The sequence below is a fragment of the Phyllobates terribilis genome, unplaced genomic scaffold, assembly GCF_046119375.1.
Source record: "Phyllobates terribilis strain yellow unplaced genomic scaffold, ASM4611937v1 Scaffold_1__5_contigs__length_1240528914, whole genome shotgun sequence".
Lineage (NCBI taxonomy): Eukaryota > Metazoa > Chordata > Amphibia > Anura > Dendrobatidae > Phyllobates > Phyllobates terribilis.
The window spans coordinates 1,236,797,473-1,237,285,059 of record NW_027362761.1 but is presented as its reverse complement, the minus strand read 5'-3'; the positions used below and the strand labels follow the sequence as shown (position 1 = coordinate 1,237,285,059).

Sequence of the window (487,587 nt, the reverse complement as noted above, 5' to 3'; positions counted from 1 at the left end):
GTCTGATAGGAGCCTGGAGGAGAGACAGAGGAGTCTGGAGGAGAGACAGAGGAGTCTGGAGGAGAGACAGAGGAGTCTGGAGGAGGATAGAGGAGTCTGATAGGAGCCTGGAGGGAGACAGAGGAGTCTGGAGGAGAGACAGAGGAGTCTGATAGGAGTCTGGAGGAGAGACACAGAGGAGTCTGGAGGAGAGACACAGAGGAGTCTGGAGGAGAGACAGAGGAGTCTGGAGGGAGACAGAGGAGCCTGGAGGAGAGACAGAGGAGCCTGGAGGAGAGACAGAGGAGCCTGGAGGAGAGACAGAGGAGCCTGGAGGAGAGACAGAGGAGCCTGGAGGAGAGACAGAGGAGCCTGGAGGAGAGACAGAGGAGTCTGGAGGAGAGACAGAGGAGTCTGGAGGAGAGACAGAGGAGTCTGATAGGAGTCTGGAGGAGAGACAGAGGAGTCTGGAGGAGAGACAGAGGAGTCTGGAGGAGAGACAGAGGAGTCTGGAGGAGGATAGAGGAGTCTGATAGGAGCCTGGAGGAGAGACAGAGGAGTCTGGAGGAGAGACAGAGGAGTCTGGAGGAGGATAGAGGAGTCTGATAGGAGCCTGGAGGAGAGACAGAGGAGTCTGGAGGAGAGACAGAGGAGTCTGGAGGAGGATAGAGGAGTCTGATAGGAGCCTGGAGGAGAGACAGAGGAGTCTGATAGGAGCCTGGAGGAGAGACAGAGGAGCCTGGAGGAGAGACAGAGGAGTCTGGAGGAGAGACAGCGGAGTCTGATAGGAGTCTGGAGGAGAGACTGAGGAGTCTGATAGGAGTCTGGAGGAGAGACTGAGGAGTCTGATAGGAGCCTGGAGGAGAGACTGAGGAGTCTGATAGGAGCCTGGAGGAGAGACAGAGGAGCCTGGAGGAGAGACAGAGGAGTCTGGAGGAGAGACAGAGGAGTCTGATGGGAGCCTGGAGGAGAGACAGAGGAGTCTGGAGGAGAGACAGAGGAGTCTGATAGGAGCCTGGAGGAGAGACAGAGGAGTCTGGAGGAGAGACAGAGGAGTCTGGAGGAGAGACAGAGGAGTCTGATAGGAGCCTGGAGGAGAGACAGAGGAGTCTGGAGGAGAGACAGAGGAGTCTGGAGGAGAGACAGAGGAGTCTGATAGGAGCCTGGAGGAGAGACAGAGGAGCCTGGAGGAGAGACAGAGGAGCCTGGAGGAGAGACAGAGGAGTCTGGAGGAGAGACAGAGGAGTCTGATAGGAGCCTGGAGGAGAGACAGAGGAGTCTGGAGGAGAGACAGAGGAGTCTGATAGGAGCCTGGAGGAGAGACAGAGGAGCCTGGAGGAGAGACAGAGGAGTCTGGAGGGGGGAGGAGGAGTCTGATAGGAGCCTGGAGGAGAGACAGAGGAGTCTTGAGAATAATGAGTCTGGAGAGGTACAGAAGAGTCTGTAATGAGAAAGAGGAGTCTGGAAAAGTCCGTAGGATGAGGAAAGAGGACTCTGAAGATGACAGGATGGTCTGCAGAAGGAGAAAGGTCTATGTAGAAAGTCACCGGAGTCTAGATGATGAGGACAGGGAAGTCTGGAGAAGGACAGGGGAGTCTGGAGAAGGACAGGGGAGTCTGGAGAAGGACAGGGATGTCTAAAGGATAGGTTTCTGGAGGAGACAGGAGGTGACAGAGGTCAGGGGGAGACAGAGGGGTCAGGAATGGACAGAAGAGGTTTTAGGACTCGGCTAGTCTGATCTCACAGTACGGGATCTTGGGGTCTAGGTTAAGGTCCTAGAGATGGCTTCTCCTGGTGTCACCATATGTGACCTGAGGCCACGGCCCCACTATCAGTATCTGAAGAGTCGGGCGTCCGGCATCCGGGGGAAGATAAAAGCCGAATGTTTATTAGAGAAGCGTCCGTGACCCCGGAGCGTCAGACCTCGGACTGTGCGTCCTTATTCATTGTGATTATGACAGAATCTATCATTATGGTTGATGAAAAGTGTAATCATTTGCTCAGTGTTACACGTAGTTTCCAGCTGACTTCTTCTTCAATGTCTTCTACATGTTTTATACTTGTATGTTGTATTGGCTGAGACGGCCCATGTGACCTGACCCGAAAAGATATTAATGTCCCTGCCGGCATTACATAATCCGAATGAATAAGGACGCACAGTCCGAGGTCTGACGCTCCGGGGACACGGACGCTTCTCGCTTCTGGTTCTCGAATAAACCTTCTGCTTTTATCTTCTCCGGACGCCGGACTCTTTCTCTGAGTTTGCTGCAGCCTTTTCCGTGCAACAGATACGGTGGACGGGGCGAGCTGACGCTCATCTCTGGATTGTATTGTTTGCACACTATCAGTATTCGGTCAGTATTTTTTTCTCAGGAGCCAAAACCAGGTGAGGAACAATCAGAGAAAAGGTCTAATAGAAACAAGTCACCATTTCTGCATTTATCACCCACTCCTGAGAACAAATACTGACCGAATACTGACCAGATACTGATAGTGGGGCCACGGCCTTAGTGACCGACTCCGATGTCTCAGGACGGGATCCTATTACACATGACACCATTGTCTGCAGACCATTGGGATGGCTCCGCTACACCTGCTGCCGTCTGACAATCTGGCGCCTGTTGGGCTCGTACATGCAGCATTATTATGTGGATGAATGTAGATTTTGGCCCAGGCTCTTATGTGTATATATATATATGTCATACAATTTCTTATCAGCTTCTTATCTTGTTGTCTTTTTTATTAAACTTCAAACTGTATAAAAGTCTGATTGTTCCGGTCTGAGCAGCTGTTGGTCTTTCAGCGCATCCGCCATTCAGTGCTGAGTAATATAATGATGTAATTATAGGACCACAGCTCTGGATTTCTGACCTCCAGTCCTCACACGCAGCCATGGATCCTCCACTAGGGGGAGCGCACTACATGCTGAATGTTATCCCTAGATTAACCCTGTAGTGCGGTGACACTTTGCCTGAACAGAGACCCCCGGGGGCGCTGTGTGAAGGCGTGTGCCCCCACCCCGAGCACTGTGCGTAGTCATCCTTCCCCCAGGGGACTGTGCCATCCTCCCCCTGGAGCACTGTGTGAAGGTGCCCCCACCCCCCTGAGGACTGTGCATAGTCATCCCCCCCCCCCCCCTACCCCCGGGGCGCCGTGCACAGTCGCCCCTCTCCCGGGGCCCCGTGCGCAGTCGCCCCTCTCCCGGGGCCCCGTGCGCAGTCGCCCCTCTCCCGGGGCCCCGTGCGCAGTCGCCCCTCTCCCGGGGCCCCGTGCGCAGTCGCCCCTCTCCCGGGGCGCCGTGCGCAGTCGCCCCTCTCCCGGGGCCCCGTGCGCAGTCGCCCCTCTCCCGGGTCGCCGTGCGCAGTCGTCCCTCTCCCGGGTCGCCGTGCGCAGTCGCCCCTCTCCCGGGTCGCCGTGTGCAGTCGTCCCCCCGGGGCGCCGTGTGGAGTTTGGCATCCAGTCACAGACACAGATAGAAGCAGTAATGTTTATTATTGGCTCATACTGATATCACTTGACTAGCAAGTACGTAGATATATATCAATGCCAGCATCCATGTAATTCCTGTATTCCTTGTTCTGCGCAGGCCCAGCCTGTCCGCACCTCGCAGTCAGTGTATGCACGGCTTCCATGGCGCACACTAGATTAAAGCCGAGCTCCGCTGCTCATTTATTTATGGCGGTAATTTTAGGTCTAGTTGCCTTTCTTTCTTTTTTGGGACACGACCAGATCTGCTCATGTAGCTACAGATATAGAAAAGGTCATTGGACGTTCAGTCTGTTGTACAACAGGCTGCCACTCCAGACTGCACAGACTTGTGCGAGAAATCCTGGGGTCAGTGTAAACCCTAAGCAAGACAATGGGAAAGTAAAGATGCCACCTGGGTGCTGATCGTGACGATGGAGACATGGTGGAGCCAACGGAGATAGGTTTTTAAGGAAGTGTCTTCAAACGTTTTGGGTAGTTTACCCAGTGCGATAAGTGTCTCCTTTATGAAGACCACATGAAGTTAGCTAGGGCTAGCTTTTGGTAACAGAGAAAATGGACATGCCCTCGTAGCAATTCCACAGATTGGTCGATAGATGGAACCTGATCTTTGTATGTATTTACATTTCTTAAGATTAGATTCAAGCCATCATCTTCTACAGGACGTAGAGAATCCTTCGGGTCTACCATGTTGTCCTCCTCCTGAGGTCTCTACGAAGAAGTTCTTACTCATTATACCGGATTGGATTGGCTGCATGATGCTCGCCCAGAAAGGACAACCTGATACAGCCACTTCAGCCTTATCTTACAATATGACCCCCAGGACTCCATCTTACAATATGACCCCCAGGACTCCACCTTACAATATGACCCCCCAGGACTCCACCTTACCGACTTGCATTTAGCAGCTTCTCTACCATAAATGTCTGAAACGGTTTTCCAGATTTCCCAGTTCTACAGTGGGAAACAGAAGACCTAAAGATTATATTAGTCTGAGGGACTTGGATTTGTTGTGTGATCGGACTTGGCCCTTTTCTGGTGGTTTCTTTGCTCGATGGTTCTAACCATTCACTTGGGGCTCTTGGCTTTCAGCTTGCGGTTTCTCAGCTGACGGAGGCGCAATAGAAGCTCTTTGGGCAGTTTCTTTCCATTGGCCAGCAGCTCCTTCAGGCGTTGCTTTGGAGTCTTGGATATGTAGAAATCACAGATGGTTGGACGGTCTTCATAAGAGACACGGCAGGACTTAGTAGATGGGTGATATCCCTCTGCTTTCGCAGTGACCTCGTATTCTCCTGGGTTCAGAAGGCGCCAGTAATCTCCATCAACAGCTAGAACAGAACAAATAATATTATGTGCTAGAACATTTTTATGGAAAAAGAAAAAATAATAAACCACCATATTCCTCACCTCTCCGGCGAGAAGATAATCCATTTGTCCCTCGATGCGTCTAGCTCTGTTACATCTAAATGCCTTGCTGAAAGGTTGCATGATGAGACCATTCAGCCTGACATCCTGCAGAGACACTGAGCTGCACATGCTAGCGCAGCATCAGAGACTCACGGTGATGAGAATAAGGTGAGCGGAGTTCAGAACTGATGAACTCCGTTCACCTCACTGATGTCAGTACTATTGTGAGAAAGTTCTCACGGCTCTAGTGCTCTCAGTGAGGTGAATGGAGTTTATCGGCTATGAATGGATTATCTTCTCGTCGGACAGGTGAGGAATATGGTGGTTTATTATTTTTTTCTTTTTCCATAATGGGTAAAAGAGGGAGGTGTTTATTTCAAATAAAGGTGTCAGTGTATTTATTTTTATTAAAGGAATTTAATATTGCTGTGTATTATTTACAATTTGACTATGGGGTTAGTAATGGGGGCATCTTATAGACGCCTCTCCATTACTAACCCCTGGGCTTGATGTCAGCTGCCAATACAAAGCTGACATCAATCCCAACCCTGTTACCCCACTGTCCACTGCACCAGGTCAAGTGGGAAGAGCGGAGGCTAAGCACCAGAATTGGCACATCTTATGAAAGCGCCATTTACGGGGCAGCTGAGAGGTGATGTTTTTAGTCTGGGAGGGGGCCAGTATCTATGGCCCCTTCATAGCTTATTAATATCAGCCTGCAGCTGTCTGCCTAGCCTTTTCTGGTTATTTAAAGGGGTTGTCCAGTACTATTGACAGTGCCCCAATGTATTTTTATATTGAAAAGAAGTTTCTTTGTAAATACCCTTGCTCTGCTGTTACTGCCTGTGAGCGGTCACGTGATGCTTGTGAGCGGCCAGTGATAGCGCCACTCACAGGCAGTAACAGCAGCCAAGGTATTTACAAAGAAACTTCTTTTCAACATAAAAATACATTAGACAATTATCAATAGTACTGGACAACCCCTTTAATTACTGGTGGGACCCCACATTATTTTTTTCGGGGGGTCCTCCCATTTTAATAACCAGTAAAGGGTAAGTATACAGCTTGGGGCTGATATTAGTAGCCTTGGAAGCTTCATGGGTATTACGCCCTTCCCAGGCTATAAACATCAGCCCCCAGCTGTCTGCTTTCCCTCAGCTGGTTATTAAAATTTTGGGGGATCCCACGCCATTTTTTTTCTCATTTATTTATCGCTTAAATACATGTACATACATAAATACACTCATCCGACTTTTCAGGAACAACATCGGACCATTTTTCTTAACGCAGATGAGCGTGAGCCCCTAGATCACGGCCCCCCTGTCAGTATTCGGTCAGAACTGGACGTTCTGGGTTACATCTGGTTGACCATGGGGGTCATCACCCCTCGTCAGCACAGGGGCCGATCCTTTCTGTTCTTTTTTTCTTACGAACCATTATTTTTTATTTCTACATTTGATGGATTTTTGATGCTGATTATTGGTATTTCTTGGTTTTCCTATTCCATCTACACCTGGGACCTGCACCTTTTTCTCCGTTTCTGTTGGCCAATGTTTAGGAACTGAATTAGTCAAATGTTGTCTCATTTTCATGCTAGTTTTTTTTTCTTCTCTTAATCCAAGGGGGGAATAAGTTGATTTGCCCAAGAGAGGCTTATCTTGGACGATGTGTAGACTTTGACGCTGTTTTTGGTACACTTTTTACCTGTGCGGATATCATGGTTCATACCATCTACCATTATGACGGCCTCGGGGACTCCTTGGTTGGTATCTTTATCACGCACAACACCTTTAATCCCGCGATGCACCTGAAAAAAGGAGACACGCTGTGGTTTTCCACATCAGGTTTGATATGACATGTTCTCTAACAAGAATGATCCTGAGTAACAATCTGTATCGGGGGAGTCTTTTTGCAGAGTTTTCGGGGCAGAAACTGATCAGCACCTTCAAGTATTTATGGAAGATTTGAAGAGTTTCCACTCCGTGCTACAAAACCTCTTAAAAAAAAAAAACTACAGCATTTGTGCCATATCATTAAGCTCCAGAGCTGTATTCACACTGGAGACAGTCAGCAAGCTTGTGAAGCAGATAGGATATGTTTACATGGCGTTTTTTGGAAGTTTTTCCCAAGCAAGAATTGCTTCAGGACAAGACGGCCTTTTTGTGACGTGTGTAAACAGCGTCGTTTTCAGGCGTATATTTCACTTGGAAAAAGTGGCGCAAAAAAAATGAGCGTAGTTCACAGCAATGTCAAAACGTCATTGTTCTGCCTTACGTCACTTCGGCTTCACAGTTCGGGAAACCTTTTGAGCAGGTAAAAGAAGTGACATGTTCCTTTTTTCAGGCAGGTTTCTTTTGGAAGTCACCCGCTCTATATACTTCAAAGGAAAGATGTCAGAGTCTCCGCCAAAAAAAACGACGAGAAAACTGCGGCGAAGAAAGACGCTTTTTTTCTGAAGCGACATCGCCTTCGAAAAACTCGGGGTACTCATGGAAGCATCTGGAGAAATCTCCAGGAGAGTTTTGGAATAGCTTCTTATCTTAAACAAGCAAGGAAGATTTCAGCTGTGAAGCCTACAGATTTGTGAACGCAGCTTTTTTACTTGTAGCCTGGAGATAAGAGGTGGACAAGGCTTATCCTGTAGGCCCTTCAGTTTTCCCCCCCTTACTAATGAGTGACGCTCAGCAGATTAATGAGGGGTCCGTTACTGACCTGCTCGATGTACAGAAGAAGAGACTCCTTGTTGTTCTCCCACTCGGTCGGAAGTTCCACCTCGTGCGGGAATTTATCGCAGGAAAGTTCTATCGTTACCTCAAAGCAGTTGGTGTGAAGGTAGCTGAAGTCATTCATACCTGAGCGGGAGAGAAGACCTGGTTATTAAGAGACATAGGCTCGACAGCTGTGGCCGCTTCTCGGGAGGGGGGCATCCCACTCACTGCCAGCCACCGTGTGCCAGTTGGCTCCATTGATGATGTTTCCGACCCTAATGAAGTTATCGTAGTGGCAGATCCTGCGGTTGTCATCGGCCATGACGCGGTGACTGGAGGCATAGACCGTGGCTAACCATCGAAACATCGGGTCATCTGCTGTGGGGGTCAGCTCCTTGGCCATCCAGTAGGAACGAGCCATGTCAAAGGGATAGGACACAACGAGCTCTCCACCGTGCAAGTTGGCACTGAGGACAAATGGGATTTTCTGCATCCAGTCAATGATGGCGCGGGTCTCTGGAGCCACCTGAAACACAAATCAGGTAGTTTGTGAAATCCAGAGAACGCGGAAATAAGTGTTCACGGGCGTCAGATCGGGTCTCTGCAATCCATCTCTTGACGCTATTGTGTCCAGCTGAAGAAACTGACTCTACCAGAAAAAAAAGACCAAATCAAGTCCAAGGTTTGATTATTGGAGTCACTTTCTTCAAGGGCACGTCCGACTCACATTTTGTGGAAGCCTCTGACAAAGTCATGATCAGGCATGGTCTGAACTGGGCCTAAGGGAGCAGACGTCCTACATCTGTTAAACAAAGTTACAGGATGCCTATGGACTTTAGCGTCACGTCCGGCTCCTTCCTTATAGAGTTAGCTGACACCGCACAATTCTCCAGAGCTGCATTTATAATTCTGATCATTATTGGATACCATCAATAAGTTTATGGACGGACACGGCTTACTAGTGTACTTATGATCTTCCAAACCCTGAACAAGCAGGGAAAGCGGTGAGATTTCAGTAATTGAGGAATGGAGAACTGGGAGTTCAGCTTTGGAAGTCTAGACGCAATATCTGAACAGCATGACAGTTTATGTAACCCGTCTATACTCATCGATGTGCAAATCTGGCAAGTGCATGTGTTTGGGTGACCGGCATGTAATACTACATCATTGCCCTGTGACATGATGGCTGGAGGTGGCGTCCCTCCAGGTTTTTCTCAGCTGTATGTGGTGGGATTCTCTAGCCTCTGGTTACTCACCGTTGCGTTTTCATAGGTGTAGTACTCGGGGATCGGAATATAATGGTTGGGGAAGTGCTCGGGGACCTGCTCATTGTCTTCTGCGTCCCACAGAGGGGTGTTCAGGTCCGCAAAGTTGTGGTTTAGATCAAGTCCTTGGTAATTCCAGCGGCCTATGGCCCATCCAGACAGCTCGGAGCCCTAGGTGGAGGAGACCAGCTGTCAGTGCTCAGTGTCACGGGTCCGGCCAGGTAGGGTTGAGCAGTGGAGGTACTTACCAGTTTGTAGGCCATTTCATATCCATCCGGGTTCATGGAGGGCAGGAGATGTATACGGGTCTCAGTGATGAGTCTCAGGATTCTCGGGTTTTCCTTCTTGTATTCCTGACACAGATATTCCATGAGGTTCAGCATCAACTCTCGACCCAAGACCTCATTCCCGTGCATCCCGGCCACGTAGCGAAACTCCGGCTCCCCTGTAACATAAGACATCGTCACTCTTCTGAGTTACATCTCACTCCTAAAGCCACCAGCGAGCTCCAACCTGACCGGGAGATCTGCACCCATCATAGTGGATGGCGAGGAAGCATCAGGGCTCTGCCCATACCCTCTGGAAGGTCTATTACTGTACGGCAAAGTATAATAGTGATATTCACAGGACCCCGCGTCCGGCCCTACCGAGGCAGATCGGCAACGCGTGACCTGCGGAGGAGTGAAACGTGACCACCACAAGGAGCAATGTCATTGTATGGGGGCGCTGTGGCTGTCGCTGTTATTATGGGGGCACTGTGGATATCACTGTTATTATGGGGACACTGGATAACACTTATTAAGGGGGCACTGTGGATGTCGCTGTTATTATGGGGACACTGGATGTCGATGTTATGGGGGCACTGGATGTCGATGTTATGGGGGCACTGGATGTCGCTGTTGTTATGGGGGCACTGTGGATGTCGCTGTTATGGGGGCGCTGTGGATGTCGCTGATATGGGGGCGCTGTGGATGTCGCTGATATGGGGGCGCTGTGGATGTCGCTGATATGGGGGCGCTGTGGATGTCGCTGATATGGGGGCGCTGTGGATGTCGCTGATATGGGGGCGCTGTGGATGTCGCTGATATGGGGGTGCTGTGGATTTCGCTGATATGGGGGCGCTGTGGATGTCGCTGATATGGGGCACTGTGGATGTCGCTGATATGGGGGCACTGTGGATGTCGCTGATATGGGGGCGCTGTGGATTTCGCTGATATGGGGGCGCTGTGGATTTCGCTGATATGGGGGCGCTGTGGATTTCGCTGATATGGGGGCGCTGCGGATTTCGCTGATATGGGGGCGCTGCGGATGTCGCTGATATGGGGGCGCTGTGGATGTCGCTGATATGGGGGCGCTGTGGATGTCGCTGATATGGGGGCGCTGTGGATGTCGCTGATATGGGGCGCTGTGGATGTCGCTGATATGGGGGCGCTGTGGATGTCGCTGATATGGGGGCGCTGTGGATGTCGCTGATATGGGGGCGCTGTTGATTTCGCTGATATGGGGGCGCTGTGGATGTCGCTGATATGGGGCGCTGTGGATGTCGCTGATATGGGGGCGCTGTGGATGTCGCTGATATGGGAGCACTGTGGATGTCGCTGTTATTATGGGGGCGCTGTGGATGTGGCTCATATGGGGGCACTGTGGATGTGGCTCATATGGGGGCACTGTGAGTAGGCCCTGGTCACGGCCTGTGTGTCTCTCCCCCTTTGGGCAGACTTCGGCTCGCTCCCTGTGCTGTCGGTGAGCAGCCATGCTTCTTCATGTGCGTTGTCGCGTGGCCTCGTCCTCCTACCGAGCTCGTGCTCTCCTGGCTTGTCTGACATCTCCATCACGTACATCTTCAGCCCCAGGTAGCTCTTGCCGATGCTGTAGACTCGTGTGATATTGGGACAGTCCTCATTCACCTTCTTCATCAGCTGAAAAGACAGAGATTGTACATCAGACGTCGGGTACAGGCGGCCTCTGACGTCGGGTACAGGCGGCCTCTGACGTCGGGTACAGGCGGCCTCTGACGTCGGGTACAGGCGGCCTCTGACGTCGGGTACAGGCGGCCTCTGACGTCGGGTACAGGCGGCCTCAGACGTCGGGTACAGGCGGCCTCTGACGTCGGGTACAGGCGGCCTCTGACGTCGGGTACAGGCGGCCTCTGACGTCGGGTACAGGCGGCCTCTGACGTCGGGTACAGGCGGCCTCTGACGTCGGGTACAGGCGGCCTCAGACGTCGGGTACAGGCGGCCTCTGACGTCGGGTACAGGCGGCCTCTGACGTCGGGTACAGGCGGCCTCTGACGTCGGGTACAGGCGGCCTCTGACGTCGGGTACAGGCGGCCTCTGACGTCGGGTACAGGCGGCCTCTGACGTCGGGTACAGGCGGCCTCAGACGTCGGGTACAGGCGGCATCAGACGTCGGGTACAGGCGGCCTCAGACGTCGGGTACAGGCGGCATAGGACGCTTTGTGCTCGTGTCCTTCTCCGTGCGGCTTCTGGACAGATTTCTTTGGATTTCACTTGATATTAATCTGAAGTTTATGATAGGGTCGAACATTGGAGCTTTATCACCTCCGGTCGGGGTACCGCCATCAGTAGTATACAGCCAGCTGTAAGGGGGTTATATATGATCACACAACATCATGGCTGCTTTGTTTCAAGAACCATGCCACTGCTGCCCATGGTTTATGCAGATCAGATAGTGGTGGAGCCAAGTAAGAAACTCAATTTGCAGACACATGTTTCGGGGTTATTGCCCCTCATCAATGCAAAGTATGAGATCTGATTTGGCTGTATGAGAGGCCGGTGACTGGTGTGTAAGGGGTAACGTCCCTCCTTGTGGAGAGTGACATGCCTTTAAGGAGCCCATGTAATGTTTCTCTGATGTTGCGATGATGATATTCACCTTCCGCATCTCCTTGTAGTTGTGGTGTTTGAACTCCAGCTTGTCGGTCGGCTGTGGTTCTTGTTCCCACATGAAAACAGTGTTCGGATCTGTGTGAAAAAAAAAAAGCCACAATCTCACATTAACCCCTAGTCCTTTCCCCGCTCGCACCTCTTTTGTTAATGGCATACCAGGGCCATAGTCGTGTCCCTCGTGTCGAGAGAAATGTTATATTTTTCTGAAAGCTTTTAGTCCATATAAATGTCTGACCTTTTGCTCTGTAATTTTGGAAGAAAGTCATACATTTTGCTGATGCTTCTTACCCTATACAGTTATAATAAAGGCTATTTTATGGAAATTCTGGTGATGCCCACAGTCAGCATCCAAAGCCAGAAATCACCAGAGCCCAATGAATCCACTGGTGTCCAAAAAAAAAAACCACTGCTCAGCTCTTGTAAATGTAAATCTACTGACAGCCAATTGTTGGAGCCACGGAGAGGACTACCTCGGGGGCCCATGTAATGGTCACCTCACTGTAACCCTCTTGAAGGACCATGGAGTACACCAAAAGGTAGTTATGTCTTTCTCAGTAGATATCTCAGCAATTATCTGAGATATTACAAAAAAGGCAGTTCTTGAAGATGTTACGCTTGGATGATATGTGACATCTACAAGAACTGCCTTTTTCGTGATATCTCAGATAAAAAATAAGACCTTGACGATTACGTGAGAAATCACGTCAGATATCATCCAAGCGTAACGTGATTTCTCATGTAATCGTCAAGGTCTTATTTTTTATCTGAGATATTACGAAAAAGGCAGTTCTTGTAGATGTTACGCTTGGATGATACCTGACGTGATTTCTCATGTAATCGTCAAGGTCTTATTTTTTATCTGAGATATCACGAAAAAGGCAGTTCTTGTAGATGTTACGCTTGGATGATACCTGACGTGATTTCTCACCTGGAAGAGGGCAACCCAGAATCTCAGCTCTCAAGCAAATGGTACCATTCTCAAACCAAGTCTGAGGGTTGATCCTGATGTATCGTCCGACCATGGGAGTGGGAAGTTTGTTGAGAACTGGAGTTTCAGGGTCTTTATTGGCTTTAAAAATCTAAGACAATACCAAGGAGAGGAGACATTAACAGGAAACAGACATGACATTACCAAGAAGATGACAAGACATTACCAAGAAGAAGACCAGATCTTGCCAAGAAGAAGATGAGATGTTGACAAGAAAAAGGCAAAACATTACCAAGAAGAAGATGAGACATTGCCAAGAAGAAGATGAGATATTAAACAGACACTACCAACCAGAAGAGGATGAGATATTACCATGAAGAAGTCAAGATATTACCTAGAAGATGAGAGATCATCAAGACGAGAACAAGATATTACTATGAAGATGAGGCATTAATAATATGAGACCTTACTAAGAGGAATAGATATTACCAAGAAAAAGACGAGACATTACCAAGAAGTTACCAAGTAGAAAATGAGACATTAACAGGAAGACAAACATTACCAAGAAGATGAAATATTAATAAGAAGAAAAGGGTGAGCTATTATCAAGAGGAAGACAAGATATTACCAAGTAGATGAGATATTATCAAAAAGAGAACAAGATATTTCTAAGAAAAAGACAAGACTTTACCAAGAGAAAGACCAGACATTACCAAAAAGAAGAGACGAAACCAAGAAGAACACAAGACATTATCGAGAAGACTGAGAGAATACCAAGAAGACAATGAATTAACAAGAAGAACATGAGATATTAACAAAAAGAGGATGAGACGTTTCCACGAAGACAAAATATTAATGGGAGGAAGACGAGACATTGCCAATTGGTTCATTACAAGGTAATATAAATTTTGTGCTATGGTACAATGCGAAGTTGGCCATATGTTGGAAGGGTCTCTACATCAAGTTGATTTCAGAAAAAGGATGGTGCCGTGGTGACAAAGTTTTGTAGGACTTTTAGGGAATGTGCACACAATGCATTTTACAATGGGTACACCCCGAAACCTGCCTGAAAAATACAAGCAAAAAACGTTCCAAAGGATGAACATATGCATCTCTATATAAAGACGACTCACTGTTCATATATTCAGTCTTTTGAGAGTATTTTCACCAGGGGGCCATATGGCTGTAGTGCAGATAGAATGGTAGAGTTGGAGGGGACCTCCAGGGTCCTTGTGTCCAATCCCCGGCTCAATGCAGGATTCACTAAACCATCTCAGACAGATATCTGTCCAGCCTTTGAAGACTTCCATTGAAGGAGAACTCGCCACCTCTCGTGGCCGCCTGTTCCTCTCATTGATCTCCTCACTGCCAAAAAGTGTCTTCTAATATCTAATCTGTATCTTCTCCCTTTCAGTTTCATCCCATTGGTTCTAGTCTTTCTTTATTCAAATGAGAATAAAGATGATCCCTCTACAATGTGACAGCCCTTCAGATATCTGTAGACAGCTATTAAGTCTCCTCTTCGCCTTTTTTGAAAGCCAAACCTTCCCAGATCCTCTAACCGTTCCTCATATGACATTGTTTGCAGACCCCTCGACCATCCTGGTTGCTCTTCTCTGAACTGAATCTCAGAGGTTCAGCAAAAGATATAGGACTTTGCTGAATAAAGATGATTCAGGCTTACAATATACTGTGAAAATACTCCTCTCTGAGGCCCAACCCTGTGGTCAGTGCCGCGGCCGCCGACGACTATACACACCTCATCAACTTCACTTTCCAGATGACCATTATTCTCAGACAATCAAAAACAAAAATGTAACTAAAAACAAAAAAGATCTAAGTGAAGAAGAAAGATAAGGAGGCGGCTGTCCCCCCACACTATACGTCCACAATCTGAATGACCGTCAATGACCTCCAGTTCTGCCGGTCCCCACAGTGTCGGCCGGTTGTGTTCGCTTTTGGTTGCCAGTCTCTTTGAAGCTATTGCCCAACTTTCCTGGACGTCCTAATTACATCAAGTTACTGGATGTGCAGAGTATGGTTAAGGATGTTTTCCATGCAGGACCCTGGGAGCGATGGGTGACAGCTGATATTTTACTATAAAATCCAGGCAGGCAGGACGGCCAGGGGTTAATGGTTCTCAGCTCACTCCCGTCCAAAATCAGCACGAGACCAAATACTTTTTGGCCGCTACAGAATTTTCATTCCAGGAACGGGAAATATTCCAAAGACAGTACCACAGCGAGGAGCTGCCGAAACCAGAGCAAACATGGTGTGGAGAGGGATTAATAAGCAAGGACCTGAGCGGGGTCATCTGTGAGGGGCTCCGGACCACATAAACAGCCTTACTCCTCTCATCTGATGACTTAAAGAGACACAAACCCGTCTATAAACAGGAGTAGTCTTGTCTATGACGTATTGTCCAGTCCCTGCAGTGTAAAGAATGGAGGCTTTTAATTCAGAGTTTTATAGTGAAAGGTTTACAAGGAGACGTGGCATCACAAGATCCATCTCTCTAAATCTTCAGGTCTATAAATATTTTATTGTTTCTTGTAATGGGAGTCCTGGAAAGGACCTTGGACCGGTCATCAGGACCTGGAGTGGATCCAGCGGCTGACTCGCTGAGTGTTACATGCTGTGCCAAGGTCCTGGCATTATATTTACAGGGGTTTTCTACGTGTTACATATTATAGGCTCTGCTTTGTGTAATGGCAGTATGTGGGGCTATGGGGAAAGACACAACATGGACACAGGAGGCACGGACACAGCTGACTATCCGACCCTACATGATCTTACAAGACCAGGGCCTACAGGACATGGGGCAACATCATATTGGGGTCATACTGGAACCATCCTCTAACATAGGTTCATGGCCTCCCCCACTGTGTGGGCTGTGTGCTCCTCCGTAATCCACAGGGTCATCCATGAGGAATCATACAAGGGTGGAAGAGAAGATAAGTGACCTCCTTCATGGTGGATGATGGGCTGTGATGTATGAACCACAAATCTCAGCAGGAACTTGACTGTACCTCTTATGGGTCCATAGAGTGAGACGCAGGCAGATCCCGTAGGTGGCTGGAGGCTCCAGTGTGTATCAATGAATGGGACACTGCACAAAATCATTGCTACGGTCCCTTATTTCTCAGGATGTGTGGGGTCTCAGAGGTCGGACCACCACTGGTTATAAAGTGATGACATAATTGGGGCCCCCACCCTCTATAAAAGCAATGGCCCAGGACATCAATGGATATAGAGTTCATTTAGTGCAGGGAACTGATCACTGCCTACCAGGACCCCATAGATATCCGGTGATCACGGGACATCGCAGGACACCCACACTGGAGATATGGGGTCCTAATAGAATAACCTGTTGTGACGAAACAGCTTCTAATCTTAATCAGCCAGGCATCTAGATTTGTTAAGCCAAGAAAAATACACTATTGTGTTTGTGTTGACTTGTGAATGTACAGTTATATGAAAAAGTTTGGGCACCCCTATTAATCTTAAGCTTAATGTTTTCTTAAAATTGGTGTTTTTGCAACAGCTATTTCAGTTTGATATATGTAATAACTGTTGGACACAGTAATGTTTCTGCCTTCAAATGAGGTTTATTGTACTAACAGAAAATGTGCAATCTGCATTCAAACAAAATTTGACAGGTGCATAAGTATGGGCACCCTTATCATTTTCTTGTTTTAAATACTCCTACCTACTTTTTACTGACTTACTAAAGCACTTTTTTTGGTTTTGTAACCTCATTGAGCTTTGAACTTCATAGCCAGGTGTATGCAATCATGAGAAAAGCTACTTAAAGTGGCCACTTGCAAGTTGTTCTCCTGTTTGAATCTCCTCTGAAGAGTGGCATCATGGGCTCCTCAAAACAACTGTCAAATGATCTGAAAACAAAGATTATTCAACATAGTTGTTCAGGTGAAGGATACAAAAAGCTGTCTCAGAGATTTAACCTGTCAGTTTCCACTGTGAGGAACATAGTAAGGAAATGGAAGAACACAGGGACAGTTCTTGTTAAGGCCAGAAGTGGCAGGCCAAGAAAAACATCAGAAAGGTAGAGAATAAGAATGGTGAGATCAGTCAAGGACAATCCTCAGACCACCTCCTTGATGCAGATTGTGTCACTGTGCATCGGTCAACTATACAACGCACTTTGCACAAGGAGAAGCTGTATGGGAGAGTGATGCGAAAGAAGCCGTTTCTGCAAGCACGCCACAAACAGAGTCGGCTGAGGTATGCAAAAGCACATTTGGGGAAGCCAATTTCTTTTTGGAAGAAGGTCCTGTGGACTGATGAAACCAAGATTGAGTTGTTTGGTCATACAAAACGGCGTTATACATGGTGGCAAAAAAACACAGCATTCCAAGAAAAACACTTGCTATCCACAGTAAAATTTGGTGGAGGTTCCATTATGCTTTGGGGCTGTGTGGCCAATGCCGGCACCGGGAATCTTGTTAAAGTTGAGGGACGCATGGATTCCACTCAGTATCAGCAGATTCTTGACAATAATGTTCAAGAATCAGTGATAAAGTTGAAGTTACGCAGGGGATGGATCTTTCAGCAAGACAATGATCCAAAACACCGCTCCAAATCTACTCAGGCATTCATGCAGAGGAACAATTACAATGTTCTGGAATGGCCATCCCAGTCCCCAGACCTGAATATCATTGAACATCTGTGGGATCATTTGAAGAGGGCTGTCCATGCTCGGCGACCATCAAACTTAACTGAACTGGAATTGTTTTGTAAAGAGGAATGGTCAAAAATACCTTCATCCAGGATCCAGGAACTCATTAAAAGCTACAGGAAGCGACTAGAGGCTGTTATTTTTGCAAAAGGAGGATCTACTAAATATTAATGTCACTTTTCTGGTGAGGTGCCCATACTTATGCACCTGTCAAATTTTGTTTGAATGCAGATTGCACATTTTCTGTTAGTACAATAAACCTCATTTCAAGACAGAAACATTACTGTGTCCAACAGTTATTACATATATCAAACTGAAATAGCTGCTGCAAAAACACCAATTTTTATAAAACATTAAGCTTAAGATTAATAGGGGTGCCCAAACTTTTTCATATAACTGTATGTGTGTTTCTGTGGCTGGTCAAGAAGGACATACTATTATTTGTATAAACCTGACTGTTGTCTTCTATTGGTCTGTGAACAATGATGTTTGTTACTATGCTAATTGAATATTATACTAAAGCCAGTTAGATGTTGATTTAAAGAGCCCCCTGCTGTACCAACTATGTTAATTGATTAAATGCACAAACAATGAGACCTGAGCACGGTGGAATGGTGCCCTCCCTGGTCCTTGACCTGTGGATGTATACTTGAGGGAACGGCTGTGACTAATTGGGGGACGTATGCCTCTGTGTCAGGGAGAGAGTCTGAGATCAGACAGTCTCTTCAAGACATCAACTTGATAGCAAGGCTTTATCCAAAGAGACGCAGATTTGGATTCTACTTGATTCTAACCTAAGGGTACATGGCCCTGACTGGAAGGATATGGATCTGCGCCACTGACCATCAGAGAACCCATGGATACATATGGGGAGACCAGGTTGGGACGATGAAGTCACCTGGCCCCATGGATGTTGTTTGGGGTTGCCAGGAGGGACCCTCCCGTCGCCTGGAACCCATGAAGATATTCGGAGAAGCCAGATTGGGACCAGCCGGTCATCTGGCCCCATGGAAACTCTCGGAGAGGCCAGGGTGGGACCTTCGGGTCTCCTGGCCATGTACCTCAATGGACTGCTAGCTTCCTAAGCTTGCTGCTACCACCTCTCTGTGGGGGTCCGCCAGAAGCGGGGGGTCACTGGTTGAGGTAGTTGGCCCTGGAAGTCCCAAGTCTCAGCTGTTCTATCCCAGGCGGGTGGAGAAGGAAGGGTGAGACGGTGTAATGTTCCACCATCTTGGGGACCTGCTGGGACTGTTCTATGTGTTTATTGTCCGCTTTGTGGGTCAGTAGAGTATTGACACGCTGTTTTACCCTCACCCTGTGTTGTCTGAGTAGCGTTATGCCCACTGAAGACCCCGGGTCTTCACACTTACATTTATCAGTTGTGGGCTCCGTGATGGTCATCCTCTATGCTGGTGCCCATAGGCTTTCTGTACCATGGGAGGTGCCATGGCCCCTATTGGGAGGACAATGTGCACTGTATTCAGGGACTCCAGTCTCCTCCACACACAAGGAGGATTATGTAGGAGCCGCCCCGTGTCGTCCTATGTGCGGTCTATATCATAACCGCAGACATGATGTATACGGGGACGGGCATCCTGTGTATGTGTCTACATGTCACCACCGCCATGATCATCCCTGCTGTCTACATTACATTGACTTCATATTACGGAGCTTGCGGAGGACTGGCACTTATCCCAGAGAGAAGAAGGGATGGCAGCCGCAGGAGAAGAGCTGCCAATGAAAGCTGCTGCCCACGCCTCGGCCCAGAATAACCTCAGCACCAGCACTGAAAAGAGCCATTGACTCCTAAAGACAGGCGACCAGGGTATGTAACCCCCCGGGGTACAGCAGAGACAGCACCCCTAAATGAAAAGGGGCGCAGATATCATCACGCATGGCTCCCGGTCATCACTGTATATATATACAGAGCATTAGATATAGCCATGGTCTACTAACATCACACCTGCGACACTATCAGCACCATCATCCTCACTGCAAGGACTCCAGGAGGCAGAAGAAGACTCCTCACCTGCTAGCAAGTCATCATGCGGCTCTCAACAAATATGTCTAAATCATGTATATCAACTGATCAGTAACTCTGCCCAGTGACCCAACAGTGATCATCGGGTGATAACAGCCGCAACTGAGCGACTGCGGCCAGAGCCAGATGGTGAAGCCTAGACGACTAGGTCAGAGCCTCTACAAAACAGTCAGTCTTGTGGGGTGTTCCCGGTATACGGCGGGTCTTGTGGGGTGTCCCCGGTATACGGCGGGTCTTGTGGGGTGTTCCCAGTATACGGAGGGTCTTGTGGGGTGTTCCTGGTATACGGCAGGTCTTGTGGGGTGTTCCCGGTATACGGCTGGTCTTGTGCGGTGTTCTCTGTATACGGCAGGTCTTGTGGTGTGTTCTCTGTATACGGCAGGTCTTGTGGTGTGTTCTCTGTATACGGCAGGTCTTGTGGTGTGTTCTCGGTATACGGCGGGCCTTGTGGGGTGTTCTCGGTATACGGCGGGCCTTGTGGGGTGTTTCCGGTATACGGCGGGTCTTGTGGTGTGTTCTCGGTATACGGCGGGTCTGGTGTGGTGTTCCCTGTATACGGCGGGTCTTGTGGGGTGTTCCCGGTATACGGCGGGTCTTGTGGGGTGTTTCCGGTATACGGCGGGTCTTGTGGGGTGTTTCCGGTATACGGCGGGTCTTGTGGGGTGTTCTCTGTATACGGCGGGTCTTGTGGGGTGTTTCCGGTATACGGCGGGTCTTGTGGGGTGTTTCCGGTATACGGCGGGTCTTGTGGGGTGTTCTCTGTATACGGCGGGTCTTGTGGGATGTTCCCGGTATACGGCGGGTCTTGTGTGGTGTTCTCTGTATACGGCGGGTCTTGTGTGGTGTTCTCTGTATACGGCGGGTCTTGTGGGGTGTTCCCGGTATACGGCGGGTCTTGTGGGGTGTTCCCGGTATACGGCAGGTCTTGTGGGGTGTTCCCGGTATACGGCGGGTCTTGTGGGGTGTTCCCGGTATACGGCGGGTCTTGTGTGGTGTTCTCTGCATACGGCGGGTCTTGTGGGGTGTTCTCTGTATACGGCGGGTCTTGTGTGGTGTTCTCTGTATATGGCAGGTCTTGTGGGGTGTTTCCGGTATACGTCAGTGGGGCTTTTCCGACATGATCTAGTTACAGGCAGACTATAGGTGCTGGATATCGGCTTCCAGGCAGATCCTGATTGATGGCCGCCCATTCTTGTCCAGTTTTCCTGACCTCTCAGTCTTGAGTAGATCTCATGATGATGAACAGTGATAGTCAAGAAGTCGGAGTCCCAGGTCAGCGGCATCACAACATTGTCACAGTCCTGTATAGAAATATACAGTCAAGTGTTGTCCCCCTCAGGTTAATATTTGTTTGCGTCCTTTGTAATAAATAACTGCAATCAGTCGCTTCCTATAACCATCAGTTTGTTAGAACTCTCCTGTTAGTTTTTTTTTAGTTTGCTGGTCACATGACCATTTTTGCCTATTTAATCCGGCTCCGCCCTCCTGGTCTTGCTGGACTTCATTGTATTTACTACTCTTGAGCTAGCTTGGTGCTCTGTTGACGTTCTCTGTTAGTTTTGCTAGGTCTTCTGACCTCTATGCTTTTTGTTGTGTGCTTGTCTTTGACTGCTACTATTTCTGCTAGGAGGTGTCCAACTTATCCCAGTCCCTAGTTCTTGTAGGGATCCCTCCCTCACATCTATAGGTCTGAGTACAGACTAGCTGAGGACTTTAGCGGGTCTGATCGCAGGATCAGGTTCCCCGTTACATCGTAGGGATCTAGTTTAGTTCTATTGTAGGGACAGATCTCCTGTCTTTCCTTAGTCCCTGTAGCAGATCATAACACAGTTATTTCTGGGGGCTTTTTGAAGTATGTTTGGGGTCATTGTCCTGCTGGAAGACCTATGACCTAGCACGTACACCCAGCTTTCTGACACTGGGCTCTACATTGCCACCCAAAATCCTTTGGTAATCTTAAGGTTTCATGATTCTTTGCACACAGTCAAGGCCCCCAGTGCCAGAGGCAGCAAAACAAACCAAAACTTCTGTGACCCTCCATCATATTTTTCAGATCCTCCACCATATTTGACTGTAGGTACTGTGGTTTTTTCTTTGTTGGCCTCATTCCATTTACAGTGTGCTTTACCACAAAGCTCTATCTTGGTCTCATCGGCCAATAAGACGCTTTCCCAGAAGGATTTTGATTTACTCAGGTACATTTTGCCAAACTGCAGTCTTGCTTTTTTATGTCTCTGTGTCAGCAGTGGGGTCCTCTGGGGTCTCCTGCCAAAGCGTTTCATTTAATTCAAATGTGGACGGATAATTTGCGCTGACTCTGGTGCACCCTGAGCCTGCAGCACAGCTTGGATTTCTTTGGATTGGGGCTTCTTATCCACCATCCAGACTATCCTACGTTCAACCTTTCATCAATTTTTCTCTGCCGTCCGCATCCAGGGAGAGTATCTGTAGCGCCATGGGCTGTAAACTTCTTGATTATGCTGCGTAACGTGGACAAAGGAACATCAAGATCTCTGGAGATGGACTTGTAACCTTCAGATTGTGATATTTTGCAACATTTTTGGTTCTCATGTCCTCAGACAGTTCTCTTCTCCTCTTTATGTTCTCCATGCTTAGTGTGGCACACACAGACACACAATGCAAAGATTGAGGCAACTTCTCCCCTTTTTATCTTGTTTCTGGTGTGATTTTCATATTGTCCACACCTGTTACTTACCACAGGTGAGTGTGAACGAGCATCACATGCTGGAAACAAAGTTGTTAACCCTCAACAGGAGATCTTCTCTCCAGGACTAGTGAACCTGCTGCCATGTAGTCCTGCATATTCATGAGCACTAGGTAACCCTGCTCCCAATTTTCAGCGTTCTCCCTATGCACAGAAAGCTGCCAATCAATGGTGTGGGCAGGGTTATACAGAGAGGGTTGCCAATCACAGCTGTGGTTATAGAGAGAACTGGCAGATCTGCAGCAGAAATAACGGATTGCATCAAAACTGCAAGTGATACATGGCTGGAATTAGGGTCTCTGCCCCTACATCATGCCCCTCTCAGATGGGGTAGCAGAGCCTTAATGATAGGTTCCCTTTACGGGGACAATATGCAGACATTGTGTGGTGGCCTCATTTGCACCCTGGTAGCACTTTTATTGTGACTCTGAATGGCAGAATTAAGTGATTATTACACCGCAGGTTGTTTTTTTTTTTGTTAGCTGCCGTCTTCACCGAGCCGCGCACACTGAGCCGCGCACACTGAGCCGCGCACACTGAGCCGCGCACACTGAGCCGCGCACACCGAGCCGCGCACACCGAGCCGCGCACACCGAGCCGCGCACACCGAGCCGCGCACACCGAGCCGCGCACACCGAGCCGCGCACACCGAGCCGCGCACACCGAGCCGCGCACACCGAGCCGCGCACACCGAGCCGCGCACACCGAGCAGAGCACACCGAGCAGAGAACACCGAGCAGAGATCCAGCTTACCCCCTCTTCGGTGCCGTTCCTGCAGGTCTTCCATGTGTGGGTGTCGTTGCTGACCTGCACCTTGTAGGATGTCACCCAGTCATCCCTGCGGACATGACACATAATCTGAGGGGGGGGGGACGATAACAAGCAGCACATCGAAAATATCTGCCCCCCTGATCTGAGCCTCATTCACTCTCAGACGAAGAAAACATGCCGCTCACACAAGAGAGAAGTCCTATTCTTACCTGCACTGATACATTGTAACAAATCCCTCACCTGTGAGCTCCACATAAATACGCTGTACTCACGTCCATATGGAGTTCTTCCCCTGAGTGATGACTCCTGTAAAGCGAGTGAGGCGCCGAGCGTCCACCTCCAGCCACTGCTTCTTATTCTCCTCCCCAGCACACCAAGCGCCATCAAAAAAGTCATCATCATAGATCCCCGACTAGAGGAAGGGACAGAGGAGGAAGAAAGCTCAATACAACAGCAGAATAGTGAGTGCAGCTCTGGGGTATAACACAGGAGGTAACTCAGGATCAGTAATGTAATGTATGTACACAGTGACTGCACCAGCAGAATAGTGAGCGCAGCTCTGGAGTATAATACAGAATGTAACTCAGGATCAGTAATGTAATGTATGTACACAGTGACTGCACCAGCAGAATAGTGAGTGCAGCTCTGGAGTATAATACAGGATGTAACTCAGGATCAGTAATGTAATGTATGTACACAGTGACTGCACCAGCAGAATAGTGAATGCAGCTCTGGAGTATAATACAGGATGTAACTCAGGATCAGTAATGTAATGTATGTACACAGTGACTGCACCAGCAGAATAGTGAGTGCAGCTCTGGAGTATAATACAGGATGTAACTCAGGATCAGTAATGTAATATATGTACACAATGACTGCACCAGCAGAATAGTGAGTGCAGCTCTGGAGTATAATACAGGATGTAACTCAGGATCAGTAATGTAATGTATGTACACAATGACTGCACCAACAGAATAGTGAATGCAGCTCTGGAGTATAATACAGGATGTAACTCAGGATCAGTAATGTAATGTATGTACACAGTGACTGCACCAGCAGAATAGTGAATGCAGCTCTGGAGTATAATACAGGATGTAACTCAGGATCAGTCATGTAATGTATGTACACAATGACTGCACCAACAGAATAGTGAATGCAGCTCTGGAGTATAATACAGGATGTAACTCAGGATCAGTAATGTAATGTATGTACACAGTAACTGCACCAGCAGAATAGTGAATGCAGCTCTGGAGTATAATACAGGATGTAACTCAGGATCAGTCATGTAATGTATGTACACAGTGACTGCACCAGCAGAATAGTGAGTGCAGCTCTGGAGTATAATACAGGATGTAACTCAGGATCAGTAATGCAATGTATGTACACAGTGACTGCACCAGCAGAATAGTGAGTGCAGCTCTGGAGTATAATACAGGATGTAACTCAGGATCAGTAATGTAATGTATGTACACAGTGACTGCACCAGCAGAATAGTGAGTGCAGCTCTGGGGTATAATACAGGAGGTAACTCAAGATCAGTAATGTAATGTATGTACACAGTGACTGCACCAGCAGAATAGTGAGTGCAGCTCTGGAGTATAATACAGGATGTAACTCAGGATCAGTAATGTAATGTATGTACACAGTGACTGCACCAGCAGAATAGTGAGTGCAGCTCTGGAGTATAATACAGGATGTAACTCAGGATCAGTAATGTAATGTATGTACACAGTGACTGCACCAGCAGAATAGTGAGTGCAGCTCTGGAGTATAACACAGGAGGTAACTCAGGATCAGTAATGTAATGTATGTACACAGTGACTGCACCAGCAGAATAGTGAATGCAGCTCTGGAGTATAATACAGGATGTAACTCAGCATCAGTCATGTAATGTATGTACACAGTGACTGCACCAGCAGAATAGTGAGTGCAGCACTGGAGTATAATACAGGATGTAACTCAGGATCAGTAATGTAATGTATGTACACAGTGACTGCACCAGCAGAATAGTGAGTGCAGCTCTGGAGTATAACACAGGAGGTAACTCAGGATCAGTAATGTAATGTATGTACACAGTGACTGCACCAGCAGAATAGTGAGTGCAGCTCTGGAGTATAATACAGGATGTAACTCAGGATCAGTCATGTAATGTATGTACACAGTGACTCCACCAGCAGAATAGTGAGTGCAGCTCTGGAGTATAATACAGGATGTAACTCAGGATCAGTAATGTAATGTATGTACACAGTGACTGCACCAGCAGAATAGTGAGTGCAGCTCTGGAGTATAATACAGGATGTAACTCAGGATCAGTAATGTAATGTATGTACACAGTGACTGCACCAGCAGAATAGTGAGTGCAGCTCTGGAGTATAACACAGGAGGTAACTCAGGATCAGTAATGTAATGTATGTACACAGTGACTGCACCAGCAGAATAGTGAATGCAGCTCTGGAGTATAATACAGGATGTAACTCATGATCAGTCATGTAATGTATGTACACAGTGACTGCACCAGCAGAATAGTGAGTGCAGCACTGGAGTATAATACAGGATGTAACTCAGGATCAGTAATGTAATGTATGTACACAATGACTGCACCAACAGAATAGTGAATGCAGCTCTGGAGTATAATACAGGATGTAACTCAGGATCAGTAATGTAATGTATGTACACAGTGACTGCACCAGCAGAATAGTGAATGCAGCTCTGGAGTATAATACAGGATGTAACTCAGGATCAGTCATGTAATGTATGTACACAATGACTGCACCAACAGAATAGTGAATGCAGCTCTGGAGTATAATACAGGATGTAACTCAGGATCAGTAATGTAATGTATGTACACAGTAACTGCACCAGCAGAATAGTGAATGCAGCTCTGGAGTATAATACAGGATGTAACTCAGGATCAGTCATGTAATGTATGTACACAGTGACTGCACCAGCAGAATAGTGAGTGCAGCTCTGGAGTATAATACAGGATGTAACTCAGGATCAGTAATGCAATGTATGTACACAGTGACTGCACCAGCAGAATAGTGAGTGCAGCTCTGGAGTATAATACAGGATGTAACTCAGGATCAGTAATGTAATGTATGTACACAGTGACTGCACCAGCAGAATAGTGAGTGCAGCTCTGGGGTATAATACAGGAGGTAACTCAAGATCAGTAATGTAATGTATGTACACAGTGACTGCACCAGCAGAATAGTGAGTGCAGCTCTGGAGTATAATACAGGATGTAACTCAGGATCAGTAATGTAATGTATGTACACAGTGACTGCACCAGCAGAATAGTGAGTGCAGCTCTGGAGTATAATACAGGATGTAACTCAGGATCAGTAATGTAATGTATGTACACAGTGACTGCACCAGCAGAATAGTGAGTGCAGCTCTGGAGTATAACACAGGAGGTAACTCAGGATCAGTAATGTAATGTATGTACACAGTGACTGCACCAGCAGAATAGTGAATGCAGCTCTGGAGTATAATACAGGATGTAACTCATGATCAGTCATGTAATGTATGTACACAGTGACTGCACCAGCAGAATAGTGAGTGCAGCACTGGAGTATAATACAGGATGTAACTCAGGATCAGTAATGTAATGTATGTACACAGTGACTCCACCAGCAGAATAGTGAGTGCAGCTCTGGAGTATAACACAGGAGGTAACTCAGGATCAGTAATGTAATGTATGTACACAGTGACTGCACCAGCAGAATAGTGAATGCAGCTCTGGAGTATAATACAGGATGTAACTCAGGATCAGTCATGTAATGTATGTACACAGTGACTGCACCAGCAGAATAGTGAGTGCAGCACTGGAGTATAATACAGGAGGTAACTCAGGATCAGTAATGTAATGTATGTACACAGTGACTCCTCCAGCAGCATACTGGGTGCAGCTCTGATCAGCTGCTAGTCAGTGTGGTGATTGCGGGTGTGGTGGCTGCAGATCCTGCTGTGAGCTCCTGATCTCTGAGAAACCAACACCTCTCCACCTGGGGACCTGCTCTCTCTCTTTCCCAGGGAGGGAGCGGGTTTCTGGGATGAGTGATGGAGCCAAGTCCCAGGCTTCTGCTTCCCGAACCAGGCCGGCGGGGGGCAGAAGAAACCAGCAACCGGCCTGCACATCAGAGGACTCGGGGGTGAGATGCTGCACCAGGAGTCGCAGCAATGTGGCTCCTACTCCCCCCGGGATTGTGGAGACCCCCAGAAGCCGCAAGGCTTCCAGCATGGAGGAAAAGCCTGACAGCGGCGTGCAAGATGGCGCTCCTTCCGGAGGAAAGCTGAGTGCTCACGGAGGTGAGGCCGACCTCCCTGAGGGGGGTTGGGCGCTGCAGGGACCCCGGGAGTCTGTGTCCACCTATGCCTCCCAGGTCATGATCCGCCTCCGTGAGTATGAAGATGCCAGTAAGCTCATCAGGAGGCTCCGGAAGGAGCTGCGCTGCACAAGCGCCAAAGCTGCGGGGGCCTCCAAACCAAGGAAGGCCAAGCTCCAAGCCGAGGTAAAAAGACTGAGCAGTGAAATTCAACGCCTGGAACTTAGGAAAGCCACCATCAGAGAGCAGAGTGGTCCTTTCAAAGAAAAACTCATAAATGAAGACCGCTTTAGAGAAATGGCTGATACCAGAGAGCAAAGGCAGATGGGACTGCAGCCTGAGAGCCAGGTGGATGATGAGAGTGATGATGACCAGCAGCAAGCCCCACCTGGCAGCCTGCAAAGTCACCCGCAGGCCACGTGCAGCGAGCTCCCTGCAGGACAGGCGACAGTGACATCCGGTCGCAGTTCTGCTGGCTCTGGGGAGGACAGTGACAGCAGCGGCCAGGGAGGGGCGCTAATGGTGGAGATTAAGCTCCTGGAGTCCCCAGTGTGCCTCCAAAACTTCCATCTTGGTGACGATCTACCAGAAGAGGCACCTGGGGGCCACAAAAAGGCAAAGAAGACCAAGCCAAAGCTGCAGGAGGCGGTAAGATACGTATATGCCCCCCTCCCTGTACCCCCTGAGTCGGCGGCAGGCTCAGCTCGCTGTATAAGCCCCGTTGCCCAGCCCAGCCCGGGTTCTGCTGTGGATCCGGTGCAAAGGCGCGGGGAGATTACAGAGCGCGGTAGTGAGGCGCAGAGCTCCGTCTCTGCTTGTAGTAGCGGGGACGCAGCAGGAGGTGCATCAGCCGAGAGGCTGGACAGTGAGGGCGGCCCGGCGGCGGGCGTTCCATCAGGCCACGATGCTGTGGTGCGCTCCTCAGTGGGAGGGGGGAGCAGCCTGGTGTCGGGGGCAGCTCCGGTAGCCTCGGCGCCTCTGAATGCTGTTGCCGCTGATCACTTAGTTGAGAAGCGGCGGCAGTGTGAGGGGGCTGTCGGGGCTGAGCGTTCCGGTCCTCCCACCAAAGTGCTATTTTGTGTTGGCGTCGCTGGTCCGGAAGATCCTGATGCTAAAGATCAGCGGCGCCTAACTGCAGCTAGAGATCAGCGGCACATCATACCAAATGCCAAACAGCGGAAATTACCAACCAATGATGTGGAGGGCACACATAAGACCGGGGGTGAGGTCGCCTCCAGTTCTATGGAGGTGACTGAGCCCCTTGTGCCTGATGCGGAGGTCAAAAGGTCATCCACCATTGTTACTGGTCCAGCCGGAATGAATGTGGTGGTGGAGGTGAATGAGGATAATTCATTGTCTGGTGATGTGGTTGCTGGTTTGGTGGAGGGTGAGATGGAGGTGGGTAATGGTGATACTGTTGGGGCTGACGTGGTCACTGGTCCGGTTGCCCCCCCGGGGGTGGCAACACCTGTCCGGAGTTATGCCAGTGTCACCTCCGGGGCAAATAGGGCATCCTCCTCGTCTCCGGGCTTTGGGGACGGCATGTTGCAACGGCGCCTTCTGGAGGCTCTAAAGAAGGGGGAGAGATCACTAATGGTAGAGGGTCGAGAGGTTGATCTATCCTTCTGGATAGAGAGGCATGGCCTCGGGGCCTTCCGAGAGCAAAAAGGGGGGGATACAGTGTGGTCCCTCCCAACAGCCGGGCCAGGCAGTGTGCGTAGGAATGTGGTCCGTCTTCGGTGGAGGGGCAGTGATGCATGTCCTCCAAGGTCTAAAGTTGTGGAGCTCCTGCTGAGGATGGGCTTCAAGGCGATTGACATCTACGCCTTGATACATCCCTATTCCACGCCTGAGTTTGATGTCAGCTTTGTTCGGCCGGAGGGGCTTGAGCTCTTCTGGGCGAATTATGAGTTGGCAAAAAATGAGCCCGGCTGGCGAGACTTTGCCATTCAGGCAGTGTCTCGCCAAAACCAGATCAAGAAAGTGACCGTGATGACTCATAACGAGTCGCTTTCTTGCTATGACATCATGACGTGGCTTGGTCGGTATGGAGAGGTGGTGGAGATGCCAAAGAAAAACCGCGACGAGTTTGGTATCTGGTCAGGGGCCTGGACGTTTATGGTAAAACTTAAGCGTTCAGGTGGTACGGTTGCCCACATTCCATCGTCTGCCTTCCTGGGTAGGGATCGTATCCTGGTCTTCTACCAGGGGCAACCGAAGCTCTGTCACAGGTGCGGCGACCCCACACACTTCAGTGCAAACTGCACCGTGCAGAAATGCGCGTTGTGTGGGGGTGTCGGCCATCTTGCCGCCACTTGTGTGGAGATTAGGTGCCACCTGTGTGGTAAGTTAGGCCACCCATTCAGCCGTTGTCCTCGCTCCTTCGCTAATGCAGTCGAGACCCCGGTGGGAGTAAGCCGTGAGGCCGATTCTGCTGGGGAGGGGACTAGCAGGGGTGGGGGAGCTGAGGGGCCAGGGAAGAAAAGCAATAAAAAGACGCCTGCCCAGCTGAGGCATCTAGACAAGCGCAGACAGGAGAGGGAGCGGGGCGAGCCCCAGACTACCGGGGCAGCCCCTGTCCTGGATGCCAGTGTTGCTGCTGAGGCCCCGAGGGATGATGAGTTGGATGAGGAGGTCAGGAGGATCCACAGGGAGGAAACTGCCTCTGCCTCAGAATCCTCCCATTATGAAAGTATGGATGAGGATAATAAGCGGTGGCTAGAGAACAAGCGTAAGCTCGGCACCAAAAAGAAGAAAAAGAAGGGAGATAAAACATCTTCTCCCGCTCTGACCAAGGTACCTAAGGAAGGTAAAACCGACTCCCCTCTAGTTGGTATTTCTAACCGGTTCCAAGCCCTTGATAACATCTCTTCCTCTGAGGAGGAGGCTGAGGGTGAGGATCCGGCTTCAGCGGAGCTTACAGGGGGCGCCGAGTCTCCTTCTCCTGGGGATGCAGGGTCCTTGGGGGGAGGGACTGGCCCAGAGTCCGGAGACGAGGACGAAAAAAGAAGGAAAAATGTGGGAATGGACACCTCTGTGTCATTAAAGAGGGGGAAGGATTCCTCCTCTGAGGCAGAGGGTAAGGGGAGTGGGAAGAAGAAAGCCATCTAACTCAATCACCAATGATGGCGGTACCCACTCCGTTGACGCTGGCTTCCATTAATGTAGCCAGCATTAAGTCAAACATGGCTAGATTTGCGGCCTTTGATTTTCTCAGCCAGGTTGAAGCTGACATTTTCTTTTTGCAAGAGACCAGGCTGCCAAATATGGCAGAGGTGTTTATAGCTAAGAGGGAGTGGAGACTCGGGCCCTTCTATTGGTCTCTTGCGGCCGAGCCGTATAGCGGAGTGGCGGTCCTTTTTACCGCACCGGTAGAATGCCGACGGGTTATTGAGTTAGAAATGGGGAGGTGCCTGATATTAGATGTCCTCATGAAGGGACAAGAGCTTCGGCTCATTAACATCTATGGTCCCCAATCTAAGTGGGACCGGAAGTGTCTCTTTACGAGGATCAAGCCCTACCTTTTTACGAGTCGGCAGGTCGTCTTTGGAGGGGACTTCAACACTGTCACGAGGCCCCGGGATAGAGGAGGTTCCAGAGACAAGCTGACTTATGATAGCGTCGCCCTTAACAGTATAGCTAGTGAGGCTCGCCTGGTGGATGTCCACATCCGGCACACCGCAGGCCACGAGGGGTTCACCTATCATAGAGGTAACTGTAGGTCCAGGATAGACAGGTTTTATTTAAAGGAGGAAGCCGTCTCTTCAGCAGTATCTGTTGTTGAGGTGGAGTTCTCCGATCACTGTTTGATTTTGTTTTCCCTGAATGTTACAGAGACCCCCCGGATGGGAAGAGGCTTTTGGAGGCTCAATTCGTCTCTCTTGGAAGAAGCGGAGATAAGACAGTCCTTTGAGGATTTTCTTCAGAGCCAGGTACCCTTACTGGATCTTTGTAGTAGTAAGTCAGAGTGGTGGGAGATGTTCAAGAAAAGGGTGGCGAGATTCTTCCGCCAGCTCTCGAGCCTCAGGAGCCTGGACAGGTACCGCCTGTATCAGGAACTGAGGAGGAACCTCGAGCATCTTGTCTCAACTGGAGGTAGCCGCGAGGAGATCTCCAGAGTGAAATCTTTGCTAATGAGGTGTCAGTATGATAGACACGCATCTTTGGTTTTTGAGAGGGATTACGGGAAGTACCGCTCGCCCGACCCTTACAGAAACTGCAAGATGTCAGTGAATAGTAAAGTTGTTACAGGACTGGTTGACACTGCGGGGTCCCTGAAAAGATCCAGATCAGGGATCCTGGAGGTCGTCAGATCCTTCTACTCGCACCTCTTGGGGAAGAGGGATCTGGAATGGGATGAGATATCGGCTTTTCTGGCTGAAGCTGTCCCCGAACCAGGGGTAGACCCCTCTCTTGGCGTTTTGACAGAGATGATCAGGGAAGAGGAAGTTAAGTTGGCGATTGAAGGGCTTGCCCTGAAGAAATCTCCCGGTCCGGATGGCTTAACATCTGAATTCTATAAGACCTTTAAGGACGCCTTGGTTCCCCTCTTGACTGAGGTATTCAATGAGTGTCTTTCCTCGGGCACTCTGCCAAAGTCAATGAGGAGGTCTGCCCTGATCATCTTGTCAAAGGGTAAGGACCCATCTTGCATTGAGAATTGGCGTCCCATAGCGCTTCTCAATGCAGACAGGAAGGTTTTGGCAAAGGTGCTGTTTAATCGGCTGGTGAAATTTGCACCCCAGCTCCTTTCGGGGGCCCAGCATTGCTCTGTTCCGGGCCGCAGTACAATTAGTGCTGTACTCTGTGTCCGAGAGGCGGTGGAGCAGGGGAGGGCTGGCCACTGGAAGGGGTACATGCTGTCATTGGACCAGGCAAAAGCGTTTGATCGGGTTAATCATGAATACCTCTGGTCTGTCCTTCTGAGGTATGGCCTGCCGGGGGGGTTCGTTGATTGGCTTAAGACCTTGTACTCTGGGGCAGAGAGTTTCCCGCTTGTGAACGGTTGGATTGGCAGCTCTTTTGAGGTTGGGTGTGGTGTTCGCCAGGGTTGTCCCTTGAGCCCGCTACTGTACGTGTTTGCGATTGACCCACTTCTTAGGAGGGTGGAGCGTGGACCGTTGGCTGGGATCGGGATGGACCGGGCAGCACCGGAAGCCACTCTGAGAGTGGTGGCGTATGCCGATGACGTCACCGTTTTTGTTTCCTCTGATGGGGAGGCAGAATGGCTGATGTCAGAGGTAAATCGCTACTCAGAGGCATCCGGGTCTAAGATCAACCGGGATAAGTGTGAGAGTCTCTGGCTGGGAGGAGGAGATCCGGTTTTGATCTCGCGGACACCCTTCCAGAACCCAAAGTCTCTGCAAAAGTTCTTGGCATCGAATTTGGCCAGGGGGATTACCCCAAACAAAATTGGGACAGCAGGCTAGAGATCGCCACTCAGAAGGTGAACCAATGGAAGGGTTGGTCTTTGACCCTAAGGGAAAGGGTAAACCTGATCAAAACTTACCTGCTCCCTTTGCTGATCTATCTGGGCAGTGTGTGCATCTTGCCAGAGCCTCTCTGGACTCGGGTCTACAGTTTGTTCTTTCAACTGTTATGGGGGAATAGACTGAACCTGGTCAAGAGGGAGGTTACTTACCGTACAAGGAGACTAGGAGGGTTGGGTATGGTCAACCCTGTGGTATTCCTTGTGAATACCTTCATTAAGATCAATATTGCAAACCTCTGGAAAGAGAGGGCTCCTCCGTGGGTATTCTCCTGTAAGGGATGGTTTCAGCTTTTCTTCCAGGAATGGGAGACAGGAGGGCAAGTGAAGGATCTCCGCACACCGCATGGACATCTCCCGGCTTACGCTACCGTGGTTCTGAAGGTAATTCGCCGGTGGGGTCTGGGAATGTGGGAGGTCAGGACTCTGCCAAGGAAGCTCCTTGACAAAAGGGTTCTGTTGACCCATTTTCAGAGGCCTCTGGCGCTCAGGGATTGCCCAAGTCGGGATCTTGGGGTGGGTCTGCATCTTTTGAATTCTATCAGGATCCCCTCGAAGGTTTGGGACTTGGCTTGGCGCTGCTTCCATGGGAAACTGTGTGTGAGGGACAATCTGAAGTGTAGGAGCTCTGAGGACAGGAGCTGTCCTCGGGAGCATTGTGGTACCATGCTTGAAAGCATGGACCACTTCCTGCTTCGTTGTCCCTTTAACACAGAGGTGTACAACAGGGTGGGCGCCTCCATTGGCTGGCCCCGGCTGGCCGGTCTCTCTTATGCGGAATGGGCCTATGGAGCATTCGGGGACCTGGGTGGTCGGGACCGTTGCACCTTATTTCTAGTTAGCGCAGTGGTTAGGTATCACACGTGGAACGCACAGTGCTTAGTATCGACGCAGCGGAAAATCCTCCCAGTGGACGATGTGTTTAGGACCATACTCGGTGACCTGGTGAAGGTGCGTTCTCTGGAGTATGAGAGACTGGGTACACGGAGGGCCGCTCTCCTCTGGAGGGGCTTTTCTTTTAGTGTGCCCTAGTCTGGTCATCTCCTCTCCTGGTGGTGGGCTGCTGCTGACACCATAGATTTTTGTTTTATTGATCAGTAGACAGTGATGTAGGGCTGCAGGCGCCGAACTTGGGCTTTGTCAGTTGTGGTTATTGTATTGTGTGTTTCTGTATATATTGTATATATGGGTTTGGGTGAAGGTGTTAGGTTGGGTGGAGGGAAAAGGGGGGAGGTGGGTTCATCTTGTGGGACACTGGTTATTTGGGTGAATAACTGGCACTGCCTGATCTGTCCTATGGACGTTGGACTGAGGCATGAGACGCAGGACCAGCTCTCAGGTCAGTGCCGGGGAGGGACTGGGGGGCTCCAGTGTGGGGGGTTTTGTTTTGTCTTGTATATATTAGTTTGTATATAATTTGTCGGTTATTGTTTATTATATTGTTATTATTTGTTTGGTAACCGGACCAGATGTCACAGTGTAGATAGTTATTATTGTGTATATATGTATAATATGTGTGTGAGGGGAGAGGGAGCGGCTGGACCAGCAGAATAGTGAGTGCAGCTCTGGAGTATAATACAGGAGGTAACTCAGGATCAGTAATGTAATGTATGTACACAGTGACTGCACCAGCAGAATAGGGAGTGCAGCTCTGGAGTATAATACAGGATGTAACTCAGGATCAGTAATGTAATGTATGTACACAGTGACTGCACCAGCAGAATAGTGAGTGCAGCTCTGGAGTATAATACAGGATGTAACTCAGGATCAGTAATGTAATGTATGTACACAGTGACTGCACCAGCAGAATAGTGAGTGCAGCTCTGGAGTATAATACAGGATGTAACTCAGGATCAGTAATGTAATGTATGTACACAGTGACTGCACCAGCAGAATAGTGAGTGCAGCTCTGGGGTATAATACAGGATGTAACTCAGGATCTGTAATGTAATGTATGTACACAGTGACTGCACCAGCAGAATAGTGAGTGCAGCTCTGGAGTATAATACAGGATGTAACTCAGGATCAGTAATGTAATGTATGTACACAGTGACTGCACCAGCAGAATAGTGAGTGCAGCTCTGGGGTATAATACAGGAGGTAACTCAGGATCAGTAATGTAATGTATGTACACAGTGACTGCACCAGCAGAATAGTGAGTGCAGCTCTGGAGTATAATACAGGATGTAACTCAGGATCAGTAATGTAATGTATGTACACAGTGACTCCACCAGCAGAATAGTGAGTGCAGCTCTGGAGTATAATACAGGATGTAACTCAGGATCAGTAATGTAATGTATGTACACAGTGACTGCACCAGCAGAATAGTGAGTGCAGCTCTGGAGTATAATACAGGAGGTAACTCAGGATCAGTAATGTAATGTATGTACACAGTGACTGCACCAGCAGAATAGTGAGTGCAGCTCTGGAGTATAATACAGGAGGTAACTCAGGAATCAGTAATGTAATGTATGTACACAGTGACTGCACCAGCAGAATAGTGAGTGCAGCTCTGGAGTATAATACAGGATGTAACTCAGGATCAGTAATGTATGTACACAGTGACTGCACCAGCAGAATAGTGAGTGCAGCTCTGGAGTATAATACAGGATGTAACTCAGGATCAGTAATGTAATGTATGTACACAGTGACTGCACCAGCAGAATAGTGAGTGCAGCTCTGGAGTATAATACAGGATGTAACTCAGGATCAGTAATGTATGTACACAGTGACTGCACCAGCAGAATAGTGAGTGCAGCTCTGGAGTATAATACAGGAGGTGACTCAGGATCAGTAATGTAATGTATGTACAGAGTGACCGCACCAGCAGAATAGTGAGTGCAGCTCTGGAGTATAATACAGGAGGTAACTCAGGATCAGTAATGTAATGTATGTACACAGTGACTGCACCAGCAGAATAGTGAGCGCAGCTCTGGAGTATAATACAGGAGGTAACTCAGGATCAGTAATGTAATGTAATGTATGTGCACAGTGACTGCACCAGCAGAATAGTGAGTGCAGCTCTGGGGTATAATACAGGATGTAACTCAGGATCAGTAATGTAATGTATGTACACAGTGACTGCACCAGCAGAATAGTGAGTGCAGCTCTGGAGTATAATACAGGATGTAACTCAGGATCAGTAATGTAATGTATGTACACAGTGACTGCACCAGCAGAATAGTGAATGCAGCTCTGGAGTATAATACAGGATGTAACTCAGGATCAGTAATATAATGTATGTACACAGTGACTGCACCAGCAGAATAGTGAGTGCAGCTCTGGAGTATAATACAGGATGTAACTCAGGATCAGTAATGTAATGTATGTACACAGTGACTGGACCAGCAGAATAGAGAGTGCAGCTCTGGAGTATAATACAGGATGTAACTCAGGATCAGTAATGTAATGTATGTACACAGTGACTGCACCAGCAGAATAGTGAGTGCAGCTCTGGGGTATAATACAAGAGGTAACTCAGGATCAGTAATGTAATGTATGTACACAGTGACTCCACCAGCAGAATAGTGAGTGCAGCTCTGGAGTATAATACAGGATGTAACTCAGGATCAGTAATGTAATGTATGTACACAGTGACTGCACCAGCAGAATAGTGAGTGCAGCTCTGGGGTATAATACAGGAGGTAACTCAGGATCAGTAATGTAATGTATGTACACAGTGACTGCACCAGCAGAATAGTGAGTGCAGCTCTGGAGTATAATACAAGAGGTAACTCAGGATCAGTAATGTAATGTATGTACACAGTGACTCCACCAGCAGAATAGTGAGTGCAGCTCTGGAGTATAATACAGGATGTAACTCAGGATCAGTAATGTAATGTATGTACACAGTGACTGCACCAGCAGAATAGTGAGTGCAGCTCTGGGGTATAATACAGGAGGTAACTCAGGATCAGTAATGTAATGTATGTACACAGTGACTGCACCAGCAGAATAGTGAGTGCAGCTCTGAAGTATAATACAGGATGTAACTCAGGATCAGTAATGTAATGTATGTACAGAGTGACTGCACCAGCAGAATAGTGAGTGCAGCTCTGGAGTATAATACAGGAGGTAACTCAGGATCAGTAATGTAATGTATGTACACAGTGACTGCACCAGCAGAATAGTGAGCGCAGCTCTGGAGTATAATACAGGAGGTAACTCAGGATCAGTAATGTAATGTAATGTATGTGCACAGTGACTGCACCAGCAGAATAGTGAGTGCAGCTCTGGGGTATAATACAGGATGTAACTCAGGATCAGTAATGTAATGTATGTACACAGTGACTGCACCAGCAGAATAGTGAGTGCAGCTCTGGAGTATAATACAGGATGTAACTCAGGATCAGTAATGTAATGTATGTACACAGTGACTGCACCAGCAGAATAGTGAGTGCAGCTCTGGAGTATAATACAGGATGTAACTCAGGATCAGTAATGTAATGTATGTACACAGTGACTGCACCAGCAGAATAGTGAGTGCAGCTCTGGAGTATAATACAGGAGGTAACTCAGGATCAGTAATGTAATGTATGTACACAGTGACTGCACCAGCAGAATAGTGAGTGCAGCTCTGGAGTATAATACAGGATGTAACTCAGGATCAGTAATGCAATGTATGTACACAGTGACTGCACCAGCAGAATAGTGAGTGCAGCTCTGGAGTATAATACAGGAGGTAACTCAGGATCAGTAATGTAATGTATGTACACAGTGACTGCACCAGCAGAATAGTGAGTGCAGCTCTGGAGTATAATACAGGATGTAACTCAGGATCAGTAATGCAATATATGTACACAGTGACTGCACCAGGAGAATAGTGAGTGCAGCTCTGGAGTATAATACAGGATGTAACTCAGGATCAGTAATGTAATATATGTACACAGTGACTGCACCAGCAGAATAGTGAGTGCAGCTCTGGAGTATAATACAGGATGTAACTCAGAATCAGTAATGTAATATATGTACACAGTGACTGCACCAGCAGAATAGTGAGTGCAGCTCTGGAGTATAATACAGGAGGTAACTCAGGATCAGTAATGTAATGTATGTACACAGTGACTGCACCAGCAGAATAGTAAGTGCAGCTCTGGAGTATAATACAGGAGGTAACTCAGGATCAGTAATGTAATGTATGTACACAGTGACTGCACCAGCAGAACAGTGAGTGCAGCTCTGGAGTATATAATACAGGAGGTAACTCAGGATCAGTAATGTAATGTATGTACACAGTGACTGCACCTGCAGAATAGTGAGTGCAGCTCTGGAGTATAATACAGGATGTAACTCAGGATCAGTAATGTAATGTATGTACACAGTGACTGCACCAGCAGAATAATGAGTGCAGCTCTGGAGTATAATGCAGGATGTAACTCAGGATCAGTAATGTAATGTATGTACACAGTTACTGCACCAGCAGAATAGTGAGTGCAGCTCTGGGGTATAATACAGGATGTAACGCAGGATCAGTAATGTAATGTATGTACACAGTGACTGCACCAGCAGAATAGTGAGTGCAGCTCTGGAGTATAATACAGGATGTAACTCAGGATCAGTAATGTATGTACACAGTAACTGCACCAGCAGAATAGTGAGTGCAGCTCTGGGGTATAATACAGGATGTAACGCAGGATCAGTAATGTAATGTATGTACACAGTGACTGCACCAGCAGAATAGTGAGTGCTGCTCTGGAGTATAATACAGGATGTAACTCAGGATCAGTAATGTAATATATGTACACAGTGACTGCACCAGCAGAATAGTGAGTGCAGCTCTGGAGTATAATACAGGAGGTAACTCAGGATCAGTAATGTAATATATGTACACAGTGACTGCACCAGCAGAATAGTGAGTGCAGCTCTGGAGTATAATACAGGAGGTAACTCAGGATCAGTAATGTAATGTATGTACACAGTGACTCCACCAGCAGAATAGTGAGTGCAGCTCTGGAGTATAATACAGGAGGTAACTCAGGATCAGTAATGTAATGTATGTACACAGTGACTGCACCAGCAGAATAGTGAGTGCAGCTCTGGAGTATAATACAGGAGGTAACTCAGGATCAGTAATGTAATGTATGTACACAGTGACTGCACCAGCAGAATAGTGAGTGCCGCTCTGGGGTATAATACAGGATGTAACTCAGGATCAGTAATGTAATGTATGTACACAGTGACTGCACCAGCAGAATAGTGAGCGCAGCTCTGGAGTATAATACAGGAGGTAACTCAGGATCAGTAATGTATGTACACAGTGACTGCACCAGCAGAATAGTGAGCGCAGCTCTGGAGTATAATACAGAATGTAACTCAGGATCAGTAATGTAATGTATGTACACAGTGACTGCACCAGCAGAATAGTGAGTGCAGCTCTGGGGTATAATACAGGAGGTAACTCAGGATCAGTAAGGTAATGTATGTACACAGTGACTGCACCAGCAGAATAGTGAGTGCAGCTCTGGGGTATAATACAGGAGGTAACTCGGGATCAGTAATGTAATGTATGTACACAGTGACTGCACCAGCAGAATAGTGAGTGCAGCTCTGGGCTATAATACAGGAGGTAACTCAGGATCTGTAATGTAATGTATGTACACAGTGACTGCACCAGCAGAATAGTGAGTGCAGCTCTGGAGTATAATACAGGATGTAACTCAGGATCAGTAATGTAATGTATGTACACAGTGACTGCACCAGCAGAATAGTGAGTGCAGCTCTGGAGTATAATACAGGATGTAACTCAGGATCAGTAATGTAATGTATGTACACAGTGCCTGCACCAGCAGAATAGTGAGTGCAGCTCTGGAGTATAATACAGGATGTAACTCAGGATCAGTAATGTAATGTAATGTATGTACACAGTGACTCCACCAGCAGAATAGTGAGTGCAGCTCTGGAGTATAATACAGGAGGTAACTCAGGATCAGTAATGTAATGTATGTACACAGTGACTGCACCAGCAGAATAGTGAGTGCAGCTCTGGAGTATAATACAGGAGGTAACTCAGGATCAGTAATATAATGTATGTACACAGTGACTGCACCAGCAGAATAGTGAGTGCAGCTCTGGAGCATAATACAGGATGTAACTCAGGATCAGTACAGGAATGTAATGTACAGTGGCGGGTAAAAGTTTGAGCACCGCTGGTCAAAAGTAGAAAAGATAGGAAAGCGTTTTCAAGCTGCCCTTTCCTCAGTTCAAAATGTCATTAAGAAATTGCCATTACCAGGAACAGTGGAGGGCAAGATAAGGTCTGGAAGACCAAGCAAAATCTCAGTGAGAGCTGCTGGTAGGATTGCTTTAGATGCAAATCAGAACCCCCGCTTGACTGCGAAAGACCTTCAGAAAGATTCAGCAGACTCTGGAGTTGTGGTACACTGTTCAGAGACACCTGCACAAATATGGCCTTCATGAAAGAGTCATCAGAAGAAAATCTCTCCTGCGTCCTCACCATAAAATTCAGCATGAGAAGTGCAAAAGAACATCTGAACAAGCCTGATGCATTGTGGAAACAAGTCCTGTGCACCGATGAGGTAAAATAGAAGAAGTCTCTGGTCACAATGGTCAGATATGTGTGGAGAATAAAAGAGGAAAAGAACATCTCGCCAACCATTAAGCATGGTGGTGGGTCAATCATGCTTTGGGGTTGTGTTACAGCCAATGGCACGGGGAAAAATTCCACGGGTAGAATGGATTCAATGAAAATTCAGCAAATTCTTGATGCAAAGATAAAACCATCGGTAAAAAAGCTGAAGAGGATGGGTTCTACAAATGGATAATGATCCTAAACACACGTCACAATCCACAATCGACGACCTCTAAAGGCGCAAGCTGAAGGTTTTACCATGGCCCTCACAGTCCCCTCTTCTGAACATCATTGAAAATCTGTGGCCAGACCCCAATATAGTAGTGCATGCAAGATGACCCAGGAATCTCATAGAACTGGAAGAATCAATGAAAATCCCTCAAACAAGAAGTGAAAGACTCTCGTCTGGCTACAAAAAGCGTTTACAAGCTGTGATACTCTCAAAAGGGGGCGCTACTGGGTACTAACCATGCAGGGGGCACAAACTTTTGCATTGGCCCATTTTCCTTTTTTGTAATTTTGAAAATGTAAAAGATGAAAATATATACGTCTGTTTTTTGATCCTTCTATCTGATACTTTGCCTAGTGGTTACTAGTACATTCTGGGGGGGCTAGGGGTCTTTTAGCCCTGAGTGTTCTCTGTTAAGCCCCCGTCTCACATAGCGATATCGCTTCTGAGTCACGGTTTTGGTGACTCACCAGCGACCTCACCAGCAATGTCGCTATGTGTGACACTTTGCAACGATCAGGCCCCTGCTGTGAGGTCGCTGATCGCTGCAAAGTGTCCTGGACCATTTTTTGGTCGTTGGCCTCCCGCTGGTCAGCACACATCGCTGTGTGTGACCAGCGGGACCAACGATCTGGCTGGTAACTATGGTAAACATCGGGTTATTAGGGGCACACGCGCACTTAGTAACCCGATGTTTACCATAGTTACCAGCCTGCTCCTGCTTAAGCAGCAGGCTGGTAACGGGAGCAGAACATCGTGGAACGATCCTTTCCACGATATCGCTGCTCCCCTGATCGCTGGTGATCCTGCCTGTTTGACAGCTCACCAGCGATGTATTAGCGATGCAGCAACGATCCCTGACAGGTCGTATCGTTGTCGGGATCGCTGCTGCATCGCTTAGTGTGACGGGGCCCTTACTTTCTTACTATATCTGTAATATTGATTGGATAATGAATTGTTGTTCTTGTTACATTCTATCTACACTTTGTATCCCCACACTCTGCCACGTTCTTACCATCCTAGAGGATTAATATACGTTCTACGCCCCTGTATATACACGGAGACCCCACGCTTTGCCCGTGTCTCCGCCCAGAGGTGAGGACCCCGTCTCTGTCGCCGCTCAGAGATTCTCAGAAATGCTTCACTAAGAATAAACGCTCAATTTGGGATTATTTGGGCATAAAATCGTTAAGCCCTGCTCAGACTTTCCCTTTCTTCCGCTTGGATTCGTTTCCTTGGTACAAATATATTTCCAGCAAAAGAAAACACAAGAAATGGAAACAGCTTTCCGAGGAGTGAAACACTTAAAGGGGCCACGTCCTGTACCTGCCGTGTTATATAGTGGTGCTATATCCCGCCAGTGTCTGCGGATGGCGATGGCGCGCCGGTTGTCTGTCATGACCTGGTACAATACTTCGTCTATGGGACTAATGTATTTGGTGAGTGGTGATGGATGATGAGTATTATCACTAGGATCCCCATTGATACAGTGGGGAGATAATAGTTCTACAGGAGTTGTCCTCTCAGAATTTCTATGCAGACTATTAGGACAGGTCACATTGGAGCAGAGCTGCAGCAGTGAAGGTTCCTGAGGACCAGGCGCTGTCACACCGTCTCCCATTCACTTCAATTGTTGCTGTATTTTCCCACAAGAGCCAGCGTCTCCCCCTAGTGGTCAGAGTAGGTAATGTAAGTGTGTTACCCACCTGAATATTCAGACGTCCTCGGTGGGAGCCCAGCCCATAACGTTTTATACTGGAAGCTCTCAGCTGGTGGTCAGACACCCTCAGTGACTCCAGTCCCAGCGGGGGGCACTCTGGCGATAAAGAGAAGTGAAAAACATGAGCTGAGATCAGGGCCCAGAATATCACACCAATCATATGAAGAAAAATGCCTTAAGATGCCCTACGCACTAGATGTAAGCCAGGATCATCTATTGATGTGGTCCAACCAAGCATCTACAACCCCTGGCAAAAATTCTGGAATCACCGGGCTCGGAGGATGTTCATACAGTTGTTTAATGTTGTTGGAAAAAAAGCAGATCACAGACATGGCACAAAACTAAAGTCATTTCAAATGGCTACTTTATAGCTTTAAGAAACACTAAAAGAAATCAAGATTAAAAATGTGGTACTCCGTAAGGGTAATTTTTTTCAGACCAATCAGAGGGAAAACAATTATGGAATCACCCTGTAAATTTTCATTACCAAAACTAACACCTGCATCAAATTAGATCTGCTCGTTAGTCTGCATCTAAAAAGGAGTGATCACACCTTGGAGAGCTGTTGCACCAAGTGGACTGACATGAATCATGGCTCCAACACGAGAGATGTCAATTGAAACAAAGGAGAGGATTATCAAACTCTTAAAAGAAGGTAAATCATCACGCAATGTTGCAAAAGATGTTGGTTGTTCACAGTCAGCTGTGTCTAAAATCTGGACCAAATACAAACAACATGGGAAGGTTGTTAAAGGCAAACATACTGGTAGACCAAAGAAGACATCAAAGCGTCAAGACCGGAAACTTAAAGCAATATGTCTCCAAAACAGGAAATGCACAACAAAACAAATGAGGAACGAATGGGAGGAAACTGGAGTCAATGTCTGTGACCGAACTGTAAGAAACCGCCTAAAGGAAATGGGATTTACATACAGAAAAGCTAAACATAAGCCATTATTAACACCTAAACAGAGAAAAACAAGGTTACAATGGGCTAAGGAAAAGCAATCGTGGACTGTGGATGACTGGATGAAAGTCATATTCAGTGATGAATCGCGAATCTGCATTGGGCAAGGTGATGATGCTGGAACTTTTGTTTGGTGCCGTTCCAATGAGATTTATAAAGATGACTGCATGAAGAGAACATGGAAATTTCCACAGTCATTGATGATATGGGGCTGCATGTCAGGTAAAGGCACTGGAGAGATGGCTGTCATTACATCTTCAATAAATGCCCAAGTTTACATTGATATTTTGGACAGTTTTCTTATCCCATCAATTGAAAGGATGTTTGGGGATGATGACATCATTTTTCAAGATGATAATGCATCCTGCCATAGAGCAAAAACTGTGAAAACATTCCTTGAAAGAAGGCACATAAGGTCAAGGTCATGGGCTGCAAATAGTCCGGATCTCAATCCAATTGAAAATCTTTGGTGGAAGTTGAAGAAAATGGTCCATGACAAGGCTCCAACCTGCAAAGCTGATCTGGCAACAGCAATCAGAGAAAGTTGGAGGCAGATTGATGAAGAGTACTGTTTGTCACTCATTAAGTCCATGCCTCAGAGACTGCAAGCTGTTATTAAAGCCAGAGGTGGTGCAACAAAATACTAGTGATGTAGTGTTCTTTTGTGTCTTTGTTTTTCATGATTTCATAATTTTTTCCTCAGAATTTAGTGATTCCATAATTTTTTCCCTCTGCTTGGTCTGAAAAAAATTACTCTTACTGAGTACCACATTTTTAATCTTGATTTCTTTTAGTGTTTCTTAAAGCCATAAAGTTTCCATTTGAAATGACTTTAGTTTTGTGCCATGTCTGTGATCTGATTTTTTAAACAACATTAAACAACTGAATGAACATCCTCCGAGCCCGGTGATTCCAGAATTTTTGCCAGGGGTTGTAGAAGATCTGGAGGAGTTCCAGCTCTCCACGTGTTGGGGGAATAAGGATTAGGCATATTGGATGTCATCACGTCCAGTCCTCTGCTGGTAAATCACGGTCTACTTCTCTCTAATGACAACTCATGGTCACTCAGCCAAGCCTGTCGTGCGTTGGTAGAGGGAAGTCGTAAGGTATAGATGATGGTTGTATGAACATGTGGCATCAGCCATCTAGAGTTTGGCCCCTTCATTGATGCAATGGAGATATATCTGGTGGCTTTGACTGAAGATGACTTTCTTCTGCTGCTCATCACTGGTCATGTCTTGGGACAAACTCAAGCGGAATGTCCTCCCAGTGCTCATGTGGCATGGCCAGACTTAGATTACTTGGTTTCCTATGATATTGACCCTAATAGTTGTGGAGAAGAACTAGAAGATTCATCATTCCTGAAGTCATAAAACATCTTCATCTTGGCTCATCATCTTCTTCTTTGAGGTGCACATGGGTTTGGTGAACTCCAGAGACTCGCATGAGAAGTGTCCACGGTAAAATCCAACTCATCATCTAATCACATGAATATCAACCATAGAAGAATGCAACAATTGCTGAAAACGTAACCATGTGACTTGGCGGCACCTGGAGGAATCGTCATGCGAGACGTAATCTGACACAGCAAGTCACCAATCCATCTGTACCATTTATGATTTCACTTCCCGGTAAATGTTGCAGCTTCGTCTACATGTGGCCCTATTCTACATGTAGGGTCGTCTACATGTGGCCCTATTCTACATGTAGGGTCGTCTACATGTGGCCCTATTCTACACGTAGGGTCGTCTACATGTGGCCCTATTCTACACGTAGTGTCGTCTACATGTGGCCCTATTCTACACGTAGTGTCGTCTACATGTGGCCCTATTCTACACGTAGTGTCGTCTACATGTGGCCCTATTCTACACGTAGTGTCGTCTACATGTGGCCCTATTCTACACGTAGTGTCGTCTACATGTGGCCCTATTCTACACGTAGTGTCGTCTACATGTGGCCCTATTCTACACGTAGTGTCGTCTACATGTGGCCCTATTCTACACGTAGTGTCGTCTACATGTGGCCCTATTCTACACGTAGTGTCGTCTACATGTGGCCCTATTCTACCTGTAGTGTCGTCTACATGTGGCCCTATTCTACCTGTAGTGTCGTCTACATGTGGCCCTATTCTACCTGTAGTGTCGTCTACATGTGGCCCTATTCTACCTGTAGTGTCGTCTACATGTGGCCCTATTCTACCTGTAGTGTCGTCTACATGTGGCCCTATTCTACATGTAGTGTCGTCTACATGTGGCCCTATTCTACATGTAGGGTCGTCTACATGTGGCCCTATTCTACATGTAGGGTCGTCTACATGTGGCCCTATTCTACATGTAGGGTCGTCTACATGTGGCCCTATTCTACATGTAGGGTCGTCTACCTGTGGCCCTATTCTACATGTAGGGTCGTCTACATGTGGCCCTATTCTACATGTAGGGTCGTCTACATGTGGCCCTATTCTACATGTAGGGTCGTCTACATGTGGCCCTATTCTACATGTAGGGTCGTCTACATGTGGCCCTATTCTACATGTAGGGTCGTCTACATGTGGCCCTATTCTACATGTAGGGTCGTCTACATGTGGCCCTATTCTACATGTAGGGTCGTCTACATGTGGCCCTATTCTACATGTAGGGTCGTCTACATGTGGCCCTATTCTACATGTAGGGTCGTCTACATGTGGCCCTATTCTACATGTAGGGTCGTCTACATGTGGCCCTATTCTACATGTAGGGTCGTCTACATGTGGCCCTATTCTACATGTAGGGTCGTCTACATGTGGCCCTATTCTACATGTAGGGTCGTCTACATGTGGCCCTATTCTACCTGTAGGGTCGTCTACATGTGGCCCTATTCTACCTGTAGGGTCGTCTACATGTGGCCCTATTCTACCTGTAGGGTCGTCTACATGTGGCCCTATTCTACCTGTAGGGTCGTCTACATGTGGCCCTATTCTACCTGTAGGGTCGTCTACATGTGGCCCTATTCTACCTGTAGGGTCGTCTACATGTGGCCCTATTCTACCTGTAGGGTCGTCTACATGTGGCCCTATTCTACACGTAGTGTCGTCTACATGTGGCCCTATTCTACACGTAGTGTCGTCTACATGTGGCCCTATTCTACACGTAGTGTCGTCTACATGTGGCCCTATTCTACACGTAGTGTCGTCTACATGTGGCCCTATTCTACACGTAGTGTCGTCTACATGTGGCCCTATTCTACCTGTAGTGTCGTCTACATGTGGCCCTATTCTACCTGTAGTGTCGTCTACATGTGGCCCTATTCTACACGTAGGGTCGTCTACATGTGGCCCTATTCTACACGTAGGGTCGTCTACATGTGGCCCTATTCTACACGTAGTGTTGTCTACATGTGGCCCTATTCTACACGTAGTGTCGTCTACATGTGGCCCTATTCTACACGTAGTGTCGTCTACATGTGGCCCTATTCTACACGTAGGGTCGTCTACATGTGGCCCTATTCTACACGTAGGGTCGTCTACATGTGGCCCTATTCTACACGTAGTGTCGTCTACATGTGGCCCTATTCTACACGTAGTGTCGTCTACATGTGGCCCTATTCTACACGTAGTGTCGTCTACATGTGGCCCTATTCTACACGTAGTGTCGTCTACATGTGGCCCTATTCTACACGTAGGGTCGTCTACATGTGGCCCTATTCTACACGTAGGGTCGTCTACATGTGGCCCTATTCTACACGTAGGGTCGTCTACATGCGGCCCTATTCTACACGTAGTGTCGTCTACATGCGGCCCTATTCTACACGTAGTGTCGTCTACATGCGGCCCTATTCTACCTGTAGTGTCGTCTACATGCGGCCGTATTCTACCTGTAGGGTCGTCTACATGTGGCTGTATTCTACACGTAGGGTCGTCTACATGCGGCCCTATTCTACACGTAGGGTTGTCTACATGCGGCCCTATTCTACACGTAGGGTCGTCTACATGTGGGCTCCACATGTCGGGTGTAAAATGCGTCAGACTTCTGGCAGATGCCGGAGGTTGTGAGAACACACTATAATGGATGGCGATAAACACCGTATCGGAGGGATGGATGACTGATCAATGTTCCTCAAACCGGGAGCTTTTATCTTATAGTTCTTCAATCTGTTGTTGCATAATGTGGAGACCACCAGACTTTACTCATCGCACAAAAGTCAGCAACATCATGTCCCTGTATCTTGCGTCAGGTATCTAGGCAGAACATGGCACTTCTACAATTCGAGAGCGTAACTCTCAATTTACTGGCATGGACAAAGGGTACCCCTCCCATAGTCTGTGGTGGAGCTCCAAAATACTAGGACCCATCTAACCTAGGAATATGGGAACTGACCGAGGGACAAAAGTACAGAACCACTGAAGATCTAACCTCCTACAGACAGAGGAATTAAACAACTGGATTTAAGGGAGTGAAGAACTAAACCATAGGACACCAGGGACAGAGGAAAGAATCCACGAACACCAGGAACTAAACCATGGACGCCACGGACTGATGAGCTAAATTACTGAACACAGGGGCTGAGGAACTAAGAAATTGGATACAGGGACTGAGGAACCCAAGCAGCTGGACATAGAGACTGAGGAGCTAAACTGCTGGACACCAGGGACAGAGGAACTAAACTACTGGACACAGGGGAGAGAGGAACTAAACTACTGGACACATGGGAGAGAGGAACTAAACTACTGGACACATGGGAGAGAGGAACTAAACCATGGACACCAAGGACTGATGAGCTAAATTACAGGGACTGAGGAACCCAAGCAGCTGGACATAGAGACTGAGGAGCTAAACTGCTGGACACCAGGGACAGAGGAACTAAACTACTGGACACAGGGGAGAGAGGAACTAAACTACTGGACACCAGGGAGAGAGGAACTAAACTACTGGACACCAGGGAGAGAGGAACTAAACTACTGGACACCAGGGAGAGAGGAACTAAACTACTGGACACCAGGGAGAGAGGAACTAAACTACTGGACACCAGGGAGAGAGGAACTAAACTACTGGACACCAGGGAGAGAGGAACTAAACTACTGGACACCAGGGAGAGAGGAACTAAACTACTGGACACCAGGGAGAGAGGAACTAAACTACTGGACACCAGGGAGAGAGGAACTAAACTACTGGACATATGGGAGAGAGGAACTAAACTACTGGACACATGGGAGAGAGGAACTAAACTACTCGACACATGGGAGAGAGGAACTAAACCATGGACACCAAGGACTGATGAGCTAAATTACAGGGACTGAGGAACCCAAGCAGCTGGACATAGAGACTGAGGAGCTAAACTGCTGGACACCAGGGACAGAGGAACTAAACTACTGGACACAGGGGAGAGAGGAACTAAACTACTGGACACCAGGGAGAGAGGAACTAAACTACTGGACACCAGGGAGAGAGGAACTAAACTACTGGACACAGGGGAGAGAGGAACTAAACTACTGGACACCAGGGAGAGAGGAACTAAACTACTGGACACCAGGGAGAGAGGAACTAAACTACTGGACACCAGGGAGAGAGGAACTAAACTACTGGACACCAGGGAGAGAGGAACTAAACTACTGGACACCAGGGAGAGAGGAACTAAACTACTGGACACCAGGGAGAGAGGAACTAAACTACTGGACACCAGGGAGAGAGGAACTAAACTACTGGACACCAGGGAGAGAGGAACTAAACTACTGGACACCAGGGAGAGAGGAACTAAACTACTGGACACCAGGGAGAGAGGAACTAAACTACTGGACACCAGGGAGAGAGGAACTAAACTACTGGACACCAGGGAGAGAGGAACTAAACTACTGGACACCAGGGAGAGAGGAACTAAACTACTGGACACCAGGGAGAGAGGAACTAAACTACTGGACACATGGGAGAGAGGAACTAAACTACTGGACACATGGGAGAGAGGAACTAAACTACTGGACACATGGGAGAGAGGAACTAAACTACTGGACACCAAGGACTGATGAGCTAAATTACAGGGACTGAGGAACCCAAGCAGCTGGACATAGAGACTGAGGAGCTAAACTGCTGGACACCAGGGACAGAGGAACTAAACTACTGGACACATGGGAGAGAGGAACTAAACCATGGACACCAAGGACTGAGCTAAACTACTGAACACAGGGGCTGAGGAACTAAATAATTGGCCACATGGACTGAGGAACCAAAGTAACTAGACATGGGGACTAAAGTACTAAACACTAGGGACAGAGGAACTAAAACACTAGACATGAGAGATTAAGAAACCAAAACAACTGGACATCAGGACTGAGGATTGGTACTAAACAATTGGACACAGAGACTGAAGAACTAAACTAATAGACACCATGGACTAAGGAACTACATTTTACATGAGGGAATTAATACATAAACTATTGGACACCAGAGAATGGGAACCCAAGCTGCCGAAAATCAGAAACTGGAATTAGACACCAGTAGCCAGAACAGTAAATCACTGTAGAATGGGACCTAAGGACTGGGACTAGGGCAGTAAATGACCGTACAACAGGGACTTGGACACTGTTGCAATTGAAAAAGGGACCAGAAACCAAATACCAGAGACAGGACAACTTGAGTAATGGGTTGACTGGGTTTGTGGTTCTAGTCCCCATTGTGGTCATGTGTATGGACCTCTAGAAATATGTCAGTGTCCTCTAAATATTGGGGAATAATAGGAGGTACAATAATATATTACATATGAAATGCAGCTGAAGTGAGAAATCAAGCGCAGATTTCCCAGAATATTCGCTCTGCTCCCGGGGCTGTGAGTCATGATCCCACCATGATAATCTCATTATATCCGGCGTCTTCTTATCTAGTTATGGCCAAATCTGTGATAAGAAAACATCTGCTGATGATCTCCAGACGTCGGGGGTGGAAAGACTCCAGGAGCACAACTGCGCCAATGTCCACTGAAAGAAACTATCACTGGAAGCTGGACATCGCTAAATGCCCCACCGCACCCACCATGGCCTCCCGCAGACGTGTCTGAAGACCACCCCTTATATAGGGACTAGCTATTGAACCCGTTCTATGCCCGGGTGGCGAGCATTTTTATTGCTATATGGTCTCCAATGCTGGTATGTGCTGCCCCCCCCCCTGGTAATTGTACTGCCCCCATCCTGTCCCCACAATCCTATCCTGGTATGCATGGCACCCCTCACCCCCAATCCTGGTATGCATGGCACCCCTCACCCCCAATCCTGGTATGCATGGCACCCCTCATCCCCAATCCTGGTATGCGTGGCACCCCTCATCCCCAATCCTGGTAAGCATGGCACCCCTCATCCCCAATCCTGGTATGCGTGGCACCCCTCATCCCCAATCCTGGTAAGCGTGGCACCCCTCATCCCCAATCCTGTATGCGTGGCACCCCTCATCCCCAATCCTGTATGCGTGGCACCCCTCATCCCTATCCTGGTATGCATGGTGCCCCATCCCTCATCCCCATCCTGGTATGCATGGCAACCTTCATCCCCAATCCTGTATGCGGGGCACCCCTCATCCCCAATCCTGGTATGCATGGCACCCCTCATCCCTATCCTGGTATGCATGGTACCCCATCCCTCATCTCCATCCTGGTATGCGTGGCACCCCTCATCCCCAATCCTGGTATGCATGGCACCCCTCATCCCTATCCTGGTATGCATGGTACCCCATCCCTCATCCCTCATCCTGGTATGCATGGCCCCTCATCCGAATCCTGGTATGCATGGCACTCCTCATCCCTATCCTGGTATGCATGGCACCCCTCATCCCTATCCTGGTATGCATGGTACCCCATCCCTCATCCTGGTATGCATGGCCCCTCATCCAAATCCTGGTATGCATGGCACTCCTCATCCCTATCCTGGTATGCATGGCACCCCTCATCCCTATCCTGGTATGCATGGTACCCCATCCCTCATCCCTCATCCTGGTATGCCTGGCCCCTCATCCGAATCCTGGTATGTATGGCACCCCTCATCCCCAATCCCAGTATGCATGGCACCCCTCATCCCCAATCCCGGTATGCATGGCACCCCTCATCCCCAATCCTGGTATGTATGGCACCCCTCATCCCCAATCCTGGTATGCATGGTCCCCTCACCCCCCAAACCTGGTATGTGTGGTCCCCTCACCCCACAATCCTAGTATGTGTGGTACCCCTCACTCCCCAATCCTGGTATATGCATGGTCCTCTCACCCCACAATCCTGGTATATGCATGGCCCCCTCACCCCACAATTCTGGTATGCATGGCACCCCTCATCCCTATCCTGGTATGCATGGTACCCCATCCCTCATCTCCATCCTGGTATGCATGGCACCCCTCATCCCCAATCCTGTATGTGTGGCACCCCTCATCCCCAATCCTGGTATGCATGGCACCCCTCTTCCCTATCCTGGTATGCATGGTACCCCATCCCTCATCCCTCATCCTGGTATGCATGGCCCCTCATCCGAATCCTGGAATGCATGGCACTCCTCATCCCTATCCTGATATGCCTGGCCCCTCATCCGAATCCTGGTATGCATGGCACCCCTCATCCCCAATCCCGGTATGCATGGCACCCCTCACCCCCCAATCCTGGTATGCATGGCACCCCTCACCCCCCAATCCTGGTATGCATGGCACCCCTCACCCCCCAATCCTGGTATGCATGGTCCCCTCACTCCCAATCCTGGTATGTGTGGTCCCCTCACCCCACAATCCTAGTATGTGTGGTACCCCTCACTCCCCAATCCTGGTATATGCATGGTCCTCTCACCCCACAATCCTGGTATATGCATGGCCCCCTCACCCCACAATCCTGGTATGCATGGCACCCCTCATCCCTATCTGGTATGCATGGTACCCCATCCCTCATCTCCATCCTGGTATGCGTGGCACCCCTCATCCCCAATCCTGTATGTGTGGCACCCCTCATCCCCAATCCTGGTGTGCATGGCACTCCTCATCCCTATCCTGGTATGCATGGTACCCCATCCCTCATCCCTCATCCTGGTATGCATGGCCCCTCAACCGAATCCTGGTATGCATGGCACTCCTCATCCCTATTCTGATATGCCTGGCCCCTCATCCGAATCCTGGTATGCATGGCACCCCTCATCCCCAATCCCGGTATGCATGGCACCCCTCATCCCCAATCCCGGTATGCATGGCACCCCTCATCCCCAATCCCGGTATGCATGGCACCCCTCACCCCCCAATCCTGGTATGCATGGCACCCCTCATCACCTAATCCTGGTATGTGTGGTACCCCTCACCCCCCAATCCTGGTATGCATGGTCCCCTCACCCCCCAATCCTGGTGTGTGTGGTCCCCTCACCCCCCAATCCTGGTGTGTGTGGTCCCCTCACCCCACAATCCTGGTATGTGTGGTACCTCTCTTCCCCCCAATCCTGGTATGCATGGTCACCTCACCCCCCAAACCTGGTATGTGTGGTCCCCTCACCCCACAATCGTAGTATGTGTGATACCCCTCACTCCCCAATCCTGGTATATGCATGGTCCCCTCACCCCACAATCCTGGTATATGCATGGCCCCCTCACCCCACAATCCTGGTATATGCATGGCCCCCTCACCCCACAATCCTGGTATGTATGGCACCCCTCACCCCCTAATCCTGGTATGTATGGCACCCCTCATCCCTTTCACGCTGCACACATACAAAAAAAATAAACACTTATACTCACCTTTCTTCCCTGTGCTTCAGCGCTGCTGCGTCCTGTTCTGCAGAAGGCCGGGGGAGGAGTGTGGCGCCGGAGCACCGCGCTGTCCGGCGCCATTTTGCTGAAGACACACTGCAAATGTGTCTTCAGTAAAATGGGGCCGGATAGCGCTATGCGCATGCGCTGATCCGACGCCTCACTCCTGCCCCGGTCTCCGGCGAAGAGAGGTGCCGCAGCAACGCTCCTCCCGGTCAGGTAAGTATGTAAGTATGGTGCCGGAGATCGTGGTACGCGTTCAGTGTCTACATATACCACGATCTCTGGCGCCATACACTCCTCTTACCTGTAACGGCTGGATGCGTTCTTCTGTCTGGAGCCAGATTGCGCGTCACGCATGCGCAGTCTATAGAGGCTTCAGACAGAGGGACGCATCCCCCGTTATATTATAGATATTGTGCCTCTGTGTCTGTATACGTCAGTGTATACTCCTGTGTGTGGCCATATCTACCTCATCTTCCGCCATCTGTGGCAGATGATGAGGTTTGTGGAGCTGCAGGTTGTCTTACATAAGACCCTCTTTCCTGCCCAGGACTCATTGATAGTCAGACACACAGCGGTCTCTGGATGACACAGGATCTTCACATCTGCTCCTCATTCATCCATTTGCTGACTTATGAAAACAGTTTCCTAAGAATAGAGATCCCTCCTCATCCCCCCAGATGTGGTCGGCCGCGGCCTCATGCCAGCCTGCTCCAGAATCTGGGTCATCCATGCTGGGGGTCCTGTCACATTAGATTGGGGGGGGGACAACTGAAACCAACTAGTGGGCAGCGCTCCTCAGCCAGTCTCTCCAGGTCAGGCACCATAACTCCTGAGAAGACCTAAACTTTGCTTCTCACATTACATGGAAAGTTTGGAAAACTTTTTCTTAAGAAATCGCTCATAGTACAATTAATCCAGAGTAATGTGATGACCTGAAGGAGAACCTGTCATTAGACTCATTCAGCCCGAGCCTGGATCCGAGTCTGGGTGCACGATTGTAGCCGGTATGTTCTACTCGGAGATGCTGCCGTGCATTGAAGATCTATTTGGGGACTGCAGGAACAGACCTGACTAGTCCAACGCTGCACCTAGTCAGCTCCACCGTCACCCCCATATATCCATCCCCATATATCCATCATGGCCGGCTCTGTGCCGGTGACCTTGCTGAGACCCCCTGCCCTCCACAGACTCAGCTACGCCCTCGACCCTCAGCCCATGGACCTGTGCCGGTATTCAGACCCGCTGCTCTTCCTGGATACTCCCTGTTATCTGATTTCAAAAATTCAAACTTTTTTGGCACAAGCCATACTTGTGCCAAAAATTAGCAACTTTTTAAGATTTTCCTCTTGCCACTTGTTAAAAGTCGGCATTGTCAGATACGCCAACATTTTAGCCAGTTTTATCACAGATACGCCAACGTTTTAGCCAGTTTCATCAATCTTTTTTTTAAAAAAAGTTACATAATCCCTCCTGTAATGGGGGTGGAGTGAAAAGTTTCATTTCTAGACAGAAGTTTTATATGTAAAAATTCACCAAATATTGGGCGACACGTTGATAAATTTGGCAAAAGTAACAACAATGTGAACCTCTCCATAATCATCTCTGGCCTGAGCCATTCTGTAACCACGAACAGCGCCACATCTGTCTACTGGCCATGTGTAGTATTGCAGCTCGTTCCCTGACAACCTGACTCAGAACCATAGCCCAAACCAATAAACCAAAACCACGCATATCATATACAGATGTAGCCATTCTTAAAATGAAAAAAGGATATCTGTAGGCAGAAGAGAGGAGGTTTCCTCAAAAAAATTCTTTTTAGGGGGGCACATACTTTCTACAATCAGTAGCGTGAGTGTTTTCTAATATGGGATGACGAGAAACTATTAACTGGGACACATATGCAATAACGGGACATCTGGAAGGGGGCAGATACTTTTCATTGTACAGTGACGTTGGCGGAGTCTCCTATAACTCCTCTATGTGATAAGTTACTGTTACATTTAGTTATAAGTCCTGACCTCGATGATCTGCGGCCTCGTATTCCGGGAAGGTGATGATTCATGGTCACATTCTTGTGGTCGGACATGGTCTATACAAGTATTCAGACCCTTTGCTCAGTATTGAGGAGAAGCCCCCTTTTGAGCTAGTACAGCCATGAGTCTTCTTGGGAATGATGCAACAAGTTTTTCACACCTGGATTTGGGGATCCTCTGCCATTCTTCCTGGCAGATCCTCTCCAGTTCCGTCAGGTTGGATGGTGAACATTGGTGGACGGCCATTTTCAGGTCTCTCCAGAGATGCTCAATTGGGTTTAGGTCAGGGCTCTGGCTGGGCCAGTCAAGAATGGTCACATAGTTGTTCTGAAGCCACTCCTTTGTTATTTTAGCTGTGTGCTTAGGGTCATTGTCTTGTTGGAAGGTGAACCTTCGGCCAAGTCTGAGGTCCAGAGCACTCTGAAAGAGGTTTTCATCCAGGATATCTCTGTACTTGGCCGCATTCATGTTTCCTTCAATTGCAACCAGTCGTCCTATCCCTGCAGCTGAAAAACACCCCCATAGCATGATGCTGCCACCACCATGTTTCACTGTTGGGATTGTATTGGGCAGGTGATGAGCAGTGCCTGGTTTTCTCCACACATACCGCTTAGAATTATCACCAAAAAGTTCTATCTTAATCTCATCAGACCAGAGAATCTTATTTCTCATAGTCTGCGAGTCCTTCATGTGTTTTTGAGCAAACTCTATGCGGGCCTTCATATGTCTTGCACTGAGGAGAGGCTTCCGTCGGGTTACTCTGCCATAAAGGCCCGACTGGTGGAGGGCTGCAGTGATAATTGCCTTTGTGGAGCTTTCTCCCATCTCCCTACTGCATCTCTGGAGCTCAGCCACAGTGATCTTGGGGTTCTTCTTTACCTCTCTCACCAAGGTTCTTCTCCCACGATTGCTCAGTTTGGCTGGACGGCCAGGTCTAGGAAGCCTTCTCCTATCAGTTTAATTAAACACAGCTGGACTCCAATGAAGGAGTAGAACCATCTCAAGGAGGAACACAAGGAAATGGACAGCATGTGACTTAAATATGAGTGTCTGAGCAAAGGGTCTGAATACTTATGACCATGTGATATTTCAGTTTTTCTTTTTTAATAAATTTGCAAAAATTTCTACATTTCTGTTTTTTTTTCAGTCAAGACGGGGTGCAGAGTGGACTTTAATGAGAAAAAAATGAACTTTTTAGAATTTACCAAATGGCTGCAATGAAACAAAGAGTGAAAAATGTAAAGGGGTCTGAATACTTTCTGTACCCTCTGTCCCTTTCAGGCCCTCTGCCCCTCTGGAGTCAGCTTATCTCCTTTAGAAAATAGATCAGGCATGTTAAAAACAAACATGTCCAGTCCTTCTTTACTCCTAAATCTGTCATTGGGGCCACAGTCTTCCATGTGGACATCATCTTTGACTTCTGGAGAAACATCTCAGTGACTTTAGATGTTACTGGTCAGTAGATCTGCCGGATGTCCGCAGTCTCATCCAGACTTCAGTGAGCCACCCGGACATATGCAGCCAACGTGTCCCTCAACCTTTCATCCCAGTTATTTCATAATTCACCCATCCTCTTCCATAATCAGAGCAATGAAAGAATCTTGTATCTCATCTCCATATAAAAGCCAAGGAAACCCACGTTTCCCAATGACCGTGTCATTTTGTCCTTCAGATGTTTCAGATTAGAAGTTACTGTTACGGAGATGGACGATGCTAAAACCACAAGTAGAAATAAATCCACCACATGTGCTTCAACCTGGACTAGTAAATGTCGGTGTGACGGATCAACCCCGTACTCCAAGATTTTGCCACATGGGGGTTGTCGTAGCGCCTATGCAGCTAATGGGACATAATGTTATAAAGTCGGGTGAATATTGTGGATCGCATATTGTTGAACATGCTGTGATGTGACCGAAGCACTCCTGGCCCCCACCTTCCTGTGCTCACTTAGCAGTGGCAAACAGACAATGTGCTGATTAATGGGTTGTTGCATAACTGCTGTCTGGGAGCCTACTGGGGTTATTATCTGGTGAGAACAATGGGTGATAAAAAATAGCCTGTGTGATTCTCTATAAAACCTGCTTGTGAGAATAAAAGTTAAGTTCATCTTGGAGACACTGTGCGATAGTCATATTTTATATATCCCAGTGTAAGAAAAGCGTTTCCATGTCAGGGGCCTACAGAAGAAGATTGGACATCAGCGGATGGGGTAACTAGCTCCCGTCACAGTCGGACTATCAGAAAGTAAAAATGTTCTGACTCTGGAATCTGGAGGAAAACAGAAGAATTCTTAGAAAATATATAGTTACAGAACTTTCCACAAACCTGTGAGAATTACTATGGACTTATCGACTCCAATAACATTATGATCTTGTGTATATAGGAAGGAGGAGGGAAGCTGTACTGTATGGGGCGAGAAGGTCATGATCACCTCGAGGATGACTCCCACTGAGAGCTCAGTAATGACCTGGAGAGAACATAATGAGAAGGCAAATCTAATGGTGACGGAAAACACCTGCTGAGGAGAGGCCGGAAATTAACTCTACAGTGATGTCCACACTCATCAGACGGTTCTCCAAGAGAAAGAGTCAGTATAATCCATGTATATTAGACTACTACATGTTTTCTGGATAGTGGCTCACAACCCTGGGCAAGAAGAAGGGAGAAGGCAGCAAACCGGACTTATGTACAAAGTAGAAGGTAAGAGAGTTGTCCCTCAAAATAGGAAAAAGATCGTAATTGAGATATACACCAATAAAAAAAGAACAAAGGAATCGTGACCTCTAGGTATAGAAGGTATAGAGGAGTGACCATGATCTGCACCTCCACATACAGGGGAGTGATAGGACTGAGATCTGCACCTCTACATACAGGGGAGTGATAGGACTGAGATCTGCACCTCTACATACAGGGGCGTCATAGGACTGAGATCTGCACCTCTACATGCAGGGGAGTCACAGGACTGAGATCTACACCTCTACATACAGGGGAGTCATAGGACTGAGATCTACACCTCTACATACAGGAGAGTCATAGGACTGAGATCTACACCTCTACATACAGGGGAGTGATAGGACTGAGATCTGCACCTCTACATACAGGGGAGTCATAGGACTGAGATCTGCACCTCTACATACAGGAGAGTCATAGGACTGAGATCTACACCTCTACATACAGGGGAGTGATAGGACTGAGATCTACACCTCTACATACAGGGGAGTCATAGGACTGAGATCTACACCTCTACATACAGGGGAGTCACAGGACTGAGATCTACACCTCTACATACAGGGGAGTCATAGGACTGAGATCTGCACCTCTACATACAGGGGAGTCACAGGACTGAGATCTGCACCTCTACATACAGGGGAGTCACAGGACTGAGATCTACACCTCTACATACAGGGGAGTCACAGGACTGAGATCTACACCTCTACATACAGGGGAGTCACAGGACTGAGATCTCCACCTCTACATACAGGGGAGTCATAGGACTGAGATCTGCACCTCTACATACAGGGGAGTCATAGGACTGAGATCTACACCTCTACATAGAGGGGAGTCATAGGACTGAGATCTACACCTCTACATACAGGGGAGGCATAGGACTGAGATCTGCACCTCTACATACAGGGGAGTCATAGGACTGAGATCTACACCTCTACATACAGGGGAGTCACAGGACTGAGATCTACACCTCTACATACAGGGGAGTAATAAGACTGAGATCTACACCTCTACATACAGGGGAGTCATAGAACTGAGATCTACACCTCTACATAGAGGGGAGTCATAGAACTGAGATCTACACCTCTACATACAGGGGAGTCATTGGACTGAGACCTACACCTCTACATACAGGGGAGTCATAGGACTGAGATCTGCACCTCTACATACAGGGGCGTCATAGGACTGAGATCTGCACCTCTACATACAGGGGAGTCATAGGACTGAGATCTACACCTCTACATACAGGGGAGTGATAGGACTGAGATCTGCACCTCTACATACAGGGGAGTCACAGGACTGAGATCTACACCTCTACATACAGGGGAGTGATAAGACTGAGATCTGCACCTCTACATACAGGGGAGTCATAGGACTGAGATCTACACCTCTACATACAGGGGAGTCATAGGACTGAGATCTGCACCTCTACATACAGGGGAGTCATAGGACTGAGATCTGCACCTCTACATACAGGGGAGTCACAGGACTGAGATCTACACCTCTACATACAGGGCAGTGATAGGACTGAGATCTACACCTCTACATACAGGGGAGTCATAGGACTGAGATCTACACCTCTACATACAGGGGAGTGATAGGACTGAGATCTGCACCTCTACATACAGGGGAGTCATAGGACTGAGATCTACACCTCTACATACAGGGGAGTCATAGGACTGAGATCTGCACCTCTACATACAGGGGAGTCATAGGACTGAGATCTGCACCTCTACATACAGGGGAGTCACAGGACTGAGATCTACACCTCTACATACAGGGCAGTGATAGGACTGAGATCTACACCTCTACATACAGGGGAGTGATAGGACTGAGATCTACAACTTTACATAGAGGGGAGTCATAGGACTGAGATCTGCACCTCTACATACAGGGGAGTCATAGGACTGAGATCTACACCTCTACATACAGGGGAGTCATAGGACTGAGATCTGCACCTCTACATACAGGGGAGTCATAGGACCGAGATCTACACCTCTACATACAGGGGAGTCATAGGACTGAGATCTACACCTCTACATACAGGGGAGTCATAGGACTGAGATCTACACCTCTACATACAGGGGAAGTCATAGGACCGAGATCTGCACCTCTACATACAGGGGAGTCACAGGACCGAGATCTACACCTCTACATACAGGGGAGTCATAGGACTGAGATCTACACCTCTACATACAGGGGAGTGATAGGACTGAGATCTGCACCTCTACATACAGGGGAGTGATAGGACTGAGATCTGCACCTCTACATACAGGGGAGTCACAGGACTGAGATCTACACCTCTACATACAGGGGAGTCATAGGACTGAGATCTACACCTCTACATACAGGGGAGTCACAGGACTGAGATCTACACCTCTACATACAGGGGAGTGATAGGACTGAGATCTGCACCTCTACATACAGGGGAGTGATAGGACTGAGATCTGCACCTCTACATACAGGGGAGTCACAGGACTGAGATCTGCACCTCTACATACAGGGGAGTCATAGGACTGAGATCTACACCTCTACATACAGGGGAGTCATAGGACTGAGATCTACACCTCTACATACAGGGGAGTCATAGGACTGAGATCTGCACCTCTACATACAGGGGAGTCATAGGACCGAGATCTACACCTCTACATACAGGGGAGTCATAGGACCGAGATCTACACCTCTACATACAGGGGAGTCACAGGACTGAGATCTGCACCTCTACATACAGGGGAGTCACAGGACTGAGATCTACACCTCTACATACAGGGGAGTCACAGGACTGAGATCTACACCTCTACATACAGGGGAGTCACAGGACTGAGATCTGCACCTCTACATACAGGGGAGTCACAGGACTGAGATCTGCACCTCTACATACAGGGGAGTCACAGGACTGAGATCTACACCTCTACATACAGGGGAGTCACAGGACTGAGATCTACACCTATACATACAGGGGAGTCATAGGACTGAGATCTGCACCTCTACATACAGGGGAGTCATAGGACTGAGATCTGCACCTCTACATACAGGGGAGTCATAGGACTGAGATCTGCACCTCTACATACAGGGGAGTTACAGGACTGAGATCTACACCTCTACATACAGGGCAGTGATAGGACTGAGATCTACACCTCTACATACAGGGGAGTGATAGGACTGAGATCTACAACTTTACATAGAGGGGAGTCATAGGACTGAGATCTGCACCTCTACATACAGGGGAGTCATAGGACTGAGATCTACACCTCTACATACAGGGGAGTCATAGGACTGAGATCTGCACCTCTACATACAGGGGAGTCATAGGACCGAGATCTACACCTCTACATACAGGGGAGTCATAGGACTGAGATCTACACCTCTACATACAGGGGAGTCATAGGACTGAGATCTACACCTCTACATACAGGGGAAGTCATAGGACCGAGATCTGCACCTCTACATACAGGGGAGTCACAGGACCGAGATCTACACCTCTACATACAGGGGAGTCATAGGACTGAGATCTACACCTCTACATACAGGGGAGTGATAGGACTGAGATCTGCACCTCTACATACAGGGGAGTGATAGGACTGAGATCTGCACCTCTACATACAGGGGAGTCATAGGACTGAGATCTACACCTCTACATACAGGGGAGTCATAGGACTGAGATCTACACCTCTACATACAGGGGAGTCATAGGACTGAGATCTGCACCTCTACATACAGGGGAGTCATAGGACCGAGATCTACACCTCTACATACAGGGGAGTCATAGGACCGAGATCTACACCTCTACATACAGGGGAGTCACAGGACTGAGATCTGCACCTCTACATACAGGGGAGTCACAGGACTGAGATCTACACCTCTACATACAGGGGAGTCACAGGACTGAGATCTACACCTCTACATACAGGGGAGTCACAGGACTGAGATCTGCACCTCTACATACAGGGGAGTCACAGGACTGAGATCTCCACCTCTACATACAGGGGAGTGATAGGACTGAGATCTGCACCTCTACATACAGGGGAGTCACAGGACTGAGATCTACACCTCTACATACAGGGGAGTCATAGGACTGAGATCTACACCTCTACATACAGGGGAGTCATAGGACTGAGATCTACACCTCTACATACAGGGGAGTCATAGGACTGAGATCTACACCTCTACATACAGGGGAGTCACAGGACTGAGATCTGCACCTCTACATACAGGGGAGTCACAGGACTGAGATCTACACCTCTACATACAGGGGAGTCACAGGACTGAGATCTACACCTCTACATACAGGGGAGTCACAGGACTGAGATCTGCACCTCTACATACAGGGGAGTCACAGGACTGAGATCTACACCTCTACATACAGGGGAGTCACAGGACTGAGATCTACACCTCTACATACAGGGGAGTCACAGGACTGAGATCTGCACCTCTACATACAGGGGAGTCACAGGACTGAGATCTCCACCTCTACATACAGGGGAGTGATAGGACTGAGATCTGCACCTCTACATACAGGGGAGTCATAGGACTGAGATCTACACCTCTACATACAGGGGAGTCACGGGACTGAGATCTGCACCTCTACATACAGGGGAGTCATAGGACTGAGATCTACACCTCTACATACAGGGGAGTCATAGGACTGAGATCTGCACCTCTACATACAGGGGAGTCACAGGACTGAGATCTGCACCTCTACATACAGGGGAGTCACAGGACTGAGATCTACACCTCTACATACAGGGGAGTCATAGGACTGAGATCTACACCTCTACATACAGGGGAGTCACAGGACTGAGATCTACACCTCTACATACAGGGGAGTCACAGGACTGAGATCTGCACCTCTACATACAGGGGAGTCACAGGACTGAGATCTACAACTCTACATACAGGGGAGTCATAGGACTGAGATCTACACCTCTACATACAGGGGAGTCATAGGACTGAGATCTGCACCTCTACATACAGGGGAGTCATAGGACTGAGGTCTACACCTCTACATACAGGGGAGTCACAGGACTGAGATCTGCACCTCTACATACAGGGGATTCATAGGACTGAGATCTACACCTCTACATACAGGGGAGTCATAGGACTGAGATCTGCACCTCTACATACAGGGGATTCATAGGACTGAGATCTGCACCTCTACATACAGGGGAGTCATAGGACTGAGATCTACACCTCTACATACAGGGGAGTCACAGGACTGAGATTTGCACCTCTAAATACAGGGGATTCATAGGACTGAGATCTGCACCTCTACATACAGGGGATTCATAGGACTGAGATCTACACCTCTACATACAGGGGAGTCATAGGACTGAGATCTACACCTCTACATACAGGGGAGTCATAGGACTGAGATCTACACCTCTACATACAGGGGAGTGATAGGACTGAGATCTGCACCTCTACATACAGGGGAGTCATAGGACTGAGATCTACACCTCTACATACAGGGGAGTCACGGGACTGAGATCTGCACCTCTACATACAGGAGAGTCATGGGACTGAGATCTACACCTCTACATACAGGGTAGTGATAGGACTGAGATCTGCACCTCTACACACAGGGGAGTCATAGGACTGAGATCTGCACCTCTACATAGAGGGGAGTCATAGGACTGAGATCTACACCTCTACATACAGGGGAGTCATAGGACTGAGATCTACACCTCTACATACAGGGGAGTGATAGGACTGAGATCTACACCTCTACATACAGGGGAGTCATAGGACTGAGATCTACACCTCTACATACAGGGGAGTGATAGGACTGAGATCTACACCTCTACATACAGGGGAGTCACAGGACTGAGATCTACACCTCTACATACAGGGGAGTCACAGGACTGAGATCTGCACCTCTACATACAGGGGAGTCATAGGACTGAGATCTACACCTCTACATACAGGGGAGTGATAGGACTGAGATCTGCACTTTTACATACAGGGGAGTCATAGGACTGAGATCTGCACCTCTACATACAGGGGAGTCATAGGACTGAGATCTACACCTCTACATACAGGGGAGTCATAGGACTGAGATCTGCACCTCTACATACAGGGGAGTCACAGGACTGAGATCTGCACCTCTACATACAGGGGAGTCACAGGACTGAGATCTGCACCTCTACATACAGGGGAGTCATAGGACTGAGATCTACACCTCTACATACAGGGGAGTCACAGGACTGAGATCTACACCTCTACATACAGGGGAGTCATAGGACTGAGATCTACACCTCTACATACAGGGGAGTGATAGGACTGAGATCTACACCTCTACATACAGGGGAGTCACAGGACTGAGATCTACACCTCTACATACAGGGGAGTCACAGGACTGAGATCTGCACCTCTACATACAGGGGAGTCACAGGACTGAGATCTGCACCTCTACATACAGGGGAGTCACAGGACTGAGATCTGCACCTCTACATACAGGGGAGTCACAGGACTGAGATCTGCACCTCTACATACAGGGGAGTCATAGGACTGAGATCTACACCTCTACATACAGGGGAGTGATAGGACTGAGATCTACACCTCTACATACAGGGGAGTCACAGGACTGAGATCTACACCTCTACATACAGGGGAGTCATAGGACTGAGATCTGCACCTCTACATACAGGGGAGTCATAGGACTGAGATCTGCACCTCTACATACAGGGGAGTCATAGGACTGAGATCTGCACCTCTACATACAGGGGAGTCATAGGACTGAGATCTGCACCTCTACATACAGGGGAGTCACAGGACTGAGATCTACACCTCTACATACAGGGGATTCATAGGACTGAGATCTGCATTTCTACATACAGGGGATTCATAGGACTGAGATCTACACCTCTACATACAGGGGAGTCATAGGACTGAGATCTACACCTCTACATACAGGGGAGTCATAGGACTGAGATCTGCACCTCTACATACAGGGGATTCATAGGACTGAGATCTGCACTTCTACATACAGGGGATTCATAGGACTGAGATCTACACCTCTACATACAAGGGAGTCATAGGACTGAGATCTGCACCTCTACATACAGGGGAGTCATAGGACTGAGATCTACACCTCTACATACAGGGGAGTCACGGGACTGAGATCTGCACCTCTACATACAGGAGAGTCATGGGACTGAGATCTACACCTCTACATACAGGGTAGTGATAGGACTGAGATCTGCACCTCTACACACAGGGGAGTCATAGGACTGAGATCTGCACCTCTACATAGAGGGGAGTCATAGGACTGAGATCTACACCTCTACATACAGGGGAGTCATAGGACTGAGATCTACACCTCTACATACAGGGGAGTGATAGGACTGAGATCTACACCTCTACATACAGGGGAGTCATAGGACTGAGATCTACACCTCTACATACAGGGGAGTGATAGGACTGAGATCTACACCTCTACATACAGGGGAGTCACAGGACTGAGATCTACACCTCTACATACAGGGGAGTCACAGGACTGAGATCTGCACCTCTACATACAGGGGAGTCATAGGACTGAGATCTACACCTCTACATACAGGGGAGTGATAGGACTGAGATCTGCACTTTTACATACAGGGGAGTCATAGGACTGAGATCTGCACCTCTACATACAGGGGAGTCATAGGACTGAGATCTACACCTCTACATACAGGGGAGTCATAGGACTGAGATCTGCACCTCTACATACAGGGGAGTCACAGGACTGAGATCTGCACCTCTACATACAGGGGAGTCACAGGACTGAGATCTGCACCTCTACATACAGGGGAGTCATAGGACTGAGATCTACACCTCTACATACAGGGGAGTCACAGGACTGAGATCTACACCTCTACATACAGGGGAGTCATAGGACTGAGATCTACACCTCTACATACAGGGGAGTGATAGGACTGAGATCTACACCTCTACATACAGGGGAGTCACAGGACTGAGATCTACACCTCTACATACAGGGGAGTCACAGGACTGAGATCTGCACCTCTACATACAGGGGAGTCACAGGACTGAGATCTGCACCTCTACATACAGGGGAGTCACAGGACTGAGATCTGCACCTCTACATACAGGGGAGTCACAGGACTGAGATCTGCACCTCTACATACAGGGGAGTCATAGGACTGAGATCTACACCTCTACATACAGGGGAGTCACAGGACTGAGATCTACACCTCTACATACAGGGGAGTCACAGGACTGAGATCTACACCTCTACATACAGGGGAGTCATAGGACTGAGATCTGCACCTCTACATACAGGGGAGTCATAGGACTGAGATCTGCACCTCTACATACAGGGGAGTCATAGGACTGAGATCTGCACCTCTACATACAGGGGAGTCATAAGACTGAGATCTGCACCTCTACATACAGGGGAGTCACAGGACTGAGATCTACACCTCTACATACAGGGGATTCATAGGACTGAGATCTGCATTTCTACATACAGGGGATTCATAGGACTGAGATCTACACCTCTACATACAGGGGAGTCATAGGACTGAGATCTACACCTCTACATACAGGGGAGTCATAGGACTGAGATCTGCACCTCTACATACAGGGGATTCATAGGACTGAGATCTGCACTTCTACATACAGGGGATTCATAGGACTGAGATCTACACCTCTACATACAAGGGAGTCATAGGACTGAGATCTGCACCTCTACATACAGGGGAGTCATAGGACTGAGATCTACACCTCTACATACAGGGGAGTCACAGGACTGAGATCTACACCTCTACATACAGGGGAGTCACAGGAATGAGACCTACATCTCTACATACAGGGGAGTCACAGGACTGAGTTCTGCACCTCTACATACAGGGGAGTCATAGGACTGAGATCTACACCTCTACATACAGGGGTGTCATAGGACTGAGATCTACACCTCTACATACAGGGGAGTCATAGGACTGAGATCTGCACCTCTACATACAGGGGAGTCATAGGACTGAGATCTGCACCTCTACATACAGGGGAGTCATAGGACTGAGATCTGCACCTCTACATCCAGGGGAGTCATAGGACTGAGATCTGCACTTTTACATACAGGGGAGTCATAGGACTGAGATCTGCACCTCTACATACAGGGGAGTCATAGGACTGAGATCTGCACCTCTACATACAGGGGAGTGATAGGACTGAGATCTGCACTTTTACATACAGGGGAGTCATAGGACTGAGATCTGCACCTCTACATACAGGGGAGTCATAGGACTGAGATCTACACCTCTACATACAGGGGAGTCATAGGACTGAGATCTGCACCTCTACATACAGGGGAGTCACAGGACTGAGATCTGCACCTCTACATACAGGGGAGTCACAGGACTGAGATCTACACCTCTACATACAGGGGAGTCATAGGACTGAGATCTGCACCTCTACATACAGGGGAGTCATAGGACTGAGATCTGCACCTCTACATACAGGGGAGTCATAGGACTGAGATCTACACCTCTACATACAGGGGAGTCACAGGACTGAGATCTGCACCTCTACATACAGGGGAGTCATAGGACTGATATCTGCACCTCTACATACAGGGGAGTCATAGGACTGAGATCTACACCTCTACATACAGGGGAGTCATAGGACTGAGATCTGCACCTCTACATACAGGGGAGTCACAGGACTGAGATCTGCACCTCTACATACAGGGGAGTCATAGGACTGAGATCTACACCTCTACATACAGGGGAGTCATAGGACTGAGATCTGCACCTCTACATACAGGGGAGTCATAGGACTGAGATCTGCACCTCTACATACAGGGGAGTCATAGGACTGAGATCTGCACCTGTACATACAGGGGAGTCATAGGACTGAGATCTACACCTCTACATACAGGGGAGTCATAGGACTGAGATCTGCACCTCTACATACAGGGGAGTCACAGGACTGAGATCTACACCTCTACATACAGGGGAGTCATAGGACTGAGATCTACACCTCTACATACAGGGGAGTGATAGGACTGAGATCTACACCTCTACATACAGGGGAGTCATAGGACTGAGATCTGCACCTCTACATACAGGGGAGTGATAGGACTGAGATCTACACCTCTACATACAGGGGAGTGATAGGACTGAGATCTACACCTCTACATACAGGGGAGTGATAGGACTGAGATCTAAACCTCTACATACAGGGGAGTGATAGGACTGAGATCTGCACCTCTACATACAGGGGAGTGATAGGACTGAGATCTGCACTTCTACATACAGGGGAGTCATAGGACTGAGATCTGCACCTCTACATACAGGGGAGTCATAGGACTGAGATCTGCACCTCTACATACAGGGGTGTCATAGGACTGAGATCTACACCTCTACATACAGGGGAGTCACAGGACTGAGATCTACACCTCTACATACAGGGGAGTCATAGGACTGAGATCTACACCTCTACATACAGGGGAGTCATAGGACTTAGATCTACACCTCTACATACAGGGGAGTCACAGGACTGAGATCTACACCTCTACATACAGGGGAGTCATAGGACTGAGATCTACACCTCTACATACAGGGGAGTCACAGGACTGAGATCTGCACCTCTACATACAGGGGAGTCATAGGACTGAGATCTACACCTCTACATACAGGGGATTCATAGGACTGAGATCTGCACCTCTACATACAGGGGAGTGATAGGACTGAGATCTGCACTTCTACATACAGGGGAGTCACAGGACTGAGATCTACACCTCTACATACAGGGGTGTCATAGGACCGAGATCTACACCTCTACATACAGGGGAGTCATAGGACTGAGATCTGCACCTCTACATACAGGGGAGTCATAGGACTGAGATCTACACCTCTACATACAGGGGAGTAATAGGACTGAGATCTACACCTCTACATACAGGGGAGTCACAGGACTGAGATCTACACCTCTACATACAGGGGAGTCATAGGACTGAGATCTACACCTCTACATACAGGGGAGTGATAGGACTGAGATCTACACCTCTACATACAGGGGAGTCATAGGACTGAGATCTACACCTCTACATACAGGGGAGTCACAGGACTGAGATCTACACCTCTACATACAGGGGAGTCACAGGACTGAGATCTACACCTCTACATACAGGGGAGTCATAGGACTGAGATCTGCACCTCTACATACAGGGGATTCATAGGACTGAGATCTGCACTTCTACATACAGGGGATTCATAGGACTGAGATCTGCACCTCTACATACAGGGGATTCATAGGACTGAGATCTGCACTTCTACATACAGGGGAGTCATAGGACTGAGATCTGCACCTCTACATACAGGGGAGTCACAGGACTGAGATCTACACCTCTACATACAGGGGAGTCATAGGACTGAGATCTGCACCTCTACATACAGGGGATTCATAGGACTGAGATCTGCACTTCTACATACAGGGGATTCATAGGACTGAGATCTGCACATCTACATACAGGGGATTCATAGGACTGAGATCTGCACTTCTACATACAGGGGATTCATAGGACTGAGATCTGCACTTCTACATACAGGGGATTCATAGGACTGAGATCTGCACCTCTACATACAGGGGAGTCACAGGACTGAGATCTACACCTCTACATACAGGGGAGTCACAGGACTGAGATCTACACCTCTACATACAGGGGAGTCACAGGACTGAGATCTGCACCTCTACATACAGGGGAGTCATAGGACTGAGATCTACACCTCTACATACAGGGGTGTCATAGGACTGAGATCTACACCTCTACATACAGGGGAGTCATAGGACTGAGATCTGCACCTCTACATACAGGGGAGTCATAGGACTGAGATCTGCACCTCTACATACAGGGGAGTCATAGGACTGAGATCTGCACCTCTACATACAGGGGAGTCATAGGACTGAGATCTGCACCTCTACATACAGGGGAGTGATAGGACTGAGATCTACACCTCTACATACAGGGGAGTGATAGGACTGAGATCTACACCTCTACATACAGGGGAGTCATAGGACTGAGATCTACACCTCTACATACAGGGGAGTCATAGGACTGAGATCTACACCTCTACATACAGGGGAGTCATAGGACTGAGATCTGCACCTCTACATACAGGGGAGTCATAGGACTGAGATCTACACCTCTACATCCAGGGGAGTCATAGGACTGAGATCTGCACCTCTACATACAGGGGTGTCATAGGACTGAGATCTACACCTCTACATACAGGGGAGTCACAGGACTGAGATCTGCACCTCTACATACAGGGGAGTGATAGGACTGAGATCTACACTTCTACATACAGGGGAGTCACAGGACTGAGATCTACACCTCTATATACAGGGGAGTCACAGGACTGAGATCTACACCTCTACATACAGGGGAGTCATAGGACTGAGATCTGCACCTCTACATACAGGGGAGTGATAGGACTGAGATCTACACCTCTACATACAGGGGAGTCACAGGACTGAGATCTACACCTCTACATACAGGGGAGTGATAGGACTGAGATCTACACCTCTACATACAGGGGAGTGATAGGACTGAGATCTGCACCTCTACATACAGGGGAGTCATAGGACTGAGATCTACACTTCTACATACAGGGGAGTCACAGGACTGAGATCTACACCTCTACATACAGGGGAAGTCATAGGACTGAGATCTACACCTCTACATACAGGGGAGTCATTGGACTGAGATCTACACCTCTACATACAGGGGAGTCACAGGACTGAGATCTACACCTCTACATACAGGGGAGTGATAGGACTGAGATCTACACCTCTACATACAGGGGAGTGATAGGACTGAGATCTGCACCTCTACATACAGGGGAGTGATAGGACTGAGATCTACACTTCTACATACAGGGGAGTCACAGGACTGAGATCTACACCTCTACATACAGGGGAAGTCATAGGACTGAGATCTACACCTCTACATACAGGGGAGTCATAGGACTGAGATCTACACCTCTACATACAGCGGAGTCATAGGACTGAGATCTACACCTCTACATACAGGGGAGTCATAGGACTGAGATCTGCACCTCTACATACAGGGGAGTCATAGGACTGAGATCTGCACCTCTACATACAGGGGAGTGATAGGACTGAGATCTACACCTCTACATACAGGGGAGAGATAGGACTGAGATCTGCACCTCTACATACAGGGGAGAGATAGGACTGAGATCTGCACCTCTACATACAGGGGAGTGATAGGACTGAGATCTGCACCTCTACATACAGGGGAGAGATAGGACTGAGATCTGCACCTCTACATACAGGGGAGTCATAGGACTGAGATCTACACCTCTACATACAGGGGAGAGATAGGACTGAGATCTGCACCTCTACATACAGGGGTGTCATAGGACTGAGATCTGCACCTCTACATACAGGGGAGTCATAGGATTGAGATCTGCACCTCTACATACAGGGGAGTCATAGGATTGAGATCTACACCTCTACATACAGGGGAGTCATAGGACTGAGATCTACACCTCTACATACAGGGGAGTGACAGGACTGAGATCTACACCTCTACATACAGGGGAGTCATAGGACTGAGATCTGCACCTCTACATACAGGGGAGTCATAGGACTGAGATCTACACCTCTACATACAGGGGAGTCATAGGACTGAGATCTGCACCTCTACATACAGGGGAGAGATAGGACTGAGATCTACACCTCTACATACAGGGGAGTGATAGGACTGAGATCTGCACCTCTACATACAGGGGAGTCACAGGACTGAGATCTACATCTCTACATACAGGGGAGTCATAGGACTGAGATCTACACCTCTACATACAGGGGAGTCACAGGACTGAGATCTGCACCTCTACATACAGGGGAGTCATAGGACTGAGATCTACACCTCTACATACAGGGGAGTCATAGGACTGAGATCTGCACCTCTACATACAGGGGAGTCATAGGACTGAGATCTACACTTCTACATACAGGGGAGTCATAGGACTGAGATCTACACCTCTACATACAGGGGAGTGACAGGACTGAGATCTACACCTCTACATACAGGGGAGTCATAGGACTGAGATCTGCACCTCTACATACAGGGGAGTCATAGGACTGAGATCTACACCTCTACATACAGGGGAGTCATAGGACTGAGATCTGCACCTCTACATACAGGGGAGAGATAGGACTGAGATCTACACCTCTACATACAGGGGAGTGATAGGACTGAGATCTGCACCTCTACATACAGGGGAGTCACAGGACTGAGATCTACATCTCTACATACAGGGGAGTCATAGGACTGAGATCTACACCTCTACATACAGGGGAGTGACAGGACTGAGATCTACACCTCTACATACAGGGGAGTCATAGGACTGAGATCTACACCTCTACATACAGGGGAGTCACAGGACTGAGATCTGCACCTCTACATACAGGGGAGTCATAGGACTGAGATCTGCACCTCTACATACAGGGGAGTCATAGGACTGAGATCTGCACTTCTACATACAGGGGAGTCATAGGACTGAGATCTGCACCTCTACATACAGGGGAGTCACAGGACTGAGATCTGCACCTCTACATACAGGGGAGTCATAGGACTGAGATCTACACCTCTACATACAGGGGAGTGATAGGACTGAGATCTGCACCTCTACATACAGGGGAGTCACAGGACTGAGATCTGCACCTCTACATACAGGGGAGTCATAGGACTGAGATCTAAACCTCTACATACAGGGGAGTCATAGGACTGAGATCTACACCTCTACATACAGGGGAGTCATAGGACTGAGATCTGCACCTCTACATACAGGGGAGTCACAGGACTGAGATCTGCACCTCTACATACAGGGGAGTCATAGGACTGAGATCTACACCTCTACATACAGGGGAGTCATAGGACTGAGATCTAAACCTCTACATACAGGGGAGTCATAGGACTGAGATCTACACCTCTACATACAGGGGAGTGATAGGACTGAGATCTGCACCTCTACATCCAGGGGATTCATAGGACTGAGATCTGCACCTCTACATACAGGGGAGTCACAGGACTGAGAACTACACCTCTACATACAGGGGAGTTATAGGACTGAGATCTACACCTCTACATACAGGGGAGTGACAGGACTGAGATCTGCACCTCTACATACAGGGGAGTCATAGGACTGAGATCTACACCTCTACATACAGGGGAGTGATAGGACTGAGATCTGCACCTCTACATACAGGGGAGTGATAGGACTGAGATCTACACCTCTACATACAGGGGAGTGATAGGACTGAGATCTACACCTCTACATACAGGGGAGTCACAGGACTGAGATCTGCACCTCTACATACAGGGGAGTCATAGGACTGAGATCTGCACCTCTACATACAGGGGAGTCACAGGACTGAGATCTACACCTCTACATACAGGGGAGTGATAGGACTGAGATCTGCACCTCTACATACAGGGGAGTGATAGGACTGAGATCTACACCTCTACATACAGGGGAGTCATAGGACTGAGATCTACACCTCTACATACAGGGGTGTCATAGGACTGAGATCTACACCTCTACATACAGGGGAGTCACAGGACTGAGATCTGCACCTCTACATACAGGGGAGTCACAGGACTGAGATCTACACCTCTACATACAGGGGAGTCATAGGACTGAGATCTGCACCTCTACATACAGGGGAGTCACAGGACTGAGATCTACACCTCTACATACAGGGGAGTCAAAGGACTGAGATCTGCACCTCTACATACAGGGGAGTCATAGGACTGATATCTGCACCTCTACATACAGGGGAGTCATAGGACTGAGATCTGCACCTCTACATACAGGGGAGTCACAGGACTGAGATCTGCACCTCTACATACAGGGGAGTCACAGGACTGAGATCTACACCTCTACATACAGGGGAGTGATAGGACTGAGATCTACACCTCTACATACAGGGGAGTGATAGGACTGAGATCTGCACCTCTACATACAGGGGAGTCATAGGACTGAGATCTGCACCTCTACATACAGGGGAGTCATAGGACTGAGATCTGCACCTCTACATACAGGGGAGTGATAGGACTGAGATCTGCACCTCTACATACAGGGGAGTGATAGGACTGAGATCTACACCTCTACATACAGGGGAGTCATAGGACTGAGATCTGCACCTCTACATACAGGGGAGTCACAGGACTGAGATCTGCACCTCTACATACAGGGGAGTCATAGGACTGAGATCTGCACCTCTACATACAGGGGAGTCATAGGACTGAGATCTGCACCTCTACATACAGGGGAGTGATAGGACTGAGATCTGCACCTCTACATACAGGGGAGTCATAGGACTGAGATCTGCACCTCTACATACAGGGGAGTGATAGGACTGAGATCTGCACCTCTACATACAGGGGAGTGATAGGACTGAGATCTGCACCTCTACATACAGGGGAGTCACAGGACTGAGATCTGCACCTCTACATACAGGGGAGTCACAGGACTGAGATCTGCACCTCTACATACAGGGGAGTCACAGGACTGAGATCTGCACCTCTACATACAGGGGAGTCATAGGACTGAGATCTGCACCTCTACATACAGGGGAGTCACAGGACTGAGATCTGCACCTCTACATACAGGGGAGTCATAGGACTGAGATCTACACCTCTACATACAGGGGTGTCATAGGACTGAGATCTGCACCTCTACATACAGGGGAGTCATAGGACTGAGATCTGCACCTCTACATACAGGGGAGTCACAGGACTGAGATCTACACCTCTACATACAGGGGAGTGATAGGACTGAGATCTACACCTCTACATACAGGGGAGTCACAGGACTGAGGTCTACACCTCTACATAGAGGGGAGTGACAGGACTGAGATCTACACCTCTACATACAGGGGAGTCACAGGACTGAGATCTACACCTCTACATACAGGGGAGTGACAGGACTGAGATCTACACCTCTACATACAGGGGAGTGATAGGACTGAGATCTACACCTCTACATACAGGGGAGAGATAGGACTGAGATCTACACCTCTACATACAGGGGAGTCATAGGACTGAGATCTACACCTCTACATACAGGGGAGTGAAAGGACTGAGATCTGCACCTCTACATACAGGGGAGTCATAGGACTGAGATTTGCACCTCTACATACAGGGGAGTCACAGGACTTAGATCTGCACCTCTACATACAGGGGAGTGATAGGACTGAGATCTACACCTCTACATACAGGGGTGTCATAGGACTGAGATCTACACCTCTACATACAGGGGAGTCATAGGACTGAGATCTGCACCTCTACATACAGGGGAGTGATAGGACTGAGATCTGCACCTCTACATACAGGGGAGTCATAGGACTGAGATCTGCACCTCTACATCCAGGGGAGTCATAGGACTGAGATCTGCACCTCTACATACAGGGGAGTCACAGGACTGAGATCTACACCTCTACATACAGGGGAGTGATAGGACTGAGATCTGCACCTCTACATACAGGGGAGTCACAGGACTGAGATCTACACCTCTACATACAGGGGAGTGATAGGACTGAGATCTGCACCTCTACATACAGGGGAGTCACAGGACTGAGATCTGCACCTCTACATACAGGGGAGTCACAGGACTGAGATCTACACCTCTACATACAGGGGAGTGATAGGACTGAGATCTACATCTCTACATACAGGGGAGTCATAGGACTGAGATCTACACCTCTACATACAGGGGAGTGATAGGACTGAGATCTACACCTCTACATACAGGGGAGTGATAGGACTGAGATCTGCACCTCTACATACAGGGGAGTCATAGGACTGAGATCTGCACCTCTACATACAGGGGAGTCATAGGACTGAGATCTGCACCTCTACATACAGGGGAGTGATAGGACTGAGATCTGCACCTCTACATACAGGGGAGTGATAGGACTGAGATCTACACCTCTACATACAGGGGAGTCATAGGACTGAGATCTGCACCTCTACATACAGGGGAGTCACAGGACTGAGATCTGCACCTCTACATACAGGGGAGTCATAGGACTGAGATCTGCACCTCTACATACAGGGGAGTCATAGGACTGAGATCTGCACCTCTACATACAGGGGAGTGATAGGACTGAGATCTGCACCTCTACATACAGGGGAGTCATAGGACTGAGATCTGCACCTCTACATACAGGGGAGTGATAGGACTGAGATCTGCACCTCTACATACAGGGGAGTGATAGGACTGAGATCTGCACCTCTACATACAGGGGAGTCACAGGACTGAGATCTGCACCTCTACATACAGGGGAGTCACAGGACTGAGATCTGCACCTCTACATACAGGGGAGTCACAGGACTGAGATCTGCACCTCTACATACAGGGGAGTCACAGGACTGAGATCTGCACCTCTACATACAGGGGAGTCATAGGACTGAGATCTACACCTCTACATACAGGGGTGTCATAGGACTGAGATCTGCACCTCTACATACAGGGGAGTGATAGGACTGAGATCTGCACCTCTACATACAGGGGAGTAATAGGACTGAGATCTACACCTCTACATACAGGGGAGTCACAGGACTGAGATCTACACCTCTACATACAGGGGAGTGACAGGACTGAGATCTACACCTCTACATACAGGGGAGTCACAGGACTGAGATCTACACCTCTACATACAGGGGAGTGACAGGACTGAGATCTACACCTCTACATACAGGGGAGTGATAGGACTGAGATCTACACCTCTACATACAGGGGAGAGATAGGACTGAGATCTACACCTCTACATACAGGGGAGTCATAGGACTGAGATCTACACCTCTACATACAGGGGAGTCACAGGACTGAGATCTGCACCTCTACATACAGGGGAGTCATAGGACTGAGATCTACACCTCTACATACAGGGGAGTCATAGGACTGAGATCTACACCTCTACATACAGGGGAGTCATAGGACTGAGATCTGCACCTCTACATACAGGGGAGTGATAGGACTGAGATCTGCACCTCTACATACAGGGGAGTCATAGGACTGAGATCTACACCTCTACATACAGGGGAGTCATAGGACTGAGATCTGCACCTCTACATACAGGGGAGTGATAGGACTGAGATCTACACCTCTACATACAGGGGAGTCATAGGACTGAGATCTACACCTCTACATACAGGGGAGTCATAGGACTGAGATCTACAACTCTACATACAGGGGAGTCATAGGACTGAGATTTGCACCTCTACATACAGGGGAGTCACAGGACTTAGATCTGCACATCTACATACAGGGGAGTGATAGGACTGAGATCTACACCTCTACATACAGGGGAGTGATAGGACTGAGATCTGCACCTCTACATACAGGGGAGTCATAGGACTGAGATTTGCACCTCTACATACAGGGGAGTCACAGGACTTAGATCTGCACCTCTACATACAGGGGAGTGATAGGACTGAGATCTACACCTCTACATACAGGGGTGTCATAGGATTGAGATCTACACCTCTACATACAGGGGAGTCATAGGACTGAGATCTGCACCTCTACATACAGGGGAGTGATAGGACTGAGATCTGCACCTCTACATACAGGGGAGTCATAGGACTGAGATCTGCACCTCTACATCCAGGGGAGTCATAGGACTGAGATCTGCACCTCTACATACAGGGGAGTCACAGGACTGAGATCTACACCTCTACATACAGGGGAGTGATAGGACTGAGATCTGCACCTCTACATACAGGGGAGTCACAGGACTGAGATCTACACCTCTACATACAGGGGAGTGATAGGACTGAGATCTACACCTCTACATACAGGGGAGTCACAGGACTGAGATCTACACCTCTACATACAGGGGAGTGATAGGACTGAGATCTACACCTCTACATACAGGGGAGTCATAGGACTGAGATCTACACCTCTACATACAGGGGAGTGATAGGACTGAGATCTGCACCTCTACATACAGGGGAGTCATAGGACTGAGATCTACACCTCTACATACAGGGGAGTGATAGGACTGAGATCTGCACCTCTACATACAGGGGAGTGATAGGACTGAGATCTACACCTCTACATACAGGGGAGTGATAGGACTGAGATCTACACCTCTACATACAGGGGAGTGATAGGACTGAGATCTACACCTCTACATACAGGGGAGTCATAGGACTGAGATCTACACCTCTACATACAGGGGAGTCATAGGACTGAGATCTACACCTCTACATACAGGGGAGTCATAGGACTGAGATCTACACCTCTACATACAGGGGAGTGATAGGACTGAGATCTGCACCTCTACATACAGGGGAGTGATAGGACTGAGATCTACACCTCTACATACAGGGGAGTCATAGGACTGAGATCTACATCTCTACATACAGGGGTGTCATAGGACTGAGATCTACACCTCTACATACAGGGGAGTCACAGGACTGAGATCTGCACCTCTACATACAGGGGAGTCACAGGACTGAGATCTACACCTCTACATACAGGGGAGTCATAGGACTGAGATCTGCACCTCTACATACAGGGGAGTCACAGGACTGAGATCTACACCTCTACATACAGGGGAGTCATAGGACTGAGATCTGCACCTCTACATACAGGGGAGTCATAGGACTGAGATCTACACCTCTACATACAGGGGAGTCACAGGACTGAGATCTACACCTCTACATACAGGGGAGTGATAGGACTGAGATCTGCACCTCTACATACAGGGGAGTCATAGGACTGAGATCTACACCTCTACATACAGGGGAGTGATAGGACTGAGATCTGCACCTCTACATACAGGGGAGTCATAGGACTGAGATCTACACCTCTACATACAGGGGAGTCACAGGACTGAGATCTACACCTCTACATACAGGGGAGTGATAGGACTGAGATCTGCACCTCTACATACAGGGGAGTCACAGGACTGAGATCTACACCTCTACATACAGGGGAGTGATAGGACTGAGATCTACACCTCTACATACAGGGGAGTCATAGGACTGAGATCTACACCTCTACATACAGGGGAGTGATAGGACTGAGATCTACACCTCTACATACAGGGGAGTCACAGGACTGAGATCTGCACCTCTACATACAGGGGAGTCACAGGACTGAGATCTGCACCTCTACATACAGGGGAGTCATAGGACTGAGATCTGCACCTCTGCATACAGGGGAGTCACAGGACTGAGATCTGCACCTCTACATACAGGGGAGTCATAGGACTGAGATCTACACCTCTACATACAGGGGAGTGATAGGACTGAGATCTGCACCTCTACATACAGGGGAGTGATAGGACTGAGATCTACACCTCTACATACAGGGGAGTCATAGGACTGAGATCTGCACCTCTACATACAGGGGAGTGATAGGACTGAGATCTGCACCTCTACATACAGGGGAGTCATAGGACTGAGATCTGCACCTCTACATACAGGGGAGTGATAGGACTGAGATCTGCACCTCTACATACAGGGGAGTGATAGGACTGAGATCTACACCTCTACATACAGGGGAGTCATAGGACTGAGATCTGCACCTCTACATACAGGGGAGTCATAGGACTGAGATCTACACCTCTACATACAGGGGAGTGATAGGACTGAGATCTGCACCTCTACATACAGGGGAGTGATAGGACTGAGATCTGCACCTCTACATACAGGGGTGTCATAGGACTGAGATCTGCACCTCTACATACAGGGGAGTCATAGGACTGAGATCTGCACCTCTACATACAGGGGAGTGATAGGACTGAGATCTACACCTCTACATACAGGGGAGTGATAGGACTGAGATCTGCACCTCTACATACAGGGGAGTGATAGGACTGAGATCTGCACCTCTACATACAGGGGTGTCATAGGACTGAGATCTGCACCTCTACATACAGGGGAGTCATAGGACTGAGATCTACACCTCTACATACAGGGGAGTCACAGGACTGAGATCTACACCTCTACATACAGGGGAGTCACAGGACTGAGATCTACACCTCTACATACAGGGGAGTCATAGGACTGAGATCTACACCTCTACATACAGGGGAGTGATAGGACTGAGATCTGCACCTCTACATACAGGGGAGTGATAGGACTGAGATCTATACCTCTACATACAGGGGAGTCATAGGACTGAGATCTACACCTCTACATACAGGGGAGTGATAGGACTGAGATCTGCACCTCTACATACAGGGGAGTGATAGGACTGAGATCTGCACCTCTACATACAGGGGAGTGATAGGACTGAGATCTATACCTCTACATACAGGGGAGTCACAGGACTGAGATCAACACCTCTACATACAGGGGAGTGATAGGACTGAGATCTACACCTCTACATACAGGGGAGTCACAGGACTGAGATCTACACCTCTACATACAGGGGAGTGATAGGACTGAGATCTGCACCTCTACATACAGGGGAGTCATAGGACTGAGATCTACACCTCTACATACAGGGGAGTGATAGGATTGAGATCTACACCTCTACATACAGGGGAGAGATAGGACTGAGATCTGCACCTCTACATACAGGGGAGTCACAGGACTTAGATCTGCACCTCTACATACAGGGGAGTCATAGGACTGAGATCTACACCTCTACATACAGGGGAGTGATAGGACTGAGATCTGCACCTCTACATACAGGGGAGTGATAGGACTGAGATCTACACCTCTACATACAGGGGAGAGATAGGACTGAGATCTGCACCTCTACATACAGGGGAGTCACAGGACTTAGATCTGCACCTCTACATACAGGGGAGTGATAGGACTGAGATCTACTCCTCTACATACAGGGGAGTGATAGGACTGAGATCTGCACCTCTACATACAGGGGAGTCATAGGACTGAGATCTACACCTCTACATACAGGGGAGTCATAGGACTGAGATCTACACCTCTACATACAGGGGATTCATAGGACTGAGATCTGCACCTCTACATAGAGGGGAGTCATAGGACTGAGATCTACACCTCTACATACAGGGGAGTCATGGGACTGAGATCTGCACCTCTACATACAGGGGAGTCACAGGACTGAGATCTGCACCTCTACATACAGGGGAGTGATAGGACTGAGATCTACACCTCTACATACAGGGGATTCATAGGACTGAGATCTGCACCTCTACATACAGGGGAGTCACAGGACTGAGATCTGCACCTCTACATACAGGGGAGTCATAGGACTGAGATCTACACCTCTACATACAGGGGAGAGATAGGACTGAGATCTGCACCTCTACATACAGGGGAGTGATAGGACTGAGATCTGCACCTCTACATACAGGGGAGTCATAGGACTGAGATCTGCACCTCTACATACAGGGGAGTGATAGGACTGAGATCTACACCTCTACATACAGGGAGTCATAGGACTGAGATCTGCACCTCTACATACAGGGGAGTCATAGGACTGAGATCTGCACCTCTACATACAGGGGAGTGATAGGACTGAGATCTACACCTCTACATACAGGGGTGTCATAGGACTGAGATCTACACCTCTACATACAGGGGAGTCATAGGACTGAGATCTACACCTCTACATACAGGGGAGTGATAGGACTGAGATCTGCACCTCTACATACAGGGGAGTGATAGGACTGAGATCTACACCTCTACATACAGGGGAGTCACAGGACTGAGATCTATACCTCTACATACAGGGGAGTGATAGGACTGAGATCTACACCTCTACATACAGGGGAGTCATAGGACTGAGATCTACACCTCTACATACAGGGGAGTGATAGGACTGAGATCTGCACCTCTACATACAGGGGAGTGATAGGACTGAGATCTACACCTCTACATACAGGGGAGAGATAGGACTGAGATCTGCACCTCTACATACAGGGGAGTCACAGGACTGAGATCTACACCTCTACATACAAGGGAGTCACAGGACTGAGATCTACACCTCTACATACAGGGGAGTCACAGGACTGAGATCTGCACCTCTACATACAGGGGAGTGATAGGACTGAGATCTACACCTCTACATACAGGGGTGTCATAGGACTGAGATCTGCACCTCTACATACAGGGGAGTCATAGGACTGAGATCTACACCTCTACATACAGGGGAGTCATAGGACTGAGATCTACACCTCTACATACAGGGGTGTCATAGGACTGAGATCTACACCTCTACGTACAGGGGAGTCACAGGACTGAGATCTGCACCTCTACATACAGGGGAGTCATAGGACTGAGATCTACACCTCTACATACAGGGGAGTCATAGGACTGAGATCTACACCTCTACATACAGGGGAGTCATAGGACTGAGATCTACACCTCTACATACAGGGGTGTCATAGGACTGAGATCTACACCTCTACATACAGGGGAGTCATAGGACTGAGATCTGCACCTCTACATACAGGGGAGTGATAGGACTGAGATCTGCACCTCTACATACAGGGGAGTGATAGGACTGAGATCTACACCTCTACATACAGGGGAGTCACAGGACTGAGATCTACATCTCTACATACAGGGGAGTCATAGGACTGAGATCTGCACCTCTACATACAGGGGATGATAGGACTGAGATCTACACCTCTACATACAGGGGAGTCATAGGACTGAGATCTACACCTCTACATACAGGGGAGTCACAGGACTGAGATCTACACCTCTACATACAGGGGAGTCACAGGACTGAGATCTACATCTCTACATACAGGGGAGTCATAGGACTGAGATCTGCACCTCTACATACAGGGGAGTCATAGGACTGAGATCTACATCTCTACATACAGGGGAGTCACAGGACTGAGATCTACATCTCTACATACAGGGGAGTCAAAGGACTGAGATCTGCACCTCTACATACAGGGGATGATAGGACTGAGATCTACACCTCTACATACAGGGGAGTCATAGGACTGAGATCTGCACCTCTACATACAGGGGAGTCATAGGACTGAGATCTGCACCTCTACATACAGGGGAGTCATAGGACTGAGATCTGCACCTCTATATACAGGGGAGTCATAGGACTGAGATCTACACCACTACATACAGGGGAGTCACAGGACTGAGATCTGCACCTCTACATACTGGGGAGTCATAGGACTGAGATCTGAACCTCTACATACAGGGGAGTCACAGGACTGAGATCTGCACCTCTACATACAGGGGAGTCACAGGACTGAGATCTACACCTCTACATACAGGGGTGTCATAGGACTGAGATCTACACCTCTACATACAGGGGTGTCATAGGACTGAGATCTGCACCTCTACATACAGGGGAGTCATAGGACTGAGATCTACACCTCTACATACAGAGGAGTCATAGGACTGAGATCTACACCTCTACATACAGGGGAGTCATAGGACTGAGATCTACACCTCTACATACAGGGGAGTCATAGGACTGAGATCTGCACCTCTACATACAGGGGAGTCATAGGACTGAGATCTACACCTCTACATACAGGTGAGTGATAGGACTGAGATCTGCACCTCTACATACAGGGGAGTGATAGGACTGAGATCTACACCTCTACATACAGGGGAGTCATAGGACTGAGATCTACACCTCTACATACAGGTGAGTGATAGGACTGAGATCTGCACCTCTACATACAGGGGAGTCATAGGACTGAGATCTGCACCTCTACATACAGGGGAGTCATAGGACTGAGATCTACACCTCTACATACAGGGGAGTCATAGGACTGAGATCTACACCTCTACATACAGAGGAGTCATAGGACTGAGATCTACACCTCTACATACAGGGGAGTCATAGGACTGAGATCTACACCTCTACATACAGGGGAGTCATAGGACTGAGATCTGCACCTCTACATACAGGGGAGTCATAGGACTGAGATCTACACCTCTACATACAGGTGAGTGATAGGACTGAGATCTGCACCTCTACATACAGGGGAGTCATAGGACTGAGATCTACACCTCTACATACAGGTGAGTGATAGGACTGAGATCTGCACCTCTACATACAGGGGAGTCGTAGGACTGAGATCTACACCTCTACATACAGGGGTGTCATAGGACTGAGATCTACACCTCTACATACAGGGGTGTCATAGGACTGAGATCTACACCTCTACATACAGGGGTGTCATAGGACTGAGATCTACACCTCTACATACAGGGGAGTCACAGGACTGAGATCTGCACCTCTACATACAGGGGAGTCACAGGACTGAGATCTACACCTCTACATACAGGGGAGTCACAGGACTGAGATCTACATCTCTACATACAGGGGAGTCATAGGACTGAGATCTACACCTCTACATACAGGGGAGTCATAGGACTGAGATCTGCACCTCTACATACAGGGGAGTGATAGGACTGAGATCTACACCTCTACATACAGGGGAGTCACAGGACTGAGATCTACACCTCTACCTACAGGGGAGTCACAGGACTGAGATCTACACCTCTACCTACAGGGGAGTCATAGGACTGAGATCTACACCTCTACATACAGGGGAGTCATAGGACAGAGATCTGCACCTCTACATACAGGGGAGTCACAGGACTGAGATCTACACCTCTACATACAGGGGAGTCACAGGACTGAGATCTACACCTCTACATACAGCGGAGTCACAGGACTGAGATCTACACCTCTACATACAGGGGAGTCACAGGACTGAGATCTACACCTCTACCTACAGGGGAGTCATAGGACTGAGATCTACACCTCTACATACAGGGGAGTCATAGGACAGAGATCTGCACCTCTACATACAGGGGAGTCACAGGACTGAGATCTACACCTCTACATACAGGGGAGTCATAGGACTGAGATCTACACCTCTACATACAGGGGAGTCACAGGACTGAGATCTACACCTCTACATACAGGGGAGTCATAGGACTGAGATCTACACCTCTACATACAGGGGAGTCATAGGACTGAGATCTACACCTCTACATACAGGGGAGTCATAGGACTGAGATCTATACCTCTACCTACAGGGGAGTCATAGGACTGAGATCTGCACCTCTACATACAGGGGAGTCACAGGACTGAGATCTACACCTCTACATACAGGGGAGTCATAGGACTGAGATCTGCACCTCTACATACAGGGGAGTCACAGGACTGAGATCTACACCTCTACATACAGGGGAGTCATAGGACTGAGATCTACACCTCTACATACAGGGGAGTCATAGGACTGAGATCTATACCTCTACCTACAGGGGAGTCATAGGACTGAGATCTACACCTCTACATACAGGGGAGTCACAGGACTGAGATCTACACCTCTACATACAGGGGAGTGATAGGACTGAGATCTGCACCTCTACATACAGGGGAGTCATAGGACTGAGATCTACACCTCTACCTACAGGGGAGTCATAGGACTGAGATCTACACCTCTACATACAGGGGAGTCACAGGACTGAGATCTACACCTCTACATACAGGGGAGTCATAGGACTGAGATCTACACCTCTACATACAGGGGAGTCATAGGACTGAGATCTACACCTCTACCTACAGGGGAGTCATAGGACTGAGATCTACACCTCTACATACAGGGGAGTCATAGGACTGAGATCTACACCTCTACATACAGGGGAGTCACAGGACTGAGATCTACACCTCTACCTACAGGGGAGTCATAGGACTGAGATCTACACCTCTACATACAGGGGAGTCACAGGACTGAGATCTACACCTCTACATACAGGGGAGTCATAGGACTGAGATCTACACCTCTACATACAGGGGAGTCACAGGACTGAGATCTACACCTCTACATACAGGGGAGTCATAGGACTGAGATCTACACCTCTACCTACAGGGGAGTCATAGGACTGAGATCTACACCTCTACCTACAGGGGAGTCATAGGACTGAGATCTACACCTCTACATACAGGGGAGTCATAGGACTGAGATCTACACCTCTACCTACAGGGGAGTGATAGGACTGAGATCTGCACCTCTACATACAGGGGAGTGATAGGACTGAGATCTGCACCTCTACATACAGGGGAGTCATAGGACAGAGATCTACACCTCTACATACAGGGGAGTGATAGGACTGAGATCTGCACCTCTACATACAGGGGAGTCATAGGACTGAGATCTGCACCTCTACATACAGGGGAGTCATAGGACAGAGATCTGCACCTCTACATACAGGGGAGTCATAGGACTGAGATCTACACCTCTACATACAGGGGAGTCATAGGACTGAGATCTACACCTCTACATACAGGGGAGTGATAGGACTGAGATCTACACCTCTACATACAGGGGAGTGATAGGACTGAGATCTACCCCTCTACATACAGGGGAGTCATAGGACTGAGATCTGCACCTCTACATACAGGGGAGTCACAGGACTGAGATCTGCACCTCTACATACAGGGGAGTCATAGGACTGAGATCTATACCTCTACATACAGGGGAGTGATAGGACTGAGATCTGCACCTCTACATACAGGGGAATCATAAGACTGAGATCTACACCTCTACATACAGGGGAGTCATAGGACTGAGATCTACACCTCTACATACAGGGGAGTGATAGGACTGAGATCTACACCTGTACATACAGGGGAGTCACAGGACTGAGATCTGCACCTCTACATACAGGGGAGTCATAGGACTGAGATCTAAACCTCTACATACAGGGGAGTGATAGGACTGAGATCTACACCTCTACATACAGGGGAGTCACAGGACTGAGATCTGCACCTCTACATACAGGGGAGTGATAGGACTGAGATCTGCACCTCTACATACAGGGGAGTCATAGGACTGAGATCTGCACCTCTACATACAGGGGAGTCATAGGACTGAGATCTACACCTCTACATACAGGGGAGTGATAGGACTGAGATCTGCACCTCTACATACAGGGGAGTCACAGGACTGAGATCTGCACCTCTACATACAGGGGAGTCATAGGACTGAGATCTACACCTCTACATACAGGGGAGTGATAGGACTGAGATCTACACCTCTACATACAGGGGAGTCATAGGATTGAGATCTACACCTCTACATACAGGGGAGTCATAGGACTGAGATCTGCACCTCTACATACAGGGGAGTCATAGGACTGAGATCTGCACCTCTACATACAGGGGAGTCATAGGACTGAGATCTACACCTCTACATACAGGGGAGTCACAGGACTGAGATCTGCACCTCTACATACAGGGGAGTGATAGGACTGAGATCTACACCTCTACATACAGGGGAGTGATAGGACTGAGATCTGCACCTCTACATACAGGGGAGTGATAGGACTGAGATCTACACCTCTACATACAGGGGCGTCATAGGACTGAGATCTACACCTCTACATACAGGGGAGTGATAGGACTGAGATCTGCACCTCTACATACAGGGGAGTCACAGGACTGAGATCTGCACCTCTACATACAGGGGAGTGATAGGACTGAGATCTACACCTCTACATACAGGGGAGTCATAGGACTGAGATCTACACCTCTACATACAGGGGAGTCATAGGACTGAGATCTACACCTCTACATACAGGGGAGTCATAGGACTGAGATCCACACCTCTACATACAGGGGAGTGATAGGACTGAGATCTGCACCTCTACATACAGGGGAGTCATAGGACTGAGATCTACACCTCTACATACAGGGGAGTCATAGGACTGAGATCCACACCTCTACATACAGGGGAGTGATAGGACTGAGATCTGCACCTCTACATACAGGGGAGTCATAGGACTGAGATCTACACCTCTACATACAGGGGAGTCATAGGACTGAGATCTACACCTCTACATACAAGGGAGTCATAGGACTGAGATCTACACCTCTACATACAGGGGAGTGATAGGACGGAGATCTACACCTCTACATACAGGGGAGTCATAGGACTGAGATCTGCACCTCTACATACAGGGGAGTCACAGGACTGAGATCTACACCTCTACATACAGGGGAGTCATATGACTGAGATCTGCACCTCTACATACAGGGGCGTTATAGGACTGAGATCTACACCTCTACATACAGGGGAGTGATAGGACTGAGATCTACACCTCTACATACAGGGGAGTCATAGGACTGAGATCTGCACCTCTACATACAGGGGAGTCATAGGACTGAGATCTGCACCTCTACATACAGGGGAGTCATAGGACTGAGATCTGCACCTCTACATACAGGGGAGTCATAGGACTGAGATCTGCACCTCTACATACAGGGGAGTCATAGGACTGAGATCTACACCTCTACATACAGGGGAGTCACAGGACTGAGATCTGCACCTCTACATACAAGGGAGTGATAGGACTGAGATCTACACCTCTACATACAGGGGAGTGATAGGACTGAGATCTGCACCTCTACATACAGGGGAGTCATAGGACTGAGATCTACACCTCTACATACAGGGGCGTCATAGGACTGAGATCTACACCTCTACATACAGGGGAGTGATAGGACTGAGATCTACACCTCTACATACAGGGGAGTCATAGGACTGAGATCTACACCTCTACATACAGGGGAGTCATAGGACTGAGATCTACACCTCTACATACAGGGGAGTGATAGGACTGAGATCTGCACCTCTACATACAGGGGAGTCATAGGACTGAGATCTACACCTCTACATACAGGGGAGTCATAGGACTGAGATCTACACCTCTACATACAAGGGAGTCATAGGACTGAGATCTACACCTCTACATACAGGGGAGTGATAGGACGGAGATCTACACCTCTACATACAGGGGAGTCATAGGACTGAGATCTGCACCTCTACATACAGGGGAGTCACAGGACTGAGATCTACACCTCTACATACAGGGGAGTCATATGACTGAGATCTGCACCTTTACATACAGGGGCGTCATAGGACTGAGATCTACACCTCTACATACAGGGGAGTGATAGGACTGAGATCTACACCTCTACATACAGGGGAGTCATAGGACTGAGATCTGCACCTCTACATACAGGGGCGTCATAGGACTGAGATCTACACCTCTACATACAGGGGAGTGATAGGACTGAGATCTACACCTCTACATACAGGGGAGTCATAGGACTGAGATCTGCACCTCTACATACAGGGGCGTCATAGGACTGAGATCTACACCTCTACATACAGGGGAGTCATAGGACTGAGATCTGCACCTCTACATACAGGGGAGTCATAGGACTGAGATCTACACCTCTAGATATAGAATAGAGATAGGACTGAGATCTGCACCTCTACATACAGGGGAGTCATAGGACTGAGATCTACACCTCTACATACAGGGGAGTCATAGGACTGAGATCTACACCTCTACATACAGGGGAGTCATAGGACTGAGATCTGCACCTCTACATACAGGGGAGTCATAGGACTGAGATCTACACCTCTACATACAGGGGAGTGATAGGACTGAGATCTACACCTCTACATACAGGGGAGTGATAGGACTGAGATCTGCACCTCTACATACAGGGGAGTGATAGGACTGAGATCTACACCTCTACATACAGGGGAGTCACAGGACTGAGATCTACACCTCTACATACAGGGGAGTCATAGGACTGAGATCTACACCTCTACATACAGGGGAGTCATAGGACTGAGATCTACACCTCTACATACAGGGTAGTCATAGGACTGAGATCTACACCTCTACATACAGGGGAGTCATAGGACTGAGATCTACACCTCTACATACAGGGGAGTCATAGGACTGAGATCTACATCTCTACATACAGGGGAGTCATAGGACTGAGATCTGCACCTCTACATACAGGGGAGTCACAGGACTGAGATCTACACCTCTACATACAGGGCAGTGATAGGACTGAGATCTACACCTCTACATACAGGGGAGTCATAGGATTGAGATCTGCACCTCTACATACAGGGCAGTCATAGGACTGAGATCTACACCTCTACATACAGGGGAGTCATAGGACTGAGATCTACACCTCTACATACAGGGGAGTCATAGGACTGAGATCTGCACCTCTACATACAGGGGTGTCATAGGATTGAGATCTGCACCTCTACATACAGGTGACTGATAGGACTGAGATCTGCACCTCTACATACAGGGGAGTCATAGGACTGAGATCTACACCTCTACATACAGGGGAGTCACGGGACTGAGATCTACAACTCTACATACAGGGGAGTCATAGGACTGAGATCTGCACCTCTACATACAGGGGAGTGATAGGACTGAGATCTACACCTCTACATACAGGGGAGTGATAGGACTGAGATCTACACCTCTACATACAGGGGAGTCATAGGACTGAGATCTGCACCTCTACATACAGGGGAGTGATAGGACTGAGATCTACACCTCTACATACAGGGGAGTCACAGGACTGAGATCTGCACCTCTACATACAGGGGAGTGATAGGACTGAGATCTACACCTCTACATACAGGGGAGTGATAGGACTGAGATCTACACCTCTACATACAGGGGAGTCACAGGACTGAGATCTACACCTCTACATACAGGGGAGTCATAGGACTGAGATCTACACCTCTACATACAGGGGAGTGATAGGACTGAGATCTACACATCTACATACAGGGGAGTGATAGGACTGAGATCTACACCTCTACATACAGGGGAGTCATAGGACTGAGATCTACACCTCTACATACAGGGGAGTCATAGGACTGAGATCTGCACCTCTACATACAGGGGAGTCATAGGACTGAGATCTACACCTCTACATACAGGGGAGTCATAGGACTGAGATCTACACCTCTACATACAGGGGAGTCACAGGACTGAGATCTGCACCTCTACATACAGTGGAGTCATAGGACTGAGATCTACACCTCTACATACAGGGGAGTCATAGGACTGAGATCTGCACCTCTACATACAGGGGAGTGATAGGACTGAGATCTGCACCTCTACATACAGGGGAGTCATAGGACTGAGATCTGCACCTCTAAATACAGGGGAGTCATAGGACTGAGATCTACACCTCTACATACAGGGGAGTCATAGGACTGAGATCTGCACCTCTACATACAGGGGAGTCACAGGGCTGAGATCTACACCTCTACATACAGGGGAGTCATAGGACTGAGATCTGCACCTCTACATACAGGGGAGTGATAGGACTGAGATCTGCACCTCTACATACAGGGGAGTCATAGGACTGAGATCTGCACCTCTAAATACAGGGGAGTCATAGGACTGAGATCTACACCTCTACATACAGGGGAGTCATAGGACTGAGATCTGCACCTCTACATACAGGGGAGTCACAGGGCTGAGATCTACACCTCTACATACAGGGGAGTCATAGGACTGAGATCTGCACCTCTACATAGAGGGGAGTGATAGGACTCAGATCTACACCTCTACATACAGGGGAGTGATAGGACTGATATCTACACCTCTACATAGAGGGGAGTGATAGGACTGAGATCTACACCTCTACATACAGGGGACTGATAGGACTGAGATCTGCACCTCTACATACAGGGGAGTGATAGGACTGAGATCTGCACCTCTACATACAGGGGAGGGATAGGACTGAGATCTACACCTCTACATACTGGGGAGTGATAGGACTGAGATCTACACCTCTACATAGAGGGGAGTCATAGGACTGAGATCTGCACCTCTACATACAGGGGACTGATAGGACTGAGATCTGCACCTCTACATACAGGGGAGTCATAGAACTGAGATCTGCACCTCTACATACAGGGGAGTGATAGGACTGAGATCTGCACCTCTACATACAGGGGAGTGATAGGACTGAGATCTACACCTCTACATACAAGGGAGTCATAGGACTGAGATCTGCACCTCTACATACAGGGGAGTCATAGGACTGAGATCTACACCTCTACATACAGGGGAGTCATAGGACTGAGATCTGCACCTCTACATACAGGGGAGTGATAGGACTAAGATCTACACCTCTACATACAGGGGAGTGATAGGACTGAGATCTACACCTCTACATACAGGGGAGTCACAGGACTGAGATCTGCACCTCTACATACAGGGGACTGATAGGACTGAGATCTGCACCTCTACATACAGGGGAGTGATAGGACTGAGATCTGCACCTCTACATACAGGGGAGTCATAGGACTGAGATCTACACCTCTACATAGAGGGGAGTCATAGGACTGAGATCTGCACCTCTACATACAGGGGAGTCATAGGACTGAGATCTACACCTCTACATACAGGGGAGTCATAGGACTGAGATCTGCACCTCTACATACAGGGGAGTCACAGGACTGAGATCTGCACCTCTACATACAGGGGAGTCATAGGACTGAGATCTGCACCTCTACATACAGGGGAGTCATAGGACTGAGATCTGCACCTCTACATACAGGGGAGTCATAGGACTGAGATCTGCACCTCTACATACAGGGGAGTGATAGGACTGAGATCTACACCTCTACATACAAGGGAGTCATAGGACTGAGATCTGCACCTCTACATACAGGGGAGTCATAGGACTGAGATCTACACCTCTACATACAGGGGAGTCATAGGACTGAGATCTGCACCTCTACATACAGGGGAGTGATAGGACTAAGATCTACACCTCTACATACAGGGGAGTGATAGGACTGAGATCTACACCTCTACATACAGGGGCGTTATAGGACTGAGATCTACACCTCTACATACAGGGGAGTCACAGGACTGAGATCTGCACCTCTACATACAGGGGACTGATAGGACTGAGATCTGCACCTCTACATACAGGGGAGTGATAGGACTGAGATCTGCACCTCTACATACAGGGGAGTCATAGGACTGAGATCTACACCTCTACATAGAGGGGAGTCATAGGACTGAGATCTGCACCTCTACATACAGGGGAGTCATAGGACTGAGATCTACACCTCTACATACAGGGGAGTCATAGGACTGAGATCTGCACCTCTACATACAGGGGAGTCACAGGACTGAGATCTGCACCTCTACATACAGGGGAGTCATAGGACTGAGATCTGCACCTCTACATACAGGGGAGTCATAGGACTGAGATCTGCACCTCTACATACAGGGGAGTCATAGGACTGAGATCTGCACCTCTACATACAGGGGAGTCACAGGACTGAGATCTGCACCTCTACATACAGGGGAGTCATAGGACTGAGATCTACACCTCTACATACAGGGGAGTGATAGGACTGAGATCTGCACCTCTACATACAGGGGAGTCATAGGACTGAGATCTACACCTCTACATACAGGGGAGTCATAGGACTGAGATCTGCACCTCTACATACAGGGGAGTGATAGGACTGAGATCTACACCTCTACATACAGGGGAGTGACAGGACTGAGATCTACACCTCTACATACAGGGGAGTCATAGGACTGAGATCTGCACCTCTACATACAGGGGAGTCATAGGACTGAGATCTACACCTCTACATACAGGGGAGTCATAGGACTGAGATCTGCACCTCTACATACAGGGGAGAGATAGGACTGAGATCTACACCTCTACATACAGGGGAGTGATAGGACTGAGATCTGCACCTCTACATACAGGGGAGTCACAGGACTGAGATCTACATCTCTACATACAGGGGAGTCATAGGACTGAGATCTACACCTCTACATACAGGGGAGTCACAGGACTGAGATCTGCACCTCTACATACAGGGGAGTCATAGGACTGAGATCTACACCTCTACATACAGGGGAGTCATAGGACTGAGATCTACACCTCTACATACAGGGGAGTGACAGGACTGAGATCTACACCTCTACATACAGGGGAGTCATAGGACTGAGATCTACACCTCTACATACAGGGGAGTCACAGGACTGAGATCTGCACCTCTACATACAGGGGAGTCATAGGACTGAGATCTGCACCTCTACATACAGGGGAGTCATAGGACTGAGATCTGCACTTCTACATACAGGGGAGTCATAGGACTGAGATCTGCACCTCTACATACAGGGGAGTCACAGGACTGAGATCTGCACCTCTACATACAGGGGAGTCATAGGACTGAGATCTACACCTCTACATACAGGGGAGTGATAGGACTGAGATCTACACCTCTACATACAGGGGAGTCACAGGACTGAGATCTGCACCTCTACATACAGGGGAGTCATAGGACTGAGATCTACACCTCTACATACAGGGAAGTCATAGGACTGAGATCTGCACCTCTACATACAGGGGAGTCATAGGACTGAGATCTACACCTCTACATACAGAGGAGTCATAGGACTGAGATCTAAACCTCTACATACAGGGGAGTCATAGGACTGAGATCTACACCTCTACATACAGAGGAGTCATAGGACTGAGATCTAAACCTCTACATACAGGGGAGTCACAGGACTGAGATCTGCACCTCTACATACAGGGGAGTCATAGGACTGAGATCTAAACCTCTACATACAGGGGAGTCGTAGGACTGAGATCTACACCTCTACATACAGGGGAGTCACAGGACTGAGATCTGCACCTCTACATACAGGGGAGTCATAGGACTGAGATCTACACCTCTACATACAGGGGAGTCATAGGACTGAGATCTACACCTCTACATACAGGGGAGTGATAGGACTGAGATCTACACCTCTACATACAGGGGAGTCATAGGACTGAGATCTACACCTCTACATACAGGGGAGTCATAGGACTGAGATCTACACCTCTACATACAGGGGAGTGATAGGACTGAGATCTACACCTCTACATACAGGGGAGTCACAGGACTGAGATCTACACCTCTACATACAGGGGAGTGATAGGACTGAGATCTGCACCTCTACATACAGGGGAAGTCACAGGACTGAGATCTGCACCTCTACATACAGGGGAGTCATAGGACTGAGATCTACACCTCTACATACAGGGGAGTCACAGGACTGAGATCTGCACCTCTACATACAGGGGAGTCATAGGACTGAGATCTGCACCTCTACATACAGGGGAGTCATAGGACTGAGATCTGCACCTCTACATACAGGGGAGTCATAGGACTGAGATCTGCACCTCTACATACAGGGGAGTCACAGGACTGAGATCTGCACCTCTACATACAGGGGAGTCATAGGACTGAGATCTACACCTCTACATACAGGGGAGTGATAGGACTGAGATCTACACCTCTACATACAGGGGAGTCACAGGACTGAGATCTGCACCTCTACATACAGGGGAGTCATAGGACTGAGATCTACACCTCTACATACAGGGGAGTCATAGGACTGAGATCTGCACCTCTACATACAGGGGAGTCACAGGACTGAGATCTGCACCTCTACATACAGGGGAGTCATAGGACTGAGATCTAAACCTCTACATACAGGGGAGTCATAGGACTGAGATCTACACCTCTACATACAGGGGAGTGATAGGACTGAGATCTGCACCTCTACATCCAGGGGATTCATAGGACTGAGATCTGCACCTCTACATACAGGGGAGTCACAGGACTGAGAACTACACCTCTACATACAGGGGAGTTATAGGACTGAGATCTACACCTCTACATACAGGGGAGTGACAGGACTGAGATCTGCACCTCTACATACAGGGGAGTCATAGGACTGAGATCTACACCTCTACATACAGGGGAGTGATAGGACTGAGATCTGCACCTCTACATACAGGGGAGTGATAGGACTGAGATCTACACCTCTACATACAGGGGAGTGATAGGACTGAGATCTACACCTCTACATACAGGGGAGTCACAGGACTGAGATCTGCACCTCTACATACAGGGGAGTCATAGGACTGAGATCTGCACCTCTACATACAGGGGAGTCACAGGACTGAGATCTACACCTCTACATACAGGGGAGTGATAGGACTGAGATCTGCACCTCTACATACAGGGGAGTGATAGGACTGAGATCTACACCTCTACATACAGGGGAGTCATAGGACTGAGATCTACACCTCTACATACAGGGGTGTCATAGGACTGAGATCTACACCTCTACATACAGGGGAGTCACAGGACTGAGATCTGCACCTCTACATACAGGGGAGTCACAGGACTGAGATCTACACCTCTACATACAGGGGAGTCATAGGACTGAGATCTGCACCTCTACATACAGGGGAGTCACAGGACTGAGATCTACACCTCTACATACAGGGGAGTCAAAGGACTGAGATCTGCACCTCTACATACAGGGGAGTCATAGGACTGATATCTGCACCTCTACATACAGGGGAGTCATAGGACTGAGATCTGCACCTCTACATACAGGGGAGTCACAGGACTGAGATCTGCACCTCTACATACAGGGGAGTCACAGGACTGAGATCTACACCTCTACATACAGGGGAGTGATAGGACTGAGATCTACACCTCTACATACAGGGGAGTGATAGGACTGAGATCTGCACCTCTACATACAGGGGAGTCATAGGACTGAGATCTGCACCTCTACATACAGGGGAGTCATAGGACTGAGATCTGCACCTCTACATACAGGGGAGTGATAGGACTGAGATCTGCACCTCTACATACAGGGGAGTGATAGGACTGAGATCTACACCTCTACATACAGGGGAGTCATAGGACTGAGATCTGCACCTCTACATACAGGGGAGTCACAGGACTGAGATCTGCACCTCTACATACAGGGGAGTCATAGGACTGAGATCTGCACCTCTACATACAGGGGAGTCATAGGACTGAGATCTGCACCTCTACATACAGGGGAGTGATAGGACTGAGATCTGCACCTCTACATACAGGGGAGTCATAGGACTGAGATCTGCACCTCTACATACAGGGGAGTGATAGGACTGAGATCTGCACCTCTACATACAGGGGAGTGATAGGACTGAGATCTGCACCTCTACATACAGGGGAGTCACAGGACTGAGATCTGCACCTCTACATACAGGGGAGTCACAGGACTGAGATCTGCACCTCTACATACAGGGGAGTAACAGGACTGAGATCTGCACCTCTACATACAGGGGAGTCATAGGACTGAGATCTGCACCTCTACATACAGGGGAGTCACAGGACTGAGATCTGCACCTCTACATACAGGGGAGTCATAGGACTGAGATCTACACCTCTACATACAGGGGTGTCATAGGACTGAGATCTGCACCTCTACATACAGGGGAGTCATAGGACTGAGATCTGCACCTCTACATACAGGGGAGTCACAGGACTGAGATCTACACCTCTACATACAGGGGAGTGATAGGACTGAGATCTACACCTCTACATACAGGGGAGTCACAGGACTGAGGTCTACACCTCTACATAGAGGGGAGTGACAGGACTGAGATCTACACCTCTACATACAGGGGAGTCTCAGGACTGAGATCTACACCTCTACATACAGGGGAGTGACAGGACTGAGATCTACACCTCTACATACAGGGGAGTGATAGGACTGAGATCTACACCTCTACATACAGGGGAGAGATAGGACTGAGATCTACACCTCTACATACAGGGGAGTCATAGGACTGAGATCTACACCTCTACATACAGGGGAGTGAAAGGACTGAGATCTGCACCTCTACATACAGGGGAGTCATAGGACTGAGATTTGCACCTCTACATACAGGGGAGTCACAGGACTTAGATCTGCACCTCTACATACAGGGGAGTGATAGGACTGAGATCTACACCTCTACATACAGGGGTGTCATAGGACTGAGATCTACACCTCTACATACAGGGGAGTCATAGGACTGAGATCTGCACCTCTACATACAGGGGAGTGATAGGACTGAGATCTGCACCTCTACATACAGGGGAGTCATAGGACTGAGATCTGCACCTCTACATCCAGGGGAGTCATAGGACTGAGATCTGCACCTCTACATACAGGGGAGTCACAGGACTGAGATCTACACCTCTACATACAGGGGAGTGATAGGACTGAGATCTGCACCTCTACATACAGGGGAGTCACAGGACTGAGATCTACACCTCTACATACAGGGGAGTGATAGGACTGAGATCTGCACCTCTACATACAGGGGAGTCACAGGACTGAGATCTGCACCTCTACATACAGGGGAGTCACAGGACTGAGATCTACACCTCTACATACAGGGGAGTGATAGGACTGAGATCTACATCTCTACATACAGGGGAGTCATAGGACTGAGATCTACACCTCTACATACAGGGGAGTGATAGGACTGAGATCTACACCTCTACATACAGGGGAGTGATAGGACTGAGATCTGCACCTCTACATACAGGGGAGTCATAGGACTGAGATCTGCACCTCTACATACAGGGGAGTCATAGGACTGAGATCTGCACCTCTACATACAGGGGAGTGATAGGACTGAGATCTGCACCTCTACATACAGGGGAGTGATAGGACTGAGATCTACACCTCTACATACAGGGGAGTCATAGGACTGAGATCTGCACCTCTACATACAGGGGAGTCACAGGACTGAGATCTGCACCTCTACATACAGGGGAGTCATAGGACTGAGATCTGCACCTCTACATACAGGGGAGTCATAGGACTGAGATCTGCACCTCTACATACAGGGGAGTGATAGGACTGAGATCTGCACCTCTACATACAGGGGAGTCATAGGACTGAGATCTGCACCTCTACATACAGGGGAGTGATAGGACTGAGATCTGCACCTCTACATACAGGGGAGTGATAGGACTGAGATCTGCACCTCTACATACAGGGGAGTCACAGGACTGAGATCTGCACCTCTACATACAGGGGAGTCACAGGACTGAGATCTGCACCTCTACATACAGGGGAGTCACAGGACTGAGATCTGCACCTCTACATACAGGGGAGTCATAGGACTGAGATCTGCACCTCTACATACAGGGGAGTCACAGGACTGAGATCTGCACCTCTACATACAGGGGAGTCATAGGACTGAGATCTACACCTCTACATACAGGGGTGTCATAGGACTGAGATCTGCACCTCTACATACAGGGGAGTGATAGGACTGAGATCTGCACCTCTACATACAGGGGAGTAATAGGACTGAGATCTACACCTCTACATACAGGGGAGTCACAGGACTGAGATCTACACCTCTACATACAGGGGAGTGACAGGACTGAGATCTACACCTCTACATACAGGGGAGTCACAGGACTGAGATCTACACCTCTACATACAGGGGAGTGACAGGACTGAGATCTACACCTCTACATACAGGGGAGTGATAGGACTGAGATCTACACCTCTACATACAGGGGAGAGATAGGACTGAGATCTACACCTCTATATACAGGGGAGTCATAGGACTGAGATCTACACCTCTACATAAAGGGGAGTCACAGGACTGAGATCTGCACCTCTACATACAGGGGAGTCATAGGACTGAGATCTACACCTCTACATACAGGGGAGTCATAGGACTGAGATCTACACCTCTACATACAGGGGAGTCATAGGACTGAGATCTGCACCTCTACATACAGGGGAGTGATAGGACTGAGATCTGCACCTCTACATACAGGGGAGTCATAGGACTGAGATCTACACCTCTACATACAGGGGAGTCATAGGACTGAGATCTGCACCTCTACATACAGGGGAGTGATAGGACTGAGATCTACACCTCTACATACAGGGGAGTCATAGGACTGAGATCTACACCTCTACATACAGGGGAGTCATAGGACTGAGATCTACAACTCTACATACAGGGGAGTCATAGGACTGAGATTTGCACCTCTACATACAGGGGAGTCACAGGACTTAGATCTGCACATCTACATACAGGGGAGTGATAGGACTGAGATCTACACCTCTACATACAGGGGAGTGATAGGACTGAGATCTGCACCTCTACATACAGGGGAGTCATAGGACTGAGATTTGCACCTCTACATACAGGGGAGTCACAGGACTTAGATCTGCACCTCTACATACAGGGGAGTGATAGGACTGAGATCTACACCTCTACATACAGGGGTGTCATAGGATTGAGATCTACACCTCTACATACAGGGGAGTCATAGGACTGAGATCTGCACCTCTACATACAGGGGAGTGATAGGACTGAGATCTGCACCTCTACATACAGGGGAGTCATAGGACTGAGATCTGCACCTCTACATCCAGGGGAGTCATAGGACTGAGATCTGCACCTCTACATACAGGGGAGTCACAGGACTGAGATCTACACCTCTACATACAGGGGAGTGATAGGACTGAGATCTGCACCTCTACATACAGGGGAGTCACAGGACTGAGATCTACACCTCTACATACAGGGGAGTGATAGGACTGAGATCTACACCTCTACATACAGGGGAGTCACAGGACTGAGATCTACACCTCTACATACAGGGGAGTGATAGGACTGAGATCTACACCTCTACATACAGGGGAGTCATAGGACTGAGATCTACACCTCTACATACAGGGGAGTGATAGGACTGAGATCTGCACCTCTACATACAGGGGAGTCATAGGACTGAGATCTACACCTCTACATACAGGGGAGTGATAGGACTGAGATCTGCACCTCTACATACAGGGGAGTGATAGGACTGAGATCTACACCTCTACATACAGGGGAGTGATAGGACTGAGATCTACACCTCTACATACAGGGGAGTGATAGGACTGAGATCTACACCTCTACATACAGGGGAGTCATAGGACTGAGATCTACACCTCTACATACAGGGGAGTCATAGGACTGAGATCTACACCTCTACATACAGGGGAGTCATAGGACTGAGATCTACACCTCTACATACAGGGGAGTGATAGGACTGAGATCTGCACCTCTACATACAGGGGAGTGATAGGACTGAGATCTACACCTCTACATACAGGGGAGTCATAGGACTGAGATCTACACCTCTACATACAGGGGTGTCATAGGACTGAGATCTACACCTCTACATACAGGGGAGTCACAGGACTGAGATCTGCACCTCTACATACAGGGGAGTCACAGGACTGAGATCTACACCTCTACATACAGGGGAGTCATAGGACTGAGATCTGCACCTCTACATACAGGGGAGTCACAGGACTGAGATCTACACCTCTACATACAGGGGAGTCATAGGACTGAGATCTGCACCTCTACATACAGGGGAGTCATAGGACTGAGATCTACACCTCTACATACAGGGGAGTCACAGGACTGAGATCTACACCTCTACATACAGGGGAGTGATAGGACTGAGATCTGCACCTCTACATACAGGGGAGTCATAGGACTGAGATCTACACCTCTACATACAGGGGAGTGATAGGACTGAGATCTGCACCTCTACATACAGGGGAGTCATAGGACTGAGATCTACACCTCTACATACAGGGGAGTGATAGGACTGAGATCTGCACCTCTACATACAGGGGAGTCATAGGACTGAGATCTACACCTCTACATACAGGGGAGTCACAGGACTGAGATCTACACCTCTACATACAGGGGAGTGATAGGACTGAGATCTGCACCTCTACATACAGGGGAGTCACAGGACTGAGATCTACACCTCTACATACAGGGGAGTGATAGGACTGAGATCTACACCTCTACATACAGGGGAGTCATAGGACTGAGATCTACACCTCTACATACAGGGGAGTGATAGGACTGAGATCTACACCTCTACATACAGGGGAGTCACAGGACTGAGATCTGCACCTCTACATACAGGGGAGTCACAGGACTGAGATCTGCACCTCTACATACAGGGGAGTCATAGGACTGAGATCTGCACCTCTGCATACAGGGGAGTCACAGGACTGAGATCTGCACCTCTACATACAGGGGAGTCATAGGACTGAGATCTACACCTCTACATACAGGGGAGTGATAGGACTGAGATCTGCACCTCTACATACAGGGGAGTGATAGGACTGAGATCTACACCTCTACATACAGGGGAGTCATAGGACTGAGATCTGCACCTCTACATACAGGGGAGTGATAGGACTGAGATCTGCACCTCTACATACAGGGGAGTCATAGGACTGAGATCTGCACCTCTACATACAGGGGAGTGATAGGACTGAGATCTGCACCTCTACATACAGGGGAGTGATAGGACTGAGATCTACACCTCTACATACAGGGGAGTCATAGGACTGAGATCTGCACCTCTACATACAGGGGAGTCATAGGACTGAGATCTACACCTCTACATACAGGGGAGTGATAGGACTGAGATCTGCACCTCTACATACAGGGGAGTGATAGGACTGAGATCTGCACCTCTACATACAGGGGTGTCATAGGACTGAGATCTGCACCTCTACATACAGGGGAGTCATAGGACTGAGATCTGCACCTCTACATACAGGGGAGTGATAGGACTGAGATCTGCACCTCTACATACAGGGGAGTGATAGGACTGAGATCTGCACCTCTACATACAGGGGTGTCATAGGACTGAGATCTGCACCTCTACATACAGGGGAGTCATAGGACTGAGATCTACACCTCTACATACAGGGGAGTCACAGGACTGAGATCTACACCTCTACATACAGGGGAGTCACAGGACTGAGATCTACACCTCTACATACAGGGGAGTCATAGGACTGAGATCTACACCTCTACATACAGGGGAGTGATAGGACTGAGATCTGCACCTCTACATACAGGGGAGTGATAGGACTGAGATCTATACCTCTACATACAGGGGAGTCATAGGACTGAGATCTACACCTCTACATACAGGGGAGTGATAGGACTGAGATCTGCACCTCTACATACAGGGGAGTGATAGGACTGAGATCTGCACCTCTACATACAGGGGAGTGATAGGACTGAGATCTATACCTCTACATACAGGGGAGTCACAGGACTGAGATCAACACCTCTACATACAGGGGAGTGATAGGACTGAGATCTACACCTCTACATACAGGGGAGTCACAGGACTGAGATCTACACCTCTACATACAGGGGAGTGATAGGACTGAGATCTGCACCTCTACATACAGGGGAGTCATAGGACTGAGATCTACACCTCTACATACAGGGGAGTGATAGGATTGAGATCTACACCTCTACATACAGGGGAGAGATAGGACTGAGATCTGCACCTCTACATACAGGGGAGTCACAGGACTTAGATCTGCACCTCTACATACAGGGGAGTCATAGGACTGAGATCTACACCTCTACATACAGGGGAGTGATAGGACTGAGATCTGCACCTCTACATACAGGGGAGTGATAGGACTGAGATCTACACCTCTACATACAGGGGAGAGATAGGACTGAGATCTGCACCTCTACATACAGGGGAGTCACAGGACTTAGATCTGCACCTCTACATACAGGGGAGTGATAGGACTGAGATCTACTCCTCTACATACAGGGGAGTGATAGGACTGAGATCTGCACCTCTACATACAGGGGAGTCATAGGACTGAGATCTACACCTCTACATACAGGGGAGTCATAGGACTGAGATCTACACCTCTACATACAGGGGATTCATAGGACTGAGATCTGCACCTCTACATAGAGGGGAGTCATAGGACTGAGATCTACACCTCTACATACAGGGGAGTCATGGGACTGAGATCTGCACCTCTACATACAGGGGAGTCACAGGACTGAGATCTGCACCTCTACATACAGGGGAGTGATAGGACTGAGATCTACACCTCTACATACAGGGGATTCATAGGACTGAGATCTGCACCTCTACATACAGGGGAGTCACAGGACTGAGATCTGCACCTCTACATACAGGGGAGTCATAGGACTGAGATCTACACCTCTACATACAGGGGAGAGATAGGACTGAGATCTGCACCTCTACATACAGGGGAGTGATAGGACTGAGATCTGCACCTCTACATACAGGGGAGTCATAGGACTGAGATCTGCACCTCTACATACAGGGGAGTGATAGGACTGAGATCTACACCTCTACATACAGGGAGTCATAGGACTGAGATCTACACCTCTACATACAGGGGTGTCATAGGACTGAGATCTACACCTCTACATACAGGGGAGTCATAGGACTGAGATCTACACCTCTACATACAGGGGAGTCACAGGACTGAGATCTATACCTCTACATACAGGGGAGTGATAGGACTGAGATCTACACCTCTACATACAGGGGAGTCATAGGACTGAGATCTACACCTCTACATACAGGGGAGTGATAGGACTGAGATCTGCACCTCTACATACAGGGGAGTGATAGGACTGAGATCTACACCTCTACATACAGGGGAGAGATAGGACTGAGATCTGCACCTCTACATACAGGGGAGTCACAGGACTGAGATCTACACCTCTACATACAAGGGAGTCACAGGACTGAGATCTACACCTCTACATACAGGGGAGTCACAGGACTGAGATCTGCACCTCTACATACAGGGGAGTGATAGGACTGAGATCTACACCTCTACATACAGGGGTGTCATAGGACTGAGATCTGCACCTCTACATACAGGGGAGTCATAGGACTGAGATCTACACCTCTACATACAGGGGAGTCATAGGACTGAGATCTACACCTCTACATACAGGGGTGTCATAGGACTGAGATCTACACCTCTACGTACAGGGGAGTCACAGGACTGAGATCTGCACCTCTACATACAGGGGAGTCATAGGACTGAGATCTACACCTCTACATACAGGGGAGTCATAGGACTGAGATCTACACCTCTACATACAGGGGTGTCATAGGACTGAGATCTACACCTCTACATACAGGGGAGTCACAGGACTGAGATCTGCACCTCTACATACAGGGGAGTGATAGGACTGAGATCTGCACCTCTACATACAGGGGAGTGATAGGACTGAGATCTACACCTCTACATACAGGGGAGTCACAGGACTGAGATCTACATCTCTACATACAGGGGAGTCATAGGACTGAGATCTGCACCTCTACATACAGGGGATGATAGGACTGAGATCTACACCTCTACATACAGGGGAGTCATAGGACTGAGATCTACACCTCTACATACAGGGGAGTCACAGGACTGAGATCTACACCTCTACATACAGGGGAGTCACAGGACTGAGATCTACATCTCTACATACAGGGGAGTCATAGGACTGAGATCTGCACCTCTACATACAGGGGAGTCATAGGACTGAGATCTACATCTCTACATACAGGGGAGTCACAGGACTGAGATCTACATCTCTACATACAGGGGAGTCAAAGGACTGAGATCTGCACCTCTACATACAGGGGATGATAGGACTGAGATCTACACCTCTACATACAGGGGAGTCATAGGACTGAGATCTGCACCTCTACATACAGGGGAGTCATAGGACTGAGATCTGCACCTCTACATACAGGGGAGTCATAGGACTGAGATCTGCACCTCTATATACAGGGGAGTCATAGGACTGAGATCTACACCACTACATACAGGGGAGTCACAGGACTGAGATCTGCACCTCTACATACTGGGGAGTCATAGGACTGAGATCTGAACCTCTACATACAGGGGAGTCACAGGACTGAGATCTGCACCTCTACATACAGGGGAGTCACAGGACTGAGATCTACACCTCTACATACAGGGGTGTCATAGGACTGAGATCTACACCTCTACATACAGGGGTGTCATAGGACTGAGATCTGCACCTCTACATACAGGGGAGTCATAGGACTGAGATCTACACCTCTACATACAGAGGAGTCATAGGACTGAGATCTACACCTCTACATACAGGGGAGTCATAGGACTGAGATCTACACCTCTACATACAGGGGAGTCATAGGACTGAGATCTGCACCTCTACATACAGGGGAGTCATAGGACTGAGATCTACACCTCTACATACAGGTGAGTGATAGGACTGAGATCTGCACCTCTACATACAGGGGAGTGATAGGACTGAGATCTACACCTCTACATACAGGGGAGTCATAGGACTGAGATCTACACCTCTACATACAGGTGAGTGATAGGACTGAGATCTGCACCTCTACATACAGGGGAGTCATAGGACTGAGATCTGCGCCTCTACATACAGGGGAGTCATAGGACTGAGATCTACACCTCTACATACAGGGGAGTCATAGGACTGAGATCTACACCTCTACATACAGAGGAGTCATAGGACTGAGATCTACACCTCTACATACAGGGGAGTCATAGGACTGAGATCTACACCTCTACATACAGGGGAGTCATAGGACTGAGATCTGCACCTCTACATACAGGGGAGTCATAGGACTGAGATCTACACCTCTACATACAGGTGAGTGATAGGACTGAGATCTGCACCTCTACATACAGGGGAGTCATAGGACTGAGATCTACACCTCTACATACAGGTGAGTGATAGGACTGAGATCTGCACCTCTACATACAGGGGAGTCGTAGGACTGAGATCTACACCTCTACATACAGGGGTGTCATAGGACTGAGATCTACACCTCTACATACAGGGGTGTCATAGGACTGAGATCTACACCTCTACATACAGGGGTGTCATAGGACTGAGATCTACACCTCTACATACAGGGGAGTCACAGGACTGAGATCTGCACCTCTACATACAGGGGAGTCACAGGACTGAGATCTACACCTCTACATACAGGGGAGTCACAGGACTGAGATCTACATCTCTACATACAGGGGAGTCATAGGACTGAGATCTACACCTCTACATACAGGGGAGTCATAGGACTGAGATCTGCACCTCTACATACAGGGGAGTGATAGGACTGAGATCTACACCTCTACATACAGGGGAGTCACAGGACTGAGATCTACACCTCTACCTACAGGGGAGTCACAGGACTGAGATCTACACCTCTACCTACAGGGGAGTCATAGGACTGAGATCTACACCTCTACATACAGGGGAGTCATAGGACAGAGATCTGCACCTCTACATACAGGGGAGTCACAGGACTGAGATCTACACCTCTACATACAGGGGAGTCACAGGACTGAGATCTACACCTCTACATACAGCGGAGTCACAGGACTGAGATCTACACCTCTACATACAGGGGAGTCACAGGACTGAGATCTACACCTCTACCTACAGGGGAGTCATAGGACTGAGATCTACACCTCTACATACAGGGGAGTCATAGGACAGAGATCTGCACCTCTACATACAGGGGAGTCACAGGACTGAGATCTACACCTCTACATACAGGGGAGTCATAGGACTGAGATCTACACCTCTACATACAGGGGAGTCACAGGACTGAGATCTACACCTCTACATACAGGGGAGTCATAGGACTGAGATCTACACCTCTACATACAGGGGAGTCATAGGACTGAGATCTACACCTCTACATACAGGGGAGTCATAGGACTGAGATCTACAACTCTACATACAGGGGAGTCATAGGACTGAGATTTGCACCTCTACATACAGGGGAGTCACAGGACTTAGATCTGCACATCTACATACAGGGGAGTGATAGGACTGAGATCTACACCTCTACATACAGGGGAGTGATAGGACTGAGATCTGCACCTCTACATACAGGGGAGTCATAGGACTGAGATTTGCACCTCTACATACAGGGGAGTCACAGGACTTAGATCTGCACCTCTACATACAGGGGAGTGATAGGACTGAGATCTACACCTCTACATACAGGGGTGTCATAGGATTGAGATCTACACCTCTACATACAGGGGAGTCATAGGACTGAGATCTGCACCTCTACATACAGGGGAGTGATAGGACTGAGATCTGCACCTCTACATACAGGGGAGTCATAGGACTGAGATCTGCACCTCTACATCCAGGGGAGTCATAGGACTGAGATCTGCACCTCTACATACAGGGGAGTCACAGGACTGAGATCTACACCTCTACATACAGGGGAGTGATAGGACTGAGATCTGCACCTCTACATACAGGGGAGTCACAGGACTGAGATCTACACCTCTACATACAGGGGAGTGATAGGACTGAGATCTACACCTCTACATACAGGGGAGTCACAGGACTGAGATCTACACCTCTACATACAGGGGAGTGATAGGACTGAGATCTGCACCTCTACATACAGGGGAGTCATAGGACTGAGATCTACACCTCTACATACAGGGGAGTGATAGGACTGAGATCTGCACCTCTACATACAGGGGAGTGATAGGACTGAGATCTACACCTCTACATACAGGGGAGTGATAGGACTGAGATCTACACCTCTACATACAGGGGAGTGATAGGACTGAGATCTACACCTCTACATACAGGGGAGTCATAGGACTGAGATCTACACCTCTACATACAGGGGAGTCATAGGACTGAGATCTACACCTCTACATACAGGGGAGTCATAGGACTGAGATCTACACCTCTACATACAGGGGAGTGATAGGACTGAGATCTGCACCTCTACATACAGGGGAGTGATAGGACTGAGATCTACACCTCTACATACAGGGGAGTCATAGGACTGAGATCTACACCTCTACATACAGGGGTGTCATAGGACTGAGATCTACACCTCTACATACAGGGGAGTCACAGGACTGAGATCTGCACCTCTACATACAGGGGAGTCACAGGACTGAGATCTACACCTCTACATACAGGGGAGTCATAGGACTGAGATCTGCACCTCTACATACAGGGGAGTCACAGGACTGAGATCTACACCTCTACATACAGGGGAGTCATAGGACTGAGATCTGCACCTCTACATACAGGGGAGTCATAGGACTGAGATCTACACCTCTACATACAGGGGAGTCACAGGACTGAGATCTACACCTCTACATACAGGGGAGTGATAGGACTGAGATCTGCACCTCTACATACAGGGGAGTCATAGGACTGAGATCTACACCTCTACATACAGGGGAGTGATAGGACTGAGATCTGCACCTCTACATACAGGGGAGTCATAGGACTGAGATCTACACCTCTACATACAGGGGAGTGATAGGACTGAGATCTGCACCTCTACATACAGGGGAGTCATAGGACTGAGATCTACACCTCTACATACAGGGGAGTCACAGGACTGAGATCTACACCTCTACATACAGGGGAGTGATAGGACTGAGATCTGCACCTCTACATACAGGGGAGTCACAGGACTGAGATCTACACCTCTACATACAGGGGAGTGATAGGACTGAGATCTACACCTCTACATACAGGGGAGTCATAGGACTGAGATCTACACCTCTACATACAGGGGAGTGATAGGACTGAGATCTACACCTCTACATACAGGGGAGTCACAGGACTGAGATCTGCACCTCTACATACAGGGGAGTCACAGGACTGAGATCTGCACCTCTACATACAGGGGAGTCATAGGACTGAGATCTGCACCTCTGCATACAGGGGAGTCACAGGACTGAGATCTGCACCTCTACATACAGGGGAGTCATAGGACTGAGATCTACACCTCTACATACAGGGGAGTGATAGGACTGAGATCTGCACCTCTACATACAGGGGAGTGATAGGACTGAGATCTACACCTCTACATACAGGGGAGTCATAGGACTGAGATCTGCACCTCTACATACAGGGGAGTGATAGGACTGAGATCTGCACCTCTACATACAGGGGAGTCATAGGACTGAGATCTGCACCTCTACATACAGGGGAGTGATAGGACTGAGATCTGCACCTCTACATACAGGGGAGTGATAGGACTGAGATCTACACCTCTACATACAGGGGAGTCATAGGACTGAGATCTGCACCTCTACATACAGGGGAGTCATAGGACTGAGATCTACACCTCTACATACAGGGGAGTGATAGGACTGAGATCTGCACCTCTACATACAGGGGAGTGATAGGACTGAGATCTGCACCTCTACATACAGGGGTGTCATAGGACTGAGATCTGCACCTCTACATACAGGGGAGTCATAGGACTGAGATCTGCACCTCTACATACAGGGGAGTGATAGGACTGAGATCTACACCTCTACATACAGGGGAGTGATAGGACTGAGATCTGCACCTCTACATACAGGGGAGTGATAGGACTGAGATCTGCACCTCTACATACAGGGGTGTCATAGGACTGAGATCTGCACCTCTACATACAGGGGAGTCATAGGACTGAGATCTACACCTCTACATACAGGGGAGTCACAGGACTGAGATCTACACCTCTACATACAGGGGAGTCACAGGACTGAGATCTACACCTCTACATACAGGGGAGTCATAGGACTGAGATCTACACCTCTACATACAGGGGAGTGATAGGACTGAGATCTGCACCTCTACATACAGGGGAGTGATAGGACTGAGATCTATACCTCTACATACAGGGGAGTCATAGGACTGAGATCTACACCTCTACATACAGGGGAGTGATAGGACTGAGATCTGCACCTCTACATACAGGGGAGTGATAGGACTGAGATCTGCACCTCTACATACAGGGGAGTGATAGGACTGAGATCTATACCTCTACATACAGGGGAGTCACAGGACTGAGATCAACACCTCTACATACAGGGGAGTGATAGGACTGAGATCTACACCTCTACATACAGGGGAGTCACAGGACTGAGATCTACACCTCTACATACAGGGGAGTGATAGGACTGAGATCTGCACCTCTACATACAGGGGAGTCATAGGACTGAGATCTACACCTCTACATACAGGGGAGTGATAGGATTGAGATCTACACCTCTACATACAGGGGAGAGATAGGACTGAGATCTGCACCTCTACATACAGGGGAGTCACAGGACTTAGATCTGCACCTCTACATACAGGGGAGTCATAGGACTGAGATCTACACCTCTACATACAGGGGAGTGATAGGACTGAGATCTGCACCTCTACATACAGGGGAGTGATAGGACTGAGATCTACACCTCTACATACAGGGGAGAGATAGGACTGAGATCTGCACCTCTACATACAGGGGAGTCACAGGACTTAGATCTGCACCTCTACATACAGGGGAGTGATAGGACTGAGATCTACTCCTCTACATACAGGGGAGTGATAGGACTGAGATCTGCACCTCTACATACAGGGGAGTCATAGGACTGAGATCTACACCTCTACATACAGGGGAGTCATAGGACTGAGATCTACACCTCTACATACAGGGGATTCATAGGACTGAGATCTGCACCTCTACATAGAGGGGAGTCATAGGACTGAGATCTACACCTCTACATACAGGGGAGTCATGGGACTGAGATCTGCACCTCTACATACAGGGGAGTCACAGGACTGAGATCTGCACCTCTACATACAGGGGAGTGATAGGACTGAGATCTACACCTCTACATACAGGGGATTCATAGGACTGAGATCTGCACCTCTACATACAGGGGAGTCACAGGACTGAGATCTGCACCTCTACATACAGGGGAGTCATAGGACTGAGATCTACACCTCTACATACAGGGGAGAGATAGGACTGAGATCTGCACCTCTACATACAGGGGAGTGATAGGACTGAGATCTGCACCTCTACATACAGGGGAGTCATAGGACTGAGATCTGCACCTCTACATACAGGGGAGTGATAGGACTGAGATCTACACCTCTACATACAGGGAGTCATAGGACTGAGATCTACACCTCTACATACAGGGGTGTCATAGGACTGAGATCTACACCTCTACATACAGGGGAGTCATAGGACTGAGATCTACACCTCTACATACAGGGGAGTCACAGGACTGAGATCTATACCTCTACATACAGGGGAGTGATAGGACTGAGATCTACACCTCTACATACAGGGGAGTCATAGGACTGAGATCTACACCTCTACATACAGGGGAGTGATAGGACTGAGATCTGCACCTCTACATACAGGGGAGTGATAGGACTGAGATCTACACCTCTACATACAGGGGAGAGATAGGACTGAGATCTGCACCTCTACATACAGGGGAGTCACAGGACTGAGATCTACACCTCTACATACAAGGGAGTCACAGGACTGAGATCTACACCTCTACATACAGGGGAGTCACAGGACTGAGATCTGCACCTCTACATACAGGGGAGTGATAGGACTGAGATCTACACCTCTACATACAGGGGTGTCATAGGACTGAGATCTGCACCTCTACATACAGGGGAGTCATAGGACTGAGATCTACACCTCTACATACAGGGGAGTCATAGGACTGAGATCTACACCTCTACATACAGGGGTGTCATAGGACTGAGATCTACACCTCTACGTACAGGGGAGTCACAGGACTGAGATCTGCACCTCTACATACAGGGGAGTCATAGGACTGAGATCTACACCTCTACATACAGGGGAGTCATAGGACTGAGATCTACACCTCTACATACAGGGGAGTCATAGGACTGAGATCTACACCTCTACATACAGGGGTGTCATAGGACTGAGATCTACACCTCTACATACAGGGGAGTCACAGGACTGAGATCTGCACCTCTACATACAGGGGAGTGATAGGACTGAGATCTGCACCTCTACATACAGGGGAGTGATAGGACTGAGATCTACACCTCTACATACAGGGGAGTCACAGGACTGAGATCTACATCTCTACATACAGGGGAGTCATAGGACTGAGATCTGCACCTCTACATACAGGGGATGATAGGACTGAGATCTACACCTCTACATACAGGGGAGTCATAGGACTGAGATCTACACCTCTACATACAGGGGAGTCACAGGACTGAGATCTACACCTCTACATACAGGGGAGTCACAGGACTGAGATCTACATCTCTACATACAGGGGAGTCATAGGACTGAGATCTGCACCTCTACATACAGGGGAGTCATAGGACTGAGATCTACATCTCTACATACAGGGGAGTCACAGGACTGAGATCTACATCTCTACATACAGGGGAGTCAAAGGACTGAGATCTGCACCTCTACATACAGGGGATGATAGGACTGAGATCTACACCTCTACATACAGGGGAGTCATAGGACTGAGATCTGCACCTCTACATACAGGGGAGTCATAGGACTGAGATCTGCACCTCTACATACAGGGGAGTCATAGGACTGAGATCTGCACCTCTATATACAGGGGAGTCATAGGACTGAGATCTACACCACTACATACAGGGGAGTCACAGGACTGAGATCTGCACCTCTACATACTGGGGAGTCATAGGACTGAGATCTGAACCTCTACATACAGGGGAGTCACAGGACTGAGATCTGCACCTCTACATACAGGGGAGTCACAGGACTGAGATCTACACCTCTACATACAGGGGTGTCATAGGACTGAGATCTACACCTCTACATACAGGGGTGTCATAGGACTGAGATCTGCACCTCTACATACAGGGGAGTCATAGGACTGAGATCTACACCTCTACATACAGGGGAGTCATAGGACTGAGATCTACACCTCTACATACAGGGGAGTCATAGGACTGAGATCTGCACCTCTACATACAGGGGAGTCATAGGACTGAGATCTACACCTCTACATACAGGTGAGTGATAGGACTGAGATCTGCACCTCTACATACAGGGGAGTGATAGGACTGAGATCTACACCTCTACATACAGGGGAGTCATAGGACTGAGATCTACACCTCTACATACAGGTGAGTGATAGGACTGAGATCTGCACCTCTACATACAGGGGAGTCATAGGACTGAGATCTGCACCTCTACATACAGGGGAGTCATAGGACTGAGATCTACACCTCTACATACAGGGGAGTCATAGGACTGAGATCTACACCTCTACATACAGAGGAGTCATAGGACTGAGATCTACACCTCTACATACAGGGGAGTCATAGGACTGAGATCTACACCTCTACATACAGGGGAGTCATAGGACTGAGATCTGCACCTCTACATACAGGGGAGTCATAGGACTGAGATCTACACCTCTACATACAGGTGAGTGATAGGACTGAGATCTGCACCTCTACATACAGGGGAGTCATAGGACTGAGATCTACACCTCTACATACAGGTGAGTGATAGGACTGAGATCTGCACCTCTACATACAGGGGAGTCGTAGGACTGAGATCTACACCTCTACATACAGGGGTGTCATAGGACTGAGATCTACACCTCTACATACAGGGGTGTCATAGGACTGAGATCTACACCTCTACATACAGGGGTGTCATAGGACTGAGATCTACACCTCTACATACAGGGGAGTCACAGGACTGAGATCTGCACCTCTACATACAGGGGAGTCACAGGACTGAGATCTACACCTCTACATACAGGGGAGTCACAGGACTGAGATCTACATCTCTACATACAGGGGAGTCATAGGACTGAGATCTACACCTCTACATACAGGGGAGTCATAGGACTGAGATCTGCACCTCTACATACAGGGGAGTGATAGGACTGAGATCTACACCTCTACATACAGGGGAGTCACAGGACTGAGATCTACACCTCTACCTACAGGGGAGTCACAGGACTGAGATCTACACCTCTACTTACAGGGGAGTCATAGGACTGAGATCTACACCTCTACATACAGGGGAGTCATAGGACAGAGATCTGCACCTCTACATACAGGGGAGTCACAGGACTGAGATCTACACCTCTACATACAGGGGAGTCACAGGACTGAGATCTACACCTCTACATACAGCGGAGTCACAGGACTGAGATCTACACCTCTACATACAGGGGAGTCACAGGACTGAGATCTACACCTCTACCTACAGGGGAGTCATAGGACTGAGATCTACACCTCTACATACAGGGGAGTCATAGGACAGAGATCTGCACCTCTACATACAGGGGAGTCACAGGACTGAGATCTACACCTCTACATACAGGGGAGTCATAGGACTGAGATCTACACCTCTACATACAGGGGAGTCACAGGACTGAGATCTACACCTCTACATACAGGGGAGTCATAGGACTGAGATCTACACCTCTACATACAGGGGAGTCATAGGACTGAGATCTACACCTCTACATACAGGGGAGTCATAGGACTGAGATCTATACCTCTACCTACAGGGGAGTCATAGGACTGAGATCTGCACCTCTACATACAGGGGAGTCACAGGACTGAGATCTACACCTCTACATACAGGGGAGTCATAGGACTGAGATCTGCACCTCTACATACAGGGGAGTCACAGGACTGAGATCTACACCTCTACATACAGGGGAGTCATAGGACTGAGATCTACACCTCTACATACAGGGGAGTCATAGGACTGAGATCTATACCTCTACCTACAGGGGAGTCATAGGACTGAGATCTACACCTCTACATACAGGGGAGTCACAGGACTGAGATCTACACCTCTACATACAGGGGAGTGATAGGACTGAGATCTGCACCTCTACATACAGGGGAGTCATAGGACTGAGATCTACACCTCTACCTACAGGGGAGTCATAGGACTGAGATCTACACCTCTACATACAGGGGAGTCACAGGACTGAGATCTACACCTCTACATACAGGGGAGTCATAGGACTGAGATCTACACCTCTACATACAGGGGAGTCATAGGACTGAGATCTACACCTCTACCTACAGGGGAGTCATAGGACTGAGATCTACACCTCTACATACAGGGGAGTCATAGGACTGAGATCTACACCTCTACATACAGGGGAGTCACAGGACTGAGATCTACACCTCTACCTACAGGGGAGTCATAGGACTGAGATCTACACCTCTACATACAGGGGAGTCACAGGACTGAGATCTACACCTCTACATACAGGGGAGTCATAGGACTGAGATCTACACCTCTACATACAGGGGAGTCACAGGACTGAGATCTACACCTCTACATACAGGGGAGTCATAGGACTGAGATCTACACCTCTACATACAGGGGAGTCATAGGACTGAGATCTACACCTCTACCTACAGGGGAGTCATAGGACTGAGATCTACACCTCTACCTACAGGGGAGTCATAGGACTGAGATCTACACCTCTACATACAGGGGAGTCATAGGACTGAGATCTACACCTCTACCTACAGGGGAGTGATAGGACTGAGATCTGCACCTCTACATACAGGGGAGTGATAGGACTGAGATCTGCACCTCTACATACAGGGGAGTCATAGGACAGAGATCTACACCTCTACATACAGGGGAGTGATAGGACTGAGATCTGCACCTCTACATACAGGGGAGTCATAGGACTGAGATCTGCACCTCTACATACAGGGGAGTCATAGGACAGAGATCTGCACCTCTACATACAGGGGAGTCATAGGACTGAGATCTACACCTCTACATACAGGGGAGTCATAGGACTGAGATCTACACCTCTACATACAGGGGAGTGATAGGACTGAGATCTACACCTCTACATACAGGGGAGTGATAGGACTGAGATCTACCCCTCTACATACAGGGGAGTCATAGGACTGAGATCTGCACCTCTACATACAGGGGAGTCACAGGACTGAGATCTGCACCTCTACATACAGGGGAGTCATAGGACTGAGATCTATACCTCTACATACAGGGGAGTGATAGGACTGAGATCTGCACCTCTACATACAGGGGAATCATAAGACTGAGATCTACACCTCTACATACAGGGGAGTCATAGGACTGAGATCTACACCTCTACATACAGGGGAGTGATAGGACTGAGATCTACACCTGTACATACAGGGGAGTCACAGGACTGAGATCTGCACCTCTACATACAGGGGAGTCATAGGACTGAGATCTAAACCTCTACATACAGGGGAGTGATAGGACTGAGATCTACACCTCTACATACAGGGGAGTCACAGGACTGAGATCTGCACCTCTACATACAGGGGAGTGATAGGACTGAGATCTGCACCTCTACATACAGGGGAGTCATAGGACTGAGATCTGCACCTCTACATACAGGGGAGTCATAGGACTGAGATCTACACCTCTACATACAGGGGAGTGATAGGACTGAGATCTGCACCTCTACATACAGGGGAGTCACAGGACTGAGATCTGCACCTCTACATACAGGGGAGTCATAGGACTGAGATCTACACCTCTACATACAGGGGAGTGATAGGACTGAGATCTACACCTCTACATACAGGGGAGTCATAGGATTGAGATCTACACCTCTACATACAGGGGAGTCATAGGACTGAGATCTGCACCTCTACATACAGGGGAGTCATAGGACTGAGATCTGCACCTCTACATACAGGGGAGTCATAGGACTGAGATCTACACCTCTACATACAGGGGAGTCACAGGACTGAGATCTGCACCTCTACATACAGGGGAGTGATAGGACTGAGATCTACACCTCTACATACAGGGGAGTGATAGGACTGAGATCTGCACCTCTACATACAGGGGAGTGATAGGACTGAGATCTACACCTCTACATACAGGGGCGTCATAGGACTGAGATCTACACCTCTACATACAGGGGAGTGATAGGACTGAGATCTACACCTCTACATACAGGGGAGTCATAGGACTGAGATCTACACCTCTACATACAGGGGAGTCATAGGACTGAGATCCACACCTCTACATACAGGGGAGTGATAGGACTGAGATCTGCACCTCTACATACAGGGGAGTCATAGGACTGAGATCTACACCTCTACATACAGGGGAGTCATAGGACTGAGATCTACACCTCTACATACAAGGGAGTCATAGGACTGAGATCTACACCTCTACATACAGGGGAGTGATAGGACGGAGATCTACACCTCTACATACAGGGGAGTCATAGGACTGAGATCTGCACCTCTACATACAGGGGAGTCACAGGACTGAGATCTACACCTCTACATACAGGGGAGTCATATGACTGAGATCTGCACCTCTACATACAGGGGCGTTATAGGACTGAGATCTACACCTCTACATACAGGGGAGTGATAGGACTGAGATCTACACCTCTACATACAGGGGAGTCATAGGACTGAGATCTGCACCTCTACATACAGGGGAGTCATAGGACTGAGATCTGCACCTCTACATACAGGGGAGTCATAGGACTGAGATCTGCACCTCTACATACAGGGGAGTCATAGGACTGAGATCTGCACCTCTACATACAGGGGAGTCATAGGACTGAGATCTACACCTCTACATACAGGGGAGTCACAGGACTGAGATCTGCACCTCTACATACAAGGGAGTGATAGGACTGAGATCTACACCTCTACATACAGGGGAGTGATAGGACTGAGATCTGCACCTCTACATACAGGGGAGTCATAGGACTGAGATCTACACCTCTACATACAGGGGCGTCATAGGACTGAGATCTACACCTCTACATACAGGGGAGTGATAGGACTGAGATCTACACCTCTACATACAGGGGAGTCATAGGACTGAGATCTACACCTCTACATACAGGGGAGTCATAGGACTGAGATCTACACCTCTACATACAGGGGAGTGATAGGACTGAGATCTGCACCTCTACATACAGGGGAGTCATAGGACTGAGATCTACACCTCTACATACAGGGGAGTCATAGGACTGAGATCTACACCTCTACATACAAGGGAGTCATAGGACTGAGATCTACACCTCTACATACAGGGGAGTGATAGGACGGAGATCTACACCTCTACATACAGGGGAGTCATAGGACTGAGATCTGCACCTCTACATACAGGGGAGTCACAGGACTGAGATCTACACCTCTACATACAGGGGAGTCATATGACTGAGATCTGCACCTTTACATACAGGGGCGTCATAGGACTGAGATCTACACCTCTACATACAGGGGAGTGATAGGACTGAGATCTACACCTCTACATACAGGGGAGTGATAGGACTGAGATCTACACCTCTACATACAGGGGAGTGATAGGACTGAGATCTACACCTCTACATACAGGGGAGTGATAGGACGGAGATCTACACCTCTACATACAGGGGAGTCATAGGACTGAGATCTGCACCTCTACATACAGGGGCGTCATAGGACTGAGATCTACACCTCTACATACAGGGGAGTGATAGGACTGAGATCTACACCTCTACATACAGGGGAGTCATAGGACTGAGATCTGCACCTCTACATACAGGGGCGTCATAGGACTGAGATCTACACCTCTACATACAGGGGAGTCATAGGACTGAGATCTGCACCTCTACATACAGGGGAGTCATAGGACTGAGATCTACACCTCTAGATATAGAATAGAGATAGGACTGAGATCTGCACCTCTACATACAGGGGAGTCATAGGACTGAGATCTACACCTCTACATACAGGGGAGTCATAGGACTGAGATCTACACCTCTACATACAGGGGAGTCATAGGACTGAGATCTGCACCTCTACATACAGGGGAGTCATAGGACTGAGATCTACACCTCTACATACAGGGGAGTGATAGGACTGAGATCTACACCTCTACATACAGGGGAGTGATAGGACTGAGATCTGCACCTCTACATACAGGGGAGTGATAGGACTGAGATCTACACCTCTACATACAGGGGAGTCACAGGACTGAGATCTACACCTCTACATACAGGGGAGTCATAGGACTGAGATCTACACCTCTACATACAGGGGAGTCATAGGACTGAGATCTACACCTCTACATACAGGGTAGTCATAGGACTGAGATCTACACCTCTACATACAGGGGAGTCATAGGACTGAGATCTACACCTCTACATACAGGGGAGTCATAGGACTGAGATCTACATCTCTACATACAGGGGAGTCATAGGACTGAGATCTGCACCTCTACATACAGGGGAGTCACAGGACTGAGATCTACACCTCTACATACAGGGCAGTGATAGGACTGAGATCTACACCTCTACATACAGGGGAGTCATAGGATTGAGATCTGCACCTCTACATACAGGGCAGTCATAGGACTGAGATCTACACCTCTACATACAGGGGAGTCATAGGACTGAGATCTACACCTCTACATACAGGGGAGTCATAGGACTGAGATCTGCACCTCTACATACAGGGGTGTCATAGGATTGAGATCTGCACCTCTACATACAGGTGACTGATAGGACTGAGATCTGCACCTCTACATACAGGGGAGTCATAGGACTGAGATCTACACCTCTACATACAGGGGAGTCACGGGACTGAGATCTACAACTCTACATACAGGGGAGTCATAGGACTGAGATCTGCACCTCTACATACAGGGGAGTGATAGGACTGAGATCTACACCTCTACATACAGGGGAGTGATAGGACTGAGATCTACACCTCTACATACAGGGGAGTCATAGGACTGAGATCTGCACCTCTACATACAGGGGAGTGATAGGACTGAGATCTACACCTCTACATACAGGGGAGTCACAGGACTGAGATCTGCACCTCTACATACAGGGGAGTGATAGGACTGAGATCTACACCTCTACATACAGGGGAGTGATAGGACTGAGATCTACACCTCTACATACAGGGGAGTCACAGGACTGAGATCTACACCTCTACATACAGGGGAGTCATAGGACTGAGATCTACACCTCTACATACAGGGGAGTGATAGGACTGAGATCTACACATCTACATACAGGGGAGTGATAGGACTGAGATCTACACCTCTACATACAGGGGAGTCATAGGACTGAGATCTACACCTCTACATACAGGGGAGTCATAGGACTGAGATCTGCACCTCTACATACAGGGGAGTCATAGGACTGAGATCTACACCTCTACATACAGGGGAGTCATAGGACTGAGATCTACACCTCTACATACAGGGGAGTCACAGGACTGAGATCTGCACCTCTACATACAGTGGAGTCATAGGACTGAGATCTACACCTCTACATACAGGGGAGTCATAGGACTGAGATCTGCACCTCTACATACAGGGGAGTGATAGGACTGAGATCTGCACCTCTACATACAGGGGAGTCATAGGACTGAGATCTGCACCTCTAAATACAGGGGAGTCATAGGACTGAGATCTACACCTCTACATACAGGGGAGTCATAGGACTGAGATCTGCACCTCTACATACAGGGGAGTCACAGGGCTGAGATCTACACCTCTACATACAGGGGAGTCATAGGACTGAGATCTGCACCTCTACATACAGGGGAGTGATAGGACTGAGATCTGCACCTCTACATACAGGGGAGTCATAGGACTGAGATCTGCACCTCTAAATACAGGGGAGTCATAGGACTGAGATCTACACCTCTACATACAGGGGAGTCATAGGACTGAGATCTGCACCTCTACATACAGGGGAGTCACAGGGCTGAGATCTACACCTCTACATACAGGGGAGTCATAGGACTGAGATCTGCACCTCTACATAGAGGGGAGTGATAGGACTCAGATCTACACCTCTACATACAGGGGAGTGATAGGACTGATATCTACACCTCTACATAGAGGGGAGTGATAGGACTGAGATCTACACCTCTACATACAGGGGACTGATAGGACTGAGATCTGCACCTCTACATACAGGGGAGTGATAGGACTGAGATCTGCACCTCTACATACAGGGGAGGGATAGGACTGAGATCTACACCTCTACATACTGGGGAGTGATAGGACTGAGATCTACACCTCTACATAGAGGGGAGTCATAGGACTGAGATCTGCACCTCTACATACAGGGGACTGATAGGACTGAGATCTGCACCTCTACATACAGGGGAGTCATAGAACTGAGATCTGCACCTCTACATACAGGGGAGTGATAGGACTGAGATCTGCACCTCTACATACAGGGGAGTGATAGGACTGAGATCTACACCTCTACATACAAGGGAGTCATAGGACTGAGATCTGCACCTCTACATACAGGGGAGTCATAGGACTGAGATCTACACCTCTACATACAGGGGAGTCATAGGACTGAGATCTGCACCTCTACATACAGGGGAGTGATAGGACTGAGATCTGCACCTCTACATACAGGGGAGTGATAGGACTGAGATCTACACCTCTACATACAAGGGAGTCATAGGACTGAGATCTACACCTCTACATACAGGGGAGTCATAGGACTGAGATCTACACCTCTACATACAGGGGAGTCATAGGACTGAGATCTGCACCTCTACATACAGGGGAGTCATAGGACTGAGATCTGCACCTCTACATACAGGGGAGTCATAGGACTGAGATCTACACCTCTACATACAGGGGAGTCATAGGACTGAGATCTACACCTCTACATACAGGGGAGTCATAGGACTGAGATCTACACCTCTACATACAGGGGAGTGATAGGACTAAGATCTACACCTCTACATACAGGGGAGTGATAGGACTGAGATCTACACCTCTACATACAGGGGCGTTATAGGACTGAGATCTACACCTCTACATACAGGGGAGTCACAGGACTGAGATCTGCACCTCTACATACAGGGGACTGATAGGACTGAGATCTGCACCTCTACATACAGGGGAGTGATAGGACTGAGATCTGCACCTCTACATACAGGGGAGTCATAGGACTGAGATCTACACCTCTACATAGAGGGGAGTCATAGGACTGAGATCTGCACCTCTACATACAGGGGACTGATAGGACTGAGATCTGCACCTCTACATACAGGGGAGTCATAGAACTGAGATCTGCACCTCTACATACAGGGGAGTGATAGGACTGAGATCTGCACCTCTACATACAGGGGAGTCATAGGACTGAGATCTACACCTCTACATACAAGGGAGTCATAGGACTGAGATCTGCACCTCTACATACAGGGGAGTCATAGGACTGAGATCTACACCTCTACATACAGGGGAGTGATAGGACTGAGATCTGCACCTCTACATACAGGGGAGTCATAGGACTGAGATCTACACCTCTACATACAGGGGAGTCATAGGACTGAGATCTGCACCTCTACATACAGGGGAGTGATAGGACTGAGATCTACACCTCTACATAGAGGGGAGTGATAGGACTGAGATCTACACCTCTACATACAGGGGAGTGATAGGACTGAGATCTACACCTCTACATAGAGGGGAGTGATAGGACTGAGATCTACACCTCTACATACAGGGGAGTCACGGGACTGAGATCTACACCTCTACATACAGGGGACTGATAGGACTGAGATCTACACCTCTACATACAGGGGAGTCATAGGATTGAGATCTGCACCTCTACATACAGGGCAGTCATAGGACTGAGATCTGCACCTCTACATACAGGGGAGTGATAGGACTGAGATCTGCACCTCTACATACAGGGGAGTCACAGGACTGAGATCTACACCTCTACATACAGGGGAGTGATAGGACTGAGATCTACACCTCTACATACAGGGGAGTCATAGGATTGAGATCTGCACCTCTACATACAGGGCAGTCATAGGACTGAGATCTGCACCTCTACATACAGGGGAGTCATAGGACTGAGATCTGCACCTCTACATACAGGGGAGTCATAGGACTGAGATCTACACCTCTACATACAGGGGAGTCATAGGACTGAGATCTGCACCTCTACATACAGGGGAGTCACAGGACTGAGATCTACACCTCTACATACAGGGGAGTCATAGGACTGAGATCTGCACCTCTACATACAGGGGAGTGATAGGACTGAGATCTGCACCTCTACATACAGGGGAGTCATAGGACTGAGATCTATACCTCTACATACAGGGGAGTCATAGGACTGAGATCTACACCTCTACATACAGGGGAGTCATAGGACTGAGATCTACACCTCTACATACAGGGGAGTGATAGGACTGAGATCTGCACCTCTACATACAGGGGAGTCATAGGACTGAGATCTACACCTCTACATACAGGGGAGTCATAGGACTGAGATCTGCACCTCTACATACAGGGGAGTCATAGGACTGAGATCTACACCTCTACATACAGGGGAGTCATAGGACTGAGATCTGCACCTCTACATACAGGGGAGTCATAGGACTGAGATCTACACCTCTACATACAGGGGAGTCATAGGACTGAGATCTGCACCTCTACATACAGGGGAGTCATAGGACTGAGATCTACACCTCTACATACAGGGGAGTCATAGGACTGAGATCTACACCTCTACATACAGGGGAGTCATAGGACTGAGATCTACACCTCTACATACAGGGGAGTCATAGGACTGAGATCTACACCTCTACATACAGGGGAGTCATAGGACTGAGATCTGCACCTCTACATACAGGGGAGTCATAGGACTGAGATCTGCACCTCTACATACAGGGGAGTCATAGGACTGAGATCTACACCTCTACATACAGGGGAGTGATAGGACTGAGATCTACACCTCTACATACAGGGGAGTGATAGGACTGAGATCTACACCTCTACATACAGAGGAGTCATAGGACTGAGATCTGCACCTCTACATACAGGGGAGTCACAGGACTGAGATCTACACCTCTACATACAGGGGAGTCATAGGACTGAGATCTGCACCTCTACATACAGGGGAGTCATAGGACTGAGATCTACACCTCTACATACAGGGGAGTCATAGGACTGAGATCTACACCTCTACATACAGGGGAGTCATAGGACTGAGATCTACACCTCTACATACAGGGGAGTCATAGGACTGAGATCTGCACCTCTACATACAGGGGAGTCATAGGACTGAGATCTGCACCTCTACATACAGGGGAGTCATAGGACTGAGATCTACACCTCTACATACAGGGGAGTGATAGGACTGAGATCTACACCTCTACATACAGGGGAGTGATAGGACTGAGATCTACACCTCTACATACAGAGGAGTCATAGGACTGAGATCTGCACCTCTACATACAGGGGAGTCACAGGACTGAGATCTGCACCTCTACATACAGGGGAGTCACAGGACTGAGATCTGCACCTCTACATACAGGGGAGTGATAGGACTGAGATCTGCACCTCTACATACAGGGGAGTCATAGGACTGAGATCTGCACCTCTACATACAGGGGAGTCATAGGACTGAGATCTGCACCTCTACATACAGGGGAGTCATAGGACTGAGATCTACACCTCTACATACAGGGGAGTCATAGGACTGAGATCTGCACCTCTACATACAGGGGAGTCACAGGACTGAGATCTACACCTCTAAATACAGGGGAGTCACAGGACTGAGATCTACACCTCTACATACAGGGGAGTGATAGGACTGAGATCTACACCTCTACATACAGGGGAGTCATAGGACTGAGATCTACACCTCTACATACAGGGGAGTCACAGGACTGAGATCTACACCTCTACATACAGGGGAGTGATAGGACTGAGATCTCCACCTCTACATACAGGGGAGTCATAGGACTGAGATCTACACCTCTACATACAGGGGAGTCACAGGACTGAGATCTACACCTCTACATACAGGGGAAGTCATAGGACTGAGATCTACACTTCTACATACAGGGGAGTGATAGGACTGAGATCTACACCTCTACATACAGGGGAGTCACAGGACTGAGATCTGCACCTCTACATACAGGGGTGTCATAGGATTGAGATCTGCACCTCTACATACAGGGGAGTCACAGGACTGAGATCTACACCTCTACATACAGGGGAGTCATAGGACTGAGATCTACACCTCTACATACAGGGGAGTGATAGGACTGAGATCTACACCTCTACATACAGGGGAGTGATAGGACTGAGATCTACACCTCTACATACAGGGGCGTCATAGGATTGAGATCTGCACCTCTACATACAGGGGAGTGATAGGACTGAGATCTGCACCTCTACATACAGGGGAGTCATAGGACTGAGATCTACACCTCTACATACAGGGGAGTCACAGGACTGAGATCTACACCTCTACATACAGGGGAGTGATAGGACTGAGATCTACACCTCTACATACAGGGGAGTCATAGGATTGAGATCTGCACCTCTACATACAGGGGAATGATAGGACTGAGATCTGCACCTCTACATACAGGGGAGTGATAGGACTGAGATCTACACCTCTACTTACAGGGGAGTGATAGGACTGAGATCTACACCTCTACATACAGGGGAGTCATAGGATTGAGATCTGCACCTCTACATACAGGGGAGTGATAGGACTGAGATCTGCACCTCTACATACAGGGGAGTGATAGGACTGAGATCTACACCTCTACATACAGGGGAGTCATAGGACTGAGATCTACACCTCTACATACAGGGGAGTGATAGGACTGAGATCTGCACCTCTACATACAGGGGAGTGATAGGACTGAGATCTGCACCTCTACATACAGGGGAGTCACAGGACTGAGATCTGCACCTCTACATACAGGGGAGTCATAGGACTGAGATCTACACCTCTACATACAGGGGAGTCACAGGACTGAGATCTACACCTCTACATACAGGGGAGTGATAGGACTGAGATCTCCACCTCTACATACAGGGGAGTCATAGGACTGAGATCTACACCTCTACATACAGGGGAGTCATAGGACTGAGATCTGCACCTCTACATACAGGGGAGTCACAGGACTGAGATCTGCACCTCTACATACAGGGGAGTCATAGGACTGAGATCTGCACCTCTACATACAGGGGAGTCACAGGACTGAGATCTGCACCTCTACATACAGGGGAGTCATAGGACTGAGATCTCAACCTCTACATACAGGGGAGTCACAGGACTGAGATCTCCACCTCTACATACAGGGGAGTCACAGGACTGAGATCTACACCTCTACATACAGGGGAGTCATAGGACTGAGATCTCCACCTCTACATACAGGGGAGTCACAGGACTGAGATCTGCACCTCTACATACAGGGGAGTCATAGGACTGAGATCTCCACCTCTACATACAGGGGAGTCATAGGACTGAGATCTACACCTCTACATACAGGGGAGTCACAGGACTGAGATCTACACCTCTACATACAGGGGAGTCATAGGACTGAGATCTACACCTCTACATACAGGGGAGTCATAGGACTGAGATCTGCACATCTACATACAGGGGAGTGATAGGACTGAGATCTCCACCTCTACATACAGGGGAGTCACAGGACTGAGATCTACACCTCTACATACAGGGGAGTCATAGGACTGAGATCTACACCTCTACATACAGGGGAGTCACAGGACTGAGATCTACACCTCTACATACAGGGGAGTGATAGGACTGAGATCTGCACCTCTACATACAGGGGAGTCATAGGACTGAGATCTACACCTCTACATACAGGGGAGTCATAGGACTGAGATCTGCACCTCTACATACAGGGGAGTGATAGGACTGAGATCTCCATCTCTACATACAGGGGAGTCATAGGACTGAGATCTACACCTCTACATACAGGGGAGTCACAGGACTGAGATCTACACCTCTACATACAGGGGAGTGATAGGACTGAGATCTCCACCTCTACATAAAGGGGAGTCATAGGACTGAGATCTGCACCTCTACATACAGGGGTGTCATAGGACTGAGATCTACACCTCTACATACAGGGGAGTGATAGGACTGAGATCTGCACCTCTACATACAGGGGAGTCATAGGACTGAGATCTACACCTCTACATACAGGGGAGTCATAGGACTGAGATCTGCACCTCTACATACAGGGGAGTCACAGGACTGAGATCTACACCTCTACATACAGGGGAGTCACGGGACTGAGATCTACACCTCTACATACAGGGGACTGATAGGACTGAGATCTGCACCTCTACATACAGGGGAGTGATAGGACTGAGATCTGCACCTCTACATACAGGGGAGTCACAGGACTGAGATCTACACCTCTACATACAGGGGAGTGATAGGACTGAGATCTACACCTCTACATACAGGGGAGTCATAGGATTGAGATCTGCACCTCTACATACAGGGCAGTCATAGGACTGAGATCTGCACCTCTACATACAGGGGAGTCATAGGACTGAGATCTGCACCTCTACATACAGGGGAGTCATAGGACTGAGATCTACACCTCTACATACAGGGGAGTCATAGGACTGAGATCTGCACCTCTACATACAGGGGAGTCACAGGACTGAGATCTACACCTCTACATACAGGGGAGTCATAGGACTGAGATCTGCACCTCTACATACAGGGGAGTGATAGGACTGAGATCTGCACCTCTACATACAGGGGAGTCATAGGACTGAGATCTATACCTCTACATACAGGGGAGTCATAGGACTGAGATCTACACCTCTACATACAGGGGAGTCATAGGACTGAGATCTACACCTCTACATACAGGGGAGTGATAGGACTGAGATCTGCACCTCTACATACAGGGGAGTCATAGGACTGAGATCTACACCTCTACATACAGGGGAGTCATAGGACTGAGATCTGCACCTCTACATACAGGGGAGTCATAGGACTGAGATCTACACCTCTACATACAGGGGAGTCATAGGACTGAGATCTGCACCTCTACATACAGGGGAGTCATAGGACTGAGATCTACACCTCTACATACAGGGGAGTCATAGGACTGAGATCTGCACCTCTACATACAGGGGAGTCATAGGACTGAGATCTACACCTCTACATACAGGGGAGTCATAGGACTGAGATCTACACCTCTACATACAGGGGAGTCATAGGACTGAGATCTACACCTCTACATACAGGGGAGTCATAGGACTGAGATCTACACCTCTACATACAGGGGAGTCATAGGACTGAGATCTGCACCTCTACATACAGGGGAGTCATAGGACTGAGATCTGCACCTCTACATACAGGGGAGTCATAGGACTGAGATCTACACCTCTACATACAGGGGAGTGATAGGACTGAGATCTACACCTCTACATACAGGGGAGTCATAGGACTGAGATCTACACCTCTACATACAGGGGAGTCATAGGACTGAGATCTACACCTCTACATACAGGGGAGTCATAGGACTGAGATCTACACCTCTACATACAGGGGAGTCATAGGACTGAGATCTGCACCTCTACATACAGGGGAGTCATAGGACTGAGATCTGCACCTCTACATACAGGGGAGTCATAGGACTGAGATCTACACCTCTACATACAGGGGAGTGATAGGACTGAGATCTACACCTCTACATACAGGGGAGTGATAGGACTGAGATCTACACCTCTACATACAGAGGAGTCATAGGACTGAGATCTGCACCTCTACATACAGGGGAGTCACAGGACTGAGATCTGCACCTCTACATACAGGGGAGTCACAGGACTGAGATCTGCACCTCTACATACAGGGGAGTCATAGGACTGAGATCTGCACCTCTACATACAGGGGAGTCATAGGACTGAGATCTGCACCTCTACATACAGGGGAGTCATAGGACTGAGATCTACACCTCTACATACAGGGGAGTCATAGGACTGAGATCTGCACCTCTACATACAGGGGAGTCACAGGACTGAGATCTACACCTCTAAATACAGGGGAGTCACAGGACTGAGATCTACACCTCTACATACAGGGGAGTGATAGGACTGAGATCTACACCTCTACATACAGGGGAGTCATAGGACTGAGATCTACACCTCTACATACAGGGGAGTCACAGGACTGAGATCTACACCTCTACATACAGGGGAGTGATAGGACTGAGATCTCCACCTCTACATACAGGGGAGTCATAGGACTGAGATCTACACCTCTACATACAGGGGAGTCACAGGACTGAGATCTACACCTCTACATACAGGGGAAGTCATAGGACTGAGATCTACACTTCTACATACAGGGGAGTGATAGGACTGAGATCTACACCTCTACATACAGGGGAGTCACAGGACTGAGATCTGCACCTCTACATACAGGGGTGTCATAGGATTGAGATCTGCACCTCTACATACAGGGGAGTCACAGGACTGAGATCTACACCTCTACATACAGGGGAGTCATAGGACTGAGATCTACACCTCTACATACAGGGGAGTGATAGGACTGAGATCTACACCTCTACATACAGGGGAGTGATAGGACTGAGATCTACACCTCTACATACAGGGGCGTCATAGGATTGAGATCTGCACCTCTACATACAGGGGAGTGATAGGACTGAGATCTGCACCTCTACATACAGGGGAGTCATAGGACTGAGATCTACACCTCTACATACAGGGGAGTCACAGGACTGAGATCTACACCTCTACATACAGGGGAGTGATAGGACTGAGATCTACACCTCTACATACAGGGGAGTCATAGGATTGAGATCTGCACCTCTACATACAGGGGAATGATAGGACTGAGATCTGCACCTCTACATACAGGGGAGTGATAGGACTGAGATCTACACCTCTACTTACAGGGGAGTGATAGGACTGAGATCTACACCTCTACATACAGGGGAGTCATAGGATTGAGATCTGCACCTCTACATACAGGGGAGTGATAGGACTGAGATCTGCACCTCTACATACAGGGGAGTGATAGGACTGAGATCTACACCTCTACATACAGGGGAGTCATAGGACTGAGATCTACACCTCTACATACAGGGGAGTGATAGGACTGAGATCTGCACCTCTACATACAGGGGAGTGATAGGACTGAGATCTGCACCTCTACATACAGGGGAGTCACAGGACTGAGATCTGCACCTCTACATACAGGGGAGTCATAGGACTGAGATCTACACCTCTACATACAGGGGAGTCACAGGACTGAGATCTACACCTCTACATACAGGGGAGTGATAGGACTGAGATCTCCACCTCTACATACAGGGGAGTCATAGGACTGAGATCTACACCTCTACATACAGGGGAGTCATAGGACTGAGATCTGCACCTCTACATACAGGGGAGTCACAGGACTGAGATCTGCACCTCTACATACAGGGGAGTCATAGGACTGAGATCTGCACCTCTACATACAGGGGAGTCACAGGACTGAGATCTGCACCTCTACATACAGGGGAGTCATAGGACTGAGATCTCCACCTCTACATACAGGGGAGTCACAGGACTGAGATCTCCACCTCTACATACAGGGGAGTCACAGGACTGAGATCTACACCTCTACATACAGGGGAGTCATAGGACTGAGATCTCCACCTCTACATACAGGGGAGTCACAGGACTGAGATCTGCACCTCTACATACAGGGGAGTCATAGGACTGAGATCTCCACCTCTACATACAGGGGAGTCATAGGACTGAGATCTACACCTCTACATACAGGGGAGTCACAGGACTGAGATCTACACCTCTACATACAGGGGAGTCATAGGACTGAGATCTACACCTCTACATACAGGGGAGTCATAGGACTGAGATCTGCACATCTACATACAGGGGAGTGATAGGACTGAGATCTCCACCTCTACATACAGGGGAGTCACAGGACTGAGATCTACACCTCTACATACAGGGGAGTCATAGGACTGAGATCTACACCTCTACATACAGGGGAGTCACAGGACTGAGATCTACACCTCTACATACAGGGGAGTGATAGGACTGAGATCTGCACCTCTACATACAGGGGAGTCATAGGACTGAGATCTACACCTCTACATACAGGGGAGTCATAGGACTGAGATCTGCACCTCTACATACAGGGGAGTGATAGGACTGAGATCTCCATCTCTACATACAGGGGAGTCATAGGACTGAGATCTACACCTCTACATACAGGGGAGTCACAGGACTGAGATCTACACCTCTACATACAGGGGAGTGATAGGACTGAGATCTCCACCTCTACATAAAGGGGAGTCATAGGACTGAGATCTGCACCTCTACATACAGGGGTGTCATAGGACTGAGATCTACACCTCTACATACAGGGGAGTGATAGGACTGAGATCTGCACCTCTACATACAGGGGAGTCATAGGACTGAGATCTACACCTCTACATACAGGGGAGTCATAGGACTGAGATCTGCACCTCTACATACAGGGGAGTCACAGGACTGAGATCTGCACCTCTACATACAGGGGAGTCATAGGACTGAGATCTGCACCTCTACATACAGGGGAGTCATAGGACTGAGATCTACACCTCTACATACAGGGGAGTCACAGGACTGAGATCTGCACCTCTACATACAGGGGAGTCACAGGACTGAGATCTGCACCTCTACATACAGGGGAGTCACAGGACTGAGATCTGCACCTCTACATACAGGGGAGTCATAGGACTGAGATCTGCACCTCTACATACAGGGGAGTCATAGGACTGAGATCTGCACCTCTACATACAGGGGAGTCACAGGACTGAGATCTGCACCTCTACATACAGGGGAGTCATAGGACTGAGATCTGCACCTCTACATACAGGGGAGTCATAGGACTGAGATCTACACCTCTACATACAGGGGAGTCACAGGACTGAGATCTGCACCTCTACATACAGGGGAGTCATAGGACTGAGATCTGCACCTCTACATACAGGGGAGTCATAGGACTGAGATCTACACCTCTACATACAGGGGAGTCACAGGACTGAGATCTGCACCTCTACATACAGGGGAGTCACAGGACTGAGATCTGCACCTCTACATACAGGGGAGTCACAGGACTGAGATCTGCACCTCTACATACAGGGGAGTCACAGGACTGAGATCTGCACCTCTACATACAGGGGAGTCATAGGACTGAGATCTACACCTCTACATACAGGGGAGTCACAGGACTGAGATCTGCACCTCTACATACAGGGGAGTCACAGGACTGAGATCTGCACCTCTACATACAGGGGAGTCATAGGACTGAGATCTCCACCTCTACATACAGGGGAGTCACAGGACTGAGATCTCCACCTCTACATACAGGGGAGTCACAGGACTGAGATCTACACCTCTACATACAGGGGAGTCATAGGACTGAGATCTCCACCTCTACATACAGGGGAGTCATAGGACTGAGATCTGCACCTCTACATACAGGGGAGTCATAGGACTGAGATCTCCACCTCTACATACAGGGGAGTCATAGGACTGAGATCTACACCTCTACATACAGGGGAGTCACAGGACTGAGATCTACACCTCTACATACAGGGGAGTCATAGGACTGAGATCTACACCTCTACATACAGGGGAGTCATAGGACTGAGATCTGCACCTCTACATACAGGGGAGTGATAGGACTGAGATCTCCACCTCTACATACAGGGGAGTCACAGGACTGAGATCTACACCTCTACATACAGGGGAGTCATAGGACTGAGATCTACACCTCTACATACAGGGGAGTCACAGGACTGAGATCTACACCTCTACATACAGGGGAGTGATAGGACTGAGATCTGCACCTCTACATACAGGGGAGTCATAGGACTGAGATCTGCACCTCTACATACAGGGGAGTGATAGGACTGAGATCTCCATCTCTACATACAGGGGAGTCATAGGACTGAGATCTACACCTCTACATACAGGGGAGTCACAGGACTGAGATCTACACCTCTACATACAGGGGAGTGATAGGACTGAGATCTCCACCTCTACATAAAGGGGAGTCATAGGACTGAGATCTGCACCTCTACATACAGGGGTGTCATAGGACTGAGATCTACACCTCTACATACAGGGGAGTGATAGGACTGAGATCTGCACCTCTACATACAGGGGAGTCATAGGACTGAGATCTACACCTCTACATACAGGGGAGTCATAGGACTGAGATCTGCACCTCTACATACAGGGGAGTGATAGGACTGAGATCTCCATCTCTACATACAGGGGAGTCATAGGACTGAGATCTACACCTCTACATACAGGGGAGTCACAGGACTGAGATCTACACCTCTACATACAGGGGAGTGATAGGACTGAGATCTCCACCTCTACATACAGGGGAAGTCATAGGACTGAGATCTACACCTCTACATACAGGGGAGTGATAGGACTGAGATCTACACCTCTACATACAGGGGAGTCACAGGACTGAGATCTACACCTCTACATACAGGGGAGTCATAGGACTGAGATCTGCACCTCTACATACAGGGGAGTGATAGGACTGAGATCTACACCTCTACATACAGGGGAGTCATAGGACTGAGATCTACACCTCTACATACAGGGGAGTCATAGGACTGAGATCTGCACCTCTACATACAGGGGAGTGATAGGACTGAGATCTCCATCTCTACATACAGGGGAGTCATAGGACTGAGATCTACACCTCTACATACAGGGGAGTCATAGGACTGAGATCTGCACCTCTACATACAGGGGAGTGATAGGACTGAGATCTACACCTCTACATACAGGGGAGTCATAGGACTGAGATCTCCATCTCTACATACAGGGGAGTCATAGGACTGAGATCTACACCTCTACATACAGGGGAGTCATAGGACTGAGATCTACACCTCTACATACAGGGGAGTCATAGGACTGAGATCTGCACCTCTACATACAGGAGAGTCATAGGACTGAGATCTGCACCTCTACATACAGGGGAGTCATAGGACTGAGACCTGCACCTCTACATACAGGGGAGTCATAGGACTGAGATCTACACCTCTACATACAGGGGAGTCATAGGACTGAGATCTGCACCTCTACATACAGGAGAGTCATAGGACTGAGATCTGCACCTCTACATACAGGGGAGTCATAGGACTGAGACCTGCACCTCTACATACAGGGGAGTCATAGGACTGAGATCTGCACCTCTACATACAGGGGAGTGATAGGACTGAGATCTACACCTCTACATACAGGGGAGTAACAGGACTGAGATCTACACCTCTACATACAGGGGAGTCATAGGACTGAGATCTACACCTCTACATACAGGGGAGTCATAGGACTGAGATCTGCACCTCTACATACAGGGGAGTGATAGAACTGAGATCTGCACCTCTACATACAGGGGAGTCATAGGACTGAGATCTACACCTCTACATACAGGGGAGTCACAGGACTGAGATCTGCACCTCTACATACAGGGGAGTGATAGGACTGAGATCTGCACCTCTACATACAGGGGAGTCATAGGACTGAGATCTGCACCTCTACATACAGGGGAGTCATAGGACTGAGATCTACACCTCTACATACAGGGGAGTCACAGGACTGAGATCTGCACCTCTACATACAGGGGAGTGATAGGACTGAGATCTACACCTCTACATACAGGGGAGTCATAGGACTGAGATCTACACCTCTACATACAGGGGAGTCATAGGACTGAGATCTGCACCTCTACATACAGGGGAGTCATAGGACTGAGATCTACACCTCTACATACAGGGGAGTCATAGGACTGAGATCTGCACCTCTACATACAGGGGAGTCATAGGACTGAGATCTGCACCTCTACATACAGGGGAGTGATAGGACTGAGATCTACACCTCTACATACAGGGGAGTCATAGGATTGAGATCTGCACCTCTACATACAGGGGAGTGATAGGACTGAGATCTACACCTCTACATACAGGGGAGTCACACGACTGAGATCTGCACCTCTACATACAGGGGAGTCATAGGACTGAGATCTGCACCTCTACATACAGGTGAGTGATAGGACTGAGATCTGCACCTCTACATACAGGTGAGTGATAGGACTGAGATCTACACCTCTACATACAGGGGAGTCATAGGACTGAGATCTGCACCTCTACATACAGGGGAGTGATAGGACTGAGATCTACACCTCTACATACAGGGGAGTCATAGGACTGAGATCTGCACCTCTACATACAGGGGAGTCACAGGACTGAGATCTGCACCTCTACATACAGGGGAGTCATAGGATTGAGATCTGCACCTCTACATACAGGGGAGTCATAGGATTGAGATCTACACCTCTACATACAGGGGAGTCATAGGACTGAGATCTGCACCTCTACATACAGGGGAGTCATAGCACTGAGATCTGCACCACTACATACAGGGGAGTCATAGGACTGAGATCTGCACCTCTACATACAGGGGAGTCACAGGACTGAGATCTGCACCTCTACATACAGGGGAGTCATAGGACTGAGATCTACACCTCTACATACAGGGGAGTGACAGGACTGAGATCTACACCTCTACATACAGGGGAGTCATAGGACTGAGATCTACACCTCTACATACAGGGGAATCATAGGACTGAGATCTGCACCTCTACATACAGGGGAGTGATAGGACTGAGATCTACACCTCTACATACAGGGGAGTGATAGGACTGAGATCTACACCTCTACATACAGGGGAGTCATAGGACTGAGATCTACACCTCTACATACAGGGGAGTCAGAGGACTGAGATCTACACCTCTACATACAGGGGAGTCACAGGACTGAGATCTACACCTCTACATACAGGGGAGTGATAGGACTGAGATCTACACCTCTACATACAGGGGAGTCACAGGACTGAGATCTACACCTCTACATACAGGGGAGTCATAGGACTGAGATCTACACCTCTACATACAGGGGAGTCATAGGACTGAGATCTACACCTCTACATACAGGGGAGTCACAGGACTGAGATCTACACCTCTACATACAGGGGAGTCACAGGACTGAGATCTACACCTCTACATACAGGGGAGTCATAGGACTGAGATCTACACCTCTACATACAGGGGAGTCACAGGACTGAGATCTACACCTCTACATACAGGGGAGTCATAGGACTGAGATCTACACCTCTACATACAGGGGAGTGATAGGACTGAGATCTACACCTCTACATACAGGGGAGTCATAGGACTGAGATCTACACCTCTACATACAGGGGAGTCATAGGACTGAGATCTGCACCTCTACATACAGGGGAGTCATAGGACTGAGATCTACACCTCTACATACAGGGGAGTCATAGGACTGAGATCTGCACCTCTACATACAGGGGAGTCATAGGACTGAGATCTGCACCTCTACATACAGGGTAGTGATAGGACTGAGATCTGCACCTCTACATACAGGGGAGTCATAGGACTGAGATCTGCACCTCTACATACAGGGGAGTCATAGGACTGAGATCTGCACCTCTACATACAGGGGAGTGATAGGACTGAGATCTACACCTCTACATACAGGGGAGTCATAGGACTGAGATCTGCACCTCTACATACAGGGGAGTCATAGGACTGAGATCTGCACCTCTACATACAGGGGAGTCATAGCACTGAGATCTGCACCTCTACATACAGGGGAGTCATAGGACTGAGATCTGCACCTCTACATACAGGGGAGTGATAGGACTGAGATCTGCACCTCTACATACAGGGGAGTCACAGGACTGAGATCTGCACCTCTACATACAGGGGAGTCATAGGACTGAGATCTACACCTCTACATACAGGGGAGTCATAGGACTGAGATCTACACCTCTACATACAGGGGAGTCATAGGACTGAGATCTACACCTCCACATACAGGGGAGTCATAGGACTGAGATCTGCACCTCTACATACAGGGGAGTCATAGGACTGAGATCTGCACCTCTACATACAGGGGAGTGATAGGACTGAGATCTACACCTCTACATACAGGGGAGTCATAGGACTGAGATCTACACCTCTACATACAGGGGAGTCATAGGACTGAGATCTACACCTCTACATACAGGGGAGTCATAGCACTGAGATCTGCACCTCTACATACAGGGGAGTCATAGGACTGAGATCTGCACCTCTACATACAGGGGAGTGATAGGACTGAGATCTACACCTCTACATACAGGGGAGTCATAGAACTGAGATCTGCACCTCTACATACAGGGGAGTGATAGGACTGAGATCTACACCTCTACATACAGGGGAGTGATAGGACTGAGATCTGCACCTCTACATACAGGGGAGTGATAGGACTGAGATCTGCAACTCTACATACAGGGGAGTGATAGGACTGAGATCTGCACCTCTACATACAGGGGAGTGATAGGACTGAGATCTACACCTCTACATACAGGGGAGTCATAGGACTGAGATCTACACCTCTACATACAGGGGAGTGATAGGACTGAGATCTGCACCTCTACATACAGGGGAGTGATAGGACTGAGATCTACACCTCTACATACAGGGGAGTCATAGGACTGAGATCTGCACCTCTACATACAGGGGAGTCACAGGACTGAGATCTGCACCTCTACATACAGGGGAGTCACAGGACTGAGATCTACACCTCTACATACAGGGGAGTGATAGGACTGAGATCTACACCTCTACATACAGGGGAGTGATAGGACTGAGATCTACACCTCTACATACAGGGGAGTCATAGGACTGAGATCTGCACCTCTACATACAGGGGAGTCACAGGACTGAGATCTGCACCTCTACATACAGGGGAGTGATAGGACTGAGATCTACACCTCTACATACAGGGGAGTCATAGGACTGAGATCTACACCTCTACATACAGGGGAGTCATAGGACTGAGATCTACACCTCTACATACAGGGGAGTCATAGGACTGAGATCTACACCTCTACATACAGGGGAGTCACAGGACTGAGATCTGCACCTCTACATACAGGGGAGTCATAGGACTGAGATCTGCACCTCTACATACAGGGGAGTGATTGGACTGAGCTCTACACCTCTACATACAGGGGAGTCACAGGACTGAGATCTGCACCTCTACATACAGGGGAGTCATAGGACTGAGATCTGCACCTCTACATACAGGGGAGTCATAGGACTGGGCTCTACACCTCTACATACGGGAGTCACAGGACTGAGATCTACACCTCTACATACAGGGGAGTCATAGGACTGAGATCTGCACCTCTACATACAGGGGAGTCACAGGACTGAGATCTGCACCTCTACATACAGGGGAGTCATAGGACTGAGATCTGCACCTCTACATACAGGGGAGTGATAGGACTGAGCTCTACACCTCTACATACAGGGGAGTCACAGGACTGAGATCTACACCTCTACATACAGGGGAGTCATATTACTGAGATCTACACCTCTACATACAGGGCAGTCATAGGACTGAGATCTACACCTCTACATACAGGGGAGTCATAGGACTGAGAACTACACCTCTACATACAGGGGAGTCACAGGACTGAGATCTGCACCTGTACATACAGGGGAGTCATAGGACTGAGATCTGCACCTCTACATACAGGGGAGTCACAGGACTGAGATCTGCACCTCTACATACAGGGGAGTCATAGGACTGAGATCTGCACCTCTACATACAGGGCAGTCATAGGACTGAGATCTACACCTCTACATACAGGGGAGTCATAGGACTGAGATCTGCACCTCTACATACAGGGGAGTCATAGGACTGAGATCTGCACCTCTACATACAGGGGAGTCACAGGACTGAGATCTACACCTCTACATACAGGGGAGTGATAGGACTGAGATCTGCACCTCTACATACAGGGGAGTGATAGGACTGAGATCTGCACCTCTACATACAGGGGAGTCACAGGACTGAGATCTGCACCTCTACATACAGGGGAGTCATAGGACTGAGATCTGCACCTCTACATACAGGGGAGTGATAGGACTGAGATCTATACCTCTACATACAGGGGAGTCATAGGACTGAGATCTACACCTCTACATACAGGGGAGTCATAGGACTGAGATCTACACCTCTACATACAGGGGAGTCATAGGACTGAGATCTGCACCTCTACATACAGGGGAGTCATAGGACTGAGATCTACACCTCTACATACAGAGGAGTCATAGGACTGAGATCTACACCTCTACATACAGGGGAGTCATAGGACTGAGATCTACACCTCTACATACAGGGGAGTCATAGGACTGAGATCTACACCTCTACATACAGGGGACTCATAGGACTGAGATCTGCACCTCTACATACAGGGGAGTGATAGGACTGAGATCTACACCTCTACATACAGGGGAGTGATAGGACTGAGATCTACACCTCTACATACAGGGGAGTCATAGGACTGAGATCTACACCTCTACATACAGGGGAGTCATAGGACTGAGATCTGCACCTCTACATACAGGGGAGTCATAGGACTGAGATCTACAACTCTACATACAGGGGAGTGATAGGACTGAGATCTACACTTCTACATACAGGGGATTCATAGGACTGAGATCTGCACCTCTACATACAGGGGAGTGATAGGACTGAGATCTGCACCTCTACATACAGGGGAGTCATAGGACTGAGATCTGCACCTCTACATACAGGGGAGTGATAAGTCTGAGATCTGCACCTCTACATACAGGGGAGTCATAGGACTGAGATCTGCACCTCTACATACAGGGGAGTCATAGGACTGAGATCTACACCTCTACATACAGGGGAGTCACAGGACTGAGATCTACACCTCTACATACAGGGGAGTGATAGGACTGAGATCTACACCTCTACATACAGGGGAGTGACAGGACTGAGATCTGCACCTCTACATACAGGGGAGTCATAGGACTGAGATCTGCACTTCTACATACAGGGGCGTCATAGGACTGAGATCTGCACCTCTACATACAGGGGAGTGATAGGACTGAGATCTGCACCTCCACATACAGGGGAGTCATAGGACTGAGATCTGCACTTCTACATACAGGGGCGTCATAGGACTGAGATCTGCACCTCTACATACAGGGGAGTTATAGGACTGAGATCTGCACCTCTACATACAGGGGAGTCATAGGACTGAGATCTGCACCTCTACATACAGGGGAGTCACAGGACTGAGATCTGCACTTCTACATACAGGGGAGTCACAGGACTGAGATCTACACCTCTACATACAGGGGAGTCATAGGACTGAGATCTGCACCTCTACATACAGGGGAGTCATAGGACTGAGATCTGCACCTCTACATACAGGGGAGTCATAGGACTGAGATCTACACCTCTACATACAGGGGAGTCATAGGACTGAGATCTACACCTCTACATACAGGGGAGTCATAGGACTGAGATCTGCACCTCTACATACAGGGGAGTCATAGGACTGAGATCTACACCTCTACATACAGGGGAGTCACAGGACTGAGATCTGCACCTCTACATACAGGGGAGTGATAGGACTGAGATCTGCACCTCTACATACAGGGGAGTCACAGGACTGAGATCTACACCTCTACATACAGGGGAGTCAAAGGACTGAGATCTACACCTCTACATACAGGGGAGTCAAAGGACTGAGATCTACACCTCTACATACAGGGGTGTCATAGGACTGAGATCTACACCTCTACATACAGGGGAGTGATAGGACTGAGATCTACACCTCTACATACAGGGGAGTCATAGGACTGAGATCTACACCTCTACATACAGGGGAGTCATAGGACTGAGATCTACACCTCTACATACAAGGGAGTCACAGGACTGAGATCTACACCTCTACATACAGGGGAGTGATAGGACTGAGATCTACACCTCTACATACAGGGGAGTCATAGGACTGAGATCTACACCTCTACATACAGGGGAGTGATAGGACTGAGATCTACACCTCTACATACAGGGGAGTGATAGGACTGAGATCTACACCTCTACATACAAGGGAGTCACAGGACTGAGATCTACACCTCTACATACAAGGGAGTCACAGGACTGAGATCTACACCTCTACATACAGGGGAGTGATAGGACTGAGATCTACACCTCTACATACAGGGGAGTCATAGGACTGAGATCTACACCTCTACATACAGGGGAGTGATAGGACTGAGATCTACACCTCTACATACAGGGGAGTCATAGGACTGAGATCTACACCTCTACATACAGGGGAGTGATAGGACTGAGATCTACACCTCTACATACAGGGGAGTCATAGGACTGAGATCTGCACCTCTACATACAAGGGAGTCATAGGACTGAGATCTGCACCTCTACATACAGGGGAGTCACAGGACTGAGATCTACACCTCTACATACAGGGGAGTGATAGGACTGAGATCTGCACCTCTACATACAGGGGAGTCACAGGACTGAGATCTACACCTCTACATACAGGGGAGTGATAGGACTGAGATCTGCACCTCTACATACAGGGGAGTCATAGGACTGAGATCTAGACCTCTACATACAGGGGAGTCAAAGGACTGAGATCTACACCTCTACATACAGGGGTGTCATAGGACTGAGATCTACACCTCTACATACAGGGGAGTGATAGGACTGAGATCTACACCTCTACATACAAGGGAGTCATAGGACTGAGATCTGCACCTCTACATACAGGGGAGTCATAGGACTGAGATCTGCACCTCTACATACAGGGGAGTCATAGGACTGAGATCTACACCTCTACATACAAGGGAGTCATAGGACTGAGATCTACACCTCTACATACAGGGGAGTGATAGGACTGAGATCTGCACCTCTACATACAGGGGAGTCATAGGACTGAGATCTACACCTCTACATACAGGGGAGTCATAGGACTGAGATCTACACCTCTACATACAGGGGAGTCATAGGACTGAGATCTACACCTCTACATACAGGGGAGTCATAGGACCGAGATCTACACCTCTACATACAGGGGAGTCATAGGACTGAGATCTACACCTCTACATACAGGGGAGTCACAGGACTGAGATCTACACCTCTACATACAGGGGAGTGATAGGATTGAGATCTGCACCTCTACATACAGGGGAGTGATAGGACTGAGATCTGCACCTCTACATACAGGGGAGTGATAGGACTGAGATCTACACCTCTACATACAGGGGAGTCATAGGACTGAGATCTCCACCTCTACATACAGGGGAGTCATAGGACTGAGATCTACACCTCTACATACAGGGGAGTGATAGGATTGAGATCTGCACCTCTACATACAGGGGAGTGATAGGACTGAGATCTGCACCTCTACATACAGGGGAGTGATAGGACTGAGATCTACACCTCTACATACAGGGAAGTCATAGCACTGAGATCTACACCTCTACATACAGGGGAGTTATAGGACTGAGATCTGCACCTCTACATACAGGGGAGTCATAGGACTGAGATCTTCACCTCTACATACAGGGGAGTGATAGGACTGAGATCTACACCTCTACATACAGGGGAGTCATAGGACTGAGATCTACACCTCTACATACAGGGGAGTGATAGGACTGAGATCTACACCTCTACATACAGGGGAGTCATAGGACTGAGATCTACACCTCTACATACAGGGGAGTCATAGGACTGAGATCTACACCTCTACATACAGGGGAGTGATAGGACTGAGATCTGCACCTCTACATACAGGGGAGTGATAGGACTGAGATCTACACCTCTACATACAGGGGAGTCACAGGACTGAGATCTACACCTCTACATACAGGGGAGTGATAGGACTGAGATCTACACCTCCACATACAGGGGAGTCATAGGACTGAGATCTACACCTCTACATAGAGGGGAGTCATAGGACTGAGATCTACACCTCTACATACAGGGGCGTCATAGGACTGAGATCTGCACCTCTACATACAGGGGAGTCATAGGACTCAGATCTACACCTCTACATGCAGGGGAGTCACAGGACTGAGATCTACACCTCTACATACAGGGGAGTCATAGGACTGAGATCTGCACCTCTACATACATGGGAGTCATAGAACTGAGATCTACACCTCTACATACAGGGGAGTCACAGGACTGAGATCTACACCTCTACATACAAGGGAGTCATAGGACTGAGATCTACACCTCTACATACAGGGGAGTCATAGGACTGAGATCTACACCTCTACATACAGGGGAGTCATAGGACTGAGATCTACACCTCTACATACAGGGGAGTCATAGGACTGAGATCTACACCTCTACATACAGGGGTGTCACAGGACTGAGATCTGCACCTCTACATACAGGGGTGTCACAGGACTGAGATCTGCACCTCTACATACAGGGGAGTCACAGGACTGAGATATGCACCTCTACATACAGGGGAGTCACAGGACTGAGATCTGCACCTCTACATACAGGGGGGTGATAGGACTGAGATCTACACCTCTACATACAGGGGAGTCACAGGACTGAGATCTGCACCTCTACATACAGGGGAGTGATAGGACTGAGATCTGCACCTCTACATACAGGGGAGTCATAGGACTGAGATCTACACCTCTACATACAGGGGCGTCATAGGACTGAGATCTACACCTCTACATACAGGGGAGTCATAGGACTGAGATCTACACCTCTACATACAGGGGAGTCACAGGACTGAGATCTGCACCTCTACATACAGGGGAGTGATAGGACTGAGATCTGCACCTCTACATACAGGGGAGTCACAGGACTGAGATCTGCACCTCTACATACAGGGGAGTCATAGGACTGAGATCTGCACCTCTACATACAGGGGAGTGATAGGACTGAGATCTGCACCTCTACATACAGGGGAGTCACAGGACTGATATCTACACCTCTACATACAGGGGAGTCATAGGACTGAGATCTGCACCTCTACATACAGGGGGGTGATAGGACTGAGATCTACACCTCTACATACAGGGGAGTCATAGGACTGAGATCTACACCTCTACATACAGGGGAGTCACAGGACTGAGATCTGCACCTCTACATACAGGGGAGTCATAGGACTGAGATCTACACCTCTACATACAGGGGAGTCACAGGACTGAGATCTACACCTCTACATACAGGGGAGTCATAGGACTGAGATCTGCACCTCTACATACAGGGGAGTCATAGGACTGAGATCTGCACCTCTACATACAGGGAAGTGATAGGACTGAGATCTGCACCTCTACATACAGGGGAGTGATAGGACTGAGATCTACACCTCTACATACAGGGGGGTGATAGGACTGAGATCTACACCTCTACATACAGGGAAGTGATAGGACTGAGATCTGAACCTCTACATACAGGGGGGTGATAGGACTGAGATCTACACCTCTACATACAGGGGAGTCATAGGACTGAGATCTGCACCTCTACATACAGTGGAGTCATAGGACTGAGATCTGCACCTCTACATACAGGGGAGTCATAGGACTGAGATCTGCACCTCTACATACAGGGAAGTGATAGGACTGAGATCTGCACCTCTACATACAGGGGAGTGATAGGACTGAGATCTGCACCTCTACATACAGGGGAGTCATAGGACTGAGATCTGCACCTCTACATACAGGGGAGTGATAGGACTGAGATCTGCACCTCTACATACAGGGGTGTCACAGGACTGAGATCTGCACCTCTACATACAGGGGAGTCATAGGACTGAGATCTGCACCTCTACATACAGGGGAGTGATAGGACTGAGATCTGCACCTCTACATACATGGGAGTCATAGGACTGAGATCTACACCTCTACATACAGGGGAGTCATAGGACTGAGATCTGCACCTCTACATACAGGGGAGTGATAGGACTGAGATCTGCACCTCTACATACAGGGGAGTCATAGGACTGAGATCTACACCTCTACATACAGTGGAGTCATAGGACTGAGATCTACACCTCTACATACAGGGGAGTCATAGGACTGAGATCTGCACCTCTACATACAGGGGAGTCATAGGACTGAGATCTACACCTCTACATACAGGGGAGTCATAGGACTGAGATCTGCACCTCTAAATACAGGGGAGTCATAGGACTGAGATCTACACCTCTACATACAGGGGAGTCATAGGACTGAGATCTGCACCTCTACATACAGGGGAGTCATAGGACTGAGATCTGCACCTCTACATACAGGGAAGTGATAGGACTGAGATCTTCACCTCTACATACAGGGGAGTCATAGGACTGAGATCTACACCTCTACATACAGGGGAGTCATAGGACTGAGATCTGCACCTCTACATACAGGGGAGTCATAGGACTGAGATCTACACCTCTACATACAGGGGAGTCACAGGACTGAGATCTGCACCTCTACATACAGGGGAGTGATAGGACTGAGATCTGCACCTCTACATACAGGGGAGTCACAGGACTGAGATCTACACCTCTACATACAGGGGAGTCAAAGGACTGAGATCTACACCTCTACATACAGGGGAGTCATAGGACTGAGATCTACACCTCTACATACAAGGGAGTCACAGGACTGAGATCTACACCTCTACATACAGGGGAGTGATAGGACTGAGATCTACACCTCTACATACAGGGGAGTCATAGGACTGAGATCTACACCTCTACATACAGGGGAGTGATAGGACTGAGATCTGCACCTCTACATACAGGGGAGTCATAGGACTGAGATCTGCACCTCTACATACAGGGGAGTCACAGGACTGAGATCTACACCTCTACATACAGGGGAGTGATAGGACTGAGATCTGCACCTCTACATACAGGGGAGTCACAGGATTGAGATCTACACCTCTACATACAGGGGAGTGATAGGACTGAGATCTGCACCTCTACATACAGGGGAGTCACAGGACTGAGATCTACACCTCTACATACAGGGGAGTGATAGGACTGAGATCTGCACCTCTACATACAGGGGAGTCACAGGACTGAGATCTACACCTCTACATACAGGGGAGTCATAGGACTGAGATCTGCACCTCTACATACAGGGGAGTCATAGGACTGAGATCTGCACCTCTACATACAGGGGAGTCACAGGACTGAGATCTACACCTCTACATACAGGGGAGTGATAGGACTGAGATCTGCACCTCTACATACAGGGGAGTCACAGGACTGAGATCTACACCTCTACATACAGGGGAGTCATAGGACTGAGATCTGCACCTCTACATACAGGGGAGTCACAGGACTGAGATCTACACCTCTACATACAGGGGAGTCATAGGACTGAGATCTACACCTCTACATACAGGGGAGTCATAGGACTGAGATCTGCACCTCTACATACAGGGGAGTCACAGGACTGAGATCTACACCTCTACATACAGGGGAGTGATAGGACTGAGATCTGCACCTCTACATACAGGGGAGTCACAGGACTGAGATCTACACCTCTACATACAGGGGAGTGATAGGACTGAGATCTGCACCTCTACATACAGGGGAGTCATAGGACTGAGATCTAGACCTCTACATACAGGGGAGTCAAAGGACTGAGATCTACACCTCTACATACAGGGGTGTCATAGGACTGAGATCTACACCTCTACATACAGGGGAGTGATAGGACTGAGATCTACACCTCTACATACAAGGGAGTCATAGGACTGAGATCTGCACCTCTACATACAGGGGAGTCACAGGACTGAGATCTACACCTCTACATACAAGGGAGTCATAGGACTGAGATCTACACCTCTACATACAGGGGAGTGATAGGACTGAGATCTGCACCTCTACATACAGGGGAGTCATAGGACTGAGATCTACACCTCTACATACAAGGGAGTCATAGGACTGAGATCTACACCTCTACATACAGGGGAGTGATAGGACTGAGATCTGCACCTCTACATACAGGGGAGTCATAGGACTGAGATCTACACCTCTACATACAGGGGAGTCATAGGACTGAGATCTACACCTCTACATACAGGGGAGTCATAGGACCGATATCTACACCTCTACATACAGGGGAGTCATAGGACTGAGATCTACACCTCTACATACAGGGGAGTCACAGGACTGAGATCTACACCTCTACATACAGGGGAGTGATAGGATTGAGATCTGCACCTCTACATACAGGGGAGTGATAGGACTGAGATCTACACCTCTACATACAGGGGAGTCATAGGACTGAGATCTCCACCTCTACATACAGGGGAGTCATAGGACTGAGATCTGCACCTCTACATACAGGGGAGTGATAGGACTGAGATCTACACCTCTACATACAGGGAAGTCATAGCACTGAGATCTACACCTCTACATACAGGGGAGTTATAGGACTGAGATCTGCACCTCTACATACAGGGGAGTCATAGGACTGAGATCTTCACCTCTACATACAGGGGAGTGATAGGACTGAGATCTACACCTCTACATACAGGGGAGTCATAGGACTGAGATCTACACCTCTACATACAGGGGAGTGATAGGACTGAGATCTTCACCTCTACATACAGGGGAGTGATAGGACTGAGATCTACACCTCTACATACAGGGGAGTCATAGGACTGAGATCTACACCTCTACATACAGGGGAGTCATAGGACTGAGATCTACACCTCTACATACAGGGGAGTGATAGGACTGAGATCTGCACCTCTACATACAGGGGAGTGATAGGACTGAGATCTACACCTCTACATACAGGGGAGTCACAGGACTGAGATCTACACCTCTACATACAGGGGAGTGATAGGACTGAGATCTACACCTCTACATACAGGGGAGTCATAGGACTGAGATCTACACCTCTACATAGAGGGGAGTCATAGGACTGAGATCTACACCTCTACATACAGGGGCGTCATAGGACTGAGATCTGCACCTCTACATGCAGGGGAGTCACAGGACTGAGATCTACACCTCTACATACAGGGGAGTCATAGGACTGAGATCTGCACCTCTACATACATGGGAGTCATAGAACTGAGATCTACACCTCTACATACAGGGGAGTCACAGGACTGAGATCTACACCTCTACATACAAGGGAGTCATAGGACTGAGATCTACACCTCTACATACAGGGGAGTCATAGGACTGAGATCTACACCTCTACATACAGGGGAGTCATAGGACTGAGATCTACACCTCTACATACAGGGGAGTCATAGGACTGAGATCTACACCTCTACATACAGGGGTGTCACAGGACTGAGATCTGCACCTCTACATACAGGGGAGTCACAGGACTGAGATATGCACCTCTACATACAGGGGAGTCACAGGACTGAGATCTGCACCTCTACATACAGGGGTGTCACAGGACTGAGATCTGCACCTCTACATACAGGGGAGTCACAGGACTGAGATATGCACCTCTACATACAGGGGAGTCACAGGACTGAGATCTGCACCTCTACATACAGGGGAGTGATAGGACTGAGATCTACACCTCTACATACAGGGGAGTCACAGGACTGAGATCTGCACCTCTACATACAGGGGAGTGATAGGACTGAGATCTGCACCTCTACATACAGGGGAGTCATAGGACTGAGATCTACACCTCTACATACAGGGGCGTCATAGGACTGAGATCTACACCTCTACATACAGGGGAGTCATAGGACTGAGATCTGCACCTCTACATACAGGGGCGTCATAGGACTGAGATCTACACCTCTACATACAGGGGAGTGATAGGACTGAGATCTGCACCTCTACATACAGGGGAGTCACAGGACTGAGATCTGCACCTCTACATACAGGGGAGTCACAGGACTGAGATCTACACCTCTACATACAGGGGAGTCATAGAACTGAGATCTACACCTCTACATACAGGGGAGTCACAGGACTGAGATCTGCACCTCTACATACAGGGGAGTGATAGGACTGAGATCTGCACCTCTACATACAGGGGAGTCACAGGACTGAGATCTGCACCTCTACATACAGGGGAGTCATAGGACTGAGATCTGCACCTCTACATACAGGGGAGTCATAGGACTGAGATCTGCACCTCTACATACAGGGGAGTGATAGGACTGAGATCTGCACCTCTACATACAGGGGAGTCACAGGACTGAGATCTGCACCTCTACATACAGGGGAGTCATAGGACTGAGATCTGCACCTCTACATACAGGGGAGTGATAGGACTGAGATCTGCACCTCTACATACAGGGGAGTCACAGGACTGAGATCTACACCTCTACATACAGGGGAGTCACAGGACTGAGATCTACACCTCTACATACAGGGGAGTCATAGGACTGAGATCTGCACCTCTACATACAGGGGGGTGATAGGACTGAGATCTACACCTCTACATACAGGGGAGTCATAGGACTGAGATCTGAACCTCTACATACAGGGGGGTGATAGGACTGAGATCTACACCTCTACATACAGGGGAGTCATAGGACTGAGATCTACACCTCTACATACAGGGGAGTCACAGGACTGAGATCTGCACCTCTACATACAGGGGAGTCATAGGACTGAGATCTACACCTCTACATACAGGGGAGTCACAGGACTGAGATCTACACCTCTACATACAGGGGAGTCATAGGACTGAGATCTGCACCTCTACATACAGGGGAGTCATAGGACTGAGATCTGCACCTCTACATACAGGGAAGTGATAGGACTGAGATCTGCACCTCTACATACAGGGGAGTGATAGGACTGAGATCTACACCTCTACATACAGGGGGGTGATAGGACTGAGATCTACACCTCTACATACAGGGAAGTGATAGGACTGAGATCTGAACCTCTACATACAGGGGGGTGATAGGACTGAGATCTACACCTCTACATACAGGGGAGTCATAGGACTGAGATCTGCACCTCTACATACAGGGAAGTGATAGGACTGAGATCTGCACCTCTACATACAGGGGAGTGATAGGACTGAGATCTGCACCTCTACATACAGGGGGGTGATAGGACTGAGATCTACACCTCTACATACAGGGAAGTGATAGGACTGAGATCTGAACCTCTACATACAGGGGGGTGATAGGACTGAGATCTACACCTCTACATACAGGGGAGTCATAGGACTGAGATCTGCACCTCTACATACAGGGGAGTCATAGGACTGAGATCTGCACCTCTACATACAGGGGAGTCATAGGACTGAGATCTGCACCTCTACATACAGGGGAGTGATAGGACTGAGATCTGCACCTCTACATACAGGGGAGTCATAGGACTGAGATCTGCACCTCTACATACAGGGGAGTGATAGGACTGAGATCTGCACCTCTACATACATGGGAGTCATAGGACTGAGATCTACACCTCTACATACAGGGGAGTCATAGGACTGAGATCTGCACCTCTACATACAGGGGAGTGATAGGACTGAGATCTGCACCTCTACATACAGGGGAGTCATAGGACTGAGATCTGCACCTCTACATACAGTGGAGTCATAGGACTGAGATCTACACCTCTACATACAGGGGAGTCACAGGACTGAGATCTGCACCTCTACATACAGTGGAGTCATAGGACTGAGATCTGCACCTCTACATACAGGGGAGTGATAGGACTGAGATCTGCACCTCTACATACAGGGGAGTCATAGGACTGAGATCTGCACCTCTACATACAGGGGAGTCATAGGACTGAGATCTGCACCTCTAAATACAGGGGAGTCATAGGACTGAGATCTACACCTCTACATACAGGGGAGTCATAGGACTGAGATCTGCACCTCTACATACAGGGGAGTCATAGGACTGAGATCTGCACCTCTACATACAGGGAAGTGATAGGACTGAGATCTTCACCTCTACATACAGGGGAGTCATAGGACTGAGATCTACACCTCTACATACAGGGGAGTCATAGGACTGAGATCTACACCTCTACATACAGGGGAGTCATAGGACTGAGATCTACACCTCTACATACAGGGGAGTCATAGGACTGAGATCTGCACCTCTACATACAGGGGAGTCATAGGACTGAGATCTGCACCTCTACATACAGGGGAGTCATAGGACTGAGATCTACACCTCTACATACAGGGGAGTCATAGGACTGAGATCTGCACCTCTACATACAGGGGAGTGATAGGACTGAGATCTACACCTCTACATACAGGGGAGTCATAGGACTGAGATCTGCACCTCTACATACTGGGGAGTCATAGGACTGAGATCTGCGCCTCTACATACAGGGGAGTGATAGGACTGAGATCTGCACCTCTACATACAGGGGAGTGATAGGACTGAGATCTACACCTCTACATACAGGGGAGTCACAGGACTGAGATCTACACCTCTACATACAGGGGAGTCATAGGACTGAGATCTGCACCTCTACATACAGGGGAGTCATAGGACTGAGATCTACACCTCTACATACAGGGGCGTCATAGGACTGAGATCTGCACCTCTACATACAGGGGAGTGATAGGACTGAGATCTACACCTCTACATACAGGGGAGTGATAGGACTGAGATCTACACCTCTACATACAGGGGAGTCATAGGACTGAGATCTACACCTCTACATACAGGGGAGTGATAGGACTGAGATCTACACCTCTACATACAGGGGAGTCACAGGACTGAGATCTACACCTCTACATACAGGGGAGTGATAGGACTGAGATCTGCGCCTCTACATACAGGGGAGTGATAGGACTGAGATCTACACCTCTACATACAGGGGAGTCATAGGACTGAGATCTACACCTCTACATACAGGGGAGTGATAGGACTGAGATCTGCGCCTCTACATACAGGGGAGTCATAGGACTGAGATCTACACCTCTACATACAGGGGAGTCATAGGACTGAGATCTACACCTCTACATACAGGGGAATCATAGGACTGAGATCTGCGCCTCTACATACAGGGGAGTCATAGGACTGAGATCTGCACCTCTACATACAGGTGAGTCATAGGACTGAGATCTGCGCCTCTACATACAGGGGAGTCATAGGACTGAGATCTGCGCCTCTACATACAGGGGAATCATAGGACTGAGATCTGCACCTCTACATACAGGGGAGTCATAGGACTGAGATCTGCACCTCTACATACAGGTGAGTCATAGGACCGAGATCTGTGCCTCTACATACAGGGGATTGATAGGACTGAGATCTGCGCCTCTACATACAGGGGAGTGATAGGACTGAGATCTGCGCCTCTACATACAGGGGAGTGATAGGACTGAGATCTACACCTCTACATACAGGGGAGTCATAGGACTGAGATCTGCACCTCTACATACAGGGGAGTCATAGGACTGAGATCTGCACCTCTACATACAGGGGAGTCATAGGACTGAGATCTACACTTCTACATACAGGGGAGTCACAGGACTGAGATCTACACCTCTACATACAGGGGAGTCATAGGACTGAGATCTACACCTCTACATACAGGGGAGTCATAGGACTGAGATCTACACCTCTACATACAGGGGAGTCACAGGACTGAGATCTACACCTCTACATACAGGGGACTCATAGGACTGAGATCTGCACCTCTACATACAGGGGAGTCACAGGACTGAGATCTACACCTCTACATACAGGGGAGTGATAGGACTGAGATCTACACCTCTACATACAGGGGAGTCATAGGACTGAGATCTGCACCTCTACATACAGGTGAGTGATAGGACTGAGATCTGCACCTCTACATACAGGGGAGTCATAGGACTGAGATCTACACCTCTACATACAGGGGAGTCACAGGACTGAGATCTACACCTCTACATACAGGGGACTCATAGGACTGAGATCTGCACCTCTACATACAGGGGAGTCATAGGACTGAGATCTGCACCTCTACATACAGGGGAGTCACAGGACTGAGATCTGCACCTCTACATACAGGGGAGTCATAGGACTGAGATCTACACCTCTACATACAGGGGAGTCACAGGACTGAGATCTACACCTCTACATACAGGGGAGTGATAGGACTGAGATCTGCAACTCTACATACAGGGGAGTCACAGGACTGAGATCTACACCTCTACATACAGGGGAGTGATAGGACTGAGAACTACACCTCTACATACAGGGGAGTCATAGGACTGAGATCTACACCTCTACATACAGGGGAGTCATAGGACTGAGATCTGCACCTCTACATACAGGGGAGTCATAGGACTGAGATCTACACCTCTACATACAGGGGAGTCACAGGACTGAGATCTACACCTCTACATACAGGGGAGTCATAGGACTGAGAACTACACCTCTACATACAGGGGAGTCATAGGACTGAGAACTACACCTCTACATACAGGGGAGTCATAGGACTGAGATCTACACCTCTACATACAGGGGAGTCACAGGACTGAGATCTACACCTCTACATACAGGGGAGTCATAAGACTGAGATCTGCACCTCTACATACAGGGGAGTCATAGGACTGAGATCTGCACCTCTACATACAGGGGAGTCATAGGACTGAGATCTGCACCTCTACATACAGGGGAGTCATAGGACTGAGATCTACACCTCTACATACAGGGGAGTCACAGGACTGAGATCTACACCTCTACATACAGGGGAGTCACAGGACTGAGATCTGCACCTCTACATACAGGTGAGTGATAGGACTGAGATCTGCACCTCTACATACAGGGGAGTCATAGGACTGAGATCTACACCTCTACATACAGGGGACTCATAGGACTGAGATCTGCACCTCTACATACAGGGGAGTCATAGGACTGAGATTTGCACCTCTACATACAGGGGAGTCACAGGACTGAGATCTGCACCTCTACATACAGGGGAGTCATAGGACTGAGATCTACACCTCTACATACAGGGGACTCATAGGACTGAGATCTACACCTCTACATACAGGGGAGTGATAGGACTGAGATCTGCACCTCTACATACAGGGGAGTCATAGGACTGAGATCTGCACCTCTACATACAGGGGAGTCACAGGACTGAGATCTACACCTCTACATACAGGGGAGTCATAGGACTGAGATCTACACCTCTACATACAGGGGAGTCATAGGACTGAGATCTGCACCTCTACATACAGGGGAGTCACAGGACTGAGATCTGCACCTCTACATACAGGGGAGTCACAGGACTGAGATCTACACCTCTACATACAGGGGAGTCATAGGACTGAGATCTGCACCTCTACATACAGGGGAGTCATAGGACTGAGATCTGCACCTCTACATACAGGGGAGTCATAGGACTGAGATCTACACCTCTACATACAGGGGACTCATAGGACTGAGATCTGCACCTCTACATACAGGGGAGTCATAGGACTGAGATCTGCACCTCTACATACAGGGGAGTCACAGGACTGAGATCTGCACCTCTACATACAGGGGAGTCACAGGACTGAGATCTACACCTCTACATACAGGGGAGTCATAGGACTGAGATCTACACCTCTACATACAGGGGAGTCACAGGACTGAGATCTGCACCTCTACATACAGGGGAGTCACAGGACTGAGATCTGCACCTCTACATACAGGGGAGTCACAGGACTGAGATCTGCACCTCTACATACAGGGGAGTCACAGGACTGAGATCTGCAACTCTACATACAGGGGAGTGAGAGGACTGAGATCTGCACCTCTACATACAGGGGAGTCACAGGACTGAGATCTGCACCTCTACATACAGGGGAGTGATAGGACTGAGATCTCCACCTCTACATACAGGGGAGTCATAGGACTGAGATCTGCACCTCTACATACAGGGGAGTCATAGGACTGAGATCTGCACCTCTACATACAGGGGAGTGATAGGACTGAGATCTACACCTCTACATACAGGGGAGTCATAGGACTGAGATCTGCACCTCTACATACAGGGGAGTCACAGGACTGAGATCTGCACCTCTACATACAGGGGAGTCATAGGACTGAGATCTGCACCTCTACATACAGGGGAGTGATAGGACTGAGATCTGCACCTCTACATACAGGGGAGTGATAGGACTGAGATCTACACCTCTACATACAGGGGAGTCACAGGACTGAGATCTACACCTCTACATACAGGGGAGTCACAGGACTGAGATCTGCACCTCTACATACAGGGGAGTCATAGGACTGAGATCTACACCTCTACATACAGGGGAGTGATAGGACTGAGATCTGCACCTCTACATACAGGGGAGTGATAGGACTGAGATCTACACCTCTACATACAGGGGAGTCATAGGACTGAGATCTACACCTCTACATACAGGGGAGTGATAGGACTGAGATCTGCACCTCTACATACAGGGGAGTCACAGGACTGAGATCTACACCTCTACATACAGCGGAGTCATAGGACTGAGATCTACACCTCTACATACAGGGGAGTCATAGGACTGAGATCTACACCTTTACATACACGGGAGTGATAGGACTGAGATCTACACCTCTACATACAGGTGAGTGATAGGACTGAGATCTACACCTCTACATACAGGGGAGTCACAGGACTGAGATCTACACCTCTACATACAGGGTAGTGATAGGACTGAGATCTACACCTCTACATACAGGGGAGTGATAGGACTGAGATCTACACCTCAACATACAGGGGAGTCATAGGACTGAGATCTACACCTCTACATACAGGGGAGTCATAGGACTGAGATCTACACCTCTACATACAGGGGAGGGATAGGACTGAGATCTGCACCTCTACATACAGGGGAGTCATAGGACTGAGATCTACACCTCTACATACAGGGGAGTGATAGGACTGAGATCTACACCTCAATATACAGGGGAGTCATAGGACTGAGATCTGCACCTCTACATACAGGGGAGTCATAGGACTGAGATCTGCACCTCTACATACAGGTGAGTGATAGGACTGAGATCTACACCTCTACATACAGGGGAGTCATAGGACTGAGATCTACACCTCTACATACAGGGGAGTGATAGGACTGAGATCTACACCTCAACATACAGGGGAGTCATAGGACTGAGATTTGCACCTCTACATACAGGGGAGTCACAGGACTGAGATCTACACCTCTACATACAGGGGAGTCATAGGACTGAGATCTACACCTCTACATACAGGGGAGTCATAGGACTGAGATCTGCACCTCTACATACAGGGGAGTGATAGGACTGAGATCTACACCTCTACATACAGGGGAGTCATAGGACTGAGATCTACACCTCTACATACAGGGGAGTGATAGGACTGAGATCTACACCTCAACATACAGGGGAGTCATAGGACTGAGATCTGCACCTCTACATACAGGGGAGTGATAGGACTGAGATCTACACCTCAACATACAGAGGAGTCACAGGACTGAGATCTGCACCTCTACATACAGGTGAGTGATAGGACTGAGATCTACACCTCTACATACAGGGGAGTCATAGGACTGAGATCTACACCTCTACATACAGGGGAGTCATAGGACTGAGATCTGCACCTCTACATACAGGTGAGTGATAGGACTGAGATCTACACCTCTACATACAGGGTAGTGATAGGACTGAGATCTACACTTCTACATACAGGGGAGTGATAGGACTGAGATCTACACCTCTACATACAGGGGAGTCATAGGACTGAGATCTGCACCTCTACATACAGGGGAGTCACAGGACTGAGATCTACACCTCTACATAGAGGGGAGTCATAGGACTGAGATCTGCACCTCTACATACAGGGGAGTGATAGGACTGAGATCTGCACCTCTACATACAGGGGAGTGATAGGACTGAGATCTGCACCTCTACATACAGGGGAGTCATAGGACTGAGATCTGCACCTCTACATACAGGGGAGTCACAGGACTGAGATCTACACTTCTACATACAGGGGAGACACAGGACTGAGATCTACACCTCTACATACAGGGGAGTCATAGGACTGAGATCTACACCTCTACATACAGGGGAGTGATAGGACTGAGATCTGCACCTCTACATTCAGGGGAGTCATAGGACTGAGATCTGCACCTCTACATACAGGTGAGTGATAGGACTGAGATCTGCACCTCTACATACAGAGGAGTGATAGGACTGAGATCTGCACCTCTACATACAGGGGAGTGATAGGACTGAGATCTACACCTCTACATACAGGGGAGTCATAGGACTGAGATCTACACCTCTACATACAGGGGCGTCATAGGACTGAGATCTGCACCTCTACATACAGGGGAGTCATAGGACTGAGATCTATACCTCTACATACAGGGGAGTGATAGGACTGAGATCTGCACCTCTACATACAGAGGAGTCATAGGACTGAGATCTGCACCTCTACATACAGGGGAGTGATAGGACTGAGATCTGCACCTCTACATACAGGTGAGTGATAGGACTGAGATCTGCACCTCTACATACAGGGGAGTGATAGGACTGAGATCTACACCTCTACATACAGGGGTGTCATAGGACTGAGATCTGCACCTCTACATACAGGGGTGTCATAGGACTGAGATCTGCACCTCTACATACAGGGGAGTCATAGGACTGAGATCTGCACCTCTACATACAGGGGAGTGATAGGACTGAGATCTGCACCTCTACATACAGGGGAGTGATAGGACTGATATCTACACCTCTACATAGAGGGGAGTGATAGGACTGAGATCTACACCTCTACATACAGGGGACTGATAGGACTGAGATCTACACCTCTACATACAGGGGACTGATAGGACTGAGATCTGCACCTCTACATACAGGGGAGTCATAGGACTGAGATCTACACCTCTACATACAGGGGAGTGATAGGACTGAGATTGCACCTCTACATACAGGGGAGTGATAGGACTGAGATCTACACCTCTACATACAGGGGAGTCATAGGACTGAGATCTGCACCTCTGCATACAGGGGAGTCACAGGACTGAGATCTACACCTCTACATACAGGGGAGTAATAGGACTGAGATCTGCACCTCTACATACAGGGGAGTCACAGGACTGAGATCTACACCTCTACATACAGGGGAGTAATAGGACTGAGATCTGCACCTCTACATACAGGGGAGTCATAGGACTGAGATCTGCACCTCTACATACAGGGGAGTCATAGGACTGAGATCTGCACCTCTGCATACAGGGGAGTCACAGGACTGAGATCTACACCTCTACATACAGGGTAGTGATAGGACTGAGATCTACACCTCTACATACAGGGGAGTGATAGGACTGAGATCTACACCTCTACATACAGGGGAGTCATAGGACTGAGATCTACACCTCTACATACAGGGGAGTCACAGGACTGAGATCTACACCTCTACATACAGGGGAGTCATAGCACTGAGATCTGCACCTCTACATACAGGGGAGTCACAGGACTGAGATCTGCACCTCTACATACAGGGGAGTGATAGGACTGAGATCTACACCTCTACATACAGGGGAGTCATAGGACTGAGATCTACACCTCTACATACAGGGAAGTCATAGGACTGAGATCTACACCTCTACATACAGGTGAGTGATAGGACTGAGATCTACACCTCTGCATACAGGGGAGTCATAGGACTGAGATCTACACCTCTACATACAAGGGAGTCATAGGACTGAGATCTACACCTCTACATACAGGGGAGTCACAGGACTGAGATCTACACCTCTACATACAGGGGAGTAATAGGACTGAGATCTGCACCTCTACATACAGGGGAGTCATAGGACTGAGATCTGCACCTCTACATACAGGGGAGTCATAGGACTGAGATCTGCACCTCTGCATACAGGGGAGTCACAGGACTGAGATCTACACCTCTACATACAGGGTAGTGATAGGACTGAGATCTACACCTCTACATACAGGGGAGTGATAGGACTGAGATCTACACCTCTACATACAGGGGAGTCATAGGACTGAGATCTACACCTCTACATACAGGGGAGTCACAGGACTGAGATCTACACCTCTACATACAGGGGAGTCATAGGACTGAGATCTGCACCTCTACATACAGGGGAGTCACAGGACTGAGATCTGCATCTCTACATACAGGGGAGTGATAGGACTGAGATCTACACCTCTACATACAGGGGAGTCATAGGACTGAGATCTACACCTCTACATACAGGGAAGTCATAGGACTGAGATCTACACCTCTACATACAGGTGAGTGATAGGACTGAGATCTACACCTCTGCATACAGGGGAGTCATAGGACTGAGATCTACACCTCTACATACAAGGGAGTCATAGGACTGAGATCTACACCTCTACATACAGGGGAGTCACAGGACTGAGATCTACACCTCTACATACAGTGGAGTCACAGGACTGAGATCTACACCTCTACATACAGGGGAGTCATAGGATTGAGATCTACACCTCTACATACAGGGGAGTCACAGGACTGAGATCTGCACCTCTACATACAGGGGAGTGATAGGACTGAGATCTACACCTCTACATACAGGGGAGTCATAGGACTGAGATCTACACCTCTACATACAGGGGGGTCATAGGACTGAGATCTACACCTCTACATACAGGGGAGTCATAGGACTGAGATCTGCACCTCTACATACAGGGGAGTGATAGGACTGAGATCTACACCTCTACATACAGGGGAGTGATAGGACTGAGATCTACACCTCTACATACAGGGGAGTCGTAGGACTGAGATCTGCACCTCTACATACAGGGGAGTGATAGGACTGAGATCTACACCTCTACATACAGTAGAGTCGTAGGACTGAGATCTACACCTCTACATACAGGGGAGTCACAGGACTGAGATCTGCACCTCTACATACAGGGGAGTCACAGGACTGAGATCTGCACCTCTACATACAGGGGAGTCACAGGACTGAGATCTACACCTCTACATACAGGGGAGTCACAGGACTGAGATCTACACCTCTACATACAGGGGAGTCATAGGACTGAGATCTACACCTCTACATACAGGGGAGTCATAGGACTGAGATCTACACCTCTACATACAGGGGAGTCATAGGACTGAGATCTACACCTCTACATACAGGGGAGTCACAGGACTGAGATCTACACCTCTACATACAGGGGAGTCATAGGACTGAGATCTACACCTCTACATACAGGGGAGTCACAGGACTGAGATCTACACCTCTACATACAGGGGAGTCACAGGACTGAGATCTGCACTTCTACATACAGGGGAGTCACAGGACTGAGATCTACACCTCTACATACAGGGGAGTCGTAGGACTGAGATCTACACCTCTACATACAGGGGAGTCACAGGACTGAGATTTACACCTCTACAGACAGGGGAGTCATAGGACTGAGATCTGCACTTCTACATACAGGGGAGTCACAGGACTGAGATTTACACCTCTACATACAGGCGAGTCATAGGACTGAGATCTGCACCTCTACATACAGGGGAGTGATAGGACTGAGATCTGCACCTCTACATACAGGGGAGTCACAAGACTGAGATTTACACCTCTACATACAGGGGAGTCATAGGACTGAGATCTGCACTTCTACATACAGGGGAGTCACAGGACTGAGATTTACACCTCTACATACAGGGGAGTCATAGGACTGAGATCTGCACCTCTACATACAGGGGAGTCATAGGACTGAGATCTGCACCTCTACATACAGGGGAGTCACAGGACTGAGATCTACACCTCTACATACAGGGTAGTGATAGGACTGAGATCTACACCTCTACATACAGGGGTGTCATAGGACTGAGATCTGCACCTCTACATAAAGGGGAGTGATAGGACTGAGATCTACACCTCTACATACAGGGTAGTGATAGGACTGAGATCTACACCTCTACATACAGGGGAGTCATAGGACTGAGATCTACACCTCTACATACAGGGGAGTGATAGGACTGAGATCTGCACCTCTACATACAGGGGAGTCATAGGACTGAGATCTGCACCTCTACATACAGGGGAGTCATAGGACTGAGATCTACACCTCTACATACAGGGGAGTGATAGGACTGAGATCTACACCTCTACATACAGGGGTGTCATAGGACTGAGATCTACACCTCTACATACAGGGGAGTCATAGGACTGAGATCTGCACCTCTACATACAGGGGAGTCATAGGACTGAGATCTGCACCTCTACATACAGGGGAGTCACAGGACTGAGATCTGCACCTCTACATACAGGGGAGTCATAGGACTGAGATCTGCACCTCTACATACAGGGGAGTCACAGGACTGAGATCTGCACCTCTACATAGAGGGGAGTCATAGGACTGAGATCTGCACCTCTACATACAGGGGAGTCATAGGACTGAGATCTGCACCTCTACATACAGGGGAGTCACAGGACTGAGATCTGCACCTCTACATACAGGGGAGTCATAGGACTGAGATCTACACCTCTACATACAGGGGAGTGATAGGACTGAGATCTGCACCTCTACATACAGGGGAGTGATAGGACTGAGATCTGCACCTCTACATACAGGGGAGTGATAGGACTGAGATCTACACCTCTACATACAGGGGAGTGATAGGACTGAGATCTGCACCTCTACATACAGGGGAGTCATAGGACTGAGATCTGCACCTCTACATACAGGGGAGTCATAGGACTGAGATCTACACCTCTACATACAGGGGAGTGATAGGACTGAGATCTACACCTCTACATACAGGGGTGTCATAGGACTGAGATCTACACCTCTACATACAGGGGAGTCATAGGACTGAGATCTGCACCTCTACATACAGGGGAGTCATAGGACTGAGATCTGCACCTCTACATACAGGGGAGTCACAGGACTGAGATCTGCACCTCTACATACAGGGGAGTCATAGGACTGAGATCTGCACCTCTACATACAGGGGAGTCACAGGACTGAGATCTGCACCTCTACATAGAGGGGAGTCATAGGACTGAGATCTGCACCTCTACATACAGGGGAGTCATAGGACTGAGATCTGCACCTCTACATACAGGGGAGTCACAGGACTGAGATCTGCACCTCTACATACAGGGGAGTCATAGGACTGAGATCTACACCTCTACATACAGGGGAGTGATAGGACTGAGATCTGCACCTCTACATACAGGGGAGTGATAGGACTGAGATCTGCACCTCTACATACAGGGGAGTGATAGGACTGAGATCTACACCTCTACATACAGGGGAGTCATAGGACTGAGATCTGCACCTCTACATACAGGGGAGTCATAGGACTGAGATCTACACCTCTACATACAGGGGAGTCATAGGACTGAGATCTACACCTCTACATACAGGGGAGTCACAGGACTGAGATCTGCACCTCTACATACAGGGGAGTGATAGGACTGAGATCTACACCTCTACATACAGGGGAGTCATAGGACTGAGATCTACACCTCTACATACAGGGGAGTCATAGGACTGAGATCTACACCTCTACATACAGGGGAGTGATAGGACTGAGATCTACACCTCTACATACAGGGGAGTCATAGGACTGAGATCTACACCTCTACATACAGGGGAGTCATAGGACTGAGATCTGCACCTCTACATACAGGGGAGTCATAGGACTGAGATCTACACCTCTACATACAGGGGAGTCATAGGACTGAGATCTGCACCTCTACATACAGGGGAGTCATAGGACTGAGATCTACACCTCTACATACAGGGGAGTCATAGGACTGAGATCTGCACCTCTACATACAGGGGAGTCATAGGACTGAGATCTACACCTCTACATACAGGGGAGTCATAGGACTGAGATCTACACCTCTACATACAGGGGAGTCATAGGACTGAGATCTGCACCTCTACATACAGGGGAGTCATAGGACTGAGATCTACACCTCTACATACAGGGGAGTCATAGGACTGAGATCTGCACCTCTACATACAGGGGAGTCATAGGACTGAGATCTACACCTCTACATACAAGGGAGTCATAGGACTGAGATCTACACCTCTACATACAGGGGAGTCACAGGACTGAGATCTACACCTCTACATACAGTGGAGTCACAGGACTGAGATCTACACCTCTACATACAGGGGAGTCATAGGACTGAGATCTACACCTCTACATACAGGGGAGTCATAGGATTGAGATCTACACCTCTACATACAGGGGAGTCACAGGACTGAGATCTGCACCTCTACATACAGGGGAGTGATAGGACTGAGATCTACACCTCTACATACAGGGGAGTCATAGGACTGAGATCTACACCTCTACATACAGGGGGGTCATAGGACTGAGATCTACACCTCTACATACAGGGGAGTCATAGGACTGAGATCTGCACCTCTACATACAGGGGAGTGATAGGACTGAGATCTACACCTCTACATACAGGGGAGTGATAGGACTGAGATCTACACCTCTACATACAGGGGAGTCGTAGGACTGAGATCTGCACCTCTACATACAGGGGAGTGATAGGACTGAGATCTACACCTCTACATACAGTAGAGTCGTAGGACTGAGATCTACACCTCTACATACAGGGGAGTCACAGGACTGAGATCTGCACCTCTACATACAGGGGAGTCACAGGACTGAGATCTGCACCTCTACATACAGGGGAGTCACAGGACTGAGATCTACACCTCTACATACAGGGGAGTCACAGGACTGAGATCTACACCTCTACATACAGGGGAGTCATAGGACTGAGATCTACACCTCTACATACAGGGGAGTCATAGGACTGAGATCTACACCTCTACATACAGGGGAGTCATAGGACTGAGATCTACACCTCTACATACAGGGGAGTCACAGGACTGAGATCTACACCTCTACATACAGGGGAGTCATAGGACTGAGATCTACACCTCTACATACAGGGGAGTCACAGGACTGAGATCTACACCTCTACATACAGGGGAGTCACAGGACTGAGATCTGCACTTCTACATACAGGGGAGTCACAGGACTGAGATCTACACCTCTACATACAGGGGAGTCGTAGGACTGAGATCTACACCTCTACATACAGGGGAGTCACAGGACTGAGATTTACACCTCTACAGACAGGGGAGTCATAGGACTGAGATCTGCACTTCTACATACAGGGGAGTCACAGGACTGAGATTTACACCTCTACATACAGGCGAGTCATAGGACTGAGATCTGCACCTCTACATACAGGGGAGTGATAGGACTGAGATCTGCACCTCTACATACAGGGGAGTCACAAGACTGAGATTTACACCTCTACATACAGGGGAGTCATAGGACTGAGATCTGCACTTCTACATACAGGGGAGTCACAGGACTGAGATTTACACCTCTACATACAGGGGAGTCATAGGACTGAGATCTGCACCTCTACATACAGGGGAGTGATAGGACTGAGATCTGCACCTCTACATACAGGGGAGTCATAGGACTGAGATCTGCACCTCTACATACAGGGTAGTGATAGGACTGAGATCTACACCTCTACATACAGGGGTGTCATAGGACTGAGATCTGCACCTCTACATAAAGGGGAGTGATAGGACTGAGATCTACACCTCTACATACAGGGTAGTGATAGGACTGAGATCTACACCTCTACATACAGGGGAGTCATAGGACTGAGATCTACACCTCTACATACAGGGGAGTGATAGGACTGAGATCTGCACCTCTACATACAGGGGAGTCATAGGACTGAGATCTGCACCTCTACATACAGGGGAGTCATAGGACTGAGATCTACACCTCTACATACAGGGGAGTGATAGGACTGAGATCTACACCTCTACATACAGGGGTGTCATAGGACTGAGATCTACACCTCTACATACAGGGGAGTCATAGGACTGAGATCTGCACCTCTACATACAGGGGAGTCATAGGACTGAGATCTGCACCTCTACATACAGGGGAGTCACAGGACTGAGATCTGCACCTCTACATACAGGGGAGTCATAGGACTGAGATCTGCACCTCTACATACAGGGGAGTCACAGGACTGAGATCTGCACCTCTACATAGAGGGGAGTCATAGGACTGAGATCTGCACCTCTACATACAGGGGAGTCATAGGACTGAGATCTGCACCTCTACATACAGGGGAGTCACAGGACTGAGATCTGCACCTCTACATACAGGGGAGTCATAGGACTGAGATCTACACCTCTACATACAGGGGAGTGATAGGACTGAGATCTGCACCTCTACATACAGGGGAGTGATAGGACTGAGATCTGCACCTCTACATACAGGGGAGTGATAGGACTGAGATCTACACCTCTACATACAGGGGAGTGATAGGACTGAGATCTGCACCTCTACATACAGGGGAGTCATAGGACTGAGATCTGCACCTCTACATACAGGGGAGTCATAGGACTGAGATCTACACCTCTACATACAGGGGAGTGATAGGACTGAGATCTACACCTCTACATACAGGGGTGTCATAGGACTGAGATCTACACCTCTACATACAGGGGAGTCATAGGACTGAGATCTGCACCTCTACATACAGGGGAGTCATAGGACTGAGATCTGCACCTCTACATACAGGGGAGTCACAGGACTGAGATCTGCACCTCTACATACAGGGGAGTCATAGGACTGAGATCTGCACCTCTACATACAGGGGAGTCACAGGACTGAGATCTACACCTCTACATAGAGGGGAGTCATAGGACTGAGATCTGCACCTCTACATACAGGGGAGTCATAGGACTGAGATCTGCACCTCTACATACAGGGGAGTCACAGGACTGAGATCTGCACCTCTACATACAGGGGAGTCATAGGACTGAGATCTACACCTCTACATACAGGGGAGTGATAGGACTGAGATCTGCACCTCTACATACAGGGGAGTGATAGGACTGAGATCTGCACCTCTACATACAGGGGAGTGATAGGACTGAGATCTACACCTCTACATACAGGGGAGTCATAGGACTGAGATCTGCACCTCTACATACAGGGGAGTCATAGGACTGAGATCTACACCTCTACATACAGGGGAGTCATAGGACTGAGATCTACACCTCTACATACAGGGGAGTCACAGGACTGAGATCTGCACCTCTACATACAGGGGAGTCATAGGACTGAGATCTACACCTCTACATACAGGGGAGTCATAGGACTGAGATCTACACCTCTACATACAGGGGAGTCATAGGACTGAGATCTACACCTCTACATACAGGGGAGTGATAGGACTGAGATCTACACCTCTACATACAGGGGAGTCATAGGACTGAGATCTACACCTCTACATACAGGGGAGTCATAGGACTGAGATCTGCACCTCTACATACAGGGGAGTCATAGGACTGAGATCTACACCTCTACATACAGGGGAGTCATAGGACTGAGATCTGCACCTCTACATACAGGGGAGTCATAGGACTGAGATCTACACCTCTACATACAGGGGAGTCATAGGACTGAGATCTGCACCTCTACATACAGGGGAGTCATAGGACTGAGATCTACACCTCTACATACAGGGGAGTCATAGGACTGAGATCTACACCTCTACATACAGGGGAGTCATAGGACTGAGATCTGCACCTCTACATACAGGGGAGTCATAGGACTGAGATCTACACCTCTACATACAGGGGAGTCATAGGACTGAGATCTGCACCTCTACATACAGGGGAGTCATAGGACTGAGATCTGCACCTCTACATACAGGGGAGTCATAGGACTGAGATCTGCACTTCTACATACAGGGGAGTCATAGGACTGAGATCTGCACCTCTACATACAGGGGAGTGATAGGACTGAGATCTGCACCTCTACATACAGGGGAGTGATAGGACTGAGATCTGCACTTCTACATACAGGGGAGTCATAGGACTGAGATCTGCACCTCTACATACAGGGGAGTGATAGGACTGAGATCTGCACCTCTACATACAGGGGAGTGATAGGACTGAGATCTGCACCTCTACATACAGGGGAGTCATAGGACTGAGATCTGCACCTCTACATACAGGGGAGTGATAGGACTGAGATCTGCACCTCTACATACAGGGGAGTCATAGGACTGAGATCTGCACCTCTACATACAGGGGAGTCACAGGACTGAGATCTACATCTCTACATACAGGGGAGTCACAGGACTGAGATCTACATCTCTACATACAGGGGAGTGATAGGACTGAGATCTACACCTCTACATACAGGGGAGTCATAGGACTGAGATCTACACCTCTACATACAGGGGAGTCATAGGACTGAGATCTGCACCTCTACATACAGGGGAGTCATAGGACTGAGATCTGCACCTCTACATACAGGGGAGTCATAGGACTGAGATCTGCACCTCTACATACAGGGGAGTCATAGGACTGAGATCTACACCTCTACATACAGGGGAGTCATAGGACTGAGATCTGCACCTCTACATACAGGGGAGTCATAGGACTGAGATCTACACCTCTACATACAGGGGAGTCATAGGACTGAGATCTGCACCTCTACATACAGGGGAGTGATAGGACTGAGATCTACACCTCTACATACAGGGGAGTCATAGGACTGAGATCTGCACCTCTACATACAGGGGAGTCATAGGACTGAGATCTGCACCTCTACATACAGGGGAGTCACAGGACTGAGATCTACATCTCTACATACAGGGGAGTCACAGGACTGAGATCTACATCTCTACATACAGGGGAGTCATAGGACTGAGATCTACACCTCTACATACAGGGGAGTGATAGGACTGAGATCTGCACCTCTACATACAGGGGAGTGATAGGACTGAGATCTACACCTCTACATACAGGGGAGTCATAGGACTGAGATCTGCACCTCTACATACAGGGGAGTCACAGGACTGAGATCTGCACCTCTACATACAGGGGAGTCATAGGACTGAGATCTACACCTCTACATACAGGGGAGTCATAGGACTGAGATCTGCACCTCTACATACAGGGGAGTCACAGGACTGAGATCTCCACCTCTACATACAGGGGAGTCATAGGACTGAGATCTACACCTCTACATATAGGGGAGTCATAGGACTGAGATCTACACCTCTACATACAGGGGAGTCACAGGACTGAGATCTACACCTCTACATACAGGGGAGTCATAGGACTGAGATCTACACCTCTACATACAGGGGAGTCATAGGACTGAGATCTACACCTCTACATACAGGGGAGTCATAGGACTGAGATCTGCACCTCTACATACAGGGGGAGTGATAGGACTGAGATCTGCACCTCTACATACAGGGGAGTCATAGGACTGAGATCTACACCTCTACATACAGGGGAGTGATACGACTGAGATCTACACCTCTACATACAGGGGAGTGATAGGACTGAGATCTGCACCTCTACATACAGGGGAGTCACAGGACTGAGATCTACACCTCTACATACAGGGGAGTCACAGGACTGAGATCTACAGCTCTACATACAGGGGAGTGATAGGACGGAGATCTACACCTCTACATACAGGGGAGTGATAGGACTGAGATCTGCACCTCTACATACAGGGGAGTGATAGGGCTGAAATCTACACCTCTACATACAGGGGAGTCATAGGACTGAGATCTACACCTCTACATACAGGGGAGTCATAGGACTGAGATCTACACCTCTACATACAGGGGAGTCATAGGACTGAGATCTACACCTCTACATACAGGGGAGTCATAGGACTGAGATCTGCACCTCTACATACAGGGGAGTGATAGGACTGAGATCTGCACCTCTACATACAGGGGAGTCATAGGACTGAGATCTACACCTCTACATACAGGGGAGTGATAGGACTGAGATCTACACCTCTACATACAGGGGAGTGATAGGACTGAGATCTACACCTCTACATACAGGGGAGTCATAGGACTGAGATCTACACCTCTACATACAGGGGCGTCATAGGACTGAGACCTACACCTCTACATACAGGGGAGTCACAGGACTGAGATCTACACCTCTACATACAGGGGAGTCATAGGACTGAGATCTACACCTCTACATACAGGGGAGTGATAGGACTGAGATCTGCACCTCTACATACAGGGGAGTCATAGGACTGAGATCTACACCTCTACATACAGGGGAGTGATAGGACTGAGATCTGCATTTCTACATACAGGGGAGTGATAGGACTGAGATCTACACCTCTATATACAGGGGAGACATAGGACTGAGATCTAAACCTCTACATACAGGGGAGTCATAGGACTGAGATCTACACCTCTACATACAGGGGAGTGATAGGACTGAGATCTGCACCTCTACATACAGGTGAGTGATAGGACTGAGATCTGCACCTCTACATACAGGGGAGTCATAGGACTGAGATCTGCACCTCTACATACAGGGGAGTTATAGGACTGAGATCTACACCTCTACATACAGGGGAGTCATAGGACTGAGATCTGCACCTCTACATACAGGGGAGTCATAGGACTGAGATCTACACCTCTACATACAGGGGAGTGATAGGACTGAGATCTGCACCTCTACATACAGGGGAGTCACAGGACTGAGATCTACACCTCTACATACAGGGGAGTCATAGGACTGAGATCTACACCTCTACATACAGGGGAGTCATAGGACTGAGAACTACACCTCTACATACAGGGGAGTGATAGGACTGAGATCTACACCTCTACATACAGGGGAGTCATAGGACTGAGATCTGCACCTCTACATACAGGGGAGTCACAGGACTGAGATCTACACCTCTACATACAGGGGAGTCACAGGACTGAGATCTACACCTCTACATACAGGGGAGTCATAGGACTGAGATCTACACCTCTACATACAGGGGAGTCATAGGACTGAGAACTACACCTCTACATACAGGGGAGTGATAGGACTGAGATCTACACCTCTACATACAGGGGAGTCACAGGACTGAGATCTACACCTCTACATACAGGGGAGTCACAGGACTGAGATCTACACCTCTACATACAGGGGAGTCACAGGACTGAAATCTACACCTCTACATACAGGGGCGTCATAGGACTGAGACCTACACCTCTACATACAGGGGAGTCATAGGACTGAGATCTGCACCTCTACATACAGGGGAGTCATAGGACTGAGACCTACACCTCTACATACAGGGGAGTCACAGGACTGAGATCTACACCTCTACATACAGGGGAGTGATAGGACTGAGATCTGCACCTCTACATACAGGGGAGTCATAGGACTGAGATCTACACCTCTACATACAGGGGAGTGATAGGACTGAGATCTGCACTTCTACATACAGGGGAGTGATAGGACTGAGATCTACACCTCTATATACAGGGGAGACATAGGACTGAGATCTACACCTCTACATACAGGGGAGTCATAGGACTGAGATCTACACCTCTACATACAGGGGAGTGATAGGACTGAGATCTGCACCTCTACATACAGGTGAGTGATAGGACTGAGATCTGCACCTCTACATACAGGGGAGTCATAGGACTGAGATGTGCACCTCTACATACAGGGGAGTTATAGGACTGAGATCTACACCTCTACATACAGGGGAGTCATAGGACTGAGATCTGCACCTCTACATACAGGGGAGTGATAGGACTGAGATCTACACCTCTACATACAGGGGAGTCATAGGACTGAGATCTACACCTCTACATACAGGGGAGTGATAGGACTGAGATCTGCACCTCTACATACAGGGGAGTCACAGGACTGAGATCTACACCTCTACATACAGGGGAGTCATAGGACTGAGATCTACACCTCTACATACAGGGGAGTCATAGGACTGAGAACTACACCTCTACATACAGGGGAGTGATAGGACTGAGATCTACACCTCTACATACAGGGGAGTCACAGGACTGAGATCTACACCTCTACATACAGGGGAGTCACAGGACTGAGATCTACACCTCTACATACAGGGGAGTGATAGGACTGAGATCTGCACCTCTACATACAGGTGAGTGATAGGACTGAGATCTGCACCTCTACATACAGGGGAGTCATAGGACTGAGATCTGCACCTCTACATACAGGGGAGTTATAGGACTGAGATCTACACCTCTACATACAGGGGAGTCATAGGACTGAGATCTGCACCTCTACATACAGGGGAGTGATAGGACTGAGATCTACACCTCTACATACAGGGGAGTCATAGGACTGAGATCTACACCTCTACATACAGGGGAGTCACAGGACTGAGATCTACACCTCTACATACAGGGGCGTCATAGGACTGAGACCTACACCTCTACATACAGGGGAGTCATAGGACTGAGATCTGCACCTCTACATACAGGGGAGTCATAGGACTGAGATCTACACCTCTACATACAGGGGAGTCACAGGACTGAGATCTACACCTCTACATACAGGGGAGTCACAGGACTGAGATCTACACCTCTACATACAGGGGCGTCATAGGACTGAGATCTACACCTCTACATACAGGGGAGACATAGGACTGAGATCTGCACCTCTACATACAGGGGAGTCACAGGACTGAGATCTACACCTCTACATACAGGGGAGTGATAGGTCTGAGATCTGCACCTCTACATACAGGGGAGTCATAGGACTGAGATCTACACCTCTACATACAGGGGAGTGATAGGACTGAGATCTACACCTCTACATACAGGGGCATCATAGGACTGAGACCTACACCTCTACATACAGGGGAGTCATAGGACTGAGATCTGCACCTCTACATACAGGGGAGTGATAGGTCTGAGATCTGCACCTCTACATACAGGGGAGTCACAGGACTGAGATCTGCACCTCTACATACAGGTGAGTGATAGGACTGAGATCTACACCTTTACATACAGGGGAGTCATAGGACTGAGATCTGCACCTCTACATACAGGGGAGTCATAGGACTGAGATCTACACCTCTACATACAGGGGAGTGATAGGACTGAGATCTACACCTCTACATACAGGGGAGTCATAGGACTGAGATCTACACTTCTACATACAGGGGAGTCATAGGACTGAGATCTGCACCTCTACATACAGGGGAGTCACAGGACTGAGATCTACACCTCTACATACAGGGGAGTCATAGGACTGAGATCTACACCTCTACATACAGGGGAGTGATAGGACTGAGATCTACACCTCTACATACAGGGGAGTCATAGGACTGAGATCTGCACCTCTACATACAGGGGAGTGATAGGACTGAGATCTACACCTCTACATACAGGGGAGTGATAGGACTGAGATCTGCACCTCTACATACAGGGGAGTGATAGGACTGAGATCTGCACCTCTACATACAGGGGAGTCATAGGACTGAGATCTACACCTCTACATACAGGGGAGTCATAGGACTGAGATCTGCACCTCTACATACAGGGGAGTCATAGGACTGAGATCTACACCTCTACATACAGGGGAGTGATAGGACTGAGATCTACACCTCTACATACAGGGGAGTCATAGGACTGAGATCTACACCTCTACATACAGGGGAGTGATAGGACTGAGATCTACACCTCTACATACAGGGGAGTGATAGGACTGAGATCTGCACCTCTACTTACAGGGGAGTCACAGGACTGAGATCTACACCTCTACATACAGGGGAGTCATAGGACTGAGATCTACACCTCTACATACAGGGGAGTCATAGGACTGAGAACTACACCTCTACATACAGGGGAGTGATAGGACTGAGATCTACACCTCTACATACAGGGGAGTCACAGGACTGAGATCTACACCTCTACATACAGGGGAGTCACAGGACTGAGATCTACACCTCTACATACAGGGGAGTCACAGGACTGAGATCTACACCTCTACATACAGGGGCGTCATAGGACTGAGACCTACACCTCTACATACAGGGGAGTCATAGGACTGAGATCTGCACCTCTACATACAGGGGAGTCATAGGACTGAGATCTACACCTCTACATACAGGGGAGTCACAGGACTGAGATCTGCACCTCTACATACAGGGGAGTGATAGGACTGAGATCTACACCTCTACATACAGGGGCGTCATAGGACTGAGACCTACACCTCTACATACAGGGGAGTCATAGGACTGAGATCTGCACCTCTACATACAGGGGAGTCATAGGACTGAGATCTACACCTCTACATACAGGGGAGTCACAGGACTGAGATCTACACCTCTACGTACAGGGGAGTCACAGGACTGAGATCTACACCTCTACATACAGGGGCGTCATAGGACTGAGACCTACACCTCTACATACAGGGGAGTCATAGGACTGAGATCTACACCTCTACATACAGGGGAGTCATAGGACTGAGATCTACACCTCTACATACAGGGGAGTGATAGGACTGAGATCTACACCTCTACATACAGGGGCGTCATAGGACTGAGATCTGCACCTCTACATACAGGGGAGTCACAGGACTGAGATCTGCACCTCTACATACAGGGGAGTGATAGGTCTGAGATCTGCACCTCTACATACAGGGGAGTCACAGGACTGAGATCTACACCTCTACATACAGGGGAGTCATAGGACTGAGATCTACACCTCTACATACAGGGGAGTCATAGGACTGAGATCTGCACCTCTACATACAGGGGAGTGATAGGACTGAGATCTACACCTCTACATACAGGGGAGTGATAGGACTGAGATCTGCACCTCTACATACAGGGGAGTGATAGGACTGAGATCTGCACCTCTACATACAGGGGAGTCATAGGACTGAGATCTACACCTCTACATACAGGGGAGTCATAGGACTGAGATCTGCACCTCTACATACAGGGGAGTCATAGGACTGAGATCTACACCTCTACATACAGGGGAGTGATAGGACTGAGATCTGCACCTCTACATACAGGGGAGTGATAGGACTGAGATCTACACCTCTACATATAGGGGAGTGATAGGACTGAGATCTACACCTCTACATACAGGGGAGTCATAGGACTGAGATCTGCACCTCTACATACAGGGGAGTGATAGGACTGAGATCTACACCTCTACATACAGGGGAGTGATAGGACTGAGATCTGCACCTCTACATACAGGGGAGTCACAGGACTGAGATCTACACCTCTACATACAGGGGAGTCACAGGACTGAGATCTGCACCTCTACATACAGGGGAGTCATAGGACTGAGACCTGCACCTCTACATACAGGGGAGTCATAGGACTGAGATCTACACCTCTACATACAGGGGAGTCACAGGACTGAGATCTACACCTCTACATACAGGGGAGTAATAGGACTGAGATCTACACCTCTACATACAGGGGAGTCATAGGACTGAGATCTACACCTCTACATACAGGGGAGTCATAGGACTGAGATCTACACCTCTACATACAGGGGAGTGATAGGACTGAGATCTGCACCTCTACATACAGGGGAGTCATAGGACTGAGATCTACACCTCTACATACAGGGGAGTCATAGGACTGAGATCTACACCTCTACATACAGGGGAGTCATAGGACTGAGATCTACACCTCTACATACAGGGGAGTGATAGGACTGAGATCTGCACCTCTACATACAGGGGAGTCATAGGACTGAGATCTACACCTCTACATACAGGGGAGTCATAGGACTGAGATCTGCACCTCTACATACAGGGGAGTCATAGGACTGAGATCTACACCTCTACATACAGGGGAGTCACAGGACTGAGATCTATATCTCTACATACAGGGGAGTCACAGGACTGAGATCTACACCTCTACATACAGGGGAGTCATAGGACTGAGATCTACACCTCTACATACAGGGGAGTCATAGGACTGAGATCTACACCTCTACATACAGGGGAGTCATAGGACTGAGATCTACACCTCTACATACAGGGGAGTCACAGGACTGAGATCTACACCTCTACATACAGGGGATTCATAGGACTGAGATCTGCACCTCTACATACAGGGGAGTCACAGGACTGAGATCTACACCTCTACATACAGAGGAGTCATAGGACTGAGATCTACACCTCTACATACAGGGGAGTCATAGGACTGAGATCTGCACCTCTACATACAGGGGAGTGATAGGACTGAGATCTGCACCTCTACATACAGGGGAGTGATAGGACTGAGATCTACACCTCTATATACAGGGGAGTCATAGGACTGAGATCTACACCTCTACATACAGGGGAGTCATAGGACTGAGATCTACACCTCTACATACAGGGGAGTGATAGGACTGAGATCTGCACCTCTACATACAGGGGAGTGATAGGACTGAGATCTACACCTCTATATACAGGGGAGTCATAGGACTGAGATCTACACCTCTACATACAGGGGACTCACAGGACTGAGATCTGCACCTCTACATACAGGGGAGTCATAGGACTGAGATCTACACCTCTACATACAGGGGAGTCATAGGACTGAGATCTACACCTCTACATACAGGGGAGTCATAGGACTGAGATCTGCACCTCTACATACAGGGGAGTGATAGGACTGAGATCTGCACCTCTACATACAGGGGAGTCATAGGACTGAGATCTACACCTCTACATACAGGGGAGTCATAGGACTGAGATCTGCACCTCTACATACAGGGGAGTGATAGGACTGAGATCTACACCTCTACATACAGGGGAGTCATAGGACTGAGATCTACACCTCTACATACAGGGGAGTCATAGGACTGAGATCTACAACTCTACATACAGGGGAGTGATAGGACTGAGATCTACAACTCTACATACAGGGGAGTCATAGGACTGAGTTCTGCACCTCTACATACAGGGGAGTCTTAGGACTGAGATCTGCACCTCTACATACAGGGGAGTCATAGGACTGAGATCTGCACCTCTACATACAGGGGAGTCATAGGACTGAGATCTGCACCTCTACATACAGGGGAGTGATAGGACTGAGATCTGCACCTCTACATACAGGGGAGTCACAGGGCTGAGATCTATACCTCTACATACAGGGGAGTCACAGGACTGAGATCTACACCTCTACATACAGGGGAGTGATAGGACTGAGATCTGCACCTCTACATACAGGGGAGTCATAGGACTGAGATCTGCACCTCTACATACAGGGGAGTCAAAGGACTGAGATCTGCACCTCTACATACAGGGGAGTGATAGGACTGAGATCTGCACCTCTACATACAGGGGAGTCACAGGACTGAGATCTACACCTCTACATACAGGGGAGTCATAGGACTGAGATCTGCACCTCTACATACAGGGGAGTCATAGGACTGAGATCTGCACCTCTACATACAGGGGAGTCATAGGACTGAGATCTGCACCTCTACATACAGGGGAGTCATAGGACTGAGATCTGCACCTCTACATACAGGGGAGTCATAGGACTGAGATCTGCACCTCTACATACAGGGGAGTCATAGGACTGAGATCTGCACCTCTACATACAGGGGAGTCATAGGACTGAGATCTGCACCTCTACATACAGGGGAGTCATAGGACTGAGATCTGCACCTCTACATACAGGGGAGTCATAGGACTGAGATCTGCACCTCTACATACAGGGGAGTCATAGGACTGAGATCTGCACCTCTACATACAGGGGAGTCACAGGACTGAGATCTACACCTCTACATACAGGGGAGTGATAGGACTGAGATCTGCACCTCTACATACAGGGGAGTCATAGGACTGAGATCTACACCTCTACATACAGGGGAGTGATAGGACTGAGATCTGCACCTCTACATACAGGGGAGTCATAGGACTGAGATCTACACCTCTACATACAGGGGAGTCATAGGACTGAGATCTACACCTCTACATACAGGGGAGTCATAGGACTGAGATCTACACCTCTACATACAGGGGAGTGATAGGACTGAGATCTACACCTCTACATACAGGGGCGTCATAGGACTGAGATCTGCACCTCTACATACAGGGGAGTCACAGGACTGAGATCTGCACCTCTACATACAGGGGAGTGATAGGTCTGAGATCTGCACCTCTACATACAGGGGAGTCACAGGACTGAGATCTACACCTCTACATACAGGGGAGTCATAGGACTGAGATCTACACCTCTACATACAGGGGAGTCATAGGACTGAGATCTGCACCTCTACATACAGGGGAGTGATAGGACTGAGATCTACACCTCTACATACAGGGGAGTGATAGGACTGAGATCTGCACCTCTACATACAGGGGAGTGATAGGACTGAGATCTGCACCTCTACATACAGGGGAGTCATAGGACTGAGATCTACACCTCTACATACAGGGGAGTCATAGGACTGAGATCTGCACCTCTACATACAGGGGAGTCATAGGACTGAGATCTACACCTCTACATACAGGGGAGTGATAGGACTGAGATCTGCACCTCTACATACAGGGGAGTCATAGGACTGAGATCTACACCTCTACATACAGGGGAGTGATAGGACTGAGATCTACACCTCTACATACAGGGGAGTCATAGGACTGAGATCTGCACCTCTACATACAGGGGAGTGATAGGACTGAGATCTACACCTCTACATACAGGGGAGTGATAGGACTGAGATCTGCACCTCTACATACAGGGGAGTCACAGGACTGAGATCTACACCTCTACATACAGGGGAGTCACAGGACTGAGATCTACACCTCTACATACAGGGGTGTCATAGGACTGAGATCTGCACCTCTACATACAGGGGAGTCATAGGACTGAGATCTACACCTCTACATACAGGGGAGTCATAGGACTGAGATCTGCACCTCTACATACAGGGGAGTCATAGGACTGAGATCTACACCTCTACATACAGGGGAGTCACAGGACTGAGATCTACATCTCTACATACAGGGGAGTCACAGGACTGAGATCTACACCTCTACATACAGGGGAGTCATAGGACTGAGATCTACACCTCTACATACAGGGGAGTCATAGGACTGAGATCTACACCTCTACATACAGGGGAGTCATAGGACTGAGATCTACACCTCTACATACAGGGGATTCATAGGACTGAGATCTGCACCTCTACATACAGAGGAGTCATAGGACTGAGATCTACACCTCTACATACAGGGGAGTCATAGGACTGAGATCTGCACCTCTACATACAGGGGAGTGATAGGACTGAGATCTACACCTCTACATACAGGGGAGTCATAGGACTGAGATCTGCACCTCTACATACAGGGGAGTGATAGGACTGAGATCTGCACCTCTACATACAGGGGAGTGATAGGACTGAGATCTACACCTCTATATACAGGGGAGTCATAGGACTGAGATCTACACCTCTACATACAGGGGAGTCAAAGGACTGAGATCTACACCTCTACATACAGGGGAGTGATAGGACTGAGATCTGCACCTCTACATACAGGGGAGTGATAGGACTGAGATCTACACCTCTATATACAGGGGAGTCATAGGACTGAGATCTACACCTCTACATACAGGGGAGTCATAGGACTGAGATCTACACCTCTACATACAGGGGAGTCACAGGACTGAGATCTGCACCTCTACGTACAGGGGAGTCATAGGACTGAGATCTACACCTCTACATACAGGGGAGTCATAGGACTGAGATCTACACCTCTACATACAGGGGAGTCATAGGACTGAGATCTGCACCTCTACATACAGGGGAGTGATAGGACTGAGATCTGCACCTCTACATACAGGGGAGTCATAGGACTGAGATCTACACCTCTACATACAGGGGAGTCATAGGACTGAGATCTGCACCTCTACATACAGGGGAGTGATAGGACTGAGATCTACACCTCTACATACAGGGGAGTCATAGGACTGAGATCTACACCTCTACATACAGGGGAGTCATAGGACTGAGATCTACAACTCTACATACAGGGGAGTGATAGGACTGAGATCTACAACTCTACATACAGGGGAGTCATAGGACTGAGTTCTGCACCTCTACATACAGGGGAGTCTTAGGACTGAGATCTGCACCTCTACATACAGGGGAGTCATAGGACTGAGATCTGCACCTCTACATACAGGGGAGTGATAGGACTGAGATCTGCACCTCTACATACAGGGGAGTGATAGGACTGAGATCTGCACCTCTACATACAGGGGAGTCACAGGGCTGAGATCTATACCTCTACATACAGGGGAGTCACAGGACTGAGATCTACACCTCTACATACAGGGGAGTGATAGGACTGAGATCTGCACCTCTACATACAGGGGAGTCATAGGACTGAGATCTGCACCTCTACATACAGGGGAGTCAAAGGACTGAGATCTGCACCTCTACATACAGGGGAGTGATAGGACTGAGATCTGCACCTCTACATACAGGGGAGTCACAGGACTGAGATCTACACCTCTACATACAGGGGAGTCATAGGACTGAGATCTGCACCTCTACATACAGGGGAGTCATAGGACTGAGATCTGCACCTCTACATACAGGGGAGTCATAGGACTGAGATCTGCACCTCTACATACAGGGGAGTCATAGGACTGAGATCTGCACCTCTACATACAGGGGAGTCATAGGACTGAGATCTGCACCTCTACATACAGGGGAGTCATAGGACTGAGATCTGCACCTCTACATACAGGGGAGTCATAGGACTGAGATCTGCACCTCTACATACAGGGGAGTCATAGGACTGAGATCTGCACCTCTACATACAGGGGAGTCATAGGACTGAGATCTGCACCTCTACATACAGGGGAGTCATAGGACTGAGATCTGCACCTCTACATACAGGGGAGTCACAGGACTGAGATCTACACCTCTACATACAGGGGAGTGATAGGACTGAGATCTGCACCTCTACATACAGGGGAGTCATAGGACTGAGATCTGCACCTCTACATACAGGGGAGTCATAGGACTGAGATCTGCACCTCTACATACAGGGGAGTCATAGGACTGAGATCTACACCTCTACATACAGGGGAGTGATAGGACTGAGATCTGCACCTCTACATACAGGGGAGTCATAGGACTGAGATCTACACCTCTACATACAGGGGAGTCATAGGACTGAGATCTACACCTCTACATACAGGGGAGTCATAGGACTGAGATCTACACCTCTACATACAGGGGAGTCATAGGACTGAGATCTGCACCTCTACATACAGGGGAGTAATAGGACTGAGATCTGCACCTCTACATACAGGGGAGTCACAGGACTGAGATCTACACCTCTACATACAGGGGAGTGATAGGACTGAGATCTACACCTCTACATACAGGGGAGTCACAGGACTGAGATCTACACCTCTACATACAGGGGAGTCATAGGACTGAGATCTACACCTCTACATACAGGGGAGTCATAGGACTGAGATCTACACCTCTACATACAGGGGAGTCATAGGACTGAGATCTACACCTCTACATACAGGGGAGTCACAGGACTGAGATCTACACCTCTACATACAGGGGAGTGATAGGACTGAGATCTGCACCTCTACATACAGGGGAGTCATAGGACTTAGATCTACACCTCTACATACAGGGGAGTCATAGGACTGAGATCTACACCTCTACATACAGGGGAGTCATAGGACTGAGATCTACACCTCTACATACAGGGGAGTCATAGGACTGAGATCTACACCTCTACATACAGGGGAGTCATAGGACTGAGATCTGCACCTCTACATACAGGGGAGTCATAGGACTGAGATCTGCACCTCTACATACAGGGGAGTCATAGGACTGAGATCTACACCTCTACATACAGGGGAGTGATAGGACTGAGATCTGCACCTCTACATACAGGGGAGTCATAGGACTGAGATCTACACCTCTACATACATGGGAGTGATAGGACTGAGATCTGCACCTCTACATACAGGGGAGTCATAGGACTGAGATCTACACCTCTACATACAGGGGAGTGATAGGACTGAGATCTGCACCTCTACATACAGGGGAGTCATAGGACTGAGATCTGCACCTCTACATACAGGGGAGTCATAGAACTGAGATCTACACCTCTACATACAGGGGAGTCATAGGACTGAGATCTGCACCTCTACATACAGGGGAGTGATAGGACTGAGATCTGCACCTCTACATACAGGGGAGTCATAGGACTGAGATCTACACCTCTACATACAGGGGAGTGATAGGACTGAGATCTACACCTCTACATACAGGGGAGTGATAGGACTGAGATCTACACCTCTACATACAGGTGAGTGACAGGACTGAGATCTGCACCTCTACATACAGGGGAGTCATAGGACTGAGATCTGCACCTCTACATACAGGGGAGTCATAGGACTGAGATCTACACCTCTACATACAGGGGAGTGATAGGACTGAGATCTACACCTCTACATACAGGGGAGTGATAGGACTGAGATCTACACCTCTACATACAGGGGAGTGATAGGACTGAGATCTACACCTCTACATACAGGTGAGTGATAGGACTGAGATCTGCACCTCTACATACAGGGGAGTCATAGGACTGAGATCTGCACCTCTACATACAGGGGAGTGATAGGACTGAGATCTACACCTCTACATACAGGGGAGTTATAGGACTGAGATCTACACCTCTACATACAGGGGAGTCATAGGACTGAGATCTGCACCTCTACATACAGGGGAGTGAAAGGACTGAGATCTACACCTCTACATACAGGGGAGTCATAGGACTGAGATCTGCACCTCTACATACAGGGGAGTCATAGGACTGAGATCTACACCTCTACATACAGGGGAGTCATAGGACTGAGATCTACACCTCTACATACAGGGGAGTGATAGGACTGAGATCTGCACCTCTACATACAGGGGAGTCATAGGACTGAGATCTACACCTCTACATACAGGGGAGTCATAGGACTGAGATCTACACCTCTACATACAGGGGAGTCATAGGACTGAGATCTACACCTCTACATACAGGGGAGTCACAGGACTGAGATCTACACCTCTACATACAGGGGAGTCACAGGACTGAGATCTACACCTCTACATACAGGGGCGTCATAGTACTGAGACCTACACCTCTACATACAGGGGAGTCATAGGACTGAGATCTGCACCTCTACATACAGGGGAGTCATAGGACTGAGATCTACACCTCTACATACAGGGGAGTCACAGGACTGAGATCTGCACCTCTACATACAGGGGAGTCACAGGACTGAGATCTACACCTCTACATACAGGGGAGTGATAGGTCTGAGATCTACACCTCTACATACAGGGGAGTGATAGGTCTGAGATCTGCACCTCTACATACAGGGGAGTCATAGGACTGAGATCTACAACTCTACATACAGGGGAGTCGTAGGACTGAGATCTACACCTCTATATACAGGGGAGTCATAGGACTGAGATCTACACCTCTACATACAGGGGAGTGATAGGACTGAGATCTGCACCTCTACATACAGGGGAGTGATAGGACTGAGATCTACACCTCTATATACAGGGGAGTCATAGGACTGAGATCTACACCTCTACATACAGGGGAGTCATAGGACTGAGATCTACACCTCTACATACAGGGGAGTGATAGGACTGAGATCTGCACCTCTACATACAGGGGAGTCATAGGACTGAGATCTACACCTCTACATACAGGGGAGTCATAGGACTGAGATCTGCACCTCTACATACAGGGGAGTGATAGGACTGAGATCTACACCTCTACATACAGGGGAGTCATAGGACTGAGATCTACACCTCTACATACAGGGTAGTCATAGGACTGAGATCTGCACCTCTACATACAGGGGAGTGATAGGACTGAGATCTACAACTCTACATACAGGGGAGTCATAGGACTGAGTTCTGCACCTCTACATACAGGGGAGTCATAGGACTGAGATCTGCACCTCTACATACAGGGGAGTCATAGGACTGAGATCTGCACCTCTACATACAGGGGAGTCATAGGACTGAGATCTGCACCTCTACATACAGGGGAGTCATAGAACTGAGATCTGCACCTCTACATACAGGGGAGTGATAGGACTGAGATCTGCACCTCTACATACAGGGGAGTCACAGGGCTGAGATCTATACCTCTACATACAGGGGAGTCACAGGACTGAGATCTACACCTCTACATACAGGGGAGTGATAGGACTGAGATCTACACCTCTACATACAGGGGAGTGATAGGACTGAGATCTGCACCTCTACGTACAGGGGAGTCATAGGACTGAGATCTGCACCTCTACATACAGGGGAGTAAAAGGACTGAGATCTGCACCTCTACATACAGGGGAGTGATAGGACTGAGATCTGCACCTCTACATACAGGGGAGTGATAGGACTGAGATTTGCAACTCTACATACAGGGGAGTCACAGGACTGAGATCTACACCTCTACATACAGGGGAGTCACAGGACTGAGCTCTGCACCTCTACATACAGGGGAGTCATAGGACTGAGATCTGCACCTCTACATACAGGGGAGTCATAGGACTGAGATCTGCACCTCTACATACAGGGGAGTCATAGGACTGAGATCTGCACCTCTACATACAGGGGAGTCATAGGACTGAGATCTGCACCTCTACATACAGGGGAGTGATAGGACTGAGATCTGCACCTCTACATACAGGGGAGTCATAGGACTGAGATCTGCACCTCTACATACAGGGGAGTCATAGGACTGAGATCTGCACCTCTACATACAGGGGAGTCATAGGACTGAGATCTACACCTCTACATACAGGAGAGTCATAGGACTGAGATCTACACCTCTACATACAGGGGAGTCATAGGACTGAGAACTACACCTCTACATACAGGGGAGTGATAGGACTGAGATCTACACCTCTACATACAGGGGAGTCATAGGACTGAGATCTGCACCTCTACATACAGGGGAGTGATAGGACTGAGATCTACACCTCTACATACAGGGGAGTCATAGGACTGAGATCTACAACTCTACATACAGGGGAGTCGTAGGACTGAGATCTGCACCTCTACATACAGGGGAGTCATCGGACTGAGATCTGCACCTCTACATACAGGGGAGTCACAGGACTGAGATCTGCACCTCTACATACAGGGGAGTCACAGGACTGAGATCTACACCTCTACATACAGGGGAGTAACAGGACTGAGATCTACACCTCTACATACAGGGGAGTCATAGGACTGAGATCTGCACCTCTACATACAGGGGAGTGATAGGACTGAGATCTACACCACTACATACAGGGGAGTCATAGGACTGAGATCTACACCTCTACATACAGGGGAGTGATAGGACTGAGATCTACACCTCTACATACAGGGGAGTGATAGGACTGAGATCTACACCTCTACATACAGGGGAGTCATAGGACTGAGATCTACACCTCTACATACAGGGGAGTCATAGGACTGAGATCTACACCTCTACATACAGGGGAGTCATCGGACTGAGATCTGCACCTCTACATACAGGGGAGTCACAGGACTGAGATCTGCACCTCTACATACAGGGGAGTCATCGGACTGAGATCTACACCTCTACATACAGGGGAGTCATAGGACTGAGATCTGCACCTCTACATACAGGGGAGTCACAGGACTGAGATCTGCACCTCTACATACAGGGGAGTCATCGGACTGAGATCTGCACCTCTACATACAGGGGAGTCACAGGACTGAGATCTGCACCTCTACATACAGGGGAGTCATAGGACTGAGATCTACACCTCTACATACAGGGGAGTCATAGGACTGAGATCTACACCTCTACATACAGGGGAGTCATAGGACTGAGATGTGCACCTCTACATACAGGGGAGTCATAGGACTGAGATCTACACCTCTACATACAGGGGAGTCATAGGACTGAGATCTACACCTCTACATACAGGGGAGTCATCGGACTGAGATCTGCACCTCTACATACAGGGGAGTCACAGGACTGAGATCTGCACCTCTACATACAAGGGAGTCATCGGACTGAGATCTACACCTCTACATACAGGGGAGTCATAGAACTGAGATCTGCACCTCTACATACAGGGGAGTCTTAGGACTGAGATCTACACCTCTACATACAGGGGAGTCACAGGACTGAGATCTACACCTCTACATACAGGGGAGTCATAGGACTGAGATCTGCACCTCTACATACAGGGGAGTCATAGGACTGAGATCTGCACCTCTACATACAGGGGAGTCATAGGACTGAGATCTACACCTCTACATACAGGGGAGTCATAGGACTGAGATCTACACCTCTACATACAGGGGAGTCACAGGACTGAGATCTGCACCTCTACATACAGGGGAGTCACAGGACTGAGATCTACACCTCTACATACAGGGGAGTCATAGGACTGAGATCTGCACCTCTACATACAGGGGAGTCATAGGACTGAGATCTGCACCTCTACATACAGGGGAGTCATCGGACTGAGATCTACACCTCTACATACAGGGGAGTCATCGGACTGAGATCTACACCTCTACATACAGGGGAGTCATAGAACTGAGATCTGCACCTCTACATACAGGGGAGTCATAGGACTGAGATCTACACCTCTACATACAGGGGAGTCATAGGACTGAGATCTGCACCTCTACATACAGGGGAGTGATAGGACTGAGATCTGCACCTCTACATACAGGGGAGTGATAGGACTGAGATCTACACCTCTACATACAGGGGAGTCATAGGACTGAGATCTGCACCTCTACATACAGGGGAGTCATAGGACTGAGATCTGCAGCTCTACATACAGGGGAGTCATAGGACTGAGATCTACACCTCTACATACAGGGGAGTCATAGGACTGAGATCTACACCTCTACATACAGGGGAGTGATAGGACTGAGATCTGCACCTCTACATACAGGGGAGTCACAGGACTGAGATCTACACCTCTACATACAGGGGAGTCATAGGACTGAGAACTACACCTCTACATACAGGGGAGTGATAGGACTGAGATCTACACCTCTACATACAGGGAAGTCACAGGACTGAGATCTACACCTCTACATACAGGGGAGTCACAGGACTGAGATCTACACCTCTACATACAGGGGCGTCATAGGACTGAGATCTACACCTCTACATACAGGGGAGTCATAGGACTAAGAACTACACCTCTACATACAGGGGAGTGATAGGACTGAGATCTACACCTCTACATACAGGGGAGTCACAGGACTGAGATCTGCACCTCTACATACAGGGGAGTGATAGGACTGAGATCTACACCTCTACATACAGGGGAGTCATAGGACTGAGACCTACACCTCTACATACAGGGGAGTCATAGGACTGAGAACTACACCTCTACATACAGGGGAGTGATAGGACTGAGATCTACACCTCTACATACAGGGGAGTCACAGGACTGAGATCTACACCTCTACATACAGGGGAGTCACAGGACTGAGATCTACACCTCTACATACAGGGGCGTCATAGGACTGAGACCTACACCTCTACATACAGGGGAGTCATAGGACTGAGAACTACACCTCTACATACAGGGGAGTGATAGGACTGAGATCTACACCTCTACATACAGGGGAGTCATAGGACTGAGATCTGCACCTCTACATACAGGGGAGTCATAGGACTGAGATCTACACCTCTACATACAGGGGAGTGATAGGACTGAGATCTACACCTCTACATACAGGGGAGTGATAGGACTGAGATCTACACCTCTACATACAGGGGAGTGATAGGACTGAGATCTACACCTCTACATACAGGGGAGTGATAGGACTGAGATCTACACCTCTACATACAGGGGAGTGATAGGACTGAGATCTACACCTCTACATACAGGGGAGTGATAGGACTGAGATCTACACCTCTACATACAGGGTAGTGATAGGACTGAGATCTGCACCTCTACATACAGGGGAGTCGTAGGACTGAGATCTACACCTCTACATACAGGGGAGTCACAGGACTGAGATCTACACCTCTACATACAGGGGAGCCACAGGACTGAGATCTGCACCTCTACATACAGGGGAGTCATAGGACTGAGATCTGCACCTCTACATACAGGGGAGTCATAGGACTGAGATCTACACCTCTACATACAGGGGAGTCACAGGACTGAGATCTGCACCTCTACATACAGGGGAGTGATAGGACTGAGATCTACACCTCTACATACAGGGGAGTCATAGGACTGAGATCTGCACCTCTACATACAGGGGAGTGATAGGACTGAGATCTACACCTCTACATACAGGGGAGTCATAGGACTGAGATCTACAACTCTACATACAGGGGAGTCGTAGGACTGAGATCTGCACCTCTACATACAGGGGAGTCATAGGACTGAGATCTGCACCTCTACATACAGGGGAGTCATCGGACTGAGATCTGCACCTCTACATACAGGGGAGTCACAGGACTGAGATCTGCACCTCTACATACAGGGGAGTCACAGGACTGAGATCTACACCTCTACATACAGGGGAGTCACAGGACTGAGATCTACACCTCTACATACAGGGGAGTCATAGGACTGAGATCTGCACCTCTACATACAGGGGAGTGATAGGACTGAGATCTACACCACTACATACAGGGGAGTCATAGGACTGAGATCTACACCTCTACATACAGGGGAGTGATAGGACTGAGATCTACACCTCTACATACAGGGGAGTCATAGGACTGAGATCTACACCTCTACATACAGGGGAGTCATAGGACTGAGATCTACACCTCTACATACAGGGGAGTCATCGGACTGAGATCTGCACCTCTACATACAGGGGAGTCACAGGACTGAGATCTGCACCTCTACATACAGGGGAGTCATCGGACTGAGATCTACACCTCTACATACAGGGGAGTCATAGGACTGAGATCTGCACCTCTACATACAGGGGAGTCACAGGACTGAGATCTGCACCTCTACATACAGGGGAGTCATCGGACTGAGATCTGCACCTCTACATACAGGGGAGTCACAGGACTGAGATCTGTACCTCTACATACAGGGGAGTCATAGGACTGAGATCTACACCTCTACATACAGGGGAGTCATAGGACTGAGATCTACACCTCTACATACAGGGGAGTCATAGGACTGAGATCTGCACCTCTACATACAGGGGAGTCACAGGACTGAGATCTGCACCTCTACATACAGGGGAGTCATAGGACTGAGATCTACACCTCTACATACAGGGGAGTCATAGGACTGAGATCTACACCTCTACATACAGGGGAGTCATCGGACTGAGATCTGCACCTCTACATACAGGGGAGTCACAGGACTGAGATCTGCACCTCTACATACAAGGGAGTCATCGGACTGAGATCTACACCTCTACATACAGGGGAGTCATAGAACTGAGATCTGCACCTCTACATACAGGGGAGTCTTAGGACTGAGATCTACACCTCTACATACAGGGGAGTCACAGGACTGAGATCTACACCTCTACATACAGGGGAGTCATAGGACTGAGATCTGCACCTCTACATACAGGGGAGTCATAGGACTGAGATCTGCACCTCTACATACAGGGGAGTCATAGGACTGAGATCTACACCTCTACATACAGGGGAGTCATAGGACTGAGATCTACACCTCTACATACAGGGGAGTCACAGGACTGAGATCTGCACCTCTACATACAGGGGAGTCACAGGACTGCGATCTGCACCTCTACATACAGGGGAGTCATCGGACTGAGATCTACACCTCTACATACAGGGGAGTCATAGAACTGAGATCTGCACCTCTACATACAGGGGAGTCATAGGACTGAGATCTACACCTCTACATACAGGGGAGTCATAGGACTGAGATCTGCACCTCTACATACAGGGGAGTGATAGGACTGAGATCTGCACCTCTACATACAGGGGAGTGATAGGACTGAGATCTACACCTCTACATACAGGGGAGTCATAGGACTGAGATCTGCACCTCTACATACAGGGGAGTCATAGGACTGAGATCTGCAGCTCTACATACAGGGGAGTCATAGGACTGAGATCTACACCTCTACATACAGGGGAGTCATAGGACTGAGATCTACACCTCTACATACAGGGGAGTGATAGGACTGAGATCTGCACCTCTACATACAGGGGAGTCACAGGACTGAGATCTACACCTCTACATACAGGGGAGTCATAGGACTGAGAACTACACCTCTACATACAGGGGAGTGATAGGACTGAGATCTACACCTCTACATACAGGGGAGTCACAGGACTGAGATCTACACCTCTACATACAGGGGAGTCACAGGACTGAGATCTACACCTCTACATACAGAGGCGTCATAGGACTGAGACCTACACCTCTACATACAGGGGAGTCATAGGACTAAGAACTACACCTCTACATACAGGGGAGTGATAGGACTGAGATCTACACCTCTACATACAGGGGAGTCACAGGACTGAGATCTGCACCTCTACATACAGGGGAGTGATAGGACTGAGATCTACACCTCTACATACAGGGGAGTCATAGGACTGAGATCTACACCTCTACATACAGGGGAGTCATAGGACTGAGAACTACACCTCTACATACAGGGGAGTGATAGGACTGAGATCTACACCTCTACATACAGGGGAGTCACAGGACTGAGATCTACACCTCTACATACAGGGGAGTCACAGGACTGAGATCTACACCTCTACATACAGGGGCGTCATAGGACTGAGACCTACACCTCTACATACAGGGGAGTCATAGGACTGAGAACTACACCTCTACATACAGGGGAGTGATAGGACTGAGATCTACACCTCTACATACAGGGGAGTCATAGGACTGAGATCTGCACCTCTACATACAGGGGAGTCATAGGACTGAGATCTACACCTCTACATACAGGGGAGTGATAGGACTGAGATCTACACCTCTACATACAGGGGAGTGATAGGACTGAGATCTACACCTCTACATACAGGGGAGTGATAGGACTGAGATCTACACCTCTACATACAGGGGAGTGATAGGACTGAGATCTACACCTCTACATACAGGGGAGTGATAGGACTGAGATCTACACCTCTACATACAGGGTAGTGATAGGACTGAGATCTGCACCTCTACATACAGGGGAGTCGTAGGACTGAGATCTACACCTCTACATACAGGGGAGTCACAGGACTGAGATCTACACCTCTACATACAGGGGAGTCACAGGACTGAGATCTGCACCTCTACATACAGGGGAGTCATAGGACTGAGATCTGCACCTCTACATACAGGGGAGTCATAGGACTGAGATCTACACCTCTACATACAGGGGAGTCACAGGACTGAGATCTGCACCTCTACATACAGGGGAGTGATAGGACTGAGATCTGCACCTCTACATACAGGGGAGTCACAGGACTGAGATCTACACCTCTACATACAGGGGAGTCATAGGACAGAGATCTGCACCTCTACATACAGGGGAGTCATAGGACTGAGATCTACACCTCTACATACAGGGGAGTAATAGGACTGAGATCTACACCTCTACATACAGGGGAGTGATAGGACTGAGATCTACACCTCTACATACAGGGGAGTGATAGGACTGAGATCTACACCTCTACATACAGGGGAGTCACAGGACTGAGATCTACACCTCTACATACAGGGTACAGGGGAGTCACAGGACTGAGATCTGCACCTCTACATACAGGGGAGTGATAGGACTGAGATCTACACCTCTACATACAGGGGAGTGATAGGACTGAGATCTACACCTCTACATACAGGGGAGTCACAGGACTGAGATCTACACCTCTACATACAGGGGAGTCACAGGACTGAGATCTGCACCTCTACATACAGGGGAGTCATAGGACTGAGATCTACACCTCTACATACAGGGGAGTCATAGGACTGAGAACTACACCTCTACATACAGGGGAGTCATAGGACTGAGATCTGCACCTCTACATACAGGGGAGTCATAGGACTGAGATCTACACCTCTACATACAGGGGAGTGATAGGACTGAGATCTACACCTCTACATACAGGGGAGTGATAGGACTGAGATCTACACCTCTACATACAGGGGAGTGATAGGACTGAGATCTACACCTCTACATACAGGGGAGTGATAGGACTGAGATCTACACCTCTACATACAGGGGAGTGATAGGACTGAGATCTACACCTCTACATACAGGGGAGTGATAGGACTGAGATCTACACCTCTACATACAGGGGAGTCACAGGACTGAGATCTACACCTCTACATACAGGGGAGTCATAGGACTGAGATCTGCACCTCTACATACAGGGGAGTCATAGGACTGAGATCTACACCTCTACATACAGGGGAGTGATAGGACTGAGATCTACACCTCTACATATAGGGGAGTGATAGGACTGAGATCTACACCTCTACATACAGGGGAGTGATAGGACTGAGATCTACACCTCTACATACAGGGGAGTCACAGGACTGAGATCTACACCTCTACATACAGGGTACAGGGGAGTCACAGGACTGAGATCTGCACCTCTACATACAGGGGAGTGATAGGACTGAGATCTACACCTCTACATACAGGGGAGTGATAGGACTGAGATCTACACCTCTACATACAGGGGAGTGATAGGACTGAGATCTAAACCTCTACATACAGGGGAGTCACAGGACTGAGATCTGCACCTCTACATACAGGGGAGTCATAGGACTGAGAACTACACCTCTACATACAGGGGAGTGATAGGACTGAGATCTACACCTCTACATACAGGGGAGTCACAGGACTGAGATCTACACCTCTACATACAGGGGAGTCATAGGACTGAGATCTACACCTCTACATACAGGGGAGTCATAGGACTGAAAACTACACCTCTACATACAGGGGAGTGATAGGACTGAGATCTACACCGCTACATACAGGGGAGTCACAGGACTGAGATCTACACCTCTACATACAGGGGAGTCACAGGACTGAGATCTACACCTCTACATACAGGGGCGTCATAGGACTGAGACCTACACCTCTACATACAGGGGAGTCATAGGACTGAGAACTACACCTCTACATACAGGGGAGTGATAGGACTGAGATCTACACCTCTACATACAGGGGAGTCATAGGACTGAGATCTGCACCTCTACATACAGGGGAGTCATAGGACTGAGATCTACACCTCTACATACAGGGGAGTGATAGGACTGAGATCTACACCTCTACATACAGGGGAGTGATAGGACTGAGATCTACACCTCTACATACAGGGGAGTGATAGGACTGAGATCTACACCTCTACATACAGGGGAGTGATAGGACTGAGATCTACACCTCTACATACAGGGGAGTGATAGGACTGAGATCTACACCTCTACATACAGGGGAGTGATAGGACTGAGATCTACACCTCTACATACAGGGTAGTGATAGGACTGAGATCTGCACCTCTACATACAGGGGAGTCGTAGGACTGAGATCTACACCTCTACATACAGGGGAGTCACAGGACTGAGATCTACACCTCTACATACAGGGGAGTCACAGGACTGAGATCTGCACCTCTACATACAGGGGAGTGATAGGACTGAGATCTGCACCTCTACATACAGGGGAGTGATAGGACTGAGATCTGCACCTCTACATACAGGGGAGTCACAGGACTGAGATCTACACCTCTACATACAGGGGAGTGATAGGACTGAGATCTGCACCTCTACATACAGGGGAGTCACAGGACTGAGATCTACACCTCTACATACAGGGGAGTCATAGGACTGAGATCTGCACCTCTACATACAGGGGAGTCATAGGACTGAGATCTACACCTCTACATACAGGGGAGTAATAGGACTGAGATCTACACCTCTACATACAGGGGAGTGATAGGACTGAGATCTACACCTCTACATACAGGGGAGTGATAGGACTGAGATCTACACCTCTACATACAGGGGAGTCACAGGACTGAGATCTACACCTCTACATACAGGGTACAGGGGAGTCACAGGACTGAGATCTGCACCTCTACATACAGGGGAGTGATAGGACTGAGATCTACACCTCTACATACAGGGGAGTGATAGGACTGAGATCTACACCTCTACATACAGGGGAGTCACAGGACTGAGATCTACACCTCTACATACAGGGGAGTCACAGGACTGAGATCTGCACCTCTACATACAGGGGAGTCATAGGACTGAGATCTACACCTCTACATACAGGGGAGTCATAGGACTGAGAACTACACCTCTACATACAGGGGAGTCATAGGACTGAGATCTGCACCTCTACATACAGGGGAGTCATAGGACTGAGATCTACACCTCTACATACAGGGGAGTGAGAGGACTGAGATCTACACCTCTACATACAGGGGAGTGATAGGACTGAGATCTACACCTCTACATACAGGGGAGTGATAGGACTGAGATCTACACCTCTACATACAGGGGAGTGATAGGACTGAGATCTGCACCTCTACATACAGGGGAGTCACAGGACTGAGATCTACACCTCTACATACAGGGGAGTCACAGGACTGAGATCTGCACCTCTACATACAGGGGAGTCATCGGACTGAGATCTGCACCTCTACATACAGGGGAGTCACAGGACTGAGATCTACACCTCTACATACAGGGGAGTCATAGGACTGAGATCTACACCTCTACATACAGGGGAGTCACAGGACTGAGATCTGCACCTCTACATACAGGGGAGTCACAGGACTGAGATCTGCACCTCTACATACAGGGGAGTCATCGGACTGAGATCTGCACCTCTACATACAGGGAAGTCATAGGACTGAGATCTACACCTCTACATACAGGGGAGTCATAGGACTGAGATCTACACCTCTACATACAGGGGAGTCATAGGACTGAGATCTGCACCTCTACATACAGGGGTGTCACAGGACTGAGATCTACACCTCTACATACAGGGGAGTCACAGGACTGAGATCTACACCTCTACATACAGGGGAGTGATAGGACTGAGATCTACACCTCTACATACAGGGGAGTGATAGGACTGAGATCTACACCTCTACATACAGGGGAGTGATAGGACTGAGATCTACACCTCTACATACAGGGGAGTGATAGGACTGAGATCTGCACCTCTACATACAGGGGAGTCACAGGACTGAGATCTACACCTCTACATACAGGGGAGTCACAGGACTGAGATCTGCACCTCTACATACAGGGGAGTCATAGGACTGAGATCTACACCTCTACATACAGGGGAGTCATAGGACTGAGATCTACACCTCTACATACAGGGGAGTGATAGGACTGAGATCTACACCTCTACATACAGGGGAGTGATAGGACTGAGATCTACACCTCTACATACAGGGGAGTGATAGGACTGAGATCTACACCTCTACATACAGGGGAGTGATAGGACTGAGATCTACACCTCTACATACAGGGGAGTGATAGGACTGAGATCTACACCTCTACATACAGGGGAGTGATAGGACTGAGATCTACACCTCTACATACAGGGGAGTCACAGGACTGAGATCTACACCTCTACATACAGGGGAGTCATAGGACTGAGATCTACACCTCTACATACAGGGGAGTGATAGGACTGAGATCTACACCTCTACATACAGGGGAGTGATAGGACTGAGATCTACACCTCTACATACAGGGGAGTCATAGGACTGAGATCTACACCTCTACATACAGGGGAGTCACAGGACTGAGATCTACACCTCTACATACAGGGGCGTCATAGGACTGAGACCTACAACTCTACATACAGGGGAGTCATAGGACTGAGATCTGCACCTCTACATACAGGGGAGTCATAGGACTGAGATCTACACCTCTACATACAGGGGAGTCACAGGACTGAGATCTGCACCTCTACCTACAGGGGAGTGATAGGACTGAGATCTACACCTCTACATACAGGGCAGTCATAGGACTGAGATCTACACCTCTACATACAGGGGAGTCGTAGGACTGAGATCTACACCTCTACATACAGGGGAGTCACAGGACTGAGATCTACACCTCTACATACAGGGGAGTCATAGGACTGAGATCTACACCTCTACATACAGGGGAGTCACAGGACTGAGATCTACACCTCTACATACAGGGGAGTCATAGGACTGAGATCTGCACCTCTACATACAGGGGAGTCATAGGACTGAGATCTACACCTCTACATACAGGGGAGTCATAGGACTGAGATCTGCACCTCTACATACAGGGGAGTCACAGGACTGAGATCTACACCTCTACATACAGGGGAGTCATAGGACTGAGATCTACACCTCTACATACAGGGGAGTCACAGGACTGAGTTCTACACCTCTACATACAGGGGAGTCATAGGACTGAGATCTACACCTCTACATACAGGGGAGTCATAGGACTGAGATCTGCACCTCTACATACAGGGGAGTCATAGGACTGAGATCTACACCTCTACATACAGGGGAGTCATAGAACTGAGATCTGCACCTCTACATACAGGGGAGTCAAAGGACTGAGATCTGCACCTCTACATACAGGGGAGTCATCGGACTGAGATCTGCACCTCTACATACAGGGGAGTCACAGGACTGAGATCTACACCTCTACATACAGGGGAGTCATAGGACTGAGATCTACACCTCTACATACAGGGGAGTCACGGGACTGAGATCTGCACCTCTACATACAGGGGAGTCATAGGACTGAGATCTGCACCTATACATACAGGGAAGTCATAGGACTGAGATCTACACCTCTACATACAGGGGAGTCATAGGACTGAGATCTACACCTCTACATACAGGGGAGTCATAGGACTGAGATCTGCACCTCTACATACAGGGAAGTCATAGGACTGAGATCTACACCTCTACATACAGGGGAATCATAGGACTGAGATCTACACCTCTACATACAGGGGAGTCATAGGACTGAGATCTGCATCTCTACATACAGGGGAGTCATAGGACTGAGATCTGCACCTCTACATACAGGGAAGTCATAGGACTGAGATCTACACCTCTACATACAGGGAAGTCATAGGACTGAGATCTGCACCTCTACATACAGGGGAGTCATAGGACTGAGATCTGCACCTCTACATACAGGGGAGTCATAGAACTGAGATCTGCACCTCTACATACAGGGGAGTCATAGGACTGAGATCTGCACCTCTACATACAGGGGTGTCATAGGACTGAGATCTACACCTCTACATACAGGGGAGTCATAGGACTGAGATCTGCACCTCTACATACAGGGGAGTGATAGGACTGAGATCTGCACCTCTACATACAGGGGAGTGATAGGACTGAGATCTACACCTCTACATACAGGGGAGTCATAGGACTGAGATCTGCACCTCTACAAACAGAGGAGTCATAGGACTGAGATCTGCACCTCTACATACAGGGGAGTCACAGGACTGAGATCTACACCTCTACATACAGGGGAGTCATAGGACTGAGATCTATACCTCTACATACAGGGGAGTCATAGGACTGAGATCTGCACCTCTACATACAGGTGAGTGATAGGACTGAGATCTACACCTCTACATACAGGGGAGTCATAGGACTGAGATCTACACCTCTACATACAGGGGAGTCATAGGACTGAGATCTACACCTCTACATACAGGGGAATCATAGGACTGAGATCTATACCTCTACATACAGGGGAGTGATAGGACTGAGATCTGCACCTCTACATACAGGGGTGTCATAGGACTGAGATCTGCACCTCTACATACAGGGGAGTCATAGGACTGAGATCTGCACCTCTACATACAGGGGAGTCATAGGACTGAGATCTACACCTCTACATACAGGGGAGTCATAGGACTGAGATCTATACCTCTACATACAGGGGAGTCATAGGACTGAGATCTACACCTCTACATACAGGGGAGTCATAGGACTGAGATCTACACCTCTACATACAGGGGAGTCATAGGACTGAGATCTGCACCTCTACATACAGGGGAGTCATAGGATTGAGCTCTACACCTCTACATACAGGGGAGTCACAGGACTGAGATCTACACCTCTACATACAGGGGAGTGATAGGACTGAGATCTGCACCTCTACATACAGGGGAGTCATAGGACTGAGATCTGCACCTCTACATACAGGGGAGTCATAGGACTGAGATCTACACCTCTACATACAGGGAAGTGATAGGACTGAGATCTACACCTCTACATACAGGGGAGTCATAGGACTGAGATCTGCACCTCTACATACAGGGGAGTCATAGGACTGAGATCTGCACCTCTACATACAGGGGAGTCATAGGACTGAGATCTACACCTCTACATACAGGGGAGTCATAGGACTGAGATCTACACCTCTACATACAGGGGAGTCAGAGGACTGAGATCTACACCTCTACATACAGGGGAGTCACAGGACTGAGATCTGCACCTCTACATACAGGGGAGTGATAGGACTGAGATCTGCACCTCTACATACAGGGGAGTGATAGGACTGAGATCTGCACCTCTACATACAGGGGAGTCACAGGACTGAGATCTACACCTCTACATACAGGAGAGTCATAGGACTGAGATCTGCACCTCTACATACAGGGGAGTCATAGGACTGAGATCTGCACCTCTACATACAGGGGAGTCATAGGACTGAGATCTACACCTCTACATACAGGGGAGTCATAGGACTGAGATCTACACCTCTACATACAGGGGAGTGATAGGACTGAGATCTACACCTCTACATACAGGGGAGTCATAGGACTGAGATCTACACCTCTACATACAGCGGAGTCATAGGACTGAGATCTACACCTCTACATACAGGGGAGTCATAGGACTGAGATCTACACCTCTACATACAGGGGAGTGATAGGACTGAGATCTACACCTCTACATACAGGGGAGTCACAGGACTGAGATCTGCACCTCTACATACAGGGGAGTCATAGGACTGAGATCTACACCTCTACATACAGGGGAGTCATAGGACTGAGATCTGCACCTCTACATACAGGGGAGTCAGAGGACTGAGATCTACACCTCTACATACAGGGGAGTGATAGGACTGAGATCTACACCTCTACATCCAGGGGAGTCATAGGACTGAGATCTGCACCTCTACATACAGGGGTGTCATAGGACTGAGATCTGCACCTCTACATACAGGGGAGTCATAGGACTGAGATCTGCACCTCTACATACAGGGGAGTCATAGGACTGAGATCTACACCTCTACATACAGGGGAGTCACAGGACTGAGATCTACACCTCTACATACAGGGGAGTCATAGGACTGAGATCTGCACCTCTACATACAGGGGAGTGATAGGACTGAGATCTACACCTCTACATACAGGGGAGTCATAGGACTGAGATCTGCACCTCTACATACAGGGGAGTCATAGGACTGAGATCTGCACCTCTACATACAGGTGAGTGATATGACTGAGATCTGCACCTCTACATACAGGGGAGTGATAGGACTGAGATCTACACCTCTATATACAGGGGAGTCATAGGACTGAGATCTACACCTCTACATACAGGGGAGTCACAGGACTGAGATCTACAACTCTACATACAGGGGAGTGATAGGACTGAGATCTGCACCTCTACATACAGGGGAGTGATAGGACTGAGATCTACACCTCTACATACAGGGGAGTCATAGGACTGAGATCTACACCTCTACATACAGGGGAGTCATAGGACTGAGATCTATACCTCTACATACAGGGGAGTCATAGGACTGAGATCTGCACCTCTACATACAGGTGAGTGATAGGACTGAGATCTACACCTCTACATACAGAGGAGTCATAGGACTGAGATCTGCACCTCTACATACAGGGGAGTCATAGGACTGAGATCTATACCTCTACATACAGGGGAGTCATAGGACTGAGATCTGCACCTCTACATACAGGGGAGTCATAGGACTGAGATCTGCACCTCTACATACAGGTGAGTGATAGGACTGAGATCTACACCTCTACATACAGGGGAGTCATAGGACTGAGATCTGCACCTCTACATACAGGGGAGTCATAGGACTGAGATCTACACCTCTACATACAGGGGAGTCACAGGACTGAGATCTACACCTCTACATACAGGGGTGTCATAGGACTGAGATCTACACCTCTACATACAGGGGAATCATAGGACTGAGATCTATACCTCTACATACAGGGGAGTCATAGGACTGAGATCTACACCTCTACATACAGGGGAGTCATAGGACTGAGATCTACACCTCTACATACAGGGGAGTCATAGGACTGAGATCTGCACCTCTACATACAGGGGAGTGATAGGACTGAGATCTGCACCTCTACATACAGGGGAGTGATAGGACTGAGATCTGCACCTCTACATACAGGGGAGTCAGAGGACTGAGATCTACACCTCTACATACAGGGGAGTGATAGGACTGAGATCTGCACCTCTACATACAGGGGAGTCAGAGGACTGAGATCTACACCTCTACATACAGGGGAGTCATAGGACTGAGATCTACACCTCTACATACAGGGGAGTCATAGGACTGAGATCTATACCTCTACATACAGGGGAGTCATAGGACTGAGATCTACACCTCTACATACAGGGGAGTCATAGGACTGAGATCTACACCTCTACATACAGGGGAATCATAGGACTGAGATCTACACCTCTACATACAGGGGAGTCATAGGACTGAGATCTGCACCTCTACATACAGGGGAGTGATAGGACTGAGATCTACACCTCTACATACAGGGGAGTCAAAGGACTGAGATCTACACCTCTACATACAGGGGAGTCAAAGGACTGAGATCTACACCTCTACATACAGGGGAGTCATAGGACTGAGATCTACACCTCTACATACAGGGGAGTCAAAGGACTGAGATCTACACCTCTACATACAGGGGAGTCATAGGACTGAGATCTGCACCTCTACATACAGGGGAGTCAGAGGACTGAGATCTACACCTCTACATACAGGGGAGTGATAGGACTGAGATCTACACCTCTACATCCAGGGGAGTCATAGGACTGAGATCTGCACCTCTACATACAGGGGTGTCATAGGACTGAGATCTGCACCTCTACATACAGGGGAGTCATAGGACTGAGATCTGCACCTCTACATACAGGGGAGTCATAGGACTGAGATCTACACCTCTACATACAGGGGAGTCACAGGACTGAGATCTACACCTCTACATACAGGGGAGTCATAGGACTGAGATCTGCACCTCTACATACAGGGGAGTCATAGGACTGAGATCTGCACCTCTACATACAGGGGTGTCATAGGACTGAGATCTACACCTCTACATACAGGGGAGTCACAGGACTGAGATCTACAACTCTACATACAGGGGAGTGATAGGACTGAGATCTGCACCTCTACATACAGGTGAGTGATAGGACTGAGATCTGCACCTCTACATACAGGGGAGTGATAGGACTGAGATCTACACCTCTACATACAGGGGAGTCATAGGACTGAGATCTATACCTCTACATACAGGGGAGTCATAGGACTGAGATCTGCACCTCTACATACAGGTGAGTGATAGGACTGAGATCTACACCTCTACATACAGGGGTGTCATAGGACTGAGATCTATACCTCTACATACAGGGGAGTCATAGGACTGAGATCTATACCTCTACATACAGGGGAGTCATAGGACTGAGATCTATACCTCTACATACAGGGGAGTCATAGGACTGAGATCTGCACCTCTACATACAGGGGAGTCATAGGACTGAGATCTGCACCTCTACATACAGGTGAGTGATAGGACTGAGATCTACACCTCTACATACAGGGGAGTCATAGGACTGAGATCTACACCTCTACATACAGGGGAGTCACAGGACTGAGATCTACACCTCTACATACAGGGGTGTCATAGGACTGAGATCTACACCTCTACATACAGGGGAATCATAGGACTGAGATCTATACCTCTACATACAGGGGTGTCATAGGACTGAGATCTACACCTCTACATACAGGGGAGTCACAGGACTGAGATCTACACCTCTACATACAGGGGAGTCATAGGACTGAGATCTACACCTCTACATACAGGGGAGTCATAGGACTGAGATCTATACCTCTACATACAGGGGAGTCATAGGACTGAGATCTACACCTCTACATACAGGGGAGTCATAGGACTGAGATCTGCACCTCTACATACAGGGGAGTGATAGGACTGAGATCTGCACCTCTACATACAGGGGAGTCAGAGGACTGAGATCTACACCTCTACATCCAGGGGAGTCATAGGACTGAGATCTGCACCTCTACATACAGGGGTGTCATAGGACTGAGATCTGCACCTCTACATACAGGGGAGTGATAGGACTGAGATCTGCACCTCTACATACAGGGGAGTGATAGGACTGAGATCTACACCTCTACATCCAGGGGAGTCATAGGACTGAGATCTGCACCTCTACATACAGGGGTGTCATAGGACTGAGATCTGCACCTCTACATACAGGGGAGTCATAGGACTGAGATCTGCACCTCTACATACAGGGGAGTCATAGGACTGAGATCTACACCTCTACATACAGGGGAGTCACAGGACTGAGATCTACACCTCTACATACAGGGGAGTCATAGGACTGAGATCTGCACCTCTACATACAGGGGAGTCATAGGACTGAGATCTACACCTCTACATACAGGGGAGTCATAGGACTGAGATCTGCACCTCTACATACATTGGAGTCATAGGACTGAGATCTGCACCTCTACATACAGGGGAGTCATAGGACTGAGATCTGCACCTCTACATACAGGGGAGTCATAGGACTGAGATCTACACCTCTACATACAGGGGAGTCACAGGACTGAGATCTACACCTCTACATACAGGGGAGTCACAGGACTGAGATCTACACCTCTACATACAGGGGAGTCACAGGACTGAGATCTACACCTCTACATACAGGGGAGTCACAGGACTGAGATCTACACCTCTACATACAGGGGAGTCATAGGACTGAGATCTACACCTCTACATACAGGGGAGTCACAGGACTGAGATCTACACCTCTACATACAGGGGAGTCACAGGACTGAGATCTACACCTCTACATACAGGGGAGTCATAGGACTGAGATCTGCACCTCTACATACAGGGGAGTCATAGGACTGAGATCTACACCTCTACATACAGGGGAGTCACAGGACTGAGATCTACACCTCTACATACAGGGGAGTCATAGGACTGAGATCTGCACCTCTACATACAGGGGAGTCATAGGACTGAGATCTGCACCTCTACATACAGGGGAGTCATAGGACTGAGATCTGCACCTCTACATACAGGGGAGTCATAGGACTGAGATCTACACCTCTACATACAGGGGAGTCACAGGACTGAGATCTACACCTCTACATACAGGGGAGTCACAGGACTGAGATCTACACCTCTACATACAGGGGAGTCACAGGACTGAGATCTACACCTCTACATACAGGGGAGTCACAGGACTGAGATCTGCACCTCTACATACAGGGGAGTCATAGGACTGAGATCTACACCTCTACATACAGGGGAGTGATAGGCCTGAGATCTGCACCTCTACATACAGGGGAGTCATAGGACTGAGATCTGCTCCTCTACATACAGGGGAGTCATAGGACTGAGATCTACACCTCTACATACAGGGGAGTCATAGGACTGAGATCTACACCTCTACATACAGGGGAGTCACAGGACTGAGATCTACACCTCTACATACAGGGGAGTCACAGGACTGAGATCTACACCTCTACATACAGGGGAGTCATAGGACTGAGATCTACACCTCTAGATACAGGGGAGTCATAGGACTGAGATCTACACCTCTACATACAGGGGTGTCACAGGACTGAGATCTACACCTCTACATACAGGGGAGTCATAGGACTGAGATCTACACCTCTACATACAGGGGTGTCACAGGACTGAGATCTACACCTCTACATACAGGGGAGTCATAGGACTGAGATCTACACCTCTACATACAGGGGAGTCATAGGACTGAGATCTACACCTCTACATACAGGGGAGTCACAGGACTGAGATCTACACCTCTACATACAGGGGAGTCATAGGACTGAGATCTACACATCTACATACAGGGGAGTCATAGGACTGAGATCTACACCTCTACATACAGGGGTGTCATAGGACTGAGATCTGCACCTCTACATACAGGGGAGTCACAGGACTGAGATCTACACCTCTACATACAGGGGAGTCATAGGACTGAGATCTGCACCTCTACATACAGGGGAGTCATAGGACTGAGATCTACACCTCTACATACAGGGGAGTCATAGGACTGAGATCTACACCTCTACATACAGGGGAGTCATAGGACCGAGATCTACACCTCTACATACAGGGGAGTCATAGGACTGAGATCTGCACCTCTACATACAGGGGAGTCATAGGACCGAGATCTACACCTCTACATACAGGGGAGTCATAGGACTGAGATCTACACCTCTACATACAGGGGTTTCATAGGACTGAGATCTGCACCTCTACATACAGGGGAGTCACAGGACTGAGATCTACACCTCTACATACAGGGGAGTCATAGGACTGAGATCTGCACCTCTACATACAGGGGAGTCATAGGACCGAGATCTACACCTCTACATACAGGGGAGTCACAGGACTGAGATCTGCACCTCTACATACAGGGGAGTCACAGGACTGAGATCTACACCTCTACATACAGGGGAGTCATAGGACTGAGATCTGCACCTCTACATACAGGGGAGTCACAGGACTGAGATCTGCACCTCTACATACAGGGGAGTCACAGGACTGAGATCTGCACCTCTACATACAGGGGAGTGATAGGACTGAGATCTACAACTCTACATACATGGGAGTCATAGGACTGAGATCTACAACTCTACATACAGGGGAGTCATAGGACTGAGATCTGCACTTCTACATACAGGGGATCATAGGACTGAGATCTGCACCTCTACATACAGGGGAGTCACAGGACTGAGATCTGCACCTCTACATACAGGGGAGTCATAGGACTGAGATCTGCACCTCTACATACAGGGGAGTGATAGGACTGAGATCTGCACCTCTACATACAGGGGAGTCACAGGACTGAGATCTGCACCTCTACATACAGGGGAGTGATAGGACTGAGATCTGCACCTCTACATACAGGGGAGTCACAGGACTGAGATCTGCACCTCTACATACAGGGGAGTGATAGGACTGAGATCTACACCTCTACATACAGGGGAGTGATAGGACTGACATCTGCACCTCTACATACAGGGGAGTCATAGGACTGAGATCTGCACCTCTACATACAGGGGAGTGATAGGACTGAGATCTACACCTCTACATACAGGGGAGTGATAGGACTGAGATCTGCACCTCTACATACAGGGGAGTCACAGGACTGAGATCTACACCTCTACATACAGGGGAGTCATAGGACTGAGATCTACACCTCTACATACAGGGGAGTCATAGGACTGAGATCTGCACCTCTACATACAGGGGAGTCATAGGACTGAGATCTACACCTCTACATACAGGGGAGTCACAGGACTGAGATCTACACCTCTACATACAGGGGAGTCACAGGACTGAGATCTGCACCTCTACATACAGGGGAGTCATAGGACTGAGATCTACACCTCTACATACAGGGGTGTCATAGGACTGAGATCTGCACCTCTACATACAGGGGAGTGATAGGACTGAGATCTGCACCTCTACATACAGGGGAGTCACAGGACTGAGAGCTACACCTCTACATACAGGGGAGTCATAGGACTGAGATCTACACCTCTACATACAGGGGAGTCACAGGACTGAGATCTGCACCTCTACATACAGGGGAGTCATAGGACTGAGATCTACACCTCTACATACAGGGGAGTGATAGGACTGAGATCTACACCTCTACATACAGGGGAGTCATAGGACTGAGATCTACACCTCTACATACAGGGGAGTCATAGGACTGAGATCTACACCTCTACATACAGGGGAGTCACAGGACTGAGATCTGCACCTCTACATACAGGGGAGTGATAGGACTGAGATCTGCACCTCTACATACAGGGGAGTGATAGGACTGAGATCTGCACCTCTACATACAGGGGAGTCACAGGACTGAGATCTGCACCTCTACATACAGGGGAGTCACAGGACTGAGATCTGCACCTCTACATACAGGGGAGTCATAGGACTGAGATCTGCACCTCTACATACAGGGGAGTCACAGGACTGAGATCTGCACCTCTACATACAGGGGAGTCATAGGACTGAGATCTACACCTCTACATACAGGAGAGTCATAGGACTGAGATCTGCACCTCTACATACAGGGGAGTCATAGGACTGAGATCTGCACTTCTACATACAGGGGATCATAGGACTGAGATCTGCACCTCTACATACAGGGGAGTCATAGGACTGAGATCTGCACCTCTACATACAGGGGAGTGATAGGACTGAGATCTGCACCTCTACACACAGGGGAGTCACAGGACTGAGATCTGCACCTCTACATACAGGGGAGTCATAGGACTGAGATCTGCACCTCTACATACAGGGGTGTGATAGGACTGAGATCTGCACCTCTACATACAGGGGAGTCATAGGACTGAGATCTACACCTCTACATACAGTGGAGTCATAGGACTGAGATCTACACCTCTACATACAGTGGAGTCATAGGACTGAGATCTGCACCTCTACATACAGGGGAGTCATAGGACTGAGATCTACACCTCTACATACAGGGGAGTCATAGGACTGAGATCTACACCTCTACATACAGGGGAGTCACAGGACTGAGATCTACACCTCTACATACAGGGGAATCATAAGACTGAGATCTGCACCTCTACATACAGGGGAGTCATAGGACTGAGATCTACACCTCTACATACAGGGGAGTCATAGGACTGAGATCTGCACCTCTACATACAGGGGAGTCACAGGACTGAGATCTGCACCTCTACATACAGGGGAGTCATAGGACTGAGATCTACATCTCTACATACAGGGGAGTCATAGGACTGAGATCTGCACCTCTACATACAGTGGAGTCATAGGACTGAGATCTACACCTCTAGATACAGAAGAGAGATAGGACTGAGATCTACACCTATAGATATAGAAGAGTGACGGTGGGCCTCAGCGGTCCCTTTGCTCTGTAACGAGGTGGGATACGCATCTCACAGCCGCTTACAGGTGAGCCCCCCTGATGCTTTCTGTACTGATTGTCGTATCTCATCACACGAGACGCCGTCCTCTCTCTCGATATTGTTTTATTTTACATCCTTCTATTCCTGCTGATCATTCTTGATTTCAGGCTTTTGCTAATTTTGGCCAAGTTCTTTTCTCGTCGTGAGGTCCTCGTCTTAACATAAATGTAGTAGAATCATCTGTAAATTGTGAGTTTTTCATTTTCAAATGATACTTAGTGCTTATTTTTTCCCCCGCTTGATATGTTTTGTATCCAAGTCACCAACTGTATGGACCTGGCGAAAAGATCACAGGGGTCTGGAAGGGTCAGTCCCAGCTTCTGTGGACTGCACCGGCATTTTTAGTCGGGATCTGGTGCCAGTGGGAGCTGCCGGGTGAATACTTCTTCTGCACCCGACTCCTGCTTTCACTAGTCTGATGCCTAATTGTGGAACCGCTATGGGTACGTACACACCGGCTGCTTTTTAGATATAGCTCTGCTGTTGGATTTCACCCTGTGCTCTGCTCTGAGTGGGCAGCGGTGGCGTATTCATACAGGCTCCGCTAGCTGCTCCTTATATTACAGGTTACACAGTGGGTTGTGTCCTGTGACTTTGGCATGATTAGGCTGGGCTGTGGGTTATCGACTCCCTAGTTATTGGTAGATTTCTATTTGCAATGTACAGTATGATGACACCACCTCCCGTGCCATTCTCCTACACTCAGCAGGGTGGCGCTATTCGATACAAGGAGACCCCAGCTACTTGTGCTTATCAGGCACTATGGGTGCCCTCATGACCTCATACATGGATCTATCAGGCGCTCGGTACATACGTTCCTCCGGGGTTCCTCCTGCTCCAGGACTGGTCTTTTCCTCTTTCACCTTCTTCAGAACTTTTACCGTTTTCACAATTTTAACCTTTTTTTTCGCCACCTTCACTAGAAAATGCAAAACAGGAGATCGGGTGATTTATCTGGTGCCGTATAGATTACACACACTGCTCATATATCCATATACAAAATGTCCAACATCCTACTAACATCCCAGGCTACAAGCACCATTTCTAATGCCTCTCTGTCTTCATGCATCCCATCCAACCACATCTCATCCGTCATGCATCCCATCCACCGAGCATCTCATCCTTCATACGTCCCGTCCACTGTGCATCTCTTGCTTCATGTGTCTCATCCACCGAGCATCTCATCCTTCATACGTCCCGTCCACTGTGCATCTCTTGCTTCATGTGTCTCATCCACCGAGCATCTCATCCTTCATGCGTCCCATCCAACCACATCTCATCCGTCATGCATCCTGTCCACTGTGCATCTCATCCTTCATACGTCCCGTCCAAGGTGCATCTCTTGCTTCATTTGTCCCATCCACCGAGCATCTCATCCGTCATGCATCCCGTCCACTGTGGATCTCATCCTTCTTGTGTCCCATCCACTGAGCATCTCATCCTTCTTGTGTCCCATCCACTGAGCATCTCATCCTTCATACGTCCCGTCCAAGGTGCATCTCTTGCTTCATTTGTCCCATCCACCGAGTATCTCATCCGTCATGTGTGATGCCCAGCTGCGCTTGGTATCACAGATCCTAGAAGGGTGTATTGATGGATACCTCCACAAGAGGCCCCCATAACCATTCACACATCTCCACCTTCCACCTCAGACCACCAGAGGGAACCCGTTAGGGATAGATAAATAGGGAAGGTGGAGCCAGGCAGCAGTTAGTCTATTCGGGAGTTAGTCTAGACTGGAGACGACAGAGAGCAAACCTGTGGAGAGAGTTCCTGCAGAGTGAGACACAGAAAGAGGTCAGTCTGCAGTGGAGCACAGTCCAGACTCAGTTGTAGCTCAGAGTTGTGAGCTTTAGGTGTGCCGGCGCCATAAGATCGGTGAAGCGTGGCAAGCTGCCGTTAGTGTGAGTAGCCTAGTGAGGGCCCGAGTAGGCCGAAGGCGAAGTGAAGAGTTAGTACATAGGGGGCAGAGAAGCTTAACTGGCTCACCCCGAAGAAGTTACCGGACACCGGGTCCGAAGTTTACCGGGATCTCTATGACCTAGTAAGACATAACCGGAATCCCTGGGGAACTACAAGTCCCAGGATCGCTAAAGTGCTGATACGTAACAGAGCCAGGAGATACATAGGCCCCGTAAGCTGGGAGCGTGTACTCCAAAGAAAGGCCCTACCACAAGGTCAGCCAGCGCAGGACAGAGACAAAGTTAGGCCTAGCTCCAGGCAGGTCAGAAACTTACCACGCAGAGGCAAGTAACAGGAGGCCCTACACCCGCTCATTGGGGAGGATCCTGATATGCACCCTTCACCCTACAGTGCTCCGGGATGTGCCTGAATTTCCACCAGTAAAAGGTACTGAAGTGACTATCGTGTCTGTCCCTATTCTTGCTCTAACCCGGCTGAGTCTCGCCTGTCCTGCATTCCCCGTCATACACTACCCTGAGGCCTAGCTCCACCTGTGGGGAGCTATACCATCGAGCTGCCTTATCATCGGCCTCAGTGGACTGCGCAGCGCTGGTGATCCTCATCAGAAGCCACGGGTGGCGTCACGAACTCTTTAATAAAACAAACAACCATAAATGCTTTTAAGGAGCAACCCCAGGGTACGGGCCCGGGAGCCGACCACTGCGACATCCCTAAAGGCCAGGCTAAAGGCCTGGGTACCAAGTCATCCCCATTCCCCTTGGCGAGTCATCTCTTTTCTGGCGTCACGAACAGGATTACGTGCCCACTGCAACGCCGCAGTGTTATGCCCGTTGCCACCGGGTACTGTGCGCCTTTATTCTGAACTGTGTACGTAAAGTTGTGGTGAAGGTTGCCGCCATTGTTGGGCCGCTGGGCGAGAAGAAGGGCGTAACCGCGGGAAAATTGGGAGCGTACCTGCAAAAGAGCGCGAAGCCCCGGACACACCCCACTCCTCGACGTCAAATCGGGAAGCGCCAGGTCCTGTAAGGAACGTCGCTGGACGCGCTGATGTAGGACTCAAGCGACGCAAGGTCCTGACGACGACCGTCACCTGCGGAGCTGCGGCCTACCGGAAGAAAAGAAGGTAGGCCACGGTTAACTAGGGGGGCGCAGAGATGTCCGACGAACAGCAGAACGCCGGAGCGCAGGAGTCGGCCCCGATGTACAACCCGCGCCCAGCCGCCGAGCAGGCCGAGGCGGCCGCTCCACCAGCAGCGCCTGTAACTCCTGTCATCCCCATAACTCTTCCGTACATTCCTGGAGCAAAGTGGCTCCCCCAGTACAACGGCAAACCAGATACCCTGTCTGGATTCAAGCGGAAGATATGTGGTATCTTAGACATGTACTCTATGACCGGCAAACAAAGAGCTGCCGTTGTATTAGGACAACTGACCGGTGCTGCGGAACGGGAAGTGGAAACATGGTCGGCCGCAGACCAGGAGTCAGTGTCCGCAATATTCCAAAAATTACAGACTGTCTTTGAGGACCTTACTGAGGCAGACCTCCGGATGAGGTTCTACAGCTGCTCCCAACAACCAGAGGACAATGTTCGGGACTACCCCTGGCGTCTACAGGGGGCCCTGCGGGCTCTTAAACAGGTCAGTCCAACAAGCATTGAAAATGAACACAAAATGCTAAAGGACCAGTTTGTCCGGGGACTGAGGTCTCCAGAGGAGAGCAGGACTGTGCGTTGGTGGTCCCTGGATCATCCAGATGCCATCTTTGACAACCTTAAGGACATGGTTATAAAAGGACTGCAGCCCCTGGAAACAAATGCCATCCAATGTTACCAGGGTGGGGCTACCCCAGTACCTGCTACACCCACCTTTTCCCCAGTGGCTGCTGAAGCCAAGGTTCCAGCAACGTCCCCTAAAGAAATGGACAGTCTGCGCTCTGAGGTGCGTCAGTTGAGCAAAGCCCTGACCACTGTGCTGAGTGCTCAGCAGCTGCGGACGGAGCCCGAGCAAGGAGGGAAAATCCTGCTAGCCGACAGCCCTGAGGATGTCCCCTGGAGGAGGAGGAGGCCAACACCACCCTCGCCAAGGACCAGTGACCAGCGCCGCCCACCGAGGGAACCAACCTGATACCGATGCCGTAAGACCGGACACATCGCCCAGAATTGTCCTTTAAACGAGAAAACCCGAGGGCCGACACCCAGGAGTAGACTCACCAGGCCCATCAGACTGGTACAACAGGTTCGTCGGAGGAAGACCTTTCCTGTCCATTGTATTGGACGGGATCCCGACGGATGTCCTGCTGGACACAGGATCTCAGGTAACCATCATGCCTGACGTCCTCTACAAGAGGTTCTGGTCCATGGACGACCTACGTCCGCCAGCTCCAAATTTGACTGTATATGCCTCAAATGGGCTACCCCTTAACCTACTCGGGGTTAAGAATGTGACTGTAAAAGTGGGGAGAGTGGAGCTGAAGGACCAGGGGCTAATTGTAGTAGAGACTAATCCTGATGATACAGACTTGTATATGGTACTAGGCACTAATGTTGTTGGTAACTGTTTGGGAGAGGTTGTGTTCTTACTCCAACAGATCGCTGACACTGCCAGACCGAGACAAAGGAGGGCACTGCAGAGAGAGATCCACGTCCTGATGTATCAACAGCAAGTAAGGTTAACAGATGGTGAAATTGGTAATGTGCGGGTGACGGACCCCATACCCATTGTGATACCCCCAATGAGTGAAATGCTTATCTGGTGCAGAGCTGCCATAGGTCTTACCGAGGACAGAGCTACCAGGCGGTAGTAGAGCCCCTTTGCTCTGAGCACAGACCCACGCTCTTAACTGCCAGGGGAGTGGTAGATGTACGCAATGGGAGGGTGCCCGTCCGTCTTCTCAACTGTGGGGACGATGAGGTTAGATTACCACGTTATGCCACTGTTGCCAAATTACATGCTGTAAATAATAACTCCATTCACACGGCGGAGTCCTTAACCTCACCAGACGAAGTGGAGGATAATGACCCTGCAACCCAGGTGGAGGATTGGTGTCAACAGCTCCAGGTTAGGACAAACACCACTCCTACCCATCAAAAACAGGGTGTACACCGGGTGGTCCAAGAATACTCGCAGGTGTTCAGTAAACATCCACTAGATTTCGGGAGAATTAAGGGGGTTCAACATCATATCCCCACAGGTGACCATTCCCCAATCAAAGAACGTTATAGGCCTATACCACCAGCACACTACCAGAAGGCGAAGGAAATGCTGCATGACATGAGGAAGGCGGGAGTGATAACGGATAGTTGTAGTCCCTGGGCGGCTCCCCTAGTGCTGGTTAGGAAAAAGGACGGGAGCATGAGAATGTGTGTAGATTACAGACAAGTAAATCGCATAACACATAAAAATGCATACCCTTTACCACGCATAGAGGAGTCCCTGACTGCCTTGAAGTCTGCAAATTACTTTTCTACCCTGTACCTCACTAGTGGATACTGGCAAGTCGCTGTGGCTGAGGAGGATTGGGAGAAGACGGCCTTCACCACCCCGATGGGACTCTGCGAGTTCAATAGTATGCCGTTTGGACTCTGCAATGCCCCCGGAATGTTCCAGAGATTGATGGAGTGCTGCCTAGGACACCGCAACTTCAAGACTGTACTACTATACCTGGATGACGTGATAGTGTACTCCAGAACGTACGAGGACCACTTGAAACACCTGGCAGAGGTATTTGAGTCACTGTCCCGCTACGGGATGAAGTTGAAGCCCTCAAAGTGCCACCTGCTCAAGAGAAAGGTACAGTACCTGGGGCACATTGTCAGTCCGGAAGGGGTAGCATCAGACCCGGAGAAAGTCACTGCCATCCAGAAGTGGCCGGAGCCGAAGAACCTCAAGGAGGTGTGTCAGATCCTGGGACTAGTAGGATACTACCGGAGGTTTGTAAAAGACTACACTAAGAAAGCAGCTCCTCTGCAAGACCTCCTGGTAGGGCAGTCCCCCAAAGACAGAAATCCCCCATTCCACTGGGGTAAGGAGCAAGCCGAGTCATTTCAGGAGATGAAGGAGATCCTGACAGGCGATGAGATCCTAGCCTACCCTGACTGCAGCCAACCGTTCCTGCTGTATACTGATACCAGCAACGAAGGACTGGGCGCTGTCCTAAGTCAGAAGCAGAATGGGCAAGAGAAAGTGATTGCATACGCAAGCAGGAAGCTCCGCCCGACCGAGACGAACCCAGAGAACTATAGCAGCTTTAAGTTAGAGTTCCTGGCCTTGGTCTGGGCAATCACTGAAAGGTTCAAGCACTATCTAGCCTCCAGCAAGTTCACTGCCTATACTGATAACAACCCCTTGACCCATCTTGAAACAGCTAAGCTCGGGGCACTGGAACAACGGTGGATGGCTCGGCTGTCAAATTACCAATTTACAATTAAATATCGGGCGGGCCACAAGAACGCCAACGCCGATGCCTTGTCCAGGATGCCTCACCAGTCAGACACAGAAGAAGAAGTGGATGACCTGGAAGAGATAGAGCTACCTGCCTTTCACCGGAATGGGATGATCCACGAGCAGCGAGCCTCCTGGAGGCAGCGTGGAAAGACGTTAAACCCTTTGCCTCACCACAGCTGGAAAGAGACCCAGGACAGCGACCCGGTTGTCAGCCGCATCAAGATGCTGATAACCCAAGAAGGTGCCTCCCTGGAGAAAGAAGCGTCTCTCCAAGCAAAGCTGCTGTGGAACGAGAGAAGCCGGCTGTTTATCTACCGTGAGAAGCTGTGCCGGAGGTACGTTAATCCCAAAACCCATGAGATGGTATGGCAGATAGTGGTCCCGAAGACAGACATCCAGATGGTATTAGAAGCTTACCACGATCAGGCGGGGCACTTTGGCTGGAAAAAGCTAGAGACCCTGCTGAAGTGTCGATTCTACTGGGTGGGAATGCGCAGCTCCATTGAGAGGTGGTGCCGAGACTGTGGACCCTGTGGCCTTAGAAGAAAAGACTTCAGCAGCCAGAAGGCACCCCTGCAACCCATCAAGACGACTCTGCCCCTGGAGATCGTGGCCCTGGACCATGTCAAGCTGTCCCCTAGCAGGTCAGGGTACTCTTATGCACTGACCATGGTGGATCACTACTCACGTTTCCTGGTGGTCGCCCCCGTCAAAGACCTGATGGCAGAGACAGCAGCAAAGACCTTCCAAGCGTGTTTCTGCAGACCCCATGGATATCCTGAGCAGGTGCTGACGGACCAAGGCTCGGCCTTTGAGGCTGAATTGTTCAAGGAGTTTTGCCATCTCTACGGGTGTAAGAAAATAAGAACTACACCGTACCACCCACAAACCAATGGTCTCTGCGAAAAGATGAACAACATCATCATCGACCTGCTAAAGACCATACCACTTGAGGAGAGAAACCAGTGGCCATACCTACTACCAGACCTAGTGGATCTGTACAATCATATACCAGTCAGTTCCACCAACTGCACTCCGGCATATCTCATGCGGGCAAGGCCAGGAAAACTGCCCATGGATCTGGAGCTTGGTGTTGTTGAGCCTGAAGCTGATATGACCACTGAAGACTGGGACAAGACCAGACAAGAGCAGTACAGAAGGGTACAAGCTTATGTCGAGGACAGTCTTACTCGGGTGAGAGAAAAGCAAGAAGTGCACTACAACAAAAACGCACCCGCAGAACCCTTCACACCTGGTGAAACAGTACTGAAAAGGAAAAGACGTAACCACAAACTTGATGACCAGTGGGAAAAAGACCCCTACACTGTGTTACCATCAAGGTTTGATAACAAGAAGACATGCATAATCAGTCGAGATGGAGGAAGGACGACTGCAACTGTATCCAGGGACCACCTAAAGTTGTGTCCAGACTTACTGAAACCCCAAGAAGAAGTGCCTCTCACAATCCAGGAAGAACCTGAAGAAGCGGTGATACACACTGACCTAGGAGACTTCCCAGCAGATTGGCCTCAGATAGGAGGAGCAGTAATCATCCCAGTACTTCAATTCTATGAACAGCCAGAAAACCCTCCACAGCAAGTTGTACCTGTAAGTGCTGCAGAAGAGCCAGCTCGAGAAGTGTCCCCGGATGAAGGATCCCCGGCAGGAGCAGCGCAAGAGGGCCCAGCCAATGGTAGACTTGCCAGTCCAAGAGAGAGGTTAAGGCAGTTTTACAACATGGTCACACGTAGAACTGGTCGAGTAACTGAGAATACAGACACTGACACCCCACCAACCACCGCATTTCGCAGATCAACACGTAGCACGAGAGGTAAATGTAACGGGTCTGGGAGGCGGAACCTCTGAGCAACTTATACAAGGGGGCGGTCCTTGTAAGGAAGCGGGTGGCGACCAGGGAAGACAGGCAGGTAGTCACAGCAGGTGACCGGGACAGTCTCTGGGTAAACGGGCAGGAGGTCACGGCAAGTGACCGGGACAGTCTCTGGGTAAACGGGCAGGAGGTCACAGCAAGTGACCGGGGCAGTCTCTGGGTGAACGGGCAGGAGGTCACGGCAAGTGACCGGGACAGTCTCTGGGTAAACGGGCAGGAGGTCACGGCAAGTGACCGGGACAGTCTCTGGGTAAAGGGTAGGTACGACCTGTGACGGCTGAGCCTCCAGGTAGGCTAGCAGGCAGATGGCAGATGCGTGCTCCCAGGTCAGCAGGCGAGAGTCTCTGGATAAGCAGGTGGTCACAGCATGTGACGGCGGAGCCTCCAGGTAGGCTAACAGGCAGGTAGCAGATGAGCGCTCCCAGGTGAGCGGGCAAGAGTCTCTGGACTGGCAGGTGGTCACAGCACGTGACGGCGGAGCCTCCAGGTAGTCTAACAGGCAGGTAGCAGATGAGCGCTCCCAGGTGAGCGGGCAAGAGTCTCTGGACTGGCAGGTGGTCACAGCACGTGACGGCGGAGCCTCCAGGTAGGCTAGCAGACAGGTAGCAGATGAGCGCTCCCAGGTGAGCGGGCAAGAGTCTCTGGACTGGCAGGTGGTCACAGCACGTGACGGCGGAACCTCCAGGTAGGCTAGCAGACAGGTAGCAGGTGAGCGCTCCCAGGTGAGCGGGCAAGCTGGTCCATAGACAGACTGACAGGTGTCGGAAGGCAGAACGTCGGACCTCAGGCTAGCAAGCAGGTAAGCGGATAACAGGCAGGAATCAGACAGCAAACTGGCAGGAAACTGGCAGGTAACTGGCAGGTAACTGGAAACGGGACCTGAGGGCTGAAGCAGAGTAGTGAACAGTGCAACAACATTGCTCGGGCACCTCCATTTTGGAGGAGGTGCCTTATATATGGTGAAGTCCTCCGGCCATTGGCCGGGGACTCCTTAGGACGGCGCGCGCGGCCCCTTTAAGAGGGGGAGAGCGCGCGCGCGCGCCCTAAGCACCGTGGCCGGGAAGGAGCGCGTGCTGCCAGCAGAGCGGGAGGAAGACGCCGGGCTCGGAGCGGAGAGGTGAGGGGAACAGCGTCCCTGCCTAGCAAGAGGCAGGGACGCCGACGCTACAGTACCCCCCCCCTTTAGGCCACCCCTTTTTAGGCCAGACAGAAATTTAGCGAGTATGAGAGGGGCATGGATGTTCTCCCGGGGCTCCCATGTTCTCTCCTCAGGACCAAACCCCTTCCAATCTACTAGAAAAAAGGTCTTCCCTCTTACCCTTTTGGTGGCCAGAATGTTCTCTACCTCAAACTCGTTTTCAGCGGAAACCGGAGCAGGAGGCGAACCTGTAGACTTGGAAAAAGAATTAAGTACCACGGGTTTGAGGAGAGATACATGGAAGGAGTTAGGGATCCGCAAGTTGGCCGGGAGTTTCAATTTATAGGCCACCGGGTTGATTTGTTTGATAACTTCCAGAGGACCGATGAACCGAGGCCCTAACTTATAGGAAGGAATCTTGAGCCGGACATACTTGGACGAGAGCCAGACTTTATCCCCAGGACGGAATTGAGGAGGATCCAGACGTTTTTTGTCAGCGTGTCTTTTCATACGCTCGGATGACAGAAGGAGTGCGGATCGGGTACTCTCCCACATGGAGGAAAATTTGTTAACAAGAGATTCCGCAGCCGGATTATCCACCGAGGTGGAGACGGGAAATGGGATCCGAGGATGCTGACCGAAGACTACAAAAAACGGGGATTTGGAGGAAGATTCGCTCTCGTGATTGTTGTAAGAGAATTCGGCCCATGGCAGGAGATCCACCCAGTCAGAATGGTGGGCATTAACAAAGTGCCAGAGGTAACTGGTCAGGATCTGATTGATCCGCTCCACTTGACCATTAGACTGAGGGTGGTAAGCGGAGGAGAAGTCCAGGGTGACGTCTAGCAGTTTACAAGTAGCTCTCCAGAAGCGTGAGGTGAACTGTACCCCACGATCCGACACGATGTGGAGGGGCAGGCCATGAAGGCGGAAGATGTGGCGGATAAAGTCTTTAGCCAGCTCGGGTGCAGACGGGAGGCCTGGCAGGGGAACGAAATGAGCCATCTTGGAAAAGCGGTCAGCGACCACCCAAATGACCGTACAACCGGCAGAGACGGGGAGATCGGTTATGAAGTCCATAGCTATATGCTGCCAGGGGGCAGCAGGTACTGGCAGAGGAAGGAGGCGACCGGCTGGCAGGTGTCTCGGAACCTTGTTGCGGGCGCAGGACACACAGGCTGAAACAAAGTCTATTACGTCCCTGTGCAGGGTAGGCCACCAGTAGTGCCGGGTAATAAGCTGGAGGGTCTTTTTCTGACCGGCGTGGCCAGCTAGTTTAGACGAGTGACCCCAGTGTAGGATCTTCTCCCGATCAGGTACCGATACGAACGTCTTACCGGGAGGGAGACGATTTAGACTCACGGGAGCCACCTGCATTACTCTGGCGGGATCGATGATATGTTTAGGTTCTTCCTCGAGATCAGACACCAGAAAGGATCGGGACAAGGCGTTCGCTTTGATGTTTTTGTCAGCCGGGCGAAAATGAAGAACAAAATCAAAGCGAGCAAAAAACAAGGACCACCGGGCTTGGCGCGGGTTAAGTCTCTGGGCATGCTGGAGGTAAGCCAAGTTCTTGTGGTCAGTGTAAATTATTACCGGGTGAAGAGCCCCCTCGAGCAGGTAACGCCACTCCTCCAATGCCAGCTTGATGGCCAATAACTCTCGGTCTCCTATGGAATAGTTGCGCTCAGAAGAGGAGAAGAGTTTGGAGAAGAAGCCACAAGTTACCATTCTCCCGGAAGATGATTTTTGGGTAAGTACCGCTCCGGCTCCAGAGGAGGAGGCGTCAACTTCCAGGAAGAACTGCTTGTTGCCGTCCGGGCGATGCAGCACCGGGGCGGAAGAGAAGGCCTGTTTTAAGGAAAGAAAGGCCTCCTCTGCTTCGGGCGGCCACTCTCTGGGATTAGTGCCCTTACGGGTGAGCGCGGAAATTGGGGCAGTCCGGGAAGAGAAGTGCGGTATGAAGAGACGGTAGTAGTTGGCGAAGCCCAGGAACCGCTGAATAGCCTTCAACCCCTCCGGTCGAGGCCACTTCTCGATGGCAGACAGTTTCTCAGGATCCATTCGTAGGCCGGTCTGAGAGATTATGTAGCCCAAAAACGGAAGCGAGGTCTGCTCAAAGAGGCACTTCTCATATTTAGCGAAGAGGTGGTTCTGCCTGAGCCTGAGCAGGACCTGACGAACGTCTCTCCGGTGAGTCTGGAGATCCGGAGAGAAGACCAAGATGTCGTCCAGGTACACCACTACGCAGGAGTAGAGAAGGTCCCGGAAGATGTCATTGACCAACTCTTGAAAGACGGCGGGAGCGTTACAAAGACCAAAGGGCATTACCAGATATTCATAGTGGCCGTCCCGGGTGTTGAATGCAGTCTTCCATTCATCCCCCTGACGGATACGGACCAGGTTGTACGCCCCACAGAGGTCCAGTTTGGTGAAGATTCTAGCCCCCCTCAGACGATCAAATAATTCCGGAATGAGCGGAAGGGGGTACTTATTCTTCACCGTGATCTGGTTAAGGCCTCTATAGTCTATACAGGGACGGAGAGAGCCGTCCTTCTTTTTAACGAAAAAGAAGCCTGCTCCCGCCGGGGAGGTAGATTTCCGGATAAATCCCCGGGCCAGATTCTCCTCAATATATTCGGACATAGACCGGGTCTCAGCAGCGGACAACGGGTAAATACGCCCACGGGGAGGAGTAGTACCGGGTAACAGGTCGATAGGACAGTCGTATGGTCTATGAGGGGGTAATGTCTCTGCCTCCTTTTTATTAAAGACATAAGCATATGACCAATAAGGAATCGGAAGTCCAGGTAGATTAGTTGGGGTAGGAGAAGGACGGACGGGATGAACGGGAACCAAACAAGTCTTATGGCAGTCCTGTCCCCAGCGAAGGATCTCTTCGGTCTGCCAGTCAAGCACGGGTGCATGTTTCTGGAGCCAAGGTAGGCCTAGTAAGAGGGCGTGAGAGAGTCCAGGCAGAACATGAAAAGAGATGCTCTCAGAATGCAGCATTCCCACCTGCAGAGTAATGGATTCGGTGATGAGTTGGATGGGATGTGGTAAGAGACCCCCATCCACGGCAGCGACAGATAAGGGTACAGCCAGAGGTTTGGTGGGAATGCGGTATTTTTCTACCAGGGACAGTGAAATAAGATTCCCGGCTGCTCCAGAGTCAAGTTGGGCTAGTTCGAAATAACGGTTCTCCCCGCAGATGATTGAGACTGACAGCAGCAGAGATGGAGAGGGTTTATTCTTGTCTAGGACGACCTCTCTGAGCGATCCTAGACACAGGCGTTTCCCGACCTCTCCGGGCAGGTACGGATCCGGTGCTTCTTACTGCCACAGTAGAAGCAGCTCCCCTCGGCACGGCGTAAGTCTTGACGGGTTTTGACCATCTTGGTCTGGTCGACCTGCATAGGCTCAGGAGAGTGTGCCTGGGGAGTAACGGAGGGAGTGACGGGTCTCTGGAAGGTAGGAGCTAGACGTGGAAACCTCCTCTCACGGGTGACCTCTTTGGCGCGCTCCTGGAACCATAGGTCAATCCGGGTGGCAAGAGTTATTAAGTCGTCGAGAGTGGTAGGAACATCCCGACCGGCGAGTTCATCTTTAATACGGCCGGACAGACCTTCCCAAAAGACAGATACCAGAGCGTCGTTATCCCAGGCCAGCTCCGAGGCAAGGGTACGGAACCGTATGGCATACTGGCCCACGGTGAGACTTCCCTGACGGAGGCGTAGCAGAGACGAAGCGGATGAGGTCTTCCGTCCGGGTTCATCGAAGACTTTCCGGAAAGCCGTGAGAAAGGCTGACAAGTCGGCCACCAGGGGGTCTCCTCTCTCCCATAGAGGATTTAGCCAAGCCAGAGCCTCCCCCGTGAGGTGGGACATGATAAAGGCCACTTTGGACCGGTCGGAGATAAACTGGTGGGACAGGAGTTCAAAGTGCAGGGTGCACTGGTTTATGAAGCCCCGAGCTTGGGCGGAGTCACCTCCGAAGCGAGGAGGTGCGGAAAGCCGGAGTCCAGGACAGGATACCATGGTGTTGGTGGGCAGCGGCGCTGCCGGGTTGCGAGTCATGACACTAGCGGTGGTTGCTGGTGGAGCAGTCAGTGTGTCCAGACGGGAGTTGACATTCCGCAGGTGACTCAGGATGGACTCCTGTTGGGACCTCTGACGGGACAGTTCATGACATAGGTCCGAGAGCGAGGGAGCTTGGGTGCCACCGGGTTCCATGGCCCGAGCAAACTGTAACGGGTCTGGGAGGCGGAACCTCTGAGCAACTTATACAAGGGGGTGGTCCTTGTAAGGAAGCGGGTGGCGACCAGGGAAGACAGGCAGGTAGTCACAGCAGGTGACCGGGACAGTCTCTGGGTAAATGGGCAGGAGGTCACGGCAAGTGACCGGGACAGTCTCTGGGTAAACGGGCAGGAGGTCACAGCAAGTGACCGGGGCAGTCTCTGGGTGAACGGGCAGGAGGTCACGGCAAGTGACCGGGACAGTGTCTGGGTGAACGGGCAGGAGGTCACGGCAAGTGACCGGGACAGTCTCTGGGTAAAGGGTAGGTACGACCTGTGACGGCTGAGCCTCCAGGTAGGCTAGCAGGCAGATGGCAGATGCGTGCTCCCAGGTGAGCAGGCGAGAGTCTCTGGATAAGCAGGTGGTCACAGCACGTGACGGCGGAGCCTCCAGGTAGGCTAACAGGCAGGTAGCAGATGAGCGCTCCCAGGTGAGCGGGCAAGAGTCTCTGGACTGGCAGGTGGTCACAGCACGTGACGGCGGAGCCTCCAGGTAGGCTAGCAGACAGGTAGCAGATGAGCGCTCCCAGGTGAGCGGGCAAGAGTCTCTGGACTGGCAGGTGGTCACAGCACGTGACGGCGGAGCCTCCAGGTAGGCTAGCAGACAGGTAGCAGGTGAGCGCTCCCAGGTGAGCGGGCAAGCTGGTCCATAGACAGACTGACAGGTGTCGGAAGGCAGACCGTCGGACCTCAGGCTAGCAAGCAGGTAAGCGGATAACAGGCAGGAATCAGACAGCAAACTGGCAGGAAACTGGCAGGAAACTGGCAGGTAACTGGCAGGTAACTGGAAACGGGACCTGAGGGCTGAAGCAGAGTAGTGAACAGTTCAACAACATTGCTCGGGCACCTCCATTTTGGAGGAGGTGCCTTATATATGGTGAAGTCCTCCGGCCATTGGCCGGGGACTCCTTAGGACGGCGCGCGCGGCCCCTTTAAGAGGGGGGGAGCGCGCGCGCGCGCCCTAAGCACCGTGGCCGGGAAGGAGCGCGTGCTGCCAGCAGAGCGGGAGGAAGACGCCGGGCTCGGAGCGGAGAAGTGAGGGGAACAGCGTCCCTGCCTAGCAAGAGGCAGGGACGCCGACGCTACAGTAAACCCCCTGTGAGGTACACGCAGTAAGTAAAACCTACAAAAGACAAAAATATATCTCATACCCTACCATCATTATATATAAATGTAAAGCAAAGTTGCATAATAAATATAGGGTACTTAGTGAACTATTTTTGATCAAAAAAAGTATATGTGGCACCCCAGGGGTCTGGTTTCCACAGTAACGGCAATGTTATGTCTGAGAGCAGGTGGGAGGTCTCTTGGTCAGGAATCCTATGCATGCCACACCTCCTGCCCAGTCCTGGGAGGGGAAGAACTTCCCCTATATAAACCTAGGGCTGAGGCAGGGTTAGTGAGTAGAGAAGAAGTAGAGACAGAGAAGAGAAGCAGATATAGGAAAAGAACATCAGGAGCTCTGTGGGAGCAGTGCTATAAGGAGTCAGGGGCTGGCAGCTGCAGAGCTCGCCCTGACTGAGAAGCTATCACCGGACCCGGAGTCCGAGGCTGTGGGGACTAATCTTTACCCAGCAGCAGAAACCGCCCGGCAGGGGATTTCAGGTCCTCTGGCCAAGGAACCCGAAGGCACGGTCACACGCGTGGGACCAGCACCGCCGTCGTGGAGCGGAAGCTACTAGAAGGCCCCGAGTCACCGGCCATACGGGTGAGCACCACACGGTACACTCAGGGACGTGGGCTACTTATACCCGCCTCTAGCAAGGTAGCCAGAAGAGTACAGTTAGTTTGGGAGGCCTACAACTCCGCCTGGCCAGGGGAGATCCCATCTGCTCAAGGACTGACCAGGCCCCAATCGCTAGCCAGTACTCCGGGAGGGTCTATCTTTGTCACCAGTAAAGACCCTGAACTACACCGTACCGTCTCCGAGTGGTTCCTGCTACCCCCATCATCCACGTCGGCTGCCCTGAGGCCATACCCCTCCCGTTGGGGGTTATACTATCACGCTGCACAATCCTACCACCGGCCTCAGCGGTCTGCCCTGCAGCAGCAGCTCCTTAGCTGTACTCAACGGGTGGCGTAGTCGTCCAACATCTACCGCTGATACAGCGCCACTTAGTCTGACTCCCTGGGCACGGACCGGATCACCGCCACGAGACTACAACCCCCAAAAGATCCGCCTCCGGGTAAGCTCCCGCGTGCGCAACGCAGCGCGACACAGGCCCAGGGGCGCGTCAACGTTTGGCGTAGTCGGCAGGATCTCGTGCCCGCAACCACCGGGTACTGCGTGCCTGAAAAAGACTGTTCAAACTTACCAGTGGTGAAGATTCCCGCCATCCGGCGCCATCTTCAGCCTTCTTCCCGCCATCGGTGAAGATTCCCGCCATCCGGCGCCATTTTCAGCCTTCTTCCCGCCTTCCGTGGAGTTTTCCCGCCGTTGGACGCCATCTTGAAGACGCCGCGCGGGAAGAAGAGGGGCGTGGACTCCAAAAGCGCGCGAGAACTGAAGCCCCGCCTCACGTCCAGACGTCGCGTAAGGTCCTGGAAGGAGCCCAGCGGACGCTGACGTCACAGGAGCGCGACGGAAGGTCCTCAACCCTGACGATCCACTGCGGAGCCGCGGCCTACGGAAGAGGATCATCGCAAGTTAGGCCACGGTCCACTAGGGGGGAGAAGGATGTCGGATACGGAGGAGAGCTTCACCGCTTCAACCCCCGCCAGCGCCACCGCCGTTGCGGTCATGCCTTTCACCATGCCCTATATCCCGGGGGCAGCCTGGCTACCCCAGTACTCAGGGGAGTCACATACCCTGCATGACTTTAGAGAAAAGCTGGATAGCCTCTTCCAGGTGTATCCCCTCACAGAGGAGCAAAAAGTGAGCATCCTGGTGGCCCAATTAACCGGGGCAGCCCAAAGGGAGGTAAAGTCCTGGCCACCTGGGAGGAGGACTGTCGCAGAGATACTAACCCGGCTGAGGGACACCTTTGATACCCGCACCTCAGCCGAGATCAAGCTTGGATTCTACGGGTGCAAACAGCGGGCACATGAGAGTATAAGGGACTATGCCCTGAACCTACAAGAGGCCCTGAGAGCCATTAAGCAGACCGACCCTGACGGCGTGGGAGACGAGGACAGGCTGTTGACTGAACAATTTATAGAGGGTTTATATTGCAATGCCCACCGAACCCAGTTGCGGGCAATGGCCTTACAGGACCCTCATCTGGGATTTGCACAGTTCAAGGACAAAGCCATCCGGGTGCTCCGAGAACCGGCACCAGGTGGCGTTGTGACCCACAGACGCCCCACTACCACTTACCACGAGGAGGCGGCACCCTTGTCGGCAGGGCCTGTGGGAGCTGATGCGCAGGCTTTGAACAATGACCCGGCTCCAGACCTGCACCATCAGGTCCAAGAGCTAGCTAAAAGCGTTGCCGCGCTAACCCGAACTGTGCAGTCTTTACAGGTTTCCACTCCAGGGAAGATCCAGCTGGCATCCGGACCGGAGGACATCCCGTGGCGTCGACCAAGGAGGACCCCACCGGCCAGAGGAAGACCCAGCGACCGATACAACGAGGACGGACAACCCATCTGCCGCCGCTGCAATCAACCCGGACATATGGCAAGGTACTGTCCTTTAAACTGGCACAACCTGGGGTAGAGGGCCAAACCCCAGGAAAAAGATCATCAGGCCCATCGAACTGGCGCGACAGATATGTGGGAGGACGTCCAGTCTTGCCTGTGGTACTGGATGGCATCCCTATGAGTGCCCTATTGGACACCGGGTCACAGGTCACCACTATCCCGTACGTGCTCTTCAAGCAGTACTGGAATGACTCGGATATCACCCGCTACCCTGACGACGACTTGAGTATCATCGCCAGCAATGGTCAGCCCGTGCCACAGATTGGATTTAAAGAGGTGACCATTAAAATCGGTAGAGTCGAACTGGCAGCACAGGGACTGATCATTGTAGACATTGACAAACACGAGAGTCACCCAAAGATAACTCTAGGAACTAATGTAATTGAAAATTGTCTTGCAGAGGTGATTTTCCTTTTACAGCAGGTTGCCAAGAACGCCAGCTCCGGCGAGCAGCGAGTGCTCCAGAAAGAGATCCGGGCACTGATGCGACGGCAACAGATAGAACTCTCCGGCGGTGAGATTGGTAGCGTGCGAATGTGTGACCCTTTCCCTATTGCCATGCCCCCAAAAAGTGAAATGATGATTTGGTGCCGGGCAGCTATTGGTCTGAGAGGTAGAGATTACCAGGCAATGGTAGAACCAGTTTACTCAGACAGTAGGCCCACCATTTTGACAGCACGGGGGGTGGTCAATGTACGCCATGGGAGGGTGCCCGTTCGCATAATAAATATCGGGAAGAGGGAAGTGTACCTGCCCCGGTATGCCACGCTAGCCAAATTGTATACCATCAATCAAAATGCCATACAGTCCGTAGAACCCTTGCCTCCATCTTCCCCGGAGGAAGGTAACGGCTCTAAAGAAACAATGGAGGACTGGTGTCAGCAACTACATTTGGGTACTGACTCCACTCCCTCACACCAGAAACAGGGAGTCTATCGGGTGGTTCAAGAGTACGAGAGAGTGTTTAGTAAACACCCGTTAGACTTCGGGCGAGTCAAGGGGTAGAACACCACATCCCCACGGGAGACCATCTTCCCATAAAAGAGAGGTATCGACCCGTACCCCCTGCACACTACCAACACGCCAAGGGGATGCTTAGGGACATGAAGGAGGCTGGGGTGATCAGGGATAGCTGTAGCCCCTGGGCAGCTCCACTAGTCTTAGTCAAAAAGAAAGACAACACCATGAGGATGTGTGTAGATTACCGGAAAATTAACCATATCACACACAAGGATGCGTACCCCTTACCAAGGATAGAGGAGTCTTTGGCTGCTTTAAGATCTGCTAACTTCTTCTCTACCTTGGATCTCACTAGCGGGTACTGGCAGGTTCCTGTAGCAGAGGCGGACCGGGAGAAGACCGCATTCACCACCCCGATGGGACTTAGCAAGTTTACCTGTATGCCGTTCGGACTCTGCAACGCACCGGGAACCTTCCAACGATTAATGGAGTGCTGTCTGGGCCACAGAAACTTCGAGACGGTCCTGTTGTACCTGGACGATGTCATCGTATATTCCAAGACTTATGAGGACCACCTGAAACACCTGGCGGAAGTGTTCGAAGCTCTGGCAAGCTACGGCTTAAAGGTAAAACCCTCCAAGTGTCACCTCTTGAAACCAAAGGTGCAGTACCTGGGACACGTGGTGAGCGCTGACGGAGTGGCTCCCGACCCTGATAAGATCACCGCAATTAAGGAATGGCCAAGTCCCTCCAGTGTAAAGGAAGTGCGGCAGTTCCTCGGGTTGGTAGGCTATTATCGCAGATTCATCCCCGGTTTCACCAAAAAGGCAGCTCCTATGCAGGACCTCCTGATAGGCCAGTCCCGGAAGGCCAAGAACCAGAAGCCGCCCTTCAAATGGGAGAAGTTAGAAGAAGAGTCCTTCCGCCAGCTGAAGATGGCCCTCACGGGGGATGAAATCCTGGCGTACCCTGATTACAGCCAGCCCTTTATCCTCTACACCGACGCAAGTAACATCGGGCTAGGAGCCGTACTGTCCCAGATCCAGCAGGGGAAAGAACGAGTAATCGCTTACGCTAGCCGAAAACTGCGACCCACTGAAAGAAACCCTGAGAATTACAGCTCATTTAAGCTAGAGTTCCTGGCAGTGGTGTGGGCAGTCACCGAACGCTTTAAGCACTACCTCGCTTCTTCCCGGTTCACCGTGTACACGGATAACAACCCGTTGACACACCTGGACACGGCAAGACTCGGTGCCCTAGAGCAGAGATGGATGGCCCGTCTGTCCAACTACGAGTTCACAATCAAATACCGGGCAGGACGCTCCAATACCAACGCGGACGCCCTGTCCAGGATGCCAAACCTACCGGACGTAGGAGAAGATCCAGAGGGACTGGAAGAAGTCGAACTCCCCGCGTTCCACCGTCATGGGACTATCCAGTATTCCCATCGGGTAAGGAGTAAGCAAGCCGCTACGTTTAACCCCTTGCCTCACTACAACTGGGAGGAAACACAAGACAGTGATCCTGCCGTCCGGCTGGTGAAGGAGATGCTGACTCGGCCAGAGGCTCGCCTTGACCCAGACGCTCCGGAGAAAGCCAAGCAACTGTGGGCTGAGAAGAGTCGACTGTTCCTTTACAAGGGGAAGTTGTGCCGCAGAATGGTTAACTCCCGGACGCATGAACTAATCTGGCAAGTAGTGGTGCCACGGAGAGACGCAGCCATGGTGATGGAGGCATACCACGACGGGGCTGGACACTTCGGATGGAAGAAGCTGGAGTTCCTGCTGCGTGGGCGGTTCCACTGGGTAGGCATGAGGGGAACCATCGAGAGGTGGTGCAGAGACTGTGGCCCGTGCAACCTAAGAAGGAAGGACCGTGCCAGCCAGAAGACTCCCCTGCAGTCCATCGTCACCCGGCAGCCGTTGGAACTGGTAGCCTTGGATCATGTAAAACTGACCCCAAGCAGAAGTGGCTACGTCTACGCGTTAACCATTGTGGATCATTACTCCCGGTTCTTGGTTGTCGTCCCCGTTAAGGACTTAACGGCTCAAACAGCAGCTAGAGCCTTCCAGCAGCACTTCTGCCGTCCACACGGGTACCCGGACCAAGTGCTGACGGACCAGGGACCTGCCTTTGAAGCGGAGGTCTTCCAGGAATTCTGCAATCTGTATGGCTGCCGGAAGATAAGGACGACACCCTATCATCCGCAAACTAATGGACTTTGTGAGAAAATGAACCAGGTGGTAATGGATCTCCTGAAAACGTTGCCCCTGGAAGAACGCAGTCTGTGGCCTGAGAAGCTGCCCGATCTGGTGGACCTATACAACCACATCCCGGTAGGTTCCACCAACTGTATCCCGGCTTACCTAATGAGGGCGAGACCTGGTAAGTTACCTGTTGACCTGGAAATGGGAGTCCTGACACCCGAGGACACTTCACCAGAAGCAGACTGGGACACAGAGAGGCAGCAGCAGTACCGGAAAGTACAGGAGAGCGTGGAGCGAAGTCTCTGTCAGGCTAGGGAAAGACAAGAGAAAACTTACAACCAGTATGCTCCCGCTGTTCCCCTGGTACCCGGAGAGCAGGTCTTGAAGAGGAAAAGACGGCTCCACAAGTTGGACGACCAGTGGGAGAAGGACCCGTACACCGTACTGCCCTCAAGCCACGAGAACCCGAAAGTCTGTACCATCAGTAAAGACGGAGGGGAGACCATAGCCATTGTATCCCGGGATCACCTGAAGAAGTGTCCTGAACAGCTACGGAACCCTGAAGAGGAACAAGAAGATCATCGACCCGTAGAGGAAAGGGAGGATATGGTTAGTACTGTGCTCGGAGACTTCCCTCGGTCCTGGACTCAAGTCAATGGTGCAGTTGTGGTACCCGTCCTCACGTTCCTCCAACCAGCATCCCAAGTGCCTACGGAGCAACAGGTAGAGCTGGAAGAGCAGCCGGTCCAGGAGGCAGAAGACTCCACACAAGCAGAACAGGAGGATCAACCCTCTGCTTATAGTGAGCCTGCCGTACCCCTAGTGAGCCAAAGAGCCGGTAGACAGCTGCCCAGTTTACCCTTGACAGCTCCTACACCCTGTAGTTCAGGGCTAGACAGTCAGCTCCGAAGGTCCACTAGGGCCACTAGAGGCCAGTTACCCGCACGCTGGAGGATTTGAAGTGTATAAATTGTTTTATTTGTGGTTACCTGTTTTTCTTGTTGCTTGTGTATAATTATATGTTTCTAGTTATTTATAGGAGTCCTTGGTGGATTTACCGGGAATCCTTGTACATGGTTGGAGCGTAACCTAGGAATGGACTAAAGACTGTTAAGGACTCGGGGCAGGACAGACCCCTACCTGGTTACGTCTCCCTGTTTTGGTGAAATTGACACCTTGCTTTTCTTCAAAGACTGCACCCGGTTGCGGACACGCCGTAACCATCTTTATGTGTTTTTCTTATTGTATTATTATTGTTTATACCTTGTTATGTTTTTCTAAAAATATGTTTAGTCCCGGAGTACTAAATTTCACTAGGGGGGAATGTGGCACCCCAGGGGTCTGGTTTCCACAGTAACGGCAATGTTATGTCTGAGAGCAGGTGGGAGGTCTCTTGGTCAGGAATCCTGTGCATGCCACACCTCCTGCCCAGTCCTGGGAGGGGAAGAACTTCCCCTATATAAACCTAGGGCTGAGGCAGGGTTAGTGAGTAGAGAAGAAGTAGACAGAGAAGAGAAGCAGATATAGGAAAAGAACATCAGGAGTTCTGTGGGAGCAGTGCTATAAGGAGTCAGGGGCTGGCAGCTGCAGAGCTCGCCCTGACTGAGAAGCTATCACCGGACCCGGAGTCCGAGGCTGTGGGGACTAATCTTTACCCAGCAGCAGAAACCGCCCGGCAGGGGATTTCAGGTCCTCTGGCCAAGGAACCCGAAGGCACGGTCACACGCGTGGGACCAGCACCGCCGTCGTGGAGCGGAAGCTACTAGAAGGCCCCGAGTCACCGGCCATACGGGTGAGCACCACACGGTACACTCAGGGACGTGGGCTACTTATACCCGCCTCTAGCAAGGTAGCCAGAAGAGTACAGTTAGTTTGGGAGGCCTACAACTCCGCCTGGCCAGGGGAGATCCCATCTGCTCAAGGACTGACCAGGCCCCAATCGCTAGCCAGTACTCCGGGAGGGTCTATCTTTGTCACCAGTAAAGACCCTGAACTACACCGTACCGTCTCCGAGTGGTTCCTGCTACCCCCATCATCCACGTCGGCTGCCCTGAGGCCATACCCCTCCCGTTGGGGGTTATACTATCACGCTGCACAATCCTACCACCGGCCTCAGCGGTCTGCCCTGCAGCAGCAGCTCCTTAGCTGTACTCAACGGGTGGCGTAGTCGTCCAACATCTACCGCTGATACAGCGCCACTTAGTCTGACTCCCTGGGCACGGACCGGGTCACCGCCACGAGACTACAACCCTCAAAAGATCCGGCTCCGGGTAAGCTCCCGCGTGCGCAACGCAGCGCGACACAGGCCCAGGGGCGCGTCATATACAAGCCGGTGGTCTGGAGTTGGGACCCGGTCCTATTTGTCTACCCTTTTATATGCATTACTTCTACTTTGATATACAGTAAGGTTTTTAATATAGGCAGTATAGGTACCGTCCCAATTTAGGGTCACCTTGCCGCTGGTGGGACGGCTTGTATACTTTTTTTGATCAAAAATAGTTCACTAAGTACCCTATATTTATTATGCAACTTTGCTTTACATTTATATATAATGATGGTAGGGTATGAGATATATTTTTGTCTTTTGTAGGTTTTGCTTCTTTTTGCTAGTGTGAACATGCTCCTATTTCTTGCATGTCTACCATCTTAGACCTCAGTTCACATTGCTTGGTTTTTTGTCTTGTTTGCATTCTGTGCAATTTAAGAGTGTGGCATCCCCTTTGTTGAGCTGATTAGTATATATGTAGCTTACCACGGGCCTAGGTGGTCTGGAGTTGGGACCCGGTCCTATTTGTCTACCCTTTTATATGCATTACTTCTACTTTGATATACAGTAAGGTTTTTAATATAGGCAGTGTAGGTACCGTCCCAATTTAGGGTCACCTTGCCGCTGGTGGGACGGCTTATATACTTTTTTTGATCAAAAATAGTTCACTAAGTACCCTATATTTATTATGCAACTTTGCTTTACATTTATACATAATCAGGGCCGGCTCCAGGTTTTTCTGGGCCCCGGGCGAAAGAGTCTCAGTGGGCCCCTTTAACACATACCACGATTCATGATGCAGAGATACAGCGGAGAAATATATATATATAGTACAATGCAAAGATTTCACTTCTTACATTACATGAGTGATATCTATTGTAAATTCCGCAATAGCTCAGAAACCGGTGAATCGCTCCACACAGAATACTGGCCCCCATATAAGGCTCCATACGGAATACTGGCCCCCATATAAGGCCCCATACGGAATACTGGCCCCCATATAACGCTTCACACAGGATACTGGCCCCCATATAACGCTCCACACAGAATACTGGCCCCCATATAACGCTCCATACAGGATACTGGTCCCCTTATAAAGCTCCATACAGGATACTGGCCCCCATATAACGCTCCATACAGGATACTGGTCCCCTTATAAAACTCCATACAGGATACTGGCCCCCATATAACGCTCCACACAGAATACTGGCCCCCATATAACGCTCCATACAGGATACTGGTCCCCTTATAAAGCTCCATACAGGATACTGGCCCCCATATAACGCTCCATACAGGATACTGGTCCCCTTATAAAACTCCATACAGGATACTGGCCCCCATATAACGCTCCATACAGGATACCGGTCCCCTTATAACGCTCCATACAGGATACTGGTCCCCTTATAACTCTCCATACAGGATACTGGCCCCCATATAATGCTGCATGCAGGCTGTTACCCCCCACATAATGCCCCATACAGGCTGTCCCCCCCTTATAATGCTCCATGCAGGCTGTTACCCCCCACATAATGCCCCATACAGCCCCCCCCTTTTAATGCTCCATGCAGGCTGTTACCCCCCACATAATGCCCCATACAGGCCCCCCCCTTTTAATGCTCCATGCAGGCTGTTCCCCCCCACATAATGCACTATGCAGGCTGCCCCCCCTTTATAATGCCCCATGCAGGATGTCGTCCCCCCCTTTATAATGCCCCATGCAGGATGCCCCCCCCTTCTCTTTATAATGCCCCATGCAGGTTGTTCCCCCCCCCCCTCCTTTATATAATGCCCCATGCAGGATGTCGTCCCCCCCTTTATAATGCCCCATGCAGGATGCCCCCCCCTTCTCTTTATAATGCCCCATGCAGGTTGTTCCCCCCCCCTCCTTTATATAATGCCCCATGCAGGATGTCCCCCCCCCTTTATAATGCCCCATGCAGGATGCCCCCCCCTTCTCTTTATAATGGCCCATGCAGGCTGTCCCCCCCCCCTCTATATAATGCCCCATGCAGGATGTCCCCCCCCCTCTATATAATGCCCCATGCAGGCTGTCCCCCCCCCTCTATATAATGCCCCATGCAGGCTGCCCCCCCCTCTATATAATGCCCCATGCAGGATGTCCCCCCCCCCCTCTTTACTCACCTCCCTTCTCCTCACCCGCTGCCGCTGCCCGCTGCTCGCTGCTCAGCTCCGAACTCCAGCGTTGTCGGCGTCTTCCCGTTCAGCGCTCCCTGTGACGGCTCAGGGGAGGGCGCGGTGTAAAGACGTCACCGCGCCCTCTGACCTGAGACGTCACAGGGAGCGCAGAGCAGGAAGACAGCGGATCTGCGGAGGCACGGCGAGAGGTAAGTATCGGGCTGCCGGGGCCCTGAGCAAGCGGCGGAGAAGGGCGGGCGCTGACACCGCTCTCCTCCGCCCATAGCCCAGCGGGGTGCGCGACCGCCAGTGGGCCCCTCTGCCTGCTCAGGGCCCCGGCATTTGCCCGGGTGCGCCGGGTGCTGACGCCGGCCCTGTATATAATGATGGTAGGGTATGAGATATATTTTTGTCTTTTGTAGGTTTTGCTTCTTTTTGCTAGTGTGAACATGCTCCTATTTCTTGCATGTCTACCATCTTACACGCAGTAAGTAGTCAAACTGCTAAAAATGTAGATAGTTACCCCTGGGGTATTGCATATTAACTTGAAATGTATTGTATAATTGTGTGTTTTCAATGCATATGTCTGCCTTCATTAATTTGTGCTTTACCTCATTAATTACTTCCTTAATTACCTAAGAACTTCGTGGCTGAGGACTGTGTGCAGCCCAAAAACTGCTTCTGTATATAATTGCGCTCCCTGGAGTGCCCTTTTAGGTGACCTCAGAAGGAAAACCTGTCTGGAGTGGCTCTATTGGAGGTCCAACACGGGATCTTCATGCCCTGCAGCCACCCCAGGGCCTATGTAGAGGGTTTAGGACAGGTCCCTCAAAAACCACCAAGTACTCTACCTTGTGAGATGGACATCCAGGTTGGGAACCTCACCATAGGAGACTTGAATTCTGAGGACACTCTGCTTTGTTATTGTTATGCAACGTTTAAGATTCGTGCCTCCTATAAAGGGAAGATTGTTCTTATTGTTCTTGTATTGTTCATGTTTCCTATTGTTATTGTTTTATAAAAATGTACTTCAGCCCGGGAGTGCTGAGATTAACTAGGGGGGAATGTGACGCCCAGCTGCGCTTGGTATCACAGATCCTAGAAGGGTGTATTGATGGATTCCTCCACAAGAGGCCCCCATAACCATTCACACATCTCCACCTTCCACCTCAGACCACCAGAGGGAGCCCGTTAGGGATAGATAAATAGGGAAGGTGGAGCCAGGCAGCAGTTAGTCTATTCGGGAGTTAGTCTAGACTGGAGACGACAGAGAGCAAACCTGTGAAGAGAGTTCCTGCAGAGTGAGACACAGAAAGAGGTCAGTCTTCAGTGGAGCACAGTCTAGACTCAGTTGTAGCTCAGAGTAGTGAGCTTTAGGTGTGCCGGCACCATAAGATCGGTGAAGCGCGGCAAGCTGCCGTTAGTGTGAGTAGCCTAGTGAGGGCCCGAGTAGGCTGAAGGCGAAGTGGAGAGTTGGTACATAGGGGGCAGAGGAGCTTAACTGGCTCACCCCGAAGAAGTTACCGGACACCGGGTCCGAAGTTTACCGGGATCTCTATGACCTAGTAAGACATAACCGGAATCCCTGGGGAACTACAAGTCCCAGGATCGCTAAAGTGCTGATACGTAACAGAGCCAGGAGACACATAGGCCCCGTAAGCTGGGAGCGTGTACTCCAAAGAAAGGCCCTACCACAAGGTCAGCCAGCGCAGGACAGAGACAAAGTTAGGCCTAGTTCCAGGCAGGTCAGAAACTTACCACGCAGAGGCAAGTAACAGGAGGCCCTACACCCGCTCATTGGGGAGGATCTTGACATGCACCCTTCACCCTACAGTACTCTGGGATGTGCCTGAGTTTCCATCAGTAAAAGGTACTGAAGTGACTATCGTGTCTGCCCCTGTTCTTGCTATGACCCGGCTGAGTCTCGCCTGTCCTGCATTTCCCCTGCATACGCTGCCCTGAGGCCTAGCTCCACCTGTGGGGAGCTATACCATCGAGCTGCCTTATCATCAGCCTCAGTGGACTGCGCAGCGCTGGTGATCCTCACCAGAAGCCACGGGTGGCGTCACGAACTCTTTAATAAAACAAACAACCATAAACGCTTTTAAGGAGCAACCCCAGGGTATGGGCCCGGGAGCCGACCACCGCGACATCCCTAAAGGCCAGGCTAAAGGCCCGGGTACCGAGTCATCCCCATTCCCCTGGGCGAGTCACAAGCATCCCGTCCACTGTGCATCTCATCCTTCTTGTGTCCCGTCCACCGAGCATCTCATCCTTCATGCGTCCCATCCAACCACATCTCATCCGTCATGCATCCTGTCCACTGTGCATCTCATCCTTCATACATCCCGTCCAAGGTGCATCTCTTGCTTCATTTGTCCCATCCACCGAGCATCTCATCCGTCCTGCGTCCCGTCCACTGTGCATCTCGTCCTTCTTGTGTCCCATCCACTGAGCATCTCGCGCTTTCAGTGACCCATCCACTGTACATCTTTTTCTTCATGAGTCCCATCCAACCACATCTCATCCTGCATGTGACTCGTCCACCATGCATCTCATCCTTCATGCATCCCATCCACCGTCCATCTGATCCTTCAGGCAACCCATCTACCATACCTCTCATCCTTCATGCGACCTATCCACTGTGCATCTCTACCTTCATGCGACTTATCTACCAAGCACCTCATTCTGCGTGCAACCCATCTACCATGCATCTCATCCTACATGCGACTCCTTCACCATGCATCCCATCCTGCATGTGACCCATCCACCATCCATCTCATCCTTAATGCATCTCTTCCACCATGCATCTGATCCTTCATGCGACCCATCCACCATACCTCTCATCCTTCATGCGACCCATCCACTGTGCATCTCTACCTTCATGAGACTTGTCGACCATGCACCTCATTCTTTGTTCGACTCATCCACCATACCTCTGATCCTTCATCATCCTTTATGTGACCCATCCACCATACCTCTGATTCTTTAGGCGACCCATCCACCATACCTCTTATCCTTCATGTGACCCATACACTGTGCATCTCTTCCTTTCTGCAACCTGTCGACCGTACACCTCATCCTTTGTGGGACCGGTCCACCACGCATCTCATCCTACATACTGTCGTCTGCACATACTAAGTTAACTCTATGTGCGTCATCTACCAAACTAATTAGCTTACATATAGCATATAATCATGATAAACCTTTTTTGTAGCCTCTGAGATCTTAAAAGTTGTGAAGGATTGCCACAAAAGTCTCAGTAAGAACTTTCCCTTGAAGAAGGCGTCCTACTATAGCTCTGTCCCTGCACCTGGGCTCTAGTCCTCTTTGCCGGGGATGTTTAGGCCAGTGCGGGGTCTGTATAAACAGTGAATGTACTGAGAGGGTCCTGTGTATATGATCCTCACGCCGTCTGTTCTGCGGGACGCACCGACCCTCTTATGTCTCCTCTGCAGTCAGTAATGTGGGGCCATCACTGGCTCCCTGTGGGAATGACGCCATAGTTATTATCGAAGCCTCCTGTAGGGTTATATCACATCAATGTGTCACAACGCTAATGCAAAATCAGTAACAACCCCGGCCGCACCATGCGCCATTGATACTGGGCGCCAATGTGTGACTGCCATATATGCACCCGCTACAGCCACCCCCGAGTCACACAGCAGATAGGTGGACAAAGGCGACTGATGGAGAATAACCCACATGTGCCCATACACACTCACATAGACCTAATATATGGTCACATACATGCACCCATACACAGACCCGGTATATAGCCACATACATACGCCTATGGTATATTACCGCATACATGTACAATCACAGACTGCATGCATCTCGTGCAAGGCACCAGGTGAAATGACCCATGCACTGGCGGCAGGTGAAGGCAGTACCAGCTGGTCTGAGTAGAGCTTGATGATCGGGTTTCATGCAAACTCCAAGCTTGGCCCCCAGTGCACATGAGATGTTTGGTGAGATGGGTAGTCCGCGCGTCTGCAGGACAGGGATCTCTGCACAACATCGTGGAGATTATAGATGAACCAGTGAGCAAAAATGCAACAAAAGCAAGAAGGTGACATCATCAGTCGCAGAGACGTGCAGCCAGCAGCATGCCATTGTGACGTCCATCTGTGAGCGTGAAGCATCTGTGCAGTGCGAGGCTGGAGGCCATTGTGGAGCTCATGTATGCCATTGTGACGTCCATCTGTGAGCGTGAAGCATCTGTGCAGTGCGAGGCTGGAGGCCATTGTGGAGCTCATGTATGCCATAGTAACGTCCATCTGTGAGCGTGAAGCATCTGTGCAGTGCGAGGCTGGAGGCCATTGTGGAGCTCATGTATGCCATAGTGACGTCCGTCTGTGAGCGTGAAGCATCTGTGCAGTGCGAGGCTGGAGGCCATTGTGGAGCTCATGTATGCCATAGTGACGTCCATCTGTGAGCGTGAAGCATCTGTGCAGTGCGAGGCTGGAGGCCATTGTGGAGCTCATGTATGCCATAGTGACGTCCGTCTGTGAGCGTGAAGAATCTGTGCAGTGCGAGGCTGGAGGCCATTGTGGAGCTCATGTATGTCATAGTGACGTCCATCTGTGAGCGTGAAGCATCTGTGCAGTGCGAGGCTGGAGGCCATTGTGGAGCTCATGTATGCCATAGTGACGTCCGTCAGTGAGCGTGAAGCATCTGTGCAGTGCGAGGCTGGAGGCCATTGTGGAGCTCATGTATGCCATAGTGACGTCCGTCTGTGAGCGTGAAGAATCTGTGCAGTGCGAGGCTGGAGGCCATTGTGGAGCTCATGTATGTCATAGTGACGTCCATCTGTGAGCGTGAAGCATCTGTGCAGTGCGAGGCTGGAGGCCATTTTGGAGCTCATGTATGCGATAATGACGTCCGTCTGTGAGCGTGAAGCATCTGTGCAGTGCGAGGCTGGAGGCCATTGTGGAGCTCATGTATGCCATAGTGAGGTCCGTCTGTGAGCGTGAAGCATCTGTGCAGTGCGAGGCTGGAGGCCATTGTGGAGCTCATGTATGCCATAGTGACGTCCGTCTGTGAGCGTGAAGCATCTGTGCAGTGCGAGGCTGGAGGCCATTGTGGAGCTCATGTATGCCATAGTGACGTCCATCTGTGAGCGTGAAGCATCTGTGCAGTGCGAGGCTGGAGGCCATTGTGGAGCTCATGTATGCCATAGTGACGTCCGTCTGTGAGCGTGAAGCATCTGTGCAGTGCGAGGCTGGAGGCCATTGTGGAGCTCATGTATGCCATAGTGACGTCCGTCTGTGAGCGTGAAGCATCTGTGCAGTGCGAGGCTGGAGGCCATTGTGGAGCTTATGTATGCCATAGTGAGGTCCGTCTGTGAGCGTGAAGCATCTGTGCAGTGCGAGGCTGGAGGCCATTGTGGAGCTCATGTATGCCATAGTGACGTCCATCTGTGAGCGTGAAGCATCTGTGCAGTGCGAGGCTGGAGGCCATTGTGGAGCTCATGTATGCCATAGTGACGTCCGTCTGTGAGCGTGAAGCATGTGTGCAGTGCGAGGCTGGAGGCCATTGTGGAGCTCATGTATGCCATAGTGAGGTCCGTCTGTGAGCGTGAAGCATCTGTGCAGTGCGAGGCTGGAGGCCATTGTGGAGCTCATGTATGCCATAGTGACGTCCATCTGTGAGCGTGAAGCATCTGTGCAGTGCGAGGCTGGAGGCCATTGTGGAGCTCATGTATGCCATAGTGACGTCCGTCTGTGAGCATGAAGCATCTGTGCAGTGCGAGGCTGGAGGCCATTGTGGAGCTCATGTATGCCATAGTGACGTCCATCTGTGAGCATAAAGCATCTGTGCAGTGCGAGGCTGGAGGCCATTGTGGAGCTCATGTATGCCATAGTGACGTCCGTCAGTGAGCGTGAAGCATCTGTGCAGTGCGAGGCTGGAGGCCATTGTGGAGCTCATGTATGCCATAGTGACGTCCGTCAGTGAGCGTGAAGCATCTGTGCAGTGCGAGGCTGGAGGCCATTGTGGAGCTCATGTATGCCATAGTGACGTCCGTCTGTGAGCGTGAAGCATCTGTGCAGTGCGAGGCTGGAGGCCATTGTGGAGCTCATGTATGCCATAGTGACGTCCATCTGTGAGCGTGAAGCATCTGTGCAGTGCGAGGCTGGAGGCCATTGTGGAGCTCATGTATGCCATAGTGACGTCCATCTGTGAGCGTGAAGCATCTATGCAGTGCGAGGCTGGAGGCCATTGTGGAGCTCATGTATGCCGTAGTGACGTCCGTCTGTGAGCGTGAAGAATCTGTGCAGTGCGAGGCTGGAGGCCATTGTGGAGCTCATGTATGCCATAGTGACGTCCATCTGTGAGCGTGAAGCATCTGTGCAGTGCGAGGCTGGAGGCCATTGTGGAGCTTATGTATGCCATAGTGACGTCCGTCTGTGAGCGTGAAGCATCTGTGCAGTGCGAGGCTGGAGGCCATTGTGGAGCTTATGTATGCCATAGTGACGTCCGTCTGTGAGTGTGAAGCATCTGTGCAGTGCGAGGCTGGAGGCCATTGTGGAGCTTATGTATGCCATAGTGACGTCCGTCTGTGAGCGTGAAGCATCTGTGCAGTGCGAGGCTGGAGGCCATTGTGGAGCTTATGTATGCCATAGTGACGTCCGTCTGTGAGCGTGAAGCATCTGTGCAGTGCGAGGCTGGAGGCCATTGTGGAGCTCATGTATGCCATAGTGACGTCCGTCTGTGAGCGTGAAGCATCTGTGCAGTGCGAGGCTGGAGGCCATTGTGGAGCTTATGTCCCACCCCAGAGCCAGACGGACGCTCTTTATCATGGCTGGAGATGGACTAAGGGAGGAAGGTCGCAGTCTCCATTACTATAGACACTTATGTGCGATCACTCCTGAAGGCTGAGGGCCTGTCATGGACCACAGCTACAGATACCTGGGTACCACCATGGTGGCCGGTGCCACGATTAATGCCACGGCTCCGTGTAAAGTCATCTCAGATCTGGTCAGACTCCGCTCGCTACCAGACTGCCGCATCATGGCTCCCTGTGTTCCCCTGTGTTCCCCTGCGGGGCGGTCGCTCTCAATTATCTCTTGTTTATTTTACAATAATAAATCTAAAGCATCTAAAACACTTAAAGGGAATCTGTCAGCAGGTGTTTGCTCTGTAATCTGAGAGCAGCACCATGTACGGGCCGACACCTTCCCTTCATGTGTCTCTTGCTGTTTCACTACAATCAGTGTTTAATCAGCAGGAGATTATCACTACAGGACTATGTGTCTCGTGACTCTTGGTCCAACCCTGCACCCAGCACTGATCTGTCACCATACAATGCACACAGAGAGCTGCCAATCACTGGTGTGGGCGGGGTTATACACAGAGCTGCCAATCACTTGTGTGGGTGGGGTTATACACAGAGAGCATCCAATCATTGGTGTGGGTGGGGTTATACACAGAGAGCATCCAATCACTGGTGTGGGTGGGGTTATACACAGAGAGCAGCCAATCACTGGTGTGGGCGGGGTTACACACAGAGAGCATCCAATCACTGGTGTGGGTGGGGTTATACACACAGCTGCCAATCACTGGTGTGGGTGGGGTCATACACAGAGAGCAGCCAATCACTGGTGTGGGTGGGGTCATACACAGAGAGCAGCCAATCACTGGTGTGGGTGGGGTTATACACAGAGAGCAGCCAATCACTGGTGTGGGTGGGGTTATACACAGAGAGCAGCCAATCACTGGTGTGGGTGGGGTTACTCACAGAGAGCTGCCAATCACAGGTATAGGCGGGGTTATACACAGAGAGCTGCCAATCACAGGTATAGGCGGGGTTATACACAGAGAGCTGCCAATCACAGGTATAGGCGGGGTTAAACACAGAGAGCTGCCAATCACAGGTATAGGCGGGGTTATACACAGAGAGCTGCCAATCACAGGTATAGGCAGGGTTATACACAGAGAGCTGCCAATCACTGGTATAGGCAGGGTTATATACAGAGAGCTGCCAATCACAGGTATAGGCGGGGTTATACACAGAGAGCTGCCAATCACAGGTATAGGCGGGGTTATACACAGAGAGCTGCCAATCACAGGTATAGGCGGGGTTATATACAGAGAGCTGCCAATCACAGGTATAGGCGGGGTTATACACAGAGAGCTGCCAATCACTGGTATAGGCGGGGTTATATACAGAGAGCTGCCAATCACAGGTATAGGCGGGGTTATACACAGAGAGCTGCCAATCACAGGTATAGGCGGGGTTATACACAGAGAGCTGCCAATCACAGGTATAGGCGGGGTTATACACAGAGAGCAGCCAATCACTGGTGTGGGTGGGGTTACTCACAGAGAGCGGCCAATCACAGGTATAGGCGGGGTTATACACAGAGAGCAGCCAATCACTGGTGTGGGTGGGGTTACTCACAGAGAGCTGCCAATCACAGGTATAGGCGGGGTTATACACAGAGAGCAGCCAATCACTGGTATAGGCGGGGTTATACACAGAGAGCAGCCAATCACAGGTATAGGCGGGGTTATACACAGAGAGCAGCCAATCACTGGTGTGGGTGGGGTTACTCACAGAGAGCGGCCAATCACAGGTATAGGCGGGGTTATACACAGAGAGCAGCCAATCACAGGTATAGGCGGGGTTATACACAGAGAGCAGCCAATCACTGGTGTGGGTGGGGTTACTCACAGAGAGCTGCCAATCACAGGTATAGGCGGGGTTATACACAGAGAGCAGCCAATCACAGGTATAGGCGGGGTTATACACAGAGAGCAGCCAATCACTGGTGTGGGTGGGGTTACTCACAGAGAGCGGCCAATCACAGGTATAGGCGGGGTTATACACAGAGAGCAGCCAATCACTGGTGTGGGTGGGGTTACTCACAGAGAGCTGCCAATCACAGGTATAGGCGGGGTTATACACAGAGAGCTGCCAATCACAGGTATAGGCGGGGTTATACACAGAGAGCTGCCAATCACAGGTATAGGCGGGGTTATACACAGAGAGCTGCCAATCACAGGTATAGGCGGGGTTATACACAGAGAGCTGCCAATCACTGGTGTGGGTGGGGTTACTCACAGAGAGCAGCCAATCACAGGTATAGGCGGGGTTATACACAGAGAGCAGCCAATCACTGGTGTGGGTGGGGTTACTCACAGAGAGCTGCCAATCACAGGTATAGGCGGGGTTATACACAGAGAGCTGCCAATCACACGTATAGGCGGGGTTATACACAGAGAGCTGCCAATCACAGGTATAGGCGGGGTTATACACAGAGAGCTGCCAATCACAGGTATAGGCGGGGTTATACACAGAGAGCAGCCTATCACTGGTGTGGCTGCGGTTATACACAGAGAGCAGCCAATCACTGGTGTGGGTGGGGTTATACACAGAGCAGCCAATCACTGGTGTGGGTGGGGTCATACACAGAGAGCAGCCAATCACTGGTGTGGGTGGGGTCATACACAGAGAGCAGATAATCACTGGTGTGGGTGGGGTTATACACAGAGAGCTGCCAATCACAGGTATAGGCGGGGTTATACATAGAGAGCTGCCAATCACAGGTATAGGCAGGGTTATACACAGAGAGCTGCCAATCACTGGTATAGGCGGGGTTATATACAGAGAGCTGCCAATCACAGGTATAGGCGGGGTTATACACAGAGAGCTGCCAATCACAGGTATAGGCGGGGTTATACACAGAGAGCTGACAATCACAGGAATAGGCGGGGTTATAAACAGAGAGCTGCCAATCACAGGTATAGGCGGGGTTATACACAGAGAGCAGCCAATCACTGGTGTGGCTGCGGTTATACACAGAGAGCAGCCAATCACTGGTGTGGGTGGGGTTATACACAGAAAAGCCAATCACTGGTGTGGGTGGGGTCATACACAGAGAGCAGCCAATCACTGGTGTGGGTGGGGTTATACACAGAGAGCAGCCAATCACTGGTGTGGGTGGGGTTATACACAGAGAGCAGCCAATCACTGGTGTGGGTGGGGTTACTCACAGAGAGCTGCCAATCACAGGTATAGGCGGGGTTATACACAGAGAGCTGCCAATCACAGGTATAGGCGGGGTTATACACAGAGAGCTGCCAATCACAGGTATAGGCGGGGTTATACACAGAGAGCTGCCAATCACAGGTATAGGCGGGGTTATACACAGAGAGCTGCCAATCACAGGTATAGGCAGAGTTATACACAGAGAGCTGCCAATCACTGGTATAGGCGGGGTTATATACAGAGAGCTGCCAATCACAGGTATAGGCGGGGTTATACACAGAGAGCTGCCAATCACAGGTATAGGCGGGGTTATACACAGAGAGCTGCCAATCAGAGGTATAGGCGGGGTTATATACAGAGAGCTGCCAATCACAGGTATAGGCGGGGTTATACACAGAGAGCTGCCAATCACTGGTATAGGCGGGGTTATATACAGAGAGCTGCCAATCACAGGTATAGGCGGGGTTATACACAGAGAGCAGCCAATCACTGGTATAGGCGGGGTTATACACAGAGAGCAGCCAATCACAGGTATAGGCGGGGTTATACACAGAGAGCAGCCAATCACTGGTGTGGGTGGGGTTACTCACAGAGAGCGGCCAATCACAGGTATAGGCGGGGTTATACACAGAGAGCAGCCAATCACAGGTATAGGCGGGGTTATACACAGAGAGCAGCCAATCACTGGTGTGGGTGGGGTTACTCACAGAGAGCTGCCAATCACAGGTATAGGCGGGGTTATACACAGAGAGCAGCCAATCACAGGTATAGGCGGGGTTATACACAGAGAGCAGCCAATCACTGGTGTGGGTGGGGTTACTCACAGAGAGCGGCCAATCACAGGTATAGGCGGGGTTATACACAGAGAGCTGCCAATCACAGGTATAGGCGGGGTTATACACAGAGAGCGGCCAATCACAGGTATAGGCGGGGTTATACACAGAGAGCAGCCAATCACTGGTGTGGGTGGGGTTACTCACAGAGAGCGGCCAATCACAGGTATAGGCGGGGTTATACACAGAGAGCAGCCAATCACTGGTGTGGGTGGGGTTACTCACAGAGAGCTGCCAATCACAGGTATAGGCGGGGTTATACACAGAGAGCTGCCAATCACAGGTATAGGCGGGGTTATACACAGAGAGCAGCCAATCACTGGTGTGGGTGGGGTTACTCACAGAGAGCAGCCAATCACAGGTATAGGCGGGGTTATACACAGAGAGCAGCCAATCACTGGTGTGGGTGGGGTTACTCACAGAGAGCTGCCAATCACTGGTGTGGGTGGGGTTATACACAGAGCAGCCAATCACTGGTGTGGGTGGGGTCATACACAGAGAGCAGCCAATCACTGGTGTGGGTGGGGTCATACACAGAGAGCAGCCAATCACTGGTGTGGGTGGGGTTATACACAGAGAGCTGCCAATCACAGGTATAGGCGGGGTTATACACAGAGAGCTGCCAATCACAGGTATAGGCAGGGTTATACACAGAGAGCTGCCAATCACTGGTATAGGCGGGGTTATATACAGAGAGCTGCCAATCACAGGTATAGGCGGGGTTATACACAGAGAGCTGCCAATCACAGGTATAGGCGGGGTTATACACAGAGAGCTGACAATCACAGGTATAGGCGGGGTTATAAACAGAGAGCTGCCAATCACAGGTATAGGCGGGGTTATACACAGAGAGCAGCCAATCACTGGTGTGGCTGCGGTTATGCACAGAGAGCAGCCAATCACTGGTGTGGGTGGGGTTATACACAGAGCAGCCAATCACTGGTGTGGGTGGGGTCATACACAGAGAGCAGCCAATCACTGGTGTGGGTGGGGTTATACACAGAGAGCAGCCAATCACTGGTGTGGGTGGGGTTATACACAGAGAGCAGCCAATCACTGGTGTGGGTGGGGTTACTCACAGAGAGCTGCCAATCACAGGTATAGGCGGGGTTATACACAGAGAGCTGCCAATCACAGGTATAGGCGGGGTTATACACAGAGAGCTGCCAATCACAGGTATAGGCGGGGTTATACACAGAGAGCTGCCAATCACAGGTATAGGCGGGGTTATACACAGAGAGCTGCCAATCACAGGTATAGGCAGGGTTATACACAGAGAGCTGCCAATCACTGGTATAGGCGGGGTTATATACAGAGAGCTGCCAATCACAGGTATAGGCGGGGTTATACACAGAGAGCTGCCAATCACAGGTATAGGCGGGGTTATACACAGAGAGCTGCCAATCACAGGTATAGGCGGGGTTATACACAGAGAGCTGCCAATCACAGGTATAGGCAGGGTTATACACAGAGAGCTGCCAATCACTTGTATAGGCGGGGTTATATACAGAGAGCTGCCAATCACAGGTATAGGCGGGGTTATACACAGAGAGCTGCCAATCACAGGTATAGGCGGGGTTATACACAGAGAGCTGCCAATCACAGGTATAGGCGGGGTTATATACAGAGAGCTGCCAATCACAGGTATAGGCGGGGTTATACACAGAGAGCTGCCAATCACTGGTATAGGCGGGGTTATATACAGAGAGCTGCCAATCACAGGTATAGGCGGGGTTATACACAGAGAGCTGCCAATCACAGGTATAGGCGGGGTTATACACAGAGAGCTGCCAATCACAGGTATAGGCGGAGTTATACACAGACAGCTGCCAATCACAGGTATAGGCGGGGTTATACACAGAGAGCAGCCAATCACTGGTGTGGGTGGGGTTACTCACAGAGAGCGGCCAATCACAGGTATAGGCGGGGTTATACACAGAGAGCAGCCAATCACTGGTGTGGGTGGGGTTACTCACAGAGAGCTGCCAATCACAGGTATAGGCGGGGTTATACACAGAGAGCAGCCAATCACAGGTATAGGCGGGGTTATACACAGAGAGCAGCCAATCACTGGTGTGGGTGGGGTTACTCACAGAGAGCGGCCAATCACAGGTATAGGCGGGGTTATACACAGAGAGCAGCCAATCACAGGTATAGGCGGGGTTATACACAGAGAGCGGCCAATCACTGGTGTGGGTGGGGTTACTCACAGAGAGCTGCCAATCACAGGTATAGGCGGGGTTATACACAGAGAGCAGCCAATCACAGGTATAGGCGGGGTTATACACAGAGAGCAGCCAATCACTGGTGTGGGTGGGGTTACTCACAGAGAGCGGCCAATCACAGGTATAGGCGGGGTTATACACAGAGAGCAGCCAATCACTGGTGTGGGTGGGGTTACTCACAGAGAGCTGCCAATCACAGGTATAGGCGGGGTTATACACAGAGAGCTGCCAATCACAGGTATAGGCGGGGTTATACACAGAGAGCTGCCAATCACAGGTATAGGCGGGGTTATACACAGAGAGCTGCCAATCACAGGTATAGGCGGGGTTATACACAGAGAGCTGCCAATCACTGGTGTGGGTGGGGTTACTCACAGAGAGCAGCCAATCACAGGTATAGGCGGGGTTATACACAAAGAGCAGCCAATCACTGGTGTGGGTGGGGTTACTCACAGAGAGCTGCCAATCACAGGTATAGGCGGGGTTATACACAGAGAGCTGCCAATCACAGGTATAGGCGGGGTTATACACAGAGAGCTGCCAATCACAGGTATAGGGGGGGTTATACACAGAGAGCAGCCTATCACTGGTGTGGGTGGGGTTACTCACAGAGAGCGGCCAATCACAGGTATAGGCGGGGTTATACACAGAGAGCAGCCAATCACTGGTGTGGGTGGGGTTACTCACAGAGCTGCGGCCAATCACAGGTATAGGCGGGGTTATACACAGAGAGCAGCCAATCACTGGTGTGGGTGGGGTTACTCACAGAGCTGCCAATCACAGGTATAGGCGGGGTTATACACAGAGAGCAGCCAATCACTGGTATAGGCGGGGTTATACACAGAGAGCAGCCAATCACAGGTATAGGCGGGGTTATACACAGAGAGCAGCCAATCACTGGTGCGGGTGGGGTTACTCACAGAGAGCGGCCAATCACAGGTATAGGCGGGGTTATACACAGAGACCAGCCAATCACAGGTATAGGCGGGGTTATACACAGAGAGCAGCCAATCACTGGTGTGGGTGGGGTTACTCACAGAGAGCTGCCAATCACAGGTATAGGCGGGGTTATACACAGAGAGCGGCCAATCACAGGTATAGGCGGGGTTATACACAGAGAGCAGCCAATCACTGGTGTGGGTGGGGTTACTCACAGAGAGCTGCCAATCACAGGTATAGGCGGGGTTATACAGAGAGAGCTGCCAATCACAGGTATAGGCGGGGTTATACACAGAGAGCTGCCAATCACAGGTATAGGCGGGGTTATACACAGAGAGCAGCCAATCACTGGTGTGGGTGGGGTTACTCACAGAGAGCGGCCAATCACAGGTATAGGCGGGGTTATACACAGAGAGCAGCCAATCACTGGTGTGGGTGGGGTTATTCACAGAGAGCTGCCAATCACAGGTATAGGCGGGGTTATACACAGAGAGCTGCCAATCACAGGTATAGGCGGGGTTATACACAGAGAGCTGCCAATCACAGGTATAGGCGGGGTTATACACAGAGAGCTGCCAATCACAGGTATAGGCGGGGTTATACACAGAGAGCTGCCAATCACAGGTATAGGCGGGGTTATACACAGAGAGCTGCCAATCACAGGTATAGGCGGGGTTATACACAGAGAGCAGCCAATCACAGGTATAGGCGGGGTTATACATAGAGAGCTGCCAATCACAGGTATACACTCAGCATTCTGAGCTCGGCTAAATCTGCAGCAGACTAAACTATGACTCACAACTGCTGCCCATTAAAGTAAGTGAGACATGGCTGGAATCAATGTCTCTGTCCCTACGTTACGCTGCTGTTAGATTACATAGTGAATACCTGCTGACAGATTCCGTTTAATAAATGTGTTATATAGTGTCCAGCTGATATTCTGATGCATCTTATTGGAAAATGAAGAGTATATCTGCTAATATCACACAGTGTACGCTGATATCACATATCGCACAGTGTACGCTGATATCACATATCACACAGTGTACGCTGATATCACATATCGCACAGTGTACGCTGATATCACATATCACACAGTGTACGCTGATATCACATATCACACAGTGTACGCTGATATCATATATCGCAGTGTGCACTGATATCACATATCGCACAGTGTACACTGATATCACATATCGCACAGTGTACGCTGATATCACATATCGCACAGTGTACGCTGATATCACATATCGCACAGTGTACGCTGATATCACACAGTGTACGCTGATATCACATATCACACAGTGTACACTGATATGACATATCGCACAGTGTACGCTGATATCACATATCGCACAGTGTACGCTGATATGACATATCGCTCAGTGTACGCTGATATCACATATCACACAGTGTACGCTGATATCACATATCACACAGTGTACGCTGATATCACATATCACACAGTGTACACTGATATCACATATCGCACAGTGTATACTGATATCACATATCGCACAGTGTACGCTGATATCACATATCGCACAGTGTACGCTGATATCACATATCACACAGTGTATGCTGATATCACATATCACACAGTGTACGCTGATATCACATATCACACAGTGTACGCTGATATCACATATCACACAGTGTACACTGATATCACATATCACACAGTGTACACTGATATCACATATCACCCAGTGTATACTGATATCACATATCGCCCAGTATACACTGATATCACATATCACCCAGTGTACACTGATATCACATATCACCAAGTGTACGCTGATATCACATATCGCACAGTGTACGCTGATATCACATATCACACAGTGTACGCTGATATCACATATCACACAGTGTACACTGATATCACATATCGCACAGTGTACGCTGATATCACATATCACACAGTGTACGCTGATATCACATATCACACAGTGTACGCTGATATCATATATCGCAGTGTGCACTGATATCACATATCGCACAGTGTACACTGATATCACATATCGCACAGTGTACGCTGATATCACATATCGCACAGTGTACGCTGATATCACATATCGCACAGTGTACGCTGATATCACACAGTGTACGCTGATATCACATATCACACAGTGTACACTGATATGACATATCGCACAGTGTACGCTGATATCACATATCGCACAGTGTACGCTGATATGACATATCGCTCAGTGTACGCTGATATCACATATCACACAGTGTACGCTGATATCACATATCACACAGTGTACGCTGATATCACATATCACACAGTGTACACTGATATCACATATCGCACAGTGTATACTGATATCACATATCGCACAGTGTACGCTGATATCACATATCGCACAGTGTACGCTGATATCACATATCACACAGTGTATGCTGATATCACATATCACACAGTGTACGCTGATATCACATATCACACAGTGTACGCTGATATCACATATCACACAGTGTACACTGATATCACATATCACACAGTGTACACTGATATCACATATCACCCAGTGTATACTGATATCACATATCGCCCAGTATACACTGATATCACATATCACCCAGTGTACACTGATATCACATATCACCCAGTGTACGCTGATATCACATATCGCACAGTGTACGCTGATATCACATATCACACAGTGTACGCTGATATCACATATCACACAGTGTACACTGATATCACATATCACACAGTGTACACTGATATCACATATCACCCAGTGTATACTGATATCACATATCACCCAGTATACACTGATATCACATATCACCCAGTGTACACTGATATCACATATCACCCAGTGTACACTGATATCACATATCACCCAGTGTACGCTGATATCACATATCGCCCAGTGTACGCTGATATCACATATCGCCCAGTGTGCACTGATATCACATATCGCACAGTGTACGCTGATATCACATATCGCCCAGTGTACGCTGATATCACATATCGCACAGTGTACGCTGATATCACATATCGCACAGTGTACGCTGATATCACATATCGCACAGTGTACGCTGATATCACATATCGCACAGTGTACGCTGATATCACATATCACACAGTGTACGCTGATATCACATATCGCACAGTGTACGCTGATATCACATATCACAGTGTACGCTGATATCACATATCACACAGTGTACGCTGATATCACATATCGCACAGTGTACACTGATATCACATATCGCACAGTGTACACTGATATCACATATCGCACAGTGTACGCTGATATCACATATCACACAGTGTACGCTGATATCACATATCGCACAGTGTACACTGATATCACATATCGCACAGTGTACGCTGATATCACATATCGCACAGTGTACACTGATATCACACAGTGTACGCTGATATCACATATCGCACAGTGTATTCTGATATCACATATCGCACAGTGTATTCTGATATCACATATCGCACAGTGTATGCTGATATCACATATCGCACAGTGTATGCTGATCAGGGCTCGCTCAGGCTTCCTCAGGCTCGCTCCGGGCTCGCTCAGGCTTGCTCAGGGCTCGCTCAGGCTTCCTTTGGCTCGCTCCGGGTCACTCAGGGCTCGCTCAGGCTTCCTCAGGCTCGCTCCGGGCTCGCTCAGGGCTCGCTTCGGGCTCGCTCAGGGCTCGCTCAGGCTTCCTTAGGCTCGCTCCGGGCTGGCTCAGGGCTCGCTTCGGGCTCGCTCCGGGCTTGCTCAGGCTTCCTCAGGCTTGCTCCGGGCTCGCTCAGGGCTCGCTTCGGGCTCGCTCAGGCTTGCTCAGGCTCGCTCCGGGCTTCCTCAGGCTTCCTCAGGCTCGCTTCGGGCTCGCTCAGGGCTCGCTCAGGCTTCCTTAGGCTCGCTCTGGGCTACCTCAGGGCTCGCTCAGGCTTGCTCAGGGCTCGCTCAGGCTTCCTCAGGCTCGCTCCGGGCTCGCTCAGGCTTCCTCAGGCTCGCTCCGGGCTCGCTCCAGGCTCGCTCAGGGCTCGCTCAGGCTTCCTTAGGCTCGCTCCGGGCTCGCTCAGGGCTTGCTCAGGGCTCCCTCAGGCTCTCTCAGGCTCGCTCCGGGCTCGCTCAGGGCTCGCTCAGGGCTCCCTCAGGCTCGCTCAGGCTCGCTCCGGGCTTGCTCAGGGCTCGCTCCGGGCTCCCTCAGGCTTCCTTAGGCTCGCTCCGGGCTTGCTCCGGGCTCGCTCAGGCTTCCTCAGGCTCGCTCAGGCTCGCTCTAGGCTCGCTCCGGGCTCGCTTCGGGCTCGCTCCGGGCTCGCTCAGCCTTCCTCAGGCTCGCTCAGGCTCGCTCTAGGCTCGCTCCGGGCTCGCTCAGGGCTCCCTCGGGGCTCGCTCAGGGCTCCCTCAGGCTTCCTTAGGCTCGCTCCGGGCTCGCTCCGGGCTCGCTCAGGGCTCGCTCCGGGCTCGCTCAGGCTCGCTCTAGGCTCGCTCCGGGCTCGCTCAGGGCTCGCTCAGGGCTCGCTTCGGGCTCGCTCCGGGCTCGCTCAGGCTCTCTCTAGGCTCGCTCCGTGCTCGCTCAGGCTTCCTCAGGCTCGCTCAGGGCTCGCTCCGGGCTCGCTCAGGCTCGCTCTAGGCTCGCTCCGGGCTCGCTCAGGGCTCGCTTCGGGCTCGCTCCGGGCTCGCTCAGGCTCGCTCTAGGCTCGCTCCGTGCTCGCTCAGGCTTCCTCAGGCTCGCTCTAGGCTCGCCCCGGGCTCGCTCAGGGCTCGCTCAGGGCTCGCTTCGGGCTCGCTCAGGCTCGCTCTAGGCTCGCTCCGTGCTCGCTCAGGCTTCCTCAGGCTCGCTCTAGGCTCGCTCCGTGCTCGCTCAGGCTCGCTCTAGGCTCGCTCCGGGCTCGCTCAGGGCTCGCTCCGGGCTCCCTCAGGCTTCCTTAGGCTCGCTCTGGGCTTGCTCCGGGCTCGCTCAGGCTTCCTCAGGCTCGCTCAGGCTCGCTCTAGGCTCGCTCCGGGCTCGCTTCGGGCTCGCTCCGGGCTCGCTCAGCCTTCCTCAGGCTCGCTCAGGCTCGCTCTAGGCTCGCTCCGTGCTCGCTCAGGCTTCCTCAGGCTCGCTCTAGGCTCGCCCCGGGCTCGCTCAGGGCTCGCTCAGGGCTCGCTTCGGGCTCGCTCAGGCTCGCTCTAGGCTCGCTCCGTGCTCGCTCAGGCTTCCTCAGGCTCGCTCTAGGCTCGCTCCGTGCTCGCTCAGGCTCGCTCTAGGCTCGCTCCAGGCTCGCTCAGGGCTCGCTCCGGGCTCGCTCAGGCTCGCTCCGTGCTCGCTCAGGCTCGCTCAGGCTCGCTCTAGGCTCGCTCCGGGCTCGCTCAGGGCTCAGGTTCTGGCCTCATCCTCACCTTTCTTGTCTGCAGGTTTCTCCTCTGACAGCCTCAGTCTTCTGTCCTTAGGGACCGGCTCGTCCAGATCCTCGCTGACATAGGGCTGCGCGGTCCCATTGGCTCCTGTAGTGCTGGAGGGGCTCCTGCTTTGTGTTTGGTTGCTGACTTTGAAGACCAGGGTGGCAGTGCCATTGTGGGGTGCAGCAGAGCCCCTGCATGTAAAGACAGCAGCACAGAGGACTGTCAGCAGCGCAGGGGTCAGGTACATGGTCACTGGTGAACGCCGTCCTCTACTGAACTCAACTCCAGGGTTTATAAAGAAAAACTCAGCTGCACTGAACCCTCAGCCCTCCTCTCCCCAATCTTTCCTCCTCCTCCTCCTCCTCGCCAAACTCCCAGCCCCCACCTCAAATTCCATGTAATTCCAGAGGGGAGCTGAACTCACAATGCAGCCCTCTTCCCAGCCCACAGTGTAAAGCATCAGCTTGTAACATTGTATCATTATACTCAGGTTTCCATTCATTGTGGCAACATAGGATGTCAGGTGACACACAGATGTCAATCATTGTGCCAGGTGACATAACACAGAGCCAACATAGTCTACAGTGCAGTACAGCAGTTGTGGAGACTCGGGGTCTTCCGTCGGCGTAATACCACTCAGACAACACAGGGTGGGGGTAACACAGCGTGACAATACTTTACTGACCCACAAAGCGGACAATAAACACATAGAACAGTCCCAGCAGGTCCCCAAGATGGTGGAACATTACACCGTCTCACCCTTCCTTCTCCGCCCGCCGGGGATAGAACAGCTGAGACTTGGGACTTCCAGGGCCGACTACCTCAACCAGTGGCCCCCACTTCTGGCGGGCCCCCACAGAGAGAAGGTAGCGGCAAGCTTAGGAAGCTAGCAGTCCATCGAGGTACGAGACCAGGAGACCCAAAGATCCCACCCTGACTTTTTCCAAACACATCCATGGGTTCCAGGTGACCGGATGGTCCCAACCTGGCTAACCAAAACATATCCATGGGACCAGGTGACCGGAGGGTCACAATCCTGGCTTTCCCCAAATGTCTCTATGGGACCAGGCGACCGGATGGTCCCAGCCAGGCGTCTCAGAACATATCCATGGGACCAGGTGACGGGAATCACAATCCTGCTTTCCCCAAACATCTCCATAGGGTCAGTGATGGTCAATGGAGCAGATCTGTATCCTTCCAGCCAGGGCCATGTTCCTTTAGGCTGGCATCCTGTAGAATCCAAATCTGTGTCCCTCGGGATGGAGCCATGTTACCAAGCTGCGGTCCTGAAGAGTCTCTCTGATTCTCTTTGCAGCACAATAGAAATCCCTGTTTATATATATACATCTGAGGCTCAGGTCATCATTCACAGGTCAGGAGGAAGGTACAGGGCTCACGTCTCATTGTTTGAGCATTTAATCAATTTGCATAACTTATACTCCTATGCTCTGCGAGGCACCAAGCCACAGGATCCACACAATGGTTAATCAACATATTTAGCAAAAATTCATTGTTCACAGACCAAGAGAAGTCAACATTCAGATTTATGACAAAAGTCCATGTTTCTTGTTCCACCAGAAGAAAGAAAAACACATAAATTCAAAAGTCAGCATAGACATAATAGTGTATTTCTCTTGGCCTAACGAATTTAGATGCCTGGCTAGTTAAGATTAGAAGCTGTGTCCTCATAGCAGTGTCCTGACCTTCACAGTCCTGATAATAACATAGAAAGCATGATACATGGTGCAACACCCTCCCCAACCATAGGGGGCAGCACTGAGCGAAGTATGGCGTCTGCCACAGCAATGAAATCTGTAGTGGGGATGTCCATCTACTAGAGGTACATTCACAGAGTTTACAGATTATATACCGCTCCGGGAGATTACAGATTATATACAACTCTGGCGAGATTACAGATTATATACAACTCTGGGGAGATTACAGATTATATACAACTCTGGCGAGATTACAGATTATATACAGCTCTAGGGAGATTATAAATTACATGCAGATCTGGAGAGATTACAGATTACATACAGCTCTGGGGATATTACGTAATACATATATTTTTGAGGAGATTACAGCTCTGGGTGGGGTACAGATTACATACAACTCCAGGGATATTACAGATTACATATAGTTCTGGAGATATCACAGATTACATACATACTGTATCTGGTGAGATTACAGATTACATACAGTTCTTGGGAAATTACAGATTACATACACCGTTGGATCTTGCCACCTTTACATTTTATCTATATTTGATTGCATCAAGGGCAAGATTGATATTTTTGCTCCTGGGGACAATGACTCCCCTCATCACTGGATAATTTATAGATTGGATACAGCTTGTTTCCAGCATGTGATGCTTGTTCACACTCACCTGAGGCAAGTAACAGGTGTGGGCAATATGAAAATCACACCCGAAACAAAATAAAAAGGGGAGAAGTTGCCTCAATCTTTGCATTGTGTGTCTGTGTGTGCCACACTAAGCATGGAGAACAGAAAGAGGAGAAGAGAACTGTGTGAGGACATGAGAACCAAAATTGTTGAACAATATCAACAATCTCAAGTTTACAAGTCCATCTCCAGAGATGTTGATGTTCCTTTATCCACGGTGCAATATAATCAAGAAGTTTACAACCCATGGCACTGCAGCTAATCTCCATGGAGATGGACGGCAGAGAAAAATTGATGATAGGTTATAACGCAGGAAAGTCCGAATGGTGGATAAGAAGCCCCAATCAAGTTCCCAAGAAATTCAAGCCTCCTGCAGGCTCAGGGTGCACCAGAGTCAGCTCGAATTAACCATCCACATTTGAAAAAGGACAATGACCCTAAACATACTTCAAGAAGCCCCCAGAAATGGAAACAAAGCGCTGGAGAGATCTGAAGTGGCAGCAATGAGTCCGGATCTAAATCCCATTGATCACCTGGGGAGAGATCTTACAATGGCTGTTGGGAGAAGACGTCTTCAGATATGAGACCTGGAGCAGATTGTAAGAAGAATCCAAGATCCCAGCTGAGGAGGAAGAAGAGTCCAAGATCCCAGCTGAGGAGGAAGAAGAGTCCAAGATCCCAGCTGAGGAGGAAGAAGAGTCCAAGATCCCAGCTGAGGAGGAAGAAGAGTCCAAGATCCCAGCTGAGGAGGAAGAAGAGTCCAAGATCCCAGCTGAGGAGGAAGAAGAGTCCAAGATCCCAGCTGAGGAGGAAGAAGAGTCCAAGATCCCAGCTGAGGAGGAAGAAGAGTCCAAGATCCCAGCTGAGGAGGAAGAAGAGTCCAAGATCCCAGCTGAGGAGGAAGAAGAGTCCAAGATCCCAGCTGAGGAGGAAGAAGAGTCCAAGATCCCAGCTGAGGAGGAAGAAGAGTCCAAGATCCCTGCTGAGGAGGAAGAAGAGTCCAAGATCCCAGCTGAGGAGGAAGAAGAGTCCAAGATCCCAGCTGAGGAGGAAGAAGCTTTGTGGAGACACAGGGGACAGTGGGTGCTCTCATCCACTGACTCCAGACCACATGGACCACGGCTCATCCCACTAAACACCAGCATTTGTTCCCCTGGGCAGAATATTACTCAGACAACACAATGTGGCAATACTTTACTGAACCACCAATATACAATAAACATATAGAACAGTCCCAGCAAACACCAAAGATGGTGCAAAATTACACAGTCTCATTAGTCTGTTCCCAAACACGCTTGCTAGTTCTCAGGTCCCAGTGCTCATATCTCCAGTATATCCATGCCTGCCGTGCCTGTCTGTGTTACAGTTATACAGTTGTGATCAAAAATTTACACACCCCGGCAGAATGTTTCCTTTCTTGGCCTCGTTTCAGAGAATATGAATGATAACAAAAAACCTTTTTCTCCACTCATGGTTATTGGTCGGGTGAAGCCATTTATTGTGTTTTCTCTTTTTAAATCTTAATGACAACCAAAAACATCCAAATGACCCTGATCAGAAGTTTACATACCCCGGCAGAATTTTTCCTTTCTTGGCCTTGTTTCAGAGAATATGAATGATAACAAAAAAACTTTTCCTCTCCTCATGGTTATTGGTTGGGTGAAGCAATTTATTGTCAAACTACTGTGTTTTCTCTTTTTAAATCTTAATGACAACCAAAAACATCCAAATGACCCTGATCAGAAGTTCCCATACCCCAGTTCTTAATACCGTGTGTTGCCCCCTCTAACATCAATGACCGCTTGAAGTCTTTTGTGGTAGTTGTGGATGAGGTTCTTTATTTTCTCAGATGGTAAAGCTGCCCATTCTTCTTGGCAAAAAGCCTCCAGTTCCTGTAAATTCCTGGGCTGTCTAGCATGAACTGCGCGCTTGAGATCTCCCCAGAGTGTCTCAATGATACCGAGGTCAGGAGACTGAGATGACCACTCCAGAACCTTCACTTTGTTCTGCTGTAGCCAATGACAGGTCGACTTGGCCTTGTGTTTGGATCATTGTCATGTTGAAATGTCCAAGCGCAGCTTCCAGGCTGATGAGTGCAAATTCGCCTCCAGTATTTGCCGATAACGTGCTGCATTCATCTTTCCTTCAACTTTTACCAAGTTTCCTGTACCTTTGTAGCTCACACATCCCCAAAACATCAGTGATCCACCTCCATGCTTTACTGTAGGAATGGTGTTCCTTTCATCATAGGCCTTGTTGACCTCTCTCCAAATGTAACGTTTATGGTTGTGGCCAAAAAGTTCAATTTTGTTTTCATCACTCCAAATACCTTGTTCTAGAAGTTTTGAGGCTTGTCTCTGTGCTGTTTGGCATATTGTAGGCGAGATACTTTGTAGCATTTGCGCAGTAATGGCTTTCTTCTGGCGACTCGTCCATGCAGCCCATTTTCCTTCCCAGTGCCTCCTTATTGTGTATCTTGAAGCAGCCACACCGCTAGGTTTCAGAGAGTCCTGAATTTCAGCTGATGTTATTTGTGTTTTTTTCTTTGCATCCCAAACAATTTTCCTGGCAGTTGTGGTTGAAATTTTTACCTACCTGACCGTGGTTTGGTTTTTACAGAGCCCCTGATTTTCCATTTGTTAATCACAGTTTGAACGCTGCTGACTGGCATTATCAATTACTTGGATATTTTTTTGCATCCCTTTCCTGTGTTATACAGTTCTACTACCTTTTCCCATAGATCTGTTGACAATTCTTTTGCTTTCCCCATGACTCACAATCCAGAAATGTCAGTGGCTGGATGAAAGATGCAAGAGTCTGTCTGGATCCCAGAAACTCACTCAGCTTTTATGCACACACACTGATTACAAGCAAACAGGTCACAGGTGAGGATGTTACCTTTAGTAGCCATTCAAACCCATTTGTGTCAAATTCTGTGCATGTTATCAGGCCAAAATCACCAGGGTATGGGAACTTTTGATCAGGGTCATTTGGATGTTTTTGGTTGTCATTAAGATTTAAAAAGAGAAAACACAGTAGTTTGACAATAAATGGCTTCACCCAACCAATAACCGTGAGGGGAGGAAAAGTTGTTTTGTTATCATTCATATTCTCTGAAACAAGGCCAAGAAAGCAAAAATTCTGCCGGGGTATGTAAACTTTTGATCACAACTGTATCTTTCAGCTCACCTGCCTGTATATCTGCCGGTCCCGTCCGCACCTGCCGTGCCCATCAGTTTATCTGCCCTATCTTATCTAAATACCTCCCTAAATCTCCACTCATGACAGCATGCAGGAGTAAGAACTTATAAGATATTTTGACCCTATGTGGCTAAACCCCCAGAGTTTTTTTAAGGTGTGATGTCAGAAATGGGGATTTTTTTTTCCCATGTGGTGGCTGTTTGGTGAGTAAGAATGTGATTAATGCCACATCGTTCACATCTGCGGATGGCCTTAGAGAATCACTGATTATATCATGTGCAATACATATGCAATTTAATCTATATTAGACTTGCATCCCGGGAATTGTGTGTAAGAACACGTGAACATATAAGGGATATAATGGCCGCCCGGGCTGTGGACGATCAATTCCAAGACATTTTAAGGCATGCCACAACTGTAACCCTAATGAGTTAAAAATCTGGGCGATAGACAGAATACGTGTTGGTATAAGGGGTGAAGATAGTAAACGTATTCCCGCACACAGGGGATGACGATGGATTTCAGGTTTGGTACCCTGGTGCAGGTCGGTTTAAACAAACAATTGAGTTTTGTTCCTTTTTTTGTAATAACATTTTATTTGAATCTGTGTCTTTTTGTTTTTTAGCTGTTTTAAATCAATTGATGATCGTGTCATTGACTCCGATTAAATCTGTGCCTACATTAGAATCGTGACCACACACCAAACTGATCCCCTTCTCATCGGATTCTTTATATATCTCGGAAGGACCAACGACATGTGATGTTCTTTAAATGACTGTTCACACTTATGATGCTTTTTTTGCATTATCTTTTAGCACTAAGATGGTATCATATCGTGTAGTGAATAATCTATTCATATTCATACACATCTTTGCACTAGCACTTTATTTTCATCATGTTATGTATTTAGTAAGACTTTACACTCTTGCTCATTGGCACTGTCACTTTATTGTATAACCTGGTTTTCTATGTCCCATACGTGGTTCTCTTTTTCATTGTATGATCTATTGATTTTAGTTTATATGTATTTACTATTGTGCACTACATGTGTCAGTGAGCCGACTTACTGTGCGTTCAATAATATATACGCATCGCTGTTTTCCCTTTTGCATTGCCAACATCTAAAATGGTTTTGGATTAATGGGCATTGGGGCGGTCAGTGTGCTAGCACACATGGGGTAACAATGGCTGAGAGTTCTCTTGGATGCAGGATTATTCTTTGTGCTACTAATGCTGAAATCATAGGGAATATAACATTAAGTATAAACTCACTCCTTACATAGCTGTTAGCAGCATAGTCTCTTTGCATCCCATCATGCATTTGTTGATGAGGATTATATATGCACTTGCACTTTATCTTATTATGGATTGAATTCTATACTCTCCTGCCCTAGTAATGTCTGGGATACACATGCTCTTCTAGTAAGTTTGCCCACCGACACAGACATGAACAGTCTATAATTTTAAGGGCAGGTTAGTTTTAACATTGAGAGACAGAATATCCCAAAAAAAATCAAGAAAATCACATTGTATAAATTAGATACATTTATTTGCATTTTGCAGTGAGAAATAAGTATTTGATTCCTCTGGCAAACAACACTTAATACTTGGTGGCAAAACCCTTGTTGGCAGCACAGCAGTCAGACGTTGTTTGTAGTTGATGATGTTCATGTCTTTGTCAGTGGGCAAACTTACAAGAACAGCAAGGGGTCAAATAATTATTTCCTCCACTGTATGTATATATATATTACAGTGGTGGCCAAAAGTATTGGCACCCCTGCAGTTCTGTCAGATAATACTCAGTTTCTTCCTGAAAATGATTGCAATCACAAATTCTTTGGTCTTATTATCTTCATTTAATTTTCTTGCAAGGAAAAAACACAAAAGAGAATGAAGCAAAAATCAAATCATTGATCATTTCACACAAAACTCCAAAAATGGGCCGGACAAAAGTATTGGCACCCTCAGCCTAAGGCTGTGTGCCCACGTAGCATTTTTCAAGCGTTTATGCTGCGGAATTTCCGCAGCGTAAACGCTTGAAAAACGCATGTATATCCGCACCCCATGGTCCCCAATGGGATTCCGCAAGTTCTATGCACATGCTGCAGATTTTTCCGCAGCGTTTATGCCGCGTTCAAAAATCCGCAGCATGTCATTTAATTTTGCGTTTCCGCAAGCGGAATTGCCTTTGTCCAATGCATAAAAAACGCAAGGCAATTCCGCAAGTGGAAAACGCGTGATAAACGCGCGAAAAATGCGCGATAAACGCGTGCGGAATTCCGCATGCGTTTTTCCGGGAGAGGACTTGCATTTATGCAGCAGAAAATTTCTGCTTCATAAATGCAACGTGGGCACATAGCCTTATACTTGGTTGCACAACCTTTAGCCAAAATAACTGGGAACAACCGCTTCCGGTAACCATCAATGAGTTTCTTACAATGCTCTGCTGGAATTGTAGACCATTCTTCTTTGGCAAACTGCTCCAGGTCCCTGATATTTGAAGGGTGCCTTCTCCAAACTGCCATTTTGAGATCTCTCCACAGGTGTTCTATGGGATTCAGGTCTGGACTCATTGCTGCCCACCTTAGAAGTCTCCAGTGCTTTCTCTCAAACCATTTTATAGTGCTTTTGGAAGTGTATTTTGGGTCATTGTCCTGCTGGAAGACCCATGACCTCTGAGGGAGACCCAGCTTTCTCACACTGGGCCCTACATTATGCTGCAAAATGTGTTGGTAGTCTTCAGACTTCATAATGCCATGCACACGGTCAAGCAGTCCAGTGCCAGAGGCAGCAAAGCAACCCCAAAACATCAGGGAACCTCCGCCATGTTTGACTGTAGGGACCGTGTTCTTTTCTTTGAATGCCTCTTTTTTTCCTGTACACTCTATGTTGATGCTTTTTCCCATCTACTTTTGTCTCATCTGACCAGAGAACATTCTTCCAAAACGTTTTAGGCTTTCTCAGGTAAGTTTTGGCAAACTCCAGCCTGGCTTTTTTATGTCTCGGGGTAAGAAGTGGGGTCTTCCTGGGTATCCTACCATACAGTCCCTTTTCATTCAGACGCCGACGGATAGTACGGGTTGACATTGTTGTACCCTCGGACTGCGGGGCAGCTTGAACTTGTTTGGATGTTAGTCGAGGTTCTTTATCCACCATCCGCACAATCTTGTGTTGAAATCTCTGGTCAATTTTTCTTTTCCGTCCACATCTAGGGAGGTTAGCCACAGTACCATGGGCTTTACACTTCTTGATGACACTGCGCACGGAAGACACAGGAACATTCAGGTCTTTGGAGATGGACTTGTAGCCTTGAGATTGCTCATGCTTCCTCACAATTTGGTTTCTCAAGTCCTCAGACAGTTCTTTGGTCTTCTTTCTTTTCTCCATGCTCAATGTGGTCACACAAGGACACAGGACAGAGGTTGAGTCAACTTTAATCCATGTTAACTGGCTGCAAGTGTGATTTAGTTATTGCCAACAGCTGTTAGGTGCCACAGGTAAGTTACAGGTGCTGTTAATTACACCAATTACAGAAGCATCACAGGATGCATCAAACAGTGCCAATACTTCTGTCCATCCCCTTGTTTAGGTTTGGTGTGGAATTATATCCAATCTGGCTTTAGGACAATTCTTTTTGTGTTTTTTTCATTGAAGACAAATTAAATGAAGATAATAAGACCAAAGAATTTGTGATTGCAATCATTTTCAGGAAGAAACTGGGTATTATCTGACAGAATTGCAGGGGTGCCAATACTTTTGGCCACCACTGTATATATATATATGCCTTGTTGCATATTGAATAAAGCTTTTTGAACTTTTAATGGACTATGACTCCATGTCTTTAGTATTCATTCCATGACAGGCGTGTCCATGTAGATATATTGAGTCGGCCCCTTTAATGAAGGTGCAGGGTCCTTCATATACTTCTACCTTTGAATATGGTTTCTGTTTTGAAGCTATTGTTTAATATCTTCCAGACCCGCCTGCACCTGCCATGCCAATCCGCACATCTTGCCAGTCTGTGTATCAGCCGGACTCCTCTGTATCTGTGGTCCCTGTGTTCCTGCCGGTACCAGCTGCCCAGCCTCCTGTCCCTTGGGAGTCAGCTGCCGTATACTTGAGGTCAGTCGTGGTGTAGCACCTTGTCTCCCCTCCCGGGCTCTCCTCGGACCGCGGCACCTTCCCCTGTGACATCACTATGACATCACTAGCCTTCCAATATAACCCTGCCCCTTCACTATGACATCACTAGCCTTCCAATATAACCCTGCCCCTTCACTATGACATCACTAGCCTTCCAATATAACCCTGCCCCTTCACTATGACATCACTAGCCTTCCAATATAACCCTGCCCCTTCACTATGACATCACTAGCCTTCCAATATAACCCTGCCCCTTCACTATGACATCACTAGCCTTCCAATATAACCCTGCCCCTTCACTATGACATCACTAGCCTTCCAATATAACCCTGCCCCTTCACTATGACATCACTAGCCTTCCAATATAACCCTGCCCCTTCACTATGACATCACTAGCCTTCCAACATAACCCTGCCCCTTCACTATGACATCACTAGCCTTCCAATATAACCCTACCCCTCCACTATGACATCACTAGCCTTCCAATATAACCCTGCCCCTTCACTATGACATCACTAGCCTTCCAATATAACCCTGCCCCTTCACTATGACATCACTAGCCTTCCAATATAACCCTGCCCCTTCACTATGACATCACTAGCCTTCCAATATAACCCTGCCCCTTCACTATGACATCACTAGCCTTCCAATATAACCCTGCCCCTTCACTATGACATTACTAGCCTTCCAATATAACCCTGCCCCTTCACTATTACATCACTAGCCTTCCAATATAACCCTGCCCCTTCACTATTACATCACTAGCCTTCCAATATAACCCTGCCCCTTCACTATGACATCACTAGCCTTCCAATATAACCCTGCCCCTTCACTATGACTTCACTAGCCTTCCAATATAACCCTGCCCCTTCACTATGACATCACTAGCCTTCCAATATAACCCTGCCCCTTCACTATGACATCACTAGCCTTCAAATATAACCCTGCCCCTTCACTATGACATCACTAGCCTTCCAATATAACCCTGCCCCTTCACTATGACATCACTAGCCTTCCAATATAACCCTGCCCCTTCACTATGACATCACTAGCCTTCCAATATAACCCTGCCCCTTCACTATGACATCACTAGCCTTCCAATATAACCCTGCCCCTTCACTATGACATCACTAGCCTTCCAATATAACCCTGCTCCTTCACTATGACATCAGTAGTGACCCGCCTCCTGGGCCGTGGGGTACCCGGTGCCGGGCCGGTCGTCGGTTAGGGAAATGTCACAGTGGCGGTGACCCGGTCCGTGACCCAGGGCGGTCATTCAATAAGGGATTATTTACAGGGGATTTATGTACAAAGTTCGTGACGCCACCTGTGGTATGCGGCTATGTGGAGCCGCCGCTTCGGAGCAGATCCTCTGGAGCTGATGTTACTGCAGCAGGGATGGTGTGACTCTCCACAGGTAGAGCTTAGCTCCAGGGCAGTGTAGATGTTATGGGTTATGCTGGGCGTTGTAGTGCAGGGAGTGATGGCGCAGGCAATAATCACAGAGACAGTGGGGTGCAGTCTTCAGAGTTTACTCACAGTTCTTCAGTTCCTCAGGTTCCTCAGAGAAGAGAGAGAGAGGATTCAAAAAGACCTAAATAAACTGGAGCAGTGGGCAGCAACCAACAGAATGGTTTTTAACAGGGAAAAATGCAAAGTACTACATCTGGGCAATAAAAATGAAAAAAGCATCTACAGAATGGGAGGAATAGAGCTAAGCAACAGTACATGTGAAAAAGACTTAGGTATACTAATAGATCATAGACTGAACATGAGTCAACAGTGTGATGCAGCAGCAAAAAAGGCAAATACAATTCTGGGATGTATTAACAGAAGCATACAGTCTAGATCACGTGAAGTCATTATCGGTCTTTACTCCTCTTTGGTCAGACCTCATCTGGAATACTGTGTCCAGTTTTGGGCACCACATTTTAAAAAAGACATAGACAAACTGGAGCAAGTTCAGAGAAGAGCGACCAGAATGGTGACTGGTTTGCAAACCATGTCCTATGAGGAACGGTTGCAGGATTTGGGAATGTTTAGCTTGCAAAAAAGAAGACTGAGAGGAGACTTAATAGCTGTCTACAAATATGTCAAGGGCTGTCACATTGTAGAAGGATCATCTTTATTCTCATTTGCACAGGGAAAGACTAGAAGCAATGGGATGAAACTAAATGGGAGGAGACACAGATTAGATATTAGAAAAAACTTTTTGACAGTTAGGGTGATTAATGAGTGGAACAGGCGGCCACGAGAGGTGGTGAGTTCCCCTTCAATGGACGTCTTCAAACAGAGGCTGGACAGACATCTGTCTGAGATGATCTAGTGAATCCTGCTTTGAGCCGGGGGTTGGACCAGATGACCCAGGAGGTCCCTTCCAACTCTACCATTCTATGATTCTATGATTCTATGAGGTTGCACTGTCCAGCTTACAGCCTCCCTTGTCTCGCTGCGTTCACCAAGCAGGGGTTCAGGAATCCCCCAGATAATTCAGGAGTACATAACGGGACCCCTTTCTGTGTGCCTTTCTCAGTCATCTTCCTGCGCTGGCTCTCACCCTCCTGCCCTGCGCCTCACAATCAGTGTCCCAATACAGTAGTCTCGGGTCTTGTCAGGCGATCTGCAGTCCCCTGGACCCTCTGTGGCCACCTTCTCAGCGATATAATTGCGGATGTGGCCACTGCACTTTGAAAGTACAGCAGCCTCCGGTTCCTAGCTGAGCCTTATAGTTCTCCACTAGATAAGGGGCCGGTCCCCTCTGCGGCTCGATCCCTCCACCACTTGGCAGATTCGGGCGTACGGGTGGCCTCCAGCACTTCCCGTACCCCTAGGATCCCTTCTTCTGTTCCTGGAGCCTTCCTGCTCCCTCTCCTCTCTTCTCTCCCTCTTCAGACTTGGGCCTCACTGGCTAGGCCCGCCTCTGGAGCAGAGCTCCTGCAGAGCCACTGCTCCCCTCACTTTCCTCCTCTGACTAGCTTGTCTTTCTAAGATGGCTCCCCCTTTTATACAGCTTCCTTTCATGCTCCTCTAATCTACGTCCTCCACCCACACCCACTACATGGTTCTGACGCGCCCCCTGGGCCTGTGTTGTGCAGGGGAACCTGGAACCGGGCCTGTTGTAGAATGCTGGGGGTTGTAGTCTCCGTGTGGCGGTGACCCGGTCCGTGCCCAGGGTGGTCAAACCAGTGGCAGTCTTAATGTATAGCAAATGTCCGACTACGCCACCCGTGGATTGCGGTCAGTGGGGACCGCCGCTGCGCTGCCGACCGCTGAGGCTGATGTTGTTTGCGCAGCCGAGTATGGGATAACTCCCCACGGGAGAAGTATTGCCTCAGGGCAGCTAATGTGAGAGATGATGGGAGTGATGGTGTGAGGGTCCCAGTGCTAATGGTGCTGGTGCGGCAAGGAATCACAGAGACGTAAGGTGCAGTTCAGGGTCTTTACTGATGGTACAAGGCAGACCCTCCTGGGAGTACTGGCTAGTATAAGGGGCCTGGTCAGTCTGCGAGCAAGCAGGAGTTCCCCTGGCCAGGTGGAGTTGTAGGCCTCCCCGTCTATCTGCACTCTTTCTGGCTACCTTGCTGAAAAAGCGTAGAAGTAGCCCACGTCCCCGAGTATACCGTGTGGTGCTCACCCGTATGGCTGGTGACTTGGGGCCTTCTGTTAGCCTCCGCTCCTGGATGGCGGTGCTGGTCCCTTGCTTGTGACTGAGCCTCCGGGCTTCTATGGCCAGAGGACCTGGAATCCCCTGCCGGCTGGTTTCTGCTGCTGGGTATATATCAATCCTCACAGCCTCGGACTCCTGTGTCCGGTTTTAGTAACTTCAGCCAGGGCGAGCTATATCTCTGCTCACAGCCCCTGGCCTTCTGCCTCTGCTCCTACAGAGCTCCTGATCTATCTTTTCCTGTGTCTGGAACTTTACTCCAGGCTCTGACTGACTTAATCCCGCCCCAGACCCAGTTTATAAGGGCAGATTCCTCCCCTCCCAGGTCTGGGCGGGCAGTGTTGCATGCTTAGGGCTCCTGACCAGAGAAACCTCCCACTTGCTCTCAGACATAATATCTCTATTACTGTGGCAACCAGACCCCTGGGGTGTCACATTCCCCCCTAGTAAATTTTAGTACTCTGGGACTAAACACATTTTTAAAACATAAATACAGGGTATAACAATAACACAATAACATATTTACAAGAAGCTTTAGTTCTTTAAAGGTCACGGCGTGTCCGCAACCGGGTGTCCATATCACCCAAGGTGAAGCTTTAAGCGAAGTAGGGGACCTGTCCAAAGCAAACCCCTTGCGTTGTCCTTGGGCGTGGCTGCAAAGGTAGACTAACTACTTTGGGCCGCAAGTAGGCCACGCCAGACAGGTTTTCTCTTCCGCGGCCGTCTTCGCAAGAGGCACTAAGGTGCAACTATCTACAAAACTGTTCCGGTTATCCAGCGTCCATAACCTGTTAGTCCATAAAAATCTGCAGGGTAACTGAGAAACATAATTAATAACAGCCAACAAACATAAACCATAAACAGTTAGCAGATAAATTCACAGTGCATTAGTTTAGATTCTCCAACGAGCGGGCATCTGACCTCTAGTGACTCTAGTGGACCTACGGAGCTCACTAACTGGTCCTGCACTACAGGGTGTAGGAGGTGTTATGGGCAAGCTGGGCAGCTTTCTGCGCACTCTTTGGCTCACTAGGGGCACGGCAGGCTCACTACTAGCAGAGGGTTGATCCTCCTGTACTGCTGGTGTGGACTCTTCTGCCTCTTGGGCCGGCTGCTCTTCCAGCTCTACCGGTTCCTCTGTAGGCACTTGCGGGGCTGGCTGGAGAAAGGTGAGGATGGGTACCACGACAGCGCCGTTTACTTGTGTCCAAGACCGGGGGAAGTCTCCGAGTACTGTACTGATCATTTCTTCCCTTTCCTCTGCGGGTTGAGGGTTTTCTTGATCTTCTTCAGGGCTTTGCAGCTGCTCGGGACACTTCCTCAGGTGGTCTCTGGAGACAATGGCTGTGGTTTCTCCTCCATCCTTACTGATTACGCAGATTTTTGGGTTCTCATGGCTTGATGGCAGTACGGTGTACGGGTCCTTCTCCCACTGGTCGTCCAACTTGTGGAGCCGCCTCTTCCTCTTCAAGACCTGCTCTCCAGGTACCTGGGGAACAGCGGGAGCATACTGGTTACAAGCCTTCTCTTGCCTTTCTCTAGCTTGAGACAGACTTCGCTCGACACTCTCCTGTACTTTCCGATACTGCTGCTGCCGTTCTGTATCCCAGTCTGCCTCTGGCGAGGTGTCCTCAGGCGTCAGGACTCCCATATCCAGGTCAATAGGCAGCTTACCAGGTCTTGCTCTCATTAGGTAAGCCGGGGTACAGTTGGTGGAACCTACAGGGATGTGGTTATACAGGTCCACCAGATCGGGCAGTTTCTCAGGCCACAGACTGCGTTCTTCCAGGGGCAATGTTTTTAGCAGATCTATCACCACCTGGTTCATCTTCTCGCAGAGTCCATTGGTTTGAGGGTGATAGGGCGTTGTTCTTATCTTCTTGCAGCCATACAGGTTGCAGAACTCCTGGAAGACCTCCGCTTCGAAGGCTGGTCCTTGGTCTGTCAACACTTGGTCCGGGTACCCGTGTGGACGGCAGAAGTGCTGCTGGAAGGCTCTAGCTGCTGTTTGAGCCGTTAAGTCCTTGACCGGGACCACCACCAGGAACCGGGAGTAATGATCTACGATTGTGAGGGCGTAGACATACCCAGATCTGCTTGGAGCCAGTTTCACATGGTCCAGGGCTACCAGTTCCAGTGGCTGTCTGGTGATGATGGGCTGCAGGGGAGTCTTCTGGCTGGCACGGTCTTTTCTTCTCAGGTGGCACGGGCCACAGTCTCTGCACCACCTCTCGATGGCTCCTCTCATGCCTACCCAGTAGAACCGTTCACGCAACAAGAACTCCAGCTTCTTCCATCCGAAATGCCCTGCTCCGTTGTGGTATGCCTCCAGAACCATAGCCGCGTCTCGTCTTGGGACCACTACCTGCCAGGTCAACTCATGTGTTCGAGAGTTAACCATTTTCCGGCACAGCTTCTCCCTGTAGAGGAACAGCTTACTTTTCTCCTTCCACAGTTGCTTGGTCTCCTTCGGAGCATCTGGGTCAAGACGGGCATCGGCCTGGGTCAGCATTTCCTTCACCAAATGGACTGCGGGATCACTGTCTTGCGTCTCCGCCCAGTTGTAGTGGGGCAAGGGATTGAACGTCACGGAGTGCCTGTCCTTCACACGGTGGGAATACAGGGTAATCCCATGACGGTGGAACGCAGGGAGCTCAGTTTCTTCCAGATCTTCTGGATCTTCCCCTACGTCCGGTAAGTTTGGCATTCTAGACAGGGCATCCGCGTTGGCATTTGAGCGTCCTGACCGGTATTTGATGGTGAATTCAAAGTTGGACAGGCGGGCCATCCATCTCTGTTCCAGGGCACCGAGCCTTGCAGTGTCCAGGTGTGTCAACGGGTTGTTATCCGTGTACACGATGAATTTGGAGGAGGCAAGGTAATGCTTGAAACGTTCGGTCACTGCCCACACTACTGCCAGGAACTCCAGCTTGAATGAGCTATAATTCTCAGGGTTCCTCTCCGTGGGCCGTAGCTTTCGGCTGGCGTAAGCGATTACCCGCTCTTTCCCTTGCTGGATCTGGGACAGTACGGCTCCTAGCCCGATGTTGCTTGTGTCCGTGTGGAGGATAAAGGGCTGGCTGTAGTCTGGATATGCCAGGATTTCATCCCCCGTGAGGGCCATCTTCAGCTGGCAGAAGGACTCCTCTTCCAGCTTTTCCCACCTAAAGGGCGGCTTCTGGTTTTTGGCTTTCCGAGATTGACCTATCAGGAGGTCCTGCATAGGGGCTGCCATTTTGGTGAAACCGGGAATGAATCTTCGGTAGTAGCCTACCAACCCGAAGAACTGCTGCACTTCCTTTATGCTGGAGGGTCTTGGCCAGTCCTTAATCACGGTGATCTTATCAGGGTCAGGAGCCACTCCGTCAGCACTCACCACGTGTCCCAGGTATTGCACCTTTGGTTTCAGGAGGTGACACTTGGAGGGTTTCACCTTTAGGCCGTAGTTTGCCAGAGCTTCGAACACTTCTGCCAGGTGTTTCAGGTGGTCCTCGTAGGTCTTGGAATAGACGATGGCATCGTCCAGGTATAACAGGATCGTCTCGAAGTTCCGGTGTCCCAGACAGCATTCCATCAACCGTTGGAAGGTTCCTGGTGCGTTGCAGAGCCCGAACGGCATACAGTTAAATTCGCTGAGACCCATCGGGGTGGTGAATGCGGTCTTCTCCCGGTCCGCCTCTGCTACAGGAACCTGCCAGTACCCGCTAGTGAGATCCAAAGTAGAGAAGAAGTTAGCAGATTTTAATGCAGCTAAGGACTCTTCTATCCTTGGTAAGGGGTACGCATCTTTGTGTGTGATACGGTTGACCTTCCTGTAGTCTACACACATTCTCATGGTGTTGTCTTTCTTTTTCACTAAGACTAGTGGAGCTGCCCAGGGGCTACAGCTGTCCCTGATTACCCCAGCCTCCTTCATGTCTCTAAGCATCCCCTTGGCGTGTTGGTAGTGTGCCGGGGGTATGGGTCGGTATCTCTCCTTTATGGGAGGATGGTCTCCCGTGGGGATGTTGTGTTCTACCCCCTTTACTCGCCCGAAGTCTAGCGGGTGTTTACTAAACACTCTCTCGTACTCTCGAACCACCCGATAGACTCCCTGTTTCTGGTGTGAGGGAGTGGAGTCAGTACCCAAATGCAGTTGCTGACACCAGTCCTCCATTGGTTTCTTAGAGCCGTTACCTTCCTCTGGTTGAGATGGAGGCAAGGGTTCCACGGCCTGTACAGAATTCTGGTTTATGGTGAACAATTTGGCTAGCGTGGCATACCGGGGCAGGTATACTTCTCTCTCCCCGATATTGATGATGCGAACGGGCACCCTCCCATGGCGTACATCGACCACCCACCGTGCTGTCAAAATGGTGGGCCTACTGTCTGAGTAGACGGGTTCTACCATTGCTTGGTAGTCTCTACCTCTTAGACCAATAGCTGCCCGGCACCAAATCATCATCTCACTTTTTGGGGGCATGGCAATAGGGAACGGGTCACACATTCTCACGCTACCTATCTCACCACCAGATAGTTCCACTTGTTGCCGTTTCATCAGCGCCTGGATCTCTTTTTGGAGCACACGTTGCTGGCTGGAACTGGCGTTCTTGGCAACCTGCTGTAAAATGAGAATCACCTCTGCAAGACAATTTTCAATCACATTAGTTCCCAAGGTTATTCTAGGGTGACTCTCATGACGGTCTATGTCCACTATAATCAGTCCTTGTGCCGCCAGTTCGACTTTACCGATCTTAATGGTCACCTCTTTGAATCCCACCTGCGGCACGGGCTGACCATTGCTGGCGATGATACTCAGGTCGTCATCTGGGTAGCGGGTTATGTCCGAGTCATTCCAGTACTGTTTAAAGAGCACGTACGGGATGGTGGTCACCTGTGGCCCAGTGTCTAGTAGGGCACTCATAGGGATGCCATCCAGTACCACAGGCAAGATTGGACGTCCCCCTACGTATTTATCGCGCCAGTTCGAGGGGCCTGATGATCTTATGCCTGTGGGTTGGCCCTCTACCCCAGGTTGTGCCCGTTTAAATGACAGTACCTTGCCACATGTCCGGGTTGATTGCAGCGGCGGCAGATGGGTCGTCCGTCCTCGTTGTATCTGTCGCTGGGTCTTCCTCTGGCCGGTGGGGTCCTCCTCAGTCGGCGCCACGGGACGTCCTCCGGTCCGGATGCCAGCTGGATCTTTCCTGGAGAAGAGACCTGTAAAGACTGCACAGTTCTGGTTAGCGCGGCAACGCTCTTAGTCAGCTCTTGGACCTGATGGTGCAGGTCTGTAGCCGGGTCACTGTTTAAAGCCTGCGCATCAGCTCCCACAGGCCCTGCAGACAAGGGCGCCGTCTCCTGGTGGTAAGTGATAGCAGGGCGACTGTGGGTCACAGCGCCACCTGGTGCCGGTTCTCGGAGCACCCGGATGGCTCTGTCCTTGAACTGTGCAAAGTCCAGGTCAGGGTCCTGTAAGGCCATTGCCCGCAACTGGGTTCGGTGGGCATTGCACAGTAGACCCTCAATAAATTGTTCAGTCAACAGCTTATCTTCATTTCCCACGCTGTCAGGGTCTGCCTGCTTAATGGCTCTCAGGGCCTCTTGTAGGTTTAGGGCATAGTCCCTTATACTCTCATGTGCTCGTTGTTTGCACCAGTAAAATCTGAGCTTTATTTCGGCTGAGGTGCGGGTGTCAAATGTGTCTTTCAGCCGGGCCAGTATCCCTGCGACAGTCCTCCTCCCAGGTGACCAGGACTTTACCTCCCTTTGGGCTGCCCCGGTTAATTGGGCCACCAGGATGCTCACTTTTTGCTCTTCCGTGAGGGGGTACACCTGGAAGAGGCTATCCAGTCTTTCTCTAAAGTCATTTAGAGTATGTGACTCCCCTGAGTACTGGGGTAGCCAGGTTGCCCCCGGGATATAGGGCATGGTGAATGGCATGACCTCTGCAGCGGTTGCGCTGGCGGCCGGTGTGGCGGTGGAGCTCCCCTCGGTATCCGGCATCCTCCTCCCCCCTAGTGGACCGTGGCCTACCTTGCGATGCTCTTCTTCCGTAGGCCGCGGCTCCGCAGTCGATCGTCGGGGTTGAGGACCTGGCGTCGCGCTCCGATGACGTCAGCGTCGCTCTTCCTCCCTTCCAGGACCTTGCGCAGCGTCAGAGCGTGGGGCGGAGCGTGGGGCGGAGCTTCGGATCTCGCGCGCTTTCGGCGTCCACGCCCCTCTTCTTCCCGTGCGGCGTCCCGAAGATGGCGTCCGAAGGCGGGAAGCAGCTGCGGATGGCGGGAAACGGTCCAAGATGGCTTCTGATGGCGGGAATCGGCTCCGGATGGCGGGAAACGACTCCGGACGGCGGGAAACTTCACCACAGGTAAGTATAAAAGTCTCTTTTTCAGGCACGCAGTACCCAGTGGTTGCGGGCACGAAATCCTGCCGACTACGCCAAAGTTGACGCGCCCCCTGGGCCTGTGTTGTGCAGGGGAACCCGGAACCGGGCCTGTTGTAGAATGCTGGGGGTTGTAGTCTCCGTGTGGCGGTGACCCGGTCCGTGCCCAGGGTGGTCAAACCAGTGGCAGTCTTAATGTATAGCAAATGTCCGACTACGCCACCCGTGGATTGCGGTCAGTGGGGACCGCCGCTGCGCTGCCGACCGCTGAGGCTGATGTTGTTTGCGCAGCCGAGTATGGGATAACTCCCCACGGGAGAAGTATTTCCTCAGGGCAGCTAATGTGAGAGATGATGGGAGTGATGGTGTGAGGGTCCCAGTGCTAATGGTGCTGGTGCGGCAAGGAATCACAGAGACGTGAGGTGCAGTTCAGGGTCTTTACTGATGGTATAAAGCAGACCCTCCCGGGAGTACTGGCTAGTATAAGGGGCCTGGTCAGTCTGCGAGCAAGCAGGAGTTCCCCAGGCCAGGTGGAGTTGTAGGCCTCCCCGTTTATCTGCACTCTTCCTGGCTACCTTGCTGTCAGCGGTTACAAGTAGCCCACGTCCCTGAGTATACCGTGTGGTGCTCACCTGTATGGCTGGTGACTTGGGGCCTTTTATTAGCCTCCGCTCCTGGATGGCGGTGCTGGTCCCTTCTTTGTGACTGAGCCTCCGGGCTTCTATGGCCGGAGGACCTAGAATCCCCTGCCGGCTGGTTTCTGCTGCTGGGTATATATCAGCCCCCACAGCCTCGGACTCCTGTGTCCGGTTTTAGTAACTTCAGCCAGGACGAGCTATATCTCTGCTCACAGCCCCTGGCCTTCTGCCTCTGCTCCTACAGAGCTCCTGATGTATCTTTTCCTGTGTCTGGAACTTTACTCCAGGCTCTGACTGACTTAATCCCGCCCCAGACCCAGTTTATAAGGGCAGATTCCTCCCCTCCCAGGTCTGGGCGGGCAGTGTTGCATGCTTAGGGCTCCTGACCAGAGAAACCTCCCACTTGCTCTCAGACATAATATCTCTATTACTGTGGCAACCAGACCCCTGGGGTGTCACAGTTCCCCCTCACTTGGTTCCCCTCCACTCCAGCCAAGGGGAGGGCTCAGCAAGGACCAGAGACATCTTGCTCCCCCCTGCTGGCCTGGAGTAGTGTAGTGTTGGATGCAGGTGTTAGGGTCCCGGGCAGCACTCTATCCTTACCTGAGCGTGAGATACCACACCTCTGGGTGAGGTACAGTACCTCTGTGGCGACTGAACCCTCAGGGGCGCCACATTCCCCCTTGGTAAAACACAGCATGGCTGGAACAGAGTAAAAACAGGGTATGTTACAGACATGCAAATTTTTAGATGCATCACATAGAAGATCATAAACATAACATTTCTTCCCTTTATGGGAGGCACTTTTTCTTGAACGTTACTGGTTACGTTTTTTATCAAAACATTATAAGACTTTTTAAAGAACACATTTTTCTTCTTTACACTCATAAAACATTTTTTCATATAAAACATTTTTCATATAAAACTTTTGTCAACAGGTTACAGCGCGATCTGCTACCGGGTGTCCATTTTCTTTACCAAGGTGCAAACTAGCAAACATAAACATGAGGGACCCGTCCGAAAACCCTCAACGTAGGCCCTGGGCGTGGCTGCAGGGCATAGGTGATCCAGGTGTTGGACCACGTCTTCGGCCACGCGAAATGGGTTTTTGTTCTGAGGTCATTCGTTGTTACATAAAACCAATAAGGGGCATTTTAGGAAGTGCAAACTATTTACAAGATCAGTTCTTGGCTACTCACAGTCCTCAGCCTGTCAGTTCTTTGTGCCTTCTTTGTGTACACTAGGCAAACAAACAAAACTTTTCAAACACACAGCACTCCTGCTTTACCCTTACGGGTAACTATATACAGTTTCTACAACACATGTTCAATAGTGGGGTTCCCGCTGGGGGAACTCTTGATTCTTACCGACTGACCCAGCCGGGTCTTCAGCCTGGTACTGTGGGGGTATGTCCTTTCTCTCCTTTGCCATCTTGTAGACTGGAGGGCATACCACCCGCGCTCTCCCTTGTGACAGGTGAAGGTGACATGGTCACCGGGATAGAGGTCTCGGCCGGGATGCCCCTGTTGTAGGTGGGGTTCTACGTCCCGCCGGTTGACGAAGACGTCCCGATCCGTCTGCGGCTCTCGGATGAAGCCCCAACCAGCGTCCAAATCAAACTTCACCACCATCCCCTCCAGACGGGGCTGGGTGTAGCAGTTCTTGCCTGGTGGGCCCGAGTCTTGGCCGCCATATTCCTGGCCTCCATGCGCTCCCACCGCACTTGCCGGTCGTATCGCTCCTTTTCCAGATGCAGGAGCTCTCTCCTGCAGTGCTCTTCTCGCCTGAGGGCCTGGGTCTGGGTCTCCTGCGGGAACCAGATGAGGTCCCCCTCCCGGTTGCCCCCCCCCCCTGGTTCCCACATCTGCGCCCCCGATTACCTGCGCAGGCAAGAGCTCTCCTCCTTTCACCTAAACCGTTTCGGGGTAAACCCGTTCGGGGCGGGTGATCGAAGATTGGGTAGGACACTCACACAGATATACATATATCTAGTGTCCGGAGAACTGCGGACGAGAGTTCTCCTCCTTTCATCTGGCCGTCGAGACTCCCCGACGGGAAGGGGTGAAATAAAGTCAGTGAAACAGCAGCTGAGGTCTGGACTCGTGCTGTGCACAAATTAAGGATTTTTTGTCAGTTGTAGTGATTAATCAATGTTTCCGTGGAGCAGAAAAAATTTGTCTCCCCTGCAGGAGGGGGAGGATGTGATGAATATCATGATCGGTCGAGAAGGGAAAAGATCTTTTAAGAATGCACCAAAAGTGTTTAAGGTGTTAAATTTTCCTGTGGAGGGGAGGCTTCACCCTGTGTTGTGGGATGAAGGCATCCGGCAGCAAAGGGGTAGATTAGTTGACTGTGGATTGTTGGAAGACGCTGAGAAGTTCAGGAAAGTGGCACATGAGATTTGTGATGAAGGATATGTAGAAATAGCGGAGGAGATGAAGCCTGGTTATTTCAATTATTTTTATGTAAAGAAGGGAAAATTATCTAGCCCTGTAACGAAGACTGGCTGTTTTGTGTTACAAAATGAAGCTGATGGGAAAAAAATAGAGGCGGAAGTAGATTCCCCTTCCCAACTTATGTGTCCACAAACCAACTCCGAAGCCCCTAAAGAAGCATCCCCTACCCCCACAAATGTAGCAGTACCCCAGCCCCTCAATCCAGAAACTGGGCAAATTTTACCTAAGGAGATTAAATACCCTACACTTTCCACTGGTGGCCAGCCACCATCATATAACCCAGGATGGTGTGAGACATGCTATAATAGTGGAGCACACAGACCCGGTGCTGCAGCACCAGCCTTCCCATTACTTAATGCTGACGGTGGGTATTACAAACCATTGCCCCCACCTGCCCCTTCCATGGTCCACACTCCATTCAGAGAGACCCAGGGTCCTCTGAGTTCTACCCTATTCACCCTCTCCCAAACTGGGGGAATAGACCATGGACACGAGTATCAGGAGGTGGCGTCTGTTTTACTGAATGGTCCTTCAGAATTCTCCACTATACTGAGAATAGGCATGGGGAGTATACCACAACAGCAAGTTGGGATCATTGTAAATGCAGCAAATGCGAGACTACTGCATGGGGGGGGGGGGGCTAGCTGTAGGAATATGTCGTCTTGGGGGTCCTGCAATACAAATTGCATCCAACGATTATATCCGTGACAACGGTTCGTTAAGAGAAGGAGAGGTGATGGCTACCAGAACCGGACAGCTATCATGTCAGTATGTTAAACATGCGGTGGTAGCAAGATATGATCCCCTGGATGTACCCAGGTCACAACACCTGCTTACAGAAACAATCCAGAACACCATAGCATACGCATCACAGCTTCATGCGGTCCCAACCCTAGCCCTGCCATTTATTTCCACCTCTATTTTTGGATATCCAAAACAGGATGCGGCCAAAGTAATAGTCAGGACTATAAAGCAATACATTGCCACGCATCCAACTAAATTGAGAGAGATAAGACTCTTGGCCGTTGACAGGGATCTAGTCGATTATGCCGCTCAACTAATCGAACCCACGATCGGATCCAATATCTGGTCTCCCCCAGCGTTTCCCTACCTCCGAGATCTCCCCTCAATCAGTACTCATGCTGAACTCCCCCCTCCCCCTGATTTCCCTCCACCTCCACCCCCTCTCACAAAGTTGGAGGAAATGGAGGAAGTGGGCCAGAATACCAGCCCACCCAAATATACCCCGTTCACCCCAGCACAGACGGATACTCTGTGTAATCATCTCCCGGATCCCGAACATTCCCCCACGGCTTTTTACAGGGGCATGGCCGCAAACAGGGAGATATATTCAACAACAAGGCAGGATCTTTTACACCTGCTCCGTGTAAAAGTCGGTGAAGGATATTATCCCATGATAGAGACTGCTATCCCATATAACAGAGCATTAGACTCCAATACGTATGAGAGTGGGGTTGACTTCTGTCGAGCCCTTAAAATATGGGCTCAGGATAAGCTGGCTGATCAATCCACCACCCTCACAGATGTCACTCAAGAGAAGGGAGAGTCGGCTGAGAAGTTTTATGGGTGCCTTTTGCAGGTCTATAAGGACCTTGGGTTCTCATTACATACTAAAACTCATTGCCAGCTGTTAGTGTCCGCCTTTATCCAGGGTTTACATACTGAAATCAAGGACGCGATATTGGCTGTACGGCTGTACGCCCCCCCCCCCCAGGGGGGGGTCTCTGCTGGCCTTCATTCCTGGTGGAGCAGTCGAAAGAGGGGGTTCCGTATCCCCACTCGGATGCGGGGGCAGGCGGCTCTGGTAAGGGGCCCAGGAGCAGGTCAGCTGAACAGGCGCCCGGGTGGTATGGGGATTCCACCAGGGTATCTAGGAGCGGATCGGCGGAGCTGGCCAGGTGGTATCGGGATTCTGCCAGGGGATCGAGGAACTGATCGGCGGATCTGGCCAGGTGGTATCGGGATTCCGCCAGGGGATCGCGGAGCTGGCCAGGTGGTATCGGGATTCCGCCAGGGGATCGCGGAGCTGGTCGGCAGAGCAGGCACCCGGTGTAGTAGATTCTGGGCCTGGGAGCAAGTCGGGAGCGTGCGCGCCCGGGTATGGAGGTGCCGCCAGGGGGCCCAGGAGCAGGTCAGCGCGGTCTGCACCCGGGACAGGGAAACTCTTCTTACCTGCTCCCGCGGCCGCTCCTTGGCTGCTCTCTGCCTCCTGGTCCTGGTTTGGCTCCGCCGGGGCTGGGGCGCTGTCAATGGAACAGGGGACTCGCTGCCGCCTGGCCTCTATCTTCCCCAGCACCTCCTCCTTCCAGCCGACGATGGCTGTCCTCTCGGCCTCTCCTACCCGCTGGCTGAGCTCACGCATCTCGGCATGGAGGAACTCCGCATCCTCCAGGGTCAACTTGTAGATCACCTCTGCCAAGGTAAAGGGGCGTCTCGCTTGGCTGCAGGCCGCGGACCGGGGTCTCAGGCTGACCTCCATCTTGCCTGCCGGGTGTGGTCTGTCTGGTCTGCTGGAGACCACACCCTGTTTACCAGTTTTATTTTCCCCTCTCCCCTTTCTGGGGCGGTCCCATGGCTCCTTGCTGTCGGTCACACCTGGGGGCGTCTTCACCACCTTGATGGACACATCTATGTGTATGGCCACAGTTGCAGGGGGCGGGTTGCGCTTTTGGCGCCATTCTGGGACCCAGCCCACGATGGGAGGTTCTGTATTGTTGTCTTTGATCATGCACATAATGGCGCCCGTTCTTCTGGGGCGAGCGCCACATTCAGTATAGAAAACAGTCTCTAGGCGCACAATACCCGGTGTTAACGGGTGGGTTACATATCCTGTTCGTGACGCCAAATATGACGCTCCTCCTAGGCCGTGGGGTACCCGGTGCCGGGCCGGTCGTCTTTTGGGTAAATGTCACAGTGGCGGTGACATTATTTACAGGGGATTTATGTACAAAGTTCGTGACGCCACCTGTGGTATGCGGCTATGTGGAGCCGGCGCTTCGGAGCAGATCCTCTGGAGCTGATGTTACTGCAGCAGGGATGGTGTGACTCTCCACAGGTAGAGCTTAGCTCCAGGGCAGGGTAGATGTTATGGGTTATGCTGGCTGTTGTAGTGCAGGGGGTGATGGCGCAGGCAATAATCACAGAGACAGTGGGATGCAGTCTTCCAAGTTTACTCACAGTTCTTAAGTCCTTCAGGTTGCACTATACAGGTACAGCCTCCCCCGTCGCGCTGCATTCACAAGGCAGGGGTTCAGCAATCCCCCAGATAATTCAGGAGCACTTAACGGGACCCCTTTCTGTGTGCTTTTCTCAGTCGTCTTCCTGCGCTGGCTCTCGCCCTCCTGCCCTGCGCCTCACAATCAGTGTCCCAATCCAGTAACCTCGGGTCTTGTTGGGCGACCTGCAGTCCCCTGGACCCTCTGTGGCCACCTTTTCGGTGATATAATTGCGGATGTGGCCACTGCACCTTGAAAGTACAGCAGCCTCCGGTTCCTAGCTGAGCCTTGTAGTTCTCCACTAGATAAGGGGTCGGTCCCCTCTGCGGCTCGATCCCTCCACCACTTGGCAGATTCGGGCGTACGGGTGGCCTCCAGCACATCCCGTACCCCTAGGATCCCTTCTTCTGTTCCTTCTTTCTCCTGCTCCCTCTCCTCTCTTCTCTCCTTCTTCAGACTTGGGCCTCACTGGCTAGGCCCGCCTCTGGAGCAGAGCTCCTGCAGAGCCACTGCTCCCCTCACTTTCCTCCTCTGACTGCCTTGTCTTTCTAAGATGGCTCCCCCTTTTATACAGCTTCCTTTCATGCTCCTCTAATCTACGTCCTCCACCCACACACACTACATGGTTCTCCCTCACTTGGTTCCCCTCCACTCCAGCCAGGGGAGGGCTCAGCAAGGACCAGAGACATCTTGCCCCCCCCTGCTGGCCTGGAGTGGTGTGTTGGATGCAGGTGTTAGGGTCCCGGGCAGTACTCCACCCTTACCTGAGAGTGAGATACCACACCTCTGGGTGAGATGCAGTACCTCTGTGGTGACTGAAACCGCAGGGGCGCCACACTAGCCTTCCAATATAACCCTGCCCCTTCACTATGACATCACTAGCCTTCCAATATAACCCTGCCCCTTCACTATGACATCCCTAGCCTTCCAATATAACCCTGCCCCTCAACTATGACATCACTAGCCTTCCAATATAACCCTGCCCCTTCACTATAACATCACTAGCCTTCCAATATAACCCTGCCCCTTCACTATGACATCACTAGCCTTCCAATATAACCCTGCCCCTTCACTATGACATCACTAGCCTTCCAATATAACCCTGCCCCTTCACTATGACATCACTAGCCTTCCAATATAACCCTGCCCCTTCACTATGACATCACTAGCCTTCCAATATAACCCTGCCCCTTCACTATAACATCACTAGCCTTCCAATATAACCCTGCCCCTTCACAATGACATCACTAGCCTTCCAATATAACCCTGCCCCTTCACTATGACATCACTAGCCTTCCAATATAACCCTGCCCCTTCACTATGACATCACTAGCCTTCCAATATAACCCTGCTCCTTCACTATGACATCACTAGCCATCCAATATAACCCTGCTCCTTCACTATGACATCACTAGCCTTCCAATATAACCCTGCCCCTTCACTATGACATCACTAGCCATCCAATATAACCCTGCCCCTTCACTATGACATCACTAGCCTTCCAATATAACCCTGCCCCTTCACTATGACATCACTAGCCTTCCAATATAACCCTGCTCCTTCACTATGACATCATTAGCCTTCCAATATAACCCTGCCCCTTCACTATGACATCACTAGCCATCCAATATAACCCTGCCCCTTCACTATGACATCACTAGCCTTCCAATATAACCCTGCCCCTTCACTATGACATCACTAGCCTTCCAATATAACCCTGCCCCTTCACTATGACATCACTAGCCATCCAATATAACCCTGCCCCTTCACTATTACATCACTAGCCTTCCAATATAACCCTGCCCCTTCACTATTACATCACTAGCCTTCCAATATAACCCTGCCCCTTCACTATGACATCACTAGCCTTCCAATATAACCCTGCCCCTTCACTATGACATCATTAGCCTTCCAATATAACCCTGCCCCTTCACTATGACATCACTAGCCATCCAATATAACCCTGCCCCTTCACTATGACATCACTAGCCATCCAATATAACCCTGCCCCTTCACTATGACATCACCATCTGACATGTTACCCTGCTCTCTAGTTGTGACATTGTGAAAAAATGCTGTAAAGTAGGAAGGTTTAAAAAAGAAAGTGTGAATAGTTTATATTTATCAATTAACAAAATGCAAAGTAAAAAATAGAAGAGAAATGTAAATCCCTTTGCTGCCATTACTACTTCTAGGTCACCTGTGACTTGTACAGTCGGGGATTTTGCAACATTATAGACGGGTGTATGAGGAACCAATTCTACTATACAGGAGATAATGATCATTTTTAGATGTAGGTGTAAACAGTAATTAAAGGGGTTTCCCAATACTATTTTTTTAATATGGGTCTAAGAACCAATAGGCAGGTAGTTGCTCAGTATATCCAGGTCTATCTGGCGCCAGTCCGGAGTGGTCACGGATCGCTCCTGCTGGCGATTCTGCTGCTTCACATCAACAGCAGCTCTGCCTCTTCCGCTCTGCTCTGTGGACGGGGTGTGACTGATGACTCCCCGCAGGTAGGCAGCAGGGAGCTGGGTGTCAGTCAGCATGACATCAGCAGTCATCCCCCATCCAAAGAGCAGAGCAGAAGAGAAGCAGCTGCTCTGCTGGACAGACGTTGGTGGAAGCCACAGAATTGCCGTCTTTGATTGCTCTGAGCCGGTATTATGCCACCGATGTTCGTAGATGAGATGTGTCTGAAGAATGTGACCACAAATCTCTGTACAAGCAAAGGTAGATAGGTTACTCACTATCCTCTCTTCTCTTGCCTGACCAACTGCACGTAGATGATCCAGAAAGCTGTAATACTAGTCACCGTTCACCGAAATGCCGTGCGGCAGGATAATCAAACGTCCTGGGGTCAGATACCAAGAGAGCACATAGTAGACAAAAGGGAAAAGACAAATGCAAAGTCAGGTCACGGTCCGAGGTCAGAATACCAGGAAAATAGAGGATCAGAGCAAAGCGGATGGTCAGAACAAGGTCCAAAGTCAGCTAGCAATAGAATTACCTGGCCAGCAGCACCACCGAGCGAAAGCTACAATCGGCAGATATCGGGGCTGAGAGCTCAGCTAAGTAACAAAGTAATTATTTAGAAACGGAGCACTTCCAAGAAACCCAGCACTTCCCGGTCTCGGATTGGACGAACGAGTTGTCAATCAAAGTATCGACAGCTCAGCACACCCCTACACTGGATTGGACGACCCAGCTGTCAATCAACACACTGAAAGCTCAGCACCCCCCTGCACCCTATTGGATGTCCGAGCTGTCACTCACTGCGCCCATGACACACTAAGGGGAGGAATCGTGACAGAAGCAAGATGAAGTGGACAAACTTTAAGGTAGTTGACTTTACCTTGAGAAATGACGAGGTAGCAATTTTCTAGGGAAGACGAACACTGGATAAGGACTGGACTGCTGCAAAGGTGAGGATGTGGAAGACAGTTTCATGTCACAGGTCATATACCAACGCGGAGCGCAGCAATAAGACACAAGGTAGTTATACTGCACCAGCAAGGTGTCTCCAGGCAAAGATGTCACTGGAATTATTACCAAACATATAGAAGGATTGCAAACCCAAATCATCATCTCATATTTTTTATACTGCCATCTAGGGCAAAAATCCAAGCAAAGAAGCAACAAATTCTAAATCTAAAAATTGCTCAGACAAGATAAGTTTATATCGTGCAATGAAGTCATTAAATTTTATTGAGTAATCAAAACACCCAAAAAAACCCCACAAATCATAATACACGACATATCCATATGTATACATAGACACAAGAACAGTTTAAAAAGCAACAAGGTGTCTGCAGCATAGGATATAGATAGTCTGCAGGACACAGGTGAGGAACATCAGGTCAATGATATTAATCAGAAGTAGGTAGCACTGAGCCGCCTCAATAGATTCAAGAAGCGCCGCAGCGACATTGTGTCACTATAAAGTGCAGATTCAGGATATAAATAATGTAAAGTGACTCCGCGCTTAAACACATATCAGGTCTCCGGCCAAACACGGTGCAAATAATGCAAATACGGATTTGATCAGGTCCGGGTGTCTTTAGTGTTTAGGCAAATATTGATTCTATGGCCGGACAACAAAATAGATGAGTAGTCATATCAAAGTGGCATGATTGATAGTGTCCGCTTAACAGGTGATCAAACCTCAATGGAGACATATATGGTCACAGCATGAGCTTGTCTATACATATAAAGTATAGTATTTGTAATACACCCCTGATCCAGGGCCACATCCAATAGTGAGAAAAGTGGTGGTAGGATCAGAACCTAACCTCTGGTAACATGCCATATCATTTAACTGCTTAAAAGCTTCCTTCTCATAGTCTTCCACGGGCCGTCGCGGCTGTGCTCGCGGTGGATGTGCGGCCATTGCGGCAGGATGTAATCATGCGCCCGATAGGAAGCATCTGTGGCAAAGGGTCACATGATCCTTGGAAGGTATATAAGGGACTACACACACCAGAACCTAACATCACTCCCTGAGGAAGCGTACTTGTGAAACGCGCGTTGGGGTGTGGATTTTCATTACACCTGGTGTTTGCAGCATGAATCCAGGTATTTCACGTTATGCTTGTGATGCAATATCCATGGTGATAAGCTATTGTTCTACTTTGTTATTTTATGTGCATTGCACTTTATATGTATAGACAAGTTCATGCTGTGATCATGTATATCTCCATTGAAGTTTGATCACCTGTTAAGCGGACACTAACACCTTGCCACTTTGATATGACTACTCATCTATTTTGTTGTCCGGCCATAGAATCAAGATTTGCCGAATCACTAAAGACACCCGGACCTGATGCTCCTCACCTGTGTCCTGCAGACTATCTATATCCTATGCTGCAGACACCTTGTTGCTTTTTAAACTGTTCTTGTGTCTATGTATACATATGGATATGTCGTGTATTATGATTTGTGGTTTTTTTTGGGTGTTTGGATTACTCAATAAAATGTAATGACTTCATTGCACGATATAAACTTATCTTGTCTGAGCAATTTTTAGATTTAAAAGATGTCGCTGGAAACAGAGGATTCAAGCTCTACAGATCAAGCTCTGGGGAACGAGCACCAAGAAATGGGCAACGTTCATGACCGTCGATGCGGTGGTTGGCCAAAGAAATTAGTGCGGCAGATGAGGCACATCATGTTACTTCCGTTCACAATCAGAGGCTGTCCAGCAGTGCCATCAGCTCAGGAATAAAACAAAGGGTAAAACTGGAGACACAGAAAGCAGATAGAGTCTTATCTGATGGCAAAGTGGTCTGAAATATTATAGGTCCCCTCCCATGATGGGGACAGTCACAACTCCTATAGAAGCAGGTAAAGGCTGCAGCAGGACCACCGAGGAGATAGCGGCAATGAATGAAGAATATGGTGGATCAGAGTCCGCGCTGCCCACGGATCAAAGACACGATCACACACCAAGGTGAAGCACGAATGCGGTTTATTATGTCAATGCGTTTCAATGTTTTCAAGGATGTCGAAATAGATGATCGCAAACACCAGATTCTGAGGAAAATGGAGAAAAACAGGAAAGAGTTAAATAAGTGAGGTGATTAACCTGTCTATAGAGATGTGGTTTTAAAGCACGCTTAAAAATGTAGGGGCTAGCTATAAATCAAATCATCGGGCTCAGCCTCCTCACCTCGGCCGTGTCTCTGAACAATGAGCACCGTGTACTTCTGTGTCTTGCTCAGTGGTGGTCGGGCTCAGCCTCCTCACCTCGGCCGTGTCTCTGAGCACTGAACACCTTGTTCTTCTGTGTCTTGCTCAGTGGTGGTCGGGCTCAGCCTCCTCACCTCGGCCGTGTCTCTGAGCACTGAACACCTTGTACTTCTGTGTCTTGCTCAGTGGTGGTCGGGCTCAGCCTCCTCACCTCGGCCGTGTCTCTGAGCAATGAGCACCTTGTACTTCTGTGTCTTGCTCTGTGGTGGTCGGGCTCGCCCTCCTCACCTCGGCCGTGTCTCTGAACACCTTGTACTTCTGTGTCTTGCTCAGTGGTGGTCGGGCTCGGCCTCCTCACCTCGGCCGTGTCTCTGAGCACTGAACACCTTGTACTTCTGTGTCTTACTCAGTGGTGGTCGGGCTCAGCCTCCTCACCTCGGCCGTGTCTCTGAGCACTGAGCACCTTGTACTTCTGTGTCTTGCTCAGTGGTGGTCGGGCTCAGCCTCCTCACCTCGGCCATGTCTCTGAGCACTGAGCACCTTGTACTTCTGTGTCTTGCTCAGTGGTGGTCGGGCTCAGCCTCCTCACCTCGGCCGTGTCTCTGAGCAATGAGCACCTTGTTCTTCTGTGTCTTGCTCAGTGGTGGTCGGGCTCAGCTTCCTCACCTAGGTCGTGTCTCTGAACAATGAGCACCGTGTACTTCTGTGTCTTGCTCAGTGGTGGTCGGGCTCAGCCTCCTCACCTCGGCCGTGTCTCTGAGCACTGAACACCTTGTACTTCTGTGTCTTGCTCAGTGGTGGTCGAGCTCAGCCTCCTCACCTCTGCCGTGTCTCTGAGCACTGAACACCTTGTACTTCTGTGTCTTGCTCTGTGGTGGTCGGGCTCGCCCTCCTCACCTCGGCCGTGTCTCTGAACACCTTGTACTTCTGTGTCTTGCTCAGTGGTGGTCGGGCTCGGCCTCCTCACCTCGGCCGTGTCTCTGAGCACTGAACACCTTGTACTTCTGTGTCTTGCTCAGTGGTGGTCGGGCTCAGACTCCTCACCTCGGCCGTGTCTCTGAGCACTGAACACCTTGTACTTCTGTGTCTTGCTCAGTGGTGGTCGGGCTCAGCCTCCTCACCTCGGCCATGTCTCTGAGCACTGAGCACCTTGTACTTCTGTGTCTTGCTCAGTGGTGGTCGGGCTCAGCCTCCTCACCTCGGCCATGTCTCTGAGCACTGAGCACCTTGTACTTCTGTGTCTTGCTCAGTGGTGGTCGGGCTCAGCCTCCTCACCTCGGCCATGTCTCTGAGCACTGAGCACCTTGTACTTCTGTGTCTTGCTCAGTGGTGGTCGGGCTCAGCCTCCTCACCTTGGCCGTGTCTCTGAACAATGAGCACCGTGTACTTCTGTGTCTTGCTCAGTGGTGGTCGGGCTCAGCCTCCTCACCTCGGCCGTGTCTCTGAACAATGAGCACCGTGTACTTCTGTGTCTTGCTCAGTGGTGGTCGGGCTCAGCCTCCTCACCTCGGCCGTGTCTCTGAACAATGAGCACCGTGTACTTCTGTGTCTTGCTCAGTGGTGGTCGGGCTCAGCCTCCTCACCTCGGCCGTGTCTCTGAGCACTGAACACCTTGTTCTTCTGTGTCTTGCTCAGTGGTGGTCGGGCTCAGCCTCCTCACCTCGGCCGTGTCTCTGAGCACTGAACACCTTGTACTTCTGTGTCTTGCTCAGTGGTGGTCGGGCTCAGCGTCCTCACCTCGGCCGTGTCTCTGAGCAATGAGCACCTTGTACTTCTGTGTCTTGCTCTGTGGTGGTCGGGCTCGCCCTCCTCACCTCGGCCGTGTCTCTGAACACCTTGTACTTCTGTGTCTTGCTCAGTGGTGGTCGGGCTCAGCCTCCTCACCTCGGCCGTGTCTCTGAGCACTGAACACCTTGTACTTCTGTGTCTTGCTCAGTGGTGGTCGGGCTCAGCCTCCTCACCTCGGCCATGTCTCTGAGCACTGAGCACCTTGTACTTCTGTGTCTTGCTCAGTGGTGGTCGGGCTCAGCCTCCTCACCTCGGCCGTGTCTCTGAGCACTGAACACCTTGTACTTCTGTGTCTTGCTCAGTGGTGGTCGAGCTCAGCCTCCTCACCTCGGCCGTGTCTCTGAGCACTGAACACCTTGTACTTCTGTGTCTTGCTCTGTGGTGGTCGGGCTCGCCCTCCTCACCTCGGCCGTGTCTCTGAACACCTTGTACTTCTGTGTCTTGCTCAGTGGTGGTCGGGCTCGGCCTCCTCACCTCGGCCGTGTCTCTGAGCACTGAACACCTTGTACTTCTGTGTCTTGCTCAGTGGTGGTCGGGCTCAGCCTCCTCACCTCGGCCGTGTCTCTGAACACCTTGTACTTCTGTGTCTTGCTCTGTGGTGGTCGGGCTCGCCCTCCTCACCTCGGCCGTGTCTCTGAACACCTTGTACTTCTGTGTCTTGCTCAGTGGTGGTCGGGCTCAGACTCCTCACCTCGGCCGTGTCTCTGAGCACTGAACACCTTGTACTTCTGTGTCTTGCTCAGTGGTGGTCGGGCTCAGCCTCCTCACCTCGGCCATGTCTCTGAGCACTGAGCACCTTGTACTTCTGTGTCTTGCTCAGTGGTGGTCGGGCTCAGCCTCCTCACCTCGGCCGTGTCTCTGAGCACCTTGTACTTCTGTGTCTTGCTCAGTGGTGGTCGGGCTCAGCCTCCTCACCTCGGCTGTGTCTCTGAACACCTTGTACTTCTGTGTCTTGCTCAGTGGTGGTCGGGCTCAGCCTCCTCACCTCGGCCGAGTCTCTGAGCACTGAACACCTTGTACTTCTGTATCTTGCTCAGTGGTGGTCGGGATCAGCCTCCTCATCTCGACCATGTCTCTGATCACTGAGCACATTGTACTTCTGTGTCTTGCTCAGTGGTGGTCGGGCTCAGCCTCCTCACCTCGGCCATATCTCTGAGCACCTTGTACTTCTGTGTGTTGCTCAGTGGTGGTCGGGCTCAGTCTCCTCACCTCGGCCATGTCTCTGAGCACTGAGCACCTTGTACTTCTGTGTCTTGCTCAGTGGTGGTCGGGCTCAGCCTCCTCACCTCGGCCATGTCTCTGAGCACTGAGCACCTTGTACTTCTGTGTCTTGCTCAGTGGTGGTCGGGCTCAGCCTCCTCACCTCGGCCATGTCTCTGAGCACTGAGCACCTTGTACTTCTGTGTCTGGCTCAATGGTGGTCGGGCTCAACCTCCTCACCTCGGCCATATCTCTGAGCAATGAGCACCTTGTACTTCTGTGTCTTGCTCAGTGGTGGTCGGGCTCAACCTCCTCACCTCGGCCATGTCTCTGAACAATGAGCACCGTGTACTTCTGTGTCTGGCTCAATGGTGGTCGGGCTCAGCCTCCTCACCTCGGCCATATCTCTGAACACCTTGTACTTCTGTGTCTTGCTCAGTGGTGGTCGGGCTCAGCCTCCTCACCTCGGCCGTGTCTCTGAGCACTGAACACCTTGTACTTCTGTGTCTTGCTCAGTGGTGGTCGGGCTCAGTCTCCTCACCTCGGCCGTGTCTCTGAACAATGAGCACCGTGTACTTCTGTGTCTTGCTCAGTGGTGGTCGGGCTCAGCCTCCTCACCTCGGCCTTGTCTCTGAGCACTGAACACCTTGTTCTTCTGTGTCTTGCTCAGTGGTGGTCGGGCTCAGCCTCCTCACCTCGGCCGTGTCTCTGAGCACCTTGTACTTCTGTGTCTTGCTCAGTGGTGTTCGGGCTCAGCCTCCTCACCTCGGCCGTGTCTCTGTACACCTTGCACTTCTGTGTCTTGCTCAGTGGTGGTCGGGCTCAGCCTCCTCACCTCGGCCGTGTCTCTGAGCAATGAACACCTTGTACTTCTGTGTCTTGCTCAGTGGTGGTCGGGCTCAGCCTCCTCACCTCGGCCGTGTCTCTGAGCACTGAACACCTTGTACTTCTGTATCTTGCTCAGTGGTGGTCGGGCTCAGCCTCCTCACCTCGGCCGTGTCTCTGAGCACTGAACACCTTGTACTTCTGTGTCTTGCTCAGTGGTGGTCGGGCTCAGCCTCCTCACCTCGGTCGTGTCTCTGAACACCTTGTACTTCTGTGTCTTGCTCAGTGGTGGTCGGGCTCAGCCTCCTCACCTCGGCTGTGTCTCTGAGCACTGAACACCTTGTACTTCTGTGTCTTGCTCAGTGGTGGTCGGGCTCAGCCTCCTCATCTCGGCCGTGTCTCTGAACACCTTGTACTTCTGTGTCTTCCTCAGTGGTGGTCGGGCTCGGCCTCCTCTCCTCGGCCGTGTCTCTGAACACCTTGTACTTTTGTGTCTTGCTCAGTGGTGGTCGGGCTCAGCCTCCTCACCTCGGCTGTGTCTCTGAGCACTGAACACCTTGTACTTCTTTGTCTTGCTCAGTGGTGGTCGAGCTCAGCCTCCTCACCTCGGCTGTGTCTCTGAGCACTGAACACCTTGTACTTCTGTGTCTTGCTCAGTGGTGGTCGGGCTCGGCCTCCTCACCTCGGCTGTGTCTCTGAGCACTGAACACCTTGTACTTCTGTGTCTTGCTCAGTGGTGGTCGGGCTCGGGGTCCTCACCTCGGCCGTGTCTCTGAGCACTGAACACCTTGTACTTCTGTGTCTTGCTCAGTGGTGGTCGGGCTCAGCCTCCTCACCTCGGCCGTGTCTCTGAGCACTGAACACCTTTTACTTCTGTGTCTTGCTCAGTGGTGGTCGGGCTCAGCCTCCTCACCTCGGCCGTGTCTCTGAGCACTGAACGCCTTGTACTTCTGTGTCTTGCACAGTGGTGGTCGGGCTCAGCCTCCTCACCTCGGCCATGTCTCTGAGCACTGAGCACCTTGTACTTCTGTGTCTTGCTCAGTGGTGGTCGGGCTCAGCCTCCTCACCTCGGCCATGTCTCTGAGCACTGAGCACCTTGTACTTCTGTGTCTTGCTCAGTGGTGGTCGGGCTCAGCCTCCTCACCTCGGCCGTGTCTCTGAGCACTGAACGCCTTGTACTTCTGTGTCTTGCACAGTGGTGGTCGGGCTCAGCCTCCTCACCTCGGCCATGTCTCTGAGCACTGAGCACCTTGTACTTCTGTGTCTTGCTCAATGGTGGTCGGGCTCATCCTCCTCACCTCGGCCGTGTCTCTGAGCAATGAGCACCTTGTTCTTCTGTGTCTTGCTCAGTGGTGGTCGGGCTCAGCCTCCTCACCTCGGCCATGTCTCTGAGCACTGAACACCTTGTACTTCTGTGTCTTGCTCAGTGGTGGTCGGGCTCAGCTTCCTCACCTAGGTCGTGTCTCTGAACAATGAGCACCGTGTACTTCTGTGTCTTGCTCAGTGGTGGTCGGGCTCAGCCTCCTCACCTCGGCCGTGTCTCTGAACAATGAGCACCGTGTACTTCTGTGTCTTGCTCAGTGGTGGTCGGGCTCAGCCTCCTCACCTCGGCCGTGTCTCTGAGCACTGAACACCTTGTACTTCTGTGTCTTGCTCAGTGGTGGTCGGGCTCAGCCTCCTCACCTCGGCCGTGTCTCTGAGCACTGAACACCTTGTACTTCTGTGTCTTGCTCAGTGGTGGTCGGGCTCAGTCTCCTCACCTCGGCCGTGTCTCTGAGCACTGAACACCTTGTACTTCTGTGTCTTGCTCAGTGGTGGTCGGGCTCAGCCTCCTCACCTCGGCCGTGTCTCTGAGCACTGAACACCTTGTACTTCTGTGTCTTGCTCAGTGGTGGTCGGGCTCAGCCTCCTCACCTCGGCCGTGTCTCTGAGCACTGAACAACTTGTACTTCTGTGTCTTGCTCAGTGGTGGTCGGGCTCAGCCTCCTCACCTCGGCCGTGTCTCTGAACACCTTGTACTTCTGTGTCTTCCTCAGTGGTGGTCGGGCTCGGCCTCCTCTCCTCGGCCGTGTCTCTGAACACCTTGTACTTCTGTGTCTTGCTCAGTGGTGGTCGGGCTCAGCCTCCTCACCTCAGCCGTGTCTCTGAACACCTTGTACTTCTGTGTCTTGCTCAGTGGTGATCGGGCTCAGCCTCCTCACCTCGGCCGTGTCACTGAACACCTTGTACTTCTGTGTCTTGCTCAGTGGTGGTCGGGCTCAGCCTCCTCACCTTGGCCGTGTCTCTGAACACGTTGTACTTCTGTGTCTTCCTCAGTGGTGGTCGGGCTCAGCCTCCTCTCCTCGGCCGTGTCTCTGAACACCTTGTACTTTTGTGTCTTGCTCAGTGGTGGTCGGGCTCTGCCTCCTCACCTCGGCCGTGTCTCTGAGCACTGAACACCTTGTACTTCTGTGTCTTGCTCAGTGGTGGTCGGGCTCAGCCTCCTCACCTCGGCCGTGTCTCTGAGCACTGAACACCTTGTACTTCTGTGTCTTGCTCAGTGGTGGTCGGGCTCAGCCTCCTCACCTTGGCCGTGTCTCTGAACACCTTGCACTTCTGTGTCATGCTCAGTGGTGGTCGGGCTCAGCCTCCTCACCTCGGCCGTGTCTCTGAGCACTGAACACGTTGTTCTTCTGTGTCTTGCTCAGTGGTAGTCGGGCTCAGCCTCCTCACCTGGGCCTTGTCTCTGAGCACTGAACACCGTGTACTTCTGTGTCTTGCTCAGTGGTGGTCGGGCTCAGCCTCCTCACCTCGGCCATATCTATGAGCACCTTGTACTTCTGTGTCTTGCTCAGTGGTGGTCGGGCTCAGCCTCCTCGGCCGTGTCTCTGAGCACTGAACACCTTGTACTTCTGTGTCTTGCTCAGTGGTGGTCGGGCTCAGCCTCCTCACCTCGGCCTTGTCTCTGAGCACTGAACACCTTGTACTTCTGTGTCTTGCTCAGTGGTGGTCGGGCTCAGCCTCCTCACCTCGGCCGTGTCTCTGAGCACTGAACACCTTGTACTTCTTTGTCTTGCTCAGTGGTGGTCGAGCTCAGCCTCCTCACCTCGGCTGTGTCTCTGATCACTGAACACCTTGTACTTCTGTGTCTTGCTCAGTGGTGGTCGGGCTCGGCCTCCTCACCTCGGCCGTGTCTCTGAGCACTGAACACCTTGTACTTCTGTGTCTTGCTCAGTGGTGGTCGGGCTCAGCCTCCTCACCTTGGCCGTGTCTCTGAACACCTTGCACTTCTGTGTCTTGCTCAGTGGTGGTCGGGCTCAGCCTCCTCACCTCGGCTGTGTCTCTGAGCACTGAACACCTTGTACTTCTGTGTCTTGCTCAGTGGTGGTCGGGTTCAGCCTCCTCACCTGGGCCTTGTCTCTGAGCACTGAACACCGTGTACTTCTGTGTCTTGCTCAGTGGTGGTCGGGCTCAGCCTCCTCACCTCGGCCATATCTCTGAGCACCTTGTACTTCTGTGTCTTGCTCAGTGGTGGTCGGGCTCAGCCTCCTCGGCCGTGTCTCTGAGCACTGAACACCTTTTACTTCTGTGTCTTGCTCAGTGGTGGTCGGGCTCAGCCTCCTCACCTCGGCCGTGTCTCTGAGCACTGAACGCCTTGTACTTCTGTGTCTTGCACAGTGGTGGTCGGGCTCAGCCTCCTCACCTCGGCCATGTCTCTGAGCACTGAGCACCTTGTACTTCTGTGTCTTGCTCAGTGGTGGTCGGGCTCAGCCTCCTCACCTCGGCCATGTCTCTGAGCACTGAGCACCTTGTACTTCTGTGTCTTGCTCAGTGGTGGTCGGGCTCAGCCTCCTCACCTCGGCCGTGTCTCTGAGCACTGAACGCCTTGTACTTCTGTGTCTTGCACAGTGGTGGTCGGGCTCAGCCTCCTCACCTCGGCCATGTCTCTGAGCACTGAGCACCTTGTACTTCTGTGTCTTGCTCAGTGGTGGTCGGGCTCAGCCTCCTCACCTCGGCCATGTCTCTGAGCACTGAGCACCTTGTACTTCTGTGTCTTGCTCAATGGTGGTCGGGCTCATCCTCCTCACCTCGGCCGTGTCTCTGAGCAATGAGCACCTTGTTCTTCTGTGTCTTACTCAGTGGTGGTCGGGCTCAGCCTCCTCACCTCGGCCGTGTCTCTGAGCACTGAACACCTTGTACTTCTGTGTCTTGCTCAGTGGTGGTCGGGCTCAGCCTCCTCACCTCGGCCGTGTCTCTGAGCACTGAACACCTTGTACTTCTGTGTCTTGCTCAGTGGTGGTCGGGCTCAGTCTCCTCACCTCGGCCGTGTCTCTGAGCAATGAGCACCTTGTACTTCTGTGTCTTGCTCAGTGGTGGTCGGGCTCAGCCTCCTCACCTCGGCCGTGTCTCTGAGCACTGAACACCTTGTACTTCTGTGTCTTGCTCAGTGGTGGTCGGGCTCAGCCTCCTCACCTCGGCCATGTCTCTGAACAACTTGTACTTCTGTGTCTTGCTCAGTGGTGGTCGGGCTCAGCCTCCTCACCTCGGCCGTGTCTCTGAACACCTTGTACTTCTGTGTCTTCCTCAGTGGTGGTCGGGCTCAGCCTCCTCTCCTCGGCCGTGTCTCTGAACACCTTGTTCTTCTGTGTCTTGCTCAGTGGTGGTCGGGCTCAGCCTCCTCACCTCAGCCGTGTCTCTGAACACCTTGTACTTCTGTGTCTTGCTTAGTGGTGGTCGGGCTCAGCCTCCTCACCTCGGCCGTGTCTCTGAGCACTGAACACCTTGTACTTCTGTGTCTTGCTCAGTGGTGGTCGGGCTCAGCCTCCTCACCTCGGCCGTGTCTCTGAACACCTTGTACTTCTGTGTCTTCCTCAGTGGTGGTCGGGCTCGGCCTCCTCTCCTCGGCCGTGTCTCTGAACACCTTGTACTTTTGTGTCTTGCTCAGTGGTGGTCGGGCTCTGCCTCCTCACCTCGGCCGTGTCTCTGAGCACTGAACACCTTGTACTTCTGTGTCTTGCTCAGTGGTGGTCGGGCTCAGCCTCCTCACCTCGGCCGTGTCTCTGAGTACTGAACACCTTGTACTTCTGTGTCTTGCTCAGTGGTGGTCGGGCTCAGCCTCCTCACCTTGGCCGTGTCTCTGAACACCTTGCACTTCTGTGTCTTGCTCAGTGGTGGTCGGGCTCAGCCTTCTCACCTCGGCTGTGTCTCTGAGCACTGAACACCTTGTACTTCTGTGTCTTGCTCAGTGGTGGTCGGGCTCAGCCTCCTCACCTTGGCCGTGTCTCTGAACACCTTGCACTTCTGTGTCTTGCTCAGTGGTGGTCGGGCTCAGCCTCCTCACCTCGGCTGTGTCTCTGAGCACTGAACACCTTGTACTTCTGTGTCTTGCTCAGTGGTGGTCGGGTTCAGCCTCCTCACCTGGGCCTTGTCTCTGAGCACTGAACACTGTGTACTTCTGTGTCTTGCTCAGTGGTGGTCGGGCTCAGCCTCCTCACCTCGGCCATATCTCTGAGCACCTTGTACTTCTGTGTCTTGCTCAGTGGTGGTCGGGCTCAGCCTCCTCGGCCGTGTCTCTGAGCACTGAACACCTTGTACTTCTGTGTCTTGCTCAGTGGTGGTCGGGCTCAGCCTCCTCACCTCGGCCGTGTCTCTGAACACCTTGTACTTCTGTGTCTTCCTCAGTGGTGGTCGGGCTCAGCCTCCTCACCTCGGCCGTGTCTCTGAGCACTGAACACCTTGTACTTCTGTGTCTTGCTCAGTGGTGGTCGGGCTCAGCCTCCTCACCTTGGCCATATCTCTGAGCACTGAGCACCTTGTACTTCTGTGTCTTGCTCAGTGGTGGTCGGGCTCAGCCTCCTCACCTCGGCCTTGTCTCTGAGCACTGAACACCTTGTTATTCTGTGTCTTGCTCAGTGGTGGTCGGGCTCAGCCTCTTCACCTCGGCCTTGTCTCTGAGCACTGAACACCTTGTACTTCTGTGTCTTGCTCAGTGGTGGTCGGGCTCAGCCTCCTCACCTCGGCCGTGTCTCTGAGCACTGAACACCTTGTTCTTCTGTGTCTTGCTCAGTGGTGGTCGGACTCAGCCACCTCACCTCGGCCGTGTCTCTGAACTCCTTGTATTTCTGTTTCTTGCTCAGTGGTGGTCGGGCTCAGCCTCTTCACCTCGGCCTTGTCTCTGAGCACTGAACACCTTGTTCTTCTGTGTCTTGCTCAGTGGTGGTCGGACTCAGCCACCTCACCTCGGCCGTGTCTCTGAACTCCTTGTATTTCTGTTTCTTGCTCAGTGGTGGTCGGGCTCAGCCTCCTCACCTCGGCCGTGTCTCTGAGCACTGAGCACCTTGTACTTCTGTGTCTTGCTCAGTGGTGGTCGGGCTCAGCCTCCTCACCTCGGCCGTGTCTCTGAGCACTGAGCACCTTGTACTTCTGTGTCTTGCTCAGTGGTGGTCGGGCTCAGCCTCCTCACCTTGGCCATATCTCTGAGCACTGAGCACCTTGTACTTCTGTGTCTTGCTCAGTGGTGGTCGGGCTCAGCCTCCTCACCTCGGCCGTGTCTCTGAGCACTGAACACCTTGTACTTCTGTGTCTTGCTCAGTGGTGGTCGGGCTCAGCCTCCTCACTTCGGCCGTGTCTCTGAGCACTGAGCACCTTGTACTTCTGTGTCTTGCTCAATGGTGGTCGGGCTCAGCCTCCTCACTTCGGCCTTGTCTCTGAGCAATGAGCACCTTGTACTTCTGTGTCTTGCTCAGTGGTGGTCGGGCTCAGCCTCCTCACCTCGGCCGTGTCTCTGACCTATGAGCACCGTGTATTTCTGTGTCTTGCTCAGTGGTGGTCGGGCTCAGCCTCCTCACCTCGGCCGTGTCTCTGAACAATGAGCACCGTGTACTTCTGTGTCTTGCTCAGTGGTGGTCGGGCTCAGCCTCCTCACCTCGGCCGTGTCTCTGAGCACTGAACACCTTGTACTTCTGTGTCTTGCTCAGTGGTGGTCGGGCTCAGCCTCCTCACCTCGGCCGTGTCTCTGAGCACTGAACACCTTGTACTTCTGTGTCTTGCTCAGTGGTGGTCGGGCTCAGCCTCCTCACCTCGGCTGTGTCTCTGAGCACTGAACACCTTGTACTTCTGTGTCTTGCTCAGTGGTGGTCGGGCTCAGCCTCCTCACCTCGGCCGTGTCTCTGAACACCTTGTACTTCTGTGTCTTGCTCAGTGGTGGTCGGGCTCGGCCTCCTCACCTCGGCCGTGTCTCTGAGCACTGAACACCTTGTACTTCTGTGTCTTGCTCAGTGGTGGTCGGGCTCAGCCTCCTCACCTCGGCAGTGTCTCTGAGCACTGAACACATTGTACTTCTGTGTCTAGCTCAGTGGTGGTCGGGCTCGGCCTCCTCACCTCGGCCGTATCTCTGAGCACTGAACACCTTGTACTTCTGTGTCTTGCTCAGTGGTGGTCGGGCTCAGCCTCCTCACCTCGGCCGTGTCTCTAAGCACTGAAAACCTTGTACTTCTGTGTCTTGCTCAGTGGTGGTCGGGCTCGGCCTCCTCACCTCGGCCGTGTCTCTGAGCACTGAACACCTTGTACTTCTGTGTCTTGCTCAGTGGTGGTCGGGCTCAGCCTCCTCACCTCGGTCGTGTCTCTGAACAATGAGCACCGTGTACTTCTGTGTCTTGCTCAGTGGTGGTCGGGCTCAGCCTCCTCACCTCGGCCGTGTCTCTGAACAATGAGCACCGTGTACTTCTGTGTCTTGCTCAGTGGTGGTCGAGCTCAGCCTCCTCACCTCGGCAGTGTCTCTGAACACCTTGTACTTCTGTGTCTTGCTCAGTGGTGGTCGGGCTCGGCCTCCTTACCTCGGCAGTGTCTCTGAACACCTTGTACTTCTGTGTCTTACTCAGTGGTGGTCGGGCTCAGCCTCCTCACCTCGGCCGTTTCTCTGAGCACTGAGCACCGTGTACTTCTGTGTCTTCCTCAGTGGTGGTCGAGCTCAGCCTCCTCACCTCGGCCGTGTCTCTGAGCACTGAGCACCTTGTACTTTTGTGTCTTGCTCAGTGGTGGTCGGGCTCAGCCTCCTCACCTCGGCCGTGTCTCTGAGCACTGAACACCTTGTACTTCTGTGTCTTGCACAGTGGTGGTCGGGCTCAGCCTCCTCACCTCGGCCATGTCTCTGAACACCTTGTACTTCTGTGTCTTGCTCAGTGGTGGTCGGGCTCGGCCTCCTCACCTCGGTCGTGTCTCTGAACAATGAGCACCTTGTACTTCTGTGTCTTGCTCAGTGGTGGTCGGGCTCAGCCTCCTCACCTCGGCCATGTCTCTGAGCATCTTGTACTTCTGTGTCTTGCTCAGTGGTGGTCGGGCTCAGCCTCCTCATCTCGGCCATGTCTCTGAGCACTGAGCACCGTGTACTTCTTTGTCTTGCTCAGTGGTGGTCGGGCTCAGCCTCCTCACCTCGGCCGTGTCTCTGAGCAATGACCACCTTGTACTTCTGTGTCTTGCTCAGTGGTGGTCGGGCTCAGCCTCCTCACCTCGGCCGAGTGTCTGAGCACTGAAAACCTTGTACTTCTGTGTCTTGCTCAGTGGTGGTCGGGCTCAGCCTCCTCACCTCGGCCGAGTCTCTGAGCACTGAACACCTTGTACTTCTGTATCTTGCTCAGTGGTGGTCGGGATCAGCCTCCTCATTTCGACCATGTCTCTGATCACTGAGCACCTTGTACTTCTGTGTCTTGCTCAGTGGTGGTCGGGCTCAGCCTCCTCACCTCGGCCATATCTCTGAGCACCTTGTACTTCTGTGTGTTGCTCAGTGGTGGTCGGGCTCAGTCTCCTCACCTCGGCCATGTCTCTGAGCACTGAACACCTTGTACTTCTGTGTCTTGCTCAGTGGTGGTCGGGCTCAGCCTCCTCACCTCGGCCGTGTCTCTGAGCACTGAACACCTTGTACTTCTGTGTCTTACTCAGTGGTGGTCGGGCTCAGCCTCCTCACCTCGGCCGTGTCTCTGAGCACTGAACATCTTGTTCTTCTGTGTCTTGCTCAGTGGTGGTCGAGCTCAGCCTCCTCACATCGGCCATATCTCTGAGCACCTTGTACTTCTGTGTGTTGCTCAGTGGTGGACGGGCTCAGTCTCCTCACCTCGGCCGTGTCTCTGAGCACTGAGCACCTTGTACTTCTGTGTCTTGCTCAGTGGTGGTCGGGCTCAGCCTCCTCACCTCGGCCATATCTCTGAGCACCTTGTACTTCTGTGTGTTGCTCAGTGGTGGTCGGGCTCAGCTTCCTCACCTAGGTCGTGTCTCTGATCAATGAGCACCGTGTACTTCTGTGTCTTGCTCAGTGGTGGTCGGGCTCAGCCTCCTCACCTCGGCCGTGTCTCTGAACAATGAGCACCGTGTACTTCTGTGTCTTGCTCAGTGGTGGTCGGGCTCAGCCTCCTCACCTCGGCCGTGTCTCTGAGCACTGAACACCTTGTACTTCTGTGTCTTGCTCAGTGGTGGTCGGGCTCAGCCTCCTCACCTCGGCCGTGTCTCTGAGCACTGAACACCTTGTACTTCTGTGTCTTGCTCAGTGGTGGTCGGGCTCAGTCTCCTCACCTCGGCCGTGTCTCTGAGCAATGAGCACCTTGTACTTCTGTGTCTTGCTCAGTGGTGGTCGGGCTCAGCCTCCTCACCTCGGCCGTGTCTCTGAGCACTGAACACCTTGTACTTCTGTGTCTTGCTCAGTGGTGGTCGGGCTCAGCCTCCTCACCTCGGCCGTGTCTCTGTACACCTTGCACTTCTGTGTCTTGCTCAGTGGTGGTCGGGCTCAGCCTCCTCACCTCGGCCGTGTCTCTGAGCACTGAACACCTTGTACTTCTGTGTCTTGCTCAGTGGTGGTCGGGCTCAGCCTCCTCACCTCGGCCGTGTCTCTGAGCACTGAACAACTTGTACTTCTGTGTCTTGCTCAGTGGTGGTCGGGCTCAGCCTCCTCACCTCGGCCGTGTCTCTGAACACCTTGTACTTCTGTGTCTTCCTCAGTGGTGGTCGGGCTCGGCCTCCTCTCCTCGGCCGTGTCTCTGAACACCTTGTACTTCTGTGTCTTGCTCAGTGGTGATCGGGCTCAGCCTCCTCACCTCGGCCGTGTCTCTGAACACCTTGTACTTCTGTGTCTTCCTCAGTGGTGGTCGGGCTCGGCCTCCTCTCCTCGGCCGTGTCTCTGAACACCTTGTACTTTTGTGTCTTGCTCAGTGGTGGTCGGGCTCTGCCTCCTCACCTCGGCCGTGTCTCTGAGCACTGAACACCTTGTACTTCTGTGTCTTGCTCAGTGGTGGTCGGGCTCAGCCTCCTCACCTCGGCCGTGTCTCTGAACACCTTGTACTTCTGTGTCTTCCTCAGTGGTGGTCGGGCTCGGCCTCCTCTCCTCGGCCGTGTCTCTGAACACCTTGTACTTTTGTGTCTTGCTCAGTGGTGGTCGGGCTCTGCCTCCTCACCTCGGCCGTGTCTCTGAGCACTGAACACCTTGTACTTCTGTGTCTTGCTCAGTGGTGGTCGGGCTCAGCCTCCTCACCTCGGCCGTGTCTCTGAGCACTGAACACCTTGTACTTCTGTGTCTTGCTCAGTGGTGGTCGGACTCAGCCTCCTCACCTTGGCCGTGTCTCTGAACACCTTGCACTTCTGTGTCTTGCTCAGTGGTGGTCGGGCTCAGCCTCCTCACCTCGGCTGTGTCTCTGAGCACTGAACACCTTGTACTTCTGTGTCTTGCTCAGTGGTGGTCGGGCTCAGCCTCCTCACCTCGGCCGTGTCTCTGAGCACTGAACACGTTGTTCTTCTGTGTCTTGCTCAGTGGTGGTCGGGCTCAGCCTCCTCACCTGGGCCTTGTCTCTGAGCACTGAACACCGTGTACTTCTGTGTCTTGCTCAGTGGTGGTCGGGCTCAGCCTCCTCACCTCGGCCGTGTCTCTGAACAATGAGCACCTTGTACTTCTGTGTCTTGCTCAGTGGTGGTCGGACTCAGCCTCCTCGGCCGTGTGTCTGAGCACTGAACACCTTGTACTTCTGTGTCTTGCTCAGTGGTGGTCGGGCTCAGCCTCCTCACCTCGGCCGTGTCTCTGAGCACTGAACACCTTGTACTTCTGTGTCTTGCTCAGTGGTGGTCGGGCTCAGCCTCCTCACCTCGGCCGTGTCTCTGAGCACTGAACACCTTGTACTTCTGTGTCTTGCTCAGTGGTGGTCGAGCTCAGCCTCCTCACCTCGGCTGTGTCTCTGAGCACTGAACACCTTGTACTTCTGTGTCTTGCTCAGTGGTGGTCGGGCTCGGCCTCCTCACCTCGGCTGTGTCTCTGAGCACTGAACACCTTGTACTTCTGTGTCTTGCTCAGTGGTGGTCGGGCTCAGCCTCCTCACCTCGGCCGTGTCTCTGAGCACTGAACGCCTTGCACTTCTGTGTCTTGCACAGTGGTGGTCGGGCTCAGCCTCCTCACCTCGGCCATGTCTCTGAGCACTGAGCACCTTGTACTTCTGTGTCTTGCTCAGTGGTGGTCGGGCTCAGCCTCCTCACCTCGGCCATGTCTCTGAGCACTGAGCACCTTGTACTTCTGTGTCTTGCTCAGTGGTGGTCGGGCTCAGCCTCCTCACCTCGGCCGTGTCTCTGAGCACTGAACGCCTTGTACTTCTGTGTCTTGCACAGTGGTGGTCGGGCTCAGCCTCCTCACCTCGGCCATGTCTCTGAGCACTGAGCACCTTGTACTTCTGTGTCTTGCTCAGTGGTGGTCGGGCTCAGCCTCCTCACCTCGGCCATGTCTCTGAGCACTGAGCACCTTGTACTTCTGTGTCTTGCTCAATGGTGGTCGGGCTCAGCCTCCTCACCTCGGCCGTGTCTCTGAGCAATGAGCACCTTGTTCTTCTGTGTCTTACTCAGTGGTGGTCGGGCTCAGCCTCCTCACCTCGGCCGTGTCTCTGAGCAATGAGCACCTTGTTCTTCTGTGTCTTACTCAGTGGTGGTCGGGCTCAGCCTCCTCACCTCGGCCGTGTCTCTGAACAATGAGCACCGTGTACTTCTGTGTCTTGCTCAGTGGTGGTCGGGCTCAGCCTCCTCACCTCGGCCGTGTCTCTGAACAATGAGCACCTTGTACTTCTGTGTCTTGCTCAGTGGTGGTCGGGCTCAGCCTCCTCACCTAGGTCGTGTCTCTGAACAATGAGCACTGTGTACTTCTGTGTCTTGCTCAGTGGTGGTCGGGCTCAGCCTCCTCACCTCGGCCGTGTCTCTGAACAATGAGCACCGTGTACTTCTGTGTCTTGCTCAGTGGTGGTCTGGCTCAGCCTCCTCACCTCGGCCGTGTCTCTGAGCACTGAACACCTTGTACTTCTGTGTCTTGCTCAGTGGTGGTCGGGCTCAGCCTCCTCACCTCGGCCGTGTCTCTGAGCACTGAACACCTTGTACTTCTGTGTCTTGCTCAGTGGTGGTCGGGCTCAGCCTCCTCACCTCGGCCGTGTCTCTGAGCACTGAACACCTTGTACTTCTGTGTCTTGCTCAGTGGTGGTCGGGCTCAGCCTCCTCACCTCGGCCGTGTCTCTGTACACCTTGCACTTCTGTGTCTTGCTCAGTGGTGGTCGGGCTCAGCCTCCTCACCTCGGCCGTGTCTCTGAGCACTGAACACCTTGTACTTCTGTGTCTTGCTCAGTGGTGGTCGGGCTCAGCCTCCTCACCTCGGCCGTGTCTCTGAGCACTGAACAACTTGTACTTCTGTGTCTTGCTCAGTGGTGGTCGGGCTCAGCCTCCTCACCTCGGCCGTGTCTCTGAACACCTTGTACTTCTGTGTCTTCCTCAGTGGTGGTCGGGCTCGGCCTCCTCTCCTCGGCCGTGTCTCTGAACACCTTGTACTTCTGTGTCTTGCTCAGTGGTGGTCGGGCTCAGCCTCCTCACCTCAGCCGTGTCTCTGAACACCTTGTACTTCTGTGTCTTGCTCAGTGGTGGTCGGGCTCAGCCTCCTCACCTCGGCCGTGTCTCTGAACACCTTGTACTTCTGTGTCTTCCTCAGTGGTGGTCGGGCTCGGCCTCCTCTCCTCGGCCGTGTCTCTGAACACCTTGTACTTTTGTGTCTTGCTCAGTGGTGGTCGGGCTCTGCCTCCTCACCTCGGCCGTGTCTCTGAGCACTGAACACCTTGTACTTCTGTGTCTTGCTCAGTGGTGGTCGGGCTCAGCCTCCTCACCTCGGCCGTGTCTCTGAGCACTGAACACCTTGTACTTCTGTGTCTTGCTCAGTGGTGGTCGGGCTCAGCCTCCTCACCTTGGCCGTGTCTCTGAACACCTTGCACTTCTGTGTCTTGCTCAGTGGTGGTCGGGCTCAGCCTCCTCACCTCGGCTGTGTCTCTGAGCACTGAACACCTTGTACTTCTGTGTCTTGCTCAGTGGTGGTCGGGCTCAGCCTCCTAACCTCGGCCGTGTCTCTGAGCACTGAACACGTTGTTCTTCTGTGTCTTGCTCAGTGGTGGTCGGGCTCAGCCTCCTCACCTGGGCCTTGTCTCTGAGCACTGAACACCGTGTACTTCTGTGTCTTGCTCAGTGGTGGTCGGGCTCAGCCTCCTCACCTCGGCCATATCTCTGAGCACCTTGTACTTCTGTGTCTTGCTCAGTGGTGGTCGGGCTCAGCCTCCTCGGCCGTGTCTCTGAGCACTGAACACCTTGTACTTCTGTGTCTTGCTCAGTGGTGGTCGGGCTCAGCCTCCTCACCTCGGCCTTGTCTCTGAGCACTGAACACCTTGTACTTCTGTGTCTTGCTCAGTGGTGGTCGGGCTCAGCCTCCTCACCTCGGCCGTGTCTCTGAGCACTGAACACCTTGTACTTCTGTGTCTTGCTCAGTGGTGGTCGGGCTCAGCCTCCTCACCTCGGCCTTGTCTCTGAGCACTGAACACCTTGTTATTCTGTGTGTTGCTCAGTGGTGGTCGGGCTCAGCCTCTTCACCTCGGCCGTGTCTCTGAGCACTGAACACCTTGTACTTCTGTGTCTTGCTCAGTGGTGGTCGGGCTCAGCCTCCTCACCTCGGCCTTGTCTCTGAGCACTGAACACCTTGTTCTTCTGTGTCTTGCTCAGTGGTGGTCGGGCTCAGCCACCTCACCTCGGCCGTGTCTCTGAACTCCTTGTATTTCTGTTTCTTGCTCAGTGGTGGTCGGGCTCAGCCTCCTCACCTCGGCCGTGTCTCTGAGCACTGAGCACCTTGTACTTCTGTGTCTTGCTCAGTGGTGGTCGGGCTCAGCCTCCTCACCTCGGCCGTGTCTCTGAGCACTGAACACCTTGTACTTCTGTGTCTTGCTCAGTGGTGGTCGGGCTCAGCCTCCTCACCTCGGCCGTGTCTCTGAACTATGAGCACCGTGTATTTCTGTGTCTTGCTCAGTGGTGGTCGGGCTCAGCCTCCTCTCTTCGGCCGTGTCTCTGAGCACTGAGCACCTTGTACTTCTGTGTCTTGCTCAGTGGTGGTCGGGCTCAGCCTCCTCACCTCGGCCGTGTCTCTGAGCACTGAGCACCTTGTACTTCTGTGTCTTGCTCAATGGTGGTCGGGCTCAGCCTCCTCACTTCGGCCTTGTCTCTGAGCAATGAGCACCTTGTACTTCTGTGTCTTGCTCAGTGGTGGTCGGGCTCAGCCTCCTCACCTCGGCCGTGTCTCTGACCTATGAGCACCGTGTACTTCTGTGTCTTGCTCAGTGGTGGTCGGGCTCAGCCTCCTCACCTCGGCCGTGTCTCTGAGCACTGAACACCTTGTACTTCTGTGTCTTGCTCAGTGGTGGTCGGGCTCAGCCTCCTCACCTCGGCCGTGTCTCTGAGCACTGAACACCTTGTACTTCTGTGTCTTGCTCAGTGGTGGTCGGGCTCAGCCTCCTCACCTCGGCAGTGTCTCTGAGCACTGAACACATTGTACTTCTGTGTGTCGCTCAGTGGTGGTCGGGCTCGGCCTCCTCACCTCGGCCGTATCTCTGAGCACTAAACACCTTGTACTTCTGTGTCTTGCTCAGTGGTGGTCGGGCTCAGCCTCCTCACCTCGGCCGTGTCTCTAAGCACTGAAAACCTTGTACTTCTGTGTCTTGCTCAGTGGTGGTCGGGCTCGGCCTCCTCACCTCGGCCGTGTCTCTGAGCACTGAACACCTTGTACTTCTGTGTCTTGCTCAGTGGTGGTCGGGCTCAGCCTCCTCACCTCGGTCGTGTCTCTGAACAATGAGCACCGTGTACTTCTGTGTCTTGCTCAGTGGTGGTCGGGCTCAGCCTCCTCACCTCGGCCGTGTCTCTGAACAATGAGCAACGTGTACTTCTGTGTCTTGCTCAGTGGTGGTCGAGCTCAGCCTCCTCACCTCGGCCGTGTCTCTGAGCACTGAACACCTTGTTCTTCTGTGTCTTGCTCAGTGGTGGTCGGGCTCAGCCTCCTCACCTCGGCAGTGTCTCTGAACACCTTGTACTTTTGTGTCTTGCTCAGTGGTGGTCGGGCTCAGCCTCCTTACCTCGGCAGTGTCTCTGAACACCTTGTACTTCTGTGTCTTACTCAGTGGTGGTCGGGCTCAGCCTCCTCACCTCGGCCGTTTCTCTGAGCACTGAGCACCGTGTACTTCTGTGTCTTGCTCAGTGGTGGTCGAGCTCAGCCTCCTCACCTCGGCCGTGTCTCTGAGCACTGAGCACCTTGTACTTCTGTGTCTTGCTCAGTGGTGGTCGGGCTCAGCCTCCTCACCTCGGCCGTGTCTCTGAGCACTGAACACCTTGTACTTCTGTGTCTTGCACAGTGGTGGTCGGGCTCAGCCTCCTCACCTCGGCCATGTCTCTGAACACCTTGTACTTCTGTGTCTTGCTCAGTGGTGGTCGGGCTCGGCCTCCTCACCTCGGTCGTGTCTCTGATCAATGAGCACCTTGTACTTCTGTGTCTTGCTCAGTGGTGGTCGGGCTCAGCCTCCTCACCTCGGCCATGTCTCTGAGCATCTTGTACTTCTGTGTCTTGCTCAGTGGTGGTCGGGCTCAGCCTCCTCATCTCGGTCGTGTCTCTGAGCACTGAGCACCGTGTACTTCTGTGTCTTGCTCAGTGGTGGTCGGGCTCAGCCTCCTCACCTCGGCCGTGTCTCTGAGCAATGACCACCTTGTACTTCTGTGTCTTGCTCAGTGGTGGTCGGGCTCAGCCTCCTCACCTCGGCCGAGTCTCTGAGCACTGAAAACCTTGTACTTCTGTGTCTTGCTCAGTGGTGGTCGGGCTCAGCCTCCTCACCTCGGCCGTGTCTCTGAGCAATGACCACCTTGTACTTCTGTGTCTTGCTCAGTGGTGGTCGGGCTCAGCCTCCTCACCTCGGCCGAGTCTCTGAGCACTGAAAACCTTGTACTTCTGTGTCTTGCTCAGTGGTGGTCGGGCTCAGCCTCCTCACCTCGGCCGAGTCTCTGAGCACTGAACACCTTGTACTTCTGTATCTTGCTCAGTGGTGGTCGGGATCAGCCTCCTCATCTCGACCATGTCTCTGATCACTGAGCACCTTGTACTTCTGTGTCTTGCTCAGTGGTGGTCGGGCTCAGCCTCCTCACCTCGGCCATATCTCTGAGCACCTTGTACTTCTGTGTGTTGCTCAGTGGTGGTCGGGCTCAGTCTCCTCACCTCGGCCATGTCTCTGAGCACTGAACACCTTGTACTTCTGTGTCTTGCTCAGTGGTGGTCGGGCTCAGCCTCCTCACCTCGGCTGTGTCTCTGAACACCTTGTACTTCTGTGTCTTGCTCAGTGGTGGTCGGGCTCAGCCTCCTCACCTCGGCCGTGTCTCTGAGCACTGAACACCTTGTACTTCTGTGTCTTACTCAGTGGTGGTCGGGCTCAGCCTCCTCACCTCGGCCGTGTCTCTGAGCACTGAACATCTTGTTCTTCTGTGTCTTGCTCAGTGGTGGTCGAGCTCAGCCTCCTCACCTCGGCCGTGTCTCTGAGCACCTTGTACTTCTGTGTGTTGCTCAGTGGTGGACGGGCTCAGTCTCCTCACCTCGGCCGTGTCTCTGAGCACTGAGCACCTTGTACTTCTGTGTCTTGCTCAGTGGTGGTCGGGCTCAGCCTCCTCACCTCGGCCATATCTCTGAGCACCTTGTACTTCTGTGTGTTGCTCAGTGGTGGTCGGGCTCAGCCTCCTCACCTCGGCCGTGTCTCTGAGCACTGAACTCCTTGTTCTTCTGTGTCTTGCTCAGTGGTGGTCGGGCTCAGCCTCCTTACCTCGACCGTGTCACTGAGCACCTTGTACTTCTGTGTCTTGTTCAGTGGTGGTCGGGCTCAGCCTCCTCACCTCGGCCGTGTCTCTGAGCACTGAACACCTTGTACTTCTGTGTCTTGCTCAGTGGTGGTCGGGCTCAGCCTCCTCACTTCGGCCGTGTCTCTGAGCACTGAACACCTTGTTCTTCTGTGTCTTGCTCAGTGGTGGTCGGGCTCAGCCTCCTCACCTCGGCCGTGTCTCTGAGCACCTTGTACTTCTGTGTCTAGCTCAGTGGTGGTCGGGCTCAGCCTCCTCACCTCGGCTGTGTCTCTGAGCACTGAACACCTTGTACTTCTGTGTCTTGCTCAGTGGTGGTCGGGCTCAGCCTCCTCACCTCGGCCATATCTCTGAGCACCTTGTACTTCTGTGGGTTGCTCAGTGGTGGTCGGGCTCAGCCTCCTCACCTCGGTCATATCGCTGAGCACCTTGTACTTCTGTGTCTTGCTCAGTGGTGGTCGGGCTCAGCCTCCTTACCTCGACCGTGTCACTGAGCACCTTGTACTTCTGTGTCTTGTTCAGTGGTGGTCGGGCTCAGCCTCCTCACCTCGGCCGTGTCTCTGAGCTCTCAACACCTTGTACTTCTGTATCTAGCTCAGTGGTGGTCGGGCTCAGCCTCCTCAACTCGGCCGTGTCTCTGAGCACCTTGTACTTCTGTGTCTAGCTCAGTGGTGGTCGGGCTCAGCCTCCTCACCTCGGCCGTGTCTCTGAACACCTTGTATTTCTGTGTCTTGCTCAGTGGTGGTCGGGCTCAGCCTCCTCACCTCGGCCGAGTCTCTGAGCACTGAACACCTTGTACTTCTGTATCTTGCTCAGTGGTGGTCGGGCTCAGCCTCCTCATCTCGACCATGTCTCTGATCACTGAGCACCTTGTACTTCTGTGTCTTGCTTAGTGGTGGTTGGGCTCAGCCTCCTCACCTCGGCCGTGTCTCTGAGCACTAAGCACCTTGTTCTTCTGTGTCTTGCTCAGTGGTGGTCGGGCTCAGCCTCCTCACCTCGGCCGTGTCTCTGAGCACCTTGTACTTCTGTGTCTAGCTCAGTGGTGGTCGGGCTCAGCCTCCTCACCTCGGCCGTGTCTCTGAACACCTTGTATTTCTGTGTCTTGCTCAGTGGTGGTCGGGCTCAGCCTCCTCACCTCGGCCGAGTCTCTGAGCACTGAACACGTTGTACTTCTGTATCTTGCTCAGTGGTGGTCGGGCTCAGCCTCCTCATCTCGACCATGTCTCTGATCACTGAGCACCTTGTACTTCTGTGTCTTGCTTAGTGGTGGTTGGGCTCAGCCTCCTCACCTCGGCCGTGTCTCTGAGCACTGAGCACCTTGTACTTCTGTGTCTTGCTCAGTGGTGGTCGGGCTCAGCCTCCTCACCTCGGCCATATCTCTGAGCACCTTGTACTTCTGTGGGTTGCTCAGTGGTGGTCGGGCTCAGCCTCCTCACCTCGGTCATATCGCTGAGCACCTTGTACTTCTGTGTCTTGCTCAGTGGTGGTCGGGCTCAGCCTCCTCACCTCGGCAGTGTCTCTGAGCACTGAACACCTTGTACTTCTGTGTCCTGCTCAGTGGTGGTCGGGCTCAGCCTCCTCACCTCGGCCGTGTCTCTGAGCACTGAGCACCTTGTACTTCTGTGTCTTGCTCAGTGGTGGTCGGGCTCAGCCTCCTCACCTCGGCCGTGTCTCTGAGCACTGAACACCTTGTACTTCTGAGTCTTGCTCAGTGGTGGTCGGGCACAGCCTCCTCACCTCGGCCATATCTTTGAGCACCTTGTACTTCTGTGTGTTGCTCAGTGGTGGTCGGGCTCAGCCTCCTCACCTCGGCCATGTCTCTGAGCACTGAACACCTTGTACTTCTGTGTCTTGCTCAGTGGTGGTCGGGCTCAGCCTCCTCACCTCGGCCGTGTCTCTGAGCACCTTGTACTTCTGTGTCTTGCTCAGTGGTGGTCGGGCTCAACCTCCTCACCTCGGCCGTGTCTCTGAACACCTTGTATTTCTGTGTCTTGCTCAGTGGTGGTCGGGCTCAGCCTCCTCACCTCGGCCGAGTCTCTGAGCACTGAACACCTTGTACTTCTGTATCTTGCTCAGTGGTGGTCGGGCTCAGCCTCCTCACCTCGGCCATATCTCTGAGCACCTTGTACTTCTGTGGGTTGCTCAGTGGTGGTCGGGCTCAGCCTCCTCACCTCGGTCATATCGCTGAGCACCTTGTACTTCTGTGTCTTGCTCAGTGGTGGTCGGGCTCAGCCTCCTCACCTCGGCCGTGTCTCTGAGCACTGAACACCTTGTACTTCTGTGTCTTGCTCAGTGGTGGTCGGGCTCAGCCTCCTCACCTCGGCCGTGTCTCTGAGCACTGAGCACCTTGTACTTCTGTGTCTTGCTCAGTGGTGGTCGGGCTCAGCCTCCTCACCTCGGCCGTGTCTCTGAACAATGAGCACCGTGTATTTCTGTGTCTTGCTCAGTGGTGGTCGGGCTCAGCCTCCTCACCTCGGCCGTGTCTCTGAACAATGAGCACCGTGTACTTCTGTGTCTTGCTCAGTGGTGGTCGGGCTCAGCCTCCTCACCTCGGCCGTGTCTCTGAGCACTGAACACCTTGTACTTCTGTGTCTTGCTCAGTGGTGGTCGGGCTCAGCCTCCTCACCTCGGCCGTGTCTCTGAGCACTGAACACCTTGTACTTCTGAGTCTTGCTCAGTGGTGGTCGGGCACAGCCTCCTCACCTCGGCCATATCTTTGAGCACCTTGTACTTCTGTGTGTTGCTCAGTGGTGGTCGTCTCAGCCTCCTCACTTCGGCCATGTCTCTGAGCACTGAACACCTTGTACTTCTGTGTCTTGCTCAGTGGTGGTCGGGCTCAGCCTCCTCACCTCGGCCGTGTCTCTGAGCTCTGAACACCTTGTACTTCTGTATCTAGCTCAGTGGTGGTCGGGCTCAGCCTCCTCACCTCGGCCGTGTCTCTGAGCACTGAACACCATGTCCTTCTGTGTCTTGCTCAGTGGTGGTCGGGCTCAGCCTCCTCACCTCGGCCGTGTCTCTGAGCACTGAACACCTTGTACTTCTGTGTCTTGCTCAGTGGTGGTCGGGCTCAGCCTCCTCACCTCGGCTGTGTCTCTGAGCACTGAACACCTTGTACTTCTGTGTCTTGCTCAGTGGTGGTCGGGCTCAGCCTCCTCACCTCGGCCATATCTCTGAGCACCTTGTACTTCTGTGGGTTGCTCAGTGGTGGTCGGGCTCAGCCTCCTCACCTCGGTCATATCGCTGAGCACCTTGTACTTCTGTGTCTTGCTCAGTGGTGGTCGGGCTCAGCCTCCTTACCTCGACCGTGTCACTGAGCACCTTGTACTTCTGTGTCTTGTTCAGTGGTGGTCGGGCTCAGCCTCCTCACCTCGGCCGTGTCTCTGAGCTCTCAACACCTTGTACTTCTGTATCTAGCTCAGTGGTGGTCGGGCTCAGCCTCCTCAACTCGGCCGTGTCTCTGAGCACCTTGTACTTCTGTGTCTAGCTCAGTGGTGGTCGGGCTCAGCCTCCTCACCTCGGCCGTGTCTCTGAACACCTTGTATTTCTGTGTCTTGCTCAGTGGTGGTCGGGCTCAGCCTCCTCACCTCGGCCGAGTCTCTGAGCACTGAACACCTTGTACTTCTGTATCTTGCTCAGTGGTGGTCGGGCTCAGCCTCCTCATCTCGACCATGTCTCTGATCACTGAGCACCTTGTACTTCTGTGTCTTGCTTAGTGGTGGTTGGGCTCAGCCTCCTCACCTCGGCCGTGTCTCTGAGCACTGAGCACCTTGTTCTTCTGTGTCTTGCTCAGTGGTGGTCGGGCTCAGCCTCCTCACCTCGGCCGTGTCTCTGAGCACCTTGTACTTCTGTGTCTAGCTCAGTGGTGGTCGGGCTCAGCCTCCTCACCTCGGCCGTGTCTCTGAACACCTTGTATTTCTGTGTCTTGCTCAGTGGTGGTCGGGCTCAGCCTCCTCACCTCGGCCGAGTCTCTGAGCACTGAACACGTTGTACTTCTGTATCTTGCTCAGTGGTGGTCGGGCTCAGCCTCCTCATCTCGACCATGTCTCTGATCACTGAGCACCTTGTACTTCTGTGTCTTGCTTAGTGGTGGTTGGGCTCAGCCTCCTCACCTCGGCCGTGTCTCTGAGCACTGAGCACCTTGTACTTCTGTGTCTTGCTCAGTGGTGGTCGGGCTCAGCCTCCTCACCTCGGCCATATCTCTGAGCACCTTGTACTTCTGTGGGTTGCTCAGTGGTGGTCGGGCTCAGCCTCCTCACCTCGGTCATATCGCTGAGCACCTTGTACTTCTGTGTCTTGCTCAGTGGTGGTCGGGCTCAGCCTCCTCACCTCGGCAGTGTCTCTGAGCACTGAACACCTTGTACTTCTGTGTCCTGCTCAGTGGTGGTCGGGCTCAGCCTCCTCACCTCGGCCGTGTCTCTGAGCACTGAGCACCTTGTACTTCTGTGTCTTGCTCAGTGGTGGTCGGGCTCAGCCTCCTCACCTCGGCCGTGTCTCTGAGCACTGAACACCTTGTACTTCTGAGTCTTGCTCAGTGGTGGTCGGGCACAGCCTCCTCACCTCGGCCATATCTTTGAGCACCTTGTACTTCTGTGTGTTGCTCAGTGGTGGTCGGGCTCAGCCTCCTCACCTCGGCCATGTCTCTGAGCACTGAACACCTTGTACTTCTGTGTCTTGCTCAGTGGTGGTCGGGCTCAGCCTCCTCACCTCGGCCGTGTCTCTGAGCACCTTGTACTTCTGTGTCTTGCTCAGTGGTGGTCGGGCTCAACCTCCTCACCTCGGCCGTGTCTCTGAACACCTTGTATTTCTGTGTCTTGCTCAGTGGTGGTCGGGCTCAGCCTCCTCACCTCGGCCGAGTCTCTGAGCACTGAACACCTTGTACTTCTGTATCTTGCTCAGTGGTGGTCGGGCTCAGCCTCCTCACCTCGGCCATATCTCTGAGCACCTTGTACTTCTGTGGGTTGCTCAGTGGTGGTCGGGCTCAGCCTCCTCACCTCGGTCATATCGCTGAGCACCTTGTACTTCTGTGTCTTGCTCAGTGGTGGTCGGGCTCAGCCTCCTCACCTCGGCCGTGTCTCTGAGCACTGAACACCTTGTACTTCTGTGTCTTGCTCAGTGGTGGTCGGGCTCAGCCTCCTCACCTCGGCCGTGTCTCTGAGCACTGAGCACCTTGTACTTCTGTGTCTTGCTCAGTGGTGGTCGGGCTCAGCCTCCTCACCTCGGCCGTGTCTCTGAACAATGAGCACCGTGTATTTCTGTGTCTTGCTCAGTGGTGGTCGGGCTCAGCCTCCTCACCTCGGCCGTGTCTCTGAACAATGAGCACCGTGTACTTCTGTGTCTTGCTCAGTGGTGGTCGGGCTCAGCCTCCTCACCTCGGCCGTGTCTCTGAGCACTGAACACCTTGTACTTCTGTGTCTTGCTCAGTGGTGGTCGGGCTCAGCCTCCTCACCTCGGCCGTGTCTCTGAGCACTGAACACCTTGTACTTCTGAGTCTTGCTCAGTGGTGGTCGGGCACAGCCTCCTCACCTCGGCCATATCTTTGAGCACCTTGTACTTCTGTGTGTTGCTCAGTGGTGGTCGTCTCAGCCTCCTCACTTCGGCCATGTCTCTGAGCACTGAACACCTTGTACTTCTGTGTCTTGCTCAGTGGTGGTCGGGCTCAGCCTCCTCACCTCGGCCGTGTCTCTGAGCTCTGAACACCTTGTACTTCTGTATCTAGCTCAGTGGTGGTCGGGCTCAGCCTCCTCACCTCGGCCGTGTCTCTGAGCACTGAACACCATGTCCTTCTGTGTCTTGCTCAGTGGTGGTCGGGCTCAGCCTCCTCACCTCGGCCGTGTCTCTGAGCACTGAACACCTTGTACTTCTGTGTCTTGCTCAGTGGTGGTCGGGCTCAGCCTCCTCACCTCGGCTGTGTCTCTGAGCACTGAACACCTTGTACTTCTGTGTCTTCCTCAGTGGTGGTCGGGCTCAGCCTCCTCACCTCGGCTGTGTCTCTGAGCAATGAACACCTTGTACTTCTGTGTCTTGCTCAGTGGTGGTCGGGCTCAGCCTCCTCACCTCGGCCGTGTCTCTGAGCACTGAACACCTTGTACTTCTATGTCTTGCTCAGTGGTGGTCGGGCTCAGCCTCCTCACCTCGGCCGAGTCTCTGAGCACTGAACACCTTGTACTTCTGTGTCTTGCTCAGTGGTGGTCGGGCTCAGCCTCCTCACCTCGGCCGTGTCTCTGAACACCTTGTACTTCTGTGTCTTGCTCAGTGGGGGTCGGGCTCAGCCTCCTCACCTCGGCCATGTCTCTGAGCACTGAGCACCTTGTACTTCTGTGTCTTGTTCAGTGGTGGTCGGGCCCAGCCTCCTCACCTCGGCCGTGTCTCTGAGCACTGAACACCTTGTACTTCTGTGTCTAGCTCAGTGGTGGTCGGGCTCGGCCTCCTCACCTCGGCCGTGTCTCTGAACACCTTGTACTTCTGTGTCTAGCTCAGTGGTGGTCGGGCTCAGCCTCCTCACCTCGGTCGTGTCTCTGAACACCTTGTACTTCTGTGTCTAGCTCAGTGGTGGTCGGGCTTGGCCTCCTCACCTCGGCCGTGTCTCTGAACACCTTGTACTTCTTTGTCTACCTCAGTGGTGGTCGGGCTCAGCCTCCTCATCTCGACTATGTCTCTGATCACTGAGAACCTTGTACTTCTGTGTCTTGCTCAATGGTGGTCGGGCTCAGCCTCCTCTCCTCGGCCGTGTCTCTGAGCACCTTGTACTTCTGTGTGCTGCTCAGTGGTGGTCGGGCTCAGCCTCCTCACCTCGGCCATATCTCTGAGCACCTTGTACTTCTATGTCTTGCTCAGTGGTGGTCGGGCTCAGCCTCCTCACCTCGGCCGTGTCTCTGAGCACTTAGCACCTTGTACTTCTGTGTCTTGCTCAGTGGTGGTCGGGCTCAGCCTCCTCACCTCGGCCGTGTCTCTGAACACCTTGTACCTCTATGTCTTGCTCAGTGGTGGTCGAGCTCAGCCTCCTCACCTCGGCCGAGTCTCTGAGCACTGAACACCTTGTACTTCTGTATCTTGCTCAGTGGTGGTCGGGCTCAGCCTCCTCATCTCGACCATGTCTCTGATCACTGAGCACCTTGTACTTCTGTGTCTTGCTCAGTGGTGGTCGGGCTCAGCCTCCTCACCTCGGCCATGTCTCTGAGCACTGAACACCTTGTACTTCTGTGTCTTGCTCAGTGGTGGTCGGGCTCAGCCTCCTCACCTCGGCTGTGTCTCTGAACACCTTGTACTTCTGTGTCTTGCTCAGTGGTGGTCGGGCTCAGCCTCCTCACCTCGGCCGTGTCTCTGAGCACTGAACACCTTGTACTTCTGTGTCATACTCAGTGGTGGTCGGGCTCAGCCTCCTCACCTCGGCCGTGTCTCTGAGCACTGAACATCTTGTTCTTCTGTGTCTTGCTCAGTGGTGGTCGGGCTCAGCCTCCTCACCTCGGCCGTGTCTCTGAGCACTGAGCACCTTGTACTTCTGTGTGTTGTTCAGTGGTGGACGGGCTCAGCCTCCTCACATCGGCCGTGTCTCTGAGCACTGAGCACCTTGTACTTCTGTGTCTTGCTCAGTGGTGGTCGGGCTCAGCCTCCTCACCTCGGCCATATCTCTGAGCACCTTGTACTTCTGTGTGTTGCTCAGTGGTGGTCGGGCTCAGCTTCCTCACCTCGGCCATGTCTCTCAGCACTGAACACCTTGTACTTCTGTGTCTTGCTCAGTGGTGGTCGGGCTCAGCCTCCTCACCTCGGCCGTGTCTCTCAGCACTGAACACCTTGTACTTCTGTGTCTTGCTCAGTGGTGGTCGGGCTCAGCCTCCTCACCTCGGCCGTGTCTCTGAGCACTGAACTCCTTGTTCTTCTGTGTCTTGCTCAGTGGTGGTCGGGCTCAGCCTCCTCACCTCGACCGTGTCACTGAGCACCTTGTACTTCTGTGTCTTGCTCAGTGGTGGTCGGGCTCAGCCTCTACACCTCGGCCGTGTCTCTGAGCTCTGAACACCTTGTACTTCTGTATCTAGCTCAGTGGTGGTCGGGCTCAGCCTCCTCACCTCGGCCGTGTCTCTGAGCACTGAACACCATGTCCTTCTGTGTCTTGCTCAGTGGTGGTCGGGCTCAGCCTCCTCACCTCGGCCGTGTCTCTGAGCACTGAACACCTTGTACTTCTGTGTCTTGCTCAGTGGTGGTCGGGCTCAGCCTTCTCACTTCGGCCGTGTCTCTGAGCTCTAAACACCTTGTACTTCTGTATCTAGCTCAGTGGTGGTCGGGCTCAGCCTCCTCACCTCGGCCGTGTCTCTGAGCACTGAACACCTTGTTCTTCTGTGTCTTGCTCAGTGGTGGTCGGGCTCAGCCTCCTCACCTCGGCCGTGTCTCTGAGCACGTTGTACTTCTGTGTCTAGCTCAGTGGTGGTCGGGCTCAGCCTCCTCACCTCGGCCGTGTCTCTGAGCACTGAACACCTTGTACTTCTGTGTCTTGCTCAGTGGTGGTCGGGCTCAGCCTCCTCAACTTGGCCATGTCTCTGAGCACCTTGTACTTCTGTGTCTTGCTCAGTGGTGGTCGGGCTCAGCCTCCTCACCTCGGCCGTGTCTCTGAACACCTTGTATTTCTGTGTCTTGCTCAGTGGTGGTCGGGCTCAGCCTCCTCACCTCGGCCGAGTCTCTGAGCACTGAACACCTTGTACTTCTGTATCTTGCTCAGTGGTGGTCGGGCTCAGCCTCCTCATCTCGGCCATATCTCTGAGCACCTTGTACTTCTGTGTCTTGCTCAGTGGTGGTCGGGCTCAGCCTCCTCACCTCGGCCGTGTCTCTGAGCACTGAGCACCTTGTACTTCTGTGTCTTGCTCAGTGGTGGTCGGGCTTAGCCTCCTCACCTCGGCCGTGTCTCTGAGCACTGAACACCTTGTACTTCTGTGTCTTGCTCAGTGGTGGTCGGGCTCAGCCTCCTCACCTCGGCCGTGTCTCTGAGCACTGAACACCTTGTACTTCTGAGTCTTGCTCAGTGGTGGTCGGGCACAGCCTCCTCACCTCGGCCATATCTTTGAGCACCTTGTACTTCTGTGTGTTGCTCAGTGGTGGTCGGGCTCAGCCTCCTCACCTCGGCCGTGTCTCTGAGCACTGAACACCTTGTACTTCTGTGTCTTGCTCTGTGGTGGTCGGGCTCAGCCTCCTCACCTCGGCCGTGTCTCTGAACACCTTGTACTTCTGTGTCTTGCTCAGTGGTGGTCGGGCTCGGCCTCCTCACCTCGGCCGTGTCTCTGAGCACTGAACACCTTGTACTTCTGTGTCTTGCTCAGTGGTGGTCGGGCTCAGCCTCCTCACCTCGGCCGTGTCTCTGAGCACTGAACTCCTTGTTCTTCTGTGTCTTGCTCAGTGGTGGTCGGGCTCAGCCTCCTTACATCGACCGTGTCACTGAGCACCTTGTACTTCTGTGTCTTGCTCAGTGGTGGTCGGGCTCAGCCTCCTCACCTCGGCCGTGTCTCTGAGCTCTGAACACCTTGTACTTCTGTGTCTTGCTCAGTGGTGGTCGGGCTCAGCCTCCTCACCTCGGCCGTGTCTCTGAGCACTGAACACCTTGTACTTCTGAGTCTTGCTCAGTGGTGGTCGGGCACAGCCTCCTCACCTCGGCCATATCTTTGAGCACCTTGTACTTCTGTGTGTTGCTCAGTGGTGGTCGGGCTCAGCCTCCTCACCTCGGCCGTGTCTCTGAGCACTGAACACCTTGTACTTCTGTGTCTTGCTCTGTGGTGGTCGGGCTCAGCCTCCTCACCTCGGCCGTGTCTCTGAACACCTTGTACTTCTGTGTCTTGCTCAGTGGTGGTCGGGCTCGGCCTCCTCACCTCGGCCGTGTCTCTGAGCACTGAACACCTTGTACTTCTGTGTCTTGCTCAGTGGTGGTCGGGCTCAGCCTCCTCACCTCGGCCGTGTCTCTGAGCACTGAACTCCTTGTTCTTCTGTGTCTTGCTCAGTGGTGGTCGGGCTCAGCCTCCTTACATCGACCGTGTCACTGAGCACCTTGTACTTCTGTGTCTTGCTCAGTGGTGGTCGGGCTCAGCCTCCTCACCTCGGCCGTGTCTCTGAGCTCTGAACACCTTGTACTTCTGTATCTAGCTCAGTGGTGGTCGGGCTCAGCCTCCTCACCTCGGCCGTGTCTCTGAGCACTGAACACCATGTACTTCTGTGTCTTGCTCAGTGGTGGTCGGGCTCAGCCTCCTCACCTCGGCCGTGTCTCTGAGCACTGAACACCTTGTACTTCTGTGTCTTGCTCAGTGGTGGTCGGGCTCAGCCTCCTCACCTCGGCTGTGTCTCTGAGCACTGAACACCTTGTACTTCTGTGTCTTGCTCAGTGGTGGTCGGGTTCAGCCTCCTCACCTCGGCTGTGTCTCTGAGCAATGAACACCTTGTACTTCTGTGTCTTGCTCAGTGGTGGTCGGGCTCAGCCTCCTCACCTCGGCCGTGTCTCTGAGCACTGAACACCTTGTACTTCTATGTCTTGCTCAGTGGTGGTCGGGCTCAGCCTCCTCACCTCGGCCGAGTCTCTGAGCACTGAACACCTTGTACTTCTGTGTCTTGCTCAGTGGTGGTCGGGCTCAGCCTCCTCACCTCGGCCGTGTCTCTGAACACCTTGTTCTTCTGTGTCTTGCTCAGTGGTGGTCGGGCTCAGCCTCCTCACCTCGGCCATGTCTCTGAGCACTGAGCACCTTGTACTTCTGTGTCTTGCTCAGTGGTGGTCGGGCTCAGCCTCCTCACCGCAGCCGTGTCTCTGAGCACTGAACACCTTGTACTTCTGTGTCTTGCTCAGTGGTGGTCGGGCTCAGCCTCCTCTCCTCGGCCATATCTCTGAGCACCTTGTACTTCTGTGTGCTGCTCAGTGGTGGTCGGGCTCAGCCTCCTCACCTCGGCCGTGTCTCTGAGCACCTTGTACTTCTGTGTCTTGCTCAGTGGTGGTCGGGCTCAGCCTCCTCACCTCGGCCATGTCTCTGAACACCTTGTACTTGTGTGTGTTGCTCAGTGGTGGTCGGGCTCAGCCTCCTCACCTCGGCCGTGTCTCTGAGCACTTAGCACCTTGTACTTCTGTGTCTTGCTCAGTGGTGGTCGGGCTCAGCCTCCTCACCTCGGCCGTGTCTCTGAACACCTTGTACCTCTATGTCTTGCTCAGTGGTGGTCGGGCTCAGCCTCCTCACCTCGGCCGAGTCTCTGAGCACTGAACACCTTGTACTTCTGTATCTTGCTCAGTGGTGGTCGGGCTCAGCCTCCTCATCTCGACCATGTCTCTGATCACTGAGCACCTTGTACTTCTGTGTCTTGCTCAGTGGTGGTCGGGCTCAGCCTCCTCACCTCGGCCATATCTCTGAGCACCTTGTACTTCTGTGTGTTGCTCAGTGGTGGTCGGGCTCAGCCTCCTCACCTCGGCCATGTCTCTGAGCACTGAACACCTTGTACTTCTGTGTCTTGCTCAGTGGTGGTCGGGCTCAGCCTCCTCACCTCGGCTGTGTCTCTGAACACCTTGTACTTCTGTGTCTTGCTCAGTGTTGGTCGGGCTCAGCCTCCTCACCTCGGCCGTGTCTCTGAGCACTGAACACCTTGTACTTCTGTGTCATACTCAGTGGTGGTCGGGCTCAGCCTCCTCACCTCGGCCGTGTCTCTGAGCACTGAACATCTTGTTCTTCTGTGTCTTGCTCAGTGGTGGTCGGGCTCAGCCTCCTCACATCGGCCATATCTCTGAGCACCTTGTACTTCTGTGTGTTGTTCAGTGGTGGACGGGCTCAGCCTCCTCACCTCGGCCGTGTCTCTGAGCACTGAGCACCTTGTACTTCTGTGTCTTGCTCAGTGGTGGTCGGGCTCAGCCTCCTCACCTCGGCCATATCTCTGAGCACCTTGTACTTCTGTGTGTTGCTCAGTGGTGGTCGGGCTCAGCCTCCTCACCTCGGCCCTGTCTCTGAGCACTGAACTCCTTGTTCTTCTGTGTCTTGCTCAGTGGTGGTCGGGCTCAGCCTCCTTACCTCGACCGTGTCACTGAGCACCTTGTACTTCTGTGTCTTGCTCAGTGGTGGTCGGGCTCAGCCTCCTCACCTCGGCCGTGTCTCTGAGCTCTGAACACCTTGTACTTCTGTATCTAGCTCAGTGGTGGTCGGGCTCAGCCTCCTCACCTCGGCCGTGTCTCTGAGCACTGAACACCATGTCCTTCTGTGTCTTGCTCAGTGGTGGTCGGGCTCAGCCTCCTCACCTCGGCCGTGTCTCTGAGCACTGAACACCTTGTACTTCTGTGTCTTGCTCAGTGGTGGTCGGGCTCAGCCTTCTCACTTCGGCCGTGTCTCTGAACACTGAGCACCTTGTTCTTCTGTGTCTTGCTCAGTGGTGGTCGGGCTCAGCCTCCTCACCTCGGCCGTGTCTCTGAGCACTGAACACCTTGTTCTTCTGTGTCTTGCTCAGTGGTGGTCGGGCTCAGCCTCCTCACCTCGGCCGTGTCTCTGAGCACCTTGTACTTCTGTGTCTAGCTCAGTGGTGGTCGGGCTCAGCCTCCTCACCTCGGCCATGTCTCTGAGCACTGAACACCTTGTACTTCTGTGTCTTGCTCAGTGGTGGTCGGGCTCAGCCTCCTCACCTCGGCTGTGTCTCTGAACACCTTGTACTTCTGTGTCTTGCTCAGTGTTGGTCGGGCTCAGCCTCCTCACCTCGGCCGTGTCTCTGAGCACTGAACACCTTGTACTTCTGTGTCATACTCAGTGGTGGTCGGGCTCAGCCTCCTCACCTCGGCCGTGTCTCTGAGCACTGAACATCTTGTTCTTCTGTGTCTTGCTCAGTGGTGGTCGGGCTCAGCCTCCTCACATCGGCCATATCTCTGAGCACCTTGTACTTCTGTGTGTTGTTCAGTGGTGGACGGGCTCAGCCTCCTCACCTCGGCCGTGTCTCTGAGCACTGAGCACCTTGTACTTCTGTGTCTTGCTCAGTGGTGGTCGGGCTCAGCCTCCTCACCTCGGCCATATCTCTGAGCACCTTGTACTTCTGTGTGTTGCTCAGTGGTGGTCGGGCTCAGCCTCCTCACCTCGGCCCTGTCTCTGAGCACTGAACTCCTTGTTCTTCTGTGTCTTGCTCAGTGGTGGTCGGGCTCAGCCTCCTTACCTCGACCGTGTCACTGAGCACCTTGTACTTCTGTGTCTTGCTCAGTGGTGGTCGGGCTCAGCCTCCTCACCTCGGCCGTGTCTCTGAGCTCTGAACACCTTGTACTTCTGTATCTAGCTCAGTGGTGGTCGGGCTCAGCCTCCTCACCTCGGCCGTGTCTCTGAGCACTGAACACCATGTCCTTCTGTGTCTTGCTCAGTGGTGGTCGGGCTCAGCCTCCTCACCTCGGCCGTGTCTCTGAGCACTGAACACCTTGTACTTCTGTGTCTTGCTCAGTGGTGGTCGGGCTCAGCCTTCTCACTTCGGCCGTGTCTCTGAACACTGAGCACCTTGTTCTTCTGTGTCTTGCTCAGTGGTGGTCGGGCTCAGCCTCCTCACCTCGGCCGTGTCTCTGAGCACTGAACACCTTGTTCTTCTGTGTCTTGCTCAGTGGTGGTCGGGCTCAGCCTCCTCACCTCGGCCGTGTCTCTGAGCACCTTGTACTTCTGTGTCTAGCTCAGTGGTGGTCGGGCTCAGCCTCCTCACCTCGGCCGTGTCTCTGAGCACTGAACACCTTGTACTTCTGTGTCTTGCTCAGTGGTGGTCGGGCTCAGCCTCCTCAACTTGGCCATGTCTCTGAGCACCTTGTACTTCTGTGTCTAGCTCAGTGGTGGTCGGGCTCAGCCTCCTCACCTCGGCCGTGTCTCTGAACACCTTGTATTTCTGTGTCTTGCTCAGTGGTGGTCGGGCTCAGCCTCCTCACCTCGGCCGAGTCTCTGAGCACTGAACACCTTGTACTTCTGTATCTTGCTCAGTGGTGGTCGGGCTCAGCCTCCTCATCTCGACCATGTCTCTGATCACTGAGCACCTTGTACTTCTGTGTCTTGCTTAGTGGTGGTCGGGCTCAGCCTCCTCACCTCGGCCATATCTCTGAGCACCTTGTACTTCTGTGTCTTGCTCAGTGGTGGTCGGGCTCAGCCTCCTCACCTCGGCCGTGTCTCTGAGCACTGAGCACCTTGTACTTCTGTGTCTTGCTCAGTGGTGGTCGGGCTCAGCCTCCTCACCTCGGCCGTGTCTCTGAGCACTGAACACCTTGTACTTCTGTGTCTTGCTCAGTGGTGGTCGGGCTCAGCCTCCTCACCTCGGCCGTGTCTCTGAGCACTGAACACCTTGTACTTCTGAGTCTTGCTCAGTGGTGGTCGGGCACAGCCTCCTCACCTCGGCCATATCTTTGAGCACCTTGTACTTCTGTGTGTTGCTCAGTGGTGGTCGGGCTCAGCCTCCTCACCTCGGCCGTGTCTCTGAGCACTGAACACCTTGTACTTCTGTGTCTTGCTCTGTGGTGGTCGGGCTCGCCCTCCTCACCTCGGCCGTGTCTCTGAACACCTTGTACTTCTGTGTCTTGCTCAGTGGTGGTCGGGCTCGGCCTCCTCACCTCGGCCGTGTCTCTGAGCACTGAACACCTTGTACTTCTGTGTCTTGCTCAGTGGTGGTCGGGCTCAGCCTCCTCACCTCGGCCGTGTCTCTGAGCACTGAACTCCTTGTTCTTCTGTGTCTTGCTCAGTGGTGGTCGGGCTCAGCCTCCTTACATCGACCGTGTCACTGAGCACCTTGTACTTCTGTGTCTTGCTCAGTGGTGGTCGGGCTCAGCCTCCTCACCTCGGCCGTGTCTCTGAGCTCTGAACACCTTGTACTTCTGTATCTAGCTCAGTGGTGGTCGGGCTCAGCCTCGTCACCTCGGCCGTGTCTCTGAGCACTGAACACCATGTACTTCTGTGTCTTGCTCAGTGGTGGTCGGGCTCAGCCTCCTCACCTCGGCCGTGTCTCTGAGCACTGAACACCTTGTACTTCTGTGTCTTGCTCAGTGGTGGTCGTGCTCAGCCTCCTCACCTCGGCTGTGTGTCTGAGCACTGAACACCTTGTACTTCTGTGTCTTGCTCAGTGGTGGTCGGGTTCAGCCTCCTCACCTCGGCTGTGTCTCTGAGCAATGAACACCTTGTACTTCTGTGTCTTGCTCAGTGGTGGTCGGGCTCAGCCTCCTCACCTCGGCCGTGTCTCTGAGCACTGAACACCTTGTACTTCTATGTCTTGCTCAGTGGTGGTCGGGCTCAGCCTCCTCACCTCGGCCGAGTCTCTGAGCACTGAACACCTTGTACTTCTGTGTCTTGCTCAGTGGTGGTCGGGCTCAGCCTCCTCACCTCGGCCGTGTCTCTGAACACCTTGTTCTTCTGTGTCTTGCTCAGTGGTGGTCGGGCTCAGCCTCCTCACCTCGGCCATGTCTCTGAGCACTGAGCACCTTGTACTTCTGTGTCTTGCTCAGTGGTGGTCGGGCTCAGCCTCCTCACCGCAGCCGTGTCTCTGAGCACTGAACACCTTGTACTTCTGTGTCTTGCTTAGTGGTGGTCGGGCTCAGCCTCCTCTCCTCGGCCATATCTCTGAGCACCTTGTACTTCTGTGTGCTGCTCAGTGGTGGTCGGGCTCAGCCTCCTCACCTCGGCCGTGTCTCTGAGCACCTTGTACTTCTGTGTCTTGCTCAGTGGTGGTCGGGCTCAGCCTCCTCACCTCGTCCGTGTCTCTGAGCACTGAACACCTTGTACTTCTGTGTCTTGCTCAGTGGTGGTCGGGCTCAGCCTCCTCACCTCGGCCGTGTCTCTGAGCACTGAACTCCTTATTCTTCTGTGTCTTGCTCAGTGGTGGTCGGGCTCATCCTCCTTACCTCGACCGTGTCACTGAGCACCTTGTACTTCTGTGTCTTGCTCAGTGGTGGTCGGGCTCAGCCTCCTCACCTCGGCCGTGTCTCTGAGCACCTTGTACTTCTGTGTCTTGCTCAGTGGTGGTCGGGCTCAGCCTCCTCACCTCGGCCGCGTCTCTGAACACCTTGTACTTCTGTGTCTTGCTTAGTGGTGGTCGGGCTCAGCCTCCTCACCTTGGCCGTGTCTCTGAGCACCTTGTACTTCTGTGTCTTGCTCAGTGGTGGTCGGGCTCAGCCTCCTCACCTCGGCCGTGTCTCTGAGCACTGAACATCTTGTACTTCTGTGTCTTGCTCAGTGGTGGTCGGGCTCAGCCTCCTCACCTTGGCCGTGTCTCTGAGCACCTTGTACTTCTGTGTCTTGCTCAGTGGTGGTCGGGCTCAGCCTCCTCACCTTGGCCGTGTCTCTGAACACCTTGTACTTCTGTGTCTTGCTCAGTGGTGGTCGGGCTCAGCCTCCTCTCCTCGGCCGTGTCTCTGAGCACCTTGTACTTCTGTGTCTTGCTCAGTAGTGGTCGGGCTCGGCCTCCTCACCTCGGCCGTGTCTCTGAGCACTGAACACCTTGTACTTCTGTGTCTTGCTCAGTGGTGGTCGGGCTCAGCCTCCTCACCTTGGCCGTGTCTCTGAGCACCTTGTACTTCTGTGTCTTGCTCAGTGGTGGTCGGGCTCAGCCTCCTCACCTCGGCCGTGTCTCTGAGCACTGAACACCTTGTTCTTCTGTGTCTTGCTCAGTGGTGGTAGGGCTCAGCCTCCTCACCTGGGCCGTGTCCCTGAGCACTGAACACCTTGTACTTCTGTGTCTTGCTCAGTGGTGGTCGGGCTCAGCCTCCTCACCTCGGCCGTGTCACTGAGCACCTTGTACTTCTGTGTCTTGCTTAGTGGTGGTCGGGCTCGGCTGCTACAGGAGTATTGCACCTCAAACCAGAGGTGTGATATTCCACTCCCGGGTAAGGATGGAGTGTGGGACTGAGCTCAGATAGCTGCATGCACTACATACATCCCATTTCCGGGGGACAGATCAACTGTACTCCCACCGGTATATGTGCAGGTACGACAGCGTCTGTCCCTGGCTGGAGTGGGGAGGGGGGAGGAATATCCCAGTGGTGTAGGAGCAGAGAGGGGAGGGACTCTGGGTATAGGTAGGAGCCCATTGGGTGCTGGTCACCTGGGCTCGGGTGTCAGAAGGGAGGTATATAAGGTGGGCACCATCTTAGATCGGTGTGCAGTCCGGTTAGTTCAGTTCAGAGAGGAGCTCAGCCAGAGAGGGCTGACAGGGAGCTGTGGCTCAGTCCGGGCCCAGTTCCAGAATCAGGCCTGAAGTGGAGGCCTGAAGGAGAGAGAGAGAGAAAAGGAAGAAGAAGAAGGAACCGAAACACAAGGAAAGGCCCAGAGACGCAAGCAAAGAGGGAACCCTAAGATCCCACGAGATAACGGGTGAAGGGTTGGCAGAGCAGGGTACCGGATCCCAAACTGGTGGAGGCCAATTATCCTTAGCCAGGAACCGGAGGTCGTGGTCAAGTCTTGGCGCGACCCCTCACCATATCCACCAGGAAGGCACGCCATATAGGGTCAGGGAAACCGGAGAGAGGTTTGACCAACAGAAGGCCCGAGGAAGCTGGACAAAGGTGGGTCCCTGGTGGGGACGGCCAGTAGAGAGGAAGAGAAGGGAGCCCTGGACCACGCTCTGAAATTGCCTGGGAGTTGGCCGAGTCCCGCACCTGGTGGGCGCAGCACGGCTCGGGTGGTCACTCTCGGCCGGGGGTGATCTGAACCAAAATCGTGAGTAAAGATTTGGAAACTGCAACACACGTCTCTGGGGTTCCTTGTCGCACCAGCACCATCAGTACTGGGACACTCGCACCATCACTCCCATCATTATCCACACTAGCTGCCCTGAGGCAATACTCCTCCCGTGGGGAGTCATCCCATACTAAGCTGCACGAACAACATCAGCCTCAGCGGTCTGCAGTGCAGCGGCGGTCCCCACTGACCGCAATCTACGGGTGGCGTAGTCGAACACTATAACAGCTTATACTAAATTCCGCCACTTAGTTTGACACCCTGGGCACGGACCGGGTCACCGCCACGAGGACTACTAACCCGATCGGATCCGGCTCCGGGTATTCCCCGCGTGCGCAACGTTCCCCGAACATGGCCCAGGGGGCGCGTGAACTTTGGCGTAGTCGGCAGGATCTACCGCTAATACAGCGCCACTTAGTCTGACTCCCTGGGCACGGACCGGGTCACCGCCACGAGACTACAACCCTCAACAGATCCGGCTCCGGGTAAGCTCCCGCGTGCGCAACGCTGCGCGACACAGGCCCAGGGGTGCGTCAACTTTTGGCGTAGTCGGCAGGATCTCGTGCCCGCAACCACCGGGTACTGCGTGCCTGAAGGAAAGTTCACATGTACCTCAAAAAGAAGTCTCCCGCCAATTCCGGAGGATTCCCGCCATGGGACGCCATCTCGGGTCGTTTCCCGCCGTTTGCCCGCCATCTGCAGCCTTTGCCCGCCATCCGCGGAGTTTCCCGCCATCGGGGGACGGTTCCCGCCATCTTGGACGGTTCCCCGCCCTGGCAGAGCGGACGCCATTGTGGGCGTGCCAGAGGGTGGCAAGAGGCCACCTCCCATCGTGGGCATGGTCCCAGAGTGGCGCCAAAAGAGGAGACCGCCCCCACCAGCCGAGACTGCAACAATGGAGATGTCCATCAGAGTGGGGGGGCTGCCCCTGAAACTGACTGTCGCTAAGTTGCCCCGGGGCCACTCCCAATGGGGGCGGATAGGGAACAAAACTGAGGGGCTGGGCGCGGCCTGGATCAATCTGGACAGACCGCACCCGGAGATGGAGGAAGCATCAAGCAGTGCCGACACCGTGGTCCGGAGCCTGCTGCAGGCCGCCACCCCAGACAGCCTGGTGGAGATCCTGGCGCAGCTCCCCAGAGATCGGGAGCGTGCACAGACTGCGCTGGAGGACTTAGCCCGGAAGATGGCCCGAGCGCAGCAGGAAGCGCTGGCCGAATGGAGAAGGGAGATGGCCCGGCAGGCTGGAACCCGCCAGCAGGAGGCGCCACCCGCAACGTGGAGCATGTCTGCCCCTGAGGATGGTGCAGGAGGGACGAAGGCCGGAGACGACGCCGCGGAGGGAGCCGCAAGGAAGGAAGCAGGTAATGGGGACGTCATTACCCCGAGCCCAGTAGCCGTAAGCCTGCCCCAGCTCCCTGTCGCAGAGCCCGAAGTCCTACTCACCCCGCCCGTTGCCGCACCGCCACTGCTCCCAACTAGGCCTCAAGCGGCGGGAGCCGCGGTCACGCCCCCTTTTGCGCCACGCCCCTCGACCCTGAGCGCGGCAAAACAGGAAGTGCCACCGGCCTGGTCGCAAGGCCTGGTGAACCCGGGCGCCGCTGCCCCTACAGCGCCCTCTACCTCCACAGTGCCACCCCTGGGCGCGGATCTCTTCGCGCAACATACCAGCCCGGACGGACTGCCCTTCGTGTGGCCACCGGAGTACGTCAACCCCCGACTCCGGAGGGAACGGCCCCGGTGTGAGCCTCTGATCCCGGCTCCGGCGCCCGCCAAAATTACTCCGCTCCCGTTAGAGGACGCCCAATTTGAATGGGATCCGACCGGTGAGAACCTCATGGGGTTCACCCAGGAGACCCGGGCGGACGCAGCCCGGCGTGAGGAGTGCTGCCGTCAACAGCTGGAGGTCTTTGGAAGAGAACGGCGAGAGAGGCAGATCCGCGAGGAACAGCTGCAGGCCCGAAGCGCGGAACAGAAGCGCAGGGCCCGACAAAACCCCCGTACGGCCCACGGCCCCCGCGCCAGCGGGACCGTAATAAAGTTCCAGCTAGAGCATGGCTGGGGCTTTATCCGGGACCACCGAGCTCCCGGCGACGTCTTTGTTACCCGCAGGGATGTCGAGAGCCACCTACCTGAGGGACACCGTGGACGCGATCTCTACCCGGGTGATGTGGTCACCTTCACCCGGCACAAGGGTGCCAAGGGACCGTACGCCCTTCACGTACACCGGCTAACTGAGGAGGAGCTGCAGTACGAGGAAAGCCAAGAGGACCCGGACGGGTCTGAAGACTACCCGGAAGAGCAAGGAGGACACCATTATTAGAGAATGGTAAAGTGGAACTGTATATAGTTACCCGTCGGGGTACAAGAACTCTTGCTAATTGAAGTGTGGTCCCCGTTGGGACTAGTATGGAACTGTTAAAGAACTGTTACCTGTGTGCCCCTAATCCCTAACCAGGCTGAGGACTGTGAGCAGCCATTCCCCTATTCCCGCTGGCCGAGGACTGAGAGCGGCCATACCCTTGTGCATAGTTGCGCTTCTTAAGGCGCCCCCTACTGGTTTTATACAAGAACCGCAACGTCTACCTCAAGGTGGATTAAAATGGACTGTTGCACCTTTACCTGGTCGCAAGTTGCACAGCGGCCAGAGCTCAAGAATATGTTTTGAAAAGGTTTTATTTGAAAATGTCTTATAATGGAAAGTTTAATATGCTGCTAAAATAGTAATGGCAAAAGTTTTATATAGTGTTTTACAAAAGAGTTCCGGTGGCATTAGTAGAATGTTTTATAAAAAAAAAAAAAAAAAAAATGTTTTATACCAGTAACGTTAAGAAGAAAAGAGTACCTCCCATAAAGGGATGAGTGAAAAGTTAATGTCTTATATATGAGTGCACTTTAAAAATTTGTATGTTTTAAATTGTCTTTGCTCTTTTCCAGCCCGGGGACGTGCTGTGATTTACCAGGGGGGAATGTAGCACCCCGAGGGCTCGGCTGCTACAGGAGTATTGCACCTCGAACCAGAGGTGTGGTATTCCACTCCCGGGTAAGGATGGAGTGTGGAACAGGGCTCAGTTAGCTGCATACACCACACACACCCCATTTCCGGGGGACAGATCAATGGTACTCCCACCAGATAGATGTGCAGGTACGACAGCGTCTGTCCCTGGCTGGAGTGGGGAGGGGGGGGGGGATATCCCAGTGGTGTAGGAGCAGAGAGGGGAGGGACTCTGGGTATAGGTAGGAGCCCATTGGGTGCTGGTCACCTGGGCTCGGGTGTCAGAAGGGAGGTATATAAGGTGGGCACCATCTTAGATCGGTGTGCAGTCCGGTTAGTTCAGTTCAGAGAGGAGCTCAGCCAGAGAGGGCTGACAGGGAGCTGTGGCTCAGTCCGGGCCCAGTTCCAGAGTCAGGCCTGAAGTGGAGGCCTGAAGGAGAGAGAGAGAGAAGTAAGAGGAAGAAGGAACATAAACACCAGGAAAGGCCCAGAGACGCAAGAAAAGAGGGAACCCTGAGATCCCACGAGATAACGGGTGAAGGGTTGGCAGAGCAGGGTACCGGATCCCAAACTGGTGGAGGCCAATTATCCTTAGCCAGGAACCGGAGGTCGTGGTCAAGTCTTGGCGCGACCCCTCACCATATCCACCAGGAAGGCACGCCATATAGGGTCAGGGAAACCGGAGAGAGGTTTGACCAACAGAAGGCCCGAGGAAGCTGGACAAAGGTGGGTCCCTGGTGGGGACGGCCAGTAGAGAGGAAGAGAAGGGAGCCCTGGACCACGCTCTGAAATTGCCTGGGAGTTGGCCGAGTCCCGCACCTGGTGGGCGCAGCACGGCTCGGGTGGTCACTCTCGGCCGGGGGTGATCTGAACCAAAATCGTGAGTAAAGATTTGGAAACTGCAACACACGTCTCTGGGGTTCCTTGTCGCACCAGCACCATCAGTACTGGGACACTCGCACCATCACTCCCATCATTATCCACACTAGCTGCCCTGAGGCAATACTCCTCCCGTGGGGAGTCATCCCATACTAAGCTGCACGAACAACATCAGCCTCAGCGGTCTGCAGTGCAGCGGCGGTCCCCACTGACCGCAATCCACGGGTGGCGTAGTCGAACACTATAACAGCTTATACTAAATTCCGCCACTTAGTTTGACACCCTGGGCACGGACCGGGTCACCGCCACGAGGACTACTAACCCGATCGGATCCGGCTCCGGGTATTCCCCGCGTGCGCAACGTTCCCCGAACATGGCCCAGGGGGCGCGTCATCCTCACCTCGGCCGTGTCTCTGAGCACTGAAAACCTTGTACTTCTGTGTCTGGCTCAGTGGTGGTCGGGCTCAGCCTCCTCACCTCGGCCGTGTCTCTGAGCACTGAACACCTTGTACTTCTGTGTCTTGCTCAGTGGTGGTCGGGCTCAGCCTCCTCACCTCGGCCGTGTCTCTGAGCACCTTGTACTTCTGTGTCTTGCTCAGTGGTGGTCGGGCTCAGCCTCCTCACCTCGGCCGTGTCTATGAACACCTTGTACTTCTGTGTCTTGCTCAGTGGTGGTCGGGCTCAGCCTCCTCACCTCGGCCGTGTCTCTGAGCACTGAACACCTTGTGCTCCCTTGTCTTCCTCAGTGGTGGTCGGGCTCAGCCTCCTCTGTAGCTTGGGAATGTTCTGGGTCAGGTAATCTTTTTTTGTTTTTTCTATCGTATGTTAGATGCTGCAGAAGCCGATGGTGGCACGCAGCGGTCATCTTACATCTTGTTTGCTCTAAACACTGGATTTCGCAGTTTGAGATTTGTTCACTAGGTGGCAGCATAACATAACGCATCATTGTACAGATGAGGAAAAAGTTCTGCAACTTGAAACAAACTGTTTTTCACATTTAGCCTCTTCACTGTATTTCGCTCTTTAGTCGCTGTTTCTATTGTTACTGACAATTATGAAGATTATTCTCCACACTCCTGCCCCTTATTCTCCACACTTCTGTCCCTTATTCTCCACACTCCTGCCCCTTATTCTCCACACTCCTGCCCCTTATTCTCCACACTTCTGCCCCTTATTCTCCACACTCCTGCCCCTTATTCTCCACACTCCTGCCCCTTATTCTCCACACTCCTGCCCCTTATTCTCCACACTCCTGCCCCTTATTCTCCACACTCCTGCCCCTTATTCTCCACACTTCTGCCCCCTTATTCTCTACACTCCTGCCCCTTATTCTCCACACTCCTGCCCCTTATTCTCCACACTCCTGCCCCATATTCTCCACACTCCTGCCCCTTATTCTCCACACTCCTGCCCCTTATTCTCCACACTCCTGCCCCTTATTCTCCACACTCCTGCCCCTTATTCTCCACACTCCTGCCCCTTATTCTCCACACTCCTGCCCCTTATTCTCCACACTCCTGCCCCTTATTCTCCACACTCCTGCCCCTTATTCTCCACACTCCTGCCCCTTATTCTCCACACTCCTGCCCCTTATTCTCCACACTTCTGCCCCTTATTCTCCACACTTCTGTCCCTTATTCTCCTCACTCCTGCCCCTTATTCTCCACACTCCTGCCCCTTATTCTCCACACTCCTGCCCCTTATTCTCCACACTCCTGCCCCTTATTCTCCACACTCCTGCCCCTTATTCTCCACACTCCTGCCCCTTATTCTCCACACTTCTGCCCCTTATTCTCCACACTTCTGCCCCTTATTCTCCACGCTCCTGCCCCTTATTCTCCACGCTCCTGCCCCTTATTCTCCACACTTCTGCCCCTTATTCTCCACACTCCTGCCCCTTATTCTCCACACTCCTGCCCCTTATTCTCCACACTCCTGCCCCTTATTCTCCACACTCCTGCCCCTTATTCTCCACACTCCTGCCCCTTATTCTCCACACTCCTGCCCCTTATTCTCCACACTTCTGCCCCTTATTCTCCACACTCCTGCCCCTTATTCTCCACACTCCTGCCCCTTATTCTCCACACTCCTGCCCCTTATTCTCCACACTCCTGCCCCTTATTCTCCACACTCCTGCCCCTTATTCTCCACACTTCTGCCCCTTATTCTCCACACTTCTGCCCCTTATTCTCCACACTTCTGCCCCTTATTCTCCACACTCCTGCCCCTTATTCTCCACACTCCTGCCCCTTATTCTCCACACTCCTGCCCCTTATTCTCCACGCTCCTGCCCCTTATTCTCCACACTCCTGCCCCTTATTCTCCACACTCCTGCCCCTTATTCTCCACACTTCTGCCCCTTATTCTCCACACTTCTGCCCCTTATTCTCCACGCTCCTGCCCCTTATTCTCCACGCTCCTGCCCCTTATTCTCCACACTTCTGCCCCTTATTCTCCACACTCCTGCCCCTTATTCTCCACGCTCCTGCCCCTTATTCTCCACACTCCTGCCCCTTATTCTCCACACTTCTGCCCCTTATTCTCCACACTTCTGCCCCTTATTCTCCACACTCCTGCCCCTTATTCTCCACGCTCCTGCCCCTTATTCTCCACACTTCTGCCCCTTATTCTCCACACTCCTGCCCCTTATTCTCCACACTCCTGCCCCTTATTCTCCACACTTCTGCCCCTTATTCTCCACACTTCTGCCCCTTATTCTCCACACTCCTGCCCCTTATTCTCCACGCTCCTGCCCCTTATTCTCCACACTCCTGCCCCTTATTCTCCACACTCCTGCCCCTTATTCTCCACACTCCTGCCCCTTATTCTCCACACTTCTGCCCCTTATACTCCACACTTCTGCCCCTTATTCTCTGCACTCCTGCCCCTTATTCTCCACACTTCTGCCCCTTATTCTCCACACTCCTGCCCCTTATCCTCCACACTCCTGCCCCTTATTCTCCACACTCCTGCCCCTTATCCTCCACACTCCTGCCTCTTATCCTCCACACTCCTGCCCCTTATCCTCCACACTCCTGCCCCTTATCCTCCACACTCCAGCCCCTTATCCTCCACACTTCTGCCCCTTATTCTCCACACTTCTGCCCCTTATTCTCCACACTCTTGCCCCTTATTCTCCACACTCCTGCCCCTTATTCTCCACACTCCTGCCCCTTATTCTCCACACTCCTGCCCCTTATCCTCCACACTCCTGCCCCTTATTCTCCACACTTCTGCCCCTTATTCTCCACACTTCTGCCCCTTATTCTCCACACTCTTGCCCCTTATTCTCCACACTCCTGCCCCTTATTCTCCACACTCCTGCCCCTTATTCTCCACACTCCTGCCCCTTATCCTCCACACTCCTGCCCCTTATTCTCCACACTCCTGCCCCTTATCCTCCACACTCCTGCCCCTTATCCTCCACACTCCTGCCCCCTTATTCTCCACACTCCTGCCCCTTATTCTCCACACTTCTGCCCCTTATTCTCCACACTCCTGCCCCTTATCCTCCACACTCTTGCCCCTTATTCTCCACACTCCTGCCCCTTATCCTCCACACTCCTGCCCCTTATCCTCCACACTCCTGCCCCTTATTCTCCACACTCCTGCCCCTTATTCTCCACACTTCTGCCTCTTATTCTCCACACTTCTGCCCCTTATTCCTCCACACTTCTGCCCCTTATTCTCCACACTCCTGCCCCTTATTCTCCACACTCCTGCCCCTTATTCTCCACACTCCTGCCCCTTATTCTCCACACTCCTGCCCCTTATTCTCCACACTCCTGCCCCTTATTCTCCACACTCCTGCCCCTTATTCTCCACACTTCTGTCCCTTATTCTCCACACTCCTGCCCCTTATTCTCCACACTCCTGCCCCTTATTCTCCACACTCCTGCCCCTTATTCTCCACACTCCTGCCCCTTATTCTCCACACTCCTGCCCCTTATTCTCCACACTCCTGCCCCTTATTCTCCACACTTCTGTCCCTTATTCTCCACACTCCTGCCCCTTATTCTCCACACTCCTGCCCCTTATTCTCCACACTCCTGCCCCTTATTCTCCACACTTCTGTCCCTTATTCTCCACACTCCTGCCCCTTATTCTCCACACTTCTGTCCCTTATTCTCCACACTCCTGCCCCTTATTCTCCACACTCCTGCCCCTTATTCTCCACACTTCTGCCCCTTATTCTCCACACTCCTGCCCCTTATTCTCCACACTCCTGCCCCTTATTCTCCACACTCCTGCCCCTTATTCTCCACACTTCTGTCCCTTATTCTCCACACTCCTGCCCCTTATTCTCCACACTCCTGCCCCTTATTCTCCACACTCCTGCCCCTTATTCTCCACACTTCTGCCCCCTTATTCTCTACACTCCTGCCCCTTATTCTCCACACTCCTGCCCCTTATTCTCCACACTCCTGCCCCTTATTCTCCACACTCCTGCCCCTTATTCTCCACACTCCTGCCCCTTATTCTCCACACTTCTGCCCCTTATTCTCCACACTCCTGCCCCTTATTCTCCACACTCCTGCCCCTTATTCTCCACACTCCTGCCCCTTATTCTCCACACTCCTGCCCCTTATTCTCCACACTTCTGTCCCTTATTCTCCTCACTCCTGCCCCTTATTCTCCACACTCCTGCCCCTTATTCTCCACACTCCTGCCCCTTATTCTCCACACTCCTGCCCCTTATTCTCCACACTCCTGCCCCTTATTCTCCACACTTCTGCCCCTTATTCTCCACACTTCTGCCCCTTATTCTCCACGCTCCTGCCCCTTATTCTCCACGCTCCTGCCCCTTATTCTCCACACTTCTGCCCCTTATTCTCCACACTCCTGCCCCTTATTCTCCACACTCCTGCCCCTTATTCTCCACACTCCTGCCCCTTATTCTCCACACTTCTGCCCCCTTATTCTCTACACTCCTGCCCCTTATTCTCCACACTCCTGCCCCTTATTCTCCACACTCCTGCCCCATATTCTCCACACTCCTGCCCCTTATTCTCCACACTCCTGCCCCTTATTCTCCACACTCCTGCCCCTTATTCTCCACACTTCTGCCCCTTATTCTCCACACTCCTGCCCCTTATTCTCCACACTCCTGCCCCTTATTCTCCACACTCCTGCCCCTTATTCTCCACACTCCTGCCCCTTATTCTCCACACTTCTGTCCCTTATTCTCCTCACTCCTGCCCCTTATTCTCCACACTCCTGCCCCTTATTCTCCACACTCCTGCCCCTTATTCTCCACACTCCTGCCCCTTATTCTCCACACTCCTGCCCCTTATTCTCCACACTCCTGCCCCTTATTCTCCACACTTCTGCCCCTTATTCTCCACACTTCTGCCCCTTATTCTCCACGCTCCTGCCCCTTATTCTCCACACTCCTGCCCCTTATTCTCCACACTTCTGCCCCTTATTCTCCACACTCCTGCCCCTTATTCTCCACACTCCTGCCCCTTATTCTCCACACTTCTGCCCCTTATTCTCCACACTCCTGCCCCTTATTCTCCACACTCCTGCCCCTTATTCTCCACACTTCTGCCCCTTATTCTCCACACTCCTGCCCCTTATTCTCCACACTCCTGCCCCTTATTCTCCACACTCCTGCCCCTTATTCTCCACACTCCTGCCCCTTATTCTCCACACTCCTGCCCCTTATTCTCCACACTTCTGCCCCCTTATTCTCTACACTCCTGCCCCTTATTCTCCACACTCCTGCCCCTTATTCTCCACACTTCTGTCCCTTATTCTCCACACTCCTGCCCCTTATTCTCCACACTTCTGTCCCTTATTCTCCACACTCCTGCCCCTTATTCTCCACACTCCTGCCCCTTATTCTCCACACTTCTGCCCCTTATTCTCCACACTCCTGCCCCTTATTCTCCACACTCCTGCCCCTTATTCTCCACACTCCTGCCCCTTATTCTCCACACTCCTGCCCCTTATTCTCCACACTCCTGCCCCTTATTCTCCACACTTCTGCCCCCTTATTCTCTACACTCCTGCCCCTTATTCTCCACACTCCTGCCCCTTATTCTCCACACTCCTGCCCCATATTCTCCACACTCCTGCCCCTTATTCTCCACACTCCTGCCCCTTATTCTCCACACTCCTGCCCCTTATTCTCCACACTTCTGCCCCTTATTCTCCACACTCCTGCCCCTTATTCTCCACACTCCTGCCCCTTATTCTCCACACTCCTGCCCCTTATTCTCCACACTCCTGCCCCTTATTCTCCACACTTCTGTCCCTTATTCTCCTCACTCCTGCCCCTTATTCTCCACACTCCTGCCCCTTATTCTCCACACTCCTGCCCCTTATTCTCCACACTCCTGCCCCTTATTCTCCACACTCCTGCCCCTTATTCTCCACACTCCTGCCCCTTATTCTCCACACTTCTGCCCCTTATTCTCCACACTTCTGCCCCTTATTCTCCACGCTCCTGCCCCTTATTCTCCACGCTCCTGCCCCTTATTCTCCACACTTCTGCCCCTTATTCTCCACACTCCTGCCCCTTATTCTCCACACTCCTGCCCCTTATTCTCCACACTCCTGCCCCTTATTCTCCACACTCCTGCCCCTTATTCTCCACACTCCTGCCCCTTATTCTCCACACTCCTGCCCCTTATTCTCCACACTTCTGCCCCTTATTCTCCACACTCCTGCCCCTTATTCTCCACACTCCTGCCCCTTATTCTCCACACTCCTGCCCCTTATTCTCCACACTCCTGCCCCTTATTCTCCACACTCCTGCCCCTTATTCTCCACACTTCTGCCCCTTATTCTCCACACTTCTGCCCCTTATTCTCCACACTTCTGCCCCTTATTCTCCACACTCCTGCCCCTTATTCTCCACACTCCTGCCCCTTATTCTCCACACTCCTGCCCCTTATTCTCCACGCTCCTGCCCCTTATTCTCCACACTCCTGCCCCTTATTCTCCACACTCCTGCCCCTTATTCTCCACACTTCTGCCCCTTATTCTCCACACTTCTGCCCCTTATTCTCCACGCTCCTGCCCCTTATTCTCCACGCTCCTGCCCCTTATTCTCCACACTTCTGCCCCTTATTCTCCACACTCCTGCCCCTTATTCTCCACGCTCCTGCCCCTTATTCTCCACACTCCTGCCCCTTATTCTCCACACTTCTGCCCCTTATTCTCCACACTTCTGCCCCTTATTCTCCACACTCCTGCCCCTTATTCTCCACGCTCCTGCCCCTTATTCTCCACACTTCTGCCCCTTATTCTCCACACTCCTGCCCCTTATTCTCCACACTCCTGCCCCTTATTCTCCACACTTCTGCCCCTTATTCTCCACACTTCTGCCCCTTATTCTCCACACTCCTGCCCCTTATTCTCCACGCTCCTGCCCCTTATTCTCCACACTCCTGCCCCTTATTCTCCACACTCCTGCCCCTTATTCTCCACACTCCTGCCCCTTATTCTCCACACTTCTGCCCCTTATACTCCACACTTCTGCCCCTTATTCTCTGCACTCCTGCCCCTTATTCTCCACACTTCTGCCCCTTATTCTCCACACTCCTGCCCCTTATCCTCCACACTCCTGCCCCTTATTCTCCACACTCCTGCCCCTTATCCTCCACACTCCTGCCTCTTATCCTCCACACTCCTGCCCCTTATCCTCCACACTCCTGCCCCTTATCCTCCACACTCCAGCCCCTTATCCTCCACACTTCTGCCCCTTATTCTCCACACTTCTGCCCCTTATTCTCCACACTCTTGCCCCTTATTCTCCACACTCCTGCCCCTTATTCTCCACACTCCTGCCCCTTATTCTCCACACTCCTGCCCCTTATCCTCCACACTCCTGCCCCTTATTCTCCACACTTCTGCCCCTTATTCTCCACACTTCTGCCCCTTATTCTCCACACTCTTGCCCCTTATTCTCCACACTCCTGCCCCTTATTCTCCACACTCCTGCCCCTTATTCTCCACACTCCTGCCCCTTATCCTCCACACTCCTGCCCCTTATTCTCCACACTCCTGCCCCTTATCCTCCACACTCCTGCCCCTTATCCTCCACACTCCTGCCCCCTTATTCTCCACACTCCTGCCCCTTATTCTCCACACTTCTGCCCCTTATTCTCCACACTCCTGCCCCTTATCCTCCACACTCTTGCCCCTTATTCTCCACACTCCTGCCCCTTATCCTCCACACTCCTGCCCCTTATCCTCCACACTCCTGCCCCTTATTCTCCACACTCCTGCCCCTTATTCTCCACACTTCTGCCTCTTATTCTCCACACTTCTGCCCCTTATTCCTCCACACTTCTGCCCCTTATTCTCCACACTCCTGCCCCTTATTCTCCACACTCCTGCCCCTTATTCTCCACACTCCTGCCCCTTATTCTCCACACTCCTGCCCCTTATTCTCCACACTCCTGCCCCTTATTCTCCACACTCCTGCCCCTTATTCTCCACACTTCTGTCCCTTATTCTCCACACTCCTGCCCCTTATTCTCCACACTCCTGCCCCTTATTCTCCACACTCCTGCCCCTTATTCTCCACACTCCTGCCCCTTATTCTCCACACTCCTGCCCCTTATTCTCCACACTCCTGCCCCTTATTCTCCACACTTCTGTCCCTTATTCTCCACACTCCTGCCCCTTATTCTCCACACTCCTGCCCCTTATTCTCCACACTCCTGCCCCTTATTCTCCACACTTCTGTCCCTTATTCTCCACACTCCTGCCCCTTATTCTCCACACTTCTGTCCCTTATTCTCCACACTCCTGCCCCTTATTCTCCACACTCCTGCCCCTTATTCTCCACACTTCTGCCCCTTATTCTCCACACTCCTGCCCCTTATTCTCCACACTCCTGCCCCTTATTCTCCACACTCCTGCCCCTTATTCTCCACACTTCTGTCCCTTATTCTCCACACTCCTGCCCCTTATTCTCCACACTCCTGCCCCTTATTCTCCACACTCCTGCCCCTTATTCTCCACACTTCTGCCCCCTTATTCTCTACACTCCTGCCCCTTATTCTCCACACTCCTGCCCCTTATTCTCCACACTCCTGCCCCTTATTCTCCACACTCCTGCCCCTTATTCTCCACACTCCTGCCCCTTATTCTCCACACTTCTGCCCCTTATTCTCCACACTCCTGCCCCTTATTCTCCACACTCCTGCCCCTTATTCTCCACACTCCTGCCCCTTATTCTCCACACTCCTGCCCCTTATTCTCCACACTTCTGTCCCTTATTCTCCTCACTCCTGCCCCTTATTCTCCACACTCCTGCCCCTTATTCTCCACACTCCTGCCCCTTATTCTCCACACTCCTGCCCCTTATTCTCCACACTCCTGCCCCTTATTCTCCACACTTCTGCCCCTTATTCTCCACACTTCTGCCCCTTATTCTCCACGCTCCTGCCCCTTATTCTCCACGCTCCTGCCCCTTATTCTCCACACTTCTGCCCCTTATTCTCCACACTCCTGCCCCTTATTCTCCACACTCCTGCCCCTTATTCTCCACACTCCTGCCCCTTATTCTCCACACTCCTGCCCCTTATTCTCCACACTCCTGCCCCTTATTCTCCACACTCCTGCCCCTTATTCTCCACACTTCTGCCCCTTATTCTCCACACTCCTGCCCCTTATTCTCCACACTCCTGCCCCTTATTCTCCACACTCCTGCCCCTTATTCTCCACACTCCTGCCCCTTATTCTCCACACTCCTGCCCCTTATTCTCCACACTTCTGCCCCTTATTCTCCACACTTCTGCCCCTTATTCTCCACACTTCTGCCCCTTATTCTCCACACTCCTGCCCCTTATTCTCCACACTCCTGCCCCTTATTCTCCACACTCCTGCCCCTTATTCTCCACGCTCCTGCCCCTTATTCTCCACACTCCTGCCCCTTATTCTCCACACTCCTGCCCCTTATTCTCCACACTTCTGCCCCTTATTCTCCACACTTCTGCCCCTTATTCTCCACGCTCCTGCCCCTTATTCTCCACGCTCCTGCCCCTTATTCTCCACACTTCTGCCCCTTATTCTCCACACTCCTGCCCCTTATTCTCCACGCTCCTGCCCCTTATTCTCCACACTCCTGCCCCTTATTCTCCACACTTCTGCCCCTTATTCTCCACACTTCTGCCCCTTATTCTCCACACTCCTGCCCCTTATTCTCCACGCTCCTGCCCCTTATTCTCCACACTTCTGCCCCTTATTCTCCACACTCCTGCCCCTTATTCTCCACACTCCTGCCCCTTATTCTCCACACTTCTGCCCCTTATTCTCCACACTTCTGCCCCTTATTCTCCACACTCCTGCCCCTTATTCTCCACGCTCCTGCCCCTTATTCTCCACACTCCTGCCCCTTATTCTCCACACTCCTGCCCCTTATTCTCCACACTCCTGCCCCTTATTCTCCACACTTCTGCCCCTTATACTCCACACTTCTGCCCCTTATTCTCTGCACTCCTGCCCCTTATTCTCCACACTTCTGCCCCTTATTCTCCACACTCCTGCCCCTTATCCTCCACACTCCTGCCCCTTATTCTCCACACTCCTGCCCCTTATCCTCCACACTCCTGCCTCTTATCCTCCACACTCCTGCCCCTTATCCTCCACACTCCTGCCCCTTATCCTCCACACTCCAGCCCCTTATCCTCCACACTTCTGCCCCTTATTCTCCACACTTCTGCCCCTTATTCTCCACACTCTTGCCCCTTATTCTCCACACTCCTGCCCCTTATTCTCCACACTCCTGCCCCTTATTCTCCACACTCCTGCCCCTTATCCTCCACACTCCTGCCCCTTATTCTCCACACTTCTGCCCCTTATTCTCCACACTTCTGCCCCTTATTCTCCACACTCTTGCCCCTTATTCTCCACACTCCTGCCCCTTATTCTCCACACTCCTGCCCCTTATTCTCCACACTCCTGCCCCTTATCCTCCACACTCCTGCCCCTTATTCTCCACACTCCTGCCCCTTATCCTCCACACTCCTGCCCCTTATCCTCCACACTCCTGCCCCCTTATTCTCCACACTCCTGCCCCTTATTCTCCACACTTCTGCCCCTTATTCTCCACACTCCTGCCCCTTATCCTCCACACTCTTGCCCCTTATTCTCCACACTCCTGCCCCTTATCCTCCACACTCCTGCCCCTTATCCTCCACACTCCTGCCCCTTATTCTCCACACTCCTGCCCCTTATTCTCCACACTTCTGCCTCTTATTCTCCACACTTCTGCCCCTTATTCCTCCACACTTCTGCCCCTTATTCTCCACACTCCTGCCCCTTATTCTCCACACTCCTGCCCCTTATTCTCCACACTCCTGCCCCTTATTCTCCGCACTCCTGCCCCTTATTCTCCGCACTCCTGCCCCTTATTCTCCACACTTCTGCCCCTTATTCTTCACACTCCTGCCCCTTATTCTCCACACTTCTGTCCCTTATTCTCCACACTTCTGCCCCTCATTCTCCACACTCCTGCCCCTTATTCACCACACTCCTGCCCCTTATTCTCCACACTTCTGCCCCTCATTCTCCACACTCCTGCCCCTTATCCTCCACACTCCTGCCCCTTATTCACCACACTCCTGCCCCTTATTCTCCACACTTCTGCCCCTTATTCTCCACACTTCTGCCCCTCATTCTCCACACTCCTGCCCCTTATCCTCCACACTCCTGCCCCTTATCCTCCACACTCCTGCCCCTTATTCTCCACACTTCTGTCCCTTATTCTCCACACTTCTGCCCCTCATTCTCCACACTCCTGCCCCTTATTCACCACACTCCTGCCCCTTATTCTCAACACTCCTGCCCCTTATTCTCCACACTTCTGCCCCTCATTCTCCACACTCCTGCCCCTTATCCTCCACACTTCTGCCCCTTATTCTCCACACTCCTGCCCCTTATTCACCACACTCCTGCCCCTTATTCTCCACACTTCTGCCCCTTATTCTCCACACTCCTGCCCCTTATTCACCACACTCCTGCCCCTTATTCTCCACACTTCTGCCCCTTATTCTCCACACTCCTGCCCCTTATTCACCACACTCCTGCCCCTTATTCTCCACACTTCTGCCCCTTATTCTCCACACTTCTGCCCCTCATTCTCCACACTCCTGCCCCTTATCCTCCACACTCCTGCCCCTTATTCTCCACACTCCTGCCCCTTATTCTCCACACTTCTGTCCCTTATTCTCCACACTTCTGCCCCTCATTCTCCACACTCCTGCCCCTTATTCTCCACACTCCTGCCCCTTATTCTCCACACTCCTGCCCCTTATTCTCCACACTTCTGCCCCTCATTCTCCACACTCCTGCCCCTTATCCTCCACACTTCTGCCCTTTATTCTCCACACTCCTGCCCCTTATTCTCCACACTCCTGCCCCTTATTCTCCACACTTCTGTCCCTTATTCTCCACACTTCTGCCCCTCATTCTCCACACTCCTGCCCCTTATCCTCCACACTCCTGCCCCTTATTCACCACACTTCTGTCCCTTATTCTCCACACTCCTGCCCCTTATTCTCCACACTCCTGCCCCTTATTCTCCACACTTCTGCCCCTCATTCTCCACACTCCTGCCCCTTATCCTCCACACTTCTGCCCCTTATTCTCCACACTCCTGCCCCTTATTCTCCACACTCCTGCCCCTTATTCTCCACACTTCTGCCCCTCATTCCTACACACTCCTGCCCCTTATCCTCCACACTCCTGCCCCTTATTCACCACACTTCTGCCCCTTATTCTCCACACTCCTGCCCCTTATTCTCCACACTTCTGCCCCTCATTCTCCACACTCCTGCCCCTTATTCTCCACACTCCTGCCCCATTATTCTCCACACTCCTGCCCCTTATTCTCCGCACTTCTGCCCCTTATTCTCCACACTCCGGCCCCTTATTCTCCACACTTCTGCCCCTCATTCTCCACACTCCTGCCCCTTATTCTCCACACTCCTGCCCCTTATTCTCCACACTTCTGCCCCTCATTCTCCACACTTCTGCCCCTTATTCTCCACACTCCTGCCCCATTATTCTCCACACTCCTGCCCCTTATTCTCCGCACTTCTGCCCCTTATTCTCCACACTCCGGCCCCTTATTCTCCACGCTCCAGCCCCTTATTCTCCACACTCCGGCCCCTTATTCTCCACCCTCCGGCCCCTTATTCTCCACACTCCTACCCCTTATTCTCCGCACTCCTGCCCCTAATGCTCCATACTCCTGCCCCTTATTCTCCACACTGCTGCCCCTTATTCTCCACACTCCTGCCCCTTATTCTCCGCACTCCTGCCCCTTATCCTCCACACTCCTACCCCTTATCCTCCACACTCCTGCCCCTTATCCTCCACACTCCTGCCCCTTATTCTCCACACTGCTGCCCCTTATCCTCCACACTCCTGCCCCTTATTCTCCACACTCCTGCCCCTTATCCTCCACACTCCTGCCTCTTATCCTCCACACTCCTGCCCCTTATTCTCCACAGTGCTGCCCCTTATTCTCCACACTCCTGCCCCTTATTCTCCGCACTCCTGCCCCTTATTCTCCTCACTCCTGCCCCTTATTCTTCACACTTCTGCCCATTATTCTCCACACTCCTGCCCCTTATTCTCCGCACTCCTGCCCTTTATCCTCCACACTCCTGCCCCTTATCCTCCACACTCCTGCCCCTTATTCTCCACACTCCAGCCCCTTATTCTCCGCACTCCTGCCCCTTATCCTCCAAACTCCTGCCCCTTATTCTTTACACTTCTGCCCCTTATTCTCCACACTTCTGCCCCTTATTCTCCACACTCCTGCCCCTTATCCTCCACACTCCTGCCCCTTATCTTCCACACTCCTGCCCATTATTCTCCACACTCCTGCCCCTTATTCTCCAGACTTCTGCCCCTATTCTCCACACTCCTGCCCCTTATTCTCCTCACTCCTGCCCCTTATTCTTCGCACTTCTGCCCATTATTCTCCACAATCCTGCCCCTTATTCTCCGCACTCCTGCCCCTTATCCTCCACACTCCTGCCCCTTATTCTCCACCCTGCTGTCCCCTTATTCTCCACACTCCTGCCCCTTATTCTCCACACTCCTGCCCCTTATTCTCCACACTCCTGCCCTTTATTCTCCACACTCCTGCCCCTTATTCTCCAGACTTCTGCCCCTATTCTCCACATTTCTGCACCTTATCCGCCACACTCTTGCCCCTTATTCTCCTCACTCCTGCCCCTTATTCTTCGCACTTCTTCCCATTATTCTCCACACTCCTGCCCCTTATTCTCCACACTTCTGCCCCTTATTCTCCACACTCCTGCCCCTTATTCTCCAGACTTCTGCACCTATTCTCTACACTTCTGCCCCTTATCCGCCACACTCTTGCCCCTTATTCTCCTCACTCCTGCCCCTTATTCATCGCACTTCTGCCCATTATTCTCCACACTCCTGCCCCTTATTCTCCACACTCCTGCCCCTTATTCTCCACACTCCTGCCCCTTATTCTCCACACTCCTGCCCCTTATTCTCCAGACTTCTGCCCCTATTCTCCACACTTCTGCCCCTTATCCGCCACACTCTTGCCCCTTATTCTCCTCACTCCTGCCCCTTATTCTTCGCACTTCTGCCCCTTATTCTCCACACTCCTGCCCCTTATTCTCCAGACTTCTGCCCCTATTCTCCACACTTCTGCCCCTTATCCGCCACACTCTTGCCCCTTATTCTCCTCACTCCTGCCCCTTATTCTCCTCACTCCTGCCCCTTATTCTCCACACTCTTGCCCCTTATTCTCCACACTCCTGCCCCTTATTCTCCACACTCCTGCCCTTTATTCTCCACACTCCTGCCCCTTATTCTCCAGACTTCTGCCCCTATTCTCCACACTTCTGCACCTTATCCGCCACACTCTTGCCCCTTATTCTCCTCACTCCTGCCCCTTATTCTTCACACTTCTGCCTATTATTCTCCACACTCCTGCCCCTTATTCTCCACACTTCTGCCCCTTATTCTCCACACTCCTGCCCCTTATTCTCCAGACTTCTGCCCCTATTCTCCACACTTCTGCCCCTTATCCGCCACACTCTTGCCCCTTATTCTCCTCACTCCTGCCCCTTATTATTCGCACTTCTGCCCCTTATTCTCCACACTCCTGCCCCTTATTCTCCGCACTTCTGCCCCTTATTCTCCACACTCCGGCCCCTTATTCTCCACACTTCTGCCCCTCATTCTCCACACTCCTGCCCCTTATTCTCCACACTCCTGCCCCTTATTCTCCACACTTCTGCCCCTCATTCTCCACACTTCTGCCCCTTATTCTCCACACTCCTGCCCCATTATTCTCCACACTCCTGCCCCTTATTCTCCGCACTTCTGCCCCTTATTCTCCACACTCCGGCCCCTTATTCTCCACGCTCCAGCCCCTTATTCTCCACACTCCGGCCCCTTATTCTCCACCCTCCGGCCCCTTATTCTCCACACTCCTACCCCTTATTCTCCGCACTCCTGCCCCTAATGCTCCATACTCCTGCCCCTTATTCTCCACACTGCTGCCCCTTATTCTCCACACTCCTGCCCCTTATTCTCCGCACTCCTGCCCCTTATCCTCCACACTCCTACCCCTTATCCTCCACACTCCTGCCCCTTATCCTCCACACTCCTGCCCCTTATTCTCCACACTCCTGCCCCTTATCCTCCACACTCCTGCCTCTTATCCTCCACACTCCTGCCCCTTATTCTCCACAGTGCTGCCCCTTATTCTCCACACTCCTGCCCCTTATTCTCCGCACTCCTGCCCCTTATTCTCCTCACTCCTGCCCCTTATTCTTCACACTTCTGCCTATTATTCTCCACACTCCTGCCCCTTATTCTCCGCACTCCTGCCCCTTATCCTCCACACTCCTGCCCCTTATCCTCCACACTCCTGCCCCTTATTCTCCACACTCCAGCCCCTTATTCTCCGCACTCCTGCCCCTTATCCTCCAAACTCCTGCCCCTTATTCTTTACACTTCTGCCCCTTATTCTCCACACTTCTGCCCCTTATTCTCCACACTCCTGCCCCTTATCCTCCACACTCCTGCCCCTTATTCTCCACACTACTGCCCCTTATCTTCCACACTCCTGCCCCTTATTCTCCACACTCCTGCCCCTTATTCTCCAGACTTCTGCCCCTATTCTCCAGACTCCTGCCCCTTATTCTCCTCACTCCTGCCCCTTATTCTTCGCACTTCTGCCCATTATTCTCCACACTCCTGCCCCTTATTCTCCGCACTCCTGCCCCTTATCCTCCACACTCCTGCCCCTTATTCTCCACCCTGCTGTCCCCTTATTCTCCACACTCCTGCCCCTTATTCTCCACACTCCTGCCCCTTATTCTCCACACTCCTGCCCTTTATTCTCCACACTCCTGCCCCTTATTCTCCAGACTTCTGCCCCTATTCTCCACATTTCTGCACCTTATCCGCCACACTCTTGCCCCTTATTCTCCTCACTCCTGCCCCTTATTCTTCGCACTTCTTCCCATTATTCTCCACACTCCTGCCCCTTATTCTCCACACTTCTGCCCCTTATTCTCCACACTCCTGCCCCTTATTCTCCAGACTTCTGCCCCTATTCTCCACACTTCTGCCCCTTATCCGCCACACTCTTGCCCCTTATTCTCCTCAGTCCTGCCCCTTATTCATCGCACTTCTGCCCATTATTCTCCACACTCCTGCCCCTTATTCTCCACACTCCTGCCCCTTATTCTCCACACTCCTGCCCCTTATTCTCCAGACTTCTGCCCCTATTCTCCACACTTCTGCCCCTTATCCGCCACACTCTTGCCCCTTATTCTCCTCACTCCTGCCCCTTATTCTTCGCACTTCTGCCCCTTATTCTCCACACTCCTGCCCCTTATTCTCCAGACTTCTGCCCCTTATCCGCCACACTCTTGCCCCTTATTCTCCTCACTCCTGCCCCTTATTCTCCTCACTCCTGCCCCTTATTCTCCACACTCTTGCCCCTTATTCTCCACACTCCTGCCCCTTATTCTCCACACTCCTGCCCTTTATTCTCCACACTCCTGCCCCTTATTCTCCAGACTTCTGCCCCTATTCTCCACACTTCTGCACCTTATCCGCCACACTCTTGCCCCTTATTCTCCTCACTCCTGCCCCTTATTCTTCGCACTTCTGCCTATTATTCTCCACACTCCTGCCCCTTATTCTCCACACTTCTGCCCCTTATTCTCCACACTCCTGCCCCTTATTCTCCAGACTTCTGCCCCTATTCTCCACACTTCTGCCCCTTATCTGCCACACTCTTGCCCCTTATTCTCCTCACTCCTGCCCCTTATTCTCCACACTCTTGCCCCTTATTCTCCACACTCCTGCCCCTTATTCTCCGCACTCCTGCCCCTTATCCTCCACACTTCTGCCCCTTATTCTCCACACTTCTGCCCCTTATTCCTCCACACTTCTGCCCCTTATTCTCCACACTGCTGCCCCTTATTCTCCACACTGCTGTCCCCTTATTCTCCACACTTCTGCCCCTTATTCTCCACACTCCTGCCCCTTATTCTCCACACTTCTGCCCCTTATTCTCCACACTCCTGCCCCTTATTCTTCACACTCCTGCCCCTTATTCTCCACACTTCTGCCCCTTATTCTTCACACTCCTGCCCCTTATTCTCCACACTTCTGCCCCTTATACTCCACACTTCTGCCCCTTATTCTCTGCACTCCTGCCCCTTATTCTCCACACTTCTGCCCCTTATTCTCCACACTGCTGCCCCTTATTCTCCTCTCTCCTGCCCCTTATTCTCCACACTTCTGCCCCTTATTCTTCACACTCCTGCCCCTTATTCTCCACACTTCTGCCCCTTATTCTCCACACTTCTGCCCCTTATTCTCTGCACTCCTGCCCCATATTCTCCACACTTCTGCCCCTTATTCTTCATACTCCTGCCCCTTATTCTCCACACTTCTGCCCCTTATTCTCCGCACTCCTGCCCCTTATCCGCCACACTCTTGCCCCTTATTCTCCTCACTCCTGCCCCTTATTCTTCGCACTTCTGTCCCTTATTCTCCACACTTCTGCCCCTTATTCTCCACACTTCTGCCCCTTATTCTCCGCACTCCTGCCCCTTATCCGCCACACTCTTGCCCCTTATTCTCCTCACTCCTGCCCCTTATTCTTCGCACTTCTGCCCATTATTCTCCACACTCCTGCCCCTTATTCTCCGCACTCCTGCCCCTTATCCTCCACACTCCTGCCCCTTATCCTCCACACTCCTGCCCCTTATTCTCCACACTCCTGCCCCTTATCCTCTACACTCCTTCCCCTTATTCTCCACACTCCTGCCCCTTATTCTCCACACTCCTGCCCCTTATTCTCCAGACTTCTGCCCCTATTCTCCACACTTCTGCCCCTTATCCGCCACACTCTTTCCCCTTATTCTCCTCACTCCTGCCCCTTATTCTTCGCACTTCTGCACATTATTCTCCACACTCCTGCCCCTTATTCTCCAGACTTCTGCCCCTATTCTCCACACTTCTGCCCCTTATCCGCCACACTCTTGCCCCTTATTCTCCACACTCCTGCCCCTTATTCTCCACACTCTTGCCCCTTATTCTCCACACTCTTGCCCCTTATTTTCCTCACTCCTGCCCCTTATTCTCCGCACTCCTGCCCCTTATTCTCCACACTACTGCCCCTTATTCTCCACACTCCTGCCCCTTATTCTCCACACTTCTGCCCCTTATTCTCCACACTTCTGTCCCTTATTCTCCACACTTCTGCCCCTTATTCTCCACACTCCTGCCCCTTATTCTCCACACTCTTGCCCCTTATTTTCCTCACTCCTGCCCCTTATTCTCCGCACTCCTGCCCCTTATTCTCCACACTACTGCCCCTTATTCTCCACACTTCTGCCCCTTATTCCTCCACACTTCTGCCCCTTATTCTCCACACTCCTGCCCCTTATTCTCCACACTGCTGTCCCCTTATTCTCCACACTTCTGCCCCTTATTCTCCACACTCCTGCCCCTTATTCTCCACACTTCTGCCCCTTATTCTCCACACTTCTGCCCCTTATTCTTCACACTCCTGCCCCTTATTCTCCACACTTCTGCCCCTTATTCTCCACACTTCTGCCCCTTATTCTCTGCACTCCTGCCCCTTATTCTCCACACTTCTGCCCCTTATTCTCCACACTTCTGCCCCTTATTCTCCACACTTCTGCCCCTTATTCTCCACACTCCTGCCCCTTATTCTCCACACTTCTGCCCCTTATTCTCCACACTTCTGCCCCTTATTCTCCTCTCTCCTGCCCCTTATTCTTCACACTCCTGCCCCTTATTCTCCACCCTTCTGCCCCTTATTCTCCACACTTCTGCCCCTTATTCTCTGCACTCCTGCCCCATATTCTCCACACTTCTGCCCCTTATTCTTCATACTCCTGCCCCTTATTCTCCACACTTCTGCCCCTTATTCTCCGCACTCCTGCCCCTTATCCGCCACACTCTTGCCCCTTATTCTCCTCACTCCTGCCCCTTATTCTTCGCACTTCTGCCCCTTATTCTCCACACTTCTGCCCCTTATTCTCCACACTTCTGCCCCTTATTCTCCGCACTCCTGCCCCTTATCCGCCACACTCTTGCCCCTTATTCTCCTCACTCCTGCCCCTTATTCTCCACACTCCTGCCCCTTATTCTCCACACTCCTGCCCCTTATTCTCCACACTCCTGCCCCTTATTCTCCACACTCCTGCCCCTTATTCTCCACACTTCTGCCCCTTATTCTCCACACTCCTGCCCCTTATTCTCCACACTCCTGCCCCTTATTCTCCACACTTCTGCCCCTTATTCTCCACACTCCTGCCCCTTATTCTCCACACTCCTGCCCCTTATTCTCCAGACTTCTGCCCCTATTCTCCACACTTCTGCCCCTTATCCGCCACACTCTTTCCCCTTATTCTCCTCACTCCTGCCCCTTATTCTTCGCACTTCTGCACATTATTCTCCACACTCCTGCCCCTTATTCTCCAGACTTCTGCCCCTATTCTCCACACTTCTGCCCCTTATCCGCCACACTCTTGCCCCTTATTCTCCACACTCCTGCCCCTTATTCTCCACACTCTTGCCCCTTATTCTCCACACTCTTGCCCCTTATTTTCCTCACTCCTGCCCCTTATTCTCCGCACTCCTGCCCCTTATTCTCCACACTACTGCCCCTTATTCTCCACACTCCTGCCCCTTATTCTCCACACTTCTGCCCCTTATTCTCCACACTTCTGTCCCTTATTCTCCACACTTCTGCCCCTTATTCTCCACACTCCTGCCCCTTATTCTCCACACTCTTGCCCCTTATTTTCCTCACTCCTGCCCCTTATTCTCCGCACTCCTGCCCCTTATTCTCCACACTACTGCCCCTTATTCTCCACACTTCTGCCCCTTATTCCTCCACACTTCTGCCCCTTATTCTCCACACTCCTGCCCCTTATTCTCCACACTGCTGTCCCCTTATTCTCCACACTTCTGCCCCTTATTCTCCACACTCCTGCCCCTTATTCTCCACACTTCTGCCCCTTATTCTCCACACTTCTGCCCCTTATTCTTCACACTCCTGCCCCTTATTCTCCACACTTCTGCCCCTTATTCTCCACACTTCTGCCCCTTATTCTCTGCACTCCTGCCCCTTATTCTCCACACTTCTGCCCCTTATTCTCCACACTTCTGCCCCTTATTCTCCACACTTCTGCCCCTTATTCTCCACACTCCTGCCCCTTATTCTCCACACTTCTGCCCCTTATTCTCCACACTTCTGCCCCTTATTCTCCTCTCTCCTGCCCCTTATTCTTCACACTCCTGCCCCTTATTCTCCACCCTTCTGCCCCTTATTCTCCACACTTCTGCCCCTTATTCTCTGCACTCCTGCCCCATATTCTCCACACTTCTGCCCCTTATTCTTCATACTCCTGCCCCTTATTCTCCACACTTCTGCCCCTTATTCTCCGCACTCCTGCCCCTTATCCGCCACACTCTTGCCCCTTATTCTCCTCACTCCTGCCCCTTATTCTTCGCACTTCTGCCCCTTATTCTCCACACTTCTGCCCCTTATTCTCCACACTTCTGCCCCTTATTCTCCGCACTCCTGCCCCTTATCCGCCACACTCTTGCCCCTTATTCTCCTCACTCCTGCCCCTTATTCTCCACACTCCTGCCCCTTATTCTCCACACTCCTGCCCCTTATTCTCCACACTCCTGCCCCTTATTCTCCACACTCCTGCCCCTTATTCTCCACACTTCTGCCCCTTATTCTCCACACTCCTGCCCCTTATTCTCCACACTCCTGCCCCTTATTCTCCACACTTCTGCCCCTTATTCTCCACACTCCTGCCCCTTATTCTCCACACTCCTGCCCCTTATTCTCCACACTTCTGCCCCTTATTCTCCACACTCCTGCCCCTTATTCTCCACACTCCTGCCCCTTATTCTCCACACTCCTGCCCCTTATTCTCCACACTCCTGCCCCTTATTCTCCACACTTCTGTCCCTTATTCTCCTCACTCCTGCCCCTTATTCTCCACACTCCTGCCCCTTATTCTCCACACTTCTGTCCCTTATTCTCCACACTCCTGCCCCTTATTCTCCACACTTCTGTCCCTTATTCTCCACACTCCTGCCCCTTATTCTCCACACTCCTGCCCCTTATTCTCCACACTTCTGCCCCTTATTCTCCACACTCCTGCCCCTTATTCTCCACACTCCTGCCCCTTATTCTCCACACTCCTGCCCCTTATTCTCCACACTCCTGCCCCTTATTCTCCACACTCCTGCCCCTTATTCTCCACACTTCTGTCCCTTATTCTCCTCACTCCTGCCCCTTATTCTCCACACTCCTGCCCCTTATTCTCCACACTCCTGCCCCTTATTCTCCACACTCCTGCCCCTTATTCTCCACACTCCTGCCCCTTATTCTCCACACTCCTGCCCCTTATTCTCCACACTTCTGCCCCTTATTCTCCACACTCCTGCCCCTTATTCTCCACACTCCTGCCCCTTATTCTCCACACTCCTGCCCCTTATTCTCCACACTCCTGCCCCTTATTCTCCACACTCCTGCCCCTTATTCTCCACACTTCTGCCCCTTATTCTCCACACTCCTGCCCCTTATTCTCCACACTCCTGCCCCTTATTCTCCACACTCCTGCCCCTTATTCTCCACACTCCTGCCCCTTATTCTCCACACTTCTGTCCCTTATTCTCCTCACTCCTGCCCCTTATTCTCCACACTCCTGCCCCTTATTCTCCACACTCCTGCCCCTTATTCTCCACACTCCTGCCCCTTATTCTCCACACTCCTGCCCCTTATTCTCCACACTCCTGCCCCTTATTCTCCACACTTCTGCCCCTTATTCTCCACACTCCTGCCCCTTATTCTCCACACTCCTGCCCCTTATTCTCCACACTACTGCCCCTTATTCTCCACACTCCTGCCCCTTATTCTCCACACTCCTGCCCCTTATTCTCCACACTTCTGCCCCTTATTCTCCACACTTCTGCCCCTTATTCTCCACACTTCTGCCCCTTATTCTCCACACTCCTGCCCCTTATTCTCCACGCTCCTGCCCCTTATTCTCCACGCTCCTGCCCCTTATTCTCCACACTCCTGCCCCTTATTCTCCACACTTCTGCCCTTTATTCTCCACACTTCTGCCCCTTATTCTCCACACTCCTGCCCCTTATTCTCCACGCTCCTGCCCCTTATTCTCCACACTTCTGCCCCTTATTCTCCACACTCCTGCCCCTTTTTCTCCACGCTCCTGCCCCTTATTCTCCACACTCCTGCCCCTTATTCTCCACACTTCTGCCCCTTATTCTCCACACTTCTGCCCCTTATTCTCCACGCTCCTGCCCCTTATTCTCCACGCTCCTGCCCCTTATTCTCCACACTTCTGCCCCTTATTCTCCACACTCCTGCCCCTTATTCTCCACACTCCTGCCCCTTATTCTCCACACTTCTGCCCCTTATTCTCCACACTTCTGCCCCTTATTCTCCACGCTCCTGCCCCTTATTCTCCACGCTCCTGCCCCTTATTCTCCACACTCCTGCCCCTTATTCTCCACACTCCTGCCCCTTATTCTCCACACTTCTGCCCCTTATACTCTACACTTCTGCCCCTTATTCTCTGCACTCCTGCCCCTTATTCTCCACACTTCTGCCCCTTATTCTCCACACTCCTGCCCCTTATCCTCCACACTCCTGCCCCTTATTCTCCACACTCCTGCCCCTTATCCTCCACACTCCTGCCTCTTATCCTCCACACTCCTGCCCCTTATCCTCCACACTCCTGCCCCTTATCCTCCACACTCCAGCCCCTTATCCTCCACACTTCTGCCCCTTATTCTCCACACTTCTGCCCCTTATTCTCCACACTCTTGCCCCTTATTCTCCACACTCCTGCCCCTTATTCTCCACACTTCTGCCCCTTATTCTCCACACTCCTGCCCCTTATCCTCCACACTCCTGCCCCTTATTCTCCACACTTCTGCCCCTTATTCTCCACACTTCTGCCCCTTATTCTCCACACTCTTGCCCCTTATTCTCCACACTCCTGCCCCTTATTCTCCACACTCCTGCCCCTTATTCTCCACACTCCTGCCCCTTATCCTCCACACTCCTGCCCCTTATTCTCCACACTCCTGCCCCTTATCCTCCACACTCCTGCCCCTTAGCCTCCACACTCCTGCCCCTTATCCTCCACACTCCTGCCCCCTTATTCTCCACACTCCTGCCCCTTATTCTCCACACTTCTGCCCCTTATTCTCCACACTCCTGCCCCTTATCCTCCACACTCTTGCCCCTTATTCTCCACACTCCTGTCCCTTATCCTCCACACTCCTGCCCCTTATCCTCCACACTCCTGCCCCTTATTCTCCACACTCCTGCCCCTTATTCTCCACACTTCTGCCTCTTATTCTCCACACTTCTGCCCCTTATTCCTCTACACTTCTGCCCCTTATTCTCCACACTCCTGCCCCTTATTCTCCACACTCCTGCCCCTTATTCTCCACACTCCTGCCCCTTATTCTCCACACTTCTGCCCCTTATTCTCCACACTTCTGCCCCTTATTCTCCACGCTCCTGCCCCTTATTCTCCACGCTCCTGCCCCTTATTCTCCACACTTCTGCCCCTTATTCTCCACACTCCTGCCCCTTATTCTCCACACTCCTGCCCCTTATTCTCCACACTTCTGCCCCTTATTCTCCACACTTCTGCCCCTTATTCTCCACGCTCCTGCCCCTTATTCTCCACGCTCCTGCCCCTTATTCTCCACACTCCTGCCCCTTATTCTCCACACTCCTGCCCCTTATTCTCCACACTTCTGCCCCTTATACTCTACACTTCTGCCCCTTATTCTCTGCACTCCTGCCCCTTATTCTCCACACTTCTGCCCCTTATTCTCCACACTCCTGCCCCTTATCCTCCACACTCCTGCCCCTTATTCTCCACACTCCTGCCCCTTATCCTCCACACTCCTGCCTCTTATCCTCCACACTCCTGCCCCTTATCCTCCACACTCCTGCCCCTTATCCTCCACACTCCAGCCCCTTATCCTCCACACTTCTGCCCCTTATTCTCCACACTTCTGCCCCTTATTCTCCACACTCTTGCCCCTTATTCTCCACACTCCTGCCCCTTATTCTCCACACTTCTGCCCCTTATTCTCCACACTCCTGCCCCTTATCCTCCACACTCCTGCCCCTTATTCTCCACACTTCTGCCCCTTATTCTCCACACTTCTGCCCCTTATTCTCCACACTCTTGCCCCTTATTCTCCACACTCCTGCCCCTTATTCTCCACACTCCTGCCCCTTATTCTCCACACTCCTGCCCCTTATCCTCCACACTCCTGCCCCTTATTCTCCACACTCCTGCCCCTTATCCTCCACACTCCTGCCCCTTAGCCTCCACACTCCTGCCCCTTATCCTCCACACTCCTGCCCCCTTATTCTCCACACTCCTGCCCCTTATTCTCCACACTTCTGCCCCTTATTCTCCACACTCCTGCCCCTTATCCTCCACACTCTTGCCCCTTATTCTCCACACTCCTGTCCCTTATCCTCCACACTCCTGCCCCTTATCCTCCACACTCCTGCCCCTTATTCTCCACACTCCTGCCCCTTATTCTCCACACTTCTGCCTCTTATTCTCCACACTTCTGCCCCTTATTCCTCTACACTTCTGCCCCTTATTCTCCACACTCCTGCCCCTTATTCTCCACACTCCTGCCCCTTATTCTCCACACTCCTGCCCCTTATTCTCCGCACTCCTGCCCCTTATTCTCCGCACTCCTGCCCCTTATTCTCCACACTTCTGCCCCTTATTCTTCACACTCCTGCCCCTTATTCTCCACACTTCTGTCCCTTATTCTCCACACTTCTGCCCCTCATTCTCCACACTCCTGCCCCTTATTCACCACACTCCTGCCCCTTATTCTCCACACTTCTGCCCCTCATTCTCCACACTCCTGCCCCTTATCCTCCACACTCCTGCCCCTTATTCACCACACTCCTGCCCCTTATTCTCCACACTTCTGCCCCTTATTCTCCACACTTCTGCCCCTCATTCTCCACACTCCTGCCCCTTATCCTCCACACTCCTGCCCCTTATCCTACACACTCCTGCCCCTTATTCTCCACACTTCTGTCCCTTATTCTCCACACTTCTGCCCCTCATTCTCCACACTCCTGCCCCTTATTCACCACACTCCTGCCCCTTATTCTCAACACTCCTGCCCCTTATTCTCCACACTTCTGCCCCTCATTCTCCACACTCCTGCCCCTTATCCTCCACACTTCTGCCCCTTATTCTCCACACTCCTGCCCCTTATTCACCACACTCCTGCCCCTTATTCTCCACACTTCTGCCCCTTATTCTCCACACTCCTGCCCCTTATTCACCACACTCCTGCCCCTTATTCTCCACACTTCTGCCCCTTATTCTCCACACTCCTGCCCCTTATTCACCACACTCCTGCCCCTTATTCTCCACACTTCTGCCCCTTATTCTCCACACTTCTGCCCCTCATTCTCCACACTCCTGCCCCTTATCCTCCACACTCCTGCCCCTTATTCTCCACACTCCTGCCCCTTATTCTCCACACTTCTGTCCCTTATTCTCCACACTTCTGCCCCTCATTCTCCACACTCCTGCCCCTTATTCTCCACACTCCTGCCCCTTATTCTCCACACTCCTGCCCCTTATTCTCCACACTTCTGCCCCTCATTCTCCACACTCCTGCCCCTTATCCTCCACACTTCTGCCCCTTATTCTCCACACTCCTGCCCCTTATTCTCCACACTCCTGCCCCTTATTCTCCACACTTCTGTCCCTTATTCTCCACACTTCTGCCCCTCATTCTCCACACTCCTGCCCCTTATCCTCCACACTCCTGCCCCTTATTCACCACACTTCTGTCCCTTATTCTCCACACTCCTGCCCCTTATTCTCCACACTCCTGCCCCTTATTCTCCACACTTCTGCCCCTCATTCTCCACACTCCTGCCCCTTATCCTCCACACTTCTGCCCCTTATTCTCCACACTCCTGCCCCTTATTCTCCACACTCCTGCCCCTTATTCTCCACACTTCTGCCCCTCATTCCTCCACACTCCTGCCCCTTATCCTCCACACTCCTGCCCCTTATTCACCACACTTCTGCCCCTTATTCTCCACACTCCTGCCCCTTATTCTCCACACTTCTGCCCCTCATTCTCCACACTCCTGCCCCTTATTCTCCACACTCCTGCCCCATTATTCTCCACACTCCTGCCCCTTATTCTCCGCACTTCTGCCCCTTATTCTCCACACTCCGGCCCCTTATTCTCCACACTTCTGCCCCTCATTCTCCACACTCCTGCCCCTTATTCTCCACACTCCTGCCCCTTATTCTCCACACTTCTGCCCCTCATTCTCCACACTTCTGCCCCTTATTCTCCACACTCCTGCCCCATTATTCTCCACACTCCTGCCCCTTATTCTCCGCACTTCTGCCCCTTATTCTCCACACTCCGGCCCCTTATTCTCCACGCTCCAGCCCCTTATTCTCCACACTCCGGCCCCTTATTCTCCACCCTCCGGCCCCTTATTCTCCACACTCCTACCCCTTATTCTCCGCACTCCTGCCCCTAATGCTCCATACTCCTGCCCCTTATTCTCCACACTGCTGCCCCTTATTCTCCACACTCCTGCCCCTTATTCTCCGCACTCCTGCCCCTTATCCTCCACACTCCTACCCCTTATCCTCCACACTCCTGCCCCTTATCCTCCACACTCCTGCCCCTTATTCTCCACACTGCTGCCCCTTATCCTCCACACTCCTGCCCCTTATTCTCCACACTCCTGCCCCTTATCCTCCACACTCCTGCCTCTTATCCTCCACACTCCTGCCCCTTATTCTCCACAGTGCTGCCCCTTATTCTCCACACTCCTGCCCCTTATTCTCCGCACTCCTGCCCCTTATTCTCCTCACTCCTGCCCCTTATTCTTCACACTCCTGCCCATTATTCTCCACACTCCTGCCCCTTATTCTCCGCACTCCTGCCCTTTATCCTCCACACTCCTGCCCCTTATCCTCCACACTCCTGCCCCTTATTCTCCACACTCCAGCCCCTTATTCTCCGCACTCCTGCCCCTTATCCTCCAAACTCCTGCCCCTTATTCTTTACACTTCTGCCCCTTATTCTCCACACTTCTGCCCCTTATTCTCCACACTCCTGCCCCTTATCCTCCACACTCCTGCCCCTTATTCTCCACACTCCTGCCCCTTATCTTCCACACTCCTGCCCATTATTCTCCACACTCCTGCCCCTTATTCTCCAGACTTCTGCCCCTATTCTCCACACTCCTGCCCCTTATTCTCCTCACTCCTGCCCCTTATTCTTCGCACTTCTGCCCATTATTCTCCACACTCCTGCCCCTTATTCTCCGCACTCCTGCCCCTTATCCTCCACACTCCTGCCCCTTATTCTCCACCCTGCTGTCCCCTTATTCTCCACACTCCTGCCCCTTATTCTCCACACTCCTGCCCCTTATTCTCCACACTCCTGCCCTTTATTCTCCACACTCCTGCCCCTTATTCTCCAGACTTCTGCCCCTATTCTCCACATTTCTGCACCTTATCCGCCACACTCTTGCCCCTTATTCTCCTCACTCCTGCCCCTTATTCTTCGCACTTCTTCCCATTATTCTCCACACTCCTGCCCCTTATTCTCCACACTTCTGCCCCTTATTCTCCACACTCCTGCCCCTTATTCTCCAGACTTCTGCCCCTATTCTCTACACTTCTGCCCCTTATCCGCCACACTCTTGCCCCTTATTCTCCTCACTCCTGCCCCTTATTCATCGCACTTCTGCCCATTATTCTCCACACTCCTGCCCCTTATTCTCCACACTCCTGCCCCTTATTCTCCACACTCCTGCCCCTTATTCTCCACACTCCTGCCCCTTATTCTCCAGACTTCTGCCCCTATTCTCCACACTTCTGCCCCTTATCCGCCACACTCTTGCCCCTTATTCTCCTCACTCCTGCCCCTTATTCTTCGCACTTCTGCCCCTTATTCTCCACACTCCTGCCCCTTATTCTCCAGACTTCTGCCCCTATTCTCCACACTTCTGCCCCTTATCCGCCACACTCTTGCCCCTTATTCTCCTCACTCCTGCCCCTTATTCTCCTCACTCCTGCCCCTTATTCTCCACACTCTTGCCCCTTATTCTCCACACTCCTGCCCCTTATTCTCCACACTCCTGCCCTTTATTCTCCACACTCCTGCCCCTTATTCTCCAGACTTCTGCCCCTATTCTCCACACTTCTGCACCTTATCCGCCACACTCTTGCCCCTTATTCTCCTCACTCCTGCCCCTTATTCTTCACACTTCTGCCTATTATTCTCCACACTCCTGCCCCTTATTCTCCACACTTCTGTCCCTATTCTCCACACTTCTGCCCCTTATCCGCCACACTCTTGCCCCTTATTCTCCTCACTCCTGCCCCTTATTATTCGCACTTCTGCCCCTTATTCTCCACACTCCTGCCCCTTATTCTCCGCACTTCTGCCCCTTATTCTCCACACTCCGGCCCCTTATTCTCCACACTTCTGCCCCTCATTCTCCACACTCCTGCCCCTTATTCTCCACACTCCTGCCCCTTATTCTCCACACTTCTGCCCCTCATTCTCCACACTTCTGCCCCTTATTCTCCACACTCCTGCCCCATTATTCTCCACACTCCTGCCCCTTATTCTCCGCACTTCTGCCCCTTATTCTCCACACTCCGGCCCCTTATTCTCCACGCTCCAGCCCCTTATTCTCCACACTCCGGCCCCTTATTCTCCACCCTCCGGCCCCTTATTCTCCACACTCCTACCCCTTATTCTCCGCACTCCTGCCCCTAATGCTCCATACTCCTGCCCCTTATTCTCCACACTGCTGCCCCTTATTCTCCACACTCCTGCCCCTTATTCTCCGCACTCCTGCCCCTTATCCTCCACACTCCTACCCCTTATCCTCCACACTCCTGCCCCTTATCCTCCACACTCCTGCCCCTTATTCTCCACACTGCTGCCCCTTATCCTCCACACTCCTGCCCCTTATTCTCCACACTCCTGCCCCTTATCCTCCACACTCCTGCCTCTTATCCTCCACACTCCTGCCCCTTATTCTCCACAGTGCTGCCCCTTATTCTCCACACTCCTGCCCCTTATTCTCCGCACTCCTGCCCCTTATTCTCCTCACTCCTGCCCCTTATTCTTCACACTTCTGCCTATTATTCTCCACACTCCTGCCCCTTATTCTCCGCACTCCTGCCCCTTATCCTCCACACTCCTGCCCCTTATCCTCCACACTCCTGCCCCTTATTCTCCACACTCCAGCCCCTTATTCTCCGCACTCCTGCCCCTTATCCTCCAAACTCCTGCCCCTTATTCTTTACACTTCTGCCCCTTATTCTCCACACTTCTGCCCCTTATTCTCCACACTCCTGCCCCTTATCCTCCACACTCCTGCCCCTTATTCTCCACACTCCTGCCCCTTATCTTCCACACTCCTGCCCCTTATTCTCCACACTCCTGCCCCTTATTCTCCAGACTTCTGCCCCTATTCTCCACACTCCTGCCCCTTATTCTCCTCACTCCTGCCCCTTATTCTTCGCACTTCTGCCCATTATTCTCCACACTCCTGCCCCTTATTCTCCGCACTCCTGCCCCTTATCCTCCACACTCCTGCCCCTTATTCTCCACCCTGCTGTCCCCTTATTCTCCACACTCCTGCCCCTTATTCTCCACACTCCTGCCCCTTATTCTCCACACTCCTGCCCTTTATTCTCCACACTCCTGCCCCTTATTCTCCAGACTTCTGCCCCTATTCTCCACATTTCTGCACCTTATCCGCCACACTCTTGCCCCTTATTCTCCTCACTCCTGCCCCTTATTCTTCGCACTTCTTCCCATTATTCTCCACACTCCTGCCCCTTATTCTCCACACTTCTGCCCCTTATTCTCCACACTCCTGCCCCTTATTCTCCAGACTTCTGCCCCTATTCTCCACACTTCTGCCCCTTATCCGCCACACTCTTGCCCCTTATTCTCCTCACTCCTGCCCCTTATTCATCGCACTTCTGCCCATTATTCTCCACACTCCTGCCCCTTATTCTCCACACTCCTGCCCCTTATTCTCCACACTCCTGCCCCTTATTCTCCACACTTCTGCCCCTTATCCGCCACACTCTTGCCCCTTATTCTCCTCACTCCTGCCCCTTATTCTTCGCACTTCTGCCCCTTATTCTCCACACTCCTGCCCCTTATTCTCCAGACTTCTGCCCCTATTCTCCACACTTCTGCCCCTTATCCGCCACACTCTTGCCCCTTATTCTCCTCACTCCTGCCCCTTATTCTCCTCACTCCTGCCCCTTATTCTCCACACTCTTGCCCCTTATTCTCCACACTCCTGCCCCTTATTCTCCACACTCCTGCCCTTTATTCTCCACACTCCTGCCCCTTATTCTCCAGACTTCTGCCCCTATTCTCCACACTTCTGCACCTTATCCGCCACACTCTTGCCCCTTATTCTCCTCACTCCTGCCCCTTATTCTTCGCACTTCTGCCTATTATTCTCCACACTCCTGCCCCTTATTCTCCACACTTCTGCCCCTTATTCTCCACACTCCTGCCCCTTATTCTCCAGACTTCTGCCCCTATTCTCCACACTTCTGCCCCTTATCTGCCACACTCTTGCCCCTTATTCTCCTCACTCCTGCCCCTTATTCTCCACACTCTTGCCCCTTATTCTCCACACTCCTGCCCCTTATTCTCCGCACTCCTGCCCCTTATCCTCCACACTTCTGCCCCTTATTCTCCACACTTCTGCCCCTTATTCCTCCACACTTCTGCCCCTTATTCTCCACACTGCTGCCCCTTATTCTCCACACTGCTGTCCCCTTATTCTCCACACTTCTGCCCCTTATTCTCCACACTCCTGCCCCTTATTCTCCACACTTCTGCCCCTTATTCTCCACACTCCTGCCCCTTATTCTTCACACTCCTGCCCCTTATTCTCCACACTTCTGCCCCTTATTCTTCACACTCCTGCCCCTTATTCTCCACACTTCTGCCCCTTATACTCCACACTTCTGCCCCTTATTCTCTGCACTCCTGCCCCTTATTCTCCACACTTCTGCCCCTTATTCTCCACACTGCTGCCCCTTATTCTCCTCTCTCCTGCCCCTTATTCTCCACACTTCTGCCCCTTATTCTTCACACTCCTGCCCCTTATTCTCCACACTTCTGCCCCTTATTCTCCACACTTCTGCCCCTTATTCTCTGCACTCCTGCCCCATATTCTCCACACTTCTGCCCCTTATTCTTCATACTCCTGCCCCTTATTCTCCACACTTCTGCCCCTTATTCTCCGCACTCCTGCCCCTTATCCGCCACACTCTTGCCCCTTATTCTCCTCACTCCTGCCCCTTATTCTTCGCACTTCTGTCCCTTATTCTCCACACTTCTGCCCCTTATTCTCCACACTTCTGCCCCTTATTCTCCGCACTCCTGCCCCTTATCCGCCACACTCTTGCCCCTTATTCTCCTCACTCCTGCCCCTTATTCTTCGCACTTCTGCCCATTATTCTCCACACTCCTGCCCCTTATTCTCCGCACTCCTGCCCCTTATCCTCCACACTCCTGCCCCTTATCCTCCACACTCCTGCCCCTTATTCTCCACACTCCTGCCCCTTATCCTCTACACTCCTTCCCCTTATTCTCCACACTCCTGCCCCTTATTCTCCACACTCCTGCCCCTTATTCTCCAGACTTCTGCCCCTATTCTCCACACTTCTGCCCCTTATCCGCCACACTCTTTCCCCTTATTCTCCTCACTCCTGCCCCTTATTCTTCGCACTTCTGCACATTATTCTCCACACTCCTGCCCCTTATTCTCCAGACTTCTGCCCCTATTCTCCACACTTCTGCCCCTTATCCGCCACACTCTTGCCCCTTATTCTCCACACTCCTGCCCCTTATTCTCCACACTCTTGCCCCTTATTCTCCACACTCTTGCCCCTTATTTTCCTCACTCCTGCCCCTTATTCTCCGCACTCCTGCCCCTTATTCTCCACACTACTGCCCCTTATTCTCCACACTCCTGCCCCTTATTCTCCACACTACTGCCCCTTATTCTCCACACTTCTGCCCCTTATTCCTCCACACTTCTGCCCCTTATTCTCCACACTCCTGCCCCTTATTCTCCACACTGCTGTCCCCTTATTCTCCACACTTCTGCCCCTTATTCTTCACACTCCTGCCCCTTATTCTCCACACTTCTGCCCCTTATTCTCCACACTTCTGCCCCTTATTCTCTGCACTCCTGCCCCTTATTCTCCACACTTCTGCCCCTTATTCTCCACACTTCTGCCCCTTATTCTCCACACTCCTGCCCCTTATTCTCCACACTTCTGCCCCTTATTCTCCACACTTCTGCCCCTTATTCTCCTCTCTCCTGCCCCTTATTCTTCACACTCCTGCCCCTTATTCTCCACCCTTCTGCCCCTTATTCTCCACACTTCTGCCCCTTATTCTCTGCACTCCTGCCCCATATTCTCCACACTTCTGCCCCTTATTCTTCATACTCCTGCCCCTTATTCTCCACACTTCTGCCCCTTATTCTCCGCACTCCTGCCCCTTATCCGCCACACTCTTGCCCCTTATTCTCCTCACTCCTGCCCCTTATTCTTCGCACTTCTGCCCCTTATTCTCCACACTTCTGCCCCTTATTCTCCACACTTCTGCCCCTTATTCTCCGCACTCCTGCCCCTTATCCGCCACACTCTTGCCCCTTATTCTCCTCACTCCTGCCCCTTATTCTTCGCACTTCTGCCCATTATTCTCCACACTCCTGCCCCTTATTCTCCGCACTCCTGCCCCTTATCCTCCACACTCCTGCCCCTTATTCTCCACACTCCTGCCCCTTATTCTCCACACTGCTGTCCCCTTATTCTCCACACTCCTGCCCCTTATTCTCCACACTCCTGCCCCTTATTCTCCACACTCCTGCCCCTTATTCTCCAGACTTCTGCCCCTATTCTCCACACTTCTGCCCCTTATCCGCCACACTCTTTCCCCTTATTCTCCTCACTCCTGCCCCTTATTCTTCGCACTTCTGCCCATTATTCTCCACACTCCTGCCCCTTATTCTCCACACTCTTGCCCCTTATTCTCCACACTCCTGCCCCTTATTCTCTACACTCTTGCCCCTTATTCTCCACACTCTTGCCCCTTATTTTCCTCACTCTTGCCCCTTATTCTCCGCACTCCTGCCCCTTATCCTCCACACTTCTGCCCCTTATTCTCCACACTTCTGCCCCTTATTCCTCCACACTCCTGCCCCTTATTCTCCACACTCCTGCCCCTTATTCTCCGCACTCCTGCCCCTTATTCTCCACACTCCTGCCCCTTATTCCTCCACGCTCCTGCCCCTTATTCTCCACACTTCTGCCCCTTATTCTCCACACTCCTGCCCCCTTATTCTCCACACTTCTGCCCCTTATTCTCCACACTCCTGCCCCTTATTCTCCACACTCCTGCCCCTTATTCTCTACACTCCTGCCCCTTATTCTCCCCACTTCTGCCCCTTATTCTCCACACTCCTGCCCCCTTATTCTCCACACTTCTGCCCATTATTCTCCACACTCCTGCCCCTTATTCTCCAGACTTCTGCCCCTATTCTCCACACTCCTGCCCCTATTCTCCACACTTCTGCCCCTTATCCGCCACACTCTTTCCCCTTATTCTCCTCACTCCTGCCCCTTATTCTTCGCACTTCTGCCCATTATTCTCCACACTCCTGCCCCTTATTCTCCACACTCTTGCCCCTTATTCTCCACACTCCTGCCCCTTATTCTCCACACTCCTGCCCCTTATTCTCCGCACTCCTGCCCCTTATCCTCCACACTTCTGCCCCTTATTCTCCACACTTCTGCCCCTTATTCCTCCACACTCCTGCCCCTTATTCTCCACACTCCTGCCCCTTATTCTCCGCACTCCTGCCTCTTATTCTCCACACTCCTGCCCCTTATTCCTCCACGCTCCTGCCCCTTATTCTCCACACTTCTGCCCCTTATTCTCCACACTTCTGCCCCTTATTCTCCACACTCCTGCCCCCTTATTCTCCACACTTCTGCCCCTTATTCTCCACACTCCTGCCCCTTATTCTCCACACTCCTGCCCGTTATTCTCCACACTCCTGCCCCTTATTCTCCACACTCCTGCCCCTTATTCTCCACACTCCTGCCCCTTATTCTCCACACTTCTGCCCCTTATTCTCCACACTCCTGCCCCCTTATTCTCCACACTTCTGCCCCTTATTCTCCACACTCCTGCCCCTTATTCTCCACACTCCTGCCCGTTATTCTCCACACTCCTGCCCCTTATTCTCCACACTCCTGCCCCTTATTCTCCACACTCCTGCCCCTTATTCTCCACACTCCTGCCCGTTATTCTCCACACTCCTGCCCCTTATTCTCCACACTCCTGCCCCTTATTCTCCACACTCCTGCCCCTTATTCTCCACACTCCTGCCCCTTATTCTCCACACTCCTGCCCCCTTATTCTCCACACTTCTGCCCCTTATTCTCCACACTCCTGCCCCTTATTCTCCACACTTCTGCCCTTTATTCTCCACACTCCTGGCCCCTTATTCTCCACACTCCTGCCCCTTATTCTCCACACTCCTGCCCGTTATTCTCCACACTCCTGCCCCTTATTCTCCACACTCCTGCCCCTTATTCTCCACACTCCTGCCCCTTATTCTCCACACTTCTGCCCCTTATTCTCCACACTTCTGCCCCTTATTCTCCGCACTCTGGCCCCTTATTCTCCACACTTCTGCCCCTTATTCTCCAGATTCCTGCCCCTTATTCTCCGCACTCCTGCCCCTTATTCTCCACACTCCGGCCCCTTATTCTCCACACTCCTGCCCCTTATTCTCCACACTCCGGCCCCTTATTCTCCACACTCCTGCCCCTTATCCTCCGCACTTCTGCCCCTTATTCTCCACACTCCTGCACCTTATCCTGCACACTTCTGCCCCTTATTCTCCACACTCCGGCCCCTTATTCTCCACACTCCGGCCCCTTATTCTCCACACTCCTGCCCCTTATTCTCCACACTCCTGCCCCTTATTCTCCACACTCCTGCCCGTTATTCTCCACACTCCTGCCCCTTATTCTCCACACTCCTGCCCCTTATTCTCCACACTCCTGCCCCTTATTCTCCACACTTCTGCCCCTTATTCTCCACACTTCTGCCCCTTATTCTCCGCACTCTGGCCCCTTATTCTCCACACTTCTGCCCCTTATTCTCCAGATTCCTGCCCCTTATTCTCCGCACTCCTGCCCCTTATTCTCCACACTCCGGCCCCTTATTCTCCACACTCCTGCCCCTTATTCTCCACACTCCGGCCCCTTATTCTCCACACTCCTGCCCCTTATCCTCCGCACTTCTGCCCCTTATTCTCCACACTCCTGCACCTTATCCTGCACACTTCTGCCCCTTATCCTCCGCACTTCTGCCCCTTATTCTCCACACTCCGGCCCCTTATTCTCCACACTCCTGCCCCTTATTCTCCACACTCCGGCCCCTTATTCTCCACACTCCTGCCCCTTATCCTCCGCACTTCTGCCCCTTATTCTCCACACTCCTGCACCTTATCCTGCACACTTCTGCCCCTTATCCTGCACACTGCTGCCCCTATTATCATATGCTCGGGGTTTTGTTGCTTTTTGAAGATTGACCGCAGGTTCTCACTGGGATGAGATCTGAGAGTTTCCGGGTGCTTTTTTCGCTGAGCCATTTAGGTATGGCTTTTTCTTGTGACCCGGTCCAGGTGGTCGGATGTTTCTATGGTCAGTAGCCGTAGAGTGAAAAACACTGAAGCCACGACATGTGAAAACCAAAATGTGTGTCAGTCTCAGAACTTGGCGTCTATTGCAGTCTGGGTATCGGATACGGATTTATGGGGCATCCGAGGTGCTGAGAATCCTCCTGGTAGAGATCATTGGCTGCACTTTTCTTTCTGACCAGCAGAGGGCTGTATGATCCCACAGTGAGATCTCCTCTGTTATAATCGGATAGTTATAACCACTGGGCTCTGTGGAGGTCCCACACATCATACAGACCTGGCCGGAGCCTCCGGGGTGACATCTTCTCATGTCCATATTAATTCAGCAGATATGTTTTTTTCTTAAAGTTGCTTCAGGTCTATGATCTCCATGTGTTCAGGGCCAATTTTAGACAAAGTGGGGCTCTGGGCAAAAGTTTAAAGTGGGGCCCCACTTTGTCTAAAAGTGTGATGGTGCAAAAAGTTTAAACTTTTTGCACCATCACACAAAGGCGTTTACACCGACCCCATACATCAGGGATGGGGAACCTGGAACCTGCGGGCCGTTTACGGGGCTTGTTGACCTTTTATCCGGCCCCCTTTCAGATTCTCTTGGATCGCAATGCTCGGGTCGACAGCTGTAGTTTGCCGGCCGCCAGCCCATTAATGTTTTCTTGCTCTGTGAGAACATGCAGTGTTAACTATTGAACGTGGAGGTGCATGCAATGACAGATTACATCCTGACACCAGTGCCAGCCTCAGTATGTACTTTGTGGGCGCAATTTGTACGACCCCCCCGAAGAATGGTATTAATATCCAAATGGCCCTTGGCAGAAAAAAAGAATCCCCACCCCTGCCATACGGTATCATGTTATCAGCAGCACATCTGCCGTTTACACCGAGTGATGTGCTGCCGAAAACGGAGATTTGTGTTCCGCCATAAACAATCCAATTACCAGATGAATGAGCAGCATTTTGCTTGTTCATTGGGTGAATAACCAAGATGTTTATGAACTCTCGTCTGAGCTGCTGGAATTTGTAAATATAGATACCACACAAACACACATATGTATATAACGCATACACTGTATGTTACACACACTTGTATATACACAGAGCACATACATACACATGTACATACACAGAGCACATACATACATATGGATATACACAGAGCACATATACACACTTGTATATACACAGAGCACATATACACACTTGTATATACACAGAGCACATACATACACATGTACATACACAGAGCACATACATACACATGTATATACACAGAGCACATACATATGGATATACACAGAACACATATACACACACTTATATACACAAAGCACATACATACACATGTATATACACAAAACACATACACACATTGTGATGGTGTGATATGGTGTGTGGGGTATAACTCTGTCTATGTTCATATTTTTACTAATTTTAGGAATGTTATCTTGTTGCTCTGTCTCATTCTGTTTATTACCTGTATTGTCTAGGGTAAAACAGCGTGACAATACTTTATTGAACCACAAAGCAGACAATAAACACATAGAACAGTCCCAGCAAATACCCAAGATGGTGGAACATTACACAGTCTTACTCTTTCACTGGTCCGCCAGGAATAGAGCAACTGCGACTTTGGGACTTCCAGGGCCAACTACCTCAACCAGTGGCACCCCGCTTTGGATGGACACCCACAGAGATGAGATAGCGGCAAGCTTAGGAAGCTGACAGTCCATTGAGGTACAAGGCCAGGAGACCCGAGGGTCCCACCCTTGCCTCTCCGAACAACTCCATGGGTTCCAGGTGACCTCATTGTCACAACTTGGCTTTCTCTGAGTGTCTCCATGGGTTCCTGGTGACCAGATGGTCCCAACCTGGCATCCCCAAACAATATATCCATGCGGCCAGGTGACCTCATTGTCCCAACCTGGTTTCCCCAAATGTATCCATGGATTCTCTGATGGTCAATGGAGCAGATCTGTATCCTTCCAGCCAGGGCCATATACCCTTAGGCTGGAATCCTGTAGAATCCAAATCTGTGTCTCTCTGGCTGGAGCCATGCTGCCAAATTACTGTCCTGAAGAGCCGCTCTGATTCACCCAGCAGCACTATAGAAATCCCTTTTTATATATATCCATCTGTGTCTCAGGTCATCATTCACAGGTCAAGGGGGAAGGTGCAGGGCTCTTGTCTCATTGTTTCAGCATAGTCAATCAATTTGCATAGTTGGTATCCCCCTGGTCTGTAAATCAACAACTAGCTGGCTTAGTGCAATATGTAATTAGCATATTAACAAATATCATTGTTCCCAAACACTGAGTCGCTGCCCTCCGTAAAATAAGTTGCAGTAAATATCAAATCAAATGTCAACATTCAGGTTTATACAAATACTAGTCTGTCCTTCTTGACCCACCAAAGAAACACACATAAATTCAAAAGTCAACACAAACACAATAGTGTATTTCTCCTGGCCTAATGTCTGGGTAATTAAGATTAGAAGCTGTGTCCTCACAACCCCCTGTAATGCCTTGATCTCTGATGCACCATTCCCAGGTCTGGCTACCACTGGATATAAGAAGGGGTTCTGAGGAGAACAGAGAGGAGAGTAAGATAGATCCTTTGTAGGATGCTGATGCTAAAGCCAGCACCCCAGAGAGACTAATAGTGCTAGGGGATACTATACGGAGAAGTATCTGGAGCCGCACTGTCATATCGATCTCTAAGCGATATCTCCCAGGGCATTTATCCCGTTACTGGACTGTATCCGTGCTCTTGGACTATTTCATCCTCTGTGTGGTAGATTGTTTTATGGACCTTTCACTTTGCATGTTTTAAACGTTCTTGGGGCTGTCCACTCCTCTCTCGCTCTGTTGATTGTGTGATACCGGAGTAGGACCATGTGACACGCATGTATATACACGGAGCACATACAGACACTTGTACACACACAGAGCACACACATGCATATACACAGAGCGAATACACACATGTATATACACAGAGCACATACACACACAGGTATATACACAGAGCACATACACACATATATACACAGAGCGAATACACACATGTATATATACAGAGCACATACACACACAGGTATATACACAGAGCACATACACACATATATACACAGAGCGAATACACACATGTATATACACAGAGCACATACACACACAGGTATATACACAGAGCACATACACACATATATACACAGAGCGAATACACACATGTATATACACAGAGCACATACACACACAGGTATATACACAGAGCACATACACACATACAGTACAGACCAAAAGTTTGGACACACCTTCTCTTTTAAAGATTTTTCTGTATTTTCATGACTATGAAAATTGTACATTCACACTGAAGGCATCAAAACTATGAATTACCACATGTGGAATTATATACTTAGCAAAAAAGTGTGAAACAACTGACAATATGTCTTATATTCTAGGGTCTTCACAGTAGCCACCTTTTGCTCTGATGACTGCTTTGCACACTCTTGGCATTCTCTTGATGAGCTTCCAGATGTAGTCACCGGAAATGGTCTTCCAACAATCTTGAAGGAGTTCCCAGAGATGCTTAGCACTTGTTGGCCCTTTTGCCTTCACTCTGCGGTCCAGCTCACCCCAAACCATCTCGATTGGGTTTAGGTCTAGTGACTGTGGAGGCCAGGTCATCTGGTGTAGCCCCCCATCACTCTCCTTCTTGGTCAAATAGCCCTTACACAGCCTGGAGGTGTTTGGGGTCATTGTCCTGTTGAAAAATAAATGATGGTCCAACTAAACGCAAACCAGATGGAATAGCATGCCGCTGCAAGATGCTGTGGTAGCCATGCTGGTTCAGTATGCCTTCAATTTTGAATAAATCCCCAACAGTGTCACCAGCAAAGCCCCCCCACACCATCACACCTCCTCCTCCATGCTTCACGGTGGGAACCAGGCATGTAGAGTCCATCCGTTCACCTTTTCTGCGTCGCACAAAGACACGGTGGTTGGAACCAAAGATCTCAAATTTGGACTCATCAGACCAAAGCACAGATTTCCACTGGTCTAATGTCCATTCCTTGTGTTCTTTAGCCCAAACAAGTCTCTTCTGCTTGTTGCCTGTCCTTAGCAGTGGTTTCCTAGCAGCTATTTTACCATGAAGGCCGGCTGCACAAAGTCTCCTCTTAACAGTTGTTGAAGAGATGTGTCTGCTGCTAGAACTCTGTGTGGCATTGACCTGGTCTCTAATCTGAGCTGCTGTTAACCTGCAATTTCTGAGGCTGGTGACTCGGATAAACTTATCCTCAGAAGCAGAGGTGACTCTTGGTCTTCCTTTCCTGGGGCGGTCCTTATGTGAGCCAGTTTCTTTGTAGCACTTGATGGTTTTTGTAACTGCACTTGGGGACACTTTCAAAGTTTTCCCAATTTTTCACACTGACTGACATTAATTTCTTAAAGTAATGATGGCCACTCGTTTTTCTTTACTTAGCTGATTTTTTCTTGCCATAATACAAATTCCAACAGTCTATTCAGTAGGACTATCAGCTGTGTATCCACCTGACTTCTGCACAACACAACTGATGGTCCCAACCCCATTTATAAGGCAAGAAATCCCACTTATTAAACCTGACAGGGCACACCTGTGAAGTGAAAACCATTTCCGGTGACTACCTCTTGAAGCTCATCAAGAGAATGCCAAGAGTGTGCAAAGCAGTCATCAAAGCAAAAGGTGGCTACTGTGAAGACCCTAGAATATAAGACATATTTTCAGTGGTTTCACACTTTTTTGTTAAGTATATAATTCCACATGTGGTAATTCATAGTTTTGATGCCTTCAGTGTGAATGTACAATTTTCATAGTCAAGAAAATACAGAAAAATCTTTAAATTAGAAGGTGTGTCCAAACTTTTGGTCTGTACTGTATATACACAGAGCGAATACACACATGTATATACACAGAGCACATACACAAACAGGTATATACACAGAGCACATACACATATATACACAGAGCACATACAGACACATGTACACACACAGAGCACACACATGCATATACACAGAGCGAATACACACATGTATATACACGGAGCACATACAGACACATGAATATACATGGAGCACATACAGACACATGTACATACACAGAGCACACACATGTATATACACAGAGCACATACACACACGTATATGCACAGAGCACTTACACATATATATTTACACAGAGCACATACATACCCACATGTATATACATGGAACACACACACATGTATATACACACAGCACATAGACACATGTGTACACACAACAGATACACACATGTATATATACAGAACACATAGATACACATATGTATATACATGGAGAACATACACACGTGTGTCTACACAGAGCTCATACACACTTGTAGTGCTCTGTGCTGCTGTGGTGTTATGCTTTAGTGCTCTGTGCTGCTGTGTGGTGTTGTGTTTTAGTGCTCTGTGCTGCTGTGGTGTTGTGCTTTAGTGCTCTGTGCTGCTGTGGTGTTGTGCTTTAGTGCTCTGTGCTGCTGTGTGGTGTTGTGCTTTAGTGCTCCGTGCTGCTGTGCTGTTGTGCTTTAGTGCTCAGTGCTGCTGGGGTGTTGTGCTTTAGTGCTCTGTGCTGCTGTGTGGTGTTGTGTTTTAGTGCTCTGTGCTGCTGTGGTGTTGTGCTTTAGTGCTCTGTGCTGCTTTGGTGTTGTGCTTTAGTGCTCTGTGCTGCTGTGGTGTTGTGCTTTAGTGCTCTGTGCTGCTGTGTGGTGTTGTGCTTTAGTGCTCCGTGCTGCTGTGCTGTTGTGCTTTAGTGCTCTGTGCTGCTGTGGTGTTGTACTTTAGTGCTCTGTGCTGCTGTGGTGTTGTGCTTTAGTGCTCTGTGCTGCTGTGGTGTTGTGCTTTAGTGCTCTGTGCTGCTGTGGTGTTGTGCTTTAGTGCTCTGTGCTGCTGTGTGGTGTTGTGCTTTAGTGCTCTGTGCTGCTGTGGAGTTGTGCTTTAGTGCTCTGTGCTGCTGTGGTGTTGTGCTTTAGTGCTCTGTGCTGCTGTGGTGTTGAGCTTTAGTGCTCTGTGCTGCTATGGTGTTGTGCTTTAGTGCTCTGTGCTGCTGTGGTGTTGTGCTTTAGTGCTCTGTGCTGCTGTGGTGTTGTGCTTTAGTGCTCTGTGCTGCTATGGTGTTGTGCTTTAGTGCTCTGTGCTGCTGTGGTGTTGTGCTTTAGTGCTCTGTGCTGCTATGGTGTTGTGCTTTAGTGCTCTGTGCTGCTGTGGTGTTGAGCGTAGTGCTCTGTGCTGCTGTGGTGTTGTGCTTTAGTGCTCTGTGCTGCTGTGGTGTTGTGCTTTAGTGCTCTGTGCTGCTGTGGTGTTGTGCTTTAGTGCTCTGTGCTGCTGTGGTGTTGTGCTTTAGTGTTCTGTGCTGCTGTGGTGTTGTGCTTTAGTGCTCTGTGCTGCTGTGTGGTGTTGTGCTTTAGTGCTCTGTGCTGCTGTGGTGTTGTGCTTTAGTGCTCTGTGCTGCTGTGGTGTTATGCTTTAGTGCTCTGTGTTGCTGTGTGGTGTTGTGCTTTAGTGCTCTGTGCTGCTGTGGTGTTGTGCTTTAGTGCTCAGTGCTGCTGTGGTGTTATGCTTTAGTGCTCTGTGTTGCTGTGTGGTGTTGTGCTTTAGTGCTCTGTGCTGCTGTGGTGTTGTGCTTTAGTGCTCTGTGCTGCTGTGGTGTTGTGCTTTAGTGCTCTGTGCTGCTGTGGTGTTGTGCTTTAGTGCCCTGTGCTGCTGTGGTGTTGTGCTCTAGTGCTCTGTGCTGCTGTGGTGTTGTGCTTTAGTGCTCAGTGCAACTGTGTGGTGTTGTGCTTTAGTGCTCTGTGCTGCTGTGGTGTTATGCTTTAGTGGTCTGTGTTGCTGTGTGGTGTTGTGCTTTAGTGCTCTGTGCTGCTGTGGTGTTATGCTTTAGTGCTCTGTGTTGCTGTGTGGTGTTGCGCTTTAGTGCTCTGTGTTGCTGTGTGGTGTTGTGCTTTAGTGCTCTGTGCTGCTGTGGTGTTGTGCTTTAGTGCTCAGTGCTGCTGTGTGGTGTTGTGCTTTAGCGCTCTGTGCTGCTGTGGTGTGCTTTAGTGCTCTGTGTTGCTGTGTGGTGTTGTGCTTTAGTGCTCAGTGCTGCTGTGTGGTGTTGTGCTTTAGTGCTCTGTGCTGCTGTGGTGTTGTGCTTTAGTGCTCAGTGCTGCTGTGGTGTTATGCTTTAGTGCTCTGTGCTGCTGTGGTGTTATGCTTTAGTGCTCTGTGTTGCTGTGTGGTGTTGTGCTTTAGTGCTCAGTGCTGCTGTGGTGTTATGCTTTAGTGCTCTGTGTTGCTGTGTGGTGTTGTGCTTTAGTGCTCAGTGCTGCTGTGTGGTGTTGTGCTTTAGTGCTCTGTGCTGCTGTGGTGTTATGCTTTAGTGCTCTGTGTTGCTGTGTGGTGTTGTGCTTTAGTGCTCTGTGTTGCTGTGTGGTGTTGTGCTTTAGTGCTCAGTGCTGCTGTGGTGTTATGCTTTAGTGCTCTGTGTTGCTGTGTGGTGTTGTGCTTTAGTGCTCTGTGCTGCTGTGGTGTTGTGCTTTAGTGTTCTGTGCTGCTGTGGTGTTGTGCTTTAGTGCTCTGTGCTGCTGTGTGGTGTTGTGCTTTAGTGCTCTGTGCTGCTGTGGTGTTGTGCTTTAGTGCTCTGTGCTGCTGTGGTGTTATGCTTTAGTGCTCTGTGTTGCTGTGTGGTGTTGTGCTTTAGTGCTCTGTGCTGCTGTGGTGTTGTGCTTTAGTGCTCAGTGCTGCTGTGGTGTTATGCTTTAGTGCTCTGTGTTGCTGTGTGGTGTTGTGCTTTAGTGCTCTGTGCTGCTGTGGTGTTGTGCTTTAGTGCTCTGTGCTGCTGTGGTGTTGTGCTTTAGTGCTCTGTGCTGCTGTGGTGTTGTGCTTTAGTGCCCTGTGCTGCTGTGGTGTTGTGCTCTAGTGCTCTGTGCTGCTGTGGTGTTGTGCTTTAGTGCTCAGTGCAACTGTGTGGTGTTGTGCTTTAGTGCTCTGTGCTGCTGTGGTGTTATGCTTTAGTGGTCTGTGTTGCTGTGTGGTGTTGTGCTTTAGTGCTCTGTGCTGCTGTGGTGTTATGCTTTAGTGCTCTGTGTTGCTGTGTGGTGTTGCGCTTTAGTGCTCTGTGTTGCTGTGTGGTGTTGTGCTTTAGTGCTCTGTGCTGCTGTGGTGTTGTGCTTTAGTGCTCAGTGCTGCTGTGTGGTGTTGTGCTTTAGCGCTCTGTGCTGCTGTGGTGTGCTTTAGTGCTCTGTGTTGCTGTGTGGTGTTGTGCTTTAGTGCTCAGTGCTGCTGTGTGGTGTTGTGCTTTAGTGCTCTGTGCTGCTGTGGTGTTGTGCTTTAGTGCTCAGTGCTGCTGTGGTGTTATGCTTTAGTGCTCTGTGCTGCTGTGGTGTTATGATTTAGTGCTCTGTGTTGCTGTGTGGTGTTGTGCTTTAGTGCTCAGTGCTGCTGTGGTGTTATGCTTTAGTGCTCTGTGTTGCTGTGTGGTGTTGTGCTTTAGTGCTCAGTGCTGCTGTGTGGTGTTGTGCTTTAGTGCTCTGTGCTGCTGTGGTGTTATGCTTTAGTGCTCTGTGTTGCTGTGTGGTGTTGTGCTTTAGTGCTCTGTGTTGCTGTGTGGTGTTGTGCTTTAGTGCTCAGTGCTGCTGTGGTGTTATGCTTTAGTGCTCTGTGTTGCTGTGTGGTGTTGTGCTTTAGTGCTCAGTGCTGCTGTGTGGTGTTATGCTTTAGTGCTCTGTGCTGCTGTGGTGTTGTGCTTTAGTGCTCTGTGTTGCTGTGTGGTGTTGTGCTTTAGTGCTCTGTGCTGCTGTGGTGTTGTGCTTTAGTGCTCTGTGCTGCTGTGTGGTGTTGTGCTTTAGTGCTCTGTGCTGCTGTGGTGTTGTGCTTTATTGCTCTGTGCTGCTGTGTGGTGTTGTGCTTTAGTGCTCTGTGCTGCTGTGGAGTTGTGCTTTAGTGCTCTGTGCTGCTGTGGTGTTGTGCTTTAGTGCTCTGTGTTGCTGTGGTGTTGTGCTTTAGTGCTCTGTGCTGCTGTGGTGTTGTGCTTTAGTGCTCTGTGCTGCTATGGTGTTGTGCTTTAGTGCTCTGTGCTGCTGTGGTGTTGAGCTTTAGTGCTCTGTGCTGCTCTGGTGTTGTGCTTTAGTGCTCTGAGCTGCTGTGGTGTTGTGCTTTAGTGCTCTGTGCTGCTGTGGTGTTGAGCTTTAGTGCTCTGTGCTGCTATGGTGTTGTGCTTTAGTGCTCTGTGCTGCTGTGGTGTTGTGCTTTAGTGCTCTGTGCTTCTATGGTGTTGTGCTTTAGTGCTCTGTGCTGCTGTGGTGTTGAGCTTTAGTGCTCTGTGCTGCTGTGGTGTTGTGCTTTAGTGCTCTGTGCTGCTGTGGTGTTGTGCTTTAGTGCTCTGTGCTGCTGTGGTGTTGTGCTTTAGTGCTCTGTGCTGCTGTGGTGTTGTGCTTTAGTGCTCTGTGCTGCTGTGGTGTTGTGCTTTAGTGCTCTGTGCTGCTGTGGTGTTGTGCTTTAGTGCTCTGTGCTGCTGTGTGGTGTTGTGCTTTAGTGCTCTGTGCTGCTGTGGTGTTGTGCTTTAGTGCTCAGTGCTGCTGTGGTGTTATGCTTTAGTGCTCTGTGTTGCTGTGTGGTGTTGTGCTTTAGTGCTCTGTGCTGCTGTGGTGTTGTGCTTTAGTGCTCAGTGCTGCTGTGGTGTTATGCTTTAGTGCTCTGTGTTGCTGTGTGGTTTTGTGCTTTAGTGCTCTGTGCTGCTGTGGTGTTGTGCTTTAGTGCTCTGTGCTGCTGTGGTGTTGTGCTTTAGTGCTCTGTGCTGCTGTGGTGTTGTGCTTTAGTGCTCTGTGCTGCTGTGGTGTTGTGCTTTAGTGCTCAGTGCAACTGTGTGGTGTTGTGCTTTAGTGCTCTGTGCTGCTGTGGTGTTATGCTTTAGTGCTCTGTGTTGCTGTGTGGTGTTGCGCTTTAGTGCTCTGTGCTGCTGTGGTGTTATGCTTTAGTGCTCTGTGTTGCTGTGTGGTGTTGTGCTTTAGTGCTCTGTGTTGCTGTGTGGTGTTGTGCTTCAGTGCTCAGTGCTGCTGTGGTGTTATGCTTTAGTGCTCTGTGTTGCTGTGTGGTGTTGTGCTTTAGTGCTCAGTGCTGCTGTGGTGTTGTGTTTTAGTGCTCAGTGCTGCTGTGGTGTTGTGTTTTAGTGCTCTGTGCTGCTGTGGTGTTGTGCTTTAGTGCTCTGTGCTGCTGTGGTGTTGTGCTTTAGTGCTCAGTGCAACTGTGTGGTGTTGTGCTTTAGTGCTCTGTGCTGCTGTGGTGTTATGCTTTAGTGCTCTGTGTTGCTGTGTGGTGTTGCGCTTTAGTGCTCTGTGCTGCTGTGGTGTTATGCTTTAGTGCTCTGTGTTGCTGTGTGGTGTTGTGCTTTAGTGCTCTGTGTTGCTGTGTGGTGTTGTGCTTCAGTGCTCAGTGCTGCTGTGGTGTTATGCTTTAGTGCTCAGTGATGCTGTGTGGTGTTATGCTTTAGTGCTCAGTGCTGCTGTGGTGTTGTGTTTTAGTGGTCAGTGCTGTTGTGGTGTTATGCTTTAGTGCTCTGTGTTGCTGTGTGGTGTTGTGCTTTAGTGCCCTGTGTTGCTGTGTGGTGTTGTGCTTTAGTGCTCAGTGCTGCTGTGTGGTGTTGTGCTTTAGTGCTCAGTGCTGCTGTGGTGTTATGCTTTAGTGATCTGTGTTGCTGTGTTGTTGTGCTTTAGTGCTCTGTGTTGCTGTGTGGTGTTGTGCTTTAGTGCTCTGTGCTGCTGTGGTGTTATGCTTTAGTGCTCTGTGCTGCTGTGGTGTTGTGCTTTAGTGCTCAGTGCTGCTGTGTGGTGTTATGCTTTAGTGCTCTGTGTTGCTGTGTGGTGTTGTGCTTTAGTGCTCTGTGCTGCTGTGGTGTTGTGCTTTAGTGCTCTGTGCTGCTGTGGTGTTGTGCTTTAGTGCTCTGTGCTGCTGTGGTGTTGTGCTTTAGTGCTCTGTGTTGCTGTGGTGTTGTGCTTTAGTGCTCAGTGCTGCTGTGGTGTTATGCTTTAGTGCTCTGTGCTGCTGTGGTGTTGTGCTTTAGTGCTCTGTGCTGCTGTGGTGTTATGCTTTAGTGCTCTGTGTTGCTGTGGTGTTGTGCTTTAGTGCTCAGTGCTGCTGTGTGGTGTTATGCTTTAGTGCTCAGTGCTGCTGTGGTGTTATGCTTTAGTGCTCTGTGCTGCTGTGGTGTTGTGCTTTAGTGCTCAGTGCTGCTGTGTGGTGTTATGCTTTAGTGCTCAGTGCTGCTGTGTGGTGTTATGCTTTAGTGCTCTGTGCTGCTGTGGTGTTGTGCTTTAGTGCTCTGTGCTGCTGTGGTGTTGTGCTTTAGTGCTCTGTGTTGCTGTGGTGTTATGCTTTAGTGCTCAGTGCTGCTGTGGTGTTATGCTTTAGTGCTCTGTGCTGCTGTGGTGTTGTGCTTTAGTGCTCAGTGCTGCTGTGTGGTGTTATGCTTTAGTGGTCAGTGCTGCTGTGTGGTGTTATGCTTTAGTGCTTTGTGCTGCTGTGGTGTTGTGCTTTAGTGCTCTGTGCTGCTGTGTGGTGTTGTGCTTTAGTGCTCTGTGCTGCTGTGGTGTTGTGCTTTAGTGCTCTGTGCTGCTGTGGTGTTATGCTTTAGTGCTCAGTGCTGCTGTGGTGTTGTGCTTTAGTGCTCTGTGTTGCTGTGGTGTTATGCTTTAGTGCTCTGTGCTGCTGTGGTGTTGTGCTTTAGTGCTCTGTGTTGCTGTGTGGTGTTGTGCTTTAGTGCTCAGTGCTGCTGTGTGGTGTTGTGCTTAAGTGCTCAGTGCTGCTGTGTGGTGTTATGCTTTAGTGCTCAGTGCTGCTGTGTGGTGTTGTGCTTTAGTGCTCTGTGTTGCTGTGGTGTTGTGCTTTAGTGCTCTGTGTTGCTGTGTGGTGTTGTGCCTTAGTGCTCTGTGTTGCTGTGGTGTTATGATTTAGTGCTCAGTGCTGCTGTGTGGTGTTATGCTTTAGTGCTCTCTGTTGCTGTGGTGTTGTGCTTTAGTGCTCTGTGTTGCTGTGTGGTGTTGTGCTTTAGTGCTCTGTGTTGCTGTGTGGTGTTGTGCTTTAGTGCTCTGTGTTGCTGTGTGGTGTTGTGCTTTAGTGCTCTGTGTTGCTGTGTGGTGTTATGCTTTAGTGCTCTGTGTTGCTGTGTGGTGTTATGCTTTAGTGCTCTGCGTTGCTGTGTGGTGTTGTGCTTTAGTGCTCTGTGTTGCTGTGTGGTGTTATGCTTTAGTGCTCTGTGCTGCTGTGGTGTTGTGCTTTAGTGCTCTGTGCTGCTGTGTGGTGTTGTGCTTTAGTGCTCTGTGTTGCTGTGTGGTGTTATGCTTTAGTGCTCTGTGCTGCTGTGGTGTTGTGCTTTAGTGCTCTGTGTTGCTGTGTGGTGTTATGCTTTAGTGCTCAGTGCTGCTGTGTCGTTTTATGCTTTAGTGCTCTGTGTTGCTGTGGTGTTGTGCTTTAGTGCTCTGTGTTGCTGTGTGGTGTTATGCTTTAGTGCTCTGTGTTGCTGTGTGGTGTTGTGCTTTAGTGCTCTGTGTTGCTGTGGTGTTGTGCTTTAGTGCTCTGTGTTGCTGTGTGGTGTTATGCTTTAGTGTTCTGTGTTGCTGTGTGGTGTTGTGCTTTAGTGCCCTGTGTTGCTGTGTGGTGTTATGCTTTAGTGCTCAGTGCTGCTGTGTGGTGTTATGCTTTAGTGCTCAGTGCTGCTGTGTGGTGTTATGCTTTAGTGCTCTGTGTTGCTGTGTGGTGTTGTGCTTTAGTGCTCTGTGTTGCTGTGTGGTGTTGTGCTTTAGTGCTCTGTGTTGCTGTGTGGTGTTGTGCTTTAGTGCTCTGTGTTGCTGTGTGGTGTTGTGCTTTAGTGCTCTGTGTTGCTGTGTGGTGTTGTGCTTTAGTGCTCTGTGTTGCTGTGTGGTGTTGTGCTTTAGTGCTCTGTGTTGCTGTCTGGTGTTATGCTTTAGTGCTCTGTGTTGCTGTGTGGTGTTATGCTTTAGTGCTCTGTGTTGCTGTGTGATGTTATGCTTTAGTGCTCTGTGTTGCTGTGTGGTGTTGAGCTTTATTGCTCTGTGTTGCTGTGTGGTGTTGTGCTTTAGTGCTCTGTGTTGCTGTGTGGTGTTATGCTTTAGTGCTCTGTGCTGCTGTGGTGTTGTGCTTTAGTGCTCTGTGTTGCTGTGTGGTGTTGTGCTTTAGTGCTCTGTGTTGCTGTGTGGTGTTATGCTTTAGTGCTCTGTGTTGCTGTGTGGTGTTATGCTTTAGTGCTCTGTGTTGCTGTGTGGTGTTGTGCTTTAGTGCTCTGTGTTGCTGTGTGGTGTTATGCTTTAGTGCTCTGTGTTGCTGTGTGGTGTTATGCTTTAGTGCTCTGTGTTGCTGTGTGGTGTTGTGCTTTAGTGCTCTGTGTTGCTGTGTGGTGTTGTGCTTTAGTGCTCTGTGTTGCTGTGGTGTTGTGCTTTAGTGCTCTGTGCTGCTGTGGAGTTGTGCTTTAGTGCTCTGTGCTGCTGTGGTGTGCTTTAGTGCTCTGTGCTGCTGTGTGGTGTTATGCTTTACTGCTCTGTGCTGCTGTGGTGTTGTGCTTTAGTGCTCTGTGTTGCTGTATGGTGTTGTGCTTTAATGCTCTGTGCTGCTGTGGTGTTATGCTTTAGTGCTCTGTGTTGCTGTGTGGTGTTGCGCTTTAGTGCTCTGTGTTGCTGTGTGGTGTTGTGCTTTAGTGCTCTGTGCTGCTGTGGTGTTGTGCTTTAGTGCTCAGTGCTGCTGTGTGGTGTTGTGCTTTAGCGCTCTGTGCTGCTGTGGTGTGCTTTAGTGCTCTGTGTTGCTGTGTGGTGTTGTGCTTTAGTGCTCAGTGCTGCTGTGTGGTGTTGTGCTTTAGCGCTCTGTGCTGCTGTGGTGTGCTTTAGTGCTCTGTGTTGCTGTGTGGTGTTGTGCTTTAGTGCTCTGTGCTGCTGTGGTGTTGTGCTTTAGTGCTCAGTGCTGCTGTGGTGTTATGCTTTAGTGCTCTGTGCTGCTGTGGTGTTATGCTTTAGTGCTCTGTGTTGCTGTGTGGTGTTGTGCTTTAGTGCTCAGTGCTGCTGTGGTGTTATGCTTTAGTGCTCTGTGTTGCTGTGTGGTGTTGTGCTTTAGTGCTCAGTGCTGCTGTGTGGTGTTGTGCTTTAGTGCTCTGTGCTGCTGTGGTGTTGTGCTTTAGTGCTCTGTGCTGCTGTGGTGTTGTGCTTTAGTGCGCTGTGTTGCTGTGTGGTGTTGTGCTTTAGTGCTGCTGTGTGGTGTTGTGCTTTAGTGCTCTGTGCTGCTGTGGTGTAGTGCTTTAGTGCTCTGTGTTGCTGTGTGGTGTTGTGCTTTAGTGCTCTGTGTTGCTGTGTGGTGTTGTGCTTTAGTGCTCAGTGCTTCTGTGTGGTGTTGTGCTTTAGTGCTCTGTGTTGCTGTGTGGTGTTGTGCTTTAGTGCTCAGTGCTGCTGTGGTGTTATGCTTTAGTGCTCTGTGCTGCTGTGGTGTTATGCTTCAGTGCTCTGTGTTGCTGTGTGGTGTTGTGCTTTAGTGCTCTGTGTTGCTGTGTGGTGTTGTGCTTTAGTGCTCAGTGCTGCTGTGGTGTTATGCTTTAGTGCTCTGTGTTGCTGTGTGGTGTTGTGCTTTAGTGCTCAGTGCTGCTGTGTGGTGTTATGCTTTAGTGCTCTGTGTTGCTGTGTGGTGTTGTGCTTTAGTGCTCTGTGCTGCTGTGGTGTTGTGCTTTAGTGCTCTGTGCTGCTGTGGTGTTGTGCTTTAGTGCTCTGTGCTGCTGTGGTGTTGTGCTTTAGTGCTCTGTGTTGCTGTGTTGTTGTGCTTTAGTGCTCAGTGCTGCTGTGGTGTTATGCTTTAGTGCTCTGTGCTGCTGTGGTGTTGTGCTTTAGTGCTCTGTGCTGCTGTGGTGTTATGCTTTAGTGCTCTGTTTTGCTGTGGTGTTGTGCTTTAGTGCTCAGTGCTGCTGTGTGGTGTTATGCTTTAGTGCTCAGTGCTGCTGTGGTGTTATGCTTTAGTGCTCTGTGCTGCTGTGGTGTTGTGCAATAGTGCTCAGTGCTGCTGTGTGGTGTTATGCTTTAGTGCTCAGTGCTGCTGTGTGGTGTTGTGCCTTAGTGCTCTGTGCTGCTGTGGTGTTATGCTTTAGTGCTCAGTGCTGCTGTGGTGTTGTGCTTTAGTGCTCTGTGTTGCTGTGGTGTTATGCTTTAGTGCTCTGTGCTGCTGTGGTGTTGTGCTTTAGTGCTCTGTGTTGCTGTGTGGTGTTGTGCTTTAGTGCTCAGTGCTGCTGTGTGGTGTTGTGCTTTAGTGCTCAGTGCTGCTGTGTGGTGTTATGCTTTAGTGCTCACTGCTGCTGTGTGGTGTTGTGCTTTAGTGCTCTGTGTTGCTGTGGTGTTGTGCTTTAGTGCTCTGTGTTGCTGTGTGGTGTTGTGCTTTAGTGCTCTGTGTTGCTGTGGTGTTATGCTTTAGTGCTCAGTGCTGCTGTGTGGTGTTATGCTTTAGTGCTCTGTGTTGCTGTGGTGTTGTGCTTTAGTGCTCTGTGTTGCTGTGTGGTGTTGTGCTTTAGTGCTCTGTGTTGCTGTGTGGTGTTGTGCTTTAGTGCTCTGTGTTGCTGTGTGGTGTTGTGCTTTAGTGCTCTGTGTTGCTGTGTGGTGTTGTGCTTTAGTGCTCTGTGCTGCTGTGGTGTTGTGCTTTAGTGCTCTGTGCTGCTGTGGTGTTGTGCTTTAGTGCTCTGTGCTGCTGTGGTGTTGTGCTTTAGTGCTCTGTGCTGCTGTGGTGTTGTGCTTTAGTGTTCTGTGCTGCTGTGGTGTTGTGCTTTAGTGCTCTGTGCTGCTGTGTGGTGTTGTGCTTTAGTGCTCTGTGCTGCTGTGGTGTTGTGCTTTAGTGCTCAGTGCTGCTGTGGTGTTATGCTTTAGTGCTCTGTGTTGCTGTGTGGTGTTGTGCTTTAGTGCTCTGTGCTGCTGTGGTGTTGTGCTTTAGTGCCCAGTGCTGCTGTGGTGTTATGCTTTAGTGCTCTGTGTTGCTGTGTGGTGTTGTGCTTTAGTGCTCTGTGCTGCTGTGGTGTTGTGCTTTAGTGCTCTGTGCTGCTGTGGTGTTGTGCTTTAGTGCTCTGTGCTGCTGTGGTGTTGTGCTTTAGTGCCTTGTGCTGCTGTGGTGTTGTGCTCTAGTGCTCTGTGCTGCTGTGGTGTTGTGCTTTAGTGCTCAGTGCAACTGTGTGGTGTTGTGCTTTAGTGCTCTGTGCTGCTGTGGTGTTATGCTTTAGTGGTCTGTGTTGCTGTGTGGTGTTGTGCTTTAGTGCTCTGTGCTGCTGTGGTGTTATGCCTTAGTGCTCTGTGTTGCTGTGTGGTGTTGTGCTTTAGTGCTCTGTGCTGCTGTGGTGTTGTGCTTTAGTGCTCAGTGCTGCTGTGTGGTGTTGTGCTTTAGCGCTCTGTGCTGCTGTGGTGTGCTTTAGTGCTCTGTGTTGCTGTGTGGTGTTGTGCTTTAGTGCTCAGTGCTGCTGTGTTGTGTTGTGCTTTAGTGCTCTGTGCTGCTGTGGTGTTGTGCTTTAGTGCTCAGTGCTGCTGTGGTGTTATGCTTTAGTGCTCTGTGCTGCTGTGGTGTTGTGCATTAGTGCTCAGTGCTGCTGTGGTGTTATGCTTTAGTGCTCTGTGTTGCTGTGTGGTGTTGTGCTTTAGTGCTCAGTGCTGCTGTGTGGTGTTGTGCTTTAGTGCTCTGTGCTGCTGTGGTGTTATGCTTTAGTGCTCTGTGTTGCTGTGTGGTGTTGTGCTTTGGTGCTCTGTGTTGCTGTGTGGTGTTGTGCTTTAGTGCTCAGTGCTGCTGTGGTGTTATGCTTTAGTGCTCTGTGTTGCTGTGTGGTGTTGTGCTTTAGTGCTCAGTGCTGCTGTGTGGTGTTATGCTTTAGTGCTCTGTGCTGCTGTGGTGTTGTGCTTTAGTGCTCTGTGTTGCTGTGTGGTGTTGTGCTTTAGTGCTCTGTGCTGCTGTGGTGTTGTGCTTTAGTGCTCTGTGCTGCTGTGTGGTGTTGTGCTTTAGTGCTCTGTGCTGCTGTGGTGTTGTGCTTTATTGCTCTGTGCTGCTGTGTGGTGTTGTGCTTTATTGCTCTGTGCTGCTGTGTGGTGTTGTGCTTTAGTGCTCTGTGCTGCTGTGGAGTTGTGCTTTAGTGCTCTGTGCTGCTGTGGTGTTGTGCTTTAGTGCTCTGTGTTGCTGTGGTGTTGTGCTTTAGTGCTCTGTGCTGCTGTGGTGTTGTGCTTTAGTGCTCTGTGCTGCTATGGTGTTGTGCTTTAGTGCTCTGTGCTGCTGTGGTGTTGAGCTTTAGTGCTCTGTGCTGCTCTGGTGTTGTGCTTTAGTGCTCTGAGCTGCTGTGGTGTTGTGCTTTAGTGTTCTGTGCTGCTATGGTGTTGTGCTTTAGTGCTCTGTGCTGCTGTGGTGTTGTGCTTTAGTGCTCTGTGCTTCTATGGTGTTGTGCTTTAGTGCTCTGTGCTGCTGTGGTGTTGAGCTTTAGTGCTCTGTGCTGCTGTGGTGTTGTGCTTTAGTGCTCTGTGCTGCTGTGGTGTTGTGCTTTAGTGCTCTGTGCTGCTGTGGTGTTGTGCTTTTGTGCTCTGTGCTGCTGTGGTGTTGTGCTTTAGTGCTCTGTGCTGCTGTGTGGTGTTGTGCTTTAGTGCTCTGTGCTGCGGTGTGGTGTTGTGCTTTAGTGCTCTGTGCTGCTGTGGTGTTGTGCTTTAGTGCTCAGTGCTGCTGTGGTGTTATGCTTTAGTGCTCTGTGTTGCTGTGTGGTGTTGGGCTTTAGTGCTCAGTGCTGCTGTGGTGTTGTGCTTTAGTGCTCAGTGCTGCTGTGGTGTTATGCTTTAGTGCTCTGTGTTGCTGTGTGGTTTTGTGCTTTAGTGCTCTGTGCTGCTGTGGTGTTGTGCTTTAGTGCTCTGTGCTGCTGTGGTGTTGTGCTTTAGTGCTCTGTGCTGCTGTGGTGTTGTGCTTTAGTGCTCTGTGCTGCTGTGGTGTTGTGCTTTAGTGCTCAGTGCAACTGTGTGGTGTTGTGCTTTAGTGCTCTGTGCTGCTGTGGTGTTATGCTTTAGTGCTCTGTGTTGCTGTGTGGTGTTGCGCTTTAGTGCTCTGTGCTGCTGTGGTGTTATGCTTTAGTGCTCTGTGTTGCTGTGTGGTGTTGTGCTTTAGTGGTCAGTGCTGCTGTGGTGTTATGCTTTAGTGCTCTGTGTTGCTGTGTGGTGTTGTGCTTTAGTGCTCTGTGTTGCTGTGTGGTGTTGTGCTTTAGTGCTCTGTGCTGCTGTGGTGTTGTGCTTTAGTGCTCAGTGCTGCTGTTTGGTGTTGTGCTTTAGCGCTCTGTGCTGCTGTGGTGTGCTTTAGTGCTCTGTGTTGCTGTGTGGTGTTGTGCTTTAGTGCTCAGTGCTGCTGTGTGGTGTTGTGCTTTAGTGCTCTGTGCTGCTGTGGTGTTGTGCTTTAGTGCTCAGTGCTGCTGTGGTGTTATGCTTTAGTGCTGTGTGCTGCTGTGGTGTTATGCTTTAGTGCTCTGTGTTGCTGTGTGGTGTTGTGCTTTAGTGCTCAGTGCTGCTGTGGTGTTATGCTTTAGTGCTCTGTGTTGCTGTGTGGTGTTGTGCTTTAGTGCTCAGTGCTGCTGTGTGGTGTTGTGCTTTAGTGCTCTGTGTTGCTGTGTGGTGTTGTGCTTTAGTGCTCTGTGTTGCTGTGTGGTGTTGTGCTTTAGTGCTCTGTGCTGCTGTGGTGTTATGCTTTAGTGCTCAGTGCTGCTGTGGTGTTGTGCTTTAGTGCGCTGTGTTGCTGTGTGGTGTTGTGCTTTAGTGCTGCTGTGTGGTGTTGTGCTTTAGTGCACTGTGCTGCTGTGGTGTTGTGCTTTAGTGCTCTGTGTTGCTGTGTGGTGTTGTGCTTTAGTGCTCTGTGTTGCTGTGTGGTGTTGTGCTTTAGTGCTCAGTGCTGCTGTGTGGTGTTGTGCTTTAGTGCTCTGTGTTGCTGTGTGGTGTTATGCTTTAGTGCTCTGTGTTGCTGTGGTGTTGTGCTTTAGTGCTCTGTGTTGCTGTGGTGTTGTGCTTTAGTGCTCTGTGTTGCTGTGTGGTGTTGTGCTTTAGTGCTCTGTGTTGCTGTGTGGTGTTGCGCTTTAGTGCTCTGTTTTGCTGTGTGGTGTTATGCTTTAGTGCTCTGTGTTGCTGTGTGGTGTTGTGCTTTAGTGCTCTGTGTTGCTGTGTGATGTTATGCTTTAGTGCTCTGTGTTGCTGTGTGGTGTTGTGCTTTAGTGCTCTGTGTTGCTGTGTGGTGTTATGCTTTAGTGCTCTGTGCTGCTGTGGTGTTGTGCTTTAGTGCTCTGTGTTGCGGTGTGGTGTTGTGCTTTAGTGCTCTGTGTTGCTGTGTGGTGTTATGCTTTAGTGCTCTGTGTTGCTGTGTGGTGTCATGCTTTAGTGCTCTGTGTTGCTGTGTGGTGTTATGCTTTAGTGCTCTGTGTTGCTGTGTGGTGTTATGCTTTAGTGCTCTGTGTTGCTTTGTGGTGTTATGCTTTAGTGCTCTGTGTTGCTGTGTGGTGTTGTGCTTTAGTGCTCTGTGTTGCTGTGTGGTGTTGTGCTTTAGTGCTCTGTGTTGCTGTGGTGTTGTGCTTTAGTGCTCTGTGCTGCTGTGGAGTTGTGCTTTAGTGCTCTGTGCTGCTGTGTGGTGTTATGCTTTAGTGCTCTGTGCTGCTGTGGTGTTGTGCTTTAGTGCTCTGTGTTGCTGTATGGTGTTGTGCTTTAGTGCTCTGTGCTGCTGTGGTGTTATGCTTTAGTGCTCTGTGTTGCTGTGTGGTGTTGCGCTTTAGTGCTCTGTGTTGCTGTGTGGTGTTGTGCTTTAGTGCTCTGTGCTGCTGTGTTGTGCTTTAGTGCTCAGTGCTGCTGTGTGGTGTTGTGCTTTAGCGCTCTGTGCTGCTGTGGTGTGCTTTAGTGCTCTGTGTTGCTGTGTGGTGTTGTGCTTTAGTGCTCAGTGCTGCTGTGTGGTGTTGTGCTTTAGTGCTCTGTGCTGCTGTGGTGTTGTGCTTTAGTGCTCAGTGCTGCTGTGGTGTTATGCTTTAGTGCTCTGTGCTGCTGTGGTGTTATGCTTTAGTGCTCTGTGTTGCTGTGTGGTGTTGTGCTTTAGTGCTCAGTGCTGCTGTGGTATTATGCTTTAGTGCTCTGTGTTGCTGTGTGGTGTTGTGCTTTAGTGCTCAGTGCTGCTGTGTGGTGTTGTGCTTTAGTGCTCTGTGCTGCTGTGGTGTTGTGCTTTAGTGCTCTGTGCTGCTGTGGTGTTGTGCTTTAGTGCGCTGTGTTGCTGTGTGGTGTTGTGCTTTAGTGCTGCTGTGTGGTGTTGTGCTTTAGTGCTCTGTGCTGCTGTGGTGTTGTGCTTTAGTGCTCTGTGTTGCTGTGTGGTGTTGTGCTTTAGTGCTCTGTGTTGCTGTGTGGTGTTGTGCTTTAGTGCTCAGTGCTGCTGTGTGGTGTTGTGCTTTAGTGCTCTGTGCTGCTGTGGTGTTGTGCTTTAGTGCTCAGTGCTGCTGTGGTGTTATGCTTTAGTGCTGTGTGCTGCTGTGGTGTTATGCATTAGTGCTCTGTGTTGCTGTGTGGTGTTGTGCTTTAGTGCTCAGTGCTGCTGTGGTGTTATGCTTTAGTGCTCTGTGTTGCTGTGTGGTGTTGTGCTTTAGTGCTCAGTGCTGCTGTGTGGTGTTGTGCTTTAGTGCTCTGTGTTGCTGTGTGGTGTTGTGCTTTAGTGCTCTGTGTTGCTGTGTGGTGTTGTGCTTTAGTGCTCTGTGCTGCTGTGGTGTTATGCTTTAGTGCTCAGTGCTGCTGTGGTGTTGTGCTTTAGTGCGCTGTGTTGCTGTGTGGTGTTGTGCTTTAGTGCTGCTGTGTGGTGTTGTGCTTTAGTGCTCTGTGCTGCTGTGGTGTTGTGCTTTAGTGCTCTGTGTTGCTGTGTGGTGTTGTGCTTTAGTGCTCTGTGTTGCTGTGTGGTGTTGTGCTTTAGTGCTCAGTGCTGCTGTGTGGTGTTGTGCTTTAGTGCTCTGTGTTGCTGTGTGGTGTTATGCTTTAGTGCTCTGTGTTGCTGTGGTGTTGTGCTTTAGTGCTCTGTGTTGCTGTGGTGTTGTGCTTTAGTGCTCTGTGTTGCTGTGTGGTGTTGTGCTTTAGTGCTCTGTGTTGCTGTTTGGTGTTGTGCTTTAGTGCTCTGTGTTGCTGTGTGGTGTTATGCTTTAGTGCTCTGTGTTGCTGTGTGGTGTTGTGCTTTAGTGCTCTGTGTTGCTGTGTGATGTTATGCTTTAGTGCTCTGTGTTGCTGTGTGGTGTTGTGCTTTAGTGCTCTGTGTTGCTGTGTGGTGTTATGCTTTAGTGCTCTGTGCTGCTGTGGTGTTGTGCTTTAGTGCTCTGTGTTGCGGTGTGGTGTTGTGCTTTAGTGCTCTGTGTTGCTGTGTGGTGTTACGCTTTAGTGCTCTGTGTTGCTGTGTGGTGTCATGCTTTAGTGCTCTGTGTTGCTGTGTGGTGTTGTGCTTTAGTGCTCTGTGTTGCTGTGTGGTGTTATGCTTTAGTGCTCTGTGTTGCTTTGTGGTGTTATGCTTTAGTGCTCTGTGTTGCTGTGTGGTGTTGTGCTTTAGTGCTCTGTGATGCTGTGTGGTGTTGTGCTTTAGTGCTCTGTGTTGCTGTGGTGTTGTGCTTTAGTGCTCTGTGCTGCTGTGGAGTTGTGCTTTAGTGCTCTGTGCTGCTGTGTGGTGTTATGCTTTAGTGCTCTGTGCTGCTGTGGTGTTGTGCTTTAGTGCTCTGTGTTGCTGTATGGTGTTGTGCTTTAGTGCTCTGTGCTGCTCTGGTGTTATGCTTTAGTGCTCTGTGTTGCTGTGTGGTGTTGCGCTTTAGTGCTCTGTGTTGCTGTGTGGTGTTGTGCTTTAGTGCTCTGTGCTGCTGTGGTGTTGTGCTTTAGTGCTCAGTGCTGCTGTGTGGTGTTGTGCTTTAGCGCTCTGTGCTGCTGTGGTGTGCTTTAGTGCTCTGTGTTGCTGTGTGGTGTTGTGCTTTAGTGCTCAGTGCTGCTGTGTGGTGTGCTTTAGTGCTCTGTGCTGCTGTGGTGTTGTGCTTTAGTGCTCAGTGCTGCTGTGGTGTTATGCTTTAGTGCTCTGTGTTGCTGTGTGGTGTTGTGCTTTAGTGCTTTAGTGCTGCTGTGTGGTGTTGTGCTTTAGTGCTCTGTGCTGCTGTGGTGTTGTGCTTTAGTGCTCTGTGTTGCTGTGTGGTGTTGTGCTTTAGTGCTCTGTGTTGCTGTGTGGTGTTGTGCTTTAGTGCTCAGTGCTTCTGTGTGGTGTTGTGCTTTAGTGCTCTGTGTTGCTGTGTGGTGTTGTGCTTTAGTGCTCAGTGCTGCTTTGGTGTTATGCTTTAGTGCTCTGTGCTGCTGTGGTGTTATGCTTCAGTGCTCTGTGTTGCTGTGTGGTGTTGTGCTTTAGTGCTCTGTGTTGCTGTGTGGTGTTGTGCTTTAGTGCTCAGTGCTGCTGTGGTGTTGTGCTTTAGTGCTCTGTGTTGCTGTGTGGTGTTGTGCTTTAGTGCTCAGTGCTGCTGTGTGGTGTTATGCTTTAGTGCTCAGTGCTGCTGTGGTGTTGTGCTTTAGTGCTCAGTGCTGCTGTGGTGTTATGCTTTAGTGCTCTGTGTTGCTGTGTGGTGTTGTGCTTTAGTGCTCTGTGTTGCTGTGTGGTGTTGTGCTTTAGTGCTCAGTGCTGCTGTATGGTGTTGTGCTTTAGTGCTCAGTGCTGCTGTGGTGTTATGCTTTAGTGATCTGTGTTGCTGTGGTGTTGTGCTTTAGTGCTCTGTGTTGCTGTGTGGTGTTGTGCTTTAGTGCTCATTGCTGCTGTGGTGTTATGCTTTAGTGCTCTGTGCTGCTGTGGTGTTGTGCTTTAGTGCTCAGTGCTGCTGTGTTGTTGTGCTTTAGTGCTCTGTGCTGCTGTGGTGTTGTGCTTTAGTGCCCTGTGCTGCTGTGGTGTTATGCTTTAGTGCTCTGTGCTGCTGTGGTGTTGTGCTTTAGTGCTCTGTGCTGCTGTGGTGTTGTGCTTTAGTGCTCTGTGCTGCTGTGGTGTTATGCTTTAGTGCTCAGTGCTGCTGTGTGGTGTTATGCTTTAGTGCTCAGTGCTGCTGTGTTGTTGTGCTTTAGTGCTCTGTGTTGCTGTGTGGTGTTGTGCTTTAGTGCTCTGTGTTGCTGTGTGGTGTTATGCTTTAGTGCTCTGTGTTGCTGTGTGGTGTTGTGCTTTAGTGCTCTGTGTTGCTGTGTGATGTTATGCTTTAGTGCTCTGTGTTGCTGTGTGGTGTTGTGCTTTAGTGCTCTGTGTTGCTGTGTGGTGTTATGCTTTATTGCTCTGTGTTGCTGTGTGGTGTTATGCTTTAGTGCTCTGTGCTGCTGTGGTGTTGTGCTTTAGTGCTCTGTGCTGCTGTGGTGTTGTGCTTTAGTGCTCTGTGCTGCTGTGGTGTTATGCTTTAGTGCTCAGTGCTGCTGTGTGGTGTTATGCTTTAGTGCTCAGTGCTGCTGTGGTGTTATGCTTTAGTGCTCTGTGTTGCTGTGTGGTGTTATGCTTTAGTGCTCTGTGCTGCTGTGGTGTTATGCTTTAGTGCTCTGTGCTGCTGTAGTGTTATGCTTTAGTGCTCTGTGCTGCTGTGGTGTTGTGCTTTAGTGCTCTGTGCTGCTGTGGTGTTGTGCTTTAGTGCTCAGTGCTGCTGTGTTGTTGTGCTTTAGTGCTCTGTGCTGCTGTGGTGTTGTGCTTTAGTGCTCTGTGCTGCTGTGGTGTTATGCTTTAGTGCTCTGTGTTGCTGTGTGGTGTTATGCTTTAGTGCTCTGTGCTGCTGTGGTGTTGTGCTTTAGTGCTCTGTGCTGCTGTGGTGTTGTGCTTTAGTGCTCTGTGCTGCTGTGGTGTTATGCTTTAGTGCTCAGTGCTGCTGTGTGGTGTTATGCTTTAGTGCTCAGTGCTGCTGTGGTGTTATGCTTTAGTGCTCTGTGTTGCTGTGTGGTGTTATGCTTTAGTGCTCTGTGCTGCTGTGGTGTTATGCTTTAGTGCTCTGTGCTGCTGTGGTGTTATGCTTTAGTGCTCTGTGCTGCTGTGGTGTTGTGCTTTAGTGCTCTGTGCTGCTGTGGTGTTGTGCTTTAGTGCTCAGTGCTGCTGTGTTGTTGTGCTTTAGTGCTCTGTGCTGCTGTGGTGTTGTGCTTTAGTGCTCTGTGCTGCTGTGGTGTTATGCTTTAGTGCTCAGTGCTGCTGTGTGGTGTTATGCTTTAGTGCTCTGTGCTGCTGTGGTGTTGTGCTTTAGTGCTCTGTGTTGCTGTGTGGTGTTATGCTTTAGTGCTCAGTGCTGCTGTGTGGTGTTATGTTTAGTGCTCTGTGCTGCTGTGGTGTTGTGCTTTAGTGCTCTGTGCTGCTGTGGTGTTATGCTTTAGTGCTCTGTGTTGCTGTGGTGTTGTGCTTTAGTGCTCAGTGCTGCTGTGTGGTGTTATGCTTTAGTGCTCAGTGCTGCTGTGGTGTTATGCTTTAGTGCTCTGTGCTGCTGTGCTGTTGTGCTTTAGTGCTCAGTGCTGCTGTGTGGTGTTATGCTTTAGTGTTTCAGTGCTGCTGTGTGGTGTTATGCTTTAGTGCTCTGTGCTGCTGTGGTGTTGTGCTTTAGTGCTCTGTGCTGCTGTGTGGTGTTGTGCTTTAGTGCTCTGTGCTGTTGTGGTGTTGTGCCTTAGTGCTCTGTGCTGCTGTGGTGTTATGCTTTAGTGCTCTGTGTTGCTGTGGTGTTATGCTTTAGTGCTCTGTGCTGCTGTGGTGTTGTGCTTTAGTGCTCTGTGTTGCTGTGTGGTGTTGTGCTTTAGTGCTCAGTGCTGCTGTGTGGTGTTGTGCTTTAGTGCTCAGTGCTGCTGTGTGGTGTTATGCTTTAGTGCTCAGTGCTGCTGTGTGGTGTTGTGCTTTAGTGCTCTGTGTTGCTGTGGTGTTGTGCTTTAGTGCTCTGTGTTGCTGTGTGGTGTTGTGCTTTAGTGCTCTGTGTTGCTGTGGTGTTATGCTTTAGTGCTCAGTGCTGCTGTGTGGTGTTATGCTTTAGTGCTCTGTGTTGCTGTGGTGTTGTGCTTTAGTGCTCTCTGTTGCTGTGTGGTGTTGTGCTTTAGTGCTCTGTGTTGCTGTGTGGTGTTGTGCTTTAGTGCTCTGTGTTGCTGTGTGGTGTTGTGCTTTAGTGCTCTCTGTTGCTGTGGTGTTGTGCTTTAGTGCTCAGTGCTGCTGTGTGGTGTTATGCTTTAGTGCTCAGTGCTGCTGTGGTGTTATGCTTTAGTGCTCTGTGCTGCTGTGGTGTTGTGCTTTAGTGCTCAGTGCTGCTGTGTGGTGTTATGCTTTAGTGCTCTGTGCTGCTGTGGTGTTGTGCTTTAGTGCTCTGTGCTGCTGTGGTGTTGTGCTTTAGTGCTCTGTGTTGCTGTGGTGTTATGCTTTAGTGCTCAGTGCTGCTGTGTAGTGTTATGCTTTAGTGCTCTGTGTTGCTGTGGTGTTGTGCTTTAGTGCTCTGTGTTGCTGTGTGGTGTTGTGCTTTAGTGCTCTGTGTTGCTGTGTGGTGTTGTGCTTTAGTGCTCTGTGTTGCTGTGTGGTGTTGTGCTTTAGTGCTCTGTGTTGCTGTGTGGTGTTATGCTTTAGTGCTCTGTGTTGCTGTGTGGTGTTATGCTTTAGTGCTCTGCGTTGCTGTGTGGTGTTGTGCTTTAGTGCTCTGTGTTGCTGCTGTGGTGTTATGCTTTAGTGCTCTGTGTTGCTGTGTGGTGTTGTGCTTTAGTGGTCAGTGCTGCTGTGTGATGTTATGCTTTAGTGTTCTGTGCTGCTGTGGTGTTGTGCTTTAGTGCTCTGTGTTGCTGTGTGGTGTTATGCTTTAGTGCTCAGTGCTGCTGTGTGGTGTTATGTTTAGTGCTCTGTGTTGCTGTGGTGTTGTGCTTTAGTGCTCTGTGTTGCTGTGTGGTGTTGTGCTTTAGTGCTCTGTGTTGCTGTGTGGTGTTATGCTTTAGTGCTCTGTGTTGCTGTGTGGTGTTGTGCTTTAGTGCTCTGTGTTGCTGTGTGGTGTTATGCTTTAGTGCTCTGTGTTGCTGTGTGGTGTTATGCTTTAGTGCTCTGTGTTGCTGTGTGGTGTTGTGCTTTAGTGCTCTGTGTTGCTGTGTGGTGTTATGCTTTAGTGCTCAGTGCTGCTGTGTGGTGTTATGCTTTAGTGCTCAGTGCTGCTGTGTGGTGTTATGCTTTAGTGCTCTGTGTTGCTGTGGTGTTGTGCTTTAGTGCTCTGTGTTGCTGTGTGGTGTTGTGCTTTAGTGCTCTGTGTTGCTGTGTGGTGTTGTACTTTAGTGCTCTGTGTTGCTGTGTGGTGTTGTGCTTTAGTGCTCTGTGTTGCTGTGTGGTGTTGTGCTTTAGTGCTCTGTGTTGCTGTGTGGTGTTATGCTTTAGTGCTCTGTGTTGCTGTGTGGTGTTGTGCTTTAGTGCTCTGTGTTGCTGTGTGATGTTATGCTTTAGTGCTCTGTGTTGCTGTGTGGTGTTGTGCTTTAGTGCTCTGTGTTGCTGTGTGGTGTTATGCTTTAGTGCTCTGTGCTGCTGTGGTGTTGTGCTTTAGTGCTCTGTGTTGCTGTGTGGTGTTGTGCTTTAGTGCTCTGTGTTGCTGTGTGGTGTTATGCTTTAGTGCTCTGTGTTGCTGTGTGGTGTTATGCTTTAGTGCTCTGTGTTGCTGTGTGGTGTTGTGCTTTAGTGCTCTGTGTTGCTGTGTGGTGTTATGCTTTAGTGCTCTGTGTTGCTGTGTGGTGTTATGCTTTAGTGCTCTGTGTTGCTGTGTGGTGTTGTGCTTTAGTGCTCTGTGTTGCTGTGTGGTGTTGTGCTTTAGTGCTCTGTGTTGCTGTGGTGTTGTGCTTTAGTGCTCTGTGCTGCTGTGGAGTTGTGCTTTAGTGCTCTGTGCTGCTGTGGTGTGCTTTAGTGCTCTGTGCTGCTGTGTGGTGTTGCGCTTTAGTGCTCTGTGCTGCTGTGGTGTTGTGCTTTAGTGCTCTGTGCTGCTGTGGTGTTGTGCTTTAGTGCTCTGTGTTGCTGTATGGTGTTGTGCTTTAGTGCTCTGTGCTGCTGTGGTGTTATGCTTTAGTGCTCTGTGTTGCTGTGTGGTGTTGCGCTTTAGTGCTCTGTGCTGCTGTGGTGTTGTGCTTTAGTGCTCAGTGCTGCTGTGTGGTGTTATGCTTTAGTGCTCTGTGCTGCTGTGGTGTTGTGCTTTAGTGCTCTGTGCTGCTGTGGTGTTGTGCTTTAGTGCTCTGTGTTGCTGTGGTGTTATGCTTTAGTGCTCAGTGCTGCTGTGTAGTGTTATGCTTTAGTGCTCTGTGTTGCTGTGGTGTTGTGCTTTAGTGCTCTGTGTTGCTGTGTGGTGTTATGCTTTAGTGCTCTGTGTTGCTGTGTGGTGTTGTGCTTTAGTGCTCTGTGTTGCTGTGTGGTGTTGTGCTTTAGTGCTCTGTGTTTCTGTGTGGTGTTATGCTTTAGTGCTCTGTGTTGCTGTGTGGTGTTATGCTTTAGTGCTCTGCGTTGCTGTGTGGTGTTGTGCTTTAGTGCTCTGCGTTGCTGTGTGGTGTTGTGCTTTAGTGCTCTGTGTTGCTGCTGTGGTGTTATGCTTTAGTGCTCTGTGTTGCTGTGTGGTGTTGTGCTTTAGTGCTCAGTGCTGCTGTGTGGTGTTATGCTTTAGTGCTCTGTGCTGCTGTGGTGTTGTGCTTTAGTGCTCTGTGTTGCTGTGTGGTGTTATGCTTTAGTGCTCAGTGCTGCTGTGTGGTGTTATGTTTAGTGCTCTGTGTTGCTGTGGTGTTGTGCTTTAGTGCTCTGTGTTTCTGTGTGGTGTTGTGCTTTAGTGCTCTGTGTTGCTGTGTGGTGTTATGCTTTAGTGCTCTGTGTTGCTGTGTGGTGTTGTGCTTTAGTGCTCTGTGTTGCTGTGTGGTGTTATGCTTTAGTGCTCTGTGTTGCTGTGTGGTGTTATGCTTTAGTGCTCTGTGTTGCTGTGTGGTGTTGTGCTTTAGTGCTCTGTGTTGCTGTGTGGTGTTATGCTTTAGTGCTCAGTGCTGCTGTGTGGTGTTATGCTTTAGTGCTCAGTGCTGCTGTGTGGTGTTATGCTTTAGTGCTCTGTGTTGCTGTGGTGTTGTGCTTTAGTGCTCTGTGTTGCTGTGTGGTGTTGTGCTTTAGTGCTCTGTGTTGCTGTGTGGTGTTGTGCTTTAGTGCTCTGTGTTGCTGTGTGGTGTTATGCTTTAGTGCTCTGTGTTGCTGTGTGGTGTTGTGCTTTAGTGCTCTGTGTTGCTGTGTGATGTTATGCTTTAGTGCTCTGTGTTGTTGTGTGGTGTTGTGCTTTAGTGCTCTGTGTTGCTGTGTGGTGTTATGCTTTAGTGCTCTGTGCTGCTGTGGTGTTGTGCTTTAGTGCTCTGTGTTGCTGTGTGGTGTTGTGCTTTAGTGCTCTGTGTTGCTGTGTGGTGTTATGCTTTAGTGCTCTGTGTTGCTGTGTGGTGTTGTGCTTTAGTGCTCTGTGTTGCTGTGTGGTGTTGTGCTTTAGTGCTCTGTGTTGCTGTGTGGTGTTATGCTTTAGTGCTCTGTGTTGCTGTGTGGTGTTATGCTTTAGTGCTCTGCGTTGCTGTGTGGTGTTGTGCTTTAGTGCTCTGTGTTGCTGCTGTGGTGTTATGCTTTAGTGCTCTGTGTTGCTGTGTGGTGTTGTGCTTTAGTGCTCAGTGCTGCTGTGTGGTGTTATGCTTTAGTGCTCTGTGCTGCTGTGGTGTTGTGCTTTAGTGCTCTGTGTTGCTGTGTGGTGTTATGCTTTAGTGCTCAGTGCTGCTGTGTGGTGTTATGTTTAGTGCTCTGTGTTGCTGTGGTGTTGTGCTTTAGTGCTCTGTGTTTCTGTGTGGTGTTGTGCTTTAGTGCTCTGTGTTGCTGTGTGGTGTTATGCTTTAGTGCTCTGTGTTGCTGTGTGGTGTTGTGCTTTAGTGCTCTGTGTTGCTGTGTGGTGTTATGCTTTAGTGCTCTGTGTTGCTGTGTGGTGTTATGCTTTAGTGCTCTGTGTTTCTGTGTGGTGTTGTGCTTTAGTGCTCTGTGTTGCTGTGTGGTGTTATGCTTTAGTGCTCAGTGCTGCTGTGTGGTGTTATGCTTTAGTGCTCAGTGCTGCTGTGTGGTGTTATGCTTTAGTGCTCTGTGTTGCTGTGGTGTTGTGCTTTAGTGCTCTGTGTTGCTGTGTGGTGTTGTGCTTTAGTGCTCTGTGTTGCTGTGTGGTGTTGTGCTTTAGTGCTCTGTGTTGCTGTGTGGTGTTATGCTTTAGTGCTCTGTGTTGCTGTGTGGTGTTGTGCTTTAGTGCTCTGTGTTGCTGTGTGATGTTATGCTTTAGTGCTCTGTGTTGCTGTGTGGTGTTGTGCTTTAGTGCTCTGTGTTGCTGTGTGGTGTTATGCTTTAGTGCTCTGTGCTGCTGTGGTGTTGTGCTTTAGTGCTCTGTGTTGCTGTGTGGTGTTGTGCTTTAGTGCTCTGTGTTGCTGTGTGGTGTTATGCTTTAGTGCTCTGTGTTGCTGTGTGGTGTTATGCTTTAGTGCTCTGTGTTGCTGTGTGGTGTTGTGCTTTAGTGCTCTGTGTTGCTGTGTGGTGTTATGCTTTAGTGCTCTGTGTTGCTGTGTGGTGTTATGCTTTAGTGCTCTGTGTTGCTGTGTGGTGTTGTGCTTTAGTGCTCTGTGTTGCTGTGTGGTGTTGTGCTTTAGTGCTCTGTGTTGCTGTGGTGTTGTGCTTTAGTGCTCTGTGCTGCTGTGGAGTTGTGCTTTAGTGCTCTGTGCTGCTGTGGTGTGCTTTAGTGCTCTGCGGTGCTGTGTGGTGTTATGCTTTAGTGCTCTGTGCTGCTGTGGTGTTGTGCTTTAGTGCTCTGTGTTGCTGTATGGTGTTGTGCTTTAGTGCTCTGTGCTGCTGTGGTGTTATGCTTTAGTGCTCTGTGTTGCTGTGTGGTGTTGCGCTTTAGTGCTCTGTGTTGCTGTGTGGTGTTGTGCTTTAGTGCTCTGTGCTGCTGTGGTGTTGTGCTTTAGTGCTCAGTGCTGCTGTGTGGTGTTGTGCTTTAGTGCTCTGTGTTGCTGTGTGGTGTTGTGCTTTAGTGCTCAGTGCTGCTGTGTGGTGTTGTGCTTTAGTGCTCTGTGCTGCTGTGGTGTTATGCTTTAGTGCTCAGTGCTGCTGTGGTGTTGTGCTTTAGTGCGCTGTGTTGCTGTGTGGTGTTGTGCTTTAGTGCTGCTGTGTGGTGTTGTGCTTTAGTGCTCTGTGCTGCTGTGGTGTTGTGCTTTAGTGCTCTGTGTTGCTGTGTGGTGTTGTGCTTTAGTGCTCTGTGTTGCTGTGTGGTGTTGTGCTTTAGTGCTCAGTGCTGCTGTGTGGTGTTGTGCTTTAGTGCTCAGTGTTGCTGTGTGGTGTTGTGCTTTAGTGCTCAGTGCTGCTGTGGTGTTATGCTTTAGTGCTCTGTGCTGCTGTGGTGTTATGCTTCAGTGCTCTGTGTTGCTGTGTGGTGTTGTGCTTTAGTGCTCTGTGTTGCTGTGTGGTGTTGTGCTTTAGTGCTCAGTGCTGCTGTGGTGTTATGCTTTAGTGCTCTGTGTTGCTGTGTGGTGTTGTGCTTTAGTGCTCAGTGCTGCTGTGTGGTGTTATGCTTTAGTGCTCAGTGCTGCTGTGGTGTTGTGCTTTAGTGGTCAGTGCTGTTGTGGTGTTATGCTTTAGTGCTCTGTGTTGCTGTGTGGTGTTGTGCTTTAGTGCCCTGTGTTGCTGTGTGGTGTTGTGCTTTAGTGCTCAGTGCTGCTGTGTGGTGTTGTGCTTTAGTGCTCAGTGCTGCTGTGGTGTTATGCTTTAGTGATCTGTGTCGCTGTGGTGTTGTGCTTTAGTGCTCTGTGTTGCTGTGTGTTGTTGTGCTTTAGTGCTCTGTGCTGTTGTGGTGTTATGCTTTAGTGCTCTGTGCTGCTGTGGTGTTGTGCTTTAGTGGTCAGTGCTGCTGTGTGGTGTTATGCTTTAGTGCTCTGTGTTGCTGTGTGGTGTTGTGCTTTAGTGCTCTGTGCTGCTGTGGTGTTGTGCTTTAGTGCTCTGTGCTGCTGTGGTGTTGTGCTATAGTGCTCTGTGCTGCTGTGGTGTTGTGCTTTAGTGCTCTGTGTTGCTGTGGTGTTGTGCTTTAGTGCTCAGTGCTGCTGTGGTGTTATGCTTTAGTGCTCTGTGCTGCTGTGGTGTTGTGCTTTAGTGCTCTGTGCTGCTGTGGTGTTATGCTTTAGTGCTCTGTGTTGCTGTGGTGTTGTGCTTTAGTGCTCAGTGCTGCTGTGTGGTGTTATGCTTTAGTGCTCAGTGCTGCTGTGGTGTTATGCTTTAGTGCTCTGTGCTGCTGTGGTGTTGTGCTTTAGTGCTCTGTGCTGCTGTGTGGTGTTATGCTTTAGTGCTCAGTGCTGCTGTGTGGTGTTATGCTTTAGTGCTCTGTGCTGCTGTGGTGTTGTGCTTTAGTGCTCTGTGCTGCTGTGGTGTTGTGCTTTAGTGCTCTGTGTTGCTGTGGTGTTATGCTTTAGTGCTCAGTGCTGCTGTGGTGTTATGCTTTAGTGCTCTGTGCTGCTGTGGTGTTGTGCTTTAGTGCTCAGTGCTGCTGTGTGGTGTTATGCTTTAGTGGTCAGTGCTGCTGTGTGGTGTTATGCTTTAGTGCTTTGTGCTGCTGTGGTGTTGTGCTTTAGTGCTCTGTGCTGCTGTGTGGTATTGTGCTTTAGTGCTCTGTGCTGCTGTGGTGTTGTGCTTTAGTGCTCTGTGCTGCTGTGGTGTTATGCTTTAGTGCTCAGTGCTGCTGTGGTGTTGTGCTTTAGTGCTCTGTGCTGCTGTGGTGTTGTGCTTTATTGCTCTGTGCTGCTGTGGTGTTTTGCTTTAGTGCTCTGTGTTGCTGTGTGGTGTTGTGCTTTAGTGCTCAGTGCTGCTGTGTGGTGTTGTGCTTTAGTGCTCAGTGCTGCTGTGTGGTGTTATGCTTTAGTGCTCAGTGCTGCTGTGTGGTGTTGTGCTTTATTGCTCTGTGTTGCTGTGGTGTTGTGCTTTAGTGCTCTGTGTTGCTGTGTGGTGTTGCGCCTTAGTGCTCTGTGTTGCTGTGGTGTTATGATTTAGTGCTCAGTGCTGCTGTGTGGTGTTATGCTTTAGTGCTCTGTGTTGCTGTGGTGTTGTGCTTTAGTGCTCTGTGTTGCTGTGTGGTGTTGTGCTTTAGTGCTCTGTGTTGCTGTGTGGTGTTGTGCTTTAGTGCTCTGTGTTGCTGTGTGGTGTTGTGCTTTAGTGCTCTGTGTTGCTGTGTGGTGTTATGCTTTAGTGCTCTGTGTTGCTGTGTGGTGTTATGCTTTAGTGCTCTGCGTTGCTGTGTGGTGTTGTGCTTTAGTGCTCTGTGTTGCTGTGTGGTGTTATGCTTTAGTGGTCTGTGCTGCTGTGGTGTTGTGCTTAAGTGCTCTGTGCTGCTGTGTGGTGTTGTGCTTTAGTGCTCAGTGTTGCTGTGTGGTGTTATGCTTTAGTGCTCAGTGCTGCTGTGGTGTTGTGCTTTAGTGCTCTGTGTTGCTGTGTGGTGTTATGCTTTAGTGCTCAGTGCTGCTGTGTGGTGTTATGTTTAGTGCTCTGTGTTGCTGTGGTGTTGTGCTTTAGTGCTCTGTGTTGCTGTGTGGTGTTGTGCTTTAGTGCTCTGTGTTGCTGTGTGGTGTTATGCTTTAGTGCTCTGTGTTGCTGTGTGGTGTTGTGCTTTAGTGCTCTGTGTTGCTGTGTGGTGTTATGCTTTAGTGCTCTGTGTTGCTGTGTGGTGTTATGCTTTAGTGCTCTGTGTTGCTGTGTGGTGTTGTGCTTTAGTGCTCTGTGTTGCTGTGTGGTGTTATGCTTTATTGCTCAGTGCTGCTGTGTGGTGTTATGCTTTAGTGCTCAGTGCTGCTGTGTGGTGTTATGCTTTAGTGCTCTGTGTTGCTGTGGTGTTGTGCTTTAGTGCTCTGTGTTGCTGTGTGGTGTTGTGCTTTAGTGCTCTGTGTTGCTGTGTGGTGTTGTGCTTTAGTGCTCTGTGTTGCTGTGTGGTGTTATGCTTTAGTGCTCTGTGTTGCTGTGTGGTGTTGTGCTTTAGTGCTCTGTGTTGCTGTGTGATGTTATGCTTTAGTGCTCTGTGTTGCTGTGTGGTGTTGTGCTTTAGTGCTCTGTGTTGTTGTGTGGTGTTGTGCTTTAGTGCTCTGTGCTGCTGTGGTGTTGTGCTTTAGTGCTCTGTGTTGCGGTGTGTTGTTGTGCTTTAGTGCTCTGTGTTGCTGTGTGGTGTTATGCTTTAGTGCTCTGTGTTGCTGTGTGGTGTCATGCTTTAGTGCTCTGTGTTGCTGTGTGGTGTTGTGCTTTAGTGCTCTGTGTTGCTGTGTGGTGTTATGCTTTAGTGCTCTGTGTTGCTTTGTGGTGTTATGCTTTAGTGCTCTGTGTTGCTGTGTGGTGTTGTGCTTTAGTGCTCTGTGTTGCTGTGTGGTGTTGTGCTTTAGTGCTCTGTGTTGCTGTGGTGTTGTGCTTTAGTGCTCTGTGCTGCTGTGGAGTTGTGCTTTAGTGCTCTGTGCTGCTGTGGTGTGCTTTAGTGCTCTGTGCTGCTGTGTGGTGTTATGCTTTAGTGCTCTGTGCTGCTGTGGTGTTGTGCTTTAGTGCTCTGTGTTGCTGTATGGTGTTGTGCTTTAGTGCTCTGTGCTGCTGTGGTGTTATGCTTTAGTGCTCTGTGTTGCTGTGTGGTGTTGCGCTTTAGTGCTCTGTGTTGCTGTGTGGTGTTGTGCTTTAGTGCTCTGTGCTGCTGTGGTGTTGTGCTTTAGTGCTCAGTGCTGCTGTGTGGTGTTGTGCTTTAGCGCTCTGTGCTGCTGTGGTGTGCTTTAGTGCTCTGTGTTGCTGTGTGGTGTTGTGCTTTAGTGCTCAGTGCTGCTGTGTGGTGTTGTGCTTTAGTGCTCTGTGCTGCTGTGGTGTTGTGCTTTAGTGCTCAGTGCTGCTGTGGTGTTATGCTTTAGTGCTCTGTGCTGCTGTGGTGTTATGCTTTAGTGCTCTGTGTTGCTGTGTGGTGTTGTGCTTTAGTGCTCAGTGCTGCTGTGGTGTTATGCTTTAGTGCTCTGTGTTGCTGTGTGGTGTTGTGCTTTAGTGCTCAGTGCTGCTGTGTGGTGTTGTGCTTTAGTGCTCTGTGCTGCTGTGGTGTTGTGCTTTAGTGCTCTGTGCTGCTGTGGTGTTGTGCTTTAGTGCGCTGTGTTGCTGTGTGGTGTTGTGCTTTAGTGCTGCTGTGTGGTGTTGTGCTTTAGTGCTCTGTGCTGCTGTGGTGTTGTGCTTTAGTGCTCTGTGTTGCTGTGTGGTGTTGTGCTTTAGTGCTCTGTGTTGCTGTGTGGTGTTGTGCTTTAGTGCTCAGTGCTTCTGTGTGGTGTTGTGCTTTAGTGCTCTGTGTTGCTGTGTGGTGTTGTGCTTTAGTGCTCAGTGCTGCTGTGGTGTTATGCTTTAGTGCTCTGTGCTGCTGTGGTGTTATGCTTCAGTGCTCTGTGTTGCTGTGTGGTGTTGTGCTTTAGTGCTCTGTGTTGCTGTGTGGTGTTGTGCTTTAGTGCTCAGTGCTGCTGTGGTGTTGTGCTTTAGTGCTCTGTGTTGCTGTGTGATGTTGTGCTTTAGTGCTCAGTGCTGCTGTGGTGTTGTGCTTTAGTGCTCAGTGCTGCTGTGGTGTTATGCTTTAGTGCTCTGTGTTGCTGTGTGGTGTTGTGCTTTAGTGCTCAGTGCTGCTGTGGTGTTATGCTTTAGTGCTCTGTGTTGCTGTGTGGTGTTGTGCTTTAGTGCTCTGTGTTGCTGTGTGGTGTTGTGCTTTAGTGCTCAGTGCTGCTGTGTGGTGTTGTGCTTTAGTGCTCAGTGCTGCTGTGGTGTTATGCTTTAGTGATCTGTGTTGCTGTGGTGTTGTGCTTTAGTGCTCTGTGTTGCTGTGTGGTGTTGTGCTTTAGTGCTCATTGCTGCTGTGGTGTTATGCTTTAGTGCTCTGTGCTGCTGTGGTGTTGTGCTTTAGTGCTCAGTGCTGCTGTGTGGTGTTATGCTTTAGTGCTCAGTGCTGCTGTGTGGTGTTATGCTTTAGTGCTCTGTGCTGCTGTGGTGTTGTGCTTTAGTGCTCTGTGTTGCTGTGTGGTGTTATGCTTTAGTGCTCAGTGCTGCTGTGTGGTGTTATGTTTAGTGCTCTGTGCTGCTGTGGTGTTATGCTTTAGTGCTCTGTGTTGCTGTGTGGTGTTATGCTTTAGTGCTCAGTGCTGCTGTGTGGTGTTATGTTTAGTGCTCTGTGCTGCTGTGGTGTTGTGCTTTAGTGCTCTGTGCTGCTGTGGTGTTATGCTTTAGTGCTCTGTGTTGCTGTGGTGTTGTGCTTTAGTGCTCAGTGCTGCTGTGTGGTGTTATGCTTTAGTGCTCAGTGCTGCTGTGGTGTTATGCTTTAGTGCTCTGTGCTGCTGTGGTGTTGTGCTTTAGTGCTCAGTGCTGCTGTGTGGTGTTATGCTTTAGTGCTCAGTGCTGCTGTGTGGTGTTATGCTTTAGTGCTCTGTGCTGCTGTGGTGTTGTGCTTTAGTGCTCTGTGCTGCTGTGGTGTTGTGCTTTAGTGCTCTGTGTTGCTGTGGTGTTATGCTTTAGTGCTCAGTGCTGCTGTGGTGTTATGCTTTAGTGCTCTGTGCTGCTGTGGTGTTGTGCATTAGTGCTCAGTGCTGCTGTGTGGTGTTATGCTTTAGTGCTCAGTGCTGCTGTGTGGTGTTATGCTTTAGTGCTCTGTGCTGCTGTGGTGTTGTGCTTTAGTGCTCTGTGCTGCTGTGTGGTGTTGTGCTTTAGTGCTCTGTGCTGTTGTGGTGTTGTGCCTTAGTGCTCTGTGCTGCTGTGGTGTTATGCTTTAGTGCTCTGTGTTGCTGTGGTGTTATGCTTTAGTGCTCTGTGCTGCTGTGGTGTTGTGCTTTAGTGCTCTGTGTTGCTGTGTGGTGTTGTGCTTTAGTGCTCAGTGCTGCTGTGTGGTGTTGTGCTTTAGTGCTCAGTGCTGCTGTGTGGTGTTATGCTTTAGTGCTCAGTGCTGCTGTGTGGTGTTGTGCTTTAGTGCTCTGTGTTGCTGTGGTGTTGTGCTTTAGTGCTCTGTGTTGCTGTGTGGTGTTGTGCTTTAGTGCTCTGTGTTGCTGTGGTGTTACGCTTTAGTGCTTAGTGCTGCTGTGTGGTGTTATGCTTTAGTGCTCTGTGTTGCTGTGGTGTTGTGCTTTAGTGCTCTGTGTTGCTGTGTGGTGTTGTGCTTTAGTGCTCTGTGTTGCTGTGTGGTGTTGTGCTTTAGTGCTCAGTGCTGCTGTGGTGTTATGCTTTAGTGATCTGTGTTGCTGTGGTGTTGTGCTTTAGTGCTCTGTGTTGCTGTGTGGTGTTGTGCTTTAGTGCTCATTGCTGCTGTGGTGTTATGCTTTAGTGCACTGTGCTGCTGTGGTGTTGTGCTTTAGTGCTCAGTGCTGCTGTGTGGTGTTATGCTTTAGTGCTCAGTGCTGCTGTGTGGTGTTATGCTTTAGTGCTCTGTGCTGCTGTGGTGTTGTGCTTTAGTGCTCTGTGTTGCTTTGTGGTGTTATGCTTTAGTGCTCAGTGCTGCTGTGTGGTGTTATGTTTAGTGCTCTGTGCTGCTGTGGTGTTGTGCTTTAGTGCTCTGTGCTGCTGTGGTGTTATGCTTTACTGCTCTGTGTTGCTGTGGTGTTGTGCTTTAGTGCTCAGTGCTGCTGTGTGGTGTTATGCTTTAGTGCTCAGTGCTGCTGTGGTGTTATGCTTTAGTGCTCTGTGCTGCTGTGGTGTTGTGCTTTAGTGCTCAGTGCTGCTGTGTGGTGTTATGCTTTAGTGCTCAGTGCTGCTGTGTGGTGTTATGCTTTAGTGCTCTGTGCTGCTGTGGTGTTGTGCTTTAGTGCTCTGTGCTGCTGTGGTGTTGTGCTTTAGTGCTCTGTGTTGCTGTGGTGTTATGCTTTAGTGCTCAGTGCTGCTGTGGTGTTATGCTTTAGTGCTCTGTGCTGCTGTGGTGTTGTGCATTAGTGCTCAGTGCTGCTGTGTGGTGTTATGCTTTAGTGCTCAGTGCTGCTGTGTGGTGTTATGCTTTAGTGCTCTGTGCTGCTGTGGTGTTGTGCTTTAGTGCTCTGTGCTGCTGTGTGGTGTTGTGCTTTAGTGCTCTGTGCTGTTGTGGTGTTGTGCCTTAGTGCTCTGTGCTGCTGTGGTGTTATGCTTTAGTGATCTGTGCTGCTGTGTTGTGCTTTAGTGCTCTGTGTTGCTGTGTGGTGTTGTGCTTTAGTGCTCAGTGCTGCTGTGTGGTGTTGTGCTTTAGTGCTCAGTGCTGCTGTGTGGTGTTATGCTTTAGTGCTCAGTGCTGCTGTGTGGTGTTGTGCTTTAGTGCTCTGTGTTGCTGTGGTGTTGTGCTTTAGTGCTCTGTGTTGCTGTGTGGTGTTGTGCTTTAGTGCTCTGTGTTGCTGTGGTGTTATGCTTTAGTGCTCAGTGCTGCTGTGTGGTGTTATGCTTTAGTGCTCTGTGTTGCTGTGGTGTTGTGCTTTAGTGCTCTGTGTTGCTGTGTGGTGTTGTGCTTTAGTGCTCTGTGTTGCTGTGTGGTGTTGTGCTTTAGTGCTCTGTGTTGCTGTGTGGTGTTGTGCTTTAGTGCTCTGTGTTGCTGTGGTGTTGTGCTTTAGTGCTCAGTGCTGCTGTGTGGTGTTATGCTTTAGTGCTCAGTGCTGCTGTGGTGTTATGCTTTAGTGCTCTGTGCTGCTGTGGTGTTGTGCTTTAGTGCTCAGTGCTGCTGTGTGGTGTTATGCTTTAGTGCTCAGTGCTGCTGTGTGGTGTTATGCTTTAGTGCTCTGTGCTGCTGTGGTGTTGTGCTTTAGTGCTCTGTGCTGCTGTGGTGTTGTGCTTTAGTGCTCTGTGTTGCTGTGGTGTTATGCTTTAGTGCTCAGTGCTGCTGTGTGGTGTTATGCTTTAGTGCTCTGTGTTGCTGTGGTGTTGTGCTTTAGTGCTCTGTGTTGCTGTGTGGTGTTGTGCTTTAATGCTCTGTGTTGCTGTGTGGTGTTGTGCTTTAGTGCTCTGTGTTGCTGTGTGGTGTTGTGCTTTAGTGCTCTGTGTTGCTGTGTGGTGTTATGCTTTAGTGCTCTGTGTTGCTGTGTGGTGTTATGCTTTAGTGCTCTGCGTTGCTGTGTGGTGTTGTGCTTTAGTGCTCTGTGTTGCTGTGTGGTGTTATGCTTTAGTGCTCTGTGCTGCTGTGGTGTTGTGCTTAAGTGCTCTGTGCTGCTGTGTGGTGTTGTGCTTTAGTGCTCAGTGTTGCTGTGTGGTGTTATGCTTTAGTGCTCTGTGCTGCTGTGGTGTTGTACTTTAGTGCTCTGTGTTGCTGTGTGGTGTTATGCTTTAGTGCTCAGTGTTGCTGTGTGGTGTTATGCTTTAGTGCTCTGTGTTGCTGTGTTGTTGTGCTTTAGTGCTCTGTGTTGCTGTGTGGTGTTATGCTTTAGTGCTCTGTGTTGCTGTGTGGTGTTGTGCTTTAGTGCTCTGTGTTGCTGTGTGGTGTTATGCTTTAGTGCTCTGTGTTGCTGTGTGGTGTTATGCTTTAGTTCTCTGTGTTGCTGTGTGGTGTTGTGCTTTAGTGCTCTGTGTTGCTGTGTGGTGTTATGCTTTAGTGCTCAGTGCTGCTGTGTGGTGTTATGCTTTAGTGCTCAGTGCTGCTGTGTGGTGTTATGCTTTAGTGCTCTGTGTTGCTGTGGTGTTGTGCTTTAGTGCTCTGTGTTGCTGTGTTGTTGTGCTTTAGTGCTCTGTGTTGCTGTGTGGTGTTGTGCTTTAGTGCTCTGTGTTGCTGTGTGGTGTTGTGCTTTAGTGCTCTGTGTTGCTGTGTGGTGTTGTGCTTTAGTGCTCTGTGTTGCTGTGTGGTGTTATGCTTTAGTGCTCTGTGTTGCTGTGTGGTGTTGTGCTTTAGTGCTCTGTGTTGCTGTGTGATGTTATGCTTTAGTGCTCTGTGTTGCTGTGTGGTGTTGTGCTTTAGTGCTCTGTGTTGCTGTGTGGTGTTATGCTTTAGTGCTCTGTGCTGCTGTGGTGTTGTGCTTTAGTGCTCTGTGTTGCTGTGTGGTGTTGTGCTTTAGTGCTCTGTGTTGCTGTGTGGTGTTATGCTTTAGTGCTCTGTGTTGCTGTGTGGTGTTGTGCTTTAGTGCTCTGTGTTGCTGTGTGGTGTTGTGCTTTAGTGCTCTGTGTTGCTGTGTGGTGTTATGCTTTAGTGCTCTGTGTTGCTGTGTGGTGTTATGCTTTAGTGCTCTGTGTTGCTGTGTGGTGTTGTGCTTTAGTGCTCTGTGTTGCTGTGTGGTGTTGTGCTTTAGTGCTCTGTGTTGCTGTGGTGTTGTGCTTTAGTGCTCTGTGCTGCTGTGGAGTTGTGCTTTAGTGCTCTGTGCTGCTGTAGTGTGCTTTAGTGCTCTGTGCTGCTGTGTGGTGTTATGCTTTAGTGCTCTGTGCTGCTGTGGTGTTGTGCTTTAGTGCTCTGTGTTGCTGTATGGTGTTGTGCTTTAGTGCTCTGTGCTGCTGTGGTGTTATGCTTTAGTGCTCTGTGTTGCTGTGTGGTGTTGCGCTTTAGTGCTCTGTGTTGCTGTGTGGTGTTGTTCTTTAGTGCTCTGTGCTGCTGTGGTGTTGTGCTTTAGTGCTCAGTGCTGCTGTGTGGTGTTGTGCTTTAGTGCTCTGTGTTGCTGTGTGGTGTTGTGCTTTAGTGCTCAGTGCTGCTGTGTGGTGTTGTGCTTTAGTGCTCTGTGCTGCTGTGGTGTTATGCTTTAGTGCTCAGTGCTGCTGTGGTGTTGTGCTTTAGTGCGCTGTGTTGCTGTGTGGTGTTGTGCTTTAGTGCTGCTGTGTGGTGTTGTGCTTTAGTGCTCTGTGCTGCTGTGGTGTTGTGCTTTAGTGCTCTGTGTTGCTGTGTGGTGTTGTGCTTTAGTGCTCTGTGTTGCTGTGTGGTGTTGTTCTTTAGTGCTCTGTGCTGCTGTGGTGTTGTGCTTTAGTGCTCAGTGCTGCTGTGTGGTGTTATGCTTCAGTGCTCTGTGTTGCTGTGTGGTGTTGTGCTTTAGTGCTCTGTGTTGCTGTGTGGTGTTGTGCTTTAGTGCTCAGTGCTGCTGTGATGTTATGCTTTAGTGCTCTGTGTTGCTGTGTGGTGTTGTGCTTTAGTGCTCAGTGCTGCTGTGTGGTGTTATGCTTTAGTGCTCAGTGCTGCTGTGGTGTTGTGCTTTAGTGGTCAGTGCTGTTGTGGTGTTATGCTTTAGTGCTCTGTGTTGCTGTGTGGTGTTGTGCTTTAGTGCCCTGTGTTGCTGTGTGGTGTTGTGCTTTAGTGCTCAGTGCTGCTGTGTGGTGTTGTGCTTTAGTGCTCAGTGCTGCTGTGGTGTTATGCTTTAGTGATCTGTGTCGCTGTGGTGTTGTGCTTTAGTGCTCTGTGTTGCTGTGTGGTGTTGTGCTTTAGTGCTCTGTGCTGTTGTGGTGTTATGCTTTAGTGCTCTGTGCTGCTGTGGTGTTGTGCTTTAGTGCTCAGTGCTGCTGTGTGGTGTTATGCTTTAGTGCTCTGTGTTGCTGTGTGGTGTTGTGCTTTAGTTCTCTGTGCTGCTGTGGTGTTGTGCTTTAGTGCTCTGTGCTGCTGTGGTGTTGTGCTATAGTGCTCTGTGCTGCTGTGGTGTTGTGCTTTAGTGCTCTGTGTTGCTGTGGTGTTGTGCTTTAGTGCTCAGTGCTGCTGTGGTGTTATGCTTTAGTGCTCTGTGCTGCTGTGGTGTTGTGCTTTAGTGCTCTGTGCTGCTGTGGTGTTATGCTTTAGTGCTCTGTGTTGCTGTGGTGTTGTGCTTTAGTGCTCAGTGCTGCTGTGTGGTGTTATGCTTTAGTGCTGAGTGCTGCTGTGGTGTTATGCTTTAGTGCTCTGTGCTGCTGTGGTGTTGTGCTTTAGTGCTCAGTGCTGCTGTGTGGTGTTATGCTTTAGTGCTCAGTGCTGCTGTGTGGTGTTATGCTTTAGTGCTCAGTGCTGCTGTGTGGTGTTGTGCTTTAGTGCTCTGTGTTGCTGTGTGGTGTTGTGCTTTAGTGCTCAGTGCTGCTGTGGTGTTATGCTTTAGTGCTCTGTGCTGCTGTGGTGTTATGCTTCAGTGCTCTGTGTTGCTGTGTGGTGTTGTGCTTTAGTGCTCTGTGTTGCTGTGTGGTGTTGTGCTTTAGTGCTCAGTGCTGCTGTGGTGTTATGCTTTAGTGCTCTGTGTTGCTGTGTGGTGTTGTGCTTTAGTGCTCAGTGCTGCTGTGTGGTGTTATGCTTTAGTGCTCAGTGCTGCTGTGGTGTTGTGCTTTAGTGGTCAGTGCTGTTGTGGTGTTATGCTTTAGTGCTCTGTGTTGCTGTGTGGTGTTGTGCTTTAGTGCCCTGTGTTGCTGTGTGGTGTTGTGCTTTAGTGCTCAGTGCTGCTGTGTGGTGTTGTGCTTTAGTGCTCAGTGCTGCTGTGGTGTTATGCTTTAGTGATCTGTGTCGCTGTGGTGTTGTGCTTTAGTGCTCTGTGTTGCTGTGTGGTGTTGTGCTTTAGTGCTCTGTGCTGTTGTGGTGTTATGCTTTAGTGCTCTGTGCTGCTGTGGTGTTGTGCTTTAGTGCTCAGTGCTGCTGTGTGGTGTTATGCTTTAGTGCTCTGTGTTGCTGTGTGGTGTTGTGCTTTAGTGCTCTGTGCTGCTGTGGTGTTGTGCTTTAGTGCTCTGTGCTGCTGTGGTGTTGTGCTATAGTGCTCTGTGCTGCTGTGGTGTTGTGCTTTAGTGCTCTGTGTTGCTGTGGTGTTGTGCTTTAGTGCTCAGTGCTGCTGTGGTGTTATGCTTTAGTGCTCTGTGCTGCTGTGGTGTTGTGCTTTAGTGCTCTGTGCTGCTGTGGTGTTATGCTTTAGTGCTCTGTGTTGCTGTGGTGTTGTGCTTTAGTGCTCAGTGCTGCTGTGTGGTGTTATGCTTTAGTGCTCAGTGCTGCTGTGGTGTTATGCTTTAGTGCTCTGTGCTGCTGTGGTGTTGTGCTTTAGTGCTCAGTGCTGCTGTGTGGTGTTATGCTTTAGTGCTCAGTGCTGCTGTGTGGTGTTATGCTTTAGTGCTCAGTGCTGCTGTGTGGTGTTGTGCTTTAGTGCTCTGTGTTGCTGTGGTGTTGTGCTTTAGTGCTCTGTGTTGCTGTGTGGTGTTGTGCCTTAGTGCTCTGTGTTGCTGTGGTGTTATGATTTAGTGCTCAGTGCTGCTGTGTGGTGTTATGCTTTAGTGCTCTGTGTTGCTGTGGTGTTGTGCTTTAGTGCTCTGTGTTGCTGTGTGGTGTTGTGCATTAGTGCTCTGTGTTGCTGTGTGGTGTTGTGCTTTAGTGCTCTGTGTTGCTGTGTGGTGTTGTGCTTTAGTGCTCTGTGTTGCTGTGTGGTGTTATGCTTTAGTGCTCTGTGTTGCTGTGTGGTGTTATGCTTTAGTGCTCTGCGTTCCTGTGTGGTGTTGTGCTTTAGTGCTCTGTGTTGCTGTGTGGTGTTATGCTTTAGTGCTCTGTGCTGCTGTGGTGTTGTGCTTTAGTGCTCTGTGCTGCTGTGGTGTTGTGCTTTAGTGCTCTGTGTTGCTGTGGTGTTATGCTTTAGTGCTCAGTGCTGCTGTGTGGTGTTATGCTTTAGTGCTCTGCGTTCCTGTGTGGTGTTGTGCTTTAGTGCTCTGTGTTGCTGTGTGGTGTTATGCTTTAGTGCTCTGTGCTGCTGTGGTGTTGTGCTTTAGTGCTCTGTGCTGCTGTGGTGTTGTGCTTTAGTGCTCTGTGTTGCTGTGGTGTTATGCTTTAGTGCTCAGTGCTGCTGTGTGGTGTTATGCTTTAGTGCTCTGTGTTGCTGTGGTGTTGTGCTTTAGTGCTCTGTGTTGCTGTGTGGTGTTGTGCTTTAATGCTCTGTGTTGCTGTGTGGTGTTGTGCTTTAGTGCTCTGTGTTGCTGTGTGGTGTTGTGCTTTAGTGCTCTGTGTTGCTGTGTGGTGTTATGCTTTAGTGCTCTGTGTTGCTGTGTGGTGTTATGCTTTAGTGCTCTGCGTTGCTGTGTGGTGTTGTGCTTTAGTGCTCTGTGTTGCTGTGTGGTGTTATGCTTTAGTGCTCTGTGCTGCTGTGGTGTTGTGCTTAAGTGCTCTGTGCTGCTGTGTGGTGTTGTGCTTTAGTGCTCAGTGTTGCTGTGTGGTGTTATGCTTTAGTGCTCTGTGCTGCTGTGGTGTTGTACTTTAGTGCTCTGTGTTGCTGTGTGGTGTTATGCTTTAGTGCTCAGTGTTGCTGTGTGGTGTTATGCTTTAGTGCTCTGTGTTGCTGTGTTGTTGTGCTTTAGTGCTCTGTGTTGCTGTGTGGTGTTATGCTTTAGTGCTCTGTGTTGCTGTGTGGTGTTGTGCTTTAGTGCTCTGTGTTGCTGTGTGGTGTTATGCTTTAGTGCTCTGTGTTGCTGTGTGGTGTTATGCTTTAGTTCTCTGTGTTGCTGTGTGGTGTTGTGCTTTAGTGCTCTGTGTTGCTGTGTGGTGTTATGCTTTAGTGCTCAGTGCTGCTGTGTGGTGTTATGCTTTAGTGCTCAGTGCTGCTGTGTGGTGTTATGCTTTAGTGCTCTGTGTTGCTGTGGTGTTGTGCTTTAGTGCTCTGTGTTGCTGTGTTGTTGTGCTTTAGTGCTCTGTGTTGCTGTGTGGTGTTGTGCTTTAGTGCTCTGTGTTGCTGTGTGGTGTTGTGCTTTAGTGCTCTGTGTTGCTGTGTGGTGTTGTGCTTTAGTGCTCTGTGTTGCTGTGTGGTGTTATGCTTTAGTGCTCTGTGTTGCTGTGTGGTGTTGTGCTTTAGTGCTCTGTGTTGCTGTGTGATGTTATGCTTTAGTGCTCTGTGTTGCTGTGTGGTGTTGTGCTTTAGTGCTCTGTGTTGCTGTGTGGTGTTATGCTTTAGTGCTCTGTGCTGCTGTGGTGTTGTGCTTTAGTGCTCTGTGTTGCTGTGTGGTGTTGTGCTTTAGTGCTCTGTGTTGCTGTGTGGTGTTATGCTTTAGTGCTCTGTGTTGCTGTGTGGTGTTGTGCTTTAGTGCTCTGTGTTGCTGTGTGGTGTTGTGCTTTAGTGCTCTGTGTTGCTGTGTGGTGTTATGCTTTAGTGCTCTGTGTTGCTGTGTGGTGTTATGCTTTAGTGCTCTGTGTTGCTGTGTGGTGTTGTGCTTTAGTGCTCTGTGTTGCTGTGTGGTGTTGTGCTTTAGTGCTCTGTGTTGCTGTGGTGTTGTGCTTTAGTGCTCTGTGCTGCTGTGGAGTTGTGCTTTAGTGCTCTGTGCTGCTGTAGTGTGCTTTAGTGCTCTGTGCTGCTGTGTGGTGTTATGCTTTAGTGCTCTGTGCTGCTGTGGTGTTGTGCTTTAGTGCTCTGTGTTGCTGTATGGTGTTGTGCTTTAGTGCTCTGTGCTGCTGTGGTGTTATGCTTTAGTGCTCTGTGTTGCTGTGTGGTGTTGCGCTTTAGTGCTCTGTGTTGCTGTGTGGTGTTGTTCTTTAGTGCTCTGTGCTGCTGTGGTGTTGTGCTTTAGTGCTCAGTGCTGCTGTGTGGTGTTGTGCTTTAGTGCTCTGTGTTGCTGTGTGGTGTTGTGCTTTAGTGCTCAGTGCTGCTGTGTGGTGTTGTGCTTTAGTGCTCTGTGCTGCTGTGGTGTTATGCTTTAGTGCTCAGTGCTGCTGTGGTGTTGTGCTTTAGTGCGCTGTGTTGCTGTGTGGTGTTGTGCTTTAGTGCTGCTGTGTGGTGTTGTGCTTTAGTGCTCTGTGCTGCTGTGGTGTTGTGCTTTAGTGCTCTGTGTTGCTGTGTGGTGTTGTGCTTTAGTGCTCTGTGTTGCTGTGTGGTGTTGTGCTTTAGTGCTCAGTGCTGCTGTGTGGTGTTGTGCTTTAGTGCTCTGTGTTGCTGTGTGGTGTTGTGCTTTAGTGCTCAGTGCTGCTGTGGTGTTATGCTTTAGTGCTCTGTGCTGCTGTGGTGTTATGCTTCAGTGCTCTGTGTTGCTGTGTGGTGTTGTGCTTTAGTGCTCTGTGTTGCTGTGTGGTGTTGTGCTTTAGTGCTCAGTGCTGCTGTGGTGTTATGCTTTAGTGCTCTGTGTTGCTGTGTGGTGTTGTGCTTTAGTGCTCAGTGCTGCTGTGTGGTGTTATGCTTTAGTGCTCAGTGCTGCTGTGGTGTTGTGCTTTAGTGGTCAGTGCTGTTGTGGTGTTATGCTTTAGTGCTCTGTGTTGCTGTGTGGTGTTGTGCTTTAGTGCCCTGTGTTGCTGTGTGGTGTTGTGCTTTAGTGCTCAGTGCTGCTGTGTGGTGTTGTGCTTTAGTGCTCAGTGCTGCTGTGGTGTTATGCTTTAGTGATCTGTGTCGCTGTGGTGTTGTGCTTTAGTGCTCTGTGTTGCTGTGTGGTGTTGTGCTTTAGTGCTCTGTGCTGTTGTGGTGTTATGCTTTAGTGCTCTGTGCTGCTGTGGTGTTGTGCTTTAGTGCTCAGTGCTGCTGTGTGGTGTTATGCTTTAGTGCTCTGTGTTGCTGTGTGGTGTTGTGCTTTAGTTCTCTGTGCTGCTGTGGTGTTGTGCTTTAGTGCTCTGTGCTGCTGTGGTGTTGTGCTATAGTGCTCTGTGCTGCTGTGGTGTTGTGCTTTAGTGCTCTGTGTTGCTGTGGTGTTGTGCTTTAGTGCTCAGTGCTGCTGTGGTGTTATGCTTTAGTGCTCTGTGCTGCTGTGGTGTTGTGCTTTAGTGCTCTGTGCTGCTGTGGTGTTATGCTTTAGTGCTCTGTGTTGCTGTGGTGTTGTGCTTTAGTGCTCAGTGCTGCTGTGTGGTGTTATGCTTTAGTGCTGAGTGCTGCTGTGGTGTTATGCTTTAGTGCTCTGTGCTGCTGTGGTGTTGTGCTTTAGTGCTCAGTGCTGCTGTGTGGTGTTATGCTTTAGTGCTCAGTGCTGCTGTGTGGTGTTATGCTTTAGTGCTCAGTGCTGCTGTGTGGTGTTGTGCTTTAGTGCTCTGTGTTGCTGTGTGGTGTTGTGCTTTAGTGCTCAGTGCTGCTGTGGTGTTATGCTTTAGTGCTCTGTGCTGCTGTGGTGTTATGCTTCAGTGCTCTGTGTTGCTGTGTGGTGTTGTGCTTTAGTGCTCTGTGTTGCTGTGTGGTGTTGTGCTTTAGTGCTCAGTGCTGCTGTGGTGTTATGCTTTAGTGCTCTGTGTTGCTGTGTGGTGTTGTGCTTTAGTGCTCAGTGCTGCTGTGTGGTGTTATGCTTTAGTGCTCAGTGCTGCTGTGGTGTTGTGCTTTAGTGGTCAGTGCTGTTGTGGTGTTATGCTTTAGTGCTCTGTGTTGCTGTGTGGTGTTGTGCTTTAGTGCCCTGTGTTGCTGTGTGGTGTTGTGCTTTAGTGCTCAGTGCTGCTGTGTGGTGTTGTGCTTTAGTGCTCAGTGCTGCTGTGGTGTTATGCTTTAGTGATCTGTGTCGCTGTGGTGTTGTGCTTTAGTGCTCTGTGTTGCTGTGTGGTGTTGTGCTTTAGTGCTCTGTGCTGTTGTGGTGTTATGCTTTAGTGCTCTGTGCTGCTGTGGTGTTGTGCTTTAGTGCTCAGTGCTGCTGTGTGGTGTTATGCTTTAGTGCTCTGTGTTGCTGTGTGGTGTTGTGCTTTAGTGCTCTGTGCTGCTGTGGTGTTGTGCTTTAGTGCTCTGTGCTGCTGTGGTGTTGTGCTATAGTGCTCTGTGCTGCTGTGGTGTTGTGCTTTAGTGCTCTGTGTTGCTGTGGTGTTGTGCTTTAGTGCTCAGTGCTGCTGTGGTGTTATGCTTTAGTGCTCTGTGCTGCTGTGGTGTTGTGCTTTAGTGCTCTGTGCTGCTGTGGTGTTATGCTTTAGTGCTCTGTGTTGCTGTGGTGTTGTGCTTTAGTGCTCAGTGCTGCTGTGTGGTGTTATGCTTTAGTGCTCAGTGCTGCTGTGGTGTTATGCTTTAGTGCTCTGTGCTGCTGTGGTGTTGTGCTTTAGTGCTCAGTGCTGCTGTGTGGTGTTATGCTTTAGTGCTCAGTGCTGCTGTGTGGTGTTATGCTTTAGTGCTCAGTGCTGCTGTGTGGTGTTGTGCTTTAGTGCTCTGTGTTGCTGTGGTGTTGTGCTTTAGTGCTCTGTGTTGCTGTGTGGTGTTGTGCCTTAGTGCTCTGTGTTGCTGTGGTGTTATGATTTAGTGCTCAGTGCTGCTGTGTGGTGTTATGCTTTAGTGCTCTGTGTTGCTGTGGTGTTGTGCTTTAGTGCTCTGTGTTGCTGTGTGGTGTTGTGCATTAGTGCTCTGTGTTGCTGTGTGGTGTTGTGCTTTAGTGCTCTGTGTTGCTGTGTGGTGTTGTGCTTTAGTGCTCTGTGTTGCTGTGTGGTGTTATGCTTTAGTGCTCTGTGTTGCTGTGTGGTGTTATGCTTTAGTGCTCTGCGTTCCTGTGTGGTGTTGTGCTTTAGTGCTCTGTGTTGCTGTGTGGTGTTATGCTTTAGTGCTCTGTGCTGCTGTGGTGTTGTGCTTAAGTGCTCTGTGCTGCTGAGTGGTGTTGTGCTTTAGTGCTCAGTGTTGCTGTGTGGTGTTATGCTTTAGTGCTCAGTGTTGCTGTGTGGTGTTATGCTTTAGTGCTCTGTGCTGCTGTGGTGTTGTGCTTTAGTGCTCTGTGTTGCTGTGTGGTGTTATGCTTTAGTGCTCAGTGCTGCTGTGTGGTGTTATGTTTAGTGCTCTGTGTTGCTGTGGTGTTGTGCTTTAGTGCTCTGTGTTGCTGTGTGGTGTTATGCTTTAGTGCTCTGTGTTGCTGTGTGGTGTTGTGCTTTAGTGCTCTGTGTTGCTGTGTGGTGTTATGCTTTAGTGCTCTGTGTTGCTGTGTGGTGTTATGCTTTAGTGCTCTGTGTTGCTGTGTGGTGTTGTGCTTTAGTGCTCTGTGTTGCTGTGTGGTGTTATGCTTTAGTGCTCAGTGCTGCTGTGTGGTGTTATGCTTTAGTGCTCAGTGCTGCTGTGTGGTGTTATGCTTTAGTGCTCTGTGTTGCTGTGGTGTTGTGCTTTAGTGCTCTGTGTTGCTGTGTGGTGTTGTGCTTTAGTGCTCTGTGTTGCTGTGTGGTGTTGTGCTTTAGTGCTCTGTGTTGCTGTGTGGTGTTATGCTTTAGTGCTCTGTGTTGCTGTGTGGTGTTGTGCTTTAGTGCTCTGTGTTGCTGTGTGATGTTATGCTTTAGTGCTCTGTGTTGCTGTGTGGTGTTGTGCTTTAGTGCTCTGTGTTGCTGTGTGGTGTTATGCTTTAGTGCTCTGTGCTGCTGTGGTGTTGTGCTTTAGTGCTCTGTGTTGCTGTGTGGTGTTGTGCTTTAGTGCTCTGTGTTGCTGTGTGGTGTTATGCTTTAGTGCTCTGTGTTGCTGTGTGGTGTTATGCTTTAGTGCTCTGTGTTGCTGTGTGGTGTTGTGCTTTAGTGCTCTGTGTTGCTGTGTGGTGTTATGCTTTAGTGCTCTGTGTTGCTGTGTGGTGTTATGCTTTAGTGCTCTGTGTTGCTGTGTGGTGTTGTGCTTTAGTGCTCTGTGTTGCTGTGTGGTGTTGTGCTTTAGTGCTCTGTGTTGCTGTGGTGTTGTGCTTTAGTGCTCTGTGCTGCTGTGGAGTTGTGCTTTAGTGCTCTGTGCTGCTGTGGTGTGCTTTAGTGCTCTGTGCTGCTGTGTGGTGTTATGCTTTAGTGCTCTGTGCTGCTGTGGTGTTGTGCTTTAGTGCTCTGTGTTGCTGTATGGTGTTGTGCTTTAGTGCTCTGTGCTGCTGTGGTGTTATGCTTTAGTGCTCTGTGTTGCTGTGTGGTGTTGCGCTTTAGTGCTCTGTGTTGCTGTGTGGTGTTGTGCTTTAGTGCTCTGTGCTGCTGTGTTGTTGTGCTTTAGTGCTCAGTGCTGCTGTGTGGTGTTGTGCTTTAGTGCTCTGTGCTGCTGTGGTGTGCTTTAGTGCTCTGTGTTGCTGTGTGGTGTTGTGCTTTAGTGCTCAGTGCTGCTGTGTGGTGTTGTGCTTTAGTGCTCTGTGCTGCTGTGGTGTTGTGCTTTAGTGCTCAGTGCTGCTGTGGTGTTATGCTTTAGTGCTCTGTGCTGCTGTGGTGTTATGCTTTAGTGCTCTGTGTTGCTGTGTGGTGTTGTGCTTTAGTGCTCAGTGCTGCTGTGGTGTTATGCTTTAGTGCTCTGTGTTGCTGTGTGGTGTTGTGCTTTAGTGCTCAGTGCTGCTGTGTGGTGTTGTGCTTTAGTGCTCTGTGCTGCTGTGGTGTTGTGCTTTAGTGCTCTGTGCTGCTGTGGTGTTGTGCTTTAGTGCGCTGTGTTGCTGTGTGGTGTTGTGCTTTAGTGCTGCTGTGTGGTGTTGTGCTTTAGTGCTCTGTGCTGCTGTGGTGTTGTGCTTTAGTCCTCTGTGTTGCTGTGTGGTGTTGTGCTTTAGTGCTCTGTGTTGCTGTGTGGTGTTGTGCTTTAGTGCTCAGTGCTTCTGTGTGGTGTTGTGCTTTAGTGCTCTGTGTTGCTGTGTGGTGTTGTGCTTTAGTGCTCAGTGCTGCTGTGGTGTTATGCTTTAGTGCTCTGTGCTGCTGTGGTGTTATGCTTCAGTGCTCTGTGTTGCTGTGTGGTGTTGTGCTTTAGTGCTCTGTGTTGCTGTGTGGTGTTGTGCTTTAGTGCTCAGTGCTGCTGTGGTGTTGTGCTTTAGTGCTCTGTGTTGCTGTGTGGTGTTGTGCTTTAGTGCTCAGTGCTGCTGTGTGGTGTTATGCTTTAGTGCTCAGTGCTGCTGTGGTGTTGTGCTTTAGTGCTCAGTGCTGCTGTGGTGTTATGCTTTAGTGCTCTGTGTTGCTGTGTGGTGTTGTGCTTTAGTGCTCTGTGTTGCTGTGTGGTGTTGTGCTTTAGTGCTCAGTGCTGCTGTGTGGTGTTGTGCTTTAGTGCTCAGTGCTGCTGTGGTGTTATGCTTTAGTGATCTGTGTTGCTGTGGTGTTGTGCTTTAGTGCTCTGTGTTGCTGTGTGGTGTTGTGCTTTAGTGCTCATTGCTGCTGTGGTGTTATGCTTTAGTGCTCTGTGCTGCTGTGGTGTTGTGCTTTAGTGCTCAGTGCTGCTGTGGTGTTGTGCTTTAGTGCTCTGTGTTGCTGTGTGGTGTTGTGCTTTAGTGCTCAGTGCTGCTGTGTGGTGTTATGCTTTAGTGCTCAGTGCTGCTGTGGTGTTGTGCTTTAGTGCTCAGTGCTGCTGTGGTGTTATGCTTTAGTGCTCTGTGTTGCTGTGTGGTGTTGTGCTTTAGTGCTCTGTGTTGCTGTGTGGTGTTGTGCTTTAGTGCTCTGTGCTGCTGTGGTGTTGTGCTTTAGTGCTCTGTGCTGCAGTGGTGTTTTGCTTTAGTGCTCTGTGCTGCTGTGGTGTTGTGCTTTAGTGCTCTGTGTTGCTGTGGTGTTGTGCTTTAGTGCTCAGTGCTGCTGTGGTGTTATGCTTTAGTGCTCTGTGCTGCTGTGGTGTTGTGCTTTAGTGCTCTGTGCTGCTGTGGTGTTATGCTTTAGTGCTCTGTGTTGCTGTGGTGTTGTGCTTTAGTGCTCAGTGCTGCTGTGTGGTGTTATGCTTTAGTGCTCAGTGCTGCTGTGGTGTTATGCTTTAGTGCTCAGTGCTGCTGTGGTGTTGTGCTTTAGTGCTCAGTGCTGCTGTGTGGTGTTATGCTTTAGTGCTCAGTGCTGCTGTGTGGTGTTATGCTTTAGTGCTCTGTGCTGCTGTGGTGTTGTACTTTAGTGCTCTGTGCTGCTGTGCTGTTGTGCTTTAGTGCTCTGTGTTGCTGTGGTGTTATGCTTTAGTGCTCAGTGCTGCTGTGGTGTTATGCTTTAGTGCTCTGTGCTGCTGTGGTGTTGTGCATTAGTGCTCAGTGCTGCTGTGTGGTGTTATGCTTTAGTGCTCAGTGCTGCTGTGTGGTGTTATGCTTTAGTGCTCTGTGCTGCTGTGGTGTTGTGCTTTAGTGCTCTGTGCTGCTGTGTGGTGTTGTGCTTTAGTGCTCTGTGCTGTTGTGGTGTTGTGCCTTAGTGCTCTGTGCTGCTGTGGTGTTATGCTTTAGTGCTCTGTGTTGCTGTGGTGTTATGCTTTAGTGCTCTGTGCTGCTGTGGTGTTGTGCTTTAGTGCTCTGTGTTGCTGTGTGGTGTTGTGCTTTAGTGCTCAGTGCTGCTGTGTGGTGTTGTGCTTTAGTGCTCAGTGCTGCTGTGTGGTGTTATGCTTTAGTGCTCAGTGCTGCTGTGTGGTGTTGTGCTTTAGTGCTCTGTGTTGCTGTGGTGTTGTGCTTTAGTGCTCTGTGTTGCTGTGTGGTGTTGTGCTTTAGTGCTCTGTGTTGCTGTGGTGTTATGCTTTAGTGCTCAGTGCTGCTGTGTGGTGTTATGCTTTAGTGCTCTGTGTTGCTGTGGTGTTGTGCTTTAGTGCTCTGTGTTGCTGTGTGGTGTTGTGCTTTAGTGCTCTGTGTTGCTGTGTGGTGTTGTGCTTTAGTGCTCTGTGTTGCTGTGTGGTGTTGTGCTTTAGTGCTCTGTGTTGCTGTGGTGTTGTGCTTTAGTGCTCAGTGCTGCTGTGTGGTGTTATGCTTTAGTGCTCAGTGCTGCTGTGGTGTTATGCTTTAGTGCTCTGTGCTGCTGTGGTGTTGTGCTTTAGTGCTCAGTGCTGCTGTGTGGTGTTATGCTTTAGTGCTCAGTGCTGCTGTGTGGTGTTATGCTTTAGTGCTCTGTGCTGCTGTGGTGTTGTGCTTTAGTGCTCTGTGCTGCTGTGGTGTTGTGCTTTAGTGCTCTGTGTTGCTGTGGTGTTATGCTTTAGTGCTCAGTGCTGCTGTGGTGTTATGCTTTAGTGCTCTGTGCTGCTGTGGTGTTGTGCATTAGTGCTCAGTGCTGCTGTGTGGTGTTATGCTTTAGTGCTCAGTGCTGCTGTGTGGTGTTATGCTTTAGTGCTCTGTGCTGCTGTGGTGTTGTGCTTTAGTGCTCTGTGCTGCTGTGTGGTGTTGTGCTTTAGTGCTCTGTGCTGTTGTGGTGTTGTGCCTTAGTGCTCTGTGCTGCTGTGGTGTTATGCATTAGTGCTCTGTGTTGCTTTGGTGATATGCTTTAGTGCTCTGTGCTGCTGTGGTGTTGTGCTTTAGTGCTCTGTGTTGCTGTGTGGTGTTGTGCTTTAGTGCTCAGTGCTGCTGTGTGGTGTTGTGCTTTAGTGCTCAGTGCTGCTGTGTGGTGTTATGCTTTAGTGCTCAGTGCTGCTGTGTGGTGTTGTGCTTTAGTGCTCTGTGTTGCTGTGGTGTTGTGCTTTAGTGCTCTGTGTTGCTGTGTGGTGTTGTGCTTTAGTGCTCTGTGTTGCTGTGGTGTTATGCTTTAGTGCTCAGTGCTGCTGTGTGGTGTTATGCTTTAGTGCTCTGTGTTGCTGTGGTGTTGTGCTTTAGTGCTCTGTGTTGCTGTGTGGTGTTGTGCTTTAGTGCTCTGTGTTGCTGTGTGGTGTTGTGCTTTAGTGCTCTGTGTTGCTGTGTGGTGTTGTGCTTTAGTGCTCTGTGTTGCTGTGTGGTGTTGTGCTTTAGTGCTCTGTGTTGCTGTGCGGTGTTATGCTTTAGTGCTCTGTGTTGCTGTGTGGTGTTATGCTTTAGTGCTCTGTGTTGCTGTGTGGTGTTGTGCTTTAGTGCTCTGTGTTGCTGTTTGGTGTTGTGCTTTAGTGCTCTGTGTTGCTGTGTGGTGTTATGCTTTAGTGCTCTGTGCTGCTGTGGTGTTGTGCTTTAGTGCTCTGTGCTGCTGTGTGGTGTTGTGCTTTAGTGCTCAGTGTTGCTGTGTGGTGTTATGCTTTAGTGCTCTGTGCTGCTGTGGTGTTGTGCTTTAGTGCTCTGTGTTGCTGTGTGGTGTTATGCTTTAGTGCTCAGTGCTGCTGTGTGGTGTTATGCTTTAGTGCTCTGTGTTGTTGTGTGGTGTTATGCTTTAGTGCTCAGTGCTGCTGTGTGGTGTTATGCTTTAGTGCTCAGTGTTGCTGTGTGGTGTTATGCCTTAGTGCTCTGTGTTGCTGTCGTGTTGTGCTTTAGTGCTCTGTGTTGCTGTGTGGTGTTATGCTTTAGTGCTCTGTGTTGCTCTGGTGTTGTGCTTTAGTGCTCTGTGTTGCTGTGTGGTGTTATGCTTTAGTGCTCTGTGTTGCTGTGTGGTGTTGTGCTTTAGTGCTCTGTGTTGCTCTGTGGTGTTATGCTTTAGTGCTCAGTGCTGCTGTGTGGTGTTATGCTTTAGTGCTCTGTGTTGCTGTGGTGTTGTGCTTTAGTGCTGTGTTGCTGTGTGGTGTTGTGCTTTAGTGCTCTGTGTTGCTGTGTGGTGTTGTGCTTTAGTGCTCTGTGTTGCTGTGTGGTGTTGTGCTTTAGTGCTCTGTGTTGCTGTGTGGTGTTATGCTTTAGTGCTCTGTGTTGCTGTGTGGTGTTATGCTTTAGTGCTCTGTGTTGCTGTGTGATGTTATGCTTTAGTGCTCTGTGTTGCTGTGTGGTGTTGTGCTTTAGTGCTCTGTGTTGCTGTGTGGTGTTGTGCTTTAGTGCTCTGTGTTGCTGTGTGGTGTTATGCTTTAGTGCTCTGTGCTGCTGTGGTGTTGTGCTTTAGTGCTCTGTGTTGCTGTGTGGTGTTGTGCTTTAGTGCTCTGTGTTGCTGTGTGGTGTTATGCTTTAGTGCTCTGTGTTGCTGTGTGGTGTTATGCTTTAGTGCTCTGTGTTGCTGTGTGGTGTTGTGCTTTAGTGCTCTGTGATGCTGTGTGGTGTTATGCTTTAGTGCTCTGTGTTGCTGTGTGGTGTTATGCTTTAGTGCTCTGTGTTGCTGTGTGGTGTTGTGCTTTAGTGCTCTGTGTTGCTGTGTGGTGTTGTGCTTTAGTGCTCTGTGTTGCTGTGGTGTTGTGCTTTAGTGCTCTGTGTTGCTGTGTGGTGTTGTGCTTTAGTGCTCTGTGTTGCTGTGTGGTGTTATGCTTTAGTGCTTTGTGTTGCTGTGTGGTGTTGTGCTTTAGTGCTCTGTGTTGCTGTGTGGTGTTATGCTTTAGTGCTCTGTGTTGCTGTGTGGTGTTGTGCTTTAGTGCTCTGTGTTGCTGTGTGGTGTTGTGCTTTCGTGCTCTGTGCTGCTGTGGTGTTGTGCTTTAGTGCTCTGTGTTGCTGTGTGGTGTTGTGCTTTAGTGCTCTGTGTTGCTGTGTGGTGTTATGCTTTATTGCTTTGTGTTGCTGTGTGGTGTTGTGCTTTAGTGCTCTGTGTTGCTGTGTGGTGTTATGCTTTAGTGCTCTGTGTTGCTGTGTGGTGTTGTGCTTTAGTGCTCTGTGTTGCTGTGTGGTGTTATGCTTTAGTGCTCTGTGTTGCTGTGTGGTGTTGTGCTTTAGTGCTCTGTGTTGCTGTGTGGTGTTATGCTTTAGTGCTTTGTGTTGCTGTGTGGTGTTGTGCTTTAGTGCTCTGTGTTGCTGTGTGGTGTTATGCTTTAGTGCTCTGTGTTGCTGTGTGGTGTTGTGCTTTAGTGCTCTGTGTTGCTGTGTGGTGTTATGCTTTAGTGCTCTGTGTTGCTGTTGTGTTGTGCTTTAGTGCTCTGTGTTGCTGTGTGGTGTTATGCTTTAGTGCTCTGTGTTGCTGTGTGGTGTTGTGCTTTAGTGCTCTGTGTTGCTGTGTGGTGTTGTGCTTTAGTGCTCAGTGCTGCTGTGTGGTGTTATGCTTTAGTGCTCTGTGCTGCTGTGGTGTTGTGCTTTAGTGCTCTGTGCTGCTGTGGTGTTGTGCTTTAGTGCTCCGTGCTGCTGTGGTGTTGTGCTTTAGTGCTCAGTGCTGCTGTGTGGTGTTGTGCTTTAGTGCTCAGTGCTGCTGTGTGGTGTTGTGCTTTAGTGCTCTGTGTTGCTGTGTGGTGTTATGCTTTATTGCTCTGTGTTGCTGTGTGGTGTTGTGCTTTAGTGCTCTGTGTTGCTGTGTGGTGTTGTGCTTTAGTGCTCTGTGTTGCTGTGTGGTGTTATGCCTTAGTGCTCTGTGGTGCTGCTGTGGTGTTGTGCTTTAGTGCTCAGTGCTGCTGTGTGGTGTTATGCTTTAGTGCTCTGTGCTGCTGTGGTGTTGTGCTTTAGTGCTCTGTGCTGCTGTGGTGTTGTGCTTTAGTGCTCTGTGCTGCTGTGGTGTTGTGCTTTAGTGCTCTGTGTTGCTGTGGTGTTATGCTTTAGTGCTCTGTGGTGCTGCGTGGTGTTGTGCTTTAGTGCTCAGTGCTGCTGTGTGGTGTTGTGCTTTAGTGCTCTGTGCTGCTGTGGTGTTGTGCTTTAGTGCTCTGTGCTGCTGTGGTGTTATGCTTTAGTGCTCTGTGTTGCTGTGTGGTGTTGTGCTTTAGTGCTCAGTGCTGCTGTGGTGTTGTGCTTTAGTGCTCTGTGCTGCTGTGGTGTTATGCTTTAGTGCTCTGTGTTGCTGTGTGGTGTTGTGCTTTAGTGCTCAGTGCTGCTGTGTGGTGTTGTGCTTTAGTGCTCTGTGCTGCTGTGGTGTTGTGCTTTAGTGCTCTGTGTTGCTGTCTGGTGTTGTGCTTTAGTGCTCTGTGCTGCTGTGGTGTTGTGCTTTAGTGCTCTGTGCTGCTGTAGTGTTGTGCTTTAGTGCTCAGTGCTGCTGTGTGGTGTTGTGCTTTAGTGCTCTGTGCTGCTGTGGTGTTGTGCTTTAGTGCTCTGTGCTGCTGTGTGGTGTTGTGCTTTAGTGCTCTGTGTTGCTGTGGTGTTGTGCTTTAGTGCTCTGTGTTGCTGTGTGGTGTTGTGCTTTAGTGCTCTGTGCTGCTGTGGTGTTGTGCTTTAGTGCTCTGTGCTGCTGTGGTGTTGTGCTTTAGTGCTCTGTGCTGCTGTGGTGTTGTACGGTTCTGCTCTGTGAGCACATACAACATGACAGCTCTTCATAGAGAAACACCGACCACAGGAAGATGATGGCGGCTGTAGTCATTTCTTATACTGCTGAGGTAACATAAAAGCCAAGAACTGGTTGGGTACAGTAAAAGCCGAGCTCTGATTGGGTAAATTGAAAGCCGAGCTCTGATTGGTTGCTATGGCCAGTACAGTGAGACAGTTGTGATGAATGAGGCCTGATAAGCATTGTCTGTACAAACCCCACAACAAGGTAGACGGGCGGTGATCGTGCACCCGCCTGTACAACACTGGGGCCATCACTGCTTCCCACAGGGACCCAGTGATCCCACCATGGACCGGCTTTGTGCACTGGTGTGAGCTCCACCTACATGGACCATCAGCTTAAGGATAAGCAGCAGCCAGCAGACCATCGGAGAAAGTAAGGGAAGCACAGGTGTTCATATGGTACACGGCGCGCCCCATGTGCTGTATTTCCTGGCTCTGTATAAGGCTCCCAGGACTCACACCTGTGTCTTGGCATTACTAAGACTTGCTAGTTAGTAACTCCTTTAGTTGTCTGTGCACAGCTCACGTCCACAGTCTTCAGGACGTCTCCTGGATATCTGTGCTTCCCGTCCATGAGTTACTTGTCTGCAGTTTCCAGTAACCTTGCTACCTGACAATGGAGAACTTCACCTGCCTGCCTGCGGTTTCCAGTGTCGTAACCTGCCTGCGGTTTCCTGTTACTCCGGAGATCTGTCTACCTGTTCCCGGTCATCTAGGACCTCTTTTACATGTCCGCCTACGGTTTTCAGGACATCTTCCTGGCTGTGTGTGGCTTCCATGGTAATAGACTTTCTTGTTACTCCGGAGTTTTGTCTGCTACCTGTCTGCGCCTCCATCACGCCTCCTATCTGCCTAGGGTCTTCAGTAATTCTGCTATATGTTTAAGGTCTTCAATAACTCTGAAACTTGTTTGTGATTTTCAGGACTTTTTTAAACCTTTAGTTTGCATTATACGTGTCCGTGTTCCGTGTTCTCTACCTGGCTGCTGCACAGATGGCCGTGCCCCGTGTGCCCACCCAGACCTTGGGCTTAGAGCCTTAGAGGATCCACCTTCTGTGGTGCATCTTCCCCTCTTGTGTTTCCTCTGCCCTTCGTATAGTGCGTCTCCCCCTCTTACGGTGTGTCTGCCCCTTGTGTGATGTCTGCTCCTTATATTGTAAGTGCCTGTGTATATACCTGTGTGTTTATGTGCTCTGTGTATATACATGTGTATATGTATGTTCTCTATGTATATACATACTGTATGTGTCTATGTGCTCTGTATATATACATGTGTGTATCTGTTCTTATATTGTATAATTACTCTTCGTATTTTGTTAGAATAAAGATAGAGCAACTCTGGCCCAATATTGAAACTTGCAGGTCATCTCCTATTATTGGAGCTTGACTCTACAGACCAAGTATTGTTCTTAGAGTTGAACCCTGCTGGCCATGTCTTGTTCTTGTTGTTGGATCTTGCAGTCCATATTTGTTCTCAGAGTTGGACTCCGCAGGTTATGTCTTCTTCTCGGAGTGTTTGACTGTACAGCCCACGTCCTCTTTCAAGTGTTGGACTCAGCAGGTCATGTCCTCTTACTACTCGGTGTTCTCTTCTTGGTGTTAGTCCTTACAGGTTGTGATTTCTTTAGTATTGGATCCTGCAGGCCATTTCCCCTTTTTTGTGTTGGACCATGCATACCTTGTCCTCTCCCTTCTTGTTGATAGCACTAAACCAGAGCTTCATCTTTTACTTTTTGTTATTAATGTTGGAACTTGCAGGCCATGTCCTCTTCCTTTTTAGTGTTAGATCCTGCAAGCCTTGTCCTCTCCCTTCTTGGTGATGGCACTGAGCCAGAGCTTTACCCATTCCTTCTTGTTCTTGGCGATGGATCTTGCAGACCTTGTCCTCTTCCTTCTCGGTGTTGGACCAACCAGGCTGAGTGATCTTAGTGTTGGACCATGAGGGCCATGCCCTGCTTTCAGAATTAGGCCTTGCATGCCTTGCCTTCCCCGCCTTGCCTTACTCTTTCTTGATGATGGCGCTGAGTGAGAGCTTCAACTGTCCAGTCCTGTTCATGGGGTAGGCCATGTCAATTCGTTCTTTGTATTAGACACTGCAGGCCTGGTTCTTTTCCTTTCGCGTTGGACCATGCAGGCATTTTCCTTTTCTTGATGTTGTACCGTGTAGTTCATGTCCTCTTCTTAGACCTTGCAGGCCTTGTCCTCCTGCTTCTTGAAATTAGACCCAGCTGGTTATCTCCTTCTTATTTCTGTTAGACCCTACAGACCTTGTCCTCTTTCTTCTTTATGTTGGACTATATAGGCCTTATCCTCTTCTTGGTGTTGGACCTTGCAGGCCTTGTCCTCTTCCTTCTCTGTGTTAGGCCCTTCAGGCCTTTCCCTCTTCTTTATCGGTATTCTACCATGCTGGCCTTGTTCTCTTCTAGGTGTTGGATCTTACAGTCCATGTCCTTTTCCTTCTTTACGTTAGACCCTGCAGGCCTTTTCCTCTTCTTTCTCAGTGTTGGACCATGCTGCCTTGTTCTCTTCTTGTTGTTGGATCTTACAGTCCATGTCCTTTTCCTTCTTTACGTTACACCCTGCAGGCCTTTTCCTCTTCTTTCTCAGTGTTGGACCATGCTGGCCTTGTTCTCTTCTTGTTGTTGGATCTTACAGTCCATGTCCTTTTCCTTCTTTACGTTACACCCTGCAGGCCTTTTCCTCTTCTTTCTCAGTGTTGGACCATGCTGGCCTTGTTCTCTTCTTGGTGTTGGATCTTACAGTCCATGTCCTTTTCCTTCTTTACGTTAGACCCTGCAGGCCTTTTCCTCTTCTTTCTCGGTGTTGGACCATGCTGGCCTTGTTCTCTTCTTGTTGTTGGATCTTGCAGTCCATGTTCTTTTCCTTCTTTACGTTAGACCCTGCAGGCCTTTTCCTCTTCTCAGTGTTGGACCATGCTGGCCTTGTTCTCTTCTTGGTGTTGGATCTTACAGTCCATGTCCTTTTCCTTCTTTACGTTAGACCCTGCAGGCCTTTTCCTCTTCTTTCTCGGTGTTGGACCATGCTGGCCTTGTTTTCTTCTTGGTGTTGGATCTTACAGTCCATGTTCTTTTCCTTCTTTACATTAGACCCTGCAGGCCTTTTCCTCTTCTTTATCGGTGTTGGATCTTGCAGTCCATGTTCTTTTCTTTCTTTACGTTAGACCCTGCAGGCCTTTTCCTCTTCTTTCTTGGTGTTGGACCATGCTGGACTTGTTCTCTTCTTGTTGTTGAATTTGCAGTCCATGTTCTTTTCCTTCTTTACATTAGACCCTGCAGGCCTTTTCCTCTTCTTTATCGGTGTTGGATCTTGCAGTCCATGTTCTTTTCTTTCTTTACGTTAGACCCTGCAGGCCTTTTCCTCTTCTTTCTTGGTGTTGGACCATGCTGGACTTGTTCTCTTCTTGTTGTTGAATTTGCAGTCCATGTTCTTTTCCTTCTTTACGTTACACCCTGCAGGCCTTTTCCTCTTCTTTCTCAGTGTTGGACCATGCTGGCCTTGTTCTCTTCTTGTTGTTGGATCTTACAGTCCATATCCTTTTCCTTCTTTCAGTTAGACCCTGCAGGCCTTTTCCTCTTCTTTCTCGGTGTTGGACCATGCTGGCCTTGTTTTCTTCTTGGTGTTGGATCTTACAGTCCATGTTCTTTTCCTTCTTTACATTAGACCCTGCAGGCCTTTTCCTCTTCTTTATCGGTGTTGGATCTTGCAGTCCATGTTCTTTTCTTTCTTTACGTTAGACCCTGCAGGCCTTTTCCTCTTCTTTCTTGGTGTTGGACCATGCTGGACTTGTTCTCTTCTTGTTGTTGAATTTGCAGTCCATGTTCTTTTCCTTCTTTACATTAGACCCTGCAGGCCTTTTCCTCTTCTTTATCGGTGTTGGATCTTGCAGTCCATGTTCTTTTCTTTCTTTACGTTAGACCCTGCAGGCCTTTTCCTCTTCTTTCTTGGTGTTGGACCATGCTGGACTTGTTCTCTTCTTGTTGTTGAATTTGCAGTCCATGTTCTTTTCCTTCTTTACGTTACACCCTGCAGGCCTTTTCCTCTTCTTTCTCGGCGTTGGACCATGCTGGCCTTGTTCTCTTCTTGGTGTTGGATCTTAGAGTCCATGTCCTTTTCCTTCTTTACGTTAGACCCTGCAGGCCTTTCCCTCTTATTTGTCGGTATTCTACCATGCTGGCCTTGTTCTCTTCTTGGTGTTGGATCTTAGAGTCCATGTTCTTTTCCTTCTTTACGTTAGACCCTGCAGGCCTTTTCCTCTTCTTTCTAGGTGTTGGATCTTACAGTCCATGTCCTTTTCCTTCTTTACGTTAGACCCTGCAGGACTTTCCCTCTTATTTGTCGGTATTCTACCATGCTGGCCTTGTTCTCTTCTTGGTGTTGGATCTTACAGTCCATGTTCTTTTCCTTCTTTACGTTAGACCCTGCAGGCGTTTTCCTCTTTCTCGTTGTTTGACCATGCTGGCCTTGTTTTCTTCTTGGTGTTGGATCTTACAGTCCATGTCCTTTTCCTTCTTTACGTTAGACCCTGCAGGCCTTTTCCTCTTCTAGGTGTAGGATCTTACAGTCCATGTTCTTTTCCTTCTTTACGTTAGACCCTCCAGGCCTTTCCCTCTTCTTTCTCGGTATTCTACCATGCTGGCCTTGTTTTCTTCTTGGTGTTGGATCTTACAGTCCATGGCCTTTTCCTTCTTTACGTTAGACCCTGCAGACCTTTTCCTCTTCTTTCTTGGTGTTGGACCATGCTGGCCTTGTTCTCTTCTTGGTGTTGGTCCATGTCCTTTTCCTTCTTTACGTTAGACCCTGCAGGCCTTTTCCTCTTCTTTCTTGGTGTTGGACAATGCTGGCCTTGTTCTCTTCTTGTTGTTGGATCTTGCAGTCCATGTTCTTTTACTTCTTTACGTTAGACCCTGCAGGCCTTTTCCTCTTCTTTCTTGGTGTTGGACCATGCTGGCCTCGTTCTCTTCTTGGTGTTGGATCTTAGATTCCATGTCCTTTTCCTTCTTTATGTTAGACCTTGCAGGCCTTTTCCTCTTCTTTCTAGGTGTTGGATCTTACAGTCCATGTCATTTTCCTTCTTTACGTTAGACCCTGCAGGCCTTTCCCTCTTATTTCTCGGTATTCTGCCATGCTGGCCTTGTTCTCTTCTTGGTGTTGGATCTTACAGTCCATGTTCTTTTCCTTCTTTACGTTAGACCCTGCAGGCCTTTTCCTCTTCTTTTCTCGTTGTCTGACCATGCTGGCCTTGTTTTCTTCTTGGTGTTGGATCTTACAGTCCATGTTCTTTTCCTTCTTTACGTTAGACCCTGCAGGCGTTTTCCTCTTCTTTCTCGGTATTCTACCATGCTGGCCTTGTTCTCTTCTTGGTGCTGGATCTTACAGTCCATGTCCTTTTCCTTCTTTACGTTAGACCCTGCAGGCCTTTTCCTTTTCTTCGTGTTGGATCTTACTGTCCATGTTCTTTTCCTTCTTTACGTTAGACCCTCCAGGCCTTTCCCTCTTCTTTCTCGGTATTCTACCATGCTGGCCTTGTTTTCTTCTTGGTGTTGGATCTTACAGTCCATGTCCTTTTCCTTCTTTACGTTAGACCCTGCAGGCCTTTTCCTCTTCTTTCTCGGTGTTGGATCTTGCAGTCCATGTTCTTTTCCTTCTTTACGTTAGACCCTGCAGGAATTTTCCTCTTCTTGGTGTTGGATCTTACAGTCCATGTTCTTTTCCTTCTTTACGTTAGACCCTTCAGGCCTTTCCCTCTTCTTTCTCGGTATTCTACCATGCTGGCCTTGTTTTCTTCTTGGTGTTGGATCTTACAGTCCATGTCCTTTTCCTTCTTTACGTTAGACCCTGCAGGCCTTTTCCTCTTCTTCGTGTTGGATCTTACAGTCCATGTTCTTTTCCTTCTTTACGTTAGACCCTGCAGGCCTTTTCCTCTTCTTTCTCGGTGTTGGACCATGCTGGCCTTGTTCTCTTCTTGGTGTTGGATCTTACAGTCCATGTTCTTTTCCTTCTTTACATTAGACCCTGCAGGCCTTTTCCTCTTCTTTATCGGTGTTGGATCTTGCAGTCCATGTTCTTTTCCTTCTTTACGTTAGACCCTGCAGGCCTTTTCCTCTTCTTTCTTCGTGTTGGACCATGCTGGCCTTGTTCTCTTCTTGCTGTTGGATCTTGCAGTCCATGTTCTTTTCCTTCTTTACGTTAGACCCTGCAGGCCTTTTCCTCTTCTTTCTCGGCGTTGGACCATGCTGGCCTTGTTCTCTTCTTGGTGTTGGATCTTAGAGTCCATGTCCTTTTCCTTCTTTACGTTAGACCTTGCAGGCTTTTTCCTCTTCTTTCTAGGTGTTGGATCTTACAGTCCATGTCCTTTTCCTTCTTTACGTTAGACCCTGCAGGCCTTTCCCTCTTATTTCTCGGTATTCTACCATGCTGGCCTTGTTCTCTTCTTGGTGTTGGATCTTACAGTCCATGTTCTTTTCCTTCTTTACGTTAGACCCTGCAGACCTTTTCCTCTTCTTTCTCGGTGTTGGACCATGCTGGCCTTGTTCTCTTCTTGTTGTTGGATCTTACAGTCCATGTCCTTTTCCTTCTTTACGTTAGACCCTGCAGGCCTTTTCCTCTTCTTTCTCGTTGTTTGACTATGCTGGCCTTGTTTTCTTCTTGGTGTTGGAGCTTGCAATCCATGTTCTTTTCCTTCTTTCCGTTAGACCCTGCAGGCCTTTTCCTCTTCTTGGTGTTGGATCTTACAGTCCATGTACTTTTCCTTCTTTACGTTAGACCCTGCAGGCCTTTTCCTCTTCTTTCTTGGTGTTGGACCATGCTGGCCTTGTTCTCTTCTTGGTGTTGGTCCATGTACTTTTCCTTCTTTACGTTAGACCCTGCAGGCCTTTTCCTCTTCTTTCTTGGTGTTGGACAATGCTGGCCTTGTTCTCTTCTTGTTGTTGGATCTTGCAGTCCATGTTCTTTTCCTTCTTTACGTTAGACCCTGCAGGCCTTTTCCTCTTCTTTCTTGGTGTTGGACCATGCTGGCCTTGTTCTCTTCTTGGTGTTGGATCTTAGAGTCCATGTCCTTTTCCTTCTGTACGTTAGACCTTGCAGGCCTTTTCCTCTTCTTTCTAGGTGTTGGATCTTACAGTCCATGTCCTTTTCCTTCTTTACGTTAGACCCTGCAGGCGTTTTCCTCTTCTTTCTCGGTATTCTACCATGCTGGCCTTGTTCTCTTCTTGGTGCTGGATCTTACAGTCCATGTCCTTTTCCTTGTTTACGTTAGACCCTGCAGGCCTTTTCCTCTTCTTGGTGTTGGATCTTACAGTCCATGTTCTTTTCCTTCTTTACGTTAGACCCTCCAGGCCTTTCCCTCTTCTTTCTCGGTATTCTACCATGCTGGCCTTGTTCTCTTCTTTGTGTTGGATCTTACAGTCCATGTCCTTTTCCTTCTTTACGTTAGACCCTGCAGGCCTTTTCCTCTTCTTTCTTGGTGTTGGACCATGCTGGCCTTGTTCTCTTCTTGGTGTTGGTCCATATCCTTTTCCTTCTTTACGTTAGACCCTGCAGGCCTTTTCCTCTTCTTTCTCAGTGTTGGAACATGCTGGCCTTGTTCTCTTCTTGGTGTTGGATCTTACAGTCCATATCCTTTTCCTTCTTTACGTTAGACCCTGCAGGCCTTTTCCTCTTCATGGTGTTGGATCTTACAGTCCATGTTCTTTTCCTTCTTTACGTTAGACCCTTCAGGCCTTTCCCTCTTCTTTCTCGGTATTCTACCATGCTGGCCTTGTTTTCTTCTAGGTGTTGGATCTTAGAGTCCATGTCCTTTTCCTTCTTTACGTTAGACCCTGCAGGACTTTTCCTCTTCTTTCTTGGTGTTGGACCATGCTGGCCTTGTTCTCTTCTTGGTGTTGGTCCATGTCCTTTTCCTTCTTTACGTTAGACCCTGCAGGCCTTTTCCTCTTCTTTCTTGGTGTTGGACCATGCTGGCCTTGTTTTCTTCTCCGTGTTGGATCTTACAGTCCATGTCCTTTTCCTTCTTTACGTTAGACCCTGCAGGCCTTTTCCTCTTCTTTCTTGGTGTTGGACCATGCTGGCCTTGTTCTCTTCTTGGTGTTGGATCTTACAGTCCATGTCCTTTTCCTTCTTTACGTTAGACCCTGCAGGTCTTTTCCTCTTCTTTCTCGGTGTTGGACCATGCTGGCCTTGTTCTCTTCTTGGTGTTGGATCTTACAGTCCATGTCCTTTTCCTTCTTTACGTTAGACCCTGCAGGCCTTTTCCTCTTCCTTCTTTGTTGGATCTTGCAGTCCATGTTCTTTTCCTTCTTTACGTCACACCCTGCAGGCCTTTCCCTATTCTTTCTCGGTATCCTACCGTGCTGGCCTTGTTCTCTTCTTGGTGTTGGATCTTACAGTCCATGTCCTTTTCCTTCTTTACGTTAGACCCTGCAGGCCTTTTCCTCTTCTTTCTCGTTGTTTGACCATGCTGCCTTGTTTTCTTCTTGTTGTTGGATCTTACAGTCCATGTTGTTTTCCTTCTTTACGTTAGACCCTGCAGGCCCTTTCCTCTTCTTTCTCGGTGTTGGATCTTACAGTCCATGTCCTTCTCCTTCTTTACGTTAGACCCGGCAGGCCTTTTCCTCTTCTTTCTCGGTGTTGGACCATGCTGGCCTTGTTTTCTTCTTGTTGTTGGATGTTACAGTCCATGTCCTTTTCCTTCTTTACGTTAGACCCTGCAGGCCTTTTCCTCTTCTTTCTCGGTGTTGGATCTTACAGTCCATGTCCTTTTCCTTCTTTACGTTAGACCCTGCAGGCCTTTTCCTCTTCTTTCTCAGTGTTGGATCTTGCAGTCCATGTCCTTTTCCTTCTTTACGTTAGACCCTGCAGGCCTTTTCCTCTTCGTTCTTGGTGTTGGACCATGCTGCCCTTGTTCTCTTCTTGTTGTTGGATCTTACCATCCATGTCCTTTTCCTTCTTTACGTTAGACCCTGCAGGCCTTTTCCTCTTCTTTCTCGGTTTTGGACCATGCTGGCCTTGTTCTCTTCTTGTTGTTGGATCTTACAGTCCATGTTCTTTTCCTTCTTTCAGTTAGACCCGGCAGGCCTTTTCCTCTTCTTTCTCGGTGTTAGACCATGCTGGCCTTGTTTTCTTGTAGGTGTTGGAGTCCATGTCCTTTTCCTTCTTTACGTTAGACCCTGCAGGCCTTTTCCTCTTCTTTCTTGGTGTTGGACCATGCTGGCCTTGTTCTCTTCTTGGTGTTGGTCCATGTCCTTTTCCTTCTTTACGTTAGACCCTGCAGGCCTTTTCCTCTTCTTTCTCGGTGTTGGACCATGCTGGCCTTGTTCTCTTATTGGTGTTGGATCTTACAGTCCATGTCCTTTTCCTTCTTTACGTTAGACCCTGCAGGCCTTTTCCTCTTCTTTCTCGGTGTTGGATCTTGCAGTCCATGTTCTTTTCCTTCTTTACGTTAGACCCTGCAGGCCTTTTCCTCTTCTTTCTCGGTGTTGGACCATGCTGGCCTTGTTTTCTTCTTGGTGTTGGATCTTACAGTCCATGTCCTTTTCCTTCTTTACGTTAGACCCTGCAGGCCTTTCCCTCTTCTTTCTCGGTATTCTACCATGCAGGCCTTTTCCTCTTCTTTCTCGGTGTTGGATCTTACAGTCCATGTCCTTTTCCTTCTTTACGTTAGACCCTGCAGGTCTTTTCCTCTTCTTTCTCAGTGTTGAATCTTGCAGTCCATGTCCTTTTCCTTCTTTACGTTAGACCCTGCAGGCCTTTTCCTCTTCTTTCTTGGTGTTGGACCATGCTGCCCTTGTTCTCTTCTTGTTGTTGGATCTTACCGTCCATGTCCTTTTCCTTCTTTACGTTAGACCCTGCAGGCCTTTTCCTCTTCTTTCTCGGTGTTGGACCATGCTGGCCTTGTTCTCTTCTTGTTGTTGGATCTTACAGTCCATGTTCTTTTCCTTCTTTCAGTTAGACCCGGCAGGCCTTTTCCTCTTCTTTCTCGGTGTTGGACCATGCTGGCCTTGTTTTCTTCTTGGTGTTGGATCTTACTGTCCATGTTCTTTTCCTTCTTTAAGTTAGACCCTCCAGAACTTTTCCTCTTCTTTCTCGGTGTTGAACCATGCTGGCCTTGTTCTCTTCTTGTTGTTGGATCTTACAGTCCATGTTCATTTCCTTCTTTATGTTAGACCCTGCAGACCTTTTCCTCTTCTTTCTCGGTGTTGGACGATGCTGGCCTTGTTCTCTTCTTGTTGTTGGATCTTACAGTCCATGTTCATTTCCTTCTTTATGTTAGACCCTGCAGACCTTTTCCTCTTCTTGCTCGGTGATGGACCATGCTGGCCTTGTTCTCTTCTTGTTGTTGGATCTTACAGTCCATGTTCTTTTCCTTCTTTATGTTAGACCCTGCCGGCCTTTTCCTCTTCTTTCTCGGTGTTGGACCATGCTGGCCTTGTTCTCTTCTTGTTGTTGGATCTTACAGTCCATGTCCTTTTCCTTCTTTATGTTAGACCCTGCAGGCCTTTTCCTCTTCTTGCTCAGTGTTGGACCATGCTGGCCTTGTTCTCTTCTTGGTGTTGAATCTTACAGTCCATGTTCTTTTCCTTCTTTACGTTAGACCCTCCAGACCTTTTCCTCTTCTTTCTCGGTGTTGGACCATGCTGGCCTTGTTCTCTTCTTGTTGTTGGATCTTACAGTCCATGTCCTTTTCCTTCTTTCAGTTAGACCCTGCAGGCCTTTTCCTCTTCTTTCTCAGTGTTGGACCATGCTGGCCTTGTTCTCTTCTTGTTGTTGGATCTTACAGTCCATATCCTTTTCCTTCTTTACGTTAGACCCTGCAGGCCTTTTCCTCTTCTTTCTCGGTGTTGGACCATGCTGGCCTTGTTCTCTTCTTGGTGTTGGATCTTACAGTCCATATCCTTTTCCTTCTTTACGTTAGACCCTGCAGGCCTTTTCCCCTTCTTTCTCAGTGTTGGATCTTACAGTCCATGTTCTTTTCCTTCTTTATGTTAGACCCTGCAGGCCTTTTCCTCTTCTTTCTCGGTATTCTGCCATGATGGCCTTGTTCTCTTCTTGTTGTTGGATCTTACAGTCCATGTTCTTTTCCTTCTTTACATTAGACCCTCCAGACCTTTTCCTCTTCTTTTTTGGTGTTGGACCATGCTGGCCTTGTTTTCTTCTTGTTGTTGGATCTTACAGTCCATGTTCTTTTCCTTCTTTCAGTTAGACCCGGCAGGCCTTTTCCTCTTCTTTCTCGGTGTTGGACCATGCTGGCCTTGTTCTCTTCTTGTTGTTGGATCTTACAGTCCATGTTCTTTTCCTACTTTATGTTAGACCCTGCCGGCCTTTTCCTCTTCTTTCTCGGTGTTGGACCATGCTGGCCTTGTTCTCTTCTTGTTGTTAGATCTTACAGTCCATGTCCTTTTCCTTCTTTCAGTTAGACCCTGCAGGCCTTTTCCTCTTCTTTCTCGGTGTTGGACCATGCTGGCCTTGTTCTCTTCTTGTTGTTGGATCTTACAGTCCATGTCCTTTTCCTTCTTTACGTTAGACCCTGCAGGCCTTTTCCTCTTCTTTCTCGGTGTTGGACCAAGCTGGGCTTGTTCTCTTCTTGGTGTTGGATCTTACAGTCCATGTCCTTTTCCTTCTTTCAGTTAGACCCTGACGGCCTTTTCCTCTTCTTGCTCGGTGATGGACCATGCTGGCCTTGTTCTCTTCTTGGTGTTGGATCTTACAGTCCATGTCCTTTTCCTTCTTTCAGTTAGACCCGGCAGGCCTTTTCCTCTTCTTGTTCGGTGTTGGACCATGCTGGCCTTGTCCTCTCTTTGGTGCCGTACCTTGGGCGACATGTCCTCTTTCTAGTATTGGACTGTGCAGGCTATATCCTGTTCTTTTTGTTAGACCCTACAGGCCATATTTCCTTCCTCCTAGAAGTTACCGCTGAGATTGAGCTGCACCTGTTCCTTCCAGTTCATCAGGTATTTATTTATGGAGATGCCTTGACAGCCGCAGCTTCCCTCGGAGCGCGCCTCGCCGGGATGTTTTCCTTCTACCCTGTGCAAATGAGAGGAGATCAGGCGCTGGGGTCTAATAATACGGTAAGAGGCGAAATGAACGAGGTGCTGCTCCACGTAAACATCACTGCGCTCCATGCAGCATAGCTGGGGAAGAGATTAACCCTGTGTGTGCCAACATGGAGAAGGAGAGAGGTGTGAGGCACCAGGTATCATAAGCCTCAGTTCATATCAGTCTTTAGCACTGAAAAAAGATACGTGAATTATCTGTATGGGCAACTGAAGCGCTCGGGCCCATGCTCTGCTCCCAGTTTCCGAGATGGCATTTCCAGTACATGTATGTGGTTCTGCTCTGACATTGGAGGAAATAAAAGATTTAATTTAAATGGGTTTTCTTAACTTCAATGTTCGGGACCTCCCTGCTCCGTTGCCCTCATCGGCCTACTGCTTGCTGGTGGTAGGGGGTATCCTTATGATGATTGACAGGTCACTATGCTGGTTCACAGTGTGACAAAGGAAGCATTGCCTCTGCAGCATTGGAAGAGCGCAGAAGCAATGAAGCTGGCCGGATCACGATCCAACCACTTTCAGAGCTGCACTTACAAGCTTTAAAGAAAAAGAAGAGCTTGTAAGCCCTGTGCTCCTGCTCAGGACGCTGCTGATGTTGTTGATTAAATGAGGCAACGAGCTGTAAACTGTAAAATTAAAAATCCTTTCACTGAGAGAATTTTTAATAAGTTTCTTGTTTTTCAAAGCATATTGACATTTTACCCATTTATTAAGCTTTGTAGCATAGCTGGGAAGGACAGGGTTAAATCCCAGCTCTGCAGGGTCTTGATTAGATGCACCTGTAGTGGTGCTCTCCTGAGGGAGTGCCAGTCTGGTGAATGTTGAGCAGAATTGATTGTACTACTGGTGAGTGTCCAGCCAAAATGCGAGCTGTAGAGTCTCTCTCTGAATGGAGACTGCTCTGTTTGTGAGAGCTTCTGAGAACCGTGTGGAAGCTGCAGCCTGATCAGTGTGAACTGTGCCCGGAGTTGAACACTTCTATTTGCTGCTGGAGCTCTGGCTGAAGGGGACACCGAGCCTGGGTGGACTGTGCCTCTTCTGTGTATGATGTTTGCTCCGAGAGAAAGCAATCTGTTTGGGTGAGCCACACTGACATATGTCATCATGAGTAAATGCACAGGCCGTGTGCGGAGAACCACGAGTATGGCTGGTGGCTATGGACGAGAGCGTACGGGGGACCGGGCTGGGGCTGGCTCAGCCGTGTGTGAGGAGCCGGGGTCTGCTCTGTTTAATTAGCGCCTGGACAAGACCGGGGTTGATGTTTAGGAGTAATAAAAACTGCACGTGTTTGGACCAAAACTGCATTGCCTGTGTGAACGCTACCTAATATATCTCTTATCAAGGAAGAAGTCAACCAACCTCCAAAATATTTAATTCAAATATAATGATTTTATTAGTCACAAAGAATGTACTCAAAGGAATAAAAGTAGCCAGATAACGGGCATAAAGTACAATAATCAGTGAGGTTGTCAGTACAGCTCAAACTACGGGAACAACCCTCCAAACTACAACAAAGCAACACACGGAGCAGTGAGTAATCCCCAGAAAATGCATGTAAGGTCACAAAGGTCAAATATTACCCGTTAATAATGTTATAGATCATTCTAAATATCACCCCATGGAAAATGCATCAGTCCATGTAAGAAAGATCAGGTATACAATGTCTAACAGGGGATGCAAAGCGTAACCAGGAGAACAAACAAGGAAAAATAGAGAATAAAGTGCAATTATGTCAAGAAGATGGTGTTACTCTGTACAACAGTGTGAACCTCCCTGTCAATCTGCTGCCGCTAGATAAGACCTGAGCAGAGGCATAGACTCAATAAGTAGCAAAAAGTGCCAGAAGAATGATGTATTGTAGTGGAATCAGTCTCTTACCCACGTTGCTGAGTGAGTTCCAAATGCACGTTTCGCAAGGGCTTCTTCAGGGGGTGAATCTATGAGGAGGTAGATGTTGTATGTATGTCAGGGCTGCCATCAGGAATTTCTGGGCCCCATACTGGCAACATTTTCAGCCCCCTTGAGACTCTGCCCAGGCTCCATCCCAGCTCCGCATCCATCCCTCAAACCTTCCGCAGTCCCACCGCCCACTCTTGGAAAAACTCCACTTCTGCGCCCCGTCCTCACCAATCACACGATACCAGTTCCCATCGAACACCAGATCACATACATAGCCGGCAGCTTTTGTTTTAACCAAAATATTTTTTATGCCGCCACCACGGCAAGGTAGACTCTTCTCGCCGGGCCTCTACTTTACTCTAACCTATTAATCATTTCTTATAATACCCAATACTCTTTTTAGGTATATTTTTATTTAAGGGAATGTGTCATATACATTTTTTGAAATGACCAATAATACCATGTACAAGGGACAATTACCGCCACACCATGACCAGACCACATATTACCACCGCATAGTGACCGAATACTATCACATACAAGGGACAAATACCTCCACACAGTGACCAGACCACATATTACCACCGCATAGTGACCGAATAATACCACATACAAGGAACAAATACCGCCACACCATGACCAGACCACATATTACCACTGCATAGTGACCGAATACTATCACATACAAGGGACAAATACCTCCACACAGTGACCAGACCACATATTACCACCGCATAGTGACCGAATAATACCACATACAAGGAACAAATACCGCCACACCATGACCAGAACACATATTACTATCGCATAGTGACTGAATACTATCACATACAAGGAACAAATACCGCCACACCATGACCAGACCACATATTACTACCGCATAGTGACCGAATACTATCACATACAAGGAACAAATACCGCCACACCATGACCAGACCACATATTACCACCGCATAGTGACCGAATAATACCACATACAAGGAACAAATACCGCCACACCATGACCAGACCACATATTACTACCGCATAGTGACCGAATACTATCACATACAAGGGACAAATACCTACACACAGTGACCAGACCACATATTACCATCACATAGTGACCGAATACTACAATACTGATCATTAATAAAAAAACACAATATTACCATAAGTGCCATTATACACGGGAACTCTGTACATAGTATGCAATGTATAGTGTCAGCGTACAGATAATACAGTGATCACCAGTGACATTATACAAAGGAGCTCTGTATATAGTGTACAGGTAATACAGGGATCACCAGTGACATTATACACAGGAGCTCTGAATATAGTGTCAGTGTACAGGTAATACAGTGATCACCAGTGACATTATACACAGGAGCTCTGTATATAGTGTCAGTGTACAGATAATACAGTGATCACCAGTGACATTATACACAGGAGCTCTGTACATCGTGTACAGTGTACAGGTAATACAGGGATCACCAGTGACATTATACACAGGAGCTCTGTATATAGTGTACAGGAAATACAGGGATCACCAGTGACATTATACACAGGAGCTCTGTATATAGTGTATAAGTAATACAGGGATCACCAGTGACATTACACACAGGAGCTCTGTATATAGTGTACAGGTAATACAGGGATCACCAGTGACATTATACACAGGAGCTCTGTATATAGTGTATAGGTAATACAGTGATCACCAGTGACATTATATACAGGAGCTCTGTATATAGTGTATAGGTAATACAGTGATCACCAGTGACATTATACACAGGAGCTCTGTACATAGTGTATAGTGTATAGTGTACAGATAATACAGTGATCACCAGTGACATTATACACAGGAGCTCTGAATATAGTGTACAGGTAATACAGTGATCACCAGTGACATTATAATCAGGAGCTCTGTATATAGTGTCAGTGTACAGATAATACAGGGATCACCAGTGACATTATACGCAGGAGCTCTGTATATAGTGTCAGTGTACAGGTAATGCAGTGATCACCAGTGACATTATACATAGGAGCTCTGTATATAGTGTATAGTGTACAGGTAATACAAGGATCATCAGTGACATTATACACAGGAGCTCTGTATATAGTGTATAGTGTACAGGTAATACAGTGATCACCAGTGACACTATACACAGGAGCTCTGTATATAGTATATAGTGTACAGGTAATACAGTGATCACCAGTGACATTATACACAGGAGCTATGTATATAGTGTATAGTGTACAGGTAATACAGTGATCACCAGTGACATTATACACAGGAGCTCTGTATATAGTGTATAGTGTACAGGTAATACAGTGATCACCAGTGACATTATACACAGGAGTTCTGTATATAGTGTACAGTGTACAGGTAATACAGTGATTACCAGTGACATTATACACAGGAGCTCTGTATATAGTGTATAGTGTACAAGTAATACAGTGATCACCAGTGACATTATACACAGGAGCTCTGTATATAGTGTATAGTGTACAGGTAATATTGTGATCACCAGTGACATTATACACAGGAGCTCTGTATATAGCGTATAGTGTACAGGTAATACAGTGATAAACAGTGACATTATACACAGGAGCTCTGTATATAGTGTATAGTGTACAGGTAATACAGGGATCACCAGTGACATTATACACAGGAGCTCTGTATATAGTGTCAATGTACAGGTAATACAGAGATCACCAGTGACATTATACACAGGAGCTCTGTATATAGTGTCAATGTACAGGTAATACAGAGATCACCAGTGACATTATACACAGGAGCTTTGTATATAGTGTCAGTGTACAGGTAATACAGGGATCACCAGTGACATTATACACAGGAGCTCTGTATATAGTGTATAGTGTACAGGTAATACAGTGATCACCAGTGACATTATAAACAGGAGCTCTGTATATAGTGTATAGTGTACAGGTAATACAGGGATCACCAGTGACATTATACACAGGAGCTCTGTATATAGTGTTAGTGCACAGGTAATACAGTGATCACCAGTGACATTATACACAGGAGCTCTGTATATAGTGTACAGGTGATACAGTGATCACCAGTGACATTATACACAGGAGCTCTGTATATAGTGTCAGTGTACAGGTAATACAGTGATCACCAGTGACATTATATACAGGAGCTCTGTATATAGTGTATAGTGTACAGGTAATACAGTGATCAGCAGTGACATTATACACAGGAGCTCTGTATATAGTGTCAGTGTACAGGTAATACAGTGATCACCAGTGACATTATATACAGGAGCTCTGTATATAGTGTATAGTGTACAGGTAATACAGTGATCAGCAGTGACATTATACACAGGAGCTCTGTATATAGTGTCAGTGTACAGGTAATACAGTGATCACCAGTGACATTATACACAGGAGCTCTGTATATAGTGTCAGTGTACAGGTAATACAGTGATCACCAGTGACATTATATACAGGAGCTCTGTATATAGTGTATAGTGTACAGGTAATACAGTGATCAGCAGTGACATTATACACAGGAGCTCTGTATATAGTGTCAGTGTACAGGTAATACAGTGATCAGCAGTGACATTATACACAGGAGCTCTGTATATAGTGTCATTGTACAGGTAATACAGTGATCACCAGTTACATTATACACCGGAGCTCTGTATATAGTGTGCAGGTAATACAGAGATCACCAGTGACATTATACACAGGAGCTCTGTATATAGTGTCAGTGTACAGGTAATACAGTGATCACCAGTGACATTATACACAGGAGCTCTGTATATAGTGTATAGTGTACAGGTAATACAGTGATCACCAGTGACATACACAGGAGCTCTGTATATAGTGTCATTGTACAGGTAATACAGTGATTACCAGTTACATTATACACGGGAGCTCTGTGTATAGTATATAGTGTACAGGTAATACAGTGATCACCAGTGACATTATACACAGGAGCTCTGTATATTGTGTATAGTTTACAGGTAATACAGTGATCACCAGTGACATTATACACAGGAGCTCTGTATATTGTGTATAGTGTACAGGTAATACAGTGATCACCAGTGACATTATACACAGGAGCTCTGTATATAGCGTATAGTGTACAGGTAATACAGTGATCAACAGTGACATTATACACAGGAGCTCTGTATATAGTGTCAATGTACAGGTAATACAGTGATCACCAGTGACATTATACACAGGAGCTCTGTATATAGTGTATAGTGTACAGGTAATACAGAGATCACCAGTGACATTATACACAGGTGCTTTGTATATAGTGTCAGTGTACAGGTAATACAGGGATCACCAGTGACATTATACACAGGAGCTCTGTATATAGTGTATAGTGTACAGGTAATACAGTGATCACCAGTGACATTATACACAGGAGCTCTGTGTATAGTGTATAGTGTACAGGTAATACAGGGATCACCAGTGACATTATACACAGGAGCTCTGTATATAGTGTTAGTGTACAGGTAATACAGTGATCACCAGTGACATTATACGCAGGAGCTCTGTATATAGTGTATAGTGTACAGGTAATACAGTGATCACCAGTGACATTATATACAGGAGCTCTGTATATAGTGTATAGTGTACAGGTAATACAGTGATCACCAGTGACATTATACACAGGAGCTCTGTATATAGTGTCAGTGTACAGGTAATACACTGGTCACCAGTGACATTATACACAGGACCTCTGTATATTGTATTTAGTGTACAGGTAATACAGTGATCACCAGTGACATACACAGGAGCTCTGTATATAGTGTCATTGTACAGGTAATACAGTGATCACCAGTTACATTATACACGGGAGCTCTGTATATAGTTTGCATTTAATACAGTGATCACCAGTGACATTATACACAGGAGCTCTGTATATAGTGTCAGTGTACAGGTAATACAGTGATCACCAGTGACATTATACACAGGAGCTCTGTATATAGTGTCAGTGTACAGGTAATACAGTGATCACCAGTGACATTATACACAGGAGCTCTGTATATAGTGTATAGTGTACAGGTAATACAGTGATCACCAGTGACATTATACACAGGAGCTCTGTATATAGTGTAGAGGTAATACAGGGATCACCAGTGACATTATACACAGGAGCTCTGTATATAGTGTAGAGGTAATACAGAGATCACCAGTGACATTATACACAGGAGCTCTGTATATACTGTCAGTGTACAGGTAATACAGTGATCACCAGTGACATTATACACAGGAGCTCTGTATATAGTGTATAGTGTACAGGTAATGCAGGGATCACCAGTGACATTATACACTGGAGCTCTGTATATAGTGTATAGGTAATACAGTGATCACCAGTGACATTATACACAGGAGCTCTGTATATAGTGTATAGTGTACAGGTAATACAGGGATCACCAGTGACATTATACTCAGGAGCTCTGTATATAGTGTAGAGGTAATACAGAGATCACCAGTGACATTATACACAGGAGCTCTGTATATAGTGTATAGTGTACAGGTAATGCAGGGATCACCAGTGACATTATACACTGGAGCTCTGTATATAGTGTATAGTGTACAGGTAATACAGTGATCACCAGTGACATTATACACAGGAGCTCTGTATATAGTGTATAGTGTACAGGTAATACAGGGATCACCCGTAACATTATACACAGGAGCTCTGTATATAGTGTATAGTGTACAGGTTATACAGTGATCACCAGTGACATTATACACAGGAGCTCTGAATATAGTGTATAGTGTACAGATAATACAGGGATCACCCGTGACATTATACACTGGAGCTCTGTATATAGTGTCAGTGTACAGGTAATACACTGATCACCAGTGACATTATGCACAGGAGCTCTGTATATTGTATATAGTGTACAGGTAATACAGTGATCACCAGTGACATACACAGGAGCTCTGTATATAGTGTCATTGTACAGGTAATACAGTGATCAGCAGTTACATTATACACGGGAGCTCTGTATATAGTGTGCAGGTAATACAGAGATCACCAGTGACATTATAGACAGGAGCTCTGTATATAGTGTCAGTGTACAGGTAATACAGTGATCACCAGTGACATTATACACAGGAGCTCTGTATATAGTGTATAGTGTACAGGTAATACAGTGATCACCAGTGACATACACAGGAGCTCTGTATATAGTGTCATTGTACAGGTAATACAGTGATCACCAGTTACATTATACACGGGAGCTCTGTATATAGTGTATAGGTAATACAGGGATCACCAGTGACATTATACTCAGGAGCTCTGTATACAGTGTAGAGGTAATACAGAGATCACCAGTGACATTATACACAGGAGCTCTGTATATAGTGTATAGTGTACAGGTAATGCAGGGATCACCAGTGACATTATACACTGGAGCTCTGTATATAGTGTATAGTGTACAGGTAATACAGTGATCACCAGTGACATTATACACAGGAGCTCTGTATATAGTGTATAGTGTACAGGTAATACAGGGATCACCCGTAACATTATACACAGGAGCTCTGTATATAGTGTATAGTGTACAGGTTATACAGTGATCACCAGTGACATTATACACAGGAGCTCTGAATATAGTGTATAGTGTACAGATAATACAGGGATCACCCGTGACATTATACACTGGAGCTCTGTATATAGTGTCAGTGTACAGGTAATACACTGATCACCAGTGACATTATGCACAGGAGCTCTGTATATTGTATATAGTGTACAGGTAATACAGTGATCACCAGTGACATACACAGGAGCTCTGTATATAGTGTCATTGTACAGGTAATACAGTGATCAGCAGTTACATTATACACGGGAGCTCTGTATATAGTGTGCAGGTAATACAGAGATCACCAGTGACATTATAGACAGGAGCTCTGTATATAGTGTCAGTGTACAGGTAATACAGTGATCACCAGTGACATTATACACAGGAGCTCTGTATATAGTGTATAGTGTACAGGTAATACAGTGATCACCAGTGACATACACAGGAGCTCTGTATATAGTGTCATTGTACAGGTAATACAGTGATCACCAGTTACATTATACACGGGAGCTCTGTATATAGTGTATAGTTAATACAGGGATCACCAGTGACATTATACACAGGAGCTCTGTATATAGTGTATAGGTAATACAGGGATCACCAGTGACATTATACACAGGAGCTCTGTATATAGTGTAGAGGTAATACAGAGATCACCAGTGACATTATACACAGGAGCTCTGTATATACTGTCAGTTTACAGGTAATACAGTGATCACCAGTGACATTATACACAGGAGCTCTGTATATAGTGTATAGTGTACAGGTAATGCAGGGATCACCAGTGACATTATACACTGGAGCTCTGTATATAGTGTATAGTGTACAGGTAATACAGTGATCACCAGTGACATTATACACAGGAGCTCTGTATATAGTGTATAGTGTACAGGTAATACAGGGATCACCAGTGACATTACACACAGGAGCTCTGTATATAGTGTATAGTGTACAGGTAATACAGTGATCACCAGTGACATTATACACAGGAGCTCTGTATATAGTGTATAGTGTACAGGTAATCCAGGGATCACCAGTGACATTATACACAGGAGCTCTGTTTATAGTATATAGTGTACAGGTAATACATGGATCACCAGTGACATTATACACAGGAGCTCTGTATATAGTGTCAGTGTACAGGAAATACAGTGATCACCAGTGACATTATACACAGGAGCTCTGTATATAGTGTCAGTGTACAGGGATCACCCGTGACATCATACACAGGAGCTCTGTATATAGTGTATAGTGTACAGGTAATACAGGGATCACCAGTAACATTATACACAGGAGCTCTGTATATATTGTCAGTGTACAGGAAATACAGTGATCACCAGAGACCTTATACACAGGAGCTCTGTATATAGTGTCAGTGTGCAGGTAATACAGTGATCACCAGAGACATTATACACAGGAGCTCTGTATATAGTGTCAGTGTACAGGTAATACAGTGATCACCAGAGACATTATACACAGGAGCTCTGTATATAGTGTCAGTGTACAGGTAATAGAGTGATCACCAGAGACATTATACACAGGAGCTCTGTATATAGTGTCAGTGTACAGGTAATACAGTGATCACCAGAGACATACACAGGAGCTATGTATATAGTGTCAGTGTACAGGTAATACAGTGATCACCAGAGACATTATACACAGGAGCTCTGTATATAGAGTCAGTGTACAGGTAATACAGTGATCACCAGAGACATTATACCCAGGAGCTCTGTATATAGTGTCAGTGTACAGGTAATACAGTGATCACCAGAGACATTATACACAGGAGCTATGTATATAGTGTCAGTGTACAGGTAATACAGTGATCACCAGTGACATCATACACAGGAGCTCTGTATATAGTGTATAGGTAATACAGGGATCACCAGTGACATTATACACAGGAGCTCTGTATATAGTGTATAGTGTACAGGTAATACAGTGATCACCAGTGACATTATACACAGGAGCTCTGTATATAGTGTCAGTGTACAGGTAATACAGGGATCACCAGTGACATTATACACAGGAGCTCTGTATATAGTGTATAGTGTACAGGTAATATAGTGATCACGAGTGACATTATATACAGGAGCTCTGTATATAGGGTATAGTGTACAGGTAATGCAGGGATCACCAGTGACATTATACACAGGAGCTCTGTATATAGTGTATAGTGTATAGGTAATCCAGGGATCACCCGTGGCATTATACACAGGTGCTCTGCATATAGTGTCAGTGTACACGTAATACAGTGATCACCAGTGACATTATACACAGGAGCTCTGTCTATAGTGTATAGTGTACTGGTAATACAGTGATCACCAGTGACATTATACACAGGAGCACTGTATATAGTGTATAGTGTACAGGTAATGCAGGGATCACCAGTGACATTATACACAGGAGCTCTGTATATAGTGTATAGTGTACAGGTAATCCAGGGATCACCCATGACATCATGCACAGGAGCTCTGTATATAGTGTACAGGTAATACAGTGATCACCAGTGACATTATACACAGGAGCTCTATATATAGTGTCAGTGTACAGGTAATACAGTGATCACCAGTGACATTATACACAGGAGCTCTGTATATAGTGTATAATGTACAGATAATACAGTGATCACCAGTGACATTATACACAGGAGCTCTGTATATAGTGTCAGTGTACAGGTAATACAGTGATCACCAGTGACATTATACACAGGAGCTCTGTATATAGTGTATAGTGTACAGGTAATACAGTTATCACCAGTGACATTATACACAGGAGCTCTGTATATAGTGTCAGTGTACAGGTAATACAGGGATCACCAGTGACATTTTACATAGGAGCCCTGTGTATAGTATGTAGTGTATAGTGTCAGTGTACAGATAACACACTGACTCACCGGTGACGTCTCTAGATGAAGCCTTTCATCTTCGCTTTTCCGCTTCATCCCGCACAGACCGCCATCACTTCTTTCAGCCAGGACTCGTCTCTAGAGAAAATTACACAGTTATCTATAGCACATTCCCCAACTGCTACACTTCTCCAGATGAAGAAAAAAAGTGTGATAGTGCCGCCCTGCACAATAACAGGAGCCCCCCCCCCACCCCACTGAAAACAGTATCCTCAAAAATAAAATACATCACAGCATTAATAATATCCATAATTAGCCCCTACAGTAATATCCAACTTCCTGCCCCCATTTCTCCATTCTGCCCCCATTGCCTCAATCCTGCTTCCATTTGTCTCCATTCTGCCTCTAATGTCTCCATTCTGCCCCTATTGCCTCCATATAGTAATAGTGCTCCCTCTGTGCCTCCATATAGTAATAGTGCCCCCTCTGTGCCTCCATATAGTAATAGTGCTCCCTCTGTGCCTCCATATAGTAATAGTGCCCCCTCTGTGCCTCCATATAGTAATAATGCCCCCTCTGTGCCTCCATATAGTAATAGTGCCCCCTCTGTGCCTCCATATAGTAATAGTGCTCCCTCTGCACCTCCATATAGTAATAGTGCCCCCTCTGCGCCTCTATATAGTAATAGTGCCCCCTCTGTGCCTCCATATAGTAATAGTGCCCCCTCTGTGCCTCCATATAGTAATAGTGCCCCCTCTGTGCCTCCATATAGTAATAGTGCCCCGTCTGTGCGTCCATATAGTAATAGTTCCCCCTCTGTGCCTCCCTACAGTAATAGTGCCCCCTCTGTGCCTCCATACAGTAATAATGCCCCCTCTGTGCCTCCATATAGTAATAGTGCACCCTCTGTGCCTCCATACAGTAATAATGCCCCCTCTGTGCCTCCATATAGTAATAGTGCCCCCTCTGTGCCTCCATATAGTAATAGTGCCCCCTCTGTGCCTCCATATAGTAATAGTGCCCCCTCTGTGCCTCCATACAGTAATAGTGCCCCCTCTGTGCCTCCATACAGTAATAATGCCCCCTCTGTGCCTCCATATAGTAATAGTGCCCCCTCTGTGACTCCATATAGTAATAGTGCCCCCTCTGTGCCTCAATATAGTAATAGTGCCCCCTCTGTGCCTCCATATAGTAATAGTGCCCCCTCTGTGCCTCCATACAGTAATAGTGCCCCCTCTGTGCCTCCATACAGTAATAGTGCCCCCTCTGTGCCTCCATATAGTAGTAGTGCCCCCTCTGTGCCTCCATACAGTAATAATGCCCCCTCTGTGCCTCCATATAGTAATAGTGCCCCCTCTGTGCCTCCATATAGTAATAGTGCCCCCTCTGTGCCTCCATATAGTAATAGTGCCCCCTCTGTGCCTCACCAGTGACATTATACACAGGAGCTCTGTATATAGTGTCAGTGTACAGGTAATACAGTGATCACCAGTGACATTATACACAGGAGCTCTGTATATAGTGTCAGTGTACAGATAATACAGTGATCACCAGTGACATTATACACAGGAGCTCTGTACATCGTGTACAGTGTACAGGTAATACAGGGATCACCAGTGACATTACACACAGGAGCTCTGTATATAGTGTACAGGTAATACAGGGATCACCAGTGACATTATACACAGGAGCTCTGTATATAGTGTATAGGTAATACAGTGATCACCAGTGACATTATACACAGGAGCTCTGTATATAGTGTATAGGTAATACAGTGATCACCAGTGACATTATACACAGGAGCTCTGTATATAGTGTATAGTGTACAGATAATACAGTGATCACCAGTGACATTATACACAGGAGCTCTGAATATAGTGTACAGGTAATATAGTGATCACCAGTGACATTATACTCAGGAGCTCTGTATATAGTGTCAGTGTACAGGTAATACAGGGATCACCAGTGACATTATACGCAGGAGCTCTGTATATAGTGTCAGTGTACAGGTAATGCAGTGATCACCAGTGACATTATACATAGGAGCTCTGTATATAGTGTATAGTGTACAGGTAATACAAATATCACCAGTGACATTATACACAGGAGCTCTGTATATAGTGTATAGTGTACAGGTAATACAGTGATCACCAGTGACATTATACACAGGAGCTCTGTATATAGTATATAGTGTACAGGTAATACAGTGATCACCAGTGACATTATACACAGGAGCTATGTATATAGTGTATAGTGTACAGGTAATACAGTGATCACCAGTGACATTATACACAGGAGCTCTGTATATAGTGTATAGTGTACAGGTAATACAGTGATCACCAGTGACATTATACACAGGAGCTCTGTATATAGTGTATAGTGTACAGGTAATACAGTGATCACCAGTGACATTATACCCAGGAGCTCTGTATATAGTGCATAGTGTACAGGTAATATTGTGATCACCAGTGACATTATACACAGGAGCTCTGTATATAGCGTATAGTGTACAGGTAATACAGTGATAAACAGTGACATTATACACAGGAGCTCTGTATATAGTGTCAATGTACAGGTAATACAGTGATCACCAGTGACATTATACACAGGAGCTCTGTATATAGTGTCAATGTACAGGTAATACAGAGATCACCAGTGACATTATACACAGGAGCTTTGTATATAGTGTCAGTGTACAGGTAATACAGGGATCACCAGTGACATTATACACAGGAGCTCTGTATATAGTGTATAGTGTACAGGTAATACAGTGATCACCAGTGACATTATACACAGGAGCTCTGTATATAGTGTATAGTGTACAGGTAATACAGGGATCACCAGTGACATTATACACAGGAGCTCTGTATATAGTGTTAGTGCACAGGTAATTCAGTGATCACCAGTGACATTATACACAAGAGCTCTGTATATAGTGTACAGGTAATACAGTGATCACCAGTGACATTATACACAGGAGCTCTGTATATAGTGTCAGTGTACAGGTAATACAGTGATCACCAGTGACATTATATACAGGAGCTCTGTATATAGTGTATAGTGTACAGGTAATACAGTGATCAGCAGTGACATTATACACAGGAGCTCTGTATATAGTGTCAGTGTACAGGTAATACACTGATCACCAGTAACATTATACAAAGGAGCTCTGTATATTGTATATAGTGTACAGGTAATACAGTGATCACCAGTGACATACACAGGAGCTCTGTATATAGTGTCATTGTATAGGTAATACAGTGATCACCAGTTACATTATACACGGGAGCTCTGTATATAGTGTGCAGGTAATACAGAGATCACCAGTGACATTATACACAGGAGCTCTGTATATAGTGTCAGTGTACAGGTAATACAATGATCACCAGTGACATTATACCCAAGAGCTCTGTATATAGTGTATTGTGTACAGGTAATACAGTGATCACCAGTGACATACACAGGAGCTCTGTATAAAGTGTCATTGTACAGGTAATACAGTGATCACCAGTTACATTATACACGGGAGCTCTGTATATAGTATATAGTGTACAGGTAATACAGTGATTACCAGTGACATTATACACAGGAGCTCTGTATATTGTGTATAGTTTACAGGTAATACAGTGATCACCAGTGACATTATACACAGGAGCTCTGTATATTGTGTTTAGTGTACAGGCAATACAGTGATCACCAGTGACATTATACACAGGAGCTCTGTATATAGTGTATAGTGTACAGGTAATACAGTGATCACCAGTGACATTATACACAGGAGCTCTGTATATAGTGTATAGTGTACAGGTAATATTGTGATCACCATTGACATTATACACAGGAGCTCTGTATATAGCGTATAGTGTACAGGTAATACAGTGATCAACAGTGACATTATACACAGGAGCTCTGTATATAGTGTCAATGTACAGGTAATACAGTGATCACCAGTGACATTATACACAGGAGCTCTGTATATAGTGTATAGTGTACAGGTAATACAGAGATCACCAGTGACATTATACACAGGTGTTTGTATATAGTGTCAGTGTACAGGTAATACAGGGATCACCAGTGACATTATACAGAGGAGCTCTGTATATAGTGTATAGTGTACAGGTAATACAGTGATCACCAGTGACATTATACACAGGAGCTCTGTATATAGTGTATAGTGTACAGGTAATACAGTGATCAGCAGTGACATTATACACAGGAGCTCTGTATATAGTGTCAGTGTACAGGTAATACACTGATCACCAGTAACATTATACAAAGGAGCTCTGTATATTGTATATAGTGTACAGGTAATACAGTGATCACCAGTGACATACACAGGAGCTCTGTATATAGTGTCATTGTATAGGTAATACAGTGATCACCAGTTACATTATACACGGGAGCTCTGTATATAGTGTGCAGGTAATACAGAGATCACCAGTGACATTATACACAGGAGCTCTGTATATAGTGTCAGTGTACAGGTAATACAGTGATCACCAGTGACATTATACCCAAGAGCTCTGTATATAGTGTATAGTGTACAGGTAATACAGTGATCACCAGTGACATACACAGGAGCTCTGTATAAAGTGTCATTGTACAGGTAATACAGTGATCACCAGTTACATTATACACGGGAGCTCTGTATATAGTATATAGTGTACAGGTAATACAGTGATCACCAGTGACATTATACACAGGAGCTCTGTATATTGTGTATAGTTTAGAGGCAATACAGTGATCACCAGTGACATTATACACAGGAGCTCTGTATATTGTGTATAGTGTACAGGCAATACAGTGATCACCAGTGACATTATACACAGGAGCTCTGTATATAGTGTATAGTGTACAGGTAATACAGTGATCACCAGTGACATTATACACAGGAGCTCTGTATATAGTGTATAGTGTACAGGTAATATTGTGATCACCATTGACATTATACACAGGAGCTCTGTATATAGCGTATAGTGTACAGGTAATACAGTGATCAACAGTGACATTATACACAGGAGCTCTGTATATAGTGTCAATGTACAGGTAATACAGTGATCACCAGTGACATTATACACAGGAGCTCTGTATATAGTGTATAGTGTACAGGTAATACAGAGACCACCAGTGACATTATACACAGGTGCTTTGTATATAGTGTCAGTGTACAGGTAATACAGGGATCACCAGTGACATTATACAGAGGAGCTCTGTATATAGTGTATAGTGTACAGGTAATACAGTGATCACCAGTGACATTATACACAGGAGCTCTGTATATAGTGTATAGTGTACAGGTAATACAGGGATCACCAGTGACATTATACACAGGAGCTCTGTATATAGTGTTAGTGTACAAGTAATACAGTGATCACCAGTGACATTATACGCAGGAGCTCTGTATATAGTGTATAGTGTACAGGTAATACAGTGATCACCAGTGACATTATATACAGGAGCTCTGTATATAGTGTATAGTGTACAGGTAATACAGTGATCACCAGTGACATTATACACAGGAGCTCTGTATATAGTGTCAGTGTACAGGTAATACACTGATCACCAGTGACATTATACACAGGACCTCTGTATATTGTATATAGTGTACAGGTAATACAGTGATCACCAGTGACATACACAGGAGCTCTGTATATAGTGTCATTGTACAGGTAATACAGTGATCACCAGTTACATTATACACGGGAGCTCTGTATATAGTGTGCAGGTATTACAGTGATCACCAGTGACATTATACACAGGAGCTCTGTATATAGTGTCAGTGTACAGGTAATACAGTGATCACCAGTGACATTATACACAGGAGCTCTGTATATAGTGTCAGTGTACAGGTAATACAGTGATCACCAGTGACATTATACACAGGAGCTCTGTATATAGTGTATAGTGTACAGGTAATACAGTGATCACCAGTGAGATTATACACAGGAGCTCTGTATATAGTGTATAGGTAATACAGGGATCACCAGTGACATTATACACAGGAGCTCTGTATATAGTGTAGAGGTAATACAGAGATCACCAGTGACATTATACACAGGAGCTCTGTATATACTGTCAGTGTACAGGTAATACAGTGATCACCAGTGACATTATACACAGGAGCTCTGTATATAGTGTATAGTGTACAGGTAATGCAGGGATCACCAGTGACATTATACACTGGAGCTCTGTATATAGTGTATAGTGTATAGGTAATACAGAGATCACCAGTGACATTATACACAGGAGCTCTGTATATAGTGTATAGTGTACAGGTAATACATCGATCACCAGTGACATTATACTCAGGAGCTCTGTATATAGTGTAGAGGTAATACAGAGATCACCAGTGACATTATACACAGGAGCTCTGTATATAGTGTATAGTGTACAGGTAATGCAGGGATCACCAGTGACATTATACACTGGAGCTCTGTATATAGTGTATAGTGTACAGGTAATACAGTGATCACCAGTGACATTATACACAGGAGCTCTGTATATAGTGTATAGTGTACAGGTAATACAGGGATCACCCGTGACATTATACACAGGAGCTCTGTATATAGTGTATAGTGTACAGGTTATACAGTGATTACCAGTGACATTATACACAGGAGCTCTGTATATAGTGTATAGTGTACAGGTAATACAGGGATCACCCGTGACATTATACACTGGAGCTCTGTATATAGTGTCAGTGTACAGGTAATACACTGATCACCAGTGACATTATGCACAGGAACTCTGTATATTGTATATAGTGTACAGGTAATACAGTGATCACCAGTGACATACACAGGAGCTCTGTATATAGTGTCATTGTACAGGTAATACAGTGATCACCAGTTACATTATACACGGGAGCTCTGTATATAGTGTGCAGGTAATACAGAGATCACCAGTGACATTATACACAGGAGCTCTGTATATAGTGTCAGTGTACAGGTAATACAGTGATCACCAGAGACATTATACACAGGAGCTCTGTATATAGTGTCAGTGTACAGGTAATACAGTGATCACCAGTGACATTATACACAGGAGCTCTGTATATAGTGTATAGTGTACAGGTAATACAGTGATCACCAGTGACATACACAGGAGCTCTGTATATAGTGTCATTGTACAGGTAATACAGTGATCACCAGTTACATTATACACGGGAGCTCTGTATATAGTGTATAGGTAATACAGGGATCACCAGTGACATTATACACAGGAGCTCTGTATATAGTGTAGAGGTAATACAGAGATCACCAGTGACATTATACACAGGAGCTCTGTATATACTGTCAGTGTACAGGTAATACAGTGATCACCAGTGACATTATACACAGGAGCTCTGTATATAGTGTATAGTGTACAGGTAATGCAGGGATCACCAGTGATATTATACACTGGAGCTCTGTATATAGTGTATAGTGTATAGGTAATACAGTGATCACCAGTGACATTATACACAGGAGCTCTGTATATAGTGTATAGTGTACAGGTAATACAGGGATCACCAGTGACATTATACACAGGAGCTCTGTATATATTGTAGAGGTAATACAGAGATCACCAGTGACATTATACACAGGAGCTCTGTATATACTGTCAGTGGACAGGTAATACAGTGATCACCAGTGACATTATACACAGGAGCTCTGTATATAGTGTATAGTGTACAGGTAATACAGGGATCACCAGTGACATTACACACAGGAGCTCTGTATATAGTGTATAGTGTACAGGTAATACAGTGATCACCAGTGACATTATACACAGGAGCTCTGTATATAGTGTATAGTGTACAGGTAATCCAGGGATCACCAGTGACATCATACACAGGAGCTCTGTATATAGTGTCAGTGTACAGGTAATACAGTGATCACAAGAGACATTATACATAGGAGCTCTGTATATAGTGTCAGTGTACAGGTAATACAGTGATCACCAGAGATATTATACACAGGATCTATGTATATAGTGTCAGTGTACAGGTAATACAGGGATCACCCGTGACTTCTTACACAGGAGCTCTGTATATAGTGTATAGTGTACAGGTAATACAGTGATCACCAGTGACATTATACACAGGAGCTCTGTATATAGTGTTTAGTGTACAGGTAATACAGGGATCACCAGTGACATTATACACAGGAGCTCTGTTTATAGTGTATAGTGTACAGGTAATACATGGATCACCAGTGACATTATACACAGGAGCTCTGTATATAGTGTCAGTGTACAGGAAATACAGTGATCACCAGTGCCATTATACACAGGAGCTTTGTATATAGTGTCAGTGTACAGGGATCACCCGTGACATCATACACAGAAGCTCTGTATATAGTGTATAGTGTACAGGTAATACAGGGATCACCAGTAACATTATACACAGGAGCTCTGTATATAGTGTCAGTGTACAGGAAATACAGTGATCACCAGTGACATAATACACAGGAGCTCTGTATACAGTGTCAGTGTACAGGTAATACAGTGATCACCAGAGACATTATACACAGGAGCTCTGTATATAGTGTCAGTGTACAGGTAATACAGTGATCACCAGAGACATTATACACAGGAGCTCTGTATATAGTGTCAGTGTACAGGTAATACAGTGATCACCCGAGACATACACAGGAGCTATGTATATAGTGTCAGTGTACAGGTAATACAGTGATCACCAGAGACATTATACACAGGAGCTCTGTATATCGTGTCAGTGTACAGGTAATACAGTGATCACCAGAGACATTATACCCAGGAGCTCTGTATATAGTGTCAGTGTACAGGTAATACAGTGATCACCAGAGACATTATACACAGGAGCTATGTATATAGTGTCAGTGTACAGGTAATACAGTGATCACCAGTGACATCATACACAGGAGCTCTGTATATAGTGTATAGTGTACAGGTAATACAGTGATCACCAGTGACATTATACACAAGAGCTCTGTATATAGTGTCAGTGTACAGGTAATACAGGGATCACCAGTGACATTATACACAGGAGCTCTGTATATAGTGTATAGTGTACAGGTAATATAGTGATCACCAGTGACATTATACACAGGAGCTCTGTATATAGTGTATAGTGTACAGGTAATGCAGGGATCACCAGTGACATTATACACAGGAGCTCTGTATATAGTGTATAGTGTACAGGTAATCCAGGGATCACCCATGACATCATACACAGGAGCTCTGTATATAGTGTACAGGTAATACATTGATCACCAGTGACATTATACACAGGAGCTCTGTATATAGTGTCAGTGTACAGGTAATACAGTGATCACCAGTGACATTATACACAGGAGCTCTGTATATATTGTATAGTGTACAGGTAATACAGTGATCACCAGTGACATTATACACAGGAGCTCTGTATATAGTGTCAGTGTACAGGTAATACAGGGATCACCAGTGACATTATACATAGGAGCGCTGTGTATAGTATGTAGTGTATAGTGTCAGTGTACAGATAACACACTGACTCACCGGTGACGTCTCTAGATGAAGCCTTTCATCTTCGCTTTTCCTCTTCATCCCGCACAGACCGCCATCACTTCTTTCAGCCAGGACTCGTCTCTAGAGAAAATTACACAGTTATCTATAGCACATTCCCCAACTGCTACACTTCTCCAGATGAAGAAAAAAAGTGTGATAGTGCCGCCCTGCACAATAACAGGAGCCCCCCCACCCCACTGAAAACAGTATCCTCAAAAATAAAATACATCACAGCAGTAATAATATCCATAATTAGCCCCTACAGTAATATCCCACTTCCTGCCCCCATTTCTCCATTCTGCCCCCATTGCCTCAATCCTGCTTCCATTTGTCTCCATTCTGCCTCCAATGTCTCCATTCTGCCCCTATTGCCTCCATATAGTAATAGTGCTCCCTCTGTGCCTCCATATAGTAATAGTGCCCCCTCTGTGCCTCCATATAGTAATAGTGCTCCCTCTGTGCCTCCATATAGTAATAGTGCCCCCTCTGTGCCTCCATATAGTAATAGTGCCCCCTCTGTGCCTCCATATAGTAATAGTGCCCCCTCTGTGCCTCCATATAGTAATAGTGCTCCCTCTGCACCTCCATATAGTAATAGTGCCCCCTCTGCGCCTCTATATAGTAATAGTGCCCCCTCTGTGCCTCCATATAGTAATAGTGCCCCCTCTGTGCCTCCATATAGTAATAGTGCCCCCTCTGTGCCTCCATATAGTAATAGTGCCCCCTCTGTGCCTCCATATAGTAATAGTTCCCCCTCTGTGCCTCCCTACAGTAATAGTGCCCCCTCTGTGCCTCCATACAGTAATAATGCCCCCTCTGTGCCTCCATATAGTAATAGTGCCCCCTCTGTGCCTCCATACAGTAATAATGCCCCCTCTGTGCCTCCATATAGTAATAGTGCCCCCTCTGTGCCTCCATATAGTAATAGTGCCCCCTCTGTGCCTCCATATAGTAATAGTGCCCCCTCTGTGCCTTCATACAGTAATAATGCCCCCTCTGTGCCTCCATATAGTAATAGTGCCCCCTCTGTGCCTCCATATAGTAATAGTGCCCCCTCTGTGCCTCCATATAGTAATAGTGCCCCCTCTGTGCGTCCATACAGTAATAGTGCCCCCTCTGTGCCTCCATACAGTAATAGTGCCCCCTCTGTGCCTCCATACAGTAATAATGCCCCCTCTGTGCCTCCATACAGTAATAATGCCCCCTCTGTGCCTCCATATAGTAATAGTGCCCCCTCTGTGCCTCCATATAGTATTAGTGCCCCCTCTGTGCCTCCATATAGTAATAGTGCCCCCTTTGTGCCTCCATACAGTAATAGTGCCCCCTCTGTGCCTCCATATAGTAATAGTGCCCCCTCTGTGCCTCCATACAGTAATAATGCCCCCTCTGTGCCTCCATACAGTAATAATGCCCCCTCTGTGCCTCCATATAGTAATAGTGCCCCCTCTGTGCCTCCATATAGTAATAGTGCCCCCTCTGTGCCTCCATATAGTAATAGTGCCCCCTCTGTGCCTCCATATAGTAATAGTGCCCCCTCTGTGCCTCCATATAGTAATAGTGCCCCCTCTGTGCCTTCATACAGTAATAATGCCCCCTCTGTGCCTCCATATAGTAATAGTGCCCCCTCTGTGCCTCCATATAGTAATAGTGCCCCCTCTGTGCCTCCATATAGTAATAGTGCCCCCTCTGTGCCTCCATACAGTAATAGTGCCCCCTCTGTGCCTCCATACAGTAATAGTGCCCCCTCTGTGCCTCCATACAGTAATAGTGCCCCCTCTGTGCCTCCATACAGTAATAATGCCCCCTCTGTGCCTCCATACAGTAATAATGCCCCCTCTGTGCCTCCATATAGTAATAGTGCCCCCTCTGTGCCTCCATATAGTATTAGTGCCCCCTCTGTGCCTCCATATAGTAATAGTGCCCCCTTTGTGCCTCCATACAGTAATAGTGCCCCCTCTGTGCCTCCATATAGTAATAGTGCCCCCTCTGTGCCTCCATACAGTAATAATGCCCCCTCTGTGCCTCCATACAGTAATAATGCCCCCTCTGTGCCTCCATATAGTAATAGTGCCCCCTCTGTGCCTCCATATAGTAATAGTGCCCCCTCTGTGCCTCCATACAGTAATAGTGCCCCCTCTGTGCCTCCATACAGTAATAATGCCCCCTCTGTGCCTCCATACAGTAATAATGCCCCCTCTGTGCCTCCATATAGTAATAGTGCCCCCTCTGTGCCTCCCGCATGCCTACACATAGTGATAATGCTCCTTTCTGTGCCTCCTTGCAGTACACAGTGCTTCTATCAGAGTCGGCCTGGACATATGATAGTGCAGCCTGAATGCCAGATCTGCAGTGAACACTGACACTTACACGGGCAGAGCAGACCTCCCAGGACGGGCTGTGGGTGAGTGGATGGCATGGCGTGTGCTTGGCTCAGCTGTGGATGTGAGATGAATGTCACGCACCCTCTCGTGGGCACCATATACCTATTCTTCAATGGGTCTTTTGTATAATTGTGAAATGTATCTTCCCGGCTGATCGGTATCTTGGGATCTCCTGGCCTGACTAAGTACTAAGGATGCCTCCAGCCTGGGCAGGGGCATAATAACCCGCTGCCAGATGTTGGGATTCTTCATTAGGAGAAGCTGAAGGTCCATGCGGGATCCATCATTACATCACCTTGGACTTGTTAAAGAAACAGCACATATGGATAAAACCTGCGTCCGGAATATGTCTGTTACATGAGCCGTATATGCTCTGTGCATCCTCTGCTACATCCCTACCCGGCCTGCTCCTGCATCCTCTGCTACATCCCTACCCGCCTGCTCCTGCATCCTCTGCTACATCCCTACCCGGCCTGCTCCTGCATCCTCTGCTACATCCCTACCCGCCCACTCCTGCATCCTCTGCTACATCCCTACCCGTCCACTCCTGCATCCTCTGCTACATCCCTACCCGCCCACTCCTGCATCCTCTGCTACATCCCTACCCGTCCACTCCTGCATCCTCTGCTACATCCCTACCCGGCCTGCTCCTGCATCCTCTGCTACATCCCTACCCGCCTGCTCCTGCATCCTCTGCTACATCCCTACCCGGCCTGCTCCTGCATCCTCTGCTACATCCCTACCCGCCCACTCCTGCATCCTCTGCTACATCCCTACCCGTCCACTCCTGCATCCTCTGCTACATCCCTACCCGCCCACTCCTGCATCCTCTGCTACATCCCTACCCGTCCACTCCTGCATCCTCTGCTACATCCCTACCCGGCCTGCTCCTTGTCAGGAAAAGACACTTGGTCAGACCTTGCAGCCCTCTGGCGCCCCCTTATCCTGCTGGTCAAACACAGTATTGACCGAGGATAAGCAACAGGGAGCAGCTGCTCTAATTTATGCCGCCTGTTGTGGCACGTGATGTGACAGGACGTATATATACCACCAGTTCCTTCCAGGAACGTATATATACCTCCGTCCAGCCACCCTCAAACCACAATATCACATAAATACTGGTATGCTGCCACCACCGATCGCGTAACAGGTGGATCGGGTACCTGGTAGGTAACGTGAATTAGCGGGTGAGGAACGTGTTTGCTTGACATAGGACAAGAAGAACGAAGCTGGTAAATAATAATGATTTACTCCCGAAAGTGGGCAGTGTTTACAAAAGATATACAAGATATTATAAAGGAGACAATTTGCATGTATGCATAAACAGTTATTAAAATAAAAGGGATAAGTAATAGCAAAACCTGCGCCACAAGGTCATGGTCTCAGATTCTGTGGGGGGGACGGCTCCCCGGAAATTAGGTGTGATTCCTCCACGCAGCGAGGAGGGCATGCGTCTGACGTCCCTGGGTAAGAATGAAGTAAAATGGCCGTTCTAGTTTTTAGTAAGGGGCCAAAACCCTAGGAGACACCCATGTTGTTTACCTCACACGGGGGCTCAGTTTTGTGAACCCACCCAGCTGCCTAAGACATAAAAATCCTTCAGATTTCATATCTTGGTATGGGGGGGTCCCACATGTTTGCCATCACCACTATTCATGAAGATGGATATCAAATATGATATCTCTATGATGCTCAGAAGCTCAGAACCCATTTCCCAGGTTCCTGGTGGTCTCCCAGCCACGAAAACCACACCATCACAATTGGAAAAAGGTGAACATCTCAAAAATGTGGTCCCTGTGTTTGTGACAGTCATGTGCATTATTAAAATCGACATTAAAAGTTTGTACAGTTAGACAATAGGATTTTGGAGGGGATTTCCAGTTTAGACCAGAATGCTTGCTCTGGGCTGAGGTTTTATGGCGGTTATAAAAATTCCTGGTTTGGGGGAAAGCAAGAGTGAGTTCTATCTAGGCTGTCCTGTTAACATTTTTAAAACTAGGACAAAAATACATTTTGCCTGACACACTGTATATATTATCCCTGTCCTGTGACATCACTGTGTGTATTATCTCTGTACTGTGACATCACTGTATATATTATCCCTGTCCTGTGACATCACTGTGTGTATTATCTCTGTACTGTGACATCACTGTGTGTATTATCTCTGTACTGTGACATCACTGTGTGTATTATCCCTGTACTGTGACATCACTGTGTGTAAATCTCTGTACTGTGACATCACTGTGTATTATCCCTGTACCGTGACATCACTGTGTGTATTATCCCTGTACTGTGACATCGCTGTGTATTATCCCTGTACTGTGACATCGCTGTGTATTATCCCTGTACTGTGACATCACTGTGTGTATTATCTCTGTACTGTGACATCACTTTGTGTATTATCCCTGTACTGTGACATCACTGTGTGTATTATCCCTGTACTGTGACATCACTATGTGTATTATCTCTGTACTGTGACATCACTGTATTATCCCTGTACTGTGACATCACTGTGTGTATTATCCCTGTACTGTGACATCACTGTGTATTATCCCTGTACTGTGACGTCACTGTGTGTATTATTCCTGTACTGTGACATCACTGTGTGTATTATCCCTGTCTTGTGACATCATTGTGTGTATTATCCCTGTACTGTGACATCACTGTGTGTATTATCCCTGTCCTGTGACATCACTGTGTGCATTATACCTGTCCTGTGACATCGCTGTGTGTATTATCCCTGTACTGTGACATCACTATGTTTATTAACCCTGTACTGTGACATCACTGTGTATATTATCCCTGTACTGTGACATCACTGTGTGTATTATCCCTGTACTGTGACATCACTGTGTGCATTATCCCTGTACTGTGACATCACTGTGTGTATTATCCCTGTACTGTGACATCACTGTGTGTATTATCCCTGTACTGTGACATCACTGTGTGCATTATTCCTGTACTGTGACATCACTGTGTGTATTATCCCTGTACTGTGACATCACTGTGTGTATTAACCCTGTACTGTGACATCACTGTGTATATTATCCCTGTACTGTGACATCACTGTGTGCATTATCCCTGTACTGTGACATCACTGTGTGTATTATCCCTGTACTGTGACATCACTGTGTGCATTATACCTGTCCTGTGACATCACTGTGTATTATCTCTGTACTGTGACATCACTGTGTGTATTATCTCTGTACTGTGACATCACTGCGTGTATTATCCCTGTACTGTGACATCACTGTGTGCATTATCCCTGTCCTGTGACATCACTGTGTGCATTATCCTTGTCCTGTGACGTCAGCCCTCCCCAGAGTGGAATAATCGGCAGTGAATGTTGAGGTCAGCGCTGTGGTGTCTCAGTTGGAGAAAACAGATCTGGCAGGGAGAGAGCTGCAGGGAGAATGTGACCCGTGAGGAGACAGGGAGGTGACACCGCCAAGAGAGTTGTGAGATGTCGTCTGAACTGCTAATGTCAGAGAACATTCTATAGAATCCGCCACTACAGGGATGCCGCCGGAGGCGTGAGAGTGAGGAGGCTGCAGAGCATAGAAGTCCACCCCCCAGGATTCTGCCCTTAGCTCCCGATGCGCCCCCCAGTGCCGGGTATGAGGATGTCTCGGATTCTGGAGCGTCCTTTATCTGGGCTCCGGTGATTGTCATTTCTGAACTATGGATGCAGAAGTCTGGATTAACCCTCGGAGGTGAGGGCTTGCATCCACCCTGGCACCAGAAGGGTGCGGTGGGAGACAATGATGTGCGGTGACAGCCCCGGCTAATTGGAGAAAATGCATTTATCTTGGGTGCAATGTTTCTCCACGTTCTCCGTTTCCCCGGCATACGTGATGAGCGCCAGGGCCTGAATTAGCTCTGACTTTTTAATCATTTAGGAGTGCAATCTGTTAATTAGCGCGGGGGAACGATGCCAGCTCTGCAGCTGCACCAGGAGAGGAGGCTCTGTGATTCTCAGCCATGTCAGACTCCGAGGCTGTGATTTATTCATTTACTCAGCAGATGCTGACAGTCGGGGGAGCAGAGGAGGGGGCAGCCGCCTCAGAAGTTTACCAAAACTTTACTTGTCTTCAGAATCCTTCCATCTACAAACATTTTATAATAGGCCCCAGCTTTTAGGGCCCCGAGTACCATTGTTGTATTCCTCAGCACCGCAAGGCTCCACGAATCCATGATGAGCAGAATGTAATGGAGCTCCTCACACTGTACTCGAGCCGGGGCTCCCCAGCATCTCAGCTCTGAAGTGGTGGTCGCGCCACTTTCCTATGAGGTTCATCATCGAAATAATAAGTACAGTTTACATTTTACAGATGGAGTCAATGGGTGAAGTCTGCGCAGTGGTGAACTCCGAAGGTAGACGATGGGAAATAACGAACACCATGTGACTAGATCTAGGTGTTATACTAGTGGAGCAAATCACTCAGGATAATAGGTAAAGCTGGAAACTGCAGCTGACCCTGCCGGCTCCTGTACAGACTAGAGATCCCGACCTCGCAGTCCTTAGTGGTGCCTGCGTGAGCTGAGATAGCCCTAACTACAGACTAGAAGATAACACCTTGGAACTATGCTGCCAAAAGGCCATTGAGCACTTCACTTTCCTCCTAAAGATCCGGAGGGCAGGGCACAGTGTGAATTACCTACAGACGGGAAAGTGTGCTGAAATAGAAAGAGATCCCAGAGTGAGTAAAACAAGCCACGAAATACACAATAAAGTATAAACTACAGTACGTACAGTTAGATTATATGCTGCCTACTTCCCCAAAAGAAACAGAAGATAGCTGCAGGTAAGAACAATGCTGCCTACTTCCCCAAAAGAAACAGAAGATAGCTGCAGGTAAAGAACAGAACCAGCAGAGAGATACACTCTAGCTGGTCTATCACTGACTGACTTTACACAACAGTAGAATGTCTGAACATACAAATGAGGCCATCACGAGCAGGGGGAAAGTATATAAAGCAGCACCCGAAAGGTGATAGGGCAGACAATTGAGTAAATGAAAACAACTGTTACCCTAAAAGACTGAAGCAAGGATAACAGAAACTAAACACCTGGAGAAAAAGTGTATCTACTGTGGATCGGTGGACAGAGAAGCCGACCACAAAACTGACCCAAGGGTTTGAACCCAGGAGCATGAAACTAAGCTTCGCAAAGTCCTGGACTTTGTGAACAGGAGAGAGGCGTGGCTTGAGTACATTTGCATAAAAACAGTTGTGACTATGTAATTCGGGGCTGTCCTGAAATGATCAGTTCCCTGTGATCTGTTCTCGACATGTTACAAAGTCACTTATTGTTACATCCATAGCGATATAGCTATATAAAGCTACATCATTATATTTATAGTTACAAAGTTACTTCTAGTACAGTTCAAAAAAGACCCACGTCCATCAGCTGCAACTGACTGACAGGAGAGGATGTGACTGGAAGGAAAAGTAAGCAAAAAATGATCACAGAAATAAAATTCTACAGGAAGACGAGAAGGCTGAAATCTTACCTGTACGTCTCCTCCATGTTCACCAATCATCGGCCTGTGCCCGGTATGAGTCAGCAAGGCAGGAAGCGGCTCCACCACCCAATATAACATAGAGAAGTGTGCCTGCGTCTGAGCAAGTTATATAGTGAGAAAGCCCCTGGGCCGGACGGGATTCACCCACGGATACTGAGGGAGCTGAGCTCAGTAATTGACAGACCGCTGAATCTCATATTCTTAGACTCTCTTGTAACAGGGTCAGTGCCACAGGATTGGAGGAGGCTGAGGTGGTACTGATATTTAGGAAAGGTAAGAAGGTGGATCCAGGTAACTACCGCACAGTAAGTCTGACAGCAGTAGAGATAAGAGATGAGCTACAGAGTTATATCACAGAGAATAATAGAATAAATGATAATCAGCACGGATTCATGAAGAATAGGTCGTGTCTGACCAACATGCTGGGGTCTATGAGGAGGTAAGCGCAGATCTCGATGTTGGTTGCGGCGGATGTGATTTATCTGGACTCTGATCTTGTACCACATAACAGCCTTATACTGAAGCTACAGGAGCCGGGACCGGAGGAACTACATGCAGATGGGTGAGGAACGGGCTAAATGATAGGAAACAAAGAGTCGTCATAAATGGTACATTCTCTAAGGCTGTGTGCCCACGTAGCATTTTTCAAGCGTTTATGCTGCGGAATATCCGCAGCGTAAACGCTTGAAAAACGCATGTATATCCGCACCCCATGGTCCCCAATGGGATTCCGCAAGTTCTATGCACATGCTGCAGATTTTTCCGCAGCGTTTATGCCGCGTTCAAAAATCCGCAGCATGTCATTTAATTTTGCGTTTCCGCAAGCGGAATTGCCTTTGTCCAATGCATAAAAAACACAAGGCAATTCCGCATGTGGAAAACGCGTGATAAACGCGCGAAAAATGCGCGATAAACGCGTGCGGAATTCCGCATGTGTTTTTCCGGGAGAGGACTTGCATTTATGCAGCAGAAAATTTCTGCTTCATAAATGCAACGTGGGCACATAGCCTTAATGGGACAGTCAGCCGCGGGGACTGCAGGGATCTGTACTGGGAGCAGTGGGGGCCGCAGGGATCTGTACTGGGAGCAGTGGGGACTGCAGGGATCTGTACTGGGAGCAGTGGGGACGGCAGGGATCTGTACTGGGAGCAGTGGGGACTGCAGGGATCTGTACTGGGAGCAGCGGGGACCGCAGGGATCTGTACTGGGAGCAGTGGGGACCGCAGGGATCTGTACTGGGAGCAGTGGGGACCGCAGGGATCTGTACTGGGAGCAGTGGGGACCGCAGGGATCTGTACTGGAAGCAGTGGGGACCGCAGGGATCTGTACCGGAAGCAGGGGGGACCGCAGGGATCTGTACCGGGAGCAGTGGGGACCGCAGAGATCTGTACCGGGAGCAGTGGGGACCGCAGGGATCTGTACCGGGAGCAGTGGGGACCGCAGGGATCTGTACCGGGAGCAGTGGGGACGCAGGGATCTTTCCCGGAAGCAGTGGGGACCGCAGGGATCTGTACCGGGAGCAGTGGGGACCGCAGGGATCTGTACCGGGAGCAGTGGGGACCGCAGGGATCTGTACCGGGAGCAGTGGGGACCGCAGGGATCTGTACCGGAAGCAGTGGGGACCGCAGGGATCGGTACTGGGAGCAGTGGGGACTGCAGGGATCTGTACTGGGAGCAGTGGGGACTGCAGGGATCTGTACTGGGAGCAGTGGGGAACGCAGGGATCTGTACCGGGAGCAGTGGGGACCGCAGGGATCGGTACTGGGAGCAGTGGGGACCGCAGGGATCTGTACCGGAAGCAGTGGGGACTGCAGGGATCTGTACTGGGAGCAGTGGGGACTGCAGGGATCTGTACTGGGAGCAGTGGGGGCCGCAGGGATCTGTACTGGGAGCAGTGGGGACCGCAGGGATCTGTACCGGGAGCAGTGGGGACCGCAGGGATCTGTACCGGGAGCAGTGGGGACGGCAGGGATCTGTACCGGGAGCAGTGGGGACGGCAGGGATCTGTACCGGGAGCAGTGGGGGCCGCAGGGATCTGTACTGGGAGCAGTGGGGACCGCAGGGATCTGTACTGGGAGCAGTGGGGACCGCAGGGATCTGTACTGGGAGCAGTGGGGGCCGCAGGGATCTGTACCGGGAGCAGTGGGGACCGCAGGGAGCAGTGGGGACCGCAGGGATTTGTACCGGGAGCAGAGGGGGCCGCAGGGATCTGTACCGGGAGCAGTGGGGACCGCAGGGATCTGTACTGGGAGCAGTGGGGACCGCAGGGATTTGTACCGGGAGCAGTGGGGACCGCAGGGATCTGTACTGGGAGCAGTGGGGACCGCAGGGATCTGTACCGGGAGCAGTGGGGGCCGCAGGGATCTGTACCGGGAGCAGTGGGGACCGCAGGGATCTGTACTGGGAGCAGTGGGGGACCGCAGGGATCTGTACCGGAAGCAGTGGGGACCGCAGGGATCTGTACCGGGAGCAGTGGGGGACCGCAGGGATCTGTACTGGAAGCAGTGAGGACCGCAGGAATCTGTACCGGGAGCAGTGGGGGCCGCAGGGATCTGTACCGGAAGCAGTGGGGACCGCAGGGATCTGTACTGGGAGCAGTGGGGACCACAGAGATCTGTACCGGAAGCAGTGGGGACCGCAGGGATCTGTACCGGGAGCAGTGGGGGACCGCAGGGATCTGTACCGGGAGCAGTGGGGGACCGCAGGGATCTGTACCGGGAGCAGTGGGGACCGCAGGGATCTGTACTGGGAGCAGTGGGGACCGCAGGGATCTGTACCGGAAGCAGTGGGGACCGCAGGGATCTGTACCGGAAGCAGTGGGGACCGCAGGGATCTGTACCGGGAGCAGTGGGGGACCGCAGGGATCTGTACCGGAAGCAGTGGGGACCGCAGGGATCTGTATCGGGAGCAGTGGGGGACCGCAGGGATCTGTACCGGGAGCAGTGGGACCGCAGGGATCTGTACCGGGAGCAGTGGGGACCGCAGGGATCTGTACCGGGAGCAGTGGGGACCGCAGGGATCTGTAGCGGAAGCAGTGGGGACCGCAGGGATCTGTACTGGGAGCAGTGGGGACCGCAGGGATCTGTACTGGGAGCAGTGGGAACCGCAGGGATCTGTACTGGGAGCAGTGGGGACCGCAGGGATCTGTACTGGGAGAAGTGGGGACCGCAGGGATCTGTACTGGGAGCAGTGGGGACCGCAGGGATCTGTACTGGGAGCAGTGTGGACCGCAGGGATCTGTACTGGGAGCAGTGGGGACCGCAGGGATCTGTACTGGAAGCAGTGGGGACCGCAGGGATCTGTACCGGAAGCAGTGGGGACCGCAGGGATCTGTACCGGGAGCAGTGGGGACCGCAGAGATCTGTACCGGGAGCAGTGGGGACCGCAGGGATCTGTACCGGGAGCAGTGGGGACCGCAGGGATCTGTACCGGGAGCAGTGGGGACGCAGGGATCTTTCCCGGAAGCAGTGGGGACCGCAGGGATCTGTACCGGGAGCAGTGGGGACCGCAGGGATCTGAACCGGGAGCAGTGGGGACCGCAGGGATCTGTACCGGGAGCAGTGGGGACCGCAGGGATCTATACTGGGAGCAGTGGGGACTGCAGGGATCTGTACTGGGAGCAGTGGGGACCGCAGGGTTCTGTTCTGGGAGCAGTGGGGACCGCAGGGATGTGTACCGGGAGCAGTGGGGACCGCAGGGATCTGTACTGGGAGCAGTGGGGACCGCAGGGATGTGTACTGGGAGCAGTGGGGACCGCAGGGATCTGTACCGGGAGCAGTGGGGACCGCAGGGATCTGTACCGGGAGCAGTGGGGACCGCAGGGATCTGTACCGGGAGCAGTGGGGACCGCAGGGATCTGTACTGGGAGCAGTGGGGACCGCAGGGATCTGTACCGAGAGCAGTGGGGACCGCAGGGATCTGTACTGGGAGCAGTAGGGACTGCAGGGATCTGTACTGGGAGCAGTGGGGGCCGCAGGGATCTGTACCGGGAGCAGTGGGGGCCGCAGGAAGATCTCACCCTACATGTCTGTAACAAGTCCAGACCTTCATCCTACAGGAAGATTTCACCCTACATGTCTGTAACAAGTCCAGACCTTCATCCTACAGAAGATCTCACCCTACATGTCTGTAACAAGTCCAGACCTTCATCCTACAGGAAGATCTCACCCTACGTGTCTGTAACAAGTGCTGACCTTCATCCTACAGGAAGATCTCACCCCACATGTCTGTAACAAGTCCAGACCTTCATCCTACAGGAAGATCTCACCCCACATGTCTGTAACAAGTCCAGACCTTCATCCTACAGGAAGATCTCACCCTACATGTCTGTAACAAGTCCAGACCTTCATCCTGCAGGAAGATCTCACCCTACATGTCTGTAACAAGTCCAGACCTTCATCCTACAGGAAGATCTCACCCCACATGTCTGTAACAAACCCAGACCTTCATCCTACAGGAAGATCTGACCCTACATGTCTGTAACAAGTCCAGACCTTCATCCTACAGGAAGATCTCACCCTACGTGTCTGTAACAAGTCCAGACCTTCATCCTATAGGAACATCTCACCCCACATGTCTGTAACAAGCCTAGACCGTCATCCTACAGGAAGATCTCACCCCACATGTCTGTAACAAGTCCAGACCTTCATCCTACAGGAAGATCTCACCCCACATGTCTGTAACAAGTCCAGACCTTCATCCTACAGGAAGATCTCACCCCACATGTCTGTAACAAGTCCAGACCTTCATCCTACAGGAAGATCTCACCCCACATGTCTGTAACAAGTCCAGACCTTCATCCTACAGGAAGATTTCACCCTACATGTCTGTAACAAGTCCAGACCTTCATCCTGCAGGAAGATCTCACCCTACATGTCTGTAACAAGTCCAGACCTTCATCCTACAGGAAGATCTCACCCTCCATGTCTGTAACAAGTCCAGACCTTCATCCTACAGGAAGATCTCACACCACATGTCTGTAACAAGTCCAGACCTTCATCCTACAGGAAGATCTCACCCTCCATGTCTGTAACAAGTCCAGACCTTCATCCTACAGGAAGATCTCACCCCGCATGTCTGTAACAAGTCCAGACCTTCATCCTACAGGAAGATCTCACCCCACATGTCTGAAACAAGTCCAGACCTTCATCCTACAGGAAGATTTCACCCTACATGTCTGTAACAAGTCCAGACCTTCATCCTACAGGAAGATCTCACCCCACATGTCTGTAACAAGTCCAGACCTTCATCCTACAGGAAGATCTCACCCCACATGTCTGTAACAAGTCCAGACCTTCATCCTACAGGAAGATCTCACCCCACATGTCTGTAACAAGTCCAGACCTTCATCCTACAGGAAGATCTCACCCTACATGTCTGTAACAAGTCCAGACCTTCATCCTACAGGAAGATCTCACCCCACATGTCTGTAACAAGTCCAGACCTTCATCCTACAGGAAGATCTCACCCCACATGTCTGTAACAAGCCCAGACCTTCATCCTACAGGAAGATCTCACCCCACATGTCTGTAACAAGCCCAGACCTCCATCCTGCAGGAAGATCTCACCCTACATGTCTGTAACAAGTCCAGACCTTCATCCTGCAGGAAGATCTCACCCTACATGTCTGTAACAAGTCCAGACCTTCATCCTGCAGGAAGATCTCACCCTACATGTCTGTAACAAGTCCAGACCTTCATCCTACAGGAAGATCTCACACCACATGTCTGTAACAAGTCCAGACCTTCATCCTACAGGAAGATCTCACCCTACATGTCTGTAACAAGTCCAGACCTTCATCCTACAGAAGATCTCACCCTACATGTCTGTAACAAGTCCAGACCTTCATCCTACAGGAAGATCTCACCCTACATGTCTGTAACAAGTCCAGACCTTCATCCTACAGAAGATCTCACCCTACATGTCTGTAACAAGTCCAGACCTTCATCCTACAGGAAGATCTCACCCTACATGTCTGTAACAAGTCCAGACCTTCATCCTACAGGAAGATCTCACCCTACGTGTCTGTAACAAGTGCTGACCTTCATCCTACAGGAAGATCTCACCCCACATGTCTGTAAGAAGTCCAGACCTTCATCCTACAGGAAGATCTCACCCTACATGTCTGTAACAAGTCCAGACCTTCATCCTGCAGGAAGATCTCACCCTACATGTCTGTAACAAGCCCAGACCTTCATCCTACAGGAAGATCTCACCCTACGTGTCTGTAACAAGTCCAGACCTTCATCCTACAGGAAGATCTCACCCCACATGTCTGTAACAAACCCAGACCTTCATCCTACAGGAAGATCTGACCCCACATGTGTGTAACAAGTCCAGACCTTCATCCTACAGGAAGATCTGACCCTACATGTCTGTAACAAGTCCAGACCTTCATCCTACAGGAAGATCTCACCCTACGTGTCTGTAACAAGTCCAGACCTTCATCCTATAGGAAGATCTCACCCCACATGTCTGTAACAAGCCTAGACCGTCATCCTACAGGAAGATCTCACCCCACATGTCTGTAACAAGTCCAGACCTTCATCCTACAGGAAGATCTCACCCCACATGTCTGTAACAAGTCCAGACCTTCATCCTACAGGAAGATCTCACCCCACATGTCTGTAACAAGTCCAGACCTTCATCCTACAGGAAGATCTCACACCACATGTCTGTAACAAGTCCAGACCTTCATCCTACAGGAAGATTTCACCCTACATGTCTGTAACAAGTCCAGACCTTCATCCTGCAGGAAGATCTCACCCTACATGTCTGTAACAAGTCCAGACCTTCATCCTGCAGGAAGATCTCACCCTACATGTCTGTAACAAGTCCAGACCTTCATCCTACAGGAAGATCTCACACCACATGTCTGTAACAAGTCCAGACCTTCATCCTACAGGAAGATCTCACCCTACATGTCTGTAACAAGTCCAGACCTTCATCCTACAGAAGATCTCACCCTACATGTCTGTAACAAGTCCAGACCTTCATCCTACAGGAAGATCTCACCCTACATGTCTGTAACAAGTCCAGACCTTCATCCTACAGAAGATCTCACCCTACATGTCTGTAACAAGTCCAGACCTTCATCCTACAGGAAGATCTCACCCTACGTGTCTGTAACAAGTGCTGACCTTCATCCTACAGGAAGATCTCACCCCACATGTCTGTAAGAAGTCCAGACCTTCATCCTACAGGAAGATCTCACCCTACATGTCTGTAACAAGTCCAGACCTTCATCCTGCAGGAAGATCTCACCCTACATGTCTGTAACAAGCCCAGACCTTCATCCTACAGGAAGATCTCACCCTACGTGTCTGTAACAAGTCCAGACCTTCATCCTACAGGAAGATCTCACCCCACATGTCTGTAACAAACCCAGACCTTCATCCTACAGGAAGATCTGACCCCACATGTGTGTAACAAGTCCAGACCTTCATCCTACAGGAAGATCTGACCCTACATGTCTGTAACAAGTCCAGACCTTCATCCTACAGGAAGATCTCACCCTACGTGTCTGTAACAAGTCCAGACCTTCATCCTATAGGAAGATCTCACCCCACATGTCTGTAACAAGCCTAGACCGTCATCCTACAGGAAGATCTCACCCCACATGTCTGTAACAAGTCCAGACCTTCATCCTACAGGAAGATCTCACCCCACATGTCTGTAACAAGTCCAGACCTTCATCCTACAGGAAGATCTCACCCCACATGTCTGTAACAAGTCCAGACCTTCATCCTACAGGAAGATCTCACCCCACATGTCTGTAACAAGTCCAGACCTTCATCCTACAGGAAGATTTCACCCTACATGTCTGTATCAAGTCCAGACCTTCATCCTGCAGGAAGATCTCACCCTACATGTCTGTAACAAGTCCAGACCTTCATCCTACAGGAAGATCTCACCCTCCATGTCTGTAACAAGTCCAGACCTTCATCCTACAGGAAGATCTCACACCACATGTCTGTAACAAGTCCAGACCTTCATCCTACAGGAAGATCTCACCCCACATGTCTGTAACAAGTCCAGACCTTCATCCTACAGGAAGATCTCACCCCACATGTCTGTAACAAGTCCAGACCTTCATCCTACAGGAAGATTTCACCCTACATGTCTGTAACAAGTCCAGACCTTCATCCTGCAGGAAGATCTCACCCTACATGTCTGTAACAAGTCCAGACCTTCATCCTACAGGAAGATCTCACCCTCCATGTCTGTAACAAGTCCAGACCTTCATCCTACAGGAAGATCTCACACCACATGTCTGTAACAAGTCCAGACCTTCATCCTACAGGAAGATCTCACCCTGCATGTCTGTAACAAGTCCAGACCTTCATCCTACAGGAAGATCTCACCCCGCATGTCTGTAACAAGTCCAGACCTTCATCCTACAGGAAGATCTCACCCTACATGTCTGTAACAAGTCCAGACCTTCATCCTGCAGGAAGATCTCACCCTACATGTCTGTAACAAGCCCAGACCTTCATCCTACAGGAAGATCTCACCCTACGTGTCTGTAACAAGTCCAGACCTTCATCCTACAGGAAGATCTCACCCCACATGTCTGTAACAAACCCAGACCTTCATCCTACAGGAAGATCTGACCCCACATGTGTGTAACAAGTCCAGACCTTCATCCTACAGGAAGATCTGACCCTACATGTCTGTAACAAGTCCAGACCTTCATCCTACAGGAAGATCTCACCCTACGTGTCTGTAACAAGTCCAGACCTTCATCCTATTGGAAGATCTCACCCCACATGTCTGTAACAAGCCTAGACCGTCATCCTACAGGAAGATCTCACCCCACATGTCTGTAACAAGTCCAGACCTTCATCCTACAGGAAGATTTCACCCTACATGTCTGTAACAAGTCCAGACCTTCATCCTGCAGGAAGATCTCACCCTACATGTCTGTAACAAGTCCAGACCTTCATCCTACAGGAAGATCTCACCCTCCATGTCTGTAACAAGTCCAGACCTTCATCCTACAGGAAGATCTCACACCACATGTCTGTAACAAGTCCAGACCTTCATCCTACAGGAAGATCTCACCCTGCATGTCTGTAACAAGTCCAGACCTTCATCCTACAGGAAGATCTCACCCCGCATGTCTGTAACAAGTCCAGACCTTCATCCTACAGGAAGATCTCACCCCACATGTCTGAAACAAGTCCAGACCTTCATCCTACAGGAAGATTTCACCCTACATGTCTGTAACAAGTCCAGACCTTCATCCTACAGGAAGATCTCACCCCACATGTCTGTAACAAGTCCAGACCTTCATCCTACAGGAAGATCTCACCCCACATGTCTGTAACAAGTCCAGACCTTCATCCTACAGGAAGATCTCACCCCACATGTCTGTAACAAGTCCAGACCTTCATCCTACAGGAAGATCTCACCCTACATGTCTGTAACAAGTCCAGACCTTCATCCTACAGGAAGATCTCACCCCACATGTCTGTAACAAGTCCAGACCTTCATCCTACAGGAAGATCTCACCCCACATGTCTGTAACAAGCCCAGACCTTCATCCTACAGGAAGATCTCACCCCACATGTCTGTAACAAGCCCAGACCTTCATCCTACAGGAAGATCTCACTCTACATGTCTGTAACAAGCCCAGACCTTCATCCTACAGGAAGATCTCACCCCACATGTCTGTAACAAGTCCAGACCTTCATCCTGCAGGAAGATCTCACCCTACATGTCTGTAACAAGTCCAGACCTCCATCCTGCAGGAAGATCTCACCCTACATGTCTGTAACAAGTCCAGACCTTCATCCTGCAGGAAGATCTCACCCTACATGTCTGTAACAAGTCCAGACCTTCATCCTGCAGGAAGATCTCACCCTACATGTCTGTAACAAGTCCAGACCTCCATCCTGCAGGAAGATCTCACCCTACATGTCTGTAACAAGTCCAGACCTTCATCCTACAGGAAGATCTCACCCTACATGTCTGTAACAAGTCCAGTGCAGAAGAAGACTATTAAGAGAGAGGGGCACATCTACATGAAACATGCTAGTACTGTAAAAGTCAAAGCTAATACCTGCAGTGTAAAGCATTGTAAAAAATCTGAATTATGTGGCCTTAAGATATTTGAGAACTCTAGACATTCTTCAAAATAGCTTTCTACCTGAAGTATAAAGTATGGTGGAGGAGATGGTGTTATATAGTCATAGGTGATCACTACTGATATAAATCCTGGGAAAGGCAGTGTTAAAAAAAAAAAACTCATCAAACAGCTAAAAACTTTCTCCAAGATGGAAGGAAACCTTCTGTATTTCATGTCTGGAATGAAAACGATTGGGAAAAGGGTGAATGTTAATGATTCCTGCACCACAAAGATGGTGCGGTTCATTAGAGGGTGTCCATTTACTGACAGCAAGCAGAGGTGTTGTAGTGATGAACCGTTATGATGTGGCAGTCATATATTTGGCCTGATGATGATGTGGGTCCCCTCCTATAGGCCCTGTACAGACAGGCGCAGCAGTCAGCGGCTTTATCCGCTCACGGTCCCTGCTTCCCTCCTATTCCGGGTGCAGGAAGCTGTTGCTGCGGTTCTGTTACTTTACTCGCAGCACTTTCACAGTTTGCAGCTGTGTTCATTCTCCGCGTTTAACAGTTTGACTCTGTTTGTGTCGCACCAAGTTCTCATCATCCACAAAGTATTTACCGAGAGCTGCAAACGATCTGCGGAAGACGCTGAGCGGGTGGAGGTCTGGACGAGCGGCCAAGTGCCAATGTGACAAGTCAATCATACACAGTAACGCAGAAGGATACAGAGGTATGAGCAAAAAGATGCAGGAGATTGTCAGGGATCAGCCGGGAGATCCCGCAGATGTCTCCCCGCCATTGCCAGGTGGTCACAAGCCAACGCTCCGCTGCCTCCAATCGTCAGGACAATTATTCCACTGACTGACGACTGATGGACGAGACCGCGACTATTCTCATCACTAGGCCGGTTATTAGGGAGCTCACAGTGAATGTATGGTATATACACATCCGATTCCATCACATGGAATACATATAAGTATATATACAGTACAGACCAAAAGTTTGGACACACCTTCTCATTTAAAGATTTTTCTGTATTTTCTTGACTATGAAAATTGTACATTCACACTGAAGGCATCAAAACTATGAATTATCACATGTGGAATTATATACTTAACAAAAAAGTGTGAAACAACTGAAAACATGTCTTATATTCTAGGGTCTTCACAGTAGCCACCTTTTGCTCTGATGACTGCTTTGCACACTCTTGGCATTCACCCCGCTATTGAAGGGCATCCACAGAGAGGAGGTAGCGGCAAGCTTAGGAAGCTGACAGACCATTGAGGTATGTGACCAAGTGACCTGATTGTCCCAACTTGGATTCTCCAAACATCTCCATGGGTTCCATGATGGGCAGTGGAGGGGACCGTGGTCCCTAGGCTGAAGTCCTATAGAATCACACAAGTGACAGGAACATGCCACTTTTTATAACCCTCAGCTCCCATTTCAGAGCATTGTCCCACAGGATTGGGGGGGAGATAATCATGGCTGTTCACTGTGTTCGCTAGTTCAATTAGACTGCATAATTGTCCTCCAAATGATGCAGACTAGTACACCGCAGAGGGCTGATGCAATCCGTAATCAGCAGGCATTCCACAAATTAGCATGCAAAAAGGGGCAGTCAGACATGAAACAATGGCTTATCTCCCTCCGCTTACTGAATAAAGGAATAGTACGTCTGGCATATTTAAGAATAGTCACTACTGCACAAGTGGCCAGACTGACGCTGAGTCATCACAACAGGAGACATTTGATTGCAGAGAAAGACACGGAAAACATACAAGTGCACAGAAAGACACAAGTAACTGACATTTGTAGAGAAAGACGCCCGAGGGTAGAGAAAGTGTGACATGCAGAAGTAGTGCTGGTGAATTAAAAGCATCCAGCAACTAAAGGGGTTAACACAGTCACAGGAGAAGTGTTTTAGCAGAGCCCCAGGGGGATTGTGGGGAAGTTGTTTACTGTCTGGCTGGAGCTGAAGAGAAAGGTGGTGTGTGTGTTCTGTATCTCACAGAAGCGCCCCTGCAAGTGAAAAAGGATTCAAGTCAGGAGTGAAGTTAAGCACAGGTCAGGTAGAGTTCCTGAACTAGCAGTGCAGAGTATTGTCAGGCAGAAAGATAAGGACTGGAAGAAATGGTGTCACAGGGATCATCTCCCTCAGGAAACCCTCACCCCTCCTCCATTTCACTGTCCTGTAAAAAATGCTGTGTTCATTAATGTGCCTTTGCATTAGATCTGTGCTGTCCTGTACTACTGGGAAGACTGTGAACTGCTGTGCTGATAAGGAAACTGAAGTGTTTGTCACTGGAGCCTGTTGCTCATAAGACTTACCTTGCACTGGCTGTGCGGCTTCTTATTAAATGCTACTGTTCTACCGTTTATGAGGACTCTTGTCAAGTGTGTCTGGTCAGCAAGTGAAACAACCTACGTGTCTGTGCCTGAGGGTCAATACCCCTGTGTGCCTGAGAGCAGCTGCAGCACATGGTCTATGGTCGCCCTGAGTAACGATTCCCCCAGGATTCCAAAGAATTCATGTAACCTGTCTCGCCCCTATCTGAACCTAGCGGCATGCGGGTAACAGAAGACGTGGGAGACGTACAAGTATAAAGATGCGGGAGCCGAACCAGTGCGGAGAAAAACACAAGAGACAAACGATTGTAAAGAAAGATGCGGTAAACGCCGGAGACACTCGAATGTGCAGAAAGATGTGAGATACGTCCAAGTGTGGAGAAAGATGCAAGAGACAAACAATTGCAGAGAAAGACGCGGGAGGCGACTGAGTATAGAGAAAGATGGGGAGATGCCCGACTGTGAAGAAAGACCCAGGAGATGCTCGAGTGCGGAGAAAGAGGACACTTTTCTATCATAGCTGCGATACTCTGCTTGTTCTGACACCTTTCTATCATAGTTGCGATGCTCTGCTTGTTCTGACACCTTCCTATCATAGCTGTCATGCTCTGCGTGTCCTGCTCCCTTTCTATCATAGCTGCGATGCTCTGCATGTCCTGACACCTTTCTATCATAGCTGCAATGCTCTGTGTGTTCTGACACCTTTCTATTATTGCTGTGATGCTCTGCGTGTTCTGATACCTTCCTATCATAGCAGCGATGCTCTGCGTGTCCTGCTCCCTTTCTATCATAGCTGTGATGCTCTGCGTGTCCTGCTCCCTTTCTATCATAGCTGCGATGCTCTGCATATCATGACACCTTTCTATCATAGCTGCGATGCTCTGCGTGTTCTGACACCTTTCTATTATAGCTGTGATGCTCGGCGTGTTCTGACACCTTCCTATCATAGCTGTGATGCTCTGCGTGTCCTGCTCCCTTTCTATCATAGCTGCGATGCTCTGCGTGTTCTGACACCTTTCTATCATAGCTGCGATGCTCTGCGTGTTCTGACACCTTTCTATCATAGCTGCGATGCTCTGCGTGTTCTGATACCTTTCTATCATGGCTGCGATGCTCTGCGTGTTCTGACACCTTTCTATCATAGCTGCGATGCTCTGCGTGTTCTGACACCTTTCTATCATAGCTGCGATGCTCTGCGTGTTCTGACACCTTCCTATCATAGCTGTGATGCTCTGGGGATTCTGACACCTTTCCATCATAGCTGTGATGCTCTGCGTGTCCTGCTCCCTTTCTATCATAGCTGCGATGCTCTGCGTGTTCTGACACCTTTCTATCATAGCTGTGATGCTCTGGGGATTCTGACACCTTTCTATCATAGCTGCGATGCGGAGACACCTGCTTGTGTTGCTCTGTGCCGTCACTGGGGGGCAGTATAACCCTGCCATCCACATTTTTACACTGGGACCTTGGTTGTTTCTTTCTAAGCTGTAACATCACTGGGCCATTTTAATAAACTACTGCACTACCAATCACCCCCATTATCCACCGCTGCAGAGGATGCGCCCAAAACACAGGAAGACACAGAAAGGAGAACTCCTGGCCGTGCGCGGTCCAGTGGCTTCACAACCTCTAAAGTAGGACGACGCACCAGAAATCCTCCAGGAGGTCAGTTTGTGTCCAAGATGATGGAAGACTGCAGCCGAACCAACTGTGCCACCCTGGATGTGAGGGAGGCTCCCCCTACCACAACTGTGCCATACTGGATGTGAGGGAGGCTCCCCTACCACAACTGTGCCATACTGGATGTGAGGGAGGCTCCCCTACCACAACTGTGCCATCCTGGATGTGAGGGAGGCTCCCACTACCATAAATGTGCAATCCTGGATGTGAGGGAGGCTCCCACTACCACAACTGTGCCATCCTGGATGTGAGGGAGGCTCCCCTACCACAACTGTGCCATCCTGGATGTGAGGGAGACTCCCCTACCCCAACTGTGCCATCCTGGATGTGAGGTAGGCTCCCCTACCCCAACTGTGCCATCCTGGATGTGAGGGAGGCTTCCCTACCACAACTGTGCCACCCTGGATGTGAAGGAGGCTTCCCTACCACAACTGTGCTATCCTGGATGTGAGGGAGGCTCCCCTACCACAACTGTGCCATCCTGGATGTGAGGGAGGCTCCCCTACCACAACTGTGCCATACTGGATGTGAGGGAGACTCCCCCTACCACAACTGTGCCATCCTGGATGTGAGGGAGGCTCCCCTACTACAACTGTGCCATCCTGGATGTGAGGGAGGCTCCCCTACTACAACTGTGCCATCCTGGATGTGAGGGAGGCTCCCCCTACTACAACTGAGCCATACTGGATGTGAGGGAGGCTCCCCCTACCACAACTGTGCCATCCTGGATGTGAGGGAGGCTCCCCTACCACAACTGTGCCATACTGGATGTGAGGGAGGCTCCCCCTACTACAACTGAGCCATACTGGATGTGAGGGAGGCTCCCCCTACCACAACTGTGCCATCCTGGATGTGAGGGAGGCTCCCCCTACTACAACTGTGCCATCCTGGATGTGAGGGAGGCTCCCCCTACGACAACTGTGCCATCCTGGATGTGAGGGAGGCTCCCCCACCACAACTGTGCCATCCTGGATGTGAGGGAGGCTCCCCCTACGACAACTGTGCCATCCTGGATGTGAGGGAGGCCCCCTCCACAACTGTGACATCCTGGATGTGAGGGAGGCTCCACCTACTACAACTGTGCCATCCTGGATGTGAGGGAGGCTCCCCCACCACAACTGTGCCATTCTGGATGTGAGGGAGGCTCCCCCACCACAACTGTGCTATCCTGGATGTGAGGGAGGCTCCCCTACCACAACTGTGCCATCCTGGATGTGAGGGAGGCTCCCCCTACCACAACTGTGCCATACTGGATGTGAGGGAGGCTCCCCCTACCACAACTGTGCCATACTGGATGTGAGGGAGACTCCCCCTACCACAACTGTGCCATCCTGGATGTGAGGGAGGCTCCCCCACCACAACTGTGCCATACTGGATGTGAGGGAGGCTCCCCTACCACAACTGTGCCATACTGGATGTGAGGGAGGCTCCCCCTACCAGAACTATGCCATCCTGAATGTGAGGGAGGCTCCCCTACCACAACTGTACCACCCTGGATGTGAGGGAGGCTCCCCTACCACAACTGTGCCATCCTGGATGTGAGGGAGGCTCCCCTACCACAACTGTGCCACTCTGGATGTGAGGGAGGCTCCCCTACCACAACTGTGCCACTCTGGATGTGAGGGATGCCAATACCCTTAAGCTTGAATCATGTAGAATCCAAATCTGTGTCTCTTTGGGTAATGCCATGCAATCCATCTACTGTCCTGAAGGATGTCTGTCATTCTCCTTGTAAAGTCTTTCTGATTTCTGTTCCAAGTCTCACTGCTACAGAAGTACATGTCCTTTTTAAGTACACATCCACAGGTCAAGAGTTTAGGGAGGGCATTACTCATAGGGCTGAGCTATCATTGTTTGAGCTAATCTATTTACATAGTTGGTATCACAGGGGCTATTGTAAATAAACTTTCAGCTGACTTAGTGTAATATGTAATTAGCATAGTAGCAAACAACATTGTTCACCTAACCAAGAGAAGACAGCAATCAGGGTTAGACAAATACTGGTCTGACCTTTAGAAATTCTGAAATATATACAAGTCAATTTAAACACAATAGTGTATTTCTCTTGGATTAACAAATCTAATTGTCTGGTTAATTAATTATAGGCTATATTGTCACAGTGAGGTTCCCCTACCACAACTGTACCATCCTGGATGTGAGGGAGGCTTCTCCTACCACAACTGTGCCATCCTGGATGTGAGGGAGGCTCCCCCTACCAGAACTGTGCCATACTGGATGTAAGAGAGGCTCTCCTATCCCAACTGTGCCACCCTGGATTTGAGGGAGGCTCCCCTACAACAGCTGTACCACGCTGGATGTCAGGTAGGCTCCCCTACCACAACTGTGCCATCCTGGATGTGAGGGAGGCTCCCCTACCACAATTGTGCCATCCTGGATGTCAGGTAGGCTCCCCTACCACAACTGTGCCATCCTGGATGTGAGGGAGATTCCCCTACCACAACTGTGCTATCCTGGAAGTGAGGGAGGCTCTCCTACCACAACTATGCCACCCCGGATGTAAGGGAGGCTCCCCTACCCCAACTGTGCCACCCTGGATGTGAGGGAGGCTTCCCTACAACAGCTGTACCACGCTGGATGTGAGGTAGGCTCCCCTACCCCAACTGTGCCACCCTGGATGTGAGGGACGTTCCCCTACCACAACTGTGCCATCCTGGATGTGAGGGAGGCTCCCCTACCACAAATGTGCCACCTTGGATGTAAGGGAGGTTCCCCTACCCCAATTGTGCAATACTGAATGTGAGGAAGGCTCCCCTACCCCAACTGTGCCATCCTGGATGTGAGGAAGCCTCTGCTAAACAACTATGCCATCCCGAATGTAAAGGGAGGCTCCCCTACCACAACTGTACCACCCTGGATGTGAGGGAGGCTCCCCCTACCACAACTATGCAACCCTGGATGTGAGGGAGGCTCCCCCTACCACAACTATGCAACCCTGGATGTGAGGGAGGCTCCCCTACCACAACTGTGCCACTCTGGATGTGAGGGATGCCAATACCCTTAAGCTAGAATCATGTAGAATCCAACTCTGTGTGCCTTTGCATGGAGCTGCCATGCAATCCATCTACCATCCTGAAGGATGTCTGTCATTCTCATTGTAAAGTCTTTCTGATTTCTGTTCCAAGTCTCACTGCTACAGAAGTACATGTCCTTTTTAAGTACACATCCACAGGTCAAGAGTTTAGGGAGGGCATTACTCACAGGCCTGAGCTATCATTGTTTGAGCTAATCTATTTACATAGTATCACAGGGGCTATTGTGAATAAACTTTCAGCTGACTTAGTGTAATATGTAATTAGCATAGTAGCTAACAACATTGTTCACCTAACCAAGAGGAGAAAGCAATCAGGGATATACAATACTGGTCTGACCTTTAGAAATTCCCAAACACATACAAGTCAATTTAAACACAATAGTGTATTTCTCTTGGATTAAAAAATATAATCGTCTAGCTAATTAAAATTATAGGCTGTGTTGTCAAAGGTAGGTTCCCCTATCACAAAAATACCATCCTGGATGTGAGGGAGGCTCCCCCTACAACTGTGCCATCCTGGATGTGAAAAAGGGTCCCCCTTCCAGAACTGTGCCATACTGGAAGTGTGGTAGGCTCCCCTACCACAACTATGCCACCCTGGATGTGAGGGAGGTTCCCCTACCACAACTTTTAGAACCTGGATGTGACGGAGGCTCCCCTAAAACCACTATGCCATCCTGGACGTGAGGGAGGCTCTCCTACCACAACTGGGCCATCCTGGATGTGAGGGAGGCTCCCCTACCACAACTGTGCCATCCTGGATGTGACGGAGGCTCCCCTGCCACAACTGTGCCATACTGGATGTGAGGGAGACTCCCCTACCCCAACTGAGCCTGCCTGGATGTGAGGGAGGCTCCCCTACCACAGCTGTACCACTCTGGATGCGGGGCAGCCTCCCCTACCTCAAATGTGGCACCTTGGATGTAAGGGAGGTTCCCCTACCCCTATTGTGCAATCCTGGATGTGAAGAAGGCTCCCCTACCCCAACTGTGCCATCCTGAATGTGAGGGAGGCTCCACTAAAACAACTGTGCCATCCTGGACGTGACGGAGGCTCTCCTACCACAACTGTGCCATCCTGGACGTGACGGAGGCTCTCCTACCACAACTGTGCCATCCTGGACGTGACGGAGGCTCTCCTACCACAACTGTACCATCCTGGATGTGAGGGAGGCTCCCCCTACCACAACTGTGCAACCCTGGATGTGAGGGAGGCTCCCCTACCACAACTTTGCCATCCTGGATGTGAGGGAGGCTCCCCTACCACAACTGTGCCACTATGGATGTGAGGGATGCCAATACCCTTAAGCTAGAATCATGTAGAATCCAACTCTGTGTGCCTTTGCATGGAGCTGCCATGCAATCCATCTACCTTCCTGAAGGATGTCTGTCATTCTCATTGTAAAGTCTTTCTGATTTCTGTTCCAAGTCTCACTGCTACAGAAGCACATGTCCTTTTTAAGTACACATCCACAGGTCAAGGGTTTAGGGAGGGCATTACTCACAGGCCTGAGCTATTGTTTGAGCTAATCTATTTACATAGTTAGTATCACAGGGGCTATTGTGAATAAACTTTCAGCTGACTTAGTGTAATATGTAATTAGCATAGTAGCAAACAACATTGTTCACCTAACCAAGAGGAGAAAGCAATCAGGGATATACAATACTGGTCTGACCTTTAGAAATTCCCAAACATATACAAGTCAATTTAAACACAATAGTGTATTTCTCTTGGATTAACAAATATAATCGTCTGGCTATTTAAAATTATAGGCTGTATTGTCAAAGGTAGGCTCCCCTATCACAAAAATACCATCCTGGATGTGAGGAAGGCTCCCCCTACCAGAACTATGCCATACTGGATGTAAGGGAGGCTCCCCTACCCCAACTGTGCCACCCTGGATGTGAGGGAGGCTCCCCTACAACAGCTGTACCACGTTGGATGTGAGGTAGGCTCCCCTACCACAACTATGCCACCCTGGATGTGAGGGAGGTTCCCCTACCACAACTTTTACATCCTGGATGTGAGGGAGGCTCCCCTAAAACAACTGTGCCATTCTGGATGTGAGGGTGGCTCCCCTACCACAACTGTGCCATCCTGGATGTGACGGAGGCTCCCCTACCACAACTGTGCCATACTGGATGTGAGGGAGGCTCCCCTGCCCCAACTGTGCCATCCTGGATGTGAGGGAGGCTCGCCTACCACAACTGTGCCATCCTGGATGTGAGGGAGGCTCCCCTAAAACCACTATGCCATCCTGGACGTGAGGGAGGCTCTCCTACCATGACTGTGCCATCCTGGATGTGAGGGAGGCTCCCCTACCACAACTGTGCCATCCTGGATGTGACGGAGGCTCCCCTGCCACAACTGTGCCATACTGGATGTGAGGGAGACTCCCCTACCCCAACTTTGCCACTCTGGATGTGAGGGAGGCTCCCCTACCACAGCTGTACCACTCTGGATGTGGGGCAGCCTCCCCTACCACAAATGTGCCACCTTGGATGTAAGGGAGGTTCCCCTACCCCAATTGTGCAATCCTGGATGTGAAGAAGGCTCCCCTACCCCAACTGTGCCATCCTGAATGTGAGGGAGGCTCCCCTAAAACAACTGTGCCATCCTGGACGTGAGGGAGGCTCCCCTACCAAAACTGTGCCATCCTGGATGTGATGGAGAATCCCCTACCACAACTGTGCCACCCTGGATGTGAGGGAGGCTCCCCAACCACAGCTGTACCACTCTGGATGTGGGGCAGCCTCCCCTACCACAAATGTGCCACCTTGGATGTGAGGGAGGTTCCCCTACCCCAATTGTGCAATCCTGGATGTGAAGAAGGCTCCCCTACCCCAACTGTGCCATCCTGGATGTGAGGGAGGCTCCCCTACCACAACTGTGCTACACTGAATGTGAAGGAGGCTCCCCTACCACAGTTGTGCCACCCTGGTGGTGAGGGAGGCTCACCTACCTCAACTGTGACATCCTAGATGTGAGGGATGCTCACCCTACCACGTTTGTGCTATCCCGGATGTGAGGGAGGCTCCCCCTATCACACCTGTACCACGCTGGATGTGAGGTAGGCTCCCCTACCAGAAATATGCCACCTTGGATGTGAGGGAGGTTCCCCTACCACAACTGTGTCATCCTGGATGTGAGGGAGGCTTCCCTACCACAACTGTGCCATCCTGGATGTGAGGGCGGCTTCCATACCACAACTGTGCCATCCGGGATGTGAGGTACGCTCCCCTACCACAACTATGCCACTCTGGATGTGAGGAAGGTTCCCCTACCAAAACGGTGCCATCCTCGAGTTGAGGGTGGCTCCGCTAAACAAATATGCCATTGCGGATTTAAAGGGAGGCGCCCTTACCACCAGTGTACCACCATAGATGTGAGGGAGGCTCCACAACAACAACTGTACCAACCTGGATGTAAGGGAGTCTCCTATACCACAACTGTGCCACACTGGATGTGAGGGAGGCTCCCCTACCACAACTGTGCAATCCTGGATGTGAGGGAGGTTCCCCTACCACAAATATGCCACCCTGGATGTGAGGGAGGTTCCCCTACCCCAACTGTACAATCCTGGATGTGAGGGAGGTTCCCCTACCACAAATATGCAACCCTGGATGTGAGGGAGGTTCCCCTACCCCAACTATGCCATCCTGGATGTGAGGGAGGCCCCCTCCACAACTGTACCATCCTGGATGTGAGGGAGGTTCCCCTACCACAAATATGCGACCCTGGATGTGAGGGAGGTTCCCCTACCCCAACTGAGCCATCCTGGATGTGAGGGAGGCTCTCCTACCACAACTGTGCAATCCTGGATGTGAGGGAGGTTCCCCTACCACAACTGTACCACCCTGGCTGTAAGGGAGACTCCCCTACAACAACTGTACCAACCTGGATGTAAGGGAGTCTCCTATACCACAACTGTGCCACACTGGATGTGAGAGAGGCTCCCCTACCACAACTATGCCACCCTGAATGTGAGGGAGGTTCCCCTACCCCAACTGTACCATCCTGGATGTGAGGGAGGTTCCCCTACCACAAATATGCTACCCTGGATGTGAGGGAGGTTCCCCTACCCCAACTATGCCATCCTGGATGTGAGGGAGGCCCCCTCCACAACTTTACCATCCTGGATGTGAGGGAGGTTCCCCTTCCACAAATATGCGACCCTGGATGTGAGGGAGGTTCCCCTACCCCAACTGTGCCATCCTGGATGTGAGGGAGGCTCCCATACCACAACTGTGCAATCCTAGATGTGAGGGAGGCTCCCCTACCACAACTATGCCATCCTGGATGTGAGGGAGGTTCCCCTACCACAACTGTACCACCCTGGATGTAAGGGAGGCTCCCCTACCATAACTGTGCCACCCTGGATGAAAGGGAGGCTCCCCTACCACAACTCTGCCACCCTGGATGAAAGGGAGTCTCCCCTACCACAACTGTACCACCCTGGATGTAAGGGAGGCTCCTTTACCACAATGGTGCAACACTGAATGTGAGGGAGAATCCCCTACCACAACTATGCCACCCTGGATGTGAGAGAGGTTCTCCTACCACAAATGTGCCACACTGGATGTGATGGAGGCTCTCCTACCACAACTGTGGCATCTTGGATGTGTGGGTGGCTCCCCTACCACAACTGTGCCATCCTGGATGTGAGGGAGGTTCCCCTACCACAACTGTGCAATCCTGGATGCGAGGGAGGCTTCCCTACCACATCTGTGCCATTTTGGATGTGAGGGAGGCTCCCCTACCACAACTGTACCATGCTGGATGTGAAGGAGGCTCCCATACCACAACTGTGCCATCCTGGATGTGAGGGAGGCTACCCTACCACAACTGTACCACGCTGGATGTGAGGGAGGCTCACCTACCACAACTGTGCCACTTGAAAGAAAGAGAGTCTCCACTACCACAACTGTGCCACACTGGCTGTGAGGGAGGCTCCCCTACCACATCTGTGTCATCCTGGATTTGAGAGAGGCTACCTTACCCCAACTGTTCCACCCTGGATGTGAGCAAGGCTCCCCTACCACAGCTGTACCACGCTGGATGAGAGGGAGGCTCTCCTACCACAACTATGCCACTCTGGAGGTGAGGAAGGCTCCCCTACCCCAACTTTGCCGTCCTGGATTTGAGGGTGGCTCCGTTAAACAAATGTGCCATCCTGGATGTAAAGGGAGGCTCTCCTACCAAAACTGTACCACCCTGGATATGAGGGAGGCTCCCCTACCACAACTGTACCACCCTGGATGAGAGGGAGGCTCCCCTATCACAACTATGCCACCCTGGATGTGAGGGAGGCTCCAATACCACAACTGTGCCATCCTGGATGTGAGGAAGGCTCCCATACCACAGCAGTGCTACCCTGGATGTGAGGAAGGCTCCCCCTATCACAACTATGCCATCTTGGATGTGAGGGAGGTTCCCCTACCCCAACTATGCCATCCTGAATGTGAGGGAGGCTCCCCTACCACAACTGTGCCCCACTGGATGTGAGGGAGGCCCCCGTATCCCAACTATGCCACCCTGGATGTGAGGGAGGCTACCCTACCACAGCTGTACCACGAAGAATGTGAGTTAGGCTCCCCTACCACAACTTTGCCACCGTGGATGTGAGGTAGGTTCGCCTACCCCAATTGTGCCATCCTGGTTGTGAGGAAGGCTCCCCTACCCCAACTGTGCCATTCTGGATTTGAGTGCGGCTCCGCTAAACAACTATGCCATCCCGGATGTAAAGGGAGGCTCCCCTGCCACAACTGTACGACCCCAGATGTGAGGGAGGCTCCCCTACCACAACTGTACCACCCTGGATGTAAGGGAGGCTCCCCTACCACAACTGTGCCACACTGGATGTGAGGGAGGCTCCCCTACCACAGCTGTGCTATCCAAGATGTGAGTAAGGCTCCCCTACCACAACTGCGCCATCCTGGATGTGAGGGAGGCTCCCCTATCACAACTGTACCACCCTGGATGTGAGGGAGGCTCCCCTACCACAACTGTGCCATCTTGGATGTGATGGAGGCTCCCCTATCACAACTGTACCACCCTGGATGTGAGGGAGGTTTCCCTACCACACCTGTGCCATACTGGATGTAAGGGAGGTTTCCCTACCACACCTGTGCCATCCTGGATGTGAGGGAGGCTCCCCTACCACAACTATGCCACCCTGGATGTGAGGGAGGCTCCCCTACCACAACTGTGTCATCCTGGATGTGAGGGAGGTTTCCCTACCCAAAATGTGCCATGCTGGATGTGAGGGAGGCTCCCCTACCACAAATGTACCACCCTGGATGTGAGGAAGACTTCCCTACCTCAATTGTGCCATCCTAGTTGTGAGGGAAGCTCCCCAAGCACAACTGTGCCCTCCTGCATGTGAGGGAGGCTCCCCTACCACAACTATGATGAATAGGGGCATATGATGAGAACATTGTTCTTCCTCTGTATAAAGCGCTGGTAAGGCCGCACTTAGAATATTGTGCACAGTTCTGGGCTCCGGGGCTCAGGAAAGACATATTGGAGCTAGAGAGGGTACAAAGGAGGGCGACTAAGGTAATAAAGGGAATGGAGGGACTAGAATACCCAGAGAGGTTGTCAAAATTAGGCCTATTTACGTTGGAAAAGAGAAGGCTTAGGGGAGACCTCATAAACATGTATAAATACATCAGGGGGCAGTACAGAGATCTCTCCCATGACCTGTTTATACCAAGGATGGTGACAAAGACGAGGGGGCACACTATGCGTCTGGAGGAAAGGAGGTTCCTGCACCAGCATAGAAGGGGATTCTTTACGGTCAGAGCCGTGAGACTCTGGAACTCTCTGGGAGAGGAAGTGGTGATGTCCAACTCACTTAATGAGTTCAAGAGAGGCCTGGACGCCTTTCTTGAGAACAATAAAATTACATCTTATGCTTAGTGATAGTTAATTAATCCAGGGATTTAATCTGACTGCCAGATTGGAGTCGGGAAGCGAATTTTTCCTCAATGATGTAAATTGGCCTATACCGCATGGGTTTTTTTTTTGCCTTCCCCTGGATCAACGCTGCGGAATAGCTGCAGTGCACAAGAAATAGGCTGAACTGGATGGATGCTTGTATTTTTTTCGGCCTTATAAACTATGTAACTATGTAACTATGCCACCCTGGATGTGAGGGAGGCTCCCCTACCACAGTTGTACCACTCTGGATGTGAGGGAGGCTCCCCTACGACAGCTGGGCCACCCTGGATGTGAGGGAGGCTCCTCTACCACAAATGTGCCATCCTGGATGTGAGGGAGGCTCCCCCACCACAGTTGTACCACTCTGGATGTGAGGGAGGCTCCCCTACGACAGCTGGGCCACCCTGGATGTGAGGGAGGCTCCTCTACCACAAATGTGCCATCCTGGATGTGAGGGAGGCTCCCCCACCACAACTGTGCCATCCTGGATGTGAGGTAAGGCTCCGCTAAAAAACTATGCCATCCCGGATGTAAATGGAGGCTCTCCTACCACAACTGTACCACGCTGGATGTGAGGGAGGCTCCCCTACTACAACTGTGCCACACTGGATGTGAGGGAGGTTCCCCTACCACAGCTGGGCCACCCTGGATGTGAGGGAGGCGCCCCTACCACAACTGTGCCACACTGGATGTGAGGGAGGCTCCCCTACCACAGCTGTGCCACACTGGATGTGAGGGAGGCTCCCCTACCACAGCTGTGCCACCCTGGATGTGAGGGCGGTTCCCCTACCACAACTGTGCCATCCTGGATGTGAGGTAGGCTCCCCTACCACAACTGTGCTATCCTGGATGTAAAGGAGGCTCCCCTACCCCAACTGTGCCACCCGGGATCTAAGGAAGGTTCCCCTACCACAACTATGCCACTCTGGATGTGAGGGAGGTGCCCCTACCCCAATTGTGCCACTCTGGATGTGAGAAAGGCTCCCCTACCCCAACTGTGCCATCCTGGATTTTAGGGTGGCTCTGCTAAGCAACTATGCCATCCTGGATGTAAAGGGAGGCTCCCCTACCACAACTGTGCCATCCTTGATGTAAGGGAGGCTCCTATACCACAACTGTACCACCCTGCATGTGAGGGAGGATCCACTACCACAACTATGCTACACAGGATGTGAGGGAGGCTCCCCTACCACAGCTGTGCTACACTGGATGTGAGGGAGGCTCCCCTACCACGACTGTGCCACCCTGGATGAAAGGGAGGCTCCCCTACCACAACTGTGTCACTCTGGATGTGAGGGAGGATCCCCTACCACAACTGTGCCACTCTGGATGTGAGGGAGGCTCCCCTACCACGACTGTGCCACCCTGGATGTGAGGGAGACTCCTCTACTACAACTGTGCCATCCTAGACGTGAGGTAGGCTCCCCTACCAAAACTATGCCACCTTGGATGTGAGGGAGGTTCCTCTACCACAACTGTGCCATCCTGGATGTAAGGGAGGCTCCCCTACCACAACTTTGCCATACTGGATGTGAGGGAGGCTCCCCTACCACAACTTTGCCATACTGGATGTGAGGGAGGCTCCTGTTAGAACCTTGCTCTTAGGTTTTTTCCTTTGCTGGTCACATGACCTTGTTGGCCTATTTAATCCTGCTCCGCCCTTCTGGCTTTGCTGGACTTCATTGTATATCTACTTTCTAGCTAGCCTGTGCTCTGTGTCTTGCTCTGTTAGCTTGCTTGGTCTACTGACCTCTATGTTCTATATATTTTGTTTGTTCGTCTGTCTGCTACTATTTCTGTTAGGAGGTGTCCCATATTCCTCCCAGTCCTTAGTACTTGTAGGGATTCCTTCCCCACATTTATAGGTCTCCGTACAGACTAGCTTAGGACTTTAGCAGGTCTGATCACAGGATCAGGTCCCCTGTTACATCGTAGGGATTAAGCTGAGTTCTATCGTAGGGACAGATCTCCTCTCTTTCCTTAGCTCTGGTAGCAGAACATAACAGTAAGTCCAGCCTGCAAATTCTCTAAGGAAAGATTTTTCTGTTCCATCATGGTGTCGGTTCAGGATTTGGCTCATCGCCTGCAGGGACTCTCTCTGGAGGTGGCCGAGCTCCGTCAGCACGTGAGTAACTGTCCTGGAGCACATTTCTTGGAGCCTAAGGTATGTTTGCCGGATTTATTTTTTGGTGAACACCGAGAATTTTTTTCATTCAAAAATGCGTGCTTATTGTATTTTCGTTTGAGACCTAAGTCCTCTGGGGATGAATCCCAGCGCGTAGGGTTCATAATGTCACTTTTGCGCAAAGAGCCTCAGGAGTGGGCCTTTTCTTTGCAACCTAGTGATACATGCTTCAGATCAGTGGATAGTTTTTTTTCTGCTTTGGGACTATTATATGATGATCCTGACCGTGTCGCATCAGCTGAGACTGAGTTGAGACGTTTAAAACAGGGATCAGGTAATGTGGAAAAATATTGTACTCATTTCCGTCGTTGGTCTACTCAAACAGGGTGGAACGATTCTGCTCTGAAAAGTCTATTTCTTGCTGGGCTCAGTGAAAGGGTTAAAGACCTGCTAATTGCTTATCCTACACCTGAAGATTTGCAACAGGCTATGCAATTAGCTATACGGGTGGATAGGAGACTGCGTGCTAGGGTTAATGAGAGCAAATCCTCTGCTATGTCAGTTTCTGGTTATGAGAATGTGTGTACTAACAGTGGTGAACCGATGGAGATTGGATCGGTGGCACCTCGCTCTCAAGAAAAAGACCGTCGATTTTCTGAAGGCTTGTGTTTCTATTGCGGAAAATCTGGTCATTTGATTAAAGGCTGTGAGCTTCGTATGAAGAAAGAAAAAAAAATGGTCAGTCATGCCCGTATTGCCTGTTTAAATTCCAAGGGTGTATTTTTAGCTGCTTCCACGATTGCTCAGAAAAAATTAATGGAATTTCGGGTGTTTGTTGATTGTGGGTCTACTCTGAATGTAATTGATGGGGGATTCGTGGAAAGACTCAATTTAAAACCTGAACCTTTATCATCCCCCATTGCTGTGGTTTCTGTGGATGGTTCCCCTTTGAAGAATGTTACTCTCAAGGTCTGTGAATTTCCTCTCACTATTAATGGTGTTCACCATGAGAAATTGGATTTGGTAGTTTTGAATAACTTGCCTTCTCCAGTAATATTGGGATTGCCCTGGTTAAAATTTCACAATCCTGTACTGGATTGGTCTACCAGTGAAATTAAATCCTGGAGCCATAAATGTTATGACAAGTGTTGTAACGGGCGTATTGCAGCTTTGGATAGGGGAGAATTGCCTGTTCCTATTCAGGATTTTTGGAGAGTTTTTTCTGAGAAGGAATCGCAGGTTTTGCCTCCCCATAGAGACTATGATTGTTCTATTGAATTTGTCCCTGGAGCGACTCTTCCTAAAAGTCGTTTATTTAACCTTACTATTCCTGAGAGGAAGGCTTTGGAGGAATACATACAGACAAGTTTGGCCGCCGGTCACATTAGGCCCTCTAAGTCTCCTGTGGCGGTTGGATTTTTTTTTGTAAAAAAAAAGGACGGCGGTTTACGTCCTTGTCTGGATTTTCGTGAGATTAACAAAATTACTGTACGCAATCCTTACCCACTGCCATTGATTCCTGATCTGTTTAACCAGTTAATGGGGGCCAAGTGGTTCTCTAAAATTGACCTTAAGGGGGCATACAATCTGTTGCGCATGAAGGAGGGTGATGAATGGAAGACTGCTTTTAACACTCCTGTGGGTCATTTTGAGAATCTGGTTATGCCTTTTGGTCTTACTAATGCTCCTGCATTTTTTCAGAATCTGATTAATGACATCCTTAGACCTTTGATCGGCAAAAATGTGGTTGTGTATTTGGATGACATTTTGATTTATTCGCCGGATCTGGAGTCTCATTGGCGGAGCGTACGTGAGGTATTACAGTTATTAATGGACAATTCGCTTTTTGCTAAGCTGGAGAAATGTGAGTTCGCTGTACAGAGAATTAGTTTTTTGGGTTACATTATCTCCAGTGAAGGTTTTGAGATGGATCCGGTTAAGGTTCAGGCTGTGCAGGAATGGCCTAGGCCTATTGGTTTGAAATCGATACAGAGGTTTTTGGGTTTCGCCAATTATTACAGAAAATTCATAAAAATTTTTTCTAGTATTGTCAAACCTCTGACTGATCTCACCAGGAAAGGTGCTGATGCGGTTCAGTGGTCTTCTGAGGCCATTGAAGCTTTTGTGTATCTCAAGGAGAGGTTCACCTCTGCTCCCATCCTTATGCAGCCTGATGTGACTAAGCCGTTTTTGGTTGAGGTTGATGCTTCCTCTGTGGGGGTTGGCGCAGTATTGTCTCAGGATAACGGGGATGGATTACATCCCTGTGCCTTTTTTTCAAAAAAATTTTTGGAGACTGAACTGAATTACGATATTGGTAATCGGGAATTATTGGCTATTAAACTCGCATTTGAACACTGGCGCCACTTCTTGGAAGGTGCGGAATTTCCCGTTCAGGTTCTTACGGATCATAAAAATCTGATATATCTTGATGCTGCCAAGCGCCTGAATGCCCGTCAGGCTAGGTGGGCACTGTTTTTCTCGCGGTTTAATTTCTCCGTTACTTACATCCCTGGTACTAAGAATGTTAAGGCGGATGCCTTGTCTCGCAGTTTTTCTCCCATAGTCGGTGCTGAGAAAGAGGAGAACATTTTACAAGAAGGTGTTGTGATAGCTGCTTTAGACTCCGTTTTGGAAGATGAGATTCTTAAAGCACAGGAGAATGCCCCATCTAACACTCCTCATGGGAGGTTGTTTGTGCCTGGGACCTTTAGGAGAGATTTGTTTGTTGAGTGTCACGAATCTCGGTTGGCAGGTCATCCCGGAATCTCTGAGACCAAGAGACTGGTGGGTCGCAGTTTTTGGTGGCCTGGATGGCAGAAGGAAGTCATTAAGTGGGTGCGCCAATGTACTATATGTGCTAGATCTAAGTCCTCACATACTCCTGCTGCGGGGTTGCTTTGTCCTTTGGAGGTCCCCAGTGCTCCTTGGACACATTTGGCTATGGACTTTATAACTGACCTTCCCCCCTCTGAGGGTTTTACTGTCATCTGGGTGGTCGTGGACCGTTTTAGCAAGATGTGTCACTTGGTTCCCTTCGTCAAACTGCCCTGCGCTAAAACTCTCGCTAAGGCCTTTGTCAAGGAAATTGTCAGACTTCATGGCGTTCCTACTGACATTGTTTCTGATAGGGGTCCTCAGTTCGTGGCTCGTTTTTGGCGTGCCTTTTGTGACAGGTTGGGAATTCATTTGTCGTTTTCGTCCGGATATCATCCTGAATCTAATGGCCAGACAGAAAGGAAAAACCAGGATGTTGAGCAGTTCTTGCGTTGTTTTGTGGCAGACAATCAAGAGGGGTGGTCTGAGTTTCTGCCACTTTCTGAATTTGCTCTGAACAATCATACATCTTCTTCTGCTGGTTGTTCGCCTTTTTTTTGTTGTTCTGGGAGACATCCGTCGTTTGGGTCGTTCTCCAAGTTGGGATCTGCCGTGCCTGAGGAGGAGAATTTTTCCGGTGATTTGGAGAGAGTTTGGACGGATGTGCGTGGTAATCTTCAGGAGGCCAACAGAAAATCTAAAGACTGCTTTGATAGGAAACGACAGGAGGTTTTGTTCGCTGTTGGTGACATGGTTTGGTTGTCCTCTAGGAATCTGCGGTTGAGGATTCCTTCTAAGAAATTGGGTCCCAAGTTTGTAGGGCCCTTTAAGGTGCTTCAGGTTGTCAACCAATCTGCTGTTAGGTTGGAGGTTCCTACCTCCTGGAGAATTAATCCGGTATTTCATGTCTCTCTGTTAAAAAAAGCTGTTGTATCGGATTGTGACGCCTCTGCCTCTGTTCCTCCGGTGGTGGAGGACGGGGAATATGAAATTTCTCGCATCCTTAACTCTAGACGGTATAGAGGTAGTTTGCAGTATCTTGTGGCCTGGAAAGGTTTCGGTCCCGAGGATAACTCTTGGGTGAGGTCGGATGATGTTTCCGCGTCCAGACTT

The 487,587-nt window shown here is 50.0% G+C and overlaps 1 protein-coding gene across 1 annotated transcript; it reads right to left on the bottom strand.

Annotated features, from left to right (window-relative positions):
* Positions 1 to 3,452: 3,452 nt before the first annotated feature.
* On the bottom strand, positions 3,453 to 250,592 carry LOC141164820 (probable carboxypeptidase X1). Its single transcript, XM_073650411.1, has 14 exons — positions 250,231 to 250,592; positions 206,798 to 206,902; positions 42,258 to 42,367; positions 23,191 to 23,330; positions 22,901 to 22,985; positions 12,683 to 12,833; positions 11,741 to 11,829; positions 10,641 to 10,764; positions 9,094 to 9,290; positions 8,837 to 9,016; positions 7,809 to 8,106; positions 7,585 to 7,724; positions 6,577 to 6,679; positions 3,453 to 4,793 (listed from the first exon to the last, which is right to left on the bottom strand). Exons 1-14 carry the CDS (start codon positions 250,478 to 250,480, stop codon positions 4,534 to 4,536), a joined length of 2,232 nt encoding a protein of 743 aa, XP_073506512.1. The 5' UTR covers positions 250,481 to 250,592; the 3' UTR covers positions 3,453 to 4,533.
* Between the last annotated feature and the right edge of the window lie 236,995 nt (positions 250,593 to 487,587).

Coding starts and splice junctions, on each gene's coding strand:
- LOC141164820 (XM_073650411.1), bottom strand. CDS start 250,480: ATGTACCTGACCCCTGCGCTGCTGACAGTCCTCTGTGCTGCTGTCTTT. Junction 42,368..206,797: donor AGGAGGAACCCCGGAGGAAC/GTATGTACCGAG, acceptor CTTTATCGCCAG/AGTGCCCCCCGCTGGGACTG. Junction 9,291..10,640: donor GCCAGGAGAGCACGAGCTCG/GTAGGAGGACGA, acceptor CTTATGTTACAG/GGGAGCCGGAGTTTCGCTAC.